At 39.5% G+C, this 450,457-nt stretch overlaps 8 protein-coding genes and 2 non-coding genes across 15 annotated transcripts; 6 read left to right on the forward strand and 4 right to left on the reverse strand.

The window, feature by feature from the left end:
- Positions 1 to 933: 933 nt before the first annotated feature.
- KMO (kynurenine 3-monooxygenase) lies at positions 934 to 55,243 on the forward strand. The gene is given in 16 exon segments (XM_055323568.1): positions 934 to 1,075; positions 20,164 to 20,233; positions 20,502 to 20,599; positions 21,819 to 21,908; positions 29,317 to 29,365; positions 32,722 to 32,809; positions 34,406 to 34,571; positions 37,897 to 37,968; positions 38,767 to 38,888; positions 40,186 to 40,333; positions 42,155 to 42,212; positions 44,097 to 44,179; positions 52,651 to 52,752; positions 52,843 to 52,902; positions 54,474 to 54,605; positions 54,608 to 55,243. Coding segments are annotated over 16 exon segments (1,461 nt in total). The 5' UTR covers positions 934 to 1,021; the 3' UTR covers positions 54,677 to 55,243.
- OPN3 (opsin 3) lies at positions 52,909 to 100,851 on the reverse strand. Of its 3 annotated transcripts, none has more exons than XM_055323570.1 (4): positions 100,357 to 100,851; positions 68,350 to 68,669; positions 61,470 to 61,721; positions 52,909 to 53,029 (listed from the first exon to the last, which is right to left on the reverse strand). In XM_055323570.1, exons 1-4 carry the CDS (start codon positions 100,727 to 100,729, stop codon positions 52,976 to 52,978), a joined length of 999 nt encoding a protein of 332 aa, XP_055179545.1. In that variant the 5' UTR covers positions 100,730 to 100,851; the 3' UTR covers positions 52,909 to 52,975. The 3 variants fall into 3 exon arrangements, with proteins under 3 accessions (XP_055179545.1, XP_055179544.1, XP_055179546.1); XM_055323569.1 differs by lacking the exon at positions 52,909 to 53,029 and adding an exon at positions 55,317 to 57,456; XM_055323571.1 differs by lacking the exons at positions 52,909 to 53,029; positions 61,470 to 61,721; positions 68,350 to 68,669 and adding an exon at positions 96,051 to 96,185.
- Positions 90,636 to 95,849, reverse strand: CHML (CHM like Rab escort protein). Its single transcript, XM_055323567.1, has one exon. The coding sequence runs from the start codon at positions 95,847 to 95,849 to the stop codon at positions 93,894 to 93,896; it is 1,956 nt and encodes a 651-aa protein (XP_055179542.1). The 3' UTR covers positions 90,636 to 93,893.
- Positions 100,852 to 108,431: 7,580 nt separating the features above from the next.
- Positions 108,432 to 242,836, forward strand: WDR64 (WD repeat domain 64). The gene is made up of 28 exons (XM_055324510.1): positions 108,432 to 108,576; positions 113,970 to 114,100; positions 126,163 to 126,265; positions 129,598 to 129,701; positions 132,919 to 132,948; positions 134,529 to 134,639; positions 137,141 to 137,355; positions 141,306 to 141,440; positions 160,111 to 160,190; positions 169,446 to 169,585; positions 183,709 to 183,835; positions 187,028 to 187,176; positions 189,294 to 189,417; positions 191,796 to 191,971; positions 205,848 to 206,021; positions 212,171 to 212,301; positions 215,436 to 215,537; positions 217,327 to 217,396; positions 218,594 to 218,630; positions 219,399 to 219,538; positions 221,225 to 221,330; positions 226,689 to 226,747; positions 229,999 to 230,108; positions 232,908 to 233,096; positions 235,000 to 235,105; positions 237,846 to 237,926; positions 238,716 to 238,829; positions 242,753 to 242,836. Exons 1-28 carry the CDS (start codon positions 108,432 to 108,434, stop codon positions 242,834 to 242,836), a joined length of 3,273 nt encoding a protein of 1,090 aa, XP_055180485.1.
- Positions 167,881 to 167,990, reverse strand: LOC129509186 (U6 spliceosomal RNA). Its single transcript, XR_008664299.1, has one exon. It is a non-coding gene; the product is annotated as a U6 spliceosomal RNA (small nuclear RNA).
- A 38,318-nt stretch (positions 242,837 to 281,154) lies between the features above and the next one.
- Positions 281,155 to 281,348, forward strand: LOC129509197 (U2 spliceosomal RNA). Its single transcript, XR_008664306.1, has one exon. It is a non-coding gene; the product is annotated as a U2 spliceosomal RNA (small nuclear RNA).
- A 14,216-nt stretch (positions 281,349 to 295,564) lies between these two features.
- Positions 295,565 to 298,012, forward strand: LOC129509008 (uncharacterized). The gene is made up of 2 exons (XM_055324350.1): positions 295,565 to 295,582; positions 297,224 to 298,012. Exons 1-2 carry the CDS (start codon positions 295,565 to 295,567, stop codon positions 298,010 to 298,012), a joined length of 807 nt encoding a protein of 268 aa, XP_055180325.1.
- Positions 298,013 to 298,670: 658 nt separating this feature from the next.
- On the forward strand, positions 298,671 to 330,737 carry EXO1 (exonuclease 1). 4 transcript variants are annotated; one of them, XM_055323462.1, is made up of 15 exons: positions 298,671 to 298,746; positions 299,098 to 299,543; positions 300,475 to 300,648; positions 302,568 to 302,687; positions 305,418 to 305,541; positions 306,527 to 306,664; positions 307,969 to 308,181; positions 309,444 to 309,631; positions 310,368 to 310,464; positions 313,787 to 314,012; positions 316,910 to 317,156; positions 320,887 to 321,445; positions 323,269 to 323,370; positions 325,668 to 325,861; positions 328,684 to 330,737. In XM_055323462.1, exons 3-15 carry the CDS (start codon positions 300,488 to 300,490, stop codon positions 328,823 to 328,825), a joined length of 2,511 nt encoding a protein of 836 aa, XP_055179437.1. In that variant the 5' UTR covers positions 298,671 to 298,746; positions 299,098 to 299,543; positions 300,475 to 300,487; the 3' UTR covers positions 328,826 to 330,737. The 4 variants fall into 4 exon arrangements, with proteins under 4 accessions (XP_055179437.1, XP_055179439.1, XP_055179438.1 ...); XM_055323464.1 differs by having other exon boundaries at positions 316,913 to 317,156; XM_055323463.1 differs by having other exon boundaries at positions 299,098 to 299,391.
- Positions 330,738 to 387,067: 56,330 nt separating this feature from the next.
- Positions 387,068 to 388,363, forward strand: BECN2 (beclin 2). Its single transcript, XM_055324351.1, has one exon. It carries the CDS (start codon positions 387,068 to 387,070, stop codon positions 388,361 to 388,363), a length of 1,296 nt encoding a protein of 431 aa, XP_055180326.1.
- Positions 388,364 to 423,473: 35,110 nt separating this feature from the next.
- Positions 423,474 to 426,272, reverse strand: MAP1LC3C (microtubule associated protein 1 light chain 3 gamma). Its single transcript, XM_055324352.1, has 4 exons — positions 426,215 to 426,272; positions 426,059 to 426,114; positions 425,779 to 425,885; positions 423,474 to 423,762 (listed from the first exon to the last, which is right to left on the reverse strand). The coding sequence occupies exons 1-4, from the start codon at positions 426,270 to 426,272 to the stop codon at positions 423,474 to 423,476; spliced, it is 510 nt and encodes a 169-aa protein (XP_055180327.1).
- Positions 426,273 to 450,457: the final 24,185 nt, after the last annotated feature.

Raw genomic sequence — 450,457 nt, forward strand, 5'->3', positions numbered from 1 at the left:
AGTGAGGAAGGTTCCTCACTTACATTCTTTTTTTTTTTTTTTTTTAAGATTTTATTTATTTATTCATGAAAGACACACAGAGAGAGGCAGAGACACAGGAAGAGAGAGAAGCAGGCTCCTCACAGGGAGCCTCACGTGGGACTCCATCCAGAGACCCCAGGATCACGCCAAAGGCAGGCGCTTAACCGCTGAGCCACCCATTCTTACTTTATTTTACGCATCATGTTCCAGGAAAAACAAAACAAAACCATCAATTCACAAATATGTACCAAAGATAAATAATATGCATGTAAAATGGGATGAAAGAAGACAAAGAAGTGCAGAGGTAATATGAATTCAGGGATGAGTTTAAAGAAGCACTCTTAATGTACAAATTAGATTCTAAGGTTTCTAGAAGCTAATGCAAAAAAAGGGAAGTGTGGTCAGTGACAAATTCAAAATCTTGCTCGGGAAAGTATTAAAATAGTTTTCCTTGGTGGTCTGTTAAAGACAATCCAAGAGGACCCTCGAGGTGTGCTTCCTGACTGGTCCTAATAACAAGAGCACATCAGTTGTGACCCAAAGTCACCTTACTGTGCAAGGGAAGTGCAAGATGCTTTGGGATTTCAGATGAGGGCAGTTGCATTCACTGTTAATCATGAATGAAAAAGGAAGTAAGAATACATGCTGTAGAAAGAGAAGAAAAGCCAAAAGCCGGTAACACTGTACTTTTACAAAATTTCCCGTCTTATACGCAAGACAGAGAGTAGATGTCTTCACTTGGCTGGATTTTTCAAAATTTGGTTATTGCAGTGAATTCTCTTTTTTACTTAAAGTTGGTACCATTGTGCTTCAGGCTACTAAGGAGTTAAATGCTGTCTTCTAAGTTCAAGGGGAATTAGCCCAGCTCAAACACTGCAGCTGGCTAGGCCGGTTCACAAAGGCAGGGCTCTGGGGAGTATAAAGGGAGGAAAGTCAGCAGCCAGGAAACAGTTTCCTTTGTGACAGGAGCTAACACAGTTATACAACAACTTTGGAAGTCATGGAGTCATCGGACATTCAAAGGAAAAAAATAGCTGTCATTGGTGGTGGCTTGGTAAGACTCTCTTTGGATATATTATTACTGTTAGTGGTTTATATCATCATTAGTCTTAATAATTATTACAAATCACTTGTTCAGATTGTTCCTCTTCTTGTGAAACTTCTCTGATATTTAAATAGATCTATTTTAAATATGATGTTTATGGATATTTGCTTTCTTCTAGGAAAGGTATTTTTATTTCCGTTAAATACAAAATTGTCTATTTTACTCTTGTCCTTTTGGTCCATTTCTTAAAAATGAAAAACAGAACAAGTTGAATTTGATTTATCCCCATGTTGGCTATGTTTTTAAACAGATATTAGTGTAAGTAGTCATTTTAATCCAAATATTTGCTTTATTTGGTGAATAACTCAGTTTATACTAATAATAGTAAGAATAAAAGCTAATGCAAAATCACTGTGTTGGATGTTCACTAGTTACTTGAGTAATTGTCACTGGACTTACTTGGCTGGTCCAATGGAGCACATAAGGTTCTGGGGTGAGGGGCTCCCCTTTCCCTGAGTATAGGAGATGAACCTGCAGAGCCTCGCCCCACACCTAGATGTGGGAGGGGTCTTTCCTCTGCTGCCATTGTATCTTACCAAAGGTGGTCTGTTTAATGTGGGGCTGCCTCAAGCAAACTGTAGGTTCCATCCTCAATAGAATTCCTATTTTGGAATAAAAATATCACCATTGGTAAAAGCTTCATCATTTTATTTTCACCTTTGCTGTACTCATTTGTAGGCTTTTAGCTCATAGGTATTCATTCATTCATTTCCTCAACAAAAATTTCTTTCTTTTTTCAACAAAAATTTCTTAAGAGTCTAATGTGTGCCAGACACTATTCAAGGCTATATAGGAAAAAAAAGGCTATATAGAGATTAGTATAGTTTATGCCACACATTTATTTATATAGTATATGCTAATTTTGTCTTTTGTTCTGCCTTCCTTATGATCTTTTCCCCCAAAGTACTATGATAATTCCTCTAACATTTCTGGTTCTAAATTTCAAAACACTAAGGAATGCTATCACATGCCGTGTTGGTCAATGCATGTGGCATATGGTGTCATTTCTTTATATTGGGCTTCCGTCCAGTTCTTTCCTATCAACATTTTGCATAAAGTGAGATTCTTGTATTCACTACAATGTTACTGCGTGCCCACTATCTGCCAACGTTGTTTTAGTTACAAGAAGTACAGTGGTGAGCATTCCAGTGAGTTGAAAGAGAACAGAGAGGGATCCCTGGGTGGCGCAGCGGTTTGACGCCTGCCTTTGGCCCAGGGCGCGATCCTGGAGACCCGGGATCGAATCCCACGTCAGGCTCCCGGTGCATGGAGCCTGCTTCTCCCTCTGCCTATGTCTCTGCCTCTCTCTCTCTCTCCCTGTGTGACTATCATAAATAAATAAAAATTTAAAAAAAAAAAAAAAAGAGAACAGAGAAGAAAACAAATAAATCATTTCAGTGTGAGATAGACATTGTAAAGAGATGCAAATAGGACAGTACTGTAAAAAGTCTTCACAGGCATTCATTTAAAGTATGGTCAGGGACATCCTCACTGAGAGGAGATGTATGACCAGAGACCTGAATAATAGAAGGAAGCACCCATGTGAAGGACTTCAGGAAGCATTCCAGGAGGAAGGAAGAGCCAGAAGAGAAACCCTGAAGTGTTCAAAGAGTAGACAGAAAGGCAGAAAGGACAAGGCTGGAGAAGGTAGTTCCTATGGCAAGAGAGCTGGGAGAGCCAGATCCTCTAGGGTCTTAGAGGGCAGAGCAAGATGATTGTATTTTACTCTGAGCAAGGACTTTAGGCAGGAAAGCGAACTGTGATTTTAAAAGATTCCTCAAGCTAGTATGTGGAGAAGGAGCAGAAAATTTTAAGACAAAATAGATCAGTTAAGACACTGTTGTGTTTGTTCAAGACTTGGACTGGAGGAGCAGCAGTGACACCCGTTAAAATGCCTCTTAGCTAAGGGGAGATAACAAATATGTGATTGCATATATGATTTTAGAAGGCATAAAAATGTGGGTATCCTCCATGGGTTTTCTCTGAGTAACACTAAAATTCTTTGTCATGAATCACTTCATTATCTGGGCACATATGTGTGCTGAAACATAGAAGAAATGTATTAGGAACAACTAAAACTTGGGGCACCTAGGTGACTCAACTGGTTGAGCATCTGACTCTTGATTTCAGCTCAAGTCATAATCTCAAGAGATCCAGCCCCTAGTTGGGCTCTGAGCTGAGTGTGGAGCCTACTTAAGATTCTCTTTCTCCTTTTCCCTGTCCCTGCTCATACACTCTCTCTCTGTGTCTATAAATAAATAAATAAATAAATAAATAAATAAATAAATAAATAAATAAAATAAAAAACAACTACAATTCCTCTGCAAAGGAATCCTATCCACCTTATTGCTCAGGCTCATGCCTAGGAATCATGTTTGATTCCTTTTTTCATTTTATGTAAACCTCCACTCCTTTTTTACTCCGCCAGTAAGCCTTGGTGACTCTATATCCAAAATTGATTTCAATTCTGGCCATTGCTACCAACCCAGTCCAGACCATCATCATCCCTCATCTGCCTCTTGTGTCATCCCTCAGCTTTGACTCTTATCCACGGACAATCCATTCTCCACATAGCAGCCACAACTGTCCTTTTAAATCATAAGTCTGGTAATTATTACTCTTTGTTAAGGCCTTCCAATGGTTTCCCATTGTGAATAAAATAAAATCCAACACTTTACCAAAGGCCCTACTTGAACGGAGCCTGTACACCTGCCCAGCTTCATCATTTTCCTGTTTTGTGTTTTTTTAATAGTATCGATCAGCACCTAAAATCACATGTATTCTTTATCTTTGAGTTTTGACCTATTGATTAAATATCTACTTCAACTAGAATACAAGCTTACATTTACGAATGTATTCCAGTGGCTGGAAACATGCCCAGCATTACTTGTTGTTATTATTTAGTTAGTATTTGATAGATGAATGAATGAGAGGGATGAAAAACTCTTTTAAAAATAGGAAAATGAAGGAAATGTCACAATGAACAAAACCCTGAATACTGATCACATTATGAGAAAAAGTATTAAATAAAGCAATTCAAGAAGGTTAAATTAAATATATAGAGGACAAATTATTTTTCTTGCCCATCTTCTTTTTTGCATCTTTTTGTTCACTTTTCCCATCCTCTTCCCACCTGTGAGCCATATCCTAGTACCTTACACTGTCTAGCATATCAAAGGCTCTCCCTGTCTCCTAAGAGGAAATTGCAACAGAGTTGAGAACTTTTCCTTTGAAGTCCAAAAGAGGGGCACCTGGGTGGCTTGGTTTTGGCTCTAGTCTTGATCTCAGGGTCATGAGCACACAATTCCCCACTTCTGAAAGCAAACTCATGCACACAAAATATGTTAGTGTGTTTGACAGTATTAGGCACTGGATAAGCTTTTTAAAAAGGAAAGGAGCAAGACTCAACGATAAGATCATTTCAAGATTTAGAAAATTAGATACCATTTATGGGGAAATAAACCATGTATATCAATGTGTGCTTACAAGTTGTGAGCAATTGAAAGAAAGACAATGTTTTCCATCAGAAGAGTGTCATAAAGAAGGTAGTCCTTGAAGGACTATCTTGAAAAAGAATCAGAAAAGCAACCTCTACCTTTCAGGCTGGAAGGAGGTCTACAAGTGTAGCTTTGTGATTCTGTAGCCTCAGGGAAGAAAAACTGCCACAGGCTACCTTGGTCCTTGGTATTCAGAAATGCTGCTTCTGATGACTGTTTGCAGTGTTTACCGGTATAGTAGAGATGACTGGAGCAGAAGGGCACTCTTTCAGTGACAACTATGGCTCTTTGAGCCCTCTTTTTTGGGGGAAAGCCAAGAGCATTAGCTGAAAGAACTACTGAGGATTCCAGGCTCGGCAGTTGCCCGCTGCTGCAGTGTGTCCACTGTGAAGTAATGAGGCCTTTCTTCTGTCTCCCCTGCCAACAAGCAACCCCACTACACATTGTTTTGTCATTCATTATTCTCTCTAACCAGAAAAATTCTCCTTGAAAAGATATTTAGAGGGCAAAGTCCTTCAAAACATCAGAATGAGGAGATTTGTGAATTTTATGATTTGTTGCCCATAATCACACCCTGTCCCCTAGTATGCGAGGCAGGTTGGTGACCTCTGTTCATGAAACGGCCTTTGAGGCAACTTAACCTTGACTCTGGGAGAGGCTGTATGTCACAGCTATAGATGTTAGATTCCCTCGAGGATTTATAGGATCAGAGTGGTCTTGATGCTGTATTGGCCCCAGACTGTGTCTCTGTCCTGTGTTCTTAGGATCTTTCCACTTCACTGCTCTCTCTTTACTCACCTGAATGGGACAAAGCAGCATCTGATAGAGGGGACTGTAATCACCTGGAAGACCAGGAAATCACTCAGACCACCAACCAGATTGCTATGTCTTTTAGTTCTAAAATTTGTCTGCCTCCTTTTCACACTGCCTTATCTACATCTCCGTCTTTGTTCTCAATCTAGTCGTTACAAAAGCAGAAATCAAATGTCACCCAGAATTTTCACTTTTGTCAAAGTAAATATCCTAGACACATATAAACCATCAAATGTCTTACACTTGCATCAAGGCCTATAGTTTCTTTTCTGAAAATATTAACAAGACAAACCATGTAAGTAGCATAATTACCAAGAGCCTTTATTCTTTTCCATATTGTATTGATATGAAAGAAAATAAAACTCTATTTTCTCCACTCTTGGTTTCTACTCCCCATGCACTGAGCACTTTATGTGAGAAACGCTCACTCCATTTCTGCACTATTATCTAGCACCTTCTACCAACAGAAGTGGAATGGATTTCTCTGTGGCTGTAGAAGTCTTCCTGAATTTGACCCATGCTAAGGACAAGTTTTGATCCCATGCTCTAGGTTTCCACAATCTCTTTTGTAATTTTCTGTGTGCTCTGATTCTTCTCATCTAGCAAGTTTATTCTAGCCACCTCCCTGATTATTTAGCTGTTATCTCTATTTCTCTAGCAGGTTTGACTAATGCTTTGAGATGATTTTGCTACCCAGACAAACTGTTAAGGTACCTCATAAGTTCTGCTGTTACCTGTGTAATAAAGAGAACTCACCCTTCAGAATCTGCTTAATTTACTGCCTTGTGAGCAGCATCTGAAATGGAACCATGGATGTTAGGCAGCTCAAAGCATAACTACCTGTTTTTCTTTCCTTGTCATTTGTCCCCAGATATTCTCAGACAGTTTGTCCATGATCTACACGTCCTTGGGTCCATCCACTCAAAGAGGCCAGCTATCCTTCTCTTGAAGCTGGCCTCAGTGAGGCATTGCCTTGAGAGAAACACCTGTCCTTCAACCTAGGAGAAATAAAAAGCAATGAAGAATCTTTAATGTGGTCTTTCAGAAACAGCAAATCTGGAGGATATTCAGCACTCACAAAAAATCCTTAAAAATAATTTGTCCCACACACTCCTGATGTCTTTTGCCTGATGTGCAGCTATTCCAAAAACAAAACCAGAGATCAGACCAACTCCTCCAATGCTCAAGGCTGTCAGCATCCTCTCCCCAGCTTATTTCGGATTCCCTTCCCTCTCTCTTCTCTGTCCTCTTTCATTCCCTGTTATCTTTATTCCTCCCTGGTGCTAAGGCCCAGGAGCTAATGGGACACCATGTCATTACTGCAATTCCTATCAAAAGAAATGAGTGGGTGCTATAGGATTGTTCATAATGCTATAGCATTGTTCATAATCCAAAAAAGTAAAATAACTTCAGTGTCCAAATATAAGGACATTGCATACAATGAAATGTAATTGTTTAATATTTTGGCTTGAAATATTTTCTCACATGGAAATATATTCACAGTATCCTATTCATCTTTTAAAAATGAAATCATAAAATAACACAACGTGGTGCCATTTTTTAAAAGAAATATTATGTGTTTCATATACATAAAAATTTTTAACACTGGTTCTCCCTGGTGCTAAGATTGTGGAACATTGCCTTTTTTTTTTTTAAGTTTATCTAATTTTATCTTTTTTTTTTTTTTTTTTGAAATTGAGTTCTTACTAATTAACAGGTATTGTGGTTTGGAAAAGAAATAGAAAGAATGATAAAATACAAGTTTTACAAATATCATTACTCTCTGGGCACTTACAGCCTGTGGGAAAGCCAGAAAGGAATGTAAATTACTAATTCAATTCATTGTGAGAAATATTGGAACGCATATATTTACACACACATTTGTGGAATTACAGAAGGAAAGGCAAATAAGTCTTTTCGAGGAGGAGAGGTATCAAGAAGAATTGCACCGAGAATATGAGTCTTGAAAGAAGGCTAAACATTTTCCAGATGGAGAAAGAAGCAATGGGTTGTTCAGGCAAAAGAAACATTGTTTTCAAAGGCATATAAGTGTCAAAATGCTAGCATGTTCAGGAAATAGTCACTTTGGTATGCCTGTTACAGATAGAGAATGGCAAAAAATGAACTGAAAAGAGAGGTTGGGGTCACATGTAAGAACCTTTTAGGTCATGTTGAAATTTGGGACTTTTCCTGCAGACTTATGAGGAGCTAATGAAGGATTTTTTTTTTTTAATGAAGGATTTTAAGACGGAAAATGCATCCTCTAATTTTTGTTTTAGGAGACACCTTGTCTAGTGTGGAGCATGGCTTGAGTAGGTGGAGACTGAGGAGAAAGGAGTTTTTGGAAAATTGTCATAATAGTTCAGGTGAAAGGCTGTGAGAGCCCTGAAAAGAGAATGGAGGGATGGGTAGGAGGCCTATTTTGAGAAAGACTCAAGGGGATCAAAAAGACTTGTTGCCTAATTAAATGCATATTGCTAAGTAGAAAGGGATGTTAATCATGTTCCGAAGTATCCTGGTTGGGTGAACTAGTGGGCAGAGCGGTCATTCTCTAAAAAATGGAATACAGAAGGAGGAGGCTTGAAGGTTGAGGGAACGCAATCCGTTGGATTTGAGACATGTTGAGATGGAGATACCTCCAAGACCCCCAGGTAGTAAGAGGTTCATTAGTCAGAGAGGAGTGCAAGAGAGAGATCAAGGCTAGAAAAAAACCCTAGGAACCTCTACAGAAAGTCATCATCATCAAAGGAGGAAGATCGAGACTACTGTTTGGCCTCAGAGACCAAATCCAGATGATACAGTCTGGTGAGTTCAGGGTAAGGTTTAAATATTAAAACAGGGGCACCTGGGTGACTCAGCAGTTGAGCATCTGCCTTTGGCTCAAGGAGTGATCCCCAGGGTCCTGGGATTGAGTCTCATATCAGGCTCCCTGCTTCTCCCTCTGCCTGGGTCTCTGCCTCTCTCTGCGTATCTCTCATGAATAAATAAATAAAATCTTAAAAAAATAAAATACATATTAAAATATATATGCAATAAGAACATGCAATTTTAGCAGATGGAATCATTACTTAAAAAGTGTGAAGACATTTTTATGTGCTTATTTCATAGTAAGTGCAGTTAACAATCTGTTTCTTTTCATTACATTGATGTGTTCAAAGATCAAATTCTTGAGAAATCAAAGTATAGTTGGATGAGTGGGAGGTATATAAAGATTTTTCTGTTTGGTGACAAACTCAGTAAGGTCTGTGAGTCTTAGGGAGAGTTTTATATGTTTCATTAAGTCAAAAGTAATTGACATATGTTTAACATTACACTACCAGATTAATTTCAAACACATTATAATAAAGAGGCATAAAATGCATGACATTTTTATAGTCACGATGCCCCTTCCTACTAGGGTCAGCATTTGTAAATTAAAAGGTACAATTTTCTCATTTCTCATTATCATTAGACATTTGAACGATCATTGCTGCAGAGGTCACCTGGGAATCCATAGAAACTTGGTGAATCCTCTTGATAAAAGGAGGCCAGCAGTGAGGCACCTGGATGGTTCATTCTGTTAATCATCTACCTTTGGCTTGGGTCGTGATCCCTGGGTCCTGGCATCGGGTCCTGGAATTGTGTCCTGGGATGGGGTACTGGGATGAAGCCCCAAGACCAGGCTCTTTGCTCAGCAAGGAGTCTACTCCTTCCTCTCTCTCTGCCTCCACCTCTGCTCCTGTGCTCTCTCTCTCTTGCACTCTCTCTCTCAAATAAGTAAAATCTTAAAAAAAAATAAATCAGGCCAGTGAAACACCAAAGAAGCATACTTCAGCATTTACATAAAAACAAGCAATGTTTTTAAATGGTAAGTTGGTGTCAATACAGTAGACCAGGGTGGGGTCAAAGCACATAAATACACTTGCAAAGAAGGAAGTAAAAGGATGCAGGGGAAAAGAAAGCAGAAAAACAAACAACTAGGACAATCCGTAATTACATAACCAAGGAATTTCCTCAGAGCTCTGCTGAGGAGACTTGGCAGAGATTTGAGAGATGTGGTTGACAAGACCATCACTAGTAATGCATCAGAGTTCCTCCTGGCCTTCATTCTAACACTTGATTTTTCATGAACCAGGATTATATTTAATCTTTTCGTGTCCACAACCTCTCTCCTCTGCCCCATGAGGAGCCATGTATACACACTCAGTTGGCAAACACACAAGAAATGTTGGGGGGTTGGGAAAAGGAGAAATCAATACTTGCCTTAGAAAGGACTAAAGCAGATTATCCACTTGAGTCCACCTCCTCTCCCCAGATCCTGAAAACAGTTTTAGTCAAAGAAAAGGAGCCTAAGAAATCCATGAAAGTAGACCACAGGCCCACCATTGAGTTGGAACCGAGTCTATTCTGGGCACAGCCACTGAGACCTGCTTGTCCGTGGCTTCTTGTAGCTGGGTTCCCAGAAATGGATTAGTGGATTTCTTGCCTCTTTCTCTACTCTTAGATCATTTCCCGCATTAGGTTTTCACTGATCGTTCATCACCTGGACTGCGGCTTTGGGTACTATTTGTCTTTCTCCCTGGCCTGTCTTCCCAGTAAGGAAGATTCACTTCCAAATTACTTCATTACTTCATCTAGCTTTATTCCAACTCTCCCGACCCTGTTGGTCTCCTGATCAATATCCTTCCCGGTCCTGCTTTCCACCATAAAAGGAGCAGTGAGAATGATGTGCTGTGAAAGACAGAGGAGTTTCTCAAGCCTCTCCTTTCCTTCAGGGAAACTTGCTCCATTTTGCCTTTAATTTAAGCTTCTTCATTTGTTTTCTAAATGCCACAGAACAATTTAGCCTTTGGAAGGAATTAATTTGATTGTATCAATTTCACTGTAGCCTTTCAGTTTTCCTTTCCCTAATGCGAACTTGCCTCTGCTACTGCCCTGGCTAGATATTCTTTAACATACAAATGGAAAGAATATAGATAGACAAGCATCTTTTCATAAATTGGAAAAAAGCAGAGAAGGAAGATAGAGATTTAAGAAGTTCATATTTAACAGGAAGAAATCACCTGCAGTGAAATCAAAGGAGCTGTGATTAGTGAAACATAAAAGGGTCCAGGGCTGTGCTGGAAAGGAGTGAAAAGTGATGGAAAAGTTGTGGAGACACACTGTTCTGTGCCAGGCACCAAGTCATGCTGTTAGTTGAGACAGCTTGACCACTGTTGAGAAAGTAACACCAGCAATCAGAGGAAGTCACTTCAGATTGAGGAATTGAGAGGAAGGCAATCAGATTGAAGGATTAAAAAGAAAACAACTGGTCATGATCTCTTCAGCTGCATCAAATGCTAACAATGTGTTCATAATTTCAGTAGTGGCTGCACAGGAAAAGATGGTTATTTATTATGACTTTTGTTTGGGGTAGCTTTAGGGTCAAAGCAAATTAGAGAGAAGGTACAGAGATTTCCCAATATCTCCAGCTCCCACACATGCATAGTGTTCCCTATTAACATGCCCTACCAAAGTGGGGTATTTGGTACAAGAGATGACCCTACATGGACGTATCATCACTCAAAGTCTGTAGTATACATTGAGATGCATTCTGTGAGACTGGACAAATGTATAATGACATGTATGTACCATTAGGGTATCATCACAAAAATCCTTTGTGATCCATCTATTCATCCCTCACCCCAACTCTGGTATATTTATTTTACAAAAATAATTGAACATGGATTTCTTGGTTGACCTTACAGAATATTAAATATGTGAATTGCTTTGCAAAAATTAAATTTGAAACCTTTCCATACACTTAATTGTTTAAATAGGGACTAAGTTCTTAAAATAACTATCATCAGTCTACAGAAATTGAATGATATGAAGAAAGTTTGGTGGTCACAGTATCAATAAATGGTGAAAGGAGCTCAAGCCTGAACCACTAGATTATTTAAAAAACAAAACAACAAAAAAACAAACAAAAAACAGCAAAGGAACAAACACCAAACCAAACCAACAAACAAAATAACCCCAAAAATATAGGTACTTAGATGTGAAGGTGCCTTGGAGCAGAAGAGTAAACACTGCAGGAAATAGAAGAAGAGGAATCAGGTCTCTCTGTGCTTGCATCTGGGACTGACAAATAGACCCTAAACACAGAGCGGGTGCGTGGCCCTCTCCTTAGCCCCCACATCCACCAGGGAGCTGCTGAGAACCTCTGAGGCCTCCCATCTAGCTCTGTGATTCCTCAATGCTACTTCCAAAGCCATCCTCAGGGTTCTCCAGACCCCGGTTTTATGGTAAGCAAAATTTCTAGCATTTTCACTTTACTTGTTGACTCTCCCCTTCAAACTCCTGGTTTTATTTTACACCTTGCAGCCTTCTCTCATGGCTCAGGTATGTCCGGATTGGAATCTAGCCTGGTATCCTTACTCTACGCTGCAACTTCCAGCCCTGTAAGCCTCGGTGTTCTGTGCATGCTCTTTGAGGTTTGTGTCATCTACTTATATTCCCTTCTACCTCCTTTCTGTTGTCATCAATCTACCTCTCAGTCACTTCCCCTCTGTCCTGAAGACTTCAGCATGTTCACAACATCTTTTCTGTATATTCCAGCACTGCCATCACCCTAAGCGACTATCAAAGCTCACATTGTTGACCCATGCAATTCTCTAACCCCTTTGTCCTTGAACTGCATGCTTTCCATTATCTTCCATCTCCACCATACCTCAGCCTCCAAGTCCCATGACTCCTGTTGGACTTAGACCTTGTCATCCATGGAACTGCCCCATCCAAGATAATAGAGTCAGACCTCGGACTCTGATTAAAAACCTAATTCCTTCTGTTGCTTCTGCTACATCTGCTCTTCACAGAAACCTCCTACTTCTTGCTGTTCAGGAGCACCCCTCTATGTTCCTTCCATTTCATCCAACTTGGTGTTACTATCAATCCAACCAAAATCTTCAATTTCTTGCTTTTCACCCCATCCAAGTGGCCAAAACCCACCCTGCTTGGTTCCAATGAGTTTCTTCCTCTGTGTAGAAACCCAGGCTGTCCAGTGCTATAAGAAAAAAGCATAACCTAACATAACCTCATAACATAACATAACCTCACATCTTGGTGCCACTATAAATTCACAGTCTTCATCTCCAACTGTATCTTCAATGGTACTCAGACACATTTCTAATTTATTGATAAAGGGCTCATGCTCTAGACCCAGACTGAATCCATTTGAATCCCCATACCAGCTCCAGCTCTCACTAGCTGTGTTATCTTAGATGAGCCACTTCGCTCCTCTGCACCTCAATGTCAGTACCCATCAGACAAGATCACTTGTACCTCCTTCACGTGGCTGCAGTAAAGATTAATGGAGTAGAGCAATATACATAACAACCATTTCATGGGTATTGTACATGAGCATTATTTTCTAAATCAGATTTCTCTGTTTCATTCTTTTTAGTAGTTACTTTTAATCTTTATCACATATTCCCTTTACTTAGAACTCTCCTGGTGATCCATTCACTCTTAGTTGGCACATGTTTTTGGTCTCAGTTTAGATTTCTTTTTTTTTTTTCCAGAAAATCATGCCCTATCCCACTCCATACCCCTAATTTGGCTTGAGGGTTCTTTCTCTGTACTCTCCTATTATTGACCACCTTGTGTTATAATTAACTATAATCACCTCAAAAGGCCTGGGTATATCTTGCTCTTTGTTGTATTCCCAGCACCTAGCACAGGGCTGGCACACAGGGAAAAAAAAAAAAAAAAAATATATATATATATATATATATATATATATATATAATTTATTTATTTACACACACACATATATATATATGTTAAATATAAATATATAAATAATATTAGAAAAAAATGAAGAATTAGACAGGACTGTGAACTCCCTAAGGGCCGCTATTTTCTCTGGATCACTTTTAATGTCTAGACAGGAATCTTGTAATACTTGGAAATCAATATTTTTCAAATAATAACTTTTCTGGATTTCTTGAGAGTTGTTTTTAAATATCCAAAAGGATTACTACTCTTTATCAATTTGCTTCTTCTCTACACGTCAAAATAGTCTCACCCTTCAAAGCTCAACTCAAAAGTAATGTTTTCCAGGAAGTTTTTTTTGTTTTTTGTGTTTTTTCCAATCCCTTTGTCCTATCTATTGCTATGTAACAAAGCACTCCAATACCTAGTGGCCTAAAACAATACTCTATCACTATGCCTCACAGCTCTGACGATGGTCTGTCATATGGCCCTAGTCATCTGGGAGCTTGACCAGGCTAACTGTCCAAGATGGCGTGCTCCCATGGCAGGCAGTTGCTATGGGCCACTGGGGAGTAAAGAGCTCAGTTCAGGCTCTTGACTTGAACAACTTCATGTGGCCTTCCCTGTTGCTTGGGTTTTTCATTACACAGCACCTGCAGATATTTACTCTTCCCACATGATCACTGGCTTCCAAAAGGCAGGACACAGGCCCTTCCAGGCTAGCCTAAGGACTATGCCTAGAAATAGCTCAAGTGTCACTTCTACTGCATTTTATTGATCAAGGCTATCACAGGCCCTCCTGGATTCAAAGTAGAGAAATGAACTCCATCCTCTGGTGAAAAAGTGTCAAGGTCATAACTGCAAAAGATTGTATAAGATGGAAAATATAGTTTTGGCCATCTTTGACAAATACAATCTGCCACATCCCTCAGGGCAAAATTTATCCTTTCTTGGTGTGTTCTCTAGGTGTTTATTCCGTTGTTTTTTTTAACATTGATTTCCACCGCTGGGCCCAAAATTATTTTGCTAAGATAGGCCTCTCAATCTAGAGGCATATAAAACATTAGGTAAATGGAATAAAACTATATGACCCAAACATATACAGTTGACCCTTGAACAACAGGATTTGAACTGTGTGGGTCCACTTATGTGCTGATATTTTTTTCAATATATATATAGTACAGTCCTGTAAATATTTTCTCTTCTTTATGATTTTCTCTTCTCTAGCTTACTTTATATGTAAGAATACACTGTATAATACATAACAAACAAAATATGTGTTACTATATCACTGGTAAGGCTTCTGGCCAACAGTAGGCTTATTAGTAGTTAAGTTTTCAGAGAGTCAAAAGTTATAGGTGGATTTTCGACAGTGGTTGGGGTCAGCACCCTTAACCTCCATGTTTTTCAAGAATCAACTGTAATCATTATGTAAAAAGTGGGCCTTTATACTCAAAAATGGTTTGCTAAGCATTGGTTGGTTTATATGTTTGTCTTTTCTTAACTGAATTGATGTTTTTGAGCCCAAGGACTTAGCTTGATAACCTTTCGATCCCTAAAGTTTAGTAGCTTAAATCATACATAATAGATGCTCAATAAATTTTGACTTGGTTTGGTTACAAATTTTATTTAAAAATGTAACCTCGGGATCCCTGGGTGGCGCAGCGGTTTGGCGCCTGCCTTTGGCCCAGGGCGCGATCCTGGAGACCCGGGATCGAATCCCATGTCAGGCTCCCGGTGCATGGAGCCTGCTTCTCCCTCTGCCTGTGTCTCTGCCTATCTCTCTCTCTCTCTGTGACTATCATAAAGAAATAAAGAAAAAAAATATTTTTAAAAAAATGTAACCTCTACCACTTATTTATACATTTGACAAGTCCTAATCAGGTACTTATTATGCTGCAAACACAATGATAGAGGCTAGGGATAAAATGGCAAGCAAACCAGTTTGCAGCCCAGTAGGGTAGACAGATATTGGCCATACAGTCACCCTAAAGATGTAAACTTTCAATTGTAATAAGTTCTTTGTATTAGTTTCTACAGGCTTCCATAACAAAGTACCACAAACCAAGTGGCTCAAAGAACAGATTTTTATTGTCTTATAGTCCTGGAGGCTAGAAGTCCAGGAGTCAGCAGGTTGGTTCCTTCTGAAAGTATGAGGGAGGGATGAGTCCCAGGCCTCACTCCTAGGCTTGCAGATGGCCAGCTTCCCCCATCTCTCTCTTTTTTTTTTTTTTCAAAAAAAAGATTTTATTTATTTATTCATGAGAGACACAGAGAGAGAGAGAAAGAGGCAGAGACACAGGCAGAGGGAGAAGCAGGCTCCATGAAGGAAGCCTGATGTGGGATTTGTCCCCGGGACTCCATGATCACACCCTGAGCCAAAGGCAGAAGCTCAACCACTGAGCTACCCAGGCATCCCTCTCCCCATGTCTCTTAATATCATCTTCCCTCTGTGTGTCTATCAGTATTCAAAGTCCTGGGATCCCTGGGTGGCGCAGCGGTTTGGCGCCTGCCTTTGGCCCAGGGCGCGATCCTGGAGATCCGGGATCGAATCCCACGTTGGGCTCACGGTGCATGGAGCCTGCTTCTCCCTCTGTCTCTCTCTCTGTCTCTCTCTCTCTGTGACTATCATAAATAAAAAAATTAAAAAAAAATAAAAAATTCCAAAGTCCTCTTTCTATAAGGACACCAATCATGTTGGATTATGGCTCATCCTAAAGACCTCATTTTAACTTAATTATCTCTGTAAAGACCCCCTTTTCAAAGAAGTCATACTCTAATGTGTGAAGGATAGGACTGCAGAAGATGAATTTGGGGGTGAACAATTCAACCTTTAACATTTTTTCAAAGGAAAAGTCTATAGCACCATGAGAACCATGAGAACCCATAAGAAGGGGTTTGAGATAGTGTGGCCAAGGAAGCTTCCTCAACAAGTGAAGCTGCATGGAATTCTGAGGATGGATGTAGGTTTACCAAGTAAAGAGGGAAAGGAAGAAGGTTGTTGGCTATGGAAATAGTATGTGGTAAATCCTCTGTTAGCAGAAAGCATGGTATGTACAAGCAGTTGAAAGAAGGCTAGCAGAGCTAGGGCAGAAGAGTGATATGATCTGCATAATTTTTAAATATCATGGAGAAAATTTGAGACCTATGATGCAGGCATTTTTCTCTAGAGAGTATTATGTTTGCTTCTGTCAGGTGGCTGTGGCTAATAACAGTCCTGGATGAGCGTGATCCAATCAAGACTAAAGATGATCTCTAGGCTGTCTACCGTCCCTTCCATCATTGGTTCATTTCCAGTTTGCCTAACTTCCAGGATGTACCTGTTTAGGGTCCTGACTCAAAGCCTGGGGATTTACTAACCTTTCTGAATCTGGGTTGCTGTCCTGAATTCCAGATTTTATCCTCTGGCTTCATGAATCTGTCATAAACTCTGCTGAAGTTCTCAGCCTGTCTGGCAATCAGTAGATACCATCAGACATGGCTCCAAATGCTACATTCTTCTGTTTCCTTTATCTCGTAGAAGATTTAGTTCAAATGACCTGTTTTGCCATCACACCAAATGGCTGCTCATGGATAATCTGTTGGCAAGAAGTCAGATGAATGCTGGTAAAACAGACAGGAAGCTTGACATTAGTCAAGCATAGTGATCATGATGACATGATAGAAGCATAATGGTAAAAATGAAAAAAGATGGGTAAAGAAACATCAAGAGGTAGAATTGGCAGAACTTGGAATGGATTGGATGTGGAGATGAGGGAGAGAGAGAGGTCCCAAGGATGAAGCTTAGGTTTCTATCCCATCCGAATATTATTCATTTACATATTTGCAGAGAATTGACATAATGTGGGGCAAGAGTCACAAGTTTCAGTTTGGAGTTATTGGTTCTGAGGAGCTTGGAGACCTGTAGGAGGCTACAGCAATGAAGCATTTGTATGCATGAGCCCAAAAATGAGATCTGTGTAAGAGATGAAAGTCAGTGCATCCCCATGGGTGGAGGATAGACCAGTCTGGAAGCTTTAGAAACTCCAGGGTCTGACTGTCTTTCTTTATGAGGATGAAAGAGAGAAAAAGGGAATGACCAAAGATATATGAAGAAAATCAGAAAACAAAGGAAGTTTAGCGTTTCAAGAAGAAAAGTTAGTTAACACCATTCAGTGCTGCTAAAAATTCTAGTGTGATACTTGAATATGGATGATATTGCCAAGTATAAGTTGCTAGCGATGAGGTGGCAAATAAATCACTGAGACCTACATAAAGCTGTTCAAAGGCAACACTACAAAGTCTTGAGAAGACAACAGCAAAAAATTCTTCATAATCTCAGAGTAGGAAAACATTCCTTAAACAAGATGCCAAATGCATTAATAATAATGGAAAAGATGGGGGCGCTTGGGTCGTGCAGTTGGTTAAGTGTCAGACTCTTGATTTTGGCTCAGATCATGATCTCAGGGTTGTGAGATTGAGCCCTGAGTCAGGTTCTGTGCTTAGTGGGGAATCTGTTTTCAATTCCCTCTCTCCCCTCTCTTCCTCTCCCTCATGCTTCAACTCTATCTTACTAAAATAAATAAATATATTTTAAAAAATAATGTAGAAGATGGATAAAGGTGACTGAATTAAAGAGCTCCTCATCTTTAAAAGCTACTGTAGAGTTTCACATCTGAAACAAATATAGCAATATGTCAACCCAATGGTACTTCAATAATAAAAAAATTTTGTAAAAGATACTATAAAGTTTAAAAACAAGCCCCAGAACAGAAGAAAATATTTGCAACATTTGAAAATGATGAGGACTCTGTACTCAGATCTATGAATAACTCAAGTAATCTGCAGGAAAAAAAGCCCAATAGAAAATGGGCAAGAGACAAACAGGCACTTTACAGAAGAGATCCAAATAGCCAGTCAGTATATGAAAAAGAGTTTAACCTTTTTAGCAATCAGTCATATACAAATTAAAACCACACACCTTCCATCTTACCCATCCATCACAACATTTAAAAGTTTGAGAACACCAAGTGCTGACAAGGAAAGACTCTCAGAAGCTGTTGGTAAGAAAACACATTCACACAAAGTTCCAAAACAGTTTGACCTTTATTACAGTGAAGATACATAAACCTTTGACTAGGGATTCCACTTCCATGTATAAAACCCTAGAGAAAAGTTCTGCAACTGTATATGGGATACAGGTACAAAACTGGGTTTTGCAGCATTGTTTTTTTTTTTTTTTAATTTTCTAGATCGAGAGAGCACAAGAGGAAGGAGCAGAGGGAGAGGCACAGAGACAATCTTAAGCAGGCTCCATGATCAGTGTGGAGCCCAATGTGGGGCTCAGTCTCATGACCTTGAGATCATGACCTGAACTGCAACCAAAAGCTGGACACTTAATTGATTGAGCCACCCAGGTGCCCCTGTAGCATTAAAAATTTTTTTAAATTTAGAATCAATTAATTGATATATAGTGTAGTATCAGTTTCAGAGGCAGACTTCAGTGATTCATCAGTTGCATATAACACTAAGTGCTCATGACGTCAAGTGCCTGCCTTTATGCTCATCACCCAGTTTCCCATCCCCTCACCCATCTCCCCTCCAGCAACCCTAAGTTTGTTTCCTATAGTTAAGAGTCTCTTATGATTTGTCTCACTTCCTCTCTGATATCATCTTATTTTATTTTTCCCTCCCTTCCCCTATATTCATCTGTTTTGTTTCTCAAATTCCACATATGAATGAAATCATATGATACTAGTCTTCCTCTGATTGACTTATTTCACTTAGCATAATATCCTCTAGTTCCATCCATGTCATTGCAAATAGTGAAATTTCATTCTTTTTGATGGCTGAGTAATATTCCATTGTATATATGTGTGTATCTAGGTATACATGTATACATATATGTTCATCTGTTGATGGACATCTGGGCTCTTTCCATATTTTGGCTATTGGGGACATTGTTGCTATAAGCATTGGGGTGCAGGTGCCCCTTCAGATCACTAATGTTTATATCCTTTAGATAAATACCAAGTAGTATAATTGCTGATTCATAGGGTAGCTCTATTTTTAACTTCTTGAAGGACCTCCATACTGTTTTCCAAAGTGGCTGCACCAGTTTGCATCCCTTCCGACAATGTAAGAGGGTTCCCCTTTCTCCACATCCTTGCCAACATCTGTTGTTTCCTGAGATGTTAGTTTTATCTATTCTGACTGGTATGAGGTGGTATCTATCTCATCCCTGCAGCATTAATAATGCTCTCAGATCATCATTTCACAATGTATACATTTATCAAACCATTATATTATATACATTAAATTTATACAATATTATATGTCAATTATATTTCAATAAAAGTGAGAAAAAATATTCTCAGAGCAAAACAACTCAAATGTCCTTCAACAGTAGAACAGCTAAATAATCTGTGAGAATTCAGTCAATGAAGAAATCGTACAGTAAAGAAAGTGGATGACCTGGGGTTTATGTACAATCACATATATGAACCTCAGAAGCATTTTGTTGAGTTAAAAAAGAGAATATATACAAGTGTGATTCTAATTACTGATTCAAAAGCAAGGATGGGTTATTACAAAAGTCAGAATAACATTTGCTTGGTGAAAGATTGGGGATCATAACTGGAGAAGAAATGGGGAGAACTATGAAGGACTGGCAGTGATATTCTGTTTTTGACCAGAGTGGTAGTTATATGGATGTTTGCTTTCTAAGTATTCTGTAAACTGTACACATTTTATTATCTTTCTGTATGAAAGTTATATCTCACTATAAAAAACTTAAAAAGAAAAATATCAAAGCTACTTCTGAAAATCATACAGTTTAATCTTGAGTTAATCCCATTATTTTTGCAAATGATGCTTTCTATTAGTGATTAAGTAAATCAATGTGACAGTCAAGGCTAGTACAAGTACAATTACACTCAATGTTGTATACTGCCAAAAATTCTCTAGAATTGTGGAATCAGATAAAAATATGAAAAAAATTGCTTTGATTCCTAGGTTGGATCATTAAATGCATGCTTCCTTGCAAAGAAGAATTTCCAAGTTGATGTATATGAAGCTAGGGAAGGTAAGAAAATACTGAAAATTATGAGAAAATTGATTCTCTGACAATTTTAAAAATAAATTTTTTTAGAAAGAGGAACTTAAATTTTTTTAACAACTTCAACTATCTAAATTATTTTAATACAAAATCTATGATTAGTGTTTGCTTTAAAGAACTTAACAGGGTCTTTTAGCTTGGTCCTGATTGCGCCAGTTGTTCAGATGCTGTGTGCTTACCCTGTCCTAAGATAGAGGAGCTTTTTGTAATACGGAGTCTACTTTCCATGTCTTAGATATCCGAGTGGCTAAATTTGCACGTGGAAGAAGCATTAATCTGGCCCTTTCTTATAGAGGACGACAAGCCTTGAATGCCATTGGCCTGGAAGATCAGGTACCTTATTAACATATTTTCCTTATAAAAGATCATACTTGTAATTTTCCAACAATTACATGCTCTTGATTTCAGCCTAATTCAAAGCACCATATGATGCCAAGAAACTTTGCATGAAAATGCATCCTACAAAGGTTTTCAAACTTCTAAATTTGGCAAGATGATGAACATTTGACACTTGAGGCAGCTTGGGGGACCTGGAGCATGATGCAGAGCAGGGGGATCCTACAACCCCCCTAATGATCTCTTCTGACACTGGGTTCTCAATGAGAGGATAGGTCTCAGCCTACAGAAAGTGTGACCTGAGGAGGCATCCCAATGAGAAGAGGCCAGAAAATCCCATTCTTTTGACCATACAGGTCCATAGTCTCTTGTCCACAATTCTATACTCCAAAAAACTCTGGAAACAGAAAGCTTTTCATCACCCATTCAGCAGCAAACTTGACCTGATGTGAGGCTTCTTGTGGCCTTTTAAAAATTCTCATTTAGTGTGAAATGTTTTGCTACAGATATATTATCCTCCGATATGGGGTGGTGCCCCCACAGTCCATGGGGTGTTCTGTGATATCTGGATATGCATTCCATTACCTATCTAAAGTTTGAAAACTTTGAACCCTGAAACCAATGGGTCCCCAGGGTTTGGATAAGTACTGTAGGTCTGTAGATTTTCCTGATGTGGTCTCAATGTTGCCAAACTTCTCACTGTCTCACATGTAGCTTGGAAGTGTGAACAGATGTAATATATTTTGCTGATAATACTTTTGTGGATAACGTGTCTTTGAAGTGATAATATGGGTCAGTACAGGTACCGGTTCTAGTTCCACAGTTTTCCTTAGATGTGTGTGTAGGAAAACAGTCTTCATGGAGGTTTGGGCATCCTAAGTTTTCTTCCTAATGTTTTACTCTCTTCTGTGATCATGAAAAAAAAAAATCACTTATAAACTCTCCAACACTGAACCATTTTCTTTAATGATAATATGTGATTTAGAGCAGATAAAATCTAAGTCAATTCCAAAATCTAAAGGTTAAAAAAAAACCCAAAAACTAAAATTTGCGGGAACATAATTTTCATTGTTTCCATCATACTTCCATTATCCTTTGCATTAATTTTTAATTTTTTGAAAATATTTGAAAAATCTCATTTTAAAACTGGTATATATCTTATTTGGATGATGCCATGTTATGGTAATTGAACTTGATATTTCTGATTTTATTTCAGATTGTATCTCAAGGCATTCCCATGAGAGCAAGAATGATTCATTCTCTTTCAGGAAAAAAGTCTGCAATTCCCTATGGGACCAAGTCACAGGTGGGTTTACCCTGAAGATAGTGTTTGCTTACAATTGAGTCTAACATCGGCCCCTCCTTTCCTCTCTAGATCTATCTTTGGCCTTGCCTGGATCAGTCTACAATTTGGAAACATATACTAGTTAAGATGTTAATTGATAGGAGACTTTAAGATAGGTTTCAATTTCCCTAATAAACACTCAATAGGAGTTAGTTAAATTTTCATCCCTCTGAAGCTCTTTTTGCCTATATGCATTGTTCATGGTGGCCTGGACACCCTTTCTCTCCCATCTCCTTTCAATTACATAGAGAGGATTATCATGTATTTATTGTCAAGCATAAAATGCAGGAGCAACTCTAGAGGGTTTTCCCCAAATTGACTCTCTTGCCCCAAATTTAATTATAAAGGACTTTATAGAATGAACCAGAAATGTTTTCAGTGCTGTATGACTTCTAAAACAACAGAAGGCAGATGGTGATGTAGTTTACAAAAGAAAATCCTTTATCTTACCTTGTGTTTTTCTTATCTTTACATTATAACAGAGTTGGGGGAAGAATGTATTTTTATCTAATATTTATAACTTCTGGGCAGCCCAGGTGGGTCAGTGGTTTAGCGCCACCTTCAGCCCAGGGCCTGATCCTGGAGACCCAGAATCAAGTCCCACGTTGGGTTCCTTGTATAGAGCCTGCTTCTCCCTCTGCCTGTGTCTCTGCCTCTCTCTCTCTCTGTGTGTGTGTCTCTCATGAATAAATAAATAAAATCTTTAAAATAATAATAATATTTATAGCTTCTAAGTTTGTTTATTTGAGAGAGAATGGATGTACCAAACATCTATCAACCAAAGAAAAACCCAACTTGCTTTATCCAACAAGGCTTCATTTTATTAAGTGCAGAACCCAAGTGAGGTTTATATTCTTTGAGTCTCTGCTCCCACCGAGCTCCCATTGCAGGTGGATCAGCTATTCTCAGATTCTGCTGGGATTGTGTTAAAATGCAGAGTCTAATTCTGTAGGGCCAGGATGGAGGCCAAGATTACACATTCTAAACACACTCAGGTGGTGTCCATGGACCACACACCTTGGGCAGCAAGAGATAAAACACAGGTGCTCATGGGAACAAGGTCTGTGTAGACCTTGTGATGGTAAAAGTGCTTGAAACACCTCACACTCATCAGAAAACAGGGAGAAAAACAGAAAATAATAAGTGTTGGGAAAGATGCAGAGAAATCGGAACACCTGTGTGCTGTTGGTAGGAATATAAAATGGTGTAGCTGCTATGGAAAACAGTGTAGTCATTCCTCCAAAAATTAAAAATAGAATCTCCATATAATCCAGCAGTTCCCTTTCTGGGGAAAGGGAGACTGAAAGCAAGGACTTGAAGAAATATTTGAATACTCATGATCATAGCAGCATTATTCACAGTAGTCAAAAAGCAAAAGTGACCCAAATGTCCATCAATGGATGGATGGATAAACAAAATGTAGTATATAAATATGTAAGATAATAGAAAAAAACATATTGGTTTCTGCCCCTAGTTCCTGGCACGGAACTCCTAAAATTTGTAATTTCCTAAATGATAAGAACAGTAGGAGATCTTTTGTTCTAATATTTGTTCTTTGACTGTGATTCCTAACACAGAGCTCCTAAATCCCTTGGAATTTCCTGGGTGATAAGAGTTTCTTTTGTTCTGAGGTAACAGGTCACTTGGTGGGCTCCTGGATGGGGGCTGGTTGCCAGAAAGACCAAGCCATATTTAGAAGCTTGGAATTTTCAGCCCCACCCATTGCCAGAGAGGGACTGGAAATGGAGTTAATGAACCATCATGCCCATGGGAAGGAATCTCCATAAAAATCCCAAAAGCATGGAGTTCAGAGAGCTTCCTGGCCCATGAACACATAGAGATGCTGGTAGGAGAGTAGCACACCAATAGAGGACAAACATATATCTTGCCCTCCACATCTTTCCAACTAGATGTTCATCTGTACCCTTTATCATATCCTTTAATAATAAATTGATAAACAGTGAGCCAACTGTTTTCCTGAGTTCTGGTAGCTGCTCTAGCAAGTCAATTGAACCTGAAGAGAAGGTCATGGGAACTTTTGATTTATAGCCAATTGGGCCCAGGTCCAAGCTGCATTGCCATTGGCCTTTGAAGTGTGTGTGTGTGGAGGGGTGGGTGCAGTCTCATGGGACTGTGATATCTTGGCTTTTGGGATCGGCTAACTCCAGGCATATAGTGTTAGAATTGTTCGATTGTAAGTCAGCCAGCTTGAGTCACTGATAAATGGCCTGGTGGAGGATGCTCCCCACACCCCCTGCCCCACTGCCCCAACACACGCATCTGGTGTCAGAGTAGTACGTGAGAGTGAGGAAGACACTCACCGGAGGAGAAGGGGAAGTTTTCTATACAATGTACACTGGAATACTATTCAACCTTTAAAAAAATTTTTTTTAAAAGGAAATCCTGACACCTGCCACAACATGGTTGAAACTGGGAGGCTTTATACTAAGTGAAATAAACCAGTTACAGGACAAGTACCATATAAGACTTGTGTGAGGTATCTAGAGTAGTTAAGTTCATAGAAACAGAGGGTAGATGGTGGTTGCCAGGGCCTGGAGGGAGGTAGAAATGGGAAGCAATTGTTTAATGGGTATAGAGTTTCAGATTAATAAGATATAGAGTTCTGGGGCTCGATGATACTGATGGTTGCACGACAATGTGAATGTCCTTAACGCCACTGACCCATACGCTAAAGAAGGGTTAAGATGGTTAAGGCTATATCATGTGTGTTTTACTACAATTAAAGTTCATTTAAAAAGCTGCTGAAAAGTAAAATATCCCAACAACTAAGGATTGGATGGGATGGGAGAAGGGTGGGGAAGGATCTACAATTAAAGTTCATACAATTAAAGTTCAAATTTACTACAATTAAAGTTCATTTAAAAAGCTGCTGAAAAGTAAAACATCCCAACAACTAAGGGCCTATGAGGATGGGAGAAGGGTGGGGAAGGATCAAAATTTTCCATTTAGTGACTTTCTAAAAGAATAACCTGCTTATTTTGGCCTTGTAAAAACATAGATACAGAATCTCACTGCACGAGCCCAGCAGGAGAAGGGAGCAGAAGAAAGTCTACCGACCATCTATAGTCAGAGAAACATTTTTGTATGATTAATATGTCCTATTTAGTTGAATAACTAATATGTCCTGTTTAATCAGCCCCAAACTGGGCTTGGTGCTGCAGGAAAGAAACACAAGATTTGCACATGCAAGGCAAGTATAAGCTGTGCATCCTGACTGTATCCCTTCCATGAGCAGTAACTGTCCTCCTGTGTGCCAACCCCCGTGCTAGTGTGAGTTGCTGAGAACCAGGAGAGGAGCTGGCAGCCTGGTGAGGACACATGGTAATCAAGTTCTTTCGGAAGAACTCTCCTGAGTGAAAGAGTGCTCAGCTGTGTGGCTCAGAGAGGAGGTAGCTTTAGTTTTCAGAAAAGATCTCACAGAGAAAGTGAAGTTTGAGACAGACATTTCATTTAAATATTAAATTGGCACCAAAATATCATTTTCCCAACTAAATGAGGGTCCATATCCATCTATGGCAGGGAGTTGGGTGAGACTAGAATTCTGAAAGAATGTAAATTTTTAAGCACTGAGTGTGTATTGGCTAAGAAAACTTGTAATGCACTTTTACATAACAGAACCTTACAGTAACCAGCAACCTTGGACTCTTAATACAACCACTTTGATTTACAGATGAAGAAAGAGGCTGCATGGGTACATGAGGTCAACATCAAGGGGAACTCAGGATGGGTGTCCTCAAGCACAGTGGCCAGTGCAGCCTGGTGTAGGAGGTGTGCCCAGGAGCGTTGGGCAGTCTTGATTTTGCTAAATTGGGAGTGACCGTAGTAATTATCCCACCTTTGTCTTGGATTCACAGGGAATTAGCCAAGTAGGCCAATTCTGACATCATCTCCTCCTCAGAGACTGAGCCAATAAAGTATGAGTAAACCAAGGAGTAAGACATGGTTCAGGGCAGCCCGGGTGGTTCAGCGGTTTAGTGCCTCCTTCAGTCCAGGGCCTGGTCCTGGAGACCTGGATCAAGTCCCACATTGGGCTCCCTGCATGGAGCCTGCTTCTCCCTCTGCCTATGTCTCTGCCTCTCTCTGTTTCTCTCTGTGTCTCTCATGAATAAATGTATAAAATCTTAAAAAAAATAAGACATGGTTCAGAATATCAGGAAAGTTAGATGAGCAGAGTGATGTGGGCTTGAGCCTGAAACTAGCCTTTTCACCCCCAGCACCAGGGGAAGCAGAAGGGGGCAGCTTCATCCCCACTGATGCCCAAGAAGGGGAAGGTGTTGGGGGGAGTTCCCATGTGGGGCCTTCAATACATTAGAAAAGGGAGGAAGTGCTCACTGGCTCACCGATCCCATATTCTCAATTCTTAAGAACTTGGTTAATGCTAAATTTGCAGCCACCTCTATTTGGTTTGCACTGTTAATTTTATAATGGGGTTAAACACAGCACCTTCTTTAAGAGCTATATAAAACTGTTTTGGGTCGCTCAATTCCACAGCCTGTGAAGGGCAAAGCCCTCTCCATGGTCCCAGGCAGCCTACCTTCTGCTGGCCTCCCTCCTTCTCTGAGCCTCTCTTCTCCACCTGCCATTTTCTCTGCCTTTTCTCCCTGGTGGGATCCAGGCTCTTCCAGTCTTGCTGGTTCCTGTTGTCTCCCTCCCAAAGTGCCCTGGGAACTATCAAAATATTCCCTGATATAGAGAGCAGGTCAGAGCTCCCCCAATTTTTTTAATGATGCAGAAAAATATTTTTTATTTTATTTCATTCAAATGTAGTTACCACACAGCGTTATATTAATTTCAGGTGTAGGGCAGCCCGGGTGGCTCAGTGGTTTAGCGCTGCCTTCAGCCCGGGGTGTGATCATGGGGTCCAGGGATCGAGTCCCATGTCAGGCTCCCTGCATGGAGCCAGCTTCTCCCTCTGCCTGTGTCTCTAACTCTCTCTCTCTCTCTCTCTCTCTCTCTCTCTCTCTGTGTGTCTCTCATGAGTAAATAAATAAAATCTTTAAAAAAAATTTAGATGTACAATACAGTGATTCAACAATTCCGTATATTATAAGGTGCTCATCACAAGCATACTCTTAATCCCCCTCACCCTATTTCATCCATCCCCCCATCCACCTTCCCTAGTTCCCCAATTCTTGCCCCTAATGTCCTATGCCTCAGAGAAATAGCACCCCCTTACTAGCAAACATCCCCATTTGAAGGCTTTTGGGATATAGAGTGTAAACATGCTTTCTAATATATTTGAAAAAGCACTGCAACTACAGTTTTACAAATCTCCAGAGGAGATAATCCAACTTCCTTTAGGTTTTATTATTAATGTTTTGGTTACCAGGACCACTTTATACTTCCTGACTTGTTTATTCTTTGTTTGTTTGCATTTTTAAGATAACTTTAATTTTATTAAGGACTTTTGTGAAGGTCCATTTGAAACAATTTAGTCTGTCAAATATGAATCACTAAGCAGCAACAGCAGCCAGTTTCAGTGTTGGATTAATAAAGTTCAATTCATTTATACTTATGCTACTACATGTCTAGGAAGAATACACAGAATTTTATAAAAATGCAATATGAAAAAAATGCAATATGATGAGTAAGGACAGTTGAATAAGGACTCATAAAATAGATTAAATTGTGGTCATTTGAACTGTCATTTGAAATTTGTGGCTGCCAGCTGACAACCAGAGTTTTTTTTGTTTCTATTTTGTTATGATAAATTAAATAAGTCTGATAAAGCTATCCACATAGGAAATCTGGAGCTAGAATATGAGAATTATTTCTTTGTAGCCTTCACCAGACATGAGGGCTTTCCCCCCAGTTTTACTGAGAAATAATTGGCATATGTCATATTGTAAGTTCAAGGTGAACAGCATGATGGTTTGATTTATATGTATTGTGAAGACTTGTTTATTCTCATTCATATTTTTTCTTCATAACATCAACCTTTTAGAATAGGAATTGGAGAAGTGAAACTTGGTGGGGGAGGCTCTAACTTTTGCTTATGACACAATGCTGCCCACGGACTCTGGGTAGAATGGACAGGGACTCCCTCCAGAGGACCAGTGTGTGTATCGGTTTCCAATGATGCAAGTGTCAACCCAGCCTGGCAACCGATATGGACAGAATATTTTCCCCACATAAATGAGCCTTCCTAGTTTAAATGTTTCCTAACATACTTTGAACAACAAGCGTGGTTTCCATCGAAATGAGGAGATTAATGACACAGAAGACTGGAAAACAGAACAAAGACGCAGAGAATGAAGAAGTCCTATTAATTTTAATTTATAGCAAAGACACAGGAAGCTTCTTCTCAGTCATTGTCTTTGTAGCATGACCAAGTTATTTTTATACCAACTATAGATTTGGCTATTAATAATAAATGTCTACTTTTGGGTCAGATGAAGATTTATAAATTACCATATTTGCATTAAATGATGAGATGCTTCTAAGTTTGGGAAATGTATGCTTAAATTTTTAAGGAATTCACTCATATCCTTGAATGGCAAGGCTGCGTTATGACTTTCCGGGGCTCTGAAAAGGCACTTTTGCCTTTGTGGGTCCCTCTCTCTGAAACAATAAGTACTAGAAATTAGATTTTATAAGTGCATTGGTATAAAGATTAAATAATCCGGGCTAGATTCATTCTCATATATTTGTTATATATAAATATATATATACGAATATAATGAATCTCAGCATCCTCTGAATCTATTTTTTTCTTCTAATTTTAGTATCAACTAAAAGTAGAAACTTTTCATGGGCCCCAAAAAGTATGTGACCCCCTAGGCATTGGGCCCACTGTGCCTCATGGAACAGTCAGCCTGCTGAATTGTCCTATAAAAAAAAAGAAAAAAGAAAAAAAGAAAAAAGAACATGTGCCCCAGTGAGGACTGACCCTACACTTCTATCAACACTTTCCTCACCACCACGGCCATCAACCCCACACACAGTGCTTTCACATTGAATTTAATACCTTCAAAGTATTCTCTTTAGGAAATTGCACATTTATTCTAGTGATACTGTCATTAACAGCTCATTTGGAGACCTGACATGAAAGTATGAGATGTTGTTAAAACAAAACTATCTTAGCTAAAATAACATTTTTGCTGTAAGACAAGGATTTGGTTTTTGTGGCATTAAACCTTGAAAAAAACCTAAGTTTAATATTGAACATTTTATTAAGTGTATTTGGTTATAGTGTTTTGTTTTGTTTTTTAAAAAGCTACTTAGCTAGATGATTACAAAACTAAGCTTGCAACCCCCTGCTAGTTATTTCCTGTTGCTGAGTGAATAATGTGAGGTATGTTTGTCCATTGCCCAGAAGCAAACAGTATCTATTATATTTTTCTTGCAGTATATTCTTTCTATAAGCAGAGAAAATCTTAACAAGGATCTGCTGACTGGTAAGTCCAATGCTTATCCAGCAAATGTCATTTCAGTAAAGTCCAACCTTGTCACATGATTTACTGGGATCTGCTTACTATTGCTTTTCATGGATCGTTCATGGGTTCTTATTAGTGCAAGTCTATGTACAATACAGAGTCCTTGAAAAGTTGTAGTGATACATGCTCCAGTGTCTCTTTTGCATATTATCACTGATCTAAATAAAAATCATTTGTTCAGTACACATTAAATTCCCATTGTCTTCTCAGCATTGGGATGAATGAGTGCTCACTCCCTAAAGAACTCATGGACTAGAAGATAAGACACTCTCAAACACCTTGCAAAGTGACACAGTTAGCTCCACACTACAGAAAGATGAAAAGCAGACGTTGGAGGGATGTGGTCTTTAGAGTATTTGGAATAATCCCTTGCATGTGAACCAAGCCCTGGACTAAAGTTAGAACATGGGGGTCGGAGGGGAGGGTGGAAGCTCAGGGTATTTGTAGGAGACCCAATAGGTAGAGGGTATAAGAGGTTGAAAAAGAGGAAGTTTTGAAATATGCCCTGAAGACTTCAATGTGTTACAGACCCACCCATTAATGGAAAAGCCACTGGATTGCAAATTAAATCTGTAGCTAGGATAATCAACTCAAGTACCTGCCCTGTAGCCCTTGGTTATAACACTTTTTCTTCTCATCAGCATTTGTGCTAATCAGATCCATTCCCCATAGGGTAAGACACTTGAGTAATTCTGCTTTTATTTTTTTTAAAGATTTTATTTATTCATGAGACACACACACACACACACATGCAGAGAGAGAGAGAGAGAGAGACAGACAGACAGACAGACAGAGGGAGGGAGGCAGAGACACAGGCAGAGAGAGAAGCAGGCTCCATGCAGGAAGCCCAACGTGGGACTCCATCCCGGGTCTCCAGGATTAGGCCCTGGGCCGAAAGCAGACGCTAAACTGCTGAGCCACCCACTCTACTGACTTTTAAATCAATTCCTCTGTGCAATCCAGCAGCCTCTGAGTTGTAGAGAGCAGAGCTTCTACATGGTTTATTTGTGTTTCTCCACAGCCCCTACCCAGCATGAGTTTGCAGTGTGTCTGTTGAATTGAATTTAACTGAATTGGCAGGAGGAGCCTGTGAAGCTCACTCCTGCTGATTCACCAGGGACTTCAGAAATATGGCTTAGTATTTTTCTTAATTCTACTTCTTATATTTGCAAGACTATCCTTTGGATGGGTAGATGTTGGGAGGGGTTATAGGTTGCTGGATATACTCATTGATCTCAAGAAGTCCCCAAACAGCTTTTTTTTAAAAGACCTAAGACGATTTCTTTAGAGCATCCTCTGAATCTATTAAGATAAAAATGAGAGCAAATATTCACCAGGAAGTATGTTAAGTGTTATACATGCATCAATGTATATAACCATCTCAAAAACTCCTGGAGCTGAGAACTCCTTTTCCCTCAGTTTTAAAGACGGTAAGGAGGCTTCCAGAGCTCCCCGGAGTAGCACCCCACACTGTTAATAAGTGCTAGATTCTGGGCAGGAGCTTGAGCTCTTACTCCAAAGTCCATGCACTTATCCCATAGAGTCTGTACCTCCAATATTACACATGAAACATCCGCTAACAGTAGGAACTACAATTTGGAAAGAGCTGATCTTGGTGGACAGACCAGAAGCTCCTGGACCTATTTTTCCTTAGAAATGTGCTGCATGGTGTGCGACTTCATAAATGCCATTAATATGTGAATAGAGTGGACGTGGACTCCCTTCGCTCTTAAACGCTGTCTGGCATATGAATTCTTTCATACAGCTGTCATTCCTTTACACAAATGTGTGAACTGCCCGCTCTGCGTGCAAACACTTGCTCCTGGCTGAACAACACCTCCCCCCACCAAAGACATGGGGATAAAATCATTGCCGTGTACTTCCTGTAGGATTGTTTCATGGTTCACTACTTGAGGGGATGTTAATAATTGTAAAGCAAAGCAAGCAGGAAAAGGACATGTGGGCAAGTAAATTTGATAAATGCTGCACAAAATAAGTTTTTAAAGTTTTCTTACAGTATTTTCCAGGCTCTTTATGCTGTTGGCCTGTGTGGTGGATTTTCTAGAGCAGCTCTGTCTAATACATGGCCACAGATGCCAGCTACGTGTGTAATTTAAAATTTTATATTAACCACATTTTAAAAACAGAAAAGAGACAGTTGAGCTTAACAATATATTTGAACCTAATATATCCAAAATATTATCATTTCAATGTGTAATCAATAGAAGATGGTTATTCGTGAGAACTTTTTTTTTTTTTTTACTGAGTTACCAAAACCCAATGTGCACAGCACATCTCCATTCAGACTAGCCACATATGGCTGAGGACCAGGACTGCACAGTCAGAAAGTTCTGAGTGTCAGGATTTTACAAATGGCTTTGACTACAAACTGGTTTTTGTTAGGGGGCATATTCCAGGACTGGTGTTTGTGGAAAATTCTTTGGGATATATTAGTAAACATTTAAATTAAAAATGAATTTAATTTAACTTTTTAAAAGATTGATTCCACAAACACATTTTGTGTTTATAAAAGATATCCTTAGTGGTTCACATAAACGCTGATTTCTCCAAAGTTATTTTCCAAAAGATTTCTTACACATAAATAAAACTGATTTGTAGCCTTAAGAACAATAAATAGCCTGTAATTATAGGCATCCTATCCATGAGAATTAATGGGGACAAAAATAATTGTTTACTGTTACAAGAAGAATATGATGAATTCACTACCTTCTATAGATTGCCAGCAGGCAATATAAAAAAGCACTAAAATAATTTGATTCTGTTTATGGAGAAGTTTTAAATCTTCTTACTCATTTCTTTGTTCCCTAAGTGTTCTGGTATTTGATTACAAAAATAATTAGTATAAAAAAATCTATATTTGTGATGTGACTCAGAAGTCTAGAGACTTACTAAAAAGAGATAAAGAATGAGGCATAGCATGTAAAAGGGAGTTTGGCTAAGTATTTGTAAGCATAAAGTCTTAAATTAGAGGCAACTTTAAAAATATGTGTTGCCTGCTTCTCTTCCAGGGTGACAATCATCACAGCAACGTAAGAGTTTGCATAATGGAATTAATTGGATTTTTTTTTTTTTTTTGGATGAGGATAGTTGATTTGTATTCGTCACTTTTACTACCAAATTGTCCTGGAACATTTGCCAAATAGTGGTCAAATTACCATTTTAACTAATTCATTTTTACATTCTTAAGAATAAATGTCTCTAACATACTGTTCTCAGAAAATGATTACTATTTCAATTTGAATAAGTGAAACAAGAATTGGAATTCCATTTCTATTTGCTGTTCTTTGTCTCCGCAGCTGTTGAGAAATATCCCAATGTGAAGGTGCACTTTGGCCACAGGCTGCTGAAATGTAATCCTGAGGAAGGAGTCATCACAGTGGTTGGGTAATTACCAGTCAGCCTGTTGACAGCAGAGGTGAAGGGTTGGGGTGGGGAACTGCATTTGTAAACTTTGTTCTCTGGCTTATTTGAAAGCATTAAATGATTACTAAAAGGGGCTCAAAGAATTTCAGATAAAAAAACCAGCCTTGGGGAATCCCTGGGTGGCTCAGCGGTTTTGCGCCTGCCTTTGGCCCAGGGCGCGATCCTGGAGTCGCGGGATCGAGTCCTGCGTTGGCCCCAGCAAGGAGCCTGCTTCTCCCTCTGCCTGTGTCTCTGCCTCTCTCTCTCTCTCTCTCTCTCTCTCTCTGTCTATCATAAATAAATAAAAATAAATCTTAAAAAAAAAAAACAGCCTACGATGCCTTCTCAATACCAACACCAGTGATTCTTCTTGATACTCAGGCTGGCTCAGGGTCCTACCATGCTCCACACTGGTGACCGCCCTCTTCAGAGGCTCTCTGCCCTTGACACAGATGACCCTCCACTGCCCTGCGTTTCCTCTCCTCTCTCTGGAAGCTATTTTTCTACCGACTCTGCGTGGCTGCCTCTGTTTCTTCTAAAGTTACTAGCCCCGCGTCCCATTCTTGGGATGTGTCGTGGATTCCCAGTCTGTTCAGCAACCACTTATAAATTCACTTTGCTAAAATGAACTTCTCGAGGCCGTGTCTCTATCTTCTGTCTCTTCACTCTCAATCCTCATTGGATCCTACTCCATGCTATTTTCCTGTTCGACATCATCATAGGTATCTCTTGCCATGATCTCAAACACATATTAAAACTTCACCATCTATTTCTCTCCAAACACGTCCACTCTTGACTTCCCTAGTGCTAACCCAAATAATTAGAATCATTCTTGGTGCGCCCTCTTCTCTGTTCCCCCCCATTAAATCTATGACCCCTGCCCAGTCTTTCTTACTAGCTGATGGCTTCAGAGCCTATGTCTTTCTCCTGAGCCTTGCATTTCTGGGCTCTCACACCTACACATGCAGACTGCTGTGGTCACCTTTTCCTCTCCTTGTCCCCTCCCTCCTTCACTCTGCCTCCAGTTCAATATTTCCAGTGCCAGTTCCTAAATTACTACTCTTCATACATCATCCCCTCAAAGGAAAACGTTATTTTCTCTCTTTTGTCAGAAGAATGTGTTTAAACCTTTTGTCTTAACATTTAAAATTCTCTTTTTCTCCTTCCTCCTTTCCATCCCCACACTGTATTCCTTTCCTGAGTTTATCTTCTGATGCTCTCCACTCAAGCTAAGCATATTGCTCCTGGCAAGTCCTGAGAACGTCCCTGCTGTGATCCATCCCTTCCCTCACTCAGCTTTCTTCTTGAGACTCCCTCCCTTTGTGCAGAGAGCTCAAGCTTTAGTCACACTTCCGTAGCCTGGCATGTCCTTATTAATCAGTACGGTGGTGTTATTCTTATTCTTGTGAGCAATACTGTCATGAGGATGACGGCTGTCATCTTTATTCTATAGCTATTGACTTCAAGTTCAAAGCCAGATATGTACAAGTAAGGAGTGGCCCTCTGAGTTGCTACTTTTTATATCCATCATCATTTTTACCATGAGACTGTTTTTTTATAGTACATTTTATTTTTCAGATCTGACGAAGTTCCTGTAGATATCACTTATGACCTCATTGTCGGATGTGATGGAGCCTATTCCACTGTCAGAACTTACCTCATGAAGAAACCTCGTTTTGATTACAGTCAGCAGTATATTCCTCATGGGTACATGGAGCTCACGATTCCACCCAAGAATGGGGATGTAAGTCCTTTCCTTTCTTTGGCTCCTCCCACAGTCCTCCCACCCCTTGGACTAGCGAAGACGTATATTCTAGTGCACTCATTCTTGGCAACATGTCTGGATGAATTCTGAGGTCTGTCATAGTCCTTTGTAAGACATAGTAATTTGGGTGTGGAAATATCCCTTTAATAATATCACTTCTCTCCTTTGCCATCAAGATACGCTTTTTTTTCAGTGGGCAGGGAAGAAGAGGCATCACAGCTACCCTACTCAAAATGCACAGGGAATTAGTCTGAATAGTCATGTCATTTTTTCTATTTTTTTCCTGGGAGAAAAAAATGGGTCGGGAATCCTTCTGTGTACTAATAATCCAGAGCTCTTATACTAATGATTATATCAAATAACAGTTATTAAATAAAGTGAAAAGCAAGCTGTTGCAAAGAGATGTCCAATGCATTTTTCTCATTTCCTGATTCTCAAGTTCAACCCTATGTGGTTGGAGGCAAACATCATAGGTATGTTTTATATTGTCAGAAGCAAATAAATGCAGGAACTTACTAAGGGAAATTAAAATAACAACAGAAGCAATAAGAAGGGACGCCTGGGTGGCCCCGCCGTTATGTGTCTGCCTTTGGCTCAGGGCATGATCCCAGAGTCCCAGGATCAGATCCCGCATTGGGCTACCTGCGTGGAGCCTGTTTCTTCCTCTGCCTATGTCTCTGCCTCTCTCTGTGTGTCTCTCGTGAATAAATAAATAAATAATATTTTTTTTTAAAAAAGGAAGCAATAAGGATCTTGGCTTATAGGCAAAGATAAATAGTGTTAGTTAAAATTTGATTTGCATATAAAACGTCTATTTTTAAGGTAAGATGCAATCTTTCCTATTTGAAATTCAGACATCTATAAAATAGCTCTTTAACACCTGTTACATAACAGGTATATACCAAACTGTATCAACCAGTCAAATCCATATTTTAACATTAAATCATTGTCTATTTCTTCCTCTTGGTCACAAAATTATTTGATAATTCTGAAGTACTAATTTTATGTTTTCAGGTGAGCCTTGTTCTCATTGCCCAGGATCTGATCATTCTGGGTTGTGGGATAATAGGATTCTGTTGAAAAATTGCCCCAGACGTGAGTGCAATCATGCCTCCTAATGTAGATCTAAGATAGTCATATATTTGTTCTAGGTGTTCATACTTAATACAGATGATTAGTGGTTTACAAAAACTATCTACCCTTAAAGAAACACTGTTTTGACTACCAGTGGGATCCAGACCTAGGAGTATTTTAACATGGCCGCAAAATAATCCTAGGAAAACTCCCTTCCCTCCTTCTCTCTCTCCTTCCTTCTTTCCTTCCTTCTTCCTTCCTTCCTTCCTTCCTTCCTTCCTTCCTTCCTTCCTTCCTTCTTTCCATCTGTCTCTGTCTTTCTGCCTCCCCCTTCTTTAATACAATGGATTCTTCATTCCATCTCAGGGGGTTGGAGTGGGGGAGAAAGATTGTTTGAGGGAGACCATGGTTGAATATTGGGGGATTGCTTTCAAGGATTAGATGGGAAGCTCATCTCAAACCTGCTTTTGCATAGCAAGCACCTATTTTGTTCACATTTCACATTTGGAGAGACTTGAGGTAAAGGCCCAATGGGGATTATTGGAGCCTGACCTTGGGACTGCTCTTGAATAAAAATATCTATTAAGAGCATGACCTGGTAATAAACTGAAATTTTAAGGGATAATTTTCTAGAGTCGTGAAATATGAATGAACACCAAAACATTCTTGGCATCATAGCTGCTACATCAAAACAACATATATACCACTATTTATGTCAATGGTGAGGATAGGAGGTGGGGTATGTATTGTCTCCCAAACTTTTTATCAGCCGTTTGAACCTTCACTAATTCAATAAAACTGAAACTAAATCAGTTTCAGCTTCACTCTTATCTTTTAGAGTTCTAAAAGGTCATGGAAGTGGTCCAAAGATAGCAAGAGGGAAAAGCAAGGACCACTTGCCTCATCAAGGCTGGTCTCCTTGCTCACACTTTCTAAACTCCTTACCTAGAACACTGCCTCTGCTTTGCTTGGCAGGTTCACCCTCACCCAGAAGTCCTTCACTTCTTATCTATGAATCCCTTTGTAGTTCTGACCACTCCAGCCCCACAAATTTCTTACCTGCCCAACTTTTATTTCCTATACTTCTACTTCAACGTCTGCCTATTCAACTGCACGGTAACCTTTTTGAGGCCAGAGAGTTATGCACTGACTCATTCCTGTGTCTGCACATTGAGCTTTCTTTGAGGCTCTGAGAACAAAAGGCAGAAAGGAAGACACAGAGAACTCTAACAGAATGTGAAAATGCTGGCTAGAAGCCCATGCTGTGCTTTCTGTGTTCTTCTTACCATGTAACAAACGCACATGGTAGGTGCTCCAGAATCTTTGTAAAAAGTAATGCATACTTGAAATGGTTAATAACTGATTATATGTGCATGATACCCCTGGGAATCTCCAGGATTAGGATCAGTTGGGTCTTTGGCTTTAGTTGATCTGCCCATGCAATCAATACTCACTCAGGCTGCTATTGGGTTGTCGCGGGGTCACTAAAAAGAGTAGACTTCTTTCTATTATTTATGTTGTATGAAGCAAGTGATAAGATGCTTGTTTGTAAAATTATATTTGCCCATGAAATTTAAACTTAGGACCTTTCTATTCATACAAATAAGTCCCCAAGTAATGTGAAAAATAAAGTTTAAAAACATAACACACACATATATATGTACATATATATATAGTTTATATGTGTATGTATATAGTGTGTATGTATATACATGTATGTATGTATGTATGTGGGGGAGGTCTGATCATGTGCATGGACATAAAGAGAGAAGGAGAGAGAGAGAGAACACTTCATAGCTTGTTCAAATCTTGAATTTTATCTGGTATTTCGAACCCACCTAAGTAATATGAGTTTCTAAAGACAGGACAGAAAGCACCTACTTTAAATAACAATAGGTGTGGACAGCCTGGGTGGCTCAGCGATTTAGCGCCACCTTCAGCCCAGGGCGTGATCCTGGAGACCAGGGATGGAGTCCCATGTCAGGCTCCCTGCAGGGAGGCTGCTTCTCCCTCTGCCTGTGTCTCTGCCTCTCTCTCTCTCTCTCTCTCTCTGTCTCTCATGAATAAATAAATAAAATCTTAATAAAAAAAACAGTAGGTGTGCATATCACCATGTGTATGATGCTATTTGAATTGCTATGGAAACAATTACAATACCAGCAGAGTCAGCTTTATAGATAGGCTGCATTAATGTACCAATCCAACACAAATATACTTTTTCCCCCTACAGTATGCCATGGAACCTAATTATCTGCATATTTGGCCTAGAAATACCTTTATGATGATTGCGCTGCCTAACACGGTAATCTAAAATTTATAAATGTAGTTTTGCATCTATAATTAAAGTTTTTCATTACTTTTGTATTTTGTATGTATGCCCAATTACCTTTATACTTAGCATATGTGTACCTAACCTCATTGTTTAGTCTATTTACTGATTATATCATTGAAACTATGGGATTCCTAAGTAAAAACCTGGAAGAATCCTGATTATTTATAGTGGAAAGGAGATTGAACATATGTAAATGACAAATGGCATGTTGTATGTGGTAGTGCCTGTCATCTCCCCCAAAACAGAGTAGGAAGAAATGGCCTTCAAATAAAGCCAGAGAGATTCTGGCTCTACACAAGGAAGTCCTTCTAGTCTTTGAGGTGTCTGGGACATTGGAATATAGATTGTCAAAAAAGAGGCTTGGCTGTTCTTCCATTAGACCCTAGAAACTTCTTTTGTTCTATAAATCTAACTATGTATTTCTCTAGTTGATCTTCTTCTGTCCCTTGGCAGCAATGCTAGGATCCAATGCCTCTTAGTGTTAACTGAAAAGGAACAAGAGACAGAAAAAGCAAGGAGAAATTCAATCCAACCAGCCAGTTAGTAATCCAAAGAGTATAGTGTTTGCTTGATGAAATGTATGCTTGGTAGAACTCTAGTAAGCAGGAATCTGGGCAGCTTCTGGGGTTGGTGGGGTTTTTCTTTAGAAGTGAGAGGAGAAAGCCAGTGTGTCTTTCCTGATGGTCTGTACATTCGTGCCAGGTGCCCCTCAGCTACAGCTAGAACCTGAGACTAGATTCTCTCACACTCTTCCTCCTCTTCTCGCAGAACAAATCTTTCACGTGTACTTTGTTCATGCCCTTTGAAGACTTTGAAAAACTTCTAACCAGCAGTGATGTGCTGAATTTCTTCAAGATGTACTTTCCAGATTCCGTCCCTCTAATTGGAGAGTAAGTTTCAAGATGTGCAAGTGTGCCTTTTGCTTTACTGGTTTGAGTTATTCAAAATTCAAATAAAGATCATGCACCTTACTTTAGTTCTGATTAAACATAACTGATCCTGGACAGGAAGCCAGCCTTAGAGCAAAAGTCTAAGCGGATGTTGTGTTGTGAGCAGAGATTCTGAAAACCCCATGCCATGGTCAGTTTCCCCAGGAAAAACAAATCACCTGTGTCCCCCCACCCTTCTGCCTCCTGAGTAGGCTTACTCAGGCCACTGGACGTTGGCGAGCTGCAGAGCAGGGCTGTGCTTCCTGATGCTGGTGGACACACAGGTCCAAGGCCCAGCAGATGCCACATCTGGCTTCTCACTGACTAGCTGAGTTCACTTTCCTAGTTCTCAAGGTCCTCACCCTCACGGTAACATAACAGTAGATGGCAATATCTGCTCCCAAAAGTTGATGAGGACTGCAGGAGTTCATGCTTATAATTCATTCAGCACAGGGTCTGGCACTTACAAAGCCGCCCCCGCTTGTTATCTGTCTGGTTTGACCTGCAGCCCCGCTGGCCCCTCTGGCTCCTGTCAACCCCACCTTCCCCAGGGGCTTATCATTTGATCTCACTAAGTGCCTTTGCCCACAGCAAGTCTCTTTAAAATTGTTGATTTTCATTTTTACCTGCAAATTCAGGGTGCCCTGATCTCTCCTTCTCTGATGTTGAGGAGAAATCTCTGCACACCACAATGTACCCCTTATGGTTCATGGTTATTTCTTGCCTCTCCAACCAGACTTAAAATTCTTGAGGGTATATACTGTTTCTCTACTTACAGCTGCCAAAAACTTCTGTAGATGCCTGGCGAGCATGAGCTGAATATCAATTGTCCGCTTCCAAATATATATAAATTCGTGTTCATTTTAATTTTGGTTTGTGTGGTTTAGTCAGATGCACAACATCTCGATTTTTCCATTAAAACCTAAAACACACCTGAATAGTTGAAAATTGCATGACCCTTATGCATGATAATAAAATTTCATCACACACACACAATGTATTCTGAGTTCTCAAAATGCAGTCAAATTTGTCCTGGTTGGTTGTGGTTAACATGGTTGCAAACAGTATAGGTAATTAGAACAATGGAATTTCAGGAACTAGAAGGGACTTCAGTTTCTTTTTTTCCTGTTTTCTTTCTGGCATTTTTGTGTGTCTCTTAGTAAAACCCAACGGTAATGAAGTCAATACAGCTGAAAGAATTATGCAGGATTTAACACCCAATTTAACATGGTTGCATTCTAATTGTTTCCCTCTGAAGGCAAGCCCTGGCACGAGATTTCTTTCTGTTGCCGGCCCAGTCCATGATATCTGTGAAGTGCTCTTCTTTTCACTTTAAATCACATTGTGTGCTGATGGGGGACGCAGCTCATGCCATAGTGCCCTTTTTTGGGCAAGGAATGAATGCAGTAAGTCCTTTCTCCCCAAGTAAGTCTGCCTCAACCAAAAAATCTTAAATAACAGTCATATCTAAAACTATCCCCGCATAATCTCTTAGAAAACAATCAAATCCACAATCCTACCAGCAGTTAGATTGATCACTAAGGTCAAATCTTGGGTTGCTTGATCCAGTAATTTCAAGTAGGAAAAAGCATAAAGCATAAGATGGTTTTCTGTGCAGTTAGAAAATGTATCGATAGCTTGAAATTTGGGAATTTTACTGTCAAGAATTCAAGACTTAATCTGAATTTTTTCTAGAGATTATGCATAAATATATAAATGTTAGGCTCAAAAAAGAAAAAGAGCCCAAACTGTTTTTTTCTCCACTTTTTCTTTCCAAAGGAAAGGAAAACGCAACTGACAGAGTTGAATAAGAAAATGAAATAGATTTCACATTGAAAATTACCACTTTCATGGAAGTTTTAATTGTTCTGGCTAGACAAAAATATTTCTGAAAAGAAATAGTGCTCAAATATGAAATAGTAATTTCAAAGAATTCTAAATATAATTATTCTGTGTATGTTTGATGAATAGCTTTATAATCACAGTATTCTATTATTTTGGTGATGGAGATATATTCCAAGTATAAATAGGCTATAACCCTAATCACTTATATTTTCCACAAAGTAGTGGTAAACACTTTGTTTTATGAAAACATAAGAACACACCCATTTTAGCATAGTGAATAAGGGACCTGGCAGTTTTAAGGCCCAGTTCAAACCCTGGCTCCAGAATTTATTAGAATATGTTCTTATGCAACTAACTTAACTTATCCCTATTTTTTGTCTGTAAAATGGGTTTTCAATAGTGACTATAGCATAGAAGTTCTTTGGGAATAAATGAATTAATTAAGCAAAGAATTTATAAGTATTATTATCACAACCTATATGGTATTTTGAATCTCTAACTTCCTATAGCATTAACAGTTTATATAGCTGACAAGTATATTTATATGCTTTAGGTGTAATCTTTATAATTTTTTTTATTTTATTTTTAATTAATTAATTAATTAATTAATTTATGACAGTCACAGAGAGAGAGAGAGAGAGAGAGAGGCAGAGACACAGGCAGAGGGAGAAGCAGGCTCCATGCACTGGGAGCCCGATGTGGGACTTGATCCCGGGTCTCCAGGATCACGCCCTGGGCCAAAGGCAGGCACCAAACCGCTGCGCCACCCAGGGATCCCCATAATCTCTATAATTGATGTGAAAATATTAACTTTTACATATTTTTATATTGTCTCTAAAACTATAGTTCGAATTCCTAGAAAGCAGGAAATCTAGCTTTTGATTTTCTTCTTCCCCACTGCATTCAGCAAAGAACATTTTTAGGGTTAATTTTGTGGACTTCGTGATGTTGAAAACTTGCTTTAATCTTGGCTTAAAGGAACTAAATTAATATAAGAGTTCTATCCTTTCATTAATTGCTCTAAATGTGAACCTTAAAGACTGAATAGTTTAAATATTATTCAAATACCCATAGACTAATATAATTATTCTTGCTTCTTAAAGAAGCAATGGAATCCATCAAAATAATAAGAGCAATTTAAAATTTTTATCAAATTCCAAGTCATTATAATCAATATGATCAGGCAAGAACAAACCATAAAGTATGCTATTGATGGTCTTTTGTAATCATAATTTAATGCCAAATGTGACTAAGCAGCTGTTGTGTGCTGGTTGAAAGCAAACATCCTATGAATTATACTTACCAATGGAAAGTCTGTTCAGAATTACTCAAAAGCTTTAATTATTTCCAGTTTATTTTTCCCCATTTTTTTCTTATTTTAGGGCTTTGAAGATTGCTTGGTATTTGATGAGTTAATGGATAAATTCAATAATGACTTTAGTAAGTAAAATTTTTCAAATGGGCATAGACCAGTCCTGTTGATTTTTTTTAAAAGATTTTATTTATTTACTCGTGGGAGACACACAGACACACACACACACACACACACACAGAGAGAGAGAGAGAGAGAGAGAGAGAGAGAGGCAGACACAGGCAGAGGGAGAAGCAGGCTCCACGCAGGGAGCCTGACGTGGGACTGGATCCGGGATCTCCAGGATCAGGCCCTGGGCTGAAGGCGGCGCTAAACCGCTGAGCCACCCGGGCTGCCCAGTCCTGTTGATTAATTGGGACCTAATTCTGACCCTGGATGATCACAAGCCTATGATGCATATTTCACGTTCAGGATTATAAACTTTTCTGTTAGCAGCCTATGCCATTGTTACCCATGTCAGACAAGGAGCACTCAGAGAGGGAAATGTAGTTTCTTTTAAAGTTTGAACCGGAGGTCTGTGTAGTGATCCCCACAAAGAAAAGAGTTCCCAGAACCAATATTTGCCCAAGATATGCTCCATTTTACCATTTGCAAAGATGTGGATGGAACTAGAGGGTATTATGCTAAGTAAAGCTTATTTTTAAAAAGTCTGGCACAAAGTGAAGTTCACAGTAAATGTTTGTGATGGTGTTACAGGAAGTCATGGACACTCATGTCTGGATCAGAGACTAGAGGGTCCAGGGAAAAGTTCTGGTTTTCTGGCTTCCTTTTCCAGTCATTTTGCTCCAGAGGCATTTGTTCTCCCGTCTCAGCCCCTGTGGGATTAATCTGCAAATGATAGAGATGATGGAGGGAATGGAGGGTTCATATATCAGAACATCAGAACATACTATCAACACTGGTCTCGGCTACTACAGAACAAAGATAACAAAACTGATTATGACAATGATACTCATAACTAGCATTACTGAACATTTCATATGTGTTGGGTATCTTGCTATATATTTTTTAAAGATTTTATTTATTTATTCATGAGTGACACAGATAGAGAGGGAGGGAGAGACAAAGGCAGAGGGAGAAGCAGGCTCCATGCAGGAAGCCCGATGTGGGACTCTATCTCAGGACTCCTGGATCACGCCCTGGGCCAAAGGCAGATGCTCAACTGCTGAACCACCCAGGCGACCCACTTGCTTATTTTTAAACCTATTTTTGCATTTGGTCTTCATGGAAAGCATGGGGAATAGGCACTATTCTTGTCCCTATTTTACAACTGAGCAAATTTAAGCTTAGAGACTTAAAGTAACTCACCCAAAGTCATATAGCTACAAGTGTTGAAGCAGGGACTGGCAGCCAGGTTCTCTGACTTTTAAATAGCATCCTTAATAACCAGTGTTGATTGGCCATACGAGGGTTATATTATAATGTTAGTTGTTCATTTGTCAAGTATTTATTCAGTATTTACCATTTACCTGGTTAAGATTTTGGACATGATTAAAACGTGAGGCTTGCCTCTGGGAGATCACAGAATAATGAGGGAGCTGATGGTTAGTTGATAAGGTGTCTTGTGTGCAGTGAAACAAATGTGCATGGGGTGGCAAGAAATGACAGAAAGGAGAAGAGCAGGTTCTAAGCAGGACTGGGGGGCTCACTGACAGTCATTTCTAAGGACCTGAAATAAAGAAATAAATAAAGAAATAGAGAAAACAATGATTTGATAACCAGTAAGTATATATTATATTACCTTTATCATAAGTTTTATTTAAGCACAATAGGAAATGCCTGTGTGTTATTGTTCAGTATTCATAGATTATTGGTCATTTTACATGGTTACCCAAAGTTTTAAAAGATTAGAACAGTGGTAGATTATATACCATTTAATTTGATCTGTGTAGAGCCTGGCACATTTTCATAGACTGTATTGGAAATGATGTATTATTTCACTTGGCTCCTAGGTATGTGTCTTCCGGAATATTCAAGTTTGAGAATTCCAGATGACCATGCCATCTCAGACCTATCCATGTACAACTATATAGAGGTGAGTGAGGGAGCTGAGCTCTATTCCATGAGATCATTCTTAATAGTCTAACAAATAGTCTTTTCTTTTTAAACAAAATTTTAAAAATTTTAATTCCAGTGTAATTAATACATAGTGTTATATTAGTTTCAGGTATAGAATACAGTGATTCAACAATACTATACATTACTCAATGCTCATCATGAGAAATATACTCTTTAATCCCCATCACCTCTTTCAACCACCCCCTCACCCACCTCCCCTCTGGTAACCACTTGCTTGTTCTCTGTAATAAGAGTCTGATTTTGTTTGTCTCCTTTTTTTCTTTGCTTGGTTTGTTGCTCAAATTCCACACATGAGTGAAATCATACAGTATTTGTCTTTATCTGACTGACTTATTTTACTTAGCATAGTCTACTCTAGGTCCATCTTGTTGCAAATGGCAAGATTTTCTTCTTTTTCATGGCTAATATTCCAGTATATATATCATATATACCACCTCTTCTTTATCCATTCATCTACCAGTGGACAGTTGGGCTGTTTCCATAGTTTGACTCTTGTAAATAAGTCCTCAGTAAACATATGGGTGCATATATCTTTACAAATTAGTGCTTTCATATTCTTGGGTAAATACCCGGTAGTGGAATTACTGATTCATGTGGTAATTCGATTTTTAGTTTTTGGTCAAACCTCCATACTGTCTTCCACAGTGGCTGCACCAGTTTGCATTCCCACTAACAGTGCACGATGGTTCTTTTTTCTCCGTATCCTCCTCAATGCTTGTTCTTTCTTGTGTTTTTATTTTAGCCATTCTGACAGGTGTGAGGTGATACCTCATTATGGCTCTGATTTGTACTTCTCTGATGAGTGTTGCTGAGCACCGTTTTGTGTGTCTGTTGGCTATCTTCTTGTATGTCTGTTGGCCATCTGTATGTCTTCTTTGAAGAAATGTCTGTTCATGTCTTCTTTCCATTTTTAATTGGATTATTTGGTGCTTTTTGGTGTTGAGGTGTATATATTATCTATATTTTGGATATGAATCCTTTATTGAATATGTCATTTGCAAATATCTTCTCCTATTTTGTAGGTTGTTTTTTAGTCTTGTTGATTGTTTCTTTTGCTCTTCAGGAGCTTTTTATTTTGATGTAGTTTCAATAGTTTATTTTTGCTTTTGTTTCTCTTGCCTTGGGAGACATATCTAGAATAATGTTGCTAAGGCTGATATCAGGGAAATCACTGCCTGTGCTCTGTTCTAGGATTTTTATGGTTTCAGGTCTCATGTTTATTTTTTTTAAGATTTTATTTATTTATTCATAAGAGACACACACACACACACAGAGAGAGAGAGAGAGAGGAGAGAGAGAGAGGAGAGAGGCTGAAACATAGGCAGAGAGAGGAGCAGACTCTACTCAGGGAGCTTGATGTGGAACTCTGTCCCAGGACTCCAGAATCACGCCCTGGGCTGAAGGCAGGTGCTAAACTGCTGAGCCACCCAGGCATCCCTGGTGTCACGTTTAGATCTTTAATCCATTTGAGTTTATTTTTGTGTATGGTATAAAAAAGTGGTACAGTTTCATTCTTTTGCACGTAGCTGTCCAGTTTTCCCAACATCTTTGTTGAAGAGACTTTTTCTTATTGCATATTTTGTACTCCTTTGCCAAAGGTTAATTGACCATATACTTGTGGGTTTATTTCTGGGCTTTCTATTCTCTTCCATTGATTTATGTCTATTTTTGTGTCAGTATCATACTATTTTGGTTACTACAGCTTTGAAGTATATCTTGAAGTCTGAGATTGTGCTACCTCCAGTTTTATTCTTTTTCAAGATTGCTTTGACTATTGGGGGCTCTTTTGCGGTTCCACACAAATTTTAAGATTGTTTCTTCTAGTTCTGTGGAAAATGCTATTGGTATTTTAATAAGTATTGCATTAAATGTGTAGATTGCTTATAGTATTGACATTTTAACAATATTTGTTCTTCCAATCCGTGAGCATGGAATGTCTTTCTGTTTGTCATCTTCGATTTCTTTCATTAATGCTTTATAGTTTCCAGAATACACATCTTTTACCTGCTTGGTTAAATTTATTCCTGAATATTTTATTATTTTTGGTGTAATTGTAAATGGGATTGTTTTCTTACTTTTTTTTGCTACTTCATGATTAATGTATAGAAATGCAAAGGATGTCTGTATATTAATCTTATATCCTGCAACCTTACTGAACTCATATATCAGTTCTAGTAGTTTTTTGGTGGAGTCTTTAGGATTTTCTATATATAGTATAATGTTATCTGCAAACAGTGAAAGTTTTACTTCTTTCTTACCAATTCAGATGCCTTTTATTTCTTTTTTCTTCTCTGATTGCTATAGTTGGATTTCCAGTGATATGTTGAATAAAAGTGGTAAGAGTGGACATCTTTATCTTGTCCCTGATCTTAGGGAGAAACCTCTCAGTTTTTCACTAGAGTATGATGTTTGCTGTGGGTTTTTCACATATGGCTTTTATTATATTGGGGAATGGTCCCTCTAGATCTACTATGTTGAGGGTTTTTTTTTTATCATGAATGGATGTTGTACTTTGTCAAATGCTTTTTCTGCATCAATTGAAATGAACATGATACTTATCTTTTCTCTTATTGATGTGATGTGTCACATTGATTGATTTGTGAATATTAAATCACACTTGCATCCCAGGGATAAATCCCCTTTGATCATGGTGAATGACTTTTTAAAAGTATTGTCAGATTTGGTTTGCTAATATTATGTTGAGTATTTTAGCATCGACATTAATCAGAAATATTGGCCCATAGCTGTCTTTTTTGTGGTGTCTTTACCTGGCTTTGTATTGGGGTAATGCTGCACTCATAAAATGAATTTGAAAGCATTTCTTCCTCTTTTATTTTTTGGAATACTTTAATAATATATATTAACTCTTTAAATGTTTGGTAGAATTCACTTGTAAGCCATTTAGTCCTGGACTTGTTTGTGGAGGATTTTTTGATTTCTGACTCAATTTCATTGCTCATAATCAGCCTGTTCAAATTTTTCTACTTCTTCCTGATTCAGTTTTGTGATGTTTTATGCCTCTAGGAATTTACCATTTCTTCTAGGTTGTCCAGTTTGTTGACATATAATTTTTGAAAATATTTTCTTTTTTTTTCAAAATATTTTCTTATCATACTTTCTGTTTCTGTGGTGTCAGCTGTTATTTTTCCTTTCATTCCTGATTTTGTTTGAGTCCTCTCTATATCTATTTCTTTCTCTCTCTCTCTTTTGATGAGCCTGACTGAAGATTTATTAATTTAATTGATCTATTCATAGAACTTACTCCTGGTTTCATTGATCAAGAATTTTTAAAATTCTTTTTTTAAACTATTTTCTTCTTTCTTTCTTTCTTTCTTTCTTTCTTTCTTTCTTTCTTTCTTTCTTTCTTTCTTTTTTTGTAAAGATTTCATTTATTTATTAATGGGAGACATACAGAGAGTGAGAGGCAGAGACACAGGCAGAGGGAGAAGCAGACTCCATGCAGGGATCCCGACGTGGGACTCGATTCCAGGTCTCCAGAATCACGCCCCCAGCCAAAGGCGGCGCTAAACAGCTGAGCCACCCCGGGCCGCCCAAGAATTTTTAAAATTCTTATTTCATTTATTTTTGCTCTAACCTTTATTATTTCTTTCCTTCCACTGGTTTGGGGTTTTGTTTGTTCTTTTTTCTAGTTCTTTTAGATGTAAGGTTAGGTTGCTTACTTGAGATTTTTCTTGCTTCTGAAGGTAGTAGGCCTATATTACTATCAATTTCTCTCGGTTGGAACAGTTTCACTGCATTCCACAGATTTTGGACCATTGTGTTTTCATTTTCATTTGTCTCCATAAAGTATTTGATTTCTTCTTTGATTTCTTGGCTGACCCATTCATTATTTAGTAGCATGTTATTTAACCTCCATGTATTTGTGTTCTTTTTAGATTTTTTCTTGTGATTGATTTCTAGTTTTATGACATTGTGGTCAGCAAAGATGTATGGTATGACTTTGATCTTTTTTAATTTATTGGTACTTACTTTATGGCCTAATATGTGATCTATTCTACAGAATGTTCCATGTGTGTTTGGATGGAATGTTCTGAATTGTTTGATCCGTCTGGTCCAATGTGTCATTCAAAGTCATTGTTTCCTTGCAGATTTTGTTTGGATGATCTATCCACTGATATGAGTTGGATGTTAAGCCCCCTACTATCATTGTATTACTATTGGTTACTTCTTTTATGTTGGTTATTAGCTTCTTTATGTATTTGAGTCCTCCAATGTTCATGCATAAATATTTACAATTGCTCTTTCTTCTTGTTGGATTATTCCCTTTATATAATGTCCTCGTCTCTTATTACAGTCTTTGTTTTGAAGACTATTTTATCTGATATAAGTATTGCTACTCTGGCTTTCTTTTCAGTTCCATTTGCATGATAAATCTCTTCCCATCTCTTTACTTTCAATTTACATGTGTCTTTTGGTCTGAAATGAATCTCTTGTAGGCAGCATATAAATGGGTATTACCTTTTTATTCATTCTGTCACCCTGTGTCTTTTAATTGTAGCATTTAGCCCATTAACATTAATGGTAGTTATTGACAGGTAGTACTTATTACCAGTTTGTTGCTTCATTTATGGTTAATTTGTAACTCTTCTCTGTTCCTTCCTTTTCTTGCCCCCTTCTCTCATGGTCTGCTGGTTCTTTAGTGGTATACTTGGATTCATTTATTTTTGGAAATCTATTACGGGTTTTTCATTTGTAGTTTATATATAACAAAGAATGCTTACAGCAGTCTATATTAAGTTGGTCACCTAAGTTTGAGCCCAATCTAAAAGCACTAATTTTTTACTCCTCTCCCTCCATCCTACATTTTAGGTTATATGGGTATACTTATATCCTTTTATTTTGTGAATCCCTTGACTGATTTCTATAGATATACTTATTTTTACTACTTTTGTTCTTCCTACTTTTCTTACTCTTATTTATGGTCTTTCCTTTTCGCTCAGACTCCCCTTTAACATTTCTTGTAGGGCTGGTTTAGTGTCATTAATAACTTTAACTTTTGTTTGGGAAATTTTTTTATCTCTCCTCATATTCTGGATAATAGCCTTGCTGCGTAGTGTATTCTTGGCTGCAAGCTTTTTCTTTCAGCACTTTGAATATACCATGCCTCTCTCTTCTGGTCTGTAAAGTTTCTGCTAAAAACGTAAATCATAGACTTATGAGGTTTCCCCTGCTGTGTAACTGATTTCTTTTCTTGCTGCTTTTAAAACAGTCTGTCACTAGTTTTTGCCTTCTTAATTACTACATGTCTTGGTGTGGACCTTCTTGGGTTGATTTTGTTGGAGACTCTCTGTTGGTATCTATTTCCTTTCCCAGATTCAGGAAGTTTTCAGCCATTATTTAAATAAATTTCTGCCCCATTTTCTCTTTCTTGTCCTTCTGGGATCTCTATAATTTGAATATTATTATGCTTGATAGTGTCAGAGTTCCCTTAGTCTATTTTCATTTTTTTTCTCTCTCCTAGTCACCTTGATTGCTGTCCATTACTCTGTCTTCCAGGTCACTAATCCATTCCTCTGCATTCTCTAGTCTACTATTTATTCCCTCTAGTATATTTTTAATGTCAGTTACTGAGCTCTTCATTCTGATTGGTTCTTTTGTATGTTTTCCATCTCTTTGTTGAAGGTCTTATTGAGGTCCTCCACTCTTTTCTTAAGTCCAATGGATAACTTTAGGACCATTACTTTAAATTCTCTATCAGGCACATTACTTATCTCTATTTAACATTTTTTTATTTATTTGAGAGAGAGAAAACCAGAGACAGAGCATGAGCAGAGGGGGAGGGGCAAATGAAGAGGGAGAAGCAGACTCCCCACTGAGCATGGAGCCCAATGTGGGGCTTGATCCCAAGACCCTGGGATCATAACCTGAGCCAAAGGCAGACAACTTAACCTACTGAGTCACCCAGGCACCCTTCTTATCTCCATTTCATTTAGGTCTCTTGCTCTGATTTTTTTTGTTCTTTCATTTGGGACTCATTCCTCTCTGTTTTTTTTTTTTAATCTCTGTGTCTATTTCTGTGTGTTAGGAAAGTCAGCTACATCTTCTGCTCAAACATAGAAAGTAGTACCCCTTTGAAGAGGAGGTCCTACGGTGCCCTGTAGTGCAGTATCCCCTGTTCACCAGCACCTGACACTTCAGGGGAGTCTCCTCTGTTAGTCGCCTGTGCCCAAATGTTGACCAACATTTGCCTTCAATCCAAGCATCTGCAGAAGTTGTCTTTGCCTGTTGTGGACAGAGTTTTGGCCTATGTAGTTAGTGAGCCAAACTGGGATTACCTTCGGACGAGGTGTTGGTCAGAGCTGTGATGCCGTCAAAGTGCACACTCTCCCTGTTTTCCCCTGTAAAATTTTTGTTGGTGAGCAGGGCCTGCAGTCAGACCAGATGTCTGGACAGGTATATGTGATTATATTTCTTTCTCCCTAGGGCAGGAGTCACTTTGCAGTGGTGCTGGCCCCTGTTGGGGCTGCTTGCCACTGCCCAGCTTGTGGTACTGCTTTGGATGGAGTCCTGCCAAGGGTGGGTTGGAGGGGGCAAGTCTGCAGGAAAATGTGGGAGTAGGTATGCTGTTAGCAAGGTAGATGGAGATTGTTGGTGCTGCAGTGGTTCTGTGTGTTGAGGCTGGGGGGCAGGGGTGCGAATGGCATGCGCCAGCTCTTTGGGGTTTTGTGAAGTCTCCCAAAGATATTTGTCCCTCTAGCACATGCTCTGAGATTAGTAAATAAATCTTCCCACATTTCCCAGGCATTTTTCAAACTGTTGCTTCTATGCTAAATTGTATAGAGTAAGGCTTTTGTTGCCCTGTCTCTTTAGGGGTAGGGACTCAGTTTCTTCTCACCCTCCAGCTCTCCTCCAGCAGAGCCCTCTGATTTTTGAAGTTCCAGGTGTTAAGCCCCACTGATTGTAGGAAATATCCAAATTAAGCCCCTCTGATTTTCAAAGCCAAATGTTATGGGGATTTTTCCTCCCAGTGTGGTTATGCCCTATGCCTAAGGTGCCTGGTGTGGAGTGTCCTGCTCACCCCGCTCCATGCCAGCAGTATCCCTACGTCCTGTGGATAGTCCTGTGGGCCAGTTTGGCTCCTAACTGTGTCTCTGCCCTTCCTACCCTTTTTGATGTAGCCTCCTCTCTACATTCAGCTATGGAAAATTTGTTCTGCCAGTTTCAGGACATTTTCTGGGTTTTTTACACTGATGTCATTATTATCTAGGTGTATCCATCGGATGAGGTGACCCTAGGATCCTCCTACTCTGTGATATTCCCCAGAAATCACAAATGTTCTTTAATTTTTCTTTGCTCCTGACCCATCACATACATGCTAATAAAAATAGGTACCAAAAACCCCCCCACACACACACCACAGAGCATTCCTTGAACATGGGTGGATTGTGACTGTAGATGTGACAATGATCCCCACACATCATCTCTATCTACATTTTAGGGACATCTGGAGGTAACAAAGATGACAAAATGTCTGGCTTCAATAATTGATAATTCACAGGCTCAAAACTTTGACATTTGGTAGGGCTAATCATATTTTATTTTAAGGAAACTGTAATTTTGATATGTATTAACATATTTGGAAGATTTAAGAAACCTTAAATAACTTAACACTCTTAACATTATAAGCTGCAAATTTGGAGTAGCTTTAGATATCCTTTGGGGCCTTATGCACTGAAAAAAAATATGTATATACCAAAGAAATACATAGTTCAAAGATTAATACTCAGAAGAAAAACACAATTACATTTTGAGTCAGTTACATGAAAAGTTCACAGTAAATAACTATGGTTACAGTTTTTAAATGATCAAATGAAAAAATTTACAAGATAAATTTAAAGAAAAGAGTCTAGCTATTTTCCATGTCTCCTGAAGACAGAAAAAAATAAAGTGGATTTCAGTTTGAGAAGAATTGTTTCATATGTGGTGAAGGAAGTTCTATAAGATACTGAAAAGCTTCACTGATGTAACCTGCTTTGTGTTTTTGTGACAGCTATAACACAATATTAGTTCTCAATATGAAGTAAGTCAAGACAGATGTCGCCTGAAAGATCCCTTCTTGGCATGAAGAAGATTCCAAACCAGCTAGGAAACAATGGCAGTTAGTCAAATCTGTGATCCCACAGACTATCCTCAGATTTGGTTGTACAAATTTTTCACTGAATTAGGTTCCTGTATTGCCTCTTGAGGAAAATAGAGTTCTCTAAGAGGTTTTGTGCAATTGCTCAATCTTTTCAAGGTAATCTCCTATACTTTTACTAAAAAGGATCAGAAATGACTATTAAAGAAATAAGAATTTGACTACTTTGTGATCAGTTTTCCAGTGAATAAGAATGAAGTATAATGTTGTAGCAAAGAAATAAAGGTCACTCATTTGAGGTGTTCTTTAAGACTCTTACATTATTGCAGATGCGAGCACATGTCAACTCGAGGTGGTTCATCTTCCAAAAGAACATGGAGCAATTTCTTCATGCTATTATGCCATCTACCTTTATCCCTCTCTATACCATGGTAAGGTCTGAATTTAAGACAACTTTTCATTTTATTCTTCTGTTTAGTCATCAAAGAATCCCAATAATACTTTTTAAAACTTCCTTGCAGATCACCTTTTCCAGAATAAGATACCATGAGGCACTGCTGCACTGGCATTGGCAGAAAAAGGTCAGAACAAATTGAAGTTCATTGTGTTATGGTTATGATTCTTCAGGTGGATTCTGAAATGATGTGACAGACATCAAATGTTTGCTTCCAAGTAAAAACTGTCCTTGGTACACAGAGGGAAAAATGCCTAAGAACAAAATTACAAAAAGGAAGAAAGAAAGAGAGCAAGAGGGAGAGGGAGAAAGTGAGTGCTTCTGAAGTGAAGAAATTCAAAAAAGAAACTGATGTTAGTGATTTTCTTTCTCTTTTTTTAAAGATTTTATTTAAGAGAGAGAGAATGTGAATGCAAATGGGGGAAGGAGTAGAGGAAGAGGTAGAGGTGACTCCACACTGAGCTCATAGCCTGATTCAGGGCTTGATCCAAAGACCCTGAGATCATAACCTGAGCCAAAGTCAAGAGTCAGATGCTTAACTAACTGAATCACTCAGGTGCCCCTGATGCTAATATTTCTAAACATTTTACTTTATTTTAGCAATGTGATTTTTTACTTTTATTTAGTAATTGACCTTTGCTTCATGCAATATTCTTATGGGTTTAATTTGTAAAATTGGACAGAATTGAATCACTTATAAAACATATCATCTAATTCCAATTTACTGCCATAACATGTTCATTTTGGGCAATTGACCCAGAGATGCCAGTAAATAGACCCTCAGATTCCTAACCTTTGACTTTGGAAATCCAACAACTTTATTCATTCAGCAAGTCATTTTATTTAATATCTGGAGACTGAGCTGTGCATGCTGATGAATCAGCAGCAACCCCTTTCCTCATGTAGTTCAGAAGTTGGTGGAGCAGAAACAGCTAAGGTGAAGAGGCACAACTGCCTTGGAGGAGAATGGCAATGGACAGGATGGGTGGGGCTCGTGGGGCTGGAAGGCAGCGCAGGTGTGTGACAATGGCTGGAGATGCAGCTGGAAGGGTAAAAAGGACTTCAGGCATTTTTTATTATTATGTCGAGAGAAGGAGAGAGACCAAATGAGGCTAATAGACTCAGGTGTGGATTTTAGAAAGAATGCTTTGCTGTGTGGAGACTAGATTAGAAGGAATCTAGATTTATTCCTATAAAAATGAATAAAATACAAACTCTGCCCTCAAGGAGTTAAAAGTCTGCTAGGGTAACGACAGTGACAGGCAGTGAAAATGCAGGACATTTAGTATCACCGAGCCAATCACTCTTCTCAAGGAGACTTTGTGCAGGGTCTGAGCAGTGACTGAATCACTTGTGGCTTCAGCACAGTACTCTTCTAAGATAGCATTCAGAATTCTTTTTTTCTAAACTCTGTGTGTGTGTGCGTGTTTATGGTTATACAAAGGTGGACTGCTAAGAATTCATTATACAGAACCCATGGATTCAGTTATTTCTGGGAAGGGTAAGAGAGGATAAAGACAGTGGAGTGAATCTCCAAATTCCTGGCCTTACCAACCATTGTAGTGGTCATGCAATTAAATCGCTGTTTTAGGTTAAAGAACAAAGAAGACATTGTAAACCCCTTGGTTGCTCAAGAATGAAGTCTTTTAAGATTTTTGTCTCTGAAAAATAAAATGAGATTTCTTGCTGTTTTTACAGGTGATAAACAAAGGACTCTTTTTCTTTGGAACACTTATAGCCATTGGTAGTACCTACCTACTTATGTGCGCCATGTCACTGAGACCCCTACACTACTTCAGAAGACCATGGGACTGGCTTGCTCACTTCCAGAAAACAGGACATGTTTCCCTGCAAACTCCATGGGGTCACTAGAGAAAATTCCCAATGTCATTAGCAGTTAATATAAAGATTCTGAAGTGACAAACAGTTGGATTTCTTTGTAACTAAAACTAAGTGTCAAAACCATGTTTCCGTCATATTTAATTCATTCACTAGTAAAAAGTATGTCAGCTTATAATTAAATTCAGTATAGAATTTCTCTGTGTGTTTATTGTGATTATTGGGGGAGGGGGGGCGGGGGGACACAACAACCCCAAACTACCATTTTAAGTTGCAAAGCACAGCTTTCCCACAACACTACACATCGGTGTGGTCATTCTAAATATAAAAGTGCAATGACTAAGAACACTTTCACTTCTCAAAAAATAAAGTGCCAGAGGCCTCAAGGAAGACACTGATCACATCTTCTCTGTAAAGGACATAATTAAGGTCATGATAGGACTGAATCAATAAGTATTGATAGGACTAAACTTAAAAACTATGATTTCCCTAACATGTTAAGTACACTTTTGATCACCTGGATGGAACTTATCCAACATAGAACTCGGCTTCATTTACTAAAACTGGAAGTATAAATGAGGCATTTGAGGCACTCTGGAGAGTTACAAAATGAACTAATTTTACTTCACAGTCCTCAAAGTCCAGTATTAACTTTTGAAGATTAAAAAAAAATAGGGGGGGGGCTATTAATGCCAAACTAAGTGAAGAATAAGAAGAGTTTTATTTATAAATTAAACATTGATATATACAACAGAGTGGAAAGGAAATAAGGGAAGACTGTTTTCATAGAAATTATTTCATTTGAGACTCTCAAAGCAGTTTACTAACCAGCAATAAACTTGATTTTGAAAAGTTCTTTCTGTGAACACATTTTCTTTGGTTCTTCCTTCTTCAATAGGCCAACTGAATCATTCAGAAGTCTTTCAAACATGATTAATTATGATGACACTACACCAGTAACAGTCATCTAAGAAATAAAAACTAGGCAATAAAGTAAAATGATTTAGTTTCTTTTTTATAATGTCAAAGAAATCTTTGAGTTCTAATAAGCTGTGTCTAGTCTAAACAATGACTCATGGGAAAATGGCATCATCACTAACACCGAGCATTGATTAACCAGTAGACTGATTGAAGAGCAAAAAGATTAAATAATACATTTTATGAGTACAGTTTTACAGTTATTTTCATCCCTTCAAATGTAGGTTTCATTTTTTGCTTGGAATTCCTTCTCCAAACCAAAAACTCTTGACAAAATTGTGGCAAATTGTCAAAAAGAGAATAATCTTTTCATAACCAAGTTATGTTTGAAGTGAAACATATGGAAATACATATCTGCCATCAACATACCCTTTCCATGTACATCCTCTGCTGATGTACGATTCCCTAGACTCCATGATTACTTTGAAATTCACCACCTTTTCTTTGCTGGGTTGCTTTTAATATCCTTTCTGGAGCTTGCTCACCAGCACATTCATCTTGAAGCTCCTCTTTATCACATTGCATATATAGCAAGTCTTTTGTTTCAGAGGAAGCCAGGGTGCTGATTTTCTTTTTCACCCTGAAATTGTCTCTTTGATAAATTTGATTGGTCCAACATAGGATGTGACAGTGATTAGGATCCAACACTACAGAAAATTCAAAATTTCCTAGTGATTTCACACATGTATGACACAAAGTTATTTTTACAGCTATTTTTGAGCTATAAATACACCTAAGTATTTTTGAGAAAAATGTATTATGTGCCTTGGAAAAAAGTGTCATTTAAAAAAATATATTTGAGATGAAAATTTCTAACATGTTAGAAGTTGATGGTATCAGATGCCCATCTTGTGCCATAAGTGGTTTTTCATTATGGAAAGCACCCATTGAATTAAAACAATTTGTCTTGCTCAGTTGCTTCCAGAGTCCAGAAAGCATATGGGTAATGCAGATTTTCTGCTGGGCCACAAAAGTTCTGTTAATATTGTGGGGCTGGCTGCCTCAAAGTATGCCACAAATTTGAATTAAAATTACTTAAGAAATAGCAAGTGCAAAAAGGACAGTCTGTCCTTCATTTGTGTCCCTGAAAGCAGGAAATCTCTTATGTGAAAGGTATCTCCCTACACCATGAGGTACAGAGACATCTGTGTCATCAGAGACAGAGAACTGAGGGCTAAAATAACCTACATAAAAAAATCTTGTTACTTTTATTAAATTACTACTGCAGTTCAAATCCTACTTAGAATTTTTTACTAATTGAAGTTCCTAAACATGAGTTTTCTTTGTCCCGTCAATTCTTACAGATTTATATCTCTTTGTCTAAAATATATAAAAGCTACATGCCTTGCTCATTTCTTCGGGTCTCAGTTTTATTGTTGGGCCTCATGCACACAGAATTAAACTTTTCTTTTCTCTTGTTAATCTGTCTCATATATCAATTTAATTCCCACACCAGGCAGAAGAAAGTTTTAGGGTACAGGAAAGTTTTTGCTCCCCAACAATTATTACATAGAATGGGGATTCCAAAACAGTCCTTATAATGGAAGTCTAGAAGTGGTTTCCAGTATTAGGCCTCATCTTACGTTACCATTATTCCTTCTTATAAAGGACGAACCTGGATTACATCTACTTTTGACACACTGGTTTTGTCACTGTCATCAATTGACACTGATTCATCACTGGTGATGATAAAAATAATGGAGGAAGAATTAAAAGTCACTTTTTTCTTTGGCCTGTCCCCATCTTTTTGTGACATCACAATGGGTCTGATCTGCATTTCACTCCCATTGGCTGGTAGGTCCTTAGCAGGCCTTTGGCATCTCAGTGGTCGGAAACATAGCAGTTGCAAAAGGGATCTTCGAAACTGGGCAGAGAGAAAATAAAGTTGAATATTAAGTAAAAATTTGGCCCTTAATCTGGATTTATATTCAATAAAATTAGTTGACTTTAATTTTGGTTATTCTTTTTTATTGTTAGCTGGTATGGGTATTGGTTTAGGTGGCAATGCTCATATGTACCTAAATAACCCTGGAGTTTTATGTTTATTATAATTCTCTTTAAAAAAATCATATGGAAATATTATAATACCTTATAATCTCCATGGATCAAGTTGCATGTACCATCTTTGAGGGCAACTAAATTTGTTTCTTTAAGAAATTTTTTCTTTAAGGAATTTGAACATTAATCCATTCCACAAATATTCAGTGAGCACCTATTAGGTGATAGCCCCTGTGCTATAATTTGGGAATACAGTGGGCAGCAAAGACTGACAGGGCCCTTACTGCAGAGTTCACAGTCTGCTGTACTCACTAAAGTTCTTTTGATTAGGTAAAGAATTCTTTTTTTCTATAGAGATTACAAACCATTTGCAGGAAAAAATACTACACACATGATTCTCCCCCTGTCCTGGGCACAACACTGAAACATATTTCTCAGCTCCCTTTCAGGGGCTCCTCCCTGCTCTTCCCCTCCTATTGGACCTTAGAGGTCAGTCTAAGTCAACACGAAGGAACCTAGATTCCTACAGAACTGTATGAGACAGATCCCCTGCCCTCCAGGATCCCTGGGACCCAGATCTAAATGAGCAAAAAACCCTGGGGTACCTGTCTAACTTAGTCAGTTGAGCTTCTGACTTTTGGTTTTGGCTCAGGTTATGATGTGAGGGTCTTTAGATTGAGGCCAATGGGCAGCTCTGTGGTCAACAGGGAGTCTGCTTGAAATTCTCTCCTTCTGCCCCTCCCCTCAATTGCTCACTGTCTCTCAAATAAATAAATAAATGTTTAAAAAATAAATGAGCAAAACCTTTTTCTTATTAATCCACTGAAATGGTAAAGTTCCTTGTTACAATAGTCAGTCTGTCGTGACCAATAAATCATATAAATAAAAAGTTACTTATTTTAACTTTTATCCCCTTAAAAACAAAAGCTTAATACATGGGCTTTCCCAGATCAGGAAATATCAATGAAGAATATAACTAGCTACACTGATTTCTGTCTTCTTTAAACTTCATTTATACATAAAGTTAGCATTTACTTTATATTCGCATTTATAAATATTTGCTTGAGACTGTCTATTCATCAAGCTAGTGTTTGCTATATCAGGCTAAGTGCTACAGATACATTATAATAGACTATGCCAAAGTTTTCTCACATAAATGTTAAGCTCTTTGAGGATAAAGACCATTGTTTTGTTTTTGTTTGTTAGTTTATTGTGCCTTTTAGACTTCCTGTTTAAAGTGTCCTTCAGAGAACCAGAAACACGGGGAGCATGTGAGAGCTTATTAAAATGCAGAATCTGGGGATCCCTGGGTGGTGCAGCAGTTTGGCGCCTGCCTTTGGCCCAGGGCGCGACCTGGAGACCCGGGATCGAATCCCACGTCGGGCTCCCGGTGCATGGAGCCTGCTTCTCCCTCTGCCTATGTCTCTGCCTCTCTCTCTCTCTCTCTCTCTGTGTGTGTGTGTGTGACTATCATAAATAAATAAATAAATAAATAAATAAATAAATAAATAAATAAATAAATAAATAAAAATTTAAAAAAATAAATAAAATAAAATAAAACGCAGAATCTTAGACACCCAGGCATACCAAATCTGAATATGCACTTTGTTTACAAACTCTCCTGGTACGGTGTATATATAGTAAAGTTTTAAAAGAACTGACACATGGCCCACTGGCCCAGAGAAAGAACACAAAAAATAACTGTTAGGTAATATATTTAAAATGTAATTATTTGCCTGTTGAAGTGGTAGTTCTTAAAATATGGAGGTCTTACACTTGTATTCAGAAAATTAAAGTTACAAACTATCTTGCTAGAAAAATGCACATGTGCATATTCCTAAAAAGTGTTAAGACCAGTTTCAAGGATTCTTATGGCTCTCCTGAAGCCAATTCAAGTAATTTTCAGGTTTTAAGGACTCTAAGTTAAAATTCTCTGGTTTTAAGTAAACAGATAAATAATGACAGCAATATTAAAGAGAAAGAAATACCATCAGTGAATAGAGATTAAAGCTATATGAAAGTAAGAAGAGGGAGATTTGGGCAGGGGGTTGGGGTGACTGGGTGATGGGCAATGAGGGGGAAATGAGCACTGGGTGTTATGCTATATGTTGGCAATTGAACTTCAATTAAAAAAAATTAAAAAAAGAAGAAGAGGGGGATCCCTGGGTGGCGCAGCGGTTTGGTTCCTGCTTTTGGCCCAGGGCGCTATCCTGGAGACCCAGGATCGAATCCCACGTCGGGCTCCCGGTGCGTGGAGCCTGTTTCTCCCTCTGCCTGTGTCTCTGCCTCTCTCTCTCTCTCTCTCTCTGTGACTATCATAAATAAATAAATAAATAAATAAATAAATAAATAAATAAATAAATAAGAGGGAGATTTAGCGGTGAACATTATAAGGTTAATTAAGAAAATGGTCTTATTCCAAACTCTTGAGCATTAGTAGCCAAAGCAGCTATTATTGGCTGTTAGTAGTATGACCTGTTACTTTTTCCTGGGTAGCACTGTTGGTTGAGCATCTGACCCTTGCTTTCTACTCAGTTCATGATCTCAGGATTGTGAGATTGAGCCTGGAGTTGGGCCCTCCCTGGCAGAGCAGAGCCTGCTTGAGATTCTCCCTCCCTCTGCCCCTTTCTCTCCCTCTGCCCCTCACTCTTGTGCTCTCTCTCTCTAAAATAAATAAATAAATAAATAAATAAATAAATAAATAAATAAATAACTCTTAAAAAATAAAAATAAGGGTGCCTGGGTGGCTCACTTGGTTAGATGTCTACCTTTGGCTCAGGTCATGATTCTGGGATCCTGGGATCAAGCCCCATGAGGGCTCCCTTCTCAGCAGGGAGTCTGCTTCTCCCTCTCCCTCTGATCCTCCCCCCCACTTGTGCTCTATCACTCTCTCCCTAGTAAGTAAATAAAATCTTTTAAAAAATAAAAAAATTCCAATAGAATAGAATATTATTCATAACTTTTAAATTCTTATCTTTAAACTTTGAAACAGAAACTTAGCTTGACAGCAATCATAATGGGGGCTCTCATAGTCATGACTGACATCAAGTCAAAACCTTTCTACCACAAAAACAGATAATAAGCTTCCCATTAGATCTAGAGGAGTTTATGGAATTAATTTGAGCTAAACACTGGCAATGGCATGTGAATAATGGTAACTGCAACCCTAAGCAGGGAGCTTTGAGCATGGACTTTGGTATTCAAGCAAACTAGGATGGAATCCAGGCACCAACAATTCCTTGATCAGGTAAGTCATTTAAGTTTTTTGAACCTGAGTCAAAACCTTTCTACCACAAAAACAGATAATAAGCTTCCCATTAGATCTAGAGGAGTTTATGGAATTAATTTGAGCTAAACACTGGCAATGGCATGTGAATAATGGTAACTGCAACCCTAAGCAGGGAGCTTTGAGCATGGACTTTGGTATTCAAGCAAACTAGGATGGAATCCAGGCACCAACAATTCCTTGATCAGGTAAGTCATTTAAGTTTTTTGAACCTGTGTTATAATTCATAAATACATAAATAATATTAATGCCTATCTTATGGTATTTTTGCGAAGATAATGGCTATAACTTCCATAATACAGTAAGAATTTTAAGCAAATTATTAACTTCTTGGCTATTATTTTCACTAGATGTGTTTCCTGATGAATTAAATATTAATTTTAATAGAATTTTACTTAATAAGATCTTTTGGTAGATCTTAGAATTGTTATTATTTTCTTTGAGAATATATTATTCCTGAGTCCTTTATTTTCCTTTAAAATTCTTGATTTAGGTTTTTATCATTGAAGCTGTTCTGATTAATCTCTATAAAAGTGTATTTTCCAACAACCACATCTACATGGTGAAAATAATGTGTTTTGTACCATGCTTACCTTTCTGATCATGATGATATAAATAACCGGATTATATACAGTGCTTGATTTAGCAAAAAGATATGAAACAATAGATACTGTTGGCGTGACCAGGTGTCCATAACCATTAACCACCAAGAAACAGATCACAATATAAGGCATCCAAAAGATAAGGAAGATAAATATCATTAAAAAGCACATTTTGGCCACCTTCTTTTCATATCTTAAAATCTTAATCACTTGAATTGTCTGAAGATCTTCAACACAACGAAGCTGCGGAAAGGAGAAAGAAAGAATTGAAAATGAAAGAACCCTTTCCTCATGTTGTTTTGATGATAGGTATTCAGACAATATTCCAGGGCCCACCTTAGTGGAAGGACAACTCAACAAGTACCTTGGGGCAATTCCTGATCCAAGAATCTGCAGCTGGTCCCAGCCAGATTAATCTCTTTGGGTCTCAGTCTATGCATCTTTAACATAGTACCTTGAGCCACTGAGCCTCTTCGATCCTTTAGCAATTTTTAATGTTTTCCAATTAATTTTATTTATTTTTAAATTGACTTAAAAATATTTTATTTATTTATTCATGATAGACGCAGAGAGAGAGGCAGAGACATAGGTAGAGAGAGAAGTAGGCCTCATATGGGAATCGATTCCTTGACCTGGGGATCACACGCTGAGCCGAAGGCAGATGCTCAACCGCTGAGCCACCCAGGTGCCCTGCTTTCCAATTTATTTAAAGAAGAATAAAATGGGGGCACCTGAGTGGCTCAGTTGATTGGGCATCAGACTTGATTTCAGCTTAAGTCATGATTTTGCAATTGTGAGATTGAGCCCCCCTACCCCACCCCATTGGGCTCTCACCTAGTGTGTAGTAGGCTTGGGATTCTCTCTCTCCCTCTGCCCCTCCCCCTGATCACTGCGCGCTCTCTCTCTCTCTCTCTCTCTCTCTCTCTCTCTCTATATATATATATATATATATATATATATATATATATATATATATATATAAAATAAATATATAAAATCTGTATAAAAAAGAATAAAATAAATTATTTCGCCTAGATCTTCCAGTCACTAAAGATAGCCCAAAAGAGTCCTGATAAATTGGAAACAGTTTCTCCATAGTCCTGGAAACACTTACCCAGACCATAATTCTCAACATCTCAAACCAGGCAGCAAATATGTGCTATCAGTTCTGCAAAGTTAAGCTGGTCTCGATGAAATTTAATTCCTAAATGAATTCTTGCTGGAAACTATGGTGACTTCCAACTCACAGCTAACGACTACAAAGTGGGATTTGATGGGGCCTTGCTTGTGTTTGGTTTTATCAGGGCTGAGCTGCAGAGAAGACTTGTAGCCACATTCCTATAAACTCAGCTCTTAATTTGTCCCTATTAAGCACTAAGAAATAATGGCATATAGTCTGGAAGTTGTTTGGGTGTCTCAGACAAATGCTCTTTAGAAGTTCCTTCTATGATATACTTGTTAGTAAGGGGAAATGGATAATATTCCTCTACATCAAAAGTATGTTCTTAAATAAAATGGTTATTTCTGACCACTCTAAAAAGCTAATTTTGCTACAAAAATACCAATGCTTTGTATATTTAAAATAAGATATCTTGGATACTGATTGTACTTAGTATATAATTTTAAACTGGGAGCTTTATAATAAAATTTATTATAAATTTTATTTTAACAAACTCTAAGTGTTCCTTTTATTTCTAGCATTATCATAAAAATTAAGGAAAAAATTCCAAGGTAATAATAAATCAGGTAGAACATGTGCTTATAGTATTTAAAAGTATATTTGAATTGATAGTTAAATTATTGATATAATCTAAAATTATATTAAGGAACTATATTCTGGGCAGCCTGGGTGGCTCAGCTGTTTAGCGCTGAGCCTTCAGCCCAGGGCGTGATCCTGGAGACCCTGGATCGGATCGAGTCCCACGTCGGGCTCCCTGCATGGAGCCTGCTTCTCCCTCTGCCTGTGTCTCTGCCTCTCTCTCTCTCTCTCTCTCTCTCTCTCTCTCTCTGTGTGTGTCTCATGAATAAATAAATAAAATCTCAAAAAAAAATAAAAGAAACTATATTCTTAGTAGAATCACATATTCATATTTACAGAATAGAAGAAAATATGGATAATTAAAATGATTGAATTTCTTTAGAGTAGAGGGGATGTACAGGCATGGTTGCAAAGTCAGATATTATTATCTATGTGTGCAATTCTATTTTTTTAAGATTTTATTTATTCATGAAAGACACAGAGAGAGAAAGGCAGAGACGTAGGCAGAGGGAGACGCAGAGTTCAGGCAGGGAGCCCGACATAGGACTCCATCCTGAGACTGCGGATCATGCCCTGAGCCAGGGGCAGGTGCTCAACTGCTGAGCCACCCAGGCGTCCCTGCAATTCTATTTTTTAAAAATTTATTTAAAATAAATTTTATTTAATGTGATAGGATATTATTCTATTTTCAGAACAGCATTTTTTGGGGGGTGGGAGATTTTCCCTAGAGTTTTTAGAAGTGTTGCGGAGTTGTAGTAAAAGCTTTCAATTTGGAATTAGGTCTGGGCCCATATTCCAGATTCACCACTTTTGCCCCCTGTGTGACATTAAGCAATCAATTACTTCCTCTAAGAGTCAAGATTAAAGGAGGTTCAAATGAATTAGACCTAACAGAAATTGGGTCCCAGTTCTACACACATGACTTTGAGGGATTATGTTCAAGATTAAATATTTATTTACATTTGAGTTATATTTGAAAATAACATACTTACCTGCATTTGTACTTTTAAGATAATAAAGAATATTTGAAATCATGATTTTAGGCTCCTCAGAGTTTCAGTTAATGAGTAATATAACCACAGCTCAATCAGCTCAATTGGGCTCAATCATCAGCCCAATTCCCCACCATCAAGGGCCCCCACAGTCTCTACACTTTCTGGGCAATTCAATCCCCATCCTCTCACCATTTATAATAGTAGAGCACTCATTTATCATCTTGGAATTACATGCATGCTAGCGAAGTTAATTTAAGGAAATATTAGGCTGGGAAAGCCCAGTTTCTTCTTGATATAAGGATACAGTTCTGACTAACATTTTGGATTATTTGGATTTGTATATGTGAAGTTTTCATTATTTTTCATTTATCTCTTTTAGCCTCTCTGTTTTATCATTCTCTATTCCTTTATTCTGTTCTTTCAACATTTTCCAAATAAAGAGCTCTACTTCACCCTATTTATTCAATGATTTGTGGGTCTTTTTCAAAATTTCTATGGATGAAGCAAAAGCATATGCACAGTTTAATTTGTTCTAAAGGATGAACCACTTAAAACAAATCCCCCAGCATTCTCCATAAAAAGTGTTCTCTGCCTATATAAATAGTGCTTATTGATCTAGACACCTGTAGATTTTCAAAAACTTTACTCTGAGTCCTCTTCTCATATGAAAAGCTATGTCTTGATCACTGCTACAAGTGACCCCTCTGGATAAGTAAAGAGAAGTACTGGTGTCACCAGATTATGAGTGGAGAATATTGTGGTCTAGTGTCAAATCTCATCACACTTGTACCACTTCCCCTTCCTGTGCACACAAAGTGGTACAACTCATTCCAAAAATAATCTCTGATCAACTATTGTATGAAAGTACTGTTCCAACTATAAGTAAAAAAGATAAATAAGACTGGGTCTCTGCTTTTAAGGAATTCACTGTATGTTGAGGGCAACAGGCACACAGACTGCTTTCATAGGTGATACATGTCATGAGGGAGATGACCAAAGAGGGCTATGGGAATATATAGGATGGGTAATGGATTCAGACATAGGTAAAGTCAAGAAGATATGGAGCTCAGCCTTCTGTGGCGAGCAGGAGGCAGCCAAGTAAAGAGGAAGGACAGAGTGTTCCATGGACAGGAAGTATGCTATGATAAAGTGGTAAAAGTACACGTGTCAAGATCTGTGAACAAGAAATATTGCACTTGACTGGAGCCTGAGGTGACAACAGGGAAGGCATGTGAAGAAATAAAGCTGGACACACAGACAAGAGATGACCATGCAGGACCTTGGTAGTCACACTTAGAGGCTTTATTTTTAATCATCAAAGCAGAGGAACCTCTAAAGGATTTTAAGCTGGGCGGTGATAGGAGAAAATTTGCATTTGAGAACAATTACTCTGATGGAAGTACGGAGAAAATGGATTAGAAGAAAGAAAGAATAAAGAAAGAAAAACTAAGGTCCTTTTGAATTCAGCCTGTGGCAACAGGAGAAGGAGGAAAAGGATATAATGAAAAATAGAAGGTTGAATAGATGAAAATAGATAATTGGTTGAGTGTAGGGGGAAACATGGATGAGGAATAGTCAAATATTACTTTCTCATTTCTGGCTGAGGCATAGTGACCAATCACTGAGAAAGGGAATGGAGGAGTAGCAGATCTGGGGGGAAAGATGACCAATTTGTCTTTATGCACATAGAATCTGAGAAGTCTGGGGGCCATTCCAGTGGAGGTGTGCAACAGGCATCTGACCTTGGGAACTGACAGGTCAGAACACCCTGGGTCATAGAGATTCCAAAGTCACCAACCTATCATCAGAAGGGGAAATCCTAAGAGCATATGAGATGCCTAAGGCCAGTGTGTAGTATGAGAAAAGATCTACACCCTCAGAATGCTGGGAGGCCCACCAGAAGCCTCCCTTGGCAGAGACCAAGAAGATGGGCCAGAAAGTCAGCAACAGCAATAGGAGAGAATGGGGTCCTAGAAACAGAGGAGAAAAACACAATTCAGTGGAAGTTGTTAATAATGCCACAAGTGTCAAATGCCACGGATGCCAGAAAAGAAAAAAGAGAGAGAAATGTATCCACTGGATCTAACACTTGAGAGATCATCGATTGCCTTAATGGTGGATGTTTCTATGACAGTGTGTTTAAGGAAGGAGGCTCCAATTTGCAATGAGTTGAGGAAATATATGTTAGGTGAAATTTATTGAACTACAAACTCTTTGAAGTAGGGGCTATATCTTAGATACATTGTACCCTCAGAGCTTAGTAAATGTCTTAGGATGAGCTTCCATAACAATATGACTGAGTGCCTCAGACAACAGAAATGTATTTCTCACAAATCTGGAAGCTGAGAAATCTAAGGTCAAGGTGTCAGCAAGGTAGGTTTCAGTATGAGACGTCTTTTCTTGGCTTTGAGATTGCTCCTTCTCTCTGTGTACTCATATGGTGGAAAGAGAGTTGGAGGGAGGGATGGAGAGATAGATGGAGGGAGGGAGAAAGAGACACAGAGAAGAGAGAGAGCCACTGGTCTTTGTTCCTCCTCTTATAAGAGCACTGATCTCATCATGAGAACCCCACTCTGATGACATCATATGACACTAATCACCTCCCAAAGACCCCATCTCCAATACCATCATTTGGGGGTTAAGGCTTCCATATATAAATTTTTGGGAGACAGAAACATTCAGCTCATAATAGTAAGTAATTGGTGCATTCTATACGCTCAAAAATATTGGCCAAATGAATGCTTATTGAGTGGTAATATAGCATCAAAACCACCAATGGTTCTTTGAGCGGCCCAGCCCCAGTGAGGAGAGCAATAAATTGATAGCCAGAGGGAGTCAAAAGTAGATTTTGCTTTTGTATTAAATTAGCTAAAGAGAAGGAGGCAGAGGTAAGAGAGAGATTGGAGATGTGATTTAAAGAGGAAACTATTATTTAAGAGCAGTCCCTAGGGCAGAGAATGGGATTGGGGGGAAAAGCAGAATCTAGGGTCAGCTTGGTCCTAAGATCTCTTCCATGACCCCATAACTGAAGAGAGAGACCTAAGAATGAGCCTGAACAGAGAGGATTATATAAAGAGGGACAGGGAATTGAGAAATTTCTTGATAATGGTTTTCTTTTGCCCAATAAATAAGCATGATTATTTGGTTAGAATGAATGGGGGATAGGACAAGAGATTAAAATGAGCACTGAGGATTTGTAGTGAGAGTGGACCATCTAGGGATCCAAACGTGCTAAACACTGATGAGAGTACATCTGGGTATGGACACTGGGAATCTGGGGCAGGGCAGGGGAGGGACTTTCCTCCAGCTCCTCTTTGTAGCTTGACTACAGGCATGGGTAAAAACAATCATTAGATTGATGTGGGGATTTTTTTATTTTTATTTTTACAAAATAGGTGTTTGAAGTAAGTTCAAATGTGGAAGTTGAGGGCAGTGGGTAATGATTTAAAGTGATGCATGTGGCCAAGTTTGACTTTTTTTTTTTTAAAGGTGGAAGTTAGAAGGTAAGCGCTTAGCAGAGTGCACAGGAGACGGATGAGCAGAGGTTCTCAAGAAGGAAGACACAAACAGGAAGACACAGTGAGTGAGCAAGGAAAACATATATGGCCAAAGCAGGAGACTGGCATGTGGAGTGTGCCCCACACTGCCACTCTAGACTCCTTGCTAGCACTCAATGGGAAACCTGCTTATGGTCTGTTCTTGTGCTTTACGATTCAGAAGTGATTTCCGGACAAAATATGGGCACTAAGCTCTCATGGGTTTATGTGACCTTTGAATGAATAAAATTATGGGAAGTGTGGAATTTCCTTGGTTAGAGTTCTTTAATTCTAAGAGTGCTAGAGAATGCAGGTGTTCTTGGTTGTTACTGATTTTGTCTGTCTAGAATACCTTTCCTTCCTCCTTGTGGTTTAGAGAGTGGCAAAGAAAGAGTAGATGTTATTCTTCATTGGTCTTTTAGAGAGTGACTCAGTGCACAATTTTATCGAGTGGGAAGTCCCTAGAACTGTTCTAGTTGCAGACAACCACTAATCGTGTAGGAAGAGTTTGATTCTCTTCCACACAGAATTTTCCACCCTGAAAAGGGTTTAGGGGAGGGGCATTTGCAGTTTCAACTTACCATTCGAATGGAATAGAGAATATGGCCATAGCAATGCACTATGACGCCCACGGGCACCACCAGACAGCCAAGAAATAAGAAAAGCACAAAGAAAGAGTCGTTGGCATCCTTGGATTTCCAGTCCACAGTGCAGCCTAGTCCATGTACATCCAGGATGTACCTGTTCCAGCCCAGCAGAGGCGCTCCTGACCATGCCAGTGAGTACAGCCAGATGTAGGTAATGGCCCTCCAGGCCCAGGAAAAATTGATCACTCTGGCATGGACCACGCGAATATAACGTTCATAGGCCAGCACGGTTAGGGTGGTAATGGAAACGATCCCTGTAAGAAGAGAAAGTGGGACAGTATAACATGGCACAGGGGCAGATGGACAGAACAGAGGATACGCTGTCCACTGGAGATATTTTAGAGTGTCTGGAACTAGCAAGGTGCTCTAAGAGTGACATATCTAAGAGGAATAATGCCTCACAGTCCCCAGGAACTTTTATTGGAAACACATTTACCCAGAAAAGAAAACAAATGGCAGATGGATTGCAGCAGGACAAAAATAAAAGCCGTAAAGCCAGCACCGCCCCAATGATACAGCTACTGTGTTAAACTTTCTGCCAGAGAGAAACTCTGAAGAGAGTCAACAGAGTCACTGAGTCTCATTTGATTTGACCTTTTCTCAGTTGTGTCTGACTCAGGATTAAAGGTGAAACTGAAGTGGGTTTCAAAAGGGTGAACTGACAAAGTTAAGGTAAAAGTATGCAGGGGCCTGGGTTAGCCTTTCTACTAAGCAGATGTCAGCCTATGAATTGTTCTCGAGCAAGATTGCTGACAAGGTAGTGAGGACTTCTCTGTGTATACTTAAACAACATTATTTATTTCCCTGTCTCTTTCCAGAGAGTAATTTATTCACTCAACAAGTTTCTGTTGAGCATCTACAGTTGTGTGCCAGTCTCTTTGCCAACACCAGAGGTTTAGGGATAACAGAAATGCAGAAATCTAGATGCTTGGAGGGAACCCAGTTGTGGAAACAACAGTAAGAGGTGGGAGGTGTAAATGCATCGTGGGAGTCACAGAACGGGGGGCCTTTGTGAACCAGGCTGGAGCAGCATTCCAGGAATAATTAAGAATTATGTACCAGAGCATGGAGACCATGTAAGGGTCTAAAATTGGCAGGATTCAGAGGTACCAGGGCTTAGAGGATATAAAGAAGGAGGTTAGAAGGAGTGATGAAGGGCACCTGGGTGGCTCAGTCCATGAAGCAACTGCCTTCAGCTCAGGTCATGATCCCTGGGGCCTGGGATCAAGTCCTACATCCATTCCCCTTGCTTCTTCTCACTCTATCTCTGTTAAATAAATAAATAAATAAATAAATAAATAAATAAATAAATAAATAAATAAATAAATAAATAAAATATTTTAAGAAATAATAAGAAGGAGCCAATGAGGCCATTGGAGAAAGGCTTTTGATATCTTGCTAAAGGTTTTTGTTTCTTTGTTCTTTAAAAAACAAAACTAAAACCACTTTTCCTGTATAAAATGATGAATTATAAACCTGTTACTGTCATGTTTTCTAAGTGTGAAGTGACAACAGTTCTCTTCTTCCTCCTCCTCCTCCTCCTTTTTACTCTGAAAAAATACTCATTCCTGCAGTGGTATAGAACTCCCATCCCAGACCAGTGCATGGAGACCAGTTTGAGGGCTACTACAGTCATCCAAGCATGAATGACGGGGCCTGAATTAGAGTACTTTTAAAGATATGAATGGCAAAGTCTGGATTCCAGGAACATTTGGTGATTAATATCAACAAGACCCATCAGCTTATTGAATGTGAAGAGGGAGGGAGAGAAAGGAGTCAAGAATAAGTTGGATATCTCTAACCTATGTGATGGGTTGAGAGTGATGACATTAACAGAGATTAAATCTATGAGGTGTCATGAGCAGAAGTTGGAGAGAAAATGAAATTGTGAGCACCCCACAACACACTGGCATAAATATTTGTTGAATGAGTGAATCAAGATAGACTGTAGAAAAAGTGATTCTAACAGAGAATGAAAATAAGACCTGTGCCAGATAAGTAGGTAGAAGTGTGGGAGTGGGGCTCCAGGAAGCCTGGAGTGATCCCAGCTCCCCACTAAATAGCTCTGTGACTTTGGCAATTCATACAATATCTTTAGACTTTAGTTTTGTTTTCATAAAATTGAAAATTCCTTCGCATTATAAAATTTTCACTGTAATGGTGTGAAATGAAGAGATTCTAGATTCAAAAAGCCTTTGGCAGAATACAGATAATATTCATTTATAAACCAGGACAGATTTGTTATTTGATGGGGAGGGGAGCACCATAATTCCCCGTGTCTGATGCCTGTGGTATTCAATAAATGTTCATTGAATACATGAATATTTAATAAATACGTAAGTGACTGGAAGAAGACAGGGTTTTGGAATATGGTAGAAGGAAATATTTCAGGAAGTAGTGCTATAGCAACAAATAATGGACTTACAAAAAAAATAATGGACTTACATTCAGATTATATTAAGTAATTCTGAAGGCAAGGAAAATATCAAGTTGGATATGCTGCCTTCAGAACTAAGCATCAACTTTCACCTCACTAAATTTTTACCTAAAGAGTGATACTGTCATTACTTTAACTGATAATTTTCCCAGAGGGAAACCAAAAACCTAAAGATAGTAGCATAATGAGACTCTAATGAGATTAGTGTTGGTTTTATGTAGTTTACATTCTTATCAAATATAACGGCAATTATATAGTTACTTTTAAATGTTAAAATATAGTTTTTGGCCTTCAACTTTTAGTTAATTTACCTTGAATATGATTTAATTCTTCTTAGGGACAAACTCGCTGCAAATATGTTGTATTTGCAAATCCCAGTATACCCTACAGATAAATAAATAAGCCCTTATTATTAAAGCAATAAGGCAGGATAATTTTAGTTGTCATTCATTCTTTTTTTCATTTATCCAGTAACTATTTATTGCTTATCTATATGTGTCAATCAGTGTGCTAGCAAGTAGGTACACGAGTGACACAAGCACCTCCTAGAACTGACAGTCCACTGGATAAGAGAGATCATGTAATCAAGTCAAACAAATAAATTAGTCGCATGCTATCCAGGAGAGAGACAGTGCAGAGATGTGAGGGAGGATCCATCAGGGTGTAGAAGTGTGGTGAGTTTTTCCTCTTATTGTTTAGGTCAAAGAGGTAAGAGATTTTTTAAGTATAATACACTTTTTGACTATGCCTATATCATAGCAAGCATGATGAGTTTCCAGTGCGTGAATTCAGCTGGTGACATTCAGTACCATAACCGGTTAGGATGGTCCCTGAATTTCTCAGGCCTTCCCGACTGCACAGGAATAAATGGCAAGCTTATTAGTCAGACTGACTTAGTCTTCTAGGGTAACCCATTTGAGCAGACTTAAACTACATTTTTTTTTTCCTCTTAACAACACTTATTTACTCAAGACTTGGTCTTGCCTGAGTCAAAATTATTTGCTGTAAGCTGGAGAATGTGAATGACAGGTCTTACAACTACTTCATACATACAATTCATACATGTACTTCATACTTCATACATACTTCATACATACATGCAATTACATACATGTACTTTGAGTAGAGCCTAATTCTCTGTTTCCTTAACACTGTGGACAGGGAAGGGGAAGGGGACTGCCCCAAAAGGAGTGCCCATTGTAGGTGAGGCCTCATAATAATCACACTATATACAGTATCCCTCTTTGAGGAAAGGGAGTTCTGTGGCTCACAGGGATAAGGAATCAATAGGAGGTAGATACTTAAGTTGGATCTTCAAAGATAGAATAGGGGTGAAGGAAGGAGGAATTTCTACAAAGGCAAAGCAGCGCTCCTGGAATTCTGGCAAGCATGTCAGACTCCAGATGTGTGAAGAGGCACAAAGGTCAGGCATGACCAGGTCTGCTGCAGACCTACCCGTGCCTTCTGTGGCTGGCTGTGGGCCACAGCAAAAATCTTCAGTTTCCTTTCCTATTGCTTTCCTTGATGGAATTCTGAAAAAACTGTGCACTCCCATATATTTAAAAAGCTATTCTAAATTTTTTCACCTTAAGTTTAAAGGGTTGCATATACACTTGGACCCAGGCTTGAGCTTGTAAATAAACCCTCGTGTGTTTGCATCGGAAAAAAAAAATTAAAAAAAATAAATAAAGGGTTGCATAATATAAATATAAACATTTAAAAATAAAACTCTCACCTTACTCTTTCAAATAAATTCAGTAATTCACAAATATGTTAGTGATTTCATAGTTATATCCCAAGTTATGTATGTGTATATATATATGTATATGTATGTATATGTGTCTATGTATACATACAGATATATATCAACAGACCCACACACAAGCAATGATCAATCATTTAAACTTACATTTCCATCCAACTTTTCCCCTAAAAATTTTATTCTAGTGTAATATATTAGCCGAAAGATTTTAAATTTTTTGCCTTATTATTTTCAACAAAATATGTACTTAAAAATTGAAATTTTTAAATTTCTTGGATAACAAGGTTCTAAATGTTTAAAAAATTATCTTATAGATTGAGCTATTAGTTGATCAAAATATTTTTTAAATATTAAAAGTGAAAAACTTAATTAGAAATATATCTCTTAAAGTGATCAGTGTAGCTTTCCTTCACCACAAAGAATATACCTATGCATAAATTACTATTACCAATGTGAGATTAAAGGATACATTCTCTTGCTATTCCTATTTATAAAGTTAATGATTTCTTTATCACACATATATCCAGATGCAATGGAAGGAATTTTGTTATATTCAATTCTTATTGATTATATGAACATACCCTCCATATTCAATTATTTGAACTGTCCTGAATTTATATACCAAAAATCACAGAGTGGTGATTATAAAAAAATTATATTTAATGATCTACCAACTAACAACTTTGTTAAAAGCAAATAACTGGAAACACCTGAGTGGTCATTCACTCCCCCAGCTTCCTCATCAATATTTTAATTTGGCATCCTGGGATTTCTTCCCACCCCTTCCTGGTAATTTCCCACCATAAGATTTGGGACAGGTAAGGAGTGTATCTTTCTGTGGGATGTGGGAGAGGGGTTATGGAGAAAGGGAGGGTCTGGATTACAGGGAGTTGGTTTCTAGGAGAAAATACAAGTTAAGTTGAGAACTTAGGAGTTTATTTTCCTAAAATTGTCCTTGCATAGCCATTAGGAAGAGTTGTATCTCAAGCAGTATGCATATGCCAATTTGAAGACAGAAGTCTATAAAAACTAATCTCATTGGCATATTATGGAAACTCTGCTTTAATCTTGCTGCATCCCTGGGATATAGATGGCATGCCTCAAACTGCCAGTCACATTCAAAGCTGGCTGCTTTGACACCACTGTTCACTTTGCCTGACATGCTGACAGAGATCTCACAGCCTGGAGGAGAAGACAGATGTGTAAAGAAGTAATTACAGGAATGTGACATGTGCTTATCCAGAACTGTGTCTGGGAGGTGAAGGATACAATTGAGGAAGCACTGACTTCTGCCTAGGGAAATACTGAGGAAGGTTATAAGAGAAAGCAGTATTTGAATTGATGAATGGAAAGGAGTTTATCAAGTTGAGAAGGGTGAGGATATTTCAAGGCCAAAGATAAAGCATATAAAATGCATGGAAGCAAAAAGGGGTATCCAAGCCTTAACTCTGTGCATCAGCTTGAGTCAAGGAAAGTTCTTTGTGATAGAACTTGATGATTATGCATTCACTTAGAACATTTATCAACAATCCAGTATCATGCACATACAATATACCAGGACACTTTACTAGGAAGTGGACAAAGATAAACTATAAAAGAAATCATAATAGAGTGATAAATTTTATAATAGGGCAATATCTATAAGGCCAGTCTTGGATTAAGCTTCAATTTCTTTTCTTTCTAAAGATTTATTTATTTATTTATGAGAGACACACAGAGAGAGGCAGAGACATAGGTGGAGGGAAAAGCAGGCTCCTTACGGGGAGTCTCATGCGGGACTTGATCCCAGCACTCCGGGATCACGACCTGAGCCAAAGGCAGATGCTCAACTACTGAGCCACCCAGGTGCCCCTCAATTTCAATTTCTACACATAGATACATATCATTTGGGGAAATTAATTAATATCTATGAACTTCAATTTGCTCAGAGTAAAATAGAAAGAATAGTACCAAAATGCTCTCTCATTGCCATGTGTATATGTATTACTTGAGAATACAAATGTATTTAGTAAGATGGTAATATATTAAGGCACTATTATTATTATTATTATTATTATTATTATTATAGTTGTTTATCAGGGGAAAATTACTGATAGAAATTTTACAGAAGGCACATATGTGAAGCTTAAATATATGTGTATTAACAATATATACAAATATATACAAATACTCAAGAACAGTCATTTCCCCCTTTGGCCACTAGATGTCCACATTGAATAGCTTCTAGACTCTGCTTAAGCAAGTTTAAATAGAAGAGCTTAGAAGAGATACTGCCAGAACCAGGTTCCAGACCTGTTAATACCCGTCTGTTAGATTAAAAAGTTAACATGAAATGGTCCATGCCTTCAAGAAGCTCACACTCCAGAGAAGGGGGTGTGAGGAGAAACTCCAAATCTGATAATAGGAGAAAGATTACCCAGTTCAGATGATTTTCTCTGGGAAGCAGGCACTACCTGAGGGAATCTTGTACATTAAATACATTTTAATCAGAAAAATAAGGAGGGGTTAGCAGGGAAATGACTGTCAATCCTATTACAGCTGATGTTAACACATGGAGAGGGGACAGAGCTTGCCCCATTTGGATTCCTGCAAATAATTCAATATTGTGGAAGCAGAGAATTCTAGAAAGAGAGAAGTGAAAGACTAGGGACTCTCCCAGGAAGACCCTTAAATGTCATGCAAGGAGTTTGGAATACATCCTGAGGGCTCCAGGGATGTCCATTAAAATGTTCCTGTTCTCTTCTATTACTATACTATTTTAGAGAATTTTGTTTTACTTTCTTTTGATTTTGCTTTTGCAGATTTTCCTTATGGAAAAGTTCCCTCCAGCTCTGATGTGGAAAAAGGATTGTGAGGAGAGACAAGTCTGATTACTGAGAATCCTACCAGAGAAATGCCATTCTGATGATGAGGAATGAAACCAACACAGTGACACTGGGAGGAGACACAAGGAGGGTCCAATAAATTTTAGGGACATGAATCTCTGCTAAACATGAGAATGAATGAAGAATCAAAGGAAGTCTTGTGTTACTGACTTGGGTCAATGAATGGTTGGTGCAGTGACTTGGAATGAAAATGGATGAGATGGATTTGGGAGGGAAGATGACTGGGGGATAGTTCACTTCACTGTGGATCCCCAGGGTGATTCTGAACAAGTCACTGAATTGTCTGTATTTCAAATTCTCTACCTATAAAATGAGAGGACTGTTAAACCAGCCTTGTAGCAGATAAAATCTTACAGATAAGGCATTAAAATCTTGCAAACTGAGTGGATATACTTTTTCTCCATCCAAAGAAATTTCTAATTTTGTTCATTTAGAAACATGTATTGATTTGTAGAAGATTTCTAAACATGCAGTTTAATTACTTTCATCTACATATAGCAATGGAAACAAAGCTATTTGAAGTTGCTTAATAAAGATACTTCTTTATTAATTAGTGACCTCTATTCATATTTGAACATTAAATAAGGAAAATAATATGTTTAATATGCTTGAAGCAGCTTATTCTCTTAGGCAAGTAACCAATTCTTCTTTGAAATCTTGTTTACACTGCTTATTAGTTGAGTAATCTTTCCTGTTCCCTTTTACTGAATTAACAAGGCTAATTTCAGCCCAGTAACACATGGTGGTACCTCCTGGGTGTCAGATACTATTCTAAGCCATTTGCCTGTATTATCTGATTTAATTCTTACAACTCTATAACACACTTATAAACTATTATCATCCCCATTTTGTAGGGGAAACTGAAATAAAGACGGTTAAGTAACTTGCCCAGGTCTCAAACTAATGAAAAACAGAGCTGATATTCAAATCCATCTGCTTCCAAATTCCATACTATGCTAGACTCATTTTCTAAATGGAATAAAAAAATTTGTATTAGTGAAGTGGACACTACAGAAAACATATACAATCCCTGTGTTACCTACCATATATCGACAAGGTCATTTTTTTTTTTTTTTTAAAGTAGGCTCCCTGTCCAAGACCTGAGCTGGGATCAAGAGTGGATACTGAACCAAATGAGCCACCCAAGTGCCCCTTGAAAAGGTAATTTTTAAAACTCAATTTCTTTTAAGCTGAAGAGTTTTAAAGGAAATCAGAGATGACCATGTTCATTGGAATAGTTCCCCCCACCACTGGAAAGCCCAGTTCCCATTCAATCCATAAGAGCATTTCTCAGAAACACCCAAATGAAGCCTGATCTTTAGTACACATATTTTAGGCATTCACCAGCTATCAATTATGGCAGAAACTTAGTTCTAGTTAATAATTCTTTCTTCCATATCTGTTTCCCTCCCCTTTTCAAATTCAATTTTTCAGTCATTTGTTCCCCAAAGTTACAGTTCTTCAGGGTTAGTACATAAACTTGGTTCCACAGAAATCTAGCCCAGTGTGAAAGCTACAGCTCTGTGGGTCAGAAAATTATGATGATTTCAGGTAAGCAGCTTACACAGAGATTTAGTTTTGACCACCACGTGGAAACCTAGCCACAAAAATGCTTGTTGTACATTAAGAACTGGAATCACCTGAACGAAAGGGCTGTGAACCCTCCAAAGAGGGGGAATCCGTCAGGCAGCTGTTGGCATGTAGTTTGTGGGCTAGCTCCACACGGTGCACCATGTCCACACTGTAATGTCCTTTCTTGCTCATGCTGCCCTTCACCAGGGTTTCAAGGGAGTGCATTTCCCCCTAATAATCTAGTAATTTTTCACAGGGGAGTGGGGAGCAAATACTTGTTGATTCTGTTGGTAAAGTACAGGGGAGTTTGTCTACAGTTGTGTGTCCTATCCTCCTACGTTAACTCGGGCATCTGCATAGTTTGGAAATCATCCCAGATTCATTTCTCCAATGTTATCTCTGATTCTTTCAATATTGGCACCCCTGTCTCACCTTCTAGGGCTTCAAACTTGGCTCCTTGTCTTCCTGTAGCTCCATTTGGACAGACAGCCCAGTTTCAAACTGTTTACCTTGCCTCTGTTTTAGGGTTTGTTTGTTTTTTGGGGGAAAGAGAGTCTTGGGGATAAGAGCTCATTAGAACTTACTTTATACGTATGTCTGCTTGTCAGGGGAGGATATTGAACAAGATAGATCATGATGGGGAAAAAAATGGATAATCATCATCAGAGAAGACCCAAGAAATACCCATTGTGACCAGAGCTTACAGGCCCAGTGCAAAAGAATGGTTTGAATATAAAGTAACAGCTCTGCAGTTATTACTGAAGGTTTGTGATAACACAATACAGCAGGACCAAAGTACAGAAAACAGTCTGGTGGAAGGATTTATCAGGAATTGAGATATTCTAAATCCTAATCCTAACTGCACTCATAAAATGGGTATGGGCACCACAAGTAAAACGGGAAGGATGCACTTTCTTTGCTTTTACCACTTAGTCAAAATGACTTCTTGAACACAGCAATCTAGAGCTTACAATAATCCAATGTACCCAGAAGAGCTGCATCAGAGAATGATCCTCTTCAAGGACCTTGCCTCTGGTCCACTCTAGGAAAGTGTATACTTGCTCCATCTTCTCTCTCCTCTTTCCTCTACCTTGAATATTCATTTCACAGAAGGCTTTTCTTTTGAAATATGTCCAAGTTCAACTCTGTGCCTCCTACCTCCCATTATTCCCAGGGAGGCTCACATTCCACAAGTGATTGCTCTGACCTATTCCTAATTGATTGATATATTTTTCCTCTTTGTCCAGCATCTATCCTCTCTTGCACCAAATGCCGGTTTGAGACTGGATTCAGTTCATGTGCCTTCCCAGATCTCCTTGAGCCAGCTTGCAAGCCCCCACTCCCCAGCGCCGGCCATGACCATCTGCCTCGCTCCCCAGCAGCAGTGGTTCTGCTATAGTCACAAAGCTCACCTGCTGCTGCTACAGCCACCACTGGCCCATGTGCAATACCAACCTACTCCTTTGCCCTCACTGGACTGGATGCATGTAGAGGCTCTAGCTTCTCCAGCTGCTGCTCTGACTCAGCTGACCCAACTCAGATGTGTTAACACCTCACAGAGCAGACTGGCACCATACGAGTCAAGAGACAGGAAGGGTCCAGTAGTTAAATTGTTTGCACCCCCTAACCATTCCATGGGTCATTTCAAGATGCACTAGTTTCATATGGCCTCTCTGAAGATGTCCCACAGGATGGAGCAATAAGCCGTTTTGGGGGAAGTTATGGCTGACAGTGTACTGGCATTCAAAGAATTCTGCATATGACTTCCACTCCCTAGTCCACCTCCTCTTTCACCATTTCTAACTTCCTTAGTGTGCACCACACTCTGCTCATGCACAGCACAGACCATACCTTCATAGCTGCTATTTACTACCTGTATTTTCATCACAATTCTTTTTTTTTCTTTTCATCACAATTCTATGTATTCAGCCAATTCAGACAATTCTATGTCTTATTTTTTCAGTTAAATTATAAATGCCTGAGAAATAGGGACCATGTCTTTTGTATCTTGATACCCTCCCTGGCCTCTGCAATAGTTAACAAGAGATTACTATATGTCTGTTGATGATAAAAGTTACGTCTATGTGACCATATTTCTTCTCAAATCAGGAATAAAAACCCTGAAGTAAACATGGCTATCCCTGTAATTAAACAAACACTAACATGAAATGATGCTTGGAAATAGTCACAGTCAGATTTCAAAGAAAGGGAAAATGTTTCTAAAGGAAAATACAACATAGGGTCAGAAGCCCATAAAACAAGATGAGCTTCTTGATATTTTTCCTAAGGGATTCCCCTCATCTCAAAATACTTTTAAAAGTCACCACATGGTAATTTGATTATTAAAAAGTTCCTATACTCATTTTTATGGATGACATAAAGTCAAATAGTATTCCTGTTAGATTTGTCATCTCTTGTTCTCCAATGACAATAACAAATTATAACACCTATTTCAGATGGTGTTTTATAATTTCCAAAGTACTGCCCTGTGTACGTTTATCATCAGTTCTTCACAGACCTGTGAGACAGGAACAGCTCATGTCTTCATTTGGTTAGGGTGTGAGTCCAGAGTTCTGTTTGGATTTTCCTCAGAAAGATTTGACTAAGTGGGTTAGTTGTGATCAATAAGGAAGCATGAAGTCTTATTAATTCTATGGAAAAATTCAACACATGAATAAATTGTGGAATAGCCATGTGACCCCTTGCCTGCAATGAAGATCCTGGTTTCTAAGTACTCTCTGGATTATTAACCTGGCACCAAGAGATGAAAATCTGAGATAGCTCAGAAGAGCAAATTAAAAATATGAGGAAATCTGAGAGGTACAGAATTAAATCTTAGTTTAGTTATTTATAATTTACAAAACTCTCAAAGGAGCTCAGAGTTAAGGTTTTATAGCAGGTGGTAACACTCCATTTTAAAGCTAAAAGTATTGAGATACAACCAAGGACCAATGTCACTTTTCTTTCAAGAATGAATAGAATATTCTCAGCTTTAAGTGTGTGTGTAAGTAACTAATCACAAAAAACTGTGGTATTATACACCTCAGGACCATGAAAGGAGAATGAGTAAAAAAGATAATAAGCTTCCAGAATGTGTTAGGGACCAATATAGTTGTGTCCTGGGCAGTGTGATGATGGGACAAAATGCTGGAGGTTTAAAAGGCACATTTGGGAGGTGGGCATGTAAAGTAAAACCCAGCTCGGTGACTACTGTTGAGCAGTTTAGATAGGCAAGGAAAAATCATTTTCTTGAAAGTCTTAGTCATCCTGGGCTGAGAGTGTCAAATGGAAAAAGTCTAAAGAAAGATTGGAGGTGGGGTAGGGAAGCTTTACAGATCGGAAGCATTCTGCTTAAGGCCAGGACGCTAAAGCAGGTGCTCCCCGGGCTGATTTCCAGACCCATTCATAAGCTACTGCTCCCAGCTTCTATCCCACATTGTCCCCTTGGGCTTCATATGGATTCTCCCTTGATGTTTAATTTAAACCTTCTATATCTGAGCAGTGAGTCTGTCTCCCAGGGTGGGAATAGTGACTCCAAATGTCAGCTCTTGAAATAGCTACAAATGAATCTTCTGGGAAAATTGTTGAAATGTGGATTCCAAGGCCCTGCCCTTGAAGATTCTGCTTTAGTAGGCTTGGGATGGAACCCGAGAATCTGTATGTTTAAGAGACTACCCAGACAATTCTGACCAACTGGTAGGTCTAGATAAAAATCAAATCAACTTTAATATAATCTTTCTGTGGCTATTTACTCATTTCTCAGGTTTTCCTCCAGAACCAACACCAGTGGAGGAACACAAACCACTACTTCATTTCACCAAATGATACTCTGCAGGGACATGCAAAGCTCCAGCTCTGAGGAAGGGGCTTGTCTATGTTGTATGGACAGCTCGAGTTTTCATCAGTTTACTCACCTCTAGCTTAATTCCTCTCTGCCCTTGTATTTTGCAGATCTGCTGCTTCCTATGTCCCAGGAAGCTGTCATGATGCCATGTTTCCTAGAACCAGGTACAGTCTGGTGGAGAATGGCTGAAGGCGATGTCATTTGACAAGCAGCTTTTATAAATCTGACTAAATTAAATGACCTTGTACATGTGAAGCTGGTCCTGGCCTCACCAGTTACCAAGACTCCAGAACCGATTAGAAGCGAGAAGTTTATTGGAAAGACATGGGCAGTAGTTACTTCACAGAAAGGGAAGCAGAGAGAAGACTCATGTTACTTCCCAGGCAATTTACCCATATTAGGGAGGAGCAGAGTGAAGCCTGGATGCACAAGAAACTGGAGGCATATTCTAGGTGAATAAGATAAAATTATTTCAGGACGAGTCACAGCTTAAAAGCAGACAGGTCCCATACCAGCAGCATCTAAACCTTCCTGAAATATTTAAGTGGCTCTTAACCTGTGGGGTCCTGAGCTTATTGCTGGGGAAGCAAAGTCATCAGATATGGCCCCTGATGTAAAGGGGAAAAAGGAGCCTGAAAAGACAAACCAAAATATAAAATTGTGTATTTGACATTCCAAATGAGACATTCAGACTTAAGTGCCATAGGAGCTCAGGGAGAGGAAAGATTACCAAGAACCTCGGGAGAGTGTGTGGGAGGGGTGCTTTATATAAAGGGCTGGGACTGAAACATAATGAAAAAAAACTTTGAAAATTTACCCAGCATAAACCATGTCCACTGATGCCAGATTTACTTATATACCCTAGAGTGATCCTGCTCAATAGAAGTATATGAGCCATATATTATTCACGTTTTTTTAGTGGACACATTTTAAAAACAGATAAAATTAATTTTAATGACATTTTATTTCATCCAACATATTTAAAATACTTCAATTTGTAATCAATGTAAACTTATTCATGAAATATTTTGTATTTTTTTTCATACTAAAGCTTCAAAAGCCAGGGAGTTTCTTACACTATATATCTCAATGTAGACTACCTACGTTTCACGGGCTCAAGAGGCATAGAAGTAGCGGTTATCGTGTCAGACAGCATGGACCTAGAGAAACTCTTGTATGTTGAGTAGAAAGAGATGTATACTAGGATATACTTTGAGTCACTGTTTATTACAGTGAAAAACAGGAAATAACTAACGTCCACCGAAAGGGGAAATGGGTAATAAATCTCGAGCAAAGAAACTGAAACATTGCTTGGTTTCATGTTACATTCATGTCTGCAGTGATCTCCCGGAGCAAGGAGATGGAATGGAGAGAGATATGCATAGATATAAGTTTTATCTTCAATTTTCAATTCTTTGAAAATAAAAATGAATATAGGAAAGTTCATGTATGTTCACTGTGGGTGACAGGTACATGGGTACTTCTGTGACATTCTTTGCACTTTTCTGTATTTAACAACCTTTAAATAGTTTACGAAATGAGTAAAACTCATGGATGATATAGAGGTAGCAAGGAGTAGGCATTCATAAAACGGGTTCTTTAAACCAAGAGCAGAATAGGGTGGTCCCAGGTCAAGGCACAGCTGGGGGTGGCAGCTAGACCATAAACTGGTGAGGATGACCCAGGAGGGAGAGAGAAGGTTCCCTGCACATCTCTGTCACAGCCTGAGTCCAATTTGGCCAACTCACTGAGGGCAGGCAGGCGTTGATGGGGGAAATGAGGGAGTAATACTTTGGAAGGCACAGTGATATTTACTGGGTCACCTTTTCAACTACCTGGCCCTGGGGTCTCTGGGGTCGTCAAGTTTAGCTAAGCTACACCATACTGTTGCAGTCGCAGCATCCACTCTGTTTGGCCAAACAGCCTGCAGGGCCTTTCATACTAGCCCCTCATGCAAAGGCAAGCCTTACAGGGTATCCTGCAGTCACAAGCAAATGTTATGTTCCCCATTGGGCTTTTCCCAACAGCCCTTATAATCAAGCCTTGTGTACCCCTCAGACAAGATCTCCACGTAGCATACTAAAACCTCATTCCTTTTGGTTGGACTGACCAACTTTCCCTTGGCCCAGGAGCCTTGAAGCATTCTACCTATGGACCCTAACAAAAGCATGCACTCTGGGTCTTGCCTGTCTGCCTGTATCCTGCCTTGACTCCTAGTGAGACTCCTCTCAAGGTGTACCATGTACCTCTTCCAGGACTGTGAGTAATAACTATCTCAGTTTCTCCTGGGATCTGTTGCTGAACCCCGATTTACCATCCAGCACCCATACTCCACCTAACAAATGTTAACGTTATAATAAAGTATTAGGGGAAAAAACCCAGCTCTGCTCGGTGGTGGGAAATCTGGGCCCATGGGGGCTTCCAGGGTTAAAGGAAACTAAGGAAGTGAAGAAAAATGTTCAGAGAAGATGCTGAAGATACAGAAGAGTTTGCTGCTTATGAGGGGAGGTTGAGCACACATGGCAGAAGCTCAGGATTGGATCAGATCAAGAAATGCATTGAGCCATAAAGATGTGAGTCATCGTGGGCTGAAGAGGCTTTCCCTTTCGGCACCAGCTGACCTCACTAGGGATGTGAGGTATGATGGGATTTGTTGTGATCATCAATGGGGTCAAGAGGAGGTAAAGATTGCTTTCAGAGTCTGATTCCTGGATGATTTGCTTGCTGTTGTGTTGATTTCAGAATCAACAGTGCTCTAAGATGTCACACTACAGATCTTTGGATTACTTTCAGATTTTGACTTTTCTAACAAGGCTGTGAGGAGAGATGGTATGACATAACCATCAAGGGTGCTGGGTTCAGGCTCTGAATCCTCCACTTTTTATGAAACCTTGAACAAATGAATCTCTTGGTGCTTTACTCTTTTTAACTGAATAATGGGGCAATAGTAGTATCCAGAGTTGGGAAAAAGTTTAAGAGCTAATACACATGAAGCACTTCTAACAGTAACTAGCATGTGGTACACACTTAATAAGCATTAGCCATGGACATTATAATCCATTAGGTATAAATTTCCCTACATCTATGATTACCTCCTTAGGATAAATTCTTGGCAATATAATTGTTGGTTAAGAAGGTGCACAAAATTTTAATGTTTGTAATACAACTTGCCAAAACATACACCAGAAGATATATTAAATCTCCCCTACTGTATCATCAGATACTTGTTTTATTCCCACTTACTTATGTCACAATGCATGACAACCCACCACCCACCCAGCAATCAATTATAGTTGCCCCCTATATACTCATTAACCCAGAAAGCAAGAGTGGTGCCTGGTAATCTGTATTTTAAAGACATTTTCATTTGATTCATAGTCTAGTTTAAAACTATTGTTCTAGAATTTTATCAACCAATAAATCAATCAATTGCTAAAACATTCACTTACCCAACCCCTTTGTAATACCTACACTTTAGACCAGGATCTTTTTGAAACTCCCTTTGGCTTCTAGAACCCCTCTCATACCTCTTTTCCTACTTCTATGTCACCTTTTTTTTTTTTTTTCCTTCCTTTAGGGAAAAAGAAACTGGATTATTTCATGTAACTGAGAAGCCTACAGTGGCACTGGCTGCAGGCATGTTGTCCAATAGAAATATAGCACAAGCCATGTAAACTAGGGACCTGAAATAATTAATCAAAGTGCTGTCTCTCTCCTTCCATCATTCGCTTGGTTGCTCCTATGTGGCCTAATTCTTAGACGGACTCTCCAGTAATCAATGTACTGGCAGTCTCTGACACATCCTTGAGGCTTAACAAGCCCATGTATACCCAGGAATTCTAGAAAAGGAATCTTCCCAGTCTGGGACTAACCCAGGGGCAGGAGTTACTACATCAAACCCAGCAGAGCGCCATATTTGCATTCCCAACATGTCCCTATCTACCAGCTCCTTCTCAAATCCAATAGTGCTGCAAGAAAGCAAGAGAAATCAGAAGACAGTTGAGAATCAATCCAATCAATCACTGAGTCATGATTTAATGTGTCTAGTCGTTCTCAACTCTGTCCTCTATCCTACCTGCTAGGACCCCAGTTCAGACTCAACATCTCTTGCTCAAATCTTTCAATAGCTGTCTGTCTGGTCTCCTTTCTACATTTTTGCCACTCTTGGATTCCCCCTCTATATATACTCAGATGTAGCCCATTTTCTTGTTTAATGACAAGAAATGCTATGCCAGTAGGACAAAGTCAAAATTCCCTTGCATTAATGTCCACAATAGTCAAATTGTGGAAGGAGCCTCAGTGTCCATCGGAGGATGAATGGATAAAGATGTGGTCTATGTATACAATGGAATTTTACTCAGCCATTAGAAATGACAAATACCCACCATTTGCTTCGATGTGGGTGGACCTGGAGGGTATTACGCTGAGTGAAATAAGTCAATCGGAAAAGGACAAACATTATATGGTCTCATTCATTTGGGGAATATAAAAATTAGTGAAAGGGAATAAAGGGAAAGGAGAGAAAATGAGTGAAAATATCAGTGAGGGTGACAAAACATGAGAAACACCTGAGAAATGAACAAGGGGTAGTGGAAGGGGAGGTGGGCAGGGGGTTGGGGTGACTGGGTGATGGGCACTGAGGGGGGCACTTGATGGGATGAGCACTGGGTGTTATGCTATATGTTGGCAAATTGAACTCCAATAAAAAAATTTAAAAAAAAAAAACCTCCCTTGCATGAAAAATCCTCTAAGACCTTCCAGAACTACCTCCTGCCTCCTGATCACCTTGCACAACCAACCAAACCTGTTTGCTTTTCCTTAAAACCTACTCCCAATTTTGGTTAAATGTGTTCCACTCATTCAAGTACTAATGCTGAAATTTTAGCCATTTTCAGCTCCTTTTACTACTTATCCATAGCATTCATTTTCCAGGTCCTACATTTCTATGTCCACATTTTTCTCTGCCTGTTGCATTCTTACAACCTTGCTCTGCCCAGGCTATACCATTTCTTCCTCCTTCCCAGCCATCTGCAGCATCTTTGCACCTTCCCAGCTTCCCTTCACATGGCCAACATGTATGCTTTTAAACACATGCCTTACCTAGAAAAACTTCAACAGCTCCTTTTTATCCACTTAATCCAAGTCTCCTGGTATTTAAGACTATGATAATGAGTATGGTTCAACATGGCTGATGTGCTGGGTCCTACCCCTGTGCCCCAGCTCTCCACACCAGGTCACTGCCCTAGCCATGCAAACAACCTCAGTGCCCCCATGCCTGTTTCTGCTCTTCTATGTAGAATGTTTTCCATTTTGGCCCATAGACATCCTACTCAACCTTAAGAGCCCCAGCTTTTTCTTTCATGAAGGCTTCCTAGATTTCCCTAGTAAGACAAAATACTCTGTGCATCCACTGAAGTTGGTCTATATCACAAAAATGATCATGGCCTAATTAATGGAGTGCTTAATGTGCACCAATGTCAGCCCCAATGAAGTGGGAGTTCCACTACTTATCAGTTCTATATCTTTGATTTCTCATCTACATGTGGAACATCAATACCTGCCTCATCAATACCTATCTTAAAAATGAGATAATACACATAAAGAAATTAAAACAGTTCCTGGCACAGGAGCAGTTACTTGTACCTGGACTTGCTCTGAGCCCTCTCTGAAGACCCCACGTCACATCCCTGTCGCAGCATGTGGTTCTGGAGTCGGACTTCCTGGAACTGAGGCCCAGCTCTGTCACTTACCAGCTGTGTGGTTTTTTGTCTTCGCAGTATGTTTTCCCATCTGCAATACGAGGATAATAAGAGAACCTACCCAACTGGGCTAATATGAGGATTAAGTAAGATAAATACAGCAAACACTTAGAACAGTGCTTGGCATGAGGGGAGTGCTAGCTACACTTATTAAGTCTGCATTCCCAGAGTCTAGCACAGCAACCGGGGGACATTGTTCAAGACATGCTACATTGTACTGAACCCTCTGTTTCTCTCTACAGTGCAATTTACATAAAGTTCTTCCCTGCATTAAGAATACTGACCCATCCCATTGTAATTTAGGTATCATCTATAGACAACCTCTGTTTATAAAATGTCCAGCTGCTACATTGTCTCATTGCTTGGTGAACCATTAGTGAGTATGATTGTGGGTACAACTCAATTATGGGTAGTTTATTTAGTCTTGGATTGGATTCTCTGAAACTCACAGGGTATTAATATATACATGTAATTTGATTAATCTGCCTATAACCTGTCAAGAGAAAGGTACCCCTCCAAAAGAAATGTATATTAAAATATGTTTACATGGATTTTGAGCTAGATTTTTGCAATATATATAAAGATATCATCTAAAAAGATAACAAGGAAGTATTAACAAAAAACACTAAAATAAACAAGACGTCATCCTCTCACTTCTAGAAATGCTTTGCAGTATTCTATTTCTGGATGTAATGAATTTTTTTTAAAACCCACGAAATATCTAATCTATACTGACAATTGGGGCAGGACGAGATACATTGCCTAATTCTCTGAATTTTATTTTGGAGTTTGAGTTATCATAAAGCTTCAGAAGGAAGTCACTGTTGATAATTGAGGGAGGCAGCATGTAGGGGAGCAGCCAAGACAGTAGTTCCTACCAACAATGACCCTGTTGAAGAAGCATGTATACTCAGATGTTGAGAAAAAAGGTAAAAGAAAGAAAAACAGATTCATTATAAATATTCAAAACTTTAATGACAAGTTTCTCAACCTTAGCACTATTGACATTTGGGGCTGGATAATTCTTTCTTGAGGGGTGCTGTCTTGTGCATTGTAGGATGTTCAGCAGCATCCCTGCCCTCCACACACTAGATGCTATTGGCACCCCTTGCTAGTTTTGTACTTTTCACAACCAAAAATGTCTCCAGACATTGTCAAAATTTTCCCAAAGGGAAAAATCACCCTGGTTTGAGAATGACTGCTTTGATGGGAAAAAATTAGTAAAAGTATTAGGTGGAACATTTTACAGATTATTTAAATGTTCCCTATTTTTAAGTATTTAAAAAGAACCCGGGACCGTGGTTCTGACATATATTGGCCCCACTGGCCCTCTGTGTGGAATGGGGTGATGAAGGTAAAGGGGTGATATGGAAAGATGTAGCACAGCAACTGGGGGACATCCTAAAGCTAAGGTGCCAGCTGGCCTTTCAACCAGCAAATCTGTAGAGCATGTAGAGTTACAGCACACTTAGACTGTTTTAAAGGAGATTATAATCTCATGACAAATGACTTCTAGTGTAGTTCACACCTGTTGCTTTTCCTGTTTAAGAAACACCTGGTTTATATGTTTCAACAGAGGCCATTATAAAGAAAAGAATGGACAAACATACAGCTCATTTCTTGTAGTACTTCACTGAAGTCATTTTGGGAAATTAAGTTAAATTAATTGCCTAAAGACAAGATTCCCTGGTCTTCCTTAGCAGGATATCCCCCTGTCCCAGATTCTCTTTATAATGGTAATAGAGATGCTGAAATTGGGATAAAAACTTTAAAGTTACATATAATGATGAAATTAACTTATAATGTTGCAAAAAAAAATACTTCCCCATACTGCATTAGTAATATTTGTTATTTTGAAGTATAAGGAATGAATAAATAAAGGAACAAATAAGTCTCAGACAATGGGGTACTCCAGGGCTTTAATCATATGCTAAGTAATAAAAAGAACTGGCAGTAATGTGCCCAAAGATTCCTATTTCTTTAAAATTAGAATGTGCCTAAAGATTATCTCCCAACTGAACTACAAACAGGTAATTTTATCTTCCTATCATACTTTGTCAACCCTGCAATTCTGAAGCTGCTCATGGTTTCCTCTGATGATGTACGCACCTTTATTCATATTAGGTGTTCAGACTGTGTCAGGGCTAAATACCTATTTAGCAAGAGGAAAACGTCAGAATCATAGGACAACAGCAGGAACCAGTAGACACTGCCTATAAAGAAATGAAGCTCTTGAAATAAATGCTGGATAATGACATAGTCTGCTTTGATTTTGGGCATGACCTCAAATAATCAACTCCCTTTGCCCTCTCCCAAGCCATTGAACCCACTTTAATCACACAAATCTTAATTTATAGGAAGAGTTTTGCTATTTGTTGAAAAATACATGTACTCTAAAATTCTAGGAGCCACTTTTATTAAAAAGTAGTGGTTTCTGTGTGACACACTCATACATGCAACACACAGCTCTGCTGACACGGAGGCAACCTGGCAGTTACACTGCAATCCTCATCAGTGGATTTCCATACTTGCTAGGGGTGGTGGTCCAGGTCACTCACTCAATTCCTTCAAGTCTTACCTCAAAAATGGGCATAAATACCTGCCCCTTCTTACCTGACATAGTGGTCCTGAGGTTCATGAAAGGAAATGTGGTTGTCAAGAGAAAAGGCATTGTTCCTACCAGTGCTGTGGCACAACTGCTCTCATAACATGCATGTTAGAGTCCAATTCTCTCAGCTCAGTCAGGGTCTTTGTTCATACCTTACAGAGAGCTGGCCGTACTGTGTCCCCTGCTGTTGAAATGTGAATACATTAGATTAAGAGAGTAAGAACTATACTAGACACAATGCCTCTTTATCATGAAGGTAAAACTGACGTAAAAATTTAAGAATCTTCCGAGGAAGGAAGTAAAACTCATCCTAATCAGAATTTCTTGGCCTTGGAACTTTACCTTCTGTTTCGTTTTGGTTTATTTACACTACTGACACCCTGAGCTCTCAGTGCCCTGGGTCCCTGGGATCCAATCTCTTGTACCTTCTCTTCATGTTTTCCCCCAAGCAACACAAAAAACCCCTCTGATTAATGTGAGAAACTTAATTAACTGAATGGCAGCTGAAATAGACTCCAGAAGGTACTGACCTTTTAACTCTTACGCTACTTGTTTCTGACTGCAGTACAAGCCTTGGACACCCTTGAAAGGAAGGCTGTGCATCTCAAATCAGATTTCTTGTTTCTTTTTCTTTTGGGGGGAGGGTATGGTGGTAGTTATAGTAGGGAGTATAAGGGATGGAAAACATCTTATATTCTCATTAAGGTAAAAAGGCATGTTCGTTCTCCAACAGAATGGTTCTCAGGTACAGAACTTATTCGTTTTCTCTCTTTTGAATTCTTAGAATGTCAATTCATAACTCACAGTTGATCTTCAACTGATATTTGAATTCAGTCACCTTGCTTCAGACCTGTCAGGCTGACAGGAAGAAAGGTCTCCTCAGACCTGAGATCTGTCCTTAGCTGGTCTCCCTGAGAACACTCCTCAGAGGCTTGGCTATGTCTATGAATCCAAATCCATCATTTCCTTGGCCTCCAAGACTCCCAAATGATGACTGTATTCCTGGGTTTGGGGCCATACTTTTTACTTAGTTATGTAGTATTTTCATACTGATGCCCTAGGATGCCTTAATATTATTTCTATTATTTCCACCACTGATTCTGGGTTTTCCTTTTTTTTTTTTTTTTTTAAAGTGGCTGTCACAATCTACCTTATTTCTTAATGCTGGGCAACTGAGAAAAGATACAAGATATAAAATCCATCTTAGCCAAGAAGTCCTTTCCATCAAAAGTTGTGAAATTTTCTGTCCACATTTTTGGAGATTACCTTTTGAAATTAAATTTTCTAAAATACTATTTTTTAATTTGAAGAATCTTGTTTCCAAAAAAGTAACTTTCTCACCAATTCAAGTAATCACTTTGCCAATTATTCTTTTATTTGTATTATACACATCAAATTTTACAGAAAAAAAGAACCCCTTATTGTTAAACTCTAATTAATTACATGTTTTCTTCTGATTCTTTTCAATGTAGACACCTAAATTTTTACACAAATATAATCAGTACATAAAATGTTTTAACATTTTTTAATCTCATTTAACATTTTTCATACAATTTCACATATATCAATATCATTTAATGACTACGTAACAGTCTAAACAGCAATACCAATACATCATAATTTACTTATCCATTTCCCAATTACTAGACTTTTTTAAAACCCGTATGAATGGAATTGCTAAAAGTATCTTTGTTCATGTAGCTTATTTTCTCTTCTAAATATTTTCCTGGGTGTATGCTGTTCAAAATGACTTCATCTAGCAAAAAAATAAACTGGTTACAAAGCTCCTGTTATATTCATCTAAATAGTTCTTTTAAAAATTACTAAAATAATATTGCTACTGGTAGAGACACATGAGCTTTAAAATGTTAATAGCATAAACTAAGTCAAAGTTGTTACAATTTGTATTTTTAATACGAGGAAACCTGAATATCATTTCAGGAATTGACTTTTATTTGTATCTTCTCATGTGTACTCTATCCTTTCTTAAATTTGCTTCATAAAGAGTAGAAACTTTATGGTTTTGCATCTCCTTTTAAAAAAAATATTAAGCACTTTGTCCATGTAGAATGCAAGTAGCTTTTTAAAATCCAATCTCTTCTTTTTTTTATCTTTTTCCTATTTAGTGTCCAATTTTCATTTTTCTCTAGTTGATTTCACCTTCCTTGCCAATATTTTTCACTGCCATAAAGCTCCTTTAGTAATACTGGGATGAGAATTGTAGTATTTTTATTTTTACCTTTAAAATCAACATTTTAATTCATACAGAATGAATTGTCTTATCACATGTAAAGTGGGCCTAATTCTTTTTTTCATACGGACATCCAGTTAGTCTTTCCATCAGTAGTTATCACATAATTATTTCTTTCCAACTGGTTTATTAGTCTTAAGCTTCCTACATAGCATAGTATATTTAAAAAGGTTACTTTAGGATTTAAAGGGCAAGACTCTCATTTTTTTCCTAAGTTAAAAAGATAAATCTATCTTTCCTTGCCTATTTTCTTGATTTGCCACAATTCTATCAAATTATATAAAATATCAGTGGGAATGTTAAGCAGAAGTGTAGTAAATCTACCTATTAATGTCACCTAGTGGCATTCCTTTGGATATGATTTCAAACACATTACATAACAATCTGCACAAAAATTCTATTCTATTTCAAATATCATTTGTTTTATTGATGGTGCAATTATTTTGATAGGTTTAAACCTTAGGATATAACCAATAAAACCACTTTGCCATTTAAAAAAATGTGTAAATATTAATACCAAGTCATGATTTCTCTATTTTCAATAAGCTGTAAATTACTTAAATTTTTGTTTCATTTTCCTCACATATAGAAGAGCAACAAAAGACTATTCATAGCTTATTTTGGCCCAGTAACATCTGTGTATTTTTAGAACATGTTGTTCAGATCAAAGGATAGGTTATTAAAAAGCATTAGTTTGTTAAAATTTAGCCAAATTCTGCTTCCCGTGAGCTCCTTACCTCTAAAGTGTATTTATTTTTAATTAATCCTAATCTTCACATTTCCTGATCTGAGAATAAGCTGAAAGACTGGAGTCTGTCTACTCTGCTTCACTGGCAACACTGCACGAACTTTCATAAGCAGCACCTGCATTCTTCTAACAGTTAATGTTAGCGGAAGGACTTCAAAACTTGGATCCCAATGTTGGCTCTTCTACATATCAGACCCTGGACAATTATTAATACTCATCTTTACTCTTTACCTCTTCTTTAAAAATGTATTCAATACTATCAGCCTCAAAGCGTGGTTGAGAAACTGTAACTAGAAAGCAAAAGTGCCTAGCACATAGTAAATGCTCTCTTCCAGAACAAAAATTAGCTCTGGAGGGCTCCCTTCTATAGGATTACCATTCTGAGGAACAGAAAACAGGAGACTGAAGGGGGCATTTTACCTCTTCTGACAACTCCACTGGAGTACAATAGTTTTGACTTCTGCTGGTTCTGGAAAAAAAGGGTTTTGTTCTCTAGATAACAGTTGAGAGGCAGAAGTGATCACAGAGGCAGTTACCTCACTAGTTTTGAGGTGGGACAAAAGGGAGGGGACATGGTTGAATCCTCCTTTGATTGACTACTATCCCTTGTAGTCAGTGCTGTAATTAAAGTGGTAGCACCAACAAGGTGATATAACTCACACTAAGAAACCTTGGGAAATCTATGGATGGCTTTGAAAAGCCATTGGTATCCCAGGTTAGAAATGCCTCACTCCATTTCTTCTTAGGAATTTCAAAACAGCCAACCTGAGGTACCTTTTCTTGGGGAAATATATATATATATATATATATATATATATATATATAAATTTTTTTTTTCCTCTTGATCTGAATTAGTTGTTGGAAGTTCTTTTCTTTTAGGTGCCAGCACAAGGCTCTGCAGGAATTTTCTGAAGTATTAAACCAGAACTAACCTTACCCTTAGATTTCCTTTGGGACAAACTTTCCAAGAATGAGCTCTTCAATGACTAGATGAACTGTCCAACACTTTTTGTAATACAGAAGACTGGTGGTGTCACTGCCCTGCTGCTTGTAAGGGTCAAGTAGGGGAACTGAACTGCACAATGTGTTGTAAACACTACACCTTCACAAATAAAGGATCATGCAAAGCTAATCTTTTAACAGTTGGCACTTGCATAAGTTGCTATTGCTACCACCATGTCTGTACATTTGTATTATATACAAAAGACCCACATAATTTATTCTGTGTGTTTATTCAGACATGGTAGCAACTGTAATAATTACAAAAGTAACTAAACTATTCCTTAGATATTATTGTTTTTATAGACTAATAAATCTGAAGATCATTAGCAGACATGTATTACCTCCCAGTATGCACAGTTGCTAATTTGGAACCCACACTTATATACTCAATACTAAAATAGAGCTAACCTTGTCCAATCATCAATCAATCAGTTGGTGATAAATTAACAACATCCCGTGACTGAATGTCTCAAATAGAAGTAAAGACAACATCTGCATAGCATTCATCATATAACCAATTCTTATTAATCACATAGGAAATGGTTCTTTAAATGAAAATATTCTGATGTCAGGATGAAGGCCCAAAAGAGCATTTCCGGTTTGCTCCTTTCTAGTCTTGAAGGTGGTTCTCTGGGCTTTCTGGGTTTTTATTTTCCTCAGAGGAGTCTGGTTTGGCCATGATTTTATTATTGGTTCCAAGAGCCTCAGGTTGCTTATCATCACCATCAAAGATTATATCTTCTGGATTTGGAGGTGGGGGGCAGAAGTCTTCATTGGGAAAGATCTCCTGGAAAAGTGTTTCAGCTTGCTTGACTGCGTGCTCATTTCCCAGTCCGCAGTCAGGCCCAGAGCAGACATAAACATTGGAAGGTAAGCCATTATATGAGCTTCTGCTGATTCCCGAGGAATCTCTCATATTAAAATAAAGAGCCCACAAGAGTCTTGGCTTTGTGAGTTCTTCCTTGTCTATTTCTGTTTCAGTATATGGGGTGAATAATTTCTTCACTACTGACTCTAAGTCTTCTCTTGCTGTTTTAGAAGATGAACAGGTCAGGTGTACCAGGTAGGTGTCTTTCATGCATGTCATGGTTGAAGAACATAATTCAGTGACACGAACAGCACATGTTCCTGATTCCATTGGAGGCACTATCAAAATGGAAATTTGCTGATCTGAATCTGCCTTCTTGAGTATAGACTGATCTGTAATGAGCACTGCCCTGGAGATCTGCTTATATTGCACATTTGAGCATGTTTCCTCAGAAAGGTAACTATCCTCCACAATAAAATATTTAGCATTTATTCTTTGATCTAAGTGATCTATAATTGCTTTACATCTTCCAGATTCTTTGTCAACTATAAGGCATTGAACTTTATGGCGAAGACAATAGATTCCACCAAAAACTGCACACATCCTGCAGAAACACTGGGGAATTTCTCCTTGGCCATACAAGGGAAATAAAAAGGGAGTGTTGCCAAACCGTCCAAGACACCGAAGGAAGTTTTTAGTTGCTTTAAGGCCATCTATTGTGGTGCAAGAGGACTCTGTCATTGCAATTGAGTGCAGCACAAAATGTTGGAGGTTGGGGGTTAATTTTTTAGTTTTTAAGTAATCTGAAAATGAGCAATGCACAAAAGCTTGGTATTGATCAGGATGTTGTTCATAGTCTAAACAAAATGTAAGAAATTTCATCAGTATCCTCTTTTCAACCATAGTGAGTTCTTTGCTATTAAAGACATCTGCTCTGGAACAAGGCACCTGTTCTACTTTTCCCTCACGAAATGCAAGAATCCTAGTGACGTTTTTAAATTCTGCATAACGACTAACATTTGATTTGATTAAAAGATCGATTAGCAATCCTTGAGAATACAGCAGCTTTGATACCAAATCAATATTAAATCTCCTGCCTTCTTTAACTATTTGGGAGTAAGTAATCCTATTTCTCTTTGGTTGATCAGTGTTATCTTCCTCTATAGGTTTGTTTTCATCTTTATCTCCACCTGAAGCTGTGTTTATACAGGTTTTATCTCCACAATATTTTTCTTCTGCCAAGATGTCCTCTACATCAGTTACTTCTAGTGAAATCTCTTCATCACTTTTTGGAGTGTCTTTGGCAGGCGTTTCAGAGCTAGTAACATGTAATGAGTTTGTTTCTTCGGACAAGCACACAGAATCCAGAGGTTTAGATGTTACTGAGGAAGGATTTTTCTGCAGAGCACTGATCTCTTCAATATTGTCATCCATATCCTGACTGGCATAACAGAAAACTTCTATGTGTTCAATGGTTTCATCCTTCTTGCGAAGAGCAATGGCTTCTTCTGTTTCATGCACCAGGCCTTGCCATGAAGCAGTGCTTTCTTCTGCACTGTCACCGTTTTGCTGATGCTCCTTTAACCAGGAGAGCAATCCCGAAAAGCTGAAACTTGCCCAGTTTCCTCCATAGTAACTTCTTGAATCAAGATGAAGAACCCTCTGACCACTTCTTGAACATGCAGCTGCCAGGATGGATTCAGGTAGACCTGTCCCTATTATGACCACATCGAACTCTGTGGGAAGACTGTCCGCCATTCTGGGAGATAAAGGGTCTGGTGACAACCGTCGATAAAAGAAATGTGTGTGAGTCAAGGCTGAGGGCTCAGCGGAGCTGTGAATATGCTGTAATAAAATCTCTCCTTGTGATACTCCAGTTCATCCCAGAAGTCCTGAGGTTGCAGGTCCTAACTGTTTAACAGTTACCCTTTCTTAATATTGTTTTCCTTATAAGTCAGTAGCATAAAAATAGGTAAGGTATATCTAATCACATCTGAGAACACTAAAACGGATGTGTGGTTTTCATTCCTGCATTTCATCTTAGCAGTAAATGTCAAAATGCATCACACATGCATTTGTGACTGGAACTCTTCTCTGAAAGAAGAAAATTCAAGAAAGAATACAGTTGTAAACAATATTAAGAGAAAAATAACTTCATGCAACAGCAATTACAATTACTCCATTGGAGTCTGACTTGTTATCAAGACATAAGCCTCTAGGAAAGCAAGTCATTAAATGCTTTCTTACATATTTTCTAATTTCTCAAAAATGGACAAAAGAGATTTACCCTCAAAAACACGCAATAATGAGGAAGGGACATCATGATGTCCCATTAAGCAAAGGATTTCCATAATATAATTCTGTAACTTTTGCTTTTAATAAAATATTTGAACTATACAGAACTGTGAGCTTAGACTGTAAGAAATGTGTGGTTCCACCGTGTTTATGGAAACAGACTACATATACATACTATGTGCACATTGTCATGATGAGGAATATTTCTGCAGCCAATTTAGCCTGTGGGTGATTTTAGAACAGTTGAATGAAAGATATTTCCATGCCACAACCACCCTTAGGATCTCGTGGTAGCATCATGAGACCATTTCAACTGAATTAACCAGCCAGATTATTGCAAAAGGATTAATTCATTAAAACAACTGGCATTTTGAGATATTTAGGTGCAAACAGGTCTACTGAAGGAAATAGGCATTTTTAACAAATCTTCCTATGAATGTACATATGCACATGTGTTTTTTTTAGGTTTAAGTTAAAACAGAAAATTCCTACCTTTGTAAGTTAAAATATCTCAACATAAAAAATACCTACTTCTAAAATCCAAGAGAAAAAAAAAAATCCAAGAGAACATAGGGTGACTTGCATTTTGCCAGACTCTGGCTCTATGACCTTGAATCTCTGTATCCCAAGATAAAGGCCTGTCTCAACATCCTCTGCTAAGATTAACACGTTCTTTGCTGTTTTTTGAAGGGATAGGAGGTAGCAGTGTAGAAAGGCTCTCCTGTTAACTTCTGGCAATAATACTGGTCATATACCACACACACAACATTTGTGTGGCACTAGGGGCGGCTAGAGGTGCAACAGCTAAAGGGGAGGGGGGCTTGAAAGGCATACTCACCTGAAAGTCTTTAGGCTAAAGCACTATACACAGCAAGTGAAGATGGCGCCTATCAGCTGTCATTGTGCAGTTAAGAGGGAGAGTTCTTGGAACTCTAATTTTCCCTATTATCACACTTGCTGAAATCTAGATCAGTACTACCTGGGCCTGTCTAGGGTAAGATGATGAATTAGCCTGGACATCTGTAAAACAAACCATTCAAATGAAAGTTGGATTAAATTGACTGGCTCCCTGAACAAACTGACTGGTCAGCTTAAGTGAAATGGCCATCTTAAAAGTCCTGTCTAGTCAAAGCCTCAGCCTCAAGAATATCAGAGATTCTACTTGTTTTCAGCATTCCCTGAAAAACCAGGAATTGAGCACTGAATGAGGCAGTTGCCTGGCCTCCCCATACACATATGTAAGTATGTCTGCATTACTTATCCTGCCTTCTTCAAGCAGGGTGTGCGGAGGAAGGCAGAACCCAGGGAGGTATACAAAGAAATGTAACCGGAGCATGGGTTTATTCTTGGCTTAGGAGATAGAGCAAAGGATACAAACCATAAGTGCAAAAACCAGGCACCTTCTAACCTACAGATGTCGAGTCCTCAAAATACTAAGCACATAGGACAGAACAATCTTAACACTTAGCTCACTCTTGCATACAAGAGATAACAAAACTGAACAAAACTGATGGCAAGAGAGATTAAGTGACTGGGAAAATCCACACAGCAGGTTAGCCAGGTGATAGAGTAGAACCCACTCTCATGTCATCAGACCAGTGCGCTTCCCACCTGATGGGCAGCCTCTCCAGGAACCTCCGGAACAAGCGGCCTCTTTGAAATTTTTAAATTTCATCCTCCTTCAACACTTCACGGTTGGCTAGTTCTTGTTCAGGGATAACTACAGGGGAAGCATCTTCCCTTTCTTCAACTATAACCCTTATCTGGAAGCACAATCCTTGGAATTTACTTCAGGCAAAGAGATTCTTAATCTTGGCTAAGCACTTTTCAGTTCCTTCATAATCCCACTACTGACTGACTTGTTTCCCGGGGCTTAAACAAAGTTTTTGAATTTCTTACCCCAGAGTTTCCACCTCTAATTTAAAAACAGGGATAAAGTCATGGTTGAGAGCAGTAACCATATGCCCAGAGAAATAGAGAAACAGAGCAATTGTCAGGCAAAACACTGTGTGGTGAGCATTTCTAGCAGTCTTGGAAAAATCCCTTCGGACTAGGATGGGACTGAGCAGGGAGGAATGAAGGAGGAGGAAGCAATGGAAGGAGACACAGCAGCAAATGAGGTCACAGAGGCAAAGATGAGGAAGAGGGTGAATGCTGGTCCTATTAAAGAAGTCAACATACCCTTGTTTTTAAACCCCCAGGCAGAGAGTCCAAATAGAAACAGAACTGCCCAGCACAGAAAAAGCACTTCTTGGAAATACCAACTTTCACTTCTGTGATCAAACACTTGTTGCCCACCCCAGGGAGCATTACTGAGGACACTTCAGGTCTAAGCTTCAATCCCCCTCCGTAATTTAAAACTTAGCCCTGCCTTAAAAATTGCCTGACAGGTATTTTAAATTAATGTAGAGTATAAGCACATAGCCGTCTATATCACCACCTACATACACTTAGAAACCCCACCCAAGTTTCAAATCTTTGTATAAACAAAATTCTCAGATTGCTTACTGGGGGGTGGAGGGGGGAGTAGTATTAGAATATTAGAATCATTGAGTCAATCAAATAAAGGAAACCATGATTTCTATGACATTTTTTCTTTCCTTCAAAATACCAAGAATGAATTATAACAAATACCATCATATTTGGGTTTGCCACAACATATGAGGTTGGTAAGACAACTTCCGATAATGCTACAAAGATTTTGTTCTCAAATACGTGCTAAGATAAAAACAGTAATAAAGGGATCCCTGGGTGGCGCAGCGGTTTGGCGCCTGCCTTTGGCCCAGGGCACGGTCCTGGCGAACCGGCATCGAATCTCACATCGGGCTCCCGGTGCATGGGGCCTGCTTCTCCCTCTGCCTGTGTCTCTGCCTCTCTCTCTTTCTCTCTGTGACTATCATAAATAAATAAATTCAAAAAAAAAAAACCAGTAATAAATTAACATTACATTTCAGGATTGTTTTTTTCAAGGAACTTTAAGACCTGAGAAATACACATCCCTATTTCACATCTTGTGCAAATTAAATTCCTGGAACAACGCACAGAAAGCTAATTCCCAAGCTTGGGAAAAAAAAAAAATCACACTTTCAATGATACATTGAGTGGATCATCCTTCAAAATGTCAAGTCTCAGGGAGACTTGAACCTTCTACAGGATCAGGACTATTTTGAAACAAATTTTCAATTAACAAACAAGTTCTACTTTAATGAAATCTCCTGGCTGCACAGCTAATTATTTGACCATCTAGGGTGGGATTTTCTGCTGTAATCTCACCTTAGATTTCGGGTGTGCTGGAACCACTGAGGAGGAAAATATAGTAAAAAACAGCTTATAGGCCACATGCCGATGTGCACTCTTGGGACCTGAATGAAGCGCTTTCACTTCCTAGGAAGCATTCAAAGCATTCAAATGAGCAAAATCAAAGAAAACAAAATCACACACTGCCACTCTGCCACATTTCTACTTCTCACTTTAGGAAAACAAACAGTACTGAGTTAGATCTCTTCGCATCACCCTCTCCAGCTTTCATGAGTTAGTCACTCTTTTCCTTGAATCTGTTGACTCTACAGCCCCTCGTTTCTTTCATCAAAGTGTAAAGCCGCGGTTTCGTGCCCTGTCGAGCTGTACTCGGGGACGAAAACAGAAATGAGATGAACCGGACAGCGGATGGAGGGCGACGGGCACGACCTGGGCCGAAGCCGGGCTGCGGGTCAAGGGGGGGCCGCGGGGAGAGGAGTGGCCCCAGGGGCAGGGCCCAGGCCGCCGGGGCGACGGCAGGGGCAGCAGTCGGAAGGAGGCAGGCCAGGCAGCGTGGGGTGGACGAGGGCAGGGGCGGGCAGGGCGGGCCGGGGAGGCCGCCCGCGGAGGAGCAGGAGCGCAGCGGGACGGGCGGCGGGGCACGCGCACGGAGGGCGGCACTGCAGGCCACGCCAAGGTTCCGGGGAGCGCTTCCCCTCCCGGCCCGACTCACCGAAGAGGCTGCTGCTAAACCCGTCCCACACGCAGCCCACGGTGTCCCAGACCCAGCCGTTCCTCAGGCAGGACACGAAGGCAAAGGTGACCCCGAAGAGGGACACCAGCAGGTCGCTGAGGCTGAGGTTGACCAGCAGGAGGTGGGTGGGGGTGCGGAGCCGCTGGAACTTAGAGTAGAGGACGAGCACCAGCAGGTTGTTGCCGACGCCCAGCAGCCCGACGGAGCCGAGCAGCAGCGCCAGGCGCTCGTAGGTGCCGGGGCTGAAGAGCGGCGCGGGGCTCAGCGTCCCCGCCGGTCCCGGTCCCTCGGCGCCCGCGGCCCCGCCGCCCTCCCAGTGGCCCTGGCCGCCGCTGCGGTTCCCCGAGTACATGGCCCGGCGCCCGCGCGCTCGGCGGAAGAGGCGCTCAGCCTCCCGCGACGCCCGCGGCGCGCTCCGCACTGGGTGGGGCTCCGGCTCCGCAGCCCTCTCGGCCCATTGTGCGCGCCGAGACCGCGACGCGTCGCCCGGGCCCGCCCCCCCCCACCCCTTCCGCCCCGCGCGCCCCGTAGCCCCGCCTCCAACCCCCGCGCGCCGCGTTCCCGCCGCTGCCCCCACCCCAGCGCCCCCGTGGCCCCGCCCCCCTCCGCCCTGGGCGCCCCTGTAGCCCCGCCCCCCTCCCCCGCGCGCCGCGTTCCCGCCGCTGCCCCCACCCCAGCGTCCCCGTAGCCCCGCCCCCTCCGCCCGGGCGCCCCTGTAGCCCCGCCCCCCTCCCCCGCGCGCCGCGTTCCCGCCGCTGCCCCCACCCCAGCGCCCCCGTAGGCCCTCCCCCTCCGCCCTGGGCGCCCCTGTAGCCCCGCCCCCTCCCCCGCGCGCCGCGTTCCCGCCGCTGCCCCCACCCCAGCGCCCCCGTAGGCCCTCCCCCTCCGCCCTGGGCGCCCCCTGTAGCCCCGCCCCCTCCCCCGCGCGCCGCGTTCCCGCCGCTCCCCGGGGGCTTTCCAGCCCCTCCCGCTGGCGCGTCTACGGTTTTGCTCGTTCCTCTGGCCCCAGACTCTCCAGAGCCCTGTACCCCTGCCCGGGCGTGTGTCCGCGCGCGTGAACCCGCGTCGAGCCGGCGGAGAGAAGTCAGTCGGGAGGCGAACCAACCGCAGTGGCTCCCCGCACCCCATCTCCCTGCACCCAGCGGGAAAGCATCACGCCCGTGCACCCATTCACTCACTTTGTGCATTCACTCATTTATTGACATTTTTGAGCGCCTGCACTAACACGTGCTAAGGAGAGGGTGAGTGAGGGCCTGCCATCCTGGGCTCCTCAGCTTCCCAGGAGGCTGTAACAGTCCGCGGCCCCGCACAGCGCCTCTCGCAGCTCACACAGGTAACACAGGAGAGCCCCAGCCGACCCGAGGCTGCCAACCTTGACCTTCCCGTCCTGCTCCAAAGTAGCGGTACATCTGTCCTCTTACTGCGGCCTGCCGAAGCCCTTCGCTGGCGGTGGCTGCCCAGGCAGTGCCCTCAAAGCTTCAACCTAAATCTAGCAGGTATAGAGAGGTAGGTGCTATATTTAGAACAGCACACATTTTCCACTAGGCCTTTTCCCCAGTAGTGATGAAAATATAGTACGATTCAAATATAGATTGTGAACGTGATCAGTCTGCAAGGGCCCCACTGCTGTCCCTGCCCAGCCCCTAACAAGGTCCCAAAGGAGGACCACAGTCCCGAGCCAGACCTGAAGGAAGCTCTGGGAAGTGGTGACTAACACTGTGTGGAAGGGCAAAGGAATTGTCCTTTACAAGGACGTTTGTCCCTTTCACCTCTGTTCAAAAGACCAGCAGAGCATGACTAGCTTCACTGAACCCGCATTCTAAATTCCCTGGACATAGAGAATCAAATGGGGCCGGGTGATCTCTCCACCCTGGGACATTGAGCAATAGCTGAAGGGCAGTGTGTTCTGCCCTCAAAACCTTGATTTGTCTTTAAAGATTCCAGTCTGGATTTGTCATCTATGAGACTATTTAACCCATCCAGACCTTTAAAAAATTCATTTGATTTTCTCTTTTAGATGTATGCAACCATTTAACAAGTTCTGTATGTTTTTTACTGTGTTTTCATCACACTTCCTGCCCAGTCTACAGTAAGTTCTCAATAGTCATTGAATGAATAAAGGAGAACTCAGTATATTGTCTCCAAAGTTTGCTTGCTTGCCTTTTTTTTTTCTTTCTTTCTTTCATCGGTGCTAACTCCCTGCCCTCACAAAGCTTACATTCTGGTTGTGTTGGAACAGCAGACAATAATCAAATAAGTATGTATGCAGGGTGTCAAGTGCTGTGCCATCAAGAAAAATAAGGCAGAGAAAGGATACGGGGGAGAGAGGGAAAAGGGTTATTTTATACAAGTGGTTATGGATAGCCATGCAGAGTTCTGCAGGCACAGAGAACATGTACTGGGTTGGGACTGTGCTTAGCATATTAGGGAAAAAACAAGAAAACCAATATGGTGGTAGCAGAAGGGGAATTAAGAAATGAGGGCAGAAAGGTGGGTGAGCCATGATTGGGCAGATCATGCAAGGCCATGGACATTTTAATAAAAAGACTTTGGCTTTTACTCTCAGAGAAAAGTCCAGAGTAACAGCGATGGGAGAGGAATAATAGTAGGGGGGGGAAAAGAGGAGTAAGAGGCTTTTGGCAAATGTGTAAGAATTCTGGTAGAGTCATTTTTACAAAATTATTAACTGTTAAAGGTATTTATTATACTTGAGAGAAATAGGCACTATTACCACAAATATAATTGAAATTGCTAATAATGGTATATATATATTTTTTATATTTTTTCAGAATTATGATAAGATGATGGCAAAATACTGCAACTTAAAAAGAAAGTGCAATACTGGCATCAGGACAGACATATAGTCCAACAGAACAGAATCGTCAAATATAAGCCTTCATGCACATGATCAATTGATTTTTGATAAGGAAAGTCTTTCCAATACAGGGTGCTAGGAAACCTGGATGTCCACCTGAAAAAAAAAAAATGAAGTTGAACCCTTCTCTTATACCATATAGAAAAATTAACTCAAAAAGGATCAACAGCTAAATTTAAGCACTGAAACTATAGAACTTTTAGAAAAAAATACAGGAAAAGAGTCTTCATTACATTGGATTTGGCAATAATTTCTGGGATATGACACCAAAAGCACAGATAACAAAAGAAAAAATAAATAAATTGAACCCCAACAAAATTTAAAATTTTTGTGCATCAAGGGACAGTAGTGTCATGAAAGTGAAATAACTCATACAATATTACAAATCATAGCTCTGTAAAAGATTAGTATCTGTAATATAAAAAGAACTCCTACAACTCAACAGTAACAACAAAAAACCCCGAAGGACCCAATTAAAAAAACGGGCAAAAGACAAACAGACATTTCTACAAAGATATACAAATGGCCGATAAGCACATGAAAAGAGGTTCAACATCATCAGTCATAAGGGAAATGCAAATCAAAGCCACAATGAAATATCACTTCATGCAGACTAGGATGGCTATCCTCAAAAACTAAACTCTAAACCAAAAAAAAAAAAAAAGGGAAAATAAAAAAAAAAGTGTTGGCAAGGATGTGGAGAAATTATAACCCTGGTGTGCTCCTGCTGCTGAGAATGCAAGATGGTGGTGTAGCCACTATGGAAACAGTATGACAGTTTCTCAAAAAGTTAAACGTAGAAGTATTATATGATCCAGTGATTCCACTCATACTTATGTGTGTATAGATATAGATCTCCCAAAGAATTGAAAGCAGGAACTTGAATAGATATTTGTACACCAATGCTTATAGTAGCCAAAACGTGAAAATAACTTAAATGCCCATCATCAGATAAATGGATGAATAAAATGTGGCATACAACAGAATATTCAATCATAGAAAGGAATGAAATTCTAGTATGTTATGACATGTATAAACCTGGAAAACATTATGCTAAGTGAAATAAGCCAAACACAAAAGGACAAGTGTGTGATTCAACTTATGTGAGGTACCTGGCATAGACAAATTCATGGAGACAGAATTATGGCTGCCAGAGGCTGAGATAGGAGGAACTGGGAGTTAGTGGTTAAGATCACAGAGCTTCAACTTGAGATGATGCAGAAGTTCTGGAAATGGTCAGCGGTGATGGTTGCATAACATTGTAAATGTACTTAATGCCACGGAATTGTACACTTTTATGTTACATATATTTTATGTTTTATATTTTTACCACAATAAAGAAGTATATGCAAATTGTGCCTGCATCTAACAGAGTAGGAAAACATATGTAATCAGTTTATTGAGCAGGGTGGACTCAGCATGTATAAGCAGAAAGTAACTTTACTCTCTACCCCATTACTGATTTCAAATGTCTTCTCTGCACCTGTTCTTTAACTGCCTTTGGATGGCATTTTATCAGGTCCCAAGGCCTTACTAGTGACTTTCAATTAATATAACATCCTGAACGTTATAATATCGAAACATCAAAACTCATGGAAAACTCATTTGTCCACCCTCCAAAACAGAGCCAGCTTCAGGCCTGGAGAACTTCAGATGTTAGGTGTGGAGGGGACAACAAGTTTAGCTGCTCCCATTCCCTAAATCTACTACCTTTAGATGCTACTCTGGGCCCCTTTGGGATTTGAAGCAAAAATGGTCCCTGATTGGTAAAGTTGTCGTCTAATGTTGGTACCCTCTCATTATAGCAGATTTTAAGTACTGTCTTCTAGGATGATTTGTGGGTTCTTTTGAAGACCTGAGGTCACAGAGATCTTTCTCTCACAAGTTCCTTGACAGGGGCAATGCTTTTATCAGCTGGCTGCTTGCACCTTCCTCTAAGACCTTACTTAAGGCCCCCAGACCCTGCAGGCAGTCTTCTTCAGTAGGGGCCCTCAGAGCCTAGCATCTGGCCCTCTGGAAATGTATGCATCCTTATCCCACCAATTTCTGAATGTGGACTGTGGTGGAGAATTGGCTGGCCACAGTGTCTCCCTCTCTGGTGTCCACTGTGTGGAAAGAAGCTGAGAAAAGTCACAGCCCCTTGACTACTCTGAAAATTCCAAGGAAGTGCTAATTAGAGCTCTCCTCAACCTCCCAAGACACTGCCTTCTCTTCAGTAGTTTGAAGTGGAGAATAAAGTACTACCTGCAGAACTGGTTTCTCAGAATCTCTGTGCCTCCTCCTGTATGGGCCGTGCTGCCCTGTCTTTTAGACTTGGGGGAGTTCTTCAGTTGTATTGTAGGGCATCTCCTAAGGCCTCAAGGGATCCTTTTTAATATCCTGCTCACTGAAGTATTAAATCATCCGGGTCCCTGTATTTCAAGCAAGTCCTTTGTAAGGTACAAGGGGTCGGTGAGGGGGGATGGAGACAGGTTTTAGCTGTCATTCTTGCATGGGAACACTGATAATCCCTAGCCTTCTGCATCAGGCACATGTCACCTGATAAGTAACTTTGACCCTTATTTAATTGAGTGAACTTCCAAAGACTGGGATGCATACATCTCCCCTCTCTCTAAACTTTGTCCCTGGTAGGAAGGAAATCCTTACAGAAAAATCTTGCCAAATGTATCCGTACCTTTTCCTGCCTTACAAAACATTTAGTGAATGTAATTGAATTTAAAAAAGGGAGAGAGAATCTTGGGTGGTTCTGAATGTCAATTCTCCTGGTGCATATAGCTCCTCAGATATGTAGCAATCAGCTTATTGTATAAACTGTGTACATGTCCACACTCTCCTTCCCCAAAATGCATATATTTGTTTAAAAATGAAATCTCATTTACAACCTTGCTCTTAAAACCAGAGTGTGAGTGACCATGGAGTTGGGAAAGAGTAAATACTTAAGTTTCTTAAAAGAATTGGTTAGTGAAGTCATGATTTATATGTAATCAGGATAAATCAGAATAACTCAATGAAGATATCACTCTCTGGGGTGAAATAGCATTCTCAGCTCATGCATGTGGCAGGGCACAGGGGGAGATAAAAACAAGTTATGTACAAAGGATCAGGGATTGAATAGTTTATGATTAGCAGCAGAAGCTGATCCGAAAAGACTTCTTGTAACAACACAAGAAGCAAAAAGACAATGAAATAGTATCTTCAGAATATTAAACGAAAGTGATTTCCAACCTAGAATTCTAAACCCAACCAAATAGCAATCAAATGCAAAAGAAGATTAAGAATGTTTTCAAACATGCAAGGTATTTCAAAAATTTATCTTCCAGGCACTACTTCTGGATGTAAGCCACCAAAATGCAGGAATAAGTCATGGAAAAGAAAGGCAAAGGACATAAAAGGGAGGATAAGAGAATTCCCAAAATGATGGCAATGGGGGATAGCAGCTATGTCCTGACACACAGATGGCATCAGCCCAGGCTGCAGGAATGTGACTCAAGAGACAGGCACGTAGAAGAATGAAATCAGGATGCCTTCTTTTGTATCATCTTTTTATACTAGCTCAGGGAAACCATTTCACCTATTTTTTAATAAACTTTATTTTTTCAAGTTTATTTATTTTTTAGTAATCTGTATATCTGATACAGGGCTTGAACTCATGACCCTGAGATCAAGAGTCACATGTTCTTCCAGCTGAGCCAGCGAGGTTCCCCTTTAGAACAGTTTGAGATTTACAGAAAAACAGAATGTAATGCAGACAATTCCTATATACCTTCTCACTCTGTTTCTCTTCTTTTTTTTTTTTAAAGAGTTGATTAATTTATTTAACACAGAAAGAGAAAATGCAAGCAGGGGGAGCAGCAGAAGGAGAGGGAGAAGCAGGCTCCCGGCTGAACAGGGAGCCCAACTCAAGGGCTCCATTCCAGGACCTCAGGGTCATGACCTGAGTGGAAAGCAGATGCTTAACTGACTGAGCCACCCAGTGGCCCCTACCCAGTTTCTCTTCTTCTTAACATCTTACATTAGTTTGGTTTATTTGTTACAACTAATAAATGAATATTTATACTTTGCTCTTCACTTAAAGCCCACACACAATAAATCAGATTGCGTTAATTTTTACCTAATGTCTTTTTCTGTTCCCGGTCCCAACCAGGATACCACACTACATTGAGTAATCAAATCTCCTTAGTGTTCTCCTGGCTTCTCAGGCATTCCTCATTTCTCACAACCTTGATAGTTTGAGAAGTACTGGTCAGGGTTTTTTTGTTTGTTTGTTTATTGAAATATAGTTGACAAAAATGTTGTATTAGTTTCAGGTGTACATCATGGTGACTGGACAATTCTATACATTACTCTGTACTCACCATAATAAGTATAGTACCATTTGTCACCATCCTACATCATTACGAAATTAATGACTATATTCCCTATACTGTATTCAACTAATAACGTCTTGAAGAACTTTTCTCTCACTCAAAAACTATTCCTTCCCCATCCCTGCCTCACTTTATTATTTTAATTGAAGGTCAGTTCATAAAGGAAGAAGAAACTTTTTTATTCCCTACTACCTCTAAAAAACCTTTTTGAGGACAGAAATGACAAATGCTGAAATACAGACTTTCATCTTTAGGAGCTTGTGATTCAATATCCAGTACAGCTGCAGGAATGAGTGTCCACTTGACTCTCCTCATCATCTTGAGGAAGGCAAATGGTTTGAGGTGGGAGGAGATACAGGAGAGAGAAAGTAATGCCCAGTTTCCTTCCCTGGCCTTTACCAATTTTACTTCCCTCTCAGGATGTGTACACACACACACACATCACTTACACAGTTTGTGGGGAAAGAAAACTCAATGCACACCTTCTGAAGGAAGGGGAGGTTACAGAGATATTATGATGCAATGAGGACCATATGAAAGACACTGGTAACATTATGAGGTCAGGATTTTTACTGAAATGCTTGCCTATATGAAATGCATTAGACTAAACCAAGGTTCCTCTCTGCTAATGGCAACTCTCCTACTGACAACTCTGACTCCTCCCCACAGTATGAGATTTTAAGAACAAAGGAATGAGAGCTGGGACAAACATTGAGACAGCAGGGAAGCACTGTGACAGCTGGAAGATTTTTCAAGTTGGCAAATTAGTGCTATTTCTTTTTATACAGAAATAGCAGATTCCCTATGTCCCCATGGATATCATGGAGGAAAAGCGCTTAAGCATTGCACTTCAGATTACCAATTTCAGGACAGCTTTGACAGAGTTTGAAATATTGGTTGAACGTGTAGCAGCCCAGAAAAGAGATGAAAGAGCAGGCCTGTTTATCCAAAAAGAAGGTAAGATCAGTAATGAAGGGCAGACCAGTTGGGTCTGTTGATTAGAACCGTGAAATGTTTCAATCCATCAAAGAGAAGCAACATAGCTTAATAGCAAAGACATCAAATGGGGGACCGGAGTTCTGACTCTGTCTCTAAATAGCTAAGTGGTTCTGGGGAAGCTTTGTTCACTTCTCTCAACCTTAATTGTCTCACAAATGTAAAATTAAAAGGTTGGATTAAGTGACATCTTAGGGCTCTTCCATGGGATCTACATCTGATGGCTTGCTGGTTGACCTGGGACACTCAAAAGTACACAGTAACCATTAGCAAGCCATGGAAGCCACCTTGCCATCTCTTAACAGTATTGTGAGACCATAAAGACTTTCATAAATAGGACAAAGTTTTTTTCTGACATTTTGCTTCACTGTCTGGGCCTCTCCTCATGTCTCTAGGCTGGAATGATTTTGAACATGCCATGGTAAGGGGAATGAGGTAGGCAGTGGTCTGCCAGGGATATTAACAGCAGAAATATCAACACAGAATGGAGTACACCACCAGGGTCAGGGCTCAAGGGGACAGCTTCAGGGCATCGAGGACAGCAGTGACAAATAAGGCTTACCAGCAGAATAAAAGACTAATGAAACAAAGCCTGCTGTTCTAAGAAAAAGAGCAGAGCCCATATAGCTGCAAAGAGGTCGGCAGGGCCAGCCTCTTAATGTGCCAGACTGTAGAGCCACAAATGAGTAAAATGGTTGACTCTGGATGTTTAAACACAAGCTGGTATTATTTGACTAGTGTTTAAGAATTTATAAATCATCTTTAAAAAAAGAATTTACAAATCACCTTAATATAATTTAATTGATTCTGTTGACAATTCTAATGGACAAACATTACTATCATTGCTATTACTCCCATTTTATTTGTTAAAAGATGGCAGGTACAGGTAAAATATCTGCCAGAGTCACTCAACCTCTATGTGTTAGAGCTAAGACTCGGAGCTTCGAGATGTGCTTTTTAGATGAGTGTGAACTTGGCTGGGCTTTCCAAATCACCAGACAGAACTTTTCTTTTTCCCCAGTCAGCCTGTTTACCTGTCTCTATAATTTATTCTCCAAACATTTACCACCCTCTGGATCTCAGCTTCTCTCAGCCAGGCTTCCAGCATCATAAGAAAAAGCAAGACCAAAAGACAAGAATTCCCTCAAAATCCCCTTCCTCTACTTCTGAGTTTCCACAAAGCAGCACCTGTCATTTCATCCATCCGTCCTCCTGTCTAAGGCTATCACTTTGGTGCAACAACTTCAAAGTCTGCTTTCCATTCGCTTTGTCCTCTCAAACTAAAATATACCCAAATGTCCTGACCTTGACTTTCTCTACCCTATAACCTACCACCATATGCCTTTAATGCTTCTCCACTAAATCTCCCCACAGCATCACCACTTAATTTTCAATCTACTCAATCTGACTTCTCTCATCACTTTGCTGAAAATGTTCCTACTGAGGTATCCCAGCACCTAATATGGCTGCCAGATTCAATCAATTGTTTTTATTTTCGGGCTTTCTTGGCTCTTTCACTGCATTAGGAGCTCACTCCTCTGCTTCCAGAAACTGTCTCCTCTGTGTCTCTCATCACACCCCTCTCTTCTTATTTTTCCCTTTTCTCATTCTTTGTCTCTTTTATTTTTTGAACTTTACCCGTGTTCTCTCTCAGTCGCACAGACGCCATCCATCTAGTCTCCTAAACTGAATATCTTGCTATAATCTGTATTTCTTGGACTCTTATTCTTGGGTTATTACAACCGCCTTTTGATATAATCATCTTCTTGCCAAGATTTATTCCTTAAAAAGTTATTTTTAACTGTCACATTCCTGGCTTATTAACTCAGCTGTAAAGTTCACATATGTGAACTTGGCAATTGGGACTCTTCCCAGCCATGCCTCAATCTACCTTTCCAGCCTCAGCTGTTGGAACTTCCCTCCGTGAACTTTCTGTTCTAATATGAACTTTTCAGCATTCCCAAGCACCTCATACTGGTAATGACTCTAATATTGCATGTGTCGTTCTCCCAATGTAGAGTGCCTTTCCTCCCCTTTTTTGTCTCTGTAAACTTTGCTCATCTTTTAAGACCCAAATCAAATGTCATCTTGTAAAAACTTTCCCCAGGTGAAGCCATCCTTAACACTGTGAATGCTCTTTCTTGCCATCTGGAAGATTTCCCTTGACCTGCTGAAATCGATGTATATGTGTCTCTTCCTGCCCACAACACTTGAACTACAAATGCTTTGAAGGTTTTGTAACCCTAGGGCTAGCTCAGTCCAGAAGTGCTCCTTAAATATGTACTAAGCAGGCGCGCCTGAGTAGCTCAGTCAGTTAAGCATCAGGCACTTGATCTCAGCTCAGGTCTTAATCTCGGGGTCATGAATTCAAGCTGGGCATGGAGCCTACTTAAGAAAAAAAAAAAAGTGTGCTAAACCAACAAGCTAATCTTGCTTTCGCTTAGACCTTGTCATCACAAAGTAACATTGAAAAACTTCCTTTCTCTATAGTTCATGTGTTATGGTAAATATATATTTTAATATATATTTTATAGATATATATGTGATGTTTATTTTATAGAATATTGTACTATAATATACTACAGCATGATGTATAGTAGCATAATGTATAGTAGACATACAAAGTACTATGTATTATATAAGTGTGTGTGTGTATATATGTATATAGTATAGCTTCCTTAAAAACTAATTAATGCTAAATTCCCTTCTATGACAAAGGGACTGATTTGAAAGATTGGGAGAGAGAAATTTAATCTTAACTTTATCAGACTGTAAATACTGGCATACATTCATATTCATTCATAAATACTGGAAAATAGGACCTACTCACTATCAGCAAGAAGCTAAGAACTAGAGAGAATGATTTTTAATATATTTTTATATAAATTTAATTTGCCAACTTATAACACCCAGTGTTCATCGCATCACATACCTTCTTTAATGCCCATCACCAGTTACCCCATCCCCTCACCACCACCTCCCCTTCTGCAACCCTTTGTTCATTTCCCAGAGTTAGGAGACTCTCATGGATTTTCCCAGTTTCCTTCCTTTCCCTTATGGTCTCTTTTACTATTTCTTGAGAGTATGTTTTTAATGTAACAGTGTCTAGCTCAAAAATTATGTCAAGGAATTGATCCAAGAATCCATCTGTGCAGTATTGTTCTTTAATTTTCTTGTCAATGACCTGATTGAATTAAAATCACCCCAGAAAAGAAAAGTTTCATCATCCTTATCTAGCCGCATTTACAATGAGACACATTTACATAAAGATCCATTATACCCACAATGATGTGAATTTAAAGCAGATAATCTATTTGGAATTTTTAGTTTAATATGACCAACATGGATTGCTTTATTTTCCCCAACAATAATGGTCCTTCCTCAGTTGCCCCTGTTTGGGTAATAGCACCAAAATCTGCTGAGTTTTAAAACCAGAAACCTGAGTGTCATTCCAGAACAGGATTTCTCAACTTTGTTTCTACTGACATTTGGGGCTGGATGATTCTTTGTTCTGTGTATGTGAATGTGGGGTGGGGCAGGAGGTATACTGTCCATCATTGGATGGTTTGCAGCCTGGCCTCTACTAGATGCTGTAGCACTCCCATCCGCAATTCTAACAAACAAAATTGTCTGTAGACAATATTGCCAATGTCCCTGTGGGAGACAGAGGGCAAACCCCTCCTTAGATGAGAACCACCACTCTGGATTCCTGCCTGTCCTTCACTCACCACTCCTGCCCTCAACAGTATCCAATCCATTACAAGTCTTTGCCATTCTACTTCCAACTATATCTCGCCATCTCCAGGGCTACTTCTCAGTGACTATATATATCATCCAATTGAGGAAATTTTCAAGAGCGATAGGGGTTGTTATTAATAACTAAGTTGAGACAATCAGCATAAATGAGACTTTCCATGACAGTCCAAGATATGCAATCGACTGCTGCATCGCTCTGGCTGCCAAGCCTCCACTATATAAAACCCAAACTAATGCACTAGCCTTTCTGGCTTTATCGCTGTCACTGTTACCTCCTCACAGTAGCCAGTTTGCCTTGAAGAAAGTTTAAGGCAGTACCTTACCAGGATGCTTACCATCATGCTTAGAGTAAAATACAAACTGCTGACTACAGCTTGACCTTCCTTCTTGATAAATCTCACCCGAAAATGCTTTCCCTGTCCTCACTATACTCAGTACTTACTGACCTTCTCAGAACATGCCAAACTCTGTCCAGTCTTAGAGTCTTTGTGTTTGTTGGCCTCTGCCTAAAATGCTCTTGTCTGGCTTTACACATAGCTGAATCCTTTTTGCTTATCGGGTCTCAGCTTATTTTTTTTACCCATGTACTTAGAGAGGCCTCCCTGAGGTCCACTGACAGATAATCCTATCACAACACCCTTTTGGTTTCCTTCCTAGTACTTAGCTCACTGTATACCTAATAATGTTTACTTTGCTACTAATGGACACACATACAGTAGAGCCTGTAGAACACACTAATCTTAAGTGTATAGCACAATAAATGTGGACATCGTAAACATACCTGTAGCTACCAGGCAGATCAAAAGACTATTCCTAGCATCCCAAGAGTCCCGTCATCTCTTCTCACCTTATACAGATAACCACTCATCTAATGTCTAGCTGTAGTAAGTAGTCTTGCCTGTCACAATCAGTAAATATTCTGTTTACTTGTTGATTTTATGTTTCTCCTATTAGAACATCAACTCCCAAGAAGAGAACTTGTTTATTTAGTTTTAAGCCCAGTGTCTAGCTCAGTTCTTACACATAACAAGTTTGCAATGCATTTTTGTGTCTAACTCCTTCTTGTCTTTAGACTCAATAGTAGCTCCCAAGTGAATCACCAAATTTGGCAAAATTGATATTCAAACATGGTGTGTGTGTGTGTGTGTGTGTGTGTGTGTGTTCACATGGTGTCAAAGAACTGATCAAGAATTGCTCTTTACTCCCGTCCCCCCTCCACCCTAAGATGAGTTCTAGCAGACACTCCTGATTGGTAAAACTTTTCACAATAGGAAAGAAGCAATCCACTTTCTTATCTTTGTACTCCTGAACAAAACTCCTAAAATAGTTGAAACATAAGCTATGGACCAAAGCAAAATATTTTCTTCTAAGTAATATTTTAGTCAAGGGCTGAGTTATGTTTGTAATGTAAAGAATCTTAAAATGCAGCACAATCTAGTTTTAATAGGTTGAAATGATGAAATAGATTATAAGAGAGGAAAAGGAGCTGAGCAAACAATACAGTCCTTGGAATTTGTTTTTGTTTTTGTTATTTATTTATTTATTTATTTATTTTTTGGAATTTGATAACAATGTTCTTGTACTTTGTTATGATGCAGATGCAATCGATTATGACAAGTTTTATGCGGCTGTGCAAGAGCTCTTTGGTCCAGAAGTGAAGAATCAAGATGCGAAAAGCTTTTATAGGAAGCTCTGCAACAACCCCGATGCATCTATAGACTGGTGTGAGGTAGTCACTTTTCATGTTTATCACAAGAAATCCAGGTATTATTTCTCCTTGGTCAGAATATATAATTTAATCAAAGTGTGATTCCCACAGTGAGTATATTATACATATGAAAGCCATAAAGACATGGCCACTGCTCCTGAGAGTAAGACAGACAGAGGTTTAGCTATATTATTAGTGGGTAATTCTTAAATACTTTTAGACTGAGATGCTAAATGGAAGAACTAAACATGCCATTAACAGCAACCAAGTTGTTAATTGTCTTCATTGCATTATCAATGACATATTCTTTTTCAATAGTTTCAATATGTAGAAATATCATATAAAAGAAGAAAAAGACTATCATTGACCACTTCTTACATTTTCTGAGTCACTTCCTTGTCCGTGTAGCTTTGTCTTCCTTCCACCAACTTCTGGTCTTCTTGGATGAACATATAGATATGCTGTTTGGTTAAGTGATCTATGGGCTATGGAAAAGGAGAAAGGAATGCCTCTGATCTTCGTTGAACTCACAGAAGACTATCTAGGTTTGTTTATAAACCAGATTCTTCCTATTCTAAAAGGATTTGAAGTAACTTACATTTTAAGAAAATGTTTATAAAAATTGCATACATGCATACAAACAATTGAAGTAATAATAAAAATTATCAGGCTCTTTCTCAAAAATCAGTAGATGTAGGGGCATCTAGGTGGCTCAGACAGTTAAATGTCTGACTCTTGATTTTGGCTCAAGTCATGATGCTCAGGGTTGTCAGATCAAACCGTGCATCGGACTCCTGATTAAGATTCTCTCTCCCTTTCCACTTCTCAAAAAAAATAAAAATCACTAGCTATAGTAGACAAAAGGAAAAGCAAAGATTTAAAGGATTTGACTATCACTTTTCCAAAGATATGTATAGTTCTATTTATACATATGTAGATGTGATAAATAGAACTTGAACCCAAGATATAAGAAAGACCTATCTTTCTCAGTTATATATAGGGCCATCACAAAACAGTGCATGTATAAAGCTAAAAAGGACATTTCAATAAATTCCAATATAATCAAATTAGAAATCAATAATAAAAGACAGCCCAAATCGCTAAGAACTGACCAAATAAAAAAATAATCAACTAATTTGGGGGAAAAGATTGCAAACAAAAAGCCTATTAAGCCTTTAAAGAATACATAATTCCCTCATTATATACATTTTCATACAACTTAAGAAAAACTGAAAAGCTATCCAACTCACTTCATGAAGCTGAAACTACATGAACTGAACAAAGATAAAATGTCAGGGAACTATAGGCCAATATTATTTATGACTATAGATGCTGAAATCCTAAGTAACATTTTAACAAATCAAATCCAGCAGTGCATTAAAAAAATCACTTTTGAGTAGAACTTAACCCCAGAAAGATAAGGGCAATTTAATATTAGGAAGTCTAGTAATGTATTTCATTCAATATGTTAGAGGAGAAAAAATAATATGATAATCTTAATTAGAAGTTAGCAAACTAAAGCTCATGGACCAAACTCTACAGCCACTTGTTTTGTGAACAAGGTTTATTGAGACACAGAACATTCACCCGTCTGTATACTGTCTGTGGCTGTGTCTCTGCTACAAGTACAGAACTGAATATTGTGACAGAGACTGAATGGTCTGCAAGCTGACAATATTTACTACGTGGCCCTTTTCAGGAAAAGTTTGCTGACTCTTGATTTTAAACAAACATAGAAATAAAAAAGATATTTGATAGAAATCAAATTCCTGTAGCCATTCTTCTTTTCAAAAAGAAAAAAAAAATCTTAGAGTAGGAATGACGGATAATTCCCTGAACTTGGTAAAGGACTGTGTTCATTTTCTGTAGCTACTGTAAAAAATTACCATAAATTTAGCAACTTTTTCCTCAACTTTATTGACATACAACATTGTGTAAGTTTAAGATGTACAATGTATTAATTTGTATATTCATATATGTCAAAATGGCCATCTCCATAGGATTAGCTGATGCCTCCATCATGTCACATAATTAACCTTTTATTTTTGTGGGGAGAATATTAAAGATTTACTCTGTTAGTAACTTTGAAGTATATCATGCAGCATTCTTAACTATAATTGCCATGCTGTACATCAGATCCCCGAACACATTCATCTTATAATTGGAAGTTTGGACCCTTTGAAGCACATGTCCCTTTTCCCCTGATAACCACCATTCTAGTCTCTGTTTTTCTGGGTTCAGCTTCTCTTGATTCCGCATATAAGTGATAGTATGCCTTTCTGTGTCTGATTTATTTCACTTAGCCTAATGCCCTCAAAATCCACCCATACAGTTACAAATGGCAAGATTTCTTTCTCTCTAAAATTAGCAACTTGAAGAAACGCGTTTATTATCTCACTGTTTCTATGGATCAGGATTCTGAGCACAGTTTAACTGGGTCCTCTGTTCAAGGTCTCATAATGCTGCAGTCAAGATATTCTCATTTGGAGACCTGACTTATGAAGAATCTCCTTCCAGGCTCATTTTTCATTGAGAGAATGCATTTCCTTGTCGTATGACCAAGGGACTCAGCTTCTTATTGTCTAGAAGCTGGAGACTAGAAGATGCCCTCATATCTCCCAGGCTCTCTGCAGTTCTTTGCCATATGACCCAATACATAGACAGTTCACAGCTTTGATTTTTCAACACTGGCTGGAGAATCTCTTTCTCCACAGTCCCTGAAGACAATCTTCTATAATGTAACATAATCATGGGAGAAATAATGCAGCACATTTGCCTTATTCATTTGGTTAGAAGCAAGTTACAGGTTCTAGGCATACTCAAGGGACGAGGGTTCTGCAAAGGTGTGACTCACTGTGTGCGAAGGGAGGAGAGTTATAAGACAAAATCTGTCCAGCCTTAAAGTCTGTGTTTGTTGGCCTCCACCTAAAAGGCTCTTGTCTAGCTTTACACATGGCTGAATCCTTTTTGCTTATCGGGTCTCAGCTTAATTATTTTACCCATGTATTTACAGAAGCTTCCCTGAGGTCCACTGACAGATAATCCTATCACAATGCCCTATTGGTTTCCTTCCTAGTACTTAGCTCACTGTATACCTTACTCACTATAGAGACTTTTAGAAACCTATTTAACCAAGGTCATGTTCAATGGTAAAATACTAGGAACACTCTCATTAAAGTTAAGAACAAGAAAAGGATGCCTATTATCTTCACTACTCCTCAACACTTTACTGGAAATTGTAAGTAATGCAAAGACAAAAACAAAAAGGAAGTGATATGTAATAAAGTGTAATAAAAAATGTAAAAAATAGTAACTAAAAATGCAAATTTCATTATTTGTAAATGATGTAGTTTTCTACCAAGAATCTACAAGAGAATCACATAGCAAACTATCAGAACTGAGTTCAAGAGAATTCAAAGAAGATAAATCTGTCAGATTCAATACCTTTCACAAACATAAGCAAGAACTCTCTCCTGGATGTATGCACATAAAACTATCAGGGAACAACAACAACAAAGTTTTCATTCACGAGAACAAATAGCAGAAAATGCCATGAGATAAAATTATTAAGGAATGTATAAGACTATGACACTTTACTGAAGGAGTAAGAGAAGATCTGGAAAGTGATTAAGGGATTCAATTTGCAAAAATCTCAACTGTGTCCCCAGTAATTGTTAATATTTATAAATTTAATAGAATTCCAATAAAACAGATCTTTGGAGTTAATGCCCCAACACACCAGCAATTGAATTTTAATACATCCCATGTCAATTTAATAATTCTTTTTTTTTGAGAGAGAGAGAGAGGTGGGAGGGGCAGAGGGAGAAAGAGAATTTTAAGCAGGTTCCATGCCCAGCACAGAGCCTGAGGAAGGGCTCCATCTCACAACCCTGAGGATTATGACCTGAGCTGAAATCAAGAATCAGAGCTTAACAGACTGGGCCACCCAGGTGCCCCTCAAATTAATAATTCTTATAAATATTTTAGGTTGCTTATAGAAATTGAAAAACATTCTCACAAACTTCTGGTAAGTACTAACAAGCCCTAGATACCTGTAGATTAGCGTGAAGTTTCTACTGTGGAGCGTATTTTTAAAGCTTGTTCTTTTTTGCAAGAAGTGAAAAGTAAAAGTATGATTTTCTCTTAGATATTTACTTGATTATGATGTCAAAAGTGAAAATACGAAAGCACCTTATATAAATATGCATACAATCTAAGCAGAAGTGTAAAGGGATTACCAGAGAACAGGGTTCATGTATGAAAGACAATGAATCATGATTCTCAGGTATATGTCCTTTTCTTTCTGTCTCTGCCTCTCTCCTTTCCTTCTTTTCTTTTTCTTTCTTTTTGGAGCCTGCTGTGCCCATGGAAGTGTTTTAGCAGAGCTTGCCCTATAAATATTTTAGCCTTATATTCAATGGTCAACTTTCCAATATGCCTTGGGTTTTCAGCTAGAGATTTCTGAGATTTGCAGTGTGGTTACCTGAGTTCTATAGAGTGGTGACCTGTTTTTCTGGAACTATCCTGAGTTAATGTTTGTGTTGCAAAAATTACAGTGAATGTTAGTCATCTTGTCAGAATACACTACACAGAACTTCAAAGGAACTGGTGGAGCTTACCAAAAATGTAGACCACCTGAGCAAAGGTTGGACCAGAATCTGGATATGCCCCCTCCTTCAATGGTGCAGGTAAAACCAGACAGTTGGATTAATAAAACAAAGAATGACTGAGAAATATCGAATTTATTCTTAGTGAAGGTACAACACAAAATCTCACAGAAAATGTCAAAATAGACATAAAAGGAATTCCTTCTGATTAGCAAAGATAGATTTTTGCTGACAAACAACTGAAAGATGGACAGACCACATTCCATAGAAAGAGTTCAACTTTGTTCTTTGAGAACAATTCCGGACAGTATAAGAGGACATTTGGCATTGTTCTCCAAGAGCACAAACATAAGAGAAAAGAATTTAACACAGAGTGGTTAAATATCAGAAGAGCAAAGGAAATGATACAATTAGCCACCATGATCAAAAGTGTTCATTCTGAAGAAAGTGTTGTCAAATTCTTTACAGTCAAAGAGTTCTACGGACAAGTCAAATGTGCAAAATCCCCGTTTATTTGGGCAAAAGTATAAATAGAGGCCCAAATATCAAATATATAAATATTTTTATATTTTATATATAAATTCAGCTAACTGTTAAATCAAATATATTCTCTCCTCCAATTTTGACAAATATGCCTTAATAAGGCCCTGGAAGTCCAAGTTAGAATTTAAATCTCACACCTTGTAGTTCATACTAAAACATAGAGACAAAGGAAGAGCTAGTCCTGGAACACCTTCTTCTTTTTGTACTAATGGTCCCATCCCATATCATGGGGGACCATGCGTGCAGATGGCAGACACCCCAGCCCATGTGTCTAAACTCTTTCACCATCAACACCCTGCCTTGGACACCCCTCAATCCTAGAGGTGCACCTGGTTTGTGGTGTGTGGCTCACCCTCATGAGGATGTATCTGGATAAGAGGCTTCATGGAACTGGAGGGGAGCCTGGAGTCCTTTAGGCAGGGGATTCTGGGACCCCAGGAATCTAGAACGTGGCTTAAAAGCATGGGCATGAACTCCTGGTGGACAATGATCCCTTAGCCTCCTGAACTAGAGTGGGACCATGGAAAGACCTAGAGTGGGACCCTGTAAAGCTGAGCTGACCAACTGTAGACACTAGCCACAAGTGCTAGTTACACTGAAATTAAATTAGCCGTTCAACTCCTTGACTTAAACTGAACTACATTTCAAAGGTTCAATATCCAATGAGGCTAGTGACTATCATATTGGATAGGATAGATTATAGAAGAGTCTCATTAAAAAAAAAGAAAAAGAAGATTCTCTGCAGCTCTACAAGCATAGGTCCCAGGGCATGGACCTAAAAGTGAGTCTGCAAGGGCAAATGTGCTTTTTTGTCTTTTTTAATTCACTGATTTAATAAAATAGAACACAAATCTATCTCTCTATATATCTGATTCGAGAAAATGGAATAAAATATATACATATCTGTAGTCTATTATATATATAATGTATATATCAACAAAATCCCATAACCCCCCAAAGATGAGAAGAGTTTAAGAAATCAAATGAAAAAAAAACCAAATCAAATGAAAGAGAAAAATCAGTAATTTTGTAGGGATACAGAAATGGCTGTCTTTTTTCTAAATTTTGTAAGTATACAAAATGAACATGTTTTTCAAGGATCTGGCCTCAATCACACTGTGTAAATCCTTTGAATACTGTTCCATCTCATCTACTGATAACTTGAATTCTGTGTCACTAAACTTGGAGTAGCCACAATTTTGAGAATCACATATCCTCACTGTTCTCAGTTTTTTAATGAATATTTCTCACATGCTCAACTGTTCATGTGCTTGAATTTCTAACATAATATTTTTGGATCACTAAAAATATGAAAATACATGTGTAACAAATGATTCATGTCAACATCAAATAGTTTTTGATTTTCATGAAATACAGAAGTCTGTTGATATTCTATTACACCCTTGGATTCAGAAAACAAATGCCCTAAAAATGTCCCATGGCACCAACAAATGAGGCGCAGCACTCTGGTAAATCCGCTTACCTGGAGTTTCGCAATGTTAACTGAGAATTTGGCCTCTGTGTATTTTATAGGCTTCCCCGTTTTGAAGAGAGAGAATTATATTACAAATGTTTTCTTGCTGATAAACAGAACACTTCTTTGTCTTTGAAATAAATGGATGAAGCAATGAGTGAAGTAGATCCAGATTGTTTCATTGTGTGAGAGAGGAAATAGAGCCCTGTATCTTTCCCATCTCTACCCCCTCTTTCTCCTTCTCCTTCTCTTTCCAGTTAGAACACCATAATTATCTTACATTTATTTTTTTCAGATGTGTCCTTTCTATTTTCTCATTTAATCTCTGTAACAACCCCCTCCCCATGTAGATTGTGGCGGACAATGTTTTACAGTAATAAGGATGAAGGACATGAAACACAGAAAGGTTCATGCACTTACCGAAAGCCGTAGAGACCATTGGTTTTGGTCCTAGAGCTGAGACTTACCCCTCTCTGCAGTGTTTCCATATGACATTATTCTATCACATTTCTTGGGCTCCTCATAAATTACACACAAATTTAACAGAAACACTGGTGAGCAGCCTCTGCACACTGTATGTACACGAAGAACAATGAGGTTTGAGAAAATATTGCAGGAAGCTTCTCCTTCTCTGTTCCATCACTTCCCTCACAAACTATCTGTGCCAATGCTCCTAAGAGGCATTTCTATTCCAAGCTGTATGACCTAAACTTTTCGGGCTTCAGATCCATCATCTGTAAAATGGAGATTCAGTGCTGGGAGACTAACTTTGCTTCAGTACGGATTACCATTTTTTTGATCAGTCAGTGTTAATCTTGTCAGGTAATAAGAACTATGTTTATTCTTTTAAAGTCAGACACAAATGTACAAAATTGATTCCTTTTTTTTTAAGGCTTTTATTTTTTTGAGAGAGAGCACAAGTGGGGCAGGGGGAGCAGCAGAGGGAGAGGGAGAAGCAGACTCCTCAATGAGCAGGGAGCTCCACTCCCAGGACGCCAGGATCATGCCAAAGGCAGACACTCAACCGGCTGAGCCACCCTGGCAGCCCAAAACAGATTCTGAATATAAATCTCTTTGTTGTAGCAATGCCACAAAAGGTGCACTTTTTTTCTAGGTTTCAGATGCAAATGGACTTGGAAAAATGGACGTAAACTGCTTTTAAAATATAGGTGTCCTAGACATATAGAATATTATTTCAAATTTTGTGACAACACCTATGGTGTGTAGTTCTCCCACCCCTGAAAAACAATACAATTTATTAAGACCGAAATAATCATCATTAACATCATAATTTCACATTATTATCTAAAATTTATTATCTCACACTATTGTCTGGAGTTAAATTGGTTGCTAGCATTTGGCATGTTTTGTGTTGTATTTTGCACAAGTGCTGTAAATCATATTGAACTGCATTTTGAAAATGAGAGCAGAACTCTAGATTCCCATGCCCTAGTTATTCAATCACACACTAATTTAGGTACTGCTACAAAGGGATTTTGCTGATGCAATTAATGTTACTAATAAACTGAATTAGAATAGGGGGATTTTTATCTGCATGGGCCCAGTGTAATATTTGAAGGGCCATTGCTGGTGCGAGACAGAGGGCCCAAAGAGACACCTCTGGGTGCTAAGTGCAGCCCCAGTGCATAGCCATCAGGGAAAAGGGGATCTCAGGCCAACGACCTGAATGACCTTAGAACAGATTCTTCCCCAAGTCTCAATAAAAAACATGTCTCTGCTGACATCTGGATTTTAGCCCATCAAGACCCATGTTGGCTTTCTATGGAACTGTGAACTAAGAAATGGGTAGTGTTTTAAGTCACTATGTTTTCGGTTCCCTGTTTTGGTAGCAGTAGAGAACTAACATAGAGGGCAAAGTGTCAAGTTCAAGAAGAGTGTGCCTGCGGTTACAACCACCACAACCCAAAACGTAGCTATAAGAGGAATTCAAATTCCACGGCAGTGGGACAAGTTACAACACTTGGAACATGAAGCTGGAGACAGAAAAGCAAGAAAAGGACTAAGGATTATTTTCCATAATTGCCTTTGGGAGGCTTGTTGTATTCTTGTCTTTAAGATGCGCAAAAAAATATTTTAAGTAGGTTTTGTGCCCAACATGGGGCTTGAACTCACAACCCCAAGATCAAGAATCACATGCTCCACCGACTGAGCCAGCCAGGATGTGCAAGATATGAACATCCCGGAAGCAAGTAAGAAGAAAGCAGAGATAGATGAGATATTGAGGGGAAAGGTGACAAGCTCTGAGGATAGCATGAAGGGGATGGGACAGAGAGCAGATGGAGAGATTAGGAAAGGAAAAACACATCTTCCTCTGAAAGGGATAGAGGAAGAAAGGGTGTGTCCAAATCCAGGTTGGTTTTGTAAATAGAGTGGCAAAAAATGCCAAGGAGGCTCTCATCTGTGGCTTGTACTCTCATCTGAAGTGGGAAGTGAGGTAAGTCGTGAGAGGAACAAGGAGGTGGGCACACGTGTAGTATAGGAATGCAGAGATTCAATACTATTGCTGTGCACGATGATCGAGATCACCCAAGAAAGCATGGGTGATGGCTGGGGCTACCGAAGCCCTAGAAGGATGGAGCACCTGAGTGATTGAGGAGCTCCTCCAATGGGCACAGCAGCATGGGTGCAAGGCACACAGGCGGTCGTGTTACCCTGCAGTGGGGGTTCTTGCCAAGCCAGGGCAAAGTGGTGGGAAAGGAAGGACCGTTGTATGGATATGTGAGTGAGTGACACATCACGATTCTAAACTGGGTAAGAAAGGAAACGCAGGCCACAAGGACCTGATGGATTAGGAGGGCAAGGCACTGCGTATCCCTCCTAGTTCTAGTTGGCTGGGGAAGTCATGTAAACTCTTCCCGGTGACCCTTTCCCACACCATCCACTTATTGCAGTCCCCACCTGACTAGTGTTTTTTATGAGAAGAACTAGTTCCAACCCTAAGTGGACTGACAGTTTTAAAGTACTATCCTCCAGAGAGGTCAATTTTCTCATGAGTAGTTGTGGTCTTGATATAATTTATTATTTCTGTGTGGCCTTAATCTAGGCTTTCTAATGGTAGCGTTAGCTAATATTTGTCTTAAACAATTATTATGTCCAAAACAGTGCAAAATGCTTTACACACATCACCTCATTTAGACATCAGTTTAAAAAAAAAATTTGTCCTTTTCTTCTACTAATGAAGAAACTGAGACGTAAGGAGGTGAAAGTGTTTATCTAAGTTCTTTTTTTTTTTTATTTTTATAAATTAATTTTTATTGGTGTTCAATTTACCAACATACAGAATAACACCCAGTGCTCATCCCGTCAAGTGTCCCCCTCCGTGCCCGTCACCCATTCACCCCCACCCCCCGCCCTCCTCCCCTTCCACCACCCCTAGTTCATTTCCCAGAGTTAGAAGTCTTTATGTTCTGTGTCCCTTTCTGATATCTCCCACACATTTCTTCTCCCTTCCCTTATATTCCCCTTCACTATTATTCATATTCCCCAAATAAGTGAGAACATACACTGTTTGTCCTTCTCCGATTGACTTACTTCACTCAGCATAATACCCTCCAGTTCCATCCACGTTGAAGCAAATGGTGGGTATTTGTTGTTTCTAATGGCTGAGTAATATTCCATTGTATACATAAACCACATCTTCTTTATCCATTCATCTTTCGATGGGCACCGAGGCTCCTTCCACAGTTTGGCTATTGTGGACATGGCTGCTAGAAACATCGGGGTGCAGGTGCCCCGGCGTTTCATTGCATCTGAATCTTCAGGGTAAATCCCTAACAGTGCAATTGCTGGGTCGTAGGGCAGGTTGTTTATCTAAGTTCTGAATAGTTCAGGTAGTTGTAGAGATTGAACTCAAAACACTGAGCTGTCTGATTCCACAGCATATGCTCTTTGCCAGAGGCCATATCATGGGTTCCAATGACACAGTGCTAAGGTGCAGACTAGGGGTGCCAGGTGGCTTAGTTGGTTTAGCGTCCAGCTCTTGATCTCAACTCAGGTCTTGATCTCAGAGTCATGAATTTGAGCCTCATGTTGAGCTCCACAGAGCCTACTTTAAAAATAATAAAAATAAATAAATAAATAAGTTGCAGACCAATACATGACTGTTAACTGGATATTACACCAATCAGTGAGGATGAGGAAACAACAGTGACACAAGATTCCTGTCCATTCCAACATGGGTCTACTGAAAGCACTCTTCTCTTTTCTCAATCCTTCCCAGGGCACCAGATGCTAAATCCACAGGTTTTGTATGCACGGAAAATGAGAGGTGATTTCTGAAAAGATAAAAAATTATTTGAGCTCTTATTGGAGAGTGATTTTGCTGATGGGAAGAAGGGAAAACACAAGAGAGAATGTCTAGATGATCTTGAACTTCTCACAATGAAATCTAATTATAGGAAATGATAAAGGTTTTCATTGTGTGTTAGGAGATCTGGACGTGGGGAAGGTAAAGAAGGAAGTAGCACCATTTGTGAAGCAGCTGATGAAAGGAAATGTTAACCTAAGATGCTAAACTAGCATCAAAATAAACAAATATTTATAGCTGGTTTTTATTACTTTCAATAGACTTAGTGTCCAGGTTTTTTTATACTGAAAGTGTAGTCCCTGTGGAACTTGTTAGAAATGCAGACATTCAGGCCCCATCCCAGACCAATTAAATCAGAATCTACACTTTAAAAGGGTCCCCAGTGGTTTATACACACATTGATGTTTCAGACATTCTCTACAGTTCATTCATTCATTCACTGACAAGCACCACTTAGTCTCAACAGTATGAGAAATAATTGTGTCATTAATTTATGAGAATTTTGCTTCTGCATATTTGTAAGACAATTGAAGAACAGCTACCTTATTCTTCAAATTCCTTGGAATTACAGAATTTGACTATTTATTCACATAGAATACTTTTCCTTCTTGGGATTCCTTCATAATAATTTATTTTCATGCAATGCCTTCAGAGTAGGATTTGGAATTGTTAAATAGAGAAACTGCACTATCTCTTAAATGCCCAAACTCCCCTTGGTAGGGATGAAAAAAACTTGCCCAGGAAGATTTATGGAAAATGGGTAGGAATGGTCATTTGAGAGTGACCAAATTCAATGTCAAGATTGTCAGTGGGGAGCCTGTCTGATGAAGGCTGATTTGATTTCCAAACAAATGTTAGCTCCTAAAAGACCTATCAGTGTAAGCAAAGACACTAGGCTGGTACACCGATTCATCCATCAGAAAGAAGGATCAGCAGCTGTGCAGAAATTATGCACTATCAGCATGTGATGTGTTAAACATAATTAACTGCCTTCTCTTGCCACGGGCAATCCCCTGGCATTTAGAAAGCTAGGTATTGACCATTCATCCAAATTAAATTTTAAATTTTAAATTCAACCAACAGCCTACCTGGAGATATTGTACATGTTTATGTGTGTTGTTTGGCATTTTAGATCTTTGGATACTTCTCCTCTGAAGAAGATTCTCTTGCTTCCCAGATGGATGAAGAAAATTTGGTTTTCCTTGTTTCTAGAAAACAGCGAGTTGTAATTTCAGGTGATATTTTTTATTTCCTTTCCAAGTTAATATGGGTTTTAATATTTTCTCAAAAAATTGGGAACGAAACAGAAATTATACCTGCAATTAGGTGGGGTTTTTTTAAGATTTTATTTATTCATGAGAGACACAGAGAGAGAGGCAGAGACACAGGCAGAGGGAGAAGCAGGCTCCTTGCAAGGAGCCCAATGTGAGACTCCATCCCAGCCCCTGGGATCACTCCCTGAGCCAAAGGCAGATGCTGAACCTCTGAGTCACCCAGGCGTCCCTATACCTGCAGTTATTTGAAATATGATCATTGCTCTGAAGGACACTAATAAGGAATATGAGGAGGAGACAATTCACATTTTTCTGAAAAGGTTCAGATCTTGAATTAAAGCTCTGTACAGGAGTGTGGGGAGAAGAAGTTGATTTGGAGATAGGAGCATGGTGTTGACATTTGAAGGAGGGTCTGGGGAAGACCACCCCAAGCAGGTGCTGGGAGACCTGGGAGGGAGGGCTGAGAGTGGGGGGTGGGGGATATAGGGTAGGGGAGCCCAAGAAGAGAGGGCAGGTGTGGGGTCAGGTGTGTGGGCTTGGGGGTGAAGGAACAGAGAGGGCAAGAGGCCTGCACAGAAGGGAGGCATGGTCTGAGCTACACTTTAAATGTTCATTAGGGGGCACGTGAGGCTTAGGTCATGATCTCAGGATCCTGGGATGGAGCCCTGCTGAGTAGTGCTCCTCACTCAGCAGAGAATCTGCCTTCCTCTCTGCCCCACCCCCTGCTCGTGCCCTCTTTCACTTGCTGTCTTTCTCAGATAAATAAATAAATAACCTTCAGGAAAAAAAGATGTTCATTACAGCTTCCAAGTTGAAAATATTCCAGGGTGAGGGGGGCACAAGTAGAGAGAATGGCAGTGGCTTGGAACAGGATAGTGTCCTCAACCTTCTTTTCATTAGTTTTTCATTATATTCATATCTTTTCATTATAGGAGTCACTAAGGAGTCTTTTAGACATTTTTTACCTGATTGCACCCCTCCCTCACTCCATGACATTTTAATATGTCAGATATACTATGTATCTGTTTATATAAGTTTGTGTCTCTGTGCTGTGCTTTATACACAAAAAGGACAAGACTCATTTTATTCCCCCAAGAACCAGTCTGCACTTGAGGATCATATTTTGTCTGTTGAGAATGCATGTATTAGGCTGATATCACTGGAGTATGAGATCCATCCACTTGCTTTTCCTAAGAGTGTTCAATTATAAAAACTAATTGTGCTGGAAAGAGGTCCCATGTATGTGGTTTTATCAGTTCAGTACATAGGCAAAAAAAATGGTGTCCAATATTTTTTCAAAATGCACAAATTAAAAACAAAAACAAACAATAACAGTATTAAGGTGTTTTCATTCTTTTTTTTGCAGTTTAATTGCTTTGTGCATTTATTAGCTAATATTAATGCAGCAAGGAGTGAACAAAAGCTCACAAACAATCTACACAGTTTCACAAGACACATAGCAGGGAAAAAATTAACTTAAGAAGGATAAACAGTATCCTAAGGTCTTGGTGGACGCATTCCTGGTGGGGTGGACCTCTAATTTCTGGTGGAGTGGTCTCATTCCTGGAGGGGGCATGCCTATAGGCATCCCTTGAGCAGGGGAAAACCCAATTGGTGTGCGCATGGGTGGTCTCATAGCAGGTGGAGGAGCCATAATGCCTGGAGGTGGTATTGTTCACCCCACAGGAGTGGGTGGGGTCCCCTGTCCTGGTAGGTATTGAGTTGGGGCCCCAGAAATGTTGGCAGTAGCAGCAACTGCAGCAGCTGCTACAGTTCCTCTTCCCTGTGGAGTCATTACCAGCTGGAATGGTCCCCCCAGCGCCTCGGACAGGACCTGCTAACCCAGCAGGAGCCTGGGGAATTGGAACACCAGCCAAGAATGCTTCTCTCAGTTCCTTCTGGAAATCCACCACAGGGACTTGCTGCTGCTGAGATTGTCTTCGGTACAGCTGACATTCTTGGTTGCTCAGTGAGGCTGTCCTTCTATGTTTGACTTGGACTTCCACCTCTGGGACGTGCTGTTCTGTAGTCCGTCTCATGTGCAGGCAGTCCCTCAGGAGTGGAGGAGGAGGTGGAGAAACTGGTAGAGGGAATGTGAAATGGTGGGGCCTCTGGCACTTCCTAAAAATGTGAACCATGTAGTTTGCATTTGACATTGTAATTCCAATCCGTGGAGAAAGGAGTGGGAGGTACAGGCTTCCAGCTACAGGAGGAGGAAGTGCAGAATGTAGTCAATGATGTGTACTATTCACAGCACCACATGGTGACATGGTTACTGCACTTGTGAACACTGTACAACACGGGAGTTGTTGAATCATGACGTCATTGTACACCTGAAACCAGCTCTACCCACAGGGCCCGCCATGTTGAGACCCTGAGCCTGCACCACCGGCCATGAAATGTGCCCAAAAGCCTGAGGTCATATTAGGTTCTTATTCTGTGTAAACCATGATGGTGACAGTTCAAAGAAAGGATTCCTGAGAGATGCAGAAATCTCAAAATAAAATGACAAAAAGATGTTTGGAAAGCACATTCTCTGTAAGATATGCCTTCTATTTGAATATGTGACAGGAGCATGAGTGTAATTTTCTCTGTGAATTCATGTACCACACTGAGTTGGAAAGTATCATAGATTCAGATTCGTATCTATGGGGATAATTAAGCAATAAGATGTCCATCTACAAATGAATGGATACAGAAGATGTGATATATATACACAATGGAATATTACTCAGCCATCAGAAAGGGTGAATATCTACCATTTACATCAACATGAATGAAACTGGAAGGTATTATGCTGAGCAAAATAAGTCAATCAGAGAAAAACAGTTACATGGTTTCACTCATATGTGGAATATAAGAAATAGCATAGAGGATCATAGGGAAAGGAAGGGAAAATGGAATGCAAATAAATCAGAGAGGGAGACAAACCATGAGAGACTCTTAACTATAGGGAACAAACAGGGTTGCTGGAGGGGAGGTTGGTGGGGGGATGGGGTACCTGGGTGATGGGCATTAAGGAGGGCACCTGATGTGATGAGCACTGGGTGTTATACACAACTGTTTAATTATTGAATTCTACATCTGAAACTAATGATGTACTATATGTTGGCTAATTGAATTTAAATTAAAAAATTATTGCTAAAAAAAAGCAAGAGTTGCTGGTTCTACTCTACATTTTAAGCAAAAAAGTAAAAAAAGTTTTCTTACTCCTTTCTTTAAAAACAAACCTAACAAATGAGTTTTAAGATCTTTACTACTGGGAATTGAAATGAATATTATGCTGTTGACAGGTAGTAGAAGACGGGATGTGATTAAATGCATCGTCAAGATTCCTCAGTTGGATTTACTAATAACAGCTTCTCAGAAAGGATTAATAACAGTCTTTAATAGCCAGGTAATTTGAAAGCTTGGATTCCTCCCTCTTCCTTCTTTCCTTCCATCCATCCTCCCTCCCTCCCTCTGTCCTTCCTTCCTCCTTTTGTTAGTTCATTTATTTGTTCCTTCCTTTCTTCTCTTTTGCCTATGCATTATGCATATTTATCAGGTGCAACAGAAAACATAAACATATTTCAGAGTTATTCCAAAAAATAAAGCCAGATGTTGCTAAAATGAGAAGATTGCTGAGCCCTGGAGCAATTTTTGAGATTTTGGTAACTGCATTTGGCAGTGTTCCTCAGGGAGTCTTTTTTTTAAAAGATTTATTTATTTGTTTTAGAGGGAGAGACAGAACATGAACGGGGGGGGGGGTGGGCAGAGAGCGGGGGGGGGCGGTAGAGAGAATCTCAAGCAGACTTGGTGCTGAGCACAGAGCCAGACTCGGAGCTGGATCCCATGATCCTGAGATCAAGACCTGAGCTAAAATCAAGAGTGCCACCCAGGCACTCCTCAAGGAGTCTTACTGAACCATGTGGCATCAGCATAATTAAAGGATGATCCTGGATAACTTCTCAGATAAAATCAGAAAAATTCACAAGCTAAGTGATTTTGTCATAATCCTAACAAGTATAGAAGGTCCCGACATCACCCTTGGACTTGTTAAAAGGCGGCTCACATTCTGGCTCCTCTATTTTACTAGCTATTCTGTTAAATAGAGAACTTAATGAGCCAGTTTACATGTTTTCACACCCCTCCACATTTATAAAATGAGGACGGCAGAACCAGTCCTCTCTCCCTCAGAGGGCTGTAGTGAAAGTAAATGACACAATGAATGTAAAAGGACTTTATCCAATTCCCATATACATGTAGGGTATTACTATTATTGTCACTTAGTTCTAAATTTGTAAGTTTTGGACTTCCACTTTCAAACTATCAGAGATTTTATCAACTATGCAGTATTTCATTATGAAAGTAAATGTGAACATTTGGTGTTAAATAGCAAAGCAAATAATTCCAATTATTAGTTGATTTGCAACTAGAGACAAGCTTTACAAGTAAACTAAAATAATCATCACATGTTTAAAACTGCAACAGTAATGTTTAGCCCTTCAGGGATCAGAGTAGCTGGATCCTGTCAGAGAAGCAGGCTGCCTCAGGAGGTGTGGTGGAAGGTTCCCGGTGTGGAATGGAGCCTGGCGTCCCTGCCCAGCTTGGACACTTGCCAGCCCTGTGTGTTACTTATTCATCTCCATGCCCTGGCTCCTGTCATTCAGAACCAAAGAGCTTCTCTCCCAAGACAGTTGTGCTGTTTACGTGAGTTACTATTCACAAAGTGCTTAGTTAGCATCACTGTAAGCACTCAGGAAACATTGGCAGTTGCAATTATGGACAAATGGTGTGAAAACAAAACTGGATTGTCTCATATAAAGATGAAAACTTTCCTCCTTTTATCTCCTTGGTGCCTTATTTCCTTACCTCTATTTCCTCAAAATTAGAACTAAAATGGAATGTAAAGAAAAACACAAGAAGGAAAAGAATGATCTTCATAATGAAATGGCTCAGAATTATATAAAACAAGTGAGGTGGCATTTTCATATTTCCAGAGATATCCCGTGCATGAGCATGCGTGCACCCACACACACTCATTCACATGTGCTTCTAGGTGCACACATGCATATCACAAACACATCTGTTTTTTACTAAAATCATGTAATTGGAGAGAAAAAATTGCTAGAAATTATTTGAAGATTTGATACACCAAGAATAAATGGCATTTTGAATGTTGCATGTCTTACAAATACGATGACACATTCTGTGAAAAAATAATCAGTAAGGTAGGTCACAGGAAAAATTTATTAAAAGGTAGTCATTAGTAATGCAAAATATAATATGTTAATCCATGATTTAGGCTCTGTATAAAGTAAAATAAACACAGTTAAGGATTTGCAGAGCGCTCTCTAGAGAGCTTCCTGATATAGACTGTAAATGTTATTAATAAAAATTCCTGCAAAAAAGGCTAGATTTTCAAAATTCAGAAGATATCTATAAGGATTATGCAATTTTTAAAGATGATAAAAGAAATTTAAACACGTGCTTTCCACTAAAGATGGAAGTAGAGAAATAGGAGAGGAAAACCACAGGTGTTCTATTCTCTGCTCACCAATTTCCTGAGGGCACTTAATTTTTCCCACCTGGAAAAAAGTTCCTGATTAGAAAAGCCTCTTTGAACTCTTTTTTAAAAAATATTTTATTTATTTATTCATGAGAAACACAGAGAGGGGAGAGAGAGAGGCAGAGACACAGGCAGAGGGAGAAGCAGGCTCCATGCAGGGAGCCCGACGTGGGACTCGATCCCAGGTCTCCAGGATCACACCCTGGGTTGAAGTCGGCGCTAAACCGCTGAGCCACCCGGGCTGCCCAGCCTCTTTGAACTCTTCAGATGAAAGACAGTCTGAGATGACCAGGACTAACAGTTTTAGTGATCTAATTTACTTTTCCCTTTTTTCACATAATATATTCCTTCTGGGCAGCCATTTTCTGTACTTTTCCCAAGACTACATGACCATGCCAGAGAAACTAGGTCATTAATATACTTTAAATACTTACTTACCTTGACCTTAGAAGCAATTAACATGCCCTAAGGGGAAAATAGACTTCTCAGGTACATTATAACTCTGCATGGAATAAATCTATGATTCCCCACCAGCACACGACCCAGGCATGAGATTCATGCAATAGATACTTATCCAGTAAAAGAGGAAGCCCACTGGAGAGAACGTTCTTATGTCTCTCAGGAACCTGAGAGATAACTATCAAATGAGGCAGTACTTTTTTTTCCCACGTTAAGCTGTATCCATATTGACCTATTTAGCCTTCTTTTGGACTATTCTAGCAGTTAGTATTATTTCACCTTTCCACTTTTTGATATCTTATGTTGCTCTGAATAACTAAAGAAGGTGAGGTAGTTTGCAAATAGGGAAAAATCATTAGTACAGTATAAGACTCTGAGAGCACAGGCGTCAAGCTTAAGGACAAGCGACAGAAGCACCTAACCGTGTCCAAAGCAAGAGGTGAATTATTCCACAGAGCCAGGCTTTTCACAGAAGGTAGAAATGACAAGTGAGATTAAACCGCGGAGATAACGTGTCCTTTTAGAACTAACATTCCCGATTTTAATTGTAGTGCCTAAATTTTAATTTTAGTTAGGTTTCATTATTCTTTTCCTTTGCTTATAGATGAGAGTACAGACCAGCACCAAGGTCACAGTAAGTACATGTTATAAACTCCTAATGAAGTCCGATTTGGGGTTGTGGTGATGGTTCCTCCATAACTAATCACAATCTCAACACAGTGCCGAATAGGCTCGAAGAATAAGATGAAGTTAAATTTATTTTGGAGAAGTGCTTGGAGACATTACTCCCTGGAAGCTTCCATTTTTATTTTTTTTTTATTTCTTAAGGATTTTATTTATTTATTCATGAGAGACAGAGAGAGAGACAGAGAGAGAGAGGCAGAGACAGGCAGAGGGAGAAGCAGACTCCCTGCAAGGAACCTGATGTGGGACTCGATCCTGGATCCCGGGATCACACCCTGAGCCAAAGGCAGATGATCAATCACTGAGCCACCCAGGTGTCCCTAGAAGCTTCCATTTTAAAAGTCTCACTGAAGTTTTTCCAAGTGCCTACTATTGAGGAATGTAAAACAGAGACAAAATCCAAGCTGGGAGAACAACAAGGAAATGGCCAAGGGAAATACTTTGAAAACATTTTATTGTAAACTTGAAAATAGCATATAAAAATTGAGTCTAATTTTGTAATTTACTTAATCCTTATCACTAATTGGAGAAAAGCCATGATGACTTGCTTTCAGAGTCCCACTGTGGCTTCGTGAGGGATGGGGACATGCTTGCCTTTTCACCCTGCTTCCATGTGCTGAATGCCCTGAACTGCACAGGAGGGTGCCAGGCCACCTGGCAGAAGAAACTGCCTTCTCTCCAAGCCTCTGAGCCTTTGCTTCAAAGGCTGAAAAAAAAAAAAATCCAAAAGCCACACACATTAGCATTCCTAACAGAGGTCTGAAATGCATGCAGCAGTGTCTGGCACAGTAGGCGCTCCTAAATGGGAGCTATTGTTCTTGCTTCGTTGTATGTCATTGACATGACAGCTCCTACCCATCCCAACTTGGTGACTTTAGGCAACGCAAGACCAACTCATTGGGCTCTAACTTGATTATTAACCAGATGATCACTAAGGTCTTTTCTAGCTAAAAAAAAATGTGCATGGGACAGGGCCAGAGAATTGGCTTAATCCAGCCTCCTGGTGCCCCCGTGAAGAGCTGTTCTCATGTAAGGGAAGGGTACACAAAGATGCCCGTTCTGCTGGTGGCTCTGGGCCTCCAGGAGCTTCAATAGGCACCAGTTCATTACTCTCCAGCTGATGGTGCTGAGAAACTCAAGACAGGAGTCAAAGGGCAAAAGATGAGAGCCTCTCCTCCAGATTTCAAAGAACAGACATCGCAAGGCTCTCCTGCAAGTAGGAGGGCAAAATGAGGCTTTTAAATTTTTTTTATTTATGATAGTCACACAGAGAGAGAGAGAGAGAGAGAGAGAGGCAGAGACATAGGCAGAGGGAGAAGCAGGCTCCATGCACCGGGAGCCCGACGTGGGACTCGATCCCGGGTCTCCAGGATCGCGCCCTGGGCCAAAGGCAGGCGCTAAACCGCTGCGCCACCCAGGGATCCCCAAAATGAGGCTTTTAATGTAACGAATTTACTCTTTAGTAACCATTACCATGTGATAGACCAAAACATATTATGCCCCATGCCCAACTCTCTGTTTTTCTCTCAGGATACTTCCTGGATCACAGGATGTGATTACCTCTCACAGTTGAAAAGAATCGTTGCCACTACAGAAAGGACCATGATTGTCTGGGATTATAAAGCTCAAGGCGGTGGCCAGGTATTGTGCCAAGAGAAATACTCCAAGTACTGAGGTTGTCTTTTAGACAGAATGGTAGGATGTGAGCAATCCACTTCCTCTACTGAATGTCAGTTCCTTATATACATAAAATGATTTTAAGTAATCAAATTCATCATTAAACAAGTTCAACATTAATATTCTGTATGATTAAAAAGGAATATTCTTTCCATTGAGTGCATATTTAATTTGGTTATATTGGTTTTGCTCTGTTTTTGAGAGAAGATAATTCCTTCCTTCTTTTATACCTTTTCTGAATCCAAGTGTTAGCTTTCTGATTATGCTCATTTTATCAAGTTCAAATCCTTTCTTTCCAGTTCAGTTTCATTTGGTAAGAAAATAACTAAAAATCAAATGACTAATTCTGGCAAAATATCTAGTGGGACAGATGCCAATGTTATTCTTTCAGTGGCTGGGATGTTACCACTTAAGCAATTTACAATATTTATTGAGCATTTGCAGCCGTATAGAAGTAATGCACATGTTCTCTGTACTCAAAACTAAATCTTGAAGGATTTCATGAAGAAAACCCATAATATATAATAGGACAGCAAACTATATAGTAAAACAAAACAAAACAACAACAACAACAACAAAAACAATAAAACAAACAAACAAAAAAAAAAAAAAAAAAACAAGGGCAATAGGAATTCAGGAAGAGGCAAGATTGTAAAAAATGCCCTCAGAAAGCGGGCTGACTTTGAACGAGGAGGATTAAGAAATAATTAGCCTTTCTCTGTGCCTTACTTGTCCCTAGGTTCAGTGAAAAACCAAAGTTCTCATTCCTGTCTCCAGTGTTGTAACCAGCTAGTGATATAGGATGACTTTAAAGAAGGCAGATTGTTGCCTCATGTCCTTTATTATGTCGTATGTTACTGTGTCCCAGTCTGCAGTTTGATTGCAACGTTTTCAATGTCCAGCTCTCTCTAGTTATCACTCTTGTTTTTCAGCCCTGTGGAAGCCCCCCAGGTCCTTAAGAGAGTCCTCTTCACTTTCTGGCTTCTTGGCTCTCCTTTCTTTGCCTGACTGCCTGCACCACGTGGGTGGATCATCTGGGCTGAAGCCATCCTCACCCTCCATTCTCTTAAATCCTTTGAAACTCTAGTCCTGGTTAGATGTGACGGCCTATCTCTGCTCCTTCACAGTGGCTAAGCCCTCCTGGAGAAAACACAAAGCCACCACAATTGGGCATCACTACAAATTCAGGGTCTGTAGACTCATTTGAGGGCTCACTGGCTTCTGTCTTCCTCTTTCTTGTCCCTGCCAAATGGCTTTCCCATTCCTGGCAAAGGCCATTATTGTCCTCGGTTTCTCTCCCTCTCAGCAGATGGACTTGCCTCTATTTTCCTGAGAAATCTGAGTCTAGGAGGCTTGTTTTCTTCCAAACTCCAGCTTTCCCACCCACAGCTTCAATGAGGACGCCCTACTTTCTTTCTTCCTTCCTTTCTCTGGAGGCAAACTATCTTCGCAACTGTCACTCCCATTCCTTCCTGCCTTGTGCAGGACAAGTCCCTTCCCTTTTCATCAAAAAGATCTCTTCTTCTGGGCTCCTCCTTTCAACCGCCTCTGAATCTTTCCATCAACCAATTCATGTGCCAGATCAAAGGTCCTCTTCCCAGACCATAAGACCTATAGTGGCCCCTCCCAGTCACTCTTTATCACAGCACCCTTTATTTCCTCAGTGCACTTCCCATGATCTGAAATGATCTACTTTTTTATATAGTATTCCTGCACCAGAATAGTAGTCAGAAACTTGTCTTGTTCATCAAGTTTATGACTCGGGCCATAAAATAGTTCTTGGCACATTGTACGTACATCATAGGTACTCAACAAATATTTGTTGAATGACTGAATGAAGCTCTAAATATGTTCAAGTCTCACTCATTCTAAAGGCAACGACAAAAATACTTTTTAATATTTTTTTCTTCTATCTTAGGTAGAGACTGAATTCTGGGAGAGCACTGGCTGTATAGTTCAGTGAACACAGCACAGTAGCCCAGTCAGCTTGACAAATACTTGCTGAATATTTCTGGATAAACTTGGATATGAGGATATGTTTTTCCTGATAACTTCATGATTGGGGCGTTAATACTTGATTTTCGTGTTTGCCATACAGTTTTACATCAGTAGGCCTATAACACTTACAGGTCCCATTATGCTTCCTATTAATATTGCCTTACAAATCCAAGAGAGGGACATTCACAATAACATAACAGAAAATCTCATTAATGTATTGAGCCAAAGGTACCTCACTTTTTTCCCCAGAAAATACCCAAAAGTACAATGTTGGGCTCACAGTGAATGTTCATTAACTTTTACTTGGTTAACTCTAGTTTTTTTTTTTTTTTCCAAGTTTAACACCATGGGAATATCTAAAATGAGAAACATCAGGAAGTAAAATTTTTATCAAATCAAAGGGCAATATTTAATATGTGGATATTTAGAGCAATATAATAACTTATTAAGTATTCTTCTGTTCCTAGGAAAACTATTTTGTCATAAAGCCTATGGATCACTGCCTCCTCTGTGTGTGTGTAGTGTCTCTGCCTGACCAGCTCTGCAGGGATGACATCCTCTTGGGGGATGATGGTGGTTTTGTGAACAAATTCACAGTAAATAGTGATGACTTTGGACTAAAGCAGGCAAAATCCAAAAAAAAATTACAAAACCAAGTCTTAGACTCAAAGAACTTTAAAAGGTAAGGGTAGTTTATGACAGTTCATATTTTTCTAATACAGACAATGTTCAAGTATTTATGAGCGAACACAATGTGCTAGACCCCTGGTAACCTGAAATACAAAGCCAAACAAAGAATACTTCTTACCTCAAAGAATTTGCAGTAAAATTGGGAAGAAAGATAGGAAAATTAGCCACTGAAATTCCAATTGTTAGTGCTACTGACAATTAAAATCTATAGGCACTGAAATGAATTAAACTGTGTAAATTAAATGAAAAAATTAAACCATGAAAAATCTAGATAACATATATGTGACTATTTAGTAGCACTTGAATATGGAAGAAGATCCTCAACATAAAAGCAATGAATGCAGAATTCAAAGAAAAAATTGTAGAAATTTGGCAAAAGCAAAGCTTCTGGACATCGAAAAAGAACATTTTAAAAGTAAATAACAAACTAGAGGGGTGCCTGGATGGCCTCAGTCGGTTAACCCTCCAACTCTTAAGTTTCAGCTCAGGTCATGATCTCAGGGTCATGGGATTGAGTCCCACCTAAGGCTCCATGCTCAGCCCTCCCCCTTCTCACACTCTCTTCCTCTTTCTCAAATAAATAAATATTTATTTGGAAATAAGCCTTAAAAATAAATAAATAAATAATATTTGGAAATAAGCCTTAAAAATAAATAAATAAATAATGTTTGGAAGTAAGCCTTAAAAATAAGACACAAACTAGAATAAATATTTATAATAAATATGGCAAACAATGGGTTAATACTCTTTAAGAGGTATTGCAGGTCAATTAAAAAATAATAATTCCGGATGCCTGGGTGGCTCAGCAATTGAGCATTTGACTTAGGGTATGATCCAGTCCCACATCGGGCTCCCTGCATGGAGCCTGCTTCTCCCTCTGCCTATGTCTCTGCCTCTCTTTGTGTGTCTCTCATGAATAAATAAATAAAATATTTAAAAATATAATTCCCAAAGAAAAATGGGCAAAGACTGTGAAAGATAATTCATGCACAGGCACACACAGTACAAATAGTCAATAAACATTTCAAAGTGATCATCAGGCAAAAATGCTAACTATTCTCTCCAAATGATGAGATTATAGGTGATTTTTATTGTCTTTATAATTGCACTGTCTTTGAAGTTTTTTATAAATAAGTAAGTATATATTACTTTTATTAGCAGAAAAACAAATTTTGTATTAAATTTATTCTCTTAAAGAAGCACAACTTAACATCAGATACAATTTCGCATTTCTAACATTGGAAGGGGTCAAAAATGGCATAGATTCTGTGGATGGGCATTTTCAAACTATCGATGGTGGAGGTATGAGTTCAATCCCTTTCAGGAGAGCAGTCTGGGAGATGCATCAAGTGTCTTAATAAGCCTTTGACCCAGGATCTCCATGCATTTAAAACCATGAGTATGGTTATCACAGCATTATTTCTAATAGTCAAGTCTCTAGTGTCTAACAATGTAAAGTACCAAGGGCATTCAGTAAATCATAGTATAACCATATTAGTGAATGCCATGCACTCTGATTTAATAACGTTTTGAAATATATTTAATAACATGGAAAATGTTCATGATATAATATTAAGTGAAAAAATTAATTTTTCTATGTACATATGAATCCAGTTTTTTTTAATCCAGTTTGATAAAAAGGAATACATAGATGTGTGTGTCTGTGTCTGTATATTTCTATTTAAGGAAATAGAGCATAAATATTCCAATATATAAATTATGATTCTCTATGTGACTTCGGAGAGGTGATTTTTATTTTCTTTTTTATGTTTTGTTTTAAAGATTTTATTTATTTATTCATGAGAGACAGAGAGAGAGAGAGAGAGAGAGAGAGAGAGAGAGAGAGAGAGAAAGGCAGAGACACAGGCAAAGGGAGAAGCAGGCTCCAAGCAGGGAGCCTGATGTGGGACTCAATCCCGGGACTCCAGAACCACACTCTGGGCCGAAGGCAGGTGCTAAACCGCTGAGCCACCCAGGGATCCCCTTATTTATTTATGTTTTCCTATGTTCTAAATTGTACACTGAAAAGTTTTCTTTTAGGATGAGAAAAAACTTTTGGGTTGCCTGGATGGGTCAGTCAGTTAAGCATCTGCCTTTGGCTCAGGTCATGATCCCAGGGTCTTGGGATTGAGAACCGCATCAGGCTCCCTGCTCCATAGGAAGCCTGCTTCTCCTTCTCCCTCTGCCTGCCATTCCCCTTTCTTGTGCTCTATCAAATAAATAAATAAATAAAATCTTTTTTAAAAAATAGAATAAGAAAACAACTTTTAAAAATACAGGATTATACTTTGTTATTAAAGTAACAAATATTTCATCCCAGAGTTAGAACATGCAATTAAAATCTCATTACAGCTGTTACTACAGTGGAGTTAAGACCAGCCAATTGCTGGAAACCTAAAAATGGCACAATAATTGACTGAATCCATTTTCCATCCTTTATATATGAGCAATATTACTTAGTCCCATCAAAGTATTGGACTCTGATGGGGCATTTTCCTAACATGTGATGTGCTGCTCTATACTCTATCAAGTATTTCATTTCAATTATGATAGGCTCTTGGAATAGAAGTTGAGACATGAATTTTCTAAGAGTTGTATCACCTGTAGAAAATTCCATGGCCTCTTTCCCATCCCTGTTTCCATTAAGCTGGATATATTTGAAATGAGTTTGGAGATCTGACGAATTTGAGGAATCTGAGTTGAGCTAAATGCATGCAAATTTGCATTGGTTCTTTTGGATAATTTTGGATAATTATGTACATGTAGATCATGTATATGATCATCATGCATGTGACTTAAATTATTCAAGACTGAACTGTATAGATAAGCTGAGTATTGAGACATGTTCGTTCTTACACCAACAGATTCTCAAACCTAACAGAATGAAAGTTATTAAGGCCAAAGGGGTAATTAAACTCTGGAGCCATCATTAATGTTTTCCTTCAGTTAATAACTCAATTATACTCAATGGGTGGGGGTAGAGATATAGGTAGGAAATACAGGCATGCAAAATGTTGTACAGATTAAAGAAAGAAATAGCCAGTGCCCAAAGAGCAAAATTAAACACAGTCTGATATGGAAAAAGAAATCTCTCTACTCTGTTTCATCCCATATTGAAGGGATTGAATTATCAACACCTCTATTCTTTAACTAGAATCTAAGGAACGTGGGAACAAGAATTTCACCTTAGTCATCTTTATGTCCTTTTACCTGGGATGCAGTAGGTGCTCAATAAGTATTTGTGAATGAGGAAACAAGCACACTGTAAAATATGATTAAATATAATAAATGAAGATGGCTTCTTACAGGTTAAGATAAGAATTTTACTATAAAAGTTTTGTCCCCTAATGCTAAAGCTCTCACTGAAATGTCCTGTGAATTGATTAGCAAGCCTTTGGCTAGGAATACAACTGTCCCAGCCTCTGCTTCACTGGTGATCTGGGACTACAAGTTTCCCAGGTATCTAGTTCTGAAAGTCTTCACGGAAAATATGAAAATGAATTGACTCATCTATTTTTTTCATGAGAGACACAGAGAGAAGGCAGAGACATAGGCAGAGGGAGAAGCAGGCTCCTCGCAGGGAGCCCGATGTGGGACTCGATCCTGGAATTCTGCGATCATACCCTGAGCCAAAGGCAGATGCTCAACCGCTGAGCCTCCCAGGCATCCCTAAGTGATTCATCTAAAACAATATGAAACACAGTACTTTTGGATGACCAGAATTTTTCAGTAAAGTAAGGATAATAGTGTCTGTATTGAACAGGGGTTCATCTACATTATTCACCTGCCGATTAATATTTGATGATTAATTTTTGTTTTCCATTTTAAATATGCTAGATGATAAATATTTAAACAGTTAAAAGTGGTATAAGCAAGATGTTATTACAAGTGCAAGCTTTGTGTGTCTAACATAACCACTCCTTTTCTTCTTTTAATTGCCAGTGTTAAAAGGAAGTTGCATAATGACTGGGTTATGAAAATTAGATATATTACAGCCCTAAGTTGCTTTGGATCCTGCTCCTTAGACAGTGTTCATTCATTGGTTTTGGAATCCTTGAAGAGACTTGAGGATAATTTGTAAGTACAATAGTTTGTATACATGAACATTCTGTGAATTTCAGAGTTTTTACAATTAAGTCCATGACAATCTTGGAGTTTTCAAACTGGTTTTTAGAAAATTCAGATGTTAATGATTCCATTTATTTGACAAGATTAATTAGATTTTTAGGAATAAATTAAAATTACTCATGCAACTCTGAATATGATGTGTCCTCCTAGCAGCAATTTTGCTAATTTGCTGTTTTTTGCCACAATCTATTGGAATAAGTCAATACAGGTCAATCTATAGCTATATTTTCCAAGTATAGGTCTGTGGGTAAAACTCTATACTTTGAAAATCATTCTTACAGATCAATTGGCGAGCCCATGAGTGTCTGTAGCACAAATATCATGTTTCATGTGTAATAAATACATGAAATTACTTTCTTATAGACAGGTGAATTTAAAGAGTATGTAGTCTTATTTTTTATCTGGTTGAATATTAATTAATAACTATTATTATGTAATAATCATAACCATAACCAGTACCTATATGTTAATAACTAATATATGGGAACTATAAAACAGATGCTATCTTTAATTTTCAGTTTTAAAAATGCATTAAGTTAAATGCTACCACATGGATAGACCTCAAAACATTATGCTAAGTGACAGAAGCCAGACACAAAAGACTGCATACTAAATGATTCTATTTATATCAAACATCCAGAAAAGGCAATTTATAGAGACAAAAAGTAGATAAGTGGATGCCAGGAGGTGGTGGTGAGAGCAAGTGATCCCAAGAGGGCACAGGGGAGGTTTCTGGGATATTGAAAATGTTCCAAAACTTATTGTAGTGATTGTTATACAACTGTATAAACTGACTAAAAATAATTGAATTGTGCATTTACAAACATGTGAATTTTATGTTATATGTTATACGTCAACAAAACTGTGTTAAAAAAATGCATACAGACTTCTAGTTTCCAGTCTAGCATGTAAAGTTTGGAAGTCATCACTCAGCCCTAACAACAGGTGAAAAGAACTAAACAAATTAAAAAATCAACAGCTCTTCTTAAATCCATCAAAGAAGCGAAGTCACAGATCAAACTGCTGCCCTCAAATTTGGAGAGAGAGACAGGCATATACTATGAATCACAACTTACCAGAGCAGAAATCCACAAGGAGATACCTCTGCGAAACCAATATATTGTGATAGGAAAACCTGAACTATGACTGACAAATCACTGGGGGCTCGACATAGAAAAATCTGAGAGTTAAAAACTCCAGGGACCCAGTTAGAGAGGGTGCCTACACTTTTGTGAATTTTATTTCCAGGAACTCAACCAGTTTCTCACAGTGAATGTCGGAGAAAAATCCTCTCCTGCCCAACAGGGGCAGAGGAAAATGCACCACATTCAAACATACCCAAACATTCTGTTTTTAACAAAGTCTGTCCTTAAGCAAAACTGTGTTACTAGAGCCTAAACTATTGGAGTTATATCAGAAACTAAATGACCTGGGAGAAGGGAAATATCCAACTCTAGCCTACTCTAGCCTACTCTAGCTTTCCACATAGAAGGGAAATACCCAAATGCAGCTCGCTCTAGCCATCCTGACCCACCTAAGGAGAAGGGAGGCTGCAGAACACTCATGAAGTTCACAGTTCAGAAGCACAGGCTCACTAAAAGACTGAGATCTGATCAAAGGACTGTGGACCACTTCCCTTTCATCCCACCCACTTACAACCTCATTGCTAAAGGCCTATTAGCAGCAGTTCCTTTTACAAGATCCATTATGTCCTACTATCAAGAATAAATTACAAGGCATACCAAAATGCAAAAACACAGTTTGAAGAGCTAAAGCAAATATCATACGAAACTCATATATAGCAGAGATGTTGGAATCAGTAGACCAGGAAGGTAAAATAACTATCAGTAATATGGGGCTCTAATGGATAAACTAGACACCATGCAAAAAAAAAGTAATATAAACAGAAAGATAGAAATTTTAATAAAGAATCAAAAAGAAATGCTAGGGATCAAAAAATAACAAATAAAGACTCCTTGCCTCAAGAGTAGACTGACAAAGCTCAGGAAAGAATCTTCTGAACTTGAGAATATTATCAATAGACACTTCAAAAATAGTAAAACAAAGAGAAGAAGATTGAAAAAAATGGAATAAAATACCCCAAAACTGTGGAACAACTACAAGAGTTATAACATATGCATAATTAGAATTCCAGGAGAATAAATGGAAAAAGGAAAAGAAGAAATATTTGAAGCAATAATGACAGAATTTTCCCCAAATTAAAGTCAGATACCAAACCACATATCTACTAAGCTCAGAAGACACCAAGCAGGATAAACGCCAAAAAAAAAATTACACTTAAGAGTATTGCATTAAAACTGTAGAAAATCAAAGATGAAAAAAAAATCTTGAAAGAAATCAAAAGCATCTCACCTTTAGAAGAGGAAAGAAAAAATTTATATTGAACTTTTCCTTGGACACCATGCAATCAAGACAAAAGTGAAATATTTAAAGTGTTGAGAGGAAAAATATGCCAAAGCAGAATTCTTTTTATTTCTGTAAAATTATCCTGCCAAAACTCACCTGAGAAGATAGACAATCTGAATAGGCCTATATTTGTTAATGAAATTGAATTAATATGGGCAGCCCCAGTGGCTCAGTGGTTTAGCGCTGCCTTCGGCCCAGGACCTGATCCTGGAGACCCGGGGATCGGGGATGGAGTCCCATGGCAGGGTCCCTGCATGGAGCCTGCTTCTCCTTCTGCCTGTGTCTCTGTCTCTCTCTCTCTCTCTCTTTCTCTTTCCCTCTCTCCTGCCCCTCCCCCTCTCCATGTCTCTCATTAATAAATAAATAAAATATAAAAAAAGAAATTGAATTAATAATAAATAACCTCCTAAAACAAGAAACATCAGACATAGGTGGATTTAATGGTGAACTCTACATTTAAGGATAAAATTATACCAATTCTCCACAATGTCCTTCAGATAATAGAAGCAGAGAAAAACTTCTTAACCTGTTCAATTAGGACAGTATTACCCTAATACCAAATCAGACAAAGGCATTACAATAAAAGAAAACTACAGACCAATATCTCTTGCAAAAATCCTCAACAAAATATTAGCAAATTGAATTTAAAAAGATACAAAAAGAAGTACACACCATGACTAAGTATGCAAGGTTGGTTCAACATTTGAAAATTATTTAATGTAACCCATCATATCAACAGGCTAAGAAGAAAAATCACATGATCACATCAATAGATGCAAAGAAGCATTTGACAAAATCTATCCATGATAAAAACTCTTAATCAAGACACAGATTTTATATTTTTCACACACAAGTACACAAACAACTTAAAATGGATCATAGATGTAAATATAAAACACAAAACTAAAAAACTCCTAGAATAAAATCTAAATAATCTTGGGTTTGGCAACGAATTTATAGATACCACACCAAAGGCATAATTCATGAAAGGAATGGTTGATAAACTAGACTTCATTAAAATTAAAAACTGCTCTGCAAGAGACACTGAAAGAGAACAACAGCAACAAAAAGCCACAGACTGGAGAAAATATTTGCAAAGGTACATCTGATAAAGGACTCTTACCCAAAATGTACCAAGAACTCTTAAAACTCAACAGTAAGAAAACAAAACATAATATTAAAAACAAGTCAAAAGATCTAAAGAGATACCTCACCAAAGAAAGCATACAAATGGCAATAAGCACATGAAAAGATGTTCCATATCATATGTCCTTAAAAAAATGCAAATTGAAGCCACAAGGGATATGGCAAACCCATAGCTAACACCATACTCAGTGAAAGCAAAAAGCTTTTCCTTTAATATCAGGAACAAGACAAATATGTCCACTTTTGCTACATTTATTTATTTATTATTTAACTGAGAGAGAGAACACAAGCAGTGAGAGAATCAGGCTCCCTGCTGAGCAGAGAGCCTGATGCAAGGCTCAATACCAGGACCCCAGGATCATGACCTGAGCCAAAAGCAGCCACTTAACCCACTGAGTCACACAGGTGCCCCTCACTTTCGCGACTTTTATTCAACATAGTATTTGAAGTCCTAGCTAGAGCAAGTAACAAGAAAAACAAATAAAAGATATTCCAATTGGAAAGAAAGCAAAACTGTCACTATTTCCAGATGACATGATATTATATAAAGTCCTAAAGACTCCACCAAAAGCTGTTAATTCAGTAAACTGCAGAATACAAATTCAAATCCAGAAATGGATCCTCAACTCTATGGTCAATTAATCCTTGACAAAGCAGGAAAGAATTTCCAGTGGAAGAAAGATGGTCTCTTCAACAAATGGTTTTGGGAAAATTGAGACAGCCACCTGCAGAAGAATGAAATTGGACCATATTCTTATACCATACACAAAAATAGGCTCAAAATGGATAGAAGACCTAAATGTGAAACAGAAATCAATCAAAATCCAGAAAAAAAACACAAGCAGCTCCCTCTGACCTCAGCCACAGCAATTTCTTCTTAGACATGTCTCCAAAGGCAAGAGAAACAAAAGCAAAAACTATTGAGACTTCATCAAGATAAAAAGCTTTTGCAAGGCAAAGGAAACAATCAACAAAACTAAAAGACAACCTATGGAATGGGAGAAGTTATTTGCAAATGTCTTATCAGATAAAGGGCTAGTATCCAAGATCTATAAAGAACTTATCAAACTCAAACCCATAAAAACAAAAAGTCCAGTCAAGAAATGTGCAGAAGACATGAACAGACATTTCTCTGAAGAAGACATTCAAATGTCCATCAGATACATGAAAAAATGATCAACATCACTTGCCATCAGGGAAATACAAATCAAAACCACAATGAGATACCACCTCACACCAGTCAGAATGGATAAAATTAACAACACAAGAAACAATAGATGTTGGCGAGATGTGGAGAAAGGGGAACCCACTTACACTGTTGATGGGAATGCAAACTGGTGCAGTCATTTTTGAAAACAGTATGGAGTTTCCTCAAAAAGTTAAAAATAGACCTGCCCTACAACCCAGCAATTGCATTACAAGCTATTTATCCAAGATATACAAACATAGTGATTCAAAGAGGCACATGCACCCCAATGTTTATAGTAGCATTGTCCACAGTAGTCAAAATATGGAAAGAGCCCAGATATCTATTGACAGATGAATGGATAAAGAAGAAGTGACTTATATATAAATAAATAAATAAATAAATAAATAAATAAATAAATAAATAAATAAAATATATATATATATTAGCCATCAAAAAGAATGAAGCCTCACCATTTGCATTTGATATATATATATATGGATGGAACATTATGAATTTAGTTCAACTAAAAAATATGTACTAGGAAAAAGGGTTACTAGTTTATTTAATAATTTATATATAACTATATATGGATGGGTATTATGCTAAGTGAAATAAGTCAGTCAGGGAAAGACAAAGATCATATAATTTCATTCATATGTGGAATTTAAGAAACAAAAGAAATGAACATAGGGGAAGTGAAGGAAAAATAAAATCAGATGAAAATTGAAAGGGAGGGAAATCAAAAGAGACACTGAACTCTAGGAAACAAAGAGGGTTGCTGGAGGGAGGTGGATGAGGGTAAGGGATGATTGAGTGATGGATATTAAGGAGGGCACTTGATGTAATGACCACTGGGTATCATATGCAACTGATGAATGACTCAATTCTACCTCTGAAACTAATAAAACACACATGCATGCAAGAAACACCAAGTGCTGCTGAAGATATGGAGAAAGGGGAACCCTGGTGTCCTGTTGGTGGGAATGTAGATTGCTTCAGCTGCTATGGAAAACAGTACAGAAGTTCCTCAAAAAAATTAAAAATAGAACTACCATATGATGCAGTAATTCTATTTCTGGATATTTATTTATCTGAAGAAAACAAAACACTAATTTAAAAAGATATATGTACCCCCATTTTATTATAGTTTTATTCACAATAGCCAAAATATAGAAACAAAGTAAACGTCTATTGGTGGATGAATGGATAAAGAAAATTGGTACATATGTACACTGACATATTATTCAGCCATAAAAAGGACTGAAATCTTGCCATTTGTGACAACATAGATGAACCTGGAGGGTTATATCAAGCAAAATAAGGCAGACAAAGAAATACAAATACTGCATGGTATTACTTATATGAGGACTGTTTAAAAAAAGTCAAGCTCATAGAAAGAAAGAGTGGAAAAGTAGATGCCGGGGCTGGGTGTTGGGGGAAATAGGGAAAAGTTGGAAAAATGTATAAATTTTCAGTTAGAAATGAGTAAGACCTGAGGATCTGAAGTATAACATGATAACTATAGTAGATAATACTGTATTGTATAACTGAAATTTGCTAAGACCATAGAACTTAAATGTTCTCAAGAGAGAAAGAAAGAAAGAAAGAAAGAAAGAAAGAAAAGAAGGAAAGAAAGGAGAGTCATCAGGGTGGCTCAGTTAGTTAAGCCTTGGACTCTTGATTATGGCTCAGGTCATGATCTCAGGGTTGTGCTTGGGATTCTCTTTCTCTCTCTCTGCCCCTCCCCCACTTTTTCAGAATAAAAAAAGAGAGAGAGAGAAAGAAAAAGATAAATATATGAGATAATGGATGTCTTAATTAATTCAATGGGAGAGAAATCCTTTCATAATTTATTCATATATTAGATCCAAAAAACTGAAAAGATAAAATAAAAACAAAACAAAACACTGAGGGTCAACCTTAAAACTATAAAACCCTCCTTGATGACTTAATTCCATTTCTTAAAACTCATTTGCTTGATTTTAATCATTTTTAATGAATTTCAGCTTTTCTATCTAAAGATCAGTGAGTTGCAGTGAGATTGAGTCTTAGCTGGAGGACTTGAGTTCAACTAAAATATATGTACTAGGAAAAATGGTTACTAGTTTATTTGTCCCACTAACAAAACACAAATGATAACTCCTAGGTCCTTCTTGTTGAGTTCTTTTTTTTTCTTTTTTTTTTTTTTTTTTAAGAGAGACAGCGAGCACAAACTGGGGGGAAGGGACAGAGGAAGATACAGAATCCGATGTGGGGCTCAATCTCACAACCCTGAGGCAATGAATGACCTGAACCAAAACTAAGAGTTGGTAGCTCAACCGACTGAGCTATCCAAGAGCCCCCCGCTATGGAGTTTTTAAATGAAATTCAGAAAAAAGTGAGAGGAAAAGATAGCCTCCAAACATAACAGAGCTAGAATTTCTTTAAATTCCAAGATTTTCAATTTAAGAAACAGCCTAACAAAATTAGAAATTTTATGGAAGAAAAGAATATCACATCTCTAAAATGACTGACTACATTTTCTTGAAAGTTAGAGTCTTCGTGAAAGACATATTTTCCCCTCATTTAGAAAAAGATAAAAATGTTTATCTTGACGTATAACATATTGCACTGAGAAATGAATTAACAACTTTTCACAGCACATTAAAAACAGTTTCATTTCTTAACACTAGCTCTGATTCCACAAATACCATTTCTATGGCATAATTAATTTTCACTTAGTTTCTGTAACATAATTAACTGCTGGTGATTACACTCTGGCATTTTAAAGAAGTGCATTTCTGAAACATTTAATTAAGAAATAGATGCAACTTAATTTCTATTTGATCTTGTATTATGTTGGCAATTAATAACCATAAAGAAACATTTGTGAACCATATGAAATATAATAGGCCCTGTGGCCCTATGAAAGATATATATTCTACTTCAGTATCCAGAGAAAGGATTTTCATCTTGAAGATACATGAATCTACAGACAGTATGATTTTGCCCACACAAATGACTCACACATATATCTCCAGTAACACTCACGAGGGTAATTCTAACAGTCAATATGGCAACCAGAAAGTTATACAGGTCATGTAGTTCAGCTTTTAATCCAGAAGTATATCAGTGATTCAACAAATAGTTACTAAGTCACTATGTGTTAAGCACCGTGGACAATACAAATATGTTTAAGGCATGACCCCTGCATTTAAAAGCTTGAAATCTCAGTGGGAAGACAAGAAATACAGCCATAAGATCAATGGCATGCTGAGGTCAGATCACATCAGCTTATGAGAGCTCATTGCTAAGATTTCAGGAATTTAACAAACTTGTTGAACACGACCATCATTTAAATTTATATAAGCTCACAATTCCAGTATATTAAAAACAGAAGCAATAAACACTCAAAACTCATCTTTTTTTTTTTTAACTACATTTTATGTATTTGCCTGAGGATTTTATGTCCTCAAGGATATAGGACAATGGTGTGCAACTGTATATCTTTTCCCAACCCCAAGTTTGGAGATGTCACATTGCTAGTTTGATATTGACCACCATAGGAATATTTATACCATGGAAAACAGCAAATGTTATTTATAACTAATGACCTCCACCTCCACTTCCCTGGCCCTTGCTGAATATTAAACATTTACCAGCATACAATTGCATAGGATAATTAACTTTGTGAAGCAGAGCATGTTAAATTTCAGTTGAAAGGTTTATGGTTATAGGCATCATAGGAGCTCAGATAAAGGAGTGATAAATGATAGTACTCCAGCAAGCCCATAGAGATGAGAAGAAGCCTTTTATAGGGGACTATGAAAATAAATTTGGCAGGGATTTTATTAAATGAGAAAGGTTATGGCAGCTAATAATAAGCATGCCAAGTTGGCTTTTGAATGAATTAAGTGGCTTATTTCTTCTTAAAGAATATCTTTACATTGGTGTGTTTGGCTGCGTGTTGGCAATCTCACATTGCAAAATAGAAATCAAAACATTGTTCCAAACAATATTGACAAGCACCTAGAATTTTTGTCTTCAGAAACCCCAGTATCCCTCTCTGGCTTCTGTTTCTTACGTTATTGGCTCTTGAAGGCTCTGACTCCCTCTTGGTGTGGGAGGTGCCTTGGTGCCTTCTTGATGACCTCAATGAGGCCTCTGATCCTTCTTCTCCCCATTAGCTCTAATTTCATCAGGTTTCTCCTTGACTTCCTTTTCTCCCTCCATACCTGGACCACAGGTTCGGCATCTGAACTCATATCTCACTAGCATTCTTCTTGTTGTGCATCCCCATCTGCCATGCAATCCCTTCTGCATGCACCAGTCAGCAGAATCCCAACCTTTCTGCTCAGCAGAGCCCTTCGCCAAGCCCTTCGCCTTTATAGGATCTCAGACTATTCCCAGCTTCAAGTCTCTGTTCACTCTCCACAGATGTCCCATCCTGCATGACCACAAAACCCTGAGGCCTTTGGAGTAATTCCCAGCACTCCAGGTCATTAGGAATTTTCTGTATCCACACTTATCCTTGATCTTTCCTTTTGTGTTAGAGGTTGAAACATCAAACCTTCGATCGTTGGCCTTTAATTTTTTTGACTCCTTCTCTAGGATCTTGCTAATCTCAGTTTCTCCCACTCTCTCACTTCTGCCTGTAATGCTCAAGTCTCTTCTGATGTGAGTAATGCTTTTCTTGATGTATAATCTCCTGTGAACTATCATACTACACCTCTTTTGGAAAAAGTATTCTGTACTCACTATCTCTACTACCTTGGTGTTACTTTTTATCCCTATAATCCTCTTACCCTGTAGAAGGGACTCTCAAGTTGGCCAGTAATGTCTGCATTGTAAAACTGATGGAAACTTAACATATCAGATAGCCTTGGGGCATTCAGCATTACTGATCTCACTCACCCTGAAACTCTATTTGGGAAGCAGTGTTTTCTCCTTTTATTTTACTTGTCTTTTTCCTTATGACTCCTCCTTTTGTGTCTGCTGTTAAATGGGGTTTTCTCTAGAGTAAGCCTAGCCAACTTTAATTCTCACTTTCTAGGCACTTCTTGGGTGATGTTCCTCTTCTCTAGCATACTAACACGTATATGCTGATAAAACCCGAGTTATTTTGAATTTTGAACTTAGTATACCTGCTTACCATCTCCACTTGGGTATTTCATAGCCCCTCAAACTCATACATTTATAACTGGAATTAACTCCCTCACCTCTGAATCTATATCTTTTTTAGGACTTTTAATTTCTGTTAATCCATCAAATCATCCTAGACAGAAATCTGGCAACTGTTTTGCCAGTGACTGTTTCCTTTCCCTCAGTGCCCATAAACCAATAATCAACAAATTCATCTCTATTCTCTTACAAACACTTGTTGAATCTGTCTTATCTTCTGTATCTACAACCCCCTAGACTATTATCTCCAACTAGTGTCTTGTCTCAACTTTATCCCTGCCAAAATTATTGTCCATTAGTCTCCCAGAGTATTCTTATGAAGATGATATCCAACTACCTCAATACCTTTCACGTTTCTCCACCCCCTACTATAGCAATTCCATAGTCTGGTCCTGCCAGTGTCTCCACCTTGTTCTCTTCTGTGCCTTGTACTTAGGTTCCTATAACTCTGAGTTTGTTGTTGTTCCCTGGATACCCCATGCTAGGATTTTGTACATGTTTGATGTCTGAAATACTCTTCCTACTCTTCCTCTCTTTCTCTTCCTTCAACCTCTATAATCTTTTTTTTTTTTTTTTTGGAAAAGAGGGAAGTTTTTTGTTTTTAATTTTCTCCAATTTTATTGAGGTATAATTGACCCCATAAATCCTTTAATAATCAGATGATACCAACTCTAGGAAATTTTCCTAACCTTCTTCTAGTACTTCATCTCCCAAGTCGGTTAGGTATCATTTTTGTGCCTCCATCTTTTTATTTATTGTCTCAACTATGTTTAAGGGTGTGTCTTTCCAAGACACAAAGCTTGTTGAGAGTTATTAATATATCCAACATCATCTAAGTAATTGTCCTATAACTTGAGCAATTTGATGACCCCAGAAGAAGTTCTAGAGTCTGAATCTCCATTTGTTTAGCAAATACTTACTGATGAGTTACTACATTCGATGCACCTTTCTATGTGATGGGAATTTAAAGATGAATAAGACTAGGTCCTTGATCTTGAGTCTAATGAGGAAGAAAACAAAAAGATTCCCACAAAGGAGGATAAGTGTCATGATATAGATATTAGAGAGGAACAGAAGAGACTTCCTAGAACATCTTACACAGGATTTTGAAGGGAGAAAAACTGGGGAAGGCTTCCTGAAGAAAGCATCATTCATGCAAACAAATTGCATGAGAGTGGATAAACAGCCATATTAAGAAGTGGCATTTTCAAAGGTATAGAAGTGAAAAGAAAAAAAAAAAAGAAGTGAAAAGAAATTGTGAATTCTAGAAACTCTAAGTGGTTCAATATGATTGAAGCACAGAAAGGGGGAAAGGTTAAGAAAGACGAGGAGGGACAAGGACAATATGACAAGGCCTGCATACCAGACTGAAGAGCTGGAATATTAACCTCGGAGCTATACAAGCTATTAAATGCTTTGGTCAATAGAATGGGCAAAATGAGGTGTTTTTTGACAGATTGCCCTAGCACCGAGATAGAGAACGGGTTGAGAAAGGAGGAGTCAGATTGAAAAGGAGGAGGTGACTGGGAAGATGGGGTAATAGTTCAGAAAGGAACTAATGAGAGCTTGAACTTAATCAGTGTAAGTAAAAAAGAGGAGAGAATAAGGAAGCCCAGGTGGCTCACTGGTTTAGCCCCGCCTTCAGCCCAGGGCCTGATCCTGGAGACCAGGGATTGAGTCCCACGTCAGACTCCACGCATGGAGCCTGCTTCTCCTTCTGCCTGTGCCTCTGCCTCTCTCTCTGTGTGTGTCTCTCATTAATAAGTAAATAAAATCTTAAAAAAAAAAGAGAGAGAGAGGGAATACATTCATTTTTATAAGAAATAGTGACCTATTGGATAAAAGGAATAAAGAGAAGAATTTAAGTTTCATTTTTCATTTGCAACAATATTTATGGCATGTGTATTATAGTCCAAAAATTATTCCAAGAATTGATATAATGGTATGCAAAGAAGACTAACTCTCTCCTTTCCTCAAGCACATATTCTAGTGAGAAAGACATAATCCAATAAATGATACAAATTTAGGAAATTAAGTAGGGTTACCAGATAAAGAGACTGGAGGCAGTATTTTTGATAGGATAGTCAGGAGAGACTGCTCTGGGAAGCTAACATTTGAGCCAAGAGCTGAATGAGGTAAAGATCAAATCATGCAAGATCCAGAGGAATTCTTAGAGCAACAAAAGGCATCTGGGAGGACTGTTTGCATGGCTGTGCTGTTCACTAAGAGAGAATGTGAGTAAGGGAATAAGTTTGCAATGAAGAAAATGAGTTCTAATGTCACTTCTGACACTTATGTTGGCCCTGTGGTCTTGGGCATGGTACCTATCTGAACCTCAATAACCTCATTAATGAATGGGGATAATACTTTCTCATCTCTGGGACTTCTGTGCTGCTCAAATAAGCTCAGTTGAGAGAAGGTTCTTGAAAACTGTAAAGTATTGTAACAATTAAAATGTTTATTATTTGCTTATAGTCATTCATGCTTTTTCACAAAGAATGATATTTAAAGAATCAAAATCCATAATAATGACAATACTGGGGCAAAAAGAAAGGTACTAGTCCTTTCCTTGGGAAACGAGGTATCATGAGGCCCCTATTCCCATTCTCTAAGCATTATGACTTGTCATTCAAGTGGTGATTCTTGGGTTAGGTTTTAAATAAGATAGTAATCTTTTTTATCTCATTTAGATGTTATACCTTCTTTTTGTGAAGGAAAATAAGCCCTTCAACTAGCATGATTCTAGGCAAATCTAATTCCTTTTCTCCCCCCAGTGGAGCAACCTCCAGAGGAGGACTTAGTTGTTCACATTCTCCTTCTCTTGTTTTTTTCCTTTTTATCATGTATCTCAATCCATTTTTCCTGTGCATGCGCACACACACACACACACACACACACACAGGCAACCATTCTATTGGGTTTAGTATATCTTTTTGTTTATATGTTTCCTTCAAAATATGTATATATGTATGTATTTCTAATATGTATAATGGTATCATAGGGAATTTAAATTCCCACTCTGCACAGGGATCCACAGATTTGGTACTTAGTAGTTGTAAACACTTAGATTAGCTAAGAGGTTTTATTTTTCAAACTAGCCAGTACTTTCTGGTCTTTGCTCTGAAAAGCATCTATTTTGCAGGAGTCAGGAGTTTGTCTTTGAGCCCAATTCTGAGCTTCCTAGTATTTACCATAATGCCTGGAACGTGGTTGATGATACATTCAGCCTGAGGGAGTCAGGAGACGGAGGTAAAAATATTCAGACAGCCTCAGCAAACGGTGATCATTGATCTATTCAGTCAGATTCTGACTGAGCTTTTCAACTATTTCCTTGGGCCACTCTCCTAAATCTAGAAGCTAAAGAGATTTCTCAAGTGATACAGTATAATAATGTTTTCCTGAACTGCCAGTTCCACTGGAGAGTCATCTCAATAGAAGGAGAGTCGGGTCCACTTCATCTCTAGATTCAACATATTCCTATTTCTGCAATTTCCTATAATGAGTCTTAAGTTGAACCAGATGAAACTGCAATTATACTAATACATAATTGGCCAGCTGTTAAAATGGGAGCCAGCACAGCTCCCAAAAAGGCAGGAAAAAACTCCTCTTGAAAAAAATTTCCATTTCAAACATGATTACCATTTTGGTTGTAATTTTGTATGGTAATTTCACAAATGGAGTTTCGTACCAGCAAGGAAATGAACATCTGCAATTAATTATGCCATGTAAAGCAGGTTGGCCTGTTGCAAGACAGAAGTTGAACCTTTAACCCTTTGATAGCTTGACAATTTCTCAGGGATGAACAGCTATTTAGCATTAATTTTTCTCAGTTACCCAATTCAGTGGCAGGTTATTATATTGGAAAGTGTATGGTACCCCCACAGTAGGGTTGCTACGGAGTCAGACATACCTGGTTTCTGTCCGAGCATTCTAGCTTTGTGACCACTGAACACCATGCAAACAATACCATTAGCTCTTCTTTATCTGTTTTCCTGTCTTTTGATGGGAATGAATATACCTAACTTATAGTCTTATAAAAAGTACCAAAGTTAACTCATGTGAAGTGCCTGGCTTAATGCTTGGCATAAAGTTAGTACTCAATAAGTGTAAATTCCTTTTTTTGTTCCCTTCATAAAGATACTGAAATGTATCAAAAAATGAATTTGAATACTGAGAACAGGTGGAGTGATTGTAGAGCTGTTATGGTTTGGGCTTCTTGCTCCTGCATCTAGAGTACATAAAACCCCACGGACCACATCCAGCAGGCCACCTGTTTTTGTAACATCTGCAAACCAAAAATTATTTTTACATTTCTAAATAGTTGAACAAATCAAAAGAATAATAGTTTGTGACCCATGAAAATTATATGAAATTCAGATTTCTTTGCTCATAAAGTTATATGGGAACACAGCCATGCTTGCTCATTTATGTATTATTTATGGCTGTTTTCATGCTACAGTGGCGGAGTTGAAAAGTTGTGACAACAGAGCCCGTAGGCAAAGTCTAAAATATTTATTATATGGTTCCTCAAAGAAAAAGTTTGCCAACTCCTGATCTAGAGTTTTCTGTTACACTCTCCCTGTGCCCCTTGGGGGCACAATATGGATCCAATGGTAGGTAATAATGCAAAGTGTGGACCACTTAAAAAAATACCTTAATGTAAGGCACTTTGAAATTTCTTACTTCACTTCTTCAAGGAGAAAATAAAAATGACTTCTTCCTCACTCCCTGACTTCACTTCCACCAATGACCCCCACCCCTAAGGAGAGAAAAGATAGGACACACCTCTTGCTCAATGGCCCTTCTTTATCAATCAATCACAGGAACCGGAACCAACCCCCCCACCCTGTGCCTTTTTGTGTGGGCACCATCTTACAATGGGTAAACTGCCCTCGTGGTGTAGCATGAACCTTGAGTACCCCTTTAACTTCCATCTGACTAACCTCTTCTCTCCCAGGCTTGCATTTGTGTGACAACAGCCAGAGACACAGGCAGAGGGAGAAGCAGGCTCCATGGGACTCGATCCCAGGTCTCCAGGATCACTCCCTGGGCTAAAGGCAGGTGCTAAACTCCTGGGCCACCCAGGTGTCCCCAGTTAGGGCCTTTTGACACTAGAGTAGGTTTTTATTTTTTTGTAAAGAAATTGTTAGAAAATATTTCCTTTCAAAAGTGCTGTTGTCTTAAGAGGACCAGGGAAAACTTAAGAGGGAACTTTCCAGAATACATTTCTATTCTCTGTGACTATGGAAAGAGGTATTGTCAATCAGGTACCCATTTCTTAAGGATATTCAAACAAATATTTATTGGGAGCATTCTATGCTCAAAGTACGATGGTATCTACATTTTATTTTCTATGGAATGGACTACATGGCCTACCTTGTACATGAGACTGAGCCTGGTGCCATCCTGCTATGAGGGGTGTTTACAAATGAGGGCTCACTGAGGCACCCTGGCCACTCCTAGTCCCTCTCACCCACCACCTCATCCTTGAGGAGGAAGCATGGTGTGGAGGACCTGGGCTTAAGCCCAAACACCAAACCAAATACTTTCCTGCATTGTAAGATATGAGTAGGAACACTCTTCACTCTTTAGATGTAAAATGCTATAGAAATACTAGCTGATATTATCATAATAGATTTCTCACAAAGGTTTGATTTCTTAGAACACTTTGGTATGTACCAGTTAGAGTAAGATATACCGAATACTAGAATAAAAAAGCAGTCTATTCAAAGTCATGCATTTGAATATGTATATAAAATACCCGTGAAAAACAGTTCATTTTTTCAATTTTTCCCAAGTTGACATAAAATATAGCTTTTCTAGTTGAAATAGTTTTATTTAAAGGTGCAGTTCATTCATTTGTAATCCATCTAATTATGAAAAATAAAGAGTATAATTCTATTGGGCAAATATTTAAAAACAAAAACCAAAAATGTTAAATGCTAAGTATGTATAAGTCCCATTTCACATGCTGAGAAATTGAAGAAAATCATTGATAGATTTTTTTTTCATGATCAACTAACAGGGTATCAAATGGTTATTTTCCTGTTGTCTTGGGATTTCAGCTAAGGCCCATTCCCAAGAGATATACTGAAACATCCTCAGAATTATTACAAGGTGGTCAGACGAGTCCCATGATGACCCTTCTGCCATTGTCAATCCCCAGCAAAAAGAGGACAACTAGCAATTCTAAAATAATTGCAAAGAAAGATCAAGGAACACAGCTGTGGGACTAATGGGGAATGTTGGGGTGATTCAACTGCCTTCTCTGGGTGGAAAGTGGAGCTTGAAGAGAGAGCTCCCCCTACTCCAGGCCAATTGAGGACAGCTTCAGGAGAACCAACTCCAGGAGAACCTGCTCCAAAAGAGCCAAAAGTGGGGAACCTTGCTCATGATGACCAGTACTTGCTTCCCCATGGAGAATTCTGAAGGCAGGCTGGGCTGCATTATGACTTTAGTGGTCCTGGGCATTTGCTTCAGAGGTCTCTCCCACCATAATACTATCAATATTACATATTGCTTTTGATACGACTTTAAATATTTCAATATTTTTTTCCTGTTTTAGAAAAAAGTCAATAGATTTTCATGGTTTCTGAAAATTTTATTTTTTTTCTGATGTGAGAACAAATGAAAACATTTCTCATGACACTATACTTACATTTTTTCCCCTTCTGATTTTAAGAACAATTAAAGCATTTGCATAGGACCCTGAAAGTACTATAAGCCCAAGGCACTGTGCCTTCCATGCCTAATGGACGCCTTCCTCCGTTGCTGGAGGGACCCATGATAGTAGGGAGAGACTGCATTCACACTGACACTGTTCCATGTGGTAAGCCTGCGTGAATGTCCTGTGAGACATAGTAAGTATCTTAGTAGAAGGTGTGCTATGGGAGCTGGCCCAAGAGGCCATGCTCTTGGTACAAGGTGATGCAGTAAGAGGCCATGTTTGGAGACAAAGGTAGAAGAAGATTATACCATTCCTGGTTTATAGTTAAGCTTAGCTCAACCAGCTATAGTTACCAAGTGTGTCGTTGGAAAAACTTGAAATGAGTCCCTAGTCAGATCTTTCTACTTCTTATCTAGGACATTTAAACATTTTCACAATTCTAAATTCTGACTTTAGATTTATGTTACTACATTGAGGCTTTTCATGAACTCTGAGAAAGAAAGAATGAGGAAGTATTTTATGTGCTGATTTGGAAAGATCTTCAAGATATAATATTAAGTGAAAAAACAAAGAACAGAATGATATATGCTTCCATGTGTGTTTAAGAAAAAAAGGAAAGGAAAGAACACACATGCATCCAAGGTGAAGAGGAGACAAAAGCCACCTGCTTTCCTTCCCTCTCCTCCCCTCCCGGCTTCAGGGTCTACTTACCTCCTAGTCTAGGACTCTTTCTGGTGTCCCCTTTCATAGTAAAACATCTCCTCCTTTACCCTATCTGGTCAGATGCAGTAACAGCTCTCAATTATTGCTAGTATCTGAAGACAGTATTGTTATTATCCCATTTAATAAATTCTGAGGCACAGTGATGAACACAGGATTTAAGCCTACACATTTTCACTTAAGCCCAGGCTCTTTTAAGTCTAGCATGGCACTACTCATGGATATTAAGTTAACACTCAAAACCTATATAGTAAAATTATATGATAGGTGCTACAGGCTGTAGGGAAGATAACACGGTACTAGGAGAGAGAATAAAACAAAAGACACTACTTCACTAGTGGAGGCAGTAGGGTAGAGTTGAGGCAAGGCTTGTGAAAAGGCTGCATTTGAGCTGACACTTCTGGGAGGATGGCTGCTAGAGGCTGGGATCTGGGGCCAGCATATCCTGGGCCTGTACAGAATCTCCTGAGTGGGGAGAGTGCTCAATGCAGCCAGAATGGGTCTGACTAGAACTGCCATGGCTGGGTCACAGCATCAGAGGAAAAAAGGAAGGCATGGGGCCAGCCTGGAAAGGTGATAGGGGTCCATCCAGGGCCAGGTGGGCCAGGTAGGCCTGTTGGGCCAGATGAAGGAGCTCAGCTCCTTTTGGAGCATCAGGAAGCCCATGGAGAAAGTGTTGTGCTCTAATTCAGGTTTTACGAAGATCACCCTGGCTATCACATGACTGCAGGATTTGAGATAGGAAGGTGGACAGAAGAATGGATGATGGTAGAAGCTAAGAAGTTAGTAGTTTATTGCAGAAGGTCTGGTGAGAGGGGATGGAGGCTTGAACCTAGACACTGTAGTGGGAATGGGAAGAAGTGGCCAGATTTCAGGTATATTTTAGAGGTAAAATCAACAAGACTTGACAGCAGGTGGGATGTGGGTGATGGGAGAGGAGAATGTGTCCAAAGGCATTCCTGGCATTGTGTGTACCAAACGGACTCAGTTAGCCATCCACTATCCTTCCTGGATTAAGAATGATCAGTCTCTGCCCATCCTTACCACCAGCATAAACACAACCTCAGGGCAGAGGACTGGATTTCCTGTTCAGCAGAAAGAGTACACAGTGCTGTGCTAATATCACCACACTATGGGATAAGTAGACTGTTGGTCAGTGAGGATTTCTTCCTTACTTATAATATTTTCTGTGGGTAAATAGATTTATAACCAGCTTAGAAGTGAACCAGTTGAACATAACCTATGTATAAGCTAGAATTAGCTGTATAAAGAAACACATAGAAGCTTTACATCTGATTTGTGTTTCCTAGGCCTGTCAGAGAGTTTTCCATGCCAAGAGGAGCAAACACTTTTTGTTACTGTACAAAAGCAAACGTGATTGTCACTGGAGGTAAGGGGACAGTTCATGCTGTACAAAGGTTTTCTACTTCACAAACAGTGTTCTCCTTGATTAATATAGTGATATGGTGGCTTCATAAAGTTAACAGAGTTTTACTCCTAGGGAAAACCTTTAGACAATTAAAAAATTCCTATAAAGTTAAATCTGTCAGTCTTTTTCTTTGTGCCTTCTGGATTTGATGGCACACTTAGAGAGTTCTTCCCTGGCCCCAGAATATGTTATAAATTCTACTGTATCTTACTTTTTTTATTGCTTTGTTTATAGTTTATCTTTAGATATTAATCTCTCTACAAGTTATTTCAACATGTGAGAGCATGAGATCCTAGCCTCGGGCCACTATATGGGCTTTAAAGGAGTCTTGGAGGCTCTAGAAGCCTAAAGACACTTCCATGTCTATGTGCATTTTTCTGCAGAGATGGCCCTAAATTTTATCTAATCCTCAATGGGATCTATGGCCAAAAAGGTAAAAGGCCAATCTTTTAGAGTTAGCAGAGAAGAAGCCAGGGAGAGAGCCTTGAAGCATGTTACCATTTAAGGGTTACATAGGGTGGAACATAAGACAGGTCGTGGAGAGTATGATGTAAGAAGCTCAAAGGGGAAATTAATGGGAAATATCAGTGAGGGTGACAAATATGAGAGACACCTAACTCTGGGAAACAAACAAGGGGTAGTGAAAAGGGAGGTGGATGGGGCATTGGGGTGACTGGGTGATGGGCATTGAGGGGGGCACTTAACGGGATGAGCACTGGGTGTTATACTATATGTTGGCACTCAGACTTGTCATCTATAATCCTGGGGTGCTAATACAGCAGGATGGCTTTGAGCATGGACTCTGGATTCAGACTGTCTGGGTACAAATCCTGGTTGTCTTTCTAGCAAGTTGTGTGGCCTTGGACAGGTCACTTAATTCCTTTAAGGTTCAATCTACTCTACAGTGGGACTGATAATAGTACCTACTCAAATATTATTATGAGTCAAACAAATTGGAATAAAGTACTTAACGCATAATACGTGTTCAATACAAATTCACTACTAATAATATTAACAATAACAAAAACAAACATACTTCATATGGTGGTGCTTAAGATTAATTGAAATTATGTATGCCTGGCACATAGTAGATTTTCAGTAAATATTAATTCGATCCATCTGCAACACATAGGCAAAGTCATTTTGACAAATGTGTGGAGGTTTTGTTGGAATACAATGAAATTGGAAGTTCCAGTTGGGAGGCTGTTCTAGAAGTCGTGAGTGAGGAGGCAAGGGTCTGAATTATTGTAGGTGCAATGGAAAAACAAAAGAGAGAGCCAATCTCATGGGAAAGAAATTAATCATAAAACCTGAAGCTAGAATGACATTGGGATTAATAAGAGGGATCATCCAGGTCCCTTGCAAAACACAGTAGTCAGGGACACCAACCCCCTCCCTCCAACAGTAGAAAATCAATGTATAACTTTGAACTCCCACAAAACTTAACTACTGGGGATCCCTGTGTGGCGCAGCGGTTTGGCGCCTGCCTTTGGCCCAGGGCGCGATCCTGGAGACCCGGGATAGAGTCCCACGTCAGGCTCCTGGTGCATGGAGCCTGCTTCTCCCTCTGCCTATGTCTCTCTCTCTCTCTCTCTCTCTCTCTCTCTCTCTCTCTGTGTGTGTGTGTGTGACTATCATAAATAAAAAAAATTAAAAAAAATTTATAAAAAAAAAACAACTACTGATAGCCTCCTATTGACTGGAAAGTCTTACAGATAACATAATCGTTTTTTAAAAAAAGATTTTATTTATTTATTCATGAGAGACACAGAGAGAGAGAGAGAAAGGCAGAGACATAGGCAGAGAGAGAAGCATAGATAACATAAACTTGATTATGTTATGATTAACACAACATATTTTATATATTCTATGTATTATACACTATATTCTTATAATAAAGTAAGCTAGAGAGAAGAAAATGTTAAGAAAGTCATAAGGGAGAAAAATACACATTTACAGTTCTGAAGTGTATTTATCAAAAATTAGTTTGTGTACAAGTGGATCTACGTAGTTCAAACCCATGTTGTTCAAGGGTCAACTGTGTAAAAATAGTTATACTCTCACTTCACACCTGGATAATCTCCCCTGAGGACATAAAGCTAAAAATTTTTCCAGTAAACTATGCATTTGAAGTTCATATTGAAATTTGTTCAGCTTTGGGCCTTCCACAACACTTACTTAAAGCCAGCTTATGGTTGGAATATTATTTTTAAGAAATTACTTAGTAATCTACTGGAAAGCGAAACAAGTAAAAACAATGCACTAAAAGTTAGAAGACGTGGCTTTAGTCACAGCCTGGCCACTAATCAACTGTATGATTTTCAACAGTCATGTAATTTCTCTTGTTGCTCACTTTCCTTATCTAGTAAAATGAAGAAGTTGGATCTCATACATTTCTTTTTATTTTTAAGATTTTATTTATTTATTCATGAGAGACACAGAGAGAGAGGCAGAGACACAGGCAGAGGGAGAAGCAGGCTCCTTGCAGGGAGCCTGACATGGGACTCAATCCTGGGACTCCAGGATCACACCCTGGGCTGAAGGCAGTGCTAAAACCGCTGAACCACCCGGGCTACCCTGGATCTCATAAATTTCAAGATCCCCCTTGACCTTAAAGTATCCCAATTTTGTTGTTTAAAGAAATTCCTGTTCATTGGGAGATAAATTAAAATATCTTTTGGAAAATTTGGAATCCCGTTTGCCAATTAGATGTTACTCAATATATAGTCAGAGCTTTGTGTACTCAGAAAAATGAGGCATTAATAGTCCAAAAACTTCTAAATTTCAAGTAAAGACATCAAGGAAAGAAAGCAAGGCATTTGAGTTAGAAGTCTGCAGAGCAGTATGTAGGAGTCATGGCTTGGACTGGGAGCAAGTTTCCTGGTGTCTGGTAGTGATGGTTCTAAGAACGAACAGGGATCCACATCTGTAAGCTGTGCTATTTGAGATTATCTTTTAAAGAGCTCCACACTGAGGTCTATAACACATAAGGAAACAAATACTAAAATTACATGTTTTCAGAAAAAGAAATGGTGTGCTTGTATTACAATTTCTTGATACCCATTGCCCTTTGCATAGTTGATGACAGTCATGGTTTATTCCTTGTGAGAGAAAAGGCCTGGACCACTCTTCAGGAGGAGGTGGGGTTGCTCCAGGAATGAGGGAAAGAGCACAGTGGTTGTGAGAGGAAACAGCAAACCTGCCCTAGAATCTAATTGCAATGGATGCTGCCCCCAGCAGGGCAGGTCTTCAGTTCTGTGAAAATAGTGGCCTTCTATCCTCCTTCAACTCAAACCCTCCACAGGAAACCCTCTGAAAAAGCAAAAGGGCACAGTTAAAGTGACATCTGATTTCTAAAATCTGAAGACAAGTTGTGACATTAATCCCAACCAAGTCCTTTGAATAGCCCTTTGTCCTCACACATTAATAATGCAAAACATAAGAATTGACTGGCTTTCATATATTTTGTAATCGTAAGCATTTTAATCATTTCTGAGAAAAAAACATGTCTATGGTAAAGTTCTGGGACTCAAACCATTTTAGTGTATATAGATTAAGATATTTGACCCTCATCAACCTCAGTGGTCATTATAGTGTAAGCTAGCCAGCTACAGCTTGAAATTTTATTTTTCTAGCTCTCTTACAAAACAAAACATTTGCAGTATGACTAACAAGCAACTAATACTTTTTCAAGATGCAAAAAGTATTAAATTGTCACAGTTACAGAGCCTCTATTAGTAGAAAATGCAATTCTTCAGTGACTAAAAACACGTTTTCCTCAGGAGAATACTCTTGTTGATTAGTGACTCAGCCAAGCCCATTGCTAAATGTACTGTATGTACCAGCTGATGACTCAAAATATACTATGAAAGCAACTTTGTTAGGCGTAGTTGAATGTGTGAAATATGCAGGGACATTTGATGAGCTTGAAAACACAGAAGTTCTTGCAGGGCGGGTAGAAAAAGCCAAACCAGGACAAGGTACTTACAAAAACAAAACAAAACAAAACAAAATTGCAAATTTCCTGAGCCTTATTTTGGTAACCATCAAGAATTTGTTTTTCACTCATAGTTGTCTCTATTGGGCATTTTAAGAGTTAAACTCCTACTTTGGAAGGTCCAGTGTATACAAACAATTCTCTGCCACCCAAGATGACTTGGGAGCTCTGCATACATCTGTTAATGTTTTATTCAACAAATATTTTTTGCACAACTGCTACAGATGAGGCATCATGAATTCTAGAGATCAGGTTGTATTTTAACCTTCAAGAATTCAAAATTTAATGGTACAAATAAGACATGCTAATACACAGCTACAATAAAACATGGAGCATGAGTCAACAGATTCATAATCATAATACTAACAATACAGATAAAATATTATAGGTATTTAGAGCTTAGTATCATGTCCCTTTCTGATCATTCTGGCTCCAAAAAGCCACCACCCAGACTATATGAGGATTCCATTGTTATCAATGGAAAATAAGCAGCACTGGACAACCTCTGGTCACAAACAAGAGGAACCCTCTGTAAAACTGGTTTCCTTCATAATGCACACTGGACAAAGCTCTTTGCCGCATTTCTCAAGTGGCAATCTTCTATTGTATCTTTCTTCTTGTGGCATGCAAGTCACAGGTTTTCCTCTGGGGATAGCCTAACTTCATCTTCCAGGAGTGATAAGGTCCATTTTAGGAGACGATCTGGCCAACCACCTGTAGGCTGGAGTCTCTGGTTCTGAACATACTGGAGTAAGGTAAGACCTCTCAGTCATTGCCAATGGAAAGCAAATACAGGCAAGATACTGCATTATCAGAATTCTTCAGTATGAATCATGTAACTGATAATCTGGAGTTTCTCTCATGACCTTTATAATTCCAGAGTAACCTCGCCCCCCCACAGCACACAATCATAAAACTTTAGAGTTGGAAGGAATCTTGGGAGATCAAAATTTTACAGATAAGGAAATTGAGGCTCCAGGAAAGAGAATGATTTGCCTCAACTCATCATGTGACTAGTGAGCTAGGAGAACTGAGTTCCAGTCTTTTCTCTTTGTTCCCAGCCCGTTGCTCTTCCCGGGGACCCCCCTGCCCAGACCCCCAGGACCACTGTAATCTGGTTCACACAGTCTCTCTCCCTCTTGCTTTTCTCTCTGCACTGAGTCAGCTCATCTCATCAAGAGTGAGGCATTTGGATCCACTGACTCACCAGCTGGGATAAGGAAAGAAAATCCTATCTTTATATGTGGCCTTATCTAAATCCTGGTTAAAAAAGAGAGAGAGAAAGAGAGAAACTAAAATAAATGGAAAATAACAAAGCAATAAGGAATTAACTCCTTATGAACCATAGCATATCATGCATAGTATTAAGTCCTACCTTCAGATTTGAAATATTGTCTGTGACTGCTTACTTTCCCTCTGTATCTTTTATGCTTGTCTTAGTGCTACCACTAGATTACAAATGCCTGAGAGCAGGACCCATGTTTCACACATCTTTTTATCAGTTCCTCTCTCTCTCCCCCAGACATTTTATAAAATGTGTTGCACATGGCAGGGACTTTGAAGAAGAAGAGCAGAGTAGGAATAGTCAGCTCGAGGTCCAGGAACTGCTCAGATTATCCATGGATGACTCCATTTAATCTCACAATAAGGGTATGACATGAGCTCCAGTCATCCCCATCATATATACAGATAAGGAAACCCAAACACAGAGGGATGAGGTCACTTACTTAAAGCCATAAGGCTAGTGAGTGATAGAGCCAGGTTTAAAATCAAGGTAGACTTTCCCAAAATAAGGATTTTTAAAGCACTTCATGAGTGACTCTATTAGCCAACTTATTTACTTAACAAACATGTACTAAGCACTTACTATTTGTCAATCACTGCTGTAGATGAGAAATATAAAGCTCACCAGATAGTGGGCAATCAGATAATTATGCAAACAACTATAATTGAATAGAGTTCAGGCTATAAACAAAATCTGAAGAAAACACTCTCAGAATGGGAAGAAGCCTTAACCCCACCTGAGGCTGGGGACAGTGATCAGGGACAGCATTAGGAAGGAAATGCTGGAACTAAGTCTGGAATAGTATAAGTTTTGGTCTTCTGAAAAAGACTTTCAATAGGGTCAGTATCTAGAATTGCTTTGTACCTTCAACATCTAGCAAAATGCCAAGTGTACAGTAATTTCTCAAGATATTTTTCTTCTTGTTAGTAAGGATAACATAGAAGTTTTAAATTGAAGAAAATATCTTGAGAGAGAGAAAGAAAGAAGAAAGAAAGAAAGAAAGAAAGAAAGAAAGAAAGAAAGAAAGAATATCCCACTTATTCACTGACAATAGTTCTTAAAATATCTTGGTTGTCTTGGTTAGCTTAGATTGCCATAACAAAATACCATAGGCTAGAGGGTTTAAATAACAGAAATTTATTTTCTTACAGTTTTAGAGGTTGGAAGTCCAAGATCAAAGTGCCAGCATGGTCAGTGTCCAGTGAGAGCTCTCTAGCGGGCCTGCAGATGGCTGTTTTCTCACTATATCCCCCCAGGGAGAGAGAGTGAGCAAATTCTCTGGTCTCTTCTTATAAGTACACTAATCTCATCATTAGAGCACAACTCTCATAATTTCATTTAACTCTAATTATCTTCCAAAGGCCTCATTCCAAATACCATCACATTAGGGGTCAGAGCTTCAACATACGATTTTGGGGAAACAATTCAATCCATACCAATTGCCAGAGAAATGGAAAGTAAGAGAGAGATATGCCCTGAGATTTTTCAGCCTGCTTCTACTAAGACTCCAGGCCCTGAGGATCTCTGGAATGAAACAGCTGACCTTTATTAAGGAGTCAGGTAAACATTCAACAAAGATTTGTTTTTGTTTGGGTACATGTTTTCCCACTATTGTGCCACTAGATAGTTAAACCTCTGAGCTAGGATTCAGCATCCCAAGTTGTGAACTTTCAATAAATATCTAAACTCCTACTGTGGGTTACACACTTGAGATAGCATAATAAAAAAGAAGTTCTGCTTTTAAGTGGGTAGTACAGAAAATTGAATAATTATAAAAGATGCCAGGGACAGGGGGCACATAGGCAGTGGCACTTGGTTTTAAAGAATATGAAGACAATCTGAAATATTCTTGGAGGTACAGTCATGTTACAATTTAAAGAATGGATTGGAATACTCAAAGAGGAGAAAGAAAAAGGTACGACCATTTTAGGAAGCAATCTAACAATATGAGAATTTATCCTCAGTGTATATGTCCAAAAGATTAAAAAACCCACAAATAACTATTTATTGCAGTGTTGCTAAATAAAGTGAAAAACTAGAATTAGCAAGAACATTTATCGATAGACAAATGGTAGGAGATTTTGATGTAGCAACCAAAATGATAATTATGAAGGTATGGGCCTGTGATCCTCCAAAATTCCAAAAAAATGGTGGGCATGTATATTAATTATATTTTATTATTTTAATTATATTGGATATTGAAAATTTGTATTTTAAAAATGGTACAAATTTCTAGTTAGAAGACAAGTTCTAGGGAATGTAATGTACGCATAGTATTTATAATTGAAAGTTATGAAGAAAGCAAATATTACAAGTTCTCATGATAAGAAAAAAGATAACCCTGAGGTGATGCATGTGTTACCTAACCTTACTGTAGTAATCACCTCACAATATATACTTATACCCTCCTTGTGCAGGGGCCATGCTAATCTTCTTTGTATCATTTCAATTTTAGTATATGTGCTGCTGAAGCGAGCACTACACTTCTATCAAATAATCATGTTGCACACCTTAAACTCACACAATGTTGTATATCAATTATACCTCAATAAAACTGGATAAAACCCAAAGTGACTTGCCTTGCAATCCCCATATAGGATAACAAAGTGACAAACCCATTCTATAAAATTTTGGTTTGATGTGTCTCTCTCTGCTCAAAATAGCATGCTGTGATTTCTTGGTAAAAATACCTTCTAAGGGGTGCCTGGGTGGCTCAGTCAGTTAAGCATCTGACTGGTTCAGGTCATAATTCCAGAGTCCTGGGATCCAGGGCTGTCTGGGCTCTGCTCAGCAGGGTATCTACTTCTCCCTCTTCATCTGCTGCTCCCTCTACTTGTGCTCTCTCTCTCTCTGTCAAATAAATAAATGAAATCTTAAAAAAAAAAACCTTTTAAGAACAATGATTTTGGGATCCCTGGGTGGCGCAGCGGTTTGGCGCCTGCCTTTGGCTCAGGGCGCGATCCTGGAGACCCGGGATCGAATCCCACGTCGGGCTCCCGGTGCATGGAGCCTGCCTCTCCCTCTGCCTATGTCTCTGCCTCTCTCTCTTTCTCTCTCTGTGACTATCATTAATAAGTAAAAATTTAAAAAAATTTTCAAGAACAATGATTTTGTATTTTAGCAACATTTATAATATAATTTAATGCGTATATCAAAAATAACAGTTAGTGATAGTGATTTTGTTGTTGTTGAGAAATGGTAATCCAAATACCTACTGAAAATATTCGAAGTATTTAAATATGAATGGAAAAGTGTTTTTTTTAACTCTGACAATAAAAAGTTTATTTGTAAGAAAGAGGAAAAGGGGGAAAGTTAACAGCAATTACCTATAGGGAGTGGAAGTAGGGATTCTGAGGGGAAAGAAGACATTTTTGACAAAAATTATACCCTTCTGTATTGTTTAAACATTTTACGGTGTACCCATATGATTTTAACAATTAAAAAATAGTATGTGTGTTATGACAGTAACTACATGTAAATCATATATGCTTATGGGTACGTGCTAGAAGGAAAGATGGAGACAGGGAAACAGTTGTTTTGTTATAATGGTAGAGATTATGGGCAATTTTCCTCTTCCTCTGAGTGTGAAAACAAAAGAACAGCTGTCTAAGATACTTTGAGAAGTAAATAAAGTATAAATAATACATTAATGCATGAATGAGTGGGAAATACTGAATCAAGAAATGGACTCATAAAATATTTATAAGAATTCACATTTGTGTGTGTAAATACAATTATTCCCAAACAGCCTTGACTAGAGGAAGCAGCTCCAAAGCAAGCCTAGCCTCTTCATAATCACAGAGGGCATCCTGGAAGAAGCTGTAGTTTGATATTAGAAGAGTGATAAGGATATGAGGGAGTGAAAGGAACTCTTTAAACTTTGACCAGCTGCTCCCTGAGAAAACGAATAATCCCCTCATGTCCTCCTTTTCAGGAGATGACAAGGTGCTCCGGCTGTGGCATCCCAACATCAGCACCAAGCCAGTGGGGAAACTAGTAGGGCACATGTTCAGCATCATGGAGATCGTGATGAATGAGAAAGATCAACACGTCATCAGCCTTTCCTCTTCAAAGGTAACAGAAAACAACATAAATGAAAGCAACCACTTTTTCCCTAAAATGAACTATTGAAAAATCTAGAACATATACCGTCTTTGACTGAAATAGCTGCTAGTCACTGAGAAAAATATTGTCAGTGTGGAGAAGGAAATGATGAGCTTGGTCCTGTTCCGTTTCTGCTGACGAGGGTACATGGAAGAGCACATTGGAAGACAAGCGTTAAGGAAGGCAGCACTGGGAAGAGAGCCAATACCGCCCTCCCATTGCAGACAGGACATTTTCTGCAAAGACAGAGAGCGTGAGGCATCTGGCATAGTGGATGTCATTAACAGTGTTTTAAATGTCCTACCAATGAATTCAGATAAGAAAAAATGAGTTACAAATATTAGATACTAAGAGATTAAATCATTATATTTGCAAATAATGTGATTGTATCCTTGAAAATTTTTTAAAAATCAGCTTAAATTTTTAAAATTGAAGTACAGTTGACACAAAATCAGCTTGAAATTTTAAGAGCAGATAAGTTAGTAAGGAGGCTTGTGACAATAGCAATTTCTAAAAAATACGTTTCTACATAAGAGCAGTAACCACAATGGTCAAAGAGATAGCATTCAAAGAGCAAAAAAAAGTGAAATACCTAGAAATAACCTTACTATGCAATATTCATTATTAATATTAAGATAACTATGGGGTTTTCCTGAGGTAGTTTTATTTAAGAACATGAACAGAGGGATATGCTGTGTTTCTGCATGGGACTATGGTTCTGTAGAAGGTATTCTCCATCAAATTAAGCTATTTTTAATGCTATGTATGGTTATTTAAGCATCTGTTTACAAGTTTAGAGTTCATGTAAAAATACTGATATACAAGAATATCTTAGAAGCTTTGGAAAATATCATTATAAGCTGACCTTTTTACCCCTGTCAGATAGTAACACATATTCTAAAGCTGCAATAAATAAAACAAAGCAGTAGTTGACGCAGAACTAGTTAGATACATCCATGAGAAGAAGCAAAAATTAGTTCATGTGTGTATGGGAGTTTGTATATAATAAAAGTAGCACTCCGAATCTGTAAGTATAGTTCATTCATTAAATGTTGGGAAAAGTGGGATCCCTGGGTGGCGCAGCGGTTTGGCGCCTGCCTTTGGCCCAGGGCGCGATCCTGGAGACCCGGGATCGAATCCCACGTCGGGCTCCCGGTGCGTGGAGCCTGCCTCTCCCTCTGCCTGTGTCTCTGCCTCTCTCTCTCTCTCTCTCTGTGACTATCATAAATAAATAAATAAATAAATAAATAAATAAATAAATAAATAATAAATGTTGGGAAAAGTGATTAATCATATAAGGAAAAAATATGTAATCAGATGATCACTTCATAATAAACCACAAAATATATCCCATATATACTAAAGATTGTAAATGTAAAATACTAAAAAAAAACCATAGAAGTTCTAGAATTTTCCAGAAGAAAATACAGGTGAATATTCATGTAGCCTTAGGATAACTTCTAAATATAACACCTGTGGCTAAAGAAAAAATTAATATGACTACCCAAAAATTCAAACTTCCTGGGAATTATAATAATAATTAACATTTATTGGGGCACCTGGGTAGCTCAGTCTGTTGAGCATCTGACTCTTGGTTTCTGCTCAAATTATGATCTCAGGGTCCTGATCAGCAGGGTCCCAAGTCTGCTTTGTATTCTCCCCCTCTGTTTCTTCCCCTACCTGTGTGCACATGTGTGCATGTATGCTCTCTCTCTCTCTCTCAAATAAGTAAATAAAATATTTAAAAAATAATTACCACTTATCAAATGTTCGCCAAATACCAGGCACTGTGGTACATATTCAAACTCATTTGATGCTATTAACAACCCTATAAAATAATTATCAAGTTTTGCATATAAAAAAGCATATGAGACCTAAGTGACTTGTGTGAGGTCACATAGCTACCTGGTGGTAAATATAGCCAATCCCATCTGTCCCAACCCCACACAGTCTCCCTAAACATTATTTAAAAGGTTAAAGACAGATAGCAGACAGGCAAAAATGCAGCAAAAATGACAGAAACTGGAATAAGATCCTCACACAAACAAAAATTTTCACAAATCAGGAGGGAAGAAAAAGAGGAGGGATGTGTACACCGTGCTCTTGGGATATAACTGGCAAACAACTTGTAGGCATTGATTCTAATATAATAATCAGATCTATGTAAAAGATCTATGTAAAAGAATGTTCATTGCACAGTTACTTACACTGGTTTAAGAAAAAAAGAAAAAAGGAAGGAAGGAAGGAAAAAAGGAATGGCAAGGAGAATGAGAATTCAAAATCTAAAAATAAGGCTTTGATTCAGGAAGTTATTTTACATATTCATTTCCCAGTGTTATTGAGATATAATTGATATACAATACTGTGCAAGTTTAGGGTATGGACTTAACATTTATTGTGAAACGCTAATCATAAGAAGTTTAGTGAACATCCATCTCATAAGAAAGAAAGAAAGAAAGAAAGAAAGAAAGAAAGAAAGAAAGAAAGAAAGAAAGAAGAAAGAAGAAAGAAAAGAAAGAAGAAAGAAAGAAAATATTTTTTTCCTTGTGATGAGAACTCTCATTTCTTCACAACTTCCCTCCACACCACACAGCAGTGTCTGTCAGCTACAGCCACCGTGCTGTCCATGACATCCTCAGTGCTTACTTATCTTATACCTGGAATTTTGTGCCTTCTACCCCGCTTCTTTCAATTCCCTGTCCCCCCTATCAATAAATTATGATGTATCCTTTTACATAATAGAAATATCATACTGACTTACAGATGAACAATGATGTGAAAATATCTAAGTAATATATTATGTGAAATATAATGAAACAGTATGTAAGAAACTAAGCCATTTTATTTTTTGAAGATTTATTTATTTGAGAAAGAAAAAGAGAGAGAGCGAGGAAGAGGGGCAGATGGAGAGAGAGAATCTCAAGCAGACTCATAATTGAGTGAGAACCCCAATGTGTGGTTCTATCTTACGACCTGGAGATCATGACCTGAGCCAAAATCAAGAGTTGGATGCTTAACCAGCTGAGCTACTCAGGTGCTCCAAAATTAACCCATTTAAAAATCTAACTTTGGCTATTCTACATTGCCAGGGGGGATTAACAAGATGTTCATGATTACCTGGGTGCATGATTGTAGATAAATTTTTTTAAAAATTTCTGTTTTGTGTTTTTTTTCTTTCCTTTATTATCCATTTTTTAACAGTAAATAAGCATTGCTTTTGTAGTAAGGAAACTATTTTTAATTGTAATCAAATTAAAAAGAAATTTTAATGGTACTGGACAGTGAAGGTTTTGAGGCACTAAAATTAAACCATGTTATGAATTGAGACCAGGAGTCCCATCTAGAGAAACTAGAGAAAACAAAGATATCTTTCTAGCAAACATCTAGGCCACTCACGCCCAGAGGTAAACAGACACAAGAGATCAGCTTTCCAATTTCTTGTAAATGTAATGAGTGTATTAACATGATGCTCATTCAAGCATCCCAGCAGCTCCACTTGACAAATTATTTAATATCTTTCCACGGGGTTTCTCCATGTGTATAATGTAGTTTTGCCCACAGGGTTGTTATAAAGATTAAATGAGCTCATTCATGACTTATTCAGAAAGCATTTATTTCTTGAGCATCTACTATGTGACAGGTGCTGCTCTGGGTTCCAGAAAGGGAATGCTGAATGAGGCAATATGCCTCTTTTCACAGGAAGTTTCCATTTGAGGGGAAGAGACAAAGTAGCAATTAAACTGGAAGACAGCAGGATAAGTATTATAATGAATAGAAAACACGATCATGTTCTGTGACTGAAAATCACCTCTGAGGAGAGGAACATGAAAGTGCAAACCTGAATGACAGAGGAGCTGGCCCCTCAAAGATCTGAGAAACAAGCAATTGAGGCAGAAAGAACAGCAAACAAGGCACATACGCTTTGGCTTTGGCTGAACTGTCATCACCATTAGTAGTGGGAGCATCATTCATAACAGTGAAAATAACAGACGTTTTTACACATCTAACATTTCTTCAAATTTCTTCATAAACAGCTTTCATCACCTCAGGTTTTAATAAATTCCAGCCAGTCACATGCCTACTTAAAGCAAATTTCATCCTTCCTCCTGCAGACCTTGCCGTCTGCAGAAACTTCTTCCTGCAGAAAGTTCTACAGACATTTCTTTTTTTTTAAATAAATTTATTTTTTATTCTGCAGACATTTCAGCGGGATATTCTTTACCTCTGCAATGGCTAACGTTGTATTTCTAGTCACAGAGCTTAAGTGTCAACCACTGTGCCACATCTGCTGCTCCCGAAGAGCTGACGAACACTGACAGATGCAGGAAGAAATAAAAACTTCCTTTCATTTCCTTAATAAAACCAACGGGAACCATGGCTGGCAACTTTCTCAACCATGAGCCTAGATTGCAAAGGTTATTTTTCTTCTTTCTGCCAGAGAGAGAAATATATGTGCTTTGATGACTTCTAACAGATTGCAGATGGGTTAACAGTTGCTTTTTTTTGTTTTTTTTTTTGTTTTTTTTTTTTTAATTTTCACTTTGGAAGTGATATGAGGGAGCCTAAGAAAGGGGGAAGCTTGACAAGGCTGGGAGTGTGCTTTGGAGCCAGAAGTAATGTCCTTGAAATGAGGTGCCAGGCGAATAACGTCAGAGCAAACCAGAGGGTTTGTCAACCTGGCCTGCAGGTTGGCTGGATGCCATCCTACTGCTGACCGTGTCTAAGATATTATCCAGAGTGAAGATGATGCTACTGTCCTGCTTCCAGGCAGTGTGACTAAGAGAATGGCCTCTACAATTAGGCAAACCTAAATGAGATCTGACTCTGAAAGTGACAAATGGCGACCTTGGCTGAGTTACTTGAGATCACAGAAGAGGCTGTCAGAGTACCTTCCTCATAGGGCTGATGTGAAGATGAAGTGAGATGAGCAAGTGAGCACACAACACAGTGCCTGGTATGTAACCAGTCCTCAGTAAACGTCAGCAGTTATCAGAAAGGCAATTGCTCTCCACGCTCCATAGTGGGGATGGGACTTGTGTTGATCTATCTGCGTTGGTACTGAATCTCCTTTGTGGCCACACAGGTGTAGATTATGGGTGTGGTCTGTGGCATGGGATAGGAGAAGGCTTTCCAAAAATCCATGTTTCTGGTGCTACTCATTTATTTCTTATTTTTATAGATCAATCTCTCTATTTTTATGTAAATGCAAGTTAGTTAACGTATAGTGTAGTATTGGTTCCAGGAGAATTTAGTGATTCATCACTTACATATAACACCCATGCTCATCACAACAAATGCCCCCCTTAATCCCCATTATGATTTAGCCCATCCACTACCCACCTCCCCTCCAACAACCCTCAGTTTGTTCTCTGTATTTAAGAGTCTTTTACGGTTTGCCACTCAGTCATTTATATTCATCCCATGCTGAGTACCTGTCAAGTCTACATGACAGTTAAACACAATCTCTACTCTCCCTGAACCCCTGACACCACTCCTTGAGAATGTCAAGTCACTTCATTAACTTCCATCTTCTCCAACCTCAAAAGATTTCTGTTTTTCTGTATTTTTTGCTACTTTCCCTTCTTTTCCTCCCACCCAAGGACAAGCATTTCTCTTACTTCCTGAATTGAATCCCTGCTGTTGTTTTCCTAGTTGAATACTGCCTCATCCAGAACCTTCTTTCATCAGCCAACATCTCTCTTCTTATGCTCAATGTCTCAATCTTCAAGGTTTCTTGAAAGACCATTTGGTTCTTATTTATCGTTTACAAAGTTTCTGCTTTTCTAAAACCAAATTATTTTTCCTCTTCAAATCTCCTTTTTCTGACTTCTGATCTTCCTCCAGCTGTTAATGATATATGTTTTCCACCGAACCATGACCAACTTCAAAGTCACTTTTAAACCTTCTGCTTCCCCAACACCATCCATTGGCCCATCTGAAACGTTTCTCATATCTGGCACTTCATTCTTCCCCCCACACTAAGACCTTGGTTCAGACCCACTGACAGACGCTCATTTGAAGAAGGCACATTAGAAGTCAATCGTGGTCCTCCTACTTCTCTCCTATCTCTCCACCACCCAAATATTACACTGTCATGTTAATCATCCTCTAACCCATTTACAACCTTGTCAGGATCTTCTTACATATCTGCAAAGGCACCTCACCTCTTGCCTTATAAATAAAGTTCAAATTCTCTTTTCTAGTGTTTAAGGTTCTCCATGGTCAGGAAGCAGATACCTTTCTAGTTTTGTTGCTACTTATTTGTCTTCAGATAGTCTGAACTTCACCCAACTCTTCCCCACAATCTCCATGCTTTCCTGCCATTGTCTACAATCATTCTCATCCTATAACCCAGCTATTCTAGTCATCCTTCAAAACTCAGTGACATATCACATCCTCCATGAAGCCTTCACCAAGAGAAAAATGGAGTTTGTCTCTCTTTGGTGAGTAAGAAATGAGGGTGCTTGAAATAGACTTAGGGAGAGGAAGAAAAGCTGACCCTTTAAAATATGTTACCTTTACTTTTTTTTTAAGATTATTTATTTATTTATTCATGACATAGAGAGAGAGACACAGAGAGAGGCAGAGACACAGGCAGGGGGAGAAGCAGGCTCCCTGCAGGGAGCCTGATGTGGGACTCAATCCCAGGACCCCAGGATCTCGACCTGAGCCAAAGGCAGACACTCAACTACTGAGCCACACAGGCATCCCAAAATGTGTTACCTTTAAGTTGTAAAAATCAGAACTATTTTCTGGCTTTAGTTCTATATTTATGCTTTCTTTTTGTATGGTATGGTATTATTATATATGATTTAAATTCCAGTTGTTTTTTCTTACATTTTGGAAAACTGGGAGCATCCATGATTGAGAGCCCGATTTTACTACTCCCAGCATTTTGCCACCCTCTGTCCTTCCTTTGCTGCTTGGGACATTCTAGTTTTGGGTTAGCTGTGATTTGTAACATCCTCAAGAATAAGAGTTACTTGTCTTAGATCTTTCCTCAGAGTGACTATTAGACTATTTTCTGAGGAAGATATGTGTTAGGAACCTTGAGCTAATAAAATGTAAGTGACCCATGAAGAAAAAGTACAAACTAGGAGAAACAAGGTGATGGCACATGCTTTGGGAGTCATCTCAACTTGAAGAGTCTGAGGCAAAAAAGTAAGCTTTTTGCTTATGTCTTGGCTTTGTTTTCCTCCAGTCTGGAGCCTCAGGTCTGGAGCTCACTGACCATCTTTAAGAGAAGACCCGGTTAATGGTTCCGAGCCATGGGAGCTGATGTGCCAACAGAGACATTGGGGCACCAGTCCCTACGTGAAGCTTCCTTTCACTTGTGGCTCTCATTCTCTATATAATCTGAGACACTTTGCTGTCATTGAGAATTTGCTTAGGTGGGCCATGATGTTTCTGAGTTTTGCTCTTTGAGACTATTTCCTCTTTGCTCCACCCACACTCCTATCAGCTTTCAGAAACCTCAGACCCCTTGCACAAATACACACACACATTTGCATGGACACATGTACAGATTCACTACAGTCTACCTAAGGTAACTACCTGGGTATACTATGGACATTAATTTTCATGTCTTAGTAAATATAATTCTTGAAAAAGCCTGCCATCGTTCTTTGGCTGGTAAAATGATTGTATCTCAGAGCTCTCCTACTAGGAATCTTGACTTCCCGCCTGCGTTAATATAAATCAATCAATACACGAGCCCCTGCTAAGTGCTTCATATTGTATCCTGCCCAGTGCCTAAACATCTTTTGATGTAATCTCCACCCACAAGGAGTTAAAAATCTAGTTGAGTAAATGAGGCAAAACTGCTAAAAATCTTTGATGGCAAAACCTAGTAATGATAAAAACATCAAGTTCAGTTCTCCTAGAGAACTAGAGCTAATTGTGAAAGCTGTTTTTGCAACTTGAAATCAGGAAGTCACAAAATTGTAATCTTCTCAAAAGGTAAGGTTGATTTGGCAACTTAACAAAACTTAAAATGCTCATACCCTTTGACATAAATTCTAGGAATTTATCAAACAGGTATATTTAGACTACTATACAAATTTACCTATACAGAAGTTTCACTATTACTTTACTAAATGAAAATAAAGGAAATAAATCTGACTCCATCAATTGGGGACTAATTAGAATAAATTAACAGAGTATTCAAACGACAGAATCCTATGCAGCCTAATGGCTGCAAAAATGAATGAAGTAAATTTAAGTAGTTAAATGTACCCTCATATAGATATAAGCTCTTTCTATATGTGATCTCATTTAATTTTAATTTAATTTTAAAGATTTTATTTATTTATTCATGAGAGACACAGAGAAAGAGTCAGAGACATAGGCAGAGGGAGAAGTTCCCTGCTAGGAGCCTGATGCAGGACTTGATCCCAGGACCCCAGGATCATGACCTGAGCCAAAAGCAGATGCTCGACCAATTTGCCACCCAGATGCCCCTATTTGCAATCTCATTTAATGTTTGTGACAATCCTGTGAGAGAGGTTTTGGTATAATCTCCCTCAAATGTAAAACTAAGGCTCAGAGATGTTAAATGATTTGCCCAAGGTCACACAGCTCGTAAGTGGTGAAAGAGGATTCAACTGAGCTTGTCTGCCTCCAGAGGCAGTACTACCAACAGTAGTTAACCTAAGAAGTAGAATTGAGAGCCCAGAAGGAGGGGGTAGATGGGAAAGGGGACTTTGGCTTTGGTACCATTTGAAATTTTCCACTAGTCACATGTAATAACTTGGTAATTAAAAAGTTAATTTTTAAAAGGCATGCTGGCTGTCTTCATTTCATTTCTGTTTGCCAGTTATCACACAGGAAAAAATGTGAGACCAAGATAACGAAATTAACACTTTTAGTTCCACGTGGCAAAAAAATTTTTCTTCTTATTTGTAAGAATTTAAAAAACGCAGTTTTACGGTGAGTTCCCTATATAAGTAAGGTTGGATGCCTACCATTTGTACTGCACTGTTAAACATACCCCTTTTCAAATATAATATTTGTCTATAATATTATGTCAACCCTCAAAAGTGTCATAATATCAGATATCTTCAGGCTCTTCCAGTCTAAAATCATGTAGCCCTAATTTGATTCATTTGGTGTCTAAAATCTAATTAACCTCTTGTAGTCGTTGGGTAAAATTAGGAAGGCCAGCAAAATCCCAGATTCCCTTGACAAGTCAAAAGTGCTGAATGCCCCATGTCCCTCCTTCTATGATACTTCAATTCTAAAGATTTCTTCCAATGTAAGTTTTAGTGTTCAAACTTCTATTCAAATAACTCTTACAATGTGTGATAATTACTTGTGTTGTATATACTCTCCTGACCAGATGAGGGTCTGATCAAGAACAGCAATAGTGTTCTACTGATCTTTTGCTTCTGTAGCACCTAGCTCAGAGTTCTAGAATTATTTGCTGTATAAGGAATTGTGTGTGTCATGTTAGTTTTGCACCTTTTTATAATCCTTTTTCATGTATCTCAGACCAACTTCTACATATCAGACATTTTGCTCTAGGTCACTCTATAATACTCACCAAGGGAAAAAAAGAGTCCTTTGTTTATTTTTTTAAAAGATTTTATAAATAATTTATTTGAGAGACAGCACTGCGGTGGAAGGGAGGAGAGGACCAGAGGGAGAAGCAGACTCCCAGCTGAGCAGGGAGCCCGATGTGGGACTCAATCCCAGGGCCCTGAAATCATGACCTGAGCCGAAGGCAGATGCTTAACTGCCTGAGCCACCCAGGCCCCCCAAAAAAGAGACTTTATTAATACATTTGGATAATAGCGATTGGTATCGAGGTTGCAAGAAAAGTCAGGAAACTTGGTTAAATCAAAACAATCCTCACTCCTGGCACATAGACATGTAAAGTTTTCAAAAGTTTTTACTTCAGCATTATTTATTAATTATTCCTCACAAAAAAAAGCTTCAGGGGAGGGCTTTCTATTTTCCTTCTCTTTGATGTTTGGGAAATGGTAACTTTATCCTCAAAGACTTGCAGCCTTTCAGTTGAATTTATCCCAATGTTAAAAAAACAACCCTTCTGGGGCACCTGGGTGGCTCAGTGGCTGAACATCTGCCGTTAGCTCCGGTTGTGATCCCAGGGTCCTGGGATCGAGTCCCACATCAGGCTCCCTCCAGGAAGCCTGCTTCTCCCTTCTCCCTCTGCCTATGTCTCTGCCTCCCTCTGTGTGTCTCTCATAAATAAATAAAAATCTTTTTTAAAAAAATCCTTCCACCTAACTCCTGCATTCCCAATTTGTTTGGGAATCATTATTTTTACTGCTACTAGAAGGTGAAATTTTTTTGTGATTTAAGTTTTATACACATACGTAATATTTAATATTTGATTTATAAATACTCTATTGTGTATCCCAGGGCTCCTTTAGTGGAAGCCACCTGTCCTCTCCAATTTTCTTTCTATAGCAACTCACTCTCTCTCCGAAACACTGTGCCCTTCCTAACCCCCTCCTGGCCTGACCTGGCTACATTCTGTCTCTCAGGCTTTGAAGCACTAATACCACAGCAACACTGTTGACCTCTGAACGAAATGAGTAGAGAAGAGGACTAGAAGTAGCACAGCCTAATTAATGTCCCTCCTCTCCTTTCCTCTAAAGTAGCTAACATATTAAGACCACCTAAAAACAGAATCAATGAATGATGTTTTCTGATGCTGTCCTATTTATGAATTAATTTATCCTATTACAGTGTAAGTTCTGACTGTCTATGCAGTGCACCTCTGTGAACTCCTTCAAGGTCCTGGACCAAGACAGAGAATAAGCAAGCAAGCAGACCAAAAGCTAGCTAAATAACCAACCTAACTAAAGAGAAGGCATAAGACACTGGGGAAACAGTCAAATAGTCCATGGTTCCTCCCTCAAGCGAGTTATAGTTTAGTAGAGAAGGCCACTTAGTGGCCTTATGTCATTGCTATGTCATAGCAATATGACAATTGCTAATTGCTGTTAATGTAGACAGGGATCATGAGCATCTACAGGTGAGACATCTAAATTAGAAAAATGACCAGTGGAAGTTGTCTAAAGGAGAGGGGTTTTTAGATTTCTCAACTTAGAACAAGTACTATGTTTTTATACCATTGGTACATATTTGGGTGTCTTTAAACTATGTATAGCCTTATTTTGCATGTTTATGTTCTCTATGAATAAATCCTACTGAAATTTCCTTTCTTCCCCTCAGCACTATATTTTGAGGTTTATCCACTTATTACATATAGCTCTAGTTCATATTTATCCAACTTGGCCAATGAACATTGGACCTGCTTCTATCCTTTGTGGCTTTGTGACTGTCGCTTTGGGTGAACAGACATTTTTAAGTCTAATTTAGTTAAATTACCAATCTTTTATGGCTCATGCTTTTTGTGCTTACTGAAGAAATGTTTTTCAACTCTTAAGTTCATAAAGGTATCCTCCCTTAAGTTTTTCTAAAAATTATAGTTTCCTTTACATATGTCTCTAGGCTCACTCTTCCATATCTGTAACGTTCCCCCCACCTGGCCTCTTGGGCTCCAGTCTACAAACTGGTCAGGTTCCTGAGCCAGAGTAGTTCTGGTTTAGTTCCTGGTCAGAAGGGAATGTCCTCCTCTCTCAGTGGTTCACAGCCTCACAGCCTTTCTAAACACTGTACCTCCAGATGAAAGTGAAGCAATAGCTGCTCAGTCTCACTGTTCTGGACTAGAGAGCTCCTGCAGGCCTCTGCCATGGAGCACTGAGGTGCCTCTGCTCCCGTCTGCCTGGGGGCTGCTCTCCTGCTGCCCCTGCAGGTCAGATCCAGGGCACGCCCTTCTGATGCAGCCTCTTCATTGCTTCGTATGTGTCTCTTGCTTGGATCTGTAGAGGTATGTGTCTTGCTTTGAAGACTTGCTGTCTCTTTTTGCTTTCTTTTTTTATATATATTCTTTACTATTTCTCTGTGTTTTGAGAAGAAATGGCATATCAAGGCATAAACTTATTGAACTGTGACTCCTTAATTCTCTTTCTGACAGATTGGAGGAAAGAGTAGCAGGCAACCACACAGCGAGAGATGTTGAAAGGGAATGGTAGGTGGTAGGTAGTACGTGGCATGCACAGAGACCAGAATGAGAAGGAGGGTTTTGGAAATGGGGAGCAGTTTGGTATGACAGTAACAAAGACGACCCGTGGGGGAGGGTAGCAGAAAACCCTGAGGACAGGTGCAGCAGGATCTGCCAGCCCAACAGTCACCCTGTCCCTAAAATCTCACAAAATACCTAAAGCACCAACACTGAAGAAGAGAGGAATATGAAAACAGAAAACGGGAGTATTATTCTATAGAAACATTACAGAGTTTACAACATGCTCATAGCATTTGAGTGAAGAACAGAGTGCTGGTGTTGTAAGTCTGTTCTAGAAACAAGAAAGCTGAGGCTTCGGGAATTTAAATGATGTGCTAGAACTGAAACCCAAATCCTCTTCCACCTCATCCCTTGCTCTTTCCAGCGAGCACAATTCAGAGCATGTATATATGGCAAAAAACCTGCCAACCGTGAATGCATCCCAGATAAAGCAACACAATCAGAACCAATTTGAATAGAGGTAAATTTCTTTGGCAATCCTAGATTCTACTTTTACGTACTTCTACTTGTCTCTCATTCTGGGCTCTGAACCTAAATTCATAAATAGTCCATTATACTTGTTTACCCTGTGATACAACAGACTGATAAGGTTCAATGTAGCTACTCACCCAAATTTGCATTGTTACTAGAACAAAGGAAGTAACTTCCAAATGTGCAAGTTCTGAGTAATACCGGCCTACCAAGGATCTGCGTTTGAGGCAAAACTCCTTACCAGTGTTTCCTAAATCACATGACTTAAACATCCTTTTGCTCCTACATATAAGAATCAAACTGCTTTTGCAACAGTGAGGTTTTGAACTCATTTAACTCAATAACAAGCATCTCAAATAAGAGGTCAGTATCTCCCTGTTAACAAAACTACTTAAAGTTTTATATCTAGCTCTACAATGATCACTCATTTACTCAACAAATATTCCAATTTAATAGGTTAATAATATCTATTATAAAGTAAAAATATTACTTAAGGATGCATACTAAAAAAAAATGCCACCTTGATTAAATGACACCTATTCTGAAATTCAGTCACACTATAACTTGCTTACAAAACAGAATAATGAAGAAGACTAAGACAGACCAGTTATTTCAAGTGACAAAGGGGTAAACTTGACCTACTTTTCTGTATTTGTAATTCATTGTTCTTTCTATTATATCAAGCCAAGTGCTACTTGAGTAATTACATAGTTCTTTCCTTTCTCAAAGGAGAGCTTAAATAACCTATTTCCCCAACTCTCATTATATCTAATACAGCCCTAAAAACTGCTTTCTATAATACTTACATCCCTGGGCAGGAGGAGGGGGAAGCTCTTAAAAGCCTTATTTAATAAGATTTTCCATCTTCATTTTCTTTTTATTTTAGATTTTATTTATTTATTTATTTATTTATTTATTTATTTATTGAATGAGCTTTAGTGGGGGAGGGGCAGAGGGAGAGAGAATCTCAAGCAGGCTCTACACTGAGCATGGAGCCCAACGCAGAGCTCTATCTCACAACCCTGAGATCATGACTCAAGCTAAAATCAAGAGTTAGATGCTCAACCAATTGAGCCACTTAGATGTCCCGAAGTTTTGTCTTTTTAAGTCATAAAAGAGCAATTTGAAACTTTCCACTTCAAATAGGTCTTCTATCTAATTTCCAATCCAGTAGTGTAGAAAGAAAGGTGGCTTTATTTGAACTGTAAGTAGTGATCAGTCCTCCAAATTCTTAAAGAATAATAAATATTACATTGCTCTGTAATGATAGAAAAATCCAGTTCCTTTAAGCAAACTTAATCACTGCTGCTATTTTTCTCTGATATTGACAAACAGTAATTGAAACAAGAACCAAATTGGAGTTTGGCAAATATATGCTTGTCACATAAATCATACTTGCTGCAAGTTTTTAAGAGCATACTGCAGACTTTGAAAATGCTTCACCTACATAGTTTTGAGTGGGGAACTAAGGAGTAAAAGTGGTGAACTGTGTTCTTTATTCTCACAGGTTTTCAGGGTTTGGGATATACAGACTCTTTCACTCTTACAAGTCTTCCATGACAGCCATGGAGGACCAGGAGACATGCAGATTTACTCTATGGTCTATGATTCCAATCATGGCATGCTTATTACAGGTAAGTGTACCCAATTCATGGCAGACAAAACTCATATCTAGACTTTTAGCCTTTTTTTTTTAACTAGCACTTGAGCACTAACTAGAAGTAAAGCAAAAGGAGAAGGGGAATGTGTAAACTGTAACTCATCACAGTAGATATGTCATTCAGTTCCACTCCTCATGTCTCCAGGGCTGGGTAGATAAAAATGTGTGATTGTACTCCTTTGAAAAGACCAGGTCAGCGCTCTAAGTTCTTAAGCCTAAGAAGATGGCTTGGGTAAAGCAAGGAGTGGGATGTGATATGTTGCATTTAAGGCAAAGCCAGCTCTGCTTTGACTCTAGGGAGCTGGAATATGAACCATCTTTGAGGGGCTCCACCAGCATCAATGCCCCTTTTCTTCTGTGAGGCAATATAGCCCCATGCATTCTGGTAATGAGACAGTTAGTTAGAAGGTGCTAACCCTCTTGCTTCTAGACAGTAAAGTGGAGAGAGAGGATAGAGTCCCAAATGACAGATCCACAGTCCTGATGCCAATATATTTGTTACCTCCATTTATTGTTGCCTCTTGAAAACATGATTTCTAAAGACACAAAAAATCCTGCTAGGCATTTAGGTTAAATGCTGTTCATCTGCATGCCTTCAGGCTTTAGAAGAAAAATGAACAATGTTAACAATACTTCTTCCTTCTGGAACACCAGCCCAGGATGCATTTCCTAAGCATTTTCTCACTGACCACCTGTTCTGAGTTCCGGTGGGATTAATTAGGGCTGGGAAATCAGTGCTATCTCTGCTAGTGGAGCATATAATTATTTTTAACTTTCCTTTTTTTTTCTGGATTAGGAGTAAACTAGCATTTTATGCTTGATAGATAATTTCCCACCCTATAAAACAGACCTTAATCCTAGGTATAAGCATTCTTCCTCTATATAGCTCCTCCAAAAATAACATACTCATAACTGCAAGCATATTTTCTCCTAGTGCCCCCATTTGCATGTTGGATTAGTGGGCTCAGCATTTCTAATCCATTTATCACCAGAGTTACTAAGGACTCAAGTATTAAGATAAAAGAAGAAGGAAAAGGAGGAGGTGAGAGAGGAGGAGGAAGTAGTGAAGAAAGAGGAGGAACAGATAATAAAGATTTCTCCTCAATTTTAAATAATTCTGATAGTGCTTTGCTTACAAAATATACAGCTCCGTGTATCACTTACATTGATTGCAACCATCAATTTGATATCAGAATTGCATGAAGCTTATCTCCCATACTTCATGCTTTGATTCCAAAGAAGCTGCCACAGTTATCTTCTAAACTGCAATGACAGCAGGACTGTATTCTGGAAATGCTTTGTAGAATATAGTATTGTTATTGTTATTGTTACTGTTACTTGTATTATTCCTCTATTACAACAACTCCCTTTTGTAAAGTTCTTTTATGAAGTACTTTCATGTACTTTATTTCATTTGGCCTGCACAACTACCACAGGAAGTAGAAATTATTACTTATCCTATTTTTAAAATGACAAACTAAATATTAAACAGTTCAACTGACTAGTAGGAAAACACCAGGTTTGGGGCACCTGGGTGGCTGGGTTGGTTAAGTGTCTGACTCTTGATTTCAGCTCAGGTTGCAGTCTCAGGGTTGTGAGATTGAGCCCCATGTCAGGCTCTGTGCTTAGCATGGAGTCTACTTGGCATTCTCTCTTTCTCCCTCTGCCCCTCCACCCCTCCCTTGCTTGCTTGCTTTTTTTCTCTCTTCTCTCTCTTTCTCATAAAACAACAACAACAATAACAACAAAACCCCACTAGGTTAAAAGGTAGAACTGGGATTCCTTCCCAAAGCATCTGGCTCTTGAAACCACATTCTTTCTCTGTAACTGCATAGGTTCCATAGCAGTAGTATAACTAGCTAAAAATGTAGAGAATTACCACTGGTTCATAAGTGTATCTAGCTTTGTTGATGTCAGTTCTGATTAAAGCTAGTCACAATATGATGTTAAAGGATCTACCAGGAAGCTCCTAGTATTGGTTATCTGGCTACCATATTCCTCTCATATTTCCATATTAGAATATTTGAACTAAGGGACGCCTGAGTGGCTCAGTGGTTTAGCACCTGCCTTCTGCCCAGGGCATGATTCTGAAATCCCGGGATAGAGTCCCACATCGGGCTCCCCACATGGAGCCTGCTTCTCCCTCTGCCTGTGTCTCTGCCTCCGTGTCTCTCATGAATAAATAGGTAGAATCTTTAAAAAAAAAAAAAGAATATTTGAACTAAGAAATATCACCAGAAAAACCTTTTAAGTCCTTCTTTACACATGAACAGATTCTACCTTAAAATTTAAGCAGCCTCAGGAAAGTGCTTAGTAGCTCCTGGGGCATCATATTCTACAAGCGCAATTGGAAAGTCATGAGAAACTCAATACAAAGAGTTGACCTTTGATAATTTAATCTCCACATCAATAAAACAGAGAAGTTTCATTTTGTTTGATCTTTGAAATACTTAGAGATTCTTATATTTATTTCTAGACATTACACTGAAGCAGAATACATAGTTGATTTGAGAGTTAAATAACATTTGTAGTATTCCTGTAAAACCAAACCAGCACCCTTATGAAGATAAGGAATACCCACTCTTCATCTACTTCCCCATGTTGATTTAGAAATTAATCTTATTCAATATTGATGTTGCAAGCACTGGCTTGTAACTGTTCTCATTCATTGCATTCAATAAGACCATGTTTACAGACTGCTTTATCACTTGTTGGTCAGAAAAGTCTAACAATAAATTCTAATAGCTAAATAGAAGTTTAACCTGCAGTAGAAAGCTGACCATCACCCATCACTGTGATTACTATACACCAGATGGAGAGGTATGTGGCAATCACTCTTAAGAAGGAAAAATGCAGACTATAAAAAAAAACAAACAGAAAAACAGGAATCACTGAAAAGAGGGATATCATTGAATCCAAATGGCCTGCACTTAAAAATTAATGAAGCCCTCAATGAATGCTTTTCTCTTGCTGAATAACATTGGCTTTATTTATCAAAAATGCTTTTAGAGAAAATAAGTGTATCTTCATCCCATTAGGTATCCTAGGAATTGATATTACTAATCTCACCGATGAGTTGTTTCCAAATACAATTGATTGGGAAAAATCTTTTGTGATTTAAAACTTCTAATATTGGATATTTGTAAGATTCCTATTTCTGTTCCAGGATCTAGTGTAATGGACATGTACCCTCTAACTAGGATGGTACAAGATACAAAACAGGTTCCTCACACTCATGAACGAGAAATCAATGTCATGCTTTACAACAGCTATTTTCACCAAGTACTTACTATCTGTTCTGAATCCATCATTAAGGTGAGTATGTATTGGCTCTTCAGAAAAAAAAGGCAAAGCAAAATTTTCTCTTTTTATGGATAAGTCTTTAAGTGATTAAGCAAATGTAGAGGTACATAAGATGAGACTTGACAGTAGAGCTATTTTTAAGGACTCACAAACACATGAAAAACAAGTATTTTAAGCCAGCTCAGACTGCTTGCTATTAAGCTGCATTCTTAAATAAATAAATAAAGCTAGTTTTTGCTAACAGAAAGGAACTTTAAAGGAAATATACTAAGGAAAGAGAGCTAGCATGGATAGATGGATAGATAGATAGATAGATAGATAGATAGATAGATAGATAGATAATTTTTAAATCCAAGCTCTGAGCAGAGGATATGTTAAGAAGGAAGGGGAAGGAATTTATAATGTTTAGTATAACTCCTATAGGTTCAGGATATGTAACAAGTGCCTTAAATTCATGATTCTTATTTGATCTTCACATTGGTTCCTTGTGGACAGGTAAAGGAGTCCATTTTAAAGATGAGGAAAGTAAGACTCATAGTGATTAAGCAACTTGCCCCAGATCACATAACTAGTAAGCATTGTAGCTGGGATGTGAACCCAGGTTTGTCTAATGTAGATACCCGTGTCTGTTCCTCTGTATTCCACTGCCCTGTCATTACCATGCTCCCCAGAGCCAGGGTACACAGCCATCCTAAGTGCATCTGTAATTATGATCACCGAAGCCATCCAGCAGTGATGGCCAGCAGTGTTTGCTCAGAGGGTCATCCTTTTATTTCATGCACGCTCTCCAAAAGGAGACATCTGGAGCAGTAGTGAACATCCTTTAGAGACCCTTTAAATCCCCTCTGGATCTTTGACCTTCTGTGCTCATCCGCTGGAGATTTTCTTAAGCCCAAATCTCCAGAGCTCAGTTAATTATCACCTAGCTCTGATAATGTCTGCAGAATAAGTAAAGGAAAAGTAACACTAATATCAACTCTGTTTTCACAAAATACTGACCTCTAGGGGGGAAATGTCTTCCTTATAAGGGGAGAAGCAGGGAAGGAATTTATCTAGGTGAGTTTTCATACCTGACATTGGTTGAAGAGGGATCATACTTCAAGCCAGGAAATGGATGACTTCTGAGACCCAGTCAGGCAGTGTCACTCATTTCTCTTCTCTTTTGAGGACCTTGTCTGCACTTGGGGGGCTCTCAGAGGTTGAGAATGTGGGCTCTAGGGCCAGACTGGCCTCATTCAGATCAGTCAGTGGCCCTTGGTTGGCCTCCAGATGATTCTGTGAGCTCCCTCTCGTCCTGTCTTTCTTCTTTGACTCCAGCTGCAACCACTGTCTTTCAGCTCTCTGGCCCTTTGCTTATGCTGCCCCTGCCCCACGTACCTTGAGGGCAATCGTTCTGTGTTGCCAGTTCAGTTTCATAACTCACTGACAGTCTAGTTTACATGTGAGCATGGCAGATCCACAAAGGAGAGATTTAAACCAAAAGGCTGAAGGTCTAGAGCCTCAACTGTATTTCTGAAGAGAGATAATGATATGTCTTGACACATTTCTGAATGTTCTGATTACACCCAGCCTGATTATACAGACAGCCTTCTCTGAAGTCATTCTCTCTCCCCCTAAGAGTGAGGCCCACGTCCCTAATCAGAACACTTCTTGGAAGGGTCCGTGAACATCTTCCTCAGGGTTCTCTTAGATGCCATGCTGTTCACCACAGATTCTGTCCTGTGACTTCTGACTAATTTGGATGAGTGTCAACAGGGAATGAATCCAGTTTGATGTTTTTTTTATTGTCCGTCGTACTTGTAATTGTTAAATTTCGATCTTGCTGCTAATCTTGCTTCCTGCTTACAGTAGCAAAATTGGCTCCTTCATCTAGAGCCAGGGCTACCTGGAATAGTCATTGCCTGTCTACATATGCAGCAGACATACTCCAGGGTAGCACGGTACCTACTAGATGGCACTGCATCTTTTAGAACTTTCTTTGATCAAACTGACATTCAGGGCAGAACATTGAGAAAGATTTTAGAAGTGCATAGTACCAATTCTGAGGCTGTTTCAAATATTATAAAATTTCTGTAAGAGCTAAACAGTATATGGATAATTTGATTTTTTTTTTATTCTTTCTACTACAGGTTTGGGAACTCGAGACTGGCCTCCAAATATACCAGATTTTAGACCCTCATGGCTTCAATGTTGAACTGACCTCTGCAGCTATTAATGAAAGTGGATTTCTTTTTGCCACAGGAGCATGTAATGGTTAGACTCATATCCAGAATATGACTTCCATGCTTTAGTGCCTTGAAAATTTGTGCTAGGAACTCATTAGTTACATGGGTTAGAGAGAGAGCATGAATCAGGCTGGAATATGTCAGCATGCCAGAGACTGCTCTGCCTGACTGAACATCAACAGGCTCTTCTGTAATGGGTATCAAAGTCCATATATCAATACCTCACATCACATTTATATTATTGCCTTAATGTTTGCAAAAGTCTTTCACACATATCTCATTCTATCTTTGATGGGACTTATTTGTGTTGCACTGACTCCTCTTGTCCTTTTACTTCTGGGTACCGCCAGCTAAGAGATGGATATTAGATTTAGTGCTTGCTGATAATATTTTCACTGCCAGTAGGTTTGGGGACCAGACAAAATCCAGCCCACTTTATTATATAACACCTAGAATTGTATACTGAATTTGTTTATAAATCTAAGCTCCTTGGGGGGGTGTGTCATGTCAAACTTGAGAAGATGTCAAGCTCAGGTAGTGTTACGTCACTTGCTCCTCCTCATGCTATAGAGCACTGAGTAGAACTTTCTGGAACTAAGCACTCCAGCCTACCTCAACTTTCACTTCACCTTGCTCTGACCTCCCATGAAAGAACTACTTTATCTAGACAATATGACCAACTTGTATGCACTGCTTATAGTTTATTTATTCTAGGGATACATTTACTAAAGAAATTCTTGCTTGTAAGCCAGTTGGTGGGATGAGTGAACATCCTGATGTGAAAGTCTGATTTTTTTAAAGTGTAAGAGACAACAATACACATGAGGTGAAATCATGAATGCTAAGTTGATGGGATGTGAGTATATGTAACTGTTCTGCATGAGGGACGGTTCTTCAGAAAGCAGTCTCACTGTTCTATAAGCACATTCTACATACATATGAAAATTAGTTATAATAAAAATTCTGAGCAATGCACACAACTGTTATTAGGCATAAGCATTAGCAATTCATACAGATGACTAAGATAGTATTGTTTTCATGCAAGCAAGTCATATTTCATTGTTAGTGCCAGGGCCTAGAATTTCTTTAAACATGGGCAATTTGTCCTCCTCAGAGGTAATTGACAAAGATGCTGGGACATCCTAGGATACCCTGGAAAGTAGGATTCTCTCTAACTCTCAGAGCAGCTCTACTCACAAGCCAACGGTCCAACTCATTCCCACCCACCCACCACCTAACCTGAGCAGTACCTCTCCCTGACCTCTGACCTGTTAAATCTGACTGCCAAGGTCATAAGGTAGCAGGAAATTTGGCTGTGACACTATGGTCCACATATCCAGGACTGAATAAGAGCATTCCTTCTTTTAATTGTTTATATGACTATGTTTCTCCAAGACTATAAAGTCTTTGAGGGCAGGAATTATGTCTGTTCACTTGGCATTCACAGCTCCTCGTGCAATGCTGACAATTGAGGGAGAATTTAGTCAGTGTTTAATGATGTTGTGAGCAAATGGCAGGAGTTGTGAATACTGCTGATAGAGAGAACCTAGCAGAAGGGGGGAAAAACAACACAGTGAGAATATTCTGGATGTCTAGCAGGAGTAGGCTGAGGGATCAGAAGTGGGCGCAGAGGTGTAGGATTAGAGGCAAATGAAGGAAGAAAAGATCTGTGAGGAGCAGTTCACTGGGTTCTAAACCTGAGGTGGCCACATGAAGAGGACTCCTACACAGAGTGATGATCTAGAAACAACCATTCAACATCCATGCTGTGTGTCACACCTCCTGGCCCCTTCATCAAGGTCCGTAAATTGAATGATTTAACTATAAAGAAAGTAAGATTTCAAGAAACTCAATATCCCCTTTGCATTTCCTTCCATGTAACCAACGAAACAACTCATAAGTTGATAGATTTCTACCTACTGGAATTCTCTTAAATGTTTTATTACCCAATAAGAGCAAAAATCTTCAAACACATCAGCACCTTAGGAAATGTGATGTGATTGGATTGATCTTTTACTATGAATGACTATTCTGGCATGATATTAGATAAATGGAAAGATATTGGGCAGTATTTAGCAAACTGAAGAGTTTGGGGTGATAGGGGCAGAAAACATCTTCAGACAGAAAGCTCAGTTAGGAGTCTGAGTGTTTCAAGAAAGCTGTCGCAAACTTCAAGAAATTGCCTAGTCCTGTTCATTTTTATCAGCCTTTGAAAAATCAAGGCATACAGAAATGTATTTTGTGCACAGCAAGGCTAAGGAGACTCAGGTGTCAGTCTTAGTAGGAAATAAATGTAGGGTAAATTGTTGGCAGAAAGCTTTCAATTAGATCAATTTTGTCTAAGATAAAAGCCAAGCTTTCTACAAATTATTTTTTATCTACATAGTCTTTTTCATGTGTGCTCAGGAACAATTAAAATCTGGGACTTTGGCAGTGGGAAGAAGATGAAAATGTTGCCAGAAGGGAAAGATTGGAAGGAGGAAGAACACTGGCTACGGCACCTGATTTTCCTGAAAGCTCAGGAAAAACACCAGTACTTGATCCTCACCTTGGAGCGCAATGGGAAGATCAAAATGATCCAGGTTTGCAATCCCAGTTTTATATTTGTACTCTATGTGCTCTTCTTGGGAAAATCAACGGAGTTATTGGATGATGCCCATTTCACTCTTCTCTTGCCAGTCATCTGAGAATAGCATTTCTCCACTATTCTTCCTAGAAGGCTCTTAATTAAGAGCATGGTCCAAGCAAAGAGCAAAAAAGAGTAGCTGCTTAATGACAGCATCTCACCCACCCAGAGTTTGCTGAAGATGAGTCAGGAACCTCTGGAGCAGGTATCATAAAGGTGAAACTTACCCACAGCTACCACCTCTGACATTGTTTATACCCTCATCTAGGGATAATCCACTGGCAGAGCTGCTCCCCAGCAGGCTCTATGAGAGGCAGCAGTGATTCCTCTCTGTCCTTAGAACCCATAATGCATTCAGGTATGCTCAAGTCACTTTTTCAGTTTGTCACCAAAATTGCTTTGTTTACTGTAAGGTTAATGATGCAATCTGCTCAGGGCCATTTCAGGAGGATTGAGGTAGTTAATTTATTTTTTCTGTGAGTCTATTACCACCGAAGAATGCTAATGCCTACTTCATATTTAAAATGAAGGCTACATCATTTATCCTGGCTACAGAGTGGATCTCTCTCTCTCTCTGCCTAGAGCTCAAGGACTCATTGACTTTATTATTCCTCTTCTGAAAGCTGAGATCAGAAGGAAAAAAATCTTAAATTAGGTTAGCAATCATGAAATCTCAGCATTGATTAAGGTGACTGATGGCCCTGCTGCTGGAAAAAAGGAGTGAAAAACATCCCTAATTCAATATATTCTTCCCATGTTGTCTGAGCAATCCAAATAGCACCATAGAATGGGATTTCTTAGTAACATACCCTAAACACAACAACGTATTGATTTCCTTTCTTTAAGATAGTACAGTTGACCGTTAGGATGCTTTTCCTAACAGATGATGCTTATTACAAACATTCCTTTTTTAACGACTACAAAAAACAGCCTGGTGCTGCTCCCACATCAAAACTGGTTTTGGTTTTACACAGCATTTTTCACTTTGATTATTCTGGTTCTCCAAGTGTCCAAAATCCATAGGCTGGGCTTGATGAATTGCATTCTTGCTCTGCCCTGAGCAGGTGCTCAAGGATTGAAAGAATGAAGAAATTTAGGAAGTCTTTTATAAAAATATACAATAGTAAATGTTTGGGAAACTTTTTCTTTAAAAAAAAAAGAAAAAAAGATTTTATTTATTTATTTGATCCAGAGTAAAAGAGAGAGAGAGAGAGAGAGAGCACAGAAGGAGAGAGAAGCAGACTCCTCGCTGAGCAGGGAGCCTGACATGGGGCTCCATCCCAGGTCCCTAAGATCATGACCTGAGCCGAAGGCAGACACTTAACTGACTGAGCCACCCAGAAACCCTAATGTTTGGGCAGTTTTAGAGAATTTTTATTAATGTTGGAGGGAAGAACTTTATAATAAGCATAATGTCAAGTGCACATTTACTTATTATTTATTGTTAATGCCTTATTGTTATTATTTGTCTATTAAAAAGAAAATATGGTTTGATTTACATACTTATTTTCTAGAATACTGTTGTACCTTGAACAACATGGGTTTGAACTGTGTGGGTCCACTTATTATGCAGATTTTTTACATGACAGTATTATAAATGTATTTTCTCTTCCTTATGATTTTGATAACATTTTTTCTAATCTATTATAAGAATACAGCTAATAATACATATAACATACAAAATATGTGTTAATCATCTATGTATGTAGTTGGTAAGGCTTCCAGTCAACAGTAGGCTATTAATAGTTAAGTTTTGCAGGAGTGAAGAGTTATATGTGGATTTTCAACTGAGTAAGGCTCATCACTCTTAACCTGCATGTTGTTCAACGAATGTACTTTTATTCATTCCCTTTTTTTTTCCCAATGAGCATTTAGTAAATGTGTCTCATGGACCAGAGAGACATCTTCCCTTTCAATGAGGAACTTACAATTCATATGAAGGGTTGATATTGATCTAACTATTACAAGGGTTATGAATACTTGCACAAAGTACTATATGAATTTACTGTGGTGGGCAGTGCCCACCCAAAACAGAGTTGGGGTAGATTTCTTTTTCCACTGATTTCCAATGAAATACAAACTATTTCAAGAAACACTATGTGCTTTACATGTGCTAGATATTTTTCCATATCCCAGGATTCCATGGAAAATAAGGTATTTATGAACTAGATTATTCAGACCAACCCTCCACTGAAAACAATGAAAAGTTCTGGATAAAATATTTACTGAAATTCTCAACTAGCATTAAAGAGCTAACAATATTGGTAACTAAATATCAGATCAAAATTTTAGTGTAAGTGGAGAATGAGAGAGGTAAATGAAGAACTAAAATACCATTGCTCCTTTTTTGTTTGTTTGTTTTTGTATATTTTTATTGGAGTTTGATTTGCTAACATATAGCATAACTCTCAGTGCTCATCCCACCAAGCGCCCCCCTCAGTGCCTGTCACCCAGTCACCCCAACCCCCCGCCCACCTCCCCTTCCACTATCCCTTGATCCTTTTCCAGAGTTAGGTGTCTCTCATGTTCTGTCACCCTCACTGATAATTCCCACTCATTTTTCCTCCTTTCCCCTTTATTCCCTTTCACTATTTTTTATATTCCCCAAATGAATGAGACCATGTAATGTTTGTCTTTCTCTGATTGACTTACTTCAATTAATTATTATTACTTCAGCATAATACCCTCCAGTTCCATCCACGTTGAAGCAAATGGTGGGTATTTGTCATTTCTAATGGCTGAGTGATATTCCATTGTATACATAGACCACATGTTCTTTATCCATTCATCTTTCGATGGACACTGAGTCTCCTTCCATAGTTTGGCTATTGTGGACATTGAGCTATAAACATCAGGGTGCAGGTGTCCTACCATTTCGCTGCATCTGCATCTTTGGGGTAAATCCCCAGAAGTACAATCGCTGGATCATAGGTAGCTCTATTTTTAACTCTTTGAGGAACCTCCACACAGTTTTCCAGAGTGGCTGTACCATTTCACAGTCCCACCAACAGTGCAAGAGGGTTCCCCTTTCTCCACATCCTCTCCAACATTTGTGGTTTCCTGTCTTGTTAATTTTCCCCATTCTCACTGGTGTGAGGTGGTATCTCATTGTGGTTTTGATTTGTATTTCCCTGATGTCCAGTGATGCAGAGCATCTTCTCATGTGCTTGTTGGCCATGTGTATGTCTTTCTCTGTGAAATTTCTGTTCATGTCTTTTGCCCATTTCATGATTGGATTGTTTGTTTCTTTGCTCTTGAGTTTAACAAGTTCTTTATAGATCTTGGATACTAGCCCTTTATCTGATATGTCATTTGCAAATATCTTCTCCCATTCTGTAAGTTGTCTTTTAGTTTTGTTGACTGTTTCTTTTGCTGTGCAGAAGCTTTTTATCTTGATTAAGTCCCAATAATTCAGTTTTGCTTTTATTTCCCTTGCCTTCATAGATGTATCTTGCAAGAGGTTGCTGTGGCCGAGTTCAAAAAGGGTGTTGCCTGTGTTCTCCTCTAGGATTTTGATGGAATCTTGTCTCACATTGAGATCTTTCATTCATTTTGAGTTTATCTTTGTGTATGGTGTAAGAGAATGGTCTAGTTTCATTCTTCTGCACGTGGCTGTCCAATTTTCTCAGCACCATTTATTGAAGACACTGTCCTTTATCCAGTGGATATCCTTTCCTGCTTTGTCAAATATTAGTTGACCATAGAGTTGAGGGCCTATTTCTGGGTTCTCTATTCTGTTCCATTGATCTATGTGTCTGTTTTTGTGCCAGTACCATACTGTCTTGATGATCACCATTTTGTAGTACAACTTGAAATCCAGCATTGTGATGGCCCTGGCATTGGTTTTCTTTTTCAATATTCCCCTGGCTATTCAAGGTCTTTTCTGATTCCACACAAATCTTAAGATTATTTGTTCCAACTCTGTGAAGAAAGTCCATGGTATTTTGATAGGAATCGCATTAAATGTGTAAATTGCCCTGGGTAGCATTGACATTTTCAGGATATTAATTCTTCCAATCCATGAGTATGGAATATTTTTCCATCTCTTTGTGTCTTCCTCAATTTCTTTCAGAAGTGTTCTGTAGTTTGTAGGGTATAGATCCTTTCTTTACCTCTTTGGTTAGGTTTATTCCTAGGCATCTTATGCTTCTGGGTGCAATTGTAAATGGAATTGACTCCTTAATTTCTCTTTCTTCAGTCTCATTGTCAATGTATGGAAATACCACTGATTTCTGGGCATTGATTTTGTATCCTGCCACACTGCCGAATTGCTGTATGAGTTCTAGCAATCTTGGGGTGGAGTCTTTTGGGATTTCTATGTAGAGTATCATGTCATCTGTGAAGAGGGAGAGTTTGACTTCTTCTTTGCCAATTTGAATGCCTTTTATTTCTTTTCATTGTCTGATTGCTGAGGCTAGGATTTCTAGTACTATGTTGAATAGCAGTGCTGAGAGTGTACATCCCTGTAGTTTTCCTGATCTTAAGGGAAGGGCTCCCAGTGTTTCTCCATTGGGAATGATATTTGCTGTGGGCTTTTCGTAGATGGCTTTTAAAATGCTGAGGAATGTTCCCTCTATCCCTATACTCTGAAGAGTTTTGATCAGAAATGGATGCTGTATTTTGTCAAATGCTTTCTCTGCATCTATTGAGAGGATCATATGGTTCTGTTTTTTTCTCTTGTTGATATGATCTATCATGTTGATTGTTTTATGAGTGTTGAACCAGCCTTACATCCCAGGGATAAATCCCACTTGGTCATGGTGAATAATCTTTTAATGTACTATTGGATCCTATTGGCTAGTATCTTGTTGAGGATTTTTGCATCTGTTTTCATCAGGGATATTGGTCTATAATTCTCCTTTTTGGTGGGGTCTTTGTCTGGTTTTGGAAATAAGGTGATTCTGGCCTCATAGAACATATTTGGAAGTATTCCATCCCTTTCTACTCCTCGGAACAGCTTTAGGAGAATAGGTATTATTTCTTCTTTAAATGTTTGATAGAATTACCCTGAGAAGCCATCTGGCCCTGGACTTTCATGTCTTGGGAGGCTTTTGATGACTGCTTAAATTTCTTCCCTGATTTTCTGCCTGTTCCGGTTTTCTATTTCTTCCTGTTCCGGTTTTGGTAATTTGCAGTTTTCCAGAAATGTATCCATTTCCTCTAGATTGCCTAATTTATTGGCATATAGATGCTCATAATATGTTTTTAAAATCGTTTGTATTTCCTTGGTATCAGTTATGAGCTCTCCTTTTTCATTAGTGATTTTATTAATTTGAGTCTTTTCTCTTTTGTTTTTAGTAAGGCTGGCTAATGGTTTATCAATCTTAATAATTCTTTCAAAGAACCAACTCCTGATTTTGTTGATCTGTTCTACAGTTTTTCTGGTCTCTATTTCATTGAGTTATGCTCAACTCTTTATTAACTCTCTTCTGCTTGGTGTAGGTTTTATTTGCTGTTCTTCCTCCAGTTCCTTTAGGTGAGAGCTTAGCTTGTGTATTCAAGTTTTTTCCAATTTTTTAAGGGATGCTTGTTTTGTGATGTATTTCCCTCTTAGGACTGCTTTTGCTGTATCCCAAATATTTTGAATGGTTGTATCTTCATTCTCATTAGTTTCCATGAAACTTTTTAATTCTTCTCTAATTTCATGGTTGACTATTTCATCTTTTAGCAGGATGTTCTTTAAGCTCCACATATTTGAGCTTCTTCCAAATTTCTTCTTGTGATTGAGTTCAAGTTTCAAAGCATTATGGTCTGAAAATATGCAGGGGACAATCCCAATTTTGGTATTGGTTGAGACCTGACTTGTGACCCAGTATGTGGTCTATTCTGGAGAAAATTCCATGTGCACTTGAGAAGAATGTGTACTCAGTTGCATTTGGATGTAAAGTTCTGTAAATATCTGTGAAACCCATCTGATCCAGTGTATCATTTAAAGCTCTTGTTTCTTTGTAGATGTTGTGCTTAGAATATCTGTCATTTGCAGAAAGTGCCATGTTGAAGTCTCCTACTATTAGTGTATCATTGTCTAAGTATCTGTTTACTTTGGTTATTAATTGGTTGATATACTTGGCAGCTTCCACATTAGAGGCATAGATATTAATGATTGTTAGCTCTTGTTGCACAAACCTTTTAAGTATGATATAGTGTCCTTCTTCATCTCTTACTACAGTCTTTGGGATAAACTTTAATTTATCTGATATGAGGATTGCTACCCCAGCTTTCTTTTGAGGACCATTTGAATGGTAAATGGTTCTCCAACCTTTCATTTTCAGGCTGAAGGTGTCCTTAGGTCTAAAATTAGTCTCTTGTAGACAGCAAATAGATGGGTCTTGCTTTTTTATCCAGTCTGTAACCCTGCATCTTTTGATGGGATCATTAAGCCCATTCAAGTTCAGAGTTACTATTGAAAGATATGAATTTAGTGTCATCATAATACCTATTCAGTCCCTGTGTTTGTGGATTATTTCTTTGGACTTCCTCTTTCTTTTACAGAGTCCCCCTTAATATTTCTTGCAGAGCTGGTTTGGTGGTCACATATTCTTTCAGTTTCTGCCTATCTTGGAAGCTCTTTATTTCTCCTTCTATCTGAATGAGAGTCTTGCTGGATAAAGTAACCTTGGCTGCATGTTCTTCTCATTTAGCACCCTGAATATATCCTGCCTGCCCTTTCTGGCCTGCCAGGTCTCTGTGAAGAGGTGTGCTGTTAATCTAATATTTCTCCCCATATAAGTTAGAGATCTCTTGTCTCTTGCTGTTTTAAAGATTTTCTCTTTATCTTTGGAATTTGCAAGTTTTCATATTAAATGTCAAGGTGTTGAATGGTTTTTATTGATTTTAGAGGGGGACCTCTCTATCTCCTGGATGAATGCCTGTTTCCCTCCCCAAATTAGGGAAGTTCTCAGCTATGATTTGTTCAAATATTCTTTCTGGCCCTCTCAGCGCCCTCTGGAACCCCAACTATACATAGATTTTTCCTTCTGAGGCTGTCATTTATTTCCCTTAACCTTTACTCATGGTCTTTTAATTTTTTTTCTCTTGTTTCCTCAGCCTCTTTCCTTGCCATGAACTTGTCTCCTCGTCACTCACTCTTTCTTCTACCTCATTAACCCTCGTCATTAGAAACTCTAGTTATTTTGCTCAGTGCAGAGTGGCTGTATGAGCAGGCTGCATCAAGAATATCAACCATGACCTAAGTAAATTTCACCCTAGATGATTCTGCTGAGGTCAGAGACCAGAAATTGAAAACAAAGATCAGAACAAAATAAAACAAAAGGACCACTAAAATGAAAAACAAATTTTAAAAAAGTAGTAAAAAATAAAAGGCCAGGAATCCTAAAGAAGAAGAAAAAAAATAAAAGAAAACGAAAAAAAGAAAGAAGGGGGGTACCAGGAGATGGTGGTTGTGAAGAAGTTGTAGTGGTAGGAGAATGTAGTCTACCTGAGAGATTCTAGAGGATTATCCTCTTGTTTCTGAGTATATTAAGTTCTACATATTAGAAGATGCTCAGTCCCAAATTTATGTAAACCAGAAATACTTGTAGAGGGCCCCAACACTGACCACCAAAACATAAATGAGATAAAAGAGGGGGGCAGAATGGGAATGAGGAATCTCACAGAATGAACTAGCATGGTATACCACTTGGTTCTGGGTGCATACTGGTCATGTTTCAGAAGCTATTAACTTCTGCCATTGTAGAACAAAATGAGGCAGAGAATACAAAAAACACAACACAACACAAAACAAAAACATATCTTGTATATCTCCCAAGATTAAGTTGAGTATGTTGAAGGGAATCTAGAAGTGGAAAATATATCTAGGACCTGTAATTGTAGAAATATGAAAGTCAAAAGGAAGAATCTTAAAAATGAAGAGGTGGTAACATATTGTAGTTAAGGTGGGAAAACAAAAAAAATTGGAAATTTATAGTCGGATATAAAAATGAGTTGTACTGAGAAAAGGAGAAAAAAAGGAGGGGTACCCTCTAGTTCTATATACTGTAAATCCCTCGACTTCCCCTGGAGCTTTCCAGCGCTGCTCGGTCAAGAACTTGCTCTTCCCCTGTCCTTCCAGCTGGTCTTCTGGGGGAGGGGCCTGCTGTGCTGATTCTCAGGTGTGTGCACCTGGGGGAGCTGCCCACCCCCTGCTGGTGCCGGGCTCAGTGGGAGCTGTTGACCCCGTGAGGCCCCTGCTGCCTGGCGGCCCCCTCCGTCCCAGGCACCGGGTGACACCAGGAGGAACAGCCCCACGGGCGGCGGCCAGATCTCCAGCCCTGGCGTCAGCTCCAGCAGTATCTCCCGCAGCTCCCAGTCCGCACTGGCCTAGGTGCTCCCGGGGCGGCGGGGGCGCTGACCTGCACAGCTCGGGGCCCCCGGGAGCAGGGGCGTCCTCGCTGTCCGGGGCCCTCCCCACCTCCGCCTGTCCCGGGGGAGCGCAGGATCCTGGGCTGTGTCCCCGGCGCCCTGAGATGGGGGCCTGCGCTGCTGGCATCGCGCTCCAGGGGCCGCGGCTCCCGAAGGCAGCAGGGCGCAGCCCCCTCCCCCGGAGCCCCCGGCTGACCCCCGGCTTCTCCCGAGGCCCCCCCCGGGGGGCTCCAGCCCTTTACCGCGCCGCCCGCGGTGTGTGGGGCGCTCTCCCCCCGGCGCCCCTCCTCTCCTAGTGACCCCGGGGGACCGGGGCCCCACTGCCCCTCCTGAGGTCCTGCCCCAGTTCCCTGCTGAGGGCCTTTCCCTCCTGGAAGAATCCCGGGTGGGATTTTTAAAGTTCCCGCCTCTCCGGGCGGGGCTCTCCGGTCCCTGTGCTCTCCCGCGGCCTCAGCCTGGCTCCTCGCCGGCCCCTCCCACACTTGACGCTTTTTTATTTTTTTCTCCGCCTTCCTACCTTGTTAGAAGCAAAAACCCTTCTCCCTGTAGCGGTCCGGCTGTTCTCTCTCTAAATCTCAGGTCGAATTCGTAGGTTTTCAGGATGATTTGAAAGTCATCCAGGTAAGTTGGTGGGGCCTGGTGACTTGGGATCCTGCTCCTCCACCATCTTCACTATCTTGCCCTGCCCCGCCCCCTCCTGTAAATTTCTTATATTTTTCTTTATTTTTTAGTCATGCTGACTGTTTTGAAATATTTTTCTCTAGTTCTAAGCTATCAGTTCGATCTCAAAGAGAAATTAATTCTCCTTCAGTTCACCAACCAAATTCTTAAATTTGAAGGCCATGTTTTGTTGTTTTGCTTCTGTTTTGAACTTCCCCAAATACTCTTCAATTTTGCTCAAGTTATCACATTGCCAGTCGTCTAAGTCACAGATCTGTTCCACATGTTTTATCTGTACTTCTCTCTGGATACTAGCCCCTCTTGGCTACATTTCTTTTTCTGCTCTCTCGGATTCGGCTACTAGAAAAACACAGGAGGTGGCAGTCCTGGGCGGGTGAGGTGTTCGGCTAGGTTGTTCCGAGAGCTGGCTGGTACAGTGCCCACAGCACACCCCCGTGGAGACTACAGCAGGAAGCCTTCCTGCTTCCCACTCTCCCAATTTGAAAAGTACGGAAGGCTCAGTTCAGCTACTCCTCCACTCCTTGGTGATAAGGGACACTAGCTATATGCCATACTTTGCATTGCCCCCTGTACCCTCCTTCTCCTGGGGATTTAATCATATTTGCAGAATAATCATCATGTTCGAATCTTACCCTTAGAGTCTTCCCCACCTGGGTCCCCAAGCTTTTGTTCAGCCCAAAAGGTAACAATGCCATAACTTTCCTTCCCCAGACTCCAGCCTTCATTTTCTGCTTGCCTCCAGAAGCCGTTGGGGGCAGGAAGGTAGTTACTTCTTAGAGTCAGAGCTGGGAGTGGAATGCAGGAAAGGTGCAACAAACCTCTATCTTCCCAGATGCTCAGCTGCATTAAACTAACAAATAAGCAAAAACTCCTTTGCCAGTTATATTCTGGAACTCTGCTAATGTGTGATGTGCTTCACTAAGGCGAGGTCCCTGTAAGTTTTATGTATTTTTTCTTAACATCTTCAGACCAGTCCTAAGTGGCTTGACCTGTAGTGTCTCCCTTGCACTTACATTCTTGATTTTATTTTCCCAAGTCTCAAAAAACTGTTTGTGCCACTGCCTGGTCCAGTCACAAATGTCACTGCAAGAGCTTTCTCAGGCCTGGCCTTCTGGCCATATCATGGGGAGGCAGATTATGAACCCACTGGCCTGTCAATGCAACGTTCTGACCACAAGACAAGGAAACAATAATCGTTTCATGATCTGTTTTAAGGAGACAGAATTACATCCTGCCAATATAAAAATTTGTGTAAGTTCAGGATATATTTGCCTCCAAACCCTTGCTGATAAAAAATCACAGACTGGGGTGCCTGGGCTTGGTCAGTTGAGCGTCAGACTCATGATTTCAGCTCAGGTCATGATCTCGGGGTTGTGAGATCAAGCCCCATGAAAGGCTCCATGCTCAGTGGGGGGTCTGCTTGAGATTCTCTCTACCTCTTACTCTCTCTGGAGCATACACACACTCTCTCTAAAATAAACAAAATCTTAAAAAAAATAGATTGGTGAGATATTATTGTCATAACATCATGAACCTAGTGGTGTGGGAGTTCAGAGATTTTGATTAATTAAACCAAAACTAGTTCAAATTCTGAAGACTCACTCACTGTCCTTTACTGTCTTTCCATCCACATAACTTTATGTGCTATAGCCCTGTTTGTGACTCCCTTAAAGCAAAAGATCTTCCTTTACAAGATGATTAATGTTATACATGCTCATAGCATCATGTGAACTGCTATCTTCTGGGAGCACCAATTCCTGAAGTCTAGCTACCTCTAATACCAACCTGAGATAAAAAGTTTCCACTAAGGAAACTTGTGAAAAAAAATAAGGGTAATTTTTCATAAAGCTAGATTTACTTTATATATATATATATATATATATATATATATATGTATATATATATATATTTTTTTTAAAGATTTATTTATTTATTCATGAGAGACACAGGAGAGAGGCAGAGACATGGGCAGAGGGAGAAGCAGGCTTCTTGTGGGGAGACTGATGTGGGACTCAATCTCAGGACCCCGGAATCACGCCCTGAGCCAAAGACAGACACTTAACCACTGAACCACCCAGGCATCCCTACTTTTTATAATTTAAGGTTGTATATTTCCTACTTGTTGGTATTAAACTATACCCTCTTTTCATAAAATGATGATAACGGAGTTTCCAGTCCCCTTCTCTCCCCACATCCTCTCTTGGTAAAATTAAATGTTAGTAATCCTAAGTCAATATTCTAAAGTTTGTTTTTGTTTGGTTTGGTTTGGTTTTACTACTCCATGGATTTAGAAAGTCTGAGAGCCACCATGTCCATCAAGGTAGCACATGAACTTAGCTAAGCTATTACTCAGTATGTCCATGTCTGACCACTTTCTGGCTATTGCTGAGCTTCCTTCTGCTCCACACTGGCACAAACTCTAACCAAAGACCCCTCTAGCAGGTAGGAGGGCCACTAGCATACTTCTAAATTAGCATAGGTATGAGGTAACTGAGGCCTTCGCGTAGAAACGTAAAGCTTCTGAAAAATGAAAGAACTTTTACCTATCCACTAGCTGAAGTCCTCATTTTACAAATAAGGTAAATAAGGCCCAAAGGGAAAGAGATAGTTTGCCCAGTTTCTCTCTAGAATTGAGAGTGGAAATGTGTTGTCTTCACATCTATACCAATATTCTCTCTACTTTATCACAGCTGCTCTCAACCTAAAACATCTGTGCTCTACTAGCAAGATAACCAAGCTTAAAATTTTGACTTTAAAATTAAAAATTAAATTTTTTAAATATTTTATATTAAAATATAAAAATTCAAAATTCAAAACTTAATAGCTTCTCATCAATAACAACCAATTAGAAAACAGAATGATCACATTATAATAACAAAAAAATAAAAGATACCTAAAATAAATTTAACAAAAAATATGCAAAAACTTTATGAAAAAAATTCCTAAAGAATATAAAGAACAATCTAAATATATGGAAAGATACACTATATTCACAGGTGGGATATCACAAAGATCTCTTTATTACATTCAAAAAAATAAACATGTCTTAAAGAACAAAGTGAAAACACAAGTCACACACTGTGGAAAGAGGTAACAGACTGTGTCCCAGGTAAATGAGAAAGTTTTAGGAAACAGAATTGCTAAAGGAATCCCACAAATCCAGAAGTAAAACACCGCAAGAGGAAAATGTACAAAGGACAGGTGAGAAAATCCAAATGGCTCACAAACACCTGACAAATGTTCAACTCACTAAATTAGGAAAATGTGATTGATATAATTAATAAATTTTAAATTTCATTTTAAAATATCCCTTTTAAAACCCATCATAAGCCCCCCTAAAAAATTAATCAATTCAAGCCAATGTTGGCAAGAATGTGAAGAAGGGAAAACTCTTATCTAAACCCTCATGGGGTACACTGGGTGTTATTCTGTATGTTGGTAAATTGAACACCAATAAAAAATTTATTTAAAAAAAATAAAAAAATAAAAAAATAAAAAAAAATAAACCCTCATGGGGGTGGGATGCCTGCTTGGCTCAGTGGTTGAGCACCTGCCTTCAGCCCAGGGTATGATCCTGGGATCGAGTCCCACATTGGTCTCCCTGCATGGAGCCTGCTTCTCTCTCTGCCTGTGTCTCTGCCTCTCTCTGTGTGTCTCTCATAAATAAATAAATAAAATCTTTTTAAAAAAATTTAAAAAGACTCTCATTGGAGTGGAAATGGGTAAGAGTGCTTCGAAGAACCACTGGTAATATCTAGTCAAGTCAATAATCACATATCTTACAATTTAATAATTCTACTCCAGGCATATGCTGCAGAAACTATGCACCTGTTCATGAAACAAGCAGTGAAAAATTGGCAGCAACCTGAACACCATAGCAGTAGAAGAGTGGATAAAGAAATTGTACAATAAATTCATACAATCTTATAAAGCACTAAAAAATAAATGACCTAGAGTTCCATGTAAGAATTTGTATAAATCTCAAAAATATGTTAAGGGAAGCCTGGGTGGCTCAGTGGTGGAACGTTTGCCTTCAACTCCAGGCACGATCCAGGGTCCAGGATGGAGTCCCACAGCGGGCTTCCCACGGGGAGCCTGTTTCTCGCTCTGATTGTGTCTCTGCCTCTCTATGTCTGTGTCTCTCATGAATAAGTAAATAAAATCTTTAAAAAACATGTGTAATGTTAGTGAAAAAAAGTTAAAGAATTCATACAGTTTGATGACACTTATAAGACGGTAAAAAGCCTAAAAGCTGGGTGTTTGGGTGGCTCAATCTGACTCCTGATTTCTGCTCAGGTCATGATCTCAGGGTTGTGGGATCAAGGAAAATATACAAAGGACAGGTGAGAAAATCCAAATGGCTCACAAACACCTGAAAAATGCTCACAAACACCCCCTGCATGGGGTTCCATCCTGGGCAAGGAGCCTGCTTAAGATTCTCTCTCTCTCCCTCTCCTTTGCTCCTCCCCTCATCAAAAAGCCTGAAAGCAGTATATTACATATATACAATGTACATGTATATATGTACAATAACATGATATATGTATTCGTAGAATACACGTATAAGTTTATGTAGAAATATTAAGATTTCCCTAACTAACATCATATTCAGGTTACTAATCACCTCTGGTAAGGAAGAAAAAAACAGTTTAAAGAGGGCTGGACGGGGCTTAAGATTTGATAAAGCCAGGTGGTGGGTACATCATTACATGTTCTATTTTTCTCTATACCTTTAAAACAGCTTCAAATAAAATAAATTTTATCATGTACTCACTGTATTTGTATTGAAGGGTAAAGAAGATGATATGTATCTCATGGTGATATGGGAGCTGCCCAATGTTGTGCCTTTCCTACAAGATGGGAATCACACTGTGTATCTGAGGACATCTCCTAAATATAGGAGCCTGCGTATTCCTTTCCCAGATGTCGAGTTGGTAGAGAAAAACTTTTCTCAAAGTGTTAATGTAAGTTTCATTTCTTGATGTTTTCCTATTTATTATGGAAAATGATAAATATACAAAAGTAGAGAAAATAATGTGTTGTACTTACACATACTAACTACCATGCACCTCCAGAAGTTATGTGTGCATGGCCAGACTTATTCCTATTTATTCCTACCACTACAACCACTACAAAAGAATTATTTTGAAGCAAATCCAAGATATTGTGTCATTTTATCCCTAAATATTTCAGAATGTATCTCTATATGATAATGACTCAAAAAAATGGCATACCATTATTTTTAAGATTTTTTCTAAAATAATTTTTAAGAAGTCCTTAGTATCATCACATATTTAAATAGTGTTCAAATTTCTTCGATTGCCTCATTTTTTTTATAGTTTACAAGGATCTAAACGAGGTCCGTTTGTTGCATTTAGTGGAAACTGTCTTTTAAATCTCTTATAATCTATAAATATCTTTCCATTTCTCTCTTTTTCTCTTGCAATTTATTTATTGAAGTTACTGGAGAGTTGGTGCCATAGTTTCACATTTTCTATATTTTGTTAATTGCACTCACCTCATGTAATTTAAGGAGTTCTGTGTGTACGTCCTCTAACCTGGCTTCATTGCATGAGATTTGATTTTATTTTAGAAGACTCCATTGATGCTGTCATATACTTCCATCAGGACTCACAAAATGACTGGTTGTCTTTCCTTTAAAAAGAAGATAAATTAATTTAAAGTCTCTAGGATTTTTTGTGAGGGGCTTATATCTACTCAGTATGGCAAGGGTATGTGTTCACACCTGAGGGGTAAAGTGTGTGGCATGTTTCAGGCTAAAGAACAGAGAAATAAGGAAGCTGTCTTCTTTGTTCCCATAAAAATTTAGGTCAATTTTTTTTTAGACTTTATCAACCTTATTTGCTTACTCTAATATTAGCTCAAACCATTTATGCTTTTCAGTTTTTGCAAGGATAAGTGGTCAGAGACTAAAGAATGCAAGAAATTACAATTTATAGAGGGAGAGATTAAAGAAAGTCTTGTTTTCACCACTGTCATTAGAGAAATGAAGTTAATTTGAGAATGAATGGTATAGCTTGTTTTAAAGATTTTGGAAAATACTTTTTAAAGATTTTTATATTTTTTTTAGAGAGAGGGAGAGAGAGAAAGAGAGAGAGAGCAGGAGCGAAGGGAGGGGCAGAGAGAAAGAATCTCAAGCAGACTCCCCACTGAACACAGAGCCAACGCAGGGCTCGATCTCACAACCCTGACATCATGACCTGAACTAAAACCAGCTTAACCTACTGAGCCTCCAGGCAACCCTGGAAACAATTATTTTATTATGCTATAGAGAGATGTTGGATTATTTTTCCTCAAATTTAAATGTTAGTTTAGCATTGCAATTCCAATTCCATTCAGTTAGTTTAAATCATTGTTTGCCAAAGGATTTGAAATAAAAAATACACAGTGACTGTGTCATGATGACTTCTTCACATAACACGTGCCAAAGGTGGAAGAATAGGTCATTCTATTTTTGTTTGTTTAAATTTTTTATTTAAATTCAATTTGCCAACATATAACACCCAGTGCTCATCCCATCAAGTGCCCTCCTTAGTGCCCATCACCCAGTTACCCCATTCCCCCACCTACCTCCCCTCTAGCAACCCTCAGTTTGTTTCCCAGAGTTAGGAGTCTCTCATGGTTTGTCTCCCTCTCTAATTTTTCCCACTCAGTTCCCCCTCCCTTCCCTTATAATCCCTTTCACTATTTCTTATATTCCACATATAAGTGAAACCATGTGATGACTGTCCTTCTCTGAATGACTTATTTCACTCAGCATAATACCCTCCAGTTCCATCCATGTGGAAGCCAATGGTGGGTATTCATCCTTTCTGATGGTTGAGTAATATTCCATTGTGTACATATACCACATCTTCTTTATCCATTCATCTGTCAAAGGACATCATGGCTCCTTCCACATTAAACAGTCATTCTAATCCATTTCTTCCAACTCCACACAATTGGAAACACTAGATTTGGTTCTACATTCCTTGTTAGGAGCTAATAAAAATAGGATGATGATTAATGCATAGTTATTCAAATTTGATGCAGTTGGTAAGTTATTACATTGGTGATGATAAATGATAAATGCTTGCTTTGGGGAAAAAAAGGAAAGACTTCTGTAATAAATTAGTGAAATAATAAAAGAAAGTGCCTTTTAGCATTATAATAAAAAGGTAAATTATCTCTGATTTTGAGTCCTGAAGGTTTGTATTTATCATAATTAGCGTTTATAGCACTTCTTTTTGCAACATATTTTGAAATTACTCTATAGATGGAAAGTTTGCAAAAGTCACTTAGGGAAAAAAATTGACCTGTGTATGGAAATTCTTTTTTTAATATTTTATTTATTCATGAGAGACAGAGAGAGAGAGAGTGAGGCAGAGACATAGGCAGAGAGAGAAGTAGGCTCCATGCAGGGAGCCCGATGTGGGTCTCTATCCAGGGACCCCAGGATCACACCCTGGGCCAAAGGTAGGCACTAAACCACTGAGCCACCCAGGCATTCCTGGAAATTCTCTTTTTCTAAAACTCTTCCATTTATGAAGCACTGTTTATTGAACACCTGCTATGTAGCATGCACTGTTCTTAGCACCAGGAATACAAAGATTAATGAGATATGGGACCTGTACCACTGCACTATGACAGCACAGCAGAGAGCTTGGAGGGTTAGGCCAGATGAGGTTCCTAAAAATAATTGCTGGTTAGATTTGGAAGAATTACCAAGACTTAGCTCAGCCCAGATAGGAAGTTTCTAGGGGGGAGTTGAGAAGACAAAGTGAATGTCAAGTGGGGGAGATAAAATGAAAAATGCCACAAAGGTAAGAAATTGCTTGGTTTGTAAGGGATAACTGCAAGTATCTCAGCATTGCTCAAGGAAGACAGGGAGTGAGGGAGATAGAGCTGGATAGATAGGTAGGGCTGGATCGAGCTCACGATATTAAGACATATGAATATTGTATAAGAAATGGAAAACCATTGAAGGGCTTTGAATGAGAAGTGACATCATACTGGTGTTGTGGGTAGCACCTATGATGTTGCTTTGATGACGGTTTTGAATGGGACAAGATTGCAGACAGAAGGTTCAGGCAATAATTCACTGTTTTAGTTAAAGGAGATAAGACCATGATAAGGAAGGTGGTGGAAGGAGAGGTTTCAAGGAATATTTAAGTGGCAAAAGTAGCAGAGTTTGGACTTCATTCATTAGTGGTTGATGTCTTGCAGTTGGGAGGCGGGTCCTGAGAGAAAAGAAGGAATTAAGGACAGTGTGGAGCTAACTTGAAATCTGAACTGCAATGTGGTGCTACCAGTGAGCTACAAAATAGAATGAAATAACATGCTTGAAGGAGGCTAAAGGTTACATGTATTAACTTTGAGACACCTGTAAAATTTCTAAGTTATTAAATATACAATCCTGAAGCTTATAGAAGGGGATTGATTAAATTATTAGGGCATTGAGATTGGCAAGATTGCCCAGAAGAAGTTGGAAAAGAGGAAAAGCAAATGGGCTAGAGGTAAACCCTCAGCATATTAATATTTAACAGGTTGACAGAATAAGAGGGTATCAAGTAGGAAAATAAAAAGGGTTGGGATGCATGGGTGGCTCAGCAGTTGAGCATCTGCCTTCAGCTCAGGTCATGATTCCGGGTCCGGGAATCATGTCCTAAATCGGGCTCCCTACAAGGAGCTTGCTTCTCCCTCTGCCTATGTCTCTGCCTCTCTCTGTGTGTCTCTCATGAATAAACAAAGTCTTTAAAAAAAAAAAAGAAAGAAAAGAAAGGGTCGTACAAAACAAGCAAAATTCAGGGTCTGGTGTCAAGGATGTCAAGAGAGTAAGAAGTTTCAGGAAGGAGAGAGCAGTTGAGAGTGATGAGAATAATACACCTGTAATCTTTTTTTTTTTTTAATTTGAGTATAGCTGACACACAATGTCACATTAGTTTCAGGTGTACAACTTAGTGATTTGACAAGTTTATACATTATACTGTGTTCACCACAAGTGTAGCCACCGTTGGACCTGATACATTGCTATTACAATGTCATTGACTTATACTGTGCCTTTTGTCTCCATGACTTACTCATCCCATGACTCGAGGCCTGTATCTCCTGCTCTCCTTCACTCATTTTGCCAACTTCTCACCCGCCTCCCTTCTGGCAACCATCAGTTTGTTTTTTGTAGTTATAGGTTCAATTCTGCTTTTTGTTTATTTGTTCTTTTAGATTACACTTGTGAGTGGAATCATACGGTATTTGTCTTTCTCAGTCTGACTTATTTCACTTAGCATAATAACTTCTAGGTCCATGCATGCTTTCTCAAATGGCATGATCTCATCCTTTTTAAAATTTTAATTTCAGTACAGTTAATATACAGTGTTATATTATTTCCCATTGTACAATATATACACAATATGGTTCAGCAGTTTCCTACATCACCTGGTGCTCATCATGACAGGTGTACTCCTTAATCCCCATCACCTATTTCCTCCATCTCCTCACTAACACCTCCTCTAGTAATAAGCAGTTTTCTCTCTAGAGTTAAGAGTTTGTTTGTTGGTTTGCCTCTCTCTCTCTTTTTTCCTTTGCTCATTCATTTTGTTTCTTAAATTCTACATATGAATGAAATCACATGGCATTTGTCTTTCTCTGACTTATTTTGCTTAGCATTATACTCTCTAATTCCATCTATGTTGTTGCAAATGGCAAGATTTCGTGTTTTTTTTAACAGCTGTGTGATATTCCTGTGTGGTGGTGGTGGTGGTGATGGTGTGTGTATGAGGGGAGGTGTGTGTACACTACATCTTCCTTATCCATTTGTTCATCTATTGATGAACACTTAGGTTGCTTCCATATCTTGGCTATTGTAAATAATGCTGCAATGAACATTTGAGGTGCATATATTTTTTCAAACTGATGCTTTCATTTTCTTTGGGTAATTATCCAGTAGTGGGATTTTTGGATCATATGGTAGTTCTTTTTTAAATTTTTTGAGGAATCTCCATACTGTCTTCCACAGTGGCTGTGCCACTTTACATTCCCACAACAGTGCACAAAGATCCCTTTTTCTCTACATACTCACCAACACTTGTTATTTCTGTCATTTTGATTTTAGCCATTCTAACTGGTGTAGGATGCTATCTCATTGTGGTTTGGATTTGCATTTCCATGATGATTAGTGATGTTGAGCATTTTTTGTATGTGCCTGTTGGCCATCTATATAATAGACCTCTAATCTTATTTAGATCTCACTCTTCCATGTTCCTATAATGTCTTGTGCCTGCCTCTAGTATAGCTCTTTCAAATTGTACAGGACTTAATCTCAATACTTTCATCATATTATGTTTCTCCAGGTCACAGACGTTCTATTTGACTTTGTATTTCAGGAGCCTAACAGTAGGTACCCAACAGAAACTTGAAGAAAGACAATTAAAAAGTGCTAAAAGGGCTAGCAATAGAAAGTGCTTAGTGATAAATAGAAAACGTTTTCACAGGGGCACTTGAGTGGCTCAGGCCGTTAGGCCTCTGACTCCTGATTTTGGCTCAGGGTCCTGAGATGGAGCCCTGCGTCAGACTCCGCACTCCATAGGAAGTATGAGAATTCTGTCCCTCCATCTCCCTCAGCTCCTCCCCCTGCTCACATGCTCTCTCTCTTTCTCTCAAATAAATAAATAAATCTGAAAAAAAAAAGAAAGAAAAAGTTTTCATAGGGTACTATGGAGCAGAAGCAAAGAGTGAGTAAAAAGGAGGTCAATAAGGAGAATCAGCCAATGCAGAATATTTTCAAAAAGTTTGAAGGGAAGAGAAGGATGATAAAGTGATCTAAGGGCTGGTTGGTTAAGGAAGAATAAATCAAGGGTGAGAGGAAGGAGCCAGTAGGTGGAAGAGTATATTTTGTTGTTGTTTCAATGAATTCAACAAGTTAAAACAAGCTTTAATGCAAAACTAACTCTATTTTACTAAATTTCATAATAATTAGTAATAGTAATTTTAAGTAACTTAAAAAATAAGACAATTTGTTTTAATGACAGAATAATGAAGTGTACACATAGCTTTTGTACTGTGGTTAGATACTATGTTCATGATGGTCCATGAGTCTATTTCCTTTCTTCTTCAGAATCCTGCCATCAATATGGAAGTGAACTGCATTGATTTATTACAAGTAGAAGGATATAATTTGATAGCTGCTGGAACTTTAAATGGTGCAATTATCTTATGGGATTTTGTAAACTCTACTGTCAAAGAACTGTAAGTTGCATCTTTTCCTTAAACAATACAAAAGTTGTACTGCAGTAGAGCCAAAGTAGCCCTCAATGCTTTTTTTTGAAGCAATAAATAACAGTGGTATAACACCGGTGATAACTCTCAAGAGAGGCTTTTCTAGAAATTACATTCATGAGATTGGTTCAGAATGTCCAAATCCCAGAATAATGTGAATAAGATGAACCTTAAGTATTCATATTCTCAAATGCCTTGACTTTCACTCTTCTCCCTCTAGGAGGTACTTTCATGTGTGATCTTGTCCAAATTTATAACCTCAACAAAAAGTTAAAGTACAAAAAAAAAGTTAAAGTACATGTTTTAAACACTAACCTCCCTAGAGCTTTACACACACATATCTAGCAATTACTACCAGCAACACCATTAAAGCCCAAAATATTGTCCCAGTCTACCCCTCCCCCATGCAACTTATCTTCCTGTATTCCCACAATCATCTACTCAGTCACCAAAGTCAAATGGAAAGTGGCATTCCAGATGGGTTGTCCTTTTTATTCACCACCTCAACAAACATACTCAGTGCATTAGAGGTCAGTGCTAACAAGGGGATGGCATATGCAAATAAATAAATCTCAACCGGGCAGCCCGGGTGGCTCAGCTGTTTAGCGCCTGCCTTCCGCCCAGGGTGTGACCCCGGGGTCCCGGGATTGAGTCCCATGTTGGGCTCCCTCCATGGAGCCTACTTCTCCCTCTGCCTGTGTCTCTGCCTCTCTCTCTTTGTGTGTGCGTGTCTCATGAATAAATAAATAAAATATTAAAAAAATAAAATAAATCTCAACCAATTAGATTTGCCCTATACCATGGCCAAAAGCTTTACCCAGTCCCTGCTATCATTGCTTTTTTATTTTATTCTCAGGAGAGTTTCCCTCTTTATGCTATGGCAGCAGGACTAGGGTTTTTGCCTTTCTGCCTATCTGCTTTCCCTTCATAGTGAGTTATGCACAAGCTGACATGCGTGAAGGCGGGGAGGGGCAGAAGGAGAGGAAAGAGAGAATCTCAAGCAGACTCCCTGCTAAACTTGGAGCCTAACACTGGGCTTGGTCTCACAATCCCAAGATAATGATTTGAGCCGAAACCAAGAGTCGACGCTTAACTGACTGAGCCATACAAGAGCCCCCTGCTATCCATTTTTAAATGTTCTTACCATTGGTTGTAAAGGAAATGATGTAACATTGGTTTTTTTAGCTTTGAATGAGTCATAAATAATAAGCTCTCCACAGTTGTCTAATTGGACTATAAGCAAGGGCCATGTGTGAACGTCCTATGTCAAAGGAATTTGTAATATTATACTTTGAGGTACAAGATGGTCACGAACCTTAATAAATGAACAAATATAAAATCAAGTCTATCTAAACATTCAGAGGAAGGGAAGAGGTATAAAAGAGGAAGAAGACAGAAAGGATAAAGGAAAAAAGGAAAATGCAGAAGGCATCTCTGCCTCTTGATTGACAGTACCTTACATACTCCTGGTCCACCTGGACTCCATGCCCCTTTCCTGCCTAAGTCTGAATCATTACTTTTAACCAACTTTTGAAGAGGCATATTCCTTTCTTCTTTGACCTGGATTGATTCTCCTTTGGAACTTTAGTTGAATTAGCAATTTCTGCAGAGCCCTCCCTCTGTACCTCAGCCCTCTGTTCTCTTGGGCCCTGCCCTTAGAATTCTTGTCATCCTTCTGTTCATCCCTTTCAACCCTTTGCCCCTGGGCTTTCTCGTGACTGTATGCTTGTCACTTGATACCCATATCAATATGCACTGTGCAGTTCTTTATTCTCTTATTAAAGCAGTTCTCACACTGTAAGTATCAGCTTGTGCATGACTCACTATGAAGGGAGAGCAGATAGAAAGGCAAAGACCCTAGTCTTGCTGCCACAGCATAAAGAGGGAAGCTGTTCTAAGAATATTCCCAACTTGAAGGAGGAGATGCTCCTTGTTGAAGGGTTAGGCACTTTGCCAAGGGATGCATGCAAACCCTAACATGGTCAGAGAAAAATAACAGTATAGCAAGCCATACATTGAATTCCCTTCCCATGAGAAGATGATTATGATTCTACAAAAATAATTGATTTAGAATCACTTTAGTATTTTGTAAAACATACAATTTAGTACAAAACTGTCTAATGTAATTTGGGCTCAGCCCTAAAAAAGGCTCTAAAGTTGAAGCCATCTCTACCTCCACCTCAAACTTGCCTGAGACCCCTTCACCAATCCGAAGAAACAGGCTTTCTCTTCTTGTTTAAAGCCTTATGCTTTTTTGGGGTCCAAATTGGAAATTGTTCTTGCTGATTACTAACCATTTGGCTTATCCACAGAGCAGAAGTATCTAAAAAGTTTGAACTCCACACGTCATTAAGCTCACAGGCTCTTCTTCAGAGCTTGGTTCACTCCCCAGGAGCTTCTTCCATCAATCATCAGTCCAAGTTAGCAGAGGCAATTTCCACTAAAGGAAACGGAACATTGTGCTACGAGATCTATTTGCAGTAAGGAATGTTAAGCAAGACTTTAGAAACCAAGCATGAAGTGCCAGTTTGGGTGGTTTAGGGGCTATCCCTGCGCTCCCAGGAACCAGCCCAGAAAGGTGTATGGTTTGTAGGAACCTGGGTCAACAGGAGATGAGCAACTAGTGCAGTGTAATCACTGAATTACCTGTTTGTCTTCTTCACTCACTTCTAAGCAACTTGAGGTCAATCACCCTATTTCATTCAAATACTTAGTCAAAGAGGATAATTCTACTCTTTAAACTTCCCAAAACTTCGAGGAGGTTATATATAAACTCCTTCAAACCTGTAAATAGGCTGACTAGACCAGCTAATGGACTAAAAGACTATATTTATTTATTTATTTATTTATTTACTTACTTACTTACTTGTTTGTTTATTTATTTATTGGATTAAAAGACTTTTAAACACTGAATGGTCATGTTGTTACACAGTGCCTTATTCAAGAAGATTGGTTCAAACTTGCCTAAGATCTGGGTTTTCTCTTCATGTTCAGTGATCTCAACATTGCCGGAGTCAATTAGCTCTGCATGGGATGTATGCTATAAGGAATGGAAGTTGCCTCACTTGTAAATGTTTTTTATGTGAACGTATGCTTACTTCCAGGTACAGACCTGAAAATTGCTTCACCGGGGACCCGGATTTGGATCCCAAACGCTTTAAAATTAATGACATACTGTTCCTCTTTCGAACCCCTGAATGTGCAAGGTAACTCAGTACTTAGTGATCAAGAAATACTTGGGAGTCTGGGACTTGGGTGGGCAGTGTAAAAAGAGTTCTCTTTATCGCAGCACGAAGGAAGGTACACCTGAGGGAAGACATAAACTGGGTGCACGACTTGGCTTAAGCTGTCTTCCCTGTTGCTGTCTTTTGTAGGTGGGTGGTCCCCAGGGATCTAATTTGCTGTGTGGGGTTGTAACTTCCTTTAGCATGTCAGCCTCAAAACGATCTCTACACCAGTAGAAGAGATAGACAATGCTCACTTGACCAAAATCAAGTGCTCACTGTGTCCAAAATCTAATTCTATGAGCACTGACATGAGGCAGAAGGAAACACTTGAAGGGTAAATGTAAAAGACCCTATGGCAGCGGGTGTCATATGACATCTACTGTAACTGACCCATCTCCATCCATTTCTGGGGGAGCAGGGCATTGTTTTTTAAATATTTAGGAAAAGCTATTTTTCTTGTTTATATATACTTGAGAGCTCTGGTTTTCAGGCAACATGTAATGGTAAACATATCTCAGAAGAAATCAAAAGCTTCTGTCCTAGTTTCAGGTCATCTAGTAGTGAGCAGTGAGTATACCTATACACCTAGGTAACACCCTCCCTACCCCTTGACTTGCAATTGCCTTACTCTGAGACTATTATTTTATTTTTTAATTTAAATTCAATTTTCCAACGTATAGTATAACACTCAGTGCTCATTACATCACCTGCCCTCCTTAATGCCTGTCATCCAGATACCCCATCTCCCCACCCACCTCCCCTTCTGCAACCCTCCTTTTACTTCCCAGAGTCAAGAGTCTCTCTTGGTTTGTCTTCCTCTCTAATTTTTCCCCACTAAGAATCCCCTCCTTCCCTTATGGTTTCTTTCACTGTTTCTTATATCCCACATATGAGTGAAACCATATGATGATTGTCTTTCTCCAACTGACTTACTTCACTCAGCATAATGAACTTCCAGTTCCATCCATGTCTATGTAAATGGTAGGTATTCATCCTTTCTGATAGCTGAGTAATATTCCATTGTATATATACCACATCTTCTTTATCCATTTATCTGTCAAAGGACATCTGGGCTCCTTCCACAGTTTGGCTATTGTGGACATTGCTGTTATGAACACTGGCATGAGGGTCTCCCATCATTTCACTATATCTATGTCTCTGGGATAAATACTTAGTAGTGCAATTGCTGGGTCGTAGAATAGATTTATTTTTAACTTCTTGAGGATACTTCACACTGTTTTCCAGAGTGATTGACCAGCTTGTATCCACACCCTCAGTGTAAGAGGGTTCCCCTTCGGAGACTATTTTTGAAAACTTGTTCCATATCTATGCCTGCACCAGAACCTAAGCCACTTTCCAGCCCGATCTAGCAGAGCATCGCCAGGATGACCAGGCCAGAACTAGATACTATAGGGCAGAAGTTAGCCAAGCTTCCCAGGTGCCCACCTCTAGCCTGCTTCCTGCCATTTCAGTATCAGCTTCTGAGACTAAATCTAGCCTGAGTAATGGTACAGGGCAGATATTTATTTCCCAGACCCAGGCAACAATAAATCTTAATTACTGAGGTTCTCCAAAGCATCTACCAATTCCAGACACATGAACATTTGTAACACAGATGTAAGGTGTGATTTGTTTCTTAAGTGAGTGGCTCTGTATCCATAGATGATAGAAGAAGTAATATACAGAAATTAAAACACAGAAGAGTACACTTTGGGTATGATGGAATATCTTAACTTTCCTTCTTTGGGTTTCCTCCCTCTCCTTGTAGGAAATCAAGTCAGGATTCTGTGTGTTCTTCGTCCCAGTGTGATTCTAGTAAAGGTCCACAGAGTAGCAAGGTAAACAAGAAATAGAACATCCTATTACATCTAATGTTGATTCAGAAATAGTGATTTTTCCCTCCTTTGATAGAAGGTCAAGGTCGAAAAATTCTGTGTGGACGTGTGCATGTAAAAACTTCCTAAAAAGCAATGTCTAAACTGTGTTCATCCTTTATTTCCTATATTTTTAAGGCTTTCATATTGATACACACTCATAAATAAAATAAATTACATAGGCTATTTTCACATTTCTGAAATAATAAAGCAATTCTAGGCAATCTTTTTTGCTAAAAAGTATTACACACATTTCACAGGAGGAAGAGATAACACACAATGTAACACACTGGTTTTCAAACTGTTTTCAGTCCCAGTTTTATAGATTTTACACATTAGAACTCTGGTAGGATTTTGTTTAAAGGAAGCTTTTTACTGCAAAAATTATTTTAGGACTACTAGTATGGTGAAAAGAATAAACTTACAGCGTTGTAAGTGTCAGACAGACTTGTACTTCAATCCAAGTGCTCTGTTTATTTTCTCACTAGATTTAGAGATTTCACCTAATTCCTGAGTTTTTGACTCTTCATCAGTAAAAAGGGAATAATAAAGCCTAACTTGCTAAGCTGCTAGTAGAATTTGAGATCATGTACACCAAGAATATGGCATGCATTACACATGTAATCACTCTCATTATTATACTCTACCTGAGCCACTAGCATGTTGTTACAGATACCCCCTATTTGTGACATGACAATCTCTGCAATACATTTTTCAGAAGAATTAATTCAAAAATAGTTTTAAAATTATTGCTTTGAAGTGTAAATTTAACAGAGAACAAACTGATACTTGTCAAAGGGGAGGGAGAGGTGGGGGAATGGACAAAAATGGGTGAAGGGAAATGGGAGGTACAGGCTTCCAGTTGTGGAATGAATAAGTCACGAGAAGAAAAGACACAACCTACAAAATACAGTCAAATGGTATTGGAATGGCGTTGCGTGGTGACAGATGGGAGCTACACTTATGGTGAGCATAGCATAACGTAAAGGTTTGTCTGGTTGCCATGTTATTTATCTAAAACTAATGTAACAATGTAACAGTGTGTCAACTGTACTCCAATTTTTTAAAATTAAAAAAAAGAAATGTAAATTCACTCATCCAGTATATCTCATTTCCTTACAATGTCATAGAAATACTTTCTCTTTTTCTCCCCTAATTCAGGGAAGCAAACAGAGCATACATGACTGTGAAATTAAAGGTCAGTACGAAATTACCTCTTTTGCTTGTAACAATTCCTTTGCAATAGGGAGTTTTGGTTATAGAATATTCTTAGTGAATATACAATATATTCTATTTTTAAATTGATTTTATTTATTTATTTTAGAGAGAGAGCACAAGTTGGGGGAGGAGCAGAGGGAGAGGAACAAGCAGACTCCGTGCTGAGCACAGAGCCCAATGTGGGGCTCAATCCCAGGACCCCAAGGTCATGACATAAGCCAAAATCAAGAGTTAAACGCTTAAGCTACTCAACCACCTAGGCACCCCACAGTATATTCTTTTTGTGACTAAATGTTGAGGTGATATAAGATTCTGTAGTCTAAGAGGCAGAATTTCCATTATGATCATGTCTTTTTAAGTGCTAATTCTAGATTTTTAAAAATCCAATGCATTACTGAGCTTCTTAGTCTTCAACCCATTTTCCTAAAATTTACTCTGGCTTCATAAGCCATTTTGGATATGTAAGATTTACACGGGACGTATACTGAGTTTTGGCTGTTGTGTACAGGGCAGAGGCTTTTGTAATAGGATAAAAAATAAACTTCTTAGATTCTCCAGTGAGCCAAGATTCTATTTGTTAATTCCTTTTTGTTCTGTGCCCCAAGTGAAGTTCTCTGGGGTTGAAAAACATGTTCTAGGGAAAAGAATGTGTTGTTTTGCTATTTTCCTACCTGCTTCCTCTTTTATGTTCTATAAAATTTGGAATTCCAAGTATTGTAAACATAGTAGCTCATTAACTTTTCCTTAGGTGAGAAAACTGATGTCAGAGCAGAAAAGCAACAGCCAGTAGACGAAAAACATCCTGGAGGCACCAATCTAATTGATGCTCAGCCCCCTATCATTGTTACTGCTCATGAGGATGGACATCTTCGCTTGTGGACTATGGAGGTGATGGGGCCTATTGTTTACCTGGAGTAGCAGAGAATGAGAAAGATAAAAAGTCTTACTGAATGAATCCTAGCCTTCTAAGGTTCCAGAAAGCATCCAATTCTAGTATTTTTCAACCTTGTAGACAAATTGCTGGCTTTGCAGCCTGCTCCCTGAAAGTGCTACTCAAACTTTACAATAGACCATTTTGTAACTCAAGAGGTCAAAACCACTAAGTTAACTATTTTAAATCTTTCTTTTCTTTTCCTTTCTTTTTAAAGATTTTATTTTTAAGTAATCTTTATATCCAACATGGGGTTCAAACTTATAACCCCAAGATCAGGAGTCACATGCTCTGTGGACTGAGCTAGCCAGGTACCCCTAATCTTTCCTTTCTTTATATTGAGCTATGATTATATGCCACTAAATATTTCACTGGATATGTAAATAACATTAGAGGATATTAATGATGTACTATAGTAAAGAATATAAGAACACTCAAATATTGACTATCTATAAATTTTTATTTATCCAAAGTATTGGAAGAAGCTATTACATTGTATTCTGTGTCCTTAAACATTTTACAATGAAAAAATAACCAGAAAAATTTAAATGACATGGAGCAGAGGGTGGTGGAGTTTAAAATTGGGAAAACAGACATGATGGAAGAAAGAATCTTGAGTAGACCTGGTGACAATGAAATCGTTGAAAGAGGCAAATGGGAAATCCAGGAAAGAACAACAATTTCATATGGCAGATAGTGAGACCCAAGATCACAGAACTGGATAAAATTTCCAAGTTTAGGGATCCCTGGGTGGCGCAGTGGTTTGGCGCCTACCTTTGGCCCAGGGCGCGATCCTGGAGACCCGGGATCGAATCCCACATCGGGCTCCCAGTGCATGGAGCCTGCTTCTCCCTCTGCCTGTGTCTCTGCCTCTCTCTCTCTCTCTGTCTGACTATCATGAATAAATAAATAAAATTTAAAAAAAATTTCCAAGTTTATCAGTAGCTCTTAGCTTATCAGTGGGGAACTCTTGGTTTGAAAATGTGAACTATTAACAACTTTCCCTGAGTGTATCTTGGTATTGGAGCAGTGTCTAAGTAAAAGAGAGAAATAGAAGAAAGATTGTATTCAAGTAAATCTCAGGAAATGAGCAGCAGACGCAAATTATTTCTTCTGAAGCATGGATGTTTATTCTCTAAGCAAGGCAGTGCCTATGATAGACCTTCCTGGTGCTGACTTTTCCTAAGCACTAAAACAATCTGCTGAATTTGAATCTCTTACAATCTCCTTATTTTGCACCAATATTCAGCAGATATTTCTGAAAAGGCAAATGCAATAACATTACTGTTTGAAACAAGTGAAGTACACTTAAACCTGAAAAGAATGTTTGTTTAGAAGGAGAACATGCACCTCGAAAAGAGGTCTGAGGAAGTTCACAGAAGCGGTCGTGGGAAGTGCACAAACAATCCCCAAGTACAGCAATGGTCTATAATAATGAGTCTAGTTGCTCTTAATTAATAGTTGCTACATCTTTATGAATATTTAATTTCAAGGAAATAAGTCCCTACAGATAGGTTCAATTTGTTTGTATTACAAAGAAGAGAATCATGTTCCAGGAGCAGAGATAATTCTTAGATGGAATATTTATAAAGTTGAACTCCAAAATTAGTATTTTATAGGATTTATTATAATTCTCTATTCAGGGAAAACTACTGAAAAATATGCTGCCTTTCACAAAACATTCAGCCATTTCTCTGACGTCGCTGTATACTGATTCGTGTACCAGGATACTTCTGACTGGCAATGTGGGTAAGTCACACTCAGGTAGTCAGCCACAAGTAGCCCCACAACCTACATGACATAAAGATAGATGCAGGACAATACATGACATTTATTGAGACAAAAGAATGAGAAGGATGCTTAAGCATGAGAGAGTGTTATGAATAGCTTGCTGAATAAATAGAACAATGAATGAATGTCATGAGAACATATTCCATTCCTAGCTCCTTATTTAAAGCAAGACATGCTATTTTTTCCACCTTTAAATGGGGTTACAGGAATACCTATTCCCTCATCTAACATATTGGGAAGAATGTAAAGTTTTTATTTTTAATCTTGAAAGAGTTATGTTTCAGTAATCTTCATTAGTAAAGGGAGTAATGGCATTAATTAGAAAGGATTATTTGTTCTCACTAAGGGACTTTTATATTGATTGCTATAACTCATACAGTTGTCCTTTCATGTAACAGAATTCTCTTTTTTGTTTTTTGGGTTTTTTTTTTTTTGAAAGATTTTATTTATTTGAGAGAGAGAGAGAGAGAGAGAGAGAGAGAGGAGAGCAGATGTGAGGGGAGGGACAGAGGGAGAGGGAAAGAATGTTCCAAGCAGAATCCCTACTGAGTGCAGAGCCGTACAGGGGAGCTCAATCTCACCACCCTGAGATCAGACCTGAGCCAAAACCAAGAGCTGGGAGCTCAATTGACTGCACCATCGCAGTGCCCCTGGCCTCCCCTCACTTCTGATATCCTAGAGTGGTACGTTTGTTACAACTGATGAATCTACAGTGACACATCATTATCATCCAAAGTGCGTAGTTCACACTAGGGTTCACCCTTGGAGTTGTGTATTCTATGGGTTTTGCCAAATGTCTGATGATGTACATCCACCATTGTCATACCATATAGAATAGTTTCAATAAAAATCCCCTGTGTCCTGACTATTCTTCCCTTCCTCCTCCTAACTTCTGGCATACATTGATCTTTTTATTGTCTCCCCAGTTTTGCTTGTTATAGAATATCATATTGGAAATCATACGGTATCTAGCCTTTTAAGACTTCTTTCTTAGAGGTACTTATTTAAGTTTCATCCATGTCTCTTTATGGCTTGATATCTCATTTCTTTTTAGCACTGAATAAGAGGCCATTGTCTGGATGTACCACAGTTTATTTATCCATTCACCTACTGAAGGACATCTTGGTTGCTTCTAAGTTTTGGAAGTAATAAATAAAGCTGCTAGAAACATCTGTGTGTGTGTGTGTGTGTGTGTGTTTCTGTGGAAAAAAGTTTTCAGTGCCTTTGGGTAAACACCAAGGGGCACAATGCTGAATCATTTAGTAAGAATATGTTTATTTCTGTGAGAAACTTCCAAACTGTCTTCTGAAACAGCTGTGCCACTTGGCATTCCCACCAGTAATGAATGAGAGTTCCTATTGCTCCACATCCTCATCAGCATTTGGTATTCTTGATGTGTTGGATGTGGGCCATTTTAAAAGGCTTGTAATGGTATCTCCTTGTAGTTTTAACTTGCACTTCTTTAATGACATATAATGTGGAATATCTTTTCATATACTTTTTGACATATGTATATTTTCCTGGTGGGTTATCTTTTCTGATCTTTTGCCCACTTTTAAAATCAGGTTGTTTATTTTCTTATTGTTGACTTTTAAGATTTCTGGGTATATTTAAGGTAAGAGTACTTTATCAGATATGCCTTTCACAAATGTTTTCTCCCAGGCTGTGGCTTGTCTTCCAGTTCTCTTGACAGTGTCTTTTGCAGAGCAGAACTTTCAAATTTTTTTAAAGTTTTTTTTTTTTTTTATTGAGAGAAGCCATGAGAGTTGGGGGAGGGGGTGGGAAGGGAAGACAGAGAGAGAGAGAGAGAGAGAGAGAGAGAGAGAGAGAGAGAATCTCCAGCAGACTCCAGGGAAAGCGAGGAGACTGATGAGGGGTTTGATCCCAGGACCCTGAGAACATGACCTGAGCCAAAATCACGAGTCAGATGCTTAACCCAATGAGCCACCCAAGTGCCCCTGAAAGTTTTCAATTTTAAGTAAGTCCAGTTTATCAATGGTTTTCTTCATGTATTTTGACTGTGGTATTGTATCTGAGAAGTCATTGCCAAATCTAAGGTCATTTAGAGTTTTCTTCTAGTTGTATGATTTTGCAGGTTACACTTAGAGTTGTTTTGAGCTGGTTTGTGTGTGTGTGGGGGGGGGAATGTGTAAGGTTTGTATCTAAACTGGGAGTTTTTAATCATAAATTAGTGTTGAATTTTATTAACTGCTTTTCCTGCATCTATTGATGTGATCATGTGATTTTTCTTCTTTAGTTTATTGGTGTGATGAATTACATTAGTTAATTTTTAGATGTTGGCCATAGTGTATAATTCCTTTTTTTTTTTTTTGGAGAGAGAGAGAGAGCAAGTGGGGGAAGGGGTGTGGAGCAGAGGGAGAGAGAGAGAATCTCAAGCAGGCTCCATGCTCAGTGCAAAGCCCCAACTCAGGACTCGATCCCAGGATCATAACCTGATGCTTAATTGACTGAGCCACCCAGTCAGCCTTATAGTGTATAATTTTTTTAATACCTCTTGGATTCAATTTGCTAGCATTTTGTTGGGAGCTTTTGCATCTATGCTCATAAGAGCTATTGGTTTATAATTTTCATATAATAACTTGGTCTGGTCTTGGTAGTAGAGTGTTCTGGCCTCATTGTCTAAGTCAGGAAGCATTCCCTTTCTCTTCTATATTCTGAAAGAGTTTGTTGAGAATTGTTAAGATTTCTTCCTTAAATATGTGCTGAAATCATCATTAAACCCATTTTGACCTAATGGTTTCTGTTTAAGATGATTTGGATTAATTTGCTCTTTTTTACCTAGTCTTAACCTGGAAGTTTAGATTATAGACCTTTCTTTTTTTCTAACATGTGCCCTGTAAGCAGTGCTTCTGCTGCTTCCCTCAAATTTTAATGTCATATTTTCATTTTTATTCAGTTCAAAATATTTAGAGATTTCTCTTGAGATTTTTTCCTATGATCTATTATTTAGAAGTATGTTGCTTCATCTCTACTTATTCTGGGATTTACCTTCTTTCTTTCTCTTACTGATTTCCAATTCATCCCATTGTAGTTTGAGGGCCCTCACTGTATGATTTCTATTATTTCAAATTTGTTAAGGTATAGTTTATTGCCTAGAATGTGGTCTATCTTGGTGAATGTTCCATGAGAGCTTGAGATTAATGAATGTTTTGCTGTTTTTGGATGCAGTGGTCTATAGATATCAATTATATCTAGTTGACTGGTGGTGTTTTTGAGTTCAATTATGTTCTTACTGATTTTCTGCTTGCTGGATCTGTCCATTTTTCATAGAAGGGTGCTGAAGTTTCCAACTATAAAGGTACATTATCTATTTTTTCTTGGAGTTCTGTCAGTTTTCATCCCACATACCTTGACGCTGTAATGTTAGGCATGTAATGTTTGTTTCTTTTTTTTAAAGATTTTATTTATTTATTCATGAGAGACACAGAGAGAGAGAGAGAGAGGCAGAGACACAGGCAGAGGGAGAAGTAGGCTCCATGCAGGGAGCCCGATGTGGGACTCCAGGATCAGGCCCTGGGCTGAAGGCAGCGCTAAACTGCTGAGCCACCCGGGATGCCCTGATGTTAGGCATGTAATGTTAAGGATCATTGTCTTCTTGGAGAATTAACCTCTTTATTGTGATGCAATGCCCCTAGTCATCCCTAATAATTTCTCTTACTCTGAAGTCTTCTCTGTTTGAAGCATAGCTGGTCTTACTTTCTTTTGGATAACATTAACATGGTAAATCTTTCTCTATCCCTTTGCTTTTAATCTATACGTGTCCTCACATATAAAGTGGATTTCTTGTAGGCAACATATAATTGGGTATTGTTTTTTAATTCATTCTGACGATGTCAATCTAAGTGGTTTTACTTAGATTGTTGACATAAAGTGATTATTGATATAGTTCGATTAATGCCTACCATATTTCTTACTATTTTCTGTTACCCTTGTTCTTAGCTTTGTCTTTCACTTTTTCTGCCTTGGTGGTTTTAAGTGAACATTTTGTATCATCCCACTTTCTCTTAGCATATCTTTTCTTAGCATATCAATTATACATCTTTTTAAAAATTTTTGAGTGTTTTCTCTAGAGTTTGAAATACACATTTACAACTAATTCATGTCAACTTTCAAACACTACACCACCTCAGTGATACTACAAGCACCTTATAATAACAAAGTATTCCTAATTTCTACCTCCCATCCCTTGTGTCATAGCTGTCATTCATTTCAAATATCCATAAGTTACAATAATCAAATATATTATTGCTATTATTGCTTCAGATAAACTGCTGTTTTTACTTTATCTTCACTTATTCTTTCTATTATGCTCTTCCTCTCTTTATATAAATCTGAATTTCTTACCTATATAATTTTCCTTCTCTTTTAATAACTTCTTCTGATATTTCTCTTTTTAAAAAGATTTTATTTATTTGAGATAACACATGTGTAAGAAAGAGAGAGAGCTAGCATGCACATGATTCGGGGATGCAGAGGGAGAGGGAGAGGCAGACTCCCCACTGAGCAGGGAACTTTATATGGGGCTCAATGCAGGACTCAAACTAGGACCCTGGGATCTTGACCTGAGCCAAAGGCAGACTCTTAACCAACTGAGGCACCCAGGCACCCCAAGAACTTCTTTTAATATTTATTGAAAGGCAGGTCTACTAGCAACAAATTCTCTCAAGTTTTGTTTGGGAAAGTCTGTATTTCTCCTTCATTTTCAAAAGACACTTTCACAAGGTACAGAATCCTAGGTGGATGGTTTTTCTCTCAACACTTAAATATTTCATTCCACCGTCTTCTTGCTTGCACAGTTTCTGAGAAGTTAGATATAATTCTTGTGTTGTTCCTTTACAGATAAGGTAATTTTTCCCTCTGGTTTCTTTCAAGATTGTTTTTTTTTCTTTCTGCATTTTGAATATGCCTAGATATAGTCCCTGTTGCATTTTTAAATCTAGCTTTGTAACTATCATTTGGAATGTAGGATGATTATTTCTGTAGCGGTTTGGAGTCCATTTGTTAGTGATGTTTTCATTTCTATTTATGTTTCATCTACCCTGACATCTAGAAGAACTTTGACTTTGAGTATCCATGGCAACAATAAGTCATGATGAAGTTGCTATGTATACTCAACAAAACAGAATTCTTATATATAAAAATTGATATGAATTTTTTCTTACATTTCTGGTTTTTCAGATTCTATTTTATTTACTGTTAAAAGTGCCTAAGTCAAATTAATTTGGTGGTCTGGGTAGTATCTGCTTGGACAATAGGATATCTAACTAAAGATTCCAATGCTTGCATTTTATACAGAAGGACATGTTATCCTTTTCAGTATCAGTTCCTTCCTAGATCCACCTCACAACGAAAAGGTAAGAACTTTAGTTTTAGTTTAATTCATGAACCAGCATGTATTAATTGATCATTTCTCTGTGCTAGAAATAGAATAAGACAAGACTCCCTACTCTGGAGTCATATATGATACTATTGAATCTTAAAAGAATCTCAGGGCACTAAGAAATGTATAGAATTGTTGAATCATTAATTTGCACACATGAAACCAGTATAACATTACATGTTAAGAAAGGAGAAACAAGCTATATGCCAAATAACAATGGTTTACTGGTGAACAAAGAGGATGAGTGAGGGAGTGAGGGAGCCAGCCACTGGGCTGCTTTATAGCGTCTTTCATGTTTCCACATATTTGAGAGAATCTATGTAGAAACCCAGAGCTTCAAAGAATTCACACATAATCTAGTCCTCCAAGTTTAGATAGCTTCTATATCTTCACAAAGAAAATTCTATAACTTTTCTTTACAAGTCTAATCTAGTGCCCAGCCACTATGTATAAGCCAAGGGGATAAAAAGTACAACCTAGGGAATATAGTCAACAACACTGTAATAACTTTGTGTTGTGACAGATGGTAGCTATGCTTATCATGGTGAGCATTGTGTAATGTATGGAGTTGTTAAATCAGTATATTGTACACTTGAAACTAACATAACATGGTATGTCAAATATACTTCAATTAAAAAGAAACTCCTTCTTACTAGTCTAAATCCTCCTTGTAATTCAAACATACTTTATGCTCTTTTTAGTGTTAATGCAATGTAAATGTCACCAATTTTATTCATAACCATTTAAACATGCACTTTTTGCATGAATCTGGATATACAAATATAGCTACATATATTATAAAGACTCAACACTAATTAAGGGTTGCAGCAAGGAAGCACTATTTTACCCTAGGTTTATTTCCTTTTAAATTCATATTTCAAATCCAAAAGGCAAATAAGTAGTAATTTTTTTTGTTTTTGGATCATAGGTAGTAACATATGTTTACATAGATTAGGATTGGATTCCTCACAGAGTGTCACAGAATGGTTACTGCTTCAAACACTATTTCATTTGATCCACAGAATTTTCTGTTTCCAAGAACCAGTTAGAGTTTTATAATGTTCAGATGTTTAGTTTTAGTATGATTATCTCCACTTTGTCAAAGGAAAATCAGAGACTGGCTTGCCTAGGATCATGCAAACAGTTAGTGACTCAGCTTGGGCCAGAACAGGCTTCTTATCCCCAAACACAGCACTCCTTCTATATAGAACCATCACTGTCATCAAATAGAAAACAACGTTCAAACTCACGAGGAACAAAGTTTCACTTATCAACAGCTATAAGTGGCCTATAATCAAGGCATGTTGTGAGAGGAATAAAAGCAAATAACATACTTGAAACATTTAGAGGTAGAAAGTTATGTTTTCTCTGAATTGTGATAATTATCATATTCTATTACTAATTTTAAGACATAGAAATATGACCCAAAGCCTAGTTTTGTAAGTGGGGTTTCCAAAAACTGACAAACAAGACATTTACATTTAGAGAAAACCTTAAAAACAAAGTTATAAAATAATATTAAATTAGACTTATAGCATTTTTACCAATTTAAAAGCAAAGACTTTAATAAACTTATTTGAAGTTCTTCCATATTCAATCTCATTTCAACCTTTTTTGTATTTGGACAATTTATATTTCTGCTTTGTACATGGCTGCCTATTTATAAATATACAACAGAATCTGATTATAAGATGCCTATTTTTACACTGACACATACCATGAATTAAACCAGGTTTAGTTATAGATTATAACTATAGTGAAAACCTATTAAGTCAGTCTATACATCAGATGCTAATCTCGGTTGTTTTTTTTTTTTTTTTGCAACATTACCATTAAAAAAATGCTCCATATAGTATAGGTATTCTAAGAGATAGGATAGTCAAAACATGTCCATGGAAAGAGAAATCATACGTGTGATAGTATACCCATGACTACAAGGAAAAAAGTCTTAGAGCAATGTTTTTCTAAATATAGGCTATAACCATCTTGTGGGTTATAAAATCAGTTTAGTGAGTGGTGACCATATTTTCATTGAAAAAAGCAAATGGAGTGGAATGAAATGCAATAGAATATAATAGGCAATACCAGTGTGCATTGCATAGAGAATAAAGTTAAGTATCCTTTTGTGAAGGATACTGAAACTTGTTCAGGATGCATGTGTAGGTATTATATCTGTTTATTGGATCATGAAGTGTATTTCTTACTATAGATATGGCCCATGATAGGGAAACCCCTGCCTTAGAGAATCCCATCCCAAGGCAGAGAAAGAACCCTTGGATAATATTCTTGACTAGCTATGAGACAATAAGAAATAGGAGAATGCAGATTTCACCCTGGTTTTCTAAGAACTAGAGGGAACAGAGTCAGAAGGCCAAAAAATTTAGGATGAATTGTGTCTGACCTTTTTTAGAGTCTAAATGAATAGAAGACTCATAGGATAACTCCAAGCTGCCAGAATTCTAGCCATACAAATGCTCTAGGTAGATGACCCAGGAAGACGTAGTGCTTGGTCAGTGTTAATCAGAGATGGAGAGTGAACATGCTCTAAGGGAAAGTTGCTGCAGAGTCAGCTTCCCAGTGGACAACTCTAGTTCACTAGACAGGACAACTCTAGTTCCTGTTTAAGGGCTGGAAACTTGAGAATAAAGCACATCTTGAAAGAACATACCAATCAAGCATCCTGATGCCTTTCAAAGAGAATGAGCTAGGCAGGTTCCTTTTGTCAGTTCCTTGTGGCATATAGTTATCATATATAACCCCACTACCATCACTGCCACACGAAAAAAAGAGAACAAAATACCCAGGGCTATCTCTAGATAAAATTTGAAAACCAGAAGGTTTTCCCAGCCTCTTTTTTGGTCCTCACCTTTCATCTCTGCTTCCTCCTGCTCCTGATTCCACTCTGCCTTGACCTCCCCTACAGCCCTTCCCTTTTCTTTCATCTGCTCATCTTGTAATCCTCATTGTTAATCCTCACTTAAATAAGAAATTGCTAAAGACATAAGATCTTTCCTCTCCAAAGGATGTGTGCAGATTAGCAAACACCTAAAAATGAAGTTTGGGTTGGAGAAGCAGAGGTCACAGGGAGAGGGACTTCATCTTACGCAGATGTCCACACCATTCACTCATAAGCTTGGCTCATTGATGGTTAATGGTTTTGCTCAAGATTGGATTTTGATCAGCATATACTTATTCCACGGGATACACTTTCTTGTTGCTTTCTAGAAACTGAAGCAACTGCTTGCCTGGCGTGCTCATTCTTTAGAAATTATTCAAGTAATCTATATAGAAGACAAACAAGTGGTGCTCACTGCCTCCATTGATGGCTCAGTAAGGTATGGACCTTCATATTGTGAATTTAGGGTTTTGAGCATGAGAAGTAAAATTTTTAAGTTAAGTTTGTTTATGTACCCTAAATACACTCTTGATTGGGTAATTAAAATATATACATAAACAAAAGGTAGCACACACAAAGAATTTGAAAAGATGGCCACTGGTTTGGAATTCTTTTCCTTGCCCAAGGAGATGAGATGCCCTGCTCACCCATGTTAGAAGTATAACAAATACTTTAATAGAAGTGTTTTTTTGTGGACTCATTTCAAAAAATTAAGCAAGATGATTATCTCAGAGAGATATACCCAAACCCAAGGAAGGCCACAGGAGACACAAGATCAGAAGTCACAAAGTCATAGCAAAGTGCAACTTAATACTAAGAAAAGTGAAGACAAGGTAATGTTTTCATGGACAATGTGATTGATTTTGCAAAGCCTACTTATTTTAATTGCTTGGATAATGCTAAGGATACAAAATGCTGAATGCATATGTATACAAAAAGTAAGGAAATGTCATGACATTCTTTGAGACAAATTGCTGCATGTTAAAATGTCTCAAAATCATGATAATGAATAATCCTCCTGGGAGAATAAAGTCATGTAAGATTGAGAGAGGCAAAGAGACTTCACAGTGTATGGTAAGTTTAAACAGTGAATTTAAAAAAGGAAGGAATATTTCACGTTGCATAAAAGATCTTGTGTGAGCCTGAGGCTGGTTTGGATTTTCACTTTCAAAGAAACAGCCCCAAATTTTAAGTGAAGGACTAACATAATCTGATTTACATTTTTAAAAAATAACATGTAGGGAGTGGATATCAGAGCATCAAAGAGAAAACTGTTTGAAGTCTGTGCTGAATGCAGTGGCCTGGACTAGGGCAGTGGTAACTGTGCTGGAAGTAAATAGTTTGGACCTGAGAACTATCTAGGAGGTAAGATCCAGGAGACGTAAACTGAAAGGGGAGATTATCGATAGATGGTAAGAATACCTCCTGGCATATACGACTCAGTGAACATTTGTACCATTTAGTAAGAGAGAAGACACTAAAAGAGGAAAATATTTTCAGTGTGGAGGGGTGAAGGTAAACTTTTAGAAATGTTGAGTTAAAGGTGAGTCCATGGAGGTGAGGACCTCACCGGGGTGAAATAGAGCTCTTCCTCCACCAGAAAGGGAATCTGTTGTTTTATTAATAGGAATAATTAAGGCCATGGCATTTCATTATTATAGATGTTTTTCATGACTCTGTCCCTTGGGTCTCTGTTCTAGCTTATTTTCAGCTACCTATTAGCAGAAGTGCTAATTGGGCATGGTAGCACACACACACACACACACACACACATCATATGTGCACACACTTCTGTTGTTATGAGCATTCTCTGCTCAGGCTAGTTGCCCTTGGCATGGAGAAATTACTTTCTCCATGATTCCTTCAAGGGAAGATCTCCCTAGTTACACAGTTCAGAAAAAGTATTTCTATAAATAGCTATCTCAGATACAGTTCTCTTTATAACTAAGCTCTGTCCTTTTGCAAATGCTAGCTTCCACTTTCTAAAGAAGTAGGCAATTTTAACACTCTAAATCCTTCTTGTCAGAAAGATTATGATTTTATAATAGGAAAAACTGTAATAAAGGCTTAGCTCTTGGACAGAGGATCAAAGGGGTGAAGATCCATATCTGTGGCCCAGTAAATCAGGCTGAGAGGTAGGAAGAATCATCTGGGGGAATTCCACTAAACAAAGAGAGCAGACAGTGCTTCAGTCCTGTCCTAGAACAGAGTTGAGAGCTGTCCTGAAGATAGACCTGACCCTCTAATTTCCATGCTGGAAGGGCTAGTCCATTTCACTTTGGTAAAGACTCTGGCAAAGCCACAGCATTTATGCAGCGTTGGGGAAGTCCACTATGTAAGGATGTAAAGTGCTCATGCTACATTCTTAGGAGGCTGTCAGATGCAAGGAGTGCTAAGTGAATACCTCTGCTCTGCCTTCTCCTCAACACCTGCCCCCTTGACATAGGAAACCACTTGGACTTTATGCAATTAACTCTTTAGTTCATTTAGCTCATCCTCCTTATGGGTCATGATGACTGCTTCCATCATTTGCTATTCTGAGGTTGAAATCAAGACATAAAAGAAAAATCTTCCACATACTGTTTTATCTTTCCTTGATAACCAGGGCACATACTCCTGCTAACGACATTCTGTAGTACTTTAAAGCAGGTAGACTACTTAGAGGTATCTCCTGCAGTGAACCAATGGAGAAATAATGCATACAGATAAAGAGCTGCTTCTTCTGGCACCCTATTTCAGAACTCAGTGACAAAAAATTAGTATGGTGTTTCAATAATAAGAGGAGTTATGGATGGAGGTTGAGAGGATGTTGGTAATAGGAAAAGCATCCATAGGAAACACCTCCCACACATTCTACTGATGCTGATACAGAAGTAGACGGCTGAAATGTAACCCATTCAAAGGCCTAATTCAGCTAATATACTGTCGGTCAACATGGGTTCTGATCACCTTGAATGAGCAGGGCTATTTGGGGAAATAGCTGTTCTTTGTTTCCTGATTTTAGTGAATAGGTATTAGAAGTACAGATTCAAGTCAATACTTCCCAATATTGTTGTAGAATAGAATTCTAAATGATTAACTAATAAAACATGACAATGCTCTGATTAGTCTCATGTATTTAATAGAAAGAGTCCTAGAATCAAGCTTCAAATCCCTCTTGGACCAGTTAAAATCCATATAAATGATCTTATAAACAGAATAACTTCCACTGAATTCCACTTTCTTTGCCTCTCCTCAGGCTCTGGCATGCCTTCAGTGGTCATTATTGTGGATATTTTGGACAGCGAAGACTGCTTGAACTATCACAAATAAGTGATTTCATTCTGCCATGTGATGTTAATGAATATCCTGTAGAAATAAAAGAAGAAAACAAGTTCACAGAGAAGAAGCAAAAATACGAATATCCTTTGGTATTTGACCGGCAAAAGTAAGACCTTTGGTATTTTTTGTTTTGTTTTGTTTTTTAGATGAGCAGACAAGAATTAAACTTTCAGGATACTGTGACACTGTGCTGGATGTGGAGAATTCCAAAGTGAAAAGCTTTTCAATAAGGTTGCAATCCAGTAGAAGGGAGAAACATGTAAACAAAAAGCTACAATTCTGTATATGAGTACTTCTAAGAAAATTTAATTCTGAAGACAATCATAGAAAAGCAAATGGGATGTAACCAAACAAAGAAGACCAAAGAGATAATTTTGGTTTTCTTTATTTAGTTAAATCCTATTTAAGTAAAAGCACTAAATTATGAAACTGTATGATACATCAAATTTGTCAAGACTTGGAGCCCAGTGAGCAAGTAGGGAAGACATGGTAGGAAATAGAGCAAGAAAAGTTTATAGAGGCCAAATCACAATGAGCTTTTGTTATGGGCTAGCATAAGGATTTTAAACTTTACAGAAACCATACTGATAGAATACACAAGAGAAAAAAAAAGGTCTGAAGAAAAGGATAGTGAGTTTGGTTTTGGACAGATTTAAGTCTAGATGCTTGTGGGACACCCAAGTGGAGATCTTTAATAAGCATTGAAATAAGCCTGTCTGGATGTTGAAAAGAAAAACACAAGCAAATGGTATGATGGCAGTCAAGGGAGGAGAGAGTTGTTAAGTAAAATGGTAGCAAGGACACATTTGCAGAAGGTAGCAGTGAAGTCACATAGGACAGGAGAAAAGTAAACCTTGGATTTGTCATCGTTTTAGGGGATGACCCTGGAGAGGGTAATTTCAATGGAGTGATGGGTTAAAATTACAGGATGGTGCTTGAGAAATAAATAGGAGACATGAGGTGACAATCATATAGATTACTTTGTAAGGAAGTCAGATAGCTCTATGGTTGGATAAGAGTTTTATTCATGGATTCGCTTGTGCCTCAGGGACACCTGAGTGTTGCTTAAAGGCTTAGAGGAAGAGAATAGCTCCCAGTAGGGAATGGAGTGTTGGCAGAAGGTGTTTTGTGCTTTTGTAATGTTCAGTCCTGGTTTTGATGTGGTTAGATCTTTGTCATAATGGAAGAGATAAGTGCTGATTTGAGATCAACATGAGCAAAGCCTGGTGGATAACCTCAGGGGACCAGACCAACCTGGACTGGCAACATGGAGCAGACCAGCACTGGGGGAACTGACTAGAGGAGTCCAAAGTGGGAAGAATCAGAGTATTTTAGGGAAATCCTAAGTGAGTCAAAGCTGGAGAGACTCAGTGCCATCATCTAGTCCAACAGCTGGTAGGACTAGGAATTGAGACTAAGAGTCACAAGTCACACAGAATTTGGATTAAGACAGGAGCAAGTTGAGAAAAATCAACAACCATTCCAGGTGATGGCCAAAACTCCATGGAGGTGCTCAAGGCTTGCCTTGGCTAGCCAGCAAGAGCACTGGAGAAGTCTTGCCAAAATGTGGGAGGTGGTGTGGTAGAGTCAAGACTCATCAAGATGTGCTGAAGTTCACCAAGCAAAGTTGATTGATCTCCCTTGGGTAATTGCTGAGCTTTGACCATCCATCTATCTTAGTATCACAATAGTATATTCTAATTTGGTAATATGCATCCCCTTCACTAACTCTGTGAGTTCTTTAAGGATTAAGAACATGTTTTGTACATCTTTATACACCCAAGTTGTTAGCTTAATGCTTCGCACACAGTAAACACTCAAAAGGTATTCCAGTGAACAGATAGAGAATGATTACTAAGTGCAGAGATAGCATCATTAGGACTGGTGCCATGGGAGCCAGAGAATTGGGGACCCAAAGAAAGAAGGACATAATAGGTATTTGTTTCATAGGCAGAGAATAAAAGATGTGGGTACACACTGAACAGTTTTCCTTGTATCTTTTTATGCAGATGGAAAAAAATGAGCTCAATGTCTTTGCTTTTCAAACGTACACCTCCCAAAGCCTTTGAAGTGGATCATGACTTTAAGTTTTTCAAGTCTCTTTCTTCTCCCAAGGTAGCCTTAAAACAAATGAACAAAAACAAACAAATGAAAGAAAACACCTTGCTTTGTTTTCCTGAATTTAGATCTCTCCAGTGTGTTAGTTTTTCACTGCTGCTATTACAAATTACTACACACTTAGTGGCTTAAAAGATACAAATTAATTATCTGACAGTTTTTTTTATATGTCAAAAGTCTGCCCTTGGTCTTGCTGAGCTAAAACTAAGGTGTTGCCAGAGCTCTGTTCGTTTTCTGGAGGCTCTAGGGGAGAATCTCAATGCTTTAGTCTGTGGCCTTCTTCCTTCATCTTCGAACCCAGAAATGTGACTTCTCCCTGATGGTTTTCCTATGGTCATAGGTCTCTGACCGAGTAGGAAATGCTCTCTGCTTTTAAGGATGTCTCTCACTAGATTGGGCCCACTTGGATGAACCATCTCAAAGGTCCTGACCTTAATCACATCTGCAAAATTCCTTTTGCCCAGTGAGGCAGTGTGGTCAGAGATTGGGGGTGGAGGAAATAGGGTGTGGACATCTTTAGTTGCCATGATTCTACCTATCACAGACACATGTCAGTGCAGAATTAGGAGAGAAATGGGTGCTGCTATTCATTCTATTTCTAATACTCCTAAAGAGTGGATATAGCAGGAGTTGATTTCAAGATCTTCCACATAGTAAACCAAACTTAAGCTTTCTAAACATATCTCCCAATATTAATCTACCATTGCCCCACCCTCTACAAATCAGGCTAGTCCTTGTTTCCTGAGCATTACTGTCTTGTGCCCTGACACTTTGCCTGAGCTGTCCTTGCCACATCTATGTCTCTCATGTCCATCCTACCTTTGTAATTGACAAAGTATTAGTATCTAGAATACAAAAGAATGCCTTAAAAATCAGTAAGAGAGCCAGTCCAATTTAAAAAATGGCCAAATACTTGAATAGATCTATCACAAAAGGAAAAATAAAAAGTTTGCCAGTAAGGATACAATGAAACGCTCAACCTCATTAGTAAATGTGGAAATTCACATCAATAACATGATGAGATATGGTTTTACATCCAGCAGATTGCCAAATATCAGAAAGTCTGACAATATCAAGGGTCAGTATGCATTTGGCACAATCAGAAACTAGTCTGCTGGTGAAAGTAGTGTGAATTAATAGAGCCACTTTGGAAAACAATATGGCATTAATGAGTAAAGCTGAAAATAGGTATAGTCTACTAGAGATATACCCTGGGGAAACTCATAAACAGGCTCAGGAGGAGGTACGAGAATGCTCAGAGCAGTATCGTTTGTAGTAACAAAAACCTGAAAGCAGCCTAAATGCTTATGAACAATATAATCAGTACATAATTACAGGTTATCTACAGATTGGAATACTATGGAGCAGTGAACATAAATGGACCAACATAACACTCACCTGTATGGACAATAGTTTGACACATGCTACTGAATGAAAAAGTTTTGCTTAAGAGTATATAGGTAATAATTTCATTTATATAAAAGTCAAAAAGAGGCAAAACTAAATAAAATATTGTTCGGGTAAAAATCGTTTAATATAAAACTATATAAATAAAAGCAAGAGTATTAAAAGCACAAAATTAAAGACAGTCATTACATTTAAGTGCGCATGAAATGTACTGAGAACTTCAAAGTTGACAGTATTGTTTCAATTTGTAAAACAAAGCAGTGAGTCCATGGATGTCTATCATGCCATTATTGTTTTACAGTACCAACTTCATATTTGATAAATACTTAATATTTTCTAAATGAAACAAGTTTTATAAGCCCTACGTTTCTGTCCAGATGGAACCCAGCTGCTCCCACAGGGAGAGGCCAGGCAGGAGAAGGACAGGATGTGAAGTGTGACACACTTAGGTTTAAACTTAGATAAATTGTTTTATCCCTTTCTTCATTAGATAGCCCTCAAAGTGTTGCTTTGAGAATTGAGAAAAATGTATACCAGTTACATCACAGATACTCGATAAATGTTAATTCCACATTCCCTGACAACCCCAGTCTCTCCCTGCTTTGTGTCTTATAGTGTAGTTCATTCACCATGTTCTCCAGTGAAAATTGGAGTATTTGTATACATACATTTACTTCCCACCCACCACTAAGTCCTGGGCTCTTTATGGCCAAAGACTTGTGCATAGCATGTAACAGATACTTAATTTTGTTGAACAGGATAGAAATAGCATGACCTAAAAATAAAGGTTGGTGTATACTTTTAATATTCTCTTCCAATTTGAAGATAAGAAATAATCTTTTAAAGTAAATTAACTGAAGCATTAAATACATTTTGGGAAATCTTTAGCAAAGTTCTAAAGCTCTTGAAATGATTAAATGCCCCAAGGATTGCCTTCTCCTTAATACACTTTTGTCTTTTCAACTAGTTGGTAAAATAATAAAACTTTAATGCTAAAGTTGAGTTAAAACACCTTTTTCTTAGGAATCTCTGATTTTTACCAGAATCTTGCTTTGCCCATTTCTTTTCTTTTTCAACTGTATAAAATGTATTCATTCACTTATTTTTGACATATCATAATCAGTAATAGTAATACAATGATACTAAGTGTTACATTAAGCAGCACCACACTACATGTGTTATTTTATTGGACCTCATAAATAGTCAATGAGGGGGAAACTTGCCCCAGATCATCCAGCTAATAAGCAGCAGAGTCAGGTTTTAAACCCAGAAATTTTGCCACTGATGAAATGTGCCCTTTGCTTTAAAGTTTCACTCTTATTTTTTGCAGATTCGACGATGTGCCTTAGAAGGATTCATGACGGAAAACAGAGAGGCAGGGATTGTATTTGGTTCCCTTCCTATATATAGGGTGAGTTGGAGGTTTCTGGGACTAGAATAACTAAAAAACAATAGGGAATCTGACATTTCACTCCTGACCCTGGGCTACCAAACAAGATTGAAGACAATATGTCACCCAGCCAACTGCTGCTGCTATGAGCATGCTGTGTCAGACTCCAAAGAAGTCTCTAGTTCTAGGCCTCGATCACTTGTCTGTGCCATTCCACATTAAACACCACCACAGAAAATTATTTCAGACTCTATCCTGGCTTTTCATCACCTACAAGATAAAATCCAAACACTTTTAGGCTGATGTACAAACCTTTCATAATCTGGCCTCTGCCTGAACTGTCTGATCTCGTTTTCTACCACATTCCTCCATGTACCCTATACTCCAGCTATGCTAAATTACTTGGCATTTTTTAAGCATCATCGCTCTTCCTTCTTCTGTGACTTTGCCCGTGTTCTCCTCCTTACTCATCCTTCCAGTCTCCATTCCAGATAATCTCTGCTAAATTAAAGAACTAATTAAACCCAGAATAATTAACTGAAGATGAAGTATTTCAATTTAATTTTAACTCATAATTTCTTAAAATGTTCTTTCTCCTTCCCGAGAACATGTTCATTATAACAGAATCAAACACTTAAGCTGAAGATGATGTTAAGGACAAAGTGTCAAGAAGAAATAGTGGGCATCTGGAAAGGAGGGTATATTGTAAAGCAGTTGGAGCTTTTAGTTCCCTATTCTCCACCTCTGAATTCACATTACAAAGTAATTGTCTTTAGTATGACCTACTAACTCTTTACTTATGGCTTCTAGGTACCAAGCCCTACCAGCCTAAGATTCCTTCCATTCATTGGTTTAGAAGCACAAAAGGAATCTGCAGATGGCATCGTAGGAAAAAAGAAAGGAAATCATGTTCAACATGAAAAAGTTAGTACTTAAAATTCGATTGTATCCTGTTTCTGTCTGGATTGTTAATTATTTCTTTGTTCCCAGAATCATTCTGGGCCTGAAATTATCTCAGTTCATACTCTTGTCATGAATATTCCAGGATGCTTGCATTTTAGCTCAGTAAGATGGAAATCATGAATTTGCTGAATGGAGAGAAAAATCAAATAGGACCTCTAAACCTGACAAATGAAACTTTTCCAGAGCTAATTTAATACTTTAGATTTACTGCCTAGTTTTAAAAGGTAGGCAATGTGATATAATATCTGTAAAGGCTGTGTAACCATTCTTGTACCTACAAGATGAAGCCATGATATTAGTAAGTTTCTGGCTCACCAGACAAGAAGTATTCTCATGTATTAATAGGAGTAGCTAACATGCAATGCTTTAGAGTTTACATTGCATTTTTATAAATGATTCCCTTCATTTTCACAGTAATTACTCAAAAAAGTGGGAGGAAAGTGGAGCCTAACCAGAGTGTAAGTGACTTGCCAAAGATCACATAAGAATTAAATGACAAGCTGAGGTTGACTCTGACTCCAAATGTCATGCTCATCTTATCAAACTGTCCAGCCTAGAAAATTCAAATGCTGTCACTCATCTACTAGTTCTAGGAAGCTTGTATGGGCCTAACTTGACCTGTGGCCATTCATTCCATCATTAAAATAGATCAGACCTTAAGGGGGAGATCTATTAACATATGGTACATTTAATATGCCTCTATCCTATGAAGTCAGACTAAAAGCAGAGAGGAGCTGGTTCTTATTGCCTCTGCCTAACGGAATAACAGACAACAATCACAACCACCACCACCAACAAAACACTACTTTATTTAATTATATAGAAAACTTGACCATCATTCTGTCCTCATGCACATCATGAGAATATGAATGATTTCTACTAGTCCTCAACTCTAAGAATTTTTGGCAAAAGAACGGTTTTCATAAGATAATATAATTTATTTTAATTGTTTTAAGTAATGGATGAAACACAGTGGTATAAATAATCCAAAACTAAAAAGTAGTCAAAACAGTGTTTTGGTTCCTATAATTCACATATTTTTATGCCTGTTTTGCCTCATCTGATATTAAATATACTTTACATTCTCTAAATACAAACTAAGTGACAGAAAAAAAGATAGCCACATATGTCTTAAATGCCAGGGGGAAGAAAAAAAATTTAATTAAAAATTAGTCATGGTTAATGTACATAATGAACAATTTACATTTAGATAATCAGAAACTGCACTATGATTAGTTTTATCAAAGATCATGAAATATGATAAATTATTTGTCCAAATGGAGAGGAATTTTCAATATATCTGTTGCTTTTGATATATGCTTTATTTTGTCTTTAACCCTCTGAGAGATCATTATCCAAGAAGGGCAAAGGGAGTAGATGTCTCTATTTGCTTACAGAAAGGGGACCACAAAACCATAATTTAAAATACTCCTTCTGGTTTAACAAAGAAAAGGTTAAGTGTGGTCAGGTGCTAAAATCTGTTTTCAAAATAAAATTAGGTCCTTTTCAAAAAATTGTGCACCTAGCAATATGACAATAAAATCTGGGAACTGTTATAATGAACCATTATGTTGATTGTCTGCAATTTTAGGAACCCATACAGCCTAATTGGGAAAACAGTGGATGAAGTCAAATCAATAAATACTAATCAAATGCCTATTTTCATAAAAAGTACTTCCAAGAAGCTGAGCATAAATTTACCTCAGAAAGTTTAATATTCAAATTCCAATTTTTGAAATAAATTTACCTACTATGTGCCTTGTACTGTGCTAGACATCAAGAAGCCTTTCAGAGATCAAGGAGCTCCTGGTATAGAGAAAATTCTTTGAGCATAGTCCAAAAACAAGTATCTTCATCTCTTTGGCTTATTATTTTTAATTAACAGAAATGCTGATTCCAACTATTAATGTCATTAAGTGGTTTCTAAATCTCTAGAAATAAACAAGTACAAAATATTAACCATAGTACAGGAAAACATACTTCGGACATAAGTTTATACAGCTGAACAGCACAGGTTTGAACTGGGAGGATCTATTTAAATGCAGATTTTTTTCAATACATACAATACTGTACCGTATTTTCTCTTCCTGATGATTTTCTTAATAACATTTTCCTTTCTCTAACTTATTTTATTGCAACAATATGGTATATGTGCTTATAAACTATGCAGGTTATCAGTAAGGCTTCCAGTCAACAGTAGGCTGTTGGTAGTGAAGTGTAGGGGAGTGAAATCCTATGCATGGATTTCCTACTGTGGAGGGCGGGGTATTGCTCAAGGGTCAAATGTAGTTCCTTTTTAGTTTAAATGTGGGAAGAGAGTGGGAGAATATGAACTTTGTGACATGTTCCATTTACAAAATTGTGGAAACATACCCAATAATAGAAAAATGATTAAGTAAAAGATAGTAATACATGATAGCATACTCTGTAGTTTTTCAAAGAATAACAAAAACTCACACAATTTTATTTTAGGTGCAAGAGGATATAAACTACATCTGAGTGATATTGCTAGTGATCATGGCTAACATTTGTTTTTAGAGTACATACAGAACGTTCGATATATACTCTTTCAATGAATCCTCATAACATTGAGGTAGCTAGGATTATCATCCTCACTTTATATTTAAGAACACTGAAGCACAGAGGATAAGTAATTTAAGATCCTCAAAGAAGTAAATAATAGAACTGGCATCTAAACCCAGCAGGTCGACTTCAGAGCCCGGACACTTAAATACATGCAATGTGATTCAGAGGTGAGTAAGATGCTGTACCTCCCCTGGTCGCAGTAACCGGATGAGAGTCTGCAAATAATGAACATTGACGGATTCACCCTTCCCACCACTCTCTTATTCCCTTGCTCTAGTTTACTTTTCTTCATAGCTTCTGTCACTACCTGACATTAGAAAAGTTCATTTATTTGTAATGATTCATCTCAATAGAACATAAGATCCACGAAGGCAGGCACTATGACTTATTCTCTGCTGGACTCCAGCATTCAGAACAGACTGACACATAAGTCATACCAAAAAAAAAAAAAAAAATGCTGAATGAAAGAGACCAAAGAAGGAAGGGAGAGAGCAAGAGAAAGCAAAGGAAAATAAGGATAGAAAATTAAAGAAACATGAGTGCAGCTTGGGAAACTGCATGGGTTGGTTAGTGGATTGGTGTGGGGAACTGCTTCCCACCTTATAATTCAAAAGGGAAGGAGTAGTTGGGTTCCCTGTAAATGTTCAAGCCTAACAGAACTTTAAGTGGTTGAATTTTGACCTTGGGGCTCACTCTGTATTTTACCTTTACCTTAAACTCTCCCGTTTTGTCTGTCTTTCTTCTTCCTCATAATAAGCCATAATATCAAATCGATGTGTACTGTAAATATTAGCTGAATATTACTGAAAAAATTAGATACTTCTTATTTTGAATTTTTAAACCTAAGGAGTTTAACTTTTTATATGTATGTGTTCCAAAAATACCCAATTCAAAACTAATTTACATTTCTAATTTGTGGGATCATTACTTGATTTTATTTTCTTGTAAGTCAATGGACTCTGATGATACTAACATACAATATTTGTATGCCTTACAACAGTCTAGCAAGCTTCTATAATTTGCTTTGTTTTAAACAAACCTTTATAGATGGGGCAGTTGAGTCCCAGTATGGTTAACTGCCCAGTCACGTAGTTAGTCTAAAGCTTCTGCTCTTCCATCACACCCTTCTGGAACTCCACATTTTTATCCTGAGGCACACAAGATAGTTAAATAAATAACGATACTTCCTTACTAGGAGGATTAAAATCTCTAAAAAAATTAGTGGTGCTACTTGACTCTGAAAAATTGTATTTATCATATAACGCCAACTACTAACTGACATGTCTTTTATTTCACAGATGCCACGGAGGAGAAGTCTGCAAAGAAATTTGGTCCCACAAATAAATCTGGCTTCTTCCTTCTTCCCATCCATCTCCAAGTGAAGAGAGAAAAATCAGAAGTGGCTGCTGGGGCCTGACCTGCATATAAAATGGCAAGATCTGAATGGTACTCCAGTCTTAATTTCAGGATGAAAGTGAGGGTCCGCCAGACACTGTCACCATATCCATATCCTCAGGCCATCCTTTCAATGGAGAAGTTTGCTCAAGGAGCTCAGGTGGATTCAACTCTAAACAAGCAAGCAGCAAGCAGCCAAGTGTACAACTTCTTTCATATATGGAAATCAATTTAGGGAACAGGCAATATTTCTTGCTTACTGTCAGCAAAATGACACATAAGGAAACAAAGAAAATCAATAGCATTTAGTAGATTTAAAATAATATGGTTACCAATGGTCAACTTTTTGCCTCCCCTCCTTGTTCACCCTAATTCATAACCAATACTATTATCTGAATGTATTCAGTAAGAGGCAAATTACTTGTGTCATGCTATGTGTTATGCAAAGAAAATTATTAAAAAGAAAAACATGACAAGTAAGCCTCTAGCTCCTTATCTTCCCCATTTAAGGAAATGTCATATGGAAGAAACTTTTTCTTTGATAAAGTTAGATGTTATTTATATTTCATCTAGAAATGACTCCAAATTAAAAAAAAAAACTGAATGTTCATCTTTTACTAATTCTCTCACTGATTGATTCCAGTGATTTGGTAAAATGTTAATTTTACCAATGGGTATTCATGTATTTTTACACTTTTTTTTGTGTTTGTATGAAAGCATCTAAATTTGATCAACAATAAATGAGATTTTTAAAAAGATGTACTTATTTATTTGAGAGAGGGAGAGATAGAGTGAAAGAGAGAGTTTGCCACTCACAGAGGGGCAGAGGGAGAGAATCCTCAGGCCAACTCTCTGCTGAGCTCCAAGCCAGGGGCAGGGCTTGATTTCACAACCCTGAGATCAAGACCTGAGCAAAACTAACAGTCAGATGGTTAACCGACTGAGTCACCAGGTGCCCCAATAAATGAGATTTTACATAAGTCAAAGGCATGAGGATAGTATCAGAATTGAAGCCTGTAGATTTGCTAACCCAAGGCTCTTTGGGAAATGATTCAAAGCTCTGAGTAATAAAAGTATTCCCATGTCAAGGGTTGTATGCACCCAAAGCACTAGGTCATTTGGTAAGAAAAAACTATAGTCTCATAGTATTTGTTTCTGCCTTTCCATTCTGAAAGGGTTCTATAATTCTTAAGATCCTAACAACCTTGGAAAAATAAAATAAAATTTTTTATTCACATATACTTTAATATCTATTTCTAGAAAAGCACTAATTTTTGGTGTTTGTAGGAACTTGATAATTTCTCCTACTAATTTTCTTGTTTAACTTTTTTCTTCATGTACTTTAATTACATAAGAAACTTAAGTTCCAAGATAAAATATTGTACATTATGGTTTTTAAATTTTTAAACATAATTTTAATAATTTACTCAAATGACAGAAGAGACTATAGAAAAACAGCACAGTTAAGGAAAATTAATATCTATCTATACCTAAGAAAACCAAAAGATCCTTTCTTAAAAATTGAGGTATAAGTGACACATCACATTATATTAGTTTCATTATACAATGATTCGATATTAGTATTTACTGTAAAATGATCACCACCACAGTAAGTCTGGTTAGCATCTGTCACCATATGTATTCACAACATTTCTTTTTTTCTTGTGCTGAGGACCTGTAAGACCTACTCTCTTAGGAACATTCAAAATGCAATTCAGTATTAATAACTATAGTCACCATGCTGTCCATTACATTGCCATGACTAGGGGAGGTCTGTACCTTTTGATCTTGCTTTATCTATCTTGCCTGAGAAGATTTTTTTAAAGAATTCTAAAAGCAAAAAGGAAAACTTCCAAGTTTATGAAAATCATTCCATTTTCTGCCTTGTAGTCTCATTGTAAAAGAAGGTCACTTTATCCCTAGGCATATATATCCTAAAACAAGACCATACTGGATACCCTGCCCATACTCAGTCCCTCTAACATAGCATTCAAGACTCTCAATTGACATTGCCTTCCCTTTTTGATTGAGAAATTCTCTCAAACTTCTTTTAACAAATATACATTTTCTTGAATTTCTTAAGATTAGAAAAATATATTTCAGCATTTTTGTATATTGCATAATAAGTGATTTCATTTTAGTATGTTGCTGAAATGACACTATAGCAATGTAATTTTTATGATACACATACTAAAAACTTTATCATTCAGATATCCAATGATGGATTGATTAATCATTTAAGAAAAGGCTAGACTTATTGACAAATTTAAATATAGATCATTTCATTGCATGATGTCTGGTGTGGAATGCTTAAAATGTTTACTAAAATATAGGTAATGATTTCTGCTTCAGATAATGGTAGGCTAGGTCATTTGGACCAATCACTCTCACTGAAGACAACTAGAAAACATGAACAATATATAAAAAGGTATATCAGTGAAGGCATCTGAATGCAAATAAGGTGGTAAAGCATGAAGACACCAGATTCTCAGGGAAAACTGAGGCTCAGGTAGATGGACCCAGCTTTTGAAGTCAATTTTCCCATGCAAGCATGTGCTGGTTCCAGGAGGGAAGAGTAGGAAGCTAAGAAGCTGAAGTGGTAATTAGGGCCAAGGGGACAGTGAGTAGAATTAGGATGAAGGGGTAAAGCACTGTCACTTTGGGTTGAGGCTCCCAAGAACTACAACCTAGAAATATGGGTGACATGAAGGTAGACAGATCTTTACTAGGGACTACAGTTCACCTTCCAACTATTTCAATTCCTAAAATCGGACTAAAGTACTCCAAAATTGATAGAGCCCCCCAGGAGCCTGCAGAAACAAGAGTAGTACTATGATGAAAAATGACATCATTTTAGGCCTTCAATTATGTTTTCATTATTCCAAGTATATGTCTGACACACTGTAAAAAAATGACCAATTACACATGGAGACAAAACAACAAGAATGAAACTGACAAAAAAAAAAAAAAGCAGGTAATAGAAACACACTTTAAAATAATTGTGCTTGCTCTATTGGAGATAAAACTCAAGATTTAGAATTTCAACAGAGAATTAGAATTTGTTGGTTAAGAATCAAATTGAAATTCTAGACCCAAAAAGCACAATTACCAAAATAAAAAACTGAAAGGTTATAACAAAAGAGTAGGTCAACTGAAGAGAACATCTGTGAGCTGAAAAATAAGTTGTAGGTATATAGGTATTTGTTATAGAAACCTTTAAAATTCTCTGATGTTCACGTTTTTTCCACAATAAAATGAAAGGAAAAGAAGTCTAAAGAGGAATCAATAAAACATTATGGAGAGAAATTAAAGAAACCCTATATAAATGCAAGGGTATATTTATGTTCATGTTTTGAAGACGCAATTTTATTTTTTTAATAATAAATTTATTTTTTATTGGTGTTCAATTTGCCAACATACAGAATAACACCCAGTGCTCATCCCGTCAAGTGCACCCCCCAGTGCCCGTCACCCATTCACCCCCACCCCCCGCCCTCCTCCCCCTCCGCCACCCTCAGTTTGTTTCCCAGAGTTAAGAGTCTTTATGTTCTGTCTCCCTTTCTGATATTTCCCACACATTTCTTCTCCCTTCCCTTATATTCCCTTTCACTATTATTTATATTCCCCAAATGAATGAAAACATACACTGTTTGTCCTTCTCCAATTGACTTACTTCACTCAGCATAATACCCTCCAGTTCCATCCACGTCGAAGCAAATGGTGGGTATTTGTCGTTTCTAAGGGCTGAGGAATATTCCATTGTATACACAGACCACATCTTCTTTATCCATTCATCTTTCGATGGACACCGAAGCTCCTTCCACAGTTTGGCTATTGTGGACATGGCTGCTAGAAACATCGGGGTGCAGGTGTCCCGGTGTTTCATTGCATCTGTATCTTTGGGGTAAATCCCCAGCAGTGCAATTGCTGGGTCGTAGGGCAGGTCTATTTTAACTCTTTGAGGAACCTCCACACAGTTTTCCAGAGTGGCTGCACCAGTTCACATTCCCACCAACAGTGTAAGAGGGTTCCCTTTTCTCCACATCCTCTCCAACATTTGTGGTTTCCTGCCTTGTTAATTTTCCCCATTCTCACTGGTGTGAGGTGGTATCTCATTGTGGTTTTGATTTGTATTTCCCTGATGGCAAGTGATGCAGAGCATTTTCTCATGTGCATGTTGGCCATGTCTATGTCTTCCTCTGTGAAATTTCTCTTCATGTCTTCTGCCCATTTCATGATTGGATTGTTTGTTTCTTTGCCATTGAGTTTAATAAGTTCTTTATAGATCTTGGAAACTAGCCCTTTATCTGATACGTCATTTGCAAATATCTTCTCCCATTCTGTAAGTTGTCTTTTAGTTTTGTTGACTGTATCCTTTGCTGTGCAAAAGCTTCTTATCTTGATGAAGTCCCAATAGTTCATTTTTGCTTTTGTTTCTTTTGCCTTCGTGGATGTATCTTGCAAGAAGTTACTGTGACTGAGTTCAAAAAGAGTGTTGCCCGTGTTCTCTTCTAGGATTTTTATGGAATCTTGTCTCACATTTAGATCTTTCATCCATTTTGAGTTTATCTTTGTGTATGGTGAAAGAGAGTGGTCTAGTTTCATTCTTCTGCATGTGGATGTCCAATTTTCCCAGCACCATTTATTGAAGAGACTGTCTTTCTTCCAGTGGATAGTCTTTCCTCCTTTATCGAATATTAGTTGACCATAAAGTTCAGGGTCCACTTCTGGGTTCTCTATTCTGTTCCATTGATCTATGTGTCTGTTTTTGTGCCAGTACCACACTGTGAAGACGCAATTTTATAAAGATGTCAATACTCTCTAGATTAATCATCTATTGTTGACTTTAAAAACCACCAAAAATAGAGACGAAGACAAACCATGAGAGACTCATGACTCTGGGAAACAAAGGGTTGCAGAACGGGCAGTAGGGGTCGGAACAGGGTGACTGGGTGACAGGCATTAAGGAGAGCACATGATGTGATGAGGGCTGGGTGTTATATGTTGGCAAATTGTATTTAAATTAAAATAAGTAATAAAAACCACCAAAAAATTAAGTGGCTTAAAATAACCATTTTATCTATTATTTGGGCTGGACCCAGTTGAGCACTTCTGATCTCCCCAGTGTCAGTCACTGCAGCAGGGGGCTAGATGGTTTAGGGAGGCCTCCTCACACATCTCATGATGGACCTCTCTATATATATGGTCTCTCATTCTCACTGAAGCTAGGCCAGAATTCTTCACAGGATAGTCTCAGGGTTTCAGAAGAAGAGCAAAAACTACCTAGGCTTCCTAGGTTGAGGATTCACAAAATGTTATTCTATTGCGTTATATTAGCCTAATTAAGTTACAAGGCAAACCCAATTCCAGGGCAGGGGAAGAAATATTACAAAGGGGCATGCATACAAAAATGGGAAAAATTTGTGCCTTTTTTGTGATCTACCACATTCACCAAATTGATCTTTAAATGTAATCTCATCTCAATCAAAATCTCTGCATTTAAATTTTAAAAATTTAAATTTAAATTCTATAAGGATTTTAATTGACAAGCTTCTCAAATATTTAATTAAGAATATGAGAAACGAGGGGGGAGGGGCAAGATGGCGGAAGAGCAGGGTCCCCAAATCGCCTGTCCCCACCAAGTTACCTAGATAACCTTCAAACCATCCTGAAAATTTACGAATTCGGCCTGAGATGTAAAGAGACCAGCTGGAATGCTACAGTGAGAAGAGTCCGCGCTTCTATCAAGGTAGGAAGACGGGGAAAAAGAAATAAAGGAACAAAAGGCCTCCGAGGGGGAGGGGCCCCGGAGGAGCCGGGCTGAGGCCGGGGCGAGTGTCCCCAGGACAGGAGAGCCCCGTCCCGGAGGAGCAGGAGCTGCACCAACCTTCCCGGGCGGGCGGAAAGGGGCTCGCAGGGAGTTGGAGCAGGACCCAGGAGGGCGGGGATGCCCTCGGGCTCCCGGGGACACTAACAGACACCTGCGAGCGCAGGGGAGTGCTCCGAGCTCCCTAAGGGCTGCAGCGCGCACGGCGGGACCGACCGGAGCAGCTCGGAGGGGCTCGGGAGCGGCTCCGGGGAGGGAGCTGCAGGGCGGGAGCGCGAATCCACCAGCGCAGGCCCCGGAGCACAGGGCGCCGGGACACAGCCCAGGATCCGGCCTCCCCCGGGACAGGCAGAGGCCGGGAGGGCCCAGGACAGCGAGGACGCTCCTGCCCCGAGCTGAGCAGATCAGCGGCCCCGCCCCGGAGCCTCCAGGCCCTGCGGACGGAGAACCGAGAGCCCCGAGCCCCGTAGTTCCTGCGGAGGCTCAATCCAGGCTTCCAGAGCTGCCATAGCCACTGGGGCTGTTTCTCCTGGGGCCCGACGGGGTAAACAACCCCCGCTGAGCCCTGCAGCAGGCAGGGGCAGAGCAGCTCCCCCAAGTGCTAACACCTGAAAATCAGCGCAGCAGGCCCCTCCCCCAGAAGACCAGCTAGAGGGACCAGTGATACTCCCCCGTGTTCCAATACAGCTTGTTTTTGGCCACTCTGCACTGAGCAAAATGACTAGAAGGAAAACCTCACTTCAAAAGAAAGAATCAGAAACAGCCCTCTCTCCCACAGAGTTACAAAATCTGGATTACAATTCAGTGTCAGAAAGCCAATTCAGAAGCACCATTATACAGCTACTGGTGGCTCTAGAAAAAAGCATTAAGGCCTCACGAGACTTCATGACTGCAGAATTTAGATCCAATCAGGCAGAAATTAAAAATCAATTGAATGAGATGCAATCCAAACTAGAAGTCCTAACGACGAGGGTTAACGAGGTGGAAGAACGAGTGAGTGACATAGAAGACAAGTTAATGGCAAAGAGGGAAACTGAGGAAAAAAGAGACAATCAATTAAGGGACCATGAAGACAGATTAAGGCAAATAAATGACACTCTAAGGAAGAAAAACCTACGTTTAATTGGGGTTCCCGAGGGCGCCGAAAGGGACAGAGGGCCAGAATATGTATTTGAACAAATCCTAGCTGAAAACTTTCCCAATCTGGGAAGGGAAACAGGCATTCAGATCCAGGAAATAGAGAGATCCCCCTCTAAAATCAATAAAAACCGTTCAACACCTCGACATCTAATAGTGAAGCTTGCAAATTCCAAAGACAAAGAGAAGATCCTTAAAGCAGCAAGAGACAAGAAGTCCCTGACTTTCATGGGGAGGACTATTAGGGTAACAGCAGACCTCTCCACAGAGACGTGGCAGGCCAGAAAGGGCTGGCAGGATATATTCAGGGTCCTAAATGAGAAGAACATGCAACCAAGAATACTTTATCCAGCAAGGCTCTCATTCAAAATGGAAGGAGAGATAAAGAGCTTCCAAGACAGGCAGGAACTGAAAGAATATGTGACCTCCAAACCAGCTCTGCAAGAAATTTTAAGGGGGACTCTTAAAACTCCCCTTTAAGAAGAAGTTCAAGTAACTCTGAACGTGAATGGGCTTAATGACCCCATCAAAAGGCGCAGAGTTTCAGACTGGATAAAAAAACAGGACCCATCTATTTGCTGTCTACAAGAGACTCATTTTAGACAGAAGGACACCTACAACCTGAAAATAAAAGGTTGGAGAACCATTTACCATTCAAATGGGTCTCAAAATATACCCTAAAAACTACAGAACACTTCTGAAAGAAATTGAGGAAGACACAAAGAGATGGAAAAATATTCCATGCTCATGGATTGGCAGAATTAATATTGTGAAAATGTCAATGTTACCCAGGGCAATTTACATGTATAATGCAATCCCTATCAAAATACCATGGACTTTCTTCAGAGACTTAGAACAAATTATTTTAAGATTTGTGTGGAATCAGAAAAGACCCCAAACAGCCAGGGGAATTTTAAAAAAAGAAAACCATATCTGGGGGCATCACAATGCCAGATTTCAGGTTGTACTACAAAGCTGTGTTCATCAAGACAGTGTGGTACTGGCACAAAAACAGACATATAGATCAATGGAACAGAACAGAGAACCCAGAAGTGGACCCTGAACTTTATGCTCAACTAATATACGATAAAGGAGGAAAGACGATCCACTAGAAGAAAGACACTCTCTTCAATAAATGGTGCTGGGAAAATTGGACATCCACATGCAGAAGAATGAAACTGGACCACTCTCTTGCACCATACACAAAGATAAACTCAAAATGGATGAAAGATCTAAATGTGAGACAAGATTCCATCAAAATCCCAGAGAAGAACTCAGGCAACACCCTTTTTGAACTTGGCCACAGTAACCGGAGAAGGACAAACAGTGTATGTTCTCATTCATTTGGGGAATATGAATAATAGCGAAAGGGAATATATGGAAAGGGAGAAGAAATGTGTGAGAAATATCAGAAAGGGAGACAGAACATAAAGACTTCTAACTCTGGGAAATGAACTAGGGGTGGTGGAGGGGGAGGAGGGTGGGGGGTGGGGGTGAATGGGTGACGGGCACTGAGGGGTACACTTGACGGGATGAGCACTGGGTGTTATTCTGTATGTTGGTAAATTGAACACCAATAAAAATTAATTTATAAAAAAAAAAAAAAAGAATATGAGAAACGAAAAAAAAAAAAGAATATGAGAAACGTTGGGGCTCCTGGGTGGCTTACTAGTTGAGGTCTGCCTTCGGCTCAGGTCATGATCCCGGGGTCCTGGGAGTCCTGCATTGGGCTCCCCACAAGGAGCTTGCTTCTCCCTCTGCCTATGTCTCTACCTCTCTCTTTGTGTCCCTCATGAATAAATAAATAAAAGTTTAAAACAAAAGAATATAAGAAGGATCTAAAAAAGAATATAAAAAGGATCAAGAATAACCAGGAATATAAAGGACAATTCTTGAAAGATCAAAATACAGAATTGCTTGACTATATATCAAGACTTATGACTAACCTATAGTAATTAAGAGTGAGTGATATTGGCACAAGAATCGACAAATAGATGAAAGTAAAAAGCACAGAAAACAACCTTTACATATCTAGACATTTGATTTATGTCAGAAGCAGGACTGCAGCAAGGTATTAAAAAATTATCTCTTCAATAAATGTTCATGGGAGAATTAGGAGAATTAGAATTATTGAAAAACATGAAAATGACCTCTACTTTACCCTATGTATGGAAATCAGTGTCACATGATAATTCTAAGAATGAAAAGCAAAATGATTTTAGAATTAAAGGATAATTTTTTCATGAACTGGGGGAAGGGAAATAATTTTAAATAGACTCCATGACCAGCGTGGAGCCTAGCATGGGGCTTGAACCCATGACCCTGAGATCAAGACCTGAACTGAGATCAAGAGTTGGATGCCACCCAGGTGCCCCAATAATTTTTAAATAGTATACAAAAAGTACCTGAACACAAAGAAAAATCCTGAAAAACTGATCCATATTAAAATTTAAAATTTCTGTTCACCAAAAACACTATTAAGAAAGTAAAACAGCAAGCCACAGAATGGCTGAGATTTGAATCACATATAACCAAGAAAGGATTTTCATCCAGAGTATATGAAAAACTCCAACAAGTCAGTAAGAAAATTACAGACAATCCACTAGAATAAGCAAGAGGCATGACCTGACGTTTCATAAGAGGATATCCAGATAGCTGATACATGTATGAAAAGGCACTCCATCTAACCAAAACCATATGAGATACCTCTACACAAACCCCAGAATGACTAAAATTAAAGGGACTAACAATATCAAGTATTGGCAAAGATCTGCAATAAGAACTCTTACATACTTCTGGTGGAAGTGGAAGTGTAAAATGCTCTTTGGAAAACAATTTGGTATCTATTAACATTGAACAAATGTGCATTCCATGACTCAGAAATTCTAGCGCAGCCCGGGTGGCTCAGTGGTTTAGCACTGCCTTCAGCCCAGGGCCTGATCCTGGAGACCTGGGATCGAGTCCCATGTCAGGCTCCCTGCATGGAGCCTGCTTCTCCCTCTGCCTGTCTCTCTCTCTCTCTCTCTCTCTCTCTCTCTCTCTCTCTCATAAATAAATAAAATCTTTAAAAAAAAAAGAAATTCTACTCTTAGGTCTGTATACCCAACAGAAATATGTGTACATGTACCTCAAAAGACATGTTAAACGATGCTCACAGCCTTGTTATTTATAATACCTCCATATTGGAAACTATCCAAATGTTTTTCATGGTGGAATGGATAAATAAATTTTCATATGTATTCATATAATAGAACACGATAAAAATGAATAAACTACATATACACAAAACATGGATGGATCTCACGAATAATGTTGAGCAGAAGCCACATACAAATTAACATAAGCTACAGGTTTCACTCAAATAAATTTAGAAAACAAAAACAAGAGACTATAGTGGTTTAGGTATGAATTCTAGTTTGTAAATTAAAAAAAAAGAAATACAAGAAAGTGGCTGCTATAGAATCAGGATAGTGGTTACCTTTTAGGCAGAGGGAAGTGTAGTTTTTGGGATAGTATGGGGGAATTTGTACTGTGTCAACTTAGCTTATCTGTAGCTACTTTTTCCAGAATTTTCTGTTTTATAATTCTAGGTTAGTGTAGGCTATCTGAACTTGAGTACAATATGGAAGGCAAAAGTGAAGCAGTAACTATATATATTTTTACAACCAAAAGGTGGTTCAAGGCACCAGGTGTGGTTGCATTTAGTGCATATTTTCCTGATTTCCTGGTTCATCTTGGTCCTATGCACAGAAGTGCAGATGGGGCAGTCCTGTGCTGCAACTACCCCAAACCTCCTTCTTCAGCTTCTCTGACTCCTGGACCAGACTGTCTGGTCTGCTGACTTCAGAACCAACATGAGGCACAGAAGAAACAGCTGTATGTAAACCATTAGCTCCCACAATTGTGTCAGGATAAACCCCATATTGTAGAGCAATCTTCATCATTTTCTGTAATGAAACCTTGGATGATCTACAAGGGGCATAAGAGAGGCCTCTTAGGTGCTAGGAACATTTTATTTTTTGACTTGTAATGATAAAACGAGCTTCCATCTATCTTTAGACCAATTTTCTACAGCTATACTATATTTCACAATAAAAGTTTAAAAAATAATTAAATTACATGTTACAGCCAAAATAGACCAAAACTGCTGTCAGGACTTGTTTAGAATTATTGCACTTTACACATGAAAAAATTGTTTCTTTAATAATTGTTGTGTTTCATTTCTAAATAAAGAGCTATGAGAAAAAGGCTTGGAATGCTAATCATAAGTTCTTCTCTGAAAATAACACGTTATTATAGGTGCATATAGTCTTATTTCTAACAAGAAGAAAGCCAAAACAGTTATAATCATCACTGAATTTTTTCTCCTTTATTTCTACTTTGAAATGCTAGAGGCATATTGATGTGCTATTTAAGAATGTTGATCACATACATATAATATGTGAATTTAGTTATGACCTTAAGGACATTTACTGAATTAAACGTTATTGTCTTCACTGCCTCATTGCATTTCAACATCAACATTTGTTACAATTCCTGCCTTCAGTCAATATCCATTATGAGAAGAAATTCAACAAAATATGAAAATGATTAAAAGCTTATGAGATCTCTGCCAAATAATGTGATCTCCACAAATTGTCATGTGTCTACACTGTTTTAATCTCTGAAAATCATCATGTGTTAAAGACAAGAAATATTTAAAGTATTAAATTGTAAACTTCTAAAAATAGGAAATTGGGGGCCTGGGTGACTCAGTCCATTGAGCAGCTGACGTTTGGTTTTGGCTCAGGTCACGTTCTCAGGGTCATGAGACCCAGCCCCATGTCAGGCTCTTCCCTCAGCATGGGGTCTGCTTAAGGGTCTTCCCTTCCTCTGCCCCTCCTACTCGTGCACTGTCTCTCTCTCTCTCAAATAAATAAATATTTTTTAAATAGGAAATTGATATATAAAGTATTACTATTTTAATGACAGAACTCCCCAAAACACCTTTGGCAATTCATGGGTGTTCATTAACAACTTGAGGAAGACTACACTGCCAAGTCTAGCCCCAAACTAAATATTCAGGCTTATCTCCTCACTAAATTTTAGGCAATCCAGGCTACTCACCACTCCCCAATGAGCTCTAAACTTTCCCTTATTTTCCTTTTATCTTGCTCCTGGCTACCAAATATCTGCAGTGGACAGAACTCCAAGGAATATCAATATGAAGAGGCAAAGAAAGACTTGCTTAGAAATGTCAGAGGAAAATCAGAAGAGAATTGAACACACAGAGGCCAAGACTTTCAAAGAAGAAGTTATCAATGGTGTGACATTGGGCAATGAGAACAAGGAAAAAGATGGGATGATCTTTGTGTTAGCTCATGGTTTTTATTCAACTTCCTTGAGGCCCTGAGAATTTTGAGATATCTTGCCTATATTACTCTCAAAAACAATATCTTTTTTGCTGTGAAAGTAGGGTAGCCAGATATAGAGTTGTAGGAGCGAAGAGGCTTAAACGTATATAAAGACTGAGAAGGGAGTCAAAACATTTAAGAGAAAAACTGAAGATACCAGAGATGCCTGTGATATTTGTTGAAGGAAGATTTGCCTTAGACCAGAGGCAGTACTTATCTTTTTATTGCAACAGGAAACAATCAGAGGATACAAATAGAGATGAAACAGTAGTTGCCATGGGACAATCAAAGGAGTTCCTGCCAATTTGTCTCAGCTTCCCCCATGAATAGTGGCAATAACTAACATACAGTTAGTATTTATTACCTATCAACTCCATGTTAAGCACTAGACATAGATTTTCTCATTGAATTCTTGTAATACAATGATGCTTTTAGTATCTAAATTTACATAAGAGTAAACATATAGATCAAAGGAATACATGCTCCCTGATGTTTATAGCAGCACTATCAACAATAGCTAAACTATGGAGAGAGCCCAAATGTCCATTGACTCATGGATGGATAAAGAAGATGTGGTACACACATACACACACATGCACACACACACTCATGCTTGCAGGAATATTACTCAGCCATCAAAAAGAATGAAGTCCTACACCTGCACCCCGATGTTTGTAGCAGCAATGTCCACAATAGCCAAACTGTGGAAAGAGCCTCGGTGTCCATCGAAAGACGAATGGATAAAGAAGATGTGGTCTATGTATACAATGGAATATTACTCAGCCATTAGAAACAACAAATACCCACCATTTGCTTCGACATGGATGGAACTGGAGGGTATTATGCTGAGTGAAATAAGTCAATCAGAAAAAGACAAACATTATATGGTCTCATTCATTTGGGGAATATAAAAATTAGTGAAAGGGAATAAAGGGAAAGGAGAGAAAATGAGTGAAAATATCAGTGAGGGTGACAAAACATGAGAGACACCTAACTCTGAGAAATGAACAAGGGGTAGTGGAAGGGGAGGTGGGCAGGGGGATGGGGTGACTGGGTGATGGGCACTGAGGGGGACACTTGGTGGGATGAGCACTGTGTGTTATGCTATATGTTGGCAAACTGAACTCCAATAAAAAAAAAAAATTTTTTAAAGAATGAAGTCCTGGCATTTGCAAAGACATAGATGGAGCTAGAGTGTATTATGCTAAGCAAAATAAGTCAGTCAAAGACAAATGTCATATGAGCTCACTCATATGTGGAATTCAAGAAAGAAAACAGATGAACATATGGGAAAAGGGAAAAGAAATAAAAGAAAGAAAGAAATAAGCCAAAAGACTCTTAATGATAGAGAACAAACTGAGGGTTGATGGAGGAGGTATGTGGTAGATGGGCTAGATGGGGGATGGATATTAAGAAGGGCACTTGCTACGATGAGCGCTGGCAGTTGTATAGAAGTGATGAATCACTGAATTCTATTCCAGAAACAAATATGGCACTGTATATTAACTACCTCAAATTTAAATTACAATAAATAAATAAATTTTAAAAATAAATTTACATAGAACACAGAGGCTTAGAGAAATTAAGTAATTGAGAATAAAATTCTGATTCCCAGGCCCAAATCATTAGCCAGTCAGAACCGGTAGTGAAACTGGAGCAAGGGCTTTAGTGCTGTTGAAAGGGAACTTGGGTATTGATGGAAGAATGGAAGAGACTTCCAGGTAGCATTAAAGGTCCAAGTGAGTTTTTAAAAATGTGAATTTGCAATGGTTCTAATCTATGAGTTATGGGATCTTCTCTAGAACTCCATTAGAGTTGAAAAGCTCTGTGGTTTGATTGGAGATTTTACAGAATGAACATAAGGGAAGGACAGGGTAAATGATTTAGTGAAACAGCAAGGCAGTATTTTATGGTGAACCATAGTATGGAGGCTGATCAAGAAGATGGTGAAGCTAGCAGAGTACTGATAACCCAGGGAAAGTGTGTGGCCATGGATCACTTAGTACTTTCAAAGTGTATTTGAAAAGTAGTAGTGACTGAGTTAGTTGTAGGTTGTTTTCCAGTCAGAGTGTGTTAATGAAATTTTAGATTACAGAAACGGAACAATCCTAGATGTTGAAGTATAGTGAATGCCCACAGGGAAGGACCCCTGAAAGAAAGTGTAGGTAAAGTTCATTAAAACTGAGATCAGGAAATTCAAATGTGTATTAAATAAATTTCCCATGAGATATAAAAGATGCCCAGGAAGATGGTGGACCTGAATTTGTTATTTTTATTATTATTTTTTTTTATTTATGATAGTCACACAGAGACAGAGAGAGAGGCAGAGACACAGGCAGAGGGAGAAGCAGGCTCCATGCACCGGGAGCCCGACGTGGGATTGATCCCGGGTCTCCAGGATGGCGCCCTGGGCCAAAGGCAGGCGCCAAACCACTGCGCCACCCAGGGATCCCCTGGACCTGAATTTGAATGAGAATACTATGAGCCATTTTGTATGCAGGTAAAGAAGTAATGATTTTGAAAAATAAATGAGGGAGGGGCAGGAGGCTAGAATGTGTCATTGTCACCAACTGACCTTGGGTTGTACTAAAAGGATGGAATGGTTTGCAATTGAATGGAGTATCTGGCAAGCATAGTGGGAAGGATTAGCAAGTAGGGCAGGAGTATGGGGACAAGCCAGGAGAGAGGAAGTGCAGAACAGAACTAAAATAAAGGATAAATGAGGACAGGTGACCCGAAGAGCCCAGGATTTGGGGTGAAGGACAGCAGGAACAAGAGATAAAATAATATTGGCCAATCTCAGCATTCTGACTATAATATTTGTATAAAGGTATTTCAGTGAGAGCTAGCACAGTTACTTGGTGATGCCCTAAGCTGCACCACTTTGGGGCAGGGCAAAAAATTGTAGCTCTTGTTGGACTTCCAGTTTCTGTAAAGTTTAAATAGAGAAAATCACAGTAGTGGGAACCATTTTTCACATTATGCATCTATTCCTTGGATCTGGAGCAGATTCTACTCTTCCTTTCATTTTTCTAAATCTTAGCCACCCTTTAGATCTACATGACAACCAGTCACTCCACGAAGTCTTTCGGTCTTCATTGAACAAGGAACTCCTATTGCCTTTTCTATCATTTTTTACAGCAGCATTGATTACTCGCAACACCAAACTCACTTTTCAGTAGTTACAACCTTTGGAACGGGGCGATAGCTTTTTTAATAAAAGACAAAAACGAATCTGATAACCACAGATCTTACAAATTCATGACCAACCGGACACCATGGGAATGAAGGCATGGAGCTCCAGACCCACTTCCAGAATTCCAAACAAAGCTGACCTAACTAAGAATGAGGGGTAGTCCTTCCCTCACCTTGCTACTGCAAACTTTGCCCATTACCTAAAATTACTCCTAGTCTTCTCCTGTTGACTCTGAGTCGTGTGACATGTCACCCATTGCAAGATTTGAACAAAAGTGTAGAGGGTTGTGTGAGGATTAAGGGAGAATATACAGGAAAGGCTCAATGTCCCACCCACAGGAAGCATTATTTAAGTGTTTTCTATTATCATCATTCTTCCTGTTGTTTTCATTATTGTTATTATTATTTTCTCTCCTATCAATAGCTTAGAAAAATGTAAAAGTAGTATAGATCCTACCTGCAAACTAGAGCAACTGTTCTCATAGAATCATGAGGGCAGCTTTCACAATATGTCTGTAGCAGGACAGGAAGAGTGGGAGAGACAGAACAATTCCCCCCAAATGTGTCCACATCCTATTCCCCAGAATCTGTGGCTATGTCACCTTACATGTCAAAGGGACTTTGCAGATATGGTTAATTAAAGATTCTGAGATGGGAGTTCATCCTGGATTATCTAGGTGAGCACAGAGTAATCACAAAAGTCATTATACAAGCGAGGCAAGAGGGTGAAAGTTAATAAAAAGAGATTTGACCACAAAAGCAGAGGCTGGAGTGATGTGCTTTGAAGATGGAGGAAAGGCCACCAGCCCAGGAATGCAGGCTTCTTCAGAAGCTTGGGAAGGGCAGGAAAACACATTGTCCCTGGAGTCTCTAGAAGGAACACAATCCTGGTAACACTTTGATTTTAGCCTCGTAAGATCTGCCTCAGATGTTTGGGCTCCAGGACAATAAGATAATAAATTTGTGCTGTTTAATTTTTTATGTGTTTTTTAAAGTTAAATATAAGTATTATTGATTTCAGAGGTAGAAGTCAGTGATTCATCTGTCTTATAGAATTCCCAGTGTTGTTTTTAAACCATTACAGTGATAGAAAACAAACCAATGAGGGAAGGGCTAAAAGTTACATTTCAATCACCCAGGAGACCCAGGCATCATTCTTTTTTTTCCTACCATTTTTTTAAATTTAAACTCAATTTGCCAAAAAAAATTTAAAAAAAATAAAAAAACAAAAAAAAATAAAAAAAATAAATAAAAAAAATAAATAAAAAATAAAAAATAAATAAAAAATAAACTCAATTTGCCAACATATAGTATATATAACACCCAGTGCTCATCTCATGAAGCGCCCTCCTCAGTGCCCATCACCCAGTTACCCCATTCCCCCACCCTCCTCCCCTTTCACAACCAGAGTTAGGAGTCATTTGATCATTTCCCAGAGTTAGGAGTCTCTCATGGTTTTCTCTCTCTAATTTTTCCCATTCAGTTTCCCTCCTTTCCCTTATGACCTCTTCCACTATTTCTTATATTCCACATATGAGTGAAACCATATGATGATTGTCTTTCTCCAATTGACTTACTTCACTTAGCATAATACCCTCCAGTTCCATCCATGTCGAAGCAAATGGTGGGTATTTGTCCCTTCTGAAGGCTGAGTAATATTCCATTGTATACATAAACCACATCTTCTTTATCCATTCATCTGGACATCATGGCTCCACAGTTTGGCTATTGTGAACATTGTTGCTATGAACACTGGGGTGCAGGTGTCCCGGTGTTTCACTACATCAATACCTTGGAGTAAACACCCAGGAGAGCAATTGCTGGGTTGTGGGTAGCTCTATTTTTAACTTCTTGAGGAACCCTCACACAGTTTTCCAGAGTGGCTGTACCAGTTCACATTCCCACCAACAATGCAGGAGGGTGCCCGTTTCTCCACATCCTCTCCAACATTTGTTGTATCCTGTCTTGTTAATTTTCACCATTCTCACTGGTGTGATGTGGAATCTCATTGTGGTTTTGATTTTTATTATTTGTATTTTCCTGATGACAAGTGATGTGGAGCATTTTCTCATATGTTTGTTGGCCATGTGTGTGTCTTCTTTGGTGAAATTTTGTTCATGTCTTCTGCCCATTTCATGTTTCTTGGGTGTTGAGTTTGATAAGTTCTTAATAGACGTTGGATACTAGCCCTTTATCTGGTAAGTCATTTGCAAATATCTTCTCTCATTCTGTAAGTTGTCTTTTAGTTTTGTTGACTGTATCCTTTGCTGTGCAAAAGCTTTTTATCTTGATCAAGCCCCAATAGTTCATTTGTGCTTTTGTATCCCTTGCTTCCATAGATGTATCTTGCAAGAAGCTGCTGTGGCCGAGTTCAAAAAGGGTGTTGCCTGTGTTCTCCTCTAGGATTTTGATGAATTCTTTCCTCACATTTAGATCTTTCAACCATTTTGAGTTTATCATTATGTATGGTGTAAGAGAATGGTCTAGTTTCATTCTTCTGCACGTGGCTGTCCAATTTCCCCAACACCATTTATTGAAGAGACTGTGCTTTTTCCAGTGGACATTCTTTCCTGCTTTGTCAAATATTAGTTGACCATAGAGTTGAGGACCTATTTCTGGGTTCTTTATTCTGTTCCATTGATCTATGTGTCTGTTTTTGTGCCACTACCACACTGTCTTGATGATCACAGCTTTTTAATACAGCTTGAAATCTGGCATTGTGATGCCCCTGGCATTGGTTTTCTTTTTCAATATTTCCTTTGGCTATTCAGGGTCTTTTCTGATTCCACACAAATCTTAAGATTCTTTGTTCCAACTCTGTGAAGAAAGTCCATAGTATTTTGATACGGATTGCATTGAACGTGTAAATTGCCCTGGGTAGCATAGACATTTTCACAATGTTAATTCTTCCAATCCATGAGCATGGGATGTTTTTCCAACTCTTTACACCTTCCTCAATTTCTTTCAGAAGTGTTCTGTAGTTTGTAGGGTATAGATCCTTTACCTCTTTGGTTAGGTTTATTCCTAGGCATCTTATGGTTTGGGGTGCAATTGTAAATGGGATGGGTTCCTTAATATCTCTTTATTCAGTCTCACTGTTAGTGTATAGAAATGCCACTGATTTCTGTGCATTGATTTTTTTATCCTGCCACACTGCTGAATTGCTGTATGAGTTCTAGCAATCTCGGGGTGGAGGCTTTTGGGTTTTCTATATACAGTCTCATGTCATCTGCAAAGAGGGAGAATTTGACTTCTTTGTCAATCAGGATGCCTTTTATTTCTTTTTGTTGTCAGATCGCTGAGTATAGGACTTCTAGTACTATGTTGAATAACAGTGGTGAAAGTGGACATCCCTGTCGTGTTCCTAATCTTAAGGGAAAAGTTCTCAGCATTTCCCCATTGAGAATGATATTTGCTGTGGGCTTTTCATAAATGGCTTTTAAGATATTGAGGAATGCTCCCTCTATCCCTACACTTTGAAGAGTTTTACCCAGGCATCATTTTTGTCCTTGCCAGCTTAATCTCCCAGATAACGTCCCCTTGCCTGCAGCCAGAGCTGTGAAGTACTGAACTGGGATGTGAAGGACAACAGGAAAGTTTCTGAGACTAAAGGAAGTGCCTTTATCATGTAGTTGGTCCAACTCACAGAGCAATGCAGGATTACAGAATAAGTGCTAGATTACAGAATAAGTGGTATAACACTTTGATGCTGGGCAAAAATGAGAAAGAAATATGAACCAGAGAAGTTCCAGACACTGGCTGCTTCAGCAGCATCCATAAGTCTACCAATTCCCACTGAAGCCCAGCTCAGCTATATGGCATTTGCTATTACTTAATTCACTTATGCATTGTGTTTTATCTGCTTTGTTCTTTCACTTATTTTCAACCAAACTAAATTACAAACTTTTGGGGATTAGGGCCATTTTACATTTTTTAAACTCCAATTGAAATGGATTATTGGACTCATTCATTGTGGAAGTTAACAATCTTGGCCCTAAAATTCTGGCTATCTTTTCTCCACAAAATCCTAAAACTCCATCTGCTATTTGATTCAGCCCAGTTTTGAGGCTGTGTGTGGCCAGGATATTTTGGGCAATGTCTTACCACATTTTAGGATGACATAATTAGATATATTCCAGTCTAGCAGATTTTACTCCCACCAAGCTGGAAACACTTCATAATAATTACCAATGTGATAATAATCACCAATGACAATTTTTACATAAGGGAAAAAACATCTAAAATATATAGGCCAAAGCACATCTTCTCATTATAAGCTAAGTAATCAAAAAAGAGGGTGGTATACCTTAGCCAGCTATCTGGCATAAAAGGAGAATATTTTCTCTCAAGACACTTCACTTCCTTCAGGTGTCACCTTTAAGAGTCGTTTTCTGAGGATTCTCACTTGCAATGGCACCTTCCCTACCCACCTCTACTCCCTGGCTGTCTTTCTTACTGTTCTTTATATCACTTAGCATCCAGTTGATAATATTCATTTGCTTGTTTTTTAGTATCTGTTATTCCCCTCTCTCCAAAAGTAGGGACTCTGGTTACATGACTTGTTGTTTCCCCAAGTTCTAGAATGATGCCAGCCCGGAGCAGGACTGACATCATAAGTTGTTTTATTGTGCATGGCATGTGTAGCTATGTCAATATATGCGAAAGGCAATTCAAATACATGTTTTGTTCCTTGTATCACCTCATTCTGTTTGAAAGCTACCTATTCAGGTTACCTTATTTTGGTAACTCATTGAATTGCTTTTACTGAATTGTACTTTGGCTTTATTGGGCCTAAATTGAAGGACACTGTAATAAACAACCAAATGGAAGTCTCTGTTGTACTCATCACAGCGATACAGAGATGACAGCATCATGCCTACATCACACAGGGTCCTTTACAAAGACTCAAAGAGAGCTCTCAGGTCTCAGGGTTAGGGAAGGCTATGCTTTGCCCAGAGAAATGATCTGCTTTGATCTTAGAACACCATAGTTCCTGTAAGTGAATGTTGTTTCCTCTCTTCTCTGATGGCTCAGAATGTTTGGGGCCATATTTGTATCCTTCCTTAGCAATTGTTTTAGAACACGACTACATCTTATGTTCTTGCACAAAGAGTCCTCTAGCCCAGATTGTTTAAGTAATTTATGTTAACTTTTTGAATGGTATTTATTTTTATAAATTAATTTAGCCCTTTGATCAGATAAAGTCGAGTGTGGATGGATGATTACATACACATATTTTATACTTCAGCACTTAAAGAATTTTTAAAAAGGCACGAAATTTGTTTTTAAGTTTCCTTCTAAGTCTCTAGTTCTCTTTTATGAATTGATCTTGTCTGTTTCTATGATGTTCTTCTGGTCAATAATAAATTCCTTCTCCCCAAACTGACCTGTTTTCCATAAAGCACAACCCAAATAAAGCAGCGTACTTGCAAATCCAAATGTCAGTAGCCAATGTCTGTGCAAAAAAGAGTGCCTTCTCCCAAAAATGGGACTCATGAAACCTCTAGAATTGCAGAGAATAACTCAGATCTTCCCACATAAATAGGCATATAGGAGAAAGAGAAAATAAGAATTAAAACTCTTTTCTTTTTTATTACTAAAATCATGATAAACCAAAACAAAACCCACCAAAAATAGAACTTGGGGCATGAATGACATTTGTCATAACTGATGAAGCATTCTTTTTTTATTAATACAATCCTCTTGTTTTGGAAGATCTGTAATTGTTACAGAGAATGTGTTATCACTAAGCCTTTTAGAGGACCTTTGGAAAATATGCAACTATTAGAAAAAATATTTTATGTCAATAGATAAAAGGTTCCTTTTGATTTAATTGCTATTACTTAAGAATTTTCAGGAGTTTGGGATGCTATATTAAAAATCTAACCATACAGCTAATCTACTGTTTAGAAATGTGGGAAAGGTTCCCTAACTTCTAAATTGTTCTCAATTAAAATTTCAAAACTGTCTTTGATAGGTACTGCCAACGGAGGAAGTTAAATCTTCCTTCAAACACTTAGAGTCCTAGATATTGGTCTGACTCTTTCCAGCACCTCCTACCATTCCTTCCTCTTTTCCACTGACCAAGAACCACATCTTTCTACGTTCTAGAAGGTCAACATACCATGCCATTATGGATTCCAAATATAATTTTCTTCTACTTTAAAGACATTTCCCTCACTTTGTACACTTGACTTCTACCAAAACCAACCTCATTTATTCCTTTGTTTTCTCTTCCCCTACCCCACCCCTCTGCCAAAGGAATAATTTAGTTTCTACTTCTAAGTCAATTGTCATGGATCAGAATACCTCTCACACTTCCCTCCAACTACTATTCTACCCTCTATATTCTTTTAGCTGTCTTAAAAGTTAGTAAATTAATGTTCCTAAGCATGGGTAACCAATGCATACCCAGCTGAATGTATGCAACACCAGAAGATCTTTCAATTCCATTTTGATGTATATTAAAAACATGAAATGAATAAAACCAACATCAATGGCATTAACTCTAACACTACAGGATTTAATTCAATTTGCCCTTGATTGACTCAGAAGGATTATTATAATAATCCCCCTGATATTATGCTACTACTTAGAAATCACTGTTACTTACTATTTTCCCATAGTCTGCCTTTACTTAGTAGCTCATTTTTAAAATATTTTTGGTGATTTCTACATTGTTCCTGGCACATAGCTGGCACTTGATAATATTTGTTGTTTGATTTGAATTTCATGATTGCCATAACTAATTCCATTCCAATATGCCAGATGCTCTTCCTATTAGCACTGATTAGCAAAGCTAAATTATGAACCATTCCAGCATGACAAGTAAATTATATATAAATCACATAAGAAAAAAATGCAGACATTTCACTTAGAAAAAAAATGGACTTAAATTTTTCTTTTCTCTGAGCTTTCACTTTACCAAATTATAAAACTAAAAATTTGCCTTTATCTGAGTTTCTGAAAATCACTAAAAATTAAGAGATAAATTAACACAGCTCCTTCAATTATTCCTACATCCAGACACTTCAATTGAGTTTTACTTAGGTGAAATATGGACAAGTAGTTTCTAAAAGCTAGCCACTGGGTGCATTACAATCAGCTGATAAATTGTTTTTTTAAAAAAACAATACAGGGATACCTGGCTGGTTCAGTCCAAAGAGCATGCAACTCTTGATCTCTGGGTTGTGAGTTCAAGCTCCATCAGTTCCATGTTGTATGTAGGGATTACTTAAAAATAAAATTTTTAAGAAACAAACCAAAACAAAAACCAATACAGATTCCCAGGCTTAATCCCCTAAAAATGTTTACTCAATTGTGTCTAATGTGGACTCAAATCATCATTATTTTAAAGATACTAAAGTGATTGTGATGTACAGACAAGTTTAGGTTGTTAAGACTGATTCAGGACATTACATGATCCTTGTGATCAATTTCTAATGAGTCAGCATACAGACACTTTAAAAATAGGAACTACATGTTTTCTTCATTTTATTACCTACTGTGTTTTTTTTTACCCACTGTGTTTAATGCAATGTCTTGCTCACTCTAAGAGCTAACTATAGTTAACTCTAAGAGTTAACTATCCACTAGCTATAGTCAGAGATACCTGCTCCATCATACCTTGCCCAATTCAGCTTTACTCTGTATGGGACTGAGAAAAACATCTCCATAATATTTTTACTTTTGTTGGAGATACAAAATTGTAAAGAAATATTCAGTCTACATAACTTCTTATGGCTACACCTAAAACCTTAAGAACTTTCTAACTTACCAGAGTGATGCTGAGTCAAATCTGCTGTGGATAATTATAAGCATGAACTGAGGATTGAAAAAGAAGAGGGAAGGTGTCACAGGCAGCAAAGCTGGAGGGTGTTTCTGCAATCCAGCCTCATGGTCAGGACATCTGGGCCTGAGTTAGAATGTTCTGCTGTGCTCTGGTGGGCTTTGGTATGAAGTCATCACAGTCATAGCAAAGATTATATAACTCTTTACAATGGGATGAGATACTAAAACCAACTTTTGCCAGGAACTGAGGAGTGTTAGATGCTTAGAATATTCAACAAAAGTGGCCCTCGTTTTTATCTCAAGAATTCAGATTATCTCCATAGATCACAGAAAACAGAACCATAAAGGTGAGTTTCATCAGTGTGCTTCCAGATTTATTGCAGAATGATTCAATTGAATCTATAAAGGCATATCTGCAGTCTTAGTCATTTAGTCAACAAATGTTTCCTGAGCCTCTACTTTTGGCCAGAAACTGTGCTAAAAATGGAAGAAACTATTATAAGCATTGAAGATAAGCTCTTTCATAGCTAATCAACCACAGAGGAACAGATGCATAAATAAATAACTATAATACATCAAGTAATACAAGAGGAATCTAAAGGTAACACATTATCACCAAGTACAGAACAGCCAACTGTTTGGGGGCCAAGGGTCTGCTGAGAAAGGCAATGGGGAGAGAGGGGAGAGAAGCCTGTAGCATCTTGAGACACATCCTGGGAGAGCCCAGTATGCACTTTACAAGGAAAGTCTAGAACTGAAGACATATATTTGAGAGCTGAGGCCATGGCATGGATATGACTTCACAGGGAAAATAAATTAAATGCAAAGAGAAAGGGGAAATAGAATAGGGAAAGAAAAAAGACAGAACACCAAGAGTCTCTCCTATGGAAGGAGCAGGTGAGACACAGTGGGGAGGCTACATAGGAACAAAGCATCCAACAGGAAGCCCCAGGTAGACAGCCTGCACAGAGTCTGGTAGAGCTGGTTTCCAATCTTAGCTGTGTGATAGAGCCAATTACTCCACCTTTGCAGGATTCAATTTTCTCATGCATATCCTCAAACAGAATCTCCCTCAGAACCTTGGGTGGAAGGTGCCTAGCACAGTAACCAGGTACAAGTGTTCCCTCCCTTTTCTCTTGTCCTAAGCAAGCATCGAAAAGGATTTAATAAGAGCATGTATTTACTGTATTTACTAACCTTGAAATAAATATGTACATGGCAACTGAAATTTACTTACATACCCACCCAGAACCAGTAAATGCATTCAAACTAATGATTTTAGATTTGAAAATGTAATAATGGAAAACATAAATGTTTTATATTCAGAAAACCACATGAAACAGTAGATACAGATATAATAGGTATCTGTAAATTTGATGAGCAAATGAAATAATGCAACCATAACTTCTACACAGCATGTTAGCGTACAGACAAAACCTGGAAAAGACAATCTGTAAACATTTATCCTGGCCAGGATAGCAGGCTGCTGAGTGACAGCTACAAATTCCATCCAAGAGAGAAAAGGTGAATTATTAGGCTCTGTTTATTCACCTGGGATGAAATATTCCTTGCTGAAACATCTCAGCCTCTGCTTTGGCAGAATGCTATCTAAGAAGAGGTTCTGTAGAGGTAGTTCTGTGTGGACTGTGAATCTGCTCACGTGATCTGTAAGGTGGGTTCCAAGCCTAAGGACCTATGACATGAAGACTTTGGGATCTAGAATTTGAACCCTCATTGGTCTCCCCTACTCAAAAAGAAAGGACAGACATCTCATGACAATTGAGAATGTTCTCAATGTCAGCAAAATCAACTGTTGAAATTATTCAGATTCCCTGCCGGATTACTCAGGCCAAGACAGGAAGGTCTCACGGTCTCATTCAAATTACATGTAAGTGGTGCCTACAGGGATCAGTTTCATCCATCAAATCAATCCTATTTGTAAATGTGTGTAGTATTATTCAGACTGCTAGTCTTCTAGTATCTAATCAAGCACATTATTCTTGAATCCAGATTTCCAACCCTACCTCTAGGTTAAGAAAACAATCTGCTCTTTAGTGGCATTTGAGGGGCATCCCCTTGGATCATCCAGTGAAAACATTGTTTGTGGATGCCTAAATGTTAAAATTGACGTTTGCCCTGACTGGACTTTCATCCTTCTCCATGAATACGTCCATAAAGATTAGTCAGATAATCTGACACTTCAAAAGGCTGAAAAGGAATGATAAGACACATAAAGTCAGGTAGGAGAGGTAGGTAGGAGGCATGTATGCGCACACACACACATGAATGCATGCATGCTTGTGCTGAGGAAAGAGCTGGCAAAAACATGGAAGGAGCAGAGCCACACAATTACAAGCCCTCAGGAGTGAGGGTTTGGAAGAACAAGTCTAGAATATTCAGGTCAACGCTCTATTGACTGAGCAGCCAGGCACCCCTGTGCCCCCAAATTTTCACTTGCCTATTTATGAGCTTGCCTATCTTCATATTGCTCTTTGAGATACTAGTTTTTAAGCGTATGTTTAAGTAAGGAGGTAAGGGACAGAAGAAGACATTAATTTTCTTAACAAATATTGTGTAAAAAAGAGATACCCAGGAAAATAAGAGATGATCTCTATGATACTAATTGCCTAGGAGAAGAAACACAGATGGAATCAGATATGGGCACTGAGGTGCCAAGATGTAAGTCAGTACAGGTACCACATGGACACGGGAAACCTTCCAGTTCTGACAAATGTACACCTGTACGTGCAGTGACAGTTATCATCTGTGCTGGGGGCCAGAAAGGAAAAAATATTTGTTCTTAAGCTGAATGAAAGCCATTCTCCAATTTTTATAGGAAATGCACACCACATTAAGGGCGGGAAGACAAAAAAACAATACATATGAGGGTCGGCAAGATTTGGAAATACAGGGGAATGGACATAAAAGGAACCAACGAAAAGGATTCTTATTCTTAAGCTAGTCCCCATTTTATATTATGAAAAGATAGATGATTACATATGGCATCTAAGTCAAAATAAGTTTTAGTTTACAGCCATATACCATCTGTACCACTTACTATTTTTATTATGGCAATATGTTTGAAGAAGCATTTGATTTTAAAAGAAATGTCATATCTTCTTTTAGGATTACTTTCCTACATAAAAGGCTGTAGACTGCAAGAAAGCTCAGAGGCATAGGTGGCTAAATAAAATTTTTCAATGAATAGAAATAAACTAAAAGTCTCTAACATTTCCTTAAAATGTCTTATGCTATCGGAACAAATTGAACAAGTTAATGCATTGCTCATGCATACACACAGTTTATTTGTGGTATAATGACTCAGATTTGGTGCTTGGCTAGTAAATTCAACTTTGGCATTTCTGTTCACTGTCTGGAAATATTATTTTTCTGCCATACTGAATTAATCACTCATGAATAAAAGGAGATTAACATGTTGGGAAGAAAATAAAAATAAAAGGTTTCTGCAACATACAACAAAGGATGTTTTTATTAGAACAGTCTTAGACAAAAATTATATGCTGAAACAAAAGATAAGGAATTTCATTATTTTTACTACTTATGTTCTTCTGAGTATAATAGGAAAATGATAAGAAATGTTGCATACAGTTCTTTGCAAAACTGGAAAACTGGATCAGAAGTCAGAACAATAGAAAAATTTATATGCTTCAAATTCACCTGTACAGATGACAATCATGTGACAGTCCATCAAACATTACATACAATATAGAGAATCCCTCTTCTTCTCTTCAAATTGACAGACCAATTCATTCCAGACCCAGAATATGTTTTTGACCTGGGGTTCCAGGACTATCTTTGGGTTATTCTAAAAGTTCTTCTGGAGGGGATTGACTATCTGGATCAACTCCAGTCTAAAGATCACTAGCCAACCACGCTTATCTTGAGTAGCACTGAATCCTCAAAGAAACTGTCAGTGCGGGCTCTTCATAATTCACAGAACTAAATCAGACTTATTTTTGTGGTAAAGAGCATAAGTTCTGGAATTAGCCCCTCTAGGTTAAAATCCTGACTTCACACAGACACTTTGGGGCAAGTCCTTTGAGATCTCCGTGTGCAAATCCATCTGTCTCCAAAATGAACTTATAATAGTTCCTACTTCATTGTATTATTATGCAGATTAAATTGCATAGTGCATGTAAAACTGCTTAGCAAAATATACATTACACATATATACTTATTTAATGTACAATTTATATGTATATAGATTATGGATAGAGAGATGTGTGTGCATTTATTTTTTTTTCCAGTTTTCTTTCACCCAGAAATTCACCCCACTTTGTTCTCATCTTGCCAATGGTGTACACAAAATATTTTCTGACTTTTTCCCCCATCTTCGTTCTTCATTCTGCACTGCTATTTGCCACGTGAACAGAAGCAATCTAACCAGAAGGAAAGCGAGAAAACAAAGCTCACATCCTAGAAACTGTCCGATTTTATCCACATAAGTACTTCTGACATTTCCCCTGTGGCTCAAAATAACAAAAATATAAGTAAAAATAGCTTGGGTAACTGATAATGTTTTTCTTCACCAATTTGAATTCCGAGATTCTAGCTCCTGTGGCAGGAGCAGCTTCTGCTATGTTTTCAGAAAACATCAACAAACCCACATAGCTTTCTGTCTGGAGAAAAATTCTTTCTCCTATGAACCCTGATTAAGTTCAAAGGCCAATTCTAGTCTAACCCAAAATAGAATAGGGTGGGAGCTCTTGTGAAGAGCATCTAACCCTGAAGGCCCAGGGAGGGGGATGTGGGGGGGTGGATAGTTGCACATGGAAAGCTTACTCTTGCCTGTGTTCTAACACTTTCCTGGGGTTTAATCACTGCTTCCATGTCAGAAGTGTAGAAATGAAAAGAGCATTCATTTCAGAATGGATTAGAACTAACTAAATGGGAAGGGGAGAGGTAGAGCTCAACCACAGACCTCCCAATTTTGTGTGCTGGCCCCCACTCCCTACATGGCCACAGATCTTCAGCAGAACAACACCTATCACATGGCGTTTTAAGCAGGCTCTGGGCCTGCTGGCCATATTGTTTGCCTGTGGGCCTTAGCCTCCACAATGAGACAATATTGAATACCTCTGGGCTAATTATTGGTTCCAAAGATAACACTGCCCCACCAAGGCAGTCAGAAACATGAGCCTCTCTTCTCCCCAGCATCATGTACTACATCAGGAAGTCACTCACTCAGGTGGAAGGAGATCCACAGACACAGTAAAGCTGAGTGTCCTTCTAGTCCCCTAGGAGGGCTTGCTTGCCTAAAACTGCATTCCTCACTCATAAACTCCTTTCTTCCTGCCTCTCTCTTCTTTATTAAGGTTCTATTTTGTACAGCTTCTTGGAGCGTCCCTCTACTTGCTAGATGGGATCCTACTCAATTCATGAATCACTGAATAAAGCCAATTTGATCTTCAGATTTACTTGGTTGAATTTTGTTTTTTAACAGAACCAAGGAGGAGGTCATGGGAGCCTCCGGTTTATAGTTGGTCAGAAGCAACTATAAACAGGAACAGTCTAGACCTACAATTTGGCATGTGAAGTGGGAACAGTCTTGTGGGGCTGAGTCATTAGCCTGTGGGATTGGACACTCTCTCTAGGTAGCTAATGTCAGAATAGAGTTGAATTATAGGACACCCAGCTGGTGTTGGAGTGTTGCTTGGTTGTGGGAACCCATACAATGGCACTGGAATCAGAATCAGAATCTTTCAAGTCAAGAGAAAGAGCTGCTGACCTAAAAGTGGGCTCGTAAGGCCAAAAACAAGATGGTTGCTGAATCATACAGGGTTTAACACAAAATGGAATACTTATCACCTTCTTCCCAGTAGTTATTATGACTAAACCATGGAAATTTGGACTGGCCAATTCTGCCTGGAAGAGTCCATTGGAGGGTACTTTAAGGAACCAGATGAAGGAGAAGTGCCACCACAACATGATGGAAAGCTGTCACATATTGTCTATGTTCTTTTCTCAGCATACTGGGGCTGGCAGTGAATCAGTGCTGCCAGGGATGGGATTGGAGAGGTAGAACTGGTGTGAACTGCCTCGGAAAGCCAGTCAGGAAAGCCTGGAAGAGAAAGTATAAGCCCCTATCCCTTAAGGACAGTGAGAACCCAGCTCAGTGGTAACAAATACCAACTAGGGGCTTAAAGAGTGAGTGAACCAGAGTTCTAGATTTCAAAGGTGGGCTAAGAGAGCAGGAACAAGGAACAACTGAACAAGACAGCATAGGATGATTGCCAGGAGGAGCCCAGCTCCCATTCCAAGAAAACTGCCAAAAGCTTTTATGCCCAACGAAGCTTCAAGACCAGCTCAGCCACAGGACATAAAGCCAAGAGATATGCAAGAATCAAAGACAGTTCAAATTAAACATCAACTTCAAAGGTTCTGTTAATATGACATCTGAAGTTTGCTTCAAAATAATGGGGAGAGGATCCCACATGTACAGACTAAACAAAACTGGCCCTCCAAACAGTAAGATATAAAAAGTTCTTTTTTCTTTCAGGATACATCATTCTGAATGGAGATGACAATAGCTAAAAATTAAACATATTCATGAGAGGTACCAGCTAATATTGTTAGTGAGGAAGGAAACTTTTACTGTAATGCAAAATTTCCCTTCAATTTACATCTACATAAAGATAAGAGATGATTCAAGAAAGCAGTCACCTTTATGCAGAGTTTGAGAGCAAAACCATACAATGTTGTTTCCTTCCCAACATTAAAATTTTTAAATAAAGGATGATTCCATCCTTAGAGCCTAAGGTCTTATTTTCACAGTTTTTGTTACCAGTATTTTATCTTACAGCACCCTGTGGAAGAAGCAGAGCAATGCTACTGTGTCTATTGTACCAATGAAGGAAGTAAGGCCCAATGAGATGGGAGAATGTGTCCAAACTCCAGCAGCCCCGGTAAGTCAGGACTTACCTTAGCTTCAGTCTGTTGGCTCCAAATTCAGGCGCTCTTTGCTATGTGATGCTACTCCACTCAGTTCCACGGATTTCTTCTAATTGTCAGTTTGGTAGCCCATCCTGATACTTTGTCTTGTACAGTCTTTCCAGCCTTGACCTAATAAATGATGGAAATATAGTTCTGCAGTATACTTGGCCCTTGAACAACACGGGTCTGAACTGTGCGGGTCCCACTTATACATGGAATTTGCTTTTGCTAAACATAGTACAGTTCTGTAAATGTATGTTCTCTTCCTTATGATTTTAATAACATTTTCTTCTCTCTAGCTTACATTATTGTAAGAATACAATATATAACACATATAACATAGAAAATGAGTGTTAATTAACTATTCATGATATCAGTAAGGCTTCTGGTCAATAGTAGGCCATTAGTATTTGAGTTTTAGGAGAGTCAAAAGTTATACATGAATTTTCCACTGCTCAGAGGTTGGCATTCCAAACTCCATATTGTTCAGTGGTCAACTGCATTCTGGTGTGCCGGGATATTGTGCTATTTTTTTGAAAATCGAAGTATTTTCTGGTATTTTTCCTAGTGTAGCACCATTATTTCAGTATTTCAAAAAATTAAAACTCCAAATTATGTGTATTATGCATGGGGTATATCCAGAGAGTTCTATAGTGCATTTACATTTTTTTTATTTATTTATGATAGTCACAGAGAGAGAGAGAGAGAGAGAGAGAGAGGCAGAGACACAGGCAGAGGGAGAAGCAGGCTCCATGCACCGGGAGCCCGACGTGGGATTCAATCCTGGGTCTCCAGGATCGCGCCCTGGGCCAAAGGCAGGCTGCGCCACCCAGGGGTCCCTACATTTTATATTAAATAGAAATGACTTGGATGTGCCTGTGACTCAGTTGGTTAAGCATCTGCCTTCCCCTCAGGTCATTATCCTGGGGTCCTGGGATGGATCAGCCAGAAGTCTGCATCTCCTTCTCCCTCCAGCCCCCTCACCTCACGCTCTCTCTCTAGTAAACAAAATCCTTTAAATAAATGAATAAATAAATAAATAAATAAATAAATAAATAAATAAATAAATCAGGCTTGCTTTCTGCTTTCTCACTACATTGTTTCCCTTCTAAGGCCTGTTCTACAGTGTTCTTATGTTGTATTAATTCCAATTTCTAAATTACTAGTGAAGCTGAGTATTTATTGTTCTCATAGCTTTTTATTTCCCAGATCTAGTTTGGGCATAGTTTCCAGAAGCCCTTGATGGACTTTGAATGGGGGTGAGGGTGGGCATAGGAACTTAGGAAGGGGACCCACAGAAAATGGAGTGACCTGGGGTGAAGAGGAGAAAAGCTGAGAAAGCTGTAGATTAGCGATCTTCCCTTCCTTTCCCGTGAACACGGAACCCATTTTCTGAGAAACAGATGGCTCTCCCATTGGATAATTTATTGTAACTTCTTCCCAGCTTACCCTTTCTAGAATATTTAGGCTAGAAGGACACAGGAACAACAGTCCTTGGCTCTCTCCCATGTTCGTCAGTGTCTCATGACAAAGTGTAGAAGATGATGGCACCATACAATCTTTTTTATAAAATACTGCCAGTAAGACCAACATTAGTGCCAGTATTTCGGATTATTAAAATGTAAATATGACCGCTATTGTCATTTCTGTTCAGTACTGCAGAACTGCATTTCTGTTCAGTACCAGCCTGGGTACTGGAACTCACCAAGTCAACTACTATGGCTACCATGAGTTAAAGGTTGGTACATATAATGTAATGAATTTTTTCCAAAACCCAAATTTCCCTTGATAAAGGATTGGTCAATTCATTTATAATACATTCACACAGTGCATAATTATAAGTCATTAAAAGAGTGAGTTACATTTAGAGGCACCTGGGTGGCTCAATTGGCGAAGCATCTGCCTTAGGCTCATGATCTCAGGGTCTTGGGATCAAGCCCTATGTTGGGCTCCCTGCTTAACAGGGTGTCTTTTTCTCCCTCTTCCTTTGCTCCTCTCATTGCTTGTGTTCTCTCTCTTTCTCTAGCAAATAAATAAACAAAATCTTTAAAAAAAAAAGTGAGTTACATTATACTTACTGACATCAAAAGTCAAACTGGACTGTTAAAGTGAAAATGGCAAGTCTGAACAGATAAGTCCATTTGTGTATTTAAACACATAATCTCATTCGTGTAGGGGAAATTCCACAACCAGCATGTCTTCTATTTCTCATTCAAGTTGGTTACCTCTATGCCTGTATAAAAAGAGGTCTGTAGAATTTACTGGACTGCCTGACAATACTTAAACGCACATAAAATTTATTTAGCATGCAAATAGAGTATCCAATTTCCTTAAAATGTAAAAATAAATTAGGAGGCAAACTATGAATTGAATGCAAATTTTTTTTTGGCAGGGAGGAAGCAGGCTGCCAGCCAATACAGTGATGCCAACTTCAAGCAAGACAAGCCAGGAAGTGCCTCTAAAAGACTGAAGGGAACTGCCCTGTCTGTAAGGTGACTCTTCTCACAAGGAGTGAGATGCTCAGTGTTTCCTGTCCTGATAACAGCAAAAGGGTTGTCATCATTAGTTAACAGTCCATTACTGAGTCTGAATCCAGTGGTTCTCTCATACCCTTTCTCTCCCCCTTCCTTTTATTAAAAGTCAGTGAGAATTCTTTCCTCTCTGGCTGGGGAAAAAAGAAGAAGCAGATCAGGGTGATCACTGTCTATTCGTTGCAGCTTTGTTGCCAGAAAAGGGGACAGAGGTCCTGACATTTCATTAGCTGCTGCTGTAGCAGGCTGAAGGACATGCCACATGACTTGACCATGTTACTCACAATGTTAAGGAGAATTTAATCTAAGGTTCAGTGTAGGTGCTATAATATAACAGATTTGACAGATACTAATGTCCATTACTTTTATTAGACATATTTTGCTATTAGCTATGCTTTCTAATTCTCTTATGACTGCCAAGAGCTCACTCTTTTTTTTTTTACTGGTAAATTCCCTTGCTCTCTCACACCCTCTCTCTCTCTCTACAACCCCCCCCCAATTATTTTAAAATATACAACTTTTACTCTGTATCCCAGATGTTTATTCTATCAATAATGGTTCCATGTACATCAAAAAGTTATATAGCTTTATTTTTTAGTAGATTCTTACTTTGCTTTCTAAAAATGAAGACAGAAAAAATTTAAATGTCTTGTTCTCATATATTGTGTATAAATACCTGGAAAACCTGAGAGGATTAACTTAGGAGCCATTGTAAACAAGAAGAAAATTCAGTAAATTGTCTAGATACAAAATTAATACAAAAAAAATCAGTAGGTGTCCAGTACACAAACAACAATTAACTAATAGATGTACCAGAAGAAAATATTTATACAACAATCAAAATACTAACTTCTTAGAAAGACATTTAACAATAAACATGCAAGATCTCGAGTAAAAAATAAATTTATTATTAAAAAATAAGATATTAACTTTAAAAAATGCAAGATCTATATTAAACAATTTTAATCCTAGTTTAGAAATGTCAATTAAAAAATTTAAACTGGGGGGGGGATCCCTGGATGGCGCAGTGGTTTGGCGCCTGCCTTTGGCCCAGGGCGCGATCCCGGAGTCCCAGAATCGGGTCCCACGTGAGGCTCCCAGCATGGAGCCTGCTTCTCCCTCCTCCTGTCTCTCTCTCTCTCTCTCTCTCTCTCTCTCTATCTCTATGTCTATCATAAATAAATAAATCTTAAAAAAAAAATTTTTTTTAATTTAAACTGGGGCAGCCCCGGTGACTCGACGGTTTAGCCCAGGGCGTGATCCTGGAGAACCGGGATAGAGTCCCACGTTGGGCTCCCTGCATGGAGCCTGCTTCTGCCTCTGCCTGTATCTCTGCTTCTCTATCTCTCTGTCTCTAATGAATAAATAAATAAAATAATTAATTAATTAATTAATTAATTAAACTGAGGGATATAAAATAGTTAAATAGAATAGTATTTGTTATTGGCTCAGAAACTTAAGCATTATAATGATGAAAATCCTCCCCAAACTATTATATAAACTTGAAATGATGAATAAAGATAACAAACTTTTTAAAAGTAAACTTCTAGTGTTCATAGGGAAAACATATTTTTATATGTTTCAGGAAAAAATCTAAAAAAGAAAGAACTAGCTCTTCCAGATTTTTTTTTCAGCTTAATTGAGGTATAATTGACATATTAAAATTGCACACATTTAATATAAGCATCTTGATGTATTTGGGTATATGCACATACCTGTGATATCATCCAACCAAATACTAAACATATTCATCCTCTCCAAAAATCTGTTTCTTTTTTTTTTTTTGTGAGTTATTGGGGGTTTGTGGGGGGAAGGTAGGATATTGCTAAGAATACTTAAACATGAGATCTACCTTCTTAATGTATTTAGGTGCACAATACCATACTGTTAACCGTAGGTATCATGCTGCACAGCATACCTCTAGAACTTACCCAGCTTGTGTAACAGAAACTTCCTACCCATTGAAAAACTCTCAATTTCCCTCTCTGCCTCCTCCCAATCCTCTCTCTCTTAAACCCTGGTACCCACAATTGCTTTGTTTTCCACAATTTTACTTTGTCTTTATGAATTTAACTAATCTAAGTACCTCATATATAATAATAATGCACTATTTGTCTTTCTGTGACTGGCTTACTTCACTTAGTATAATGCCCACTATGTTCATCCATGTTGTCACAAATAGCAACTTTTTTTTATAAATTTATTTTTTATTGCTGTTCAATTTGCCAACATATAGAATAACACCCAGTGCTCAAGGCTAGATAATATTCCATTATATATTCATATGAATACACACACACACACACACACACATCTTCTTTATCTACTCATCTGTTGATGGAAATTTGGGTTGTTTCCATATCTTGGCTGTTGTGAACAGTGCTGTAATAGAAAGGTACAGATATCTCTTCAAGATCTCAATTTCAAGGGATCCCTGGGTGGCGTACCGGTTTGGCGCCTGCCTTTGGCCCAGGGCGCGATCCTGGAGACCCAGGATCGAATCCCACGTCGGGCTCCCGGTGCATGGAGCCTGCTTCTCCCTCTGCCTGTGTCTCTGCCTCTCTCTCTCTCTGTGTTGACTATCATAAATAAAATAAAAATTAAAAAAAAAAAGATCTCGATTTCAAGTCTTTTGAATATATACCCAGAAGTGGGATTGCTGGATCATATGGAAATTCTATTTTTAATTTTCTGAGGAAACTCCATACTGTTTTCAGTAGTGGCTACACTATTCTTCATAGCAGTGTATAAGGTTCCAGTTTTTCCACAACCTTGCCAACATTTGTCTTTTTTTTTTTAATATAGTAGCCATCCTAACATGTGAGGTGATATGGTCTCATGGTGGTTTTGAACCTCATTTCTCTGAAAATTAGTGATCTTGAGCACCGTTTCATATACCTGCTGGCCATTTGTATGTCCTTACAGAGAAATGCTTCTTTGAGTCCTTTGCCCGTATTCACATCCCTGTGAATGTTGTACCCAAGCTCAATGCCACGGGATGGGACCTGCTGCAGAACCTCCTGAAGTGTAACCCCGTCCAGTGCATCTTGGCAGAAGAGGCCCTGCAGCACCCCTACTTCTCTGACTTCTGCCCTCCATAGGCTCCAGGACCTTGGCCAGGCTGAGGCCTGGCTTATTTAAGCCCCCTCCCGGGAGGAGAGAAAAAACAGGGGATGTGCTGAGCTCCAGCTGTGCTGGGCCTAGCCGGGGTAGAGGTGTCCGGCCTGTGTTCTTCACTCCCTCCATGGACTTTATTTAATTTCATAAATTGGCTCCTTTCCCACAAAAAAAATCAGATTATTTGTTTTTTGCTATTGAGTTATAGGAGATTCTTATATATTTTGGTTATTAACCCTTTATCAGGTAGATGGTTCACACATATTTTCTCTCATCCTGTAGGATCTTTCTCATCTGTTGATTGTTTCCTTTGTTGTGAAGAAGCTTTTTAGTTTGCAGTCCCACTTGTTTATTTTGGTTTTGTTGCTTGTGCTTTTGGTGTCATCCAAGAAATTATTGTCAAGAAGTCCTCTCACATTTTCTTTGAGGAGTTCTACATTTTCAGGGTTTTTTTTAAAGATTTCATTTATTTATTCATGAGAGACACACATTGAGAGAGAGAGAGAGAGAGAGAGAGAGAGAGAGAGAGAGAGAGAGAGAGGGAGAGAGAGAGAGAGAGAGAGAGAGAGAGAGAGAGAGAGAGAGAGCAGAGACATAGGCAGAGGGAGAAGCAGGCTCCATGCAGGGAGCCTGATGTGGGACTCGATCCCGGGACCCCAGGATCATGCCCTGGGCTGAAGGCAGGGGCTAAACCACTGAGCCACCCAGGGATCCCAGTTTCAGATTTTATATTTAAGTCTTTAATCCATTTTGAGTTGATTTTGTGTATGGTCCAATTTGATTCTTTTGCTTATAGAAATCCATTCTTACCAACACCATTTGTTGAGAGACTATCTTTTCACTGTTGTGTGTTCTGACACTCTTGTAGAAGATCAATTGACTATATACGTGGATTTATTTCTAAACTTGCTATTTAGTTCCATTGATCTATATGTCTGTCTTTATGTCAGTACCACACTGTTTTCATTACTATAGACTTGTGCTATATTTTTCAAATCAGAAGTGTAAAGCTTCAAGCTTTCTTTTTTTTGCAACATAATTTTGGTTATTCAGTGCCTTGTGGTTCCATATGAACTTTAGGGTTGTTTTTGCTTTTAATCTACATTTGTGAAAAGTACTATTGGGGTATTTTTGATAGATTGCATTGAATCTGTAGATTTCTTGGAGTAATTTGTACCTGTTATTTAACACTATTAATTCTTCCAATACATGAACATGGGAATTCTTTCTATTTATTTGTCTGCTTTAATTTCTTTCATGGTGTTTTCTTCTTCTTCTTCTTTTTTTTTTTTTTTTAGCATAGTTGACACACTATGTTACGTTAGTTTCAGGTGTAAGACTTAGGGATTCAACAAGCTTATACATTATGCTGTGTTTACCACAAGTGTAGCTACCATCTGTCTCAATACATCGCTTTTACAATATCATTGACTAAAAGGCACTTATGCTGTACCTTTTATTCCCATGACTTATTCCTTCCATATCTGGAAACCTGTATCTCCCACTCACCTTCACACATTCGCCCAACCCACCACCGTCCCCCTCGTCTGGCAACCATCAGCTGAATTTCTAGGTTTGGTTCTGCTTTTTGTTTATTCCTTTGGTTTTTTTCACCAGTGTTTTATACTTCTAATGCATGTGTCTTTCACCTCCTTGTTTATTCCTAAATCTTTTATTCTCTTTTTTGCTATTGTAAATGAGATTGTATTCTTGATTTTCTTTTTCGATAGTTTACTGTTAGTGTGTATAAATGCAACTGCCTTTATTATGTTGATTTTGTGTTCTGTAACTTTGTTGAATTTGCTTATTAGTTCTAAAAGTTTTGTGTGTGTCTGGAGTCTAATATTTTCTATATGTAAGATCACGTCTTCTGAAAATAGAGACAATTTTACTTGTTTCCTATTTGGATGCTTTTTTCTTTTTCTTACCCAATTTCTCTGGCTTGGACTTCCAGGACTAAGTTGAACAGAAGTGGTGGCCATGGGCACTGTTATCTTGATTTTTGGAATGTACTACAATGCAATATAATCAAAATAGTCTGCCACATGCACACAAAGAGATATAAGGATAAATCAACAGAAGAGTCAAGAAACATACAAATACTTATGAAGGCAGTTTTGAGACTTTTTGAACACTTCAGATCAATGGTAAAGATGAATTGTCAAGTCAGTCAGAGACTTTTGGGGAGCCATCTAGTGAAAAAAATATTCTATCAACCTTGTTTCTTACATCAACACAAGTTTTAGCTGGATGAAGTATACAAAAGAAAAAAATGAGATAATGAAAATACTGGAAGAAAATATGGAAGAATTTTAAAAAGCAGCCTCTGACTTAGGGTCTTTTTTAAAGCCTGGCATGACATGGCTTCTCCACCATTTGGGTAAGATCAAGAGAAATGTAGCTACCATCTTCTCAGTGTAATATCTGACACATCTCTATCTGAGGATAGTATATTGAGTGGACTTTTGGATCAAAGAGATGGAATAGGAGCTTGCTCCATCCACTTCTTGTATCAACTTGGTATTGCAATACCTCCAGGAACAGTGTACCCCCTAAAAGGAATAAAAAATAAAATAAAATAAAGCCCAATGTAACACCCAAACACCATGTAAAAAAACCAATAGTTTTTATGCATAAAAATTTTTAATTTCTGTGAATAAACTCAGGGAAAATATTTTCACAGTACACAAGGATCTACAAATCACTTTTAAAAAAATGTCTTACCATCATGTAGGAAAATGGAGAAATAGGGCAAAATACAAATAGTTTTAAAATAGGAAGATGTTGAAGGTTTCCCATATTAGGAGAAGTGCAACTTAAAATCACAATAAGATTCTTTTTTTTCACCCAACATATTGGAAAAGAACAAAAAAATTGATAAAAAGTAGTCTTGGTGAGAGTGTGGTGTCACATTTCTCTGAAGGGCAATGTCAGCAGTATCTTTACATGATATGACCATAAATTTTGATCCATCAATTACTCTTCCAAGTGTCTATTCCTAAATTACATTCCCACAAAAGAAATGTATGTACACAGAAAATCACTTAATATTGTGTTCATAGCCAGTGATTGAAATTAACCTCTATGTCTTTCACTTGGAGAGGAGAAATCAACTCTCACATGTTCAACCAATGGAATACTTTGTAACTGTTAAAAAGAGTAAGACATACTTCATTCTGACCTGACCTGAAATGAAACCAAACTACAGTTGACGCTTGAACAACACGGAGGTTAGGGGTTCCCACTCTTCACATAGTTCAAAATCTATGTATAACTGTTTACTTCCCCAAAACAACTCCTAATACCCTGCTGTTGACCAGAAGCCTTGCCAATATCAAAAACAGCCAATTAACACAAATTTTGTATCGTATATGTATTATGTACTGTATTCTTAAAACAAAGTAAGCTAAAACAAAGAAAATGCCATTAAGAAAATTATAAGGAAGAGAAAACACATTTACAGTACTGTGCTGTATTTACTTTAAACAGTTCATGGATAAGTGTACACATGCATTTCTGATCCACGTTGTTCAAATCAGCTATCATTTTAAGTGGTTATCATTGTTTCTGGTGGTGGTGGACTGGTGTTTTAAAGCAAGTTATGGAGGCACCTGCGTGGCTTAGTCAGTTAAGCATCTGACTCTTGATTTTAGCTCAGGTCATGATCTCAGGGTCCTGGGATCCACCCCTGCGTTGGGCTCCCTACTCAGTGGGGAGTCTGCTTCTCCCTCTGCCTCTGCCCCCTTCCCCTGCTCATGTATGCAAGTGCTCTCTTTCTCTCTCTCAAATAATTAAATAAATATTTTTAAAAATAAGTAAATAAATAAAGGTGTGGACCAATCCACATTACATATATATATTTGTATGAATCAGATGGCAAGAAACTGGCAACAAAATCATACTTTTCACCACCTCTGGAGAGCAAAACTGGAAGACCAGAGGTTGGGAATGGAGATAGGAGGATAGCATGCTTTTTAGAGAAAACTCCTAGTATTTGCATTTTCCACCTTCTGCATATTACTCATACATAAAAAATGAACCTTGTCCATTAAGAGTTAAAAAATAAACTTTATGAAATAATTTGTGGTATTTCTTGGTACTTTATTTATTTTTAAAGATTTTATTTATTTATTCATGAGAGACACACACAGAGAGAGAGAGAGAGGCACAGACATAGGCAGAGGGAGAAGCAGGCTCCACGCAGGGAGCCCGATGCAGTACTCCATCCTGGGACTCCAGGGTCACGTTCTGAGCTGAAGGCAGGTGCTCAACCGCTCAGCCACCCAGGCATCCCTTTTGGGGACTTTTAAATGTGTTCTTATTGTTGTACATTCTCAGTTTTTATAGGTACTAAATTGAAAGTAAGCAGAAAAGATGTTAATTTGAAAGTTCTTTATAATGTAAATTGTCATGTTTAAGATGTGTTTTAGTTGATTTTTAAAACTTTATCTTGGCTTACATACAAACATAAATCTTTCATGCATTTGCTTGAATTCATGCACAGAGCTCCTGGGTGGCTCTGTGGGTTAAGTGACTGACTCTTGATTTCCAGTTAGATCATGATCTCAGGGTTGTGAGATCAAACTGAGTCAGGCTCTGTGCTTAGCGCGGAGCCTGCTTGAGATTCTCTCTCTTTCCCTTTGACCAACCCCTGCTCATGTGCGAGTTCTCTCTCACTCAAAAAAAAAAAAAAAAAAAAAAAAGAGAGAGAGAGAGAGAGAGAATTCACATACAAATCTCTTCTTGGAACATGTGCTGTCATATTTGGTATGACATAGCTACCCCACCTAGGAAGAGGCACCCCAGAAGCCAAGTCCCAAGCTGGTGTATGCATCTTTGTAGTAATAATAGGGCCTTACTTTCCTCATTATTTTGCATATAGGCCACCATTTGATCTTCATCTTTTTTTCAAGGACTAAATAGATGCAGCTATCTATATGTAAAGAACTGTTTTCAGTTGTCCTTTTGTATTTTCATAGATAAGACAATTGCAGCCTTGGTAGTTGGTCCTTCTCTCTTTTTCTGCTTCCTCCCTTGTGGATTTGTCTACTTCTATGTCATAAATATGATTTTAAGAGCCTTAATGGGACTCCAAGAGGAAGGGCTTCTCAATGATTGCTTTAGGGTCAGCCTGGATCTTTTGTCCAGATTGCCTCATTTGAATTAAAACAACTGATTTTTTTTTCTTGCTTGAGAACAGTTTTCCATTCGGTTATTTCCACTTGGTATAGGAGCCTAAAGAATATGGAGGGTGGGAGAGCCCCACCTCCTGGCCTTTCAGAGCAAAGAGGGGGAGAAAAGTAGAAAAAGTCATTACTGTTTATTTACTAATGTTTGATGTGGATTTTGTATAGAAGCTGGACCATTTTTATTTTATATTTTAAAACAAAAATGTTCTCCTAAGTTAATTTGTTAAAAAGTTTAACAGCTGTATTTGTATTTTCTGCTTTTATTTTTTTCACAAAAAAAAAACAAACTTGAAATTCTTTTTATCTAATTGGTAGCCTTTTCATTTTATTTAGATTCTTTTATATAATTTCTAATCACTTAATTTAAATGGAGATCACTTAATTTTACAAAAGGCTTATTTCAGCTACTTTCCTCTCTTTCAGAGAGAAAGGATTAGTTTTAGGAAAGGACATCAGTTTCTTTCAAGCAAGTGTTGGCCCCTAGTGGATCAAAAGTGACAATATACTTTTTGAAACTGGCTGACATATTAGGAAGAACATATTTGGGGAAAGCAATAAAAAGGCTGCTAGCGCAGAACAAAACACAATGCATTTTGCCAAATATCATAAATGCATTGGATGAAATCACCTAACACCATTAGTAGATCTGACTACTCACTAAATTTAAAACAAATGTATAAAATAATATGAACAAAATTAAAATTAACTGCAGGGAACACTGCTAACAAAAATGATGTCAAGGAGAGCAAAACATACAAGATATTTGGAAATCTCTTAAAAAAACAAATAAACCAAAAAACATTTTTTTAAAAATGCATAAGATTAGGCAATATACACAAGAGAAAACACAAGCCAAATGCTCAGAATTCATTAGCAATCAGAGAAACATATAGTAAAATAATGACATAGTACTCTTACCTGTTAGAATAGCCAGTAAGTATGGAAAGAATGTACGGATTTAAGAATTTTCATGAACTACTGGTGGGAATTTAAACTTGAATAGCCACCTCAACAGCAATGGGTGATTAGTCACGTTAGGTATGTCCTAGCAATTCCATTCCTGTTGAATGTACTCATATTCGCCCATCATGTATCACTTCGCAGCAGTTAGAAGTAAACACAAAGCATAAACATAGAGCAGCAAAGGTGATCTTTAAAATTGTGCTAAGTGAGGGGGATCCTTGGGTGGCTCAGCAATTTAGCACCTGCCCTCGGATCAGGGCATGGTCCTGGAAACCTGGGATTGAGTCCCACATCGGGTTCCCTGCATGGAGCCTGCTTCTCCCTCTGCCTATGTCTCTGCCTCTCTCTCTCTCTCTCTCTCTCTCTCTGTCTCTCATGAATAAATAAATAAAATTTTTAAAAAAATAAAAATAAAAAATAAAATTGTGCTAAGTGAAACTAAGAAACAAGTAAAGGTAATACGCAATACCATTTGATATATATCAATCTAAAATACATGCCTATAATGTATATATTTTACAACACACATGAATGAATACCCTGGAAAGTTTGCCTATGTTGGGTGTGGGGAGAGACAGTAAGCTGGGAATCAAGAATCAATATGAAAAGGAGCAATGTCCATGAAAACAGGAATATCACTTCCACAACTCTACATCTGAGGTCCAACATCAAAAGAGAGAGAGAGAGAGAGAGAGAGAGAGAAAGGAAAAAAAGAAATAAGCAGAGGACATCAGGAGTGAATACACAAAATAAATGCAAATACGGAAAACATACAAGACTCAATGCTCAACTTCTTAGTAGCCAAAGAAATAAAATGTAAAGGGAGAATATGGTGACATCTTTCACCTAGCACATGATCAAAATGTCTTTTAATGAAAATATCCTACATCACCAGGGGAACATTGGAAGAGGCACTTCTAAAGAGCTGGTGGTTTAGATTGCTAATCATTTGCCAATGACAAGGACATTAAGGATCAAGATAATCAAGTTCTCCAATTCCTCTCCATGGAATTCATTCCAAGGAAGTCATGGGATAAGAGGTTAAAGATATAAATATGTCTACTATCTACAAGAAAAGATAAAAACAAGCTAAATATTCAATAAATATAAATTAAAAATAAATTTTAAAAAATATATTCAATAAGTAAACAGTTAAGTCATTAGGATTCATTCATAATGAAGAAATATGTAATACGTGAAATGCTCATGAGATAATAACTTATGAGAAAAACTTGAGATTATATATACACATACATATATATAATGCCATAAATACATAAAATATTAACATTAGTTACCTTTAAATAGTCATATTACAGTTTTCCTAAGGATTTTTGGTTCCTTCTCCACACATCTTTGTTTTTACCTAAGGTCGCTACAAAATATACAATGCAAAAATATGTATTTCTATTATAATTAGAACATACATATTGATTTAAGATGCACAAGGACAGCTTGACTTGTCATGAACAGGTAATCTGAGGAAGAAGGATAGGACATCTGGTCTAAGCAGAAGTGCTACCCAAGAATGACAAAGTAATTGCCAGGAGCATTTCTGTGGATGTTATTCTTTAGGAGCCAGATCTTTACAAAGTATACAGTGGGGGAAAAAGAGAGTGAGCAGGATTTGTCTTGCACTAGGACTCATATTGCTACAGCCAGATCACTTAGAGGAGATATGATGGGCAGAGTAAAACAGAAGGAACATATATGGTCTGCAGTCCATTCACGGTCACTATCAAAAGGTCACCCAACCTGATAAAGTCAGTGCCCTTTCCAAACAAAAGCTTTATATACCATTGCAGTTTCCACTGAAAAGGATTTTTAGGGAGGTCTGATAATTTCTAGAAAGCTGCTAGCAGCATTTCACCAGTACCAGTTACAGATAGACCTGAAAATTCAGTTTTAGAAAAAGTATTTCTATCACTTGAAGAGCTACATAAAGATATATAAAGATACAATGGCACGGAGATCAGGGTACTATATCTGGGTTATGCAAACTCAGAAGTGCTTTTGCCAAAAATATTTATAGATTCTACACTGCCTCATAGGAATTTTGATGCAGAAAACCCAGGCTAGGGACGCCTGGGTGGCTCAGTGGTTTAGTGCCTGCCTTTGGCCCAGGGCATGATCCTGGGGTCCCAGGATCAAGTCCCACATCAGGCTCCCTGCGTGGAGCCTGCTCCTCCCTCTACCTATGTCTCTGCCTCTCTCTCTCTCTCTCTCTCTCTCTCTCTGTCTCTCATGAATAAATAAATAAAATCTTTAAAAAAAAAAAAAAAAGAAAGAAAACCCAGGCTATGCCTAATGGAGACAGACTCCCAGTGGAATGGGATGGGTTCACTATGACACATTTCTTGAGCCAAGCCTCAGTAGTTGATGATCTAGTCCCCAGTGAGCAGAAATGCCTCAGCCTGGAGACCAGCTGTAGGTAATGTGCATAAAAAAGGAATCCAACCAACTCCTAAATAACTCTGAGAGTCAATGAGTTCAAGTTTTCATTCTGGAAAGGTCACTGAAATTATCAGCTGTGGTGGTGGACATGGTCCTACTGAGAAGGACACTGGACATCATAAAGGTATAAGGGCAGTGAGCAACCTACCTCATAGGTGGGAAAGAGTGATCCCAGAAAGAGGAAAGAGGAAAGAGCGAGGAGGCTGGGAGGGTACCAGTGTGGGAACAAGTTAGGTACCCTTACTCATGTCTTTGTGAAAATGTGATCATCAAGAATCAGTAGACTAGAAATGAAAAATATATATCACCTAGACTGAGACCCAAAGATTTATGAAGGCCTACATATTTTATAAAACCATCACATTTTTTATTTCTGAAAACTAAGCAAGCAGAGCATTGGTGAACGATATCATGCTCTGCTGAGGTGTTTTTGAAAGCTAAATAAAGCAAATGTTTGGACAACACTGTTCTGTGGGAGATGATTCATAATACAGTGGGTAAGAAGAACCAAAGAAAGTTGTTCAAAACTCAGAGGAAAAGACAATGCAAACTCCAAAGCTTTGAGTCCTCTGTTTGCAAAATGGATGGAAATGAGCAGGAAGGAAGACTTAAATGTCACAGGTGACCCTGGAAATGGACACAGAGCTAAAGACTCAGAACCTATAAAGAAAGACCAGACCTTAATAACATTTAGCTTCTTCAAATAAGGCCCACTTCATCCTTCCCATTATGCATTCCTTAAATACTTTATACTCACCAGGTACCAGGCTTTGCAAGGTTTAATAATATCATTGCCTCCCAGTGCTCTGATGGTTTAACCTGGCACAAATTGTAAGAAGACTTTTTTGACAAGTGTGAGAAGGACCTTTCCCCACCCGCCTACTATACCGGATCCCCCTCCCACTTACAGCTATATTCCTATTTCCTATTGCTCCTATTCCTATTATGGCTCCCTTTTATTTTACAAAAAGCTGTTCAGTGTTTTGATCTATTTCCCTACTTGTCCCCACTGCACACAAGGACAATACATGACCTTGCATTTATAGTCCTAGGAGCATGTCTTATACATCATAAACATCCTGTAACCATCTGGTAATATTCAGCTCTACCAACAAGCCTTGATTCCTTGAGCCTCAGCTTCCTAATCAGTGCAATGGATAGGACAATTAAGCAAGAGTGGTATGACAGTGGTTGGCACAGACAGATATGTGTAGTGACACGGGCCTTCTGAGCACTTAAGCCCTCCTTTTCTTGGTAACATCAATTAATTTCTCATTCGGATATCACATCTTTACCTTCACACTTAAGTCATGTGATTTCAGTGGTGCTAAGAATCCCTGACTCTTCTCCCAACCTTGTTTTCCAGGCTTGGGCATAACCAAAGCTAGGTGGATTAGAGCCAATAACTACTTATCCTGGGCCTTTTGCTCTAACAGTTGAGAAAAGGATCCCTTGTTCCATGGAAGTTGCCAAGTGATTAGATATCTACATTTGAGTGGCCAAGATTGCCCCCAAGTACAGCCTGATGCAAATACTTCATATCAAGTCTTTATGATATTGTTTGTTCTCTTAAATCCACCCTTGCCTAAATCCTTAAGCTACTCCTGAACTCTTCATGTATAAGAGGGTGCACTACTGTGCCAGCGCTGCTGTAACAAAGTGCCACAAATTAAGTGGCTTAAATAATAGCAATTTAGTATCTTGAAATTCAGAGGATAGTCCAAAATCAAGGTGTTGGCAGGTTGGCAGGTGAGGGCTGTGAGGGAGGGATGTGTCCAGGTCTCTCCCCTTGGCTTGTAGATGGTCAGTTTCTCTGGGGTCTCTTACATTGTCTTGCTTCTATATACATCTCTATATCCACATTCCCCTTTTCATAAGAACATTAGTCACATTGGATCAGCTCCCACCCTAATGACCTCATTTTAATTTAATTCTCTCTATAATAATCTATCTCCAAATAAGGTCACATTCTGAGGTACTGGGAGTTGGGACTTCAACATACCTTTTTTTTCCCAAACATATCTTTTTTGAGGGATACAATTCAACCCATAATGGAATAAATTCCCCTTTTACAAAAGCTAGTTTAAGTCAGGTTTCTGTCATTTGCAACTAAAAGACTTATGCTCAGTGAATTTCAATTTCCCTCCCTTGCATAACTATTCTTTTAAGTCCCAGCAAGTTTCCAGAAATGGTGACAGTACGCATAAATACAATTTTTATTTAACCAATTCAGTTCCTTTGAGTAGTTCTTGAGGGAACCAGAGGCTCAGGATGAGGTCATGCAGGAGGACACCTGGGTTCTAATTTTGATTCTTCTGTTTTCATAATAGAAGTTGGCTAAATCAACTACAAAAAAAAAAAAAAAAGAAAGAAAGAAACCAACAGCAATTTCATGTTAAAGTGAAGTAGCATAAAGCTGTAAAAAGCCATTAATCTAAGGACAAAAATGTCTTTTTAGATAAAATATTCTGACTCTACCATTTGTTGTATGATATTACATGAGCCCCTGAACAGAGCTAAAAACCTTCTTTTTTATGAAAAAGACAAACCTGAACTATCTCACTAAGTGATGAAAACAAAATAAAAAATGTGTGAAAGCTCTCAGCACACTATAAATCACTACACACTATTAAATATTGTGGGCTTGGGCAGCCTGGGTGGGTGGTTCAGTGGTTTAGTGCTGCCTTCAGCCCAGGGCCTGATCCTGGAGACCCGGGATCGAGTCCCACATCAGGCTCCCTGCATGGAACCTGCTTCTCCCTCTGCCTGTGTCTCTGCCTCTTTCTTTCTCTCTCTGTGTGTGCCTCTTGTAAATAAATAAATAAAATCTTTAAAAATATATATAGTGGGCTTTTTTTTTTCACTTAACCAATATTGAGACACTGTATTTGCTTTACATACATCATCTTACTTAATCTTCACAATCCTATTAGATCCATTATCCAACTCAATTTCATATATACTTAAAAATGAGGAGAGTAGGTAAATTTTCCCAAGTCAGCTAATTAATACCTAATGGGTGGTACAGTCCAGATTTGAATCCAGGTAAGGTATGTCCAGAGCTTAAGCTCTTAACCAAGTGAGGCAGTACATAAGGGATTACAGACGACAGCTATAGAGATAAAATATGCTTATAGATGTACAAAAGAACAATGGAAAAATTGGCCACAGATGTTTGGTAAAAATATTTATTAGATTTTAAATGGTGAGATTAAAGTACGTGTTTATCTTCTGCTTCTGAAAATAGAACTGCTGGCTGAGTAAGTGCCCTGGAGGCTGAAAGACTAATAAGTGGACACGAATTCATTATTCTTTCATTCTGAGAGCAGCTGCTCCATGCACAATCTGGCTCTCTCAACACAAGGACTACTCAGTCGCCTCATAATCATATGTCGAGTCATAATCAATGTGACTCCTTTGTTCAAGCTCAGCCTCTCCATCTTGTATTTCTCCTCACTAAGCAGGCTCTTACTGGTTGTTTTTCTCACTCTATTGATGTATTGACGTCCGCTTCTTGTTCCAGGTTGTATTTCACTGAGTTTTTCAATGGTAGTGTCCCTTCTAGCTATCTGGTGAAAGAGTGTCCTCCATCAGCTTACCACCTTCAACTATTATTCTGGTATCCTATTCTATTGCAAGTCACACCTTCCCACTAAAGTCAAAGCCATATATATTTTATGCCATAGGCATGACTGATCCCAAGCTCACCAGAAAAGGGGTTCACATTCTCTCACCTTTGTTTTTCTAATTAAAAAACAAAAACAAAGAACTGAAGCTTTGAGATGAGTAAGTAACCTTGGGCCCCCGAAGAAGTCATGGTAACACTGAGAATCACTGGAGGTGGGTGTGCTTGCTGCTCCAACAGCAGGAAGAGGAGCTTCCTCAGTCTGAACCACTGAGCCCAGACTTGTGACTAATTAAAGACCTTCTCTGAGAATGGAGAGTTTGCGCTGCTGTGATCACAGGGCCCCGCCAACCCATCACCTAACACTGACCCAGCAGGGTAGACCAGAGGGCCAGAGTGAGAACAAGGCATCTTGGATCCAGAAATGGGAAAGACAGGAGTGTCTCTCCTGTCTTTCTGATTCCATAGCCCCATTACTGCCTGTTCCCAGTGGGAACTAGGCATAGCTCCCCCTCTCCTGGGTATCCACTGTTCAGTGGGTAACACCTGTTCTGCTCCCCATATGTCATGGTAAGGAGTATGGGGTTTTAGAGACCTGGTTTGATACACATTTGATTTACATAATAGCATTAGGACTAGGATGAGCATATCTTCTTCTCTGTGCTTAAGTTTTCTCTTCTGTAAATGGGGCAATAATTATTATCTTTCAGAGCTATTTTGAGAACTAAATGAAGTAACACATGCAAAACACAGTATATTCTAAATAAAAGTTGTTCCTTTCCTTTATTCTTCCCAAATCAACTAAAGAGAAAGAAGAAATTAAAATAATTCTGAAGTGAAATCAGTAAATGGATACCTTTGAACATTAATGTGATGTCTGTGTCCATGTGGATAAACATCTATAGTGGCCATCTAAAGGTAGTGGGTCAAAGCATAAGTTCCACATTTAAGCCATGGTGATGAGGGGATTCAGATCCCTTGGTAGTTCAGCTGTCTTATCTGTAACATAGGATCATAAATTTACCAACCTCATAATATTGTGATGAGTATTTAAACAAGATAAGCAGGTGAAACATACAAGAAACTCGATACAAGAGGTGCTTCCTAAATGTTGTAATTCGAACTCTCATAGTAAGACTATTATTCTTTATATGAATTTATAAGAGGTAGATCATGCTTATTCCAAATTTCAATTCCAATTTCAAAAGAGAGCTTTGCCAAATATCTATGCTAGCTTCTCTAAAATGCTATGCTGGAGCCAGAGATATTAATTTTAGAATTGTCATTTTCTATAAATGCGCTACATAGTTTTTTGGAGTTTTTTTGTAAAGGAAAAAAGGGAGGCTGTTTAAAATATTTTTTCTCCATAGTAGGGAATGAAAACCAACATTATTCCTTCTGCATCCTATGTCCTAGGTAGTTCAAATAATACTTGTGTTGATAACATTTTGATTGTTCAATTTGACTATAAAAGAGCTTTGTAAATAGATATATTATCCAAAGCTCAAAAAATGTCAGTGACCATTCTACATTCAGGCTAGTAGCTAATTATATTTACTCACTCATTTATTCAATCATTATTAATTGGGAGTCTACTATGTGTCAAGCTGTGTTCTAGAAAATTAAAAAAAAAAAAATCTCTGCCCCTGTAGAGATTTCATTGTAGTAGGGTGAGAAATAATCAAATAACTAAAATGCTTCTGTATGTCAAATTATAATAAGTAATGTGGAGAAAATAAACCAAGGAGAAAAAATTGAGTATCCCTGGGTGGGGATAAAAATTTAATTTTAATGTCGGTAGAGTGGTTAGAGAATACCTTGCTGAGAGGCGCCCTAACAGCAAAGACCTGAGAAAAGTGATGGAGTGAGCCATGTGAATATCTAGTGGAAGAGCATTCTAGGAAGAAGAAACAGCACATACAAGCCTGGAGGTCGGCATTACTTGGAATGTTTAAGAAATAGCAAGGACGCTACTATAGCTGAAACAGAGTAAGCAACTAAATCACTATATTGTGTGTCAACTATACTCAGATGAAAAATGGATAGATAAACAAGAGCAATGGTAGTAACTGTTCAAGGAATGGTAAGGACACTAGTGTGGCTAAAATAGATAAGCAAAAGTAAGAGTAATAGGAACTGAAGTCACATGCACATGAAGTCACAAGAATATTCACAGAAGCAGTAATAATAGCCCAAACCTGGAAACAACTCAGATATCTACCAATAACAGAATGAATGAATTGTATTTCCATAACTGAATCATACTTAAAAATGACAGAGAAAAAAAAAACTATAGGTTCCCTCAAAAATATAGATGTCTTACAATGTAAGGTAAAAGAGGCCAAATGCTAAAGAATAAAAACTGTGTGCCTCTAGTTACATAAACTTTACAAATAAGGCAAAACTAAGACAGGCAGTTAGAAGACAGACTGTAGTAACTTTTGAGGAGGACAGAGATGTTTGTTACTGGAAAGGGGGAATGAGGTCTTTTGGGGGGGGCAGAAAGGGGGGTAACATGCTACCTTCATTTTGGGGATAATCGGCTTAGCATTTGTGGATCTTTCTGCATAAGTTATTTCTCACTTAAAAAATACACAACAGTGAATGGAAGAGTTTGAGAAAAACAATTCTTTTCTATCCTCCCAGACAATTCTGTCAAGACATTTTACCATAAGGGAAGCTGAGAAATGGGACAAAAGCCAAAGGAGTATTTTAAAGATGGGAGAAATGACTGTTTGGGAAACTCCACTTATTCATATTTGTCCTATCATTTACTAATTAGGTTTTCTTTACATTGACTCATTTTTAACTTTCATTTTTTAAAAAGCAAATTTCATAAGTATCACTTGCTCTAACAGAAATAACTAAAAATACAATGAAAACAAGTCATTCAATTAAAATAATTAAAAACAATTAAATGTAAGTAAAAATCAGCCGAATTAAGCTTCAAAAACGAACACCTAAAAATAAGTTACTCAGAAAACTAGAGCTTTTAATGACCCATGAGAAAAGAAGAGTGCTGTTTTGTCGCAGGATTGCAGGGTTCTTGTTCCATAGGGTCAAAGAATGCATCTCAAGGACACAAAAGGGTGAATTTAAGTGAAAGTTTACTAAGTGAAGGGGAGAACAGAAAGGAAAGAAAAAAGTGAGAAGAGAAAAAGAGAAAAGAGTGAGAAGGGTCCCAAATGGGTTGCTACTGAGGGCGTCTAGTGGCAGTCTTAGTGAGAACTGACTTGGAAGCTTGTGGCCTTGAGATTCTTGTGCTGTGTTGGTTTGTCCCCTTATCTCTTGTTCTGCTTTTTCTCAGAGTCTCTACCTGCCAGGAAGACTTTTGGAGCCTAGTGAGGGGAGTCAGGGGCCTCTATCTCTTCTGCTTATCCCTTCATCCCTTTGCTGCTCACGGGACAGGAACCTGTGGGCAGAAAGAGCTTTACTGGGATTGTGAGAAGTGACTCCTTGTATACTTTTTAATGGTGGGAGTTAGGGCTAGTGCAAGTCTCCAAGGAATCTGGAAGCAAGGCTTTCAGGACTTTGGGGGGGCCAGTTGCTGCCAAGATAAGGTTCTTTCTCAACATGAAGGCTGCCTTAGTGGCTTCCACACTCTGCACAATTCAGGGATCTATCAGTGGGCTGCAAGCTGTAAGGAGATTTTAATTTAAGCTACATTTCCTTTGCCTTTGTTTCCCGCATCAGTTCTAGGTCTATATAACAATCACACTATTGCTCATCATCTTTACCCTTACACTGTAAGCATCCTGCTTTTCACACATTCATGTTGTGTTCAACAGAGAAGCGAAGTGACAACACAGTCCCCACAACTTGATGACAAAGGATTTTGTACTGACTTTTACAGTACTTTAGGTCATTCTCAGTTCCGTGTCTCCATGCCTTGGAGGGAAATTTGATGCTGAGCAAAAGCCTCCCGTGCTGCCAAGGAAAAGAACCCATTTTTACATCATGTCTTGGAAAGTGCTGGTTTTTGTAGAAGTATGTGGAGTAGGGGGATGTGCTAGTCAGCTGTGGCTGGAGCACTCGCGCCTGAAACTAGACAAAGGTAGAGGGGCGTCCCAGAGGGGCCACAAATGATCACTCCTGTTCCACATTTTAGAGAACACTGCTCCAGAGGTGTCTGGGTGGCTCAGTCAGTTAAGCATCTGCCTTCAGCTCAGGTCATGATCCCAGGGTCCTGGGATCAAGTTCCGCATAAGGCTCCCTGCTCAGTGGGAAGTCTGCTTCTCCCTCTCCCTCTACCTGCCACTCCCCTTGCTTGTGCTCTCTTTCTCTTGGTCTGTCAAATGAGTAAATAAAATCTTTAAAAAAGAAAAAAGAAAAAAAAAACACTGCTCCCTAGTAACAGACGTAGTATTTTCCAAATTAAAAATCAAAGTGCATGACCTTTCAACAAATTAAAAATGAGAGCCGCCCAGAAAATCTAGAATGTATAATGCTGTACCTAGGACATTCATCTATTAGTCTACATATTCCGACTGTTTTTATCAACGCCAGTGCTAAACACCAGGGATGTGAAAATTAGTAGACATGATCCCTGCCCCCAAGGTAAGGGTTCCAGATAAAAATAAGAATACCAAGTTAAATTTGAATATCAAAAAACATGGATTTTTTAGTGTATGTCCCAAATACTGTAGTAGACATACTAAAAATGTATCTTTTGCTTGTCTGAAATTCAAACTTAACTGGGTCTGCATTATTATTTGCTACATCTTGGGGCAAAGTCAATTAAAATAGAGAGCATGAGAAGTGCTAGGGCAAAGGAGTCATCACAGGGTGTTTGGGTACATGTCAGGGAAACTTCAGAAAGCTGGCAGCATGCTACCAGTCTCCAGCTAAGAACACCGTATGGGCCGTACCACTTATGGCAGAACTTAATAATACACCATCATGATTTGCTCTTTAACTTTTTAATGAATACATGTTCTGTCTGCATAACTAGATCCAAGCTGCTTGAGGTCAGGGGCCATTTCTTCGTCTTGCCCATACCACCTAGTATGACAGGCACACCTAAAGCGTGCTACTGCATGAACTGACTCTAATGGTTTTATCCTCTCAAAAACTAAAAAGATTCTATTCAGTGAAACTTAACTGGTGTTTTCTAAAAGTTCCAGGCTTCAAATGTAGCCAAGAAACCAGTCTGACACTTGGGAATCAAATTAGCAGTAAAGGTACAGGCAACCTCTATGCTCACTTCAGGATGGATTCAATGTAGCTGGGCATCTTTCTGATGTTTGGCTTCCTTCCTAAGACCCACAAGTGTGGCATATTTTTGGTTGGATCTGATATACTGAAGCCGTTACCACAGCTGGGCAGTCCAATGACTGTAAGGACATTTTTCTACAAACGCACTCCATTCACACTTAAGTTCCTCTTTGCCCTATTGTGGTTAGGAACTGTCCCTAGCCTTCCCCTTAAGTTGACTAGTTATTATCATTCCTGCTCATCCCTGGGCCCGGAACGCACTCTGTGGTCTGGTCTAACTAGAGTTCTTTCCAAATTTTTTACCACAGCATTTCTAAGGGAAGAGGACAGATACAAGGTCTAGAGCATCATGAAGACAGGAAGCCTCACCCCAGTGACCAGCAGAGTCCAATATGTCTTTAAGGTTTCTGCACCATAAGGCTCATTTTCATGATTATTTGATTACAAAGCCCACTCCACCCCGTTTAGGTCAAAGATGAACGAAGCTGGACACTAAGTTTGCAACAGTAATAGGCTATGGCAGCGGGAAACAACAATCCAGCTCTTTGATTTGCCCTGAGGTGGGGCAGGGGTATTTTTATTTTTATTTTTATTTTTTTTGATAGAGAAAGAGGCAGAGACACAGGCAGAGGGAGAAGCAGGCTCCATGCAGGGTCTCCAGGATCACACCCTGGGCCAAAGGCAGGCGCTAAACCGCTGAGCCACACAGGGATCCCCCGGGATGCTTGTTTTAAAGGGAGAATGAAGGAGCAAGAGGGACGAATGAGGGCTCAACAGAGTCAGGGGGGTGCACGTGACAAAAACTGAGAACAGAGAGTAAGTGTACCTGGGAGACTGAACTGGCGCTGGTGGAAGTCAGGCTCCTGGCCTCCCACAGACACTGGGAGACACATGGACACCCTGCCTTCAGGTGTCCTGCCATCAGATGCTCTGCCATTGGATGCCTAGACATCGAACTTTCTGCCATTGGATGCCCAGCCATAGGACATCCTGCCATCAGACGCCCCTGCCATTGGACCCCCTGCCATCAGTCGCCCTGTCATTGGACTTCCTGCCATCGGACCTCCTGACATCTGGAACCCCTGCCATCAGACGCCCTGCCATCGGACCCCTGCCATCAAACCTCCTGCCATCAAACCTCCTGCCATCGGACCCCCTGCCATCGGACCTCCTGACATCTGGAAACCCTGCCATCAGACGCCCTGCCATCGGACCTCCTGCCATCGGACCCCTGCCATCAAACCTCCTGCCATCGGACCCCTGCCATCAAACCTCCTGCCATCGGACCCCTGCCATCGGACCTCCAGCCCTCGGACCTCCTGCCATCGGGCCCCTGCCATCGGACCTCCTGCCATCGGACCCCTGCCATCGGACCTCCTGCCATCGGACCCCTGCCATCGGACCTCCTGCCATCGGACCCCTGCCATCGGACCCCTGCCATCGGACCTCCTGCCATCGGACCCCTGCCATCGGACCCCTGCCATCGGACCCCTGCCATCGGACCCCTGCCATCGGACCTCCTGCCATCGGACCCCTGCCATCGGACCTCCTGCCATCGGACCCCTGCCATCGGACCTTCTGCCATCGGGCCCCTGCCATCGGACCCCCTGCCATCGGACCCCTGCCATCGGACCTCCTGCCATCGGACCCCTGCCATCGGACCTCCTGCCATCGGACCCCTGCCATCGGACGGTGGCTGGAACACACCGGAAATTGTCGCAGCCCTGCGGTTGCTCAGGCGGCACTTTAAAGGGGATGTGCCTTGAGCTGTGAGAAACTGCGTTAGTCTTGCTCAAGCGTTTATAAGCCAAGTATGAGGCCCCATAAGAGCAGGGCCCACGGCCCTGGGGGTGAATGCGGTCCGGGAGCGGCTGTCCCTTCCCAGCGCAATTACCAACCGCTCCTCTCTCCCCGCCCTAGGGCTACAGGGCGGGTCCCAAGAGTAGATAACTCGACGCCTCTTCTATTTCCCTGAGCCCGCCGCGAGGAACAGCCTTGGGGTCAACTGCCCCTCGCAGTGACTAAGGGACGAACTTGCAGCAGGTGTTAAAAACCCCACGCAAACACGCGAGGGCGCTCCTAAAGCCGCCGCAGCCCCGACCTGAGGCCGCGATCGGCGGGGAACTACAACTCCCAGCAGGCCCCGCGGGAGCGAAACTACCGACTTCTGGGAACCGTTTCCGGTGGGCCAGCTGCTCCAGGTCCGCCCGCGCCTTCGGAAGGCCGCACAGTATGCTGGCAGGTCCGGAAGGCCAGGCCCCCCACCCCGCCCCGCCCCGCCCCGCCCGCCAGGAGGGGTCGCAGGCCGCGGCAGCCGGGGGTCCCGCGAGGAGCGGCGCCCAGGTCCGGAAGCGGAGGCCGCGAGCAGCCGAGCCGGCGTCGCCGAGGAGCGCTCTGGCGTCACTTCCGCTGGGGCGGGACCTCAGGCGCTCCCGCGCAAATTAAAAAGTCCTCGGTGCGCGCAGCTCGCCGGCTCCCGGTGTTCTGCCTCGGGTGCTGCGGGCCAGGTGAGTTGGGGGCGTCGGGGGCAGGTTTCGGAGCTTTCCCCCGGCCGCCTGCCCTGGGGCGGGTGGGGAGAGCCCTTCCCGGGGAGGGAGCGGCGCGGGCTGTGTGTGGGCCCAGGGTGGCGTCCTCTCGGGACTCGGGTCGTCCGGGACCGGGAGGAGGGTGTCGGGCCGCGTCTCTGAGCCGCGCGGCCGCAGAGTCCCGAGTGCTGATCGCTCGGCAGGCCGGGCTGGGGCTGCCTGAGTGCAGGGGAGGGGTCGCCGGTGCGCGGGCTCCCGCCCAGGCTGGCAGCCCGGCTTTCACAGCAGCCTCCCGAGTCTTGAAGGACGGTGAATTTTCTTCTTGATGTGCAGGCGGGAAAAAAGCGTGTCTCCTGGAACGGGCCTGCGGCCCACCCGTGCACAGCCGGGGACAGGAGCGCAGCGGTGAGGCCGCGCGTGTGCTTGCAGCTCCCGTGCGGCCAGTGGGCGCACTGAGATGCTGCCCGCCCCGCGCTGGCGCCGGCCCACTCATTCTGCGCTGAAGAGGAGACGTCTATGCGGGCGCGTTTACTTAGCTTAGAAGAGACATACGCGTTTCCTAAATGTGTGCTACATCGGTTTCCCTCAAAGGGGAAGAAGACTCTCTTTAGAGGCGTTGTCCGAGAGGTAGGAGGCTGATTGTTATTCCCAAACCGTGGCTCGGGTAACGCGGGCATCCAAATTACCTGCCGTATTTAAGAATCAGAATCCTCCACCGGGCTCCACAACTGGCGACTGCACCGCTGACCCAGAGCTCAGGGCTTTGATACCGAATCAAGGTGAGGCTGACTTCTGACCTGTTCTTTCTTCCGTGCCCCCCAAACTTAACGTCTGCTGGAAGAGGTTTATATCATGAAATACCCATTGGGCCCCATTGGTTGGGCCCCATTGCTTTTCCCTTTTATCTTGAGGAGTGGGGGTGAGTGCTACAGCCGACCCTTGAACAACTGGGATCAGAACTGTGAGAGTTCACTGTTTGGTGAATTTTTTTTTTTTCCCCATCAATGCAGTACAGTACTGTGAATGTATTTTCCTTGTGGTTCTCTTAATAAAGTTTTCTTCTCTCTAGCTTACTTTGAGAATACAGTATATAATACATATACAAAATATGTCTTAACTGAATTTATGTAATTGGTAAGTCTTCTGCTCAGCAGTAGGCTATTAGTAGTTAAGTTTTGGGAGAGTCAAAAATATGTGGATATTCGACTGGGTGGGGGTGAGAGCAAATAACCCCCCCCCCCTTGTTCAAGAGTCCATTGTAGTTGCTTCAGAAAGGTCTGAGCCAGCTTCAGAATTTCTGTATAGAAGGAACTTAGGGACTTCTTCCTAGATGGAAGGGGGTAGATCTAACAGTGCCTTCTTGGAGAGCTAAGACATTCATGTTCCTTTAGCACTTCCTGTGTGCATAGTAGTGTGTTAACGGCTTGGAACACACATTATGGTTCCAGGTGGGAAAGCACTTTGGAAAGAATAAACGTTAAGGAATTGGCAAGTGGCAGAATTAGTGATTAGCATAAATATTCCAGACTGGGAATTCTTGGCAGGGAGGAGCCCGGTTAAAGTATTAAAAGAGCAAGGATTCTCAAATATCTAAGCAATAACAGTTGCTATACCCATTTCCAAGCTCTGTTTCTTACTTTTCTAAACCTTTTGGGTAAATATATTTTGTTCCTAAATATTGTTTTTCCTTTCTCCTCTCACATCACATAGTTAACTTGGCAGTATGGGAATACATGGATTACTGCAATTTATCAAAGAAGCTTCTGAGCCCATCCACGTGGGGAAGTATAAAGGACAGGTAGTAGCTGTGGATACATATTGCTGGCTTCACAAAGGAGCTATTGCTTGTGCTGAAAAACTAGCCAGAGGTGAACCTACTGACAAGTAAGTTTGGACCTTGTATTAATTCTTTGCCAACTGAGAATCAGACTTGTATTGCCTTTTTTTCCAGAAAGGGATCATTTTCATTCAATGCCAGGTTTACCAAGAAGCGAGACTGAGAACACTGCCAAATCAGGAAAAGACTTCATTCTGTGATGTAGTATCAAGGCACCAGGAGACAAAAACCAAAGACTGTGTCCTTTATTCTTTACCTAAAAAACTTTTTAACTGCGTTCTGAAAATCCATTTTAGACTCCCACGTTCTTGGGTACAGACAACACACTGCTGAGCCCTGTTTGTGGAACAAAGCAGTTGCTTCAAAGGGACAAGGTGTTCTGACTACCGTTTACTTTACTTGGGGCCCAGAGTGGTGGGCCTTGCTGATATCCAGTCATAACCGCAACCTCATTAGAGACGTGTTCAATGGACTAATATCTTCTCTATTTTTTACATGGAAACATTACAAAAAGAAACAAGTATAATTTCAGAACGGAGATTTTCCAGAGTGACTTGATCGCCATTAATGAATTTTCTTTTTTGCAATATGTAATTTATGTCCTAGAGGAAAAACACCTGGATCTTGATATGACTTGGTTAATCACAATGAACAATGGGTAAAATGTGTTAATGCTGTTTGTTTCCTGGAGGAAAGGGGGAGAGTATCGAATGGTGAAAGTTTTGGGCTTTCAGGCTTATGAAGTTAATGTGATCAAAAGTGACCTCGAATATAGTATGTGTGGGATCTGAAGGAACTGGGACACTGCTACCACTCCATCTGCTGGGATTTTTTTTTTTTTTTTGAAGGCCATTTCTTTCCTGCCACTGAATTTGAAGAGCTGTAATTGTAGTTGAAGACTACAAGTTTTTCATTCTATCTTCAATGTTTCTTTGAATAGTTCTTCACAGGGGAAGAACTTTCTCTAGTTTTTGTAATTCTTGAGGATTCTGAGATTTTCGACTAATTGGAAGAGTCGTCCAAAATACAGAAAATAGGGCAGCCCCGGTGGCTCAGCGGTTTAGCACCGCCTTCAGCCCAGGGCATGATCCTGGAGACCTGGGCATGATCGAGTCCCATGTTGAGCTCCCTGCATGGGGCCTGCTTCTCCCTCTGCCTGTGACTCTGCATCTCTCTCTCTCTCTCTCTCTCTCTCTCTCTCTCTCTCTCTGTGTCTCTCATGAATAAGTAAATAAAATCTTTAAAAATAATACAGAAAATATCCTTTATTAGAGATGTCAGTGATGAACTCCACAGACCTGCCATGTAGTAATTTATTGAACTAAAAAGTTTCAGAACTTTCAGAGACATATTATGGACTTGAATTTTTTTTTTCCTCACAGCAACTAAAAAGTCACATTTGATAGAGTTTATTTTTCTTTTCTTATCCTCCTTTGGGTGGGGTTATTAATCAGAAAAGGTCAGAAAATTTGGAAAAGTGTTATGATAAGCCTTTATGACCATTGTAAGGCTCAAGATCTAATATGCTGACCTGAAAAGATTTGTGCTTCAGGTGTCTGATGTTTGTGTTCTGTCAGGTTAAAAAATATGTGAATTTACTGTAAGATTTATTATGATTTTATATTTGCTTTCTCCTATTTTTTACATGGTAAAAACCTTCTCTTTTCATAATCTGTCTTACCTGGTTTTTTTTTTTTTAATTTTTTATTTATGATAGTCACACGAGAGAGAGAGAGAGAGAGAGAGAGAGAGGCAGAGACACAGGCAGAAGGAGAAGCAGGCTCCATGCACCGGGAGCCCAACGTGGGATTCGATCCCGGGTCTCCAGGATCGCGCCCTGGGCCAAAGGCAGGCACCAAACCCCTGCGCCACCCAGGGATCCCTCTTACCTGGTTTTAAAAAAGAGTGAGAGTTATTACCTTACAAGATGCCACACACCTTAATGCATGTTTCTGTATTTTCATAGGTATGTAGGATTTTGTATGAAATTTGTAAATATGTTACTCTCTCATGGGATCAAGCCTGTTCTCATTTTTGATGGCTGTACTTTACCTTCTAAGAAGGAAGTGGAAAAGTCTAGAAGAGAGTAAGTTGATTCTCTATTCACTCTAATTTAATTGCATGAAGATCTGATATTATAGTCTGTATACGAATTTTCTTAAATTTTAATGTTGAGGCTTGCTTTATAGCCTAGTATTGACCAAGTTTCTTTAAATGTTCCATGTGTACTAGAAAGGCATGTGTATTCTCCAATTATTAAGAGGAAGATTGTAAATCTGTCCGGTAAGTTATTATGGTGCTCAAATCTGTATCTTTACTGTTTTGTTTTCCATCTGTTTTTTTATTTGCGTCTATTTAATTCATAAGTTATGGAGAAAAGTATGATGTTGGATTTGTCAAATGACAAACCTTATAGTTCTGTCCACTTTTTGTTTTATTTTGAAGCGGTTTTATTGGTTACATTCAAGTTTAAAATTGATTACATTTTTGTGGTTAAACTGAAACAATATATATATAATGACTCTTTTAGCCATTAGTTAGGCTTTTTTCCCCCTAAAGTCTGTTCTATCTGATATTAGCATACCCACGACTTTTTTCTGTTTGTTGTTCACCTTTAGCTTTACTACATCATTGATTTTTAAGTTTGCCTCTCATAACACATTGCCATGTGTGGTGGTGTTTGTTTGTTTGTTTTTTAAGATTTATTTATTTGAGAGAGATATAACACGTGTGTGAGTGGGGGAAGGGCAGAGAGAGAGAGAGAATCTAGAGTAGACTCCCTGCTAAGTGGGGAGCCTGCCCTCCTGGGGCTCAATCTAACTGACTGAGCCACCCAGGTACCCTATGTTTTGTTTATTTTTATCCATTCTGTCAATCTTTGCTACTTTTTAAAAATCTTTTAAATAGAGTTTGTTCCTTTTACATTGACCATTAATTACTAATGTATTTTAATACATTATTTCTCTTACTTGGTATTTTACATTTGTCCTCTCTATGTTCTTTGGTTTTTTTCTGTAACTTCTACCTTGCTTGACTTCTGAATCATTTCTTTTTCCACCCTTATTGTATTGTCTCTTGTTTCTAGTTGAAAAATGATGCATTCTCTCCTCTTTTAATAGGTATCCTAGAAATTGTATTCATATTTAACAGATTCTAGTCATTTTTTTAACAACAGACCTTAGAAAGAATTTCTGTATTTTAATAAAGCAGCTATCCCACCTCAGTCATCCGTTCTTCTTTTTTTTTTTTTTTCCTCCTGTGTTTGTTTTTAGGCCTAGGAGTCCTTGTTTCTGTGTAGGAAAGGCCACTGGGCTTAGTTGTCAGAGGTAGTGTGAGTCACTACCTTTGATAGAAATAAGTCTCACTGAGGGAGCATTCTCTTAGAGGCTGCTTTCCTAGTTTTGCTCTCTCTGGGTCTAGAATCAGCTTAGAGTTTTACAGATCTAGGTTTTTCAACCTAGTTGACTTGGGGGGCTCTGATTCTTCTTCTTTTTCTTTATTCTTTTTTTTAAAGTCCAGTGTAGTTAACATACAGTGTTATATCAGTTTCAGGTTGGAGGGCTCTGATTCCTGATTCTTAAAGCCAGAACTTTGTAAAGTTTATTTACAGAGGAGTAACTGAAACTCTCTGAGTCCACATTCTATTACAAATAATGTACAGTTTACTAAGTATGCTCTTAATGAAAAATGAATAGGTTCTAGGTCAGTTCTAAAAGGATGGATGACAGCCCCAAGGTGGTGTGGCTAAGGGATGCATCCAAACCACATTCCACCTGAGTGCCCCGCACCATGTTATTAATTCTAATTGTAGATACTTAGTAATTTTCTCTTCTTAAACTCAAAAATGGCTTTAAAAAAATTACAGCTGTCTGTCTCTGACCTGTGAACTCTTTTTGTCCTTGTAGGATCACCTTTCCGTGTGCCACTGTAGCAGTGGGAGAGGCACTTAAAATCCTTTTCTATAAGTCTCACCTGTGGAACCCAGTCTAAAAGTGGAACTGGGGAATTTGTGTATATGTGCACATTTACTTAAAGCTAAAACCTCATGAGTTCTGACTGATTCTTCCAGTTCAGACTACAGGCTTTCTACTTCTTCTGTAATGCATTTTTATCTCCGTTCTTCCATACTGAGGATCCTTGCTTTCAAGGAGATAGAGGTGATGAAGTTGCAGTATCTCATAATTGCTCATTTGTTTTATCCCAAAATAAGTGTAGTTATTTTATTACACTTAACAGTAGATTCAGAATAAAATACTTATAGTACCACTTCCATATGATTATTGAAAACAGTTAAAATTTCTTCTTTTGCATGTGCTCTTTTCCCATTTTAAAAATGTTACTTCTATATTCTTAGAATGTGTACTCTCACTGTCTCCCTGTTTAACCGTATTTAGTATTGATTCTACAAATTACCATGTTTGCTTGTTATAGACAGTTGTTATGCAGATGCTATTTTGGTTTTCCTAAATTTTTTTTTCTAGTAGATCCCACAGAAAAGCTCACAGAAACAGTATTTCTCAAGTCCTTTGTATGTCGATAAAGGTGCACTTTTGTGTTTGAAAGTTAGTTTTGATGGTACGAAAGCTTTGATTCACATTTTCTTGGGTGTTACTTCATTTTCTTTTGACCTACAGCATTGCTGTGGAAGTCTGAGGATACACACTTGTGTGTGCATCTGTTACGTAGAAGCCCAAGAGATTTGGGTTCATGTTCTCAGGCACCTGGTAAACACTTGAGAGGAGTCAAACTTTTTCTCCTCTAGGAAAATTTCCGTTTCTTGAGTCAGACTCTTGATTTTTTTTTTTTCCCCTTGCAGAAGACGACAGGCCAATCTTCTGAAGGGAAAACAGCTTCTTCGTGAGGGCAAAGTCTCAGAAGCCAGAGAATGTTTTAGCCGTTCTATTAATATCACACATGCGATGGCCCACAAAGTCATCAAAGTAAGCCAAAGAAGAAATGAAGCCAACATAAAAAGTGGCTAAGTCCATCAAAGCTCATTAGGAGTCATTTGTTTGATGGGAGAGCAAGAAAGTGAAGGGAGGGAAATGATTCCAGGCCTAACACTGAGGAGGGGGCAGGGCTCAGGAAGGAAGGGAGCAGTACCCTTCAACAGAGGAGAGGAGTCCAAAACTCCAAGCGGGAAGTCTGAGGAGAGTAAGGACTAGGGGATGCTCTCCCTTTCTCATTAAGGAACTATTTGAGCTCCGTGGACACTGCTCCATAGAGATGGAAGGATGATTCCTAGAGGGCCAATTTCACCCCACTGCCGTGTTGTCTTCAACACTTACCACCTCCACTCTTGTAGGCTGTGGTACTGGTCAAACCAGCCTCACCTGCTCAGGAGCTCTCAGACCCTAAGTCTCAGCCTGCTTCTGCATGGAGGCTTCATACTACTATAGATCTTCCGAGGCCGGCAATCCCAGCCCTTGCTTCCCTTTCCTCACCCCTCTGTTCAGACTGCTTGGTAAACGTGGGAAAATAAATATAGTGTTTAAGTTCTGTAGTTTTATCAAAACAGTGTCAGATACTTTTGTCGTCTGAAAAGAAAACATGTTATTTTTATGGGGAAGATATGTCGTCTGAAAGAAACTGTTATTTTATGGGAAGCCCCAAATTAATGTCTTCTATGCTTTTGGAGCATAGCCATTCTTAAGATGCAAGCTTTCTACAGTTTGAATAATTAGTTTTCTGGCTTGTAGTTGTTTTTCTCCCTCTGAAGGTGCAGCAGTATTTTCTCCTATAAGTTGATTTTTAAAAAGAGAAATCTTTGTGGCTATATGATTAGTTCAGTATATGTAGGACTCAGAGTTGAAAAATCTGCTCCAAAGGAAATGATTTCAGAAAATAACAGCAGCGTGCACATGTTGAGGCTGGTAATAAGATCTACACTCTGTGTTGGAGATTGACCATGACCTTCTCTGGCAGGCTGCTCGGTCCCAGGGAGTAGATTGCCTCGTGGCTCCATACGAAGCAGACGCACAGTTGGCCTATCTTAACAAAGCTGGTATTGTACAAGCTATAATCACAGAGGACTCTGACCTCCTCGCTTTTGGCTGTAAAAAGGTACTTAACTACGACTACTACATGCTGCTTTTTTGTGCAGTTAGCAGTGGTGTAAAGCAAGGAGCTAAGATTTTTCCTCTCCAGGAATCATTATTTTATTTAATCTTGCAGTTAATACCTGCTTACAATGCTAATAATTATTTAAAATGGAAAGAAGGGCTTTGCTGCTTGACAATTCTGAATACTTTTTCAGATTAAGCCCTTAAGGTTAGAAGGTTTTATTGTTTTATCCAAATTCTTCAGTAGAGCGTGCACTTACTGTTCTTGTTATTAGTATTACTTCATATGCTTTATTTTTCAATTAAGTGATGTAAATAACTTATCTCATGAAATGCTTTGTAGTTATTTAGAATTATGTATAAAACTGTTTAATGGAAATTTTATCATGATAGTGTAAGGGGGAATTAAGATACAAAACTACCAAGATCTCATTTTTGTTACTGCCAATGTTTATTTAATTTTTTAAATATTTTATTTATTTATTCATAGAGACACAGCTAGAGAGAGAGAGGCAGAGACACAGGCAGGGGGAGAAGCAGGCACCATGCAGGGAGCCCGATGTGGGACTTGATCCCGGGTCTCCAGGATCATGCCCTGGGCTGAAGGCGGCGCTAAACCGCTAAGCCACCGGGGCTGCCCCTGCCAATGTTTATATCTGTATATTTCATAGACAATTAGGAGGATCTGTCAAAGGATTAATGCTGGGTAACAGTGATAGATGAGAGATGTCAGGCAACTTCTGTTTTCTTCCTGAATTTCCATGTTCCCCAAATTTTCTACAATGAGCATATATTACTTTAAGAAAAAGATTGTGATATCTCGGTGGCTCAGTGGTTGAGCATCTGCCTTTGGCTCAAGTCTTGATCCCGGGGTCCTGAGATCGAGTCCCACATCAGGCTCCCCGCAGGGGCCCTGCTTCTCCCTCTGCCTATGTCTCTGCTTCTCTGTGTCTTTAATGAATAAATAAATAAAATCTTTAAAAAAAAAATAAGAAGGATTTTTGTATGAATTGCTGTTTGATTGCCATGACAACCCTGGATGTCAGGAGGAGGTAAAGGGTACAGAAAGGGCATTCTTTTCCCCAGAGTCAGAACAAAGGAGACCTGGTGCACAACCTTGTCTGTCATAGCCTGTGCTTCAGTTTAATTTATTTGCAGGTTTCACGGTAATTAACTGGCCTACCTCCCCCTCTCCTTTCTCAGTGCTGATACAGAACAAGAAAGAATTCTTAGAAATATTGCAGTGAATTAATGAAAAACTATAATGACCCTTATAGATATTAACAGTTTCCCTTCCTTTTGAAGGTAATTTTAAAAATGGACCAGTTTGGAAATGGATTAGAAATTGACCAGGCTCGGCTGGGAATGTGCAGACAGCTTGGGGATGTGTTCACGGAGGAGAAGTTCCGTTACATGTGCATTCTCTCAGGCTGTGACTACCTCTCCTCACTGCGTGGGATCGGGTTAGCAAAGGCCTGCAAAGTGCTAAGACTAGCCAATAATCCAGACATTGTAAAGGTAGGAGTGAATCACCCAGCATCCTCTTCAGTTTCTGGAGTGTTTCTTACATCATAAATAAGCCCTTCAGAATAACAACTTTAAATATTCCATCCTATCAGTAGCCCATATTGTGTTATCACAAGGACGAAAGGACTAAAACACTACAATTTAGCTTTTGGCAACTGATGGACCTGCTTTAAGTAATTGGCAAAATTTTTTAAATGAAGACTAAGATAAAGAGACTTAAGAGCAACATATTCTAGATAAAATTGTTAAAATGTATAATCTTTCAGTTTCTGTCCTGTTCTCTGTGGTGGTGGTTCTCAAACTTTTTGGTCTCAGGATCCACTCTTTAAGGCTCATGGTGACAATAATTTTTGTTAAATAGGTTATAGCTGTTGATATTTACTAAATCAAATTCAAACAAAGTTACACTGTTTATTAATTTAAAGCTAATAATCATAAATTCGTGTATTCTATGTATTAGCATACATAGCATATTTTAATGAAAAATAGCCGTGTCTTCTGAAAACATGAAAATTATGACTGGAATTGCACATTTATGTAAATTTCCTTAACAAGTCTTGATAGAAGACAGCTGGGTTTTCATACCTACTTCTCTGATACAGCATCATGTGCCCTGTGTCCTCTGGAAAACCAAGACACCTGTACCACCTCTATCATCTCTCTGATATCTTTACCTTAAGAAAAATAAGCATATGTTGAAGAAGCTCATTTTACCACCCCAACCCTGCTCCCCTGGGGTAGTTCTGGTGAGGAGGCAGTGGCAGAGCTGGGTGTGGAGCCACATGCACTAGCCAGCCGGTGACTCCAGGGCCACTGGCTTCCCTTCTTCCTCTCGGAGTGTGATTTGAAGTATTTAAACCACTTCCAGCTTTAATCACCTATGACTAACAGAAGTTAGATTGTCAACCTCATTTTTAATTCTCGGGGCTTTTGTATGTTTGTACTTTGCCTTTTGGATGAAAGGGACTTTGAGGGCAAGGAATGTGTCTTAATGTCACACTTGGGAATATAAACCTGATGTGTAACTGACTTGTTCATTCTTTGTGTTTATAATAGAAAAATTGAAGAAAATACTGTTACAGAGAGTTTTTAGTGATGTGACCTGATCATGTTTGCAGGTAGAGGCTTTTAATGCCTTTAAAATCAATCGATTTTCTGTCTCTCAGCTGCCTCTGATGTAAACCAGTTGGTCTTGGGAATGACGCATTCTGTATTTGCAGATAACTAGTAAATATTTTTACATCCATTTTTAGGTAATCAAGAAAATTGGACACTATCTTAAGATGAATATAACCGTACCAGAAGATTACATCAAAGGATTTATTCGAGCCAACAATACCTTCCTTTATCAGCTAGTATTTGATCCCATCAGAAGGAAACTCATCCCTCTGAATGCCTATGAAGATGACATTGATCCTGAAACACTAAGCTACGCTGGGCAGTATCCTTTCTGAATGGGAATGGTAGAATTTTGCACTTATCCTTTCTGAATGGGAATGGTAGAATTGTGCACTTCGTCCATATTTTTATGATGATTTTTTAGTGAGGCATTCAGTAAAAAGCCTGCAGATTATTCTTTGCTTCCTTTTATAGTGAATTCTATGTTTTTTTCATTTTAATTACCATGCTGGTGAAAATTCAGAGCACCTTTTTGTTTATAAACCTGAGGCTCATCTATGATAATGTGCTAATTAATTGCTTCAGTTGCCTTAACAGAAACATGTACAGTCAGCCGCTTAAGGTACTTGAAAGGTGGCATTTCTTTCTTGGCCAGCACACTCCCTTCTGGGGGGGGGGGGGTGAGGGGGCGGTGGGCACATGAGCACACCAGTTGAAGATGCCCTGCTCACAGTCCCTGGCTACATGTAGATGATTCAGAGCCTGATTCAGAGCCCTGAGTCACATAGATGGTGACCAGGATTCCCTCCCCATCTCTCTTGGAAAGAAGTGTTGACTTGAGGCTTTGCTTCCAAAAATGGCCAGCTCCTACAGTGACAAATAGAGCCTGATAAACAATGCATGTGGTATTTCAGTCATGCTGAGTGTGGAAAATAAGAAGGATCCGCTGAGGTCCTGAAACTGAAGATTTTCTGTAACCACAGAACACACTTTTCTATCTTAATACACTATTATTTGGTTGTTAATAAAAGCATTTTTCCTTAATCTTACCAACCTAGGTATTTTGATGATTCCATAGCTTTTCAAATAGCCCTTGGAAATAAAGATATAAACACTTTTGAACAGATTGATGACTACAATCCAGACACTGCTACGGTAACATCTTAATTTTTTTTTTAATGACTTCACTTTTAGAAAGCATGTTTTAGTTATGTCTCAGGAACTGTGACTTCGTTTCGTAAGCATTTCTAAGAATCTCTATATTCCAGCACTGTGTGGAGTGCGGGTTTAAAAAACTTGATGCTGGAGGAATTATCTGTCTTAAAACATAGATATATTGGTTAATTTCCTTAAATTAAAAAGCAGCCTCATGATATATCACCAGACCTTCAGACCTGAACATTTCGTCTGAATCTATAAGCATTTGATGCCTTCTCATCCCACCCCATTTGCCTCTGACACTTAGCATAGTTGAAGATTCGAGCCTAGAAATATTCCCATTAAGTAAAAGCTGTTTTCTCCCTCCCTCACCACTGCACAAATATTCACGGAGTGCCTCTGAGCTGTGTTTCTGAGACCTTTCCTATTCTACTTTTGCCCAATTGTGTATATTCTTTCTGACACCTCACCACCACCACCATTCTCCCTTTCTCAGACTGTTTCCTATTCATATTTATTCCTTCATTAAGTTCTGATGACTATATCTTATCTATCCAGAAAACTCACATATGCACTATGCAGAAATCCCTAATGACACTAGGAAAGAACCTTACGTTTATCAACTCAAATCATGTAAACCTTACACTCAAGTCACTCTTTCCTCTTCTCTGTTTTCTCTTTCTAGAATTTCTCTTAATTAGATATTAGATTTCCTAATCTTCAAGTTTTTCTGTTTTGTTCATGTCTTGTGATTTTTCTGGGAAATGTTTGTCTTCCAGCTTTGCACTATCCAGTATAGTAGCCAGTAGCTACATGAGGCTATTCAAATTAATTAACATTTTCAATGTTAATTGAAACAAATTAACAAATTAATGTTAATTTGTTAATTAACAAATTCAATATTTGAATTTTAGTTCTGAAGTTGCATTGGCCACCTTGAGAGTGCTTAGGGACTAGTGGCTACTATAATGGACAGCCCGGAACATCCCTGTCATTGCCAAAAATTCTGTTGAATGTTTTTCTGCTTTCATTTTCTTATTGAAGGGTACATTGTTTAATTGTACTTTTTTAAAGATTCTGTGTTACAGATCTCTCTGAGAATATAATTTTAATCTCTTGTACATTTTCTGTTCTCTGCATTCTGTTTGCTCTGAATGGATTTTTTTTTTTTTTCTACTTGTTTTGGCCTTTTCCCCTTCATGGTGGAGCGTTTCTTCAGGCATCTGAAGTTTCTTGTCCATTTGTTCCTATTTGAGAGAGGTACTAAGAAGCTTGAGATTTGTGCAGTTGAGTGGGCTTATAGCCTTGGGCTTTACTCTTGGGTGATCTGGTTGCCAACAAGCTGGCTTGATTTTGTGAATTACCAAATGTCAGTGTGTTTTCTCTGCACGGTTCCATTTTTCCAAAAAGGGATCCTCCAGTTTCTGCTTAACGTGTAAATGTGGCAGTTTGCACTTTGAGAGCAGGTATTAGGGAAAGTGAGTTGGAGTGGGCCTTTCATTTGACCTCTGTCTTTAGACCAATGGATTTTCTCACCTTCTAAATTGCTACTATATCTGTGTTATATTTCTGGGTTTCAACTAAACAGTTGCTCTGGTTCTGAAGGGGTAGGTGTGAGTTGTCTATATGGTCAGGTAGAAGATGAGGGCCCAGGGGTCAAATAAGCCTCCTCTTCTTAGCCCTCCCCCATGTGGGGCCTGCATGGTCCCTGGTGCCTTAAATTCCTGAGGTTTTATCATGTTTTTGTAGGTGAAATTGACTTCCCTTTGAGATTTCTTTTCTGCAGACACTTGGGCTTGATCTCTTTTCTGCTAGGTTCCAAAAATTTCTCTATACTCTGTCTTCACTGTGGTTTGGACAATACAGGTATCTCCGAATTTTACTGCAGATAGAGTTTATGTTTGTTTATTGTTTTAGGAGATGATAATCAAAGGACTGAAAAGTGTTTACAATCTTCTTTACATATTTGAATTATTGCTATTATAATTTCATTAGGAATGATTCTTAAGCCTTTTTTTTTTTTCTCAGAAACTAAAATAGTTGGTTGTATTAAATATATCCAGACATTAACAAGAATGTTGTGGCTCACTAAGATGGCCATCAGAGAAATTTCTGTAGGAACGATTAATTGTGCCAAACTAATTAATCGTTTTTGTTTATCTAAAATTTGGTTTTCTGAGTCTGTTTCTCTTTTTTCAATAAAACCATCGATAGGGGAGCCTGGGTGGCTCAGTCAGTTAATTGTCTGCTGTCAGTTTGGGTCATGATCCCAGGGTCCTGGGATGGAGTTCCCCATCAGACTCCCTCCTGAGTGGGGAGTCTGCCTCTCCCTCTCTCTCTGCCCCTCCCCTCTGCTCATGCTCTCTCTCGCTCTCTTGCTCTGGCTCTCTCTCGCTCTCTCCCAAATAAATAAAGTCTAAAAAAACAAGAAAAATCAGTGGGATCTAATGCCATGAGCCATTATCCTTAAGTTGAAGCTGTTTTTGATAACCATTCACTCAATTATTCTAAATTACTGTCCTTATTAATCCTTAAAATGTATCCTGAATAATGTCACCTTGTTTTATTTATTTTTATCCTTTAAGTGAGAGGCTTAGATTAAATTCCAAGTTCAGGTGGGATTTTTGTCAAGTAGGATTCATGCCCTTAGTACCAACATTTTTATGTCTTTGTTCATTTTTTCCTTTGCCTCTTCTCTGTTAGAGTGTCATTGATAGCCTCTTACTATGTCATTATCATCCAGAATATGTTGTAATTGTGAATAACTTATATTAGCATTGAGAGTGATTGTTTACCAGCACTTAACTGGCAATAAACTCTTTCTTAGAGAAACTTTTTTGTGAGACTCTGTGTATACCCAAGTAGTTTACTTTAAATATACAACTTTATGGTTTTAACTTTCAGGCGCTTTGTAAAGTGTAAATGACTATTTAGAGGCTTATTTCCAGATGATTGTTAAACTAATTGGTATTGTGTTTTGAAATAATACTCAAATTTTGAAAGTACTTTTTTTCTGGCCACATTTCTTCAAGTGCATTTTAATTTATTGCACTGTACATCTTAGGAAGATTCACTTTTTATTTCTGAGAAATGAGATAACAAGGTCACTTGACCTTCATTAGAAGAGAAACAGACCCAAGAATACAAGACACGGTTAATGGAAAAATGTATTACCATCAAAGTAAAAAATGTTATTAGATATTTCATCAAAAATTGTTGAAAAGAATAAATTATTTACTTATAATTTATGTTGCTGGAGAGGGAAATGATTTGATTATTTTCCTTCTTCAAGTAATCCTTTTCCTTTTTACTGTTTTAGCCTGCCCAATCAAGAAGTCAGAGTTGGAATGACAAAACATGTCAAAAATCATCTAACATTAATAGCATTTGGCATAGGAATTATTGCCCTAGACTTGAGCTAGATATTGTTTCAGATGCTACAAGATTAAAGGAAAATCCAAGTACTATGGGCATTGAACAAGTGATCAGTATTAAAGGGTTAAATCTTCCAAGAAAGTCATCCATTGTGAAAAGACCAAGAAATGGTACGTATTTTTGCCAGTTGTGTATGTTGTGAAATATTAGTGAGTATCAATCACATTTAAGAAATCTTTGCCAAACCTAAAGTCACTGAGATTTTCTTTTGACTTTTGTTTGTTTTTTCTAGAGCTTCTGTAGTCTTAGCTCTTAGACCTAGGCCTTTGATCCATTTTGATTTTTTTTTTTAATATGGTGTGAGGTAAGGATCAAGGTTGACCTTTTTTATATATGGCAATCCACTTGTTCCACCACCAGTTGTTAAAAGATTGCCCTCTCCTCATTGAATTGCCTTGGCACATTTGTTGACAATCAGTTGATCTTGACCATTTATGTATGAGTCTGTTTTGGGCTCTATCATTCTGTATGATGGGGCCCAGTGTCTTTATGCCAGGACACTCTCTTAATTACCATAGCTTAACAGTTAATTTTGGAATTAAGTAATATAAGTCCTCTAAGTGTTTTGCAAAGTTATTTTGGCTACTCTATGTTTTTCACAATTCCATACAAATTTTGGAATCAACATGTTCAACTTAAAAAGTTAAGTCTGCTGAGATGTTGATTGGAATCCAGTTGAATCTATAGACCAGGTTGGGGAGAATTGACTTCTTACCAAGATTGAGTTTTCTGATCTGCTTATTTAAGTTTTCTTTCAACAGTGCCATGTGGTTTTTAGTGTCTTAAACACATTTTATTAAATTTATCCCTCTGTTTTCAGATTTTTGATGCTGTCGCAAGTGATATTTTTAATTCTGATTTCTAATTGCTCATTGCTAGAAATACAATTGATTGTTGAACAACAAGGGCTTGAACTGTGCAAGTCCTCTTATATATGGAACTTTTTTCATACAGCACAGTAAATGTATTTTCTCTTTGCGGTTTTCTTAATATTTTCTTGTCGCTAGCTTTATTATAAGAATATAGGATATAACATATATAACATACAAAATATATGGTAATTGGTTGTATTGTCAGTAAGGCTTTTGGTCAGCAGTAGGCCATTAGTTAACGTTCATAGAGAGTCAAGTTATATGCAGATTTCTGACTGGAGGAGATCAGCACCCTTAACTCTTTTGTTAAAGGTCAACTGTATGATTTTTATATTTTTTTTATTTTTATATTTTAATATCCTGTTTGGCAACCTTGTAAACCCACATGTTCATAACATCTCTTTCGTAGACTCCACAGGATTCTGCATAGACAATCATGTCACCAGCAAATAGACAGTTGTGCGTCTCCTTTTTCACTCTGGATGACATTTAGTTATTTGCTTTTTGATCATTTCTTTCTTCTCCTTTTATTTCTTTTTCTTGTCTTCTGGAACCTGCAATATGATGTTGAACAGAAGTACTGAGAGTAGAATACTAAATTGGGCAAAGGTATTTTATTTTTATTCATAAGATACGTAGAAATGGAAAGGCTAATTATAAGCTGGTCCTTCTCTCCTTCTCAGACCTCTACACAAATGAGTGAAAGTCTGACAACAAAACAAGTCCTTTGCAAAGCTTTTAGCTCATACTTTTATTTTTGCAAACTAAGATAGCTTTTATTAACATTCCTGTCATTTTGCTGGCATTTACTGAGTTAATAATCAAAATCCACTAGTTGTTAAGCCAGGTACAGTTATATTTTAAACTTAAATATGGATTAAATTCTATTGATATAATCTTAATTTGTTATAATCCATTGTTCTGCCTTTCTTGAAAAATCTTTGTGTTGTCTACTCAAGTACGGGTATTACTGTGTCACCTGGAAATGAGAGAAGTATGGCTCCCGATATCTCAGAGTTTTGATTAAAATGTGTTTGTTTATATAATGTTTAGCATACCAACATTAAGAGTACTTATGCTAGATTCCAGACCATTCAGGCAGCTAGTTGCCTGCAGTCTTCCAAGACTCTTCAACTTGCTGTAATTCCTTGCTAACTAATATCCAGTTGTTTTGCTCTGTCTTGTCCACTAGCATAATATGAGAGACACACGAAGTGCCCTGCTCAATATCTAAACCTGCGGAATTCCCCCAAATAGCTAGTCCAACAGCCTTATCACAGAAGGAAAATGCAGTTAGCCTGGTGTGGCTGCTGCTTGGAGAAACCTTTCTCAGGATCCTACCGTGTTTGTGTTTTCTTCTTCTGTAAATTATTAAAAATCTGTATATTTTTAAATTTGAGGTATTTTCTTCTTGTCTCTAGTATTTGGAACCCCCAGCCATTTTATTGATCATAGGTAGTGAGCAGTTACTCCTATGTGAGTGGAAGCTGTTCAGGCTGAGAATTAGTTGTAGTTGGATCAGTTTAAAGCACCTTAGTGCTATCTCTATGTTGTTGACTATCTTGGGCGTCAACCAACTATTTTATTTAATTTTGTGGTTTATTCTAATGCCATAGAGTACATTTGTCACACAAGTTTCTAGGGCCTCTAGCTGGGCAATGAGGATCAGAACTGGAGTGCAGTTCACTTTACTATATGACAGTCACATGTACTTCCAGGGCCGTAATGTATAGGTGGTATGTATAAATGGCTGCTGGTTTTATTAGAACATTTTAAAAATCAAACAGGAAATCATACATTGACATGTAAAGTGCCTTTTTTTTGTTTTCATTCAAAATCAAGCCTTCAGTACAATAACTACCTTATGGAATTGATTGTATCCTGAAATTTTGGTTTCCGTAATTTCACATAAAATCATACAAATAATTGATGTTAAAATCTTAACTAATTTGTGAAACTAAAACACAGCTAAGGGAATTTTTTTTTTCTTTTGAGTCATCCTTGTATCTCTCTTCTTGTGATGCAATGTTAAAGAAATAAGACTTCATCCTTAGAATAGTGAGATGTAGACTGTAACATTAAGACCAAGTTTCCACATGGAACAAAGATTTATAGATCATTTTGTTTTTATTTAGAAGAGCTGTCAGAAGATGACCTATTGAGTCAGTATTCCCTTTCATTTACAAAGAAGACCAAGAAAAATAATTGTGAAGGTCCTAAATCTTTGAACTCTTCTGAAATGCTCACATCTGACCTGGTAGATGGAAGTACTGTTAGAAAAAATGGAAGCACAGCACCTACGACAAGAAATAAATTTGCAGCATTTTTACAGAGGAAAAATGAAGAGAGTGGTGCGGTTGTCGTCCCAGGGACCAGAAGCAGGTACAGTTCTTCTGCATGATATTGTGTGTCTGCTATGTCAGCTGCTACATTGGTACTTATTCCAGTTGTCTTCAGTAAACGTTGACTCTAGGGGGTCGGTGTGGAGCCTGGCTTCATGTACCACATGTATCATGTTGGCAGAGTCCCAACGTAAAAGCACATCTGTTCTATTAAATGTCTCTTCATACTAAAGCAAAATAAAAATTGTAGATCTGTATTTTGCATTAGAGAAATTCTGTTGTTTTGGAGGGTCCCTTCATTGTTTCTACTGCTTTTTTTCAGAGCTAAAAATAATTTCGCAAGAGTAGGTTTGTTTTTTGTTTGTTTGTTTTTTTTAAGATTTTATTTATTCATGAGAGACACAGAGAGAGAGAGGCAGAGACACAGGCAGAAGGAGAAGCAGGCTCCACGCTGGGAGCCTGACGCGGGACTCAATCCCGGGACTCCAGGATCATGCCCTGGGCCAAAGGCAGGCACTAAACTGCTGAGCCACCCAGGGATCCTGAGGTTGTGTTTTGTTTTTTTTTTGTTTTTTGTTTTTTTGTTTTAAGATTTATTTATTTTAGAGAATATGAACAGAGAGAGGGACAGAAGGGGCGAGAATCTCAAGCAGACTCTTCAATGAGTGCAGAGCCTGTGATCATGACCTGAGCTGAAATCCAAAGTCGGGTGGTCAACATCAATGGAGCCACCGAGGCATCACATCAGAGTAGTTTTGAAATACACTTAAATACAGGTGACTGGGGATGCTTGGGTGGCTCAATCGGTTAAGGGTCTGCCTTCGGCTCAGGTCATGATCCCAGAGTTCTGGATTGGAGCCCCGAATTGGGCTCCTTGCTCAGTGGAGAGCCTGCTTCTCCTTCTCCCTCTGCCCCTCTCCTCACTCGTAGTCTCTCTCTGTCACTCTCTCTCTACTCAAATTAATAAAATATTTTAAAAATAAATAAATACAGATGACTGTAGAGTTCTAATATTAATTGAGAACATAATACTGTATTAAGCATTGAGTTACAAAATGAGAGGCATGGTATTTGTTGAGAAGCTTGTAGTGTAGTTGCAAAAACAGGTCCATAAAGAAAATCTGTACAGTGTGGTAAGTACAGGGACAAGTGTATGCCTGAGGTGCTCCCAGGCATTAAAGAGGGTGGTTGGAAAGGGTCAGAGGGAAGGAATAGATATCAAATATCATTACAAAGAATGAAGCCTCTATCTTCCCTGTGGGCCGAGGCTTGGAGCATGGGGGCAACTATTGCTGTCAGCCACTCCTATCACTATTCCTGCCAAAACATAAGTCTGCAAAAGGATGCTGACAGAGAAATAGGCAGGGGGCCAGTTCATGGAAGATTTGTAAGCCAGGCAAAGGAGCTTCTAGTCTTTAGAGGTGATAGAAGATATTTGGAGGGTTTTAGTCAGGGGAAGAGTATGATTTGATTCCTGCTTTTGATAGACCATTCCAAGCGTGCTGTGAACAGTGGATTCTAAAAGGAACAGAAAGATTGAAACACTCATTCTGATTCTGTGTGTACTGCTCACTCTCGTTCAACATGCTTACTCCCAGTGAAATGATGAAAAAGGAGGTTACAAACAATGAAGAAGGCCCTCTCTAGAAAGTTGGCTTTCCTCACTTGCAGGAACTCTTGGAACGTGCATTTCATTTTTCCATGTGAATGAAAATAAAATTTCCCTTTTCTGTCACTTGATGTCCAGCTCTTCTCTGAGGACAACTGATGAGGGCCATATTTGCACATGTCCACACAACTGGCCTGGTCACTGCACAAGCTTAATGAGATACCTGTCCAAAGCTTCACATATCCGCTTTCTGTGGTTTAGGTAGATGTATTACTAATAAATTGTTAAGAGATCTTGGAGAAATGAATTTTTTTTTTTCTCCATCAGTTTCCTATGAAATAACTGTCTTTGATGTAAAATTTTCTGACCTGGGTGGCATAGCAACATCTGGATATTACTTAGTTTTCTTAATTTTCAAAGTTGTTGAATATACTTTTAGTCCTCACAGCAAAATCATGAGATATTCAAAGTTGATGTTATTTTCTCTATTTTGGGTTAAGACATTGAGGCTCTGAGAGGTTAAACAACTTTCCTGGGATGGTTTGCTTTGTACTGGTGACACAGAGGTTCCTAGGCCTCGTCAGCATGGTGGATTGAAAGGAGCACATGGTCTCATTGGCCTGAATGTGAATTCTCACTGTGTCATTGAATTAGTGGAGGGATCTTCCACACACCACTGAATTTCCCTGAGCCTATTTCTTTATAAAATATGGATGGTCAGATACTGGAGGCTGTTGTTAGAGACTAGCAGAAGTATATCAAGCACCTGACACAGTGTCCAGTCGCTAATATATAGGCAAGAATTTATTATCACCTCACTGTAATATGACTTATAGTTAATATAATATTCCACTCACTACATTAATGTAATGCAACAGGAGGTAATATGCCAAAGGTTGTCTCCATCTTGTCTGCTTTTATGGAAGTCTGTTTTAACTCTTCTTTATTACATAGATACTTATCCTAGAGACCTGCCAGTTTATCTTTTGAGACCTAGAAATATAAATATTTCTGGGAGGGGTTCTGGGTTTTAACTCTACTCTCTAGTTGATTAATTTTATAATCTTGGGCACTGTCACTATAACTTCTCTTTGGACTATTGGATATCATGGGGGTTCTTACTTATATAAAAATGAATTATATGGACAAATCTAGGAGCAGCTGTTTTGTGCTTAGTGAAGACCTTTCCTCCCATGGACTGCTTCCTTCCTGGCTTGTACCCACACTTCACTGTGGTATTTGATAAAGGAGAGAGGGGATTTTTACTCTCCAGCTTGTAGTACATATTCTCTTTATTATCTTGGATTCGTACTAATGCTTATTGAGGAAGTAAATTCTCTTTAGGCTTCATATTTATCTGATCTGATTTATCTGAGAATTTCCTTTTTAACCAAAAAACTCTGAGTACATCTTCTCCACAATGATACTGATCTTTCTTTTGTATTAGAGTGTTTATAAGTGATTTTTTAAAGCTGCCACACTGTCAGTAATACCTCGTATCAATACAGAATTTATTGATGTGAAAGTCGTAACCTCAATATTTCAAATCACATAAAAGTTGATAGGGTATTTATTTTAAAAGCCAATAGGGTATATACCAGTACAAGTTCCCAGATAATATGCTACTAGGAAATAAGATAAAGAGTATGGTCTAATTTCTCTTATTTTGCTTTTACTGAATAAGAGACAGTAGCTGTAAATTGTCCCTTCTGTTGCATACCTCCGTAACTCTTTAAGTATCTGACTTTTAGCCATTAGTGTAGGGGCTGTGGAGGACCTGACAGCATGGATAGTATCTGTCCTCAGGGAGCTTCTAGTCTGTCTGGGAATTTATTAAATAAAGGTTAGGGGGAAGAAGGCCTATGTCCTGATTAGGTGTAGATAAAATATGCATTGGTTATTCCAAGTACATGTATGTAGAGACTGACTGCTTTTAGGAAATCCTATCTGCAAATTCATTGTGTAAATAAATTTTTAAATGTGTAAATGTTGATACAACCAAAATTTAAGCTTTCAAGATCTGTTTTTGTCTTTATGAAATTATGATATTTATAGGATTTTGCTTGAAAAATCGAGAACATTTTTCATTTTCTGAGTCTTATCACCTTTGGGAGGAAACTCTAAAATATGTATATATTCCTTCTGCTGTTTTTCCTGTTAGATTTTTTTGCAGTTCTCTGGATTCTGCCGACTGTGTATCCGTGAAAGCAAGCAGTGAGACCCTAGATGAAAGTGCTGTCACAGAGAAAGAAAGCAGTCTAAGTGAGTCAGATTGTGTAGATGGCACGAAGCCAGCTGGTACGGACGTAGCACCTAATTCAGGTGATCCAGTTGCGGACGAGGCAGCTGTGGTGGCTGACGAGTCTCTATCTTTTGAGACCAGCAAGTTCACCAGGACCATTTCACCACCCACTCTGGGAACACTCAGAAATTGTTTTAGTTGGTCCGGAAGTCTTGGAGATTTTTCACGAACTTCAAGCCCCTCTCCCAGAGCAGCATTGCAGCAGTTCCGGAGGAGGACTGATCCCCCCACCACCCTGCCTGACCAGAGGGAGGTGTCCAGTGTGTCCCAGTCAAGGAGCGATGAGTCAGGCGATGAAGCACCTCCCTCACGGCTTGCAGCTTGGTCTCCACAGTCTCAGGAAAACACAGCATTATCGCCACACGGTTTAAATGCATCAAAACTTTCTCAGCCTTCTAGTAAGGATTCGGATTCAGAGGTAAGTTATATTATGAAGCCTTTGTTTTCAAATCCATATGTAAGAGAAAATAGAGTGTTAGATAATTGGAGAAATCCTGCCTACATTTTGGAAATAATTGGCTGTCTTAATTTTTTATTCTAGATCTTACTGTGTAGAAAGTTCACATTCTTTTCATCTTAAGGACTTCTCTGTCTGTTTCATTTTTGTGTATGTTTTACCTAACTGTATTTCTGGAGTCACTGTGTGCTTCATGAATAGCTATCTCAAGTTGTGCACAGTTAAGAAAAGACCTAAGCAGAATGATATACATTGTAATAAATTTAGTATCTAATTCCTCAATATACTCTTAAATTGAGATAACATTAAAACCTTATAAGAGGGACTACCCAGGTGTCCCTGGCTCAGCGGTTGAGCATCTGCCTTCGGCTCAGGGCGTGATCCTGGGGTCCCGGGACTGAGTCTCACATTGGGCTCCCTGCATGGAGACCTATTCTCCCTCTGCCTGTGTCTCTGCCGCTCTCTCTCTCTTCTCTCTCTGTCTCTCATGAATAAATAAATAAAATCTTAAAAAAAGAGAGAGAGAGAGACCTTATAAGAAATGGCCTTAGGAATTTGCTGGTGTTCATCTTAAGCTTTAGTACTTAGAAATATGTTTTCAGTTACTCTTCTTAATCTTGCTGATTTCCCTTTCTAACAAAACAAAGTAGTGATACATGTGACTTTGTGACTCTGTTTTAAGTCAATAAAAGCATCCTAACCATTGTTTTCCTTATTTATGAAATACCTTCTAGTCTGACCTAAATCACTGCTTCAGATAAGTGCTGCCCATAAGCTCCCAGTGACCTTCTATTTTAAAATGGCATGCTGGTCTACTGGCTTCCTACACATCTGAGTCACCTCAAACTTACCAGTGTAACATACTTTGTTTTATTTTCACCAACTCTTGATTACCGAGTTGTAAGAACAGTGATAGCCACAGTACTGTGTGGCAGAACTTTGATTATCCTGAACATTGAAGAGTAAATAATAAATCTGGATAGCTTGTATTTATCAAAAAGGAAAATATTTTATTCGGGTTTCCAAGAGAAACTTGAGTTGTATTGGACTCAAACTGAAGGGAAAAAAGCTAACTTAAAATGTGAGAACAAATTGGTTTCATTTGGAGAAAGCTGAAATCAGTTAATATATTGAATCCAAAACCTGTCCCGTGTGGTATTTAAGTTTTGAAGAGTATGCCAAGCCAACCCCAGGGCTGCCTTTGAGACTCAGGCTTTTCTTTTTCCTTTCGCCTGCTTTGGCTTCGATTCATCCATACTGGTCCTGAACCCCCTGTTTCTCTTAATGTAAGTGCCCCCATTTTAAAACCATCATTTTCATGTGGTGGTTCACACTACATTTGCTCTTGACCCCATGCGGGTGCCACCACAGTTACTCTGTGGTCAACAGCTTGCAGAAAAAAAACACATCACCTTCTATGCTGGAGAATACTCTCAGGTCTGGTGAGCTCCTTCAGGCTGTTCTTTTTCCTTTTTCCAGCAGACCTCTTCCTCTGACTTCATAAGCTTTTAGCCCTGTGCTGTCAAGAAGTCTTCCTGTGCTGACTGAACTTTTTTTTTTCCACATTTCTGACTTCTGCATCACCATTTTTTGTATCTCTTGCCACAGGCATAGTTTATTCATTTTCTTTTCATCTTACTCCATGTTGTATACTTTTCTGAGAAATTACATTTTTATTTATACTGATTTTCTTGTTTTACTTGTTTAATGTTGTGATGAATATGGATTATCATAAAAAATTCACAGTAAAGGTCTATTTTTTTTTTTAATCTGGGGGAATCTAGGACTCTGACTGCAATATGAAGTCATTTGATGATCTAGGTAATCCAAAATCCAAACCGCATTTATCTCAGTTTTTGAAAAAAGACACACTTCTAAGAAACAAGGTAAAACAAATTTTTTTTTTTACTTTCAAAGCACTGTATGTTTATTACCAGAAACTGAGAAATATCAACAAAATTAAAAATTAAAATGCCTAAATTTTTATTTACAGAAAAAATATCTACTTTCAATCCTATTAGGGTCATGTCTATGCCTGGTTATAGGTGGTGAAGTTGTGAAACCCTTATCTTCTCTTGCAGTAGAAAGATCTTTTTTCTATGTGCTTCTGCAGCATTACTTATAATGACTGAACAGGATGCAGTTGTATGAGTTTAGTTAATTCCCTTATGGTTGTCATTTACCCGAAACATATTTTGCTGTAGCAGACAGTACTGTAACCAAGATCGTGTGGATAGGTATTTGTGCACATTCTTGATTGCTTCATAGAGATGAATTCCATGGAGTGGTATTACCGGTCCAAAGGCACATAACAATTTAAAGCTTTGATATATGTTGCCAAAAGACCTTCTAGAAACCATATATCTCATAAGCTAGGGTTTTTTTTTTTAATTAAAATATATAAGTATTTCTTTGCATAGTAAAAGCTCACAAGTGAAAGCATATTTTATATATTATTTCTAACTCAGAAATGCACAGGAGACATAAACAATACAAAAAAAACTACAAATGGTTGATTAATATATAAAAGCATATTTACCTAGGTAGTCAAATAATGCAAATTAAAATAATGAAATAGAATTTCTTACCTCAGATTTTCAAAAAATATTTTTAATTGTACTCATCTTTATGAGTGTATAGTGAGAAGATAATCACACATTAATTGTATATAAATTGCTCTGCCATTTCAGGAAAGCAATTTGAATGAGTTTAAATAATTCAACCCAGTAAGTGCATTCTAGAACTTGAGTCTAAGGAAATAATGAGAATTTAAGTACATGAATACTTATCTTATATTGGTTATAGTAGTTACAATAGTGGAAAATTGCAAATAGCCTAAATAAGAATAAGGGAGTTATTAAATACATAATTGATTTTAGTTCTTGGGTGGTGGGAGTACACGTGAATTTTTTTTCTTTGTTTTCTCATGTTTTTCCATAATGAGCACTTTGTTTTTCTAATAGCTTAAAACCTTTTTAAAATTTCAGTAAATGGTCTGCAAATCCATTTGAAAAAAGATCCCCATCTCACACTATATAAATATAAATCCTAAATATATTAAAGATATAAATGTAGAATATATAAATATAAGACTATTTTTAAAATCTTTGAGTGCTAAAGGCTTTTTTCAGACATACACTGCCTTGGAAGGGTGTCCATACTATTTTTGAGTAAAAAGAAAGAACATGAAGCAGTATGTATGGCATCATATTTTTGCTTAAGTACTCAAAATATTCATGCACACTGTATGTTTACATAATCATAGAAAAAAGTCTAGAAAGATACCAAATTATTTGCAGTGATGGGATTGGAGATGTAGAAAGTACTTACCCAAAAGAAGTTATGCCTAGACCTTAAATTGTTGTCTCTTTATTATTATTATTATTACTATTATTATTATTATTATTATTACTCTCAAGAGTTTTTGTCAGGGTTTTAACTGTCACATCTGTTTTGGTGAAAATTCCCCAGATGGACCTTCCCCCTTGCTCCCTAATATCCACCTTTAATATCTACAATGAAACTCACCTTGTTTGTTGTTAAATCTCAAACCAGTTCTTCTTGAACATTTTTTTATTTTCATCTACTACATAAGAGTCTCTTTGTCATTTAGTTTCAAAATCTTAGGGTCTCTTTTCTTTATAACTGCCAGCTCAATCCTTCTGCAGAGGGTAAAGGAAAGCAACCACACATCTGTACTTAACCAAATTCTAACGTTTCTTTCTTTGCCTTCTTTCTCGCTCTCTCTTTCCTCTCGCCAACACCCTGAGTCAAGATTCCATCTTTCACGTGCAGGCATTCCCATTCTTTATACCTCCTCTATCAACTTTGTCAGTTTGAAAGCCTTGTTTTATGTACCTCACTCTTACTATCCTAATGACAACAACAAAACATTGATGTCTCCATATTCCCCACAGGGTAAAAATTAGCCCTTGGATAGAAAAAGCTAACTGTCAGTAGAGATCTGTTTGAATAACAACCTCTTCAAAACAAAATTATCTGCATGTGAAAAGGAAACTATCCAAGATACGTTATTAAGTAGAATCAAAACATATTAGGTTGAAGAAAAACATTTTTACATGTTGCTTATTGGTTGCTTTTCTATCTTAATGTGCAGAGAATAGTTTGAAATTAGCTAAAGGTCATTACTTGAACAGTGTTAAAACGGGCGCTTACTCTGCAGGTTCCTGGGCTCTATAAATCTAGTTCTGTGGACAGTCTTTCTACAACCAAGATCAAGCCTCTAGTGCCTGCCCGAGCCAGTGGGCTCAGCAAGAAGCCATCAGGCATCCAGAAGAGAAACCATCATGATGCTGAGAACAGGCCAGGATTACAGATAAAAATCAATGAGCTGTGGAAGAACTTTGGATTTAAAAAGTGAGTTTCCTTGTTACTTACTCTAAGGATAAATTGGGTCGCCTGGGTGGCTCAGTCAGTGAAGCATCTGCCTTTGGCTTAGGTCAGAATCCTGGGGTCCTGGGAATGAGCCTCACGTCAGACTCCCTCCTCAGTGGATAGCCTGCTTCTCCCTCTCCCCTCCCTGACGCTTGTGCTCTCTCTCTCACTCTCTGTCTCAAATAAATAAAATCTTTAAAAAAAAAAATGATAGGGTAAATTTTTTTTGTAATTTCTTCCACTTTTTCCCAATTCTTTCTGTTTTCATAGGAGTCAGTTTTGTTTTCTCTTACCCTGAGAATTATTTTCCTTTATTCTCTTTAGCTGACTCTTTTTAAGTATACTTAACTTCAACGTCTATACCTTCATTTAGTGAAAAGATGACAACCTAAAAATCCTCAGTTCTTGGTCTGGCTTTGGGATCTGTTAAGCAAGTGACTTTTTCTGGTCTAAGTGTGTTTTGACTTCCTTCCTTTTATAGCTCCGGATTGTAATGAAAATAGAGTTATCTTAAACATAGGGGTGGGAAGGTAATGCTGTCTCATATTTCTTGATTTAAAGCAGTTTGTTTCTCTTAATGATCACATCTGAAATAGGGAGAATCACCACTTACAGGTGATGAATGTGTCAGATTTCTAATGCATGAGGCAAATACTGTTTTAAAAGAGCTGACCTCTATATACCTACCTTGTTTGAGCCATTGAGCCACAGGACTTCCTTCTGTTAGACTGCAAAGTTAGTCTCAGAGTAGCTATGATTTATAATTATTTATAAGTATTATATTTATAAGTACTTATAAATACTTATAAGTATATTTATATTTATAAATACTTCTATTTATAAGTATTTATGATTATTTTATTCTCCTGTTCTTCTCAATAAAGCAAATGTGCTAAGAATAGAGAAACGGAAAGTTACATGGGTGATGGGATTAAACCTTACCTAGTAGAAATGTCACTGTCAGATTAGATGGTATGAGTGGAAACACTATATAAATAAGCGAGTGCTGGGTGGTTATTTTTATTTTGTGTTGTGTAAGGTCTGGGATTAAACCATATAGCAGCAGTTCTCAAACAGTTGATTTAACTGTCTTAGAATTTAAAATGGACATTTTCAAATATTTTAAATAGCAATGACAAGCCCATATTAAAATCAGTAGTGTATTATTACAAAAAAAAAATAACCTTTTGTCTTTTTTTTTTTTTTTTTTTTTTTTTACATTTTTGCAAATCTTAACTGTGGTTTAATAGGGCTAAGCTGGATTCTTCGGTCTGCTTCTGTGTTTGATCTGATGATAGGTTGTTTTGGTTGAAGTATAGAAAGAAAATCTGGGTCTGCACATATTTGTGGTTGAGAAATGTATAGTTTAATAGACTTTTTATTCAGCTGTAAATTTTCTACTTTGATATACCAAAATTCAACAAGTGATGGTTTCTTCATAGTTAGTTGTAATATTGGATATGAAACCAAGTCAACGGACTTCTATTCTGGGTTGTGTTCCGGTCTTGGTCCTTAGTACACCTTCAGTGCATCTTTTCCTCATGTGTGCATTGGTCATTTAGAAAATGTTGGTTTATTGAGTTGTGTTTATCTTCCAAAAGTTGACACATTTCATTATACAATATAAAGACATCACAGTCTTAGCACAACAGTCTTTAGGTATTGGGAAGCTGTCAAGTGGTGGATAAAGGTTTTCCAAAATTCTAACTTTGACTTGAATTTTATCATTGGCAACAAATACTGTTAATTGTTCCCTTGGGGGCAACAGCTGGCCCTCTTTGTTCATTTTAGAGAAGCCCTTTGCCAAATACCTAAATTTGAGTAACCATGGTGTCAGACATGCTTTTTTTTTACTTGCGATAACCATCATGCTTCAGTACCCACAGAAGGGCCTCATGGTGTGTTTCCCAGTTTTTCATAGAGTACTAAGAAATTGAAAGGGTTGAGATTTAATTAAAATTAATGATTTTTATTCATCAAGAACATTCTTAAGTGAGACTGACTTTTTTTCTTTTTAACTTCAAATACATGGAGCTAGAGAAATACAAGTGCTGCTAGTATTTCTCATGCAGTTTCAGGCTAGTGTCCTGATTCATGCTGAGTCGCCAGTAGTTTTTATTCCATTTTGCTTTTGAATCATTAGTACAAATGTTAGCCCAGTGGAAAAGGCAGATAAAGTCTAAACATTATTATGAAATAATTTTAATCTTGTAAGCAGCCTGAAAGGGTCTTGGGAATTTTTAGGGACCCATGGACCATACTTTGAGAACTGCTAACTGAAGAGAAATTGAGGTGCAAAAATATTCCTAAATGCCTTTTAGAAAATTAGACTTTCTTGGATTTTTGTTGACAGGAGCTAGGATTACCTGTGTTATCTTCATAATAGGATAATTTTTATAGACTTAGAACTCCCTTCTAGCCAAAAAAAAACAGTTGGGAGGAGGGGGGAATAAAAGGACTTAAACCTTATTCATCCCTCACTTGGCTTGATTCTTAGTCAGACTTGAGGAGGGTGCTAAGGGCAAAGGAACTAAAGTTTATTGGAATTCTGCCTTAGCTAGCACATATTTAATAGTGGCCTTGCACCTGCCTCGAAAGGTGATTTGGGAAGCACAAAAGGGAGGTGAGGAAAACTCAAATTTTATTGGGATACTCAGAGGAGAACCTGAAGGTGTCATATATTAAATTAAGACAAATTGAAAGGTCTTATCCTCTTCCTATACCTCTCTTTTGCCTCTAATGATAATATTCTCTAATAATAATAATCCCCTAAAAACACCAATTCTTTTTATTATATTTTGCAGAGATTCTGAAAAGCTTCCTTCTTGTAAGAAGCCAGATCCCCTGTCACCAGTCAAAGATAACATCCAACTAACTCCGGAAGCAGAAGAGGATATATTTAACAAACCTGAATGCATACATGTTCAGAGAGCAATATTCCAATAAATGGCAGCAGCTGGGAGGCTATTGCCTGCAAGAAAATATCAATTTGAAGTGCTGTTTGGGAATGCAGCGATTACCAGACTGAAAGATTTATTTGTAGATGTATGCCATTTTTTTAATAGAGTATATTTCACATATTAACTATGTAATTATTTCTTTTGTTCAGCTTTTTATATTTTCATAAAAAGCTAAGTAGAGAAATCATTTTATCTTTGACAGTTTTTGGAAGTTTTGATGTTTGGGGGCAAGTCCTCTAGAATTTATTAAAATCTACTCTAAAGGTTTCTGTCATGTTGTCAAGTATAAGGATGATAAATGAAAAGCCACAATTCTGTAGTCAGTTTATCCTGGAGGGAATCACTATATTTCTCCAAGTTTTAAATTTTACCCCTTGCCTTTCCTGTCTCTTTCAGGATTGATTTGAAAATAAAGTTGCTGGCATGGGCCGGGTGGCTGGAAAGATTAAAGATCATTGAACATGTGGTGGGACAGTGCTCTGTTCTCCTTGAAGGATTTGCTTGGGCTACGGATTGACAGTGAAGGAAAACTGCTTTTAGCCTCCTGTGGAAAGAACTACTTATGTTGTTAATATTCTTAAACTTCAAAATAGCCTGTTTTCCCTACTATGTCTTTTTAAAGTATGGACTTGAAAATCCCCTAACTAGAGCTATAGGTGTGATTGTAAGATACTAAAGAGTCTATGATGTGTACACTCTGCAAAGACATAGACAGGCACCTGGAAAGAGAACCAGCCATGCAAGTGAATATGGGGAGGGAGAAGAGAGAGCAGAGGGGGGAGGGGAAGGAAGGAAAGGATGGATCTGGCAGGAGACAAAGGTGTTACCAGAGATACAGAGGATAAAGTAAAGGGATCCAGAGTATTTTAATCTTTAAATAAGATAGTAAAGGACTCTTGGATAAAGAGAATGAAACAAAAAACATAAGTTGTAAGAAACAGCATAAAAATGTTAAAAGAAATAAAAACCAATCTGAAAAGGACCCAAAGAACACAAGTAAATTTGAGCTTTCTATGAATGTTTCCTGTTACAGAACAAATTAAGAATGTGACTCAGACATTGTCTACAAATGTTTATCTCCTCACCCACTTAAAATACCACTTAAATGACAGAAAAGGAGTAAAACAGTATAAATCCATAAAGGTTAGCAGAGGAAGAGACATCAGGCAAGGAAACAGATGGATAAGTGGTAAGTGATTTAGCAAAGAAATGATCAATTCTGTAGTGGTAGAAGCCAACAGGAAGCAGACGTTTAGATGAGCTCAGTAAATGGAGACTTGCAGCTTCCTCCAAAGCCAGGTCCTCGAGCAGTGTCTGAAAATGGAACTGGCTGAAAACTTTCAAAAGCAGTACAGGAGGAGGGAAAGATGGCAGAGGGCTGTAGTTTTCCTGTCTGCAAATCCCCATATAACCACAACTAGATAACAAAATTAAAAACCTGTGAACTGCATCACAACAAATTTAGGTGATGGTATCCTTAAATGACAAAATGTAAGTGAGTAAAGACAAGCCACCAACAGCCACAAGATGGAGATGTAGAGGAAGGCAATAGGATATCGATTGGACCTGCACAGCAGATCTTGTTGGAACGAGACAAGGCTTTCCCATTCCCACAGTGAATTAGTACAGGGCGCATCTGAAGGAACTGACTGGTCTGGTCCACATGAACTGTTGGAACTGATCTGCTGAGTTGTCCAAGGCTCATGGGACAGGATCCCCCACAGAAGAGAAACTGGTGAGAGGAAGATCAAAATTGAGCAGAACAGGAGATTGAAATACAAGTAGGAGGAGGAACAGGTGACCAAGGACTCTCAGCAAAATACCCTGTCTCTGAACACTTAAAAACAATAGATGTTTGGGGCATCTGTATGGCTCAGTTGCTTCAGCAGTGGACTAGATTTTGCCTCAGGTCTTGATCCTGGGGTCCGGGGATCAAGCCCCTGGTGAGGTTCTGCAATCAGCACAGAGTGCCCCTCCCCCCACACCTGCTCTATAAATAAATAAAATCTTGTTAAAAATTGATGATCAAGAAGCTTCTGTGAACTATGCTTTCTTTTCAAAGAAAACTAATTTTACTTAGAAAAGTTTTCAAATCAATGTCTTATGATGTTAAAAAGCAGAATAATATCTTTACAGATACTGAAAATTACCAAAAGCCCACAAAGATGAAAAACAGTCCATTTGAAAATGTGGTAAAAGTTATTAAGAAATGATACCAAAAAAAAATGATACAGTATATGAAGGAAATTTAGAACTGGAAAAAAGGTAGGGTAAGTTCCGAATAAGCATTAGAAAAAAACATTTCAAAACTTAAAGCTAAACCAGAAGGAACACAACAAATAAATACTATAGATAATGCCCTAAAAGATGGGCGGTAGAAATTTGAGCAAAAGTTGGGGAAAAAAGATTAGGAAGTGACAAATATTGAAGATAGGGACAGAAGATCCAATATGTAGATAGTAATAGTCTGAAAGAAAAAAAATTCAGAAAATACTAGTTAAAAAAATTTGAAACTTTTTTCTTAAAGTTTACTTACTGGCAGCCCTGGTGGCTCAGCGGTTTGGCGCTACCTTTGTCCTGAGGCCTGATCTTGGAGACCCGAGATCAAGTCCCGCGTCAGACTCCCGCATGGAGCCTGCTTCTCCCTCTGCCTGTGTCTCTGCCTCTCTCTTTCTCTGTCTCTCTATCTCTCATGAATAAATAAATAAATCTTTAAAAAAAAAAAATTGAAGCCAACTCCAAACTGAGTTCAGAGCCTGACACAGGGCTCCCGATCCTGAGATCACCACATGAGCTGAATACATAACTGACTGAGCCACCCAGGTGCCCCATAATGCACTCTGTACTCAATATTATTGATCCAAAACATGCAACAACTAAGACCTAAGTAACAAAGTTAACTTAAAAAAAATGAAATCTTGAGGTAGGCAAAAACAGAAAGTGACATGTAAGGAAAAAGATTATCAGACCATTTGTGCTTGAAGAAAATGGAGTAACATTTGGAACATACTCTAGGGAAAATGCAAGAATTGGAGGAATAGTGTTCCTTTAAATTCTTGAGGGATCAGAAAATGAGCTCCATTAGAAAAAACAGTAACTAGAGAAATAGCACCATAAAGACTAGTGGTGGGCATTAAGTGTGGCCTACACAATTAAAAATTAGAGTTATAAAGGAGAATATAGTATGCAATTGCTGTATATCTACATGACAAGCAGTATAACTAAAAAAGAGGAAAATGTAGAAATATTTGGCTTAGCTGGTAGTTGATAGTGTTAGACGTATGTAATATGGGGTAAAATAAATGGACGTTTGGGGGAAAAAAACCTTTTTAGTGTTCCAATAATGAAAAAGAAATGAGATCATATCACCATGTTGCAACACCTGGTGGATTAATGGATTCAGACGTTGAGTATCAGCTGCTATTAATATTCCAAAAAGAGACAACCAGACCCGTTATGCCCCTTAGCGAAAGAACTCCGCATCCTCTATAGCCTTGCCAAGGGATGGGAGGGGAGTCTGATCATGCCTCTGGGTCCAGCTGCCAAAATGCAGAAACAAAGAGGATAAAGGAACGTGTGGAGCTTACGTGTGCAATGAGCACAATCTGGACTGGGAAACCATAGGTTCAATACCTGGGGATTTTCAACAGATAAATTGAAAGGAATGAGGAGGGAAATACCATATTTTTTCTTTAAATGGATAAAATAGATAATTTAGAGATGCACACATTTAGATTATCTCTAGATAATTTAGAGATGCACACTTTGTTGATAAAAGAATAGAGATATACAAAGAAGTAATGATTATAAAATTCAGGATAGTAGTTACTCTAGAGGAGAAGGAAGGCATTGATTGATGCTAGAGAGAAGCACATGGAGGGGATTCTGGAAGTGGCTGGCAAAACAGGATTTGTCTTATAACAGTTTATTAAGCTATCCATATTATAAAGTGTTAATCTATAATGACTTAAGCTATTTAACTACTTTGTGTGGTTTTCTGTTTGTTTTACAATATTTTTTTAATAGCAACTCACACTGAAGATGGAATTCATTGTTAGATGCACCATTATTTTAGTTTTATCATTGAAATAAAAAAATCTATTGAGACTGTCAACTTTAAGACACTATTTTCAAAAATGTTACAAAGAATACCTTAGAATAGATGACATACGGCAATTAGACACCACAGATATCTTGTCACTCATGCACAAAATCCAGCAACTAAACTCACTTCCCAAAGGCTTGACACTTTCTCTGGGCAGTCAGCACCAGAGAGCCTCTGTTCCTGAAAGACCTGGAACACAGTGGGGAGAAAGATGGCATGTGCTGCTGGAAAGAAGGAATGACGTGAGTATAGGCTAGAGTATGACCCCTCCCCACCCCCATCTCCCTATTTAGCTCCCATTCTCGCTTTCCCTGCTGGGATCCCAATTATATTGTTAGACTCTCAAAATTGTCCACACCTCTTAACACTGTTGTGTTTACTTTCTACTCTATTTTTCTCTGTTTTCAGGTCTTTTCTACAGATCCGTTTTCAAGCTTACCAGTTCTTTCCTTGGCTCTTTTATTACTGTGTTTTTGGGTTTTATTTCTAGTGTTTTTATTTTACTCTTTTAGTGTCTGTCTCTCTAGTGTCATTCCCCAATCTGCTCATGCGTATTTTCCACTTTTCCCACTAGAACGCATATTAGCCATATTTACTTTAAATTCCTTGTCTGGTGTTTCTAACATCTGGGTCATCTCCGAGTCTGGTTCTGTATCTTGTATGTTTGACAGTTTTCTTTTGCCCTGTTTATTTGTGTGTGTCATAGTTTTTGATTGAATGCCGTCTGTTGTGACTGAAGTAATGTCTGCCTGGAAGTGAGGCTTTGGTAAAGACTAGTCAGGAGTTTAATGGGGTTGGATTTGTTGTTACTGTGATTATTGTAGGTGCACCACAGAGGTCCTATTCCTCTAATGTTGTGTGTGGTTGGGTGGTGCTCTGGTGCCAGGGTGTTGTTGTTTACATCAGTGTTCCTGCTGTATCCTGGGTGTCAGCCTTCCTCGGGCACCTGTCGCTCAGGAGTCTCTCTCCACACCCTTGCCTCCCCCACCCCACCGGCAATTTGCTATTGCTTATTTGGTGTTTGTTTAATGACTAGGTGCAGCCTTGAGGGTAATGCTATTTTTTTTAATTTTAATTTATTTATGATAGTCACAGAGAGAGAGACAGAGAGAGAGAGAGAGGCAGAGACACAGGCAGAGGGAGAAGCAGGCCCCATGCACCGGGAGCCCGACGTGGGATTCGAACCCGGATCTCCAGGATCGCGCCCTGGCCAAAGGCAGGCGCTAAACCGCTGCGCCACCCAGGGATCCCATAATGCTATTAGTAAACTCAGCAATTGTTTTAGATTTTACAATCCACTACCCAATAAAAGCATAAGCCTCCTTTGTTTCTCAAGTCCTAGCAAGATCCTGGCAACATGGTCAGTGCCCACATCCCTCTTTATTAAATGACTTCTAGTTACCTGGCACTGTACATCATACAGCACCCAATGACTTTTTAACAATTTTGGTGTTTAACACTTGTTGACTTATGATTTAGGGAGTCAGAATAATTGAAGAATTCCAGTTACGAATCAGAAGACTCATTCTGTAATTATGACTTGGCTAAAATAAGTGACTTTGGGTACACCACAGAACTTGTGTTGTTCTCTTTTTTCTCATGGGACAAATGTGAGGGGTTGACCTGTAAGTCAGAAATTGCAACTCCAAAATACTGTGAATGAAACATGAGCAATCCCTTAAAGGCTGCTCCACAAGAGGACAGCCCCTCCACATTGCTTAATGTCTGAAGAGACTGCAAGCATCTTTGAGTCTATTTTAAAAGTCATCTTGTACAATGTTTTATTTTTATTTCTTTTAATGATACAAATAGGGCACAAATATACTCTCACTTATAAAAATTCTAACATTATAGACCAGCTTCAAGTCTTTTTTGATTAGTACCGCCAATCCGAATCCCCTCTCCCTATTATCAGGTCAATTGGGTAATTTTTTATGTTGTCTTGTTTTATGTGGTTTTTTTAAAGCATGATTTCTGCAAGTAACTTATTTTTTTTGCAAGTGACTTTTTAAAATCCGCATGTAATGTAAATATCTTTTCCAGTTAATATACATTAATTTATTTTTAATTACTCTCTTTAACTCCATAAAATGCATATCATAGTTTACTTGTTTCTTAATGATTTTTAGGTTTTTTTTCCCAGTATTCAAACATTTCCTCAAATATTTCAGTACTGCATTTTGAAACAAATGAAGAACTTCACAATATTTCATGGTCATTAAGGCTATCAGGTTAATTTATTAGCCAAAGTAAAAATATTTTAGTAATTTTACTAGCTACAAAAATATAGACTCAATTTACAGAAAAGGGACTAAAAGAGAAAAGCACTTGACAGCCTTCTTGGAAGCATTAGGTTCACTCCATTTCCTAATGTAGATCATCCTGGGATGCCCTGCCTGTCAGGGAGGGCATTTTATAAGTATGTTATTATCCTAGATTGGATTAGACCCAAGCTTAACTTTACACAAGAAAAGTTAAATATGAACATGTCTGACAAGATTAATGTAAAATGAGTTGTATCTACAGCAAATATTCCTGCAGAAAAGAATAGGCCCCACTTTGGGACCTCTGTAGGATTTACAATCTGATGGAACTTGAATGGGAATGTATGTGATGGAGATAGATAAAAGGCAGTGGGGTGGGGAGTGAATTCCACGCAAGGACTTTGTGTAAGCAAAGCTTAAGCAGGGAGGCACACAGAGTATATTTGCAGAAAAGAGACCAGCTGAGCTAGATCAGAGGGCTTTCACTGGGGGAGAAAGTGTCAGGTAAGGGATCAGACTGCAAAGGTCTTAACTGTTGGACTTGACCTCTGGGCAGTAGAGGCAGTGAATATCTCCTGAATGGCCAGTTTCTGTTCTGTCTCCTCAATCTGAAGTTCCAGTGAGCAGTTCTCATGTGTAAGTGGGTTAGAAAAGGGAGGGTGGACCAAGAGCTAGTTCAGTCTGAATACCCACTCCCAACCCCCAATTCACTATCTTCATTGTTTATTAGACTTGGGATCTCTTTTTTTTTTTTTTAAGATTTTATTTATTCATGAGAGACACAGAGAGAGAGAGGCAGAGATGCAGGCAGAGGGAGAAGCAGGCTCCATGCAGGGAACCTGACGTGGGACTCGATCCCAGGTCTCTAGGATCAGGCCCTGGGCTGAAGGCGGCACTAAACTGCTGAGCCGCCCACGCTGCCTTCAGACTTGGGATCTTATGTTGATTTGTGTGTTTGTTATTATTGTCTGTCTCTTCAGTAAGCTGTACACACCATGAAGACAGAAAGACTATGTAACTACAATGACTGCTCTTCATTGTACCCTCAGCATCAATAAAGTAGGTATCGAAGACTTTTTTTTGAGTGAATGAATGAATGAATAAAAGAATGTTGCTGTGGAGTCAAAATAATTATTATCATTATTTTTTAAAAGATTTATTTATTGAAAGAGAGACCGCACAAGCAGGAGAGACAGAAGGAGAGGGAGAGAGAATCCCAAGACAACTCTGTACTGAGCGTGGAGCCCAATGAGGGGCTGGATCTCACCACCCTGAGATCACAACCTGAGCCAAAACCAAGAGTCCAATGTCCAGCCAACTGCGCTACCAAGGTACTCGAATTGTTTCCATTATTTTAGAAGAAGCAATAGAAGCTCAGAGAAAATAAAAAAAGCCAGCCTCATGATGGCCCCTAACATCCCTGTCTCCTGGTACTCACAGTCTTGCATAGTTTTTTCCCAAACTGACTAGGGCTCACTTGTGCAAACAAAAACTGTAGAAGTGACAGTTTATGACTTCTGAGGCTAGGTCATAAAATACTGTATGATCTCGCTTAAATGTGGAATCTAAAAAAAAAAAAAAAACAAGAAACAGGGAGATTGGAAATTGTGAGGAGCAGCGGGATAGGAGAAATGAGTGAAGATGGTCAGAGGGAACAAGCTTTCAGTTATAAGATGAGTAAGTTCTGGTGAACTATAGTACAGCATGGTGACTAGAGTGATCTATAGTACAGCATGGTGACTATATTATGTAATTGAGAGTTGCTGGGGCACCTGGGTGGCTCAGTCAGTTATACGTCTGCCTTTGGCTTAGGTCATGATCTTGGGGTCCTGGGATCAATCCCCACAGTGGGCTCCAGGTTCATCGGGGAGTCTGCTTCTCCCTCTCCCTCTGCTCCCTCCCCACTGTTCATTCTCTCTCTCTCTCTCTCTCTCTCTCTCTCTCTCTCTCTCAAATGAATGAAGTCTTTAAAAATAAAAGAGAAAGAAAATTGCCAAAAGAGTAGATCTTGAAAGTTGGTACCACACACCAAAAAAATGGTAACTATGTGAGGTGATGAACGTGTTAGCTTTATTGTGATCATCACTTCATAATATATAGATATATCAAATCATTACATTGTATACCTTCCACTTATGCAATGTTATATGTCAAATATAATTCAATAAAGCTGTGAGAAAAGTAGACATTGTGACTGTCACCTTGTTCTCTTTAGATAAGCAAGGGGAAACCAGTTACTGTGTTTTTATGACATTCAAGGACCTTTATGAAGTGGTCCATATGGCAAAGAACTGAGGATTTCTGGGCAGCCCACGTGGCTCAGAGATTTAGCACCACCTTCAACCTAGGGCCTTATCCTGGAGACCCGGGATTGAGTCCCATGTCAGGCTCTCTGCATGGAGCCTGCTTCTCCCTCTGCCTGTGTCTCTGCCTCTCTCTCTCTTTGTGTCTCTCATAAATAAATAAATAAAATCTGAAAAAAGAACTGAGAATTTCTGCCAATAGCTGGCATCAGCTTTCCAGAGATGTGAGTGAGCCTTCCTTCAGTCAGTCCTTTAGATGACTCGAGCCCTGGCCAACATCTTGACTGTAACCGACTGAGTTACCCCAAGACAGAACTACCCAGCTAAACTGCTCCTGAATTCTTAACCCACATAAATTGTGTGAGATAATAAATGCTTGTTGTTTTAAGCCACTAAGTTTTAGGATAATTTGTTATGCCAAAATAGCTGACTAATGCAGCTCCCATAGTTCTCATAACTAAGCTTCTCTGAATCATGTCAAATGGCTGGGGTCAGGCTGGGAAAATTCTTAAGGCACCAGACCTGCAGATCATGGTGACTGACTGACACTGTATCCTCCTCCCAACCTCCAGAACTCTAAAAACGTATCTTTCTTAGGAGGCCAAAGGGCCAATAGCCAGATGTCTTTGGGAGTACATTATAACAAGTGTGAGAGGTGCAGAAAGCAAGAGTTTGCATAGGTGACCCACAAGTTCCAAATTGGTTTGGAACAAACTATGGTATAAATCAATCAGTAAATTTAACCGGAGAGGGAAGGAGGAGGGAGGGAGGGAGGGAGGGAGGGAGGGAGGGAAGGGAAGAAGGAAGAGAGAGAAAAACAAAAAGAAAAAGAGAATTTGCTTAGGATCTTAGAAAGGGCTTGGAACCCTCTGTGGCTCTTCCCATCAAGGCCTGCCACCTTCTCCAGCTGGGTTTCCAGATTATTTTCCAGACCCATACTAGGTTTATTTCCCCCTTCCTACTCTTGTGTCTAACAGATGTTTTGATATCACGTTTTTTAATCCCCATGGATAAGACACAAACACCTGCAAAGCAGATTCATGAAAGGAGACCAAGGATTATGGCTGGAAGTTATGGGGGCTGCGAGGCAGGACCTCAAATCGCTCACCGAGACCCCAGAGGATCTGAGGGCAGTCTGCTCACCTTCACTAAAGGATGCATGGTTTCTAAAAAGACCATCTATGATGGACATTTGGGGACTAGAGAATAAATAGTCTTCATGTCAGAATGGATAGTACGTTCATTCTCCATTTTGATCTGAACTCTGAAGGTCTGTACAGTGTAAGGTACAGCCTGGGATGCTAGAGAGCTGTTTCAGAAAATAGTTCTGCACAGACCACAAGATTTCCCACCCCAAAGTTTGCTGCTTAAAAGTCAAGAATGGGACACATTATATGATAATGGAATGTTTTTATGTGGTTCAATTCCCACCAGCTGTGCAACCCAGAGCATGTTATCTGTGTCTCTGAACTTCAGTTCTCTTTTTCAGAAGAAATAGCTGAGAAAATATGGGTAGTGTTTAGCACAATGTCAAAAACAATTCACAAGTGTTCTTTCTTCCTATTCCAGTGAAGGATAATAGTGATGATGAAGTTTATGCTGTTGATAAGTCATGTCTGGTGTCCAGGCCAACCTTGTCTGTTTCATAGATTCTGTGTCACCTAAGCCTCAGGCTCTTTATCAACAAAATGGTGAAAACAGTAAGTAACTTTACTTACCACTGAGTGGTATGTGCTAGCCACTGTTTCAGGTCTTTCCGCATGTATTAACTAATTCATTTGATGCTCACAATCACACAAGGTATATATTATTATTACTATTATTATTTTATTTTGCATATAAAGCAACTGAGGTAGAGAGAGGAGTGTATCAGTTGGCCCAATGTCACACAGTAGATGATGGATCCAATGTTCAAACTCAAGTGTTATAACTCTCAGAGCCCCCATTCTTTTGTGTGTGCAATATTAAAATGTGAAACCAACAAAGAACATAATAATTGCTGAGAAAATAACAATCTTTGTGGTGAAGAAAACTACTGCTTATAATTATAGAAGCATCCCTATAGGTAGGGTCAGATGGTTTCTGTTCATCAGTGGAAGGTGAGTAGATACCCAATAGGTGTCACTGTGAGTCTGAAAAGGTTAAGAGCAAGTGTGTCTCTGTCACCTTTGTTCTCCTCTGAACTTGTGGAAGCAAGGGACTTTGACAAGACACAATTTGCAAGTGTAAAGCCACATGTGAACCTGAATTTCTTTCAGAAGAGAGGCAAACAGGAAAGCCTCCCACATGAGTTGGGCTTGGGCTGTGATGTGGTAAGAGTCAAGCTTTTGTTGTTGTTCCACTTTTTTTTTTTTTTAAGCATGCTGACTACCCAAAAGGAGGGACAGAGGAAGAGGAAGAGAGAACCCCAAACAGGCTCCATGCTCAGCATAGAGCCCATGCAGGGCTCAATCTCAGGATCACAGCCAAAACTGAGAGTCAGAAGCTCGACTGACTGAGCCACCCAGGTGCCCTGTTATGTTTCATTATTGAATATTGGGGTGTGCTTCTTACTGCAGCATAGCATAGCCTGTTCTAACTGCAAAGTCATTAAATGATAGTAATGATTCTTTTTTCAAGGAAAATATAGATAACCATGGAAGGAAGTCTTGTGAAGGTGATATGGAATGTGTAGAATTCTCTCTTCCTGAGCAGTAAGGAACACATTTGGAAAGCCCACAGCACAAGGGATTGGTTGAATGATGTGCATGGAAACAAGGAAGAAGGAAACAAGAGGCTAAGATAGAGGCGAGAAAGGAGTCCCAAGGCAGTTATGTCTCTGTGGGAGATGTGCCAGGGCCCTACTACTAATGCTACTTTGATGCATACCTGGATTTTGTTTTTTGTTTTTGTTTTTAACTATTCTTTTTTAATTTTTTAAATTTTTTTATTGGAGTTCAATTTGCCAACATATAGCATAACACCCAGTGCTCATCCCATCAAGTGCTCCCCTCAGTGCCCATCACCCAGTCACCCCCACCTCCCACCCACCTCCCTTTCCACCACCCCTTGTTCATTTCCCAGAGTTAGGAGTCTCTCATGTTCTGTCTCCCTTTCTGATATTTCCCACTCATTTTTTCTCCTTTCCCCTTTATTCCCTTTCACTATTTTTTATATTCCCCAAATGAATGAGACCATATGTTTGTCCTTCTCCAATTGACTTATTTCACTCAGCATAATACCCTCCAGTTCCATCCACGTCAAAGCAAATAGTGGGTATTTGTCGTTTCGAATGACTGAGTAATATTCCATTGTATACATAGACCACAGTTTCTTTATCCACTCATCTTTCAATGGACACCGAGGCTCCTTCCACAGTTTGGCTATGGTGGACCTTGCTGCTATAAACATCGGGGTGCAGGTGTCCCGGCGTTTCACTGCATGTGTATCTTTGGGGTAAATCCCCAGCAGTGCAATTGCTGAGTCGTAAGGCAGATCTATTTTTAACTCTTTGAGGAACCTCCACACAGACATGAAGAGAAATCTCACAGAGGAAGACATAGACATGGCCAACAAGCACATGAGAAAATGCTCCACATCACTTGCCATCAGGGAAACATACTTGGATTTTGAACCCACTTTTACTTCTTTTTATCTGGACAAATCACTCCACCTTTCTGGAGTATCTATTTCTTACTGTGAACACTAGCAGCATATTTCAGGGTGAAGAGGAATTGATTGTCAACTTGCTTCATTACTAGCTTAGGCCCATAGGTCCGTGTTAGGCACTACATTGTAAATCTTAATTTCTTTAGCAAAGACAAATTTTGAACTAGTCATGAGCAAAGTGACTCTTTCTGAGCAGCAAGCAGGTGGCTGTTCCATTTCCATCCTCTGGGCTGACCTCCCCCTACCCAGGGAGGGGGAGGGGAGAGAGGGTTAAGGAGGCCTGATGTCACACAGCCCTACATAAGGGCCTCCTTTTGGCACCTGCGGGGCAGTTTGGAAGCAGCTGAGGAATGAGTTAGGTCCTGGTTGTGGGATTTTTAAGTCAGACACAGACACAGCTGTTGAGCAAAATGTAGGCACCACAGAAAACCCAAAACCAAACCCAAACCTACCTTCCCTTCAAGTAGAGGAAGAGTTTAGGTGATGATCTTTTGAATGACCGATTTTAAAATCAGTCTAGCTATCAATGCTAAAGAAAGTGAGGGCTCTCAATTTGACATAACAGGTGTTTTCTCTTTTATTTTTTAACATCTTGCTGGGACTGTGTTTTAATTTCTGGCTTCACATTTCTCTAAGAATTTTCCAAAGGAGCCTTGGGAAACAAATCCAAAGAACCTTCCAGTTTCAGGTGTTTTAAAAGCCCAATGGTAGCATTTTGCCTCTAAGGAATTTTTGATAGGGGAATGCTCTGTCCACCTGCTAGAATCATTGAGCAGAGGAACCAGACCTTCCCCACATCCACCTTCCTCTCATTCAGAATGAGGAAAGGCAAAGTCAGACAAATGTTGCTGACTTTAAAAATAAAGCTTAAGGGCAGCCCCGGTGGCCCAGCGGTTTAGTGCCGCCTTCAACCCGAGGTGTGATCCTGGAGACCTGGGATCGAGTCCCATGCCAGGCTCCCTGCATGGAGCCTGCTTCTCCCTCTGTCTCTGTCTCTGTCTTTCTGTCTCTCTCTCTCTGTCATGAATAAATAAATAAAATCTTTAAAAAAATAAATTAAAAAATAAAATAAAGCTTAAGGCATTGAAGTTGTCATCTGCCAGCTGGCCTCAGTAAAAAAAAATAACCTTAAACTAAAAATAGTTGACTGCAGGCTCAGTAAATGTGCCTGGTGTGTGAGTCTCCCTGAACTGGAAACAACCTCTCAAAGGTTTTGGCTAATGCAGACAGTTCTTCAGAATGTTTATTATTATTTTTTTTTTATGAGCTCTTTTGGAACACTCTGCATTCTCCTCTGACCTGCTAAGGGTCACTGGATTAACCAGTAGAAAGTCAACCAAAGGAAAACCAGTCAGCCTTAGATCTCAACTTTTTTTTTTTTTTTTTTTAGATCTCAACTTTTATCAGACTCCAGATGCTGGGGGTGACAGTGACTTTACTGGAAAGTGAGTTTTGATGCCACTTCCCCTTCTTCCATATAGGTGTGCCTCTGATTTTCAGGGACTCCCTACTCTCCATCCCAATAATTTTGAATCTCTACATTAATGCATTTAAACATATTGATATGAAGCACCCATTATGCACCAGACACTGTGCTGAGCTCTGTACAAAGAACAGTGGATAAAACAGATGAAAATCCCTGCCCTAAACATCTTCCAAACCACAGAGTTCACTTTTGGGGACTCCTTGACCCTCACAAAATGAGAACCTGGTACAAGAAAGGAGATGAGGTGTGGTTTTGAGATGCAAGATTACAACAGCCCCTCCACCCCTCCAGTTCCCAGCTCCACCCTTTCCCAAGGGAGATCAATGCCATGGTAGGGTTTGGTCTTTGGCTTATCCACCTTTGGGTAACCAGGTTCAGAAACTATTTCCCCTCCTAACCACCATGTAAACTTGGTCCCTCATCACTGCAACCCAGGAGTGCCCTGGCTGTGCCTCTAATGTTTGGGCAAGGGAGATGGGACAGAACCAAGCATTACCAACAGATTCAATCTGCTATGAACTGCAACCAAATTATGGCTGTTTCTCAGCAACGTTAATCCAAGAGGAAGAGCTTCAGACTTTCCAGCAGTAATTCCTTTCCAAATGCTACCCCAGTGCTGCTTAAATGACTTGTCAAAACACAGGGCTTTACATATTCTCTTGGCACCACACAGGAAATCTTCACTTTAAATTCATAGCAAACAGAGACATCTTTGCTTAGCATTTTTGAGCTGTGAATATTTGTTCTGGTTAATGATGGGATGGCCTTGTACTTTGAGCCCATCTAGGCGTCCCAGGGCATTTTAAACCTCCAGGACACCAAACAGACTTCCAGCAGGATTCTAGTAGCTCTCTTTTCACCCTAGAGATGCTGCAAAGAGCTGTCCTCTCATTTCTTCTATTATTTTAATTGTGATAAAAATTGTGATAATTGTGATAAAAATTCCATCTTAAGGGCACAGTTCAAAAACATTAAGTACATTCATACTACCATACAACCATTGCCACTGCTGAGGTCCAGAATTTTTCTATCTTCCCAAACTGAAACTTCGTACTCATGAAACATGAACTCCCCATTCTATCCCTTAAGCCCCTGGCAGCCACCATTCTACATTATCTCTCCAATTTTGCTAGTCTGGGTACCTCATGCAAGAGGAATCATACAATGAATGTATTTTCCTGGTTAACTGATGTCACTTAGCATAAATCCTTAAGTTCATCTATACTGTAATAATTTCTTATCAGAATTTCCTTCTTTTTAAGGCTAATACTCCAGAATATGTATATTTCCACTTTTGGTCATCCATTGACCTGTAGACAAACACTTGGGTTGCTTCCATTGACCCATTGATGGACACCTGGGTTGCCTCTACACAAACCTTTAACTTCTGTGCCTTGGTTTCTTTATCTGTTATTAGGGAACCAAATGGGACAAGGACTGAAGTTTTATATATAAAAAGTTAAGTAATGACCAGATATGAATCATTGTTTCAGCAGTGACTGACAAAGGCAGGGAAATATACCTGACATTTTGAAAGACTCCAGGCAGCAGGAGGAGCAGCAGATGGATATAGTGTGCTTCTAAAACAATATTTCTCAAAGTGAGGTCTGCCTATCTCACAATCCTGCAGATTCACAGGCTGCTTTCTGGATCTACTAAACCAAAATCTGTGGAGTAGAGCCCAGGAATCTGCACTTTCAACAGGCCCTCCTGGGTAATTGTTGAGTTTGAAGACAGATGGAATGGGGAGGAGGTTCCTTGGGTAGACATGTTTGCAGTGGACAGACAGAGGTAAGTCAGGCCTGGGTCAGGGGCCCATTCCATGCCCAGCTACAGTTTTTTCTTCCTGCCCTCTCCTTCCTCCCCACCCAGGAGCTTCCTATATGATCAGTACCCACCATGACAGGAAGGCCTGGCTGTCTCTGTATCTTTATGGGACTCCATCCTCTTTAGTGTTCTAAGACAGTATGGTAGCTCTTAGGAATTCTATAAATATTAAGTCTTTTCTAAGAAATGGTTAGCTTGTGTGATGGTTTTGTGTGATTAGCAGGAGATGAATTTTAAGTGTCTTCTGTGGTAGAAGCTGGCAGGCCTTTGGGGATTTTGATTTCACCCCCATGTAGCCAGGAGTCCCATGTGTGGCTCGATTATTGGGAACTTCAGGCTGTGGACAGGTTCCTGTGGAAACCCCATGTGGAGACTGTGCGAACCAGCTCATCAGGGGGCAGGTGTCCTTATCTGTGTCATCACAGAGATCTTTGCATTTCCACAGCACTCACTCGACTTGGTTATTTCCTCTTAGATTCTGTTTTATCTGTTTATGTGGCAGAGATTTATGCCAAAGTTGTAACCACTCAGTTCCAAAAAATTTAAATGAATAGTCTTCCTTAGAATAGAATTTCTAAAATAATGGCTTTCATTTAAATCTTCATTATGGACCAGAGTTTATTCAAAGTACTCTGCATGCATTAACTCCTCATAGTCATCCTATACCTTAAATACTTTTATTCACATTTTCAAGATAAGGAAATTGGGCCAGAGAAAGGTCAAGAAACTCACCTAGGTTCCCAGAGCTAGCAAGCAGCAAAACCAGGATTTGAAATCAAGCAGTCTGGTGTAGAACCAGGCTCCTAACCCCTCTGCCAGTCTTCCTGTCTAAGACAAAAGCTTATTTACTTGGTGAGAACCTGCTAGTCTTGCATGGCAGCTGAATTACACTTGCTCACCAGCCCACACCGGAGACAGAGACGTAGACATATAACTGCAGAGGAGCTCAGTAGGATAAGGATAGTGAAATATGAGTATAGGAGAGCTCACAGGCAGGGGTGCTCAGGGGTGCTCAGCGGTGCTTCGAGAGTTTCCTCACAGAGGGTTTCACAGGGAGTGAACTTTGACTTCGCTTTGGAGAATGAAAAGCATTTTCATGGGAAAGAATTCTTTTTTTTTCATTTTTAATTCACTTATGTTGAGTAAATGTCGCAAAAGCACCTCTTGTGTGCCAGGCACTTCTAAGAGCCGGAGTGACAGTAGGGAGCAAGACAGGTGAGGGCCCAGCCTCCTGCAGCTCCATCTAGTGAGGGAAAAGAAAACACAGAGAAGCATTGTTAAGTATACAAAGACAAATGAAATGGGTTCCTAGGATAGGGATGATGGGGGGATACTTTGCCCCAGGAGTCAGGGAAGGTGTCTCTGAGAAGGTGACATTTGCACTGGGTCCGTACAATACAAAGGAGCCAGTTCTACATGCACCTGGGAAGATAGCCAGTATGATGTGCAGGATGGCAAGTGAGCAGAGATCTTTTGGTTTCTGGTTTGCTTTATTTTATTTTGCTTTGTTATTGCTACTTGCCTACATGTTTTGGCCTCTCTGGCTGGAGCAGGATGTTTGCAGTGGTTTTATTTACAATGGGCACACAGTAAAAAGTTTAGCAAATATTTCTTGGCATCTTCTTTTAATCTTTCTTCCAGACCCTGGGGCTCCAATGAACCCTCCTTCATTGGCACCCATTCTTTGTTGTACTTCATTTAACCATTTCTTTGCCACCCCTGTTTAAAAAAAAAAGAGTCTGGACCAATTTTTGTTGAACAATGAATGCTATTACATTAAACCAAATTAAATGAAACCATTATCTTAAGTGATCACATTGCATTCAGTTAAGCTATTACACATTAAACAGAGCAGCAGGAAAGAGTGTCCCCCGGGTGAGGACAGGCATGCCTGGAGCAGAAGGGGTGGCACACTGGCAGAGGACGGGGGGGGGGGGGGGGGGGGGGGGGATCCCCTGGGGACCTGCTTTCTCTCCTCTGCTCTAAGCCTGGTCTATTGTTGCCATTGAGTTCTGCCTGTTTCTTTTCCATTCAAGCCTTTTACCCTAAGGAGAAAAATAGGAAACAAAACAAAACACACCCCAGTTTTTGCTAACTGTGGCTGCATAACAAATCACCTTAAACTTTGTAAGACAAGGGACACCTGGGTGGCTCAGCGGGTTCGGCACCTGCCTTCGGCCCAGGGCATGATCCTGGGGACCCAGGATTGAATCCCACATCGGGCTCCCTGAGTGGAGCCTGCTTCTCCCTCTGCCTGTGTCTCTGCCTCTCTCTTTCTTTCTCTCTGTGTCTCTCATGAATAAATAAATAAAATCTTAAAAAAAAAAAACCAAAAACCTTCGTAAGATGAGGACTATTTCCTAAGAAAATTGTGGAAATTTCCCGTGATGCTGTGGGTTGGGTGGAGGTTGCTCTGCTGCTTTCTCTGTGGCCAGGAGGTGGTTCTGGCTGTTGGCGGGCCAATGTGGGCCACCCGCGTGGGCTCTCATCCTCCAGTAGGCTCGGCCAGCTCCTTAGCACTGGTCTCAGGGCTGCATCCCACGGGCGCAAAACTGGGAGTTGCAAGTCTTCTTGTGGCCCTGGCTCTGGAACTTGCTCAGTGTTATTTCTACCATATCCTTTGGTCAAAACTATATTTAAGGTGTAGGTGTGTGGAAATCAAAAGTATTTCTTGATGGAAGAAGCTTCAAGGAATTTGTGGCCTTATTTCATCTACCACAAACTTCTAATAAACACACCCAACCTGTTCCTCCACCAGTCATATCCCATACTTCCTGTAACTAATGTCCACCAATAAATGCATATTTCCTCACTGTTCATTCTTCTTTCACTGTCTTCCCACAGCCCACCGTGTTCCTAGGCCACCTAATACCTATATTAGGTACTTTTAAAAGCTTAATGCTATCATGTGGATGTTAGAAAGTGGTATACCATAGGCTTATAGTGAGGTGTATATTTTCAAACTTTATTTCATTCATTAAACAGATTCCTACTGTATGCTCAATGGTCAGAACTTTGCAGCAGAATGTGGTGAGGGGGTACAGGGTTCTAGATACGTACCTACAGTGTCTGGTTCAAATCTGGAGTCTGGGAATAACTCCTGGAAGCAGTGATGTCAGAGCAACTATATGATGAGAAAGAAGTAGCCAGACCAAGAAGAGAGGGGATAATATTGTAGCTACAGAAAACAGGATGGAGTATTTGAAGAAGGAAAATCATTTCAGTGTGGCTGGACCTTTGAGAAGTGAGTGGAGCAAATAGGAGCCATGCAATAGGAGGCAGGAGAGGGGTAAGGGCTTTTAATTACAGCCAGTAAGGAAGAGTGGACTTCAGGGCCCCTAGCCTTCACTCATTGGAGCCACCAACTCTTGATTTTGGCTCAGGTCATGATCTCAGGGTTTTGAGACAGAGCTCTGCTTAGACCACGTGCCCAGTGGGGAGTCTGCTTGAGATTCTCTCCCTCTCCCTGTGCTCCTCCCCAACTCATGTGTGTGTGCTCTCTATCTCTCCTTCTCAAAAAAATAAATAAATCTTAAGAAAAAAAAGAGAAGAGTGAACTCTCCTGAGAAGACCAGAAGGGACAGTAAGTGCTTTTAAAGACTGTAGTGCCATGGTACAGGTTCCCCATAAGAAACATCACTCTTGGGCAGCCTGGGTGGCTCAGCAGTTTAGCACTGCCTTCAGTCCAGGGCCTGGTCTTGGAGTCCTGGGATCAGGTCCCATGTTGGGCTCCCTGCATGGAGCCTGCTTCTCCCTCTGCCTGTGTCTCTGCCTATCTCTCTCTCTCTCTCTGTATCTCTCATAAATAAATAAATAAATCTTTTAAAAAAAGGAAAAAAAAAAAGAAACAGCACTCTGCCTAAGAAAGCTATTAGATGTTTTCAATTTTCTTTTTAGAAGGCCACTGTCTGGAAGTTACTAAGGATAGTATTTTAAAATATGTTAATAGGCCATTGAAAGATTTTTAAGGAAAGGAATGACAAAATGTGATTCCTATTCTAGGGGTATGATATTGTAGAAGAAGTTTCTAAGAGGGCATAAAAAGATGAGGAACTGAGGAGGTGGAGAAGATTTGGAATGGTGGGGCATGCAGGTATCAGGAGCTCATGTGCATCACTGAGAGGACACAAACCAGGCCCTAAAACTAGACAAGCTCCTAAAGACACTGGACTAGGCCTCACCAAGGACACAGTAGTTCTGTTGTCTACTGCAGCTCAGGTGAAGCCACAGCGGGAGATAGGGTGCTGCCTGGTCACAGGATAGAGTCCCTTCCAGACCCTTCCCCAACTTTCAGAGCAACACTCACAAAATGTTGCCAAAGTTCTATCCTGATTGAGATTTATTTCAAGGAAAACTAAAGACCACTGGGGATGTTTTTCCATTGCCTCAGTCCAAAGAGACCTGGCTCTCCCACTGTGTGAGGAGCCCAGTGGGGCCCTTCAGAGGGCTGAACTCTCCTCTCCCACACAGAATAGGGTGGGCAAAACAGCAGTGCTGTCTGGGGATCCTGGTGCAGAGGAGTGATGGTGAGAGGAGGCACCAGATGGGCAGGGCAGGGAAGGTGGGTGTGAAAAGAGCCAAGAAGCAGCATGGAAAACAGAGTCAGTCTGAGCATTCCAAGTAGAGGTATTTAACATAAGAAATTTGCTATAAGATGTTTAAAAGCAGGAAGAGAAAAACAGAGAAGGATGACTAGAGAACACAGAGGATAAAAGAGGAGAGAGCTTGAGGATATGAAAGGAGGGCCATACCTCAAGTAGGCAGCGTCTGCTATTGCTCTTAGGCTCTGAACCGCCACAGAAGCCAAAAGCGGGATAAGAATGCGTCCTTCCTGCTGCCCCTCACCTCCCCCTCAGCACCTCAGTGGCTGGAAGGTCATTGAGGAGAAAGATGCCAGAGGCAGGGGGTCGCAGAGATGTAGCTGTGGTTCCCCAGCCCCTCCAGGGCTTCAGACACAGAGAAAACAACAGGTAAATGCCTATACCTGCCCACCTCCTCAGACTTCTATTTTTGTTGTCAAACAGAATTTATGTACATTTATGTGTATCGTTTTTTTAAAATGTATTCTTTATTTTTTTTAAAGTAAGCTTCTATACCCAATGTGAGGCTTGAATTTACAATCCCAAGATCAAAAGGCATATGCTCCACTGGCTGACCATCCAGGCGCCCCTTGGTGTATCATTTTTAAGTTTAGTGGCATTAAGTGTATTCACTTAATACATGGTTGTTATGCAACCATCACCATACTGTCTCAGAGTTTTTCATCTTCTCAAACTGAAGTTCTGTATCCTGTAGATAACAATTCTCCATTCTCCCCTGCCCCAACCCCTGGCAACCATCATTCTACTTTAAGTATTTTTTTAAAGCTCCATCAGGCATTAATTTTACGCTAAGGGTGCCACTTCCTTAATCATTTCATTTTCTGAGATTTGCTGATGATGAGCTCTCTTGTTCTTTATCTAAAACTGTCTTTATCTTCATTCTTTTTTTTTAAAGATTTTATTCATTTATTCATCACACACACACACACACACACACACACACACACACACACAGGGAGAGACACAGGCAGAGGGAGAGGGAGAGGGAAATGGAGAAGCAGGCTCCATGCAAGGAGCCCGACGTGGGACCCCATCCCAGGACTCTTAAGATCACGCCCTGGGCCAAAGGCAGGCACCAAACCACTGAGCCACCCAGGGATGCTCTTTATCTTCATTCTTACACACATTTTCATTCAGTATAGAAATTTAGATTTGCATTTCTTTTCTTCCAATGTATTAATGAGGTCCTTCCGTATTCTTTTGGTTTCTATTTTTGCTAATGAGAAGTTAGCCATCAATCCAACTATGGCTGCTTTGAAGGTAATTCATCCTCTCTGTCTCTCTTTCTCCCTTCCTTCCCCCTTCCTTCCTCTGTGTTTTCAAAATATTCTCATTGATTTTGATTATCTGCAGTTTCACTGTGATGTGCTTAAGTATGACTTTCTTTTTGTTTGTCTTCCTCGGAGTTCATTAGGCTCATCGAATCTGTATCTTCATATGGTTAACCTTTCCAGAGAATTCTCAGACATAACCCTTTCAAATAGAGCCTTTCACAAAGCTCTCTCCCTTTCTGGAAACTTCTTATTCTGCCTTAAAGTTTCCTCACCCTTTCTTACTTAGTTTCTATCTTTTTCTCTCTTTCATTCTGTATAATATCTTCTGACCTATCTTTCAGATTTGTCATTTTCTCCTCTGTGTTCAATCTGCTTTAAAACCCATTTTACTGAAACATTAATTTGGTTTACTTTATTTTTTCATGTAAGAAGATATATTTGGTTCATTTACAAATCTGTTATTTCACTTGTTATAGTTTCCTGTTTCCTGAAGATATTCTTTTAAAGATAGATCTATTTATTTATTTATTTACTTACTTATTTACTTATTTATTTGAGAGAGTGTGGGAGTGTGGGAGTTGGAGGAGGGGCAGATGGAAAGAATCTCAGGTGCAGAGCCTGACTCGGGGATCAACCTCACCAGTCTGAGATCACAACCTGAGTCAAAATCATGAGTCAACCTCTTAACTGACTGAGCCACCCAGGCACCCTTCCTGAAGATATTTTTACACTTCTTGTATTTTTCTTTTTTAGCATAACTATCATTCAAAATAATCTCTTTTGGGGGCACCTGGCTGGCAAAGTCATTAGAGCACATGACTCTTAAGTCTCAGGGTCCTGAGTTCAGGTCTTATGTTGGGTGTGGAGTGTACTTAATTAAAAAATAATAATAATAACCTGTTGCTAATAATTATAGCATTTGAAGTCTTTGGGGGATAGTTTATGCTGGCTTTTCTGTTCGTACTTGTTCATTGTACCTCATTTCTTTGTTGTGCTAACTTCTTTAATTTTGTGCTACTTTGTTCCCTTGAAAATTTATCTGTGAGATTTTTCCAGAGGCCTAGGATGAACATTTCTGCAACCAGATTTGTAATTGCCAAGCACCTGGGTACTAGGAACTTGTAACCATTTAGAAGTAAATATGTCTCCTTGCCTGATATTGTTAATTTGATCTACAAAGGTTCATAGTGTCATCACTGGTTTTTCAAACTCAGTGACAGGTCTTTTCCCCAACCCAACCCCAAACTCTTCTCACTTGAGAAGGAGGAGAAAAGGGAGCCAGGCATACTCTGGTCTCTGTCCTTTTGAGGTAGCTCAGTTTCAGTTCAGTTTCTTCCCTGCTTCCAGCCAAATCTGCAAATGCCTCCAGAGCCAGAGTGAATTGTAGCCCACCAGTAACCTCTTATTTCTTGACTTCCAAATTTGAACTGTCTTTTCTAGATCTTTTAAGAAATTATCTTTTCAGTAACTTTTAAGAAAGTTTTTCATATTCTATCGTTTTAAGTCATCTTCAGTAGGAATGTGGTTCAAAAAATACAGCCTGCTGTCTGCTGTCATAGAAAATGAAATTCCCCTAATTATCATTCTGTTTATTTTCTCATTTCTATCAAGTCCCTGCACAGTCCAGTATTACCCATAAGGATTTCCTCAACTCTAATATGGGTTTAATCATTTTTTTCCTAGCCCACAGAGTCAATGTGAAAGTCAAATAAGATACCATAGGTGGAAGTGCCTATAAACAGTGTCATTCAGAGGGAACAATTAGGAGGAATGTGAGCACAGTGATTTGATGGTCTGTGTGTTCTTCTTAGCTCTAAAATTCCAAAAGTATATATATTTTTTAAAGATTTTATTTATTTATTCATGAGAGACACACAGAGAGAGAAAAAGAGAGAGGAAGAGACACAGACAGAGGGAGAAGCAGGCTCCATGCGGGGAGCCTGATGCGGGACTGGATCCCAGGTCTCCAGGATCATGCCCTGGGCCGAAGGCTCACTAAACCACTGAGCCACCCATGCTGCTCCAAGAGTCTATATTTTTGATGAATATTTCCCATCTCCACTTATTTATATAAATTTTATTTATATAAATCTCATCTCTACCATCCTCTGCTCATTTATAATACCCAGCACCATTTTTTTCTATATAACTTTACCTATTCTTCAAGATTCACACAAGTATACCTTCTATATAAAGTGGTCCTTATAATGGCTACAAGAATCCAGAAGTGTGAGCCCCAGTTAGATGAATTTAATCAGAATCTTGAGAGGTAAGGTCCAGATGGGGCTACTGTACAATCAAGGCGGAGAATCACATTCTACATAAAACCTTTCCTGCCACAGAGACACAGCAGTCTCCTTCTGAATCCAATCTCTTATTGACTGTATCATTCAGGAGGGACAGAGCCCCCAATGCCTCATGATTTCTCTTGTTGAACTGGTAAATACCCTGTCTTTCTAAACAGAATATTACTTCTTTGGTGGATAATTTAGCTTTCTTCCCATATTGCATGTAGAGCTATCCCTTGTGAATAATAAAAAACCCAAAGATATTTTCATATGTGATTCTTACAAGGAATAGGAAAATGACCTGTTTGTCCCAGATAATACACTGATGCCACAGTTTCTAAAATGACTTAAAAAAAAAAAAAAACAACCTTCAAAACATTAGAGAATTGGTTGAAAAAATTATATGTTAATCCTATGGTGGAATACATTATAGCTATTACAAAATGTTAGAGGAGACTACTGAATGGCATAGTAAAATGATTTTGTTATGTTAAACAACAAACAGTGAATTACAAACAGTATGCAATTTTAAACTTCAGGGAAGAACTTATGGATAAGTCATATTCTTGAACACTTTGTATTCAAAAAACAAAAGCCCCATTGTTTTCCTATGGTGTATGTACATGTGCATGCACAAGAGCAAAGTTAAGTGAAAGGTGCCCATCACTGCCTTTTTAAACAGTGCCTCTCTTTTCTCTATTTCCATCCAAGATTATTATTATCCTGGGAAATTATTTATCCGGCACAAGCAGAGGTGCCATCTCTCACTGTTTTGCCCTAGCCAACATATGCTATTTCCCTCACTCTAATACAAGATAGGTGGCCAGGCTGTGGGCATAGGCTGTAGGTTTGAGTGTAAATGTGATTAGTCACCTGACTAAATCCTGATTACTACATATTTGAACTCACTAAAGTTCCAAAAGCTTGAAACTAGAATATGAAAGGAAGTTATGACAGGGCTCAGCTTTTTATAATCTTGAGTGGGGTCAGCTATATATGTGACATAGAAAAGAATATGATGGAAAGAGTAGATCACTTTGTTCTACTTAGAGAATAAAATAGTTTTACAAAGATACAAAAGTAAAACTGTGCCATAGGACCCCGATATATATATATATATATATATATATATATATATATATATATATATAGAGAGAGAGAGAGAGAGAGAGAGAGAGAGAGAGAGACAGAGAGAGAGAGAGAGAGACAGAGAAGAGAGACAGAGACAGAGAGACAGAGAGAGACAGAGAAGAAAAAGCCTGGAAAAGAATATGTCAAAATGTTACCAGCCATCAGAACTCACCCATACCTGGCTGGAATGTTATTTGGTACAAACTCTATTGAAAACAAAAACAACTTGGCAATACCTATCAAAATTACAAATTCACATATCTTTTGATGCAGCAATTCCACATCCAAGGGTAAATTATGATATGTTCACACATTTGAGAAGATAATATATGTGTGTCCTTACTGCTGCAGCAGAATGCAAAAAAGCCTGAAAATAAAGCATCCATCAGAGCTTGTTAAATAATTATGACATGTGGCTGAAGTTTATGCAACTGTAAGATAGAGAAAACACTTTATAAACTCATATGGAATCATCTCCAAGATATATTTTAAGTGAAAAAACTTAGATACATATGTAAAATGGTTTGGATTTTCTATGCTACTATTTGCTTTAAATAAAATTGGGGAGAAGGAATATGTATATTTTCTAACATAATGCATATATAAAATTTTGGTTGCCTTTGGGGAGGGAAATGAGTAGAGACGAAATTTTTTTTCAAAGACTTAATTTTTCAGAGCAGTTTCAGGTTTATAACAAAATTGAGAGGAAGGTACAGTGATTTTCCATATACTCCCTGTCCCCACATGCATAGCCTCCTTCATTAACAATATCATTCACTCAAAAGGTACATTTTTTTTTTCCCCAAGCATGAACCTGCATCACAATCCTTGGAAGTTCACAGTTTATCTTAGGGCTCACTCTTGGTGTTGTACATGGTATGGAGAAATGTATAATGGCATATAGCCATCATCATAATATCATACAGGAGATTTTCATTGCCCTAAAAAAGAATCTTTTCATTACACATTCTTTTATACCTCTTGAACTTGAGCCATGTAAATAAATTGCCTAGTTGAAAAAACAATTAATAATTTTAAATATTACCAACCTGCTAGAGTGTAAGGTTCATGGAAGGGACTGTATCTATCTTGTATGTAGTTCTAGTCACAGCCCCCAGCAAAGTGCCCAGCATGGACACTATTATTCAATAATAGCTGATGAAGAAATGAATGATTAATATTTAATAGTGGGATTCCCAGAGATTTTTTTGTAATTTGTAAATATTCTATAATCAGTACACAGGTACTGATTTTTTGTAATCAGAAATAGAGTTTTTGAGTGGAAAGGAAAACTCAAATACAGTATAACTCTTGACCCAGGCAAATGGGGCCCCTGCCCTGGGTCAGCCTTGTGCCTCTGGAAGCCCTGTGCATTCGAGTGTCTTCAAAATTTTCTGAGACATCTCTTGTTGGTTGGAACCATTGCCATTGCATCAGGGTGCCAGATCCCAAGATGCTCTCCAGTCCCTTGTCATTGTTCCCCTCAGGGTGATCAGATGCCCCAAGGAACTCTAGGATTCATGAATATGCATCATCCCTGCCTGGCCCCGTGGCTGGGTCCTCGTTCCAGGAGAGAGGGCAGAGAACAGATAGCTTTCATAGGCTGATATGGTATTTCTTTTGTGGAATTGTGTGAAATAGGCCACTAGTTGGTGCTGATACCTTAATTTTGAGTGACTGTCACTCAAGTCAGACACTGGGTAGTGGGTAAGTTCAGGGCTTGACCACTGAGAATTCCCCACTAAGCCCTGAGCTTGAGTTCTCTTGGAGCCCATTCACTGGTTGGTTCTCACTTATCCATATTTCGACATTTTGTCACCATATTATTTATATGGACAGAACACCAAAAAAAAAAAAAAATTACTGGGGCTCACACACCCCAAGGGTGGCCGTGTTATAATCATTTGTAGTATTTGAAAGATTTTAGTGAAAACAAATGAATTTAACATTCTGACAAATCAAAGCAAACACTTTTTTCTAGAATAGGATAAATGAAATCAAATGGGGGGAGTCTGGGTTGCTCAGTGGTTGAACATCTGCCTTTGGCTCAGGGCATGATCCTGGTGTCTGGGATTGAATCCTGCACTGGGCTCCTTGCAGTGAGTCTGCTTTTCCCTCTGCCTATGTCTCTGCCTCTCTCTGTGACTCTCATGAATAAATAAATAAAATCTTAAAAAAAATCAAATGAAATAGAATAATGTTGGCAAGTAAAAGAAGCTAAGCCACTGTGGTTGGAGTCCCTACTCACCAAATCCAGTATCAGAGGAGCCCAGTGAGTTTATAGTGGGCTGTTTTCATAGCTGAGGTCCATAGTTTTATGGTGATTTAAAAAAAAAAAACACATTGAGGTCCATAGTTTTACAGTGATTTAAAAAAAACATGTATGAATATATAAACTTCCACCCCCTTGCCCATTCTTGGCAAAGTTCAGAAGAAGTCAAGCTCCACCACTCTGGCACAGCTGCTCTGGACCCACAATGAGGCTACAGTACACATGGTCCAACACTACAAAGAAATAACCCAGCCTGCCTCTTAATGTAGTCATCACCCTGCACACTCCAACACCCTCTTCCAAAAAAATTGGGCTTTAGAGAGAGAGTAGTGTCAAAGAGAGATTGGCTCGAGAAGAAGCCACCTTGGGGAGATAAAGTCAACTTCTTTCTCCTAAAATCAGAGACTAAAACACTTTGCTGCTCTTTCCCCCTACTGCATCTCTGTGCTGAGTCAGGCAACTGTATAATCCAAAGAAAATGCCGTGTCTCTGACGAAAAACCCCTTGGTCCTTCCCTGGTTTAGACCAGTCCTTTCTGCTTTCTCCAGAAAGACAGACCTGAAGCTGTAGAGGGACCCTTGCTAAGGTCCACCAGCTCCTTCTCTCAAGTTCTGTGAGGGCTGCAAAAGAAGTGAAGCTGTGACTCCTGACTCAAGTCAGGCCAACGTGCTGTTGTATTCTGAAATTCAGCAGAGTCTCTTTTCCATTTCCATGAGTGTACCTGTATGTTGCATATGAAGAAATAAGTGCACTGATACAAGCAGAGAGGAAAGGGGTGACACAGATGGAGCCCTTGTCACTGAAGGCCAGATCCAGCTAGTTTCCATGCACAAATACCATTTGAAGGGCTATGTGTGATGGGCCTGAGGATATTTGACTCCTGTCTCCCCATCATTGCTCAGAGCCTGACCCCTATGCCCTCAACATCTTGGTCCTGCTTAATCTACAATCTGTGATCCTTTTTTAGTAACCTGTCCCTCCCTCTCCCCACCCAGACTAAGCAAGAGCCCACACAACCAGACAGGGTGGCCTGCATTTATTTTGGAAAAGAGTCACAAGGCCTTGGGCAGGACATGAAAACCCAGTAGTTTATGAGTGGGAATGAGAGAGGTGGATGTGGTCAAGCAGCAAGTTTTTGGAGGTCTGCTGATCTTGAGACTGAACATGCAGGTGTCAGCAACAAAGCTGGGCAGAAGGCAGGCTAGCAAACATGAGAGGAAACACCCAAAAAACACTGTTAGTAGATTGCTTGCTGCCCCTTCCTGCATTTATTAAAAGACACATGTACACACCTACTATGGGCCACTCCAGCAGACTTGCCCAAGTATCTGTGCCTGTTCTTACATCTTCATGGGGACAACACACATCTAAACAGATAACTGCAATAGAGTGCCAATCACCCAGTTACCCCATCCCCCCATCCACCATTCCTTCCGCAACCCTTTGTTTCTTTCACAGAGTTAGGAGTCTCTCGTGGTTTGTCTCTCCAATTTTTCCCACTCAGTTCCCCTCCTTTCCCTTATAACCCCTTTCACTATTTCTTACATTCCATGTATGAGTGAAACCATATGATTATTGTCCTTCTCTGATTGACTTATTTCATTCAGCATAATACCCTCCAGTTCCATCCACGTCGAATCAAATGGTGGGTATTTGTCTTTTCTAATGGCTGAGTAATATTTCATTGTGTCTATGTGTATATACACACACACACCCCACATCCTTATCCAGTCATCTGTAGAGGACACTGTGGCTCCTTCCACAGTTTGGCTATTGTGGACATTGCTGCTATGAACACTGGGGTGCAGGTGTCCCAGCATTTCACTACATCAGTATCTTTGAAGTAAATACTCAGGAGTGCAAATGCTGGGTAGTAGGGTAGCTCTATTTTTAACGTCTTGGGGAACCTCCACACAGTTTTCCAGAGTGGCTGTACAGCTTGCATTCCCATCAACAGTGCAGGAGGGCTCCCCCTTCCCACATCCTCTCCAACATTTGTTGTATCCTGTCTTGTTAATTTTCACCATTCTCACTGGTGTGAGGTGGAATCTCATTGTGATTTTTTTTTTTAGAAAGTTTTATTTTTTTTTTTAAGATTTTATTTATTTATTCATGATAGACACACACAGAGAGAGGCAGAGACACAGGCAGAGGGAGAAGCAGGCTCCATGCAGGGAGCCCGATGCAGGACTCAATCCTGAGACCCCAGTATCACGCCCTGGGCAGAAAGCAGGCACTTAACCTGCTGAGCCACCCAGGCTGCCCCTCATTGTGATTTTGATTTGTATTTCCCTGGTGGCAAGTGATGCGGAGCATTTTTTCCTGTGCTTGTTGGTCATGTGTGTGTCTTCTGTGGTGAGATTTTTGTTCATGTCTTCTCCCCATTTCATGATGGGATTGTTTGTTTCTTGAGTGTTGAGTTTGATAAGTTCTTAATAGATTTTGGATACTAACCCTTTATCTGATATGTCATTTGCATATATCCTCTCCCATTCTGTAGGTTGTCTTTTAGTTTTGTTGACTTTCTTTTGTTGTGCAGAGGCTTTTTATCTTTTTTTTTTTTTAATTTATGATAGTCACAGAGAGAGAGAGAGAGAGAGAGAGGCAAAGACACAGGCAGAGGGAGAAGCAGGCTCCATGCACCGGGAGCCCGACGTGGGATTCGATCCCGGGTCTCCAGGATCGCGCCCTGGGCCAAAGGCAGGCGCCAAACCGCTGCGCCACCCAGGGGATCCCGAGGCTTTTTATCTTGATTAAGTTCCAATAGTTAATTTGTGCTTTTGTTTCCCTTGCCTTCATAGATGTGTCTTGCAAGAAGTTGCTGTGGCCAAGGTTAGAAAAGTTGTTGCTGATGTTTTTCTCTAGGATTTTAATGGATTCTTGTCTCATATTTAGATCTTTCAACCATTTTGAGCTTATCTTTGTGTTTGGTGTAAGAGAATGGTCTAGTTTCATTCTTTTCCATGTGGCTGTCCAATTTCCCCAACACCATTTATTGAAGAGACTGTCCTTTTTCCAGTGGATATTCTTTCCTGCTTTTTCTTTTTTTTTCTTTCCTGCTTTGTTAAATATTAGTTGACCATAGAGTTGAGGGCCCATTTCTGGGTTCTATATTCTGTTCCATTGATCTATGTGTCTGTTTTTGTGCCAGTACTATATTGTCTTGATAATCACACCTTTGTAATACAGCTTGAATTCTGGTATTGTAATGCCCTGGCATTGGTTTTCTTTTTCAATATTCCTCTGGCTACTCAGGGTCTTTTCTGATTCCACACAAATCTTAAGATTATTTGTTCCAACTCTGTGAAGAAAGTTCATGGTATTTTGATAGGGATTGCATTGAACATGTAAATTTCCCTGGGTAGCATAGACATTTTCACAATATTTATTCTTCCAATCCATGGGCATGGAATATTTTTCCATCTCTTTGTGTCTTCCTCAATTTCTTTCAGAAGTGTTCTGTAGTTTGTAGGGTATAGATCCTTTACCTCTTTGGTTAGGTTTATTCCTAGGCATCTTATGATTTGGGGTGCAATTGTAAATGGCATGGATTCCTTAATTTCTCTATCTTCAGTCTCCTTATTAGTGTATAGAAATGCCACTGGTTTGTGTGCATTGATTTTGTATCCTGCCACATTGCTGAATTGCTGTAAGAGTTCTAGCAATCTTGGGGTGGAGGCTTGGGGGTTTTCTTTATACAGTATCATGTCATCTGCAAAGAGGGAGAGTTGGACTTTGGGATGCCTTCTATTTCTTTTTGTTGTCTGATTGCTGAGGCTAGGACTTCTAGTACTATGTTGAATAGCAGTGGTGAGAATGGACACCCCTGTCGTGTTCCTGATCTTAGGGGAAAAGCTCTGTGTTTCCCCATTGAGAGTGATATTTGCTGTGGGCTTTTCATAGATTACTTTCTCTTTTAAGATGCTTTTTTAAAATGCTGAGGAATGTTTCTTCTATCCCTACACTCTGAAGAGTTTAAATCAGGTTGGATGCTGTATTTTGTCAAATGCTTTCTCTGCATCGATTGAGAGGATCATATAGTTCTTGTTTTTCCTTGTATTGATGTGATCTATCACATTGATTGTTTTATGAGAGTTGAACCACCCTTGTATCCAGGGGATCAATCTCACTTGGTCATCATGAGTAATCCCACTTCATCATTATAATGGAAGTAGGAATCTTTAAAAATAATTTATCAGTCTATAAGGTATAAAATCACCCAATACCATTTTATTCTGTGTCTGTTTTTTAGCACCTGTCAAGTGTTAATTGGCAATTTGCTTTTTCTCTTTAGTGAATTCTGCTTATTTGGGGTTTGGAAGGAGCTCATCATTTTTCTAATGTTTTATAAGCCTCTTTGCTTATTAATTTAAGAAATTTATCTGCTACCTGTGCTGCAAAACAGTGCCTTTTTATTTTGTTTATGGTTAGCTTTTATTTTTTTCTTCCAGATGTTGCCAATTTCTTATGAGATCCAGTTTTTCACTCTTTTCTTTTGTGGCTTCTGGGATTCCTGTCCTGCTTAGGATAAGTGTTCCGCTCCTTGATTGTAAAATATGACAAAAATGCTTTGTGTTTTTTTTTCTAACTTTGCTAAGTTTTTGTCCATTTTACACATCAATCCTGATCCACCTATAATTTATATTAGTATAATAACAGAGGGAAGGATTCAGCTCCCCTACTTCCCAAATGCTTAACCACTGTTCCAACCCATCTATTGAAGAATTCATCTTCTGGCCCCAACACTGGCTTGGCCCTGCTGTGATTGCTATGTGTGACAGTCCTGGCTCTGCAGCAATGCTGAGTCTGCAAGGGCCAGGGCAACAGGATTTACTTTAGTCTAACCCCTATGTCACTTAGCAGAGCCCTGAGCCCACAGGAGCAGCTTCCAGGCCAAGATGGTAAACTGGGTAGCCCACCTGGAATCTCAGCAAGAGAGCATGGCTGTGCTGGAATGAGGTCCCACCCCCTTGTTGCTCTTGGCCTGTGCCCCGAAGACCTTCCCACAGATGGAGCTGGCATTTCTTTCCTTCACACTCTTAACCAGCATGGTGGCCTTTCAGAGGCTCTTCAGTAAAAGTGGCAGGGTAACAATAAGTAACTGTTACCCAAAGCTGGGTTCACCTCTGGTGAGTGTTGAGCCAAGACACAACTAAGCCAAAGAATAGAAGGGAGGGTTTTACTTGTGACAAGAAAAGGAGTACACTGGGGATCTTTCCCAAAGCAATGTCTCCTTGAACAACAAAACTGGGCAAGTTCTAAGCTAAGGGTACATAAAAAATTCATGAGGGATTTGCAGAAGGAGGACTTCAGCATGGAATTGGGATAAAAGTCCTCTCAAGGTGAAAGAGTCCAGGTCTTAGTAGATGGGAGTCAAGAGGCCTGCAAGAGCTGGCTTAGATCCTGCCAAGATAACCCAAGAGTGTTCTTCAAGTCAATCTCTACTTTTGAATCAGCCCTGGGAATTTTACCACTAATTTATTGTGCCTGAAATAATTGGGCTATCTCCTAGCCTGAGAATACCTGTTTCTCTTATTTCTTTTATTCCCTTAAAATTACTAATTAGTAAGGTCTATTCTGCAATTTCAACATATTTCAGGACATTCTGTAAGAAATGGGTTTGGGGCAAGTAGTGCTGGCCAGGCAAAGATCACAAGATGGCCAGGTGCCTAAAATGACTTTTCTTATGTCAAGGTGCTATGTCTCACCTTTCTTTTTCCAGGGACCCCTTACTCTCTCTGCTTACATAACCATTAACAAAAGGGAGAAAGAGCCCTTTGTTGCTGCCATCTGTTCACCAGAATATTACAGAGCTACAAAAAAGTGACAGGATCCACATGTACATGCATATCTGGAAATGTGTTTATATTTTCAATAGAAATAAAATTACATAAGGGAATATATTGATAATCTCATTTTTATAATAAGTATCAAAAAGTGTGTATGTCTTTCCATGCAAATATTAGAAAGATCTGGAGATCTACAACCAAGTATTCTGTGTGGTGGTAAGCAAGGGGGTCTGAGAGCTGAATAACAGTCCAGAAGTGGAAAAGAGAATCCTACAGGCCCCTGAGCCCCCAGTGGAGTTCTCAGGGTTTGCTTCAGTATTTGTGCTCTCTCCAGACTATAACTGGGAGATGCTAACCACATAATTTTCAAGACCCTTCTGGTTATAAAGTGGTTTCCCATGCAAATAGGACTTTAGGGAGAGAGTGTCCAGATCACATTGATGACTTAATCACGTTTAATTAGCACATTGTATTTACTCATATGAGCCCAGAAAATGTGAGTCCATCAACTAGTAATAGATCTGGGTTCCCTGCACTAACTCATAGTTCACAGGACCCATGCAGGACAGGCCCGGGAGCAGTCCCACCCCCTAAGCTTCCCCAACTCAGTGGCAGGGCATCCTGAGGCCCTTAAGGCAACACCCACCCCTTAGGCTAATGTGAATGCTCAGTGATGTTAATTCTGTCTACCCCACCTCTCCTGTTCAACAAAGTCTTCTACCCTTAAGGAGGTGATTTGTTTGCTGGTTGTCCTGTTTTCCCTCCCCCACTCCATCTTTCTTTGGGATTAGTGGATCATTTTGGATTACGGAATTGACTTTTAGCTATACCTCTTGGTGTTATTATTACTATTTAGTGGTTTCTAAAGGTATTGAAATATACATCATTAGCTTTTCACAGTCTGCTTAGAATTAACAATGTTCTATGTCACTTCACATAAAATATAAGAACCCTGCACCTGTGGAGGGCCATTTCCTACCCTTTCTCCCCTATTCTGTAATTGTCCGGTGTACATCAGCATGTGTCCCACACCACACAGTTCAAGTTATAAATCTTTGCTTTACACACCCATACACATTTTAAAGGAATTAAGAGAAAATAGTAGTCTTTAATGCTTACCCACATCCTACCTCCAGTGCTCTTCAGCAAGGGAGTTATAATGCACTCAGGGAAAAGACATAGGCATAGGGTGAGCAGAAAGAGTTCGGGGTCCCCAGAAAAAGACAAGACACAGCTTTCATGACATGAGAGAAGCCATTTTAGGTCTCTACTTATTTTCCATGATCTCTGCCCTACTTTCCTGAGAGCACACTTCTTGCAGAACTTCCCAGGAGGTGTCAGAATTTCAAAGAAATGTGAAAACCTCAGCAGTTAGGGATTTTAGGGGAAGAAGAAGATGCAAGAACTATCTCTACCAGGCCAGGAAATAGACCAACTCTATCAGACACAATAAATCAGTTGTGATGCAGAAGTAGGCAAGGCTCTGCATTCCTTATCCCAGATAGGGAGCCCAGGATCCCATTCAGTTTATACAGACTCTCAGAGCAAGTCCCAGGCCGCTTCTCTTCCCAGGTTACCTGTGCTTCCTTATAATGTTAGAGTCTGCCTTAGGAGGAACACAAGTTTCATTAACATAATATGCAATGCATGTATAGGCATCTTTTCTAAGTACTCGGCACAACCTTATACCCACCTTTACATGGTGGGTATGCTCCCCTAAGTATTCACCCTCAACCCTGAATAAAAAGAACCCACAACCCTGCTCCAGGAGTCATGGCTTTGGAAATTATTTCCCTTGATCTTCTTGCTTGCTTGCAAATAAAGTTTCCTTTGGGTGACAGCTCCCTGTAATCTCCATCTGTACCTCACCAAGCAGTGAACTCACATTACTTTGTAATCCAGAAGATCATCCAAGACAACATATAAGTATAGCAGAATTTATGAATGCAATTACCTGGGTGATTCAGGTACCGACCTCTTCTGGGGGAGGAAGAATTTCCTCTGCCCTTCCAGATCCTTCTAGCTGGACTTAGAACCAAGGTGACATGAGACAGATTGAGAAAAATCAAATGTAATAGGGTACTTACAGGAAATCCACACAGACATGAAATTCCAAAGGTAGGCAACATGATGCTTATATGAGCAAAGAGAGAGATAGTTTGAGGATACAAAGAAGAGAAAGATCATTAGCTATACTCTAGGTGAGAGGACTCAATGTTTGGAAAACAAAGGTTATTATATAGAAAGTTTTCTTAGGTGAAGAGGAATCTCTGTTAATAGTTCTATTCCTATAAAGCAAGAAGTTGAGGGGGGAGGTAAGCTTTTCCTGTATCTTCTAGATTTTGATCACTTTTAACTCAAAAGAATGCTCATGCCTAAGTGGCCCATCTTGAGCAGACTTCCCCTGGCCTCTACACCTTCACTTGTCAGGGATTGGATTTTATTTCTCTGATCAAATATCCCAAAAGTCATGGATTTTCTTTTTCCTCTTCTGATTGTATGAGATCAGATCTAATAAAATCACTTGTACTCTGTCCTCAAACATGTGACAGTTTGGTTCTGCTTTATGATCCCATTTTAGAGGAAGAGTAGGGTCCCTGTCCCATTAACAGAAACATTCCAATGCTTCTCTTGAAGGTTCCTGGAGAGTCTGTGTGGCTCTGATAAATACATACTTTAGTTCTCCTCTAGGGAGATCTTTTGCAGGAGGGCCTCAGCAGCCTGGTCTTCCAGATGTAGGAAAGATGTTAGGGTTCCAAGCTGACAGCCAGGAAAGAATTCTTGAGATGTCTTTGGTGCAAAGAGATGTTTTATTAACACACAGGGACAGGATCCAAGGGCAGAAAGAGCTGCCCTGGGGTCATGAGGAGTGGCCCATTATATACTTTCAAGTTGGAAGGGGGTTAGAGATAGTGTAAATCTCTAAGGAATTTGGAAGCAAGGTTTCTAGGACCTTAAAAGGACTAGCTATTGTTGGGAAAAGGTCTTTTATTACCATCTAATAAAACCTGAGTCATGAGACCCTTCAGATGTATGTTGGTGGGTGATGTGCTTGGGAGCATATGATTGCCCAACACTATCTTGAAGGGTTCAGAGATAAAGGGAACTTCTAGAGGAATTTTAGATTTACAGGATCCTGGGGATGGGGCTAAGATTGCCTTTTGCCCTTAGCAAAGTATTAACATCAAGGCAGTTGAGTCCCTGGAGGAATGTCACTCTGCCTGTTTTAAGAACTTGTCAATGGGCTGTAGGTAGTAAGGAAATTTAAAGTTTTTTCTTCTTCTTTGCTTCCCCTATCATTCCCAGTCGTCAGCCTCTTGGTGGCCTTTCCTGCTGATCCCCACAGGCCCTGGAATGTGGTGCCTTCGTTCTGAGGATTGTCAGAAAGTCAGAAGGTTGGAGCAGGAAGAAGGAACACTCTCGGGGAGAAGCAAGTAGAGGCAGGCAGGAGAAAGACCACACAGCACCTTTATGATGTCAGGAGTGATTTTTCAAAATGTGATGAGAAATCATTACAGAATTGCAAGTTCTGGGGTGAAACTGTCACCAGCAAGACCCCACTACCCACCCACGCGCCCCCAAGAGCCCTTTGCTTCTTCACAAGAATGATAACCTTATCGTTTAGAGGCCAACAATAGGAAGAGATCTGGCCAGCCTAGACCGGTTTGAGCTCAACCACTGACTCACACCTGCAGGTGCCTGGGTGCCTGACCTTTAATTTACCTCTACCTCACTGTAATGTTGAAGTCTCTGCCCTAGGAGGAGCACAGACCTCAGGGAATATATAATGAGGGACCAGCACGTTCCCTGAGTATATCTGTGTGGCCTAATGCCTATCTCTACATATCATAACAAAACTTCCCTTTCTGAATATTCATCCAACCCTAAATAAAAAGAACCCACTCACTCCTGTTCGGCAGCTGTGGCTTCAGAAGTTATTCTCCATGATCTCCTTATTTGCTGCAAATAAAGATTATTTTGTGTGACAGCTCCCCCTGGTGCGATCTCTACCTGTAACTCAGCAAGGAGTGACTTCAAGTTAGTTTGGTTACTAAATGACCCAATTGGTACCCTCAGGTCATCACCATGACTGTGTAGAGAAGGATTTGAAGCAGGAGTAGATACATGAGGTCCAGGGAGAGCACGTGGCAAAAATAAAGAGGGGTGGCAGATTCAAAGTCTAATCTGGAAGTTAAGTTGTCAGGGCTTCCAGAGGTGCCAGGAAGGGACTGGAGGAAAGAGAAATCGGGGTGAAGCCCAGTGTTGGGCTGATCCACTACATTGTAATGAATGTTGCTAGCATTTACTGCAGTGGAAAGACCCGCAGGAGACACTAGGGACAATAAATTCTGATGGGAAAACCAGCAGCTTCCTTCTGGACTCTCTAGGTTTACAGTGTCTTCCACATGCAAGGGAGGCTGCCTTAAGCAGCTGGGTTTATGAGGTTAGAGTGTAGGGCCTGGGGAGAACCCTTCCTCCCCTTTGGTCTGGGAAGGAGCATCTTCCCCATAAGCAAAGCCCGCTCACCTCCAGCATCACCCCCACATGTGCACTGCAGTCACTGAGGGCCTTCTGCATGTGGGACTGCCCCTCTGCCAGGGAACTGATGGCTCCCTGGGCACACAGACTGTCCCTGTGATTGGAGCTGGGCTTCTACCTCCCCACTTATACTGGGGTATAGCAATTTTCAGCACATGAATCCTAATAACAAGGAGGAGTGTGGTCGAGTAAAATTGAGAGGAGCAAAATGATGGGAATCCACTGAGGCAGTCTCTTTACAAACAACCATTTTAAAAGAATGTAACACAGTAGGGATCGGCTCCTGCCCTCTGCCAAGCTCTGCCCTCAGCATCACCTTCAGATGTGAGAAAGATGAGCCCCTGCCCCAGTCCCCTGACTAGAAGGTCACTGCTTTTGGGCCTCCTCCAGCCATACCCCTCCCCAGGAGTTTGAGTTCATATGCCAAGGGGACAGGTCCACACAGAATTCACACTCTTCTGAACTATGCTGGGACATGGGAACCCCAGAACTACCTACATAAATGAACACAACCCACTTTGAAGGCCTGCATGAGCTCCTTCCCTGTCCCCTGCACTTCAGAGCTGAGAGGGGGACCAAACCTGAAACTGGAACAAGATATCTTCCTCCTCCTTCCTGCCCCCCTCCCCCATGCAGATGTCAGGGAGGAAGACCTTCCTCTGCCTCTCAAGGTCCTCCTAGCTGAACTAAGAATCAAATTGACATGAGACAGGTTACAGGAGAAAATCAAATTTAATAGGAATCCACATACACACATGGAAGTTCCAAAGGTGATTATGATGCAACATGATGCTCATATGAGCTAAGGAGAGGAGTAGGGTTATCTCAGGATACAAAAGGGAGAAAGGCCATCAGCAGGAAAGGAAAAGGGGATGCTTGGGAAAACAAAGGTTGCACTATTATGCAGGTAGGTTTCTTAGGTAAAGGGCAGTCCTTACTAGCTCTCTTCCCAATATAGGCTCTCCTTTCTAATGTAAACTTAGGAAGTTGAGGGCCAGGAAGAGTATCTGCTGCATCAGCTGGGTTTTGATTACTTCTAACTCAAAATAATGTTCATGTCAAAGTGGCCAACCTTGAGCAGCCTGCCCTTGGCCCCGACACAGGAGTCACATAATTCTAAATCTGAACCTGGCTTTTGTGAAGATACATTGTTCTAAGCAGGAAGATAGAACTTACTTTATCTAAAATCTTAGTTTGATTTAAATAATTATGATTTAAATATGCAATTATATGAATCTTGGTTTCTACTCTTACCAGGTGTATTTTTATGTCTGGATCTAGGCTAAGGTTCTTAAAATTCCTGTCTTGGTCATGCAATGGAGGAATGTAGAAGGATGGGATGTGAAGTTGGGAAATAGCAGGCAGCCAGTCCCGGGAATCAAGGAGGGGTAGGCCTCACAGTCTCCAGTTTTCCAGGGCCACTCTATCTAGAGTCTGCAACTGTTTGGGAAGTCCCAACAGCTCAAGAATTCTCTCCATGAGTAATCTAGAGTCAACCACCTTTTGAGCATCTAGAAATGGGCAAGCGATGGATTGTTGTCCAATATACATTTATTGGTCTAAACCATTTTAAACCATGTAATGGGTACATCCTCTGAAAGGCTGGCATGGGGGAGAGGTGATTAGGTACAGAGGTGGAGGAAGAGTAGCCAGGGAAGTTAAATGGCTGACTTTGAGGTGAGTGCTAACCAGGAGGACCCTGAGTTTGTCACCTGAGGAGAAGAGCTGCTCAGGCCTTTTTAACAGTAACAAGACTTCTTGAAGGAAAGCATAATCCTCCCAAGTCTTGGTGCTGCCATGGCAACTGGAGGCCTGAATGACATCACCCAAAGGCAGCAAATGGCCCAGGTGACTGGTGGGAGCAGGGACCAGGAGGGAAGACTCCAACCACCAGGAGGGAAATCGAAGACAGAGGAGGGAAAAGGAAGGAATTTCTGGTAACAATAAAATTAGTCACAGCTGTTGAGCTACAGTCACAAAATCTTACATAGATCTTTTGGCCAAAAAAGAAGGAAAAAGACACTAAGTTTATTTTACTCTTGCATATATCTTCCATCAAAGGATATTAAAACACTTCACTTACACCAAGCACCTTGTTCATTTCATGAGTATTGCAGTGAGTCAGTGATTCATGCTAAAGGAGAACATGGAATGTATGAATAAAGACATTTTATGGGAATTGGCCCTGGTACTAAACATTTGCAAACTCATTTGAGCCCCCAAAATTAAACCTCCTGTTTTACCAAACTTGTCTCTAACCTCATAAATAAAAATCTAAGGTTAAAGGAAAATTACCTTCAAAAACCACACTAATTGTGCAAAATAAAAACAATTAAAATTAAGACTGAGGAATCATAATGAGTAAACAGTGCAGACCTGCTTTAACCAAAGAGAAGGGATGAAGGCAGGTCACTAGCAGAGACGAACACGTCATGTCTACTCCAGAGCCCAAATCACAAGGATTCTTGGAAAACCCACAAATAGCTGAAATTATCCTCCCCTTTGCTCCTTTCCCCAGCTCTCAGCCTGAGACAGAGGAGCAGCCGCCAAGCCAGAAGCCAAGAGCACACACGGCTAGGCCAGGGGGTCTCCAGTTGACACAAATTGTTTCACAGAATAAAAACACCATGACAGAGATGCATCAGGGCAAACCAAGGCTGCTCCATAATCGTGTGAACACAGACAAAACAGGAGTGTCATCCAAACCACAAAACTGACTAGACGTCACCTTATCCTGGTTAATGCGTGACAGCTGATCCTCGACTAGTTGCAGCATTAGCCACCATCTATTTTTCCTACCTTCTAGGTATGAAATATCTAGATATTCAAGCATAGAAAAAGCCCTACAAAATCCCTAGCAAAGATCTGCATCCTAAACATTCCCCAAATCCCTCACACAACCCCAAGTCCTGTGCCTCCTTTCTAGCCCTCTTACTGGGACACCCCACAGATCCCCATGGTGCAAGTTCTCCTTTGTTGTGAGGAGTTAAACAACTCAGCTTGGTTCAACTACAGCTGAGCTCCTGGAGGGTACTGATAAAACCAATTAATTTACATAAGGGATGTGGGGGTCACTGTTCTGTAGACTCCAGATTTGCTTTTATAAACTCTGCCTTGCTTTTTGTTTATAGACTAATCTGGTGATCTGAATATTTTATCATAATGGTACATCTCCTTTATCTTTTACAATGCTTTTTGCCTTTAGGTCAATTTAGTCTGATATTAATATAGCTATACAGATTTGGGGGGAATTAGTATTTGCATGGTATATATTTTTCTACCTTTTTATTCTCAGTCTTCATGTATGCTTTAAATGTTATCTCTTTATAGTGGATAATAAATTTTAAATTTTCCTTGAGTTACAATCCATTTACATTTAGTGTAAAAATATGACACATTTGGGTTTTATTGTACCATAAAACTTATACTTTTTATTTTTTTTTCTGGTTTTTTCCCCCCCTGGCCTTTATTCTTTACTTGGCATCTATTATATTTTATTAATCTACTTTTCCTCACTTTACTAATTTAGAGGTATTTAGAAGAAAAGAAAGAGAAAGAAAGAAAGAAAAAGAAAGAAAGAAAGAAAGAAAGAAAGAAAGAAAGAAAGAAAGAAGAAAGAAAGAAAGAAAGAAAACCTCAGGCCCAAAACGGTGTCACTTATACCAAGTTCTCAAATTGGGAACTAATACCCAATCTAATTGCGGTTTCTCCCCCAGAAAAGGGCCCTAACTGGTCAGTCAGGAATTTTCTGATCAGCACCAATAAGGTAATCTGTCACTGGGCCCTGTCTATCCCTCAAAGGAAGATAAATCATCTGCATGATAAGATCCCTACCCTTTCCCTCAAAAGAAAATGATCTTGCTTGGGGCAACCTTTTCTTCTCTTTTGCCAATAACTTCTTTGCCCCACCTTCCTTCCTATAAAAACCTATTTTGTACAACTCCTTGGAGCACCTCTCTACTTACCAGTTGAGATGCTTCTCAAATCTGGAATCATTTAATAAAGCCAATTTCTTCAAATTTACTTGGTTGAATTTTGTTTTGTTTTGTTTTGTTTTTTTTTTTGAAGAGATTTTATGTATTTTTGTTCTTTCTTGTGGTGATCAAGAAATTACAATGTGCTTTAATAATTTATTATTGTCTAAGTTTGATTTATTTACCTCACCCTCAATAATAAAAATTTTAGAATACTTTAACTCCATTTATCACTCCAAGTTATTTCTCCATTTATGTCTTTTAGGTTTTTTAAGTGTTTTTTAAAAAACTTTATGACATTTTTCTGCTTGATGAAGTCAACATCTATATAGATCTTACATATTTACCACATCCTTTGGAATTCTCATCAGATGAGAATCTACAGGTGAAGAATTCTCCTGTTTACTTCTAAAATGCCCTTATTTTGCTCATGTGTTTGGCAGACATTTCATTCAACAAAGGTTCTAGGTTGGCAGCTTTTCCCGAGCCTACTGATGGCCTTATTCTCTCTGTTGCAACAGAGAAGTCAGCTTCCAATTTCACTGCTGCTCTTTGGAAGAGAATCTTTCTCTCTCTCTCTCTCTCTCTCTCTCTTTTTACTGCTTTTGAGGTATTCCCATTACCTTCTACTTCCTGCAGCATATGTGCTAGATATGGCTTTTAAAAATTTTATTTAACTTGAATATGTGACTGGAGTCTTTCATCAGTTCTAGAGAATTCACTGCCATTAATTCTTTATTAATTTTAATTCTCTCTCCTCTCTAATTTAGACTTTGATTTAATGTTATATTAGACCATCTTATTCTATCATTCATGTCTCTTTAACGTGCTACCATATTTTCCATCTTGTTATTTGTGCGGTGTTGTAGACAATACTTTGTGACCTATTTTCTAAATCTGCAACTTTCAAATTTTAAATTTCAGTTACTGAATTTTTTCCTTTGTAGAAGTTTTTTTTTTAGTTTCTTTTCCAGATTTGCTGTGATTCAATTTATAATTTTCTGTTTCTCAAAATATTTTTGAATGTCTTATATTTTAAAATATTATAATCATCCTTTAGAATCATTTGTCTTATAAATTCAATTTTCAAAGCCATTGGAGGTCAATTTATATCCTGTGCTCTTTTAGCTGATTTTCATTCAAAATGAACTTAGTTTTCTTTGATGATTTATTTCTAATAACCCTGGAGCACTTGTTGCATCTCCAGGAGAATTGTCTCTTTCCTCTGTTGAACATTGCAATTGTATTTGCTGAATTCCTGGGGAATTTCTAATCTACAACCACTGCAACCACTTTAAATTCACTGTTCGATTCTAATTATATAAATAGGATACCGTTCCTAGGAAGGATAGGCATTAGCTTTATATACTTTCAGAAAGGAGGTGCCTGGGTGGCTCAGTCAGTTGAGCAGCTGCCTTGGGATCAGGTCATGATCTTAGGGTCCTGAGATCAAGCCCCTGCACTGGGCTTCGTGCTCAGCAGGGAGCCTGCTTCTCCCTCTTCACCACTTGTGCTCTTCCATGTACTCTCTCTCAAATAAATAAAACTTTAAAAAAGGGGGGGGGGCTGCTTTTATAAATAAATAAATAAATAAACAATTCTCAGAGACAATTTTTCATCTGTGACTCCTCCATCTCTCCACAAGAAGACTGTAGAAAGATGGTAAATGGGGAATGGCTGACTCTGGGTTCACTCTGGTTGTGAGGGAGACACATGTGGTCTTTCTCTCTGTAGGGCACCTTGGACTTTCACCTCTGTTAGCCTCTCCCAACAGGCCGGTGTAACAGCTATTCCATCCATATCAGCAGATACCCACAGGGAGCTGTGAAGCTCCTGCTCACCTGCCTGTGCTCCTGCCTTCTAGATTTTAACCTGGTTGTTCCTCAAGATATTTCAATCCTTCTGTGCTTTAACAAGTTTTCAGACATCTTCCAACATCTTCTCAGTGGGAGTGCTGATCTGAATAAACTATACCCCAACCCTTACTTGAAGTGGAAATCCCTCAAATGACCTTTCTTCTCTCCCACTTTTGTGTCCTGGCATCTCAGTACCAACAGCTGTCAAAGGTTGCTTTAGTTTCTCAACTATAGAATAAGGCTAACGATTTTCATTACCTCATAGAATTATGGAACTCAAGACAACTAAAATAAAAGTTCTCAGTAAATTTTAGGTAACAAATTTCTGTGTGTGTGTGTATAATATTTACATATAATAAGTTACTTAAATGGTAAATACATTATATATCATAAAGATATGAGAATAATTTTTCTTCTACTTTTCATTGTTTTTGGTTGAGATGCCACTGTAAAAAGGACAAATTAAAAGGAGGAAAAAATTAATTACTAACTGTTAAAAGATAAACTGAGACATATTACAAATTTTAAGAGTTTATTTGAGCAAAAATTGATTTGAATAGGGCAGCATCCAGTCTAGCAGATAGAAGGGAGTTCCAAGGAGTTGTACGAAGTGAAAGATTTTATAGGCAGAAAGAAGAGGGAACAAGGAAGTCATATAGGCAAAGGGCAGGCTGGTAATCAAACTTATGTTCTTTTAGGGGAAGGCAGGGTATATCAGGTGGATTACCCAAAAAGTGCTGAGCAGGCGATTCTCGTTTGATTGGTTTTTAAGATTGCATTTCTTGGAGAGCAGAAACTTCGATTAAGTCTCAGTTTGGTGATGTGGTGCTTAGCATGAGCAACTCCATTTTGGCCTGTTGCTTCATTTTTAAGAGCATGTGTGCGTGTACAGGAGCCACATAAAGATATAAGGCTCAAAAGGTGGCCAGGTGATTGAGGCTTGTACAATCTCAAACTAAGGAAAGGGTTCAACGTGAGGGAAGGCAATTCTTGGGGAGGTGAGAGGAAGACTTTGGAAAACAAAGGTTGCCCTGTCAAGCAGATAAGTCTCTCAGGTGAAAAAGTTATCTCTGGTAATTGTGCTTTTCCTGGCAGAGGCCCTCTTTCTAACATAAATTTCCCTTACAAAAGGGTAACTTTAACTCCCTTTTCAGAGCTACTCTTGTGTCTACAGTTTCTCCAAATAATTCTCCTACCAAAGAGACATATTTGGTGGTGCATTCTGCCCTTCAACCCACACGTACTTTTAACAACTTTTGTAGTGGCAGCAGTAGTAATAAGCGTAGCAGTAAAAGAGAAGTGAGCAGAGATTAGGTTGTCTTGATGGTTCCTTCCGATTCTAAAATTTTGCAAGATTCCCTGCCTCTGCTGAGTAGTTCTCACTTCTGCTCACTTATTTATATGATTCCTGGTCATGTCTTCCCATGCCCACCCAAAATACTTCATTCCTCTTTTTTCCTTATGTGAATTCACTGATATTTCAAGACCAGAGGCAAATATATCTTCTACCTGTATGTTTCTCAACCCCAAATACACTCTAGAACTCCCAGGGAGCTTAAGAAAATGTGGATTTTAGGGTCTCAGACCAAACCAATTAAATCAGATAAGGGGCATTTGTCTTTTTTCAAGTCTTCCATGATTCTACTGTGCAGTCAGAGTGGAAAATCACTAGTCATTGTCCTGTTTTTCTATTGGGTTGGTTATTTTTCTAATTGATTTGTGGAAATTTTTTATATATTCTGATAGTAATCTTTTAACTCTTATATGTGTTTACAGGGTACCATGTACTTTGATGGTTATAACTTGATCAAATCTTTCACAGCAGGCCATTAACATGGAATATTCCAAAAGAAATTCAAAGCCTTTAACGAACTCTTTCGCCAATTACCCTAGAACATATATACACATATATACACGAACACATACATACATACATACAAAAATATATGAAAGTAAAAAGAGCATAATACCTAAAAAATCATATTGTAATTCAATTGAGAAAAGTCACACAATTATGTGGCAATGCCAGGTGAGGTCCTTTTGACAAGAACATGAAACATGAGGTCTTAACTTAAAAGTTACAATTAATGTTTATCAAATAAAAATAGGCTTTAAAAAATTTTTTTAAAGCAGAAAGAAAAATTGTACCTTTCATGATTTTTTGAGAGGGGCCAAGTTCATACAACTATGACTAGAAAGGAGAAGGAAATAGTTTTTAAATAAAACAACCACGATAAGAAGTAGAATAACACACCATCATGCAGTTAGAAAATCTGAATGCTCAGGTTTAGCATTTCATTCATTCAATTATTATTTAATGGAAAGCCCTGCTATGTGCCAGGCACTGGGATGAAAGCATCCACAGAAGACAAGGTGACTGAAAAAATTAATCCTGTACTTGAACAGGGCTCCCAAGGAAAAATTGCATATTTTCATTAATGACTGTAAAAGGAATCTCACCAGAGAATCTGTAGGAAGGGACATAAGATTGGTGCTGGCTAGGACATCACTAAAGTAGAAATAGAACTACCTGATAAATAAGCTTTCCAAGTGTTCTTAAATCAAAAGACATCTCAAGAGATGGCAGCGGAAGGGGAAAAAAAGCTCCAAAGCACATTTCCTGGCATTCTGTCCTAAGACTGTGCTGGAATTCACAAGTCCAACAGTCAGAATGCTACAGCAGAGGTAGTGAGTGCACAACACTCCGTGATCTCTGTGTGTCATAAATGAATGAAAGAGAAGTCAGATTTAGGAAGACATCAGAAATGACTTCTACAATCTCTGGGCCTCTTTGGGTGTCACAATGTACCTTGGCCTATCATTCTGGCCAGACACACTGAGATCCCATTATATCCGTAACTGCTGGTCAACATATTTATGCATGACAGAAACTACAGAGGCAGGAAGGTCAACTTTTATTTAATATTAATTTCTCTTATAATAAGGATTAAATGCTATGCAAAGTTACTGAATTATCAAGTTTCTAATAAAAGAAAATGACAAAATAACTGTTTATAGGGTAAAACTACCTTATCTCCTGGTAGTCCAAATGAACTTACGTGGTCCACTGGTGAGGGAATGAGCCAGCCTCGCCAAATCCCACTTTTAGAGGAAAGAAAGCACTAATTACAAAAGATCAAAGATTACAAAGGCCAGAATGTTTCCTTATCATTTGTTGGTCTTTCATCCAGGGGAAACTGGTGGAATGAATTCTGGGTCATTTGGAACAAGTGCTGTATAGGACATGGGTAGAGAGACCATATTTAGTCAACAGGCTTGAGCAATGAAAGTTGATCAAGGCAGAAGGCCCCAACAGTGACCAAATGGTTAAGTACAGACAGGCCCAGCAGTTGACTCACCTCAAAATATCCAAAAGCCCTGCTTACAACCAGGCACAGTTATAGCAAAGGGGAGCATTCCTTACATCCTCATACCTTTTCACCTTCCCAATTTAAATACAACACCTACCCACTGCCGGGTTGCATACAGCCTCTCTTCTGTTGACTGCCTGCAGCTCCCCTGCAGTCTGTTCAATAAACATCTATCTCCTTTGTTCTGCCTTTGTTCTCCTGTGCCACTGGCTTCCACCTGATTGTCACCCCTCATTTGGGGGCCCCCATCCTATAGAGGCAGACACCATAATGGGTATATTCTAGTCATTGTTAAAGAAAATTAAAACTCATTTACATGAAAGGATGCCTCTATGTCACAGATATGTGAATTATAGAAAGGAAAAGTTTAGAGAAGGCTTGGTACCTAATACCAGCTTGGTGTCCGAAGGGATTTCCCACACCAACAGGCAATTCTCCAACACCAGCCAGGTGCCCTCCAATTCAGCTTAATTCTGACACTGTCCACCTGGAGATAGCATCAGATCCCATGTTAAAGGCTCAGTCCTACAAGGCTACCCCCAATCTCCCTCTCCCAAATCACAATCTAGGTTGACACCTGGGCTTCTGACTTGCTGTAGATCAAAGGTTCTTACGACCCATTTGGGTTTGATTAGTTTGCTAGAGTGGGTCACAGAATTCAGAGCAACATTTCACTTACTAGATCACTGGTTTGTTATAAAAGGATAGAAGTAAGGAATAGCCAGATGGAAGAGTTGCATAGTACAAGGTATGGGCAAGGAGTATAGAGTTTCCATGCTCTCTCACATCACTCACCCTGAATCTCCATGTGTTCACCAACCTGGAAGCTTTTCCAACCTTGTCCTTTTGGGATTTATGAAGGCCTCAATACATACCCATGATTGAATAAATCACTGGCCATTGGTGATTGACCTCCAGCTGTTCTCCCCAGCCTGAAGGTCTTTGGGGTGGGACTGAAAAGTCCAACCCTCTAATCATGTGGCAATCAGGTCCCAGCCTCAGGCAAGGTCCAAAAGTCGCCTTATTAACATAACAAAAGACACCTTGATCACTCTCAGAAAACTCAGAAGTTTTTAGGAAGTCTGTACCAGGAAGGGGGTGTGCAAAGAAGCATATGATGAAGAAGCTCAGAAACTGCTGGAAGCTGTGTGAGTTAGCAATCCACACCTCGTTGGGATTATAATGATGATGATGAAGATGGTTCCTGGTGCGGTGTCCCTGATTTGTAGAACCTTTTGTTCTTTTAAAAAGTAAAACGAAGGGGGTGGTGCAGCGGTTTAGTGCCACCTGCAGCCTGGGGTGTGATCCTGGAGACCCTTGATCGAGTCCCATGTCAGGCTCTCTGCGTGGAGCCTGCTTCTCCCTCTGCCTGTGTCACTGCCTCTCTCTCTCTCTCTCTCTCTCTGTGTGTGTGTGTCTCTATGAATAAATAAATAAAATCTTAAAAAAAAAAAAGTAAAATGAAGGCCTCAGAGTGACTAGGCTTGGGGGTCTTAGCTTTAGGTACTTTATGCCCAGACTGTTTAATGTCTTTTAGATGTAGCTGAGTCACTTCTCTGTAACATATCTGTTCTACTTCACATGGGAGTTGAAAGGCTATAAAATAAAATGAAAAGCATAAAGCTCTGTGAAAAAAAATATTATATATATATCAAATATATATTTATTATAAATTACAATATCACAGTTAGACAAAAGAGAATAAAAACTTGCCGAGTTTACCTGGGGAAGGGAGAGGGTCTAGAGGGAGGGAAGAAGGAAAGGTGGACTTGCTCTGTTTCACCTTTTCTCAGAAGGACCTGCATTCTCTGTACTGGTAAATTTTCATGTATTACTTATGTGATAAAATTAAGCAATATATTTTTTAAAGATTTTATTTATTTTTGTTTATTTGAAAGAAAAAGAGCCAGGGGGGGGGAGAATCTCAAGCAGACTCCAGGTGCGGAGCATCAAACCTAATGTGGGGCTTGATCTCATGACCATCTGATCAGGATCATGACCTGAACCAAAATCAAGAGTCGGATGCTTAGCTGACTGAGCCACCCAGGCTCCCCAAGCAACATTTTTAAAGAAGAATTGGGACAGAACTCAGCAGTTAATAGCAAAATGATAGTTGGCTTTCAGAGATGATACAAAGGTGCAATCAGTCACTCACATAGTGAGCTTGTGAGGTGCCAGGCACCAGAGCCTCAGGGATGAGCAAGCTTGGCAGTTGCTTACTTGATAGTGCTCCCATTGTGATGGAGAGACATGATCAACAGCTAAACCACAAGTCACTGTAGATGGCATTAAGTTTGGTAAAGGTGCTCTTAGGGAGGGTGTCTGGGGAGACCCACTGCACAGAAAGGCCTTGGGGAGGTAAAGCCAAAGGCCCAAGATATGATAAACAGCCTTCTAGGCTTGCAGAGCCAGCTGGGAAGATGAGGGCACAGACTCAGGAGGAGGGTTCAGCATGTTCCAGAGAGAAGAAAACTCCCAGTACTGCCTAACCGAGAATGGTCTTCCAACGTTGATGAGGGGTAAGACTGGGTAAATTCCCAGACACTAGAGTGACAGGGCAGGAGGAGGTTGAACACTGTCAGAGGAGTTTCTTCCTGGGCCACAGGGCCATGTTGAACTGCCTTCAGGGCCAGTCTGACCCTGAATGCAGTATATTTGGAAAACAAAAAAATACTCAGGATCTTTGAAAAATATATTGCAACTACCTTTTCCAGATGACTCTGTGATGACATGCTGTCCTCCCCCAGCTGATTTCCAAACTGGCTTTCCATTCCATGTTCCATATTTTTCCCTTTCCTACTTTCCAGTGGTAAGGGATTAGTAAGCCCTGCAATGCTTCTTTATTCCAGAGCATCATTTTTCATCCCAAGGGTTGCAAACACCTGCAAGGGTGACTCACGAGAGGAGAGGAGCCAAGGCTTTTGTCAGATGGGGTCACATTGTTTCCACTCTCCCTGAAGGTACTGGAGCAGCCTGATCGTATTTTCTCCAGGATGCTGGTCTGTGTCTCTTTCTAACTATACTGTGTATGTACACAGTGGGGAGAAGGAGAGAAGGGCCAGCCATTTGCATCCTTATAGCCTCTAAGGCTGCATTGCCGATGCAGAGCTCCCATCAGGATGTCCATTCCTGGATATGGGGCTCTTATACCAGGGCTACTGAGGGAATATTCAGTTAGCATTTTCTCTAAGGTAATTTTTTCATTCTAAGTCAGCTATTGCTTTACTCATCAAAGACCAGAGTCAGTCATGTTTTAATATAGAGCATGGTTTTGGGTTTGATGTCAAATATGCCTAGGCCCAAAGCCCAGCCACCCGAGGGATTCTGATACTCACCTGAGATCCTGTTGCTTGTTTCAGAAAGATTCACATTGCTGTGATAATAAATCCCAAGTTTCAATGGTTTTATAACCCAAGCATGTGTTTCTTACTTGGAGTTTTGCAGGTTGGCTGGGCTATGCTCCAGATGCCTTCTTACCTGGGGATGGAAGCAGAAAGAGAGCTCCTCAATGGGATATGCTATTCTCATTGTGGAAGACAGGAGCACCAGAGGGCTAGGAGACTTTTGGTGTTGGAACTAGCATGTTGTCACTTCAGCCCAAAGTCCATGGTCCAAAATAATTCCCACTAGAGGAGAGAAGGATGAATATTTGCTTGACAATAATACGATTGCCACACTAAGACAGGAACATGTCAGGTCCTCAAGAGGTGTTAGCCAGCACCCCTTTTCCCAAGCCTACAGCAGGATTCAGTGAACCAATGGTGAGGATGATGAACCAGTATTGTTGCCAGCCCAACTCTGAATGTCAAGCCAGCTGGCCAGTGATCACACTGGCCCCAACAACGTTGGCCTCCATCTCAGTCTTAGTACCCTGAGCATCCCATGAGTCTCAGTTTCTTTGTCTTTTCCAGACCCTCACCTCACTCTTCCATGTGCCATGCCACTTAACTTGTGCCCTGACAGCTGGTGGTGGCCCCCACTTCCTACCTTTTCTGTGATTTCCGCAGGCCCTAGGTCCACACAATTTCCCGCCATTCCAATCCATTCTGAGCTGTGATTCCTAGGCCCATTGTGAGTGTGTAGACAAGAATATGACAACAATCACCAACTTCTTTGTCATTGAAAAAAAAAATCTCAAACATAACCACTGAGCCCAAACTACCAAAATAAGTGAAAACGTAGTTCATAGTCATATGGTTATATCACCTGGCTATCTTTGGGTATAAGCTTATGCATTTAATACATTCTAGTTCTCAAATTATTTTTCAGTGATATTATTGTGGAGGTTAGGAGGGAGTGTGGGATAGGGACAAGAACTAGTTGGCAACCTAGCCTAACAAGAGATGGAAAATTTATAATAAGTGATGTTGTAAGGACTTTGAATATCACTTGCTCCACGTCCCTTATTTTACAAATAAGAAAACTGAGAAGTACAGAGAAAAACTGTCTATAGTTAATTATGATCAGAAATCAAGCCTCCTGAATCTTGGGCCAGAGATCTTCCACTGCACCATAACAGAGTGGAAGAAATCTTTAGGCCACCAAATGTCCTAAATCCTAGAAAAGGCTATAAGAGGGCAGTTATATTAATTTAGTCTTACACTGAGGAAAAATAATGAAATGGGGCCTGTGGCATCGATGAGAACATCAGAAGCAGTGGGTATTATCCAGGGGCAGGCAGCAGTTTGTCCCCTGCTGGTTTGTCCTTAGGTATAAAATACAGTCCTGCCTGTGAGCATTCATGATCTTGAAGGGACTGGTTTAAGGCATCAAGACTTCAACTGCTTTCTGAGGACCTTCCTCTCCTTGCTAATGATTATGAGGATGATGAGAATGAAGGCCTGAGCCCAAATATTGATGATGGTGCTTTCCATGCTCATATAGCCATGGACTTGGGGAGTGGGTGATCCTCACAGTTTTCTTGTGTGGGAATGATATATCATCATCAGCAATTTCTAAAGACACTCCTGTGACAAAGGATAGCAATCCAGTATGTGCAATAAATTGATACTCCTAGATTTTTAGTTCAATTATCAAATCATTATGATTAGCATGCAGTTCTTTGAAAAAAAAAATTACCAGTATATTTTAGAATGAGCTGTCCCCTGTACAGGATTATTTGAGTTAGAGTCATGGTATCTGGAAGCCCTTCCATAGCAATAAAAAAAAAAAAAAAAAAAAAAAAAGAAAAGAAGGAACAGAATGGATGAATGAATGTTAAAGATACAAGATGGATTTCAACAATATTCTCAAGAGGCATATAGTCTAGTGGAGGGGTAAATATGTCAAGTGACATCTGCTGAGACCAATGGATGCATGTGCCAATGCACAGGTGAAAGAGATCAATCTTCACGGGTAGATTGACTTGGAACATTCTGCCCTTCAACTGGCATTGACTCCCAACATTTTAATATTGATTATAAAGTGTTAATGTTCAGTAATGCACATTAGCCAGCAATCTATTTGTAGGAATTCTGTGAATCTTTTTGCCAATAGAGAATAATTATTTTATATGAACAAGTTAGCTCTGCATAAATCTATATTTTATTTGAGATTTTTTATATTTATATTTAATTATAGATTTTTAAATTTATATTATATTTTATTTTTCTGGCATGGCTTTAGATAGAAATTAGTGGGAAGTGGCAGGAGGTGGGAGCACCAGTCTCTCAGGCTGAGCACTTCAATGCATTAGTAATGCATGCAGAATCTAGCAATGGTTTACTGAACATTTACTTGATACTACACACTGTGCAGAACACTGAGGGGGCATAGTGCAGATGTCTTTGCCACAACCAGCTATTGTGAGCAATGTTTAATTGCTAGCATTGCACCTGTTTCACAGGTGTTTTTTTTTTTTTAAGATTTTATTTATTCATTCATGAGAGACAGAGAGAGAGAGAGAGAGAGAGGCAGAGACACAGGCAGAGGGAGAAGCAGGCTCCATGCAGGGAGCCCGACGTGGGACTCGATCCGGAGTCTCCAGGATCACGACCTGAGCTGAAGGCAGGTGCTAAACCACTGCGCCACCCAGGGATCCCAGTTTCACAGAATTTAACTAAGCAGACTATGAGTGGAGATGACTTCTAAATCAGCATCTGACCTGGGAAAGAAAGCCAGTATCTTGGCTCTTTTGATGGTCTGAGTCTTGAAAAAAAAAAAAAAATTCCCATTCTGGTTTGTCGTGATTAACTTCCCTGAAGTCTTCCTTGCAAGGAAGCAAAGCAAAGCAAAATGAAATAAAGCTTAAAATTCCCTTTAAAAGTTTCTTATGTGAACCAGAAATCTGGGCTCTTCTATAACTATGAGCATTGCCTTCCCATCCTGTGTGAGTCACGTCTGGGCCTGCAGTAACATCTGGGCCTGTCCCTCTGCAGCCGTAAAACACCTGGCGTTCCCACACTGGCGTTCCCACACTGGCCACTGTGAGGCCACAGCCAAAGTCTGTGGAGGTTCTGAGGCCCATAAGCCAGTGCAAACTTGAGGTTTTTAAACAGTGGTAAGAGACACATAACAGATTTTTTTTTTCATTTTAATCATAGCAAACAGAGGCATATTTGCTTAGCATTTTTGAGCTCTATTTTTTCTAGTTTATGATGGATCTTGTACTTTGAGCCCATCTGAGAGTCCCAGGACATTTTAAATCTCTAGGAAAGTTCCTAATAGCTATCTTATTACCCCAAGGACACTGCAGAGAGAGAGTCACTTTAGAAAGGCCCTTTAATTTCTTTCATTATATTTTAATGTTGATAAAATACCATCTTTACAATTTTTAAGTGTGCATTGGTATTAAGTACACTTACCTTATGTGGAGGAGTTCAGAATGAATCACCCTGGAAGTGTCACTTCAGCATGCAGATTATCTTGAAATGAAAACCATCAAGGATCAAAAGTCTTTTTTTTTTTTTTAAGATTTATTTATTTATTCATTCAGAGAGAGATGCAGAGACACAGGCAGAGGGAGAAGCAGGCTCCATGCAGGGAGCCCAATATGGGACTCGATCCTAGGTCTCCAGGATCACACACTGGGCTGCAGGCGGCGCTAAACGGCTGCACCACCGGGACTGCCCAAGGACCAAAATTCTTAAGAAGAAATCTCAACCTTCTCCCAAATTTTTTAAAAAATTTATTTGGAGGACCTGCTCCAGGATGGGAGCTATCACCATAGACAACTACAGTATAATATGAATGAGGAATAGTAGACAGGGAGGATAAATTTTAGCAATCTATTTGTTAAAAATTCCTGTTTCTGAAAAGCCCAGCAAACATTTGTTTACCAAACATTTACCCCTTTTCATCTTCCTGCATATTGCTTTCTTTCCCTTGGAAATTCCAGACCCCAATTCCTTCTCCTTAGTTCAGGACAACATATATAGCTCACTTTTGCCTGTGTTTGGAATGTTTTTGTTGATTTTCCTTACTTATGAAATTAAATGTTATCTTCTCCAGTTAATCTGTCATGTCAATTTAATTCTTAGGCCTGCTAGAAGAATTTGAAGGGTAGAATAGTTTTTCCTCCCCACATATGCAAACATCACCACCATCATCATTTCCAGAACTTTTCATCTTTCCAAACTAAGACTCTGCACCCATTAAACACTATCACCTGAATACTCTAACACCAACTAGCATTCTGCTCCCAATTCCAGTGTGTGGTTTTTTTTCCTCACACGAAGCAATTCTGACACCAACTGGGAAATTCCCCACTGCAGATGCCAATTACTTCAAGTTCAGGTTGTCATCTGGGCTTGTGACCAAATAATTCCTTGGACCCCTCCTCAGATTTGATTCATTTGCCAGAGCAGCTAACAGATCACAGGAAAACATTTAGTTACTAGATTGCCAATTTGTTATAAAAGGATATAATTTAGGAATAGTCAGATGAAAGCGATGCATAGAGCAAGGTATGTGGGAAGGTTGTGGAGATTCCATGCCCTCTCCAGGATTACCACTCTCCCCACATTGCCACATGTTCATCAACCCAGAACTTCTCTGAGCCAACTCCTTTTTTAGGTTTTCATGGAGACTACATTATATAAACAGTTGATTAAATTACTTGCCATTGCTCATTGATTTAATCTCCAGCCTCACTCCCCTCCTGGAGGTCAGGGGGTGGAGCTAAAAGTTCCAACCCTCCAATCACATGGTTGGTTCTCCTGATAATCAGCCCTCAACTTTAGGAGCTTTCTGAGAGTTGCTTCATTAACATAACAAAAGACACCTTGATCCCTCTCTTTGCCTAGGAAATTCCAAGGGTTAGGAGTTCTGTGGCATGAATTTAGAAGACAAATATGTGTGTGTGTGTGTAAGTCACAATATCACAGTGATTTATAGAGGACCTTTCTTCCCCCAACCCCTGGCAACCACTGTTCTTTCTTTCTCTATAAATTGTATCTAGCTGTTGTGCCCAAGACTGCGAATCTGAGAAACCACCAAGGAGCTGACACGGATGCAAACACACTAGGGTTTATTTACAAGCTGGAGCTTGGGTCCAAGTATACTTGACACAGTGGAGCGGGACTTGGACCTCGAAGTGGGTTACAGCTGGGTTTTTTATAGGCTGGTCTAGGGGATTTCCAGAAGGGGTGGAAGAATTAGGCTGGTCTAGGGGATTTTCTACCATGGGCGTGGGCTCTGTTATCTTTCTGATATGGGATTACCTGCCGAGGACATTGAGGACATTCTGCAATTTTTCCCTTTAAAGTTCAGCTCTTATTCACAGGGGCCTAAGATGGCTGTACTTGTGCTAATGCTAAACTTGAGGTGGGATGGCCTTAATTTTTCTCGGCCTCCACACTAGCTACTCTAGGTACTTCATTTAAGTGGAATCATGCAATATTTGTCCTTTTGTGGATTGGCTTATTTCACTTAGCATAACATCCTCAAATGTCCAGATTGTTGCATGAGTCAGAATTTCTTTCCTTTTTAAGACTGAATAATACTCTACTGTATATCTACCGTGTGTATATATATATATATATATATATATATATATATATACCACATTTTGTTTATCCATTCCATTTATTCATTGATGGGCATGTAGTTTTCTTTTACCTTTTAGCTATGATGAATGAGGCTTCTATGAACATGGGTATACAAAGCCTTGAATTTTTTTTTTTTTAAGATTTATTTATGTATTCATGAAGGATACACAGAGACAAGCAGAGACATAGAGGGAGAAGCAGGTTCCTCACGGGGAGCCCAATGTGGGATTCGATCCCTGGACCCAGGATCATGCACTGAGCCAAAGGCAGATGCTCAACTGCTGAGCCACCCAGGTATCCTAATCACCTCAAATGTTAAAGAATGAGCAACAATTCAGAAGAGAACAGAAAAGATGCTTTGGGGTGTGCTACTTAATTAATTGCTGACCTTAGCAAGAACCATTTTATCCCATTAATTATGGAGACAGATGCCAGACTGCAGAGGTTGAAAGAGGTTTGATGAGGATTGGAAACAGTGAGAAGTAGTGAACTTCTCTTCTGAGAAGTTTAAGGTGTACAAGGAGGAGAAAGCCAGGCACCAGCCATATTGGAGACTGGGAGTCAGAGGAAACTAATGCTGTTTGAGGTTCCAAACATCATCTTGGTTACTCATCAAACAATCCTCTTATGATGGCTTCTGTTTCATTCATTTTCAAATGAAGAATCTGAGCATCAAAGGGGCTAAATAATCTGTTAAGTAATCAAGATTAGAATCTAAGTCCCTCTGGCTCCAGAATACTGTGCCATATGCCTGGAGGAGCCAAACAAAGGTCATTTGTTTCGGGATGGGGAAATGAAAGATGATTATGGACTGCAGGGAGTAAGTCCTCTGTTGTATCCATTTTATGCACACCCTCTGGCTACCTCCTGTATTTACTCATTTGGTCTCCTAATATCCTGACTCCAACACCCCCTCAACCTCCCAGAACAGAAGTACATCAACTCTTCCACCTTTTCCCTGTGTCTCCCTCCCATCCCCGTTCTTTCGCAGTATATATTGCAGTCAACCTTCCTAACTACTTCCCTGCTGGCATCTTCTCTCCTGCCTCCCTGGCTTAGTCTTGCTTGCTTGACAAACCCATGGAGGTGAGTGGCTGGACAAAAATGTACACTTAATCATTACAGCAAGTCCCATGTGGACTTTTACAAGTGAAGAGCAATCATACCACTTCTCTCCTCCATTCACTCTCCTGCTCACCTAGGTGACTCTCACATCTCTTCCTCATACTCGCTTTTGGATAAAGAGCTTTCTTCCTATTCCACCAAGATTAAATTTAACAACATAGATAACATCTGTGACCTTGATATGAAGACTTTCTATAGATTGCTGAGATTAAAGTTGAATCATGGTGGGTTTAAGAGAGAATGGAAGGAGAGGAATTGGAGATAGAAGGTACAGACAAATCTTTCCTAGAGGTGTGTGAAAAGGCCCCCCAAAAGGAGCAAAGGTTGGAAAGGGAAGAGGGATAAGGTAATTCGTCTAAGTGCTGGCAATACAGTAGTGCATAAAACCCAGGTCCCTTATACCCTCTAACCCATAGAATCCTCACTCTTGGGCTCCCCCTAATCTTCCCAAAGGAGACCTTGGGATGAGGAGGTAAGAATTGGAAGGAAGATCTCCAGAAATAAGAGATTTCCTTCTCAACTAAAAGTGACACTCACTTCCACTCATTCCTTCACTAAAGGAAGGCTCCACAGTTGGATTCTGGATTATCCTGAAGGCCATCACTCAGTTAGATAAACCAGAGTCTGAAACAATCTGTACTCTGCCACTGTGTTCCTTAGATTATTTGGAGCATCATCTGTCTAGGCTGGTTCAAGCTCAAAGCTAGGTGTGGCTTTGATTTGTTTGGTTTTGGTGGATGGGTACTTAAAATGAGATTTAGCCTTTAGCAATGAATACTTTGCCATTCTACTCCCAAGGATGAATCAGGACTCAGGATTAACTATGACATCAAAAGCAGTTCCAAACTTATTCTGCTATTCCCCAGTACTTTGGGGAGAAGTATCAGGGTAAGAAAGGCATACTTTGTATAATAGATGATTTCCATCCATCACTCAAGGGACCATAGAGAAGCCCATGGGTGAAGGCAGCAGGAAATTGGGAGAGAAATAGGTGGGAACATGAGCAGAGGCCTTGGTGTCAGGTTAAGATGATGGGATTTAATTTTAAGGTAAGATAAGAGCGTAATACCATTTTAAGGAGGGAAGTACCATGATGAGAGCTTAGTTTATAAAGATTACTCTTAAGATATATCTTGGAAATGTTAAAGGACAAAGTGAGATGATCAGATTTTCCTTTTAGAAAGAATCATTTGTCTAAAAGGAGCTAAAGGAGGCCTAAAGGTATCTAAGGAGGGTATCAATGTAAGGTTTTAAGTAGAAGAGTGACAAGATGAAATACACATTTTAAAAGAATCACTACTTTAAAGAAGCTTATAAAAGATATAAATGGATAAGTAAGTGGGGGCCAGAGGAAACGTGGAATCAGAGTAAGAGCTGAAGCCTTCACCATGTCTTCCATCCGCTTCATCTGCCAGGGCTGCAGGCAGCCCATGAGGCTGAGCCAGTCCACGGGGACCTTGGGCCTTGAGACCACCCAAAGACCTGCAGCTTCCACATTCACGTCAGCTCAGCAGGAGCCAAGAGAAACCCTGGTACGTGGCCCTACCTCCAAGGTGGAGATAGATAGTGAAAAGCTGCCAGATGCCTCCTGCTCTACCCTCCCTGGAGATGGCAAGATGTTCGGGGACAGTGCTAAGAACTTCATCTTGCTTGGGAAGTTTGACTCTGCAAGAACGCTCAGTAACATCCAGAACACTACCAGGGACATTTTTGACATCCTCACTGGTGAAAAATATGTGGATCACCCCCTATGTGAAGACTGTACTGACAAACTTTTAGAGGTGCTGGATACTCAACTCATTATTGTAGACTCTGAGAACGAGAACTACAAATATTGGAGGGGGAGGATATGTGAGGAGGAGATGAAGACACTGCAGGAGGAACTGGAGGGCCTGGAGCTGGAGGAGGCAAGGCTGGTCCAAGAGCTGAAGGAGGTGGAGAAAAAACAAGAAAGAGTTGCAGAGGATCTTGAGGCAGCCCAGGCAGAGACTGAGATGCTGGAACAACAGGACAAGCAGTACTGGAAGGACTACAGTAACTTGAAATGGCAGCAACTGGAACTGCAGGATGAGCTGAAGAGCATGGAAAAGCAGCTGAGACATGCCCAAATCCAGTGGGGCAGGCTGAAGAAGACCAATGTCTTCAGTGCGACCTTTGAGATCAGGTATGATGGCCCTGTGGGCATCATCAATAGCTTCAGATTGGGCTGCCTCCCCACTGTCCCTGTGAGCTGGAAGGAGATTAACATGGCTTGGGGACAGACAGCTTTGTTGCTCCTTGCCCTATCCAACAAGATTGGGCTGGAGTTTCAGAGGTATCAACTCATCCCCTGTGGAAACCGGTCCTATTTGAAGTCTTTAACAAATGACCCTGTTGAGCTGCCATTGTTCTGCATCATGAAGCAGAGCACTTGCTTGGACCTCAAGTTTGACCAGGCAATGATGGCTTTTTTGGACTGCATGCAACAGTTTAAGGAAGAGGCTGAGAAAGGCAAGTGGGGTCTTTGCTTACCCTGCAGGATTCATGTGAAGAATGGCCTAATGGAGGACTCTGGAAGCACTGGTGAGTTCTATTCCATCAGAACATACTTGAACACAGAGGAGCAGTGGACAAAGGCACTCAAGCTCATGCTTATAAATCTTAAGTGTAGTCTCACTTGGGTTTCTTTAAGATATCAAGAATGACTTCTATGAGGGAGAGGGGAGATTTTTTTTTTACTTTAAAATATTTTATTTGTGAAAATACCAGAAGTTGTAAAATTGAGGGATATAATGTGTTATAACTCTAAAAATGAGTGGCAACTCCAGCATTCATTGCTGAGAGCAAACCAAAAGCCATTACTATCTTCCCCTGCATATTTTTGTCCTCTCTTCTTTGTACTTTCTTGTTCCCTTATTCCCCACCTGAACAAACATCCAAAATGTCAACAGACTGAATTACTAGATGATCAGATTAATAGTACAGAAAAAAGATCAAGAGATGCAGAGGAGAGCACTAGGGTGGGGCCAAAGGAAGAGGTGGTAAGGAGAAAGCTAGAGTCTTCATAAAAGTATTTGGGCCACTAATATATGTAGTAGGACTTTTGCGGGGAATATTCAAATATATTTATAAGTTTTTGCTGCCATATATTGTGTAAACCCTTTGTGGGGAATATTCAAATATATTTATATAAGTTTTTGCTGCCATATATTGTGTAAACCCCTCCTTCATCCCTGAAAAGCTTTCAATAAATTTCTGTATGTTCTTCAGTGATTTAAAGTGTGTCATATTGGGCTGTGCCATTATGTTGAGACTGACCTGGTGGGGTTGTGGCCAGAGGACTGGTAACATCTTGGCTGACAGGTTAATCCGATCATCAGTTGGGAGTCATCAGGTGAACCTTTAGGGAGAGCTGAAGACTTAAAAGGAGTCAGCAGGGGTGGGGGTGCCTGGGTGACTCAGTCGGTTAAGCTCTGCCTTTGGCCCAGGTCATAATCCTGGGCTCTTGGGATGAGTCCCAAATTGGGCTCCCTGCTCAATGAGGAGTCTGCTTCTCCCTCTCCCTCTGCCGATCCTCCCACTTATACTCTTGCTAGCTTGCTCGCTTCCTTTCTCAAATCTTTAAAAATAAAAGGAGTCCGCTAGAGAACTTATTAAAAATGCAAATTGAATCATATTTTTCAGCTGCTTCTCCATTGCTTTCAGGATAAAATTCAGCCCTGGGTCTCTGCATGTCTCTCTAGTTCTTCATCACCTCAGTTCTTCCAGCACCTTATTCCAGAAGTCCAAACTTCCTCCATCCTTTGCCCAAGCTCTTCCTTAAGTATATGGATCTTCTACCCAAACTCATTTTCCTGAGTGCTATTTTAGCTTTATAGTCCAATTAGTGCCTGGAATAGTACCTGCCTCATACATACTAAGCATCTATAAATAGACGTCTTTGTGGAAAAAGAAAAGGAAGGTGATAAATTTGTCACAGACTAAGACACCAGGAGATTAGTTAAATAAAGGTCTAAGCCTATGATGGAATGCCATATAGGTATTAAGATGCTATAGAGGAATATTTAATTATATAATATTTAATGACAATGCTTATATATTAAGTACAAAGGTCAAGTTACAAAACATATGAAAACTCAGAAAAGTAGAGAAAATCCAAAAAAATGTATCCTTTGAATGTAATGGTACTTCCATAAAAGTTTGTTTTAAAAAACTCTCCCCTTGTGATTAGGAGACAGGATACTGCTTATCAGCATTTCTATTTAACATATATTGGTGATCCTAGCCAGTTCAATACATAAAAAATTAGAGGTAGAGACTAGAAAGGAAAAAATTATTATATGAAATAACTATAATAGTATCAAAATAAATCAACAGATAAATGATTATAATTAAATCAATCAAGAGTTTTTGCTGGTTTTGATGAGAGAATTGTCAGTAGTGAGGGTGGGATCCAGCTAGCAGTAGATAGAACAAAAGGGAAAGAAGTAGACAGTGAATACAGACAATTCTTTTGAGACCTCTGGCCATTTGGACAAGGACATAGATAAAGCAGGAATTTTGAAATTGGGACAAATCTGAGTTTTTACAGTATAAAAGGGTGGACATAGAAAAATAACAATAGTGTGTGCATGACATAAATTGATAATGTGAGACTAGAAAGTATAAGTCTGTGAAGGAGGTTGGGAGGATTCTTCTTGGACAGAAAGAATTATGTCTCAGAGACTAGTGAGAAGGTGGGAGGAGGTATGGATATGGACCATTTGTTGCAGGGTGTGGATTGTTAACAGGATCTAGCTCAGGCACCTTTGAGATTGGTGGAAGGAGAATGCATGGTGGGATAAACTGGGATGGTGAGGGAAACTGTAAACCAAGTTCCAAAGCCTTGAGTAAATGAGGCGGACTGTGGGCCATGGATGACAGGTGGAAGAAGGTGGGACATTTATTATGAGCAGGGATCATAAAGAAGACTGTAGGGATGCCTGGGTGGCTCAGCAGTTGAGAGTCTGTCTTTGGCTCAGTACGTGATCCTGGGGTTCTGGGATGGAGTCCTACACTGGGCTCCCTGTGAAGAGCCTACTTCTCCCTCTGCCTCTCTCTCTGTCTCTCATGAATAAATAAAATCTTAAAAAAAATAAAGAGGACTGTACTGTGCTTCAATACAAGAAGGAAGAATCTGGTATGTGAGAGGAGAGCTCCTAGAAGTGCTGGCATGTGGCCCAGGGTGGACAGACAGGAGGAATGCCTGGATTGTCTGCCCTCAGGTTTATGGCCAGTGGAGGTCGAGGTTTCCACTGGGGTCTGGGGTATCAGAGTTTTGCTCACACCTTCTTTGCTCCATTGCTCTAATTAATGAGAAGCTACTAAGAAGGTGGTCTGGGACCTCTGATTAGAACTTACTAGAGAGTGAGGAGGGTCACTGAGTCCTGGATACTTACCACCAACCGGAAAGTTGACATTTAGAGCCCTGGGGCTTTGTAGAAAGGAGTCAGAGGTTTGATGCCACTTGAGAGAAAAAAATCCTTAACTAGAATTTTCTTCAAGTACTTGGGAGGAGGCTGGTTGAATCCCAGATGATTGCCTCCTAATGGAATCACAGTGGCTCCCAGTGACCACTAAGTAATTCTATCTGTGGCTACATAGGACAGCTTGGGCCAGCTTCTAGACAATGATCTTGGAGCAAAGCTTGCTGCAGGGATCTAGACAGGGGTTAAAGTCCAATGACATGGCTAGAAAGCCAAAGCTAGTCTATAGATTTGAACAGTAGAGGGGAAACAAGCCTTGAATTGAGTTCTCAGTATGGGTCATGTTTAGGAGAGACATTTAAACTCAGAAGAGCTGCACACTCAAATGTCCTTAGAACCAAGATGGTAACAAAATGTGGCCTGGCACATATCCTATCTAAAGGGGGCCAGGGGCTTTATAGCTCCACCTAGTTCCAATGTGGAATACTAGGTCCCTTCATCAAGACTTCCAACTTTTCAGGAGAACCTAGATATCTAGATTTTTAATGAAAAATCCTTTGGTTTCTAAATCGCAGTACCTAATTAAAATACTTGAAAACATTTTGAGCCAAATGAAATAGATCGTGGACCACATGTGGCCCTAAGGCCATTAGTTTGCAACCTCTGGCTTATTTCACATGTTTGGCTTGAAGTAATGAGATAAAGTTTACAAAAGACTTGGCCAGTGAAAAAAATCTTGTAAGAACAAGTTGTTTTTTCTTGAGAAGGTTAATTAGAGTAAAAAGGAGAGACCTCTGCTTCTTAGAGGTGGAGAAATGGGGTGTTGGCTCTTTGTAATGCTTGGGTTTCAATCAGCAACTTGCAATAAGTAAGATATAACACAACTTCCAGATCTTCAAAGATTTGTCTTAAGAAGAGGTTAGTACCAGGCATCTGTTACAAGAGGACAGGTTTGTCACATTTTTCTTTTGGGGGGACTGAGGGGAGAGGTCGAGGGAGAGGGAGAAAGAGAATTCCAACCAGGCTCCATGCCCAGTCCAGAGCTTGATGCACGGCTCCATGTGGGGTTTGATGTGGGGCTCTGTCTCACCATCCTGAGATCATGACCTGCGCCAAAACCAAGAATTGGATGCCTAACTGACTGAACCACCCAGGAAACCCTATCATATTTCTAATGGTCATTCTATATGTACTGATTTGCAAATCTTTATCACTCTTTTTCAAATGTCATTTTATACCTACGTAACCCCAATATCATAACCATATTAATACAATTATACCTTGGCTTCACCTAAAACTCAGAGGAAGAAACTATTTTACCTATTGTCTCAAAAATGTCTTTCAGTAGTGAGCTTTGTCCATTCTAAGTTACCTGTTGAGGGAAGGAGTGAAGTAGAAGCGATAGAGATGGATATAAGACTTTTCTGAGCATATATTTTTTCTTTTTTTTTAATATTTTATTTATTTATTCATGAGACACACACACACACACACAGAGAGGCAGAGACACAGGCAGAGGGAGAAGCAGGCTCCATGCAGGGAGCCTGACGTGGGACTTGATCCCGGGTCTCCAGGATCACGCCCTGGGCTGAAGGCAGGTGCTAAACCGCTGAGCCACCGGGGCTGCCCATCTGAGCATATTTTTCATAGGGTTTTAACTTTTGAATAATGTAAATGTTTCATATATTCAAAAAATGTAAAAAATACATAAAAAAGAAATAAGAACCAAGTGTAACACTGATAATAAAACCTGATATATCAAATTTTAACATTGCAGATAAAAAGATTAAATACTTTTGAAAACAGTTATGTGACAGCATATATTTAGTAGCTATACTCTAAAGATTAAAAGTACCATAGTTAAGGGTGCCTAGGTGGCTCCGTCAGTTAAGTGTCTGGCTCTTGACTTCAGCTCAAGTCATGATTTCAAGGTTGTGAGACTGAACTCTGTGGAGCTTGGACTTCAGGCTCCATGCTCAGCAGTCTGCTTGAGATTCTCTCTTTCTTCCTCTGCTCCCCCATCCCACTCTCTCATGCTCTCTAAAATAAATAAATATATCTTTTTTTAAAAAGGTACTACAGTTAAATATTAAGCATTGTCCTGTAGGTTTACTGGTAGTAGTAATACTGATTTATAATTTTAAGTTATTTTATGCATATTGTAAGATAAAGCTATCAATATTTGAACTAGAAATATTAGGATGAATTCTTGCGTGTGTTGTTTGTTTTCTTAGCTCCGTTTACTTAAAGGTTCTAGAAGCAACAACAAGCCGGTCACCATAAGCCGGTCCTCAGTAACCGGATCTTGATTTCTAAGTCCCATTCCCCACGTAAAGGACACTTCTCAGAGAAAAGATGGAGAGTGTGCTTCATCATTTCCCCTCCCGTGTTGAATTTTAACTATTATCAGACCTCAGATCAAGACAAATGAGTGTTTTTCTCCTTCCATTTCTGATATCACTAAGAATTCATGGACCCTTTTAGGAGGAACTGCAGTTCATTCCCAAACAATAAAGGAATATTGTTGAGAGAGAAATGCTACTTCATAACTGTAGAAGGAACAATCGAATAGAAAATAACCATTTTGTAATCCCTGAGGACATAATTGACTCAGGTAAGGGTAATCAGAGATGCTGAAGGAGGGTCTTGGTTGGGGAGGAGGATATTTGTGGAGTACCTAATGTCATTCCAGAGACTGAGCAGCTCGCTGATGTATGTTTAGAGTAAAGGAGTTTGCTGCCATACTTTACTCAGGTTATCAAACCTAATATCATTAATGAGGAGATGATCTAATATTACGTATCTCCTGGCAGGATGTGTTACCTCATGGCATTGCCTGTGAAATCTTGTTTCTCGAAAAGTTTAATGTAAATCTTACTATATAGCCCCTAGACCTATTTTCCAATATCCTGAAACAAACTAAATGCTAGTACAAAGAAATAAACAGATTAATACAGAATGTGAGATTTCCTACAAGATGATTAGATAAGGTTTCAAAAAGTCATTATCTTTTTAAAACTAGGAGGGGTGTATTAGATTAACAGACAAACAAGATGTAACAACCAAATATAATGTGAACTCTGAGAAAGAAGTACTGCCAGCTGAGCAGGCCCGCCGCTAACAGCTAGGTCATGGAGTTCTCCTGACGAACCCAAACAACTTCACAGAACAAAAATCAGGTCACTCTGTGACCAAGATGGAGCAAGACAAAAACCAGACCACTCTGTAATCCTCTCTGAGGACAGACGAAAACAAGAACATTTTCCAAACCTCAAAAATGGCCAAACATCTCCCTTTCGTGCTTTGGTCCTCCTGCTTCTAGAAAAAATTTAAGAAAATCATAGAATTGTCTTTGCTTTTTGTCAGCACCCAAACCAGAGCAAAACTGCAGCGCCCTGACCCCTTACCAAGGAGCATTTCCAGCTTTTCTTTACCCACCCCCCTTGCAAAGAGCCAATCTAGATTTGTTCAGGGTATGTTCCCACAGAATCTGGCAGCAGGGTGTCAAAAACTCAGACTAGATCCTGGTTGGGACAACTGTAAGACATTTTGGGGAAGAATTATGGAAATCTGACTATAGTCTGGTATTAGGTGATATGTAGTAAATCGTGAATTTTCCTAGGGGTGATGTTGGAGAATACAATGCTAATGTATATATTTAGGCTTAAGATGTGTCTTCAGTAGACTTTGAAGTGGTTCAGCAAATTAAGAAAATGTATTCATAAAATCGTTGTGGTAAGATGTTTAAACTTGGGGTGGTTGGTATACAATTTATCCCACTTATTTTTTCATTGTGCACTTTTTAAAGATAATTGATGTATAACCTTGTATTAGTTTAAGGTATACAACATAATGGTTTGATATATGTATCTATGGCAAAATGATTACCACAATAAGCGTAGTTAACATCCATCGCCACACATAGTTAAGCATTTTCTTGGCGTGAGAACTTCTACTCTTGGCAAATTTTCAAATATACAATATAGTACTATTAATTGTATCACCATGCTGTATGTTACATACATACATAAAACTTATTTATCTTATAACTGGAAGTTTGTATCTTTTGATCGCCTTCACCATTGCCCATACCCTTGCCTACTAATCTGTACTCTGTATCTGAATTTGGGGCTTTAAAAAAAATTTTTTTTTTAAGATTTTATTTATTTATTCATGAGAGACAGAGAGAGAGAGGGGCAGAGACACAGGCAGAGGGAGAAGCATGCTCCATGCAGGGAGCCCGATGTGGGACTCTCATGAATAAATAAATAAAATCTTAAAAAAAAAAAAAAGACAAAAAAACGAAGCAGGCTCCATGCAGGGAGGCCAATGAAGGACTCCATTCTGGGACTCCAGGATTACACCCTGAACCCAAGGCAGATGCTTTAACCACTGAGCCACCCAGACATCCTGGGTTTTTTTTTAGATTGCACATATAAGTCATATCATATAGTATTCATCTTTCTCTGTCTCTCTTATTTTTTAACGTTTTAAAGCAAATTTACAAAAGACACATTTTTATAATTTTTTTTATCTTGAAAATGTCAGATTTAGAAGTTGAAAAAAAAACCCCAACTTCTCGGCTCTGCCACTTAAAAGCTAAAAGAATGGAAACTGGGTACTCTCTTTAAAGATTAATTTTCTTTTCTATAAAATAGAGATAATAGTATGCATCTCATCTAATTGTAAGGATTCAGTGGTAATATTTAAAGTGCTTGGTAAAGTGCTTGGCATTTTATTACAATTATTATCATAATTCTGAAGATGTAAACATTTTTACTGAAATTTGATTATTTATATGATTTATATATTATTTCTACATCATAAGTTTCTGGACAGGGAATTTCTGGGTAAACAAATATGAATATTTTTTATTTTTATAAATGTTTTTACCAAATATTATTCCACATGATAATACCCAGACCCACACTAATGTTTGTGGAATCCAGAAGAGAAGTACAAGTGAAGATGTGCATATCATATGTACAAATACTTAAATCAAGGTACAGACTTTCAATAAAATATATTCTATCCTCCTACCTTGACAAATATACCTTTGTTATTACCTAGAAGTCTAGTTTCAAATTTAGAATTCTCGGACACCTTGAAGTTCTAGGCCGGGATGTTCTGAGTGGGTCCACGGCCCATGGGCCATCTTCCATTTCCTCCCACCCCTTGCTTGACTCCACAGAGTCAAGGCAGAGTGTCTTGTGCCTCCATGTGAACACATCAGCTTCAAACTTCATATCCAGGCTTCATCCATAGCCTTGCAATCAGCCCCCTGTTGGCTGCCCCTCCAGGTCAGAGAGGCACACACCAGCAGCACAGTCTGCCTTTGGAAAAATGATCTAGGAAAGAAGAGTCCTATGTAGTTCCTGACATGGGCACTGGGCCATTTTTGCAGAGTAGTGCAGGGCCCTAGATGTCTGCAGAAAGATCTAGAAATGGGACACAGGCTCCAGATGAGTTTGCTGTCTTAATGCTATAGAGTATGCCCCACAATGGGGAAGCAGATCAGGGCCTGGATGGGTCCTCTAAATTACAAAGAGCCCTTTCTTGTTTCTGTTTAACGGGGTGCTCATATTACCAGTTTAAATTCCCACTGACAGTACCAATTCCATCACAGCCTAATTAACACTGGATAATATCAAGCTTTAAAAATACTTACTGATCTATTACATGAAAAAAAAAAACTCAGTGTTGTTTTAACTGGAATTTCTTTAATCATTGCTGTGGGATTTTATTTATTCATGAGAGACACAGAGAGAGGCAGAGACATAGGCAGAGGGAGCATCCCATGGGGAACCTGATGCAGTACTTGATCCCAGGACCCCGGGATCACGACCTAAGCCAAAGGCAGATGCTCAATCACTGAGCCACCCAGGCATCTCAAATTTCTGTAATCATTGTTAAACATTTTGGTGTTTACAGGTCTTTTGGATTTCCTCTTTTGTGAAGTAAGACAATCTTAACTTTTAATTTTTTTCTATTAAGTTGCAAGATCTTTTTGTGTATTAGCGAAATCAGCAATTTGCCATGTAAGTTATTTTTCTTCTCAGTTTTCCCTCTAATTGTAATTATAGGGTTGGTTATCTAGAAATTTTTATTTTCATTTTTTATGTGGTCAAGACTGGTAGTCTTTTCCTTTATGACTTCTGGTGTTTGTGTCATGGTGAAAAAGATGGTCTCCATGCCAACATTATCAAATTATACACCCAAACTTTGTTTTCCTCTAATATCTAACAGTTTCGTTGTTTTTACATTAAAATACTTGATCCATCTGGAATTTATTTTAATGTAAGATTTGATTTAGGGCTCATGCTTCCTTTTCATTCCAAATGGCAAACTCTTTGTCTCAACTGCATTTATTAAATAATCCATCCTTTGGCACAGATGGTCTGACTTGCACGTGGTGTAACCCCACCTTAACTCCACGATAACACACTAGGGTTCTCAAGGACAAAAACTGTCTTCTCTTGGGTCCTCATGTCAGCTCCCAGGTGCTCAAAAAAGACTTTGGAAAATGGGAGAATTTGCTGGCATCTAGAAAGGAAGTGGCTATTGCAAAGATGAAATGAAACAATACTTAAAAAGTTCTTAGGACATCACTGTTACATATTAAGATACTACTACTATTCTTTTGTTTAGATTAAAAAATTATATCTCATGTTACATTTAGACAATGGTATTAACAATATATTAAAAAGAAGAATGATTGTTGCCTTTTGGGTCAAAACTTTTATTCCTTGTTGGCTTCAATACATAAGTCAATCCTTCCATCTCTAGCCTCCATCCTCCCCGAATCACACAGTGGCTAATAAGTCAAATAGCTGTATACCTATTCCCAGTTGACCTCAGATTTTTTTTTTAAGATTTTATTTATTCATTCATGAGAGACAGACAGACAGAGAGAGAGATAGGCAGAGACACAGGCAGAGGGAGAAACAGGCTCCACGCAGGGAGCCCAACCTGGGACTTGATTCTGGGTCTCCAGGATCAGGCCCTGGGCTGAAGGTGGCACTAAACCACTGAGCCACTGGGCTGCCCAGATTTTTTTTTTTTTTTTTTAATTCACATGGCTTACCATCAAGATTGAGATATTATGGGGAAAAGGGGAGTAAAACACAATAGTAAAGGGGTTTTGCTTGTTTGTTTTGCTTTTGTTATAACTATAATAATGAAGAAAAAGGCTTTTTCAAAATCTATGTTGATTTCAGACTTACAAACATGTGAATTCAGCTGTGTCAATCCCCCCAGGGCTGTCCCCTGCTCTGTCCCTGTGTGCGGGTCCTAAGGCCTACAATGAGATTCTGAGCAGGTATTGTCACTTCCCTAGGAGACTGCTTCCTGTCTGTTTTGTACCAAACTTCCCCAACTTCAGAGCTTCTCAAGGCAGGTGGATAGAGTCACATGAGCCAAAATCTAGTGCCTGGACAGTTCTGTCACTATGAGCACTCTGTTTCCCTTCTACCCATTGGAGAAGTGCCCTTATTATGGTGGATCTGTATTCATTCTGTTTCACCTCTGGTAAAACCAATTCAGCAGCATGATTTGAACAAATACCTCGGCCAGCCGTGGTCCTGGACAGAGTCTGGGCTTTGAAATCAGACAGATCTGGTTTCAAAAGATGGCCCTGACACTGGGGACCTGGGACAGTCACTGAATCTCTGTGCATATCTCCTCATCTATGAAACCTGTTCATGTAATTTGGAAAGATCCACATGCAGATGAACAAGACCACTGATCTGTAGCACAGTAGTCCAGAAATGAGAAGGTCCAGAGAGCCCCCAGGACCTCATAACAATGTCGCTGGTAAGACTACCCCTCTACAGTGTTCACAGTGTACTTTTTTGAACTCTGTACCTCTTTGTTCACCTGTGACATGGGGGCAACAGTACACTGCATTATCAGGTTACTGAAAGAATTCAATGAAGTAATGCACAGAAAACACTTAGAATCACCCTGGTGCGTAGTGAGAAACTAGTTGTACCAACACCATTTCTCCTGTATTTTATTTCTATTTTTACATCTTAGATAATGGAATTAACATAACTAAAAATGTCAAAGGAGAAATAGTCGTTAATTAACTGTTTGGTTCAGAGACTCCTTTAAGGATGCAATAGTGTGGAACAGGCAACTCATAAATCACAAAAGATTAATAATTATCACCATATTGTGCACGTGAAACTAATATAATACTGTATGTTAACTAACTGGAATTAAAATAAAAACTTAATAAATGAATAATCACTTATTTTAAAGTTTACCTGGGATGCCTGGGTGGCTCAGTGGCTGAGCGTCTGCCTTTGGCTCAGGGTGTGATCCTGGGGTCCTGGGATTGAGTCCCACATCAGCTCCTGACAGGGAGCCTGCTTCTCTCTCTGCCTGTGTCTCTGCCTCCCTTTCTGTGTCTCTCATGAATAAATACATAAAATATTGTTTAAAAACCCCAGCTATTCCCATGTATCCTTTATTAAAAAATAAAGTTGTTTACCTTACTCTTAACTAAAGAGACCAAATTGATGGTCACCAGAGGGGAGGTGGACAAGGGGATGGAGGAAACAGGTGATGGGGATGAAGGCGTGCACCTGTCGTGCTGAGCCCCGGGTGATGTATGGAAGGAAGTGTTGAACCACTATATTGTACACCTGAAACTGATACTACATTGTATGTTAATGAACTAAAATTTAAATAAAAACTTTATAAAAAAGGTGCCTGGTAGCTCAGTCAGTTAAATGTCTGCCATCAGCTCAGGTTGTCGTCTTGCAGTCCTGGAATGGAGCCCTGCATTGGGCTCCTTGCTCAGCGAGTTTGCTTCTCCCTCTCCCAATTCATGCTGTCTCTCTTGCTCACTCTCTCTCACAACAATAAATAAAACTTTTTTAAAAAACTTAAAAAAAAAACTTTAAAAAATTATTCACCTTACTCAAGCCTAAAGATAGGCAATTTCAAAAAAGTAAAATAATAATTTTCCACTTAATATAAGGGAAATATAAGATGATATCAAATAAATGTGATATTGGGGGAAAAGGTGGAGATGTTTACTATAAGGATGGATATGTGAGGAAAGATCCTTTTGTACATTTTAAAGCAATATAAATTTGCAAAACACTTTAGGAGGTTGGATAATTTGGCAATGTCTGTCCAAATTTTGAATGAACTTTCTTATACACAAATTATCCTATTTTTAGGAACCCCAGAATATTTGTATGAGAATGTGAAAATAACAAAAGTATACTTGTGAGCATCAGCTCTGGATTAGACTCATGTCCAGGCACAATGGGAGGGGAAATTTTTCTCAAGGACTCAGAACCAAGACAGAGAAGAGGCAGAGATAACTACCATAATTTCAGATTGCTTGAAGGTGTGATGAAGAAGATGATGCTATAAAGAGAAAGCTAGCCAATCAGGGGGAAGGGGGAGGAGGAGGTTACTGAAGGCAGGATGAGGTACTGAGGCAAGCAAGGTCAGGGAAGGCACCACCCAGGAGAAGATGTGGGGCAAGAATATTTGGATCTTTGGAGAAATAGCATGAAGGACAAGAACAGTATAATAACCATAAATAGAGGCATGGTAAATGAAAATAAGTAAAGATAAACCAATTTTTGGTATATCATGCAGTTGCTAGGAAGAATTTAGAAACATGTTGGAGAAAAGACATTACTGAACAATATACTGTATGTAGTATAATTACTTTGAAAAATAGAACTATACGTATGAATGAATATTTTTCATTGGTATGAATATTTTTTGAAAAATTAGAATCTGGGCAGCCCCGGTGGCTTAGCAGTTTAGCACCGCCTTCAGCCCGGGGCCTGATCCTGAAGACCCGGGATCGAGTCCCATGTTGGGCTCCCTGCATTTGAGCCTGCTTCTCCCTCTGCCTGTGTCTCTGCCTCCCTCTTTCTCTCTCTGTGTGTCTCTCATTAATGAGTAAATAAGTAAAAAATCTTAAAAAAGAAAAATTAGAATCTGTTACAATGAATTTAGACAGACTATATCCCTAATTTTTAAATTGTGTATGTATATATAATATATTTAAAATTCAGTAAATTTTATGTACTCTTTCCCAAGGATATATGAAATATGAACAAATTTTGTATGTCCTTTTTGGAAGCTCCAGTATCAGATTTAATAATTCCTGATACAGAGTTTACAAAAAGGAGAAAAAAGAATGAGACAAGTCTTGTGACGTCAGCTTTGTTTCTGAGCTCTTTAGAGGGTAAATCACACTATATGCTTGAGAGTTAAAACTATTGGGAAGAATTCTTGAGGCCATTAGCTCTGTAGCTTAATAAATAGGTAATCTGTCTTGTTTTGTCTCTATGTTCATCAACAACCATCTAATTATGACTTGGCTTCCCACATAAATTAGTTTCCAGGGAGGGAATATGTTGATCACATTGGTCACTTGATGGCGCTTCTTTTAAAGATGTTCATTATTACTGGGGATTCTCGTTGGTCTTGTATGAGTCTAGTGACATGAAAATGTCAATGAGAAGTAGCTGTTCACTGATGCACAGTAGAGGCCAGGGTCATGAAGCTGAGGACCAGCTCAGAGACGGGGAGACCTGATGTTTCCAGGCCCCTGGAATACCCACAGTATTGCTCCAACAGCACCCACCTGTACAGACAGGGTGCCCAGTGGTGTTAATTTTGTCTACCCCTCCTTGTTTGTACATCAAAGATCCCTGATCTCAAAGAGTTTGTAATATTTTTCTGAGAGAATGGATTATTTAATGGAAACCAGAAAAAAAATATACTACAGTGCAAGGTTAGAAAAGAATGTAAAAACTGACGGAATTTGTAAATAGTTAAGGAAGTTACAGAAGGCTGATGGGATTATCTGGATAGATTGCATTCTAAACTGGACTTTCCCTGAATTTGACTGCATTTCCTTGGTTAAAAATCTTACAAACTGTGTGGATTTATTTTCTTTTGCCTATTACAGGAAGGCCTGGCCTAACAAAATGGGGTCACGTTCCTGTCTTTCAGAGATTTATAGCAATGTGATTGTTCTGGGCAATGCCCTCCAGGATAAGAAGGCCGGGAGTCTTCTGTCTCTGGATCATTTACCACGATATTGACACTTTGATCTGGAGACTCCCCAATGGTTCTGAAAAAGAAACTTGTTTAGTCTTCCAAACAGAGAATATAGTTCACAGACAAGAGGCAGTGAGAATTTGGTCCTGGCTACCAGGTGGCCTGGTTCTGTATCTCCACTCACACAATTCCCTGTGTGGCCTTGGGCAAAGTATTTAAACCTGTTTGCTTCCATTTCTTTTCATTGATAAAATGGGGATGATAATAGAACTTCATACAGTAGCTGTGGGAACTTAAAAGCATGTAGAAGGTCTTAGGGAATGACAGGGTCTACTATAAATCCCCAGGATATATTATTGACAGAGTGAGAGAAAAAGAGAGGCAGAGAGGCTTAGAGATACCTAAGATGTCTAACTCAAGAGTTCTCAAACTTTAGAATCATTTGGAATACATATTAGCATTGCAGATTATGACAGACAGATTGTTGGGGTCAGAATGACCTTCCTATTTCTGTAGTTTTCTCAGACTCTTTGAGCTTAAAATATTTAACAAGTCAAGTTACCATATTTTGGGGTAGCATTTCCTGGACCCCATCAGGCCTATGGGATGATTAGATTTAATTGAGGTCATGAGGATAGTGCTCCCCACGATGGGATTAGTACTCTTACAAGACACCAGGCTTGCTCTGTCTGCTTCCAACTCTGCATGTGAGGACAGAGCAAGAACATGGATGTCTACAAGCCAAGAAGAAAACTCTCACTGGGTGATGGGCACTGAGGGCCCTTGATGGGATGAGCACTGGATAGTATATGTTGGCAAATTGAACTTCAATAAAAAAAAAAAAAAACACAAAAACCTCTCACCAGGGATGCCTGGGTGGTTCAGTTGGTTAAACAGATGCCTTCTGCTCAAGTCATGATTCTTGGGTCCTGGGATTGAGTCCCATGTTGGGCTCCCTGCTCAGTGTGGAGTCTGCTTCTTCCTCTGCCTGCCACTCTTCCTCCCTTTCTCTCTCTCTGACAAATAAGTAAAATCTTAAAAAAAAGGGGGGGGAGTTTTTATTGAAAAAAACAATAACAAATCTCACTAGAAAACATCTTGGCTGGTACCCATATAATGGGATTTCCCAGGCTCTGGGATTGTGAGAAATCTGTTTATTTCAGCCACCTAATCTATGGTAGTTTGTCAAGGCAGCCTGAACAGACTTAGGCACCTGTTGTTGCTACCATCCCCTGCCCCATTAGATTTGTAGGTCTGAGTTGGGGTCTGGAATCTGCTGTTTTAACCAGATGATCTTGCTGTCGGTAGTCTTCAGGAGACACTTAAGAAGTGCATAGGATAGTCTCTTCATGTGCTGAGAACTTGGTGTCATGCTTTAACTCTGTCCTGTACCTTTCCACCATATGCTCTCCTGCATTCTGATAACTCTGTTGGCCTTCCCTCTCCCAGAAATTTCTTATATAAAACCACAACCAATTCCTTTAAGAGGTCAAGGAAAGGGGTGCCTGGGTGGTTCAGTTGGTTAAGTGTCTGACTCTTGATTGTGGCTCAGGTCATGATCTCAGGGTCATGAGATCAAGCCCCACATTGGACTCTTTGCTTAGTGGAGAAACTGCTTGAGATTCTCTCTCTCCCTTTTCCCTCTGTCTTTCTCCCAACACTTGTGTCCACGTGCACTCTCTCTCTCTCTCTCTCTAAAATGAATAAATAAAATCTTTAAAAGGTCAAGGAAAAAGTTACTTTAAGATCATAACATTTGTAACCAGAAAGGCAAAAGATGTGATAATCATAAATATTTAAAATACATTACACAAAATTAAGAGGAAAATAATATGGTTGAAATAAATATATTATAGAATTATTTCCAAGGTCTTATTAGCAGTTTAACATTGAAATAAAAATATACAGACAAGCAGCCAAATGGTATCTGGCTCTGTCCTATAAAATGCAATGAAGTTCTGGTCACAGCCCATTGTTTCTGGCTTGCATTTTCAGCACTAACTACACCAAATCTTTTCTCCTTAGTAGATGGCTTTGCAGCCTATTTTTCAGTTTGCCAAGATCAGCTTTTCTCACAGCCACCTCACGTTTTCTCTTATTCATCCATTCATTCAAAAGATACGAGAAACAAAGGTGAACCACCCAGAAGTGGTGCATGCTTTCACGGACCTTCCACTCCATTGAGAAGATATATGAAGACAAAGACAATCTAAGACTGTGATGAGGTCGATAAACAAAACACATATAGCAGGGGATCCCTGGGTGGCTTAGCGATTTAGCGCCTGCCTTTGGCCCAGGACGCCATCCTGGAGATCCGGGATCGAGCCCCACATTGGGCTCCCTGCGTGGAGCCTGCTTCTCCCTCTGCCTGTGTCTCTGCCTCTCTCTCCCTCTCTCTCTGTGTATCTCATGAATAAATAAATAAATAATCTTAAAAAAAAAAAACCACATATAACAAATGCGGGCCAAGGCAGAATGAGGAGAATAGAATGTGTTTTGTAACTTTGTGTGTGTGTGGATATTTCCAACACACACAAGGGTGATGGATGTCTAATGAATATCCATCATACAGCTTCAGTAGTCTACACATACTTATTTTATTTGTGCTCTACTCATTTACTCCTCCTAATTACTTGGAAGCAAATCTGAGACATTATATCATTTCACTTATAAATATTTTTGTATGTATATTACAAAACATAGCTAGGAAACCACTACCACATCTTAAGAAAAATGAAGTCTTCTTTTTCTACCTGGTCAGTGATGGAACCTGTTTTTATAAATTTGTCTAAGAAGGTCTCATTGAGATTAGATCTGAGACCCAGAGCAATACTTCTTTTTTTTTTTTTTTTAAGATTTTATTTATTCATGAGAGACACACACAGAGAGAGGCAGAGACACAGGCGGAGGGAGAAGCAGGCTCCATGCAGGGACCCTGACATGGGACTCGATCCCGGGTCTCCAGGATCAGGCCCTGGGGCCAAAGGTGGTGACAAATCACTGAGCCACCTGGGCTGCCCCAGAGCAATATTTCTTAAATTATCTATGGTCAAGAACCAGTTTTCCTGTTTTGTTTGTTTGTTTGTTTGTTTGTTTTCATTTCCAATGATGTCGATGAACACTTTTGTGAAATACAATGAAAATAAATTGCCCCATAAGCAAAATTTTAGAAGATTCTATAGAACAGGTGCTTGAAGACTGTTTGTCTATGCGTCATAAGCTTAGATTTTCTTTTTACATTTTTAAATAGTTGGGAAAAGTAAAAAGATTTCATGATATGTAAAAAGTATGTGAAGTTCACATTTCAGTGCCCATAAAAAAGTTCTATTGAGCTTTCAGTTGTTGATGTACACTTTCACACTCGCTTTTGGATGTGCTTTCTTCCTTCATTTCTTTCTCCCCCCCCCTTTTTTTTTCAGAGAGGGAGCAATGAATGGCAGAGAGAGAGAGAATCTTTATTTTTTTCTTAAAGATTTTGTTTATTCATGAGAGACACAGAGAGGCTGAGACAGGCTCCATGCAAGGAGCCGGATATGGGACTCTATCCCAGGACTCCGGGATCATGCCTTGAGCTGAAAGCAGATGCTCAACCACTGAGTGACCCAGGTGTCCCAGGGAGAAAGAATCTTAAGCAGACTGCACACCAAGCACAGAGCCCAATTCAGGGCTTAATCTCACAACCCTGAGATACTGACTTGAGCTGAAATCAAGAGTAGTCCAGAACTTAAATGACTGAGCCACCCAGGCACCTCTTGGGTATGCTTTCATATGTCTTAATGCTGCAATGGAAGAGTTAAGTAGTTATGACAGAGACTTGTGTGACCCAGAGCTCTAAAGTATTTGCTATCTGGTCTTTCACAGAAAATGTTTTCCAACTCTGACACTAAATTTAAACCTCAATTATTATGTTCAAGAGACATAAAATTATTCTATCAATCATTCTAAATATTAATCTCAATTTTTGTGCTTTTCTTGCTGGAAACTTATAATGAACAGTTTGCAAACTATGTGTTTGTTTCTCCCACCTTTATAGCTGAGCTGTACAAAACCCATGGACCACACCCTGAGTAGCTCTGAGATAGAAGACAGAAGAAGGAGAGTTGCAATGAGCTACAGGAGGAGCATTCCAGATACTCCTGAAGTGACAAGTACAAAACCAGTTATAGGAAGGAGCTTGGCATGGCCTAGGCTGATGAGTTGATAGTCGTAGGCAGCGTTCCCATACATGGGTATCTTTTGGCCTACATGGGCTTTTAAAACAAATTAGAATTCTGTGCCAGTGTTTTTGCGTGGACTTATTTCTTTTAAAACTTGGATTTGAGTTCTTTTGAGGCAATCTGAAACGATGGCATCATGGACCCATATAGGGTATTTAGTAACCTGGGGCAAAGAAGCATCTTTCTGCTGGAAAGGGATGTGTGAGTGCACTGCAGGCAAACCAGTCTTTGACCCCTGTTTTACAAGGTGACACAGGTCAGGGGTCTGGGGCAAAGCGAACAAGCAGAAAGTGGGCAGGAACTGTTTGGAAAGGCAGTTGGGGATCAGACCCCTCAGGACTGACAAGTGCTAGAAAAGACATTAGATATGAAGAGTTCCAAGTCAAGGAGCAAATTTGGATATTAAGGTCACTTAAGGTCAATCTTCAGTTATGTTGATAGCAGACTGGCAGGAGAATGGCTGGGAGGCTATGGCTGAAGCCAGGGGAGAGTTGGCAGACTGGACTAAAGATTGGCAGAGGAAATGGGGAATGTGAGACATATTTTTGTAGGAAAAATCAGTAAGACTTACTGAGGGATTTGAGGTGGGATTGGGAAAAGAGAAAAATCAAAGGTGGTAGAAGATGACATCCAGGTTTTTGACTGGATCCACCAGCTGGATGGTGTGGCCATTTATGACAATGGAGGACAAACAGAAGGGGAGACAAGGAGATAGTGTTCAGGAAGAACTCCCAGAGCACCACCTTGGACTGCGTGAACAGTCTGTGAAACTCAGAAATGAAACTGCAGGTGGCAGTCGGCAAGAGTGTGAAGGTTGGCAAACAGGCATTCCTCTCCAGCAGTCTTAGAAAAGTCAGCCCAGTCCCTTCTAAAGATCACCAGTCCCTACTCCACACTATCCCATCCTCACCCCCCAACATCCACTGCAGCAAGTGCAGGAAGCATTCACTGAGGATGCTCTTTCTATGAGGCAGTCTCTGATGAAGCATAAAAGTTGTAAAAATCCCTACCCTTATAAAGATCACAGTCTGAGGTGAAAATTATAGTTTTTTTAAAAAAGATTTTATTTATTTATCCATGAGAGACACACACATACACACACACACAGAGACAGAGAGAGAGGCAGAGACACAGGCAGAGGGAGAAACAGGCTCCATGCAGGGAGCCCAACGGGAACTCCATCCTGGGTCTCCAGGGTCACACCCTGGGCTGAAGGCAGGTGCTAAACCGCTGAGCCACGCAGGCTGCCCTGAGGTGAAAATTATAGATTTTTAATCACATGCAGTTTTACTCTGAGCTTTGCAACTCTGCTGACTCCATCACACTTACATGGAAACTGCAGGCTGGGAGGGTGGGAACTTGTGTTAGAAGGTGGAGGGGTGTGTGTGAGGGAAAGTGGAGGATATGAGGGGAGGTTGGCTCAATGTCAGCGGATGGAATCCAAGGAATATGAATGAGGTAAGGGGACCAGACATGGGAGGGGGTAATGACTAGGGAGGCTGGTGATGGAAGGGTGGCCCGAACACAGTGCTCGAATGGATGAACCCTGTAATTCCACACATGTCAATCTTCCTCTCTGGCCTGAGTCTCTTCTCATCAGTGCAAGGCTTTAGACTGAACAGATGGTAGGGAAACTGTTGTGGTGGGATCTATTATGGGCCTTGTCTTAATATTTCCTAATATTATGAAGTACTAAATGATGCAAATAATTTCTGCTATGTATTGAAATGAATTGAGTTTATTCTTCAGTGGGAGAAGAACAGGCTGGAATTACACTAAGAATGGATTCTACATGGCTAACATTATCATAAGTATCTTGATGAAGGAAAAGTTTGCAAGACCTCTAGACTAGTCCATTTTAAACCTTCTTCCAACTGCAATCTGGTTTTAAAGCGTCTGTGTGGAAAACTGGAAGATACTCGATATCTTTCAGAACTACAGCAAGCTATTATTATTTTTTTAAAGATTGTATTTATTTATTCATGAGAGACACAGGCAGAGGGAGAAGCAGGCTTCCTGTGGGCAGCCCGATGCGAGACTTGATCCCTGGACCTGGGATCATGCCTTGAGCTGAAGGCAGATGCTCAACCACTGAGCCACCCAGGCATCCCGCAAATTATTTCTGAATTAAACCAGAATATAAATAAAAAGTAACACATGAGATTACTATCTTTTACATCCCCATTTCTATTTTTTAAGTTCTGGAATTCCTGTATAAGAAAAAGAAAAGCCCATCCTCTCATGTTGGGGAGCTGGCCTGGTGCTCAGTCACACACAGTGTTCTCCTGATAAACATAATCAATTTCATAGAGCATTGACCTCAGACAAGGCCATTCTGTGACCTTGTTCATGACTTATCAAGAGAAAAAAAGACCTCTCCACTTTTACTTCTGAACATAGATGAAAACATCAGTATGGTCCAAACTGCAAAAATAACCAAACTCTCTCCTGGGTAATATGAATTATTATGCATATGAATAGAGTGCTGCTTCTTTACCAATTATGATTTTAGCCTTATGTCATTCTTCTTCCTGTATAGAGTAGGCTGATTAACTTACCTAATTATGACTTTCCTCTGCTTCCTGACAGGATCCAATCCCAAGCAATACCTTCTTCCCCAACTGTAGAGCATTCTTCCCTAAACCTGCCTCAAATCAGCTAACACAAACCAAAGCCATCAACACCTTTCTGTCACCTCTTAGAGAGACACCCTGTGAATGCCCATGGTGTACATTCTCCACCACTGTAATGGAGGATAAACCCAACTTGTTCAATGGTAGGTGTGTTTCTAATGGTTTTGGCTAGAGAGTATTAACACATTCCAAGCTAAACTATTCCCAGGAACATGAGCCAAAATGACCAGTTGTAAATGTTTGTTGTCTCTCACCAAGAAACCCAGAGTCTTTTTTTTTTTTAATTTTTTTTATTTTTTTATTTATTTATGATAGTCACACAGAGAGAGAGAGAGAGGCAGAGACACAGGCAGAGGGAGAAGCAGGCTCCATGCCCCGGGAGCCTGACGTGGGATTCGATTCGATCCCGGGTCTCCAGGATCGCGCCCTGGGCCAAAGGCAGGCGCCAAACCGCTGCGCCACCCAGGGATCCCGAAACCCAGAGTCTTCTCAAAGTGGGGTATAGTTGACACTTCTGCAACTGTAGAGCATTTTTACTCAGCTTCTTATGGTTTAGAAATGCCAGAGAAGTAGTTGTCCATACACATCAAAAGTCTTAAAAGACTTTAAAAACCTAAATAGGTGAGAGATGCCTGGGTGGCTCAGTGGTTGAGCATCTGCCTTCCGCTGGGGGTGTGATCCCAGGGTCCCAGATTGAGTTCCACATTGGGCTCCTTGTGAGGAGTCTGCTTCTCCCCCTGCCTGTGTCTCTGCTGCTCTCTCTCTCTCTCTTTCTCTCTCTGTCTCTCATTAATAAATAAACAAAATCTTAAAAAAAAAAAAACTAGGTGAATGAATTGTCTGAAAGCACGTCAATCGTTTGGGGGTGGGTGGGTGTAGGGTTTGATAGGGCTGCAGCGTACAGCCTGAAGGAAAGTGGACCACACAGCTCTAGGGATGTCCACTTCCACTGACTACAGTGAGAACAGAAATACTGGCGTTGTGTGGCATGCCGGTACTGGGTTAGATAACTGCATTAGGTGAAAAGTAGCTAGGGACATTAAAAGAGTTTCATTTGACTTGAATATTAACCAAAGGGCATCTGAATTGTCAATCAGCTAAGAAGGTCTCACTGGTGAGATGAGAAATGCAGAAAAAGTTCTCATAAAGGAAAACACAACCTCCAAATCCCTCACGCTGCCATGACAACAGTAGCTCACAAATGATGCAATTGTATGAGCAGCTGGGGGACACAGGAGATGAGGGCAAGATCCCACCGTGAGGGAAATGGAAACCAGGCAAAGGAAAATGTAAGCTAATTCTTGTCACAAAAAATAAAATCAGTCACAGCTGTTAGCTATAAGAGGAAAAAGGGAATAAGTGTATTTTACTTTTGCACGATGTCTTTCATCAGAGGTTATTAAAACACACTTCACTATTATTAAGTCATTACTTGAGCACCATGCTGAGTGGGCAATCACCATTTATGGGCAATACGGTCAGCTCAGTGACTCATGATTAGGACAAAAAGGAATAAAACATTCCAAAGCAAATGTCCATGGTCCTAAGTATTGCAAGCTTATTTGAACTCCCAAATCCTCTCTTACCAAAAAAAATTAACTTTATTTTATAAAGTTTAACAAAAAAAAAAAAAACAAAAAAAACCCTTCTCTCCAAATGGGTAAATTGAAATCAATTAGCTAATCTTGGTAAAGAGTATTGTATTATTTTTCCAATTTAGCTGTATATTTGAACTCTATCAAAATACAAAGTTATGACAAAATAATTAGAGCATCTGTGCCTGCTGCTTTATGAGGGCAGGGCTTTTTGGCTCTTTTGTTTGTTTTTGAGAGACAGTGCGTGTGAAGGGAGGGACAGAGGGACACGGAGAGAGAAAATCTTAAGCAGGGTCCCCACTGAGTACAGAGCCCTACCCTGGGCTCAGTCTCACAACCCTGAAATCATGACCTGAGCCCAAATCAAGAGTCAGATGTAACTGACTGCACCACCCAGGTGCCTGGCTGTTGTGTCCATTGCTATGGCCCAGTGCCAAGTCCAGAGCTTTGCCCAGTTGGTGATCAATCAATGTTTGCTGAGTAGACAATAGGCATTCAATGAACTGTAGCAACTGTTAGTAAATGTAGCCTGCCAATGCCTTCTCACCAACTAAGCAGCTCCAACAAGTTCTGTATTATGGGGCATTCTCTGATGACATCCTTGGCCACTGATAATCTATTTATTGCACACATATTTCCCAAGTGTCTGTAGGATGCTAGGAACTGTGCCAGATGTTGAGTATTCAGAGTTGATGAGTATCTAGCACGTGACTGGTTATATTTAGACAGGTATGAAACATACAACTCACAAATGGGGAATTGACCCCCAGTGGTGGCAAAGAGAGGGGACAGGATGCCCAGAGAGGCTGGGGCAGGGGAAGAGGAGAGAATAGGAAGAATGAACTACATGCAATGGGCAAAGAAGAGGACAATATAACACCAGCCTAGAAAAGTGGATGAAGACAGGTGTGGGGGAAATGAATTTCCCTCCACTCTTCTGAGTTCTTGACTGAGAACCCTGTAACAAAGAGTTAACAAGAGAAGAACAAGAAGTTTAGTAATATTGTAGGGGGTCTGAATATGTCATCCCAAATATGCCACACTGACATATTGATTATTTGGATTTAAAGGTGCTTGAGAATCATCTGGTACAAAAATGACACTGATCTTTCCTTGTCCCCCTGACAGCAGGAAACAAATCTCTTATGGGAAAGTTAGCCTCCCTGCATCAGGAGGGTGAAAGGCATCTCTATCACCAGAAATGGGAATTTGGGGCTGAAAAGGCAGTATTAAAAAAACCTGTTAATTCTTTACCAATTTTCTACCCCAAGCCCAAACCCCTCTGCCTTGTCAATTCTTTGTAAATTTATTTTCTTTTCCTAAAATACAAACTTTTAGAAAGCTTTCTGCTCTGGTCACTTCTTTGAATCTCTCATGTTTATGGGGCTACTGTACATATTTACTAAAATAATTCTTTTTTCTCCTGTTAATCTGTCTTATGTCAATTTAATTACTAGACCAGTCAAAGATCCTAGAAGGGAAGAAGAAAAACTTTTTCCCCTACCACATGTGTACCTCATATACATATGGGAGATACCTAGGGAAAAACAAGAAAATTCCCCGAGGTAGCTTAGAATTCAAGCTTCAAAACCATCTTAATAGGGAAAGGGGAGAGGAATGTAGGCCTCTTAGGGGAAAGTGAATGAGTTTTAGGGCAGGTACCTGGTCCCTCAGAAGAACAGATGGGAGGTGTGATAGTCTGTCACTTAGCATATTTGAGTGTGATAAGGATTTGTAGTCTCCTCTGCTGTGATAAGAGTCAATTCACCTAGGCTGATGAAACTCCTGGGGAGGGAACTTATGACAATTGGTGACTTTTGGAGGTTCTGACCTAAGATAGATATGGGCAGTTCAGAGAAAAGCCTCTCCATGCATTTGCTGTTTTCCAAGTGCCCACAATTCAAAGCCATCAATATGCCTACATGGCATATTTTGTGGTGGCACATCCTGCCACCCTCCACAGGCCACGTCAGGCCTTGTAGATGAAGTCATGGGCTGAGCTTTTAGTCAGAGCAGTGAGAACCCTGAAGGATATCAGCTGGAGGAATGGTGTCACTGGACATGCAAGTTTTAAACATCCTTTAAACTATTGTCAGAGTCCAAAATCCTTTCCACTGAATCTAACTGCCAGACTCTTTAGGGGGTCAAGGTGGAATTTCTAAAAACTAAGAGAAAATAAAGCCTCCATTGGTAACAGCAGTGTGAGGCAGCCAAGGGCATGGAAGCCCATCAAGCCAACTGCCTAAATGTAGTAGCTAATGCTTAGTTAGTGCTTAATCTTGGTCAGGCATTATTTTAATTTCATTTTACACATTAACTCATTAAATCTTTAAGTCTGTGAGGCAGCTGCTATTTTCTTCTGCATTTTTACAGAGGAGATTTCTGAGACTTGGAGAATTTTAAGTAATTTTACTAAAGTCACAGAGCAAGTAGGGGAAACACTAGTCACATTCCAGCAGGTGGGCTCCTAAATGGCAATGATAGTAGAGAAGGAGATCCAGATGTGCCAACCCAAGCATGGCACTTTGGCATAAGGATTACCTCGAGCTGGAAGCAGCTTAGAATCAAGAGACGCAGGAGGAATGCCTGAGTTGGTTAAGCGTCTGACTCTTGATTTCAGCTCAGGTCATGATATCAGGGCTGTGGGATAGACTGCACTGGACGATTAAGATTAAGATTCTCTCTCCATTTCCCTCTGACCCCCATCCCCTCTTAATTTCCTTTCTTTTTTTTTTCTTTTAGGATTTTATGTATTTATTCATGAGAGACAGAGAGAGAGAGAGAGAGAGAGAGAGAGGCAGAGACACAGGCAGAGGAAGAAGCAGGCTCCATGCAGGGAGACCGATGTGGGACTCGATTCCGGGTCTCCAGGATCACACCTTGGGTTGAAGGCAGTGCTAAACCGCTGAGCCACCCGGGCTGCCTCCCTCTTCATTTCTAAAGAAAATAAAGAGAGATGCAAGAACAATTCTCTGTCCTCCTTCTCTGTCTGAAAGTAGAAGTATTTCCCTTTGTAAAATTGTCCTCTGTACCAGTAAGAGAACAGCAACTCTTGCCACCAGAGATGAAAGAGTTTCATGGACAAACCTTATTAAAGTAACTCCTATCTTCCATTAGTCTCCCTGTATATCTCCTAGTCACTTTACCGATTTATCATTCCTTGAGTAATTTATCATTCCTTTCCTTTGGTAAAAACCCTGAATCTAACCATATCTTCTTTTATGTGAAATCCCCTGCATATAAATATGAATAAAAATTATGTGTCTTGGGGTGCCTGGGTGGCTCTGTCTGTTAAGCATCCAACTCTTGGTTTCAGCTCAGGTCATGATCTCAGGGTTGTGAGATCAAGCCCTGAATTAGGCTCCATGCTCAGTGGGGAGTCTGCTTGAGATTTTCTGCGTCTGCCCTGCTCCCAACGTTCTCTCTTTCTAAAATAATCAACCTTTCTTTAAAAAAATTGTGTATCTTTTCTCATTAATACATCTTTTGCTAGCTTAATTTGCAGGCCCTTAGGGACTGAGCTAAAAAGAGGAGAGGAAAAATTTTTTATCTCCCTTATAGTAGTAATGGGAGTCTAGATCACAGGGAATTGGGCAGGCCACACATCCATGTGGCTGCCCTAAGATTCAGACACCCTGATACCTGGATCCCAAATCACTGTGAAAGCACTTTAGTCACAGAAGACAACCACAAAGTAAAACCTACATCAACACAATTTAAAAATAACCCCCACAGATTCCTGGGTGGCTCACCAATTGAGCATCTGCCTTTAGCTCAGGGCGTGATCACAGAGTTCTGGGATCGAGTCCTGCATCAGGCTCCCTGCAAGGAGCCTGCATCTCCCTCTGCCTATGTCTCTGCCTCTCTCTGTGTTTCTCATGAATAAAAAAATAAAATTCTTTTTAAAAAAATAAGTAAATAAAAATAACCCCCCAAAGCCTCTTGGATCCTATTTCACAGCTCTAGTTTCTCTTGTCACTGATGGAGAGAGTTCCTGCAGAGATCAGACGGACTTCAGCCTGAGCCCTACACTCTCTAGAATCCCTTCCTCCCTATTGGGTCTTCTGGAACCCAGCATCCAAGACACAAGCTCACACCAGTTTTGTTTTGCTTTTTAAGACAGACACTAAGAGAGAAAGTGTGTGTGAGTTGGGGGAGGGACAGGCAGAGGGAGAGAGAGAGAATCTTAAGCAGACTCCACACAGTACGGAACCTGACACGGGGCTGCATCTCTTGATCCTGAGATCACGACCTGAGCTAAAATCAAGAGTCGAATACATAACCAACTGAGCCACCCAAGTGCCTCCATGCAAAGTTTAGGTGGCCCCTTCTCTGGCACTCCTAGTGGGCTCAGGCTCTCCTAGAGTTGGCATCTTCCCATGTTCTCTGCCTGCTGGCCAGCCTGGGTGTGAATTCTTTTGGTCTTGCCTCCCTCTTGCTACAAAGCACCTTTGATGGATGCCTGCTCTGATGTTCTGGACCACAGGCACTGCTGATTCAGGATGTATGTAATACCTATAAGTCACTACACAACAGTGACTGTTAGCAGGGCTGAAGCCCTTGAGCTCTTGAAAAAAATGAGACAGCGGCCATTCTAGAGTTCTAGGCCAGAAGTTTCAAAGTGTGTTGTTGCTAGACCTGCAGTAATTGATCACCTGGGAACCTGTTAGGAATATTCAGGATCCTCCCTAGGTTTTCTGAATCATAAACATTAAAGGCTTGTTTAATAAGCCCTCCAAGGAGGTAGATTATTGTTGCAGCAGAGCCCCTAATCCAATTCAGACTTAGCAAACTAGTCCATCGGTCAAATCTAGCCTGCTACCTGTTTTTGTACAACTTGCAAGCTAAAAATGGATTTACATTTTCAAACAATTAGGGAACAAAATCTAAGGAAGAATGACATTTAAAGATATGTGAAAAATTATTTTATTTTATTTTTTTTAAATTTTTATTTATTTATGATAGTCACAGAGAGAGAGAGAGAGAGGCAGAGACACAGGCAGAGGGAGAAGCAGGCTCCATGCAGGGAGCCCAATGTGGGACTCGATCCCGGATCTCCAGGATGGCGTCCTGGGCTAAAGTCAGGCGCTAAACCGCTGCGCCACCCAGGGATCCCGAAAAATTATTTTAAAATCAAATTTTGGTGTCCATAAATAAAGTTTTACTGGAACACAGCCATGCCCATTCATTTTCATGTTGCCTCTGGCTGCTTTTGAGCTATAATGGTAGAACTATGGCAGAGACCATAAAGTTTAAAACATTTATTATCTAATCCTTTGGAGAAAAGTTTGTTGACCCCTGGTCAAGGCAAAACTGTTTTGAAATCAGCAATTTTTGGTGAAGTGTGGCAGCTGTCAGCTGCACCCCAAACAGACTAGTTACATGGAGGGAAAGCAGTCATCCCAGACTTTGCTGTGTAGAATCCATTTCTGTGCCATGCAGTTAAATTAGTTTATGTCTCTAAAAGATGATAAAAACGGCACTGGGATTCAGAAAAGTTCCCAAAGGCCCAACCAATCCCATATACAAATAAATATATCTAGTTTTCACAGCCCCAAATTTCTTCCACTGTTGGAAATTATGCCAGATAGGCCCAGCTAGTGTTTCTCTATGCCTCTGTAGGGCAAATATAGGGCAAGGAGCTTGATTGTCTTGGCTAATTCAGAGTGTCCGTGGAAGAAGACTAATGAGGGTAGGAATGCAGGGCTGAGGAATGTTGAGCTTAGCTTGACCTAGGACTCAGCTACACTCAGTTCACAGTGAAAACCACATGCACAAGCCACATTCACCGAAACACACTGCATAACCAGGGTGTCAGCCACATGTGGGGAAAGGCTACAAAATGTAAATCAAATCTGTCTTAGCTTCTGGCATAAGAAGTAGAGTCCCAAGAAATGAAGCTAGGCAAGTGGTTAGATCTTTGACGACCTTATATAACACAACATGGAAGTTGGAGTTTCATATATTCATGTAACTAAAAGTCATGGCAGTGTTTTAAAAATGAGGGAGTTACACCTCCTTAATGCCACATTGTACTAGGCTCTAGAGATACAAAATAATGCTCTTACCCATAAAGAAATCATGGTCTAGTGGGAGAAACATATGTAGACAAACTTTTTAACGCTTTACATCTTAGATTACTTTTAGGATTTTGGAAGTTTGTGAATTCAAGGCACCTTAAATTTGGATATGCAGGTTCCCAAGCACCCCCCACCCCCAGCCTCTCACAGAGGTGTGAACTCACGAGGACTGAGTGGGTATGCCATATGGGAGAGGTAGGGGTATTCTAATCAGGTGAGGACCAGAGAGGTGTGGGCAGTGAAGGAATTCACCCAAGACAGAACAGAAGAGATAGAAGCTTATTGAATGCACCACAAGGGGTGGAGGCAGGACAGCAAAGGAGAGAGCATCTGCAAGGAGGTGGAGGTGAGGTGCTATAGTTATAGGGCAGAGTGAAAACGTATGGGAATATTCCAAATTTTCCCTTTTTTGGTAATCTTAGGAAATGTGCCTGGTTGTAATTGGTCACTTTGCGACAGCTCAGTGATCCCTGTGGGAACTTGTGCTTTGCTCAAGTTTCCATGGCTCAAGCCTGTTCCCTAAATGCAGCCTCCACATGAAGTAGGGAGTCTGGGCCACCATGAGAGCACCTCAGACAGAGGCTCAGCTGGTAACAAGGCAGTGGGCAGCAGGGGTTGTGTTTGTTTTTGGAAGTTCAAGGTGTTTGGTGTGCAGGTGAGGGGTAGGGGGCTGTTTGTGATGAAGACTGTGTTCTAAAAAAAAAAAAAAAAAAGACTGTGTTCTGGGTCTGTTTAAGCTGTGTTCAATTCCCAGTTTTTCTCTTACTTGTCTGGGGCTTTTCTTAATCTGCTGCCTCTCAATTGCCTCATCACTAAAATGAGGGTCATAGTTGTGCTTAGTTTGTAAAAATATTGTGAAGCTTACGCAAAACCTTTCATGGAAATAGTTTAGCATAATACTTGCTAATACTGCTGTCAGTAAATGTTCCATATTTGTGCTAAAGAACAAAAATTTCACTGAGTAAATTTGAAGATCTAATTGGCTTTATTAAGTAATTTGGGAATTGGGCAACAACTCATCTAGCAAGTAGGTGGGAGTTCTGAGGAGTTGTACAAAATGAAAGGTTTTTCTAGAAAGGAAGGTGGGGCAAAAAAAGGTACTGAGCAACAGAAAGGATTATTCAAGGAAAGGTTACTTTCCCTGAAGGGGAAGAACAGGAGATCTTCTGCAGATGACTTCACCATTGCTGACCAAGAAATTCCGGACTGATTGGTTTAAAATTCTCCTTCTGGGGAAGCTGACACTGCAGTTAGGTTAGGTATGAGGTCTTGCTGGATCTTAGCAAAAGTGAGTGTATTTGGGACCCGTTCCTCTTTAAGATTTTACATTATTATTATATTTGAGTTCCAAACAAGCCAGAAGCAAATTAAGCTTTAACATAATCAACTGCATTAACCCTCTTGGTTGACAGAGGCAGGACATTGAGGAGTGGGGGAAAATGGGTGAAAGGGATCAAAATGTACAAACTTCCAGTTACCAGATAAGTAAGTCCTGGGGGTACCCTGTACACATGGCAACTGTAATTAACAGTACTGAACTGCATGTATGAAAGTTGCTAAGAGAGTAGATCTTAGAAGTTCTTATCACAAGAAAAAAAGTTGTAACTATATGAGGTGGTGGGTGGTAACTAAATTTATGGTGATCATTGTGATATATACATATGTCAGATTATTATCATGCACACCTTAAACTAATAAACTAATACAAGGTTATACATCAATTATATCTCAATAAAACTGGAAAGAAAAAAAACAAAACAACAGGACATTTACCTCCACCTGGTCAGGGATAACTTCACTCATTGATTTTTGAGTGTGTACCTGGTACATACCATTATTACTATATATATATATATATATATATATATATATACACTTTTTTTTACTTAGGTCATCTGTATTACTTGGCACATTCACTGTGACATGGGCAGTATGGAAGCCAAGGCTTGCTGTCTAATAAAGACATTCCCAAGACTTTAACAGTGGCTTTGCAGAGGCCAGCGTGGGAGATGTGGGGTGGGAAGTAGTCAACTACAAGGAGAGTTTGCACTGTTTCACATTAAAAACTGGTTTTAAATTTCATTTCATTTTGCTTTGTTTCAAGTATTTTTTAGGTATCCTACTTTTTAGGAGGACTACAGGCAAGCTAATCTGATCAGGGGTGAATGAGAACATTTTCTTGAAGGAGCCATGATTCTGGTTCCACTTTTTTTTTTTTTTTTCATTTATATATTTTATTTGAGAGAGACTGAGAGAGAATGTGAAAGCAGGGGAGGGGCAGAACGAGAGGAGGAAGAGAATCTCAAGCACACTCAGCACTGAGCACAGAGCCTGACAGAGCTGAATCTCATGACCCTGAGACCATGACCTGAGCCAAAACCAAGAGATGCTTACCCAACAGCACCACCCAGGTACCTCTCGGATCCACTTTTATTTCATCTGCTTTATTAACCATGCACAGGATCACATGGTAAGGGCTAAAACTCTGTATCCCTTAATATTTTACTTCTGAGGACTACAACTTCCATTTATTTATTTATTTATTTATTTATTTATTTATTTATTTTATTTTTTTATTTTTGAGATGGGGGGCAGAGACACAGGCAGGAAAAGCAGGCTCCATGCTGGGAGCGTGACATGGGACTAGATCCCCCGGGGTCTCTGGGATATCATGCCCCAGGCTGAAGGCATGGCTAAACTGCAGAGCTACCCAGGCTGCCCTACAACTTCCATTTAAAAAGATAGAAAATGAAAACAAGATAAAATAATACAAAAAGGGGATTGTCTTCAAACTAGAAAAAAATATGCTCTATGGAGTGGAGTAAGGTACTGCTCAGGATCATTCTTGTGGGGTCTATACACATTCTTCCTCAGCTCCCATAATATCATTGCACACTGGACCCCTGATGAATAATAGGGCAGGTTGAAGGGAGGCACCTCCTACTCCAGCTCCAGGTCAGCTTCTCGCTGAATCCAGGAGGTTTCACAGAAATCCTGATTTTCATGGAACTGGCTTCCTGTTACTTATAGAGACTGGTAGCTGAGCAGAGTCCCACTTCCCTGACTTGCTTTCTGCCACTCAGTCCATTGGTCTCAGTAGAGTTTCAGTCCAGGCTGGCTCACAGCACTCTGAGTGGCTGGATGTCAGGTGCAAGGCTCCCCCACTTCTTACATTCAAGTCACTTGATATGGTCCATTAGAAGGAAAACCACAAGACCAAAAAGTAATGTGACTTGCCTTAAGGCCGCATATCAGCAAACCAAGATTTAATACCTCACCTAACTGTAGTTTCAACTTCCCCACAAATGGAACCATTAACCAGCCAAACTGGAGTTCCTTGGTCAACACTAGGAGGCCATTGCCTGAGGGATCCCTTCCCTGAGACCCTGTTAGGCCTCACCTAAACAATGCGTTCCATACTAATAAATCCGTTTCTTTTTATGCCCTCTCTATGCCTTTAAAAATCTTTCCCTTTCTGCGGCTCAGCAGAGCTCCCCTCTACTTGCTAGATGAGGTGCTGCCTGAGTCATGAATCATTTATCTCCCCCCCTCCCCGTCATGAATCATTTAATGATGTCAGTTAGGTCTTCAATTTTTTTTCAGTTGACTTTTATTTATTCTAACAGGTGTAAGGATGGCTTGACTCACAGTTACCCAAGCAATTTTTAGCTCTGCATCAAATACCTACTAGTTACCAGAAAACAAAGGAGGCCAATTTGCTGAAACTAAGTTAAACCAAATCAGTTTGTCTAGGAGTCAAGTAAGACGATAAAAAATATTTAAATTGGTCCTGAGGCACAAGCACTGCTCTCAAATTATATTCGAAATCATTCGGTCCCTCTAGTTAGCATGCCTTCTAGTAGAAAAAAATGACCCACTGGAGGTGGGGGCCCAGCCCAGTCCAGTTGGGGTTCCTCTATGGCTCTGAATGCTGGGCTGGTCCTGAGATCTCAGTGACTCAGTAGAATGGCTGGGACCACCCAGATTGAGGGATGTCCACAGCTGGTTTGGAGGCAGCAGTAGTTTTCCAGAGAATAAGGGTAAGCCATAGATTTAACATCAAGGTCATTTAAGGGAATGATCAGCCCACCTCAAACCAGCCCCTGAGACCTATAGCTGGAGAAAGAGAACTTTAGTTCGTCTAAGTGACTCTGTAGCCAAAGGTAAATATCTATGCTATACTCTGAAGTCAGTCTCCCCTAGGATAGGAGAATAGTCACTAAAAGGCCACTCAGAAAATGTCTTCACAATTGTGCAAAAATACTGCACCCTAAGATTCGACTTCTCTTATAGAAGGGGTTTGGAGTTTCCAAATTTAATTAACTAATTTTTTTTTTTCAAATTTAATTTAAAAAACGATTTTAACACAATTAGTCCTGAAGAATAAATTTCTCAGGTAACTGTGAGTCAACTTTGTTAATAAAGTGAGGAACTTTATTTGACTCTTCTTAGCCTCAGCTTCTTCATCCTTAAAATGGGAATAATAATTCCTAAGGAATAAATACAATAGTCTCATTTCTATTCTACCTTTACCCTCACCCCTACACATAGAGCCACCCTTCCCCCACTCCATACCCACCGTAATTTCTTCAGGTTTCAACCCTAGAAATCACTTTTTATGAGAGGTCTTCAGAACTGTCTCAGAAAATCTGAGCATGTACAGTATTATCACCTAAATCGTTGTGGTTGTTCATTACTTTTCCCTTTTTTTTTTTTTTTTTTTTTTTACTTTTCCCTTTATTTGAACTGATTTCATGATTTAAGTATCTGGCTTTTGTTAGTCATTTTTCTGGACCTACTTTGGACACCAAAATCCAGGTCTGTTAGTTATGCAGAGGCTTTATTCATGTTCTTGTATTTCAATAACCACCCTGTTATCCCCAAATGAATAGGAATCTATTTGAAAAATTAAATACAAAAAAAAAGGGGGGGGGCAGCCCGGGTGGCTCAGCAGTTTAACGCCAGCCTTCAGCCCAGGGTGTGATCCTGGAGTCCTGGGATCGAGTCCCACATCAGGTTCCCTGCATGGAGCCTGCTTCTCCCTCTGCCTATGTCTCTGCCTGTCTCTGTGTCTCTCATAAATAAATAAAATCTTAAAAAAAAGAAAAATTAAATACAAAAAAGTTGAGAATATGTTTGTTGTCTTCATAATGGTTTATTCATTCATCCATGTATTTGTTAATTCGCACGTGCAATCTTAATTCATGCTGCTTCTCCTAGACAAGGTAGTAATCACAATAATTAAGACATCATGGAATAAGCAATAATAAAGCAATGTGTGTGCAGGAAGGACGGGGGGAGTAGCCATCCCTGCCTGAGGTGGCCAGTTGACTTTGGTCTTAAAGATTAAGTTGGCATTTTCCAGTGAATCAAGCCCTAAAACAAACTCCAAACACCTTAGCAAATATAACCCCATAAACCTGGCTCCTGACTAACTTCTCTTTCTCTCCCTGGCTGCAACCGCCCTGGAATCTTCTCCATTTGTAAAGCTCAAACCTTTGGACCTTCCCTCCTTGGCATGCTTAGACTCCACCACAGGCTCCTTGTCTTCATTCAGGTCCAGGTGAAAGTTCTTCCCTCCCAGAAGCTCTCTCTGGCCATCCTACATAAAGGATTAATTCTGCTAATCACCTTTTATCTTATTTTTCTTTATTGTTCTTATAAGCATCTAGACTCATCTTGAATGTTGTCTCTTTTTCCTCCCTACGATCAAAGTGATTCCCTAGGGCTTGGACCTTACCTGTCTTGGTTAATGTTGCATTTCCACGACCTAGAACAGTGCTTACTACTTAGTGAGTGCTCAGTAAATGTATGTCGAATATAAATAAATAAAATTCCTTTTTAGACAAACATCTAACAAAATCTAGCTCAAGCCGAACACCCTGCAAAGCCTTCCCTGACGAATACCCTGCTAGCCCAGTTGGAATGCTCATACTTTGTGCTGCAGCTGCTACACCAAACACCCATCGTCATTCATTCACTGTGCTCTGCTACATCCCCTAGTTTGCAAGTTTCCCCCATGGTCTACATCGGAGAAAGTGGGTTCCGTAGCTCAGGTATGCAGCTGGAACTCACAAAGTAACCTTATCAGATAGGCAGCCTTGCAGAGAGCTAGGAGTGAAGACAGCTTCCAAAGCCAGACTCCCTGAGCTCTAAACCCAGCAGACCCTGTTGTGTGAATTTGGAAAACATTTCTGAACTTTCTGGGCCTCTGTTTCCTAACTGTGTAATGATGCTCACAAAAATCCGTCATAGAGGGTTGTGATGAGGCGCTCAGATACATCGTGCCTGGCACAAAGCAAACACTCACATAAGTTAAATGTCTTTATGTTGAACAGTTGCATCTTTGGCATAAATCTGTACTGCATTAACAGACAAAATAGGATCTAAGATGAAATAAGCAAGTTGAGTGCCGTGGAAATGCAACAATCATCTCTGTAACAACACAGATAAGGACCCCTGCCCCCAGATAAGCCAGGTCACACCAGCTCCATGTGGGGGCTCCACAGCCCAAAGTTCTCTATGACCCAGCATACATAGGACTCCTGCCCACACGGGGGTGAAATCAAATGCCCCAAGGGCCCGCCGGCTTCCACCACAGAAGACACTTAAAATCCATCTCCAGCTCATCACACAAAACCATCACACAAACTAACCATTTCTTACTCAGAAAATAGTATTTATAGAATTCCCAAGCACCACCACACTGTCTTAGAACACACAAGAACATGGAGCCTCAAAGATACAGAGGTGGCCAGGCCTTCCTGACATGGTGGGTCCGATCACTGTGGGGCAGCCTCACTCACTGGATTGTCCACCACACACATAGGAGATGGTCCGTCCCTCCGCAGGTTAGAGCACTGGTTCTTGACATGCACTGGAGAGGATGGCAGGATTTGCTCCGACCCTAAGCAGCCAAACATCTCCTGGGAGGTGTAGGTCATGTACACAAAGCCGTCCTCATCTTTGTAGTCCCTGTAGATTTCTGCCATGGTCATACTCATGCTGACCAGGCTCCGATTGTTCACCAGCAAATAAAAGGCTTCAGTGGCCCCAAGGACCAGGCGGCTCCTGGGTGGGGAGGAGTGGGGGGCAGGAAGGGAAAACTTTAACTGGGCATGGAATGAGCCCCTGACCCAAGCCCTGGCTTACCTCTGTCTGTCCATGGCAAACATGTCTACCCAAGGAGCCCACCTCTCCACTCTAGTGCATTGTCTTCAAACTTGACAATTACCCAGGAGGGCTTGTTGAAAGCAGACACCTGCCCTCCACACCAAAAGAGTAAGGCCATCCTATCATTAACTAGGAGACATACCAACACAAAAATGCTAAGCCCTCTTTGCTCTGAAACTCAAGGTATGTACAGCCCCAGACATACAAAAGTGATTACAGTATCTCCCAGCATCTCATTGTTAAATAGCCTTGGAATGAAATGTTGAAAGATTACTACCCTTTCCTCCCTCTGCCATCTTTCCCCCCACCTCAAGGAGATGGAGAAGCAGCTTAGTTCATTTGGACAGGCTATAATGTCAAGGTCAATCTGAGGCCTGGTTCATCCTGGAGTGGAGGACAACATGACAGCGTAGACACTCGGGTAAGGGATCTGTCTCCCCTGTAGCACACCTCCATTTGCTCTACTTGGAGAGGTAGGCATAGCTTGCCCACTCTGGTCTCAGAGATTTGAACTTTCAGGTGAGCTAGGTCCATGTGGTTTTGGGACACAGGTGGCTAGAAATTGATTAATTTTATAACCAGATAATCTCTCCCAAAATAGCCCTGAAGATTTCAGCTTTGATAATTGCATGGTTGTCTGGGTAAAAGAAGTGTTCTACAATGGGAATGGATGGAGCTGGGGACCAGTGCATTGCCTTCAGCTCTGCAGGAAACACTCCACACAGTCTACACACCCACCTCCTGTCCTTTGCTATACTATCTTTCAACGAGGGTTGTGGCATCCTCTGGAGGAGGAGGTTCTGGGGAGAGATTTTTTTTTGTCTATTCTGTTCACTGCTTTAAAGACAGCCTAGAGAGAATCCAGAACATCACTGATGCTCAATAAACATTCTGGAGCATTAAATGTTGGCATAGAGAGGGGATTAGGGCTGGTAGAAAAGAAAGGATGACCGCTGTCTGGGAAGGAGAAAAAGAATGGCTCTCAGAACTCAGAGAGTTGTTTCTAAGGGAGGTGGGTGAGGGGTGGTCACTCTATGTTACATCAACATGTTGGGATATAATCCTAACACTGGTCATCCCTAAGGCACTTCCCTAAGGCACTTCCATTCACACGGGGCCAACATAAGCTCCCCAAGGAGAGGATATCAAGATCCTCTTAAATAACTCATCAAGACAAACAAGACAGAGACAAACACACACTCATAATGAATTCTTAAAGAAAAAGCAGCTATGCAGCTTGCAAGGGCTGGCCTTTCTGGACTTTTCAACCCCATGAAGAATTACCCTCTGGGCTATATTCACGTTACTCTCAGATCATTTTTGTTGAATCCATGTGTCAAGTGACAGTACTTACCCCTCTTAAGCTTTAAAAATAATCCCATTTTAAAAATAATCCCATTTTCTTTGCTGTGCCTTAACCTAAAGGAGGAACATGTTTGGGGACACCTTTCCTGTCCTCTCTCCCAGAGTCTGAGCAGTGAAGGGAGTGCCTGCCTTTTGAAGAGGTCCTCATTCCTCCAGGGCACAGGCATTTTAAAGGTACCGTGTGTCTGCTGGGAAAATGAAGACTGAGTTTTTTTTTTTTTTTTTTTAAGACTGAGTTTTAAACAGCTTGTGGAAGAACAGATCTTTTGGACTAGTTTCAGAGCCAGGACTACTTCCAAAACTTCTTAGAAAAGTTGGCGGCTCTTACTCTCTTTAAACTTGCTATCTGTGGGATTTTTCCAGCCTGTTTAAATTAAATTAGTTCTCAGAGCATCTTTTCTGGGCCCTACAGAATCTAAAAGGTGAGTCGCAAAGGAAATCTTTTCCCTCTCTTGCAGATTCTCCCCCTCCTCAAAACCAAACCAATTAACAAAGCAAACGGAAAAAGCCTCACCTAGCACACTCCCCAACGTGCACATTGTCACCTACCGGATGATGCTGAGGAACTGGATCATGGTTAGCTCCTGTGGGACCAGGAACTTGGTCTTGTCCAGCAGGGGCAGGAACTTCTCCCTGGGGTAGCGCTCCACTATCACCTGTCGAGAGGGTCAACCCCCAAGAATGTAACTCAGAGGTCTCAGTATCTTAGAAAATTAGGACAGGGAGAGACAGTGGGGTTTTTTGTTTTTTTTTCTTCTTATGATTTTTTTCTTTTTTTCTCTCAAGGAACAGAGTATACTCCTTTTCAAAAAGTGTAATGCGGTCTTACCGGGATCTTGTTTGGGAACTTTGCTCGGATTCCAGCAACTTCCTCTTGTCTGGTTGCTGTGAATATTTCAAAGATAAAAGAATAAGTAAACAGCAAGAAAGTCTGTATCCTCTTCCCTCTCCCTAGCAACCCAGACAGCTACCCTTAGAATTTTACCTAAACTCTTCCTCTGCTTGAAGGGTCTGAGGCTTTGGGTTTTCTGTGGTGTCTGCATTTTGCTCAACAGCTGTGTCTGTGTCTGACTTAAAAAAAAAAAAAAAAAATCCCACAACCAGGACCTAACTCATTCCTCAGCTGCTTCCAAACCGCCCCGCAGGAGCCTAAAGGAGGCCCTTATGTAGGGCTGTGTGACATCAGGCTTCCCCAACCCTCCTTCCCCTCCCCCTCCCTGGGTAGGAGGGGGTCAGCCCAGAGGAGGAGGTCAGCCCAGAGAAGGAGATGGAACAGCCACTTGCTTGCTTCTCAGACAAAGTCACTCTGCTCATGGCCAGTTCAAGATGTTTCTTTGCTGGAGAAATTAGGGTTCACAATAAAATCAGTGGCTGGGTCATCAAACAGCCTACGTCTGGAATGAGGACCCTAGAGAGACCAAATAGCCATTTGGTAGGGACAATCTTTTTATTATTTTTTATTTTTTTATTTTTCATGAGAGACATAGAGAGAGAGGCAGAGATATAGGCAGAGGGAGAAGCAGGATCCTAGTGGGGAGCCCGATGCTTGACTCGATCCCAGAACTCCAGGATCATGCGCTGAGCCGAAGGCAGATGCTCAACTGTTGAGCCACCCAGCTGTCCCTTCTAGGCACAATCTTGTGCTTTAGTAGGAGCCTATCTTGAAGGTGGGCCAGGATGGGGCTGCCCCGTGCTGAACTGGGCTGCCTTACTCCCGTAGCAGTCCTTCACAGCCAGTTTTCACAGAAAGAAACCTATGATCAGAAAGGTAAAGGCATTTGCCCAAAGTCATACAGCCAGTAAGAGAGGCAGTTGGGATTAAAACTCAGATTTGGTACAAAGTAGGGCACACTCCAATATATGCTGCCATTTTATTTTCTCTGCCATAAAGGGGGGGAAGGAAGCCCAGTGACCCCCCAAACCTCCCTTCAAGAGATAAGAAATAGAGGCCCATAGAGGTTAACTGGTTTGCCTGGGATCCAAGGGCTGATAAGAGGTAAGACACAGGTCTCCCAGGTCTCAGCCTCCAGGGTTTTGCTTCCAGAAATTTATGCGCACCCAGGCAAACCTCTGCACTCCGAGTGAGCAGAGGGTTTACATTTCCCACACTGATTTCCCGGCAGAATCAGTCAACAGTGAAGAGTCTTCAAATGAACAGAGTGTGACATAAAGGAAGGTGATTTTACATTCTCTACATTTGCTTCATGAATCAGTGTGAATCTCAGTGCTTTGGCTAATCATCAGGAATGGACATCCAGCGATTAAATGATAGCATCACTGACAAGTGGCTTCATCCTCTGACTCTCCCTCTGATGCCCTTCAGAAAGGGCACACATGCTCATGGGGCTGCGATAATGGGGAGCAAATGTGTACTTTGCATTTGTAGTCAAGCAGCTTTCAAATGCACAATCTCATTTAAACCTCCGTTGTCCTGTGGATGGGAAGGGCATGTAGGATGCATACTTTGCAGATGCACACCTAGCCAGGGTGCCCTGAGGTGGAGGCTTCCCCAGACCATCCAGTTCCCAGTAACAGATCCAGAACCCAGGACCAGCAAACCCAGCTGCAGGCCTGGCCCTCCCAAATACCATCTCAATTTCTGATCTTAGATAAATCACTTCACTTATACTAAGTATAGTTTTCCTTGTTGCAAAATGACTATTTTTACCTGATTAAAATGATTTGTTTTACCTAAGGCAGAGTGGTTACGCGAGAGTTGAATGAACTCATTTATGTGAAGCAGCTAGCAAGGGCCTGGCACCAGATCCGACGCTCTCCCCGCACCAGGCCTCCCCAAAGGCCCCACAGTCCGGGAATGTGGACGCACATTGAGGTTTGAAGGCTGAAGGAAATAGCTCTGGGTTGGGGCCAGGGGAAAATAAGTCCCAGCTGCAGTGTTCGGTCCATCATTATTAGGGCTTTGAGATGCTTCCTAACTGTGCGGCATTTGGCTTTCTCAGCTGGCATCTGGGATTAGCTCAGCCAGGCCTACCTCTCAGGATGTGATGGGGGTGAAGGGGGTAATAGAACAAGGGACTTGAGGAAAAAATAGAATGCAGCAATTCTCATAGAATATATTACCATTCAGCAAGAGAGTGGGCCAGATCATTTTTCTTTTGTGGAAAAGCTTCTTTTTTGAGGAGAGCAGGGTGTCCATGGGTGCTCTGGCCGAGGGGCAGGACCAGCCATCTAGGTGACCAAAGCCACATTAATATCACTGCCACAAGGACTGTGGGGAAGGAGATGGGAACAACGCTGTGGTAAATGGCTGGAGCAAGAGCCTAGGCTTGATCCAGAGTCCTGCCTACTGAGGCTTTAATAAACAAACTCAGCTTTTATACTCATGAGCTTCACCTGTCCCACAGGCAAAGCATATGAAAGACGAACTGGCTGAGGTCATTCTGATTCACACCCACTGGGCCCTCCTCTGTCTCCTCAGACCTGGGCAGGGCTCCTGGGACTAGAGAGAGCAGGCCAAATGAGATATGGCAGGAGTGGGGGGCCGAGGGGGGTGCTAGCAACTGGGATTAGGAAGACTCATTACTCTCTACCTATAAACATGCCTGTGTCCCACCTTCTTAAAATAGCAACTAGTCAAACTTCCCTTGACTCTACCAGACTGTGAATGTCACAGAAAGAACAACTTTGAAAACAGTCTTGGGTCCCAAATCTTGTCGACAAGTACATTACTTCTTTTTGCTTCATGTTATTCATCAGTGAAATGAGTATGCTTTCGTTCCTCTCGTGGGGCTGTGTCGATGAAATATGTGGGAAGCTCTGCGATGTCCATGTACATGAGGGACAGGGCAGTGGCGGCTGAGTAAACACAGGCTCTGTCACTACTCACCTCCTATGGAGCCTGTAGCCTAGCGCACTCTGCTCACACTTCTAGAACCTTCTGCAAGACTTGCCCGAGCTCACACTTTCCACTGAGCTCACTGCCTGTCTTCTTCAGCTGCGGTCTGGAATCCATCCCAACACTAATGCGCGCTCTTGGGAGGTCAGTGTTAACACACACAAGCACCTCTCTTTACTCCTTATTTTATTTGATCTTTGATCTGTCAGCATGTGGAATTGTGCATTTTCTCCTTCTGAAAAGTCTCATCTTTTGGGTTCCAAGATTCCACTTTCTTGGGATTCTTCTCCCATTCCTCACCCTGATCTGAATCTGCCAGTTCTTAAGGCTGCTAAGGAGATAAGTGGACTATCCATTTATCCATAATAAACACACGTTTATTTATGTGAATAAGAACTGTCACAAAACATCTCAGTATTTCTTGAGCTGTAGCTATCTGTGGATTGCATCGAGTGCATGCAAGCCTGTGGAACAGCAGCATCCTTGCTGTGCACATGAAGCTTCAAGCGAGCCCCCCTCTCCCCCTCCCCGGGATCACTGTGCTCCGAACTCCATTGCTGCCCTACACCCTTGCAGTGTACAAAGCTTAGAGCCACCAGAGCTCCTGCCCCTTAATCATGACATTTCCCCAGTCTTCATCTAGCTTGATGTGCTTTCCTAGGATGACTTTAACCATTCCTGAGGAGTGCTGTCAGATAACTCAGTTTTTTCAACGTGATTAAAAGTAGGCCTGCCCCTTGGCAAACAGATATTTGGGGCTTACAGAGGTACTAGGACAGATCCACTTTGCCTTCTCATCCTGTCCTATTGTGGCCACTGTCATTCATCCTTCCTGGCTACAAGCTTTTATTCTCAGGAAACAGGTGTGGAAAGTTACTGCCATGGGCAATTGAGGTGTATACACCTCAGAGAAGTGGCCAGAAGGTTGGAGGGCTTGAGTAGAAGAAAGTCTCCATCAGTGTGTACATTTCAGAGAGGAGAGGTTCTGGAGGCTTGACTCCTGCAAGGAATTTTGCCTGGATTTGTGGCTTCGTGGTGGCAGTGGGGGGGGGGGGGAGCAGTGTGTCAAAGGAGGGCTCCTACTGTTACAGACACTTGAAACTTCCCATCCTAGATAAGACTCGCTCAGGATGGGAAGGTGATGCTCACATTCATTAGGTAGGAAGCAGAAATTCAAATTTTATTTCATTCTATTTTTTTTTAATCAAGTGCCTTTTAAGATACTTCTTACCAATAACTTGTTTATCTGATCAACATGAATGAAAACACTTGAAGTCAGAACATCAATGAAAATAGAAGCTTCTGGGTCCCAGTCCCAAATTAGCCACTGAATGATGAAGTCACTTGAGCTCAGAATCTGCTTAGTTAGTCTGTGAAATCATTTTAATGCTAGAACATTGCTATCCTGTCCCAAGGACAAAAGTAACCCACAATCACCATGAAACAACTGAGGGCAAGACCTTGCCTCTCCATGCAGCCCCAGTGCCTGGCACAGAGCCTGGCATATAGTTCATGCTCCATAAAGTTAAATCTATTTCTCTGCATGCAAACTGCCAGCACAGAGAAGTGCCCAGTCACATAGTGATGTTGCCTGAAGCCCTGTATGCAGGGAAGGCAAATATCCAGACTATATGTCGACTACAGTCAGATAAATCACAGCTTCTTCTAGTAGTGAAATGAGGCCAATGACATCTATGGCCATTGGGTGACCAGTTGGCCTCCTTGAGAATGCTATGCTATCAGGGCTCCAGCATCAGTGCCTGCCAGGTGATTGGACATTTGGCAATAGTACAGTGGTAGCTAGGCCTGGTGAGTTAGAATTCATGCTGCTGGGCCCACGTCTACTTGTTCTAACCCTGGGGAAAGTGGGTGTTGGTGGCCAAAGTCAACTGGCTAAATGGCCAACTCATTCTCTATCCTTGGTTGTTGAATGCCTTCTTGGTGGTGGTTCTCTGGTGGCATTCACATGTGTTATAAAGATCTTCACACCTACACCCATAGGTGCATCCTCGTGCCTCTTTCCTAGATGCCCTTGTTCCCATTCTTCAGGCTTTCTTCTTATAGCCCCTGACCACCAGCCAAGACATTTGCTGTTGCCCAGGAGTCTGTATTTACCCCAAGTGAATGCCTGGGCCTACTGCCTGAAGCTCTGCCCAGTGGCAGAACTGCCCCCTACCACTGATTTCAGGGCCACGTGAATGGGGCTGTAGCAGAGCTGTAGTGTATGTTAGCTTGCACCATTTACTGAGCCTACACTTCTGTGAATTAAGTATAGCCTTTTCCTTCCTCTGTCAGCTGATTGTATATGACCTTCCCCAACAATGGCCATCAGAGTGAATGAGGGAAAGACATGGGCACAAGAGTGGTGAATTACATGGTGGTCTGGGCTTCCAGCCAACGCAGCTTACTGTGCCCTTGGTTCTGTGTGTCTTATCTTAAATGTACCCCTTCAGTTTTCTTTATTTAATTAAATTAATTGATTATATTGTTTGTTTGAAGATTTTATTTATTTGTTCGAGGAGTGGGAGGAGCAGAGGGAGAAGGACAAGCAGACCCCATGCTGAGTGCAGAGCCAGATGTGGGGCTTGATCTCAGGATCCTGAGATCATGATCTGAGCTGAAATCAAGAGTCAGACACTCAACCAACTGAGCCATCCAGGTGTGCCCCTCCTTCAGTTTTATGATGGATTGCTACTGCTTATGACTGTGGGTCACACAAAATCTATCTTACAGTGGCCCTGGTCAGCAAATTTTAAAAATCATTCTCTGTTGCAGATGACATGGCAATGTTTTGAACCTTGGCAGCCTAAATTGTGACTCTTATTGGGACTGACTGTAACTGACCCAACACAACATCTTTTTCCATCACAGATACCAGGAGGTCTACCTGGCCATATGGCCCAAGAAGGCATGGCTGCTTGCAACAGAGTTCTTTCTTGCTGTGGCTCCACTCAAAGCTGGCGACATGTTATATCTTCTAGTATATTCTCATGTGCAGAATATGCGACCTTTAGAACCCAAAAAAGGCAATCAAGAACTACATTTCCTTCTTTGTATTGGGAGGTGTGCTATGCAATAATTTGTTCTTGACTATTGAGAGGATGTTGCAAAATGCTCAGATCACTGACTCCCTAAAATCTTCATGGATTAGGCATTTTCCTGAGTCATTGAAAGATTTATGTCCCGCCTCTGGAAAGCATGTACCTCATAAAGGCTTCCAATGTACTGGCTACTTCTTGCTCATCCGATTGGATCAACATCATACCATTGATATCGTGGGCCCATGCCATGTTACTTGGGATCTCTAGACAATCTATTTCTCTCTGGACTATGACAGAGGGTAGGGGAATTAACATAGACTTGCATTATTTGCTCCAAATAAATGCAAAATGTTTTTAGTTCTTTTTGATAGGGATGGAAAAGAATGTATTTGCAAGATCACGGGCCACAAATCATGTATCTGAGGCTATGTCAATATTCTCTGGCAAATATCTTAAATCACGCAAAGCAGCTATAGGTGGGGCTTCTATTTGGTTGAGCTTCCAAGAGCCACCCTAAGAATACAGTAGTGGGATCATTTTCTATTTTCCTTGCCAGGATATCACATCCTTGCAATAGGGAAATGCTCTGACATCAACTATTTCTTCCTTATCTAACTTTATGTCTTGTGTCTCCTCACACAAATACCTCCCATCTAGCATATTTAGAATCAAGACCTCCTGGCTGCAAGGGCACATTGTGCTAGGTCATGCAGCTCTCCCACTGGCCACTTTATGCTTATAACCAGATTTAGGTCACAATTTATGCAGCTTGGTAATGTCACACCCTAAACCTAGTCATTAGTATAATGGGCAGTGGGAAAGGTGTGGTATATGCTGAGCAGGGACACATGGATGAATGTGTCTGCATGATCTTCAGGTGAGAGGGGAAGAATTAGGTTTTATTTTATTTTTTTTAAGATTTTATTTATTCATGAGAGACAGAGAGAGATGCAGAGACACAGGCAGAGGGAGAAGCAGGCTCCATGCAGGGAGCCCAACAGGGGACTTGATCTGGGGTCTCCAGGACCACGCCCTGGGCTGAAGGCGGTGCTAAAACGCTGAGCCACCTGGGCTGCCCAAGAATTAACTTTTACTTGAAAAGAGCAGACCAGATCTTTCAAGGGAAGCCAGGGGCTTAAGATTTTCAAATTAATTGATCCAGATGTACCTACCCCAAATCTCAGGCTCCAATCCTTCCCAGCTGGGACACTGACTACAGCATAGCAAACATGCCTATGTTGAGAATTCATCCTTTTCTGGTGTTCTATTACTCTTGTAGTTAGGATGGCGCCCTGATCTGCAGTTTTCTCTGTCCTCCAGCTAAAGGAGATGAGACTCTCTTCCAAAGAGGCCCTCTGGATTTTACACTTTGCCTTTAATTGATGATTAATCAATTTCAGCCTTTCTTTTACTTTCTGGACAGCATCATAGCTCCCAGCAATAGCTATGCAACTCCAGAGTCCTTATAATTAATCTCTGCTTTTTAGTTCTCAGGGCACCACAGGCTTCGTCTTTGCCACTGTTACCCTCACTCATGGGATTTGTACCATGCTCATGTCCTTGGGCTAGAGGAGGAGACTAACATTACATACACATGTCAGGTTAATCCACTTTCTTATTTAATCCCTCCAAAAACAGATCAAAAGACACCTGAAGGTCAGAAAGCTTAAGTAATTTGCTCAAGATCCCTCAGCTGGTGAGATTTGAGCATATGACTATAATGCACCAAAACCCATTATGATATAATGTTTTTCATTCTAGGATTGTAAAAATGCTTAAAATAGAGCCCTCACTGTCATAGGGATAGCACTCCCTATGACATTTCCCTAGCAGCTCCACGTTTGGAGCTTCACACGCACAGAACCTCTACCCTTTCTGCTGAAGCCATCTCCAAGTTTTTTTATTATTGTTATTATTGACATAGAATTGACATAGAACATTATATTAGTCTCAGATGTACAACATATCTCAAGTACAAACTTGAGATTTGTATATGTTAGGAAACAATTACCACAGTAAGCCTAGTTAAACACATCACCTCATAGAGTGACAATTTTTTTTTTTTTACTTATGATGAGAAAAAAGATCTACTCTCTTAGCAACTTTCAAATATACAGTAATGCTAACTGTAGTCCCCATGCTTTACACCACGTCCTCAGGACTTATTTACTTTATAACTAGAGGTTTGTACCTCCTGACCCCATTTATCCTTTTCTCCCACTCCATAACCCCACCTTTGGCAATGACCAACCTTCTCTGTAGCTCTGAGTTTGGGTTTTTTGTTTTTTGTTTTGTTTGTTTTGTTTTTTAGATTCCACGTATAAGCGAGATCAGATGATATTTGTCTTTCTCCGATTTATTTCACTTAGCAGAATACCTTCTAGGTAAGGAGCCTCCAAGTTCGGATTAAGACAATCTCCCCACAAGACGAATAGTTCAGGGCTCAATCGCCATTCACACGCGTACAGCCCCTGGAAATGAAGGCAGAGCAGCTCAGGCTGTGGCCAGGCAGGCTGTTTCTAGATTGTCTGGTGCCTGAAAAAGGAGGAGTAGCCCCACCTCACTGCTCCCAGCCCACTGCCAGCAAGTGGTTCCCTCTCTTCCTGACTCAACCAGGAGTGTTCCTGTTCACTCCCATCCCTCCTGGGAGGAGAGAGGCTTCTCTGACACTCAGGCATTACAGGGCCTACTAATCCCACAGACACAGGAGAGTAGAAAGAGAAAGGAAGTCTAATATGGAGGAGGAGGGAGCCCCAAAACTGGTGGGGAAGGAATGCAGGCCTTGGTGGAGGCAGCCAGGAAGGAGCAGGAGCTCGTGTTTCCAAGAGCCAGAGGCATCTTGTCGGCATCTGTTGTGTTCGAGGTCGGTCTGGCCCTGTCCGAAACTGGTCGTTAGTCCTAGGGTCTGCTAGGACCCCCACTTCTGGCATCTTCGGAAGCTGAGAGAGGGTGTAACCTGGCCTCCCCTGAAGGTCTGCAGCTCTGAGGTGTGGGATTCACCCAGCCTGAACCTGTCACATTGTATCACCTGAGTCAGCTGAATCTAAGCACCCTGAATCTGGAAGATTCCTTCTTTTCACTGAGCTTTGGGTTCCATCTTTAAAAGTAGAGGCAGTTATTTTGGCTTCATAACAATAGGTTTATATTTTTGTTCCACAAATATTTATTGGCTATCTACCATGTGATGGGTACCTTCCACCTAGTAGGTCCTTGGCATGAAGCAGAAAAGTAAAAACAAACAACGTCTCTGAGCTCAGGCAGTCTACAGCTTGGTGGGGAAGCAGATGACAACAGATGAACGTGTGATGAAGGCGAGTCATGGCGTTTGGACAGGATTGGTTAGTGGGTCTGGGTTAGTGGACATAGAGACAGGCCTGGGAAGGCTTCCTAAAGGAGCCATATTTGAGCACATATTTCAAGACTGAGTAAGCATGAGGCAGGCAAAGTGAGGCAGTGGCAGAGGTGGGATGTGGCAGTCAGGGACTTGTTTGAGGCAGAGGGAACAGCATGCCTGACGACAGGATATAGGTGAAGGAAGTGCTGGAGGCCATGGTGGCTGCAGCATTGAAAGCCTGGAGGAAGGGGGTGTGGAAGGCAGCTACTAAATGGACTCTACTGTGTGATTTTTATCACAATGGCAATGTGAAACCACCTAAACAGAATGATAATGGATTAGATTTGCAATTTGAGAAAATGGTTCGGAGGGCACCTGGGTGGCTCAGTTGGTTAAGTGTCTGGCTCTTGATTTCAGCTTGTCATGATCTCAGGGTCCTGGGATCCAGCCCCTTGTAGGGCTCCAAACTCAGCAGGAAGTTTGCTGGAGGATTTGCCCTCTCCCTCTGCCCCTCCCCCTGCTTGTGCATTCTCTCTCTCTCTCAAATAAATAAATAAATATATTTTTTTTTAAAAGTGAAAAATATGGTTCAGGAATGTGGAGAATAGACTAGAGGCAGAGCTCTTATCATGGTTTAAGGGAGAAAAGATGGAAATTTGGCCTAACATGGTCAAGGTACAGATGTATAAATTGGACACTTTGGGAACATCGCAAGTAGATATAATTAGGATTCCTTGGCTTATGGCTCAAGTAACTAGATGAATTGTATTTTTACCCATGAAAATGGAAAACCTGGCTTAGTGTCAGGCTGACTTTGGGTTTTGGGGCATGTTGAGATTGAGGTGACTTTTGAGACATCCCACGGGAGCTGTAAAAGGGGGTATTGGTGCATGGGTTTGGGCAGAGTTCTAGATTTGTGAGTTAATGTCGAAGCTAAAGGTGTGGCTCAGAACACAGAGGACAAAAAGAGGGCCCCAGGACAGAACCTGGAGCAATTTTAGTCATCAAAGATGTGCCCAAGAGGGTGAGCCTGCCAGAGAAACAGAGGAGAGTCAGTGACAGTCAGTGAAGCCAGGCTGGCATGATGGAAGTGACGTGTGCTCTCCAGGGACGTCCTGTGCTCTAGAAAAGGGGCCTCTTCCTTGGATGCTGCTCAGATGAGGACTGAACAACAGAGAAAGACCTCTTCTTTGGGTACAGGCACATGATTGGAGTCCCTGCTGGTGTGACATTTGCAGATTGAACGGGATAAGGCATGCCTTCTTAAACCCAATGGATCACCTTGAGCTTATCTGCAGTAGGCCCATAACATTATCATTTACTTATATTTTTTAAGTGACTTAATTTCTTAAAACAGAGATACAAGTATTTTGAAAAGAAAATTTGTATCATTGATGGAATCAATATAATTCACTATAAATGGTAAATTTTAAAAAAGGCAATGCTAGGCACATTGGATATAATAGCCTTACCCCAACAGACGAGGATCTATATGACCTGACTTTTAAGTCTTTTCTGTTCCTGCGGACCTTTTCTTAAAATGACGAGGAGTCTGTGATGGAGGGAATGAAAGCTCTGGAATGGAAATAAAGGGGAAGGCAGGAGCAGTTGCAGAGGTTTTATTTTCAAATGTTGGCATCATCTAACATTGTCTGGCGTTATCTGGTCCACTAGGAGCCTCTCAGATTCTATGATGGAAGAGGATTAAATATAAGGAAGAACTGAGTCAATTAGAGATATTCTCACCCTTGAAATATATGCTATATACTCAGTTCTGACCATCCCTGTGGCCATCCCTACCTATACCCTCCCACACATCACATACAGTGACTGTACTCCCCAGAATTTAAAAATTTAAAAACCTGAAGACTTCCCAGACTTAGGGATGCCTGCATGGCTCAGTTGGTAAAGCATCTGCCTTTGGCTCAGGTCATGATCCTGGGGTCCTGTAGCTCCACGTCAGGCTCCCTGCTCAGCCAGGAATCTGCTTCTTCCTCTCCCTCTGCCCTTACTCTGCTTGTGCTCCCTCTCTCTGTCTCTCTCAAATAAATAAATTAAAAAAAAAATAAATGACTTCTCAGACTTGGAGTCAAGAGCAAACCTCAGTCAGGACCCTCCATTGTCTGATCTCAGTCTTTCTGATACTGAAAGACTCATCAGAAAGTCTGAGGGGACTCCTTTCCCCAACAAACTCTGGTCCCGCTCCTCCCTACCCTACTGGCACCCGTTTCAATTTCCTTCCCCAGGCCTTGGATTTCTATCCCCATATTTTGAATGCTCTCAGTAGATTTCCTTCCAATCTTGCACAAACCCTGTTCAAGGAAATAGTTTTTCTCCTGAAACATTTCCTGTAATTACAATGTTGCCAAGGACATTTATATTTAACTTTGAATGTGTTCATGGCTCAGTAAGTGTGAATGGGTTTGGTTTATTCTCAACCATCAATTAGTGAAAATTGTGGGGGATACATAGATGTACTGGATACAGCATCTTCCCTCATTGGGAAGGTAAGAGTGGATCATTTTTTCTCCAATGTATACCAACGGGGCTGTTTGTGTCCAAATCTCAGAAACGCCGTTTAAGCCAAGAACATCGCTGGGAATGTGTTCTTTCATGTTCCTCCAGCGGGAGGAGAGCATCACAGAAGGATTCAGGGTCATGGGATAGAGTAAGTAGCCATCCAAGGGCTACCAGTCCATTTTCCCCTCTACCTTTTTAAAGGCCTTAGCATTGGTTTATAAGTTTTTTATCACGTAGAATGTAATCCACTTTGGGGTGATAGCGAAGACTAGAAATTTGAATTATCTTGGAAGTTGATGGTGCCATTCACTTCTTGCTGAAGCATCTGAACCTTAAACCTTCCTCACACATGCTCACACCCCAAGAAGCGGCCACGCAGAGGACATTGCGCTCTTTGGCGCCCTCTGCCGTTCCTCACGTCGGCCACATCAAGTTCCATCGCATCAGTCTGCAAGGCAATTCTCCAGATTTAGCAAACGACAAATTTCCACAGTGACCACATCTCCTGACTGGCTTTAACCCAGTTTTAAAACTGTGGTTTTTAACAGTGTTGACACAAATATTCAATTTTTTGTTACTAGAAGTGAAATTGTGAATAGTAATCAGTTGTACGCCTAAAACTGCCAAAAAAACAAAAATTGGTAAAAGTGTTCAGCAGCAATGGTATGAAATTAAACATTTGCAGAACATTATCCAACCGAAAATTTGGCCCTCCCTGTGGTGACATTAATTCTAGACATTCATAATTTTTAAGCTGTTATTTCTTTTCAGAGCACAATTTTTATATTATTTTGCCAATTTCTCAAGTGGTATGTAAGGCTTATTATTTTGTTTTATTTTCCAGAAATATCATGTGTAAAGTAAAATAAAATAATTATATTATAATAATTTTTCAAATGGAAATTTAAAATGTATTATCCAAATAAAATATTTAAATACATTTTATTTTTAATAACATGTAATTTAAATGAAATAAGTTTACATTTTTATTCAAAAGCATCCTAAGGGAATCTGAATTTATTTTTTTATTTTTATTTTTTAAAAATTTTTATTTATTTATTCATGAGAGACACACAGAGAGAGAGAGGCAGAGACACAGAGGGAGAAGCAGGCTCCATGCAGGGAACCCAATGTGGGACTCAATCCCGGGTCTCCAGGATCACACCCTGGGCCAAAGGCAGATGCCCAACCACTGAGCCACCTGGGCTGCCCAGGGAATCCGAATTTAAAATCAAATTGAATTTAAATTTCAATTCAGTTAAAGTTAAAATCAAAATTATCAGTAAAAAATCAGAAATTGTCCAAACTCTTTCACTCACTACTTATAAAATGCTGAAATTTGATTTTGAACAAGAAGCATGTGAAACAGTCCAGCCAGGTCAGTGTAACTAAAGATTTTAATGAATGGTTAAAAACACTTAAAGAAGCAGAAAGGAAAGGATTATTAAATCAATGGGTCATACCTCAAATTTGAAAAACAATAGCTACACACATAAAATGTGAGATGAACCCAAATGTTAAGTGATTAAACCTGAAATACATAGACAACCTGCCCAAATATTGGCAAATTTTGGCAAATTAACAAAAAAAATTTTTTTTTGAGAAATACAACAAATTGAGACTTTCCACCTGGAATGCTGATCTTAGAAAATATAATAAAAATTCAGAAAGAAATACCTATCATTACTTGTAATCAAGACTGAACAGGTGAAGACATTTTTGGTAAATGGACACATTTGGTAAATTGACTGTGATGATCTTCCTACGCAGCCTGATTGCCTGGGGTTATGATTTTTGGTCTTTCAGCATTTCCTGTGGACGGTTTGCCTCCTGGCTGCTCACTCCATACAGGTATTTTATTTTTTTATTTTTAATTTTTTTAAAAGATTTTTTTAAAAAAGATTTTATTTACTTATTTGACAGAGCGAGCACAAGCAGGGGGTAGTGTGGGGGTGGGGAGGGAGAAGCAGACTCCCTGCTGAGCAGGGAGCCCAATGCAAGACTCGATCCCAGGATCTTAGAACCATGATCTGGGCCAAAGGCAGATGCTCAACCATTGAGCCACCCAGGGGCCCTCTTCTTCACCTTTTACACATACTAGTTGCTAGATGTTTATTGGCTTCAGGGTACATATTATCACTATGGTGCCTAAATCAAGCCAAGAAAGAAAAAGAAATTGGTAACTTTGGCCACTAGATGTCACACCACAGCCAACAGAACATTCCCAACCTGCTACTCCAAATTTTAGAGTTTAGTATGAAGACAAATCTTGTGTTACTGTTGTCTCTAATCTCAACCATTTAAAGCAAAGTATTGAGCAGACTTGGTATTGGCGTCATCTTTTAATCACTCATTTATATGGGAGGAGAGCATGTCTGGGGGTAATGCACAAATAATTTGAATTGATTTTGGAATGTATCATATGACATCCTCCCAGCATTTTGGTCTTTTTTATTGTCCCTGGTTAGTATGAATTTTTGCTTCTGAATACCATGTGCAATAACACAGTGGAATGAGATGGGGGATAACTTGGGATTAAGGAACATTCTTGTGTTGTATTCAGCAAAATTCTAATGATGCCACCCTGGGCAGGCCCATGCCTGCCTTCAGTGGGTTCCTCATCTTCCAGGTCTGTTTGGACTCCTCCTTTTACCTGTTTACACAGGTAGTATTGGTGGTTCCTTCAGATCTCATTCAAGAGCTACCACCTGATGGAACATTTTCAGGACCTCTTACGTTATTAGTTTCTTATTACTGCTGTAACAAATTACCCCAAATTGCCACAAATTAGTAAACATACAAAACAACATACATTTATTAAGTTCTGGAGGTCAGAAGTCCAAAGTGGGTCTGACTGGGCTAAAATCAAGATGGGTTGGGGGGTGTCTGGGTGGCACAGTGGATTAAGCATCCAACTCTTGGTTTTGGCTCAGGTCTTGATCTTGGGGTTGTAGGATCAGCTCCTACCTTAGGCTCCATGTCAGAATGGAGTCTGCTTGGGTTTCTCTCTTCCTCTCCCTCCATTCCTCCCCATCACACTTGTGCACTCTCTCTCTAAAATAAAGAAATAAGTCAATTGGAGAAGGACAAACATTATATGTTCTCATTCATTTGGGGAATATAGATAATAGTGAAAGGGAATAGAAGGGAAGGGAGAAGAAATGGGTGGAAATACCAGAAAGGGAGAGAGAACATAAAGACTCCTAACTGGGAAACGAACTAGGGGTGGTGGAAGGGGAGGAGGGCGGGGGGTAGGGGTGAGTGGGTGACGGGCACTGAGGGGGGCACTTGACGGGATGAGCACTGGGTGTTATTCTGTATGTTGGCAAATTGAACACCAATAAAAAATAAATTTATTATTTAAAAAATAAAAAATAAGATAAAATAAAGAAATAAATCTTAAAAAATAAAATCAAATCAAGATGTGTCACATTCCTTTTTGAGGCTCTAAGAGAGAATCTGTTTTCTTAACAGCTTCTAGAACCTGCTTTCATTCCTTGGCTTATGTCCTGCTCCCAACTTTGAAGCCAACAGTCTCATTATTCAGACCTCTGACCTCTGCTTCCATGGTCACATCTCTTTCCCTGACTCTGTAGGCTCTTCCCCACTTGAGGCTCTTGTCACTCCATGGAGCCCACCCAGATAATCTCCTTACTTTTAAGTGAGTTGATTCACACTCTGACTTCTATCTAAGCCCTCAATTCTCCCTTGTTATGTAACATAACATATTCATAGGTTTGGAGATTAGGGTCTGAGTGTCTTTGGGGGCCATTTTTATGCTTGCCACAGATGCTTTAGTTAGACACTCAGTTTTGAACTCTGATATCACTTGTTACAGTTAATTATATGCATATATTTTAGGTTGAAATATCAGTACTCATGCCTCCTAGCCCGTGTGCTCCATGAGGCTACAGTTTCCATTCCACTCATCTCTGTATCCTCACTTCTAGCACTTGGCTGACATACAGGATAAATATAGGCCTGGCCAGTGGGGATTCATGGTGTTTGTGATAGCATTTTCTAAAATAAATAAATTCAGTTTATTCCCTTTGACTCCTACTAACCCAATCCTCCAGTTTGGCAAACTCCTAAAAATCCTTGGGAACTTTGCCTTTCTAACTTCTGGCCAGATTCCTCACCCTCTCCGCCAGCATCACACATCAAAGTGAGGCAGGCCTGGCTGTGAAAAGGGCTTCTCACTTGTTAACTATGCAACGATGAGAGGTAACTTGATCTTTTTGAGGCTTGGTTTTCTCATCCACAATCTGGGGAAAAGAACACAGTACTGTGATGAGGACCAAACGAGCTGTTAGTATATAAATTGTATAACACCCTACTGGGAACATAACAAATGCTAGGGGATGTTGATAAATGTAATGTTCTCCCCTAGGATAATCTATTACACATCTTTTTATTCTCAGGCTATAGAGTGTTAACCTGTAGATAGAGTCCAGAACTGTTGATTGCATTAAAGAAGTCTTCAAAATCATAGTTGGGATCACCTATGAATTTAAAAGTTGAGTGTGAAAATGAGGAAGAAGTTAAGACTAGCTCTGTGCATAGGGCTCTGGGTCTGAGGAATGAAGAATGGCATGTCAGGGCACTGAAAGTGTTTGATGCCCTTGCATGAGTGTGAGTCACCCATCTTGGCTGGAAACACCTACAACATCCAATTAATAGGGAGTCTGAGTGCCTCTGACGGTGTCCATTTCTTTCTTTCTTTTTTTTTCTGTGTCCCCTTCTTAAGGTTAACCTTGTAGATGCTCTCCACTGCCTGGGCTCAGGCTTTCAGAGCCCATTAATGGGAGATACACAGTGTGCCTTTCACTTCAGGCTAAAGAAATCACTTTTCCACTAAGGGAGCTAAACAGCATTACCACTGAGGTGGATTTTGGCCCACAGACCCATTCTCTCCCGCCCAGACTTTCCTCCAATAGCACAGCATTTTCTACCATGAACTAATAGATAAAAGTCCACACAGTTCACTCCTGTACTGTGTGGTGCAAGGATTCATCAATGTTTTGTCAGCTCTTTACTTCATTATGTGGTTTGGGGAGTTTGCAGAATGCCACTGATTACTTACTCCAGTGAAGAAGACTAATTTCACCTTTTACTTAATGGATGTTAAATAATTCTCTCATTTCATATAGCAAACACTTAAAAATAACTTCTGTGAGTTTTTCTTTATAAGAGCAATATGTATTTAACATAACAACTTTAGAAATAACTTCTAAAACTATTAGCATCCCAAGTAATTAACACTATCAGTATTGGCATTTTCCCTAGCTTTACAAAGATACAATTGACAAATATTATATATATGTAAGGTATAAAATAGCATGCTTTGATACACATATACATTGTAAAGTGATGACCACAATCAAGCTAATTAACATATCGATAGCTTCACATAGTTATGACTGTGTATGTGCGCACACACACGGTGAGAACACTTACAATCAACTCTCTTAGCAAATTTTAGGTGTACAATATATTATTATGAACTCTAGTTACCATGATCTCTGAAACATTTATCCTGCATAACTGAAACTTTGTATCCTTTGACTAGCATCTACCCATTTCTCCTATCCTTACTTGGAAAGGTAGGATTGGTAAAATATTTTTTAAAATAGAAAGATCTGCAAGAGTGTCATCAAGTGCATTTCTAGAGTTAGATTTTTGTTTTGGTCCTTTAAAACTTCAGAATATAATTTCACTGTCATTTTCAGAAATAGGGGACTTTGGCCACTTATATATATTAGACCATATCTCTTAAAGTAAAAGGACTCAAAGACATATTATAATAATGATATGTAACTTTGGACAGTTTAACGTATGGGTTACTGCCTATCGGGAATCTCTGAGCTCACCCTCTGGTAGAAGCAAGATCCCAAAATATTTTCTGGTACCTACCATGGCCTTTATGGTCCTTGCCATTATCTTAGCTCTGGATTTTAGATTGGCTTGTATCATTCCTTTTTTTTTTTTTAATTTATGATAGTCACACAGAGAAAGAGAGAGAGAGAGGCAGAGAGAGAAGCAGGCTCCATGCACTGGAAGCCCGACGTGGGATTCGATCCCAGGTCTCCAGGATCGTGGCCTGGGCCAAAGGCAGGCGCTAAACCGCTGCGCCACCCAGGGATCCCGGCTTGTATCATTCCTAGGTGTTCCAGGTATATAAGTCTTGACTTAGAAAAATTTAAACTCATGATGGGTTATCTGATAACCATGTAAATTGGCAATCTAAAATAACTATTGACTTATTATTGCTTTAAGCCTAAGACATAAATGAATTCTAAGATTTTATTTATATGAAACAATATAGGAAGGAGAGGTAAACCACAAAATGAGGAAAAAACATGCGACAAATGTTAATAGCCTTAATACTTAAAGAGCCTATACATATTTATAAGAAAGATACCATGACTCCATAGAAAGGCTAAATACATCAAAAGCTTATTCACAGATGAGGGAATAAAATGCTTAATATGCAAGAACATACTTGAAAATTTATTAGTGACAAAATGGATACAAAAGTTAAAAATAATGATTTGATTTCTGAAAAATTGGCAAAGGTTTTTAAGCTTTTTAGAAAATGAGAAGTACTGAGTGAAGACAGTTCATACATGGAAGATTCACACAGGACCTGTACCTGGCCATAAAACTTTCCACCAAGACCTCCTCTAGTGGGTTGAGTGGTGTTCCCAAAAGATACGTCCATTTAGAACCTCAGAATGGGACCTTATTTGGAATAAGGGCCTTTGCAGATGTAATTAAGTATGGATCTTGAGATGATATCATCTTGGATTGGATGAGACATGGAGATAAAGGTTGGAGGAGGCAATGTAAAGACAGAGGAAGAGGTTGGGGGATGCATTCACCAGTCAAGGAGCACCTACAATTGCTGATGGCCTCCAAAACTAGGAGAGAGGCAGGGAAGAGATTTTTCCTTCAGGTCCTCCAGAAGGAACTTAGCATACCAACACTCATACTTTGGATTTCTAGGGCCACCCAGTTTGTGGCAGCACTAGGTAATTAATACACATACAGTCTATTTGCCTGGCTGAGCACAAAGGAGTTTTAAGAAGAGTGTCACATGATCAGACTTAATCCAACAACTATTAACTGCATGACTATTACATGGCAGATTTTGAATCTGGAGGACTGAGAGTTATGGAGACATGGGAATGAATAAGACACATTTTATGGTAAGGGAATGGAGTGGGGAGCAAAGAGGAGAAGTTGTAGAGGGCAGATCTTGAATAGCTTTAAGAACCATTTTAGCTAATTTAAAATTTATCCCCAGACCAGTGTATGGTGCCACCAAAGGTTTTAAGCAGAGGAGTAAGACAGAGTTGTGCTTGGGGAGGATCATTCTGGCTACAGTATGGAGAACTAATTGATCAACCTGAAGGGGCAAGACTTGGGGCAGGGACCCAGTTAAAAAGTTGCTGGAATGATCTCAATGAGGAATGCTGGGAGTATGAATACAGTGGTAGACAAAGGGAAAAAGAGAGGGAGCAGATCAGGGAGGATGTTGAATCAGTAAGACTTGGTGATTGATTGACAGATTAAGGGGAAGAAGGACCAAGCAGCTGAGGAAGAAGTGCACATTTCTGGCCTCAGCCACAGGGTGCAGCTGGGGAGTGAGTCCATACTTTGAGGGAGGGGAATTCCCTTTTGGAGGTTTGAAGAGAAGATGGAACATCCAAGTATTGGTGTTCAGTAGAAGTGGAATATGAGGGTCTGGAAATATTACAGAAGCCAGTGGTATGTATAAAATTGCCTAGAAAGAGTGGGTGAAGTGAAGTGAAGAGAGCAGGGAGAAGAGAGCCCACGGAAGAACATGGAGAGGCAGGCACCAACATCTTAGTGACTTGAGTAAGTTCAGCTTGCAAAGAAGCCAGAGATGGAGTAGCCACAGAGTTAGGATGAAATCTAGGAGCCTGTGTGGTGGAAATCAGGAAAAACCAAGAGGACCCAATCTGTCTGTCTTCTTACTCTCCTTCCTTTTAAAGTTTTTACTTATTTATTTTTTAAAGTAATATGCCTAACTACACCTAACTGGGTCTCAAACTTACAACCCCAAGATCAAGAGTTGCATGCTCTCCTGACTGAGCCAGTCAGGTGCCCTAAGGGCAGAACATTTCAAATGAGAATGGGTGGTGGCTTGTGTCAAATGCCATCAACAATTTAAGTAAGATAAAGTCTTAAAAGGGGTGATGTTTGATGAAATGGATGCCTTCCATGTCAGTGGAGTGGCTAAGATTGGAAAGCCATGTTACAGCAGTTGAGGAACACGTGAAAGGCAAAATGTGTGTTTGGAAAATTGGTTGTGAAGTGAAGGAAAGTGGGATCAACCTGTGAGTGCTGCCTTGCTGAAGGAGGAGCAGGTGGAGAGGAAGAGGATGAAGATGGGAGAGAAAGGCCCATGTGGGGGCAAGAGAGGACAGAGTCTGGAGCACCGGCAGGGGGGCTGGCCTCAGCTAGAGTGAGATGAGGAAGTAGGGTGAATTCTAGGAGAGTAGGAAGGTCTGAGAGGGTCACCGTGCAGATTGGCAATAACCTACGGAGGCTGCAGCACTGCTCCTACTTGATGTTGGAAGTACGTAGCTACTTTGTACTAAGCCTTATTTGGGGTCCACTTTTGTTCTGGTTCTGGTATTAACTTGATTTCGTCCGATGTCTTTGGCAGTCTTCCGGGAGAGCAGCTAAACAGAGGAGGCTGTGATCACTCAGAGGTCCACTGCAGTCACTCTGCCTTGCCCAATGGGTACAGCTCCCACAGTATTCCCCAAGACTCCCGGGGACTCCCAGGGGGCCTATATCCCCACAGCCACCTCTGGCTTTAGACTCCTGCTGTGGCTGAATTTGACTATGTCAGCACATTCATATATGAGTGTGGATGATTTACTGAAAACTGAGGGCAACCGAGAGATTTATATCAGCAGCACATGCAATTGAAAATGCAGTGTTAGCTCTTCCTCTTCAGAGATCCCTCAGTCATTTCTGAGACAGTGGCTCTTGCCAATTTCTGAGTAGTTCAGACCTTCTCTCTACTCAGAGCTCCTTCTTTCTGGTGTATTCCCACTCACATCTGAGCACTGAGGGTTCAGTGCTCTCTTCTATTGCCTTGACTCCTGCTCATATGTGTCCTCAGAATTTCACCTTTTACCTCTGGGCTTCTTATGAAGGTATTTTCCTAAGCAAAAATAGTTCCCTCCCGAAGAGAAATTCTGCTTCCAAGTGCTAATCTAATATATTCTTCATCCAAATGCATAATTTTGAGAGACTAAATACTTGCCTCTGTTGACTCAGCATCAGTAGATGCTGTGGCCACATCCACCTAAAGGCATGATAAAAAGTAAAAATCACATCTACCATCTGTATGGAGAAGGTGACTCTTCTACATCCTGGGACCTGCATGAAAATGGGTGCCTTTCTTCAGTTAAATGGTAAATAATATTTGTGTAGGGTTTTCAAGTGCATTCCATCATTTGATTTTCACAAGAAGTCAATGCCGAAGCAATGCAGGCATTGGTCTCTCTCTGCAGATAAAGTACCTGGGTTTCCACAAAAATGACTTGCCCTTTGGCACCTCACTGATAAAGCTGCAAGGCCAAGGCCAGCTTCCAAGGAGAGTCCTGGGCTTCCCGGCTCTGCTCGTTCTTTCTTTCTTTCTTTCTTTCTTTCTTTCTTTCTTTCTTTCTTTCTTTCTAAGATTTTATTTATTTATTTATGAGAGACACAGAGAGAGAAAGAGAGAGAGAGAGAGGCAAAGACATAGGCAGAGGGAGAAGCAGACCCCATGCAGGGAGCCTGAGGTGGGACTTGATCCCGGGTCTCCAACATCAGGCCCTGGGCTGAAGGCAGCGCTAAACCGCTGAGCCACCTGGGCTGCCCACCTCTTTCTGCTGTAACACGATGCTGGTCTGGTTTCAATACCTCCATTCACAATTACAAGTCCTTTCCAATACTGTTGCTTAGTTTTGGTGATTTAATGGGATCTTTCCCTCTACAACCACAGTGTGCTATGTGACTTCCTGCCTATAGTGGAGTAATGCTTGGCTCCAGGAACTCTTTGGTTTGACATTTTGGGTTTTCTGAATATGCCACCTAAAATTCACAAAAAGCTCACCAATCCTGCAGGCCCTGCTTTAAATTTTTGAAGGGTAATCATGGGGGCTGTAGGGAGGAAGCTCTTCTCAGTTCCCACTTCCTGAATAATGGACTTTCAAGAACAGCACTGGTCAATATTGGCAGAGTTCCGAATCCATATGTCACCCAGCACAGGGTTCCTTTGCTGACTTACAGGATGCCTCACACAGACCTATAGCATCATTTGCAGAGCAGAGACTCCAAGGATAGAAGCCAAGTGCATTTAAACACTTGTGTGCCAGCCCTAATGTATCGGCCTTTGTCTCATCCATCTTTGTTAGTGATCAGGCGAGACATCATAAATTGTTTCTTCTCTAATTTTTTTCTCTACATAATGTAATGAATATTGATGGAGCCAAGAGTTCAGTGAGTGGGTGGGATAGATGCTTATTAGGAGGAAAAAAAATCAATACAGTATAACCTCAGGACTCAACTTGGATTCCATGTTGGGAGCCTGTTTTGCAGTTTAGAAAGAATGATTTCCATAGCAGCTGTTTGTGACTTGACAAGAAAACGAGATCTGACAGTTCTATTCAAAGGATGAACTCTCAGAGAACGGAGGGTGGGAAGAGTGCCATCTCTCTGACGCCTGGAGTGGAGATGTGACAGCTTGAGACAGATGTTGCTCCTGCAATGCCAGGTTCTCCCAGCATGAAGGGTATTTACCGTGAGGAACTGGGTCATAGGGGACTAAACGTGGGCTTGGAAGTTAAATCTGGATTCGAATTCAACACCGACAATTGTAACCTTGGGCACTGCTCCAAAGCTTACTTTCTTTGCCGCTAAATGGGGTCATAATGCCTCCTTTGCAGGAAATGGTTAGCAATAATGCACATGCAGCATCAGGCATAGACGCATGCTTAGAGGGAAGTAACAATTATTCTTATACTTCATATCATAGGATTACTTTGTAAAGAAATAAATTATAAGATTTTTCTTTTGTTGTTTCACAAATGAATATTTTTGCATATGATTTACTCAATAGCAAACAGTGGTATAAAAAAAGTCCTCCTATTCTCCCTCTAATTATTCTAATTGACCTCTCTGAGATCTCTGGTCTTAATAATGCTAAAAATAATACCTGCCTCTAAATAGGCAGCAGAGATTCCCTTGAGAACAACTGGGATATAATATGCAAAAATACTTTGTAAGATGCAAAATGTGTTGCAATTGTATTTTTAGGCTTCTTTTCCCAAGTCAAATATTAATGCACTCAGGAGACTCAGCCTTCTGTAAGACTTTGAGCAAAGCACAGGTGCCTCTTTCTGCATGTGTGCTATGTAGCAGACCCCAAGTGACAGAGATGATGACCAGGAAAAGGCATTTCTTGTAGGAATTTGTCACATCTGACAACTGGGCCTTCTTCCCTCATTTGTCTCGTATTCACTCTAAGTAAACAGCTGTTATACACCATTGGGCAGTGGAGATAAAAATCTTCTAGCAGAAGAGCTATTAATAATCTGGGTTGTTGGTGTTGGTAATGTAGACTGTCAAGCAAAACAAGTACAAGAGCATTGTGGACACTTGCTTCTCTTTAACCAGCATCTTCTAGATTTGGGGCTTTTGTTTTTAAGTTGTTAGGGTAGCAGTGGGGATGGGTATCATACATTTGTGGTAATCAGCCAAGTAACACAAGGCATAGAAGACACAACAAATGCTCTTCTGTTCTCTGTCATTTTTAGTCCCAATTTCAATGGTGACAGTTGGATGTGGGTTCTCCCAGATATTCATGAATTTTCCAGCTGAAAACAGTAGCGAAAGGCCTCAGTGGTGTGACTTTGAAGGTTGAGATAGGGACTCAATATCTATGTCCTTGAGAAATAGAACCTCCTGCTATCAGGCTTTCCAGATAACCCAGGCAGGTTATCTGGGAGATAAAGTCTTGGAAACTGTTTATAAGAATGCAAAAAAGACTGTAGTTATCACTGCTGTATGGTATATTTGGAAGTTGTTAAGAGAGTAAACCGTGAAACTTCTCATTACAGGAAGAAAACCCACGTTTTTCTTTTTCTTTTCTTTTCTTCTTTTCTTTTCTCTTCTCTTCTTTTTTTCTTTCTAACTATGGGAGGTACTGGATGTTAACAAAACTTATTGTAGTAATCATTTCACAATATATGAAAATCGAATCATTATGCTGTACACCTTAAGCTTCTTTTTTTTTTATTTTTTTATTTTTATTTATTTTTATTTTTTTTTACACCTTAAGCTTCTATAGTGCCAGATGTCAATTATGTCAAATAAAAAGAAAAGAAGAATGCAAATAATTATTTTGGCAGTGACATAATCTCACTGTACATGCAGATGGCAAAAAATTTATCT

This window comes from Nyctereutes procyonoides, unplaced genomic scaffold (assembly GCF_905146905.1).
Source record: "Nyctereutes procyonoides isolate TBG_1078 unplaced genomic scaffold, NYPRO_anot_genome, whole genome shotgun sequence".
Lineage (NCBI taxonomy): Eukaryota > Metazoa > Chordata > Mammalia > Carnivora > Canidae > Nyctereutes > Nyctereutes procyonoides.

Bases quoted from the DNA above. Each gene is read 5' to 3' on its own strand.
- CHML (XM_055323567.1), bottom strand. From the start codon at position 95,849: ATGGCGGACAGTCTTCCCACAGAGTTCGATGTGGTCATAATAGGGACA.
- OPN3 (XM_055323569.1), bottom strand. From the start codon at position 100,729: ATGTACTCGGGGAACCGCAGCGGCGGCCAGGGCCACTGGGAGGGCGGC. The intron at 61,722-68,349 runs GTAAGTTGAAAC...TCCTTTCCGCAG, and splicing joins TTCTCTATTCCATTCGAATG to CTTCGTTGTGTTGAAGATCT. The intron at 57,457-61,469 runs GTAAGCATGGTA...CTCTCTGCCCAG, and splicing joins ATATCATCATGATCAGAAAG to TTTCGAAGATCCCTTTTGCA.
- WDR64 (XM_055324510.1), top strand. From the start codon at position 108,432: ATGGATATCATGGAGGAAAAGCGCTTAAGCATTGCACTTCAGATTACC. The intron at 134,640-137,140 runs GTATTGTGCCAA...TTCTGTTCCTAG, and splicing joins AAGCTCAAGGCGGTGGCCAG to GAAAACTATTTTGTCATAAA. The intron at 233,097-234,999 runs GTAAGACCTTTG...CTTTTTATGCAG, and splicing joins TTGGTATTTGACCGGCAAAA to ATGGAAAAAAATGAGCTCAA.
- EXO1 (XM_055323462.1), top strand. From the start codon at position 300,488: ATGGGAATACATGGATTACTGCAATTTATCAAAGAAGCTTCTGAGCCC. The intron at 305,542-306,526 runs GTAAGCCAAAGA...CTTCTCTGGCAG, and splicing joins TGGCCCACAAAGTCATCAAA to GCTGCTCGGTCCCAGGGAGT. The intron at 325,862-328,683 runs GTGAGTTTCCTT...TATATTTTGCAG, and splicing joins AAGAACTTTGGATTTAAAAA to AGATTCTGAAAAGCTTCCTT.
- BECN2 (XM_055324351.1), top strand. From the start codon at position 387,068: ATGTCTTCCATCCGCTTCATCTGCCAGGGCTGCAGGCAGCCCATGAGG.
- MAP1LC3C (XM_055324352.1), bottom strand. From the start codon at position 426,272: ATGCAGACACCACAGAAAACCCAAAGCCTCAGACCCTTCAAGCAGAGG. The intron at 425,886-426,058 runs GTAAGACCGCAT...CCCTCTCGACAG, and splicing joins AGTTCCCAAACAAGATCCCG to GTGATAGTGGAGCGCTACCC. The intron at 423,763-425,778 runs GTAGGTGACAAT...CTCCCCACCCAG, and splicing joins CAGTTCCTCAGCATCATCCG to GAGCCGCCTGGTCCTTGGGG.